The sequence below is a fragment of the Elgaria multicarinata genome, chromosome 4 (assembly GCF_023053635.1).
Source record: "Elgaria multicarinata webbii isolate HBS135686 ecotype San Diego chromosome 4, rElgMul1.1.pri, whole genome shotgun sequence".
Classification (NCBI taxonomy): domain Eukaryota; kingdom Metazoa; phylum Chordata; class Lepidosauria; order Squamata; family Anguidae; genus Elgaria; species Elgaria multicarinata.
The window spans coordinates 92,825,053-93,401,768 of NC_086174.1; the positions used below are offsets into that span (position 1 = coordinate 92,825,053).

At 41.0% G+C, this 576,716-nt stretch overlaps 12 protein-coding genes across 20 annotated transcripts; 6 read left to right on the forward strand and 6 right to left on the reverse strand.

Moving 5' to 3' along the window:
- Window positions 1–1,697: 1,697 nt before the first annotated feature.
- WASF1 (WASP family member 1) lies at window positions 1,698–28,458 on the forward strand. Its single transcript, XM_063124787.1, has 8 exons — window positions 1,698–1,866; window positions 9,917–10,051; window positions 20,091–20,244; window positions 21,784–21,901; window positions 23,095–23,267; window positions 24,095–24,274; window positions 24,789–25,387; window positions 27,549–28,458. Exons 1-8 carry the CDS (start codon window positions 1,734–1,736, stop codon window positions 27,704–27,706), a joined length of 1,650 nt encoding a protein of 549 aa, XP_062980857.1. The 5' UTR covers window positions 1,698–1,733; the 3' UTR covers window positions 27,707–28,458.
- Window positions 28,459–68,753: 40,295 nt separating this feature from the next.
- On the reverse strand, window positions 68,754–69,743 carry GPR6 (G protein-coupled receptor 6). Its single transcript, XM_063125752.1, has one exon. The coding sequence runs from the start codon at window positions 69,735–69,737 to the stop codon at window positions 68,754–68,756; it is 984 nt and encodes a 327-aa protein (XP_062981822.1). The 5' UTR covers window positions 69,738–69,743.
- A 69,369-nt stretch (window positions 69,744–139,112) lies between these two features.
- Window positions 139,113–224,764, reverse strand: FIG4 (FIG4 phosphoinositide 5-phosphatase). The gene is made up of 23 exons (XM_063124796.1): window positions 224,522–224,764; window positions 216,566–216,664; window positions 215,066–215,189; window positions 212,876–213,032; window positions 210,460–210,510; window positions 208,284–208,432; window positions 206,560–206,688; window positions 201,536–201,636; window positions 199,889–200,051; window positions 197,904–198,001; window positions 180,884–181,017; window positions 180,074–180,190; window positions 172,581–172,626; window positions 172,281–172,429; window positions 168,463–168,629; window positions 161,553–161,691; window positions 157,974–158,032; window positions 155,929–156,076; window positions 154,929–155,012; window positions 151,547–151,742; window positions 146,681–146,763; window positions 144,827–144,913; window positions 139,113–140,264 (listed from the first exon to the last, which is right to left on the reverse strand). The coding sequence occupies exons 1-23, from the start codon at window positions 224,582–224,584 to the stop codon at window positions 140,087–140,089; spliced, it is 2,721 nt and encodes a 906-aa protein (XP_062980866.1). The 5' UTR covers window positions 224,585–224,764; the 3' UTR covers window positions 139,113–140,086.
- Window positions 224,765–225,761: 997 nt separating this feature from the next.
- On the forward strand, window positions 225,762–291,864 carry AK9 (adenylate kinase 9). Its single transcript, XM_063124797.1, has 41 exons — window positions 225,762–225,817; window positions 226,497–226,621; window positions 228,794–228,857; window positions 234,715–234,767; window positions 235,198–235,294; window positions 235,700–235,812; window positions 237,879–238,070; window positions 239,838–239,963; window positions 241,944–242,018; window positions 243,550–243,648; window positions 244,130–244,269; window positions 244,352–244,532; window positions 246,472–246,616; window positions 248,556–248,672; window positions 250,449–250,517; window positions 253,111–253,262; window positions 256,124–256,280; window positions 256,876–256,990; window positions 257,418–257,473; window positions 261,627–261,755; window positions 262,941–263,018; window positions 263,774–263,851; window positions 264,637–264,843; window positions 265,034–265,170; window positions 266,624–266,836; window positions 267,841–268,122; window positions 269,802–269,923; window positions 271,369–271,588; window positions 272,929–272,991; window positions 274,916–275,116; window positions 278,562–278,780; window positions 279,474–279,687; window positions 281,060–281,261; window positions 282,509–282,655; window positions 283,079–283,299; window positions 285,188–285,384; window positions 286,668–286,837; window positions 288,436–288,534; window positions 288,622–288,724; window positions 288,827–288,941; window positions 291,027–291,864. The coding sequence occupies exons 2-41, from the start codon at window positions 226,502–226,504 to the stop codon at window positions 291,227–291,229; spliced, it is 5,691 nt and encodes a 1,896-aa protein (XP_062980867.1). The 5' UTR covers window positions 225,762–225,817; window positions 226,497–226,501; the 3' UTR covers window positions 291,230–291,864.
- A 3,615-nt stretch (window positions 291,865–295,479) lies between these two features.
- Window positions 295,480–314,478, forward strand: ZBTB24 (zinc finger and BTB domain containing 24). Of its 4 annotated transcripts, none has more exons than XM_063124801.1 (7): window positions 295,480–295,544; window positions 298,088–299,062; window positions 300,944–301,111; window positions 301,690–301,773; window positions 303,606–303,689; window positions 305,391–305,472; window positions 314,392–314,478. In XM_063124801.1, exons 2-7 carry the CDS (start codon window positions 298,093–298,095, stop codon window positions 314,396–314,398), a joined length of 1,395 nt encoding a protein of 464 aa, XP_062980871.1. In that variant the 5' UTR covers window positions 295,480–295,544; window positions 298,088–298,092; the 3' UTR covers window positions 314,399–314,478. The 4 variants fall into 4 exon arrangements, with proteins under 4 accessions (XP_062980871.1, XP_062980869.1, XP_062980872.1 ...); XM_063124799.1 differs by lacking the exon at window positions 314,392–314,478 and adding an exon at window positions 306,370–309,586; XM_063124800.1 differs by lacking the exons at window positions 295,480–295,544; window positions 314,392–314,478 and adding exons at window positions 296,489–296,508; window positions 306,370–309,586.
- On the forward strand, window positions 312,399–326,408 carry PPIL6 (peptidylprolyl isomerase like 6). Its single transcript, XM_063124803.1, has 8 exons — window positions 312,399–312,506; window positions 314,392–314,487; window positions 316,407–316,595; window positions 319,130–319,192; window positions 321,993–322,140; window positions 324,528–324,584; window positions 325,803–325,938; window positions 326,224–326,408. Exons 1-8 carry the CDS (start codon window positions 312,408–312,410, stop codon window positions 326,327–326,329), a joined length of 894 nt encoding a protein of 297 aa, XP_062980873.1. The 5' UTR covers window positions 312,399–312,407; the 3' UTR covers window positions 326,330–326,408.
- Window positions 326,409–329,171: 2,763 nt separating this feature from the next.
- On the forward strand, window positions 329,172–344,846 carry CD164 (CD164 molecule). Its single transcript, XM_063124805.1, has 6 exons — window positions 329,172–329,415; window positions 337,086–337,160; window positions 338,342–338,419; window positions 339,583–339,648; window positions 341,521–341,643; window positions 342,082–344,846. Exons 1-6 carry the CDS (start codon window positions 329,289–329,291, stop codon window positions 342,243–342,245), a joined length of 633 nt encoding a protein of 210 aa, XP_062980875.1. The 5' UTR covers window positions 329,172–329,288; the 3' UTR covers window positions 342,246–344,846.
- Window positions 344,847–345,611: 765 nt separating this feature from the next.
- On the reverse strand, window positions 345,612–402,075 carry LOC134397828 (coiled-coil domain-containing protein 162-like). Its single transcript, XM_063124804.1, has 36 exons — window positions 401,996–402,075; window positions 400,599–400,728; window positions 398,439–398,631; window positions 397,541–397,668; window positions 396,881–397,081; window positions 396,322–396,443; window positions 394,625–394,853; window positions 392,888–393,090; window positions 391,497–391,655; window positions 389,625–389,715; window positions 388,532–388,672; window positions 382,538–382,689; window positions 381,646–381,757; window positions 380,630–380,679; window positions 379,103–379,279; window positions 378,262–378,379; window positions 375,615–375,780; window positions 373,622–373,760; window positions 371,130–371,283; window positions 369,181–369,276; window positions 368,756–368,899; window positions 367,058–367,269; window positions 365,962–366,100; window positions 365,244–365,364; window positions 362,999–363,108; window positions 362,183–362,332; window positions 361,959–362,012; window positions 361,659–361,826; window positions 357,129–357,281; window positions 355,268–355,402; window positions 353,235–353,387; window positions 352,322–352,531; window positions 352,118–352,238; window positions 348,713–348,775; window positions 346,164–346,291; window positions 345,612–345,843 (listed from the first exon to the last, which is right to left on the reverse strand). Exons 1-36 carry the CDS (start codon window positions 402,052–402,054, stop codon window positions 345,730–345,732), a joined length of 4,995 nt encoding a protein of 1,664 aa, XP_062980874.1. The 5' UTR covers window positions 402,055–402,075; the 3' UTR covers window positions 345,612–345,729.
- Window positions 402,076–402,597: 522 nt separating this feature from the next.
- On the reverse strand, window positions 402,598–425,964 carry LOC134398205 (putative uncharacterized protein C6orf183). Its single transcript, XM_063125456.1, has 12 exons — window positions 425,883–425,964; window positions 421,826–421,958; window positions 420,690–420,762; window positions 419,250–419,360; window positions 417,876–417,989; window positions 416,828–417,022; window positions 413,938–414,094; window positions 406,775–406,932; window positions 404,354–404,509; window positions 403,738–403,839; window positions 402,780–402,935; window positions 402,598–402,693 (listed from the first exon to the last, which is right to left on the reverse strand). Exons 1-12 carry the CDS (start codon window positions 425,947–425,949, stop codon window positions 402,598–402,600), a joined length of 1,518 nt encoding a protein of 505 aa, XP_062981526.1. The 5' UTR covers window positions 425,950–425,964.
- A 1,283-nt stretch (window positions 425,965–427,247) lies between these two features.
- Window positions 427,248–442,331, reverse strand: CEP57L1 (centrosomal protein 57 like 1). 2 transcript variants are annotated; one of them, XM_063124808.1, is made up of 12 exons: window positions 442,270–442,331; window positions 440,168–440,199; window positions 438,860–438,998; window positions 436,475–436,654; window positions 435,700–435,821; window positions 434,477–434,593; window positions 433,228–433,305; window positions 431,961–432,056; window positions 430,999–431,076; window positions 430,675–430,901; window positions 428,947–429,091; window positions 427,248–427,696 (listed from the first exon to the last, which is right to left on the reverse strand). In XM_063124808.1, the coding sequence occupies exons 2-12, from the start codon at window positions 440,171–440,173 to the stop codon at window positions 427,472–427,474; spliced, it is 1,413 nt and encodes a 470-aa protein (XP_062980878.1). In that variant the 5' UTR covers window positions 440,174–440,199; window positions 442,270–442,331; the 3' UTR covers window positions 427,248–427,471. The 2 variants fall into 2 exon arrangements, with proteins under 2 accessions (XP_062980878.1, XP_062980879.1); XM_063124809.1 differs by lacking the exon at window positions 442,270–442,331 and adding an exon at window positions 442,129–442,173.
- Window positions 442,332–451,980: 9,649 nt separating this feature from the next.
- SESN1 (sestrin 1) lies at window positions 451,981–507,063 on the forward strand. Of its 3 annotated transcripts, none has more exons than XM_063124817.1 (10): window positions 451,981–452,713; window positions 495,417–495,482; window positions 496,399–496,599; window positions 498,715–498,897; window positions 499,828–500,067; window positions 501,066–501,213; window positions 503,357–503,469; window positions 503,691–503,881; window positions 504,863–505,007; window positions 505,981–507,063. In XM_063124817.1, exons 1-10 carry the CDS (start codon window positions 452,426–452,428, stop codon window positions 506,065–506,067), a joined length of 1,662 nt encoding a protein of 553 aa, XP_062980887.1. In that variant the 5' UTR covers window positions 451,981–452,425; the 3' UTR covers window positions 506,068–507,063. The 3 variants fall into 3 exon arrangements, with proteins under 3 accessions (XP_062980887.1, XP_062980890.1, XP_062980888.1); XM_063124820.1 differs by lacking the exon at window positions 451,981–452,713 and adding an exon at window positions 466,258–466,390; XM_063124818.1 differs by lacking the exon at window positions 451,981–452,713 and adding an exon at window positions 486,907–487,123.
- ARMC2 (armadillo repeat containing 2) lies at window positions 489,287–551,505 on the reverse strand. Of its 3 annotated transcripts, none has more exons than XM_063124816.1 (19): window positions 548,594–548,867; window positions 547,396–547,653; window positions 546,621–546,693; window positions 545,426–545,597; window positions 544,094–544,286; window positions 539,278–539,354; window positions 533,150–533,233; window positions 531,872–532,047; window positions 528,044–528,146; window positions 526,205–526,425; window positions 521,035–521,180; window positions 519,622–519,721; window positions 515,320–515,632; window positions 513,491–513,613; window positions 511,897–512,010; window positions 511,211–511,343; window positions 510,725–510,885; window positions 508,846–509,005; window positions 489,287–489,469 (listed from the first exon to the last, which is right to left on the reverse strand). In XM_063124816.1, the coding sequence occupies exons 2-18, from the start codon at window positions 547,611–547,613 to the stop codon at window positions 508,887–508,889; spliced, it is 2,526 nt and encodes an 841-aa protein (XP_062980886.1). In that variant the 5' UTR covers window positions 547,614–547,653; window positions 548,594–548,867; the 3' UTR covers window positions 489,287–489,469; window positions 508,846–508,886. The 3 variants fall into 3 exon arrangements, with proteins under 3 accessions (XP_062980886.1, XP_062980885.1, XP_062980883.1); XM_063124815.1 differs by lacking the exon at window positions 489,287–489,469 and adding an exon at window positions 551,433–551,505 and having other exon boundaries at window positions 508,633–509,005; window positions 548,594–548,732; XM_063124813.1 differs by lacking the exon at window positions 489,287–489,469 and having other exon boundaries at window positions 508,633–509,005.
- Between the last annotated feature and the right edge of the window lie 25,211 nt (window positions 551,506–576,716).

The window sequence follows — 576,716 nt, forward strand, 5'->3', positions numbered from 1 at the left end:
GTAAACTAGACATTAGTAAAATTAAATTCATCTTTATATTCCTAACTAAATCATTGTTATTTTTGCGTGGTAATATCACAAATATCACAAATTTTATGGTCTGTTCTTTTTAGTATACCTAAAATCCTTTGCTTATTAGGGGCTACCCCTTATTTTCTCCAAAAAATTGCTTCGCACAGGTAACTACCCTAGAGATAACAAAATTTTCAAAAGTAGGGGGTCCGTGGCTTGGCATTTGAAAAACAAGGAGTCCACAGTACTTAGCTAATTGGGAACCACTGCCCCACTCAACCTAGCACTACAAAATGAGGACCAAACATGACCACTCTCACTCGCAGAGAAAAAAGAAAAATGGGCACAAAAAGCACTCCATGGGAAGCACTACAGCATAATAAAGAACCCACAAATAAACAAAAAACAATCGTATGAATGGCTCAGGAAGGGTGAGCTATTTCCAGAAACGAAAAGATTCCTAATAGCTATATAGGATCAAGTTAGAGCAACCAAGAACTACCAAAAATACATCATAAAAGATAACAATGTAACAACAGATCTATGCAGGAAATGCCATCAATTCCAAGAAACAATAAACTATGTAACAGGAGGATGTAAGATTCCGGTAGGAATAGACTATAAGGACAGACACAATACAGCTGCAAAAATAATTCACCAACAACTGGCCATCAAATTCAACCTTTTCACACAACCTACACCCCATACTGTACATACTCACCTGAAACAATCTTGGAAAATGCAGATCATAAAATATACTGGGACAGAACAATTCATACTGACAAAACAATACCTTGCAACCGAACAGACATAAGAGTCATAGACAGAAAAGAGGAACACACTTACCTCATTGAAATAGCAATACCGAATGATAAAAATGTTGTTGAAAAGGAAGAGGAAAAGAGAGAAAAATATACATCATTGGCCATGGAAGTCAAAGAACTATGGCAACACAAAAAGGTCACTATTATTCCATTAGTCACATCAGTCACCGGCATCACATCAAAAAACTATATGGAAACCTTCAGAAGATGGGCCTATCAAAATACATCCATACCAACATCCAGAAAGCAGTCATAATTAAAACATGCTCAGTTGTCAAGAAATTCCTGAATCTGTAAAAGACTGCATGACTTGGCAATGCTTGTCATGTCTGTCTAGAAAAACAGCCATGAGTGAGGAAAAATTAGTAGTAGTAGTAGTAGTAGTAGTAGTAATAATAATAATAATAATAATAATAATAATAATATACTTTAAGGTCTTTTATTTATTTATTTAAGGATTTTTATGCCGCCATTCAGCCAAAAAAGGCTCTCACGGCGGCTTAAGGCTTTTAAGGCTTTTAAACCTTTTAAGGCTGCAAGCCTATGTTCATCCTACCTGGAAGTAAGCCCTATTGAACACAGTGGATTTCTTTCTAAAAAAAGAGCTTAAGTTTTCACTATTTTCTTAAGAAAGACATTTGTGTCAACAGTAACTACATTTTTGTAGCATTACTCAGTAATGGAAGTTCAGAATGAACATGTGTTGAAAGCAGAATTATCTTGTATTACATAAAACATGCAAGCTTTTGAGTTGAAGAAACCCTTTGTTTGCATTACTTTGAAGGCATTTTTGTTTTACTTTTATCAGTGCATGAGCACTGAACTTGCTAATTAAACCACATTGTAATTTATCTTTTCTGTCTGTTCACAGGTGTGCTGGCTCTTTGATATCTCAGGATGCCACTGGTAAAAAGAAATATAGATCCTAGGTATCTTTGTCATACAGCACTGCCACGAGGCATCAAGAATGAACTCGAATGTGTTACCAATATCTCCTTGGCAAATATAATCAGACAACTAAGCAGTCTAAGTAAGTACCCAGTGTATTAAGATAGAGTGAATTTTGAGCTAAAGTGTTATATGGTTGTATTTGAAGTTTGAAACAATAACTCTTCCAAATATTAATTTATAATCATCTTTTTAAAAAAAGAACCCAAATGTTTTATGTTCCTATCAGCTATGCAATCCACAAAATGATTGTGTAATTTTTATTGTTGAATTTAATGGTCACAAAAAATGAGCCAGCAGCGTCGTAAAATTTCTAGAAAGACTGTAGATCACTAGAAAAGCTCTGCTAACCTGGCAATGGACCTGTTCTCACATAATGACCATGGGTTGTTGTGCACAGCACCCACCACTTCCACTTTTAACCCACAACCGGCTCCATCATAGGTTGTGGAATGTGATGCCTGAACCCAGACTGATGGGTTGTTTAGGGGTAAAACAGCCCAGCAGTTAACCCAACAACCAAGCATGGTTTTTTAGCCTCTAAACAACCCCATTGGTCCATCCCAGGTTCAAACATCAAGCTCCACAACCTTCAAAGGAGCCAATCATGGGTTGCACAGTAAAAGCGGTAGGACAACAACCCATCAGATCTTAAACCAATGGCTTGCCATTATATGCGAACCAGGACATTGTGCCTTACTCTCTAGTGTTGCTGAGCATAACCTTGGAATAACACAACTGGCATTCTGTTGTATATTGGGGAGACCTTTTTATCCTGCTTTTCAGTCATTGTCTCCCTTCACTGATTTTTTTTTAAAAAACTAGACCATTGCTCTCTGTATGTTTCTGAAAGTTTGACTCTGTATGGAGAAAAATGACTATTGTTAGTGAATGTTTAGTAGCAAAGATATGCTAGATGCTGCACAGAACATAGAACTGATATGGTTCCTGCTCAGTAGTCTAATAGTCAATACAGCCAAAAATTAAGGAAGTGAACAGACTTGATAAAACTATGGCAGTGTTTTTCAGATTGAGAATGGGGTTAACTAGTAGCCATTAAACTGGTAAAATTGCGGATTTACAAAACTTTAAGGGAGAGGTGAGAAAATACATATTGCAGCCCAAAAAAGCCTTGAATGGACCAGGCTGAAGCAAAAGCTCCCTGAATTAAGAGGAAAAAGCAGAAGAACAGAATATCAAAAGGAGGTTGCATTTGTTTAGATGAGAGTAACAAAGACATAAACTACAGAAGTAATGTACAAAAACAGGGAAAGGGCAGAGTAAAATCAGTGATGACCCCCATGTTTTAGAGGTAGGGAAGATAGTTACTTAATGGTAAAAATTTATAGTCCACTTTTCTACCCAAAAAGTGCCCTCCAAGTTGTGTACATTATATAAAAGAAAACAATACATTTTAAAAACCAAATAAAATTAACAAGTATAAACAATAACATATTGGAACGGCAGAAGGAACATGAAAACATGAATGTTATTAATAGTATTAGTGATTAGGTAGTGGGATGTAAAATTGGGTGAAACATAAATCCTACGCAAGATAAATGCCAAGATATTATAGAGTCATATGTGTTGGATCCAGATTTTAGACGTCCCTTTCCTGCCCTGCCAGCGCACAGGTAGGGCAGGGGCAGGCTTTTGCGGATGTGAAGAGGGAGGAAGGACGACTTACCTGTTTTACATCTGAACAAGGTGAGGCATGGATGGTGCTTGCCTTTAAAAGTAAACGGGGTGACATGGGGTGGTTTCCCTCAAGCACACACTTGTGGTGTAAGGAAAGAGCTGGGCTTTACCCAACTCCTGGCTTGGCCAAGTGGCTCGCCCATAATGTTGGCTAGTTGACTGGAGACAGAGCGATTAGATTCCCGCACTTTCACGTGCAGATCCAGAGAAGGGTGAATTACCCAATCTTAAATAAGGAGGCCCTAGTTTACCCAAGCTCTGGTGTCTGAGTCATCCTTTCCTCTCTTCTTTCCCTATCCGCAAGTGATGTTCAACATGATGTTCCTATGTGCAGAACAAGGGGAGGTGATTTTCACGAATTCATCCTTCCCCCTGCAGACCTTTGAGGCCTCTGAAAAGCTGCTCTGGAAGGTCAGGGGACTCTACTGGACAATATAGGAGGTGTTGCTGTGGGCTTTAGGGGAAGGGGGTATTGGCAAAAATCCCACCGCCTCCTCCAGCAGGCATCTCCCCGTGGTGGATCTTGAGCCCTCTGTGAATGGAAGGGCATTTATGGATCCAACACACATATATTTCCATGAGTACTAGTGGGTTCTGTCATACTTCTTTTAGGAAATCTGCACGTTGCCACTAACTTCAGAGACTCAGAACATATGATCTTTTGAAGTAATAGATTTTACAGTTGATCAGCTCTATGATTCTTGAGTGGCTTATAGCCTTTATACTCATCTTTGATCTTTTGCAAAAACAAAGGAAATTGAAATAATACTACATTCTTACATGTTTGGTTAGAAAGTTAAAGGTAAATATTAACAGGTCTCATATTATTATTTGTGACCAAAGTCCTGAAGTCTGCTCACTAAAAAAAGTCTTTATTCATTCTACACACACACACACACTTTTAGATTTATTGTCCTGAACTAAACATGGGTGTACATATGGATATATAACAGAATAGAAAGACAGAAGCAATAATTTATTAATTTTAAGTTAATAAATACTTCACAAGCTTTAGAACCCTACAGGAACCTTTCTGAAAGGTCTGTTGTTGTTTTTCTCTTGGAACTACAACTACTTCAAAGGGTTCTCAGGTGGAATGTGGTGGTAACCTGAAGTGCCACTGTTCCAAGTGCCTTTTTACCACTAAGGCATTCGCATTTCTATCCTGCGACAGCCAAATGCTTCCTAAGGAGGGCATATTCATAGCATGCACACATGCTCTCTGGAAGATTAAAGTTTTTCTACTCTGTCAGGATCCTTGACCCAGAAGTTCATTATGACCTCACTGAAAAAAATCAGGATGCATTGCTCTTCTCAGATATGCTTATCTGGTGTTTTGTATACTGGAATAATTGGCTGTAAACGTCTTATCTTTTCTGGGTTTTTTTCATTTCTTTTTACCAGTATATTTTAGGAAATTTGCCTATTATCATTAACACTTGTAGAGCTAGGATGTAAATAGCAGTATATACTGTCCCAATACTGTTGGGAAAGCTATTTGATAGCAAAGTCATTTTCATTTTTGCTGTGCCTTCTCTTTTATAAATCTAATACCCTAGTTCTTATCTTTAGGGGTATCTTACACCACCCTCATCATTTCTTGTGCAGAAAAAGCCAAAATTAATACTGAAAAAGTAGGACAAAGTATTCCCCAAAATATCATAGAAAAGCTTCCTCGTTCCCTGGATTCTGTTCGTTTTTTTATTTCTTTTATTTTATTTTTAAACCGCCTAATAGCCGAAGCTCTCCATTTTATATGGAATCCATATTGTTTGAGCCCTGTCCAAGTGAAGGAATTCATGGCAGATTCAGTGGTGGTCAGTGCCCACTGCTGCTGATGAGGTGGAAGGTGGAATCTGAGCTGGAGTAGTCTTTGAATCCCCAACAGCCTGTTACACAGAATGAGTAAGCTGAGGCACATGAATGCAAAGCACCAGGGCGGGGTGGAGTGGGGTTTCCATAGCCACACAAAAGCACTCCTTTGGACACATTCTCCTGTTCCAGCAACAACTCCAATTGCACAGATAATCAAGTAACTAATATAAGTGCAAAACAGTGTTGGTGACTCTACACAGATGATAATGATCATCATCATCTGAGGCTGTGCAGAAAAGCAGTCTTTGGAACCCAGCAACAAATTCTGAGAGCATCCCAATTTTAACCCTTTCCATGTGTTTGTTGTTGTTGGAGGAGAAGTTACCCAGAAAAGCAGCATTTAGAACCCTTCAAATTCTGAGATCATCCAAAACCTAACCTCCCCTTTGCATAAAATAATTATGTATCATCATCATCATCATCATCATCATCCGCACAGCCACACTAGCACTCCTTTGGAGCGAGAGCAGCAAAACAATCATGGTGGTGGGTGGGGGATCCACTTACACGAGGCAAAAAATCATCACTATCCATACACACTCTTTCAAGACAAAAAAACTCTACACCTAGACACTTGGGCAGGCAAAAAATCCAGTCACCGCATATGCAACAGGTACACACACACCCCAGCAAGCCAACTGCAGCCTCAAAAGAGCCAGCTACTGCCCTATAACAGCCCCCTTACAGAGCACATGGCAGCATTTTTCTCTTACATTGCTCCAACCTCCAGCCACTATCTTGAACTCCAGAAAAAAAGGGAGACCTGTTATTACAGCTGTCCTGCACTTGCACACGACTTGGATTTTTACTCTTTACCCAAAGCCATTTGAATGATTGTTGTCTTGGGAGACCTGCTTGGTGCACTTGCTCAATATGAGGCCATAGTGCTTCAAGGCATCAAACAGCCCAAGCAAGTGCTGCAGCAGATCTTCTGTAAACAACAGGAGATGGGGTGGAGAAGGGGAGCAGGTCGCTGTGGCCACCATCACAAGATCTCTGTGGGAGATCGGTGATGTCCCTGCCCTTATCCTAGCACCGCATCTGGCAGATGATCTTTAGAAAAATTCTCCAGAAGAGCCTTCAGAATATTGTAAAATTAGTATTCTTTCTATGCTTCCAAAAATGGTCTTGCCCCTTAAATACTGAACAGTATGAAAGGATTTGGGCCACATTGAAGTACTATAATGTTAACAGGTCTTTTACAATCTGGTCCAACTAGTGCTAGGGCTGTTAAAGATCTCTTAAGAGGCATATGTTATAGTTTGTTAAATGCTTTGAGGATACAATTTCACATCTTTTGTGAGGTGGATGATACTATTGGAACAGTTCAGTCTAACAGTGTCCACAGACCTGTCTGTTCTAGTGTTGATGGATGAATTTCAGTTATTGAGATTTGGGAATGTGGACATGTTTGGGCAAGTGTGACTTATCACTTGTACACTTGATCTTAAGTTGTTGTGGAGGTGGGGGAGAGGGAGTTTCATGCCAGGCGATCTTCCACTTCCAAAGCCCTGCCTTGGGGGTGGTATTTATTTATTACATTTATACCCCACCTTTTTTCCTCCAAGGAACCCAAGGCGGCGTACATAATCCTCCTTCTCTCCATTTTATCCTCACAACAACAAAGTAATTGGCACAGAACCTCCCTCATAATAGAGCCTCATTTTCAGTGGAGCTTTCTTGAGAGAGTATCTCAGAAAAGAGTTGCTCAATTCTTACACAGTATTCTTTGCAATGTTTATCCAGACATCTTTTGGAAAATCAACTACAGGTAGATCTACTTGCAAAGAAAAAGTATTCCAACCAGTGCAAGAAAAGAGAAACAAGACTTCTTCCTTTTTACCAGATCTACTTGCAAACAAAGCCTTCTTTGGTGAATGCATGTGCTCATAAAGATCTGTTATCGGCAGGGAGCCTGGGGGTTGCACATGTGTGCACACACATGCAAAATTGCAGGGATGGAGTTGGGGCTTTAAGCTTGCCCCTGTCCAGCAATCCTGTACAGGGGGAGGAAAGGCTGCTTCTGGGTCACTGAGGAACTGGGGGGTTAAAGACTCCTCCCAGAGACCCTGACTGGCATTGCTGCTTCTGAGTTGCCAACTGCTGCTGGGTTTCTGTGGGGTCTTTAGCCTCACCCCCCCCCCGTGACCCCTCCCAATGTTGCTTTTTTCCACACAACATGCATCCGGGGGTAGAAATAATATATTTGGCAAGTGTGTTTATATGGTCTTTATGACATTATAGCATCATGGTTTCTGCAGTACCTCCTATTAATGAACCCAGTGGAGAAGTAGTTTAATCTTCAGGATTAGAGATTACTGTGTTCCCACATAATGGCGACAAAACTTGGCAAGACTGAGGTTTGTGTGCCCCTCTCCTCTTTCTCCTGCACAGCTGTGAGGGGAGGTTTGGAAGCTTCTCTTCTTGACTAAGTGCAGCTTGTCATGATGTCCGAACCCAGACAAACTGCAGTTAGTCTAAAGTACAGCTTGTGAAGCTGGCTTATTTTAGTAAACCATAGTTAAGACTAACCACTATTTCAGGTATGGTAACACCTAAACTAATAGAAAAGCAAAAGCTTCCAATCTCCTCATCACAGCCAAGCTGAAGAAGGGGAGAGCATGCAAGCTCAAGGCTCACACAGGCTTGCCCCAGGAGTGCTAAACTATGGTTTAGCATTACTTGTAAATGCAGACACTGTGTGTGTGTGTTTCTTTAAGAGAAGGTAGAAATTAATTGTTCCAAAACAAGTCCAGATCCAACCAATCTTGGGGAATCCTAGCACTAACTGTTGAAATTAGGATATGGAAGGCTCAGCCATGCAATGTTTAACTTAATCAGTTTGACTTGGTTTCTCATTGGTTAAAAATGAAAAGGAACAAGTGCCCATTTGCAGATTTAATTCAAGTCTCTGAGAAAGAAGCACCGACACGTGCTGGAGAAATCTACCACACACATGGATTATTCAGTGAGCTACTGCCCTGTTTCTGCATTACCACATTGAGTATCATGACTAAATTAGGTGACCGCTCTGAAGTTTCAGGTATACAGGGATTATATCAAATTCCTGATTCTTCCGTCAGTAAGAGTATTATGGCACTGAGACTTAAGCTGTTGTCTAATTGAAATCTTACGTTCATTGTAGCTCCTTAGTGGTTAGCCATTCTGAATGGTAAAAGCAAGCTCATCAAGATGTATTAACAGCAGTTTCCTCCCAATTATGAATTTTGTTCCCTGGAGGATTGTGAAAATGGCAGCATGCACATTTTCTTGAGACAATGTTAGGCAGTTCAGTGGCTCCATATAATGGGAAGTTATTTTAGTTTTGTATATTTCCATGTCTTCTATATTTTACCTGTGTTAAGATGTTATGAATCTTAAGCATTTGTGAATAGAACGGGGTTAACAAGATTTGAGATTTTATATAAGACTAATTCACAAATGAGACTAGATGTGACTACCTAATTAATATTGTGAAAGATTTCTAAGTGAGTTGGTGAACTCAAGAGGGAGGGCATTTTTATGTGTAAGCTACAAGCCATCCAACATAGCCTGTTATGTTGTGTGAAACCATGGGATTCAGCAGGCTTCAAGTGTGTGTGTGTGTGTGTGAGAGAGAGAGAGAGAGAGAGAGGGAGAGAGAGAGAGATGCTCCAAACAGCTTACAAAATATATTAAAACATTTTAAAATAACCAATCATTAAAACATTTACAATAAGCTAAAAGCAGCAAGAGAGATAACACAAAACTAACAATCAATGAAATTAAGCAACAGTATGTGTGGATTCTCAATAGAAGAAACTGAAAAAGAGTCTTATCAAATAGTTTGTTCAATAATGCTCCTTGGAATCATAGCAAAACACTGAATGTTGAGCCAAGATGGTTACATTTAAGGTTGCTAGGTGCTCTTTGTCCTCTGTAGAATGCTATGCAACTGACCCCTACACTACTATACCAGTTTCTTACTCTGGAAATAGTGTTCTGGCAACTCTAATTGCATTCATCCTGGGAGTGTAATACAGCAAAAGACTGGAAACGTTCCAGATCTTACTGACGTGAATCCATTTTGTTTCATACATATCTATACATTTCATGATTGCCATTTATAGTGCATGGCAGTTACGTGTGTGTCAGATTTTCATAGTGCTGCTTATTGTTATGACTCTACAGTAATGAGAATAAAACACCAGATGCCTAACTGCAGCTGGAGGAGCACCTGGCGTAATTATTGAGAAAAAGATAGCGACATATCCTGGATCATAAAACAAAGCAGGAACATTCCTAAGGATTGGCGCAAGCTGCTAATAATAGAAATTATATGTGTAAATATGGATTGGATTCCAATAATGACTTATGTGATAATGTAATTTTTTTAAAAATTGGCAATTTTGGTTCCTGACGGTTATATAAAACTTCCTAAATATTATTATTCTTATTTACTTCTTTTCTATACTGCCTCATAGCCAAAGCTAACTGGGTGGTGTACAACAATTCATGCACCCATAGTTTTAACAATTTGAGTCTCTTGAAGCTTACTTTTAAAAACTTTCCTTTTGCAGGTAAATATGCAGAAGATATCTTCGGCGAGCTTTTCAATGAGGCACACAGTTTTTCTTTCAGAGTGAATTCCTTACAAGAACGTGTGGACCGTTTATCTGTCAGTGTCACACAACTTGATCCAAAAGAAGAAGAACGTAAGTTTTCGCATATGTAGTATGTGTAATTTTATGGATAATATCAGGCATACTGCTATTAATAGATCAGAAACTTAGATCCGAGATAGAGAAAACATTGTTTGCTAAATTTTTGCAGTAATGTTCAATTGATGTAGATAGCAACGTTTACTACGATTTTCATATGCCGGTATAAACACGGCTTAAAGATATCCTACCCATCATTAGAGACAGGCAAAACAATCCCCAGAATTCCACTGAATAACCTTACCCTCCAGAACTGGAAGGCAGATTTCAGTAGAAATTTGTGCAGGAGCAGAGAAAAGGGTACCCTGCTGATTCATGAGACCTTTGCAACGGCTCAGCAGGTTTTAGCATGTGCTGATTTTTTTTGTTTTTATTACAACAAAAATAGAACAGTCTCCTATCAATTGAGGTTTAAACAGCTGTTACAGAGAAGTTGGTTAATACATTTTGGGGTGGGGGGAATCAAGACAAAAGGAAGAAAGAGAAAGAAAAAGTTAAATAAATAAATAAGTGTGCTGTGTGATCTTCCTTTGTTGTTATAATGTCCGGATGCTCAAAACGGAAGTGGGCATATATTGTTGTATGTCTGGTTGTGACGTATGTTGAATGAATCTCTACCACATAGCATAAAATGATATCAGTTCTGTTTTTCCTTGGATTAGAAGCAAATCATGGGTTGTTTTTTCTGATATTGCCACAGACTATATATTTCGGTACCATGTTGATTTATGTCTGTGCGTAGAATCTGTTTCAGGTCAGTGATGGACTGGATAAGGGTGAACAAGCTGACATTTAATGCAGACAAGACAGCAATACTGCTGGGTGATGTTTTAAGGGTTGAAGGACCCCTGGAACAAATTTTGGACTAGGGGATTACAAGGGAGAGGAGAGCAGGAGAAAGTCTCATTGAACAAGCACACAATATTAGTCACCACCACACTTTTTTGCGGTAATAGTCTCAACTTCAGTCTGCCCTTGGAAAGGAGCCAGAAACTTCAGTTAGTATAGAATACTGTCACCCGGTGGCTGGTTCGATCATATCAATTGGAACACATACCAATTTTACTTCATGTGCATTGGCTACTTGTTTGTACTACACTCAGTTCAAAGTTCTGGTTTTCTTCTATAAAGCCCTAAATGACCTGGGCCTGGGTACTTTAGAGATTGCGTCTGCGAATTCACGTCCAGCAGAACTGTTCAAGGTGGTGAGAGGTCTAACTCAAACACCTTCACCCCTGATCCCGATTTTAGAGCCTTCGGTGGTTCGCTGTGATGCCTTTAATGATCATATCACAGATAAAATCTCTTGGATAAGAGCCAACTTAGATGTCGTCATTATAGCAGAAGCTGACAGTGGAGTGTCCAGCAGCTCCGCAAGTAGGGTTACACTAGATAAGTTTCAGTTGGTGAGTACCGAGGACATGGACAAGCTGCTTGGATGAGTGAGGAAGATGACTTGCCCTCTTGATCCCTGTCCTTCATGGCTGGTCGTTCAGGGCGGAGATGCAGTTAGACAACAATTACGGCATATTATTAATGCATCTCTCACAGAGGGGAGTTTTCCATCATACTTAAAAGAAGCTATAGTAGGGACACTTTTAAAAAAGCCCTCCCTGGACCCCCTGGACCTTAATAATTACAGACCAGTATAAAATCTTCCATTTTTGGGCAAAGTGATCGAGAGGGCAGTTGCCTTCCAACTCCAAGCAGTCTTGGATGATGCAGGTTTTCTAGACCCATTTCAAACCAGCTTCAGAGCAGGATACGGAGTTGAGACCGCTATGGTTGCCTAGCAGATGATCGACGCCTGAGTATTGATAGGGGAAGTGTGTCCCTGCTGGTACTTTTGGACCTTTCAGCAGCTTTCGATACCATCGACCATGGTAGGCACACTTGGCTGTCACAGATAGATGTGACAGCCAAGTGTGCCTACTATCAGCTTCAGCTGATACATCAGCTGCGCCACTTCCTAGAGTCGGAAGACCTAAAGATGGTAGTGCATGCGCTGGTAACTTCGAGTCTTGACTTCTGCAATGCGCTCTACATAGGGCTACATTTGTGCCTAGTCTGGAAACTTCAACTAGTTCAAAATATGGCAGCCTGGTTGGTCACCGGTACACCTAGGGGTGACCGCATTACACCAGTTTTAAAATCTCTTCACTGGCTGCCAATTATATTTATTTATTTATTTAGAGTATTTTTATCCTGCACCTCAGCCAAAAAGGCTCTCAGAGTGGCTTACAATTGATCATTAAGAAGACAGTCCCTGCCCTCAGGCTTACCTTCTAAAAAAGACATCACACACAAGGAAAAGGGGATGGGGAGAGAAGAGGGAGAAAATAAGAAATTAAGGAGACTGTTCAGGCTGGTGGGAAGGCCCTGCTCCGTCCTCTCATCTCCCAATGGAGGGGCAGATCAACAGCTCCTTCTTCTTCCCCACAGGGTAAAGATGACAGTTAGGTGGTGTTTCCAACTGAAGCAGGCTCCGATGGTCTCTGCCTGCTCCAGTCCCCATCACTTCTTCTTCCCCACAGGGTGAAAATGACAGTTAGCCCTGTGGGGGGTCGGGGTCCAACTGAAGCAGGCTCTGATGGTCTCTGCCTGCTCCAGTCTCCCTCACTTCTTCTTCCCCACAGGCTGAAGATGACGGTTAGCCGGGTGAAGTATAAAGTGTTGGTTATCACCTTTAAAGCCCTACATGGTTTGGGTCCAGGCCACCTGCGGGATCGCCTTCTCCCGTACAATCCGCCCCGCACACTCAGGTCCTCTGGGAAGAATTTACTCCAGCCAACAAAAACAAGGCTGACAACTATTACCCAGAGGACCTTTTCTTCTGCCGCTCTCAGTTTGTGGAATGGCTTGCTGGGAGAGATTCGTCAACTTAACAGTCTTCCAGAATTTAAGAAAGCCATAAAGACTCATCTCTTCCGGCAGGCCTACCCAGTTGAATTTTAAGATGCCCTTTTTTAATGATGTACTACTTTTAATGATGCACTGGTTTTAAATGTTTGAATTAGTTGTATGTATTTTATGGTGTTTTTATTTGTGTTGAACCCCGCCTCGATCCAGAGGGAGAGGTGGGTAACAAATAAATAAATATATTATTATTATTATTATTATAATTATTATTTTCCCTAGATGTTTTGTCCAATGCACTTTGTACATTAGAAACTTTGCCCTCACCTAATGAGACTCAGTTAAATCTATCAGGAGTAGGGCCTTTCTAGTTGTGGCACCAAACCTCTGGTTTGCCTGTTAACCCCAGACATTATATGGGTTCGTACATCAAGCAAAATCCTGGCTCCTTTGATCAGGCTTTGAGCTAAACTGAGACTGGGTTTTTATTCCAGGTTTGCTGTCTGTTTTCTTTGTGTATGTTTTGTCTAATTGCTCTGGGCTTCCATGGAACCTGTTTTAGGTTCATGTTGTTTTGAATTTTTTCTTCTCAGCTTTACTTTTTTTATTTTTGTTTTCAATTTGTTGGTGTGATTTTTTAAAATATGTTGTTAGCTGCCTTGTTGGTCTTACAGGAAAGATGGGACATAATATTTTAAAATCAGTCAATCAATCCAGAGAAGACAGAAGTACTGTTGGTTGGGCATTGCACTTCTTAACTCACAGCTTCACAACTTGGGTGTGTTCTTGGATTCTCTGTCACTGTTATATAGTCGTGTGTAAAAGAAAGTACACCCTCTTGGAATTGTATGATTTTACATATCAGGACATAATAACAATCATCTGTTCCTTAGCAGGTCTAAAAATTAGGTCAATACAACCTCAGATGAACAACAACACATGACATATTACACCGTGTCATGATTTATTTAACAGAAATAAAGCCAAAATGGAGAAGCCATGTGTGAAAAAGTAAATACACCTTATGATTCAATAGCTTGTAGAACCACCTTTAGCAGCAATAACTTGAAGTAATCGTTTTCTGTATGACTTTATCAGTCTCTCACATCATTGTGGAGGAATTTTGGCCCACTCTTCTTTACAACGTTGCTTCAGTTCATTGAGGTTTGAGGGCATTTGTTTATGCACAGCTCTCTTAAGGTCCCGCCACAGCATTTCAATCGGGTTGAGGTCTGGACTTTGACTGGGCCATTGCAACACCTTGATTCTTTTCTTTTTCAGCCATTCTGTTGTAGATTTGCTGGTGTGCTTGGGATCATTGTCCTGTTGCATGACCCAATTTCGGCCAAGCTTTAGCTGTCAGACAGATGGCCTCACATTTGACTCTAGAATACTTTGGTATACAGAGGAGTTCATGGTCGACTCAATGACTGCAAGGTTCCCAGGTCCTGTGGCTGCAAAACAAGCCCAAATCATCATCCCTCCACCACCGTGCTTGACAGTTGGTATGAGGTGTTTGTGCTGATATGCTGTGTTTGGTTTTCGGCAAACGTGGCGCTGTGCATTATGGGCAAACATCTCCACTTTGGTCTCATCTGTCCAAAGGACATTGTTCCAGAAGTCTTGTGGTTTGTTCAGATGCAACTTTGCAAACCTAAGCCGTGCTGCCACGTTCTTTTTAGAGAGAAGAGGCTTTCTCTTTGCAACCCTTCCAAACAAACCATACTTGTTCAGTCTTTTTCTAATTGTACTGTCATGAACTTTAACATTTAACATGCTCACTGAGGCCTGTAAAGTCTGAGATGTAACTCTTGGCTTTTTTGCAATTTCTCTGAGCATTGCATGGTCTGACCTTGGGGTGATTTTGCTGGGATGGGACATCCTCTCCTGGGAAGATTGGCAACAGTCTTGAATGTTTTCCACTTTTGAATCATCTTTCTCACTGTAGAATGATGGACTTTAAATTGTTTGGAAATGGCCTTATAACTCTTCCCAGATTGATAGGCAGTAGCAATTGCTTCTCTAAGATCATTGCTGATGTCTTTCCTCCTTGGCATTGTGTTAACACACACCTGGATGCTCCAGACCAGCAAACTGAAAAAACTTTGGCTTTTATAAAGGTGGTCATACTTGTTGATGATCAGTTAATCACGGGCATTTGATTAGCAGCACCTGTCTGCTACTTAGCATCTTAATTCCTATGGAAGCAGTAAGGGTGTACTTACTTTTTCACACATGGCTTCTCCATTTTGGCTTTATTTCCGTTAAATAAATCATGACATGGTGTAATATGTCATGTGTTGTTCATCTGAGGTTGTATTGACCTAATTTTTAGACCTACTAAGGAACAGATGATTGTTATTATGTCCTGATATGTAAAATCATACAATTCCAAGGGGGTGTACTTTCTTTTTCACATGACTGTATAGATGCCCAAGTGGTGGTGATGGTGGTGGTGCAGCCAAGGGTACTTTTTACCACCTTAGGCTGGTTCTCTAGCTACACCCTTTCCTAGAAAGTAATGAGCTGGCAATATAAGCCACAGGCTTTCCAGAAGCTGTGAATAATTCCATGCATATACAGTACATTTGAGGGTATGTGGTATCATGAGAAATGTGGTTTCCATAAGCAGCATGGACTTACATAATCCCACATATGTGCAGAAGTATTCAAGGCTTTGGGATAGCTGCAATCTTCTGGGTTAGCAGGAGTAATGAGGAGTGATTGTTCTGTACTGTATGAATTAAGTCACAGCCTGGGTAGCGTGCATGTATATACTAGGCCACCTACCGTAATCTGTATACTGCAATAGATCCAGTAAATCCCATTAGATTTCTATTATTATTTTTGCCCAAACAGAACCCCAAATCTGCCACCCTATGGGTCCAGATTTAGTGACAACCTGCCATTATTTTAGTGTTGATACATCCTAGGAATGGGATGGATTGTGCATTCAGACATACTTCATAATCATTTGTTTTTCTTTTTGAGACTTGTGTTCCTCTCTGTCAATATATTTCGCAGTCAAATAGGACCTGTAAATTCATAATCCATGGTGTTGGACTTGGTTTCATCATTTTTGTCCCTCCTCTCCAAATAGTTTTAATTCATTTTACTCTGCTAGACCGCATTTTCATAGACAAAGAGGAATAATTTTGATGGAGTGAACTATTTTGTGTTTGAATTAAATAATGAATTAAAAGTACTTCCATAAAAAGATGTGCAAATAAATTAAGAGAAAGAAAGAGAAATATGTATCTTCCATACCTGACATGTTCACAATAACAATGTAGAGCAATATATTACTGATAAGAGAGGAGGGAGCTAAATAACATAAACTATTGTTGCCAAGGGATAAATTAAAGTATGTAGAATATTTATGAATCAGATTCCTGGTAGATTCCTTGAACTTATTAAATATTTGGTTTAAACTATGTCTTCACTTTTCAGCTTTTATGTATATAGAATGTTGTGCAATTTTGTAGTATGGATGTAGTGTACAAATAAATATTTAGAAAAGAGCTACAGACTAAATAAATATTATAGAAATGGGAAGCAATTTACAAAATTAATAATTAGACATATCCTCTTGATAAATGCTATATAACTGAAACAAGGTAAGGCCCAAAAGCATCTGCTTAAACAATGATATCCAGAATCAATATGCAAACACATTTATATATTATTGGAATAGTTGGATGATTTGATGCACAGTTTAAAACATTGCTATAGTGGGACGTTGGATGGTGTCTATAAAATTCATGTAGTAGAATTGAATGAAAGTGGGATAAGTTTCAGTGAAGCGATTACCCAGATTTATAGCCAATGGCACAAGCCTTTTGACAGCATAGATCCTCAGAACCCTCTTTCCTAGTTTGTAGTCTTTCCTGTTTGTGTCAAAACATAAATGGCCCTTTGTTTAAAACTTCTGGAGGATTGGAGTATCATAACAAGATTATAGACTTAGTTTGCCCCTCTGCAAAGGAGCTAATTTAATCCTTTTTGGATATATTCATTAGGTGTTTGTATTTAAAGAAGCATGAGCAGTGGGTTAAACACCTGTATCTACATCTTGGCAAAAGAAGACATTATCATTGTAAACATGGGACACCATGTCCCTTGTTTTCTTTGTTAACAATAAGAAGTGTGAATTTGCCAGGAGAACAGGCTTGCACAACCAGTTGCTTAACCCACAGGTTCTACCCTGTCAATGACTCCCCCAAGGCTGTTTTTCTTAGACTCCCCCCACCCCCAACCAGTGTCCAAAGCTGGAAGCAAGTTGAACTGAGAGAAAAACAGCCTGGGGTGACATTTGTAGGGGAGAGTCAGTGGGTGCAGGAGGGGTTAGGCACCCCTTCTCTCATCCACCAATTGCTACCTATAAATGCCCCACCACACATTCATGTTACTTCAAGATTTTGGGACACCTGTTTGCCAAGGTAACATCTAATTCAGTCCCAAATGCTCTATGGGACTTTTTCACAATATATCATTGGTCTGATCCTAGAAACCTGGAGAAGCGCACCGTAATGCAGATGACAGCTCAGGGAAGAAGGTTCCATGAAAGAATACATTCTTGAAACTTTAGGCTAGAATTTGCTACCTACCTATATATTGAAGAAAGCAGAACTGAAGCTGTCTAATTGGTACCAAAATAGAAGAGAAAACTCTACTGAGCTGATGATAGTAGTTTTGCTTTCCAAAGCTCAGTATCCTGTTTTTTTATGATGACATAATATGTGGGTTCTGTTTTAAATTAGCACCTGTTTATGTTGTTGCTGTTGATTTTTCTACAAGCTCATAATTGCTCCAGGGAAGTCTCATATTAATGAGTTTGTTCAGTTCACTCTTGACCATAGAGTTTAAATCCCATATATCTTTTTCCAAATAAAAGTATCTTTTTATTGCTATTATACTAAATATTTTTATGGATTGTTACAGATAAAAAGCATACTGCCTTTGAATATAGATGATGCACATGTGTTATAGCAGGCCACATCTTAAATGAGGCATTCCTCCTGTGTGTGGGAGAAGAGAGAGCCTGTACTATTGTTATTAGTATTATTTAATTTATTTATATAACACCATCAGTCTGCATGGCATTTTACAGAGAACAAGAGGAACAGGTCTCTGCCCCAAGTTGCTTAGAAATTTGACACAGGAAACAACAGAAGGGAAGGGCAGTGGAGGTTGGTATAAATCGGGACAGTAGGCTAATTAGCATGTCACATCAGCAAATTCTGGGATGTGTGCTGCATGTGAGCTGCTTCCACATACTGTAAACCAGGGGTCCCCAACCTTTTTGAACTCATAGGCACATTTGGGAATTTTGGAAACTGCTGAGCACCACCACAAAATGGCTCCCTTGGAGGATGTGACTGGTCACATAATGGCTAGTCAAAAGAGGTGGTGGGGGAGAAATAGTTCAGACTATTTTGTGCCCTAGGCAAGGCAAGCTACTTGCACACACACACACCCCCCCAAAATTGCCAACTTTGATTCAGCTATTCAAGAAGAGTTTCTGAACAATTGTATTTTCCTTTTATTATGTTTTTTCTGAAAACAGCTAATTTTTATAAAACTGGGACCAATTGAAGGGCAGTACTGCGCTCCTCTGAGATCTGCGCCCTAGGCGGCTGCCTAGTTGGCCTAATGGTAGTACCGGCCCTGGAAACAGCAAGGGTAGAAGCTGGGGAGGAAGAAATAAGGCAAAGGGGTAGATGGCAGAGAAAGAGTGGTGCTTGAGGGTAGGAATGGGGAGAAATAGCAAGATAAAGTAGTGAATGGGAAAGAGAGCAAGGTTTGGAAGGGAGAGAGAAAACGTCTAGAGATAGGGAATGGAGAGGAAAGGGGTTGGATAGAGAGAAAGCTAGAGGCTGGGAGTAGAGATAGAGAGAGAAGGTCTGTATGGATTATTATTATTATTATTTATTTATTTATATAGCACCATCATTGTACATGGTGCTGTACAGAGTAAAACAGTAAATAGAAAGTAACTCTTTCCTTCTCTTCCTGCCTGCTGAACAGTTGATCAGAGGCAGGTTCAGGAACAGGAACCTGGTTTATAGTATGTGGAAACAGCTTGCAGGCAGCACAAGTCCCTGTGAATTGTGGGCTAAATATCCCAAAATTTGCCACTGCAATATGTGAACCGGGTCAAAGCAGTTGTTTCAGTAACATGCTTAGGCGTGGTTATAGGCTTAGTTGCAGCAGGCCATGGAAATTGGAAGCTTAAGCCAAAGACGGTGCGTGCCATCTGCAGATTTTTAAGCACTTGAGGCTAATTTCTGTAAATGTGTTTTCAGACAGATTACTTTGGTTTAGCTATAGAGGCAATCTGATCTGGAGATCATTGTGAGCTGATTACTAATGCGGCTGTTTGTGCTTGTGAAATTTGAGTACTTCTGTTGAAAGTCCAAAAGGAACATGAAGGAGTGTTCTTGTGATGTTTAAAGTATTGTTATCTGCCCTGAAGATGGAAAAAGGTAAAGCGCGCACACATACACACACCAAGATCATTGTTTATTTCCCTCTTGCAAGGAACCCAAGGCGGTTTACATGGTCCTTCTTCTCTCCATTTTATTGTCTTAACCCTGTGAGGTGGGTCAAGCAGAGAATCAGTAATTGGCCCCAAATCACCAATGAGCCTCTTGGCCAAGTGGGGACTAGAACCCAGATACAACCCACTGTGCTCAACTTACAGTGTTTGGAAGAACATTGGAGGAGTAGTCAGTGCCATGAGTTTTATGTGCTAATTTATAACAAAATGCTGCATAAAACACTACGTTAAGACAGTCTTAGCTACTTAGAAAACTCAGACTAAATGCAGAGAGAAACTACAGCAGCTCATGCTACAATTCCAGTTAGGCTGCTGCTGATCCATTTTACTTTCCCCAGTTTCGATGTTATTCTCGTATCTGTATTGTAATTTAAGAGTAATGCTCATTGCTTTATTACTCTACATTATGCATAAGTATTTAAGTACTGAATTGCACAGACTTCTCCAGTTCTCACAATCATGATTTTTTTCTTGTACCTTTACTTTTAATGGGTCAGCGCCAACAATTTCTACTTTGTTTCCCCCCCAATTGGTTTCTAACTTTTCAAGATTCCTTTCCCTTCCTAATACAATATATTGATAGCTAACTATCTGTCTAAATATTGGTATTCCCTTCAGTTTCATTGCAAGATATAACAATGAGAAAAGCTTTCCGAAGTTCCACAACACAAGATCAGCAACTCTTTGACCGCAAGACTCTGCCAATTCCGTTGCAAGAGACTTATGATACATGTGAGCAACCTCCTCCGCTCAACATTCTTACCCCTTACAGGTCAGTGTTGTTGTTGTTTAAATGCAAACAATGTGTGTTTTATTTTGCACACCGTATTCATGACAAGTAATAATCCTCAAGTAGTTCTAACCAAAAGAAGGAGTTTAATTGGGACCTGGATTTTTCTCTGTCAAGAGTGACAGAATTGGATCTGCACTTAAATCCTATCTTTTCTTTTCCCTTACCATTAGGGCGACTAATTTTTCTAAGATTACATGTGTGTTTGAATGTCTAAATAAACCTGTTTTTGTTAACTTTCATTGTTATGACTTTCCCTTATAGTGTTTAACTGTTGTCTGTGTCACTGTTTATAAACATTTGAACTTGTACTAGTGATTAGACCTACTATCTAGGAGTTATGTAAGTAGAACAAGTACTGTGGCTATGGCCTTGCAGTTCTGTCCTTTAACATCTTTCCCATTTAGGCCTACAAACAGCCAGCCAGCCTAAACTACAGAGAAAATGGCATCATCATTAGGAATTAATTTGTGCCACAGTGCATCATAGGAATCTGTTTTCAATTCTGGGGGTCTTGAATATTGGACAAAATATCGGACAAAAGTGTCTCAGAGCATATGCAGAGTGAACTTTCATTTTGTTTCCTCCCCAAGCCATACATTTAATCCAACCAACCTTTCCAAAATGATTGGTCAGACCTTCAAAGATCATTACGAACAAACACTTTTATGATCCCCCCTCTACTAAATTGTTTAAGACTTGATTCTGTGTGAGCAGTAAGCAGATACTTGCAATGGACATCTGTAACGTCATGCCTCAGGGAATTTTTAAAAATATATTTGGGACACCATAAATAGTCCAGAATAGTATTCAAGTTCTTCTTCAAAATCACCAAGCTCATAGGAAGGCAGGGCAGTTATGAGTCTATGCAATAGCTTAAAGTTTTCTTCCATTTATTACCCACAGTAATATATATTTCCCTGACTTCATTAACTTCTAATTTATCACGTTCTCTAGAGGGGTGCTTTATTTTGATTGTCAGTTATTTTTCTTAGATTTTAAAAGATACTTTTTTGGCTGTGTACATAAAGGCAGTATTAGATGCCCTCTATGAATGTCCTCTAAGACATGGCTATGGAGTTGTTTACAATTTACGAAAATTGTCCAGACATTCATACTCTGCTCCTTTCTTAAATTCTGTTAGAAATTTATTTCCTTCATTTGGAGGTGATGGAACATATTGGCCTGGTTCACACATAACCAGAAGCCACCATGAGTGAATTTCCCATGGCGTTTCTTGTCATGGCAGCCACCAACATTTTTAATATTTGGGGTGTGGTGGGGATAAGCCGTAGCTTCTCGTTATGCCCAACCACCCTAACAACCAACCTTTGCTGGGTTCGCATGTAAAGAAAAGCTATGGTGCACCCCTGCTGCACTCCCAATATTCAAAACGGTGGCCACCTCTGTGATAAGAAGCTCCATGGGGAAATTCACTGACAGTGGCTTCTTGTTACCTGCACACCAGGTCTCTATCTGTATTTAGTAACATTTTACCTAATAAAATTGTTTTACCTTTAGAGATGATGGAAAAGAGGGTTTAAAGTTTTACACCAATCCTTCATATTTCTTTGATCTGTGGAAAGAAAAGATGTTACAAGACACAGAAGACAAAAGAAAGGAAAAGAGAAAGCAGAAGGTATTATGCTCTGAGCATGTGGATTATATGATTTTAAACGATGTCCTATCCTTAAGAAAATGTTAACATAATGTGGATAGAGTAAACATTTCAAGTTTCCCGTATATTTTTATTTATTTTATTCTAATTATTTATATTTCACTTTTAAAAGTATAAATTGTCCAGGGTGACCAAGAGAACAAAAGTCACAATAATAAAACAGCTATTAAAACCAATCATATATCAAAAACAGAGTAAAACATATTAGCATAAAAATCCAAGAACCATCCATAAGAGGCCTTCTGGAAATTTGATGTTTTTAAAGTCTGTCTAAAAACGGGAATGGATGCTATTTAAATACAAGCGTCTGTAGACTGACTCAGACCACTGTCAACCCAGTACTGTCAATCCTGATTTGAAGCAACATCTCCAGGGTGTCTTTTATCATGAGAGCTGGAGGGGTTTCAATTTGGGCTTATATAGATGAAAAACATGTGTATGCTACCCAGACCAGTCCAAGAATTATTACCGCCTCAAGTGAGGCTGCACTGCTGCCTGCCCACCTGCGCTTGCTCACTCAGCTGGTCAATCAGTCGCACCCTCACAGGGAGCTGCCTGGGAGAGGGGGCTTCCTGAGTCAGTCAAAATATCAGCCAGGGCCTCTCTTGATATTTTGGCTGACCCTGCCAGAAGGGCCCCACACCGGGGAAGAAGGCGGAAGAGGTCAGCTGGCAAGAAGGGAGGTGGGTAGGTGGGAACCAGAGGGAGAAGCAGCAGAGATGTGCAGCTGGCAGGAGATAGGGGGAAAGACAGTGGCTGGCGAGCCCCGTGACAGTGGGCCCTTTGGGTAGGGAGAGCAGCGCGGTTCACCACTCTTCCCATTCCACACCACCTGGTGCACCCGCATGAGGCCGTGTCATAGTAGGGCTGGCCCTGCTGCTACTTATAGGCTCTATTCAAAGGCTTTTTATTCTGTCATTGTAGTTAGCATTATCATTTACAAAACAACTTAAACCTTTGCAGTGGTAGGTGAAGATGAAGAGAATTCCAAAGTAATCTAAAATGGTCTTATCTAGCCTTAAAAATAAATATTTACATGTGAGCGTTGTGTATATGTATGTGCTGCAATTAAAGGATTTTGTTTGGCAGATTGTATTGTAGTTTGTTGAAAAGAACTGTTTCAGTTGTCCGTTTGTCTTTGTGTTCTTTTACAGCAGAAGAATCTGGATCGTCCTCATGAACCGGAAAAAGTGCCACGGGCTCCTCATGACCGACGGAGAGAGTGGCAGAAGTTAGCTCAGGGTCCAGAACTTGCTGAGGATGACGCCAGTCTCTTACATAAGCACATTGAAGTTGCTAATGGCCCTGCATCACATTTTGAAACAAGGTTTTCTTCCTAATTTTGTTTATTAGCTTATATACGTCATAGATTAATGTTCATGCTTGGATATTACAATGTTAAAATTATATTATTGGGTCATTCTATAGATGAGATATTTGGAAAAAAATGGGGTAGAATTTAAAACATAATCTGAGGCCATCATTTGGAATTTTGATGCCATAGATCAAATACTGACAGGTCATTGCCATCTGCCATACAAAATTGTTCTCCCCCCGCCCCCCCCCTTGGCCCAGAATCTTTTCTTCACATATCCTCCCTGGCTGTATGGATTTTTGAGCCCGAAATTCACTTGATAACATATCCCTGCTGCGCGCGCACACACACACACACACATATATATATATATTTTCTATGAATGAGCCTAACATACCAATGAATTGTCGCTCTACAACCTGTGCCCCATTCCTACTGCTGCTGTGATTTGTTCTTAGTTGATCAGCTCTTCCTTTGCCTCCTATAGTATCTAATATTTTGGCCTTCTTTTGTCCCCTGTTGCTTCAGAGCAGGAGTAATCATCATTATTTGCTCCTGGCTTTGGGGTTCTACTCCGTCAGTGTACATGGTTTGTTACAGAGTATTGTAAGCAAAAAACAAGAAGATAATTACACAGAGTACTTCCTTTACACTTTGTTAAGTTACTTTGTGGAAACTAATTTGCCATGTACTATTGACTGTTTTATCCTCTATTTCTGTCTGCACTCTTACCCCATAGATATTCAAGCAACAGGATGATTTTATTCATTCTCTTGAGGTGTTTAAAATCAATGGGGTTTAACAAACATGATTTGAAAGTGGGATTTACTTCTGTTCAGACCTCAGGCGTATGTGGAACAAATGGATGGGCCTTACTCCCTTTCTGCACTGCCGTACAGCCAGATGACCGAACTACTGAGCAGAGCAGAGGAACGTGTCTTAGTAAGGCCACATGAGCCACCTCCACCCCCACCAATGCATGGAGCAGGAGATGTCAAACCCATTCCACCCTGTGTCAGGTAAGAAGCCCTTTACAATAAACTGACATTGAAGGGAAAAGATATGCTGTGCTATATAACATTCATTTGATATAATGTATATACTGTAATACAATTATATAGCCCATGTTTTGCCTTATGGAGTGTTTTGATGTTGATAAACTTGTTTTTTAGTGTTGTACAGTAATTGTATCAAATGTTTTGTGACTGTATATGTCTTTTTATTTACTAAAATGGTACTTCGCACCCTAGTTGTGGGGTGACTCAGAAATAATAAATAAATAAATTTCAGTCTAGGACTAGCCATCCGAGATGATGTAGCATGCTCTTAAAAGATGAACGCTTAAATAATATCATGCAATTGTCAGTTTGTTTGGATATGTGAGAGCTTGCAGAAAAATAGCTGAAGTAGGACCATCTCTTTTTGTACTAAAATTTGTATTGCTCAGAGTAGTACTGTCTAAAGTGTTATTAAATGTTAAATATATAACTTTTTTAAAGATAATGTGCATTCTTCTGGTAATTTTTATTTCAGTTCCACCGCAGGTATGGCTGAAAATCGCCCTCAGTCCCCTGCTACAGGCAGAACACCAGTGTTTGTGAGTCCCACTCCACCCCCGCCTCCTCCACCCCTTCCATCTGCTTTGTCCACTTCTTCATTAAGATCTGCCATGACTTCCACTCCCCCTCCTCCAGTGCCGCCGCCTCCCCCTCCTCCGACAGCTGCTTTGCAGCCTCCAGCTATACCTCCACCCCCAGCTCCTCTCCAGATTGCTCCTGGAGTTCTTCACCCTGCTCCTCCTCCGATTGCACCTCCTTTAGCACAGCCCTCTCCTCCAGTCACTAGAGTGGCCCAAGTATGTGAAACCATTCCAGTTCCACAAGGTGAAATGCAAGGACTTCCACCACCTCCACCTCCTCCTCCTCTGCCACCTCCTGGCATTCGACCCTCATCACCCGTTACAACACTCTCCTCTCACACTCCCACGTCCATTGTCCCTGGTGCTCATGTACCAATAATGCCGCCATCCCCGCCATCACAAGCCACTCCTGCTCCTGAATCCAAACGTCACCCATCAACACTACCTGTCATCAGCGATGCCAGAAGTGTCCTCCTTGAAGCAATACGAAAAGGTATCCATTATTCATTGACTAGCAGTGTTTTTTAATTTCATAAACCAAATAGTATTTTATCACATTTAGTGTTTTAAATTAAATTATTTCCAATGAGTATATTTTAAGCATTTCATGGAATTTGTGTTTTATAAAATTGGCAGATTGCCATATAGATTCCGCCCCCCCCCCCCAATACCCACTTCATTTCCCCTTGGATAGAGTTTATAATGGTTTCATATAAAAATCAGGTGGGGAACCATTTTTTAGCCAAGACCCAAATTGGTTCTGGGCAAGCGTGTTAAGGGCCACATGGGTAGCACCACCCCATTGCTGGCATGTGGCCCAGCAACAGAATTGCCCACACTCTCATACACATGCACCTAAAGGTTTATTTATTTATTTGAAATGTTTTTATGCTGTTCCTCAGCCAATTAAATCTTATGTGTAATCAAAAGAATAGGGAGGGAAGAGGGGGCACTACCCTTTCCCCACGATAGTCAGGCTTTTAATGGATGCTCTTGGTACCAATGGAGACCTTTTTAAAGCTTGATTGCAGCAGGGGAGGGATGATTTTTTATGAGAGCAGTTGAAGTGTTGGGAAGGAGAGAGCTAGCCCTTTCCTCCCAAGCAGACACCCCCTCAAAGTGCCCCCCCACATTGTAGTTAGGCTTGATAGCCTGCAATTAGCCTCAGTTAGCACCAATGGGTGCTTTTGTAAAGCCTGATTGCAGTGGAGGAGGGGTGGCTGCAGGGTTGGGCACAGTTAGCCCTTTTCTTCCCAGCAGCCACCCCCTGGAAAAAATGTCCCCCTGCACTGCAACTGGCCTTGGCACAAGTGGAGGGTTTTAAAAGCCTGATTATAGCAGGGGAGGAATAATTTTTCAAGTGGGTGGGGGGGAACACAGCATTGGGGAGCCAACCTCCCTGAAAATGCCATCCCTCACTGCATTTCGTTTTTTATAAAGTTCCATTGGCACCAGTAGAACCCTTTTAAAAGTCCTAATGCAGAGGAGCAGGGAAATGGTCTTATCTTCAATCAGATATAAGGCAGGGAAGTTGGTGGACTGAATAGGGAGCTCCTACAGGCCATGTGAACCCCAGAAGCCAGAGGAACCCCATTGCATGCATAGATAGATAGATAGATAGATAGATAGATGAGAGTATATGAGCATCTAATATAGCATCTCTCTCTCTCTCACACACAGCCCTACTTTTAGATTGAGCTAGGTTGACTAAAAAATTCAATGATATAAATTGAGGCTTATGATCATGTACAGAAGAGTTGTCCCCAGGCTTACCCTCCATTGTCTGCAAATTAATCAAAGAGCATTATTATTTATTATTATTATTTATTTATATAGCACCATCAATGTACATGGTGCTGTACAGATAACACAGTAAATAGCAAGAACCTGCCGCATAGGCTTACAATCTAATAAGTTGTAGTAAACAATAAAGAGGGAAGGAGAATGCAAACAGGCACAGGGAAGTGTAAACAGGCACCGGGTAGGGTGAAGCTAACAGTATAGAGTCAGAACAAACTCAATATTTGAAGGCTATAGGGAAAAGAAAAGTTTTTAGCTGAGTTTTAAAAGCAGTGATTGAGTTTGTAGTTCTCAAGTGTTCTGGAAGAGCGTTCCAGGCGTAAGGGGCAGCAGAAGAAAAAGGACGGAGCCCAGTAAGGGAAGTGGAGGTCCTTGGGCAGGCGAGAAGCATGGCGTCAGAGGAGCGGAGAGCACGAGCGGGGCGATAGTGTGAGATGAGAGAGGAGAGATAGGCAGGAGCATTGGGCATTGTGCTGGTCATTTTACCCCCTTTTGCATCTGAGTTGTTGAAATTATAAAGACATACTCATGTCAAACTTTTTGCATTACCTAGATGAAGTAATTAGTCGTTTGGCAAGGGGTGTTCCTGAAGAGCAGTGAAAGGGGTTAATCTCCCAGAACTATTATGCCCTCTTAAAAACAACAAAGGAGAAAGGAGACGTAATTGTATAAGACAATGGTTAACATTCATTTCGGTTTGTGTATATACTACATATCGCAGCATTTGAAGTTAGGGACCTGCACAGAATTATAGACTCTATGGAACAGTTTATAAAGCGATCATGAATATTCAACATATGTGTGATAAACATGGTGATGTCCACAGTACTATTATGTTTTTTCTTGTTCTTTAGGTATTCAGTTACGAAAAGTTGAAGAGCAACGTGAACAAGAAGCTAAACATGAACGTGTTGAGAATGACGTTGCCACCATATTGTCTCGTCGCATTGCTGTGGAATATAGCGATTCAGAAGATGACTCAGAGTTCGATGAAGTTGATTGGTTGGAGTAGAATGGATATGCTACAAAACTGAATGCTGATGTCCATTGTGGTGCTTGTTCTTTGAAAATGTTTGATCATTTCTAGTGTTTTTGTATTTTCTTTATATAATCCATCTTTTTCTACTTTTCAGTTCATAAAATGTTGGCACATCTTTGAAACTAAATGTTTTACAGTGAGACAGCTCTTTAAAAAGAGTGTAACTTTGTTCCAGTAGACCACTAAGTATTAAGCATGGGCAGCTGTTGGTAGAATAGCAGATTAAATTTTCTGGCATATCTTTAACTGTGCACTTTGTGAATTTTAAGTTATGAAGGCAATTAAGACTGAAGTTTCCAGGGCAGCTGTATGTACTAATGAGCCTTACTACACTGTTGATGATTTAAAAACAGGAAAGAAGGGTGTTAACCATCAAGCACTACAGTTCCTTGTTATTTCAGTGGGACCTGACTAGGAGAAAAACTTGGAGGAATACACCCTAGCTATCACTACCTTTATCAAATCTGTACGCTACAAGATACATGTAGTTCTAGCAGCACTGGACACTAAAAGAAAAAGAAATGAGGATTTGGGGGAGTTTTATTGATGTTTTTATTAAATAATTATGGCCTTATTTGAATGTTTGAGGTTATTTCTTCCTGGTACCTATTGTGTAATGATAATTTGCCTGCTTAAGATTTTAATTTTTCTCCCTTTGTGAAACTTTCTGACTTAGTCATTCTGTGTAACTTATGTGACTGTTAGAAATAACAGTTTGATTTAAATAAATGGTTTGTTTTAAATGTTCCTAGTTGTTGCTTTTTTCAGCATAGAGTCACTTGCACATTCATTTCAAACATTGTTAATTTGGGGAAGCATTAAATAAGTCACATTATTTTAACTCTGCAGCAATTTTGCACACACATGCAAAGCTTTCTTGGTCTATGTAGCAGCCTAAATAGCTACATATTTATGTTGCATATATGTCTCTACACTCACACTGATAGATGTTTCATTTGAATGCTCCTCTGTAGTAAACGGGAATCCCTTACATAAGCCTTCTCCAACCTGGTGCCCTCCAGATGTTGTGAATTTCAGCTCCCCAAGCCACAGATCACGTCCCCCTAATCCAGGACAGAATACTAAATCCGAACTGTATCCTGCCACATGTGCTGGGCCAGATATTTGATTAGTGGTTAAACAAACCTGTCCACATACCTTGTCAGTGTCCTCTAGCTGTACCATCTGAAACTCATCCAAGAAAACTGGACAAAACTGTGGTTTGGATACCTCACCTGATTCATCTGCTGTAACACTGTAAGGCCTTAGGTAGACCTAAGGTTTATCCCGGGATCGTCCTAGGGTTGTTCCTGCCTGCTCCTGGGATCCCCTGTGTCATTTACATGAACAGGGATGACCCCAGGATAAACTTTAGGTCTAGCTAAGGCCTAAGTCCCGGCAATTTTATCTTGTAAGTGCCTTGTAAGTGTATTACCGTGGGCCTCAAATGGATCCACAGTATCCTGAGGGTCAGCATGTAATAAAGCCCTGAACAATCCTGTAAAGCTGCTGGATGGCATATAAAGCTGCTGGATGGCATATAGAGCCAGCAAGACTGTTAGGTAGCAGGGTGACCAGTATACCAACAGAATCCCAATCCAGTCTTGGATTCTCATCACCAGGTACAGACAGTCACAACCAAGGAAATGGAATCCCTATCAACCAAGACTACCACCTCTCCACCCCTCTAGTCAAGCTTGGTGCTGTATGACAAGCCCTGTCAGACATACTTGAGAGAGGTGTGGTTGGTTTCAGCTACAAAGGCCAGATTGCCATACTCTTCCAGAATTAGGTCGGAGCAATACATCCTTTCCCATTAGCCCAAGGTAGCATTGATCCACAACACCCACAGACTAGATGGGATTTCAGGCAAACCACCAAAGTTGCTGAGGCTAGAAGTTGGACGAGAAGGGGTGCACAGATGTCAATTGCCCTTCCCACAAAGGATGTCATTGGTTGTGGGGAGGGTAATTGATATCTGTGCAATTTCTCCTTCTGGAAATTCCACCCTCCTTTAACATGATCTACAAAGGTCAATTTTAGTCTAAGAAGGACTGGAAGCAATATCCAAGTAGGTGCTGGTTGGAGCTTCATGTAGCTCTTTGGAAAGGTGAAGAGGACTCATTCACTCCATCTTGGCCCTTTAGAAACTCGTCCGAGTCCAATAATTTTATCACAATGCATCCCCTTGATTCCTTAAATCTTTGTGATGCTGAACTAGAATATTTATTGTAGTTTGATGGCTCCTACAGGCACAAAGCCAAATGTCTCTTGGCTGAGGCTACACAACTGCTATGTAAGAAAAATAAATAAAACCCTGTGAAACAGACACTGCCAGCATGGTGGTGAATTTGTGGGCCTGATCAGAGGGTATTTCTTGCCTCAAGTGAGAAGTCAGGAACTATTCAGTGGGAACTAATTCACCACACCAACTAGAAATAATACTAGTGCTTAATTCTTTAATTAGCCGTGCTATGAAAACTCACTAGCTTCTGTTAAATTAACCCCATTCCCCAAGTCCTTTCTCTTCAAATTAATTGTCATTAAAATTAAGAACTGTTTCTATTTATCATTTCCTGCCCCCTGGAAAACAAGGCCTAGCACTTTAAAAAGAAATACTGGTGCCTCATTTTCACATACTTGCTTCTATTTTTCTGAGGAGAACTACTTTAAAATGTAATATACTGGGTTTTTGTTCTATGTGGTTTGTCGTGTGCCTGTCATTTTATATTCCTGTTCCCAGCCAGTTAAAAGAGCAAAAATAGTCAAAACACAGATCTATTTAGCTAACCAAAGAAGGACTTAAGGCACTGTTTAGTTTGGCATCATGAAATAACTGAGCTCCTGGATTTTAACAGCCTGCGTAGGAAGGCAATGTAACTGACAGCTCGAGAATTTGTCGCTGTTATACTTCCCGATGTAGGCTGGTGATCATTCGCGTGTGGGTGGAAGGTTGCATGTGTGTGTTTTATTTCCTGCTCTGTGCTATCGAGCGATCCATTCTGCCTCTCACAAGGTCCCCACAAACAGCTCGGATGGTTCTTTCTGCCTTCAGAGAAATAACATTTGAGTGCCAAGAAGTGCTGCCAGAAATAACTGCGATGAATCACACTTAATCTGTAATCTGCATAAAGGAGGGTTTGGGGTTTTTTTTGTCTCCTAATGCATTCTAATGAACAGATTAATTAGAAATGAACTAACAACTATAAATATTTTGCCTGCAGATTAGCTTTCCAACTTTGAGTTGAGGGAGATTTTCTATTTATAAGCGACTAGTATTTTGCAAGATCGTGGATAAAACAAAGATTTGCCTAATGCTTTCTGCCTAAAGAAGCAACGCTCATGGCAGCCACTTTCCCCCTTACTACTGGAGAATTCCTCCTGGAAAATGGCTGCCCAATTCATTCTTCATGAAGAGAAACTCTGCTTTTGCTCAATGCTACTCACATCACCTTTCACATTTGCCATACCTTTTCGCTACTAATGGAGAACCACTATGCATTTTCTATGTATCCTATCCTCTTTCTTTTAAAAAAGATTTCCCCCCCATGATAGTTCAATTGTGTGCCCATCAAACCTGCATTCTGCAAATTGCATATCAGTTATGTAAAATAAACTCTATGTATTCTGCATAGAAAGAAGCAAAGCAAAAAGCATTGAATTGCATACCGGCCACAGGAATCATTCTGGAAATCTCCAATTTAAATTTGTTTTTAAAGCAAATAATAAGTGGGCTGACAGGCCCAGAAGTGTGTTAGCCTGATGCAATCACGAGATAGCTCAGCAAGACCTGAAGTGGTCACACAATAAGGCTTCAATGCCTCGTGCACCACTTTCTCCTTTTGCAAATATCCTTCATCCCAAAAAGACGAGGTGTGGTTAGAGATGTAAAATTTCCAGAAATTTTGAAGCTGTGTGTGTTTGTGTGTGTGTGTGGGGGGGTTCAGGGGAAAACATTTTTTTTTAAAAAAAAAAATGAAAAATGCAGTATTGACACTTTTTACAGATTGAAAGTCACTTTGTTACTTTTAGAAATATTGCTAGCAGTTGCCACATATACAATGGTACTGAACTATTCCCTTCAGGCTGTCCCATCCTCTAGCAAATTAGCATTCCAGTCATCCGGTGGTGTGCAGATTTTTCTCCAACGCATAACACTTGCATATGTGAATCCTGATCCACCTGGAAATATTCTCATGGACATTATTTCTATATGCAGATCACCATTGCTGGATTGGGAGAATTCTACTTATGTACAATTCTAAATCATTTAATTCCGGTGAACCACTAGATGCGGGTGAGATGAGGAGGGGATCCAGATACTCCTAAACAAATTTTGGAAAGACAGTATCTTTGATACATTAACTCAACACAAATCGTTGCTGCAAGCCACCTCATATCCGTGTGCTGTCCAAAGAGACCTCTCTGTCTACATGGCATAATCCATAGAGGAGAAGGATGTGTGAACCCTTGTGTGATAGGATTCATATTTCCCCCCTCTTCCCCCAAGAACAGTTTCCTGTTCTTCCAGTTCTGCACTAAGATGCTGAACGGAGAACATCACAAGAGTCCCCACAGGAACACGATCAAAGTCAAAGTAGGATTGCTTGACATTTGCATAGCAATGATGGCCACCTACAGAATATGAGAGATATGGTACTTCTCAGTTGGAGTTCCAAAGTCAACTCGTAACAAAGTTTATCATGTGTCCTTTGCCAAAGGACACAATGCTTCCCTTCCAAGTGTGATGATTGTCTTGGTGAACACCATAACATTGGGAGAGGCAGATGCATCTCTGTAAACACATAGGAAGGGACACACAGGACAGTATCACAGTCAACACTAGCGCTAACATAAATTACATTGCATGAGTGTAAGCGACCTCTAATGCAACACCAGTAGTGTTAGCTGGTGGACAGGTTACCACGAAAAACCCACCTCGCTAGCCTACATTATTGGCATTGCACCAGAGGTCGCTTATGTTCATGCACTGCATTTTATGTTAGTGCTAGTGACGACTTGGATACATGGCCCATGGGGAGGGACTCTGTATGCAAAAGGCCCCAAGGTCAGTCCCTGGTGTCAGCAGGCAAAATGATTTCAGTGGCAGCATCTAACTGCTGGGTTGGATAGATTGCATACAGAAGACAGACACACAAAAGGCAAGCAACAAGCCTATTTGACCTAGAAAGGGAAGAGCACAGCCCACACGCATCAGTATATCTGTATTCCTCTGCACTTGAAATTCAAAAATGAATTCCTCTTGCAATTTTTCTTCTTCTATAGCAGCAGCTGTACAATCCCCACAGAGACAATTGGTTGTTTTGATACCATATTGTGCTTTCAGCGTCAGTGGGAATAAAATCTTTTTAAAAGGATTTCAAGAAGCACAGGTATACAGTTAAGCCATATGGCTTTCTTTCCCAATCACTCTATGTAGTTAAAAATGCAACATTCCTTCCAAATACATCATTCCATGACAGTAAACCACAGAAACCCTTTCTCCGTTCCAAAACATGTAAAGAAAAGAATGGGAGATGATAACCACTGTGGCTTTTGTAAATATTTGCATCCACATAAAAATATGAAATCCTCTGTTCCATTATCCATTTTTGTGTGTTTTGTTTTAGGATGGATGCAAAATCTGAAGTTTCGGAATGGCCATATAATTACACTGAACAATAACTTTTTTGTTGTTACATGAGCAAAATAAATGGTATTAAAATATCTGATGAGTTGCAATAATAAAAGCTAGAATGTAAACATCTGATGGTCCCAGCATTTGCCTTTCCACCACCTCTGATATGCGATCTTCCCTTCTTTGTGTGTATTCCTAATACTGTTTTGACTATGCACATATAGTAGCCTTTCATTAATTTAAAAAGTTGTTAATAGAAATTGCAACCGAGACCTGAGTAGCAATGATTTTTTTCTGCATACTGCAACCCACACAGCAGATTGCTCTAGGAAGGAATAGGGGCCCTCCAGTGTTCAGCACAGGCATAGCTTTTCGAAAACAAAAAATGCCATGTGGCAAAATATGAACCAGTTTATTACGGCACTGAGCTTTAGGACTATGCTCCAAAATTATGCATAACATTGCAAAGGATTCAGGAGGTTGCTCACTTTGGACAAAGTGCTGGTCATGTTTCAAGTATGTACAGTCAGTATGTATGGTCTCTTGAGCAGTTTCTCTTATGGCCAAGTCAACATGGAGAATTCTCTGCAGTGACACTGGGAGTTCTAAAACACTCATATCTCTTGTTCTTATTCACCTCAGCTGAGGAAAAGAGCCATCTTTGCTCCTCAGACCAAGAGGAGGAATAGCGTGAATGCGCATTGTTTCGGGGGGGGGGGGGGAAGAAGGAAGTGGCCTTTGCAATAGTCAAGTATAGGTAAGGGCCTATGGAGTATAGTTCAAATACCTAAAATATTTAAAATGTTTAGAACACAAATTATATTGCGAGATATTTTTGTTGATTCAATAATGTATATTTAACAAATAAATACTTTTACCACAGTCATTGTGTTACAGTAATACATACAGAATGCATATAGCAAATACAATGTCAGTAGTCCAATTGCAATGTCAAATCAAATCAATATCAAAACGGTAATTCCGGATTGTAATTCCATTTCCAATAATCTTCCTCAGTTGTATGTCACTGTCTGTATTTTAGTTTGCCGGTCACTTGAAGCTGCTAACGGGGGACAACACACTGGAATAAACAATATATAAGCTGAACATCACATATATCACTACACAGTATTTTAACAGACCAATTTAAAATAGATAATTACCTTTCTACACATAAGTAGTGATGGCAATTATTATGTGGTGAATAGTCAACATATTATTATATCCTTTTCTGAACTATGCTGCAAAGTACAATGCTGTAAAATACAATATATTTAATGTTATTTCCATTACTTGTGTTGTTTTAAACATTTACACAAGGAAATTTGTTGTTTACAACTCCCGTATAAAACTGTTACAATTACCTTGCTTTGTAGCTACCGTATAATCAAAAGTATGTGCTTCTCGTCCTTCCCCAGGGAGAATAAGACAAAACAACCACAGCTATATATCACACCTGATAAGAGCCAGTCTAATTGGAATCAAACTATTAATTATCTTTCAAGGAGGTACATGTGAAGGCCATATTAACTTAGTTAGTCTGAAGACTTTGGAAATAAAGTGGTAGGAATCCTCCTGCACTGACAGACGTTATCCTCTATGTAACTACTTTAAAGGAATGGAGACAGATCAAGCCATTGGGAGACATAGAGCCTAATTTAAAAATCCAATGTGCCGCCTTATAAACACGTGTACATCTCCGAACTCCTGTTAAAAAGGGAGGCACATTGGATTTTTAAATTAGGCTCTATTTCTCCCAATGGCTTGAATGATAAACTTGATCTGTCTCCGTTCCGGCAAACTAAAATACAGACAGTGACATACAACTGAGGAAGATTATTGGAAATGGAATTATAATCCAGAATTACCGTTTTGATATTGATTTGATTAGACATTGCAATTGGAATATTGATTTTGAACTGTTGGAATTGCAATTGGACTACTGACATTGTATTTGCTCTATGCATTCTGTATGTATTAATGTAACACAATGACTGTGGTAAAAGTGTTTATTTGGTAAATATACATTATTGAATCAACAAAAATATCTCGCAATATAATTTGCATTCTAAACAATTTAAATATTTTAGGAATTTGAACTATGCTCCATAGATCTTTACCTATACTTGTGCATTGTTTCTGGCCATGCTTCCACCTTCTGTGGCCCATTAGATTCAACGCTGTGAATATGGCAAAAGATAGTGAGGGCTCAAAAACGAGGTGATACTCGAGAACTGTGCTCACACTTCAGATGTGAACATGTTGTGGAGTTCCTAATGGTTGGGGTTTAACTCAGAATGCGATATGGATATTATGTGTGTGTGCGTGTACATATATGTATATATTCATACATACATACCCATACCGATATACCTATGTGCATGTTTCTCAGTGAAATTTGAGAAGTGCAGTCATGTATCTTGTTCAGACCTTCACACCACACTCCAGATGGCATGTAATGTCCCAGTTCAGGATTTTACAAAGAAAAAATCGTACTCAGACCTTTTTGCACATTACAATGTGCATGCCATTATCATGGCAAACACATTTACAGGGTAGTTTAGTAATTCTCCACTAATTATGCCAAAGACACAAACAGGGCTGGACCTTTCATGCAGCAGGGTGTGGCACCCTCAGACAGTACCAATGAGGTGGTATTGGGACCTGAATGGTGGTGCAAGGCCTTTTAGAGTGCTGGCCATGTGGTGAATGGCTTCACTTTAAGGCTTTACTTCCAGCAGTAAAATGTCCTGTGCCAACACTGGACACAAACATGGAGTCATAAATTTACAGGATTTATCATCTATCATTCTAGCTTTGTGGAACGAGGTTTTGACAAGACCCGCTCTTCTAAAACAAGCACCAATGGAGGATTTCCACGTAGGCAGGAATCGACAAATGCAGTTGTTTACACAGAGAAAGATAACGGTTATGGCGGAAGTGTAAGAGATGGAGGTTCTGCAATGGGAAAAGATTTGTTTGTTTGTTTAAAATATTTCTTGGCTGCCTTTCAGGGCAGGAAGCCTCCCAAGGTGGCTTGCAGCAATAAAATATACAAAATGAATAAAATAAGATGAATACACACAGCTGTTCACACACACACACACACACACACACACACACACACACACACACACACACACAGAGAGAGAGAGAGAGAGAGAGAGAGAGTTGTGGGGAAAGTTTAATCTCTTCCTTTGTTAATTCTGCCATCTTTCCTCTAAAGATTCCAGATAAGCATTTTAGACTAACAACAACCCTGAGAAGTAAAGTTAGATTCAATGTTAGTGAAGCCCAGGAGAGCTATTGCCAGAAGTTTCAACAATGCAGAGCTAGGTGGACCAAAGATGTACTGTATCTCGGTATAAAACAGCTTCGTCTGTTCCTATACCTTGGTCAAGGGAGCCAGATGCAAAAGAGGGCAACGAGGCTCCTCTATCTGTAATAGCAGTATAGAAGATGGGATTTCAGCAGATAGAGCCGTTTTTACTCCACAATGTCTAACAACAACTGCTGAAAAACTCTCTTCTACAGATCTACTTACACTGTACAGGGGGCTACTTCCAACTTAGTTTGGGCAGGCGTCTGCTTGGCCAATGGGACTTCCCCTCCCCTGTCACAGTGCATCGTCTCAGTCTGCTCTGGACGGTGTCCAGAAAGCTGGGTTGAGGCACTAGGCTCATCAGATTGGGCTCCCAGGCCTGAGGTTCTGCACCCCTAACCTAAAAACATATATTTCAGTGAAGCCAGACTTTTTCCAAGTGGATGATTATTTTATTAATAATCTGCCATTATTAAACACCTAGGTTTTCTCTCTCTCTCTGCACATGTGGTATGGCAATATATGGACAGAATTCAACCCAAAAGGAATAGATGAAAATGACTTCAGACTTAGGCTGCAATTCTATGTCTACATATCTTGGAGTAAGCCCCATTGAAATCAATTGCACTTCTGGGCTGCCCGGTACATAGATGATAGATAGATAGATCATCTGTTTTCTCCCTCTGGTACCATGTATAATGCAGCATCACTTCCAAGCTGACCACCTGCTATTGTATAAATGATGTTGCTTTCTGCAGTGCTTGAGTCATGCTGCTGGTGCTTGATGTACAATTAAAATTTAACCAAAGTCTAATGAAAGTCTGCTTGTGTATGAGTAGAATTAAACATAACACTTTGTGAAAAGGAACATGTACCCCCAACAGGTGGCAGCATTTCCCTGCTTTTCACAATCTGGAGCTGATTCTCAAAACATTTTCGAGAACAGCTGTTTTATGTGACCTTTTATCTCCACAAGTGTATGTGGGAATCATGTACCCACATACCCCCAGTCATGTTTGAATATTGGGTGCATTTTTATTTTACTGTGTCCACATGTACTGGGAAGTCACGACTGGCACTTAGCTTCTAATAAATGTACATGCTTGTAAATAGGAATATGGTGTACACACCAATGGATATGAAATGTCTTGTGTGAAGGAGTGGAGAATGTACATACGTTTATGGAGTAATTATATGAGATTTATCAGTGTTACAGGAGTAACAGCACTAAAGATATTAGTGATCAATTGTAAGCTGCTCCGGGAGCCTTTTTGGCTGAGGTGCGGGATAAAAATACTCTAAATAAATAAATAAATAAATAAATATATTTAATTAAGGAATACAGTACTGAGCAATTCCTGTCCTCTGTGGCCATCACTATAGACTTAACCTTGAGCTAATTGCTTGTGACTTTCTCTAGGCTACTACTCTAAGGAATTCAGTCAAGTGGTGTTTGTGAAGAAAGGTGCCACCTTCTCTTACTTCTTTCATAGCCCTCCTCAAAACCTTCTTTCTTTTTTTATGAAGCCTTTGGCTCAAGACTCTATTTCCCATTCTTTAACCTCTTCTCCTATTCAACTCCTATTTACCTGTGCCTCATCCCCTCCCCAGCTCTGTTCCCCTTCCCCTTCCCTATGCCAAATTTTAGATAAGTCCCTTGAAAAAGGAGCTTTCTGTCTTTTACTCTGTAAAGTGCCATGTACATAGATGGTGCCAAAGAAATTCCAGAGAAACACCGTAATAACTGTCCCTGCCTGTTCGGCTTCTGTGACAAGAAAAGCAGGAAGAAACCATATGGAAATGGCTCCCACACTGCCACTGTGGTAATATATGAACTGCCGTTCTTGGCTGTGACAGGAGGTGGTGAAATGAATAGGAACTTAAGGGGGCACCTTGCTAATATGTGACAAGAAACATGGAAATGTGGAAATGTGGAAATAAAGCATTTTTAGATAGAAACCATAGAAAACCATTTTGAGTATTCTCCTCTGGTCTCTATCTTGGCCCTTATCTATACAACAACGGAATTGCTTCTCATTTAAATTTAACCTGAATTTTAGCTGATTCGAATGTAGGCAACAAGCGTCACACTGCAGCAGCAACAGCGATTTATATCCTGATTTTTTTTATAGTGTACTTGATGCTTCGCACATTCACAATGAAGGAGTCGGGGTGTGTGCTGAGCATCCCTGAGGAAAAGCAGCAGCGGTAGTGGGGCTGAGGAGGGGAGTAAACCCTGCAAGTCTGAAGTCTGCCCATCCCTGTTCTAGCCCCGTATCTTTCTCTTACAGCGTGCTGCTTCTAAGTGACTTAAAACACTATCTATGAATGTTTAGAGAGAAGTTCTATAAATCCCAGCATTCCCCAGCCAGAAAAGGATCACATCCTTAGAAAGTATCAGAGTCCATGTAAAAGTATTTAGGCACTTGCTTTCTTTTTTTAGTTGCAGCTGCGCACCAACCGTTCATCTGACTCCATTTCCAAAAGCCGCAAGGATGAGTTCGTTCGGTGCTCTCTCCTACATCCACACGCACACCAGAGAATTGTGTGTGTGTGTGTGTGTGTGTGTGTGTGTGAGAGAGAGAGAGAGAGAGTTTCTATCTCTTCAGTGAGGCTGGGTGGTGATGGTTGGCTGAGTGAATCATCTTCTGTTAGGCAAATGCATACTTTTCGCTTGAGCTACATTTGTCATGGGCACAGACACCAGAACTAAAAGGGGTAAAGTGTGGAGAAGCAGTTTGGGGAAGAAAAGTATGTTGTATTTTAAAAACCCCCCCCCCAATTTCTGTGATGCTTTATAGGAAATTAGCACAACTGGGTTGGGTCATGCTACCATCCTGTCTTGTAAAACTTTCAGCCAAGGAAGATTCTAGAACAAAGGCCTTCTGTGAGCCAAACGCAAAATACACTGTCACATTGTCAACCACATGGTTATATATTTTCTTGTCTTTACTTCTACTAGGGGTGGGGAACCTCTTTTAGCTTGAGGGACAAATTCAATTTCAGATAAGCTTTCAGGGGCCAACTGTTTGGCGGGGCCAAAAGAAAAACATGCGGGGACAAAAAGAAAGACCAACCCCACTCCCAGCAATTTAGCTTAAAGCTCTTACTGCCAGTAACTAAGCCTTAGGGGAGAAATCTCAGCCTTATACAAGGGGGAAGCAGAACAATGATATCTCAAAGGATTCTCTCTCAGGAGAAAATACAGCTGAAGTTGTTCCTTTTTGCTCCAAGAGGGCAGGACCATGGGTGGAAATTGCAGGGAAGCAGATTTTGATGAAACATTACAACAAACATCTTAACTGCATGAGCTGTTTGATAGTGGAACAGACTGCCTTAGAGGCCTCCTTTGCTGGAGGTATTTAAGCAGAGATTGGACTGCCAGCTGTTGTCAGGAGCTGCCCCTCTTCAGCATGTAATTCCTTTGCTGAGGGAACTGCATTGGATGCCTATTTATTACTAGGCCAGGTTTAAAGTTCTAGTTATTAAGCTCTAAACAACTTGGGACCAGGCGCCTTCTCCCTTACCAACCTGCTCAATCACTGAGGTTGTCAGAGGGCATGGTCCTGGTGGTTCCAGATCGACCTATGGACCAATTAGAGTCGACCAGGAGAAGAGCCTTCAGCATGGTGGCCCCCTTTCTGTGGAACTCCCTGGCCCTGGAAGTCAGGCAGACACCAAGCACTGTGTTGTTTCTGGCACCTCAAGAAGCATTCCTTGACCGATAGCCAACGTTTTTATTGGCATTCCATGTTTTTTTTAGTATAATAATTGCATGTTTTACTGTTTTAATTCTTATGTTCACCACTCCGGAATCTATTTCAGATATAGAGTGGTATACGAATTTTGATAATAATAATAATAATAATAATAATAATAATAATAATAATAATAGATCCTGCTATGAGCAGGAGGGTGGGCTGGGTGACCTCCAAGGTCCCTACAACTCTATGATTCCTCCACCAAAACAAGACAGATGAAGATGTTCCCAACTAGCACAATATCCTTTAATGCCTCTTGCTGAAAGTACTGCTGCTTCTGCTATGTGAATAACATGAGAATGTGGTTCTATTTCAGATAATGGCTGACAATGCTCTTTCAGTTAAAATAATAACTAGCTGTTCTATACTGTTTTTAAAAGTAAACAGCCAAGGTTGTAACCATCTCAACAGAAATCCCATTTTTTTGTTATTTCATAAACAATACAGGTACTTTGCTTTTATGGCCAATTGTCCTCTGGATAATTGTTTGTTGATTAGACTGTTGCCGTCATGAATGATGAGTTTGTGATTTGCATCATGTTCTTGTTCAATTCCTGCTTTATTTCTTTGTTTAAAAGCACCAAAGGGAGAACCGAACAAGTCTATATCAGCTGACTCCTTTCAAATGTGATGTTGTGACTGCAATAAAAAATAATGCTGATTCTCACTGCCAGGCACGTGATTGTTCAAAACATCTTTATTAACTCATGTTCAGAAGAAAGTAAATACAACCAGAGAAATATCAACGGTTACAGATTGTCTTTCTTGGCAATTAGAGTAGTATAGAATGATCTTCACTGGACATGTGTGCTTACATGTGTAGCAGTCTCCAGCATCTCCTGCATAGCCAGACAGCTTCTTATGTCACAGGATTGTCTCAAGCATAAATAAATTAAAAAAGCAGAAGCTGGAAATAGCAACACAAACTACCTTACTCAGTACACTTATTTGAAAGTAAGTCCCTCTGAAATCAGTGGGGCCTATGTTTTGAGTTAATACAGCTGAAATTGCTCAGGACCATTATTATTGATTTGTTGTTGTTATTTATTTATTTATTTATTACATTTATATACCGCCCCATAGCCGAAGCTCTCTGGGCAGTTTACAAAAGTTAAAAACAGTGGACATTAAAAAAAGTATACAAAATTTAAAGCCACCAAAAAATATAAAAACAACAGTATAATAACAATTACTGTTATTATTAGTGTTGTTGTTATATTTATATTCCCAAGGTGGTTTACATAGTCCTCCTCCTCTTCATTTCTCCTCACAACAACTCTGTGAGGTAGGTTCTGATGAGGACTTGTTAACTCCCCTGTCCCAGCCCTAATAGTAGGGCCTGCCCTACTATTAGGCGGGGTTAGGCATCTGCTGTTTCAAAATTGGTGGATTGCACTTTATAGAATCAAACAGATCCTGCTTTCTAAACAAACTTTTAAGTTTTATTTAAACAAAGGTTTTTCTACAGAGGTCTCCTAGGTTGTGGCCTCTCTCTCCTCAGGCAAGAAGCAGTGGGTGTTTTCCTTAACTACTTCCTGGTTCCTCCCAGGAAATTCTTTCTAGAGCTGTGCCAAAAATTGCAATTATTCCATTTTCAGCATTTCATGGGGAGTGGGGCGGGGAACAACTCTGCTGGGAGAGATAAGAATTTCGAAGAATTTTCTCCTTGGGGAGTGGGACAGGGTTTCCACATACCTTTTGAAGTGTAAGCAGTTTTGAGGGGGTCTTCTTTCTGTTTTTATTTTTTTTTAAAAAACCACCATCCCCAGCACTACTACTACTACTACTACTACTTCTTCTTCTTCTTCTTCTTCTTCTTCTTCTTCTTCTTCTTCTTCTTCTTCTTCTTCTTCTTATTATTATTATTATTATTATTATTATTATTATTTATATAGTACCATCAGTGTACATGGTGCTGTATAGAGTAAAACACTTGCAGGAGACTTGGAGAAGGTGAGGTCACATGGTCTCTAATAGGCATTCACTCAGAACTGCTAGGTTCCTCCAAGTGCCGGGGGTGTTTTTTTAAAAAATAAATAAATAAATAGAAAGAAGGCTCCCTCAGCAATGGGCTACACTTTAAAAAGGTATGTGGAAACACTGTCCCCCCTCCCCCAGGAGAAAAATTCTCTGAAATTTTCCCCTTCCCTGTGAAAGAGGCAGAAAAAACAATGCCTCTTTTGCAGGGAGAGAAAAGGTTCCTGAAAATAGGGGGCAGGATTGGACACAGCACTAGTCATACTGTTACAGCCACCTCAGGCAGCAGATGGTAGGGCCTGGGGTTTGTAATGGACAGTGCTGTGCATGCCCTAAGCTGGCCTGCTTCCCTCAGGTGCAGTAGAGGATGCTGTCCCGTGGCCAATGTGGAAATAAGATTCAGCAGCCAGCCTAGACATTTTCTGTACATGGAATCTGGTGGGGTGACAACATCTTGTCCTTTGCCTCAGGCAGAAAAGGTATCCCATCTGCTCCTCCCATACATCCAGGAGGATGAATAAACTATTACTCAGTTTCACTTTACCCGATTCCTGGCTTATTGTTATTTATGAACAAGGAATTGTGGTTTAAAACAAACTCTGATAAGTTGCTAAATAAGTCAATAGCAAACCCTGGAGTGTTTTGTGGGCTTGCTTAACAATCTAGGCAGGAATGGGAAATCTGTGGCCCTAGATGTTTTGGCCCAAACTCCCATCATCCCTCACCACTGGCTGTGCTGGACAGTCCTGATGGGAGTTGTAGGTCAAAACATCTGGAGGGTCACAAATTGCCCATCCTTCACCTACTGTTTGTTAAACTAAAATCCCTGTTCATACATTACAATAAACCTGGAATTGGAGAAAGTGAAACTCAATTATAGTTTATTATGTCACTTCCCCCAGACATGTGAGAAGAGGAGAGGGAGAACTGCGTGAAGCCAGGGTTCGTTTGGGCTCACAGAGACTTGCAAATGTAATGCTAAATCCTGGTTTAATGTTACATGCAAAAAATGGCCATTGAGTCCAATTTGGATTGAAGTCCTTTTGGATTAATTTGCTGCTTTGAGTACAGAAGTCATAATAGGCTACATCACCTTTCAAATTCGCTATACACACATTAAAAAGAAAATGAAAAAAGATTTTTGAGCCATGAAGACAGTGTTGAATTGTCTGTTTTTCCTCTGTGAATATTTTGGAACTGTGGAGCTCATTTTGAGTATTGGACAATATTGCTACATTTCCCCCCTTTATTTGCTTGTTTCTCTTCAGTATTACTACTCTCAGGGCAGCTAATAACTCAGTAAAACAACTACAGCAATAGGATCATATCATGGGGGATTAGAAGAAAATCACATTAAAAGAGCAGAACAAGTTTGAAAACACAACACACACATAAGCAGAATAAAAATGAACAGATTTTTCCTGGTACCAAGCCCTGTCCCTGTCTAACCTGCCTAAACTCTGAAGGTGGTAGGAACTCAGAGAAAGGCCTCCAAAGATGTACTTAGCATGTTAGGCATACTTAGGAAAGGTTATGAAGGTCTATGGTGTGACGATCTTGACGAGCACAGGAGGAAAGCACATTGCTCTTATTCTTCGCAGGAGCTGTCCCTAAACCCCGGATTTTCAGTGCCTGCAAAAACATACTTCCTCTTTGGGGTTGCGTGGGGGAGTAATAGCTCCCCACTCTCCCATTATGCCCACTGTTCTGAGAAGAAACAAAAATCCCAAATTATCCGGGACAGGATCTGAAGGTTAGATCTGCGCATTTGCGAAGGGAGTTTTGTATTCTTTACTTTGCTGATGCTCAGCTGGGCATCTCCAGTTTATAAAAATAGAATCTGCTGCATTCCCTGACAGTTTGCTTGAATGAGGTGAAATGGAGGGTGCTCTCCCTAGGGTTTCCAATTTTGCCCCATTAGAGCAAACTGTCAGAGAACTCAGCAGATCTCTTTTTATAAAGTAGAAATGCACAGCTGTGCATCCACAAAGTAAACGATAAAAAGCTCCCTCCACAAATGAGCAGTTTCAGATATATATTGGGGTGAATTAAGGCAGCATCAGAGAAATTAACACAATCCTGCCTTCTGCCTGGCTTCTGGCAACCAGTTAGGGGTCGCCATCCAACCCTGGCTCAACCCCAGAATAAGTTCACATGGCAGAAGGGCCGTGGTGACCTTCTTTGAAGAAAAAAGTCAGGGTAAGTTCCCAATGTTTTTACCATGCCAGTCAGCATCAGCGTCATATAACTGAACCAGCACCACTGCGCAGCCACTGAGGGACTTAGAAGATGTATAGTATACTGTGTACAGTTCAGGTCACCATATCTATAGAAAGACATTGTAGAGCTGGAAAAAGTGCAGAAAAGGGCAACTAAAATGATCAAGGGCTTGGAGCATCTCCCCTATGAGAGAAGGTTACCACAGCTAGGATTGTTTAGCTTAGGGAAAAAAGACGATTAAGGGGAGATATGATAAGGGTGTTCAAAATCATGCATGGTGCGGAGGATGTCGATAGGGAGACTTTTTTCTCCCTCTCCTCTAATAATAGAACCCAGGATCAGCCCATGAAGCTGATTGGTGGGTGATTTAGGATAGATAAAAGGAAGTACTTCTTCACACACTATGAAATTTGCTATCAGAAGATGTAGTGTTGGCCACCAATTTAGATGGCTTTAAAAGGGGGTTGGATAAATTCCTGGAGAAAGTTATCAATGGCTACTAGTCCTGATGGCTATGTGCTACGTCCAGTATCAGAGGCAGTATGCCTATGTACACCAGTTGTGGGGAAGAGGGTTCTGTTGCACTTATGTCCTGCTTGTGGGTTTCCTGTGGGCAGCTGGTTGGCCATTGTGTAAACAGAATGCTGGACTAGGTGGAACCTTGGTTTGATCAAGAGCCTCTTCTTAGGCTCTTACGTTCTTATATGGGTAGGTTCATGTAGGACAAGGTGCTTTTTCAGTTCCATGTTAAAAATAAATGTTTTATTTATTTATTTTAAATACTTTTAATCCACTCTTCATCCTTGTGGATATCCAACCAGCAAGTCTGTAACGTAGCTACCAGCTCTGCAGGGGTCAGGTGACACAAGGAGCCAATAGGAAGGGAGAGAATTGGTGGATCTTTTGAGAAAGGATTTGAAGGAAGGGAGATAGAGGTAGTGTGCCAGCTTGTGTTCTAAGGAAGCCGCAAAGGAGAATGGACACATGGATGAAGTTTGCCTAATGACGCTCCACTGAATCCCAGTGGCTTCTATATTCTACAATTGAATTTAACTCCTTCCTTCTGGGGATATCTGAACCAGCCTGCCTTCTACTTGTTTTTTTCTATATGGGCCTCTGCTGAAAGCTTTAATAAACACCCGGACATCTGTCTGCTTTTCCCCCCTTTGTACTTCTAAGTTTGACAAAGAAAATCGATTTTACCTGACATGGCCCATCCTCAGGATCTCACACTGTTTCTCACTAAGGAAATTTGTTTTCTGCTGGTTTATTACATATTGATCCTATGCTTATTTGTTTTAATATTTCACCCAGTATGGAAGCCCCTTGAACCAAATAGTAAGTTCTTTATTTGTTTGTTCTGCCCTTTGTAATAAATGTACATTTTCTAGAAGAGACACTTTGCCAGAATACTCATTCCCCACAGCAATATATTGTTTCCTGTTGCAATGCATTGTGACTGGACTGTTACGATGCATTGGCTTTACAAAACACCTGCTCCAGGTAGAGATAAAAAACACTAGAACTGGTTTGTTGATATGGATCAACACAGTTGCCTGCAATTTGGGACTCTCCTTGTGGTGCAGCTATATGGATTTGACTGGATTAGCACCTGCAATTCCAAATTTACCACTACACCACTGGACTCAATTCCATTCCCAACTCTTCATTTCTTTAGTCAGTTTTTTTTAAAAAAAGAAATTATAACAGCTGCATCCTCTACGCACCGCTACCTTTCTGCCTAACCAACAGGACTGTCATAGTAGCAGGTCATCCGTCTAGCATATGAGGGGATGTCAAGTTTGGATCCAAGGCCTCCCTCCCTCCCCCGAGCAGATCCCCAGTGTCACAGAAGGCGTAGTGCTAAGGGATCAATCCTAATCTCTTGGGAGGGCAAGAGAAGGTGGCGACAGGTGAAAGAGCAAAGGGAAGAAAATAGCTCAGGTGGGGGGGGGGCTGGAGTGTTTAAAAGCAAAAGATAGCAATCCCCACAGGTGGCCAGAGTATACTGAAGATTCGTAGGCAGGCTGGGCAGCAGGGAACGGATGCGTTACCACATGCAGACACATCATTACTGAGTCCCTGGAGTTCAAACAGTGGACTATTATAGAATGCTATTGAAGAATCCCTGGCTTTTAAATTACCAACGCTTAAAAAAAATAAAAATGGCAAAGCCATTAAGGTGAAAAAGTCTGAAGAGTTATGGTTTTCTTTCCCCCTTTCCATTGCCCGAGGCTTCAGAAGAGAACTTTAGATCTCCTGTTTGGATGGCCAGGCCCAAGGAGCTCCAGTGCAACAGCCCCTAAATGACTTCAGTAAATCCTCTGTAACCAGATCAAGCCTGACTGGATAGAGAAGCCCCGCGGGAATTGTTAACGGGTTGCCTCTACCCACGTGGATGATTTGTAGTACATGGCCCTGCCCAACATGTGTCTGCAGAAAGCTATTAAAAAGGAGGAAAACACGAGTCCAGGGAGAGAGATATAGGGGCTGACTGCACAGCGTGCTGCTCGATTGCAAATGAGATGTCAACTCATGGATAGCTTTGACAAATATTCTACTGAGAAAACCTTTGGCTCAAATCCATTCAGTTTTGGCACCGGGACATCACAGCAGTTAGTGTCAGGCATTCAGTTTCAGCAGGATGTTGAGCTTCTGATAACTCATAACCAGGGGAAGTTGATAGATGCTGATCATGCATTATCAAATTAATCCAGACACATGTCAATATGCTTCCCTAGTCACACACATACTAGTGAGACTGTGGCTGCTGGAAGTAGGCCCCGTTGAACTCAATGGGACTTATTTCAGTATTATGCCATATTTCAGCATGTAATTGAAGCAGCTTTTTGTGGTACTTCAGGACAATAGAAGTCAGGTGGATTGCATGACTTCCTGGGAGGGAGGTGCATTGGATTTGGCCCAAGCCCAAACTGAATCAGGCCCTTTGGACCATTTCTGGTGCTTCCTGGGGTGAAGTGAGCTTCCGTCCAAAATGATCAGAACATGAATCTGGACAAGGCTTCGTGGTGCAATTTGAATTTCAGATATGCAGATATTCTATCTCCTTTCCAAATAGTGTCTTTTGATTTAGTTTCTTTAAATGCTGATGAGCAGGGGGAGGTAAACTGAGTGACTGACAGGTCCATCCTCTAATCAATGGGCACCCAAGAAGCAGAAGCATAGGCCAGCTACCATGTAGGACTTGGGGTGGGGTAAATACAGGGCCACAAGATGCCGGTTTCTAAGGCCACCACCGATCACCATTTATCTTTATTATTTTATTTACAATATTTATATACTGCTCTGCATCCAAAGATTTCAGAGTGGAGAACAACAAATAGGATAAAAGAATGAAAGCAACATATTAAAAACTACATTAAAAAAAGAAAGTGTTCTGATAAAACCAAGTTCTGGTAAAAATGTGGTCGGTCACTCAAGGAAAGCTTCCTGAAACAACATTTTCAGGAGGTGCAGGAAACAACACAATATTGATGCCTGACTGACCTCTAAAAGTAGGAAATTCCGTAGGAAGGTGGCCACCACACTGAAGATTCTTCTCCTGATGGACTCAAATCAGTTCCTGTGGAACCACCAGGAATGTGCCTTGTGGTTCCACACCAGTGAGATGTTGGCACTGGATGACCAGCCATTCAGACTGATGAAGTCTGTCAGCTTCTGTCCCTTGATGGAGCGTGTGGTCCCATATTACCACCTGTCATTGTGCACAGTCTTCAGTAGGACCGTGGTGCCCTCCCTGGACTGGGCATGCAGGGAGAAAGTGCTGGTTCAACTGCAGAGGGCAGAGCCACTGATGGGGCACTTCACTGTGATAATTGGCGCATCCATGGTGGAGTGAATGCCTACTGTTCCACACAGTGCACTGGTGGGAGGAGCCTAAGGGGACAGGAACAGGAACCAGCACTATTGAACTGTGAAGGCAGGTTGTGGGTGGACCCTCCTTCATGCTAAGGTCATTGACCTCCCCATACAGTAGGAGAAATCAAGATGGACATTAACAGAATGGTGCATGAGTGGCTGATGGGAAGGGGAGGCCAGTAGCTCATTGTGGTTATATGGTCACCGATAGGGGGAAGAATATGTTGAAGGTAGTACAGGATGCTGCGGTTGTGAGGATTCGCTGCATCACTCAGTGGAGTAGAAATGGATGGTCTGCTGTCCCAGTAGAGGCTGGTGGCTATCTTCTAGCTCCCTTATTTTGAGGATAGGTTTCAGCACCTTGGATAGCTCCTTTAGAGTTCCTGCTGGTTCTGAATGAAACCCAGGATGGAGCTATCAGCCTCCACTGACTGTGCCAAGGATCAAGGGGACAGGTATTCAAATGCATTAGTTTTCTAGAAATCAGTGAAGGCTGGGGGCTCTGCTTTCACTGGGGCTGTGAATCCATTTTGGGTTTCAGTCAGAACCATCCAGAACTCTAAATGAGCTTTCCAATGTGCCAAACCCATTTTTAGGATAAGGTTCACCACCTTGCACAGCTCCTTCTGATGAAACCCTGAATAGATTCACAGCCCCGCTGATATCAGAGCCACCAGGCTCCACTGCTAGAACTGCAGTCTCTACATGGGCATGGGGGTGCTTTATGAATGTTAATGAGTCCTTGCAGTCTCTTACAGGGACCAGATCCTAAAAGAGAAGGCAGGCAGGCAAACATATTCAAGGAATGCATTATTATTATTATCATCATCATTTGCTCCCAAGAAATAAGGGAGCTTGACAGGAAATAGAAGTGAATAATAACTCTCCTGTCTCCTCTGGTAGATTTGAGCTGCAGAGTCAGGTCTGCTTGACCATAACACCATGAGCCCTGAGCAGCAGATCAATATAACGAAATAATGGAACAGCCACGAAACTGTTGCCATGTATTTCTATCAGGTCAAATGCCTCAGTGAGGGGCTATTGAAAATAAATGTGAGCAACTGGAAGAGGAAGCATTTTGTTTGTTTGTTGGAGAAAGAAGGGGGCAATATGATAGCTGCTAATTGTTGTGAATTTTGAAAATGATACTATCAAACATCAAAAGTATTTATTAGATGGGGAGTAAAGAAGATATATGGCTCAAACCAGAAAAAGTAATGCACTTCAAAACCCCATCTGATGATGTTGATGATGTCACCTATAGCAGAAGCTGTCAGGGTGACTTATATAATATAAGCAAAACCAAAAGAACCAATTATAAAACCAATAAAAACACACATCAAAGGCACTATCCTATGCATATTAAGACACAGAAAGGCCTACAGCTCCCAGCATGCCCCAGCTAAACATGCATAGGATTGTGCCCTAGAAGTATTGTTTCAAAAACAGCAACAAAAATTCAACATTTAAAATGAGATAATCGAAGAAATAAATTATCTTCTTTTCAACAGAAAAGATTGAAACATGTTGTGGACTTTAAAATATGCTGGCTTTTTTGCCACCATTGCTTGGTTTGCTTAAAAATAAAACGGCTGACAATCAAGTAAAATGTATAAAATGTTTGCATATGAAACAGTTCTGCTATACCAAGATTAAAGGATAGGTTGGTATTTGGGGAACAAAAAGTTGAAATTCCTTGAGGCATAGGGAATATTTGTTCAGATAGAATGAGGACCTAATGGCATGTTACCCAAAATACCTTGACCCTTTCCCCTCCGGTGTCTTGCCATCTCTCCTAACTGTAAGCTATAGGGTTTCCATATGTCCCCCATAATTCTGAGGTGAAAAATAGCTAGGGAGAAAGGACTAGTGCAGCCTCTCATCACCTGCCCCACTTCTGCTTAAATGCAGCCAGTCCAGGCTGCTTTGGGCTAAAAGAACTGTGGAATTTCACTTAAAATGACACTGTTAGTTTTACCCTACCCTGTGCCTGTTTGCTTTCTCTTCCCCTCCTTATTGTTTTAATCATGGTTTTATTAGAATGTAAGCCTATGCGGCAGGGTCTCGCTATTTACTGTTTTACTCTGTACAGCACCATGTACATTGATGGTGCTATATAAATAAATAAATAAATAAATAATAATAATAATAATAATAATAATAATAGCTGAAGAATGAAGCATTCTGTGACATCTGAAAGCTTGCCTTCTCTTATGGCACAGACACTGTGTTACAAACTAAATCCTTTTACCTGTTTGTATTTCCTAAGAAGGAGAACAAGCAGAGGAGTCACTGAGTGAGATTCTGAATCTCAACTGAATAATAATGGCTGCTGGCTCGCAACAACAGTGACTGTATATGCTCTGGGAATAAGAACTATTGTAGTAATAATAATGGCATGCCATCACCTTCAGCTTTTTTTTCCAGTGTGGAGAATCACAAAATGTTTAATAAAATTATTCCTTCATACTCACTGGGTCATTTGGACGTCATGCTAAACCATATTTTGATGAATCCTTCCCCAACCTGACGTCCTTCAGATGGTTTTTAACTATAACCCATCATCCTGAGTACTTGCCATGGTGGCTGGGGTGGCTGGGTGGTGTAGTCCAACATAACTGGAGGACAATGGTTTCAAGTTGGCTTGTTTCAAACAAACTATATTTCATGTTAACCTCAGCTTGTCAGTTTGGATGGAATGGAAAACCGTGGCTAAACAAGAATGGCAACAAAAGCTCCAAAACTCCTCCTCCTCCTTGCAACAGGGGAAATACTCAGGCTTCCCATGCAGTGCAGAAGGGAGTGCAAGCCCAAGGCTCACCTAGGCTCATTCGCCTCGGGCTAAATTATGGTTTAGCACAGACTCCACCAATTTGGCAGTAATGAAGGAGTTAGCGGAAGAACTCTCAGAACCGCTGTCTATTATTTTTGCAAAATCATGGAAGACGGGTGAGGTGCCGGATGACTGGAGGAGGGCCAACGTTGTCCCTATTTTCAAAAAGGGAAAAAAGGAGGAACCTGGGAACTAAAGACCAGTCAGTCTGACATCCATCCCTGGGAAAATTTTGGAGCAGATGATAAAGAAGTCAATCTGTAAGCACCTTGAAATCAATGCAGTGATTCCTAGAAGCCAACATGGATTTGTCAGGAACAAATCCTGTCAGACTAATTTGATCTCATTTTTTGATTGGGTAACCTCCCTTGTGAGGTTTGCTGTGGACGTCATATATCTTGAGTTCAGCAAAGCTTTTGACAAAGTGCCCCATGATATTCGGATTAACTAGCTAAAAGTGGGCTAGATGGAACAACTATTAGGTGGATTCACAGTTGGCTACAGAATCAGACTCAAAGAGTGCTTATCAACAGAACCTTCTTAAACTGGGGAGAGGCAACGAGTGGGGTACTGCAGGGCTCAGTCCTGGGCCCAGTGCTCTTCAACATTTTTATTAATGATTTGGACGAGGAGGTGCAGGGAACGCTTATCAAATTTGCAGACGACACAAAATTGGGTGGGATAGCTAATACCCTGGAAGACAGAAACAAACTTCAAAGTGATCTTGATAGGCTGGGGTGCTGGGCTGAAAACAACAGAATGAAATTTAATAGGGATAAATGCCAAGTTCTACATCTAGGAAATAGAAACCAAATGCACAGTTACAAGATGGGGGATACTTGGCTCAGCAATAATACAAACGAGAAGGATCTTGGAGTTGTTGTAGATCACAAGCTGAATATGAGCCAACAGTGCAATATGGCTGCAAGAAAGGCAAATGCTATTTTGGGCTGCATTAATAGAAGTATAGCTTCCAAATCACATGAGGTACTGGTTCCTCTCTATTCGGCCCTGATTAGGCCTCATCTAGAGTATTGCGTCCAGTTCTGGGCTCCACAATTCAAGAAGGACGCAGACAAGCTGGAGCATGTTCAGAGGAGGGCAACCAGGATGATCAGGGGTCTGGAAACAAAGCCCTATGAAGAGAGACTGAAAGAACTGGGCATGTTTAGCCTGGAGAAGAGAAGATTGAGGGGAGACATTATAGCACTCTTCAAATACTTAAAAGGTTGTCACACAGAGAAGGGCCAGGATCTCTTCTCGATCCTCCCAGAGTGCAGGACACGGAATAACGGGCTGAAGTTACAGGAAGTCAGATTCCGGCTGGACATCAGGAAAAACTTCCTCACTGTTAGAGCAATACAACAATGGAACCAGTTACCTAGGGAGGTTGTGGTCTCTCCCACACTAGAGGCATTCAAGAGGCAGCTGGACCACCATCTGTCAGGTATGCTTTAGGGTGGATTCCTGCATTGAGCAGGGAGTTGGACTCGATGGCCTTGTAGGCCCCTTCCAACTCTACTATTCTATGATTCTATGATCACCCTGCAACATTGCCTTGCTTTCTGGGGAGGATAGAAGTTGTAGTCCAATGCATCTGGAATGCAGCAGGTTGGGTTTAGTGTGATAGCTGAACATAGTTACTGCTTTCATCATATAGCCTTGTCATGGACAGAGTTGGTATAAAAGGATATGGAACACCTTAACCATCTGAAACCACCCACCTTCAACTGTTTGTTATCTGCTCAGAGAGCCGTAACTTTGTGGTGGTGTAGAAATAATAATAATAATAATAGTTACAGACTGCAGTCTTTGGCATTACAACACCATGGCCAGCTTTTCCTTTCCTGTTACCCATGGTTTTGCTTGACATACTGTCTGGAGAACAGGTTTTGAGAACTCAGAAGCTTGCTTTCTACTTTAGTGGCTTTTTTTCTTGGTCTTAATTAGGGCTGGGCCAACAAGCGACGTTTGAGATTGTCAGGATTTTCTGAGTCTTGCCGTCATATTCTGCCTAATTCCCATTTGTGTTTGCGATGGCTGCTCGCTCTGTGCAAACGGGAAACTTGCGCTAATCAAACAGTGTTTGAGTGGGAAATTTGTACAAATTTTCTGAAATTTGCACAAATTTTGTAATTTGTGCAACTTTCCTCTATAGACTTGAATCAAGTGGACTTGATTCAGTCTACAGAGGAAATTTGCGCAAATTTGCACAAATTAAACTAGAAATCATGAATGAGACAAACACAAGCATGTGTTGGACAATTTAGAAATCGTTTCGGCGGACGCATGATCATGCTCGCCTTCGGAACTCCAAATGGGGCATGTCAACATGAGCCAAAATGAAATCCTCATGGGTTTTGCATTTAAAACCTCTGCCTTTTTCTCCAAGTTCACTTTCTTAGCATTTACACATAGAAGGTAGCTCAGACAAACGCTCCCTCTTCCTTCATTCCTGGCCACCCAATCTTGTCTTGTCCTGGAAAAGAAGCATTGTACGTTTGTTTTGTTTTGTTTTGTTTGGCTTCTGCTGTTTGTTTTGGAAAGACAGCAGACATCATCTGAGCACAGGTCATGCATGACCCCTCCTTTGCTATCCCAAATTCACTTGAACCCTGGGCTGCAGCTTACTTAGCGCAACAGTTAGTTCAGCTGTGCTAAGGAGCTCAGACTGGACTTACATTCACACTTGCTTCCTTCATTCAACAGACACCCTCAGGTGCCTCCAAGGCCAGGAGTTAACCCCTCCCAAGTCCTCACGCACATCTTGGTCAGGCTGAACATTTCTGTTCTGGTATTGACTGGAAGTAATACTTATCAGGCCATATCCCCGTCATCCAGCCAAGAAATTGCTGTGCTGATGAAGAGCCTGCCCTGAAGGAGCATCACTCAGCCAGGCATTCTGTCACCTCTTCCAAATCATCCAGAAATCTATGTGTGCTGTTGATGCACAGAACTGCCAGAAAAGGCAAGGTGGCCATCGTTCTCATGATAATATGCCCGGTCTAGGCACTGAACAAAAGCAGCAGTAGTTATGATTTTGGAAGCACACAAATCTATTGTCTGAAAAGGAACAGGTTGTAAATGCATTGTATATGGGACGTGAGCAGGGGGCCTGTTGTAAGAATTCTGCAGACGGTCATCTCAGGCCACCTGTTTTGGCGTGCTTTGAGTTCGTAGACAAAGAATGTACATTAAGTCGGTCTCTAAAAAAACCATTCCTCTTGTTTATGGACTCCCCTTCATGTCTTCCATTTGCTTCCCAGCAAGGAGGCAGAACACAGAAGTATCAGGAGAGCAAAGAACAAGGAGATATCTGAAACAAATTTCCATAGGTGTCCTTATAGAATCCAGTTCCAATCCGTGTCACAATTCTCTAATGATTCATTGAGAGAGAGCAAGGGAGGATTCAGATGTGAATGTAACCAGGACCAAGTCGCTTCTTTATATATCCAAAGTCAATACTCAGCCTTATGATGTACAATATCATGCCTCCAGCAACTAACACCTCATTGAAAATCAGATGGTTGCCGCTTTTCCATGGCTATAGTTTTATTTTATTAATTAATTAATTTACTAAATGGGTAGCCTGCCTTTTCACCAAATGATGCTCAAGGTAGCTAATGTTAAGAGTGTTTCCACTTGGAGTCATTAGTCATCTTCACCTGTTCACCTCCTGCCTACCCACCTGCCCGCCTGCTTACTTGCTCATTTCCTCCTGCTCACCTTATGCCCTTATGAGACGCTGCAGGGCTCCTGCGAGAGGTTGGCCAAACTATCGCAGTAGTTTAGCTAACTCTTGCACCAGCTTGCACAGCTACAAGCCCTTGTGCCCATGGCCATGGTAAGGAGAAGTGGCATCGCACCCAGCAGGTTGCTCTAGAGAGGATTAGGTCTAGTTGCGTCCATTGTTTCCAATCAAGCCATTAACCCAATTTGCATTCACTGCCCAAAGTTGTGTTATATCCCATGCCCAGTTTTATTAAGAGACAAGATAGGCTCTGCTGTTACTTTTCACTAAGGTGCCATCTTCCTAGGGTTGACCTGATCACTAACCAGCACTGTTACTCCAGTGTAGTTTAGACCATTGGTGTCCATTTTTTTCTGGCACCACATTTAATAATGAAAGTAATTTAAATGATATGACTGCAGTGGCAGCGGGTCATCTATCTGACACCGGAGACATGTCCCAGGCAATGCGACCCCTGATTGGTCACCATGGCTGGATAGAAGGAGGGGGAAGGAGGAGGTGGACCAACGAGTCCAATGGCACTGGACTGCCTCTGTACCTCCACAGACCCTGCAGAGCTTCCAGTAATAAATAATAAATAAAAATAAATAAGAAAAGAAATTATCGGAGGTCTCACCGGGACAGTGGGGGAGGTGGTGGTCTGTCTCCATGCCTCCCTATACCTGTGAAATTGCAGGGTTAAAGAGAAACTTAAAACATAATAATTGAGCAATGTGTTCATCCCGAGCATGGGTGCAGCAACAGAAGGGGTGTCAGTTCTCATCCCCGCCATCAAAATTGTCCAGGGGGTGCAGCAATGGGGTGCTAGGGACGGCTTGCACTCCGTGAAGTTCCAAAGCCCACATTGGTGCTCCTTTTAGTGCGTACTACCCTGGAGGAGCACAAATGCAGGCTGTAGGATAATGAGGCGCCAATGTGACCTCATAGAGACGCGGCCCATGATTGCCCTGTGGTCTCATATGTACCACCACTTTCCCATCACTAATATTTTTTACACCCACCGTCCCTTACTAATACAATGAAAGACCCGACTATGCATAATTCTCAAGACTGGATTAAAATTATATGGGGGGGGGGAACTTAGGTCAAATGCACTCTAATAGCAGATGTTGAGCAACAGATCAAAAGCCACATGAGGCTGAGAAAGGTCTTGTTTGGGAGATTTAAATGGCGGGGGTCTTTGAAGGATGCTTTACACCGCACGTGGGTTCTTGCACATGCCCTGTGAAACTGAGGGCTTCACCCCCTTGTAACAGCCGATCTCTATGCCATATCACGAACTGTTTTTGGAACTCCTCTTAACCTCAAAAGCAATTTGCCATGTGGTGGGTAGGCCTGCTGTTGGAAAAGCACGTTCAAAATCTGCATGAAACTAGCTGCATATTTCTTTGGATCCTAGACAGGCTATTTTGCACTAGATTGGGGAATTGGGCTGGATAAGCAGCAAATTTCATTCCAGGTTTCTAATTCTATGGAAATCACAACTACATAAGTTGAAAGGGTTAACCCTGCAGACGGTCTCTTCTCTGGATATACTAATGAATTCAGACTAATTTAATTTTCTTACCTCTTAGATCTTGTGAAGAAAGACTCACTTTTGTTTTGTTTTTTGGTAACATGAAGTGGTAACTAGATTCAGTTTTATCTACAGTAAATAACATTAACCAGAAGTGACAAATTATGTCTGCCTGCAGGTATGGAGAGAGCATTATTTATTTTACTGTGATAGGGAGGAGAACTTGCTACTGTTACAACTGTGGCAAATATTTAGTCATTCAAAATGTGTCATGAATTTAATTGCTTATCAGAACACAGCCTAAAATCCTTCTCAAACAGCAATTCATACACCAGACAATACATCCACTTTTTCTTCTTAGTTTTCCCAGTATGATTCACTTTGAATATTTACTCTGACACCTAATCAACAAGGATTACAAATTATATTTCGGAACAAGCAAAAGGGGTCACAAGCTAGTTCTACTTCTTGGAAGAATGTACAGCGCATGATTTGTTTATGTTACCTTATAATGAGGCAGTGTATCAGAGCAATAACTAAAACATGGTAATCTAGGGATTGTTTTCCTGGAAAAATATGTAAATTTGGTCATTAGAAATCTTTAATATCACCATTCTGGGTAAGATATATCACTAAAATAAAATTGTACTCCCACCTAGGAGCATTTAGTTGAATTCCGTTTCTATGATCTCTTTGCTTTTTATAGTCAGAGAAGAATTCTGGATTCCTTGAAAAGCTACAAACAACTAAAATCATATCTTCTTATTATTGAAAATTATAGCTCTGATATGTCAAATATATACAGAGCAAAGCCATACCAGCACATATTTTATTTGTGGTTTTATTGACTTTCATGTTCTGTTTTGGAATTTTCTTAATAGGTTGTCAGCTTCTTTGAATATTTTATACAAAAGTGGGATAGAAATTTGTTCAAGAAATATAATACACTGTTCCTGTGGAAAGGAGTTTATTAGGAACACAGGGTGGGTTGGACATGTAGGACACACTACACAGCAAAGCCACAACATTTTATTGGATACAGCTTTACTGAGGGAGTACGTGGCATTCCAGCAAGGGTCTTCTTTCTGACAACCCACGTGCTGTCAGAAATGTTTGGCCCCAACTTGCCTGCTGGGTCATGTTGAGAAACAATTCTGGCCTACCATTAGGCAGAGTGAGCCACTTGCCTCAGGCAGCAGATGTTGAGGGGTGCAGAGTGGGCAAAGCTGTGTGGGTCATGTGACCTTCCCTTTGCCTCCTTGGCTTCTGCTCTCAGATGCAGTAGAGAAAGTAGGCAGTGCTATCTTTATTTCAAAGAACGCTTCTAGGCCCCATGTAGGATTCAGAGACAGTCTTAAATGTCATCAGAAATGGGGGGGGGGGAAGCGACCGTAGGAAAACGCGATTCCCCCCACCCGGCCTGATGATGCTCAATGTATGACAGTTAGATCAACCAGAGTTCCTGCTAGAGGTACATTAAGGTCTCCTTACAATGCATAGCACAGTACTATAGCTAGTAGTAGTAGTAGTAGTAGTAGAATGCTGCGTTAGTTGCTAAAAAGCCATCAAGGTGGTGTAAACAATTTAAAACAATAAAACCGTAAAACAATAAAAAAAAATGAAAGATAATTAAAAATGGCAAAACATTAAAACAGCTACATAATGTAAAGGGTTAAACAGATGAAATGTGTTTTCACACCCTTTCTAAAAGCCAAGATGGTGGGGGCCAATCATAGATCTTGAGGAAGTGCATTCCACAGTTTGGGAGCAATGCTGAACAAAGCTCTTCCATGTGTACTCAACAACACACCTTTGCAGGTAAAAATAAATAAATCCTCTCCTGCACATTGAAAGGGCCTCTCCTGCTGATCATAATAACTGGACAGGTTCATTATGAGACAGGACTAAATCTGTATCTTAGATAGGACATATAGCACTTTTTACAGCAGCCCTTAATGTTAAGGACATGATCAAACCAAAGTTAAGCAGGTTGAAGTTTCATTAATTTCATTGGGTGTGAGTTGATTAAGGGCTTCTCTCTCTCTCTCTCTCTCTCTCTCTCTCTTTCTCTCTCTCTCTCTGGCCTTTGCTAGACCAGGGGTTATCCCAGGCTGATACCGGGATCACCCCTGTGTGTCTAGATGACACACAGGGGATCCTGGGCTCAGGCAGGGATCAACCCTCCCTGGCCCCGGGATAAAGCCTACCCCTTTGGGCCTGCTTTTTCTCGCAGCCTTGGGCTGAGCCCAAGACCGTGAGCGTGTGGCCCGTTTTCACAGCTTTTCATGGCTCCGTGCAATTACTTGTAAGGAGCCAGGAGCCACCCACAGGGTGCAGTGCTCCCCAGGAGCACTGCACCCATCGTGGACAGGGTGGGGGAAGCAGGAAACCCTTTTTAAAAACAAAAACAAACCCATTCCTTGATGCACGAGCGTTCGTGCGCTTTGTTCCTTTAAAACAAAATGGCGGATGCAACGGCTCTCTACTTGAGTCGCCTCGCATTACGTGTAGGAGAGGGCAGGATCTTGTGTTATTGAGATCACCCCTCCTCCATCCTGGGATATCCAGTAGGTCTAGCAAAGGCCTCTCTCTTTCTCTCTCTCTCTCTCTCTCTCTGAAATTACTTTTACATCCCATTCTTGTGCAACTCTTTCTTGTTGAAATCAATGGGACTCAAACTTGTTTAACTTGGGCTAGTTTGGGCGCTTACCTTTCAACACAGAATTACAAACATTCACTGCATCCAGACCTTAAAAGTGCTTAACATTAGCTGGAGAGTGCCCTTAGAGTTTGCACGTTCACATCACAGGCCTTGAATTGTGCCTCTGCCTTTGTGGACCCTTCAGTTTTGTCCTCAGGCAAAAGTCCTGTTGAGAAAAGATAGAATACCGTCTGGGTTAAAGGCTCTGGCATTTACCTCAATGGTGTAGCTCATCTAATAAAGAGCTTGGCTTTGGAGTGCTGTCAATTTACTCATTTACTTATATATTTGCGAGCATTTTGTGACATAAATTGATGCAGAACAGATGCAGAAGTTTACCAGGTTCATCCATTTAAAGTCTGAAAGCCCATGTTTTATTGATGTCTATGTAGGATGGTTCAATTCAAACACTTTGCTCTCTCTCTCTCTCTCTCTCTCATTTCCCCCCTGTGTGTGTGTGTGTGTTGAAAACGTGCTTGTAACATACTATTTCCCCCCTCTGCCATGTATCTGTATGAATAAGTTGGTTGTAATTAAATCTAATAGGAGATGACAATCAAGTAGTTATTAGAGGTACCTTCCAGTATTATCAAGGCATCAGTCTCTAGCCAACTTTCAGCTTACTGAGATTCTAAAATTATCCAGACACAGTTAAGAACTGTCCAATCCCATTGATTTCAGTGGAAGAAGTAAGAACTTACTTAAATCTATCCCTTTGAAATCAAGGAGAGTATAAAGCGGTTATGGACTGGGTTGTGCCCTCAATTTTGCTCCAAATTTCAAAAATTTCATTTAAAAAATTGTTTGTTTTTTGCTTTTGCAAAATTCATCAACAGATTAATACTTTTACATCCCATTTATTTTAAAACTCCTTCTAGTAGGAACCAATGGAACTCAAATATGCTTCACTTCAGCAGGACTGTGCACTTAAATTTCAACCTTCAAACACAAAAGTAAATATGACATTCAAATACAAAAATTCAATCTCCTGGATTCATCATGTCATTTAAGGTTTAGATGGCCTCATTGGCACAGAGTGCCTTTTACCAGCTTCAGCTGGTGACTCTGTTACACCCCTATCTGAGCATGGATAATCTAACTTCAGTAATCTATGCTCTGGTAACCTCCAGGTTAGATTACTGCAATATGCTCTATAAGCTCCATCACACTGGGGGGAAACACGCTCCTGACCGTCGCTTCTTCGCCCGTGTTTTCGTTCCTCAGTTACTTCCTCTTTCAAAAGATGAAGTACATAATGAGCACGAGGCCCATTCTAATGGCTCTGCTTCTCCTGCACACAGGAGGAGAGAGCAGCAATTTTAAGTTTTTAAAAAATCGGACTTAATGGGGGGGGGGGGTTGTCACGAAAGGAAGGCCAGAAGGGGTGGAAGGGGTGCTGGAGACAGACAACGTCGTGTGAGGGACCTGAGCAAACTCTGTGAGTGCCCAGTAACAAGCATGCAATAAAACGCTGGTTGGATGGAGCTCACAACCTGAGTGAGCACCTTTCCTGGTATGAACCTACCCATATGATCAACATCTGAAGGAATGCTCATTGAGGTCTGCCTGCCACCAGCATTGTCTTCTTTTTGCCCCCAGATTAAAGGCCTAATTACACCAAGCAGGAAATTGCACTATGAAAGCGGTATGAAAGCAGTATATGAAAGGCAGAAGCCACACTACTGTTTCATAGCAGTATTGAAGTGCACTGACAACTGTGGGGGCCCATTGACACATATCATACACTGCTTTCATACCACTATATCCTGCTTGGTGTGGCTCCTGCCTTTTATATCCCACTTTCATAGTGCAATATACTGTTTGGTGTAGATTAGGCCTAAGCCTTTCCTCTGTTCCCAGGCACTTGACTAGGGTGACCATATGAAAAGGAGGACAGTGCTCCTGTAACTTTTTAACAGTTGCATAGAAAAGGGAATTTCAGCAGGTGTCATTTGTATGCATGTTGCACCTGGAGAAATTTCCTCTTTATCACAACAGTTAAAGCTGCAGGACCTATACTGCAGCTATACTGTGACCAGATTTAAAAGAGGGCAGGGCACCTGCAGCTTTAACTGTTGTGATGAAGAGGAAATTTCACCAGGTTCTTCATATATACAAATGACATCTGCTGAAATTCCCTTTTCAATACAACTGTTAAAAGTACAGGAGCCTTGTCCTCCTTTTCATATGGTCACCCTAAGTTGACAGCATATGACAAGGCTTCATAATTTAGTTGTTTTATCGGGTTTGGCATTTTCAGTTGTTTATACCCATTTTGAATAGTTTTAAACCTTTGTATGTTTAATCCCTGCTGTAAGACACTTTGAATCTCCTCCCCCCCCCCCATTTTTTTTAGAGAAAGGTGTCAAATTCACTGCATCCAAAAAGTGGATTCAAAATTTAGGGTTTTAAAATGGTAGAATTAAAAATAGATTTGGAAAGATGTATGTTCCCTGAAATAGCTCGATGGGACAAAAACAAATGGTACCAATGACTTTCAACTCATTATTAGATGACCATCTAGGCACGCTATGTATGTTTAAAGATCACCATAGTTCATCAGATGCATGAAGTGCCATCCTGTGATGGTAGATATATTTCTATGCATCCACATCCTCTGTCACACACACACACACACACACACACACACACACACAGAGACAGACAGACAGACAGACAGACAGAGAATAGGTTGTAAGCAGACAAAGGGAAATGGAAGATTTCAGACACAGTGATTGGTGAACAGGACAATACTCTCTTTATAATTATGCTATGCTGACTTACCACCTGTAGTGTAAAAGAAACCCATTATTATGATTAGCCCCAAATCAAATAGAATCAGATTTGCTGATAAATTCTAGTTCAACCATTTCAGTCTGGGGCTTCTGTCCAAGTAACCAATCAATACTTCTAAACATTAAATAGCTCGGGGGGGGGGGGAAGTTGAGAGTTAAAAAAGAAAAAAACTTTGCAAAATTACATTATGCATATCATCTTTTCCCGAAAGTGCCTCCAACATTTGCATATAACTAGAGGCTACTCTGACTTGGATAGGCAGAAATGTTGTAGCTGGTGCTAATGATATTCTGCTCAGGTATCCCTGCAGCTTAGAACTGTGTGTGGAAATGAAAGGCTATCTTTCTTTCTTTTTTTCCCCTTTTTTCTTTACTGCAACTAGGCTGACGTCAATTCTAGTCCAAGAGTTAACCAGAATAAAACTGAAATGCTCTCCCCATTTAGGATTACTCCTTCCCAGAAATGATTAGTGAGCTGAGAGAGCTTTCTTGACATGGCTTGTACACAAAATAATTTGCATTGTTATTTATGTAACTAATTTAGAGGTGCTCAGACATATTGGTTCTTTTGGTAGAAACAGGGGCTTCTTGTTTTTATTCAACAGGCTTTTGATCAATTGCTGAGAACAATGAGAAATTTTAGTATTATAAATGATAGGAAAATGGGTTAGAAGTCAGCTAGCCTGTCGGAAGCCATGTGTGTCATTGCATCAACCCAATCCCTATAGTAAGGGATGTTGTACTCTAACCTTCCCCCAGCCTGGTGCTCTCCAGATGTGTTGGATTACAGCTCCCAGCATCCTCAGCCAGCATGGCTAACAGGCATGCTTTCTGAATAGAAGAGTTCTTCACCATACAACATTTGCCCTACACTTGTCCTCCCCACAAGTATTAAAGGAGGTGGGGGGATGGACCGACGCAGAGCAGTGCATTCCAATCATTTGTAAAGATAATGTCAGTGTCTCTTGCATTGGTTATATACTTACTCATTGCATGATTGGCAGTGGATTCCCAGTGAGTGTGCACAATAGGCAAAACAGATAATGCATGATATTTATTTATTTATTGCCCATACTATTTACAGTTTTCACCACCAAAGAATGGCATTCAAGGCAGAAAACAATAAAATCCAAATTAAAATGAAATTTTAATTTAAACATTGCATGAAAACACAACAGTAAAAGAAATAAGCAGCACCAGCTCATTAAAAAACAAACTAACAATAAACGTCCTTTAACAACAGAACAGCTTAAATGCCAAAGGCCAGACTGAATAAAGATATTTTTGCCTGCTGACAAAAAAGACAACAGAGAGGGACCCAATCTATTGCGTCATCAGACAAGCATTTTATAGCATGCTCGTTACTGGTCATTCACAGATTTTCATGGGTCCTTTTCTCGACGCCGTTGGCCTTCCATGCACCTTCTGCTTGTTTCTCCGTCACAAAAAAAGACCCGAAAAATCAGTTTTTTCTTTGGCTGTAATGAAACTTGCCACCATTTCCTGTTGTGTGCAGGAGAAGCAGTGCGATAAAAACACCCACTGAATGGGCAACACGGTTGTTGCTCGCTTCCTCTTTCCTCCCTGTGTGAAGAAACAGGAAACTGTTAGTCCCTATTGTGGGACAGAAGCAGGAGGCAAAGCAACGGTAGGGAAACGACACCCATCTGATGATGCTCCTATAGCCTCCGTCAGCAAAGAGTCTGAGAGCAGCCACCGAGAAGGCCTTCTATCATGTCCCCACCAAACACTCCTCTGATGATGGTGGACCAAGAGAAGGGCCTCCCCTGAAGATCTTAAAACCTGAGCAGGCTCATGTGGGAGAAAGTGATCTTTCAGGTGGCCCGGTTCCAAGCCATATAAGGCTAAATAAGTCATAACTAGCACATTGAATTGTGCCTGGAAACAGACCAGAAGGGAAGCTGTTGTAACAAGGCAGTCACCTGCTCCTTGTAACCTGCCCCAGGGGATGTCTATATGCCCTCTTTACCCCATTGTGGCTGCACAGTGCCACTGCGTTGTTTATATGATACAGCTGCCAACTCGCAGCCACAATGGGCTTCTCCCCCTTGAAAGTGCACTTTTTGAAAGTGTCGATTTACTGCGACTTTTCCCTTTGCTCAGAGGTCACCATGTTGTTTCTTCATGTGTCAGTGGTGGTTCAGGTTATCCACGTGGGCATAACTCTGGGCTGATTGGGTAAGCGCGGCAGGGCAGGGCAGGGGGCGGTTTTCCCCCCTGGCTGGCTATCCCACGCTCTCTCCTGCCATCTATCTTTATCGTTTCTGCCTTGCAGCAGGGTTTTGAAAGAATCAGTTAAAGATGTGGCATCATATAAACACCCCCCCAGTTAATAGTTTTGCCACAGCATTCTAGACCGTCTTCAAATATTACATGGTGCACATGGCTTTTGTGGGGTTTTACTAGAACAGTACATATCCTTGTGGAGAAAAGGTCCCATCTTACACAGCCATAGCAGCCTTAGTTAACTTTTAGGTAGAGCGCAAGGTGTAGAGGTGGACAAAGGTCTCTGCAGCTGCAGCCATCTGAAATGAAACATCAACTGTTAGGCAGCCGTGAGGTTAGATCAGGAAGGAACTACACATGCTCAAACTTCATGTCTTTTCTTCCTTGTACAGCTGCCTAATTAGTGATGGTAAACATCCCTCAGCTTAATTCAGAATTGAGTCAGCAATTATGAATTTCACCGGAGTATACTACGAATAATGATATATATATATATATATTTTAAAAAAACCATCCCTCCGTTTCCAATTATTAGCTGGGGAGTGCCATTGCTCATGTATCCAAAATGGCTCTGCCCACGCACAAGAAGGAGGTATTAGCGGGCTTGTGGGAACCCTCAGGTTTGCAGAACTATGAAACATCTTTAGAAAAAAAATGTAAATGAACAGGGGGGAAACAAAATGGTCCAGTGAGGACTGAATGCTAACTGACTGTTGAGGGAAAACTGGAGTGAAGGCAGAGGTGGGATGGGACATAGTGGCTGGAAACAGAATCTTGAATACTCAGGACGCCAGACTCCACCATTTTGCTGCAGGTCTCTCTTGAGATAACTTATTTGCGAAAGTTCTTTATTGGCTCATAATTTTTCATGTGTGGGTCATAGCAAACCATGTGAACCTTTAAAACAAAACAGTCATGCACAGAATCATTAAGTAGAGATCCACAAAGCATTAAGTACACAAAGGGTCACTTCTGAAGATGCCAGTGAAAGCTGGTGGCTCCGATGTTATCGAAGCTACCACCCTCCACTGGAAGATGCAGGGTGCGGGTTGTGCAATGTCTGTTTAGAAACACAGGACATTTAAAGCATGGTTTAAGAGATTCCTTTGACAAAATGATCACAGTGTTTTAACTTTAGTGACAGATTTTTAATAATTAAATAATTGCTGCATCAACCCCACCCCACCCCTCATCCATATTGCCACAACAGAGCATAAAATATTGCTGTTTAGAGGCATTACTAGACCTATTTCCCAGGTCCTTGGATCTAGTATCCAGAGCCCATAGTGTCCAACTGAGCTAAGCCAATTGAGGATGTCTTAGCTTAATTATCATGTGGGGTGCAATTTTCAAGGGGGATGGCAGCTGGGGAGGGAAGAGTTAACCCTACCCTCCCAACATGCTGGAATATCCTTCCGACCACCTCCACCCCGATTCCCAGTATGGAAATTAAGCTTCTGGTTCTGGGTAGAGGAAGAAACCCTTCCACTAATGTCCACTGGAAGCTGTTCTTCTAAGCTTAATTGCATGAGGTGGGGGGTGATCCTCTAGGAGGAAAAGAGAGAGACAAGGCAGGTGGGGAGAGGGGGAAGAAGGGACAGCGAGAGATTGCAAATTAATTGCATTTGAAGAGGAACTACTGCATTGCGATGATCTGGGGTAGGGTGTGAATTAATCAAGAAATAATTTTATTTGAGATGATTTGCATGAGAAATTAATTGTCTGGCTTTGCCTTCTGTGGAATTTAAATAAATCCTAGTAATTATTTCTAAATTTGCATTATAGATATAAATTAGTGTATGGAAATCTTATGCAGCGGGAAATGATATGAAAGTGGGAATATCACCTCTTGTCATTTTATGTACAGTTGATTCCTGGTTCCATAAATGTTGGTGCGCTGCAAATTTATTTTATTAGGAATGGTGAAGAAGGATGGTGTGAGCATTAAAAAAAAACAAAAAACACCTTCCATTCCACCTGCAATGTCAGGTGCAATCCTGAAATTATCCAAGTTTCACAAAAGTGAAGGTTGTCATCTGTGTGAAATTATGTTTAGTAAGTAAGCTAAGTGTAAGTGCTTTTCACTGGAACTAAGAGGCCCTGTTCATACACACTTGGCACATGACTTGATAGGTGCATGCCAAATGGTGGCTTCCCTGTACGAAACAGCCTTCCCAGATCAAACAGCACACAGAGATTTCATAACACCTTGAATATAATACTTTTCTATAGAAACCGTTCTCAGGACACATGATCAAATCTTGACTAATCAAGCAATGGGATATCATGCCCTTTGTTTCCTGGTTCAGATGCATAGATCACCTTAGCCGAAAGGCATTTGGCCTTTACAGCCTTTAGTGCCAAATGGTGTAGTGTAGCTGCAGATAATAAAGATAATGAAGTACAGCATCAGCGCTAAATTCTAGCTGCAATATTCTTCCACTACAATCTAGGCTGCCACCAGGATAACAGCGTTTCAGCAGAGCTTCTCTCCTGCCTTAAGTAGTTTATCAATGCTGGCATTGCTTGTTCATTGGCTTGGCAGTGTGCAAGTAGGAAAGGGATAGCCAATATAGCTACCCTTCCTCCATATCTTAAGAGGTGATTGGCATTCTATGGAATTCTAATAGCAAGGCTGTGCCACCATCCTTTCAAATGTTGCCAGAGCATGCACCTGTGCCAGTTCTTGCATCGAATACCCCAACTCCAAGTGAAGCTCAGGTTGTAGGAGATTTGTGCCTGAAAACCCAAATGCAGATTGCTTTTACTGGATTGGCACATTTTAACTCATTTGCGAGGTTTTTGTTGACCTTGCAATTGGCATGCTGGTATATATCATGCTTTCCTAATTTTAATGCGACTGGATCACAATGTGAATATAGTTAACCTTGTTTTTGAACCCCTGCTATTGCAATATACAAATGTTAGATGATTTGACCTAACTTATAGTTCTGAAAAAAGATCAATAGATATTGATCTAGGAACCATATACTTTCTAAAAACATATTAGGAGAGCTTTAGAGTATTGCAATATTCACATGTTAAACTGTAGTGATAAATGATTTGACTTCTAGTTAAATAGTAAATCATGCAGGGGTAATGTTCAGTCTTGTAGCAGCCTGCAAAACATTATAGTATTACAAATATTTGTTTATTAATTTTGAATCACAAGTGCAAGTCCCTTCAAGCTGGGATGTAATATTCACCTGCTGCTCCTGGCAAGAATCATTTCTATAAGTAAATTGGTTATATCACAATGTGGCCTAACACATGCAGGCAACAAGCTGTGCATAAATCTTAGTCTGAAGAATCAGTCAGACAGAGAGACAAAAAAAGGCACCCAGGGTCTGTGGATTGTCACAGGAATCAATTTATTATGAACTTGCACAGGCGTGGCAGAAATGAAGCCTTAACCAAATCTGGATCAAGCCAAGGACAAATGGGAACAACAGACAGGGATTTTCTCCTATGCTAATCCCCTGAAATAAATGGGAATTTATTTGAACTCTTGCACATTTCACTGGGATGCATGTAAGAAATATCTCTGAGCTGTGTAAACATCATTTGACAATCAGAAGAACTCTTTGGATGTTGCTTCCTCTGCTGAAATGTTTTTATCTGATACTTTAAACTCTGACCTAATACTAAAGATGAGACTTTTGGAGGACTGGGGTGATAATAATCTTTAGTATGCTTGAGTATTTTGATTTCTATGGAAAATAAATGACTACTGAATGGAAAGGGGGAAAAAATAGTATATTTTACACACTGGTTTTATAACATGGTTCCTCTGTATAAGTAAACTAATTTCATTTAGATGGATATACCCAATGAATATTTTCAAGTAAATAAAGCTGAGGCAGTGTGAAAGGTTTATCAAGTGCTTAAAGGCTATTAATCAGCTCAACACACAAAATAAAAATACGTAGTGGATTTGTTTATTTGTGTACAAAATGTCATAATTTATCAATACTGTGCAGCAAAATATATTATTACTCACATCCCAAAATAAACAGACAACATTTCACTTCATTTCATTCTCTTTCTGCCCTTTAAGAAATGGCAACACTGTTCTGGCAGTTGAGCAGCTAAAAATAAAGTGCTATAATTACGTAGTCCTGGAATGCCTCCACTTTACAAATGTGATGTACAATCTTGTATACCTCCACACTGTTTCTGGTTGTTATGTTTAGTTTCATATAACCAAAAGATCCAGACCTTTCACATTCTCAAGAATACACATACATAAAGTGCTACTGTTTAAACATCACCCCCCAAAAAAACAATTTCACAACATGGTTCTGGTTCATACCAGGCACTGTAATTCACAAAAGTCGAAGATTGTCACTTTGTGCAAAACTACACAGAGGAAGAAGTCACTTAGACATCACTGGGGGATCTTGAACGAAAGGACACTTTTGACTGAAAGCAGCCACAAAAGAGAACCCACATGGATCTCTGAATTTCTTGGTTTCTGTAGGCATATATTATAGGATTGATCATGGAGTTGTAGGTAGCAGGTAGAAGTGTGGCATAAGTGTACACAGCAGGGTAGTTAGAATCTCCAACTACACAGTAGATAGCAAAAGGTAACCAACTGGCTCCAAAGGTCCCAAGGATTATAGCAAGTGTAGAGACTCCTTTTTTGGTTGCAACGTAGTGAGATGCAGTCAGGAAATGCTGCTGGAGTGCTATCTGGTGTGCATGCCTGCAAACTATTTTGCAGATTTTAATGTACAGGTGGAGCATGAGGATAAAGATGAAAAAGAAAGAGGCAGAGAGCAAAGTCACATTACTTTTGGTCAAAGGTCTGACAATGCTGCACAATGAATAATCTTCTAGACAATTCCAGCCTAAGACAGGCAGCAGTCCTAAGCAGAGGGAAACCCCCCAGGTGATGATCAGCATCATATGAATACAGAGCACAGTCTTCTCCGAATAGTAAGTCAGTGCATTGTATAGGGAAAGGTAACGGTCAACTGTGATAGCTAACAAGCTACTCACAGAAGCAGTAAAAGAGGCAACTAGGAAGCCAACTGTAATAAGGCTGATGGTTTCTGACTGGATCACATACTGGAAAACAAAATTGAGGATGAGGCCAACTCCGGCTAGTAGGTCTGCGGTGGCCAAGCTCCCAATCAGCACAAACATTGGGGTTCTAAGATTGGGAGTATAGAATATAATGGCCACCACAATGGCATTTTCACAGGCGATGATGGTCCCAGAGATGCAGAGCATAATATCCCAAGGGTTAATGATAAAGACCGGGAGCTTGGAGGAAAGCTCCAGGGAAGTGTTGTGGCTGCTGGTTTGAATCCAAGGGACAGGGGCCCCCGTTTCGTTCAAGGCGACACTTTCATTCATTTCTGCCACAGCCAGGTACGCCACCTGCAAGAAGACAAAAGTAGAAAGGGGGGTGTTAAAAGAATGCAAAGTCCACCTCATCACCGCTTGTGCAAACAAACCAGACGTGCCAGGAAGGAAGAGCAAATGACAGTGAAGGTGAAAAGGGAGTGGGAGAGGAAGGGTGGCATCTAACACGACGGTGAAGGGAACAAGTCTGAGGCAAGGAGAGGTGGGAATTGTGCAGCCCGCCTAGGGAGGAGGAAAGCGCCTGAAGGAGAAACAGCAGCCCATGGAGCTGGCTTAATAATAGCTTGCAGAAGCCGAGCGGCGCTGTCCGAGGTGCTGAACCTAAAGTTTCTCTCCTCCTTCCCTCGCTTTAGGAGCCACGACCCGGGCACCAGGGCTGCCTGGCAGGTGGGTGATGGCTCGTCCACGGCGCCCAAACCGCCTGCGAAAGGTCCCGCTGCGCTCTCGCCTGTCCCTTGGTCCAGCACCCCACAGCGGGCTGCAATTCTCCCACCACGCGCGCGCACGGAGAGACCCTCGCTCTTACAGGGTGTCAAGGCTGACGGGGGCTTCTCATGGGTGCTGCTTCTGCCGAGGCTCGCTCGCTCGCTCGCCGCCGTCTGTTCCGTCGCGTGGCTGGAGCCGCGTCCCCTCTTTGCCTTTGGCGGGCAGGAGGAGCCGGGGAGAAGGAGGAGGCGGGAGCAAGGCGGCTGCAGAGCCCGGTTTGTGGCTCGAGAGTGAGGGGGAAAGAGCGGGAGGCTCCGAGACCGCTCTGAGCGGCAGTGACGCAAGTGGCAGAGGCGAGGCCAGGGCGCAAAACCCCGCCGGCGCGCACATGGCGCTTTCGTGGCCCCCGAGGGGGAGGAGCCCCCGGCCGCCAGGCGAGGGAGGGAGGGCGAGCGCGCGCGCGCCGGCAAGCAGCCACAAAACGCAGGGGCTGCGCTGCGGGGAGGGGAGGGGAAGGCACCTCCGGGGGGCGGGGGGATTCAGGAAGCAGCGCCACAGAGTGGAGGGCTACGGCGTGGGGGGGGGGGGAGTTGGGGTTCAGGCAGCAGCGCCAGGCAGGCCGGGAGTGGGGCAGAAGGAAAGGCAGCGGCGGCGCGGGACACGTGGACTGGGCAGCAGGAGAAACGGCTGAGGAAAGCGGGAAGCTTTGCGGGGAGCGGGATGGGAGGAGGAGAGAGTTAGCCACGCGTAGGGGGAGGGGAACGCCAAGGGCGGCGGTGGAGCCAAGTGGCGCGGGGCGACCCTGAGGGCGGAACTGCTGCGTTCAACAGAGCCCCCCTCAGCAAGCATCCCGACGTCCGACGTCGCCCAAGAAAGCCCGTCTGCTGGGGTTGCTGGCCTCTGAGATTCCGCCCCAGAACTGGAGCCTTTTCACACACAGCAGGGCAAAAGGTAGTTTGCCACAGGACATCGGACAGGGAGGGCATGCAGCGAGGCCTCCCGGCTCCCTGAGGTGTGACACACGTGTTTGCAGACATGTGCTGCTGCATTCACACTACACATTCTTTGATGTGCACCCTGTGAAGGGGCCCTGAAGTTGTCATGCAAATAGGAGTGTCCTATCAGTTACTGTCACAAGAGTATTTAATGAACCTTGAAAAATATTGCTGATACAAAACACACACACTAACTGTAACCCATCAGAATTCTTCCAAAGGATATCAGATATCCTGGGTTGTTGAGGTGATGTCTGAAAGTTTCCAGTGAACCACGTTTTTTGCACTCTTTGGAGACTCACCAAATAATTCTGTCCCTGCAGTTAAGCCAAACTATTTGAACTGAATCACTGAAGTCAGTGGAACTGGCACCTCATTCGTAACCACTTCTATGTGGAGGTGAATGACAGTTAACCAGGCTGAGTGAATAAAGAGTTGGAATTAGCACACAGACCTACCACTGAATTGTGTGCAATGTTAGACAAGGCACGCTTTCCCAGCCTCAGTTTCCCCATCTGTGTTATGGAAATTATGACCTTCCACAGACTGTGAAGACAACAGAACCCATAAAGTACTTTGCAGAGTGAAAGCACTATATTAATTTAAGAATAAAAAGTATTAGCAGTACTTAGCAATTCTTATCAGAATCACTGTCATGTACTAAGTGTGCTTAGAATTCCAGTAGTGGTTCCTAACTTATGGAATTTATGGATTGTAATATATTGTTGGGATCTTGTTTTTTTGAATTTTAAAGTTATTCTAATATATTGTTTCATGTTCTTATTTTGATTACTAACGCAGGTGGACTTGGTCCATAAAGGCAGTTTATAAATGGAACAACCTGAAAGACTAAAATTGCTGTCGTTCAGCCCAGTGTTTTCCACTGATTTCTATATGACCCACTCCCAAATAAGTATAGACAATCTGAGTCTAAATAAATACCTAAGTGGTAGTTCTAGGTCAGAATGCTCCTTAGCGTCTAATGCAACTTTCCTAAAGGGAGCACTAAGAGTGAAGATGCTTGAGTGCTAATCAGGAGAGAAGGAATCAGAAGTGGAGTTGTTATTGTTTTGGAAAAGAAAATGCTTTGTACCAGAACTGGAAGCAAAAGTTGTAGGTCAGGGAAGACTCTTCATCCACCACCACCCATTTTGCTCCCCCATCAGGCTCACATGATCATGGAGGAGGAAATAAGACATGGGCCAGGGGGCATTTGCATAATTACGCTTGGCATGTCATTTGCATAATTACGCTTGGCATAATTACGCTTGGTTTGTCATGTCATGTGAAGCTGGTCATGATGGCTTGTTGCTATGTATAACAAGTTACCCAGAACCCATGGTTTGTTGTAGGGTTGCTGGGTGATTTGTTAACTATCTCAGCCAGTCACCCTCCCTGGGTTCAGATGTCATGACAGCCTGTGTCCAGCGAGGGTATTTATGTAAGCAGCATATGCAGGATGGTTAACAACCCACCCATGGTTTATTAACCACTGTTGTGTCATGCGGACCTGGTGAGTGACTAGCAGCAGCTCTCCAGGACTTCAAGCAGGGGTCTTACCCAGCCCCACTTGGAGATGCTGGGGGTTAAACTTGGGACCTTCTGCATACAAAGCATGAGCTCTGTCCCTGAGCTATGACTCTTCTCAAAATGTCTTCCAGGATAGGGAGGTATGATAAAGGTATACAAAATGATGCATGGTGCCGAGAATGAGGATAGGGAGATATTTCCCCCATCTTTACTAGAACCTGGAGTCATCCCACGAAGCTGATTGGTGGGAGATTCAGGACAGATGAAATAAAGTACTTCTTCACACAGTGCATAGTTAAACTATGGAATTCGCTACCACAAGATGTAGTGATGGCTACCAATCTGGATGGTTTTAAGAGGGGATTAGATTAATTCCTGAAGGAGAAGGCTATCAGTGGCTTGGATACTAGTCCTGATGGCTATATGCTGGCTCCAGTGTCAGAGGCTGTTAGCTTATGTACACCAGTTGCTGGGGAACATGTGTGTTGCACTTGTGTACTGCTTGTGGGTTCCTGGTCAACGGTTTATTGGCCCCTGTATGAACAGAATGCTGGACTAGATGGGCCCTTGGTCTGATCCAGCATAGCTCTTTCCAGAGTAATGTGAAAAGCCCTGGGCCATGTGGGAGGAGCCCATTGTGTGGCTCCTCCCCACACCAATAGTTCCCATCAGGGAACTGGAATAATGCTAGTGTGAGGAGAAGCCAAACTATGGGCTCCTCCTTCATGGCCTGTTGCTCATCCCATTATCCAAGTGATGTAGGAAGGAATAGTATTATATTGCCACCTCTGCGATGTGAAATTCCTGCTTAAGGAGAGAAAACCAATAGTTGTATGAAAGCCACTTCTCCCATTTCTTTTTTATTTTTGACATATGCAGATGCAACATTTTTATTATTTTTATTGTTACATTAATATCCTACCTTTCCCCCTCTTGCAAGCAACCCAAGACAACCTATACATTCCCCTTCCTCTCCATTTTATCCTCACATCAAACCTGCAAGGCAGATTGGCCCAAAGTTACCCAGTGAGCTTTATGGCCAAGTGGAGATTGGAACCTGGATCTCCCTAGAACAAGTTCAATACTAATCATAATTATGCATTAACCACAAATTATGCACTGGCTCTCTCATTTGATTCACAGCTATCTCAGCATTCCTTTAATTAAAATAATTTGATGTCTTCATGATGGTTTGTGTCCTGTAAACAGCAATCTAAAATATATGCTCCTGCAATAGAAGGCATTTCTAGATTGATGCATGTTAAGCACAGCTTTGGAAGTCGTTATTTAAGCAAAATAATTATTTTAATATTAGTCTGCATGCATATAGAATATATCAGATGACACAAGAATCAAATATATGAGGTAATGGAAATGCTACTGTGTAATGTCAAGTGAAGAGATAATTCTAGTCTTTTGTTTAGCTAATACTGAAATATCTTCCTTTCATGAGTACTGATTGCTAGAGAATGTTTCTTAAATGAGCATTACTGGCTCATGATGGTTAGTGGTTCCTAATGACTGAAGATACCTCACACAGTCGTGGTGGGGGGGCTGTAGATAAACAATGTAATGTTTCATAAATTTCATTATCTTTTTCCAGGACTCTCATGGACACAGCCAACTTAAGTCTTCACTCCCAATTCTTTTGCAAAAGATTCACAAGAGGAAGGAATACTTCTTGGAACAAGCGCAAGTTGCTTGTTCCCAGAAGCACCCCTGAGGAAGATATTCAAAATGCTTTGGACTGAATACATTTTGTGTTTATGCAGCTGCTGGAGTCTTCCCCTTCCTCCCCCAAATCCGGTGCTTTTCTGATTTTCTTTCTCCCCACTCCCTTTCTTAGAAAACATGGCTAGTTCAACGTCATTCTCCATCATGCGTCTCAATCAGATGCAATAATGTAAAGAACTAATTAGAATAATGTTGCTACCAGTACTTGTGATCAAGATTAAAAATGACATGTAGCTACTAAATCAATGTCTTAAAGAGAAACTCCAGCTTTGATTATCTCCCTCTTCGAAGAGGATAATTAGATACCAGAATTAAAATTGAAATTTCTGCACTTCCTGATGCTTCCCCATGAGAAACATATGAAACAATCTGTTTGATACTCCAAAGACAGAATAAACACCACCTCCAGCTTTCATTAGTAATATTGCATTATTACCATATTCACATGATTTGGTGTGGCTGTAATGGGCATGATTTAGATAGCTGAAGGGCAAATGGATGATAAAGCTGGAAAGTATCCCAAAGCTGGAAAGATAAAAAAGAATTTGCCCTACATCACATAATATTTTAATCATTTACTCATTACACAATTTTGGAATAGATACGTAAGTACAAAAACACATGTCTCTTAGTGGGTTTCAGGGATGTACACATATAAACTCCAGGCTATATCCTTTTAAAAAAATCAAATCCAAAAACTTGAGTAAACTGTGAGTGGAAAAGGATTGGGACGACATCCCAAAGTGTTTTTAGAGGATAAACAAAGTTACTATATATACATATCCTTCAAACATTTAATACTCAAGGTTATTTTATACAACATTTCTGTATGCAACAAGAGTACAACATTTATGCTGCAACCCCGTACACCAGTGATTTGGAGCCTCCAGCCTGTGGGCCTAATCTTTGCCCATCCAGACCGCAGTCCCATCTGTCTCCTTTCCAATCCCTGCCTGCAAGGAGAGGGATCTCTGCTGTTACCTCTGAGGTGAGGGCAAGTAACACTGGAAGTGCTTCACCTTTCCCATATCCTCCCCAATGGGGAAGGACACAGGGCAGGTGAAGCTGCCCTCCCTGAGGCATGGAGTGGAGGAGTTTTTCCCCACCCAGTGCTTCTATCTGAGTAACTCCGCTGTGCACAGGCTTTTTTCTACTGGGAAAAGCATGCATGGAGTGAAGCTGGGGGTTGGATGATATCATGGGTCGTGGCCCTGCCCTTGTCATCAGTGATGTGGCATAAACCCCTGACATTATCCAGCCCACCATCCAAAATAAATTCACTACCATTGCTATAACACTTGCCTATGCATAAGTCCCATTAACCTCAGTTAATTCTGAGTAGACATCTATAGGACTGTACCGTTAAAGTCAGGGCAGAATTCAATACTACTAAGATGGGGATGCTACCCAAAATTACACCACTTTATGGGATGCTCCCTCTCTCCAATAATACATAGCAAGACATTTACCTGGGTTGTGATGTTATGCATTTCCCGATTCCTTTCAGCTGCTGTCAGTATTGTATAGTGGGTTGGGGAAATAGGCAATATTGTCATATTGTCATATTCCTACACAGTAGGAAGAATTCAATCTGGGCTTCACTAAAGTCCTTCTGTGACCTGTAACATATAATTCCACAGTGAGACTTGTTTCCTTTTAAAACTGTACCTGTTCTTCCCTTAGTGATAACAAAAAACAAATTAATATCCTGCTTATATAATAGCATTTTACAGGTGTTATAAATGTGCTCGCTGAAGCATCTTGTCCCTTTATCATACTCAAGTCTTTTTCGACCTTTCCAAACAGTTCTTGCATTAAGAATTTGCCGTTTTTTCACAATTCTCTGAATTTTCTCTATTTTATTATGCTGAAGTTGGTTTCTAATCCCCAGATCCTTATTTGTATGAAAGTTTGAAACAGTACTCAGCCAGTAAACTTAATAAAAACCTAATGTTTATATACACCTGCACCCCAAAATAAGCTGTGAACTATCCTATGTCATATATTTCATGACTGATGGACTCTCCCCTTCAAAAACAACAACAATGGCAGCCCAATCCAAACTGCCTATGCTGTGCAAAACTCATTAATGCTTGATGGTCCCAGATGACAATTGCATATAAGGAACCGGTGGTATGAAGCACTCAGTAAGCCTAAGACAGTGGAGGATAGTGGCTCCATTGTCAGTGGGGCTGTGAATCTGCTCTGGTTTTCAATCAGAACCAGACAGAACTCTAAAGAAGCTATCTAAGCTGCTGAACTTATTTTTGGGCTTGATTTCAGCACCTTGGATAGCTTCTTTAGAGTTCTGACTGAAAACCAGAGTGGATTTACAGCCCCCCTGACAACAGAGCCACCAGCTGCCAATGGCTTTGGTCACCCGAAATGATACACCTACACATGCAGTAGAATATCCCCTACAAAATGGCATGGAATTGAGACTGGCCCAATACAAGGTATTGTCAAGTGCATGACAGTGTCTTGAACTCAATGAAAGCATTAGGATGAACATGATTCAATGTCATATTGCAGAGGACACTTTCCTAGATATGTTAGTGTATGATTTGGGGTGTTCCAGAGCCTATTGTGGGGTTAATTATCCTTATTTATTTATTTCTTATTCTTATTTAGTTCTACATGTTTTGGCTATTATTGGCACAGGTCCATGTTCATAACAATGTCTTATGCAATTTAAGGTCTAGGTGCAATTCATTGGCATCTGGCAGAAGACATTCTCCTGGATGTGTGTATGTATTGCAGGGAAACACAACAGTGTTTCCCTGTGTTAAGGATGATCAGTAAAAAAAAGCATTCCACCATGTTAAAAGGCGTTATTGTGGGGTGGGTCATTCTAGCATCCTAAAAAGGAAAATATTTCACCAATCTTTCTGAAATGGAGTCCTGCCAGAAAGAAATGCTGGTTTTACATACCCTGCGCGTTTCAAGAAGATTGGTGAAATATTGAGGGCAGGATGTCACTTTAAATGACAAAAGGGGGAAGCCTCTCTGTTTCAAACCGACACAGAAATGCTTCCGGGCTGGCGACCATTTTTTTGTGCACTAAAAGCTCCAAATTGGGAGCCTAACCATGCAATCCAGTTGTAGGATTGCGTTGCCCTGTCCTCCTCATTGATGGAATGGCTTTCTTTTTTCAAAAGTCCATTCCATCAATTTTTAATTAATATTTTTAAAAACCTATGTTTCCCTATGAGGAATCTGATAAAGCAACACATGTGCCTCAAATCAGATTCCCTGGAGGGAGGGGGGAGAAGAAGGGAGAGCGGGGCCCGCACCCAGCCATGAGAGATCAGGTAAGTGGGGTGGGGCTTGCCTGCGGGGGGCTTGCGGGGGAAGGGGACAGGCGGGAAGGGGGGTCTTACCTGTTCCGTCATCGCTGGGCCTGGGCTTGAACTGAGCGCCCAGGTCCATTTGGAACCAAGGCCGCACCTGCAGCCTTGCTTCCCGGTGGACCCGGGGGCTCGATTCAAGCCTGGGCCCAGCGACGATGGAGCAGGTAAGGGGAGGGGGCTTCCCTGGAGCCGCTGCCGCAGTTTGTGCAGCGGCGGCAGCAAGGCCAGGTGGGTGGGTGGGTTGTTACCTGTTCTGTGGCAGCCGGGCGTGGGCTTAAATCGCCAGCAACCACGGAGCAGATAAGTGGGGTGTGGGGGGCTTGCCTGGATCTGCCGCCACTGCCGCCATCTGTGCAGTGGTGGCGGCGGAGCCAGGTAACGGGACAGGCCAGGGGGGGTTCTTACCTGTTCTGTGGCGGCCGGCTTGGGCTTAAATCAAGCCCCCTGTTCAACCCGGAAGCAAGGCCGCCACGCGCCTGCTGCCACGGAGCAGGTAAGTGTGTGGTGGGTTTACCTGGATCTGTCGTCGTCGCAGTCTGTGCGGTGGTGGCGGCGGCGGACCCAGGTAGGGGGACGGGACGGGACGGGGCGTTCTTATCTGTTCCGTGGCGGCCGGGTGTGGGCTTAAATTGAGCCCCCTGGTCAAACCAGGGAATTTCTGTAAACCGCCCAGAGAGCCCTGGCTATGGGAGCGGTATATAAGTTTAATAAATAAATAAATAATAAAGGCCGCACCTGCTTTGGATGTGGCATTAAGGCTTGTGGCGTTAAGGATGTGCCGTTAAGGCTTGTGGATGTGGCGTTAAGGATGTGGCTTGTGGCATTAAGGATGTGGCGTTAAGGCTTGTGAGCCTTAACTCCCAATTTCCCTGCTTTTTGTTGCTTGGTTGAAAACTACATCTTTAACGTTGTTTTGTAAACCGTAGGTTTTTTGTTTATTGAATTATTTTGGGTAGTTCAAAGCTTATTGCGAGGTCCACACTGCCAGCTTCTTATGTTTTTCTACATATTTTGGCTATTTTTGGCAGAGGCATTTGGCACCTGCATTTGTCAGTGCCCTATTCTCAGGAAGCGCACCAGGCCCTTGTTTGTAAGGGTCATCTCAGGTCATCATGCATTAATTAGTGTTGCCCAAAAATGAAGTTTGAGAGAATTATTATTATTTATTTTGAAAGAGACAGAGCTCAGTCATGGAAGTATATAATGTGGGGTAATCCAAAGCTTTTTTTCTCTTTTTTGCATGGTGTGGATCATATAAATATAAAGTCTTTATTACGTTTAGTGATTGAGCTCTGATTCAAACTTTCACAAAAATAAGGATCTGGGAACCAGGAAATAACATCAGCATTGTCTCCAGTTTTCTTACATTTCCCCTTAAAATAATGCTATAACACAGCAAAGATAAGAGTACGCTAAGCAGGTCTCCAACATTTGCATCATGTAGTTTGAATGTTTGCTTGTTTGTTTATGACTATAATTTGTTTACAACTACAGATTTCAAAGCAGTGTACGCAAATATAATAGTCTTCTAATCTGTCATAAAATGATTACAGTGTGTGTGTGTGTGTGTGTGTGTGTGTGTGTGTGTGTGTCACAGTCTCCCTTCCTTTCTTTGATCTCCATTTAAATATATTACATTTGAATCTCAAAGAACACAAAGGATTTCTTTTTTCTAGCCAATATTCCTAATGTCACTCCAGTGATCAGATGAACAAACGTGAAAGATTTGAATTAAACTTCTGTCATGTTCTTCAAGATTAGTGGTATTGATAATTCTTTCAGCTTTACACGGCTGTTCTAAATATTCATGTATAAGGTTTCCTTTGCAAAGATTATACAATATAGTCTATGATAGTAGCATTGTGAGGTTGGACTATCACATCTACTTCAGTGATGCTAACAAGCCAGGAACCCTGTCCAAATAGCAAGGTTATCAATGCAGCTAAAAAAAGCTTTAATGTCTATCAGAATATTATTTCTATTTATTTATTTGGTTCTGACAAAAATATCTAAATATACATATGTTTAGATCATTGTATTAGTCTTAGGAAATGGTTTTTAAAGTATAACAGAGTAGCTCCTTTCCAGACAAATTGAGTTTTACTCTAGCATGGTTTTATATATTGCAACCTACTTCTTCAGACACAAAAGCATAATCAACAGTCAAAAAATCATAGAAGCAGAGTAGAAGCAATGGTAGCAGAAGTAGGAGCAGGCAGTAGCTGGAGGAAAGAAAGTTTAAACAACATCAGTAAGTGGCTTATTTCAGTAGTTTGGGGGGATATGGTAGACAATGGGTTGGATGGTAAAGAATGGACCAAGGAAGAGAATGGATAAATCTGTGGTTCAGTCTGCTGTTTGTGAGAATGGGAGAAAGTAGTGAATTTGAATGCCATGAAGAAGGAGCAAGAGAACAATGATAGGTTGATGGTGGATGGTGACAATAAGGTATCCATCTCATTGTGAAATACTGGGGAAAACTTTCTCTTCAGTTGACTTTCTTTCACTGAAATCGATTTCTCTTCAAAATGCTTAACTATGGCAAGATAATGCTTTATATTTAGTGGGAGTGTCATAAATAGTGTTAACATTGCTTTAAAGATCTTTAAAAAAAATTCATTCTGGTTGCTTCAACTTTCCATAAATCTAGTATCTCTGTACAAGTGAGGACCTGCTAAAAATACAGCATTTTCTGACATTCAAGTAATACAAATAATAATTATGTGCAAAAACATCTTGAATGCATTGCCTGATTATTATTTTTAAACATGTGTTTATCTTCATTATTAGCAGACTCAATGGCATGCATGTTCTTTCATAGAAGCAAGGCATTTTTAAACTTATAAAGTAACGGAGCAATCTCACCCTCAAGCCCACATGAATTCCCCACCAATGAACTCAAATTTCCCTACCAGTAAAGTGCCCTTTCCCACTCTTTCAGACTCCTTGTTCTGAATTTGAAGGGATGGGTCCCTTTGGTCCTTTGCTCTTCTCACCCATCCTGTGCCTCTTTCTCAGTAATTTCAAATTAACTCATCCCCCCAGCTGCCTCTTTCACACTGTCTCCTCCAGAATATATTGTTCAGAGGACCACATAGATAGGTCAGTAATAACTGGGAAGTAGGCCAGATCTCAAACTGCTGATCATTTCCCTAGCTTTGAGAAAGGTCCCTTTTCTTCTCTGCCCATCTTGCTATTTTAATGTTAAATGTGATGAAAACCTGATCAAATGATCACTGCCCAACTGAATAGGAAGTGGACAGAAAACTTTGAGGAAGTTAAAAAGGATTTACTGGAATGTAACGGCACCATCGCACCCTACTTTTTTCCCTTGTTTGCCTCCATGATTTCCACCTCCATTTCATTAGTGCATCAAGCTAATAGTCCCTTTCACATGCGTTTGTGGTATCACCATTGTACCGGTGAAATCTTCTTTCCCTTGATTGCTCTCCCACTCTGCCCCGCCCCACTCCACCCTTTCTCCTTTCCCCTCCAGTTCATTGGTTCTTGTCGTTGATGGACCTTGTGATGGGTGGGCGTCTTCCCCCCTCACTCTTGCTTTGTTGTCTAGTGTTTTATTGATTTAATATTTCATTGTCTGGGTGGCGTTTCTGTGGGCAATGAGAGTGGGGTTGGAGCAGCAAAAGTCCATTCAACTGAGTCAGCACAAGCCCGTTTGTTTGACACAGCATGCTGGAGGAGAAGAACCACTCCACCCTCCTCTTTCATCAGCAAGATGTCCCTTTGAAGCTTATGCCCCCTACAAAGGACATAGCACTAGGACAGCAATACACAGGGGCAGAAGGGTGCTTTAATCCTGCATGGAGGAAATAAATCAGACTTTCCCTGCTCTAGGAAAACACAGAAAATGGAGGGGAAGAGGTAGGGTGACTGCAGGACAAGCACGACATCATGTGAATACAGCCCTGCAAAATGGCAAACCAGGCATGATGAGAGTGTGATAAATGCTTGTGTGATGGAGTCCTAAGAGTGTAAGAAAGGAGCTCTATGTTTACTATGTTTACTATGAGGAGCGCTTACCACAAGTGCAGTTGTGGCAAACATAGTTGCTGCACACATTGTGAAACAGCTTTTGGAGGCCACCATTTTGCAAGCAGTTTAGGCAGCAGGACGGGCATTGTGCTTGGTATACATTAAGATTTTGTTCTCGCTCTGATTCAGACCCTGTCAGCTATTAGGGACAGATAACACTCTCCGTTTCATTTTCTGTAATATTTATTCACTTTTTTCCCAAGCATAAGTTTGTTCCATCCTATTTGCATGTCAGGCTGCGAATGTTTTTTCAAGAAATCTGTGTGAACATTTGTACACATTTTTGTAGTATGAAAATTTGTACACAGTTTTACATGCATTCCCCCCAATATAGCCATTTCCTGAAAGCGATTTCCTCTAATTTATGCTTTTTTGTCTGTCATTTCCCCCTAACTTATACATTTCTGTTTGCTACAAGAATGCTGATGCGCTTCTTGATATTTTGAAATCTGATCCAGATGCTTTAATGAGATCCTGTGGGTTAATGGTATCTGAGGGTGACACACCGAATACCTTCCTTTTCTACAATGCAAAGTAACCCTAGGAATGACATTTGCTCTTCAGTAGCCATAGACTAAAACACAAACTTTGCACTGCCTGCCTTGGAATGGGAGCCATTTAATTAAACAAGCTGCTGGAGCTAAATCTAGAAGCAATTTGCTCAACAAACCCGCCCTTTTTGCCCTTGCGTTGCTTTGTACCGCTCAGCAGCTGAGAACTGCATCCCTTTATGGGCCATACAAACACAGGGCCACTGAGCTGCTAACTCAACCAGGCATGGTTTCCATGACAACCCATTCGGCAGATATGGGAAAACGTAGGCCAGGGTTCACTTTGCCGAGGAGTGCCTTTTAATTAAATTGGATTGTGGATTAAAGATATTGGAAAACTACAAGCAAGTTTCAAACTCTCACAGCGCTCAAATTTTGTGGCAGCAAAGGACCTTTCCTCCGTTCAGGTCATTTTTTTTTCTCTGCTCCATATCTTGGAGTTCCCTCCCTCGCTTCCACCTTCAGGAACTGCAGAAATTTCTAGCCTTCACCACTCAAAGCAAATCATTCCTCTGAACTTATGGCCCTGGAAAATGTCTGACAAGGGAGACAGAATGGAAGAGTTTTGCTTCACTTTCAAGAATGAAATTACTGAAAGTGTGGAGCTAAGAAGGAATGTATTCCTCTTGGTCAGATGTATTAGTAATCCTGCTTCCCACCCACCTCCACTTCTTTCTGCGAGCTCAGGAGTAAGTTTGACTCACTTGCTGAGTCATCTGTAATTACTTGGTTTGTGGCCACGTTGAAATTCATGGAGATCGTTTTCTGCTCCTGCTCTCCCCATGTGACATACTGTAAACAGGGTAATGCAGGTTAAGCGTAGTGGGGACATGGTGGAGCAGTCAGTCTGTGAACACTCCATGTGTTCAGTGTGGTGGAGACATGATGGAAGTTCAATGTTTGATATGGAGGAGAGGCCTTTCTCTTTGTCCCACCACTAGGGAAAGTACTTTAGGTGATTTCACAAGATAGGGCCCACTCTGTAGTGGCACCCTGACTCTGAAATGTCCTCCCCCAAGAGGCAGGCTGCAACGCAAAGATCATCTTCTTAGCTTGCCGCTCTGACCATGTTACTCCGCTTCTAAAATCTCTTCATTGGCTTCCAATTCACTTCAGAATCCAATATAAACTTCTCCTGTTAACCTTCAAAGCTTTTCACGGTCTAGCTCCTTCCTATCTCTCCTCTCTCATCTCACACTATTGCCCAGCTCGTGCTCTTCGCTCCTCTGATGCCATGTTTCTCGCCTGCTCAAGGGCCTCTACTTCCCTTGCTCGGCTTCGTCCATTTTCTTCTGCTGCCCCTTACACCTGGAACGCTCTTCCAGAACATTTGAGAACTACAAGTTCAATCGCAGCTTTTAAAGCTCAACTAAAAACTTTTCTTTTTCCTAAAGCTTTTAAAACTTGATGTTGTGCGGACTTTATACTGTTAGTACCCTGTGCCTGCTTACCCTACCCTGTGCCTGTTTGCATTCTCTTCCCCTCCTTATTGTTTTACTATGATTTTATTAGATTGTAAGCCTATGCGGCAGGGTCTTGCTATTTACTGTTTTACTCTGTACAGCACCATGTACATTGATGGTGCTATATAAATAAATAAATAAATAAATAAATAAATAAATAATAATAATAATAATAATAATAACCTCTGTTGTGTATGTCTTTTCCTCTTCTGGTTGTTATTGGTTTTATTAGATGTGTTGTATTTTATTGTTTTAATATAGTTTATTGTATATATGATTGTATTAATATTGTTAACCGGATTGGGGTTGTTGTTGTTTTTAAAATGAAGTATTGGACCTAACTGGTGACTTTGGGCCAGTCACAGACTCTCAGCCTAACCTACCTCATAGGGTTGTTGTTGTGAGGATAGAAGTGGAGATGAGGAGAATTATGTACATCACTTAGGGCTCCTTAGAGGAAAAAAGGCAGGACTTAAATGTAATAAATAAATAAAATAAATAAGTAAATATTAGACTACAACTTTATTACTTCCCTGTCTGTTCTACAGCATTCTTATAGCCTTAAAGCCAACCCCACCTAACTCAAGTGTGGGTTTACATGCTGCCAAGGTGAGCTCTCTCAAACTGCATCTCATAATGCTTGCCTGGGGAAGGTGATCCCAGCCCAGTTTCAAGCATCAGATAATCAATACTGGGGGCGGGGATGCTCTTTGTTCTTCATTGTCCATACACCTGAAATGTGTGCTGAAGAGGCCCTACAGCAGCAGCATTCCTGGAGCTAGTGAGCCATCGGGTCAATAAGGCCATCGAGGCCCAAGAGGGGCTTCCTACTTCCAGCTCCCCTTGAGTTGGCAAGTTGTGGGAGGTCGACTTGAGTCAATTCTCCTTTCACCACGGCAATATCTTAGGGGGCTCCCAATGTCCTGTCTCCTTCCCTGCAGCATGCACTGACTCCGCCACTAGAGGGAGGTAGCCTTAACATCCCCACCAGTGTTGACTAAACAATCATACCATCATTACAGATCACACAGGAAGAGATCAACCCTTTGGATTAAAAAAAAAAAAAGAGGTGCATCCTGTTGCTCTGTAAATTTAGGACAATCCTGTAAGGAAGGGGTTAAGTGTACAAAGAATTGCTGTTTGTAAGAATTTTACTCATTGTCTATTGTCTGTTATAGAATTGCAGAAGTACCGCTTATCTCTCCACCTGGCCGTGGGCGTGAGGCCATCTCCTGGCTCCGTCAAGGCGAGAGAAGTGGCCTTGGGGCAATTTGCATCTGTGAAGGGAAAAAATGGCCCATCTGGAGGGAGGGGGGAGTAGAATAGCTGAGTGGCCATAAAAGTCTACCAAACGTGGGGCCTGGCGCCTGAGCTGAAGGACACCTGGCTGGGGAAGTATATTCTGTAACAATGTATTAATATTGCTGGTATTTGGGTTCAGGGTGTTATTTCTGTATTAATTTTAGTAGCTAATCTGATGTGTTGCTTGCCTCTTACCCTTCCAATTTCAATAAAGGATTGGGCCTAACCCTTTCAATTTGAGAGCTGTGTGCTTTATTCCAAGATCTGTGCAAAATCCAGTGGGCAAAAATTGAATTAACTTTTTAAATTTTTTTACTGTGTGTGTGTGTGTGTGTGTGTGTGTGTGTGTGTGTGTGTAACAAATGGAGCTACAAGCTCATGAATTGTAAGGAACCTCTTTGGCTTTGCCAGTTTCCGAGGAGCAGGCAGGCAAACAAACAAACAAACAAACAAACAAACAAACAAACAAAAACACACAGAGAGAAGAAACCATCAACATTTGTAACAAAGAAAATTATTTATGGCCTTAGCTAGACCTAAGGTTTATCCCGGGATCGTCCCGGGTTCATCCCTGCCTGCTCCCGGGATATCCTGTGTGTCATTTACATGAACAGGGATGACCCTGGGACAATCCTGGGATAAACCTTAGGTCTAGCTAAGGTTTATGTCTCCGCTAGTCCTCCACAGTGTCAAGCAGACATAAAGCACCCATTCCCATAAAAAGAACTTAGAAAAGGGGGGTACCAAGTTTAAATGAATATGCATGAAATTTAATCAGACACATTTTCTGAGTTATAGATATCACTGTCAGTTTCAATGTTTCAATGGCAGTTGAAATGCAGAAATGCATCTTGCTCTTGCATTTGAGAGTTGTAGTCTCAGTTTGCAACCTAGGACTTGCTTGCCTTCTGTGCACATAAATTGTAATAATCTGATACTGTACATAGTTTTTAGAAATCATTTGGAGAAGTAAATATCGGAACACCTTGTCTTAAACATTTTATTCATCATGCTAAAATAAAACATCCCATAATCCATTTTTTCTTCATTCCCCCCCCCCCCCATTTTTTCAATTTTTCTGAAAACAAAACAAAACCAAAAAAGGCTTCAGGAAAAGAATGGGGTGGGGGTGGGGAAACACTTTTTTTCAAAAAAATTTCCCTGGCTTTTTTCCAGACTTTCACATATTTAAGTATACCCACAATTATCATCCAATTCTGGCCAAGAGAAAAAAGTTAGTGTCCTTTTTTTAAAAAAAAAAATATTCCAGTGATATTCAACAGGAAGCTCAAAGTCTCAGCTTTCCTAACCTTGATTCTAGGTTGATAATGAGCTGAAGTGGACAGACTCCAAATTGGTCCAAGCAGAAGTAGGATGTTTTCCAAACTGCTGAATCAGGGTCTGTGTCGACGTGATGATGGGCGTGGACTCAGTGCACATGTCTAATGTATGTATGTATCTATACAAACACAAAAGAATTCCCTCAATTTTATTTGACACACCAGATGGAAAAAATCAAGTCTTGTATGAAAAGCATTATAATGCGGCGTAGGTACAAAGCTCATGCCCAAATTCAATATCCTTCTTTCTTCATCTGATAATCTACGGGAAGATAGATTGACAATCAGATCTTTTATCGACCTCTGCGGCGTGGACGTTGGCCAGAAAAATGTTCCCTTCTGGGGCACAGAGATCTATCCCAAGACGTTTTACTTACACCCTCATCCCCAGAGGGGCCAGCAGAATCTTCCGTAGTCTCCATGCTGTCAAGATCTGTAGGCACATGTGATGTATCTTGCCATGATACTTTCTTTGTAAGTTTCTTTCTGGGATGTTCATCAGACATCCAGTTATAGACTCTAGATTGGGCGTAGTCCTTTTCATCTCGTGCGAATTTTTTAATTTTCATGTTTTTAAATTCCGATTGGAAAGTAATTAATTCCCTTTCTAACATTTCACACTTGTTCTTAAATTCCTCCACCGACAAGGAATCCTTTAGTTGTTGTTCTTGTATTTTAATCTGCTCAGAAGTTTTTAAACTTTCTTCCTGTGCTTTTTCAATAATAAGCAACATTAAATCAAAAGAGCATTTGTTAAGAATTGATACCCACTTTGTCTTAAAATCTAAGTCATCTCGAAACATCATAAGTGCTTTATTAATTCTTAAACCTCTTGGTATCCTACGTGATCTACAATAGTCCATGAGGGAAACACCATGTAACTCCAATTTTATCAGTTTTTTCTTAATAAACTTAAGGGCTGACCAATCATGAAAATTCGAGTATGTAGAGCCATCCTCAAACAATGAAGAGGATGTAACAATACAAGCCATATCTTCTTCAGAGTAAGCAAACACGGAGCTAATGGACGACATGCCTGTGTAAGATACACAAACAAATAGAAGGCAGAAGTTTTTAAATGACTAATATATATAAGGTGCCTGAACGCACACAACTACCCAAACCACTAGTGGAGAGAGATGATTAACAAGAAACCCATTTAAAGCCAATAATTCAGAGATCACTGCGAATTGTAGTCTAAAACATCTGGAAGTCACCAGGTTGGGGAAGGCTGCTCTGGAGTAAATGGGTGCTTTTGATTTGTCAGTGTACCATTGTCCTTGTAGCCAATGGCTATGAGACAATCTATTAGGGCCATAACCTTTAAAAATAACCAAAGAAATGGGAGAAATGCTCTATCTGTATTATTCCAGATAGATATTATTCCAGATAGATATTGGTGCTGGCAGCTGGTGATTCCTCAGTGGCCGTGTGTCGCTCTCTGAGCCAAAGATGTGTAGTAGCCCTCAAGGCATGCTGCTCTGTCTCTCTTGTGGGTGTTTGCTGTTGAAAGGCATTGGCAGTTATGCTCAGGTACATGTTGTGCCACAACAAACAGGATGTTATGTTGTAAACATTATAGCACGGACATCTAGGCTGTCTTCATCCTACTGAACAATTTAGATGTCTGGGAATTATGAGTCACTTGCACTATGGCTTGAAGATCACACCAGGATATTAACATGGAATTCTTCACACCTGAAGCACACAAGGTATAACGCCAGCAGAAAGAGGCAGAGATACCTAATTCAGCAGACCAGACGTAGCCACACGGCCTTCCTCTAGACCTGAAAGCTAAATTGACCTCCGGATTATGAATCAACATGAAAGCATCTCATTCCTTTAGAAGGAGACATGGGCCCTTTTTAGACCTAAGGATTATCCCAGGAAAATGGAGGGATCGTCCCTGCCTGCTCCCAGGATCCCCTGTGTGTCATTTGCATGCACAGGGATGATCCGGCAGGCCTACCCAGTTGAAATTTAAGATGCCTTTTTTAATGGTGTGCTGCTTTTAATGATGCTCTGGTTTAAAACATTTGAATGAGTTGTATGTATTTTATGGTGTTTTTAATTTGTGTTGTACCCTGTCTCAATCCAGAGGGAGGGGCGGGTAACAAATAAATATATAATTATTATATAATTATCCCTGGAAAAAAAGGCAGGTGTAGAAACGGCCATAGTTATACTGTACCAAAACTTCTTTCCACTCATGCCTACATATCTCCCATGAACCTAATACAGCCTTTCACTGGGGATGATGGGAATTGTAGTCCAACACATCAGCAGAGCACTTGGCTAGGGCACTGTCCTGCAATGGTTCCTCTGGTACCAGGACTAAAGATGCAGGATTCATTACATGAATGCAGGCCCTTTGGAAGACTACATGTTCAGTTAAGGCTGTTCCTCCAACCCCATCCCATCCTTTAAGCTAAAATATGCTGGTATTTTTTGGCATTTTGGTCTGCAACTTTGCTTTTGGCCCCACCCAATCTTATTTTCAGCCCTACGCCCACTGGAAAGGGGATTTCCCTGCTGTGTACTTCTCTGAGGTGTTGGTCACTGTTGGAAAGAGGAGGCTGACCTAGACGGGCCCTCGGTGTGAAAACCAACATGGCTTCTATAGGTCCTCTTCAGGCAACACTCTAAACCATCATGGTTAAGCATTTTGAGCTAAACATTATGGCTTAGCATGTCATGTGAACCATTCCTAACCATGGTAGTTACATAACCATGGTTTAAACATGCTCACTAACCACATGCTTCAAAGGGGTTAGTAGTCTAACTATGGCTTAACATGTTGTCAGAACAGGCCCATACTCTTTTTATAGTCCTTTGCCAGCCGTCCATTCCCATTGGGTCCTGAGGGTCAGCTGATCCCTACCTGGTGGTGCTTCATAATGTTTTTGTAAGTCAGATAGCCACATGATTGTATCACAGCTATGAGTGACACTTCTGCAAGAGAAACTTTATTTCAGGTAAACCTAGGAGGTGCTGAGTGGCATCTAGTTACTCTAGATTAGTTAGAGGGCAAAATAAAATAGCTTCGGTAGCAAATTTGTGAGACAAATGAGAAGGTCTAAGGCCAGAGTAATAGACAATTTAGGGTGCAATCGTATGTATGTTTAGGGGGGGGGGAACCCTACAATTCCCAGCCTGAATGGGGCACATGGACTTTACTCTGAAAGTTTAGAAGTTTGTAGATGTCTTTTTCTGTCTAAACATGCATAGGATTGTGCCCTGAGTGTATTACTGACACACTTATTAAAGGCAATTTGAGATTCTGGCTATGTGCTTGCTAATTTAATTTGGCTGGGCTGAATGAAAAATATTAGGTTTAGCAGTGTCAGAAAAGTTATCAGATAGTGCTTAATGGGATGATCTTATAATGTATGGGTGTGTCATTACCATAAGTGGGGCCATGTAGATGCTGAGACAAAGAATACAGAATAATAATAAGAAAACAGGCTAGTAGTTTGGCAGGAATATGCAAATCTCCATCCTAAAACATACAAATCCCAAGAGTATTAGGGAATGGTAAAGGCTATGATTCTGATCCCCATTTGCTATGTTGCAAATTATCCCCTTTTTTAAGGTGCACAATTAAGATGTGTTAAGTGTCCGCAACTTGGATAGCTCTTTTAGAGCTCTTACAAAAACCTGGAGTGGATTCACCACCCCACTGAGATTGGAACCACCAGTCTTCACTGGTGAATGAGAAATGCCTGTGCTCATTATGGGAGCAATGGGCGTGTGTATCATCCGGAGCCTATTGACATAGTATTCTGAGGTCAAATGCTCCAGTAATGCCTTTGAATTCTCAAGCAATGCCAATGTACGATAATGATTCTTTGCAATTCCCAGAGGGTCATAGGAGACAATACCTTCAGCAGTTAACACACCGTGGCTCAGGAAACGTAGAGTACTGTGCAGACCTTTCAAATAGGAATTATAGATTGAATCACTCGTGGAAAGTTCAACAAAATATGTCAATGTGTGGCTAAGCCCTCAGCCTCAAAATGAAAAGCTCCCCAGGGAAAGAAAGAACTATGCAGAGATGTGAGTAATATATGAATCTTTCCACTTGGCATAATGGATTAACATTGTACATAGGCCAGAGAGCAACGTGTAGGTTTAGAAAGAGGAAGGAGAAGAGGCAAGGCTGTAGCAAAGAAAGTGGGCATGTAGCACGTGTTTTTTTTACAGAGGACAGTCCTCCATTTTGAAGGCATCCTCTCATTGAAGGGCTCTCCGGTCCATGCCTGGATTTTTCAAGCAGGAACCACATTGGCTCCTAGCACTACCACAACCACTACAGCTGCTTGACGACCTGTGCAGTGCACCACTGCAGCTAGCCAATCACGTTGCTCCTCCCACCCAAGCTAATTGCTTGTGTGTTCTCCTTTTAGCCAATCCTGTGCTTGTCTATTTGGCAGGAACGCATTTTAGTTATTGAAAACATTTTTACCCCGCTCCCAGAGTGACAGTTCCTTGGTCATAAAACAAACAAACAAACAAACACTGTTCCTGCCCTCAGGCTTGCAAGCTAACAGATGTATCCGTAAAGGAAAAAGGGATGAGGAGAGAAGAGGAAAACAAGTAAAGTGCAGGACCTGTTCTAAAAGTTACAAAGTTATTAAAACAAGCAGCTGAGATGGAAGGTATTCAGAGAGAGGAGGAGCTAAAAGGAGTTAGTCGCTCAGGAGAGCCAATGGAGAGGCTCTGGTAACCATCCCTCCTTCTGTTGTTGCCTGACAGACAGGCTGATGGACAGCCTGAGTCCATGGACAGTTAGCCAGAGTCTGACCATCATTTTAAAAAGCAGAAATGTCTTATTTTTAAGTATCCTACGGGTCATTTCATCTGTCCTCTCAGGCAGGGGTGGACTGAAAGTAAACATCCAGTTGATTTGGACTTCAACTAGGGTGACCATATGAAAAGGAGGACAGGGCTCCTGTATCTTTAACAGTTGCATAGAAAAGGGAATTTCATCAGGTGTCATTTGTATATATAGAGAACCTGGTGAAATTTCCTCTCCATCACAACAGTTAAAGCTGCAGGACCTATATTAGAGTGACCATTTTAAAAAGAGGGCAGGGCACCTGCAGCTTTAACTTTTGTGATGAAGAGGAAATTTCACCAGGTTCTCCATATATACAAATGACACCTGCAGAAATTCCTTTTTCAATGCAACTGTTAAAGATACAGGAGCCCTGTCCTCCTTTCCATATGGTCACCCTACTTCAACTCTCAGCATTCCTGACCATTGCCCATGCAGAAAGGGACGTTTGGAAGTTGAAGACCAAACATCTGGAGAATATTTGTACTCACTTTTGTACCCACCTTTGTTCTAGGTAATTCAGAGGAAAATTCATATATTTCTCTCATTTTCCCCCTCCCCAACCCTATAACAAGGGTGTTTCCAGACGGAGCTTTTGAAGCACCATCACCTTGCCTCATTTGCAGAATTTTATGAAGGGTCCAGATGATGTTTTCCACTCATAACTCTCCTTTGTCTTCCCATCACTTTTCCACCTTTTTCCTTACCAAGGAAAATCTGTTAAGGAATAAAAAAGATATGGAATTGCTGCATACTGCCCTCTAATTGGTAGCGCTAGTAGCATCCATTTTGAAGCACCCCAAGATAAATTATACTGGAAGATTGCACCTAGCCCAGGGTCTCTCAATGAGCTTTATGGCAGAACAGAAATTTGAACCTGTGTCTCTTTGGCCCAGGTCCAACATTTTACCAGGTACTCCATCCTGGTTGGATCTTATACTGGATCCATTTAGTTTCATTTCTCTTGTTTCTTGCCCATCTGTCATAGACTGAATGGCTATGAAAGTTTCTTAAGTAAACAATGCTGAAGGGGCACTTGATATTTTCACAATTCTATGTGACTTTTTAAACAAATATTCCACACCTACACGGCATGTAAACTCTGCACTAGGGAACATGGACAAATGCCGAAAACCTGCCCAAAATAAAGCATGTGTGCTGGCCCAGCAAATCCATTCAATTGATCAAAGTCACAATGCCAACAGTCTGGGTCTCTGCTCAGCAATCACCATTTGATTCCTAATGTCAACAAAAGCGTTTGGTTATGATGAGGAAGACAGATGGAGTCATTTTCTTGCATCGAGCCAATTTGTTTAAAAATAGGTACAGGAACTGAAGGGAAGATAAAAAGCAGTCTGGGTTCTTCCTGATCAGCACAGCCATAAAACGAAACACTTTAGGGACTTTTCAGTGCAAGAGAGACTTTGGGAATAAAAATATATCCAAGGCTTGTGTGACCTTGTTAGAAAGCCAAACAAAACATCTTCTCTTTTCTTGCGTGGGTGGGTGGGTGGGAAAGGTCTCTTTTTATCTAACTGAGGTTAACGCTTACTACTGGTAAATCTGATTGGGCAATTTTCAACACTGCCTTTGCGCCTCCACTGATTATGCTGCATCAGTGAACCCAGTGCTGGAACAGCAGGAAAACAGCACTTCCTAGAGCAACCCCAGAAATGAGCCAAAATGCTTGTTTCTAGTACAGGTCAGTGGATCTACTTTCTGCTACCTCTCCTGGCCTGTTCCACTCTAGAAATGAGTGCTTGGGTTTATCAGGTATACTTTTCTAGGCAAAATTACAACATTTTCTATAAAATTCCACAGTGTCTCATACATTTCCAAGCTTGCTTAGAAATATCTCCACCCTCACTGCAGGCTGATAACACATAGCTATAGTGGCCGCTTCATGCGGATGTTAGCCAGGCTGTGATAAGAGCTGTCCTATTTGTAGTTATTTATTAAAACGTTACTAAAAAGTAGTAATTATGATAACATAATTTTAAATTTTGCATACTTTTTTTACATATTCACTGTTTTTACCTTTTGTAAACTATTATTATTATTATTATTATTTATTTATATAGCACCATCAATGTACATGGTGCTGTACAGAGTAAAACAGTAAATAGCAAGACCCTGCCGCATAGGCTTACAATCTAATAAAATCATAGTAAAACAATAAGGAGGGGAAGAGAGTGCAAACAGGTACAGGGTAGGGTAAGCAGGCACAGGGTAGGGAAAAACTAACAGTAGAAAGTAACAGTAGAAGTCTGCACAACATCAAGTTTTAAAAGCTTTAGGAAAAAGAAAAGTTTTTAGTTGAGCTTTAAAAACTACCCAGAGAGCTTTGGCTATGGGGTGGTATATAAATTTAATAAATAAATAAAATAAAATAAAATAAAATAAAATAAACATAATAAAATTACAAAATGAATAAAGGTGACTAAAGACTGAACAGGAGCTCAGGGGATTAGCTAAGATTTTGCTTTCCCTGGTCTCAAAGTACTGTATTCCTTTTGCAAAATATCAAGAAATGTGTGTTTGTGGTTGGGCTGTCCACTGATATACTGTATCTTCTAATGCCATATAGAAAACACCGAGAATCTCAGTTTTCATTTAGACAAACAAAACAGCAAAACAGCAAGCAAGACTGAGTTCCCATAGTTATACAGAAATGCTTGAAAGAGGAAGCATCACAGTCCTAATGGGTCTCCCTGCATTGTTAAACATGGTCGTGCATATTGCTCAAGACCAGCATTATTGCAAAGCAACGTGATATGGTCCCATCTAGCAGCAGATGCCAGGCAGAGGTTCCATATCCGAGTCTCCACTCTGTGTGTCACACGGGTGATTGTGGTGGGAGGAACAAACACACACACACTCCAATCCAGAGCAAGGAGGTGTCATTTGGACTTCACTCTTGCTGCAAAAATCCAGTACTGATGTTCTTTGGCAGCATCACAACTTGTGACCCACCTAAGGCAAGCCTGAAGGGTAGGGAACCTCAGGCCCAGGGGCCAAATCCAGTCCTACTGGGGTCTTGATCTGCCCCTTCAGGGTTCACCAGATGGCCACACCCTCTTTTTCTAGTCCCACCTCCTTTTCCCCAACCACTGACCATTTGGTGGTTTCCCAAATTTTGTGCAGTATTTTCCCCACTCTAAAAGCTTGAAATGCCTCTCCTAAAGCTTAGTTATTCGCAATAAGGGCTTACAATATGTTGGTATTTTCTATATTCTTGGCTTCACTCTTTTGCCTGGGGTCCCAACCACTACTGGGATGTGGTCCCAGAGACCTTCTTCAAAACGGAATTCACTCATCAGGCTGAAACAGGTTCAACACTCCACTTTACAACTAGTAATTCACCAGCCTGAAAGCAGCTCATCAGCCATGTGTTGCAGGTGCTTAACACCCATTGCTGGATTGCTACCCTCCTGACTTGGTTTTCAAGTTTTTTTTCAGAAATTTTATTTTGTAGTTTTCCAGAACTTGGGATTCCACAAAGTCTGCTCATACCTCCCTTCTGTTCGCAAATTGTGCCATTTTGGCTACAAAAGCATCAGCACTCAGACATGAACATCAAAAATAAAGGGAATAATAGGAAGCTGCCTTCTCCCAGCTCAGCCTATTTGTCCACTTATTGTCTACTTTGACTGGCAGGAGCTCTCCAGGGTCTCAGGCAGAAGCCTTTCCTGTCACCTCCTGCTACCTGATTCTTCTAATCAGAGGTGCCAAGGATTGCCTGTAGGGCCATCTGGATGTGAAGTATGTTCTTTAGCATCAAGGAGTCTGGTGGTGCTGATGTCAGTGGGCTGGTGAATCCACTCCAGATTTCAGTCAGAACAAGTCAGAACTCTAAAGTTGCTATCCAAGTGCAGAACCAACTGGTTCTGACTAAAACCCGGAGTAGATTCACCAGCCCACTGACATCGATGCCACCAGCCTCCACTATCTAGCATGAACTATGGTTCCCAAATGAAGATTTGAAAAAGAACAGCATTCAATCATTTTATTTCAGTCTGCAGGCCATAATACACAAATATCTAAAATACATCAAATACAAATATATTCAGAGATAGTACATTGATCTGGTATTACATAAATTATAACCAAACGAAATATTACCTGCTGAAAACTACAAGCTAAAAATTGTATACAAATAAAAGCCATGGCCAATTAAAAGCCCAGGGGGCAAGGCAGGTTAGCATCCAAGTTGATCACATTACGCCAGTCCTTTTACAACTTCATTGACTGCCAGTCCAGGTCCGGCCCGATTCAAAGTGCTGGTATTGACATTTAAAGCCCTAAACGGTTTGGGGCCAGGTTATTTGAAGGAACGCCTCCTCCCATATGTACCTGCCCGGACCTTAAGATCATCTACAGGGGCCCTTCTCCGTGAGCCCCTGCCAAAGGAAGTGAGGCAGGTGGCTACTAGGAGGAGGGCTTTCTCTGCTGTGGCACCCCGGTTGTGGAATGAGCTCCCCAGAGAGGTCCGCCTGGCGCCTACACTGTACTCCTTTCGTCGCCAGCTGAAGACCTTTTTATTCTCTCAGTATTTTAACACAATTTTAACTTAAATTTAAATTTTACTGTTTTAACTCTGTATTTTAATTTTATATCAATTTTGCTGTGTGGTTTTTCTCCTGGTTGTGCTTTTTATACTGTATTTTGTATTTGTGCTTTTAACCTGTTGGTTGTTTTATTATGGTTTTAATTTTTGTGAACCGCCCAGAGAGCTTCGCTATTGGGCGGTATAAAATAAATAAATAAATAAATAATAAGACAAAAAGAGAGAATAATCTCAGGATGCTATAAACAAAGTTATTGGTGAAAAGCCCAATGCGTTTTGGCCTCTTGCTTTTTATTAGGCATTCTTCAAGGGGTTTTAACAATGTCTTCAGAAATTATTTACAACAGAATGTCTTGTGCTACAAATGCTGGCAACAATAGGGGATGTGCTGAGTACATAAAAAAAGCATACACACATAAAATTCATGCTCATCCAGCAATAAAATAGTGTCCCCTAACTTATCTCTGCTTTAGCAGTTGCAGTCCAGTTTTAATGGCCACAGATAGAAATTTGGTTAGAAGCACATTACGGAAAGAATTGAGGGAAGGATAGCTTGTTTTACGTTATTATTTGAACGCAGCAACAACTGCTATTTTATGCTTGTAAATCTGTAGGATTTGAAGAAATCTTGCTGTGTTTGAGAAGAGGAGAAAAGTATCTATATTCTTGAATCTTCTTACCTAATCTTCACCTTCACTAGTAAAATTCTTGCTGTGTTAACTAAATTCTTAAATTTCAGAAATTAAACATTTATGATTGTGTGTCTGCTGTTGGCTCAGACAATAGAAAAGTGCAGTTTTCTGGCTGCGGAACATGGAGTGTTGACGAAGCTAGTGCCGCTGCGTGTGACCTACATGTTACGCGTTGGCAAATTGGAGCATGAGGAGCAGCAGCACGGTCTGGCATCCCACAGGGTAGCTGCGAAGCGAGCACAATCCAATTTGGCATCGTTCTAAAGAATCAAACCACCCTAGTGGTGATGTAAATCAATAACTGGACCATCAGCTGGCATTTGACCATCGCTCCTCTTTGGAGCGAGGGTTGGGGGCTGTGTGGCACACCGAAAACAACCAGTGATCATTGCCACCTCCAATAAAATAAAATTTACTTTGCGAATTGCCACTAGTCAGGTGGGGTTTTTTTGATGAATCATTGTTACCAAGATGTGTTCAAAGGGCACATTCCTCCAATTGAGCTAGTCTTATCACCCAGTAAACCAATCATTGGTCACCTAGGAAACAAGCCCTAGGTGCAAGTTTGCATGCTCCGTGGGAGATTCTAATATTAGAACCTGAATAACTGGTTAGTTTGCAAGCCAAATAAAGCGATATTCATCAGATCCTCATTTCAAAGGGCTCGCTGCATAAACACCAGGATTTCGTTCCCCACAGGGGGCTCTGGAACTGACCAAAAGAGCAAAGATTCCTGTTAGAGATGTGCTACATAAAATGAGCATCTTACTGTAGTTGGACCATTTTAGCTAGGATATTAGCAAAGGTATGTTTCTATGGTGACAGGGGCAATTAATATTATTGTACTGGTGCTGCATGGGGCATGTTTTCAATCACACACATGGGACAAAGGTACGCAGTTGTCTGCAACAACGGCATCATTATGCATTTGCTGCAACCCCCACTTGCTACTCAAAGGCAATTCAGACTGCAGTCTTCAAACTGAGGAATATCCACTGCTCTGGGGTAAAGTGGCTAAAGAATTATGGCAATAGGGCATTTTGACAAGTGATGCCAGAAGCAGCGTGTGGGCTTCCTGGGTTTGTAAAGGAAATGAAAGCAGAACACCAATCAGAATATACGACGGGTGAAGCACAATGTTTGCAAAATGTAAAAATCTGTCAAACGTTCAAATGATAGAAGTCAGATTTTGATGCCAACATGTGAAGTTTGGAATAGAAATTCAACATAAAATCCATCCATTTTGATTGGCTAAGTGAATGGATGATGCTAATGTGCAATTTTTCAAGCTCTGTTGCAGGATAACTGATAGATACTGTAAAACAAAGATTGTTATGCATCCAGTATTTTCAAATGTTGATTACTACTTCATGTTAAGTGTCCAATCTGACTGCTTCATGTCAGACACTGTCAAACGTTGTCTGCGACTAAATGTCACTTGTCAAATATTGCCACATACCAACTATTGCTCCATGCAGTTGTTAGACACTGGCTGTGTTTGCACATGATGCTCAGCCAGGATTGTGAGGAATCATAATGTGCCATGAATAAGCAGCATGCTCATGCTTGCAGCTCACTCTCGAAAAGCCAGGATTCACCTGCAATCCTGAGTTATCTATCAATAGCCGTATATCCTCCATGAATCTGTCTAATCTTAATGAATTCGTCTAATTCAGCTAATCTCCATGAATTTGTCTCATCTTCTTTTAAAGCCATCTAAGCTGGTGCCTATCACTACATCCTGTGGCAGTGAATTCCATGGTTAAACTGTGCAATGTGTGAAGAAGTACTTCCTTTTACCTGTCCTGAATCTCTCACAATTCAGTTCCTGGATTCTGGTATTATCTACATGCCATACATAATTTTATTGAAGTGTGAAAGAAAGGACAAGCACAGTTTGAAGCCAGGGAAGATTAGTAGGCCAAGTTAGAAACTTGCCCTTCCTCTCTGCTGTGGGGCAGCTCCATCTAAGGGTGATGGAGTGGACAGACCCCTCCCTCAGGGGGCTATGGGATGGACCTGGCAGGACCTGGACAATGAGGTACAGAAGAATTTTTCTTCACTGGATGAAGAGTTTACAGTAAACACATTAGGAAGAAGAAAGCCTTTTCTCTCTCTCCCAGAGAATGAAGGATAGTTTGAATTATGAATTGCTGTTCAGAACATGTACAATCATTCAGCTTTCACCTCTGGCCAGCAGGATTGGGAAGCCTTTGTACTGTTTGAAAGACCTTCCGAATCGGTTTGACCTGAGGTGGCCATGATGCAAAAGAACTATGTGTACACCATGGGAAGAGACACGTCTCTCATACCATTTTCGGCTCTCTTAAAACCAGCAAGTGTCTCCAGCAAAAACTAGTTGAAGAATATTGTACTCCTGAGTGGGCCTGATGTGTTTATTGTTTACCACCCTTAAAAAAGCATGCCCCCATTCAAGCAGAAACTGTACTTTATCCATGCATTTTCATTACTCCATTATAGGAAATAATGGAGTAATTAAATCTTAACTGGTTGTAATCTGGTACTTGTTAAACTGTTACTGTCATCCAGAATGATTTTGTTTGCTCTCTGTGTGATTCTGAATTGTCCCTTAGTTATCTGTCAGTATATGGGGAACTGCAGGGGGAAGAAGTGCCTAGATTGGTGCTGAGAGGTGGTGCATAGAAAGCAGATAGCATATTCCCTTTTTACAGGAAGAGAAGTCCAGTGCTTATCATCACAGTTTGTGCACAGCCTGTGGAAATCTGGAAACTCTAAAAAATGAAGGAGAAAACAGAGATAGCTCTCCAGTTTGCAAAACAGGTGTGCTAAACATGAATCTGTTCCACTTCTTCTCAAGAGCTCAGGGCGGATAGAAATGTAAACAAAACACAATGAAAATGACTGGGTTCTGTTTTCATCCTGGCCATTGAATGCCAGCCCAAAGAGGGAGGTTTTACAGCTCTTCCTGAAAGCATTTAAGACTTGGACGGATCTCTAAAGCAGGCATGTTGAACTTCTTTTGGCCTGAGGGCTGAATTCATTTTCAGTGGAGCTCATGGGGCTGCACTCCAAAAACGAAGGCAAAAGAAATGCCAGCATATTTTAGCTTATGCTCTTACTGCTGCTAACTAAGCCCTAGGAGAGGCATTTCAACCTTTTAGAATGGGGGAAATCACACAAAAGCCAGGACACCAGCAAACAATCAGTAGTTGGGAGAAAGGGGTGGGACTAAGGGAAGAAGGCGTCACCATTTGGGCTGGATTCAGACCTCAGAAGGGCTAGATATAGCCCCCATCCCTGAGTTTCTCCACCCCTGCGCTATGGAAAGAAAGTAAGGGAGGCCGAAGCAAAGAACACCTCTTTCTGCTCATCTCATCTTGGTGCATGGATAGTACAGTCAAGAAGGCATTCATAATTGATCTTAATAGCTCTGCTAGTACAAAGGAGAGGAGGCAGAGGGAGGTATGCAGAGCCTGAGCCATTAAGAGCTTTGCATACCAATTCCAGCACCTTGAATTTTGCGTCTAGGGAGCTAGTGCAGATGCTGAGGCACTGGTGCAATATGTTCTTGACAACCCTTCCCAGTGAGGAGGTGGACCCCTGAATGTGGCATAAATGGAGGCTTCCAGTTAGTCCCGAATGGCAGCCCAATGCAGAGTGCAGTGGTGCTACCTAGTCTTGAGATTACAAAGATATGAATACAGCCACCCATTTCTGCTTGGGTAGAACGCCTTGCCAATGCTGACTTGTGCCACCACAATATGGGCTCCAGGTACATAGGTCCATGCAGTGGAGGCTACTAGCTCCAATTCCTGTGGGGTTGTGAATCCACTCGGGGCTTCAGCCAGAATGCTAAAGGAGTTATCCAAAGTGCTGAAGACTTTAGGGAATAGTATTCAGCACCTCCTTTATTTATTTATTATTGCATTTATATCCCACCTTTTTTCCTCCAAGGAACAAAAGGCAGCATACATAATCCTCCTCCTCTCCATTTTATCCTCACAACAACAACCCTGTGAGGTAGGTTGGGCTGAGAGTCTGTGACTGGCCCAAAGTCACCCAATGGGTTTCCATGGCCAACTAGGGACTAGAACCCGGATCTCCCAACTCCCAGTCCAACACTCTAGCCACTACACCACATTGGCTCTCCTTTAGCGCTTTAGCTGGTTCTGGCTGAAACCCAGAATGGGTTCACAGCCCCACTGAAATCAGAGCCACCAGCCTCTGCTGGGTCCAGAAGCACCACAACACTGTAAACCTGAAGGACCAGGACAGATTGAACACTACCTATTTTAAACCTGCCTATTCCATGTCCCCAGGTCACAAGACCTGCTGGCAAGTATTGCCTCACTCTTGTGTGGGCATGCTCTCATCCAATTCACCTGCAAATCATGGTCAGACACTGGGTTGATGGGTGCTCAATGCTGCAGGATCGAGATGGAATCAGAGGCAGCGGGAAAGCTGGAGCTGGATATCATCAGTACATGGACCAGCACTGAACTCTCAAGCTTTGCCCTGTCTTGCCCAGTAGCCTCATGCACGCACGGAATATGGACTAATGCAAAACCCTGCATCCAGGGTTTTAAAATATCAATGCTACCAACTGGCTTGGGCTCAGAAAATTAATGGTATGCCTGGAACTGGAAGGCAAGGGCTGGCTTAATAACATAACCCAGAAAAGGAAGCTTGGAACAGTCTAAGAGCTGACCAGCAATCTTCATATATATTTTTATTAAATTATTATTGTTAAGCTGGAGCTGAATGATTGCACACTGAGAGCTGTCGGGGACCCTGCCTTCTCGGAACGAGGCATTTGGGATACCAAATACCAAAGCTCCCGGTTTCTCCAGCCAAGACTGACAGGCGTTCAGTTTTCAAATTGTCATACTGATGTTCCTGGCACATTCTCTCGATCAGCAGGTGATGCCAATTGAAACAAATTGCAATAAACAGGACTAGAACAAGTCTCTCATCCCTCAAACTCTGGATACTGTAGTTGAAATGAATGAATGATGATTTGTTTAAATAAAAAAATAGGTAGAGAAGATGTAGACTGGTGGAGGAGGACAGAGCTGCTACGGACCACTGGCACAATGGACCTTTCTTTTCACTCTTTTAAACATAGGAATATGGCTGATTGCACATTTTTGTGCAGATCTCATTTTTCTGTTAACAGAACTGGAAGAAGAATTGGAAATTAGAATGGGACAAAATATCCAATGCCAATTGCAAAAGGTGTTGTAATGGGCAAGCATTCAGAAAAAAAAAAACACCCCATGATTTCTTTCCTGGTTGCATTCTGAGCTATTGTGACTTTTCGATCCCATGGGGAGCTCCCCACAAGTCCTCCTCTCTGGTCTCCTCTTTCCCCAAAACCATGTAAACCAGTAGACATGGAAAGCTTAGATCTAAAGATGTCTCACATGAGCAGTTAAACATTCCTGCCTGTGCAAGGCAGCCCTGTCAAATTCTTCTGACAATATTTGCCCATACAGCTGCAGCTCTTTATGCCCCACCACCACCAGGCCCTTCCCATGTTCCCATAAGAGTGTTTGTTTGTCTGGTGGGGGCGATGCAGGAGGGTGTAACAGAGAGGGGGAGGAGCCAAGAAAGACCTGTTGTGCGAATGGAGTTCCGCTTGACCTTTTCTGGATCCAAACTATAGTACAGATTCACATGATAGCTAAACAGTATTGGGCAGTATAGAAATGTAATAAATAAATAGCCATAAATGGCTCATTTGCGTAAATCATGATCTTTCTTATTCATCCTTCCATTTTTATATGGTTGCCTATCAAGCTATGTTCTCTGGGAAGCTTACAAAGCTGAGAACCAGGCCGACAATGCGGATACAGGCAACTTGAACACTGTGATGCACTGATTGGGAAGCATCTGATTTAACTGATGAATATATTAGCGGCAGAATGTGGGGGAGAATTTATAGTTCACTTGCATTTTTTCTCAACTAAACTATATAAAGAGTGGATCATACTTGCAGCAGTGATTCCTCTAGTCTGCACAAATGGTTAAGTGTTCTCACATTTGCACCTGTTTGGTTCCATCTCTTAATGAAGAAGTTTGCTGCCCTCCTAATATATTAGTGTTTCTGGAAGTAAGCAGGCACATTTGGTACCAAGGCACTCTCTGTTTCTACAGAACCCAGAAATAGAGCACCGTAAGGCAGGTGTGATAGTTATAAGTGCTCTTGACCTTGTGACTGTTTGTTCTCAGGATGGGGCAAAAGAAAAAGAAGATGATCTGTAATCAAGTTCCTGTCAGGAATGCCAAAACGTGTATTTTTATGAATTGTTGTAAACCATTCAGACAGCTTTGGCTATGGGGTGGTATAATAATAATAATAATAATAATAATAATAATAATAATAATAATAATAATAATGGGGTGATATGTCCAAGAAATAACCACAATTCAAACTCTCATCCATGTACATCTCATGGGGAAAAGAGAAGTCACCAAGATGAAGAAATTGATTCAATATTTTAGTAGGATCCATGATATCATTCAACACCCCTTTTGAATTCAGCTGTTTCCCAAGTCCTTGAATGGATTCTCTTGAGACAATCATTATTTTCTTTTTCAAACTAAACTGTTCGTTTCTGATGGGGCACATGGGGCTCTTTCATGACAACATGCAAGATCAAGCCATGCCTGGGAGGTATGGCATTTACAATTTGGGGGCAGAAAAGCTGCCTACTAGCCCTGGCCCCGGGTTCTCCTGTCCCTTTTCTGAGTGGCAGGGAATAGGCAATGTTTTTGATGCCACACACCCACACCCCAGGTTGAGGGATGGAGTGGGGAAATAAATATGCAGAGCATCTTCTGGATAGGGAGGGCATTCTTTACCTTCTCCTCAAAGCCTGAAGCTGGGTTTGGGTTTTGAAAAGCAGTCTTGGTCTCATTCTAGCTCCCTGCAACAGCCTCAAGGCCAAGGCAGAGATAACTTTAAATCTGTATCTAGCTGCTACATCTTCTTCTTCTTTTCATTTTTATTCAAGAATAAGTGCAGGAACCCCAATCCAGATCTTAAAAGCCAACCCCCACTGCCCATGCTAAGGGCCTGATCTGGATCAGGTCCCTGCACATATTCTTCAACTGGTGGGTTGTGACCCAAAAGTGGGTTGCGAGATCAGTCCAAATGGGTTTCAGCAAAGCAGTTGCCGCCATATTGTGAAATTTTGAAAGTGGGTTCCATGACTGAGGTGGGTCTCGGGTCTGGACCAGTTGAAGACCACTGCTCAAGAGTAAAGGGGGGAAAAGATGTAGTTACTAGATTTGGATATAAAATAATGTCTGTTCTGGTGCTTAATGATGGATAACAAAGTGACTATGCTTTAGTTGTAAGTTGCCTTGGGGGTCCTATTTGGGACAAATGGTGACTCATAAATTTAAAAATAAAATATTTTAGAAGAGAAAGAGGAGTAGGATTCAGGAAGGGGTCCTGTCGATCCTTCTTCCTCCTTCTCTTGTCAAACTTAATGGGAGTTCAGCTAGTAAAAGTGCTGCTTGAAGTGACTTGATATAAGGCTGCTAGTGGGTACCAGGGCTGTCAGATGGGTATTCATTAGCAGGAAATAACCATGTCAATACACCTTGGTTTGATTGGTTGTGGGGCCAATCGAACCATGGTTCAAATTAACCCTGTTATTATAAAAAAAAATGTTAAGAGTAGCAGATTGGATGATGGGTGGTTGATTCCACCAAACCAGTCTTGGATGAGGCAATCAGGATTTTGCCAGAGTCTGGCTTGTCTGAACATATGTGTCCTGGGTCAGACATAGCAGTAAGGTAAATAAAGGGGCAAATCTAATGGCAAGTCAATAAACAGGCAAAGATCAACCACAGATCCACCCAAAAGGCAGTTCTAGGCAGGAGTAGTCAGGAAACAGGCAATGGTCAAAGGCTCTGTATTACCAGGGAAGTGAGAGAGAGTTCCAGGAGAGAGAGAGAGAGAGAGAGTTCTGAGGTAAGGCTAAGGACAAAACACAGGTAAGCAGTCAGGTACAAATGGAGTCCAAGAAGCAGAGTTAGGCATGAGTCCAAAGGTCACTAGCATGAAGGTTTAGTCACAGAGCAAGATCAGAGAAGCAATGATACAAGGCACTTGAGCTGATAGTAAGCAGTGGCTAGACTGGAACTGAAAGTTTATGCAGCAGGGCTCAGTTGCAATTCATCACAGACCCTCTGGCAACAGTACTATTTGTGAGTAGGACTTTGTTCATGAGGAGTCCTCATTTGTAAATGGGCACTCCTAGGGTGACCATATGAAAAGGAGGACAGAGCTCCTGTATCTTTAACAGTTGCATAGAAAAGGGAATTTCATCAGGTGTCATTTGTATATATGGAGAACCTGGTGAAATTCCCTCTTCATCCCCACAGTTAAAGTGCAGGAGCTATACTAGAGTGACCAGATTTAAAAGAGGGCAGGGCACCTGCAGCTTTAACTGTTGTGATGAAGAGGAAATTTCACCAGGTTCTCTATTTTTACAAACGACACCTGCTGAAATTCCCTTTTCAGCAACAATGTACGATTCAATGACAAACCACACTCAATCCATACTTTGGGTTGTCATTATGTGTGAACCAGGCCAGTATTGGCAATGACTTGGACTGTAAGATAAGTTAACCTAAGAAAGCTCACAGAAGGAAAGTTTTCCACACCTCTTCCCCGCTGCATCTACCTACAGCCCCCTTCCCAAACAATGTGGCACACGGTTTGGGGGGGGGCTGCTGGAGGTTGGAGAAGATAGGGTAAGGGATTTTCCTTCTGTAAACCTCCTTAAGTCAACTTATCTTAAACTCCAAGCCAATTGAAACTGCATAGTTAATTCTGAATAAAGACGTATGAAATACTTATTACTGCCAGAAAGCTGGGAATGACAGGTTCAAACAAGTTCAGAGTAGGGCAACAAAGATGATACAGGGATGTGACGACATGCTGTTTTAAAACAGGCTGAAGGAACTTGGGATATTCAGCCTGGAGAGAAGAAGACTGAGCAGATACATGCTAGCAGTGTTCAGGTACGTAAAAGGGTCCCACAAGGAAGATGGTCAAGAGCTATTTTCCATTGCCACCGAAATTAGGAATTTTTCCATTGCCACCGAAATTAGAAATGATGGCTATAAGTTACAGCTACCTAGATTTCTATTAAATATAAGGAAAGACTTCCTGATGGTAAGATCTGTACAGTAGTAGAACAGACTCAGGGCTGGTGCCAGACTATTTTGCGCCCCAGGCAAAGTGAGCTACTTTCACCCCCACCCCCGAAAAAAATGCCAACTTTGATTTTTAAGTACATATGTTTTCTGGAAAAAATAAGAAGCACAAAACTTGAAACTGCTAAATTTATTTTAAAGTGCAAGAAATACGTCATGCCAATTATAGCAAACAAATTGGAAAGGAATGTCTGTGGGTCTAAAATGCATTATTTAATAGGAATATCACCTCCAAATCATCCCCCCCAACTCTCACACACACGCACACACACACTCAGCATCACTCACTCCAAACAAACACACACATGAACACATGCATTCACTCAAAGACCCCATGCACCCCATGCACCCATACATTCTCTCTCTCTCTCTCTCTCTCTTCTGGGTGCGTTCCAGAAGTCCAAACGTGGAGCCGCCCCACCCCCACCCCAGCATCCCTGGCTTCGCTTCGACTGGGCAGGCGCGGAGTGCCATCTCACCCACCCAGGCTCAGCTGAATCCTCTGGCCGGGCTAGCTCACAGCCAACGCATGTGAGTGCTGCGCTGTGCCTGGCGCCCCTCTTAGCTTGGCGCTCTAGGCGGCCGCCTGAGTGGCCTCTATGGTAGCACTGGCCCTGAACAGACTACCTACAGATGTTGTGTGTTCTCCATCTTTAGAGATTTTTAAGAAGAGGACGGACCTCTCATGGATTGTTTAATTGGCTTTCCTGCATATTGCAGAGAGTTGGATTAGATGATCCTTGTGGTCCCTTCCAACTCCACAATTCTATCATTCTATGAATGGAAACATTTGGAATGGCTACAGAAAAACCTGCTTGACATTTTCACCCCATGTCAGCAGCAACAACTTCTCATCATATTCTCTTCTCAGTCAAATAGTTGTATGATGTTATTATTGATCTCTTTAAAAGGTAGCTTGAGATGCAGTCCTCATGTGTAGTGCTAAATGAAGTTAATTTTGTGAATTCCCCGTTTAACAGTAATTTGAGCTGGAACTGATGTGCTGACACCATTTAAAAGCAAAGTGGAGCATAATGGGACTGCAGGCTGAACAGTTCTGAACATTAAAAATAATCTCCTCTCCCCACAAATGCCTGATAGTTCTACAGCCACATTCCCCAGCACATCTGGCCCAGCACATCTGGATGGTATCAGGAGAAGTACCCAACAGTGTACAGTCACTAGCGCTATTTATCTTTCTGTAGTGGGAACACATCACACTAGCAAGGACTATAGTTGTTGCAGAAGTGTGGATTTCTAGCGCAACATAAATAGTGGTAGTGGCCAGACACTGCTGGATTCTTCCTCATGATGAGGAAGGCTGTTCTGAGGGATGTAAGCCTGGGTTTTTTCCCCTGTCTCCATTCAACACTGACCCTGTTCAGACAACACACTAAGCCATGGTGGTTAAGCATTTTAAGCTAAATATTATGGCTTAGCATGTCGTGTTAACCATGACTTAGGCAGGATCTACACTGCTGCTTTAGAATGATTTTGAAGTGCACTGACAACTGTTGGGGCCCATGACACATTCCATATACCATTTTCAAACCGCTTTCATTGTGTTATATCCTGCGTGGTACAGATCTGGCCTTAGCGTGTCATGTGAACCATTCCTAACCATGGTAGCTACATAACCACAGTTTAAACATACTCACTAACCATTTACTGCATGGGGGTTAGCAGCTTAACCATGGCTTGGTGTGCCATCAAAACAGGCCCAAAGTGTCACCTCTAAAATTGTCAACCGTGTGCCCTCTTGTAGGACTTTGAGCTGATAAGGTATTTGTGTTTTTAACCTGTTGGTTGTTTTATTATGGTTTTAATTTTTGTGAACCGCCCAGAGAGCTTTGGCTATTGGGCAGTATAAAAATGTAATAAATAAATAAATAAATAAATAAAGTAGCTGTAAAGTTAAACTGCATTTCCCAGACTGCAATGTTCATTAAAAAGAAGCAGATGTTTTAAGCAAGTGCTTAAGGGAACTCTGAAAATAGCTGCCCTTAATTTTAGGAGAGCTGAACATGTAAGTATGAATGGGTTGATGATTCAGATATAAGTATAATTAGTTAGTCTAATATGTTTTAGTTGCTTATACAAATTAAAACCTGCGTTCTCATTTGCAAACTTGCTCAGCAGTTTAAGGCACTGAGATGGGGAAAACCACATTTCCTATTGTCCCATTTCCCTTTGTGTCATTTCACACTTCTATCCTCTATGAAACGTAAAGCATGTACTTGAAGGGGGGTTTCTCAGCAATTGCCTCGTTGCCGGGAAATTTAGTGTATTTGTTTTATTTATTTATTTATTTTTAAAAAATTGTTAGAGGCCACGAAGTGCCTGGCAGCATTCACACTTATTTGCTATGGAAGTGATGCATGACTCGCCCTACTATATCATGCTAGCCCACTTTCCACAAGCAGCAAATGGCCCAGCGTGATAGGAAATGAGCTATCTATGTTCTTCAGCCACTAGCAAGCTGTGGAGGTCACAAATACACCCCTTTGGTGTGCTTCTTTTCTCCAAGTGTGTCTGTACAACTTGGGTTTGTCACAGAGGTCTGACATTTTCCTGTATTAAGTCATGCAGAGGGGCAGGAGAGATTGTTCCAAAGCCATTGTTCCTGTGCCTGGCTTGATCAGCACAACCCCACTGCCACGGCATGCTGGTCTTCTGAATGGCTCTAGTTCTGCATCAAACCACGCTTTACCTATCTGTCTGCATTTTTAAATATCTATGAAAGTGAATCACTGCAGTTTCCAAGCAACAAGACAGAGAACAATATTGGAAGCTAGTGCGACAGGTGCTCGTCTCATGGGCTCTGAAAGCCCTGGAGCATCAACAGAAGCCATCCATGAGGGAGACAAAATATTCCTCCTTCTTCTGCTTTCATTACTCCGAAGGACGGCCCATGTTACAAGACTACAGCCATTTCTACACCGGCCTTTCCCCCCGGGGTTGTCCCTGGGTGCTCCCTGTGCATCCAAATGATGCACAGGGACTCCTGGGGGCAGTGGGGGATGGGCACAGGTTTTCCCAGGGATAAAGAAACCCTGGGAAAACCTGATTCTTCCAGCGGTCCGAGGACGATCCTGAGAACTGCAAGCAGTGTGGGCACCCATCCTGGCTTCTTCCCTCCTCCCTATGAGTAGCGGGAGTCAGCAGTGGGAAGGAGCTGGGTCAGGGGCAGTCCAGGGACATCGGGGTGGGATGGGGAGCAGGGTCAGGCCTTTAAAAAAAAACTTAACGTTCGCTGTAGCGCAAGTGCGCTCCAGCTCCTGTTTCTTTAAAAAATAATAAGAAGGTGGCCACAATGGGTGCGACATCCCTCTTCACTTCCAGGATGTCACGTGGCTGTTTGGACACAGAGCGACAATCCCGGAAGCCAGAAATCCTGGGATTGTCTCCCCTGCGTCACTCTATACCCTTAGGTTAGATCTAGAACCTAAAACTAGAACCTAAAACTAGATCTACACTATTGAAGTGCACTGATAACTGTTGGGCACAATCTACATTCCATATACTACTTTCACAGTGTTATTTCCTGCTTTTTATTCCAAATTTGTAATGGTTTGACACAAGGTTTAAATCCGGCCCAGGAGGGAATCTGAGCTCATGGGGGAAATGGTCACAGCTCCATCCATGCACGAGGTTGGGGACTCTACTTCTGACACAGATATTGAATGGCTCCCTCATCCCCAAGAATGTCACAGAGGAATCCCCGTGAGGAGGAGAGCCTAGAGTGACCATATGAAAAGGAGGGCAGGGCTCCTGTATCTTTAACCATTGGTTATCATTACGTGCAAACTCTGCAGCATGGTTTAACTATGGGTTGTTATCTATGAACAATCCAGGAAGAGAACCATGGCTTGTTGTTGGGTTGTGAAATCTGGGTTGTTTGTGGTTAACAACCATAGTTAAACCACAGTGCGGTATTCGCATGTAACAACAACCCATGACTCAATGACAAGCCACGATTTAAAAGCAACCCATAAGGGATTGTTTTTACCAAAATCAACAGTTTTACAGTAAAATGCAGTTGTAATGCTGTAATTCCTTCTTATTTCCTGCAATAAATTATAGCAGCTGAAATAATGGCAAATGCAGTGAAGGATAGATACATATTTGAAACATGAAGAGCAGCAGCTATTATCGCAGAATGAGTTATGCTTCTGATTTATTTTTTTAAAATAATAAATACTTAACAATTATATAGTGCTTTTAAGTGTCCAAAGTGTTTCTCATACATTATCAAGTTGTGACCAGGAATGGAGAATTCTGTTCTACTAGCATTAATTGCACAATTTTTCTATTTATTTATTTATTTATTACATTTCTATACCGCCCAATAGCCGGAGCTTTCTGGGCAGTTCACAAAAATTAAAACCATTCAAAGTATAAAACAACAATATAAAACCATACTATAAAATACAATATAAAAGCTCAACCAGATAAAAACAGCAGCAATACAAAATTACAAATTTAAAACACCAAGTTAAAATTTATTTATAGACTGTTAAAATGCTAGGAGAATAAAAAGGTCTTCACCTAGCGTCTAAAAGCATATAATGTCGGTGCCAAGTGAACCTCCTTAGGGAGCTCATTCCACAGCAATGGCCAAAACTGAATGATGCTTTGGCCATTGCCTGAGACAAGAGCACTGGGATAAGACCAGTTCACCAGACTTTTACTTATATGATCTTAAAAGAAAGCAACAATGCAAATACCTAAGTCACCGTTTATTGCCTGCAATTTTGGTCCAATTTTTAAAATTGTAGGTGTCTTGCACAGAAACCATAGCAACACTTACACAAGAAACTCCAGACATATAAATAAGGAAAATCACCAAAGATCTGTTGCTATTTACTTTTCAAAAAGAAGCACAACCTATTTTCCACCCAGCCTCCAACTAATGTGTCTACAATTCCTAAGACAACTATATGCCATAGTACGCATATTACGAGTCCCCAAGCAGTTTGACTTTGCATGTCCATTATACAGACAAAAGCCTGGATAGAATTTACGGGATAGGAATTTAAAGCAAATAATTTAAATGTTAAAAAGCCTGGCTTCTTTTCAGCATTACAACTGCATTTTAATGCAAAACAGAACTGTTAATTTTGGATTATCTTCTAGTGTATCATTTGCTGTAATTATTAATCCCTAATGATTTATCATTGCTCCTCATGACAGCAATGTGCATTTTTACTGATATTTCCAACAATAGCTTCTATTTGCTACTGGCTCAATCAGTAACTGCTGCCAGCATCTCACTCACTTGCATTCCTGGGAGTTATTTGCTAAACCTCCCGTCAGCCTCAGCCCTGACATGATACCAATTTAGCTAAGAGGCACATTAATCTAAGCACATCAACGTTTGGCTCTTTTGCCCGTTTGTAATGAGATGTAGCACACTTCATTCTAGATAAGTAACGTCCTTACCATTTACAAGGTTAACATCTTTTCAGGGAACTGTCTTTGGTTTATTGATGTTTTTCCCCTTTAAAGGAGCAAGGTTATTTTGGGGTTTATCCAAATCTAGTGTTCACAGCACAACAAAGGCAGATTTTACCTACTAAAGCTTTGCATACTTTAATCATTAATCATTCATTTAGCAGTTTTGACTATGCAATAGTGGTTGAGAATTCTTATGTCATTCATCCTACACCAATGCTGTAGGAAGCTTAGCACATCCCCCCGCCCCCACTCCGCATTTTACAGATAAGGGAACTGAGACTGTGACAGTAGTTTACAAAGTCTACACAGAATAAGATAGGATAACAACCCCAAGTTTGTGGTTTAATACATTCAAATATTTGGTCCATGTTAGCAATAGTGAGCTGTCTACCAAACCAGGGGCCAATCTACACTATAGTTTTATCCTGGTACTGCAACATTGGGCTCAATCACATGGCACATGGTGCTCTCATTATTATTATTATTATTATTATTATTATTATTATTATTATTATCATCATCATTATTATTATCATTATATTTATTTGTATCCTGCCTTTTGCCCAATACTGGGCCTCAAGGTGGCCTTACAAAATTTAAAACATATACATTTTAAACCTAGGGAAAGAAATGTACAAAAATTAAAATTAAAATTATTATTTTTTAAAAAAATACAATATTAAAACATATTGATCCAATATTAAAACATATTGATCCTGCCACTCTTCCTACCTCAGTATCCCATTTTTCCACCAGACCACTTTTATGATGGCTTTCCCAGTTGTGACAGTTTCTTTGTGCTTCTGATTCATGTGTGTTCCAATCAACTGGGATCATAACTCTTATCTGGAGGCCTGGCCTTTTTGGTAGAACCAGTTTGTCCACTTTCTGTTCTAATGCTACTAAGGTACATGTGTGTGCTGACTTTACACATGTGGTGTTTCACCTTTGACTTGAGGGATGGGAAAGATCTTTGGCCAGGACAGAACATCTATTCCCTTCTACTTCAACGACAGGATGGTTGCTTGGTCAGGAGGCTTCTTTCCCCTCCCTCTCCCTGCTTATTTTAAATGCGCAACTACATAGCAGCGCAGCTGTAATCAACCACACAAACTTTTTTTTTTTTTTGCAGATGGCACTCCTGCACAGCAGCACAGAAATGCGCTAATAGATTATGTAATTTGCCTTAGACAGACCTGCACTAAATTTTCTGCTCTATGGCTGTGCAGAAAATTTAAAAGCACTTAGACATACAGATAGAGCGTTGTGGCCCAGCTCCAGTGCTGCAGAGGGCCTTATAGTTTATAGAATCTGATTGGAAGTGGTCCAGAAGATTTGGGGCCTATTCAGCCTGTGGAATATCAGAATCAGTGTGAGTTTATCTCTTTCAGTGTTCTCAGAGAAAAGCAGTTACTGCTGTCCATTTTTAACCTTGGCAGGGAAGGAAGCAGACAGTTTCTCTGTCACACAGGTTGCAATGTCAACTCAGCCAGGCAGAATGAAGATGCCTTGTTTTGGCAGGAGCCTTGTTGATGCACTAAAATCCCTTGTCAGTTAGCCATTCAGGAGGAGGGCTATCAAAGCCGCACCTTGACTTTTAAGCTCAGGCTTGGAGACTTTGCTAGGAACATTCTTGTCTTCATTGCCCAAAATCCTCTGTTTGGACTACCATCTGAGCCTTTGAGCCAGTATTGACTTGGACTTTCCATCCAATTTGGACTCTTGTCTCTTTGAACTTTCTATTGTTAAGAACCTACCATGAAAAGTGCTGCTATACTTTTCATAGACTTGAATTGTTTGCTATGGTGGATTTGGATCTATGCAGTGTGGAAATACCAAAGTGGAAGCTATGGTCATTGAAAACTCTCTCTGTGTGGGATTACTCTGGATTTACTCTCGAACCTGTCTTGACTCCTGGATTTGAAAGGTCTTGACTCCTGTATCGCTGAGGTTCAAATAAAGAGTTGAAGGTTGGACTTAGCCTCTGTGTCTGTGAATTTGTTTATGTCTTTTTCTAGAACCCTTATCTTTGAATCATTCATGCCCCTTGGAAACCATTGACCTGTATTGCCTGGGATGGTTTACACCAGGAATCATTCAAACCCCTTACCCTATATTCTGAGCTGTAGAGATTTTGATGAGGAAACCAAGTTGTCTGAATCTCTGTTATTAGGTTTGGATTGTCTTGAAATTATAGTTATTAGCTTTGGATTGTTTTGAAATTAGTTTTGGAGCCTATAGCTAATTGTCACCAGCTACATGATTTCTGAAGAATGTACCTATTAAGCTTCTACCATGGGATTTGCTACAATAAAAGAGTCTCACTGATTTTTAGTGTTCTGTGTCTGAATGCTAGAATGTGTGCTTGAAAGATCACGGCTATGACATAGAGACAAAATTTTAAAAGCATTCTTTGTATCACTTGTAAAAACATCCTGCACTTTCTGTTTTCCACAGATGGACCAAAACTGTCTACTTGCTCAATGCAACTGGCCTTTTGACATACATGGATACCAGTTTGATCTGTGTCTATGTAACTAGTAGGTGACATCCATCAGAATTCTGTTGTTGTTGTTGTTGTTGTTGTTGTTTTAAAAACAGAACATTTTCCAAATTAATCACCAGCTTTCCTCTTTCCATTTGCTCTCTTCTCTCTGGCAAAGCTTCTGGGAGACCCAAACAGGACTTTAATTGGAGGCCTTGAGATTGTTATATGCTCACTGGCTGCATATTTTTCCAGAAAGTGACTGAATTAGTTGTGAGACACTACATCTAGTGTGCCCTCCACCCACCACCTCCTCAGACTTTGTCCTAGAGAGCGGAAACCTCTGCTGAATAGCCAGGCGCACTGTCTTGCTCGTACTGGGCCCACTGCAATTGCCCTCAGCAGTTGTATGACTGGACAGAGAACCAGCATCAGGTGAGGTTGCAGCACGTGTGAACTGCAAAGGTCACATATACTGTATGTGCAAACTCATTTTCACAGTAAGTGCACCCTTGCAAATAGGATGTGAAATCTCCTCATGAAAGTGGAGGAGAAACAGAAAGGTAATTATTACTCAAGCTGGAATTTGTCCGGGGGTTGATGTTTCTGAAGAGGCTATTTTCAGGGAAATTGATTTTGTTGATTGTGTTTTTCTGATGATTGGACAAACAAATGGAAGACAGGCTGCCTGTCATGTGGTGTGAGTTGATGCTTTCATTGCAGGCAGAAGGCTTTTGTAATTCAGATAGTTCTTGGCATGCCACTGAAAAGATCTTCCTGATTAAACAGTTACCAGTACAATGGCCCTAGCAATGGTGCAGTGAAGGTAATGAAAACATTGTGCATGCAGTAATACTGCCAGGTTTGTCCTCAGCTGAAACACCAGCTATGTAGGTCAGATGCACATTCTAGTTCAATGACTGGGTTCACACAATCAGCAGGCAGTTAACAAACCACAGTTGCTTGCTAATTATGCTGCATGAGCTGGTAGCATGCCAGGCGGATTTGCATAATTTCCCTCAGCAGCGCGGCTTGTCATGTTGTGTAAACCCATGGGTATTATGCCATCCAGAATCCATGGGCTCTTATAGGGTTCAGGGCAGCTTGTTAATCATGGCAACAAGCCACCCTGGCTGGTTTCACACAACACTAGAAGTCAGGCTGCTGAGAAAAAATATGCAAATCCACCCCCCACCAGCATGCAACTGGCAATTATAGCATAGTTAACAAGCCATCGTAACTTGCTAAATGCCTGCCAGTTGTACAAAACAGGTCAGTGACTGCCACCAGAGCTGAGCAGAAATGTTTCATTAGACATTATTTTCTGGGACGGGGGGGGGGGGGGTTGTCTTTTTCTCACACTACCCCTACTACGTGTGTGTGTGTGTGCGCACGCACGTATAATGGCTGCAATGGCCCACAATCCCCCAGAGTGTCACTAGTTCCAAGGCATCATGGGGGATACAAAATGGTGTCCAGGTTGTCAAAATGAGGGGGGGAAATAGGAAAGAAGCTGTGGTACTGCCACTGTGAAGGGTGAGTCCCACCCATGTGAAACTATTACAGAAATTCCCTTTCCTGTGGAGAAACCTAATGAAATGGTCTTCCGCCCCACACACACTTTCTCTGATAGGGTGGAGAACTTTAACAGGCCACTTGTGCGGATCTCTAACCGCAACCTTGGCCAGATCTACATCAAGCAGGATATAACCCTTTGAAAATGGTATATATGTAATGTGCCCTGGGCCCAAACAGTTGTCAAAACCATTATAAACTGTTATAAAGCAATAGTGTAGATCCTGCCCTTGTGAAGTCTAAGGTTTCAGGATGCAGAACTGATGTAGCGAAGTTGCAACGGCCACTGTGCAACAGGCAATGCACTGAGTGGAACTGTAGCTAGAACCCTGCTTGGAGCTCTATGGGATAACCTGTTTGGAGTAGCTGTGAGTGAACCGAAGGCATGCAGACTTTCATTATGCTTTTGATTCCTTGGACTGAAGCAAGGAAGTGAGAAATAATAAAAGTGAGAAATAATAAAAGTTTTGCACGCTTCATTGCTATTGAATGAGTTCAATGTGTGCTTAAGAAGAAAATAGCACACACACCCCAAAAATCTAGACTCATGGTGAGTTGTACATTTCTCACCTGCAGCCCTCTGATGGTAAAAAGTCATATAACGCTTAGCAGTCATGGAGTGAGGGAGAAAATTCTAGTACTGATCAGTATTATGATTTGAAATGAAGTACATTCTGCCAAGCACGAACTATCAACAATCATTTTCAACTATATTAGAGCTGGTAGAATGTTTCAAAGTGTCCCTCAAGACAGTTGTAGAAATGCAAGACAGGGCTCATGTTGTGTGGAATATCAATACAGTAGAATGCCAGCAATGAGGGATATCAGTGAGTGAAAGGGAAAGGGAAAAGGAAATCAGAAGCTTGGCCTTTCTGTGGAAAGACTAGACACATTTATAAGGCGACAGACAGGAGATGATGATGTGCCACCAAAGAAATGGTGCTGGAGATTGGAAAACCAATCCTGGCACAACGGTTGTGTGTCCACGGTTGTGTCTCATATGCAGCTGATTGATCAGGATGATTTAAATCAAGTCATTTAAATCAAATCCTTGCTCATGAATCTGTCCCATGAAAATGTATGTGAATATCTTACGAGAGACATTTGTCTCCATGTAAGTATTGCCTTGCTGAGTCACGCCAAGATCTATACAGAGCAGCATTTGGTCTCCAATTGTGGTCAGCCAGAGGCCCTGGGAATAGTGCAAACAGGGTGTGATGGTGACAGCCATCTACTGTTTGCTCGCCACCAGAAAAACAACAACAACAACAACAACAACAACAATAATAATAATATATTTATTTATTTATTTATTTGTTACCCGCCTCTCCCTCTGGATCTAGGCGGGGTACAACACTAATAAAAACACTGTAAAATACATACAACTAATTCAAATGTTTAAAACCAGAGCATCATTAAAAGCAGCACACCATTGAAAAAAGGCATCTTAAAATTCAACTGGGTAGGCCTGCAGGAAGACATCAGTCTTTATGGCTTTCTTAAATTCTGGAAGACTGTTAAATTGACGAATCTCTCCCAGCAAGCCATTCCACAAACTGGGAGCAGCAGAAGAAAAGGTTTTCCTGAAATCAGACATACTATCTCTAAACATTCCCAGCAGCCATAGAGGGAGCTAATGTTGTTCCCTGCAACTGTCACTGGTTCTGAAGACAAGCAGCTGAGATGTTGCTGAACGTACATTGGTTGATGGTGTTTCCGCATTGCTAGGTGAATTTGTCACCCCTGATCCCGGGGCAATGGATGCTATCATATTAGCTGCTAAATTTAGTTTTCTTCATGGTGGTGAGGGGATAAATCTATATCTTGACCATATCACGTCAGACTAGAAGTATCCATCACTGGGAAATCCATTTCTTTTTGGACTTGACAGAGCTGGGCAAACTGTATGGCTCAATTTGAGTTGGTGAGCCAAGCTCTGGGCTTTTCTCCAAACTCCATGAACTTTTTTGTACATTTTTCTCCTGCACAAATTGCAGCCGCATTTGCACAAATTACAGCTGAATTCATGCAAATTGCTCAGAAATTTGTGCAAATTGTGGAAACCAGTGGGGGAAATGCGCAAAATGCCCAGAAAATCCATTACATGGCCTGATTCATTGCAGATCAAGTGGAAACCGGCATGAAGATCATGGGATCGAACCTAGGAAAACCCATGGAATTCCACCCTTGCACAACCATGCTTCTCCTGCCATTACAATGGAGAAAGTCCATAGCTCAGTGGCTGAGCACAGCTTTGCATGTAGAAGGCCCCAGGTTCAGTCCCAGGAATTTCCAGTTTTATAGAATCTTGTTCCAGATTCACTACATTTTTCACATATGACAAGTTGAATCAGAGCCCAGACTTTAGCCTGTCTTCTGCCATATATTTTCCTACACATCTGCATCTGAGATGAGATTAAAAAAAATCCTTCTACCCACTTCACAAGGGGCTTGGTATTGTCTCCCCAACAGGCAAGTTCTACGTTAAATTAACCTGAGCCTGAGATCATATGGTGATGTGGCAATGCTATGAATTGGTCTCCCAGTAGACGGAGAATTGGAACACTCCATTTATTTAAAGCCCTGCTGCCAAGAGCCAGGCATGGCAGAACAAACTATGGAGGTGATTCTGCCTTCCATACTTCCTAAAGAAAACCCTAATTTAGCTGCACTGGCTTCTGAGCTCGTCTAGGTGACTTCCCAGCAGTGGGCAGGGAGCGCAATGAAGAGGCCATAAAAGCCTGGCCTCTCCGCTCCCCACTCCCAATCATGCCCCCTTTTCACCCTCCCCAAGCTTCTCCAAGAAGCATCTGCAGTGCTTCTACAGCAGCTGTGAGAGGGTGGGGCCATGGGTGGAGGAGGGGCCCCTTTTGGATTCCCCCTCCTAAGGTTGCAAGAGTGTCTACAGTCTTGGTAGGGGGTATCTGACATACTCTATGCCCCCCAGGACCCATTCAGAGGAACCGTAAGATTGCTCTGCCCATGTAGAGCATAGGTGCGTCAAATCATTCTCCATGTTTTATTCCAGTCTAGATGGGTTTTTTTATCCTATATTGTATTAGCTAGATGGCAGAGACCTTAAAAAAAAATTAATTCCAAGCCAAGATATAATTGGGCAGCTCCTGTTACTATTACTAACAATATCTGAGAGTGTTCTATGCATTTTTATTTCTGTATGGCATTTGTATGTTGCCCCATTACAAAGCTCTCTGGGTATCTTAGAATACACAAACATAAAATAAATTAAAATACACAGCAGCACATACAGCTGTTCAATCAAAAGCAACATGGCAACCCAACAAAACTTCACCAAGTCATGGGTGAAACTTGAGTCACTACTGTTTAATTAACAGACAACCTTTGGCCACTAGGATCTTCAAGATAGAGGAGAAAGTAGCATTTTTAAGGCATTACCGAAACAACAAGCTTAAAGACATAATGTAAGTGCATGGATGTGTCACCTGCCATTTTAAATGAATTTGTCTCTGATTTACTGGCAAGGTGTTGCTTGGGGGAAATGTTAAATGGCAGCACAATTGCTTCCTATTGAAAGTAGCTACAGATTCAATTTCAAGTAAATATCTATTTCTTTAAGGGCTTTAGTATGGGTTCAAAGCAGGCAGTGTGGGTGGCTGATGATTTCTAACAGACAGAACTCAGCATCACTGTGACTCCCTGGCGCCTCCTGATGTTGCTGGTCTGCCTTCATGCTGTTGCTGCCAGTTCACCTGCTCTCTCTAACCAAGCAACGGAAGCTAGAGAGTATGGAGAAAGAGCAGTAATTTCAACACACCTTGTCTCTCCCCACCCCCACTCTCTCTCTAGGAGTGATGCAGATTGACTCCACAGCAAAACTGGCAGTGAGGATCATGGTAAGGAGGAGAGGGGCACACACACAGGGAGCAACATAGGAACAACAACAAAAATGGCTTTATACCAGAGGAGGCTGGTGGCACCAATTTCGGTGAGGCTGTGAATCAATTCTGGGTTTCAGCCAGAAGCAGCAAGAACTCTAAAAGTGCTATCTAAGGTGCTAAACCCTATTCCCAAAGGAGGTTCAGCACCCTGGATAGCTCCTTTAGAGTTTTGGCTGGTTCTGAGTGAAACCCAGAGTGGATTCATAGCCCCACAGAGATTGCAGCCACCAGCCACCACAGATATATACCAAGTGAGACCATTGGTCCATCCAGCTCAGTATCGTCTACGTTGGTTGGCAGTGGGTCTCAAGGATTTTAGAGAGCAGTCTTTCACAGCCCTACTTGGAGAGGCCAGGGATGTTCCTAGTCCAGGCTTCCTTGGCATGCTTCAGGGCACCCTTTCTTAGAATTAACAACTACTGAGATGGAAGGGATCCCAAGAGGTCATTCATCCCAACCCCCAGTCCCATAACTCTATAGACAAAATGGAACAGGTTTAGAGGAGGGCAATGAAAAAATCATATAGAAACAAACAAGCCCTATGAGGAAAGGTTGGAGGAACTGGGTGTGTTTAGCCTGACTTGGGTGTGGGGGAAAGACTGAGGGAGGACATGATAGAATCCAGGCCGGCCCTACCATTAGGCAGGGTGAGGCAGTCACCTCAGGCAGCAGATCCTGGGAGGCAGCAGCAAGGTGTTCAAGGAGCGAACTGTGTGCTTGCAGCCTACTCTGTGCCCTATAAGTTAGCCTGCTGACTTCGAGTTCAGTGGAGAACATTGTCCCATAATTAGCGCAGAAGATAGATGCTTCTGCCAGTCTATTCAGCTTTTGTACATGGAATGGGAGGGGACACCATCTTGCCTTTTGCCTCAGGCAGCAAAATATCTTGGGCTGGCCCTTGATAGAATGTCTCAAATAACCAAAGAAGAGGGCAAAGATTTCCAAATAACCAAAGAAGATGGCTACCTCAGAGGGCAGGACTAGATTTAATGGCCTTAAATTACAGGAGGGCTTATTTTGTTGAATACTAGGAAGAACATCTTGACAGAAAGAGCAGTTGGATGATGGAACCAATTGTCAAATTATCATTGGAGTCTTCAAGCAGAGTCTGCACAACCATGAGTTGGGGATCCTCTAGCTCTGGATTCCTTGCATGAAACAGGGGTTGGATTAGATGGCCTGCCGGACCCCCCCCCCCCCTTCCAACTATAGTGAGATAATCCAGATCCTCAAAAGACTGAACTAAGTACAACTTTCAGTACTTTTTAAAATCATATTTGATATTAAAGGCCTGGAACCCAGGTGGATATGAAGAACCGAGAGCCAGAACCTATAGCCAGATATTTCTGCTTTTGCCATAGTTAGGAGACGAAATCTGAAGTGGGATCCAAGCAAGGATGGTTGTGCTTCACTAACTGTTATGTTAGCCGTTCTTGAAAGTGCTGTTGTGAAGAAACTAAAAGATGCCCTTGGGTTGTATACCGACAAAAGGCTTCTTTATAGAAACCAAGGTGAAATGGTTACTGTACTATTCCCGTAAACCAATTGCTGCAATCGGCCAATGAATCCATGAGCTATATTTTAGTTTCCTTGGAGTTAGCTAGAAAGTGAATTTTTATTGCCAGGGAGGATCTTATCTGTCTTATACAGAGCCAATATGTAATCTTTGGAAGCTGTTCCTTGCTGTTTTAGTGATATAAAGAGCTATACAGATAGGGGAGATGTTTGATCACTTCACATCTTAATGCAAACTTATCTAATTTTTACTTTGGGAACAATACATGACCCAAAACTGAGTTATCCTTCACACTTCTCTGAATTTTGTAATGTAGTTCTCCGTCAAAAAATTTGTATAAATATTAGGGGTGTGCACGGACTCCCCAATCCGCTTCGTGGCCCAATCCTCTTTGCGCTGCTCCGCCCGTCTCCCGCTCCGCTCCGCGGAGCGAGATCCGGCGGCGCCAGAGAAACCACCCACCCACCCCGCCCCCTTACCTTCCTCCATCGCAGGATTCAATTGAGGCCCCAGTTGAAGCCGGAAGAGGCCTCGGCCTTCACTTCCAGCTTCAACCGGGACCTCAATTGAAGCCGGCGACAGAGGAAGGTAAGCATCCCTCCTCCCTGCTCCCTTACCTGGTGCTTCCGCCGCCGCCGCCACATGGATGGTGGTGCCGGCAGCACCAGATTAGTCCCCCTCCCCCCACTTACCTTCAGGCGACGCTCCGGATTGAGGCGATCCTCTTCGCCTCGATCCGCTGGCCCCCCAATCCTCTTCGCCTCCGCCTTAAGGGTAGGCGAAGCCCCCCGCTCCGCTCCTGCTTCTCCGGTTCGAGGAGAAGCGGAGCAGATCCCTAATAAATATGTGTACATTAGGAAAAAGTGCACACACAAATGCATGTATTAATGAAAATAAGATTATAAATGCATTGTATTAGGAAAATTGCTGGCAAAAAAAAATGTTTATAGCATACAAGGATGCATATATTAGAGAATGCCCACATGAATATTTGCAACTTTTCACTTCCACACAAATATTTGCAACTTCCCACATTTTTTAAAAGTTTAAATCTAAAAGTTTTATATGGGACAAACAGACTATAAGATGGGAAAATCTCAATGTTTGGGATGATTGACAAAATGAAAAGACTGAAAAAATGAGAAACAGAAAATGAAATTGGAGAAGCTAGTCCATCTCTCTCCACAGTCATATCACATAAAATCCAGGTTCTTGCGCCTTACAACTTCTGTTCACTTGTGGTGGTTTTCCTAATGCTTCAGGCCTCTCTTCCCCATTAGATAACACAGCAAAGCCTAAATAATGATTTCTGCAGATAATATCTTTGTTAAGTAGTAAAACAAAAAAATCTAAAATATGCATACTCCATTAGAACTGTCTAGGACATCCTAGGAAAGTGATGCTCACTGTTTTCTGGGTGAGATTGTGCTCTCCCCCTTAAGAAGCAGGTATCAGATTGTGTGTGTGTGTTGGGGGGGGGTGCTCTTAGATCCCAGCCTTCTTTTAGATGCCCAGGTCACATTGTAGCATTAAGGCCCTTTCACAAGCTGCACCTCTGCTGGATAGAGATAGTCTGACCACAGTTACCCATGCACTGGATGTATCTGGAGAAGGTTACTGCAATGTATTGTATATGGGCCTACTTAAAGGCTTTAGCAGCTGGAATAAGGTGGATCTGACCATGGTAATCCATGCCTTTATTATCACTTGCTTAGACAACTGTGATGTGCCCTGTACTTTCTTTGAAAAGTGTTTGGAAAGTACAGGTAGTTGATGTGATGAGTTAGAAACCATTTATCGCAGGTGAACCAACTGCTCTGTTCCCAATTTCTTTCCAAGCCCAATTCAAGGAGCTGGGTTTTATCTAAAAAGCTTTAAATTGCCGGAGGCCAGGATATCTGAAGGACTGTTTCTTCCTCTATGAGCTTGCCTGTAATTTGAGATCTTTGTCGAAAGCCATGTTGTATGTTCCACCATCAAGAGAGGTTAGGTTGGGGGGTATGTGAGACAGGGCTTTTTCTGTAGCAGGACCTCAACTGTGGAAATCCCTCCTAAGGGAAGGCTGGCTGGCTCCATCCTTACTGAGGTTTAGACAGGCCTTGGGCTTTTACAGTTGTGTCTGGTCTGTTTTAAAATAATGTTGTGTTTTGGGTTTGGTTCTTCTCCCCACCTCTTCACCTTTTTTTATGTGATTGTGATTTTTTAGGATTTTATTGTACATGGTTTTGAGGACCCTTGTGGGCAGAAAAGTGATATTTAACAGGGATGATTCTGGAGATGTAAAAAACAATTCAAAGCAGGGCTCCTCCAAAGCAGTCCAAATCCGACTGCTTTGTTAACTCCTGAAGATTCAGGATTTGGAGAACACATGGCCTGGTTTGTATGCCATGATAAGCCATGGCTGCGTTATCAACCTTGTTTGTTTCAGAGTGGCTTGTCATGACATCTGAACCTGAAGTTCAAATGCCTTCAGCATGCTTTGTTAACCACACACAAGTCACACTGAGAACCCGTGGCTTGTTGTTGGATTATTCAAGTTGGCTTGTTTTCTGGGTGGCCTGTCCTAACAAGCAAACCCACCAGGATGGTTTGCAAGTGACTTTCCCCAAGTAGCTACAGAGCCATCTGGCAAGAGAAGCAAAAAACAAACAAACGCAGTTGCTCCTTGCTATATCACTACTGCGCCTCCCTCCTTCCTCATCAATGCTGTCTGGCCCTCCACCAATATAGAAATTACACTTGGGAATGTGCAAATGGGGCGGGGGAAGAATCCAAACCCATTTTTGCCATAGTTACATCCATAATCCAGCACTAATCACACCTGCCCATCCCAATAGCTCCGTCTCATTAAAGGGTCAAGGGACTTGAGGGAGTGGGGGGGGGAAACTGACAAAGGCCAGTTCAAGACTTAATACAGTGACAAGATGAAACTGACAAGTGGGATTTCAACACATACAAAAGGGATATTGATCTGTACTGCTGATAATACAAAACAAAGTAAGTAGCAGACAGGCAAATTTGTGCACTTGTGAAGGGCAGAAAAATTAAAATAAAAAACCGAACCCGTTCGTGTACTTCTGAAGCACCCCAAAATATATATTTTTAAAGATTGTTAATGGTAAAAAGGGGTAGCAATCAAAGCAGGGGAAGCCAGAAAAGTTTCCCACCATAGGGACAAGGATACGAGCAGGTTTATGCCACCAAGGACACTGGCATACGTGCAGAGAGCAGGCTGGAGCACTACAGGGGAAACAAGCCATGGCAAACTGCAGAGCACCCGGTCATCTGTCAGGAGTAACGTGGCTTAGTGAGCAAACAACCAACTCACCATGGCTTATTTTCAGGGTGACTTACCATGGTGTGCAAACACACCCAGGACCATCAACAGTGCTCCTCCAGAAATAGATACATTTCTCCCCAACCTCACCATGCAGGGAAACACTAGGTTTGGTGCGGGGGAGGGGGGAAGAAGAGGGAATGTAGTTTGGTGACTGACGGTCAGCTCAACCTTCTAATCACAGTGAATGATTTTATCAGGACTCTCCAATCCCAATGATTTGGGTGGGGGATGTAGGAGTAATGTATCACAAGACTGATCCCATGTTCAGTGCCCTTTGCTAGTGCTCTCTCCCTCTCAGGAGCAGGGATGTTAAAAGAGGTTTGGTGGAGTTTGTGAAACATGGTAGGCTGTAGCTTTGGGGGCTTGCATGGAACATGCTAGATGTTCAAGTCCCTCTGCCTCGTCCACTGTACGCTGCACATCCATTATCTATCTACCCCGTCCTGTTGCACTTTCTGTGACTTTGGTGCCTATTGAACAGAAACCTCAAAATATGTTAAAGTGTTTTTCATTCATCACAACTCCCTACCCACTGTACCTATCTTTCTGAAATTGGGCAGGTTTCTTGGCAAAGGACACCTCTATGACATATTTTCACACAAATTGCCAAAAAAACCTAGGGGGCGGGGAGGGAAAATGAATCACTCCACCCTACTACTCAAAAAAGGAATACTCCTCTTACACACACACACGTGCGCACAAGCTGCACCAACCCTTTGGAAATTTTGCATGTTTCTTAACTAGGGCCACTTCTATGCTGCATGTCATTTTCATAACAAATGCCCACAAAAACTGTAGGTGGATGAGCATACCCTTTTTAGGAAACCTCTATGGTGAAAGACTTTTCATGCTCTCTCCAAGAAACACTGTACCATTTGGATTTTTGCAGTCTACTTTTTGCATTTCATTGCCACTTGACTCCACTGTTTATCATTCCCCTCCCTTCAGTATCCTGCAAACCAAGGACAATGTTTCATGCATCACATAAGCTTACAGTGTAATAAATCTTATTAGTCTTTAATGTGTCTCAGGGTTCTTTGTTATTGTTTTTCTCCCCAGAGAAATTTGTCTGGTGCCAACCTTGTTTAGATTTAGACACTAGGTAAAAAACAATTATTTTCTCCAGAGTGAGTGGGGATGGTGTTTTATTGCTGCTTCTGAAATTTTTATGTTATTGAATGTTACTGCTGTTTTATCTTATTTTATTCTCCTTTTGCCATTTATTATTCTGATTTATTCTTGCATTGGTTTCCACTCTGTGTTTTATGTCTATTTTTTGTAAACTACCTTGCAAATTGAAGATGTAAATTGAAAGGTTGGATTTAAGTACTTTAAATAAATGAGAAATAAGCACCCCCAGTTTCACAGGCATTATACAATTAAAGCTTTCCATTATTTATTCAAAGAGTATTTGCACAAAATTACTGAGCCAGAATTTATCGCGTCAGTGCGGTGGAGAAATACCACAACATGTTTCACACTGGTGCGTATTTACAGATGAAAGGGAGAATTGGATCAATTCCCATTTTTTGAATTCTTATTTTAAAATTTGCCTAACAAAGTAACAGTAATATTTTTGCTACAGAATAAATCTGAATGTATTAGTGTACAAATCTGGAGCAGGGTGGGCAGAAAGTAGATTGACAGATGTTTTGGACTTCAACACCCAGCATTCCTTACCATTGACCATGCTGGCAGGAGGTTCTGAAGATGAAATCCAAAACATCTTGAGAACTACCTTCTGCCCACTCCTGGTCTACAGTGGAAGCTGGCAATCTGGAGAATGCAAGGTGGTTGCTCATTTTTTGTATGCTTCACTCATGGCATTAATATTGTGGACCATCCATCTGTTTGAGATTTGGTTGGTTGGTTCTGGTCCAGTTGAGTAACTAACACAATTCAAAAACTAGACTCAGCCTTATGAAGAAATATTTGAACATTGACATTGCACCACAAACAAAAGATAACCAAGAGAAAGGGGGCTTCATCAGATGGGGGGAATCATGGTTCCCTGCTGTCACTTGTCCCCCCACTCCGCTTCTGTTACACAATACTTCCTCTTTGTCATGGAGGAGAAAGAGGAAGTAAAAAAAGACCACGTGGCCCATCCAGTGGGCATTTTTATTGTGCTGCTTCTCCTGCACACAGTAGGAGATTGTGGCAAGTTTTGCTTCTAAAAATAAGTCGGACTTACCAAGGTCTTATTCTATGATGGGAAGACAGCCTGAAGGAGTGGGAGACACATGGGAAGTGGATGTCGAGCTCTATCACACCAGTGATTTATCGAACTCTCACCATGCCTGGTATGTTTTTTTGCAGGGCGGTACTCACATGATGTCGTCCCTGTCCTGCTCTCATCTTGCCTCTTCCCCTCCCCTTTCCATCTTATTTTGGAGCAGGGAAAGTCCCATTTCCCCCCCTCTGTGCACAATAAAGCCACTCCTCCATCTTGTGTATTGTTGTCCTTGCACTACAGTATATAGGACCATCCCATTATTTGCTGGGGGCGTATGTGTTGAAGGGCGATCTCGCTGGCAAAAGAAGAGGGTGGGGCAGTTCTCCACTCAACTGCTCAACCATTAAGTGGGAGGGAGAAAGTGAGCGAAGCCGCCGCCTGTGCCCAGACTTGGTCCCATTCAACTCTGTCTTACTCCTGAGTAGGCATGTCTGGGTTTCCTGACCAGAACAATGTCGGTTTCCCATTGCCATACCAACATTGACCATAAACTTCTCCAAAAACTAATTGCAATACTTTCTCTTCACTTACATTGCTTAATATAATCTAAGGGGAAAGCATAGTGTGTTGTTTTACCATAATTGCGCAGTTTCAGGCTGCCATACTACTGTATTTGTGCAGATAGATATATATATATATATATATATATATATATATATATATATATATATATATCACTCAATCAGGGGGAAGGAAAACTTGGGGGCAGGGTGGGAGATTTTGCTGGCACAGTAGTGATACAGGTAAAAAGATACATGAGCTGAAATAACTCAACAATGCACAGATGTGAAAGTGCCCAGTGCTAGACTCACTAAGGAAATGGAGGGGGGAAACGCAGATTCAAAGCAGGGGGGAGGAGAAGTAGGTGTGATGGAGTTCATCACCATCAAAAGGACCCGCGAAAAACCATGTGTGGGCAGTAACAAGCATGCTATAAAACGCTCATCTGATGACGCTCAGGGTCTCTTAAAAAGAAGCCAAAAGCACAGACTGAAAAACTGCCAACATTGTTGTTAAGGCTTTGGAATCTTCAGAAAAGCGTAAGAGCACAGAATATACTTGCTTCTGCAATTAGATTTAGGGGATTTGTTCTCCGTAACTTCAGAAACATGGAAATGCCTGCCTGATTGTCATGCCACCACCCATATGACTAACCCACACGGATACTTTTGAATCAGCCAATCCGAAGACCTGTGGGGAAAATGACCCATCTCCATCCTGACCCGTCTCCACCTTCTGGAAGAGTCAGCAAGATCAAGTGCTACTTGAGCACCCCTGAGGACACCCTTTTGCTTTGAATATTGAGCTTTGGTACTCAAAATAGCTAAGCTAGATGTAAATGAATCCAGGAACCTTCCTGAATTTTTTATTCTGACAGAACCAAACTATTGTTTGCCCAGAGAGCTTGTGAACCGCCCAGAGAGCTTCGGCTATTGGGCGGTATAAAAATGTAATAAATAAATAAATAAATAAATATTGTGCCCTTTATTTTAACCCATCCTACCCACAGCTTTTTTCTAACTTTGGCAACCAACTAGGAAGTGAAGTCCTTTGGGTTCCCCTTCCAATAAAGCCACATAATTCAGAATGCCTGTTCTAATACGTTTCCATTCCTGTTTAATATATCCATTTCAAACTTCACAGTTCCCATCGCTGCTGCTACCTGAGCTTCTTTGGTTGCATAGACTTCCAATCCCATCCTCAGCCGTTTCCGAAGTGCCATCTTCCCCATCTTATTTGGCAAATACAAGTTTCCTCACTCTTCATCTTTCTCTGTCTCTTCGTTTAGCCTGTTAGAAAAAATATACTAGCCTATGTGTTAGGGGGTGGGTAGACTGACCAAGCGATTTTTCCTCTTTTGTAGCAAACGTACTTCTGTATCACTGAAGTCTATGCTTTTGGACTTTGAATGAGTGTTTGAACTAATTTCGTCTATTTAGAAGTAGCTATTACCCATTTGTAAGAGCATAATGTATGAATCCACACTATGTGCACCATATCTCTGGTTAAAGGCCTCTTTAGAACTGTGTTGATCAAGCTGTATTTCCATGTGAACAAGGATGTGTGGCAAAACCAGTCACTTACATTGGCAGGCAACAGTGCCACAGGATGGGTGTTGTCATGCCAAGGTGGTGTGAGTGGCTGTACAAGAGACAGGGCATCAACAAACAGGGAGAGATACTGCCATTGTATCCAGCTTCTGCACCTTCTTCAGGTATCTTCTCTATCCATTGTTATGAGGCAGAAAGCTGTGCTAGCAAGATCACAGGGTCTAGTCCAAGATATAATAATTCTTATCTTCAGTCTGCTTAAAATTATGACTGTGGGGAAAACAAAGGTAGTTTATATTTTCATTAATTTTTATTATACACCAATATAAACATTACAAAAGCGGGAATAAAATAGATCTGTGGGAAATAGATCTGAACATAACCATAATGGGTTAGATTCCAATGAGAAATTCATGCAACCCAACATCCTACAAATGTGTCCTTTAATTACCTCTTTCCCCCATTTACACATTAAGTAACTTCAGTCAAAAGTGCAACCATCCAGATTTGTTTCTACCACTCAAGCACAAATGGCATCTGGCATGATTTCCGTGATGAAATGATGTACAGCCTTGCAGCAGTCAGCAAACAGGTTTTCCGTCCTAAGTCATCTTACAGGAGAACGAAGATCTTTTAAACATCTGAAGTGTCCTGTTTTTGGAGAACTAGGGGTTATATAGCCAGCTAGTTTTGTACTTTCTAAAACTTCTTCCTGAAATGTTGTAAAAATTGAACAACTCCAAAACATATGTAAATGGTCCAGTTTAGATATCTGACACTTCCAGCAACAACATGTTTCAGATGCACAGGAGTTAAATACCAACAGAACCGAAGTTCGAAGAAACTTTAAACATTATGCTGATTATATTACATACATTATTCCATACCCAGGACCATTTCTCCTTTGTAATGATTTCTTGCAGATGTATTTCCCATTTATAACTAAACTGAATCTCTTAATGCCTAGATTTACAATTACAGCTTAAAAGGATTGATAAGTCGTTACCAATTACTCATCATCCCTTTAAACCTAGGAGATTTTAATTAGTTGCGTGGCTCTCTCTATATTTTTAAATTGGTGATTTATAATATTCCTGATTTTGAAATCCTGAAATCCTGTTTAATATATACACATTGGGTTGTATATCTAATGGTGTTCCACCAGTGGAAGGGAGCAGCTGATGGAATAAATTTCCTCCCTGCAGCCCCCTGTGCACCCCTTAAATTTTCTCAAGGGTTGGGGGACCCCTGAGCAGATTTGGGGCATGCATAGGAGGCTGCAGGGGTAAGGAGAGGACATGGAAGTCCCATCATAGGAACATAGAAAGCTGCCTTATACTGAGTCAGACCATTGGTCCATCTAGCCCCTCACCCATTGCATGAGCAGATTTCCCATTGTGCAAGCAGACCTGGAAGCTAATCTTTCAATTTTATCAACCATCTCTTGGAACATTGGATTAGTATCTTTCAAGTAATCTGAGATCTGGAATAATTGAAACTGAAGAGATGGTTATGATAAAACACTATTATTAAGGGTGACCATTCTGGAATAAACTGATCTTTACATTTATATAATACCAACAAAATACTGGCCACTGATATATCATACACTGCAACACTTGGCTGCAAGTCCCAAATGTACACCCTAATGTCAAGTTTACCTATCTCTCTGCACTCCAAACATTCAATTTGCGCCTACATAGAAACTGGTTTCTTTAACTATGCTCGGGGCGGGGGGGTGGACAGGGTTATATTAATGCAGTTTTCTGTTAAGGAAAAAGAAATCTTAAGAATATTTTTGAATTATGCAAGGAAGTAACATGGTGCACATTTTCATGATGAGAGATTAGTTGCATGATGAAAACATTGACCGCTGTTATCAACAAAGTACACAATAAAATTTAGAATGTGACAGTGAACAGATGACAGGTAGCCTAATTAGAACCAAATTTGTTGTGTAGCGAATCTCAGCAAAGAAAGGCAATTGCAATGCATATATACACACCACAAATGAACATGTAGAAACGTGTCATATAGTCGGCTATTATTCTTTTGAACCCCTGACCATTGCTGGCTGATTAGGACTAGGTACATCCCGTTTCTGTTCTGGATTTATTACATTATCACGTCATGCTTTCCCAGGCTGACAAATCAAGAAAATGAAATTTAAATGTTATTTTAAAAACTTGGGTCAAGTAAGGTAATGAAGATTGTATGTTCCTTCAAGAGAATTTAATCATGTTAAAATATGCCATTGGTTTTCATGGCTGTTCTGAACATTTTGGCTGATTTTACGAGACAGATTAATGGCTTTAATCCTCCCCAACCCTCAGCTATAAAGACTTGAGATCTATAATGCAGGCAACTGCCAAATATTAATAGTTGTAGCTATGAGAGTTCATTTTATACAATCATTTGTTCAGGAATGTCTTGCCACAGAAATATACTTATTTCCTCTAATTTGAAAGAGCACTCATAACAGTGGCAGCTTTTGCCTTATTATTATTATTATTATTATTATTATTATTATTATTATTATTATTATTATTTAGATTGTCACTAGATGGGATTACAAATGTGCAGCCACTTTCCACTTCTCTCAGCACAGTCTGGGTTTTTTCTTTTCTTTTCTTTTCAGGGCTGATTACAGTTTCAAAATTCTCATTGCTTCAGACAACAAGAGTAAAAACAGTATATAACAGATGTGATGTATCTCATTCCTCAAATTATTCACTCAGACTCCTCTCCCTCAATGGAAATAAGAACTTAAGAAGTTCCCTGCTGGGTCAGACCGAGGGTCCATCGAGTCCAGCACTCTGTTCACTCAGTGGCCAACCAGCTGTCGACCAGGGACCAACAAAGCAGGACATGGTGCAACAGCACCCTCCCACCCATGTTCCCCAGCAACTAGTTCACACAGGTTTACTACCTCAGATACTGGAGGGAGCATATAACCATCAGTGCTAGTAGCCATTGATAGTCTTCTCCTCCAGGAATCTATCCAACCCCCTTTTAAAGCCAAACTTGGCCATTTCACTGCTCACTCCTAATTCCAGATCGTTTATAAACAAGTTGAAAAGAATTGGTCCCAATACCGATCCCTGTGGGACCCCACTAATTACTTCCCTCCATTGAGAGAATTGACCATTTATTCCTACTCTCTGCTTTCTGTTCTTTAACCAGTTACTGATCAATAAGAGGACCTCTCCTCTTATTCCATGACTGCTAAGTTTGTTCAGGAGTCTTTGGAGAAGGGGCTTTATCAAAAACCTTTTGAAAGTCCAAGCAAACAACGTCCACCGGATCACCCATCCACCTGTTTGTTGATACTTTCAAAGAATTCTAGTAGATTAGTGAGACAGGACTTGCCTTTGCAGAAGCTGTGTTGGTTCTTCTTCAGCAGGACCTGCCCTTCTATATGCTTACTAATTTTGTCTATAATATTTTTTTTCAACCAATTCACCTGGAACAGATGTCTAGCTAACCAGCCTGTAATTTCCCATATCCCCCCAGATCCCTTTTTAAAATAGAAAATAGTTTTTAAGAGAGAGGTGGCATTGTTTCTAGTGGTGTTTGAACTAATTTCTTTTATGCTGCCAGTGGAAACCGGTGGCTCTGATGTCAATGGGGTGGTGAATCCATTCCCAGTTTCAGCCAGAACCAGCTAAAACTCTAAAGGAATGATCCACAGTGTGAAGCAGCTTGGATAACTCCTTTAGAGTTTTGACTGAAACCTGGGGCAGATTCACCACCCCACTGACATTGGAGCCACCAGCCTCCACTATGTGGTACTGCTGTCTCTTGTTAAACAGGTCCCACAGGTTTGTGAGCACTACAGAAATCTGGAGATTATTGGATGAATGTGTATTCCCCCTCTATCATACAACATTCAGCTGTCCCATTCAGTTTTTCCTCTGAGAGGGCTGAGGGTTTTGCAACTGGCAGTGCCTAGTAACGGATCCAATAGTTGTGCACAGAAAACAGTTCAAGGAAGTGTTGTCCTACCCCTCCTCCACACTGTTCCCCTTCAAACATTGGCTTGCGGGTTGAGGGGACCCTTAGGAAAAGCCTGGGATATGGCATGAAGGGTTTGGAAAGGGAAGTGAATCTGATTGGGAAGAAAGGCAGCTTGTGTAAGCATCTGCTGACCCCAGAAATGGTTCTCAGGGACCACTGGTGATAGCAGTGGAGAGGAAGCCAGGAAGCCCTGCTGAATACAACCAAGGCAAAGGGAGGTCTGATATACAGTCCAGGACTCCGGGCAACATACAGCTCAGCCACAGCCACTCAGACTGCAGTTTTATCAGAGCAGGGTGCATTTGGGATCTAGGTTAAAGACCAAGAGCTCCATCAGATGAGCAATTTATTGCACGCTCGTTACTGGGCACTCATGGATTTTCGTGGGCCCCTCTCACGACATTATCTGCCCCCACACACTTCCCGCACGCCTCCCACCCCTTCTAGCCTTCTTTGTGCCACAAAAAACCCACCTCAGTAAGTCAGACTTATTTTAAAGACAGACATTGCCGCTATTTCCTGCTATGTGTAGGAGAAGCAGCGTGATCAAAGTGGCCCACTGAATGGGCCACGTGCACATTGTTCACTTCCTCTTTCAAAAAAGGAAGTAATGAGGGACAAATGTGTGGGTGGAGAAGCGACGGTAAGCAAACGCGATTTGCCCTCATGTGATGATGCTCACCAGGTCTTTCAACAGGCCAAGCAAAAGGTTTCCAAAAGTAGATATGGGCCCCCGCAAGTGGTATAATTAGCAAAGAAATCATTTGATAACTCTACAGACTAAACAACCAGGTAACACTTTCCCTGAGGAAAATAGTGGCTAGTGATGCCTTACCAGCACTCTCAATGGATTCATTTATTTTTAAAATAAACAGTAATCTGCTGCAGGTATTGGGATAAATCATGTAAAAAATTAAGCACAATAGCTTCCATCTTCTGTACTATGTCATTAAGAGGCCACCATTCTGTAACAGAAAATCCAGATGTCCTGAATTTGGGAACGTTTCGTGAAAATCTACAAGATCTAAAGAACTGTCTTAGAGGGACATAGTACACATTAACCCTGAATTTGGGAAGCACAGTTAGTTCAGATCACAAATACTACAGAGCATAGTCTAAAACTTTAGTTAACATCGTTTAAAAAGAAAAAAGAACACCAAAATACATTTCTTCTATTCAAGTATTCTTCTCCTCACATGAGGAGGAAAGTAGGGATGCACTACCTAGCTCTACTCCTTCCATTGCATCCCTGTCAACTGCTTCAGTGCCTCCACAGGGTGAATGTATCCACTGGGGAAAGAGCTATATTTACATAGGCTCTCTTTGCATCATCTAACTCTATGAGGACAGCAGCAGATGTTTGACCTCCAAAACATGGAGGGTGATGGGGCCAGGTGATGGAGATGTGACAGAGGTTGTGGAGCTAGCTAGTGTGTCCCTGCAGGCCATCTCATTGTGCAAGACGTACACTTGCATAAGGTTATAGACAATCATTCATTCACCACATCCTTTGAATAGTGGCTATGCAAAAATAATAAAATTGTAGACAGAGAGGACATTGCACCAAGACAGGCATGGGCAATGTGTAAGCCAAACATCTGGAGGGCCACAATTCCCATCACCCTCAGCCAGCATAATTAATGGCAAAGGATGTAGGGAGCTGTAATCTGAAAGCTCTGGAGGATTACAAATCAAAGGGGGGTCAGTGAGTACAGGATGATCAGGAGATCTGATAATAGAGCAGGGACAGGGGGATTTGGTAGAGCTGGGCAGGGGCAGCAATAGCCCCTCCAAAGTGCCAATTTGGCACTTTGGAGGGTTTGCTGCTGGCACGGGGACAGGGGCATTAGCAGCAGCTTGGCCGCAATCATGAAAAGTGATTGTGGCCACACTCAGGATGAGCAGCAGGGGCTGCCCTTTACCCATGATGGTTTGCCACGTCCAAGATCAGATGACACTCTAACCCATTGTGAGTAAACACACAGCAAATCATGGGTTATCAGGCTGGGTTGTTTGGGAATAACAACCCACCCTTACAAAACCAGTCCAGGTTCAGACGACATGTTAACCATGAAAAACACCATCATGTGAACACGCAACATTAATGAACATCATAAAGCATCTATTTTTAAAAGGATAGTAAAATTATTATTATTATTATTTATTTATATAGCACCATCAATGTACATGGTGCTGTACAGATTACACAGTAAATAGCAAGACCCTGCCGCATAGGCTTACAATCTAATAAAGTTGTAGTAAACAATAAGGAGGGAAAGAGAATGCAAACAGGCACAGGGAAGTGTAAACAGGCACCGGGTAGGGTGAGGCTAACAGTATAGAGTCAGAACAAACTCAATATTTAAAAGCTATAGGAAACAGAAAAGTTTTTAGCTGTTTTAAAAGCTGTGATTGAGTTGGTAGTTCTCAAGTGTTCTGGAAGAGCGTTCCAGGCGTAAGGGGCAGCAGAAGAAAAAAGACGAAGCCGAGTAAGGGAAGTGGAGGTCCTTGGGCAGGCGAGAAGCATGGCATCAGAGGAGCGGAGAGCACGAGCGGGGCAATAGTGTGAGATGAGAGAGGAGAGATAGGCAGGAGCTAGACCGTGAAGAGCTTTGAAGGTCAGCAGGAGAAGTTTATATTGGATTCTGGAGTGAATTGGAAGCCAATGAAGAGATTTCAGAAGTGGAGAGACATAGCCAGAGCGGCGGGCCAAGAAGATGATCTTAGCGGCAGAGTGGTGGACAGAGACCAGCGGACTGATGTGAAACGAGGGAAGGCCAGAGAGAAGAAGGTTGCAGTAGTCCAACCGAGAGATAACCAGTGCGTGAACGAGAGTCTTGGCAGAAGAGACAGACAAAAATGGTTGAATCCTGGCAATGTAGTTGGCAGTGTATTGTGTAACCTTTTAATTTATAGGGCTATTAACCAGTTTACACATATTAATTAAAGGGAGTAGAGTGGGGGGGGATCCATGTTGGCTACCCAATCCAGGTCAGAGAGCCACAAAAAAAAGCTCAATGTAGGCAGAGGAAGAGAACAAACTGATTAACAGTGTAGCCTCTTGTGATTTAGAGAACAATAACTACTGTAGTGCCCAATGAAAATTCATGTGACTTCAGGGAAGTCATAAAGTATTTAAAAGGGAAAAAAGCGCCTTTATGCAGAACTGCTGCTTAGTAAGTAGAACTAGAACTGGCCAGTGGTGGGAAAATGGTGAACACACACCAATAGGTTCCTAGGACCTTTGAACCCCATATGACAAACTTTTAAATACCGTACAGTATTCTGAAAGCACTGTATTTGACTACAACAAAGCTGTTCCTATAAATCCCCCTATTTCTACTGGCGTATTTTCCAACTTTATCAGTTTGACTACTATACTGCCATCACGAGAGTTCAGAGGGCTCTTTCAAGGCCAATACACATATTACATTTTCCCACACAGAAATCCCCAATGTAGGAAGTATTTATTGTAATTTGAAGCACACACAGAGACAATCTCTCTCTCTCTCTCTCTCTGTGTGTGTGTGTGTGTGTGTGTGTGTGTGTGTGTGTGTGTGTGTGTGAGAGAGAGAGAGAGAGAGAGAGAGAGAGAGAAAGAGAGAGAGAGAGAGAGAGAGAGAGTATAATATTCATGGCAGAAAAAACACCATCTTTCACTTATTGAACAAAACTGCTCTGTAGACTTTATTTTGAATGCAAAATCACTGGAATCTATGCACATTACAGTAATTCCTTATGGAAAATGTCAATATCATACTGTCCTAATATAAAGCTATGATGCAACTCCACTTAGTATACTGTATACAGTTCCAGTCACCACGCCTAAACAAAGGTATTGTAGAGCTGGTAAAAGTGTAGAAAAAGGCAACTAAAATTATCAAGAAACTGGAGCATCTCCCGTATGAGGAAAGGTTACAACAGCTGTGACTGTTTAGCCTGGAAAAAAGGAGGCTAAGGGGAGACATTAGATGTGTACAAAATTATGCATGGTGTGGAGAATGTGGACAGGGAGAAATCTTTCTCCCTCTCTTATTATACTAAAATCCGGGTCATCCCATGAAGGTAATGAGTGGGAGATTCAGGACAGGTAAAGGAAGTTTTTCTTCACATAGCCCATAGTTAACACTGTGGAATGTGCTACCACAAGATGTAGTAATGGACAGCAATTTGGATGGCTTTAAAAGAGGGTTAGATGAATTCCTGGAGGAGAAGGCTATCAATGGCTATTAATCCTGATGGCTATGTGGTACCTCCAGTATCAGAGATAGCAAGCCTTTATTCAACCTCCAGTATCAGAGGTAGTAAGCCTATGTACTCCAGTTGCTGGGAAACATGGACAGGAGGGTGCTGTTGCACTCATGCCCAGCTTGTGGGTCTGCCATCGACAGCTGGTTGGCCACTGTGTGAACAGAATGCTGGACTAGATGGATTCTTGGTCTGATCCTGCATGGCTGTTCTTAAACAAAGTCCACCTGTGATGACAATATCCTGCCTATCAGACTGAATATAGAATTGGCTTCCACCAAGCATAAAATACTTTAAAATAGCCTTATCAAGAAAACATAAAGATTATGCCCATGATTTTAAATGCTCTAGTCCAACCTTCTCCAACTAGAGGTCTCTAAGCCTGACTTAAATGCTGCACGTTGGTGTATTTCCCATGATCTTCTATGTGAAGGAAATCTTGATGCACATGATGGGAAAATACTCTTCATTTCAGAGAAAAGAATAGGAAGGCCCTAAAATACATGACTCTGAGCTGCTACCACCACATGGAAGTCACTGATTTCAAGTGTGCTTAGTATTATAGCCTAACACACACACACATAAGCCTTCAAACCATGTTTTAGAAACATAGCATATCACCCACACTGCAGTGAAGTTTTCAACACAGAATTAAACTGGGAAAATACTTTTTTCTTTCCGAAGACTGCTATTTCAATAATAAAGAAGCACTTATACACTTTAGTTTTATTCAGTATGCTACCTGTTACAGTTTATTTGGGGGGAGGGCACTGGTAAATCTATTAAATTATCTACAGGCACAAATAAGATTAGCTGTTAGAAGTGAATCACATATATTAATCAATAATTTTAAACTTTAAACAGCATTTATCACAAATATAGAAAGAACATTAATGTACTACATTAAAGCAAGTACAGTGGAGGAAAAAAGTTGCACATAGAAGATCTTTTTCCATCCATTAATAGATAATCACTCCCATACAAATGGAATTTGTATCTTGAGTCTGTTAAAACTAGACACAATTGTAAAGAGAAATTGTGACCTTAGATAGGAATGTATCAGAGCATATGTGCTCCTAAAAAGTGGTATTTCTTGCTCTTTACAAAGCAAATGTTTGCTGAGTAATGCTAGCTTTTTTAAAAAAATGTAAAGTGCTTCTATATACTCTACAAAAATGATAAAACACTTGCAAAAGTAATACTCTAAATGGAATTCATGGTAAGATTTGGAATCTTTAAGATGGGCAATTAAATTTAACTTAGGTTTGAAAAACCATAAATGTAGTGGAATGTGTGTAAAATAGAATACCGCACATTGGCCATGTTCACACAAAATCCTTATTTATGAGGAAGTGTATGAATGAATGCCCTCCAATTGCTCCTGCTTCGCTCCTCCTGCAAATGGGAGCAGTTAAATTAATCAGGAACTTAAAAGGGCAACAAAACTTATTGCCACATCCAAACTGGGACTCCTGGCATGTTGCTTCTACAAGCCAAAGTTTAGTGCCAGGATTAGTAGATTCAGGCTTATGAGAGGATCTACAAGTCAAGCTCCAGGTTCAGATGCTGTGCTAAACTTTTTGCCCTGGCGAGTTCCTGGTTAGTTCAATTCCTGCTTATAGGAAAAGCCAGTTAGGAATGATCTGATAGCATGCATAAGCACACTTGCTTGTGAACGCTAAGCCAGGATTCTAAAGAGTTCTGTGATGTGGCCACTGGAAAGTCTTTGCCAGGCCAGCTGCTTGTGCAAGGTAACTTTTGCTAGCCTCACTTCAGCTGCTTCCCACTGAGCATGTGGCTACCAGGCTGACTGGCTGATTATTTGTCATTGAACACATGGCTACTTGCTTGGCCATTAGTGAACACTAGGCAGGTGGCTGCTTGCCAAAAGGCCAGGCCTGGTGGCCCTTGTTTAATAATGGTCAGCAGAGGATTCTGGTCAGTCCTCTGACTAGCTTTTTTGTGCCTCTAAGTACTGATGCTGCTGCAGTAAGTCCCTGTGGCTCCACAACTCATTGTGTTTTCTTCTAGCAATGCCATTTAAAGAAAAGCTCATTCTTATGACAATGAAGGTTCTAGTTAGCAAAAGAAAACCTCCTGAGAAGAAAGAGATTTCCCAGGTGTAAATTGCTGTTTCTGGGATTATGACCAATTTGAGTTAAGCCTGGAAGGTGACTGCTCAATGTCAAAACAAGACACCTGTAAACAAGAGGCAACCCAAATCCAATGCAGACTGTGCGCCAAAAAACAGGATACCTATGGGGGGGAAACTGGATTTCTTACCAATCAGTCAATAGCATTCCATTATTCCTGGATCCAACAGTACTTTTCATTTAATTTACAATTGCTTGCAAGAGAGTACTCCTGCTCCAGAACTGTAGCTTTACATACAAAAATTCAGGACTCCACGTGTTTCAAGCCATGGCATGTTCCTCTCTTTATTACCTGATCATAAAACACACCACTACTTTATCAAATACATTTTTAATGACACTCTGCTCCAACAGGGAAGTTTTAGAAATTACTTTGCAGCACACAATAAAGTTTCTAGAGGTGCCGCTGGGACTCTGCCCACAGCAACGAGAGAGAGAGAGAGAGAGAGAGAGAGAGAGAGAGAGAGAGAGAGAGAGAGAGAGAGGGAGGTATGGAGCAAGAGACAAGTGCAGATTCAGTTCTCAGCATAAGTATTTAACCTTTTCTTCACTTCTTGCTATTGAGAAACATTCACTAGATAGATTTCTAAAAAATGGTCCCAACGAGCATCTTGGATGAAATCGTCTTATAACTCATATCTTCTTCAAAAGCACGCTGACCGAAAGATACATTATTTGTGGTCACATAACAAACACCACTTAGACAAACTCAACAACGGCCAAAAATTTCAGTTGCGTAGAACAGCAGTTTGCAACCACTCCACTGGCAGTGTGTATTGGATGCATTTCCATTTGCTTTGATGTCCACATAACTTGAGCCAGACAACATACATAATTGAAGAGGACACAACTAATGTCAACAATTTACAAATGTTATCAATATGTACTCTCTCTCTTGCTTCTGAAAGGGTGGAAGGTGCTTTTGTTTTTTGTGTATTTATTTTCACATTTAACTCTCAAAAAAAGGAAAAATAATTCCTATCCTGCACTGCAAAACCATGCTAGATTATGCCAGCCTCCCCCAAGATGGCACCCCCAGATGTGCTGAACTGCAACTCCCATCATTCCCAGGCAGCATGGCCAACAGCTGGGAATTATGTGTTTTAGCCCAACACATCTGGACAGTGCCAGGTAGGGAAAAGCTGGCATATGCCATCCATTATAGTGAGGGGGTGGGAAAGTACATGTAAGAACATCCGTGGTGCTTTTCCACTGACTTCTCCTTCAATACATTTTTGGGGACTCCATGATGTGGTGCTCAGAGGAGTTGAACACAAGCATATATTTTTTTACATGTATCTGTTTCTAATGTATTCCCGGTACAGGAGAATGTCATCTTTTCCCAATGGCTGCATGATTCCTTTGCCAGCCTGGATGTGAGCATGAAAGATCTCAATAGATTTCCTGTCTACTTTAGGAGGCTGAACTTCATAAATATTGTCTTGAGAGAAAGCAGAGATGTGAGTTCTGCAAAAAAGAAAAAATAAATAAATGAAACCATCATTAAACTCAAGAGGAATAATGTACAAAGGGAACTTAAGGCAGAAATCCAGGTGAGAAATCTGTTCCTGTAGAGATCAACTGTACAGGCTCAAATGATTTCATTTCCTAACAATACACAAGGGAGCCAGACTTAGTAATCCCACTGGAATCAATGGGGCTTAAGTTAGTCCTATTGATTTCAATGGGTTCATTCAAAATATGACAACTGGATTCAACCCAAGGTAATTTAAAACTGAGTAACTGACATAGACCTTATATGCTTTAGTGACATCTGTGATGGGCCAAGGGCCATGCTTATGCTGGAATGTCACTAACGATTTTAAATCCTCCTCCCCAAGGGACCTGCTAGTGCTTACCAAAGCTTAAAATTACAGGAACAAAAAGTGAGATGGAATCACGGGGTTTAGAAGAATTGTGTACTAGTCAATGTGGCTAATACACACTAGTTAATGCAAATTTGTGTAAATCTCCTCAAACATGAAAAGAAACATTAAAAAGTACAAACGTAAAAAAGTGCAAATACCACCCTCACCACATTTTCAAACTTTAGACCTCAGAGGGAAAAGGTGTATTTTTGGTCTTGTTTTTTCTCTCTCTATATTTTTTGTATGACTAAATTTGCCTTTCAATTTCAGAAAGTAAAAAAAAAAAATGGAGCACAAATTAGAAAATTTCAGTTCGCTGCTGAGTTTGTACAATTCTCCTGTTTGCAGCTGAGGTTCCCAGCCTGACATACAGCTAGCAAGACCTTGATGCAGCAAGCAGAGCAGTCAGGTTTTCTGCCACACTTTCCAAGTGACTTCATAGCCTTTTGACACAAGCCATGCACAAGCCATAGTGCCAGGTTCACACATCACAAAACTTTACTCTGAAAACAAGACACTGCCAAGAACTGAACCACAAGCCATAGTTTCTCAGAGTGGCTTGTGCATGGTGAACAAACTATGCTGAAGTTACCGTACTGGATTCGGACGTCATGACAAGCAACTCTGAAACAAACAAGGCTCGTGTAAAAGTGTGAACTTTTCACAGCATGGGCCTCATTTGCTCCAATTAAGAATTTAGTTTACAGCTTGACTATTTATTTTTCACTGGCTATCTTTTATTTATTTTCTTCAATTGGTTTTGTTGGTCAATAACAAGAAAACAATGTATTTTAAATTACACGGAGAATGTTTTATTATGAAATAGTGTTGAATACTTGATTTGTTAGTCTCATAGCAACCATGCACTGCTTCTAAAGAAAAAGAAAAACTACAGCATATGTACTGCTTTAAAATAAATCTGTACTTGGCTACATTCGGACAACATGATAGTCAACGTTGGGGTAATAATCAACTCGACAGTTGTTTATCTAGGGGGTGCTCCCCACACAGCATAATAATCAACCGTGGTGTGGATTAGGATCAGCGCTGAGTTGATTATTAGTCCACACTGAGTTGACTCACTCATTCCCCTTCACTGCTCCTGGTAGTATCCCAGCATCGGTGGGTTGTTTATTACAGCAAGCTCAGGCAGGTGCACAGGAACCAGTATGCACATTCATTCATGTTCATCTTCTCACAATTTGTTAACTGTGGGTTATTATGATGTGCAAACTGGGCTACACAGCATGGGATGCTAAGCCTCTTTCAAACCAGCCTCAGTTCTCTTAAAAGATATTTTCTCTTCACTTCCCTTACATTTGAGGAAAGACTTCCTAAGAATGACATTGTGTTGCCTCTATTACTATTGTTTTGCATGTATAGCTTTCCTCTTTAACCGAAGGGGGGGGGGGGACTCCTGAGAATGTGTGTTGGGAACAATTTCTCCCCCCCAAAATTGCATCTCTATTTGCCGTAACCATTACTACCATAGAAATGAAGAGTATGTGCATCTTTTTAAAAATGGTAACACTTCTTAAATCCTTTGGATCCGAGGAATAAAGAGCAGTCTGTGCTTTGATTTGATATTTTATGTACAATGCTGAAGCTGTGCAATGTGCACTGCAGACTACCAGTATACATTGCAGTCATATCCAGAGAAGGCCAACGTAAAAACAAATGTTTCCAAGGCCTTAAAAGCCTGCAATGACAAAGCATGGCAGACCTCCAATGGCAACTTGTTCCAAAAATGTGGGAGCACTGCAGAGAAGGCCCAGTCATGTGTGATCACCAACCTAACTGCTCTCACAGGTGAACAAATGGGAAGGGCCTCTCTTGCTGATCTACACATCGAGAATAATCACATAGTAGGCTTGTTGGGCCTATACCACCTTTAGACTACAGATGGAGAAATGCAATTCCTTGCACTTAGAAAACTAGCATATTAGGAAGAAAGTTTTTTAAGGTAATCCTTTCCCTGATGAGTTAATTAAAAAGTATAAGAGATGTTTGGGTTTTTTAAAAATATGGAGGAACATTCATAAAAGAAACCAATGGCCTCCAGCCTACTGAACCTGTGGCCTTTTTGGAAGCATTGTTCGCTCTTCTGCTGCTTCTGTTTTCCCCAAGGAATCTGCAATTACCACCTGCAATTTATCTCATCATCAACTTGATACGTTTGTCCTGCTCTTCCACTGTACTATTTGCCCTTCATAGCCACAGCTCACTGCCTCCATTCAATAATCACAATTCTCGAAAATCTGGGCATATCATTCATAAGCATGTTACTCAATTGCTCCCACTTGGCTCCTCCTGCTAGCAGAAGGGGCTAAAGTAACTAGGAACTAAACAGGAGGCAAAAAGTTAGCATTACGTCTGAACAAGACTCCTGTCTTATCATTCCCAATCAAGCCAGGAATTGTAAGCCAACTACAAACCCTGGCTTGTTAGGGGAACAACAAACCAGGGGTCCTGGTTCAGATGTAACACAAAGCTTACAAAGTTTCTGGTTACTTTGGCCACTCCTACTAGAAGCCAATCAGGAGAGACAGGGAAGCAAGATGCTTGTGAATAATAAGATTTTGCTTCCTTCTTCACGATAAAATAGAAACCATATGCTCTCCTTACCAAACTCTTCCATGTACCCCCATTTCCTGGTTACCATCTTCCCCACCACATAATAAACCTTTCTGCCTACTGTAGCCCCTTCCCTGCTATCAGGTCACTGGGCAGTCCCAGACGAGGCTTTTACTGTGCCATCACCTTGCTCCATTCACAGAATTTTACAGGGGGTCTGCGCCTTGTTGTTATCCACTTGTAACCTTCCCGGGCCTTCCCACTGCTTCTTCCATCTTTTTGCAGAAAACCCATTAAGGAGAAAAGACGGAATAACTCCATGATGCCATCTAATCTGGAGCACTAGGAGCCCTCTGCCTGTCTTCCCTATCCTAAACAAATAAATAAAATCATTTGACCCATCTTTCATCTCTAATTACCACTCCCTTCACCTCCAAACTCCTAGAGCACGTGCTGTTGTCCTGTTCTTGATTTTCTCTCTTCCAATCCACTCTCAACCACTCCAATCTGGTTTCTGGTGACCATGCTGATTGGGAACGAAGGGAGTTGTAGTCCAACACATCTGGAGGGCAACAGGTTGGGAAAGGCTGTGCTACACACTTATTGTTTGCTCCCACATCCAGCACAGGCTCCTTGTCCATACCTTTAAAGTTCCCCGTGGCCTTGCTGCCATTATATGTCCACTATTATGATTTTCCTTTCACCAGCTTACCAGCATCAAGGCTAAAAATCCACTTTTGTTGTAAGGCAGCTGTTTTATTGAGCGTAATACAGCTGCATGGAGAGAGGCCTACAGACAAAGAACTTCTCCCCTGGCAGTGTGAAAAGCTGGCCTTGGACACCAGCCACCACTGTCCAAAAGATTCTTGCTTCCTCGAAAGATGCTGCCCTTTCTCTCTTGCCGCTCCATATACTCAGAACTGCCTCCCAGAATATCTATGATGCTACCTCTCTTTATTTCCTTCAAATACCTTCCAAAACTCACTGTTTCCATGGCACATCCCCCTAGTCCCCACACCCTACTGCAACTGACCCCAAGCACTTATATCTAAAACAGCCACATATTGCTCCTCTATTTATTTCTGCCTCCCACTTCCTCTATTGTTTCCCTTGTGTGGAATTTTAGATTGTAAGCTTCTTATAAGAAGAGCCCTGCTGGATCCAAAGGCCTACCTATTTTACAACCCAGTTTTTCAGCACCCAACCAAATATCAATGGGAGGCACACAAGCAGGGCACTACACTTTGAAAGAGCTATGCGCCATGATAACAAATAACTCCCCAAGAACTAGTTTGTGTAAAGAGTTTTTCTGTATTGTATATACTGGTGAAGAATGGTAAAATATGGTTCCATTACACACACACACACACACACACACACACACACACACACACACACACACCACAAGGCCATATGCTATTTGTTTTACTTACCACTTTGGTTATAAAATACATACAAAAAGAGCAATCTTTGAAATTACAGAGCCTAATTAAAATCTACAAACACAAAGAGGGATAGAAGAAAATGGGGAAAGAGGCTTTGAAACCACACAAGTAGAAAAGCCAGGGAAGAATGACCAGTACTTACAAATTTATGACCCCATCGAAGTGTTTAGAACAAAGAAGTTGGTGACTCTTGTCCGGCTTGTGTTGACTCTGGCCCAACTGAACAAACCTATGAATAGATGCAGAAAAAGCACAAGGTGAAAAGAACTTTCTGAAACGATGAAAATAACATGTCTCTTGCAGACTTAGTAAGAGTCATACAGATTTAAGTAAGGGACATCAAGTTCCATTAAGGGCAGCCAGAACATACACCACATTTTTCTTGAAACTAATATTGTGGGTGAGTAATGCAGGAGTTCTGGGGTTTTTTTTTTGTTTTTAAATCTACTTTAATGTAGATACTTTGAGGCCCTTCAAGGTTTCCTTTTGTTATGAATTTCACTAAAAGTCTAAGTTTAAGCAAGGAATCACAAGAGTGGAAACAAACAACCATCTCAATAGTGATGTACATTATGGCACTGATAAGGAGAATTATTGGACAGCTCCTGCTTCCCCAGAGAATCAGAGAGCTGGAAAGAGCCATCTATATGTACCAGCTAATCACTACCTTCTTCGATGCAGGAAATCAAGACCTAGAACATTCCCCAAGAGATGGCTGTCCAGTCTATGCTTGAAGACCTCCAGGGAGTGGGGGGGGGGAGCCCCACTTGCCAGAAAATTAGGTCCAAGACTGGAGAAAGTGTGATAAAGTTTTCCTTATCGTACAGCAGGACAACAGAGACAAATGGGTCCCCAAGTATAACGTGCACACAGTGGAAATTTATCACATATTACAAATGCTCGTCTCTATCAGAGGTGCTGAACCTTAGGCCTACAGGGCCAAATCTGGACAGCCTGGGGTCCCAATTTGGCTCTACAGGGTTCCCCACATGGCCACACCCCTCTCTGCCCTGACTGCTGCTTGTTTGGTGGGTTCCTGGCTTTTGCAGCACTCCCCCCCCACCTCCCCCATTCTGAAAAGTTGAAATGCCCTCCTAAGGCTTTAGTTACTGAAAATAAGAACTTCAAGCCAAAACATGCTTTTTGTACTTTTACCCCTGCCCCCTTTTGCTTTTGGCCCCAATCAGCACTGCAGTGTGATCCCCCAAGAACCTCTCTGAAATTGAATTGGGCTTAAAGAGGTTGAACACCCCTGGTCTATATTCACTCATGTGTCTCGCAGACCTCAAAGATTCTTACCTGCATGCAATGCTGCGCAGGAGTTAAAAGCAGTCTCAAAAGATTCTACCTCAACTTCACTTGATATTCTGGGTTTAAATGAAAACTTAATGACCTAGTCCTCTCTGCTGAGTGGGCAAAGCAGCTTACATGGTCAGGCGTAAAGATCCCACGTTGGTAAAAGAAAAGAACACCTGCTAGAATGTGCCCCTGTACCCTTCCATGGATTATTATGGGTCTGCACAGTAATAGCAAGATCAGGCAGAGACAGAAATCTGCAAAGGATGGCAGAACCCTGTGTCACTTCCCCAGGCTTTAGCTGCAGCAACACTGCATTTAAATCTTAAAGCCAGTGTGCTGTACTGGCTAGGGTTAGGCTAGTTCTGGGTTCAAATCCCCATTTAGTCATGAAGCTTACTGTGTGACCTTGAGCTAGTCACTATCTCTCAACCTAAATATAAAATGGGTGGGCGGGCAGGTGGGGTGGGGGAGAAATCATGTACACCACCCCAAACTCCTTGAAGGTAGAGCAGAATATTTTTTAAAAAAATGGTGGGGAAGGGGCTGCTGCACAACGTGGTATATATTTTATAGATCCATCGACTTTAAAAAGAGAGATACAATCACATTGTTAATGCCTCTATTGAAAGAAATGTGACTTTAACATGCATAATTTTGTCTGGAACATGCCCACTTTTACTTTTCATGTACATACTACCTTGTGTATATGCTGAGATCATCTTCTGAAGGAGATTCCGAGAGATTAATCCCATATACATCTTTTACAGGTTGCACTACATTCTGAAGCAAAACAAAATAAATCTTAGTGACAATGCAAAATTTCTTTAAACGTTCATACCCTGCCTCTCCCAAGCACAAGGTGGCATCCAAAAGAATAAAATGAAAAAGATAGGGACACATCATCATCATCATCATCTGTTGTCAAGTGCTATTGGATTATATATCTGAGAGCTAAACATCAGTATTTAACAGCATTCTTCCCCCAATAGGAATTCCATGCGTAATGAGTATAATACACCTCCACCTCACCCCCTTTTCAACTATATATTACTGAAGCATTTCTTTGAATTTCATCTCATCCTCTAGATTGACCCAGATATAAGCTACTTTCTCACTTTTAAGATATGCATGTGACAAACTAGAGTATCACCTAAAAATGCTCAGGTCACAATCAATGATTGATCAGAGTTCTAGCTAAAGAAATCTGTAATGTTCTTGGCCCTTGAACTCTACACCTGTCCAACATCTCTCTCAGTGTCAGACTACATATAACACAGAAACGTATGTATTAGCAGACTGCTGCTGAGGAAAAGGCAGCTTGGGTGTTCATGATGGAATGGAGAAATAAGAGGGGGGCTCAAACCTTTTCCAGCAGCTGCTTTTTGCTGCTAAGACCCCCCTCTCCTGTCACTCTCCCCCAGATAGTTCCCCTTGTAAGCATATGTCTGGAACCCAGCAAGGAGAAAAGAGCTGGCGGGGGGGGGGGGGGGAGTCAGTGAAAAAAACAAGGGAAGACTATCAGACTATCAGTTTCACTTGCCCCTTGTCTGCTTCAAATTACTCTCTAAAGATTTATTTCCAAAGAAGATGCGGCCGGTTGTAATAGGTCATTTTGCCTGTGGAATGGCCAACAGTTACTATATTGCACCATGCAATATATGGCTAGACAAGCCTTCCCCAACCTGGTGCCTTCCAGATTTTTTGGACTACAAGTCCCAGCAATCCTGACTATGGGCAATGCCAGATGGGGCTGATGGAAGTTAAGAAGGGTCATAGCTCAGTGTTATAGAGCACATGCTGGACACGCAGAAGGTTCCAGGTTCAATCCCTGGCATTTCCAGGTACGGATAGGAAAGAATTCTGCCTGAAACCATGGAGAGCCATTGCTGCCAGTCAGTGTTGATAATACTGGGCTAGATGGACCAAAGGTCTGACTCAGAATAAGGCAGCTTCCCATGTTCCAAATTCCAAAGCACCTGGAGGACATCAGGTTTGAGAAGATTGACTAGGGATGGCATTTTGCTGCATGAGGTAAAGGACAAGATGCTCCTCTCCCCCATTCCACATTCAGAAATGGAAGAGACTGGCAGTTGCAATGGGGCAGCGTTCTCAAGCACACCTGAGGGCAGCACCCATATAAGGGAGATATCAGCCGGCTCAATGTAATGGTACTTTAGAGGGGGGAAACTCCTAAAGGGACCTCCAAAATCAGCCTAATGAGAACTGGGCATGCTCAGTGACTGTGGAACACTGGCTTTCTGTTGGAAGAGGGAGAAATGAAAAAAGGGGGGGGGATGGAATGGAGTATTCTGGAAGAAGGTATGGCTGGCTGAAACTTTGAGCAGGAACACTCCACACTGCAATGTTTTGTTGCAGTTCCCACTTGTAAGAATGTGGGATCTTCAAAATATCACATTCTAGTAAAAGGAATGGCAGTTGCATGACAATGTTGAGGTCTCTGATTTTATTCTAACATCTATTGATTTATATCATACCATACCATACCATACTTCTTTACTGCGATCCATAGATCCATGAAAAAACAAGAATCAAACACGAAACATCATACAGTTAGAGCTATTATCAACTTTCGTCTAATACACAGAGAGCTCTAACCCTGGCCGCCACTGTAAGAAATTTAGCAACAGCCAAAGTTATTCTTGAGGACTTATCTTCCAATAGAAACTTAACATAAAATATGTCTGAACTTCTGGACAGCTTACTCAACAATGGGGTGATCATAAGATGGCGGGCCTGATTATAAAAGCTACAGGACAGAAGGATATGCTCCATCGTCTCCACTTCCATATTCCTACAGGGGCACTGTCGTTCCTGATAAGGGACACCAGCATATCTGCCCCGAAGTAATTCAATAGAATAAACATTGCATCTGGCCTTGGAGAAAGCAATACGATATTCAGCCACCGACAGGTTCTTTAAATAGTCAGCCAGCTGAAGAGGCCCAACGTAATGAACGTGCAATGCACTGGGAGAGCAAGAAACATAAGAGCGAGTGCGTAAGTCGCAGAAGGCTATATCCCACAGTCTTTGTTTAACAGATTTAAAAGCAAAATTCAAGCCCAGATTAAGGAGGAGGGAAGAGGAGAGACCACTTGAAGCTGCCTTCCTGGCAAGAAACTTGGACAAGCTGTTCACATAGTTGTCCTGAGCCCCTCCCAAAAAGACTAACTTCCATCCAAAATTTTAAGGCAGACCACCAAGCCCTAAGCGAAAGAGAGCTTTCCCCGGTTTCCAACAAAAGTACAGAATTAGGGACACACTTTGGGAGTTGAAGAAGGGTCCACAAAAACATTGATTTATATCCTGTCCAGGGCAACTAACAACCTATACATTGCAAAGATTTCTAGACATACTGTATGATCTGAGCTCATGATATTTTATACACTTTCATTTTAGGAAGGAAACATTAAAGGGAAACATAGGTCCTTAATAGAAAAAAATAGATGTCATTTCTTTCAGGTCATTTTCTTACGCTTCAAAAGAAATTGCACATTTGTGAAATAAGTATAAATTAGCCATAAAGTTACATTAGAATTCAATTGTGGATGTGGCAATGTAACAAGTCTTCGTACTTTAATTTCACCCTGTCAAAAAAATAATCATTTTTTCTTTAAAATTACTGGAACAATTTTTATTATCTTACAATGCTCCTGTCCTGTATTTTCCCATAAACTCCCTGTGACTCATTTTCTCTCTCTCCAGTTACTATGTGTGAAGAGCGGGCAAGGTGAGCTAGCTAGGCAATGTATCACAGCAATTTGGCACTATGCTGTCAGGAATAGATCAGGTGCTTAAGAGGGTAAAAAAAGGCCAGAGATCATGCCAAGTGAATAGCCATGTAGATAGAAGTGAAACAGCGGCAATGAACTAACTGAGCTCAGATGTGATTTTTCAGGAGGGAAAAAGCCCTATTGGCTATTGTGTCCAATGGCAGTCTCCACTAACAGTTTACGCCAGTGGGACAGAGTTTCTTCCCCCTCCTCAAATCTGCTCCAGAGTTTCAGTGGACCCTGCAGAGGAGATCTGGGGCTGGTGGTGTGGAGAGAATAGGAACGTACTGTCATGCGAGTGAAAGTTTGCTCAGGCAGTGTTGGATTTTACCCTCTGTCTGCAGCTCTCACCCTCAACTAGGGAAGTTGCAGATGCCTGAGTCCAGGAGTCCAATGAACTCCCCTGCATCCGCCACCCCCACCCCCACCCCCTGGGCTCAGCTGGGTGCCCGCAGCAGACTCAAGGACCTGCTCTCCAAGCACAATGGTGCTCCGGAAATTAAATGTTTTCCCCCGCTGGGTAAATGGTGGCAGTAAAGGCCCCGTTTACGCAAGAGTGAAGGCATGAACTAGCTCCAGGGGAATTGGAGAACCTCCAGAATGAATTTTGGGAGAGGGGAAATAACTCTGGGGCTCTACACGTAAGCAGAAATACCTTCCAGTAGGTCCCCCTCCCAAAAAAGCTAAAGGTACGTTCATTTGGTACATAATAAGCAAAAGGTTTCTACTGAAATCGAGTAAGTCCACTGTGTGGTCCGATGAACCACTGTCACTGTATGATCCGAGAGGTGTGCCCCAGTATCCTTTGCAAGACTAAAAGGGTTTCTGGGGCACAGCTCTTTACATGCACAGGCTGTAATATGAGAAAATGAAAGTAGCTTTTCCTTCATTAAGGCACTTTGTTAAGAGATTGGCAATACTCTTAAAAATCCTGCAATACTATTAAAGATCCTGTGGCGCAGCTGCTTGGGGACACAAATGGTTTGGGTTAGCCTTACAACCCTTGGAATTCATGAAGATTCCTGTCTCCACAGTAAATTCTCCCACAGCAAGCACATTACGTTAAAGCATTGATCATGGAGGCAAACCGGCCAGAGACTCCTGGCATATAATCACCTTTTGCAAGAGAAATGGTATCGTAGCCTGTTTTCTTCCTACCATTTGGCTGCTGTGCTCATTCCCTTATACAATCTTAAAAATCCAGATTCTGTTGGTATAAACTGCTAAGCTGCCAAATGTTATTGTGTTTAAAGATCTTCATTAACATCTCCAGAAATTGAAATATTATAATTGCACTGAAGTCTGCACAAGAGTATCATCTGGCAAAATTAGTGTTCACAATTGAAAATGCTTTATTAAGCCATATTTCTGTACTAAGCCAATACTCTATTAACCCATTTTTCACTCCTAGCTGAATTACCTAGTTCTATTTAAAACACAGGTGCAGATCAAGTTCTTCAAGGTATATTAAAACAAAATGTTTCATTAAATTGCTTTGTAAGTGCTGTGTCTACTCCTGAGGTCCGGTTAAAAGAACCACTGTCTTCTTTTTAAAACTATGTGATACCTTCTCTTATTGCTGAGCAACAAAAGCCTCAAGTACATGGTCAGAGTAAGCCTTCAACGAATATTAAATATTATACTAGAACAAGTTTACTCTGTGTGTGTGTGTGTGTGTGTGTGAGAGAGAGAGAGAGAGAGAGAGGGAGGGAGGGAGGGAGGGAGGGAGGGTGAGTGATGGTGTTTCTTTGTATGTTAGCTCAATTTCTTACTTCTGTTATTTTGGTATTATCTCCTGTGTCTGTCATCTTCACGGGTGTTGAACGCTGAGACACAGCCCCCTCGTCTTCTTTATCAGTCCCAGAATCATCCTCAGAGCTGCTGGACACAGCCTCCTCACTGGGTGGTGGTGGAGCGCTAGCAGCCGTTTTACGCTGCAGCACTGTTTCTTCTCTATTGCTTTTGTTCCTAAAGAAAATTGAAAATTATGCATCATGAGTTCAAGAAAAAGACAGCTAGACTCAACCATAGTTACCCTCAAGAGACAACACAGTGGATTGGAAATGAGAAAAAACAAACACTTTTCCTAGGTATTAGTATTAGTATTATTAGTATTATTTGCATTTTTATACCGCCCAACAGCCGAAGCTCCCTGGGCGGTTCACTTTGTTATGAGATTGGGAGCTACAAGGCTCCCTCTCTTTGTGTGCTCCCTCTCTCTTAGCAAGTTCTGTCACCCCAACTGTAACCACAGGTAAGGCTTATGGCAGCACAAGTCTCAGCAAATCCTGGTTAGGAAAGAACCCTGGTTTGTGTTAACCCTTAGCCAAGGTAAAGGCTGTTGCTGGTGGTGAGGATTCTTCATGCAAAAGGGAGGGCCAGGCAAGGGAGTACCTGAACGCGTGGACTGCTTTCAGTCTCTTAACCATTGTTCAGACACTGAGAATGTTGCCATCATCGCTGGCCCTAAGAGATAACAATATATCCAGGTCATGATTAAGACCACTGGGCAAAATTTGAGCAAGAGAGAAAGGACTGGTGGGGTGTGTGTGGAAAAGAGACAGAACGTGCAGTGCTAAAGCTAACACTTGTCATAATCACAGCTCAACAGAGGAGGAGCATTAAAGTCTGCACCAACCCTCAGTCATTTTACACCATCCATCTTTGAAGAAAGCTCCATGAATTTTGCCATTGTATATCATTCTACTTTTTGTTCCATTTATGTGCCAGACTTTTTGGTTTTCTAATTACTGGTTGTTCTCTGTAACACACTTGCTGTTTCCCAACTAAATCTACGGCATGTACTGCCTCTGAATCACTTGGGCCTTCCTGTCATCTTGACTTGAACATGGACTACTACCACATCTCAAACTGATGTGCAAATACATTTAGATATAAGTTCCCAATTAAAATAGCTTTACTATTTAGGTTATCAGGGACAACTCTACAAATAAATGCAAGAACAGAGGAAGGTTTTGTTAGAGGAACTGAGTCATTTATTAATACTTACAATCCAGCCATAGAAAACTATGAATTGCCAACTAGTGAAGTAATTTAATGGCTCCAAACCAGGATCAGAACATACTTTGAAAATATGGCTCCAAAAGCAACAATTTGGAGTTTTTGAGCTATTCCAAAGAAAGTAATTCAACTGATCTATTCTACTGCTTGTGAAACATTAAGTTTAAAATTATACTTTAGGATTCCCAGCACAGATAGCCTTATTGATCTCTTGCATACATTTAAGTAATCTCCTCCTTAGAAATATAAAACTACTGTATTCTCAGCAAATGGATTTTTAGAGGCTGATGAAAGAAATAAACTGTACTCGAGATGTTCTTTTAAAGAAAACAGTGGTAAAAAATAAAATAAAAATCAATGAGAACAGACTGGAAGAACCAAAGATCTCAGAACAGTTTCTTGTACATAGTCAGAAGAACAAGTTGCCTTACTCGTTTGAACATACCAATAATAAAGACACAAAAGTAGCATTACAAAAAAAAATATCCGAGAAAAAGTGGGAAATCAATACAAGTTTAAAGAGGCCTCAGCACAACATTAAACCCCATTACTTGGACTGCAGCTGTGATAAGTACACCAATGTGAGAATACACTATTGGTCTATATGCTGTTCTTGTAGAAAGAGTTCACACCAGCAGCTACTACTGGATTCTCTGTGGAGAAAGCGATCACACTCTGGGTGCATTTGCATTCAGTAAACTACTCACTGGAGCCTTTTAAATTACTGGGGAAACTGGGGGACATGTGTGAACACAATTGCTGCTACACATCCCACAACAAATCCGTCTAGAATGAGTAATGTGCAGAAATCATCTTTCCCAGCACTACCTAGTTCATACATAGGCCTGGTTCAGACTACACACTAAACCATGCTATTTAACCACAAAATGGTTAACGGAATGCATTGGCCTTAACGCATTCCATTAACCATTTTGTGGTTAAGCAGCATGGTTTAGTGTGTCGTCTGAACCAGGCCACTGTGTGCAAAGAGCAGCTCACAAACAGGGAATCAACACTGTCTTTTCTTGACAGCCAGAGAAGCCTTGCCGATCTTCCTCCTATACAGTACAGATACGGGAGCAAACAACCGCTTCAACAGCTAAACTAACTATTTTCAGCTGAATGGCCCAACATTCTACAATAAGATCAGAACCACACATTAATGAGGCAAACATGGGCTGTAAAATTAACGCAGGAATAGCAGGGAGACATTTGCAAGAGGGAATCTATAGGAGGGACTGCTTAACTAGTCTTTCACCAGCCAATTTCCTGCTACAAATACCCACTCCCCCAACCCTTGCAGTTGTATCAAAGGCAGGAGGTAAACCTAGTTGGGGTGGGAGAGACAGCCTCAGAGGGATTTGCAGACGAAAAGTAGCAGGTGAGAAAGGGTTATTTCCTCCTCACATGCCCTTATTTGTGTTATCTCAGCAGAGCCAATGTGCAATCCCGTCCCAAATGCTTGAGGTTTTGATGGAAATATACAAGAAACATTTCCTGGCAAGACCAAAGACTTATCACCTACCATATGAAGGGAAGTGGAACAACAGAAAAACGAAAACGAAGGCTCGTTTTTCTGATGACAGCTTGCAAGACACTGGATTTGTAATTACCAAATTCCTCCAACTGTCTTGTTCTCCCCATTAGAAGAAGATAAGCTCGGGGAAGAATGAGTCAGCAGAATGGATGTACGCCTATATCCCTGGCACAATAGCAGAAGGTTATGCTACCGCCACAGGATGTGCCTCAGCCTGACCTAGGGAAGAGAATAAGAAGGGAGGAAAAGGAAACAGCATAAAACAAATCTCACTGAACAGGAGCAAAGGGGAATTCTGCTCTCCTCCTCTGCCTATGTTTCCTTGGGTCTTGCTGGCAGGAAGCCTACTGAAATCGACAAGGCTTTCTTAACTCAAGATTATGGATCGAGAACCTAACGCTTCAGGCTTTTATCCTTGTGCCTCACAAATCTGTCTAACTGTACAAAACATTGATTCACAAGGGTAATATATATGCATAATTGATTCACAGATTTCATAGAATTATGCATAATATTAGTGCAACTTGATGTACTGTATAAGTAAATTAAAATAAATAAACATGCCTTACAGGGCATTAATTCATTGATTTTCTTACCCCAAAACAGATTTTCCAGTTTCATCCGGTTTACGTACAGTAAATGGGCTAGGATCAATGCCAACATTCTTGGGCATAAAATCTCTAAAGAAAATGGGGGAAAGAGTCAATATGCAAATTCAACAAGCTGTTACCTTCATGAAAATATTTTCTCACCAACTGGAACAAGTGGTCAGTTCAGACACATTTTCCATTAAAAAATTAAGCAGAAAGAAGTTGAAATTATACATGCTAAAACTGTTTTTGATAGCATGTATGTAGTACTTAAACCAAGATGTCTCTGTTGCTAATTTAATTAAGTACTGGCAGTTAAAAAGAATAGACAAAACAAATTCAAGTGAAATCAAAACATACCTGGATAAAAGTTATGCTTGGGTTTTTTTTACATTCAAATTAGAAAGTGTCCCCATTGAGTTTGATTTGATGAAAAAATCTCTCTCTCTTTCTCTCTCTCTCCCTCTCTCTCTCTCTCTCTCTCACACACACACACGTACGTGAATAACTGCTTAGGCTGCCCTTCTCAGAGATGCAATATTATACATTGATTAAGTAGTTTTTCCTCTAACCAAATTCACATGTGTGAACACAGCTTCAGATTAACTTCTTTATGGCTGGTTCATATGAAAAGGTGCCCCCCATGCACCACCAAGGGAGGAGCATCTCAAAACAGCTCCTTCATGGTGGGTACTTGCACATCTGGATTGACATCTGAATGCACCATATAAGAAAATGGGCACATGTCAATGATCCTGTAAAACTAGGAGCAGAGCATGCTGATGTTTATAGAATTCAGCACAGAATTCAGAGAATTCAGGAAAAAAAATATTCAAGAATTTGAAACGCCCATTTTCTCCTATATGTATGCCATTCTGAGGCTATTCTGAGGCTAAGTAGAATTCATGCTAATCAAGGGGTGTCCTTATAAAGAATTCAATTTCATTTGACTTTTGAGAAGAGCTGGATTAAAATGCTACATTATAAAAACTAAAAATACACATACCGTATTGAATTTGTCATTGCCAAACAAAAGGTGTCATCAAAACTGCTGAGCTCATACGGTCGAAAAAATTCATTATGGATGTCGATCTCTTCATCAAACTTATGAAATTTCTTCACCATTAGTTTTCTTCTGTTTTCAGGACATGTCACTAAAACAGTAAAACACATAATAGTAAATCTCTTGACAAGGCTAAAGAAAGTTCATCTTGCAGTAACTAATATGTGTATGTACTCTCTCTCTCTCTCTCTCTCTCTCTCTGTGTGTGTGTGTGTACACACAGACAGCCGTCAAAATATACAGATAAGTGTTATGTATCATGGAACTTTGATCATCCTTCATTTAAAATGTTTACCTAACCAAAATCATTTGCACCTAAGAGACAGAAAGAACGCAATAACACCCCTCCCCAAATAATACTAAACAATATTTATTGGCCAAGCCAAAAAAAAAGTATGAATTTATTTATACACTGTTTTTCTAACACCCAAGGCAGCTAACAAAATAGGATCATTAAATAGGATTCATTAAACCACCATCTGAGAAAAGTAATCCCAGCACTCTGAATATATGCTCTGCCATTCCATAAAGGTTTACTTTTTCTCTCTTTTTTTAAAGAAACAAGTACTTAGTACTTGAGGGCTGTGTGTTTCTCTCTCTGGTGTTGCAATGTATACCTGCTCTCTCTTTTTCTTTTTAAGCAATGCTAGTTATCCACTCTATTGACAAAGTGCTGGTGACATATTGTGCTAATAGCGCTAGATTAGTGATGGTGCAAATATAGCATTATTTATTATTTGGAAAAGTACTACAACGGCCATGTCAACTTTCAGTCTGACATTCACATTTGCCTGCCAGCCTAGACAGCTGCTGGTGAGGGCAGAGTGTCCCAGTGCATGGCCACTTGGTTATTGTTATGGAGAGGTGGAAGACTGACTGGTGATTAATGCCTAAAGTGCAGGGATATATTGCATTCTGGATTAGCCTCAGCAACTGGCATTCTTGGGCAGTGTGATGTTCTGCTGCCTTATATGCCGTAAATGTAAATATACAAAGTTATTGTTTATACTGTGTATAAGGTTCAGGAAATAAGTAGGCCTCAAGGTACTTACAATTTGTGAAGGGGGGTTGAATGCCTGAGTGTTGATTGGATGGTTGAGGAGGAGTGCAGATTGGCTGAGTAAGAGTGGGAGGAGCTGGAGAAATGTATCTATATATATTTAAGTGAGTGAGAGGACGTGGTATGAGATGGTATGTGAAGAAAGTGAGAGATACAGTGTGTAGGTTAGAATTCTGTGAAGTAGAGAAAAGTAGATGGTTTTAAGATTCTGTAGTGGAACCTTGTAATAAAGAAGTGACAGAAACCAATACACTTAGAATCTTGTAACCATACGCATTTGCACTGAGGAAACCATTAAGCTTGTACACGCATTTACTTAAGTTAATAAATTCAAATTATATTTACAAACAACTGGTGTGGTCTGTGGAGGAGTGTCTGAGGAGAGAACAATTAATGGTGGCAGCAGAATGGGAAACTGGGAGCTAGGTTGCTCGGCTGTGGAGCCTGAAGAATAAAGGCGAGATAGGAGGAGCAGCAGTAAGCCGAAACACTCGCACACATCATTAGCACAAGGGGGGATTGAAGCGGTCCTGAGTGCTAGTGGCGTGGAGAGTCCTGTCAAGTAGCTTGTGGGTGTCTCAGGTGAAGTGGAGACGACACGGGGTGGGAGCAAGACGCGTCACAGGCAGCAACCAAGACCTCAGCACTCTTGTCACGCTGATGTCTGCCCTGGTGTCTGCCCTGGTCCCCCCTTAATTCTAGCCTTGTGCTCTGAGCAGTCCTGGGTGGCTAAAATCTAGTCACACTTTTAATTTCCCACAATGCCCCTGACCTCTTTGTGGGGCACTGTGAGCAAGTAAAAGCATGCTAGGTCCAGCTGCCCAGTATTATGATGGGAGTATATGATTGTGTAGCCCATATTATGGCTCTGGAATTTCTAAAATTCCTTGAAAATAAAGTAAAAATATGGATAATAAATAGAACTTACCCTCATCAAAAGGCAGTGGCAAGTAATTTAGTATACCTGGAGTCCACCAGAAAGTGTAGCTTTAAGTATGACAAAAAACAACATATGTACAATTTAAGAAATAGCTATTCTAAAAGATCTCCTGTTACTTTATACAGCACCGTCTTTTCTCCCCGGAATCCCCTTATATTTGTAACTAGCTCCTAGAACAGTTACATAATGCTTCTTCTCTTTCTCCATTTAAATCTATGCTGAAAACATACTGCAACCTGCCGTAACTCATGGTCAATCCCCACCAGTTCAGCCCCCTTCAGTGTATCTGTAACGCAATCCCACCCCACCCCACCCCCTGTACATCACTTTACACTTCTTTCCACAAAATTGCCTTTTGCCATTTTAAATGCCCATTCAATCTGGAGAGATCCTTTTGGAGTACTTTCTGATTACTTTTTGTTTTTGACCGCCATGAATAATGTTGTGTTATTAGTAAACCTGGCCACCTTACTGCTACGTCCAGATAATTTATGATTAAGTTAAAAGCACTGTCCCCAAAACAGATCCTCAGGGGACCCTATTCTTATACCCCTCCATCGTGAGAACTGTCCATTTATAATTATATTATAGTTATTAAATATATTTATAGCTATAATTATAATTGTCTAACCTAAACATTTCCACCCACAATCCCTTTTTATACATAAAATGTAGCAGAGTTACAGTATTGATAGTCATAATGAAAATAGGAGAACAGTCGTGTGTCTCAAAACGGGTCCAGTAGACTTGGCTGAGAACCAACACATGAGATCTATCCATATGTGGGGGTTCCTTTCACTTACTATGAACATGGGAAGAGCTGTGTATGTTCTCAGAACTATCTCCACCTTAACCCACAATGGTTAAGGTTAATGGTTAGTTAATAGTTAATGGTTAACGATCTCCACCTTAATCCATTAAACACACAGGGAGAAGGATCTTAGTCCCTGCATATTATTGCTATACACAAATTGGTCCAACTTTGCTACTTGTTTGACTGAAAAATAATCTGATCTGGTACCTTAAGTGTGAAAAGATATAAACTCCTCCTTGGTTACAAGGGCGTATAACTTTTATTTGTGTTAATTGTGCCTTTATGAAGAATTTGTTGAGTCAGGAGGCCAGGATAGCTTTATTAATCTGCTCTGTAAATATCCATTGATCTTAAAAATCCACATACATGTTTGCATCTATAATATCAAAGCTTAAAATTTTAGCAGCATTTAAAAAAAAATGAAAAGTTCAAAAACAATAACTTGGCAATGCGACATGGTGCTTTAAAGCCTAATCAACTGAGTGTGACTGACATTTTAGCAGATTCAGATTCTAGACTCTATTTAAATTTTGGCTTTCCTTTGAAAGTTACATTAAAAATATAACAGCAAGATTTGTGTGTGTGTGTATGTGTGGTATTGTGGGAGGAAACACACATCTGAAAATGACATGGATATTCCTTTACCGGTAGCCTACAAGTACCTTTTAGTTATGTTTTTATTGTTAAAGGAAACACACATATTTTCAAATACTGAGAATGCAAAACCAACTTTGAATTTTACTTTAGGAATCATGTGGAGGAACCACTCACTGAAGGCATAAAACAAAGGTGACAGCCAATCTTTCTGGAACACAAATTAGCATGATGATTTGCGTTAACAAGAAAGAAGATGCTAAGCAGATTTTGCATATATTTGTTTAGCACCCTTCCTTGAAAACTGGCCATATCCTGTAATAATGAGAAAATGTGGAACAGAAGAGAATTCTACTTGTTCTCTTTTAATTGCATTACCAACTTCTAGTTTCAGAAGTCTGACAAACTGAAGTGGGACACAATAGGCTTTATCCAAGAATGCCCTTCATGAATGGAAGGAGGTCTTCCATTCTGCTTACAGAAGAGTCCCTGTTTTAGCAGAGTCCTAAAGAAACAGGTGGGGGGAGGCATTTTCACCCATTTCTTCTCTCTCCTGCAGTCCCCTAAGCTACCTCACGTGAGGCCTCCAGAGTAGACTTTTGGAGATGGTGTGTGTGTGTGGCTTGGGATGACTTTATTTGCTCTCCCCCAAGAATACTGACACTATGTTTAGAGTCATGAAAGCCATCACATACATACTGTACTTGCTACAGGTTTAACATAAAAAAAGAATAAGAAGAGACTGCTGGACAGAGCACATGGAATGGGGAGTTATCGTGACAGACTACAGCTACCCCACTTCACCATCCACCACTTGGCAGGGAGGAAGAAAGCCTTCTGATACAGAGAAGTTATGTCTATTGAGCCCAACATGTTTTGAATACAAATCGTTCGGCATGGACATTCTTTCGTTTACAACCAACTTCTGTATTTGGACTCCAGCTCTGTTGCAGAAAGACTCTCCAACAGAGATTTATATATAAAATATGTTAACAAACATACTTTTATGCACCTGGAGGCTTTCTCCTTCATCCTGGTGCCTTTCTGTTTTCCTTTTTCCGAATTTGAAAGACCTACAGGGCCTGGAATCCACATACCTAAGGGACTACCTTTCCCAGTACAAGGCTTAATGTCACCTGCAGTCAAAAAATCAAGGCCTATGTAGTCTGCCTTTCTTATGCCTGATTAGAATGGTGACAGCTAGGAGCAGGGCCTTTACCAAGTAGCCCCTAAATTCTGGAAATGTCCGCATTTTTGGTGCTGACACAGGACCTGTTCAGAAGACACCTTAAACCCTACTGGTTAAGGCTTTTGGTTAAGCAGCAGGGTTTAAGGTGTCTTGTGCAATGTGTTTTACTAAACCCTGCTCACTCACTAACCACAGTCGGACCATCTGCAGCAGGGTTAGAGGAACTAACCATGGCTTCAAGTGTTGTGTGCGATAGCATGGCTTGTGGTTAGTGCTAACCACAGAGCCTGATGTGTCACCTGAAGAGGCCCAATAACTTTCCATGAGGGTTGCAAATATATATTCAACTTGTATTTGGCTGATTTCTTTGGAGACTTTTGTGGCTGTTTTATTGACTATTATACAATGTTGTTCTTTTAGTTTTGTTGCATTTTTATTTTATGTAAGCTACTCCAAGCCCTCTGGGAAAGTAGCCTAGAAATTTTTTAAATAAAAGACCAACACATATTTTGTGAGGGTGTTTGCTCTTCTTCTTGTATGCTGAAGCACATACCTAGCCATTTTTTAAAAAAAGGTTGAACAGCAGACACACACCAATGTTCTATTAGGTGCAGACAGGAATCAGCCACATCTGTTTCTAAGGGCGAAGCTGCACATTGTACTAATTGTGTGGTGTGTAGTTATGCACCTTTTTCCTTTACTCTTATGTAAGCACATGTGGCCCCGATTCAGATTTGGACCAGGACATTCCAGGAGGGGAGGGTTAAACCTTCTCCCCCACCTATTTTTTCTCTAAAATTACACACATACACACACACTTACACATGGATTAAAAAAAGAGGGAAGACTTTTTTTCTCCTTTCTTTTTTACCCCTCTCACCACACACATGATTAGGGACACTAAGATTGTTCCCAATCTCTCAAAATACCTGTACATCTGTAAGTGAATGATAGTTGTACTGTGAAATACCTTCGCCTAGGCTGAAGGAGATTCATCGTGTCCTTCTGATGCAAGTAAAAATCCGTAGGGAGTTCCCAAAGATGAGACTTCCCTTCTTCAGGCTGAAATACTCCCAGAAACAGATTAATTGAATCTTGCCTGTCAGCATCTGGAAGACAGAGTCATAATTTTGAGATTTACTTTTTTTAAAAACTATAGAAGCACACCACCACTTCAGGCAGCTTTACTATCTGGAGGGTTAAAATGTGATGGGGGTGGCGGTAAAAGGGGATAGAATTGCATTCCATGAACATTATGGCACACAGGTCTGCAGTTGAAAACAGAACCTTATGCGGAGTTGCCCCCGAACTTGTAAAACTTACTTCACACCAAAAAGCTATCTAGTTGTGCTACTTCCTGTCCCCAGAAGCCAATTAAGTGAGACAGGAGCAGGGACACAGAGAGCACAACCGCCACAGGATGAAGGAAAGTGCTTTCCTAGAGGTGTGCACAGACCACAAGATTGGGATAGGAAGCCAATTCAACTCAGACCGATTCAAAGATTGCCCACTTCAACTCCAAATCTTCATGCCTCCCGCTGACTATCATTGGAAAGCAACGAATTGCTATAGCTGTTTTTCTCTTTAACAGGATTAGGTGGCATTTGCAGGCATAATAGGCTCTGAGCCTGCCAAATTTCAAACAAATAGGTATAGGGTGTGTGTTTTTTGCGCTACATGCCTTTAAATTTATATTATTTTAAAAAGGGAACTGCCAACACCTTTATTGCTAAGCAGAATTGGATAACTTTTGCAGAGACCAAGTCTGTCAAGTTTCAGATGAATAGGTGCGCTTTGTGTAAGAGCAGCCTTTACAGTTTGGGGGCTTCCAAAGAAGAATTCATTTATGCCCCGACATTTTTCTGGGCAATTGTTATGAAAATGATATATGGCATAGAGAGGATCCCAATTAAAAAACATGTAAAATTTCCAAAGGATATGTGCAACATTTTTTGTGGAAGAGGAGTATTGAGATTTTGGGGGGTGAGGAGTGATTCAATTCCCCTTCCCCCACCCTGGGTTTATTGGTAATTTGTATGAAAATGGCATACATCATAGAGGTTTCCCTCACCAAGAAACCTGTAGAATTTCAGAAAGATAGATGCAGGGGTTTTGGAGTTATGAAAAATGAAAAACAGTTTAACCTATTTTGGGGTTCTGTTCAATTGGCACCAAAGTCAAAGAAAGTGCAACAGGCCAGCGATAGGTAACGGATGTGCAGTTTATAGTGAATGCCGCCAAAGGGCTTGAACATTCAGCATTTTCCAAGCAAGCACCCAATGCTACACCGTACTATATCCTACACAATCCACCAAATCTCTTTTAACATTCTTGCCCTTGGGAGAGAGAACAAGCAGAGCTGAACCCATGATCAGTCACGCAATACATTACTTCAACAGCCCTCCCCCAGAGCACTGGGATTGGAGAGCCCTCGTGAAACCATTCACTGTGACTGCTAGAGCTGACAGTCACAAAACCACAACCCCTGCACTCCCCACCCTGGTGCTGTCCTTAGGTGGAGAGGTGGGTAGAAATATATCCATTCTCTGTGTCCCTCCGAATCCTGAATCTTCAATTCACCTCCCAATTCTATCCAAGTCAACCTGATTCCGTTTGGGATTCAACTGAATACAAAGCACACCCTTTACTGGGAGAAAGTAACAGAGGAATAACATTTTTGCAGCAGCTCCATATTTCTTCTAACTTGGTACCACTAGGACAAGGACAGCATAGTGCCTCCGTTTCCCTTTGTCCCTCCCTCTTATAATAATCTCATTTTAGTCCTAACTGCTTCTTACATAGAACTCACTTTCAGACTTATTTCCAACCTCACGTCAAGCCTTAAAATTGTGCTTTTCCTGGCACCAACTTCTTTCATACCACTGGTCTTCTAAAATGCTTTTTACATTAACAATCCATGGCGAGACTAGAGTATTCCTCTTTGGCAAAAGAGCTTTCTTGCAAAGAGTTAGACCAGGAATGCACAGGAATACAAGCCCTGTTAAGTCTCAAAAGCAATCACCAGCGATGCAATACTTGAAAACCTAAAATTAAAAACATGGCTAAACTTAATATATAATTGTATATGTAAGATTTTTCTTCTGAAGTTATACATCTGCAGCTGGTATCTTGCATAATACGCTACATAAAATCCAATTATTATTTTCTCCCACAGAGCAATCAACTAGGAGAACATGTTTTTTAAAAAACTCAATATAAATAGGCAACCTTTGATGTATACAATATGAAAGGAATTGTTATGCCATTTAAAAAATCCTTTAAGTTACTGTCATACTGTTTATACAAAATACAGTATGCAAGATCATGGTGAATTAGATTTTACAAAGAGAAAAAAAATCTGTCTATTATAATTATTAAATAAATCCCTAAATTGTCAAAAGAAGCACTCAACCAAGAGGAATGTTTTCTTAAGTGCAAGAATAACCCTTGGTACCATCAGTGTTCCAAATCTTCCTCTGCAGTTTCTCTTCCATAGTCTTCTCTCATAGGATCCCTTATTTAATCTAGATATACCAAATATGTGTCTACCCATTAGCACTTAGCAGATGATGCAGATGAGTTTAATGGCATACTTACTAAATATAAAGCAAGGTAAGGAAACTCAGGCCTGGGGGATAATCTGGCCCTCTGGGGTTGCCTAGCTACCCACATCCCTTTGCCTGGGTCCATCTGTCCCCATTCTAAAAGTCTGAAATACCTCTCTTGAGGCCTCGTTTCTGGCAGTAAAGGGCCTTAAGCTAAAGTGCGCTGGTATTTTTGGCCCTTCCCCTTTGGCCATTGGCCACACCCTCAGCTGGAACGCAGCCTCTGAGAGCTGCTCCAAAATTGAATCTGGTCTGCAGGCTGAAATAGGTTCCTCACCCCAATATAAGGTATGATTCTTTTCCAGAGTAGCCCACAAATTCACAAATTGTACTGGCCATAAGCTACACAATTTACAAAATGAGAAATTATGTACTGTGTTTTTTTTTAAAAGGCTGGATAATTTTAGGACAATTATGGAGAATCAAATAACTTAATTCTGCAACAAAAAGGGGCAGCTATAGTTTAAACACAGCCAAGGTTACTGTGAAGCTCAGTGCGCACACCATTCTACATCATGGTTAATGCAGAAAAGCGAAGGAACGTGGGGATTTGCGTAAGAGAAAGAAGGGACAGGGGGGATAGCAAGCCCAACAGGTGCTTCTGGTTTCTTCACTAGGCTTAAGATGTAAGGGAAAATGTGAAGAGAATAGCAGGTTAGTCTTCTCTTGAAACAATGGCCAGTGAAGGAGCAAATTGGCTTCAATGGAGTAAACCATCAACATGATGAGGCCAGAAGTGGGCCAAAACACCCATCCCCCCCAAATGCTGCCCCATTTGCAGGTGAAGAATTGTGGGTGGCCATTTGGGGGGGGGTCACAATTTTCCACCTGAAATAATTTCAGAAAGGGGAGGTTGCTGCTGAAGCTACTGACAGTTTAAAAATGATGGGTATAGCAATCTGATCTTCCTGGATGAGGGAGAACCCATTATGCAGCCTCCACCAAATCCAACCCCCTACAGAAGGCAAGGCAGTTTTTTCTGCTTCTTTCCACTCAGTTTTCTTTCCCTTTCCCTTCTCCCCTCCTATTGACTGTAATGGAAGGGAATCGATTTTGCTAACTCCAGGGCAGGCTGACATAAAGTTTTACTCTTGCCGGGTAGTGTCTCAGGGGGACAAGAGGGCTTTGGATCAAAGGCTTCTCTCAACATGCCCCCTACTGCCCTCAGAGCACTAGTGGTGGAAGACAGATGGCAGCAGAGGTTTCTCCTGCAACAAAGAGGCTCTAACAGCAGGCCTCCCTCTTTGCCCATGGATAGAGGGGTCCACAGGATCTAACAGCCCCTCAGCCGACCTTCTTGGAAGCTGTTGCTCTTGAAGTATTAAGAAGAGAAAGTAAAGTAAAATCAAAATAAATAAATATGAAGCCCTCCCCAGTGATTGCAAGCCCTCTCCCTTTCTTGGCTGCCCTCCTCTCCCCAGCTTTTCACCCCTCCCCTGTCATTTCAAGGGCTGGCCTTGAAATCTCCTCCAAATTAAGTCAAACACTAGATCAGGACAGAGATCAGCCTAAGACGAATCCATGAAGTCAGTAGAGAGAATATGACATACTAAGATAAATCATAGATTTATGAAATATCTATGAATAAACACACTTTTAATATGCAACTGGAAGAAAATAAACAGGAGAAATATACCAGGGAAGCAAAACATTAGGAATGCCTTCAGAATAAACTGTGTCTGTTTAATGTGAAAATAAACTGAAGTAATTATTATGAACAAATACAACAAAGCTGATTCTTAAGCTATGGTAGCTTGAATAAAACTAAACAGTGCAAGATGAAGCACTGTCGAAAATTTTAGAAGATTTCCCCCTTAAATGTAGCAATAGGTGCTGAAAGTAAGCACTACAATTAGGAAAATCCTGCACAGGGTAGTTCTTTTAAATGATCATTATATCTACGTGTCCTATAGCGCATTTTTGTATGCTGTTTATGGAAAGAGCTATAACCAGGAGCTAATGGGCCAAAGTAATTGAATTAGTCAAAACACTTCAGCGCCTTCACTCTGCAAAAAACAAAACAAAAAAACCACCCTACTAAAGAACCAGATCTAGTATGACTAGGACTGCAGTGCACCATGATTAACAGGATGTGGTACCGTATTTCTTCAATTCTAAGACGCACTTTTCCCCCCATATAAACATCTTTAAAAATGGGGTGCGTCTTAGAATCGCAGGCGTGTCTTAGGGTTTTTTCTCTGTTGGTGGTACTGAAATTAGTGTGCGTCTTACAATCGATGGCGTCTTACAATCGAAGAAATACTGTAATTGGATTACTTTCCTATATATCAGTTAAAGAGAAGCTGACTGCCCCAGTCCTGTTTCTTGATAAATACACTGGTTTATATTCCAAAAATCTATAACAAGAAATGTGGCACCATAAACATTTAGGTCTGCAGTGGATCATTATCCTTCATATCCTGCAGTTTTTCCTGCTTTATGTCTTTTTCTAGGTGTGGTGACCAGAACTGTACACAGTATTCCAAGTGTAGTCGCACCACAGATTTGTATAAAGGCAGTCTGATATTGGCAGTCTTATTCTCAATTCCTTTTCTAATAATGCCTAACATGGAGTTTGCCTTCTTTACAGTGGCCACACAATGGGTTGAGATTTTCATCAAGCTGTCCATCACAACCCCAAGATATCGTTCTTGGTCAGTCACCACTACTTCAGATCCCATCAGGTTTTACCTGAATTGGGACTTTTTGCCCCAACGTGCATCACTTTACATTTGCTTACACTGAACCACATCTGCCATTCTCCCAGTTTGGAGAGGGCTTTTTGGAGCTCCTCACAATCCCTTTGTGTTTTAACCACCTTGAATCATTTGGTGTCACTGGCAAACTTGGCCACTTCACTGCTCACTCCTAATTCCAGATCGTTTATGAACAAGTTGAAAAGCATTGGTTACAACACAGATCCCTGTGGATCTGTAAACCATGACTTTAAAAAGGGTGTGTGTGCGGAAACTCTTCCAGCCCAGGAGCCAAATCCCATTTCAGAAAAGCTCTCGGGGACTGCAATAGGGACATGGCTAAAATAACAGCCAAGCTAGCTTAAAGCATTAATGCTAGGAATTAAGCCTTAGGAGAGGCATTTCAACATTTCAGAATGGGGGAAAAACTGCATAAATGCCATAAAAGCACAGTCAGCCATGTTCTGTGCACGTATACAGGCTGTTCCTCCTTCAAGCAGCCGTCTCCATTCTCTCTCAGGATGCTCCATCCCAGAATGGGGAGCTCTTCAGAGTAAATATGGTTTCCTCCCCATGTAGGAATGCCTTCTGCTCATGCCCAGGGTGCTTCGGATCTTAAAGAGCGCTTGACTGTTTTTAGATAATTCTACAACCTAAACAAGAGCTTCTAAAGAGAGGAAACCTGCCAGTTGGTTTAAGGCCAGTCAGGTGCCCTCCAGATGTTTTGGATAACAAATTCCGTAATCCCTGACCACTGGCCATCCTGGCTGGGTTTTATGGGAACAGTAATCCAAAACATCTGGCGGGTGCTAGGGTGCCAGATGCCATTCTGCCTTCTCTCAGTGAGCAGTATATATCCAGTGTCACATTGGCTGCATTCAGACATTGTGATAAACCACGGTTTATCATGTCAGGAACGAGCTGCAGCAAGCCTCAGGCTTAAATGCTCCTCCGCCTTCTCCTCCAGCACAGCTGCAAGGAGGAGTTTGGAAGATTTTGTTCTGATTTCAATTACCAAACTTTAGCATTACATCCAAACTCTGAATTTTGCTATTATTCGCTGAAACTAGCCAGCTTGGTTTGATGTTGGCTTGTTTCAAACAAGCTCTAATTAAGATTAGCCAGAGCTTGTTGGGTTTTGGACAACATGACAAACTGTGGTTAATTAACAACAGAAGCAACTTGTGAACTCCTTGTAGCTGAACCAAAAGCCAGGAAGGAGAAGTGCATGAGCCTGAGGCTTGCCTAGTTTATTCTCATCACTTTATAATAACTACAGTACTCTACCCTTATGCTTTAACTCCAGATCTGTGTTGCTGAATTTAAAGTTCAGTTTGACCCAAATACGGTGCAGGCTGTTAACATGTTAGCTTGACCTAGTTTTAGTTTCATCATAAAAATTCAATAGCACCATGTAGCCTGTTGTTAAAACGTTTTTTTTAAGAAAAGAGTTCTCACTTTGTCAGGACTGACTATTGCTAACAATTACAAAGACACAATAAAACTGGTATTTATCTAGAGATTCTTAGCTAAGAAGTGAGGGGACGGGGGACAATTTCAGAGAGAAAATTCAATTTACCTGAAAAGGCATTACTGTAGTATCTTGAAAGGGTTTGCATAATATCTTTAGAATGCTGGGTCCAGGGTGCTATCTTTCTGTAAGTTTTTACTCGATGAACAAGTTGAGAACCACCATATTGGAGGGACAGTGTATCCCCATGATCTTCATACAATTCTTCAAATAATCTAAAGCAGGAAAAATAACATGGTTAAGAATGCTAACATTTACACGGGGTATACCACTGACCATTTCCTAGACAAGAAGAATACATGGTGCAGATTCAAACTTTTTTAGGGGGGATGTAATATAGTCATCCCAGGATTGTACCACTTCTGGGAAAGCCAGACCTTTCTATGCTGCCCACATAAAAAAAATCCCTAAATATGGAAAGCTAGGAAGTCAGGGAGAATATCTTTAACCCCCACTACCCAGCCATGTTTCTGCATCCAAGACATTTTTGAAGTAGGGGAGAAACAAAAGAGAAATTCCCAGCCTACTCTCTGAAGCAATACAATCTTGGGGAAAACCATAAGTATATGCTCTTTCTCAACATTTGGATCAGCTGCTAGATGCTAGTAGGTGCACTCTAGGTGACATTTATCATACAGCATATGATGCCAATACATGTTTATTATGAAGGACATCACACAGTGGTATTGGATCTTCTGCCTTTTATTAAATAAAATCTTACTTCTTTCTCCTAGCTACACATCACAGATTAAAATGAGTAGTTATATATGCAAGCTGAGTTGACTGGTTTGCTACTATTTGCTACTGGTTTGCATTGCTACTATTTGATAACCAACCATTTCTCTTTGATCTTCAAGCTGGTTGCTAAATAATCGTAGTTATTCTTGTTAAGGGGTAATCTTATATTATTATTATTATTATTATTATTATTATTATTATTATTTATAAAGCGCCATCCATTTTCTTGGTGAACAAGCATGAACAAGGGTCTTGGCGGAAGAGACCGATAGGAATGGTAGAATTCTAGTGAATTCTATATCCCACAACATGACATTGCTTCCCTTTACAGAGAAGCCAGGAGCCATCCCCTCATCACCCTTGGCAAAGAAGACAGGAGCATACATTTACCCTTCCCATCACCCTAGGCCCTGAGGCTATAATTCCCTTCTCTTGCCACTGAAGCCCACTCAGCTTGAAACTCAGACATGCAAGAGCTTATTGACAGAGCTAATAAGAACATAAGAAGAGCCTTGCTGGATTAGACCAAGGGTCCATCTAGTCCAGCACTCTGTCAAGCAGTGGCCAACCAGCTGTCAACCAGGGACCAACAAAACAGGAGATGGTGCAACAGCACTCTCCCACCCATGTTACCCAGTAACTAGTGTACACAGGTTTCTGCTTCGAATACTGGAGCTAGCACACAACCATCAGGGCTAGTAGTCATTGATAGCCTTCTCCTCCAGGAATTTATTCAACCCCCTTTAAAGCCATCCAAATTGGTGGCCATCACTATATGTTGTGGTAGTGAGTTCCATAATTTAACTAAGCACTGTGTGAAGAAATACTTCCTTTTATTTGTCTTAGATCTCCCACCCATCAGCTTCATGGGATGACTCCGGGTTCTAGTATTCTGAGAGAGGGAGAAAAATGTCTCCCTATCCACATTCTCCATATCATGCATAATTTTATACACTTCTATCATTACCCTCCTTTTTTCCAAGCTAAACAAACCTAGTTGTTGTAACCTCCCCACATAAGGGAGATGCTCCAGCCCCTTAATCATTGCAGGGCGGAGGTAATAGTGTAGGCTTCTGCTCAGTGTTCATTAATTCTTCTGTAGTCTTTGTCCTTCTACCAAGAGGGGCTAATAAGTTTATATTTATTTGCGAAGGACAGAGGTGAGCTATGTAATTTCTTGGCAAAAGTCAAAGGTGATGAAAGGGTAACCTGACCTTGCAACATGGAAAGAAAGATGATCAAATAGCTATTTTGCAAATATCTTACAAAATCAGGATGTGTAAGATGGTCATCAATTTGTTATTCTGGATAACTAAACAGGCCTGAATGAACACTGACCCTATATCTGCATCAACCCAAAATGTCCATACTTGTCTAGGCACTTCCTGTAAATAGACATTGTACTGGAGTAATAATTTATTATTATCGTTAATATAGGATTGGAATATGTTGTTATTCCATATGGAAAAACCTATTCACACCTGGGATTGCATGTACTCTGGGCAGTTTTTTATCTGGGCAGTTTTTCATTTGCAGAGAGCAAAATGTTTATGGTAATTGACTACGCCTTGAAAATAGCGTAGTCAAGGCGTGTACTGGAGTTAGAGACAAAGTTAGAGAAACACCAGTCTCTGGATTATTGTGCATCTTCATTTGGAAGTTACCTTATACTTGAGCTTGAAGGTTTTAATATATAGCACAAATGCTTCATAAGAGTGATTACAGTTTTTAGATTAGTGAGTTTTTAGATTCATAGTTATCAAGTAGGTCATGAAGATTCATAGATTCTTCATAGATTCATAGTTCTCAAGTAGGTCATGAAGCAATAACTGAGAGCATACTTCCAATCTTGGATATAGTCCAAGACTGGAAGCCTCCTATTTCGGAGTATCCAAGGATGAATACTCTGTCCTCCTTTTTCCTCTAGATGGGCCTTCGAGCCCGTCTAAAAGAGTTGTGCTGGCAGGGGCTGGGCCACGGCTGGAGAGGCCATAGGGTTTATCATATCCCAGCCTCTCTGCCCCCATCCCCGCCCCACCAACCAGAACACCCCATTCTCTCTCCAGCCACATCTGCGACTTTGGGAAGCAGCCAACACAGTTCTTTGCGCAGTGGCTGCAAGAGAGCAGTGGACAGCAATCAGATCTGAGGGTAGAATCCAACTAAAGTCCTAATTAGAGCAGCCTCACTGAAATGAATGGGACTTGAGACTAACTGAAGTCCCTTTCATTTCAATGGGTCTACCCTAAGTAGGGCTATATTTGAATTCTACCCTCAGACTCTCCCTTCTGAGGTAGTAGCAGTGTCTACAGCCCCAGGATTGCCCTCTCAGGGACCACAGGATTGCTTTCTCCAGTGCTTTATAAATAACCAACAAAAATTTCATAAAAATAACAAAGATAACAATGTAAATTGTATTATCACCAAGCTAAAAGAAAAATCAGATAGCTGCTTTAGCCGAAAGTTGTCAAAATATAGATATTTTAATATAGCTAATTTAATACAGTTAATAAATATGGTTTAATATAGTTAACCAAAGCACATATGTTCCAGTGGGCTTTTAGTACATTTCTCAGCTGATGAAGCCCACTGGAACTACCTTTACTTCATAAGAGTGTTGTCTAAAAAGGGTTTCAGGTTTTACAAACAAAATTGCTTAGATTGCTTTGGTAATACACTTCCTTGAAAAGATCCTATATTAAAGACTCTGTATCTAGGGTTGGCTATTTCACTGATATAATTAAAGCAATTCTGACAGCAACTCTCAAACATTTGGATTATTATATTTTTATCTCTGCAAAATATACAAATATCACATTTTAATCAAACCAAAAAAACATCTTTATAGAATAGGAAAATGCCTAAATCAATAAGCCATCCAAGTAGACAGATTTCATGAAGTTAATAAAAGAGAGCCAGTTAGCTGAAAGTCTCAATTTTATTTTTACCATCTCTCAGACAAGTCTATCTACCCAAACAGAAAAAGGTTGGAGGAGTTAAAATAGTCGTATTGAACTAAAATGATGTGCCGAAATACGTCAGGTAGAAAAGTATCAATAATGAAAAAGGAAATTGTTAAATTTCTATTAACACTTGCAGGGAGGAAATAACCGTCTAAAGTGTCTTACCTAACAGCATCTGTGTCAAACAGGAGATTGGGTTTGTCAATCAGCCCTAAGGAATAAAGTTGATATGCCAAAGCACATTTCCCAACCATAAACTGGGCTGTGTTAGTGCGATCCAAGCAGTCAACACAATTGGTTCGAAGAACTCCTGTCTAAGAAAGAATTGTTATTAAACTCAGGGCCAATAATTAGTTCAAAACCAATCAGTAAATGTCAAATTCGTATTCAGGATATTGCAGTGATAGTTTTAGAGGCTTTTTGTATAAATACTGACCCATAATAACATCAGTTTCAAATCAATACCTGTAAACGGCCAGTGGGAACCACAAATCCTCCTAGCTCATTCCACCTGTAAGACAGAACAGTATATGTCACAGAGCATTTTTATTGTAAGAACTCTGTTCCATCCATCTTCTCTGAGTCAATAAAGTGAAATCTTGGCGGTGGGGGAATCCTGTAGAAACTTACAGATCCAGGTTGAATCCTAAGGGAGATAATTCTGTAGAAACTTAGTTCTCACAACTCTGCTTTAATAGAGTAACCTTGAGTGGCTGCAGTAAACAAGGAAGGTCACAGTGCAGAGCAAGCTTGTGGAAAAGTCAGCTTATATAAAGAAAAGTACAGACTTAGCTTTCAGTTCACTCTCAGTCTAGGATTAACAATAATTGGGTTCAAATGTATGAGCAAAATGAAATCTATATCTGATTTTAAATCATGTAGTCTGGTATCAGAAAGATATTTATGTGCTTTTTTAAAATCTTTGAGGGAAGACTATTTGGGGGGGTCTGGGCAAGGTAAACTGCTCCAGGAATCTCTTCCTGCACATTTTTTAAAATGAATAAATTAATGAAAGAGATATATTAGGAAATATTTTTCAATGGGACAACATATTTTTGAATTAAGGATTTGGAAGGGCTGAATTCTATTATTACATTATTCAATATGCAAAGCAAAGGATTAATTAGCACAATATGAGGCTATGCCAGTTTTTTCGGTTTGAACATGTTATATATCCACTCATATAAACATATGGTCCTCTTAGGCTATAATCCTACATACCAGAGTTTGGCAACAGTCAGGGCCAATTTCCCCCACAGAACCCACTGGGGGCCACACACCCTGTTAGAAATGCCAGTGCTGCCATGGTACATGGTGACAAATTCGGTGATGGATTTTCAGTAACAAATTTTCAGTGGCAACTCGGGAAAGAGGGAAGATGCAAAAGAGGCCCCGAGTTAGTTCCATTGAACTCAACGAGACTTACTTCTGAATACAAGTGCATAGAATTGCAGGCACAGGGAATTGCCACCAATACAGAAGTGCTATCTGGCTCCTTCTAATAAAGGTCTGATTGGCAAGATCAACTTGATATTAAAGAATTTACTAACTTAACAGACATTTTTTTAAAAATGGAAAAAAAGATTTACAAATGGTGTGGTCAAAAGAGGTCTGGAAATGGATTAGTGAGAATGTGGAGAACAAGGAACTGCATTTAATTTAAAGTCATTTTTGTTAAAACTTTGCACCAATGGTATATACTACCAGACAAGATTAAAAAGAGTTACAGATTGTTGGAGTTGCAGATTATATGCATATATTTTGATATTGTACAAAAGTAATATATTGGACATTTATTTTGTTATATATTGAGCTTATTACATAATAAAGGACCCTTTAGACATCATTGTAATTTAAAGAATTGCATAGAAATGCCTAATTTAGAAATTGTTATTAATTTGTTAATAGCAGCTAAAATTTCTACTGCTTCATTTTGGAAAAAGTGTATCACTCCTCCTTAATCTGAGTAGTTTTTCAGGATCTGGGATCTTGCTAACTTCCTGACACTTAGAGTAGTACGACAATGGAACCAATTACCTAGGAAGATCGTGGGCTCTCCCACACTAGAGGCATTCAAGAGGCAGCTTGACAGCCATCTGTCGGGGTGCTTTAAGGTAGATTCCTGCATTGAGGAGGGGGTTGGACTTGATGGCCTTATAGGCCCCTTCCAACTCTACTATTCTATGATGAAATTATCATTACATTGATGTAAGAGAGAATCAGATATTTGAAAATGGATTTATTGAGAAATGGAGTGGCTTTGTTACTTCCTGGCACAATACATTTCGGGATATATGTGACTATATTCTTGATTTTCACTGATTTTAAAATGAAATATGGATATGGAAATTGATTTATCACCTGTTCTGTACTTCTATTTTCCTGTTTAAAAAATAAAATAAAAGTAAAATACAAATTTAAAAATAAAACATTCTTATAAAAATTTAAAAATAAAACTTAAACATTTAATGCTATTCTATGATCACTATGACTGGGTTCGAAAAACACGATAACCAACAGTGTGTTGAATAGTCAACGGTGGCTTAAATAGTCAACGATTGGTTATTGTGTCGTCTGTTAGAACGTTTTCACACCACAGTTGGTTATTCGACCAAAATAACCAACGCTAATAGCCAACACTGTGCAGAATTGGTTATTTGAACAAACAGTGGTTATCGTGTCGTCTGTCGGGCACCGTTGACTATTTTGTTGCAAACAGTTGGTTATTTTCGGTGACTAGATTCCCCTGGCAAGAGTGACCAATGGCAGCTGCCACTCTAGTCTAGCCAGCAGAACTCACAATGGCTAATGGGACACCAGCGAGAGGACTGAGAGGGGGAGAGACGACAGAGGATGTGTCAATCAAATACTGTTGACTAATAATCAACTTGACTCTGGCCTTAATCCACACCACAGTTGATTATAATCATGTTGTGTAGGGAGTAACCCTTTGATAATCAACCATCAAGTTGACTATTAACCCACCATTGACTATTGTTTTGTCTGAATGCAGCCTATAAGTGAGATCATGTAGAGAACGTTCTCCTACAGCCCAGACACTGGGAAAGGGTAAAAACTACTGATCCTGCTTTATCCCTTCTTGGGAACGCAAGAGTGAGATTATGGTCCTGGCAAGTCTAATTTGGATGGGAACTTTTCTTCTTTGGAAGAGCAGTTGACTCACAAAAGGCTATTTTTCTGCAAATATCCAAAGACTGAGAAATGTTATCACGTCTTCCTGTAGGAGTAGTGCTGCAAATGCTATTAGCATATAGATGATGCTGTATGTTTTGCAATAAAATAGAAATGTTGAGCCTCAAGACAAATTGTTCCCAAGAGCAGCTCACATTCCCCTTTAAATGAATTGCCTGTTAATAATATTCTTTAATATTAATGGCTTATTCACTGTTGAATAATACATGAAAATATATTAACAAGTAATATCAAGCAATTGCATGCGGTAGATCAATAACTGTATAACTAGTCTCAAATTCATAAACTGTAATGAATGCAATCAACCAGTACACGTGCAACCTTTTTCAGAACGCACACTTAAGACTTGTATTTTGCTTCTTAGGCTGTTCCAAATTATCTGCTGCATGCATGAAGAGCAATATATCTCAATGACTACACTAAGATCCCAACTGAAACAAATAGGAGAAGAACAAGAGCACAAATGTGTTAATGTGCATGTGACAATGATTTCAATGTCTTGGGAGTCCAGAGTTCTCTCGCTGCAAACAGAAGGGCTCCTTCTGTTGGTGGAGGTAATTGGAATTAACTTCCCACTGATGGAAGGAGTTGGGGCAGCCTCTAGCACCAACTCACATACTACTCTGGAGGGTCTCCCAACCCTCCAGAAAAGATTTTTTAAAAAACATAGGGGGCTGCAGGAGGGAATCAGAAAATCTCCCCTTCTACCTGCAGGATCATCCAGTTTGCAGATTTCTGCTCTGCACAACAATGCATCCAACACAATGGTATTTCTGCGGAAACTGACTTCATGTTTGGAATGCATAGCGTATCTGCCAGGTGTCAAACCATCCAGAGAAGACCCAATGTGGGGCAGATCTTATTACATGCTAAAATAGTGTTTGTATTTCCTATAAAACATACCGTACATATGACTTGGACAACGTGATCTCTACTGATGGGCTTTCAATCTGGAAGATTTTGTTTCTATATGATTATATCCATATAATTATATCTTTACTTAGAAGAACAAAGAGAGCCTCCCTGAACAGTGAGTAGCTATTTTTCTCTATGCAGCAAGTCAATCACAGCTTGAATAAAGCTCCTTTTCAGGAGTTGAGTTGAGCAATTTAATTCAGATATCTTCTTTCCAATCACTTCCAACGAAAACTACTGTGAACAGGGAGCAAGGACTAACACACTGAAAAGAAACCTATTAGCCAAAGGTCAACTAAAGTCCTTACAAGGCTGTGGGCACAGAAGGAATAAGGGGGAAGATAATCTGGTCTCCAACAGCATTAGAAATGGCCAAGAGGAAAATGTTATCAAATAAGGCAACTGCAATGGGGGAGGCTGCTACCTTCAAGGACAGAAACTGGGCATCATGTTTTATCCAGTGATGATCTGATCCTGGAACTTCAGGAAAAAGGGCACAGGGAGACAGAATGGAGTTTCACCAATGGCAGAGACATCTCCTCCTTATCTGCACCTGCCTGGAAAGCAATACTAGTCACAGAAGGCCTGGCAAGTAGAAGATGACTAATTGTCAGTTCTGGGTAAGAAAAACCCTGTGGGCTATTTTGTCCAAGACTACAATGAAGTAGGAAGAGGCTCTTTGCTGAGTCAGTGATCTCTTTGCATGGCTGACCAGGAACTTGTGGCTAAAAACAAAACCAAGGGCACCTCACTTGTCTATTCTTGGAGTGTGCCAGCCAATCCTTGGAACTCAACAGGGAGGGAGATACCAATATCTATCCAGGCTTGCATGTCCAATTAAAACCATTTTAATGCCATTTGGCTGTATCAAAAGGGAATCAGCTGGCTCACATACCCAGGCTTCACATGCACTGAGTCAACATGCAACCTCCCAAGCTCTTCTGAGAGTAGGAACTAATGCAACTCCCCTCTGAGCTCTAACATTCTCCCCTTATTTTGCTTTCTCTTTTTTCTCTCTCCTCTTTCTTCTAGATAGGCTAGATGAGAGCTGCAGGAGACAACCAATTGGAAGTGGGTGTGGATGGAAAAGGTCCCCCATAAAACAGGGGTGGGCAACTTGTGGTTCCCCTCAGTTGTTTTGGCCTACAACATTCATCAGCCCTAGCCAGCAAAGCCATAGGCCCAAATACCTGGAGGACCACAAGTTGCCCACCCCGTTGTAGAAGTCTGTATTCAAGCTTGGCTCCTCGCTCTGGACTGAAGCCTTCCTAAAGCTGACTTCTGCTTTCAACTTATTTATTGTATTGGCTGTCTTTTATATCTTATACTGCACACTGCTCTGTGTCATAGACCAGGACCTGAACCCTTGTCCTCAGAATATTCCAATTCTTGTCCTCAGAAGAAGAAGCTCCAGACTTAATGGTTCAAGGAGAAGATTTGGCTAATGAAAGGCATCATCAGGTTTCTACTTCCCTGAGACCCAGCTCTCAAGAAAGACCCCAGGGGTTAGGTTCCCTGCATTCAGAAGAGGTTGCATTACCATCCTCAGACTCTAAAAACTCAGGCCATGAGGGAATTAGCATGACACAGCCACTCCCATGCTATTGGAGGTGGAGATTGCAAAAACCAGCCATGCCCCTTTAAGAGACGAAGCCTCAGCCAGAATGGAGGCAAGGCCAACCAGTCTAACTCCAGCAACACTTCCATTTAAACCTTAGTCCTGTGTAACTTCCCAGCATCAACTGAAATTTTCCATGGTACTGATCTCTTTTTGTCTTGCTTCCTGAGAAACCTGATCTAACCAGACCTGACCCAGAACAGAACCCTGCAACCCAAACCATGTCACAGAGCGTCATCAGAACTCACAGCCTGAAATGGTACACTCTGAGAGCTGATGCTGAAGGGTAGATAATAAATGATTTCATAACAAATATATTAAAAGCCATTTATTATGTCTACGTAATATATTACTAGATTAGCATGCGAGAAACAGAACTAGATTGTCACCAATAGCACCTTGACAATAGCGTGGATTTAAAAGTTAATGACTGGGAAATAATAAAGGTTGTACAAGTCCTGACAGCATTTTTCTTCTAGAATAATTAGGCCTGTTCAACCGTGAATCATAACATGTTAGCTGCACTTAAGTGCCATTTAATGGAATAATTAGATGCAACTAATTTATCCCGCTGATTTCTATGGGGAAACACAATGGGAAGTAACCAACATCAGTCCTATGTAGAGTAGAACCACTGAATGGGCCTACTCTAAGTAGGACTAACCAATGAACTTTCTTTGGATTGGGGTCTTGTTATCGTTATATAATTCACAAAATAAGCTTCAAATTGGCCAAACTCAAATGATCCAAGAGACAACAGTTCATATACAAGAGTGCTGTCATCTTAACAAACACGATGAGATAATTATGCAATAAGACTTCTTCAACCATCTAATCCTGGTGCTCAGCTGGTTTTGTGAGTAAAAAGGGCAACCTGTCTAGAAGGCTGCAAAATCAGCCAGAGAAACTCAATATAGGGCAGATTCTTATAGGATAAACTAGTTTAGCGTTCCCTGTTTAGTTCATAGAAGCTGTCCAGCGGGGACCAGGGCATGGTCTGAAAGCACATGATACAAGCATGATACCTGCAGGCAGGTTTGGGATCTAGTCAGTACCTGGAAAGTTATGAATGCCGCTTTGATTTCCATGGAATAAAAGTGGGATAACGCTGTAATTAATAAATACATTAACCAAATTTGGACTGTTGCTTTACTGTCCTCAAGAGCAGGGATGCACAAACTTTTTGAACCCAAGAGTCACACCAAGCAGTACTAGGGGGCCACACATAAGTAAACACATGTACGAACACACACCCCTCTGTCCCCCCCCTCTTTTTATTTGTATTAGGATACTTTTAGGATGGCTTTAGGATGGTTTTTTAACTGTGTATACTACGTTTTTAATCAGTATTTTATGTATTTTATGCTTGCTGTTGTTCCCCGCCTCGATCCAATCGGAGAGGCAGGTAAGAAATATATTATTATTATTATTATTATTATTATTATTATTATTATTATTATTATATCTAGTTGAAGGTACCCTCTCCCCATCTCACCCTTCTGGTTTTTTTAATCATACATTTTTTATTTCATTCCACTTTATTTATTTCATCCCATACCATGCTTTTTAAAATGTACATTCCCCACATGCCTGTTTTCTTCCCTCTACATTTGATTAGATTTCATTTCCCTCCCCCTCTGCTTCAAAGCATAATCCTCAGTTACTTCCCAAAAGCCCTCTTGGCAGCACAGGCAGCAGCAGCAGCAGACAGCTACTAGTTTTTGGCTGAGAGTCTGCTAGGTGACACTTTGGGAGATGCCCCAGGGCGGGGGGCAGGGAGCTCCATGGTTCCTGACATAGATTCCCTGTGTCCCAGAGCATCAACAGAAATAAACAGAGGAGGAACAAGGAAACATTCCCCTCAGGATCGCTGGAGTTCCTGACAACATTAATCCTTCAAAATGAAGGGAGGAAGAAGTTACTGGTAACCTTCAATTACTGCTCTTAGAACTGTTTGTCATCACTTTCCAGGAAAGCAAAAACTGCATAAAATAAAAAGTATAAGAAATTTGCTCACAACCCAATTCACAAAACACTGTCATACGACAAGCAAAGATACAGGTTACCCGTTGTTGTTGTTGTTATGAAAATGAATGGAGCATAATTTCATACTGGATGAGCATTTGGTCGTTAATGATAATGACGATTTCAAACTGCTTTTAAAATCTTTTAAAATGATCACATAAAACACAGAGCTCTCTCATATACATACTTTTCATCTGGGCGCAAGACATTGCAGTAGGAATCTGGCCGATTCACGAAGAAGCCAGTTTTCTTTACCACATTCTCTGCGATCACGTTCAGTCTGTCAAGCACGTTGCACAGTTTGCTAAATGGGAAGAAAAACAAACACACTGAACCCAAGAGACTTATTTTCCTTGTTGGAAAAACATCTTCAACACCTTCGCTTCAGTTTATACCAGCCTCTCCTGCACTTTGCATACATTGTATCAAAAGCAATATTTTGATGCAGCTTAAAAAGAAGATAGGAATTCTTTGAAAAGTGGAACTCATACATTGGCAGTAAAGCCATAACCTATTAGCCACTTTCATATCTGTATAGCAACAAACAAACAAACAAACAAACCCACCTTTATAGCATCTCCAGAAGGAGAGATCACTAGTGATCAGATAACTCAGCTAGTATTGCTCATACAGACACTTTGGATAAGCAGTTCAAAGAAAATGAAGTGATGAGGCCATGTGAACCCAGGGGTGGGCAATATGCAGCCCACCGCCGCCACCACACTGCTGAAATTTGTGGCAGCAACAAATAGTCCTTGAACCTCTTGAAGTTGCCTGGCCCTGGCCTAAGGAATCCAAAGAGCTTCTGACTAGTTACCTTGATTTTCAAATGCTAATAAAAACAAATGGTACACAATCCATCTAGGTTCCCACGATACACTAAATGGAAGATGGTGAAGTTGAACTTCTCCAGGTCCACAAAAGGTAAAGAATGCCACTTTCCTTCTTATTTTGTTTTATTTGTGATGCTGCTCTAGAGGAAAGGACACACACACACCTCTTTGTGTATTTGGCCATGTCCCAAGGAATATAGACAATAGCATGTTCAGGAGGTAAAAATTGATTGAGGTAGGTCACAGCAGCAACAAGCTCTTCACTCAATATCCTTTCATGTTTTCTTTTTTCACGCTCCTTCAAAAAGAAACATGAATTGAAAATTGTATGCATACACCAAGTACGAATTCGCAAGAGACAGAACACACATATTAACAGTTATAATGCTAAAGAATTGCAGGATATGAATGCAACCCGTACCTTTGTGGAGACAATTACTAAGGATATCAGAGTGGCAAAACCATAGAAAGTCAACCACTGGCAGATCTGACCACCTGCTCATTTTACTCAACCGAAAAGTTAGGTGCAGGGATCTTATGAACATACTTTCGTTTCAGATGTTATCAGCGCAAATAAGAAGAGTCAGTATGGCTTACTAAATTTTAACTTTGCTGTTTTAAATTTGTATTTTAAAATGTGTATTTCTGCACTGCTGCTAGTTTTCTCCTGGTTGTGCTTTTATATTGTATTTTATGTCATGTTTTTATACTGTTGTTTTATACTTTGAATGGTTTTAATTTTTGTGACCCACCCAGAGAGCTTCGGCTATTGGGCGGTATAAAAATGTAATAAATGAATAAAATAGTCGCAGGGAACTCACAATAAATGGGAGTTAGCATTAGCACTAACATAAATTATGTTAAACTAGCATAAGCAGAGAAACCCATTTCACAAGCGAACGCTTTTGGCATTGCGCTAGAAGTCATTCATGCTAGTACAACGTAATTTAAATCATTGATAGTGTCAAATATGATACTGCCGAATATTTCCATCGTGCTCATTTTGTAGAGCCTGGGATTTCCTCCAACCCAGCTTATTTGCATTCCCCCCCCCCAGTGATTCTAAAGTGGTAGTTGTTGATAGGAAAAATAGAATTCTAAGTAGCATCAGAAATGTCAGCCACACTTTGGGAAATCCTGAGTTCTGAAAAATTATGGGCCTATTACCATGAAGGCACACAAAATTATTTGTGCTTCCCATGCACTCCTCACCCACCCATATGCTGGAAACATTATTCTGTATGAATATAGCATCCCCATTTAATTAAACCCCTCAGTATTCAGGTTTCTCCCAACTCCCAGAACATTTGAAATAAGCAGTGCTTTAATTCTACCATCTTAAACCCAAACTTACTCAAACTGTAACATATGTCCTTAACGAGCATATATATGGAGCATATATACACACTTTGCTATATACCCTATTCAAACGCAAGTCACACGTAGCTGTTCGCTTTTCTCACATCCCATCTCCTGTCCCTTTTCTCTGTGATTTCCTCCCTCCCCTGCCATCTCACTTGTGTCACCTGTCTTTTATGTTGTCAGTAGACTTCTGTTTCTCTTGCATAACCTTTGTGGCTTCACAGTACAGAAGTGATAGAATAATAAGTCAGAAAGGTTAAAAAGGAAATAGAAACAGAGCAGAAAAAATAAGAGCAAAAGCAGAACATAATGGAGGCCAGCATTTACTGGGCCCGTAAAAAGATTATATCTTGAGGCATATACACACATGACGAACATTCTGCAGAAAATACTGAGAATCTTTTTTTAAAGGTAAAGGAGTGAGATTTACACACTGACAACATTTTTTTTTTTTTTGCAGAAGAAGATGTCTTTGGTGCCAAATTCTGAAGCTTCTTCTGTGTTTTAGAATACAATATTGTTAAAATATATGCCATGGAAGTCATAATTGCATAAATAACCAGGAAAGACATTGCACTAATTACTGCCCCTTTCCACATCACACTAAGCAAGCAAATGCCATTTAAAACCCCACCACCACAGATTGACCTTAACATTTTTTATTTTATTTTATTTAAGGATTTTTATGCCGCCATTCAGCCAAAAAAGACTCTCATGGCGGCTAACAAAAGTATTTCTTGACAGTCCCTGCCCACAGGCTTACAATCTAAAAGACATGACACAAAAGGAAAGGGGATTGGGAGGGAGGAGGAGGAGGAGGGGGGAAAGGAAAGCAAATTCAGGCACTACAATCTTAGTTGGAAAGTTCAGCATTTACAGTTGACAGCAGGAGGGAGGGGGCTCTCAGCTGGAGCTGGACCCAGGCACGGTGGAGAGGTGCCTGGCTGCTGCTTCCTCCCTCAATGATTATCCAACAAATATAAATACTCAAATTAGAAAGGTTTCCTTGTTTGTTTAGGGCACTGATTCAATGCTTGCTCACATGTATAGGATATAATGCTTCCTCTTCCTCCTCCACACATGAGTGGCGGGAGAGCATTAATTTTAACATCCTGGTCTTAAGCACCTACAGAGAAACACATTTTCAGCCACACTCCAAAAGCCCTGTGAATAAGAGCATATAGTGATTTTCATGTGGCAAAATTATGTGAGCTGACTTCACATTATAGCTCTAACTCCATCTACAAATATAAGCGCCAAAACCATTTTATTGCCAGCTATGTCCAATGTTGTTTACAGCAGCCTCGTGCTTGGCTTCTTACAAGGCACATTTCCAAACAGGGGGGAAATGTGTTTATATTTTCAGCTGATGGATTTACCAAGTTAAAAACTTGCAGCACTTCATTTACAAAAACAACAACACAGAGAGAGAGAGAGAAAGAGAGAGAAGGGGGTGAACTCATAGGTTGACAGTGCTGAACAGCCGACGCAGTAGAAAGAAATTAAAAAATCCAGTACAAAAAGTTCACATTGTGAATCATACCTAATCTTTGAGTCATTAAGAGGTTTAGGAATAAAAACAGCTTCTTGAAAACCACACTATGTTAGCTTTTCAGTATACTTTAATATCAGACACACTGAAAGCTTGAGTTGCTACATAACATTTTGGATATTCAAACAAATGGGGCCTTGCAATAAAATTGCTGCAGTGTTGAAGGGCTTTCTTTCAGGTTTCAAGCAAACCCATTCCATTCTTCCTCCCCACCCCACTCTACCAGTCAGCCAGCATTTGGTGCCCACTGAGCATGCTCAGTATTGGGGAACTTTCCCCCACCCTTAGGCAACCGAAATAACCCACTGCGACCACCACACGACACAATAACCCACAATAACACACACTGCAGAACGTGGGTTGTCAGAGTGGGCTATTTTGGCCAAATAAATGCAGGTTGCTTACCTGTAACTGTAGTTCTTCGAGTGGTCATCTATGCATTCACACATATGGGCTTTGCGCCTGCGCAGAGACCAGACCGGAACCTTCTATAGCTGAGTGGAACGTTTTTGGCGGGAACCCCTCCCCCACGCTACCGCGCATGTCCATGGGGTTCCCGCCCTTACCTCAGTTTACAGGAGTCCGACATTGTGCCCCCATAAACATGAGTGTAATAAAATAAAGTACATTCCATAATATAACAGTGTTATTTTTAAGTCTCACACCACCAAGTGGGGATGGCGGGTGGGTTGTGTGAATGCATAGATGACCACTCGAAGAACTACAGTTACAGGTAAGCAACCTGCATTTCTTCTTCGTGGTCTCTATGCATCACACATATGGGCGAGTAGCAAGCTGACATACCTTTGGAGGTGGGTTGGTGCATCATCTGAAGATCTCTGAAAGCACTGTCCTCCCAAATGAGCAGTCCTGCCTCGCACGGGTGTCCAAACTGTAGTGCTTGACAAACGTGGATGGATTGGACCACGTTGCGGCTCTACAGACTTCTGCCAAGGGAACACCTCTGGTGAAGGCCACCGATGTTGAAACAGCTCTGGTGGAATGAGCCGTCACAGGTTTCACTAACTCTAATTTAGAAATAGAGTAGGCCAATTCTATTGTCTCCACTATCCAGCGTGACAACCGCTGGCAAGAGACAGGGAGTCCTTTAGAAGGCTCCCCATAACAAATAAACAATTGCTTTGTTTTTCTAAAAGTCTCTGTCCTGTCTTTGTAAAAAGCAAGAGCCCTTCTTACATCGAGAGTATGCAAGGAAGACTCAAGAGGTGTAGTTGGATTAGGAAAGAAAGCAGGCAAAGTAATATGCTGGGACAGATGAAAAGTAGACACTACCTTAGGTAGAAAGGCTGGGTCTGTGCGTAGCACAACCTTATCTTTGTGAAAGATAGTGTATGGGACATCTATCCTGAGAGCTTTAAGCTCACTTGCCCGTCTTGCCGATGTAATGGCTACTAAAAAGACAGTCTTTAAGGTAAGCAACCTAAGGTCTGTCGAAGCCATGGGCTCAAAAGGCTTGCGTGTCAATGCCTGTAGTACAACCGACAGGCTCCATGGCGGCACGATACTCTGCACAGTCGGTATCGTGTTCTTAAGACCTTTCAAGAATTTCTTGGTTGTTGGATGGGTAAAAGGTGTAAAACCATCTATACCCTGGTGAAAAGATGTAATCGCAGCAAGGTGAACCCTGATGGATGCGAGCTTAAGTCCTTGCTGGAAGAGTGTCAATAAATAATTGAGGATGAAAGACAAATGGCAAGATTCTGGTATTTGACCATCTTTTGAAGCAAAGTTCTGAAATCTTTGCCACTTTGCCGCATAAGTCTTTCTTGTGGAAGGCTTTAGTGCTGCTAATATAATGTGGTCCACAGTCAAAACTCTGGTCCCAGAGGAGGAGTGGCTGTTATCCTCCATGCAGTCATCTTGAGGGTCGACAGATCTGCGTGTCGAACCTTGCCCTGGTGTCGAGACAGGAGCTTCGGTGTCGACGGGAGCCTGATGTAATTCCCCTTCGATAACCGAAGAGCGTGAGAGAACCACGTCTGTCGAGGCCACCACGGCGTGATCAGGATGCAGTTGGAGTTGTCCATCTGGATCTTGGCTAGCACCCTTGTCAATAGTGGGAAGGGAGGAAACATGTACAGGAGATTTCTTCTCCAAGTCCTGGTGAAGGCGTCTCCTAGAGAGTGCTTTCCTCTTCCTGCCCTGCTGCAATACTTGGCGCAAATTGTGTTGTCTTCGGTAGCGAAGACATCGACAGCAGGGTGGCCCCAGTATAGAAAAAGGCTTTCCCGCACCTCGGCGTCGAGTTCCCACTCGTGGTCGACAGGGAAGGACCTGCTGAGGGAGTCCGCAATAACGTTGTCCTTGCCGGCTACATGGATCGCCGTCAGGTAAGTCCTTCTCTTTATGCACCAGTTCCATATCCTGAGTGCAGACCGGTTCAGAGGGTGTGATCTTGTTCCACCCTGCCTGTTGATGTATGCCACCACGGTAGTATTGTCCGTCGCGATCAAGACATTCTTGCCCTCGATCAACTGTGCAAATGCTCTTATTGCATTTTCTACAGCCATGAGTTCGAGGTGATTGATGTGCTGTTCTCTCTGTGATCGAGGCCAACGACCTTGAGCAGTAAGGGAGTTGCAATGAGCTCCCCATCCTTCTAAGGATGCATCCGTCGTGATCGTTACCGAAGGCGCCTGTTGTTGGAATGGAACGCCTTCGAGAAGAGTCGACATCGAGAACCACCATTTCAGCGATGCCCTGACTTGCTTCGGTAACGAAAGGTAAGTTCGTCGAGCATTGAGCCTGAGATCGAAAGTCCTTAAAAACCAGGCCTGCAATACCCTCATTCTGAGTCTTGCAAACCTGATGACTGCCGTAGTGGCTGCCATCAGGCCTAATAGTCTCTGGACTGTCCAAGCCGATACTTTCCGGCGGCTCTCGATGTCGATGGCTAACTGCTGCAAAGTGTTCGCCCTGGTTGAAGGTAAGTATGCTCTTCCGTCTCGAGAGGATAGGGTTACTCCTATGAAGTCCAATCTCTGCTGTGGGGTCAAAATGACTTTTCGTGGTTCACCCAAAGCCCCAACGAGTCCAATAGGTTGAGGGTGGTTAGTATGTCCGTTTGAAGCGTCTCGCTGTTGTCTGCTACGAGGAGCCAATCGTCCAGGTATGGATAAACGTAAATGCCTTTCTGCCTTAGATGGGCGCATACCACCGCCATGACTTTGGTGAAGACCCTCGGCGCCGTGGCCAACCCGAACGGAAGAACGGTGAATTGGTACTGGGATGTACCGATCGAAAACCGAAGGTAAGCTTGATGCGACTTCCTGATGGAGATATGGAAGTACGCATCCTTCAGATCCACCACTGCGAACCAAACGCCTTTTTGTAGAAGCTGTAGAATTGAAGCAACCGTTGTCATACGGAACTTCCTCGGGGTGATGAACTTGTTCAGTTGTCTTAAGTCCATGATCGGTCGAAGACCTCCATCTTTTTTCGGGACCGTGAAGTAACGAGAGAAAAATCCTTGATTGAGTTCCTTTGCGGGTACAGGAGAGATGGCTCCCTTCGATAGCAAGGTCTGTACCTCGAGCAGCAGAGGAGAGGATGGAGTCGTTACTTTCACGCCGGAAAAAGGAGGAAGGGCATCGAGCTCGATGGCATAGCCCGAGTTGATGATAGTGAGCACCCAGGAGTCTGTTGTAATTGACTCCCATAGATGGTAACGGGGTGCTAGGCGGTTCGCAAAAGGGGGTGGATCTGGGGCCGAAGAGTCAAACACGCTGCTTTTTAGAAAAGTCAGGTTGCCTCTTGTCTTGTTGATATCGGCCCTGGTATGGCCTCTTCCTTTGCAACTGCTGTTGCTGCTGCCGAAGTTGAGGCTGGTACTGAGGCCGGTATTGCTGGTGCTGTTGCATTGACGGTCTCATCCATCTCTTTGGCCTGTACTGCGGTGGAGGAGCAGTGAATCCCATCTTTTTAGCCGTTGTTCTGGCTTTGTAGATGGAATCCAGTGTTTCATCGGTGTTAGAGTGAAAAAGTCCCTCGCCATCGAATGGCATACTTTCTATCCTCCACTTGGTCTCATGGCTCAGATTAGCCGATCTGAGCCACGCGTGTCTCCTTAGAGATATTGCGCCCATCATGGACTTCGAATGGCAGTCCACTTGGTGTCGAGCCGTGGATAACTGCTGCCTGGCGATGGCTGAAGCCTCATTTTGAAATACCCTCGCCAGTTCCTTCTTGTCCTCCGGGAGGTGTTCGCATAATGAACCCATCTTTTCCCATAGGAAAAGCTGGTACCTCGCCATCGTCGCTTCGTATGATGACGCTCTAATGCCTAGGGAAGAAGAGGAATAAATCCTTCTGCCAGTCTGGTCTAATTTCCTCCCTTCCCTATCCACCGGTGCCGAATGTGCCTTTTGAGATTGTCCTTGGGCTGACTCAACCACTATGGAGTTAGGCTTTGGATGTTGAACCAAAAATTTTGCGCCTTCCTCCTGGACTCGATAAAGAGTCTCTAATCTTTTAGATGTAGCCTGAGTCACAGCAGGTGTCTTCCAAGACTCTTGAGCAGTTTGCTTCAATGCATGTGGAATGGGGATAGCCAGTCTTTGATTGGTAGTAGTTTGGAACACATCATAAATGGGATCCACAACCGATTCATCCGTTTGATGGATATCTAGTCCTAATGCCTGTGACATCCTAAGCATATGGTCAGAGAACCTGACCATATCGTCCGACGGAGAGGAAGGGTCGTTATCGTGAACCTCATCCTCCGGCGAGGGCATCGTTGGAGTTGCAGACACCCTCGATTCCGAGTCTGACGGGTAGTCTTGCTCAGGAGAAGACATCGTAACCACTTGTAACTGAAGTTGGTCTGTTGGTACCGTGGGAACTGCCTCGGTCGATGCCGAAGGTTGCATACGGTGTCGAGGAGTAGACACCCTCGATGCCTGATGGTCAGGCGATGCAGGTAATGGTAATCGGCACATCCTTGTCATAGGTGGCGGTTGCGCGTAGTAACCTTCCCGGGGACTCTCTCGATCCGGAAGGTAGTGCTGTGGACGGTATTGCTCCCATTCGTAGTCTTCGTATCCCAAGTGAGGATCGGAGTATCTGGAAGCTCCATCCCATTCACGGCGAGGTGTAAGTCTTGGCGACGGTTGTATTGGGATTAATCCCTGCAACGTCTGAGGCCTTGTAGGCTGTTGGAAAGAAGCCGCTGACGCAGAATCTCTTATTTCGCCCTCCGAAAGGCTGAGCGAGCGCGTCGGTACCGTGGCCATCGGCACCGACTGAGATCTCGATGCCGAGGGAGGCCTCGACATCGAAGCGATCGGAGCAATGGGAGGAGTAGAATGACTCCTAACCGCCTCAGGCGCTCGAGGAGACGCTAGGGTGGATCTCTCAGCGTCCCTCTTTTTCTTCTTCTTCTTCTTCTTCTCCAGCTCAGAAGAAGGCTTAGGAGTTCTGGCTTTCTTTGAAATCTTCTTTGCCATAGAACTCGTCAAAGACCGGCCAGGTGTGAGGGGTATCTGTGCCCTATGAACTCTGGCTTGCACCTCAGTGCTGCGGTCTGCTGGTTTGTCGGTAACGGACTTACGGATTGCCGTTTTTTCAGTAACGGACTTACCAACTGCCGTTTTTTCCATACTGGGAGCCTCAGTAGCCTTGAGAGCTTTTTCCCACAATATAGAGCGAAGTCTGTCGGCTCTATGCTTCCTAGTTTGTTTTGTGAACGACATACAGTGGTGGCAGGCTTCCACCACGTGTCCTTCTCCCAAACAAACGAGACAAAGGGAGTGCCCGTCCGTCGGAGGAAGTTTCGCTCCACACCGTACACACTTCCTAAACGGGGCTTTCGTTGCCATACGGGCCTCAGGCGACCGAAGTCGCTGAGAGAAAACTATCTACAATTAAATATATATATATATTTTTTATATATAGATAAGAAAGAAGAATTAGGAAGAAAGTGAAGAATGAAGAGATTGAAGAAAGAAATGAGTAAGTTAACTAGAAAACGCTAGAGGTTCGGTTAAGCTGGTCTATGCACGATGGCGGACGACGAAGAACTGAGGTAAGGGCGGGAACCCCATGGACATGCGCGGTAGCGTGGGGGAGGGGTTCCCGCCAAAAACGTTCCACTCAGCTATAGAAGGTGCAAAGCCCATATGTGTGATGCATAGAGACCACGAAGAAGAACCCATCATGGGATAAAAAATTCCCGACAGACAACACGATAACCCATGATAGGTTAATAAGCCACTTAATCTATCATGGCATTGGAACACATGAAACAATCCTAGATGTACACTTTATCTACTATTAGGTGGTAAACAAGGAGCTAAATTTTCCAAAGTGCTGAACTATAGACAGATAGCTCAAACAAAGTGCCTCATCCATTACACTTCCCCTTATGTAGGGTGAGGTGTGGGGTGCTGTTCTAACTAAACAGGGACTGGAGAGAACCGAGATTTCTCTTAATACACCACCCCCAAGAAGCATAATTCTGTGAACCCGATGTATGTAAATGGGGTGGACATGTAAAGGGTAATTAAGAAATTAAGGGGCATTTCTGGCATGAAGAGGGCATATATATATATATATCCTAACCTCTCCCTTAAATGTTTTTTTTTAGTGTAATTGTAGATGTTATATGTATCTTTGTTTGTATGTATTATGCGTGATGTTCGTTTAGATGTTGTTGCTGGAAAAAAATAAAAATTATTATTAAAAAAAATATATACACCACCACCCACCACCACAACAACACAAATATAAAAAACAATAATACTGCACACAGCCCTAGCCACCATAGCCAATGCCGAGGGATGATGGGAATTGCAGGCCAAAACATCTGAAGGGCCACAAGTTGCCCACCCCTGTCTTAGGATATACCAGTGGGGGCATAGAACAGAACACTGCAGTTTCTCCCTGGTGTTTTTGAGTTTTCTGAGGCTGTGGCTGAGGGGATTAAAAAAAACAAAAGTAAGAATTTTCTGGTATAACTTGGCTCTGACTTCATGTGAAGTATTTATTTTATTTTTTTAGTTTTTGACCATTTAAAAGTGCAACCAGTCTGCATGCAAGTCAATGGAGTATGTAGCTTCTGCATTCAACTATATGCTTGATTTGGGCTGAAGGAACAATCGCACTTGCCTTCCTCCCTGTGCAGATGCCGGGAAGGAAGGCAAGTGCAGGTGCAAGGCGCCTTGCGGTGCCAAAGTGCCTCCGTAAAGATGGGGGCTGGGACTCTAAACCAGCTTTAGCCCCACCTCTGGCTTGCAGTATTAACAGTAGACTAGACTGCAAGGCTGCGGTACGCTACCTCCAATCTGCAACAAGGATATAACAGTGAACTACACTTCAAGGCTGATGTATTCCACTCTCTTAGACTAACTCACAAATGTTGGAATAAAAGCAATGCATAGCACTGCAGGCTTTTGGGAAGTGATGCTCTCAACTTCAACCCAACATCCAATGCATTAAGTGTCTACCACCTCTGTACAACACTGCAGGACTGTTGTAAACCACTCAGAGCTTGACCTGGATTATTCAGTGTAGGCTGGAAGTGAGTGGCTTATAACAGAAGTACAAAGAACTACATTTGCTTTGGAATTTGCATTAGCAAGATTATTTGTAAATGGTTCACATTTATTAAGAGATCAGTTAGAAAGAGCAGGAACTCTTCTCTTTGCTGCTTCCTTTTGAGGGGTAGAGTACAGTGGGGGTGAATACACTGGTGCCCAATCCCAACTACCTTAAAGTCTTTGATTTTTCCACTGCTCTTATTTTCATCCTGGGCAACATTTAAAAATAGCTTCTCAGTGTGGACCACAAAATGACTTCTCCAGACAATTAGAAGGTTCTCTCTACTCTTTTTATCTCTGGGTCTCTTTCCTCTACACCCACTCCATTCTATTCTCCCTCCCATCCAGTTGCCAGTCCCCCACCACCACACACACAACTTGGTCAGTTATTCTCCCAGTATTTTAACACTTAATTTTAACTTAAATTTAAATTTTACTGTTTTAACACTGTATTTTAATTTTATATCAATTTTGCTGCGTGGTTTTTATTCTGGTTGTGCTTTTTATATTGTATTGTGTATTTGTGCTTTTAACCTGTTGATTGTCTTAGTATGATTTTAATTTTTGTGAACCGCCCAGAGAGCTTCGGCTATTGGGCGGTATAGAAATGTAATAAATAAATAAATAAATAAATAAAGTCCAAGTCAGTTCATTATAAATAGCATTCATTGTTTATCATGTCTTGTCTATGAGTAGTAGCTCATCATACAAATTCTGCTGAGACAAAAATATACATATAAAAGATCAGGCATTGGCTTAACAACAATAGTACATGATGTGCAATTTTAAAAATACTTAATAAACTGTGAATCAAGGGGTCCTTTTCCAAGGAATGTAAGCCTATGCGGCAGGGTCTTGCTATTTACTGTTTTACTCTGTACAGCACCATGTACATTGATGGTGCTATATAAATAAATAAATAATAATAAGGAGAGATTCACAAAACGAAACATGACTGCTTTTGTTCTTGGAAAACAGACTAAGCGTTACCTCAATAGAGTTGGCACTGGGTGAGGCTAGATGGATGGCCAATTGATAATTTACAGACTTTTTAATACAATAGCAAATGCTGATTGTACCTAACATATTAAGGCAGAACGACCAACATCAGAAGGAGAATGTAAATGAGAAAAGGGAATTTCCTAATGCAAACAAGCACTGATGAAGGTGTGTGTGTGTGTGTGTTTGTAAGATGTCCTTTCCTTTTAGTAAAAGATAGAACATCAAGATAAATACCTGCTGACCAACAGGCTTCAGACCTTTCTCAACACCTAGTAAGAGACCCACAAACACTTGGTCATCACAAGATTTTTCCTGCTATGAACGACAACCTTTTATTAATATTTTGGAGCTAGCGTGAAACCTTCTCCCATCTGTTGCTTTTTTATTTTCCAGCAATCTTCAGGATTGGTTTTAATTATTTTAATGAATCTTTTGGTCTCATATGCAGCTTTCTCCCCCATCTCTTCCAGTTTTTAAAGAGCTATGACAAGAAGCACCTGGCTTGGGTCCAAGTTCTCCTCCACCAGCTGGATACAGCAATTTAAAGATGTCACATGTGAATCATCACTCTTGTAACTACAGTCTCTTGCCTCCATCTTTGGCTCTAAGCCTCCTATGCGCATGTAGTCTAAACGTGACTGCATCACCTAGAAAATGTGCTTACCTAGACAGCCAATAAAACAAGCTGATGCTATGTACTCAATAATTCTATCAGTAACATTGACCAACTTGTGAGGGATTCTGGAGCTTGGAGGAAGAATAGCCACTAGTAACTGGCAATTTATTTATATTATTATTATTATTATTATTATTATTATTATTATTATTATTATTATTATTATATACCGACCCATAGCCGAAGCTATCAGATTCACTTCACATCTTTTCCAGGTCTGGCCTCTTAGATGAGAAGTTCCCTTTGATAATAAATGGCTTACCCACTGGTGCTATTCGGACGTAACAGCAGCATCCAGTGGCAAATCATGGGTTAATTAACCCATGAATTGCAAGGACGTGTGCTGCATCTACACCGCTTCCTGTTTCCATTAATAAACCTCGAATGATGCATTGGAAGGTTGTTTCCATGATGTTCAAACAGAGACACTTAGAGTTGTTCATAAGTTAAACAACCCTAGATAAAATCATGGCTTGTTCTTGGGTTAACTTGGAGTTATGAAGAACCCCAAGAGCTGCTGTTTGGACATTATGGAAACAACCCTCAAAAGCCACATTAAGGATTGTTAATGGAAACAGAAAGGATCTCATGCATGGCTGAGACATGGCGCATGTCCCCACAATACATGGATTAACTTACGATTTGCCACCGCTATTATGTTCAAACAGAGTCACATTCTATGACACCCTTCCTCCTATAGGTGCAGGAAAGGAAAATCTGCACAACTTTGGTTTGGGTTTTTTCATTATTTCTTGAATCACTGCAGGGATGTTTTCCTATTTTCAAACTTTTTTATTGCCTCATGTTTTGTAAAGGTATTCTGATTATTTGGGAAGATACAGAAGATCTGAAGAGGTAGCTCCTTCTAGAGCACTGCAATCCTGGTAACTTGAGAAACATTTATCAAGAAGTTGGACTTATAACAACTTTTTCTGCCTTGCTGTGTTTGAATTCCAGCATTATGAACAACTGTCCATTAAAATCACTTGCCTGCCTCTTTATGGCTGTGCCTGTTCGGTTTAGAAGCTCGAGTGAGGAACCTCCTATCAGTGACTTGTATATGTTTAACTTAAATTAAACTAAAATGACTTTTCTCCTAGGCTGAGCCAATAATAGAAGCTGAGAGAGACTGAGCAAGAGTCACATTCAAATACTCCTACAGGACTTGCATACTCTTCTCTTAAGCAAATGGAACTTTGGAATGTCAGATTTGCTGTTGAGCAGCTGTTCTGCAAGAATCCTGGAACAAAGCAAGTGAAATTATATTAACTGTTTGGATTGCTCTTGGTTAGCTTTCTTTCCACTGCACAGTTCCCTCTGACTAATATATGTTCTAAAGAAATCAAAAGTGTCTTTTTTGTTGTTTTTGTAAATTAACATGAATGAGAAAGAAAAGGCCCAAGGCCATATGCTCCATGACTGCTGAGAAAAGCCAAAAGATTAGGATATTTATCACAGAATCATAGAATCACAGAATAGTAGAGTTGGAAAGGGCCTATAAGGCCATCAAGTCCAACTCCCTGCTCATTGCATGAATCTACCTTAAAGCATCTCTGACAGATGGCTGTGCAGCTGCCTCTTGAATGCCTATAGCGTGGGAGAGCCAACGACCTCTCTAGGCAATTGATTCCATTGTCGTACCGCTCTAATAGACAGGAAGTTTTTCCTGCTGTCCAGACGGAATCTGGCTTCCTGTAACTTGAGCCCATTATTCCATGTCCTGCACTCTGGGAGGATTGTGAAGAGATTCTGGCCCTCCTCTGTGTGAAAACCTTTCAAGAATTTGAAGAGTGCTATCATGTCTCCCCATCTTCTCTTCTCCGGGCTAATCACGCCCAGTTCTTTCAGTCTCTCCTCATAGGGCTTTTCTTTCCAGACCCCTGATCATCCTCGTTGTCCTCCTCTGAACACACTCCAGCTTGTCTGTGTCCTTCTTGAATTGTGGTGCCCAGAACTGGATGCAATACTCAAGATGAGGCCTAACCAGTGCCGAATAGAGGGGAACCAGTACCTCAGGCTATTTGGAAGCTATACTTCTATTAATGCAGACCAAAATAGCATTTGCCTTTCTTGCAGCCATGTCACGCTGTTGGCTCATATTCAGCTTGTGATCTACAACAACTCCAAGATCCTTCTTGTTTGCAGTATTATTGAGCCAAGTATCCCCCACCTTGTAACTGCGCCTTTGGTTTCTATTTCCTAGATGTAGAACTTGGCATTTATCCCTATCAAATTTCATTCTGTTCCTTTCAGCCCAGAGCTCCAAATTATCAAGATCACTTTGAAGTTTGTTTCTGACTTCCAGGGTATTAGCTATCCCACCCAATTCTGTGTCATCTGCAAATCTGATAAGTGTTCCCTGCACCCCCTCATCCAAATCATTAATAAAAATGTTGAAGAGCACTGGGCCCAGTACTGAGCCCTGCGGTACCCCACTTGTTACCTCCCCCCAGTTTGAGAAGATACCATTGATGAGCACTGTTTGAGCCCAATTCTGTAGCCAACTGTGGATCCACCTAATAGTTGTTCCATCTAGCCCACTTTTAGCTAGTTTGTTAATCAGAATATCATGGGGCACTTTGTCAAAAGCTTTGCTGAAGTCATGATATATTATGCCCACAGCATTCCCACAATCCACAAGGGAGGTTACTCCATCAAAAAATGAGATCAGTAATCACTGCATTATTTTCAAGGTGCTTACAGATTGACTTCTTTATAATCTGCTCCAAAATTTTCCCAGGGATGGATGTCAGACTGACTGGTCTATAGTTCCCAGGTTCCTCCTTTTTGCCCTTTTTGAAGATAGGGACAACATTAGCCCTTCTCCAGTCATCCGGTACCTCACCCGTCTTCCATGATTTCACAAAGATAACAGAACAGTGATTCTGAGAGTTCTTCCGACAGCTCCTTTATTGCTCTAGGATACAGCTCATCGGGCCCTGGAGATCTGAACTCATTCAAAGAAATTAGATATTCCTTGACCATTTGTTTATCATTCTTAAACTGCAATCCTGCCCCTTCAGCTTGTACTTCACTTTGTCCAGGGGGGTCATAGACACGCTTTTTGGAGAAGACTGAGCCAAAGTACGAATTGAGCACTTTGGCCTTTTCTTTGTCATCTGTTATCAATTTACCATCCTCATTAAGCAGTTTCAACACACTAATGAAGACGTTTTAGATAAATTTTGCCTTACAAGTTGTCAGAGTTAAGGTGAACTGAGAAGAAAGTTTCGGTCTTTAAAATAAGCATTAGACACCAAATTATGCCAATTACACAGTTCTGGCAGAAGTTCTTAAAACCACAAATGTAAAATACTGGCACAAAATGCTTTAAAATCCACAGGGTGTATTATCAATAATATTTTTTTTCAAAAAAAACAAACCCTGTTAGAACTCCAATTTTACTTTTAAGAGTGGCCAGTTGGCTTTCAGGAATTGTGCAGATTCCACTTGTCTTAATACTCTCACAATAATGGGAATCTACAATAAGGAAGATTAGTAGGAGCACCGTTCAATGGTAGAACTCATGCTTTGCAGGCAGAAGGTCCCAGATCCATTGCTGGCATCTCCAGGTAGGACTGGAAAAGACTACAGTCTGAAACCCTGGAGAACTACTCCCAGTCACTGTACTACTGGGGGGGCCTTGGGCTTCTGTGCACCTTTGCTGCCCACTGTTGCTGCTGAATCTGCTGTGGTGGCAAAAACAATATTGGTGGTTTGCCAACAAAATCTGACAGTGTGCCAGCTGCAGAAAAGGCTTACTTAGCTTTAAAACAAAGCTAAATAGGCTCTTTTTTGCCATGGCCCCAACACTGGACTTCAGGGGCAAACCACCATTTCCCCCCACCCTGCCCCAGCCACTGCATTTTATCAGCAAATTTGGCAGAAGGATGGCAGGGGGAAGAGGTGTGGCCCGGGGTGGATTCTGGGTGGGGCAGGGTGGAGGAAGAAATTTGCTCCAGACCTCTGAAAGATGTATACCCCTGATATAGAGAATACTGAGGCAAATGGACCAATGGCCTGACTCATAACTCAAGGACTGTTGACTTGTTTCAGTAAACCAGAATTAAGATTAATCATGGTTTGTCTGGGTTCTGACATAACAACAAGTTGAGGTTAACAAAACAGGGAACTGAAAGCTTTGCAGCTCACTGCCAAATTTGCTGCGATGGCAAAAACAATATTAAAACGGGAACTGAAGGCTTCCAATCTCCTACTTGCAGCCATGCCGGAGGCTTTAGGGGAAGAGAAAGAGTGCAAGAGCAAGACACTCTGTGACTCATTCCCATGATGATAAACTATCATTTATCATGACATCTAAATGCAGACAGGATAAGACAGCTTCCTATGTTCCTAAGACCTCCTTTGATCCCCCTTCCCAATTCCATGATTTATAATGGAAGGAGTGAGGATGTCTCTTCTCCACTTTTTCCTAAGTGCAAGGTAGCATTGGGAAAGTTGATTCTTCCCAAATTCCAAACTGATTGTGGGACTGGACTCCTGAGGAAGAGTACAGTTCATCATACATGCTTTCTCAGAGCACAGTCCTCCCTCTGAAGATGGATTATTTGCTTAATGCTAATCAGATTCTACTATTGACCTGTAGGAGTACAAATACATACCCGTGGGGTCTTTACATTCTAGGAAGCATTTGGAAGGGATGGTGGGGAGAGGGCTTGACAAGGACAGTATCGAAGTTACCAAGCAAACGTAGTTAATCAAAGCAACGAGTGATCATATTTACAAATTAGAAGGTAGCTGCTGTGCTGATCACAAATGCATTCCCTCATGGAGAGTTCTGTGAGATTCAAAAGTGGTCTGTGAAACTCAACAGTGTATTTTCTACAATAACTTAAGTTAGTGCAATTAACCTACATTATTCCCCAAACCCAAGAACAAAATCTTGTACTTAATAGTCTTTCACTCTGAGGAATGCAGACATGCAAGAATAAATGTAAAGAAATAAATCTAAACCATAGCAAAGTTCATAACTTGAGGAAACAATGCACATAAATTAAGAAAATGTAATGTTTTACCTTCACAAGATTTAAAATGATTATTGGGGAGCCAAACCTCTGGAGCATCTGATCAAAGTGAAGAGCAGCTACATGTGCAAATGGGTCCGCCTGATCCACTAGAAAAAGAAAAATTATTGTTAGATAAATGGTGCTTACAGGACCTTGTTGTTACAACCCCCAGTAAGCAATATTCCAAAGTTTTAGCAGTCTTGTAATGAAACTGCAACATGGTGAAGAAAACCCATTTCGATTTATTTACAGACTGATGATATGTTTTGCCTTTCATCCATTGTTTTTTGGAATAATGCATCCTGTTCGGTGACTGTTAAGAGATGAGGGGGGGGGAGGGTTGAATCTAGAACTTTTATTGCTGCATCAAGTTCCCATTTGAAAGGATAAAAGGGAAATTGAAACTGACAAGATTTACAGAACTGCTAAGGGGAAATTAATTAGCAAATAAATTGCAAAAGAGGACACCTCTGTGGTCACACAATCCTTGCAATTTCCTTGCTAGGTTGGCAGAAGTGGGATACTGGGAAGAATGCAGAGCAAACGAACAAACTTGTTCCTGGTCTAGCTTTGCCACAGAGCAGAGCATCCTAAAGAAAAGAGTTCAAGATTAATTAGACAATCAAACTAGACACAAAGAGAAACGGAGCTCTCACCCTACGATCGCTTTGCGAGACCTTTGTATGGAGAAGAGGAACTTAGCCACTAACTCTGTTGTTAACTTGTTTGTACCTGCCAGAAAATATTCCAAATACTGTTTGGGTGTCCTTCCAGGGCATTTTCTCATAAGCACTGATTCTCCTTTGCAACAATTTGATGAGTAATGAGATTGATCATGAGTAAAAACACAATACTGTGTTTTTTAAAAGTCAATAAACTTCATGATTAATGCATGTTTTAGAATGTTAAATGTTCTGGATTACTAATAATTTGCTACTAGTAAAGCTTCTAAAGTATTATGCTTTAAATCTAAATTTTGCAAAGTACATTTTAATTCTACAACTTCTTTCACAACTCTTTTTCCAATGACATTACCCACTTTCAGTGATTATCATTAAGAAAAGACAGCAAAGTATTCCACTGAGTATGATCAACTCAGCAAATAGAAATAATTGTTGACTAATACATTAAAGCCACATTTAGGCAAGCAAATGTAACCGTCATGAATGCAAATGGCCTTGCTGCTGTCACATATTTTTTCTAAGAGGAAGAAAAGAAATAGGAAAATGGAACCGAAGAACTTTGCAGTCTAGTACCAAAAACATCGCCTCACTTCAGTAGAAGTGACTTGCTGCAAATCAAGAAATACTCAATTATGATAGATGGCACACAGCCCTGTTAGTTTTCGGTATCTACTAATAAAATACTGTACACTCCTATTCTTTCATTATTTAGTTTCATTATTAAAAAAATTCATTAAACGATACTAAAAGGCATGTAGAGATGACAATTTTTAGGAGCAACGGGAGCAACTTTCCTCATAGTACACTATCTGTGCAGGGTCTCTTGCGGGAGCAACAAACTTGATACTTTTTCAACATAACACAGGAAAACCCTTGCTTCAAAGAGGTCAGCCTGACTGTCCTTGAAAAAGAAAGGGTAGATGTATGCTCCATTATAGGTAAGTAGGACAGGAGGTTGTGGGAGAGAGAGAGAAAGGATTCTTGTCTGTCTTGAAACTCCAGACCTTTAGGAAAAGCATGGTCAGGGATGGCAGTGCATGTATCTCATCAAAAGATTTCACAGCCACTTTTGAACAAGTGCCATTGCAAAATGCATAACTATGGTACATTCTGCCAACAGCAGCATTGGTTACCTTTTGCCAAAAACTGTAAATTGCTATGAGCATGGACTTGAAATTGTCTCCCTACCTTGAAACTGCAACTTGGAAGGATGACACATTTCCTGCAACCAATGGGTTAATGTGATCTGGTGATTTGACACAACTCATCCGTACAAGCACTGAGATAATGCAATTAATATTCTATACATACACGTAATTGGTGGCTTTGGCATCATAGTTGAAATATCCTGAGACCAATACAGAGGGACAGAACCCCGCACTTGGACGTAAGACGAATAGCTCCCAGCAGAAAATGACATTACTGAAGCATCATTGAGTATTTGCTCTGTTTCCACTTCGTTAGCTACATCTCCCTATACAAAAAAAAGGGGAAAAAAGCCAAACTAAAAACAAGCAATGACAACGTATTACATTACTTTGAATTTTCAGCTCCATCCCCAAAAGTGAAAATTATACCACCCATTCACCAACTAATGTCAGTTATAACAGGAATAAACAAGATATTTGTTGTGCATTATGGTTCACACCGCCTCATCACAATCCAACTTTAATGTTTGTAACTTCAGAACTAAACAACTTTGTTTGAAAGAACGCCCATTATTTTGCTTTCTATTACAGAAGCTTTCTTAAGCTTCACCCCTAAATCCACAATTGTTTCAAGACAGAGACCCATGAGTGCAACAGAAAGCTGTGCTCAGCCTGCTGCCCTTGTAGCTAGTCAGAAAGGCTGCCTCGTACGGATTTATAAAGGGCTCCAGATGTATTTACCATTGTGGGATGTGTTCTCCTGTGAAGTAGCCTGTTGTGTACCTCCTGTATTCCTCCACACATGGAGGCATACAGACGTTATTGCTGGAGCAAGGCAAATAGTTATAGAAATAGTATAGCTCTACTTCATTTCTGCATACATAGAATTAGTGGTCACCAAAAATGAGTACTTTCATCTTTGTGCAAGCCTAAGGAAATCAATAGTTGAAATTTGCTTAATCTTGTTCCATTGGAGAAGACCCATAGGTGGCGAAGATGGACCCTAGATGTCCTCGCCCACCTGGCACATGGAGCAATTGAAGCTGAGCCAGCCAGGTCCCTCCTTTGCATGCCACTTGCCATTCTACTTGGAAGCAGTGGCATGTTACCTCTGATAACAAGGGGATTCCTCTCCCCACCTCCTCAATAGCCTCCAGACCAAGTAGCATGGCTTTGGAAGGAGCCTGTGGAGGGAACCCAGCCTGAGCAGGCTGGATGGGGCACCTCCATGGACCCAAACTAAAGCCGAGTAATGCTGAATAATTCCCATGGCTTATAACACTAAGCATTAGATAGACCTTGGGTGCACATATGGAATCATGTGGATTTCCACATGGGAATAACAGCCTATGCTACACCAAATTCCACCATAGTTCCATCAGTCTATTTTATCAGAGAAATTCTAAACTCAAAAGTGACAAAATAATATTTTCTATGTGAGCTTGCACACTGTAAAACTAAAATTATAGCATGTCTGTAATTATACACCAAAGCCTAGTAAAGATATATTGCAAATTAGATCCTTGCATCCAAAAGTAATATTCCCTGCTTCACAAGACTGTTCAGTATTTTATATTTAAGCACATTAAATACAGCAAATGAATTCTAAACTTTATTAGCCTGAACCATGAACATCTTATATGCACTTCTCAAAAAATATCAAGGTTTGCATATTTAGATTTGTTGAATGATTGTCAAAATAGAGCAAAATACACTTGTCATAAAATCAAAGTATTTGCTCTCTATAACAAAAATACATCTTCATAAAGCTGTCACACACAGTTAAAACATTTATACCCATCTATTTTACCTCACAGTTTGCTCCTCTCTTTAGAAACCGCGTTCCAGCAAAATTACTTGATCTTCTAGCAATTAAGGTGACATACACAGGACGACCATAGATGAGCAGTTCTTAGAAACCAAGTTAAGGATTATAGATGCATATGACATTCACTATCTCATTTCTCTCTAACTTTTCCTTAGTCATACCATATACATAAACCAAGTGTATTGTTCTCATTTGAAAAAGAACGGAATGTTCTCAAAATCCATCAACATGTCATTTTAATCTTTCAAATTCCCTTAACAAAAGCAAGAAAAACAGAAATTCAATTTATAAGTAAAAAAATACATTTAATTCTTCCTCTTTTTTCAAAGCTTCTACAAACTGGCAACTACCATCATCATAATTATTACTTTCAGAAAAGGAAAGTGAGGAAAAGATTTTTTCCAAAGGCAGAGAAGAAAGGCATGACAGAGAACTCAGGGCTCCCTTTATTCTCTTTCATACTTAGGACCATACTTTCAATAGTACTTATATAGATATGAAATAAACAGGAAGCCTGAAAGCAGATGCAGAATTATTCCTACACATTTATAAACATCTGACCATATAACAACATTCATTGTTTCCTCACAAAACTTCCTCAAACACGTTGGATATATCAAAACTAAATGGTTGACTGCTTTGAACCAGCATAGAAAAATTGAATCGTAGAACAAACAGTGCAAACATTTCGGATTTGTGGGACTGGGATGCGTCTGTGGTCTGATGGATGAAGAGAAACAAACTCTTCTTACCCACATTTTAAGCAGCATTTGGGGAATAGCACAAAAACATGTGCAGAATGTTACATAAGATATGGGCACATGATGCACAGAATGTAAGACAGGGGACTTCAGACAAAATTGGGAAGGAATGCAACTTGAAATCACTTTTGCTCCCCTTTTAAAAAATCACTGGGAAATATAGCAATCATATAAAAAGGACTTACTTCCGAGTATTTCCCCAATATCGCCAGTGATAATGATGAGGAACTTTCCGGGAAATTTAAAAGACAAGTTGGGAAAAAGTTTAATAGAGAGAAAGGTAATGAAGTTAAAAGATTGGCTAGAAAAGATGAGAACTAGGGAAGAAATAAAGGAGAGACTAAAAGAGGGGAATTTAATGTGGTTAAATTATTTTCAATTAGAACAATGGATGAAGAAATGGTTAAAGGATAATGGAGAGTGCAGAGCTATTATGAAATTTGAGGAGCTGATCTTAAAAAAAGAAAATGAGAAAAGAGAAAATAAATTAATAAAAGGGTTAACGAGTGAAATATATAGAATATATTTTGAGGGAATATGGAACCAGTTTCTAGAATTTGAATTATTAAAGGGGAGAGGGAAAACACCTCCAGAGAAGCAATGAGATTTTGGAAACATGAATAAGATCCCGTGGTTGGGGGGAGCACTTTTATGTTAAGGACGATTATGTTAAGAGAATTAAGTTAGAATATATGTTTATCAAATGTAATTTCATTTTATTGTGTATTATGTAGTATTGTTTTATTTACTTCTTGGGAGGAGAGCAATGACAAATCTTGATAAAATAGTTAAGAGCAGAGACACCACACTGACAACAAAGGTCTGCAAAGTTAAAGCAATGGTATTCCCCGTAGTAACCTAGGGCTGCGAGAGCTGGACCATAAGGAAGGCTGAGCGAAGGAAGATAGATGCTTTTGAACTGTGGTGTTGGAGGGAAATTCTGAGAGTGCCTTGGACTGCAAGAAGATCAAACCAGTCCATACTCCAGGAAATAAAGCCAGACTGCTCACTTGAGGGAATGGTATTAAAGGCAAAACTGAAGTACTTTGGCCACATAATGAGAAGACAGGATACCCTGGAGAAGTGGCTGATGCTAGGGAAAGTGGAAGGCAAAAGGAAGAGGGGCCGACCAAGGGCAAGATGGATGGATGATATTCTGGAGGTGACAGACTTGACCTTGGGGAAGCTGGGGGTGGCAACAGCCGACAGAAAGCTCTGGCGTGGGCTGGTCCATGAAGTCACGAAGAGTTGGAAACGACTGAACGAATAAACAACAAAAATTGTTTGATGTAAATAAAAAAATTTAAAAAAGAAAAAAAAGAAATTTATTTTTCTTGCATATTGATAACCAATAAAAAACCCCAAGACTCCCCATGGGACAGTTTTGAGTTAATTTACAGTTATGACAAAATATGGGCTACTGCCCAAATAAGAATAAGCTTTCTTTAGCGGTGAAGCTAGGAAACATGTACAGTTCTCTTAACTGTATCTAGTTCAATTTTACAGAAGTCACACTTACTTCCCAACAGAGGAATATGGCTACACATTTAAGGTTACTGTTTTGCCCATAGGCAATGTGGGGTTTTTGGATATTCAGAGGCAATAAGCACAGCAACGTGCAATGGCAAAAAGAAGTTTATTTAGCAGAAATAGGCTAATAAAGCAAGAAAGCAACACTATACATTAAAAGTATAAAGCACTTCAACTACTGGGAATCCCGGCATCTTATCAGATTAGTAAATGAGATAAGCTTAGTGGCAAACGTGATTCCAGTGGCCTGGCTGCATGCCACTGTCTAGATCTGCCCATGTGAAGATTCGGCAGAAATCATATACTACTCCCCTGATCCCTTGCATTCTGGACGTAGTCCAGTTACTTTGAGAGTGTTTCATACATTCTTGTAGATTGGAGAGAACACTGAGCCTAACAACTGACAGGCAGCCCAGCCAGAAGATAACTATCATTTCTGCTACCCTGGTAGACAAGTAGCCTTTACCTTGAGATATGGCTAAAGGCTTATCTACTAGCTGCAAGCTATTACAGCACCAACAGAATCAACCCAGGGAACGAATAGTGCAAGGAACAGCTCGTAAGCTCAATAAACAACCCCAAAGGGCACTCTAGACATGGGCAGGGGAATTCTGTGCACACTAACTCCTTGATATACAATGACCTTCCGTATTTCCACTAGTTACCTAAGAGCCCATGTTTTTATCAACTTTTTGTAATTTCTTTTATCAGTTCAATGTATGCTCAGATGCAGACCACCCACTCTAATCCACATTACTGGCAGTGAGCCAGAACAAAAGGCTGCTAGTTATTCTGAATAATTTTATTTGGACTGAGAGCTCTGCAAAGCAGGTATGAGAATTGCTATAGCCCCAAACTGTGAGATTCTGAAGGTTATGAGAATACCTCTGAACTTGCAATCCCATACAACATTTCGAAACAAGAAATGCAGGCTTCTATAATAAAAGAGAATAATTAAAAGCAAATCTACTCTCAGTGCTCTTCCATAAGTCTCTCTTGAATGTCTAGAGTAGCTAAGGCTGTTTAAAGAGACTACTTATTCTGAGGCTAGATGAGTTTTGAAAAGCTACACTTTTCAAGTCTATTATTTTTATAGCTTACATCTATACTGAACTAAAAAACAACAACAGCCAAATCTTAAACAGATATTTTTGCAAAAATTCCACCTGTATTAATGTGCAAAGCATCAGAGCGTAAGACTCCAGAACTACAAACTGCACACATTAATAATTGGTTCTTGTTGCACATAGAACTTAGGTTTGGTGGATGATGAGCTCTGCTCATGTGTATAAATTGACTTATATTTAGAAATCCCTGCAATGTTGAAGCTTACATGTGGAGCTGCAAGTAAAGGCCACAATGGATCAAAGGAATATTTTATGCAGAACACAGATTTGTATCTAATCCTGTTCTCCAGCTCACAAAAAGGTTTTCTGATCCAGCAGAAGCTACCATGAACAACAGGGTTGGGAGTGATTTTTGCAAAAAAAAACTTTTCTCCTGCAGCCCCAAATGCTACCTTCCACGGTGTTCCAAAGGGTCCCCCAAGCCTCAACAAGTTGCTCAGGAGCCACAGCTCAGTGTGACAGAGGAAGGCCAGGATCTCTTCTCGATCATCCCAGAGCGCAGGACATGGAATAATGGGCTCAAGTTACAGGAAGCCAGATTCCAGCTGGACATCAGGAAAAACTTCCTGACTGTTAGAGCGGTATGACAATGGAACCAATGACCTAGGGAGGTCGTGGGCTCTCCTAAACTGGAGGCATTTAAGAGGCAGCTGCACAGCCATCTGTCAGGTATGCTTTAAAGTGGATTCCTGCATTGAGCAGGGAGGGGGTTCGGATTCAAGGGCCTTATAGGCCCCTTCCAACTCTACTATTCTATTATTCTATGTGACAGAGCACTTGCTTTGCATATAGAAGGTTCCAAGATCGATCCCTGGCTTCTCCAGTTAGAGTGAGGAAAGATTCCTCCCTATAGCCCTGGAGAGCCGCTGCCAGTCAATATCGACAATACTGGGCTAGATGGACCAATATAAGGCAGCTTCCTATGTTCCTATGATGGTGCAGGAGACAGCATAAGAAAGGGAATTTGTGAAAATTGCTTCTTTCTTACTTCCATTCATGGAAGCCTCTGCTGAATCAATGAGCCTTCCATGAGCATTGGATACAACCCAGAATATTTACAATGGGGATCTAAAGCAATAAATAAGTTCTTTATTGTATTTGTTTCAGTTCCTAAGCCATAGTTTTTACCATAGTGTATTTTTCATAGTAATTCTACTCTGCTACCTTTCCGATTATCTGCTCCAAGATACGCCTGTTCAATTATCCCATTGAGACCTGATTTCACAGTGAATCTAAGTAGCGACACGATCACTGTGGTAGGTAAATTAAGCCTTTATCTGGCCCTTAGTTCTTCACTGGCAATGTTACCCCAAGCATGATTTCTCGTAACAGGCATGCTTGGAATATGAATTTTCCTTCATTGTGTTTCATTATCTATGCAGTAGATGAAAACGCTAAACTCGTTTCCAGCTCTCAGATCCAAGAGGTGCTTTAAAAACAGCTAATTAATTTCTGAATGGGTTTAATCAGCACGTATAAAGAAGCCGAGCAACTATGATATTGTATGTTACCATAATTCATCTGTATTTATAGAACTGCAGTTTGTTGTTACTGTAATAAACATTCGTCTCTAACGGTAGAAGGATACTCGATTGCCCACAAAATCCATGAATAATATACAGGAGCCAGTCTCGATGAACTGCAGTTTTGACGATGTCCAGCAGTTTGCCATTCCAAACGTATTTTCGATAAGGTTCACTGCAAATTCCAAATACACCTGAAAAATTATTGCAAATTAAATCCACAGGAACATGTGATCAATGTGTTTTTTAGAGCCTTTAAGAAAACGGATTATTCCCATTGCAAACCACTCACATATGTACTATGGCGAGAATTTATCATTCTATCAACCTACAAAATAATAGGTGAATAAAGAATGGCCTTTTCTTTTCCACCAGTTGTGGGTGTCCTCAGGATGTTGTATGACATGTGCAGACACGGACCTTAAGATGCTGCATAATTATCGTAGAAGAGGAGCAGACAAACCCGATACCAGAAACATTGGGCTGATTATTGAAAACAGGAAAATGGATTAAATTAATCTTTTAACAGATCATTTCATTTTTATTTTATTTTTTTACCCTACAATGATGACAAGGTCCATGTGTTGTAAATATGAAGTGGGGAGAGGGAATCAATCCACTTCCAGGGTACTCAATTCCCTATTATAGAGGCATTTAGAAAAGCCCCTCCCTCCCAAGTTTTCTTCATACATTGGGTAGAATCCAACTAACATCACTCTGTCACAATGGAAAGGCTTGTCAACAGAAGAAGGGGAGTGCAATTCCCCCCTCCAGGACCCATGCTCCCTCAAATCTGCTCTGCTGGGTCCACCCACCATTTAAGTCTGATATTTGGGTATTTGGAAGGAAGGGGAATCACCCCCCAGTTTCGTTATGTAGGCCTTCCATCAGTGGAAGGATACTAGATGGATTTCATGCATTGTAGGATGAGTGTGGTTATACAGAGTTATTTCTCACAGTGCTACAAGATTTACAAGTCTGCATAAGTGCATGAGACAGTTTAAGTCCTACAGGATTTCAGGATAGGGGGTAGAAGAGCTTCTCCCTCAACTCCGCATCCCATTATGATGGGATGGGAAATGTGGCAAACAGCAAATTATTTGCACATTTACTTCAGTAATTTGTGGGGAGGGATAACTGAAATAATTTAAAAAAACTATAATTTAATTTTAATCATTTGACATCATTGTAACACCAATTTTCAAAAAGGGACCCAGGGTGGAACCATGAAATTAAAGGCTGGTTAGCTTGACATCTGTCCCAGGTAAATTGGTTGAAGGCATTATTAAAGACCCTCGGTCTGATCCAGCATGGCACTTCTCATGTTCTTATGATACAAATAAAAATGAAAGCCTTTGACTTAAATTATGAGTCTTCCCAAACTCTACAAGTCAAAGATATAAACTGCACTGCAGTCGTTTCCCGTCAATATTTGGCACAGCAGTATCTATTAGCACTATTTATACCCAACAGAAGATAGATTCGTGTTTCATGTATAAATTCATGTCTATCGAACCTAAGAATAAGTTAAATAATCATTTGTCAAAAATGTCAATATGTCCAGTTATTCTCTATTTAAGTTACCAAAAGAAGTGATTAATCATTTATAGAAATTGTCTTGATAAAAAAAAAAAATTCACCTAGCTGTAATTGGCACTTTACATAATCTTTTATTAAACTTTGGGCTGTTACAACACTATATTGATCAGTAAGAAGAGCTAGATGTTTCTGCAGTTGAAACAATTCGAAATACATGCTGATTACATATTACTATTTGAATCATACCCACCACTTCCACCCTGAGTTGCAAGTCCCTCATCTTCAAAAATATCGAAACTCTCCTGTCGTGTTCGAGTTGTTTCTGTCTTAAGTATGTCAAGAGGCATTCTTAGAACAGTAAGATTATACTGAAGAGAATGGGATAGATCATAGCTGTAGCTGAAATCCAGATGAAAAGGTAATAAAATTAGAGAGCGCTTTCATGACAATTCACTGGTCACTTAAGATATCAGTTTCTTAAATGTGAAATAGTCTGTCTTCAGGTGTTGGGCTCGAAGTGGAATAATAACTAATCCAACACGTTATAGGAGAATCAATGCAATATGATGGACAAAACTTGAACTCTTGCTCAACTATGTCACAACCTGGGCAGGATCTACACTACTGCTTATAACGGTTTATAATGGTTATGACAACTGTTCAGGCCCAGGACACATTGCATATACCGTTTTCATAACGTTTTTAAAGTGTTATATCCTGCTTGGTGTAGGTCGGGCCCCGGCCATGTCACTCATTCTCAGCATAACTTTCTCACAGGTAATGAACTTATTATGTATCTTGAGCTCCTTGGAGGAAGAACTGCTAGTCACAATGACCATATGTTACTCCCAGAATCAGAGGCAGCATGCCTGTGTACACCAGTTGCTGGGGAGCATGGGAGGGGAGGATGCTATTGCACACATGTTTAGCTTGTGTGTTTCTAGTAGGCAGCTGGTTGGCCACTGTATGAACAGAATGCTGGACTAGAAGGAACCTTGGTCTGAACCAGCACGTCTCTTCTGATGTTCTTAAGGACAAGATAAAAATGAAATAAATAGCCCATCATTCCTGATCTGCATAAGTGTGTGCTCTCTGCAGCAGTGATGGTAAGCACTAGGAGTAGTCAAGGACATTCCCCATTTTCCACAGGCTTTTACTTCCTGTAAAGTCTCTTTTGTTTCTGAACCCACTGAAGGATTCCTCTCTGTTTCCATGATCTCCCTTATCTTCTTTATATTAGGGAACCCATTCAAAAATTTGGATCACCTAATATTTATTACTCTCAATTGTGTAAGTGCAACTTTGCAAATTATAACACAGCACTAGCACAGGGAAGAGACATTTTTATTCTCCCAGCATTTTAACAATCTATAAATACATTTTAACTTGGTGTTTTAAATTTGCAATTTTGCATAGCTGCTATTTTTATCTGGTTGACTTTTTATATTGTATTTTATATTATGGTTTTATACTATTGGTTTATACTTTGAATGGTTTTAATTTTTGTGAACCACCCAGAGAGCTCCGGCTATTGGGCGGTATAGAAATGTAATAAATAAATAAATAAATAAATAACTCAGCAGCAGAACCAATATATGCAGAAATACTTCTTATCTCTTGATGCTGCAAGTCGAACTATACTAGAAGCAGACATCTAGCATAATTGGCACAAATGTTGGAAATGTACTTAATTCATTCTTTAAAATTATAATTTAAGCATATGTTGGAGATAAGATTTGTCATCCTCATTTTCAAACTTATCTTATGCAACGCTATGGAAAAAAGCAACAAGAAAACATGCTCATTGCTAGACACCAGCAAATATTGGATACCTCATCAGGTACATTTTAGGGTAAAAGAAGAGGGTGGCAGGTCAGGGGTCATATGTGGAGAAGGAGAATCAAAGCTCTTTCATATTCCCAATGACGAGATTGGTTATCCAGAGGAGCTTGAATTTCAAAATTGGCTCACAAGTCATTTCCCCTTTTGGAGTGCTGATGAGAACTCAGCTGAGCCCTTTCTAAAATCGGGATGGGCAAGGAGGATTCATACATCACTAGTTACAAGTGGGCAGCTGCGATCACTGACGCTCAGATCTTATACAGTCACTACTGTGGGGGCTGAACAACCAAGGATCCTTGTAGGCAACTGGGTACAATGAGAAAGACAGGGATAGCTAAGAATTTCACAGATGAGAACAGAATAACTCTAGGTAGGGCCTAGGTAGTGGACTGTATCAAGCACACGAACTCTGTTTTTAATAGACAAGAAGTTACTTGTGAATGATTTTAAATAAATACTGCTCTGCTTCCTCCTTCTATATGGCTCTGGGAGAGACACTGGAAAAGGAATATAACAGTTCTTTGACTTTCACTGATTAATAACCAATTGCAACATTCCAATGACCACTTATATTAAAAACTTACCTGAAATAAAAGTTACTAGACAAGTCCACATTCTGAAAAATTCGAAGATACCTAAAGAAGAAAACACAAGATAGCAAAGCAGTATTCTCATAAAGAAAGGGTTTTTTTTATCCCTAATACATTGTCCCTGCTACCAACGATGAAATATGCTGTTGTTACACTAATAAACTCTTTTATCTGAGCATTCTTTTAATCAGTTCTTAATGTGTTTGAATGCTTATAATATTGTGGAGTTAAAAATTATCTCCTTTCCTATCAGAATGAAGCCGCCTGGTAAAAACACAATAGCCATATATCCTCTAGGAAAAAAAGAACAATTAAGAGAAGCAGATACCAAAAACTGCACTAATGAGAACACCAGCATAGTGTACATGATCAGCGTATATAATTTTATTTATGAAAATAAGTAATGTATTGTGTTGATGGGTGCATAGAACTCTTCTTTATGTGAAGTACCAACTCTAAGGTACCAGCTAAAGTACCCTTCCAAACATGACATTTTGTTCTACAATTCTATTCCTCAAAATCCTACAGGAAGGACTTCTGTATACTTGGGAACTATTCCATTCTCCAGGCAGTTGTCCATGGCACAAAGTGTATTTTGTCACACAAACCAAACCACGATGCATAGCCAGCTCTGTAATAACTTTGGTGCTAGCTAAAATGAAGAGCTGTTTACTGAACACATGCTCTCCAAACATACAAAACCCAAAGAGAGATGCAACATTCTCCTTTCAGTTAGAATTACCACACACTTAAGGAGCATGTGTCAGCAGATAGTATCAACACAAAACACAGGGGAAAAGGCATATATAGTGAATAATCATTATAAAAGTGTTCTAGGTCCACTCCTCAGTCCAGAAAGGGCAATCCGTGCGTGCAGAGGGAAAAGGCAAGTGAATGTTACAGGAGGAAAGAATACTGTATCCAGTACCTATTTATTTATTATTACATTTATATCCCGACGTTTTCTCTTTATTTTGTATTGCATTTTATATCCTGCCGTTTTTCCTCTTGCAAGGAACCTAAGGCTGCTAATATAATCTTCACCCTCTCCATTTTACCCTTACAACAACCCTGTGAGGTAAGTTAATTTGACAGTCAGTGACTGGCCGAAAGTCACCTAGCGAGCTTCATAGCTGAATGGGGACTAGAACCTGGATCTCCTGAGTCCCACTCTAACCACTACACCACACTGGCTCTCCTATGACTACATATGTGGCGCCTCTCATTGTAAGGGAGTTGTGCACACATCCAACAAACTTATAATTGGCACTGTCCACTTTGGCTACCTGTTGTAATCTCTGGGTTGAAGCCCTCACGGATTGTAGTCCTGAAGTATAACATTACATAAGAGGTAAAGTGACTTGTAGGCTATGTCTTAGATCCACATTTCCAGTGAGCAGTATGCTGGTCACGGCACACTCCCACTGAAGTGATTTTCACCAATTCCTTCTTCCCCTGTTGCCTCTGAAAAGCTGCATTATAAAGTTGGGGACCATGTGGAACATTGTAAGAGTTGGTACTGGGGTTGCAGGTGAGAAGAGAGCTTCCACAGATCTCAGGTCCTTCCACGAACTAAAAGAACGCTTCCGTTTGTAGAAGAGCAACTCTGAGATCCAACCCCATAAAATTTCTCTGAAACCTTCTTCCACATTCTGCGAAATTGTTGGCACTATTATCAAATTTTATTTTGTTTTTAACAATAGTGAGCTGAACCCATACCAGTTTAACCCCGGCAGTGGCGTTCTGAAATGTCAACACAGTGGTGTATTAAGAAATGTGATGGTAGTGATGTCTGTGGCATGAATTGGCAGAGCTACTAGAGCATGCATGCATGTTCTAATGATAATGGGTCTGAAACTGTCAGCAATAAAATGCCTGTAAAGAGTTCATCTTCAGTGTGTCAAGTGAAACGTATATAGGCCTTGTGGAGAAAAACTGGTCCTATGGGCAGAAGGCACTGCATGGGCAGGTAGGAAGGCTGAGGACTGGAAATCAAAAATTTCCGGAAGCTAAGAAACAGAAAACCCAGATACAGGGTTGCTGAAGGAAGGGGGCAGAAAGGAGGCAACAAACAGATAGGAACCTGCTGACAGAGTGGCCCAAGGACAGAGCAACATGAATAAGTCAACCCAAGGAGGCAGCAAGACGCAGTGGGGTCTGGAGTCCAAATTTCACTTACTGATGTAAAGCAATCAGATAATCTCTTTGGCTTCAGATTCTAGTAATACATGTTAGGGGATTAAAAAAAGATTCACAATGTCCCCCAACCAGCTCCTTCTGAAGGGTATTAAGCCCTTATCTTCTGTGTGTGATGCTGTTATCAGAAACAGAAATACAGCATTGGGAAAAGGGGTAATTTATTCATTTAAAACTATTTTTAGCCATTTTTAAGGATTGAACCCTAATTTACCTTGCTTCATCAGGATGAGTCACTCGTACAGAGTCATTTGGAATGTAGATCATACTTGTATCTTCTATTTTATATATTGCATGTCCTCCAATGTCTGCCATCTTTCTCCTCTTTGTAATTAACACAATGTAGTAACCTTCTAAAAATCTGACAAAACCTAGAGGAAAAAGTATACATTACTTCACTTATCATTTGTACCTGTCATTTGACACAATATACTACTAGAAGGCTAAAACACAGCACAATTCCTTTCAAGGTTGCCAATAATTATATAGTATTTTCCAATACCTTAGAAAACTGGAGATAGAAAAACCTAGCATCTGTGAATTGATCTCCTTTAATTTTCAGAATTTTGTAAAAGCAGCATGCATTTCTTTTTAAATTGTATACTAAATCTTTAATGAAGGCAAATTAAAAAGTACTTTTCAAAATGGCTGTTCACCTCAGGGATTTTTTCTTTATAAAAATATTTATTGGATCCTTGAGGCTATTTCATCAAGTCAGTGCCAGGGGTGAACTAAGGACACTGAAATAACTCACATCAATGTCTGATACTGCAGTGTAACTTACTGTGCAATGACTGATTATTTTTCTACACTTTGTCCTTATTAACTTCCATTTGGAAAAACTTTTCAGCACTACAGGGTACAGAATCATTGCTGAGCAGAATAAGAATAGACTGCATCCAGACCTTCACACTATTTATCTATGTTTTCAACCTTCTGTAATATTTGACATGTGACATCAGATTATCTTTTCACTCCTTGAATTTTCTCAGGAATCTAACTACTTGTCACTCAAGGATTCTGGCATTTGGCCTGCTACTGTGGTACTGTGAAGACAGATTTACAAGTACTCATCAACAACAAGTCATTCTGTATACTATTATCAATCTTGCACATGTGTGTGCAAGATCAGCAGTAGGCATTGGAACCATCTACAAACCTGCCTGCTTTTAAAGGTGCCCCCAACTTCAACAGCTTATACAAGACTGCACTTGGCAAGAGGGCTTTTGCAGCGGTAGTGACCCACATGTGGAATCCTCTCCTCAGGACCCTACTTTGTTAGAGCAATATCCAATGTTGCGTGAGTGGCAGGCAAGTTCTGTAAGTGAAAGGCAAGTTCATGCAACACATCTTTTCCTCCCCACAGCAACTCTCTGTCCTTCCTGAAAATCCTCTCCAGAGAGATGGTGTGGGGAGGGGGGAGGAACTATAGAACATGGTGGGTTGTGTCTTACATGGCTGCAATGGGAGAGGAAAATCTCCCACCGCATCAGCCTGAGCAGTACTAGATTCTGCTGCCCAATTTCAGGTGACGTTTGAAAGCTGCCTAACCTGTGGATCAGCCTAATTATGAGGGAATATGCCCACATCAAAACCCAAGACCACAAGGAGCACATGGTGCTTACATGGAGATTCTTCATACAATCAATTTGATCCATGCAGTAAATGGCTTTTGACCATTAGCACCACCACTGAGAAGCATTTCTTGGCAGACTCAACATGGCTCCTGTAATTTCTAGAACAGTCCTAAGTCTGCTTAAATTCAAGTATTACCTGTTCATGGGGCATTATACCTTAATTGTGAGTTCCAATGTTCTTCACATAAATAGCACCCATCAAATCTTAAGTGTTGCTGATTCACAAAAATTGTATTCATGCTACTGTTCCAGATTACCAGAGTGTCCTTTAATTTATCTTTGCATATGTTGGGTGGGTGGGGTGTTATTTGTTTGTTTGTTTATTTATTTATTTATTACATTTTTATACCGCCCAACAGCCGAAGCTTTCTGGGCGGTTCACAAAAATTAAAACCATAATAAAACAACCAACATTTTAAAAGCACAATTACAAAATACAGTATAAAAAGCACAACCAGATAAAACCACGCAGCAAAATTGATATAAGATTAAAATACAGAGTTAGAACAGTAAAATTTAAATTTAAGTTAAAATTAAGTGTTAAAATGCTGAGAGAATAAAAAGGTCTTCAGCTGGCGACGAAAGGAGTACAGTGTAGGCGCCAGGCGGACCTCTCTGGGGAGCTCATTCCACAACCGGGGTGCTACAGCGGAGAAAGCCCTCCTTCTAGTAGCCACCTGCTACTAGAGTTGTTCTCGTTGTCTCTATGTAAAATGCTTTGGAGACCTATCATCAAATCGAATAAGTAAATAAAAGACATGCCTTACCTACTATACCAAAAGCAGAGACGGCACGTGATAATCCAGAGGAGCCCTTCTGTCCAATTTTTGTCCGGTTCCCAAGATCTAAGCGGCCAAGCAGTTCTCTCACTTCTTGCTGGGTGTATACATGCTTAAAAATGAAAATGTGAAATCATCTAAATAAAAGGTGTTCCTTTAAGAATGGTATTGAATAGTTGCAGGTTCTGACCTCTACAGGATGGACTGTTTTCATGTCTTGTTGAAAAACTGATCAATTTATTACAGTTTTCCCTGTCTTTCTACGCATTTTGAAGAACACCAAGTGTAACCCAAATGCTGTGAGATGTGTAGCAGCAAAGTGAGTTGGGTTCAAATGTAGTTCAGGGCACAGCCTAAAGTGTTCTGTGTTTTCTTTGCACACTTTAAACAAAAATCAAGAACTCGGAAGTCAACCAGACAGGAATAAATTTGAAATAACTCTAACATACAGCAGACTAAGATTCTCTTACAAAATGTGAAGGAACTAGTTTGATTCCCCAATGGAGGGAGTTTGACAGACAGGGTGCCCCTACAGAAAAGGCCCTGTCCCATGTTCCTACCAACTTAGCCTTGTGTGGTGATAGGACATAAAGCAGGGCCATGGATGAAGATCATAAGTACAGGCAGGCTCATAAGGAAGCAGGCCATCTTTCAGATATCCTGGTCCCAAGCAGTGTAGGTCTTTATAAGTAAGAAACAGAATTTTGAATTGGATCCAGAAATAAACGAGTAGCCAGTGCAACTGCCATGAGACCAGTGTAATATGGATCATGTAATGCACACCAGGCAACAGTCTTGCTGTAGCATTTTGCACCAGCTGTGGTTTCTGAACACTCTTCAAAGGCAGCCCTTCCTCACCATGCTCCTCTATTAGCATGGTACAGGAAATGAAATTCAGGAGTCTCCCTTTGTGAGCTTCACAATCTCCAGTTTTCCTGTCACAGCAGAAGTGGATCTAAGTTTTAAAATGTTCACATAAAAGTTTCCATTTAATATCATTTCCTAGGGCACCATGGCTTGTATTTACCTTCTTTACTTTAAATGATTTGATGCTGCCTTTAAGGGTAAAGCCCTCTCCCCTTAAGGATCACAGAATCATAGAATAGTAGAGTTGGAAGGGATCTATAAGGCCACTGAGTCCAACCCCTGCTGAACGCAGGAATCCACCTTAAAGCATCCCTGAAAGATGGCTGTCCAGCTGCATCTTGAATGCCTCTTGGGTGGTAGGACCCTCCTCTCATCCAAAGGTTCCCTTTCTTCAACAGGAGGTTCTAATTCTAACCTTTGGCTAGAATCCTCTATGTGCTGAAATCATTCCCAGCTACCGCCAACTCGCCTCCCCGCTGCCCTCGTCAAAAACGACCCATTTATTGACTATTCCTTAACTCATCGATTGGAAAACTATATCAAAGCAGGTATTCTGGAAAGAAACATTAAAAGAAAAGGTGTCTAAAGAGCTTAAATTCCACCTATATTCAATATACTCACCCTGTCATCAATAACAACTAAATCCTTCGGCTCTGTGCGATCAATTTTCAAAACACGATATTTGGTTTCTGCATGATTGCTTCCAACTAGAAAATACCGCTGGGTTGGGGGGGGGGGGGGAAGGATGGGTGAGAGACATGGAAGGAGAAAGAAATATTGCACAAAGTTAAAGAAACCAATACAACCATGATTACCAATATACTCATGATTAATACAATAGACAGAGTTTTGTGGCACCTTAGTCTAACACATTTATTATGGCATAAGCTTTTATGACCTATAATTCACTTCATCCAAGTCAGAAATACCCATGCAACCACAAATTATCATCCTAATTTTGAACTATCCAGAACATGTTACGATTAGAGTTTTTAAATGTCTGAACACACTGATCATACCTCTAGATTCTTAAGAAATTCAGACACAAGTTCTTTTTACATTAATGGTACTACTTTCCCCATTTTTGACACAACAAAACTTTTAAGTTCTGAGGTTTTTATATACATATTGGGTAACACATGCCACAATAACCCGTGGGGGAGTGAGCAACAAAGCTGCTTCCCACCTGCTTGCCATTTCCACTTTGTTGTGTTGTGCTAGGATTATTGAGCGTTAGGGTTATTGAGTGTTAAACAACCCTCGCATAACCACATGGTCTGCTGTTGGGTTGTGTGAGGATTGTTTAACCCTTGCATAACCCACGCTGTCTAAAACAATATTAGCCTAAATGGACCAGTGATCTGATTTGTCCCCATATGAATGCAAAATGATAGAAAATCTGGTGCAATAACCCTAATCACTTATGTGGATTCAGAATCAATTTGGTTAATTAAATTCATGAAGTGATCTTCAAAGCCTTGATTAACATCTCTTTCAGAAAGATCCTATCAATCCTAAGAAATGGTTTGTACAAGTCTAATGAAATTATGGCAGCGGCTTTTGTGTTGGAGTTACTATGAAAGATTATATTTTGTACATGCCTTGGTGGAGTCAGCCCGTATGGTCAGCTTCTGTTATATTTGTAATAAAGGTATTCAGCCTATTCACCATAACAGCTGGGAGTACTTCAGCATCTTGGTTTATCAGAGCTATTGGCCTGTGTGTGCTATCCTTAAAGGGTTTAGGAAAGACTACTAGGCTGCGTTCGGACAACACAATAGTCAATGGTGAGTTAATAGTCAACTCCATCATTGATTATTGAGGCAGTACTCCATGCACAACATGATTATAATCAACTGTGGTGTGGATTAAGATGAGCATCGAGTTGACTATTAGTCAACAATGTTTTTGATTGCTTCTCCTTTCCCCTCCTCCCTCCCTCTCTCTCTTTCTCTCTCTCTCTCTCTCTCTCTCACACACACACACAGCCTCCCTCCCTAACGCTCATCTCAATGGCACTGAAGCCCTAACAAGGAAGCAGGAAGTCAGTAGATCAGGAAAATCCACTTCTCCTTCCTCTCTGATCTGCCAATATCCTACATCCTCATTAGGAGTTCAGCACTGCTGAGATCATAGAATCATAGAATAGCAGAGTTGGAAGGGGCCTACAAGGCCATCGAGTCCAACCCCCTGCTCAATGCAGGAATCCACCCTAAAGCATCCCTGACAGATGGTTGTCCAGCTGCCTCTTGAATGCCTCTAGTGTGGGAGAGCCCACAACCTCCCTAGGTAGCTGATTCCACTGTCGCACTGCTCTAACAGTCAGGAAGTTTTTCCTGATGTCCAGCCGGAATCTGGCTTCCTTTAACTTGAGCCCGTTATTCCGTGTCCTGCACTCTGGGAGAATCGAGAAGAGATCCTGGCCCTCCTCTGTGTGACAACCTTTTAAGTATTTGAAGAGTGCTATCATGTCTCCCCTCAATCTTCTCTTCTCCAGGCTAAACATGCCCAGTTCTTTCAGTCTCTCTTCATAGGGCTTTGTTTCTAGACCTCTGATCATCCTCGTTGCCCTCTTCTGAACACGCTCCAGCTTGTCTGCGTCCCTCTTGAATTGTGGATCATAGATCACAGATCACAGATCACAGAATAGTAAAGTTGGAAGGGGCCTATAAGGACATTGCGTCCAACCCCCTGCTCAATGCAGGAATCCACCTCAAAGCATCCCTGACAGATGGTTGTCCAGCTGCCTCTTGAATGCCTCTAGTGTGGGAGAGCCCACAACCTCCCTCAGTAATTGGTTCTATTATTGTACTACTAACAGTGAGGAAGTTTTTCCTGATGTCCAGCTGGAATCTGGCTTCCTGTAACTTCAGCCCATTACCCTGTGTCCTGCACTCTGGGATGATCGAAAAGAGATCCTGGCCGTCCTCTGTGTGACACCCTTTCAAGTACTTGAAAAACGCTATCATGTTTTCCCTTAGTCTTCTCTTCTCAAGGCCAAACATGCTGAGTTCTTTTGGTCTCTCATCATAGGGCTTTATTTCCAGACCCCTGATCATCCACAGAGGTGAATGCAGAGGTAGGAAATAAAAAAGGGGGAATCCTGGGCAAAGACTGGGAAAGGTGCCAGGGTGAGGAATGTGCCCAGGACAGAATGGAGAGAATCCAGAGCAGTGGCACAGAGGGGTGCTCCATACATTTTACCACCACCAGCACTCTTTTATATGTCAAATGTGCCCACAGGACCAAAAAAGTTGCTTACTCATGCCTTAACATGTAAAGTAATAAATGCTTGCAACTTTGTTATTCATAACATATAGTCCCCCATATTTTTCTTTACTGCTATAGTGCAGCCATTAGGGTGGGGAGAGAAGGAAATTTAGCTGGAGAACATAATCTTATACTATCTAATGTTGACAGTATTCTTAATGTTGGCTCTCTGCAATTGCCAATCACCTTTCAAGGAGCAATTCAGCACCGATGAAACCTAAAGCAGTTTATCAATTCTGCATTCACTAAGAGCAAAACACAATGGCCATATCTATTTTACAAAACTGAAAGGAAAGGCTTCAGTTCTTTCAAAATTACTATTTCTAATTGCCTATGTACATTGCATGCAATTAACCTCATCTAGAGCGCCACATGGATTTTGTACACACACAGCTCCCAGCAAGTACCGTCTTCTACATTCACTGGAAGGTCAGGAGATCTTCACAAACAACTTAAATGTGAATACAGAGCTAGTCTACAATTATGAACAGAGGAGCAAAAAGTGGAGCATCTGAGCTGGCTTACAAGCAAAGAGTCTCAGGATTCACTGCTATAGTTACCTCATAATTACAAGCTGTCTCTCCACCTTGATTTGCCAATATCCAAAGTATACTTGAGCTAGGACTTCTCCTGACAATGTGATTATTTAAAACAGACTCCTTGCTCTAAAGTGGGGACCACGTGAAGTGACTGAAAGCGTCACTACCTCCTCAACTAGAAACTAAGTACTCATGAGAAGAGGCTTAGAAATTGTACTGCTGCATATTAAAACCTACCAGCCTACAATCCCTAAGGCAAGAAAAGCCACTGAAAGAACTAGAAAGGAAAAAGAATATATATGCTTCTGCTTGGCACTTTTGTCTCCTAAGATTTATGTCTTAACTTAACCACACTTTACAAGCTATTTATACTGTCTCTGATGCAAGAAGCAGCCACCTAACCCACATGCAGTCTGATCCTACTCATGGTTACACAGAACCACACACCCACCGATTCTACACATTACCAAACAGAACAGTTTAGCTACCAAAAAACCAGTAAGAGAACTTCTAACGTTGGTAAGTTCTAATGTGTATGTAGTGGCAGAGGAGAGAAAGGGGCAAGGAATATATCTTTTAAATAGATATGGCTCTCAGTTCAAACCCTAGCAGATCCAGTTAAAAAGAGAATCTTATTTACTAGGGCTTGGAAAGATCACTGCCTCTCATTAAAAAAAAAACACCTGGAGAGCTGCTACCAATCAGAAGAGGCAATGCTGGGCCAAACAGACCAATGGCCTAACTCACTATGAAGCAGTTTATAGTGGAATGCAGTGTGTGTGTGAGAGAGAAATCTCATGCAGGCCATGTATATATGGGAATGGAATTACAGAAAAGTGTGTGCGTATTTACAGCTGGAGTGCAAAACCTGTGGGCCAAGGGCCACACGCAGTTTCATGCTGCTGCTCTCCGGATGGTCCCTCTGAGCATCTCTTGCGCTTCATGTGTGTGCATGACAGAGAAGTGGGAGTTATGCAATGCTGTAAACCCTGCCCACCAACAGCTACAGAATCTAACTGACTTTTCCCATGGATCAACAGCCCTTCATAGGAAAAAGGTTCCGTGCACATGATTTATAGGCTATATATACATGTAAGGTTTCCTTAACAAAGCAAGTTGTAGCTTCAAGGGGATTATTTTCATTGGGAAAACTATATGGGCAGTTTTTTTTAAAAAAAAAAAACTCACCCTCAGATCCAAACTACCACCTCTACCTGCTATATGAAAATGTAGCAAGACCAATCATAGATTTGGCCCTTAGCAAATGATCAGCAAGTAGACTTCATGACTATTTTTCTCCTCTCTCTGATGATTTTACAACGGCTTAAGTACAAAGTACTCAAGCCATTGTAAAATATATAGTAAAACGCAGCAAGCACTCCATGCTATGTGTATTACATAGTATCCAATGCAATAAGAAACATGTTTTCAAAAATGAAAAGCCGGGGAAAGGATACTGAGAGACAGAGAGAGAACGAGAACTAAAACAAAAGCAGATTGAGAATAGAGTGAGAACTGAGGCTTGAGCAGTGTGATCCTGTATGTCGGGGTGTAGAACCTTGGGCACAGGGGCCAAATTCAGCCCTCTGGGGTTACCCAGAAGGCCATGTCCCTTTCCCCGGCTTCACCCCAGTCACTGGCTTTTGTGAAGTTTTTTCCCCATTTTAAAAGGTTGAATGTAAGAAGAGCCATGCTGGATCAGACCAAAGGTCCATCTAGTCCAGCACTCTGTTCACACAGTGGCCAACCAGCTGTCAACCAGGAACCCAAAAGCAGGACACGGGTGCAACAGCTCCCTACCACCTATGTTCCCCAGCAACTGGTGCATATAGGCTTACTGCCTCTGATACTAGCCTCCTCCTCCAGGAATTTATCCAACACCCTTTTAAAGCCATCCAAATTGGTGCACATCACTACATTTTGTGGTACTGAATTCCATACACACTGTGTGAAGAAGTACTTGCCTTTATCTTTCCTGAATCTCTCACCAATTAGTACTCATATTGACACAAGGCTGCAAACTGGGATACAGTAAACAGACTGAAAAGTTAAGAGTCTGGTCAATGCGAACTTAGAAGGCAATCCACACAAACTATGAGGGAAGGGTATCTATCTTCCAGAAAGTTATCCAAATCATATAGAAAAACTTAAAATGTAATTCAGGAGCTAAACAGCATGATTCCACTTGTCAAAACATCACACAGATTAATTATTATATAATTCAAAATGTCTAAAGTAGCATAAAGCATGGAGGATAAGGCTACTAGTCACGATGGGAATGTATTACCAATAGATTGCTAGTTGCTAAGAAACACAAGTAGGAGGTTTCTATTGTACACATGTCCTGCCTGTGAGTTTCCCATCGGCATCCAGTTAGCCACAGTGGGTACAGATACTAGAATAGATAGGCCTTTGGTCTAATCCTGCATAGCTCTTATGTTCTAAAGTAACAATATTTCCACACAATCAAGCTGTTACAAAATAAATATAAAATAAAAATAAATAAAATAAAATAAATACACATTTCTACAAACAATACAGTTATTTTCCCTGGGAAGGGACAAGATATCCCTCCTTATCTCTCCTACTCTCAGAATAATCTTGTGCTTCTCCTTGCATGTGTGGCGCTTATACCAGCAAAAAGTCATATGAGAATCATTTATGAAGAAGCAACCCAGGTGAAAATCTAGGGCACTTGCTCAGGAATAGATTCTCAAATACTGAAACAGTTCGACACCCCAGGAATTTCTAGCTAGGACTTTGGGGGCAGCAGGATAGAACCTTTCTAACAAAGTTATGTTCCCAAAACAGATGGAAATATTTAATATGGGACTATATTCTCTGCAACAGAAGCTTAGAAGTGGAACAATGATTAGTAACTTCCTCCAGGATGCAATGCTTTCTCAGAGAAACAGTTGGCGCAGGGAATTCTATCATCTTTCCCCCTCTTGAAAAGAGAAAAACCACACAGGAACATAAGAAGAGCTTGTCTAGATGAGACCAAGAGCCCATTCTAATCGAGCATTCTGTTTCTAACAATAGCAAATCAGATGCTTTTGGGAAGTCTGCAGCCAGGCATGAAGGCAACAACAGAGTTCTCTCCCCCTCATCCCGCCCCCCACTAAACAACTGGCATTCAGATGTATACTGCCTTGGAATCTGGAGGTTCCATTACGCCAGGTTTCCCTAACTCCCAGCATTCCTAACCATTGTCCATGCTGGCTGGGACTGATTAGAGCTGGAAGCCCATAACATAGGAGGGCATCATGCTAGGGAAGGCTGCATTAAGCTATCACGGCCAATTTCCCAAAGCTCAAGCAACAATATTTTGTTGCTAACAAATACAACACACGCTAAACCCAATCTATTGGCATACTTGTTGTGATCGCTTGTACAATATCAACTAGGACTACACCTGATTCTCTTGTGGCAAAAAACAAACAAAACAAAACGGGACAAGTAACATAAAGCTGAGGTGTCTGAGAAGAAATGATATTACAGGCTAGAGTCGCCAAAGAGAACAGATGTTATGAAAGCCTTCTTATTGTTTGGTACTTCTATAGCGGGGATGAGCAAATTGTGATCTTCCAAATGTTTTGGCCTACAGCTCCCATCAATCCTAGGCAGGATAGCCAATGGTGAGGGATGATGGGAGTTATAGGTCAAAATCTATAGTTGCCCATCCTCTTCTATAGTATAATGCCCTCTAAAAATTCCATACACAACTAAGAACATAAGAGCCATACTGGATCAGATCAAGGGGTCACCTAGTCAAGCATTCTGTTCACGCAGCGGCCAACCAGTTGTTGTTATTATTATATTTATTTGTATCCCGCCTTTTGCCCAATGCTGGGCCTCAAGGTGGCCTTACAAAGTTTAAAACATACATGGGGGGTGGGGGGAAACATAAACGTTTAAAATACACAACAAAATTATAAGACATTAACATAGATTGTTGTGAACCGCCCAGAGAGCTTCGGCTGTGGGGCAGTATATAAATGTAATAAAATAAATAAATAAATAAATAGATGGAGGGCCAGATTATTCTCCAAAGGCCTGCTGGAACAAAAAAGTTTTAGCTTGCTTCTGAAAGCCCATCAAGGAGGAAGCCAGCCTAGCTTCCCCGGGAAGAGAGTTCCAAAGCACCGGAGCAGCTACTGAGAAGGCCCTCTCCCATGTTCCCACCAAGTGCGCCTGTGAAGATGGTGGGACTGAAAGAAGGGCTTCTCCAGATCTCAAAGCACGGGCAGGCTCATAAGGGAGAATACGGTCTTTCAAACATAAAACCAGTTGCCTGTGAGAAAGCCACAAGTAGCACATAACTGCAATAGCACCCTTCACATCGAGTTCCTCAGCAACTGCTATATAGAGGCATAGTGGCTGATGCTGGAGAGGGCGCATATAGCCATTATGACTAATAGCCATTGATAGCTTTATCCTCCATGAATTTGTCTGAGGGTCTGGGTGAGAACCTCTATCAGGCCTTTTCTGGGCAGGTTTATTCAGAAACAAATCCCAACAAGTTCAATAGGGCTTACTTTCAAATAAGCCCTCGGTTGCAATCCTATGCACATTTACTTGGGAGTTAACACCATTGCGCACAGTGGGACTTTGGAGTAAAAACGCACAGGATCAGGCTATGTACTGCGCTCAGGGGACTCTGATTAGATCTTCAATATTCCAGTGTGAATAACCAGGTACCTTCCCCACTTCCCGGTCATCGGTCACGTAGTAGGAGAGAAGAGCAAGCGCTGCGGCGGTTACTTACAGCTCTGGTCTCGTATAGTACCAGCTTCTGCACAGAGCTGATGATCGGAGCCGCCGCAGGCATGGTGACAGCGGGGGTGGGGGCTTGTACTCAGTCAGCTGCGAGCCCTTCAAGGGCGCCCCCCTGCTCCTTTGGACGCAATTGTAAGGTTAACGCGCAAAAACACAAGGGCCCTCAAGCAACAACAGACCCCATTAGAAGAGACTCGTTGGGAATAGAAGAAATGCAGAACCCACGCAGGAGCAGGCCGTTCCGCCTACGTCATGCGCAGTCGCAGGAGAGCGGCAGCCCCAGGATCACGTGTCTACATTTGCCGGCACCGCGGCCATTTTAAGTTTGGGAATGACGCCCGTCCTGCCAGCAACGTGTAAAACGGAGTTCGCCCCGTCTGCAGCGGATTCTCGGACTTAGAGGAGGGGTAGAATGCGTCGCTTCTGTGCTGTCCAGCAACATATTGGCGGTTGCAATCTTAAGCATACTTCGAGAAATCCTTCATGGTAACAATTTCCACAGACCTAGCTGTGTGGTCGGTAGCAGCAAAAGCAATGAAGAGATTTATCACGGGCATATAGCCAAGGGGTTGTATACCTGCCCACCGAGGACAGCGCTTCAGGATAAATCTGAGGAAGCCCACGCACTCTGGTGCCACAATAAATGGGTCAGCCTCGAAGGCCCCGCAAGCCTCATTCTTTGTTCCTGAGGAAGTTACGCCTGCAATCCCGTAGGCTTACTTGGGAGTAAGTCTCTTTGAATGCAATGGGGCTTACTTCCGAGTAGACACGCCTCGGATTGTACTGCAAGAGGATGAGTAAACATCGTTAGAATTGTGCATGTAGCATTGCAGCCTGATCCCAGGCATGTTTACTCGGGAGTCAGTCGCACTGCATTCAGTACTACGGACTCCTCTGTCGCCCTATCAAAGATCAACGCCCTCAATAGCTCCGAACTCTTCCCAAAGGCTCCCATCCCTCCCCCTTGCTAAAGAGAAACCGTTAGTGCCTCCGCTCCCCCAACGGGCCTTTTTAGAAGCCTTCGATGCAGGTTTAACGTCGCCCTGAACTGGCCTGGGCGCCCCGCAACCGGTGCCCTTTTCGAACAAGGAGCCTCGCGCGGCAGCGGGGCCTCATCGGAGGCGTTGATTGGGTGAAGGGACCGGGGGCGGTGCCGAAAGAGAGGAGGCGGGTCGCAGTCTCCAAGGTTACGAAGAAACACAAATCACTGCGGATCAGTGGTCAGCCCATCCCGCTCCGGGCGGCTGCAAAAGGCGCGGCGGACCCGGCTGTGGCCCATCCCGCAGTAAGTGCTCCCAGTCTGCCTCTGGTTCGCTTCTGAGGGCTCCCCATGCTGCGCCCTGCCGCGACGCTTATTCATCATTGCCCAAGGCAGATTAAAACAAGAAACAGTCCGGTGGCACCTTAAAGACCAGGGGAGGGCAACTTGCGGCTGTCCAGATGTTTTGGCCTATAACTCCCGATATTCTTGACAATTCGCTGTGCTGGCGAGGGCTGATAGGAATTGTAGGACAAAACAGCTGGAGGGCTCCAAGTTGGCCATTTATGTAAATATTGACACATCTGTTCTGGTATACGTTTCCGTGGATGCAGCTACTTCATCAGATGCATGAAGAGTTAGCCACAAATGCAGATTAGGTACCACATGATTTCTTGTCCATTAATTTTCTGCCAGCGAGCTCAAGATGTGTTTTGTTTTGTTTTTACATTTTTAAATAATATAAATTTACAATCATCTTGACACTCTGGCCTGGTTCGGACAACACGCTAAACCATGCTGCTTAACCACAAAATGGTTAAGGGAATTTTGTGGTTAAGCAGCATGGCTTAGAGTGTTGTCTGAACCAGGCCTTTGTAGGGTTACGAAGTACTTCTGGTTCAGAGGGCCTCTAAACCAAGCGCACCTGTGTGTAGAAACAGCGGTGACCTTAAGAAGTAACACTTTCCCCCTCTTCCTATTGTAGGCATAATGATGGCATCTCAAGAGGAGGAGCAACCTTATCCCTTTGTAGATATATACGATGAAGATGAATCTGACAGAGACTTTCTTATGTCTAAGCCTACCTGCTTCGTCATCCTTGGAAAACCAGTAAGCGAGAATGTCCGGTTTGATTAAACTGGCATTTCAGCCAATCTAACTTGATGAGCAGTCCTTTGTCTGTTTATTCAGAAGTAAGTTCCTCTGTGCGCAGGATGGATCATATGCACATTTATTGGAAGCAAGTAAGCCCTTTTGAACATAGTCAGACTTCTGAGTAAACATGCATAAGATTGCACTGAAAGTGTGTTTAGGGCCAAAGCCTTTTTCTCTTGTTCTTGTGGAACTTTGTGTTTGTTTCAACGCAAAATGCATCGGATCCAATTCAGCAAACTGAGCTTCACATACACTATCAAAAGATTTGCATCTATTTATTTATACATGTATATCTAGCCTTTTCCCCCAAGGAGCCCTAGTTGATGTACGTGATTCTCCTCATCTCCATTTTTATCCTCACAACAACCCTGTGAGGTAGATTAAGCCAAGAGTGACTGGCTCAAAGTCACCCAGTGATCTTCATGGCTGAATGGAGATTGAACCTTGGTCTCCCCAGTCCTAGTCCAAGACTAACCACTACAACACATTGACTCTCTGTTTGACTAGCTTCTAGAAACTCTGTTCATTGAGCTTCAAAAGAATGGGATGGGGTTAGGATGATTTTGTTGAAACAGATCCAGAAACAGGTTACAGTTACGCATCTGGAGCACAGTGTGACTCATTTCCACGGGATAGGCACAATCCAGAGAAGTTTAAGATATCCTAATATCTAATATCCATAAAAACAAGAACCAACTTGTTTGTTATTTTGCGCCTGCAACGTTGAGCCTGGTTTCCTGCCACCTTCATTCTTCAAATGACATTCATTCCCACCTCCACAGCAAACACTAATTTCCTAGATGGTTTATTCCCTCTCCCATTTTTTGTGTGGACTGTCTCCTCTTTCTGTTATTTGAAATATAATTCAAATCTTGTGCAGTTATACAAGCTTTATTGGTGCAGTTATTCATGTAAACAATCATATGGTGCCTGTTTTGTTTTTAATTACAAACCAGCAATTAGTTATTAAGTTGAAAAACTGCTCTGGGGAGAGGGGGAGGGTTCTTCATGATGTTACAAGTGCTCAGCCAAACAGTACATTGCACTGCCCCTTCTATTTCAAATTGATATAAATTTGAGCTAAACTCAATCCTTAAAAGAAGGTTATATGTGTGACAACTAGAGATGTATGTATTTTATCAAATCCATTCCATCTATATTTTGTGCTTTGTCAGAGGTCTTTTGTTCCATTGTTTACTCATTGATGGAATTGGATTTTTTCTTTTCTTTTAGGGATGTATATGAATTTTGTTCCATTTCCCCAAGTGGACAAAGTGCACATTAGCGCAAAGGAGGACTTGCACTGATGCACACATTCACTAATACACATTAGCGCAAGTGCAAATTTGTGCAAATCTCCTCACAAAACTAAAAAAAGTCCACAGAATCTGCATGACTTGGAAAAAGCCAGTCAGTCCACTGTTGAATCCACAGATCAGATTCATTTGAATCCGTTAAACATTTGCCCATTATCTCTAGTGGCAGCAGCATGGTGAGTGCACTTTCCAGAATAGAGTGGCTCATATTTTACGTATTTTTCTCTTAGGTACACAATTAAGCAATAGGGTGAATGAAGCTGGGTTTTTAGCTTTGTTTATATTCCTATCAATTTTGTTTTGTAACAGGAATATACTTGATAGCGCAATCCTATACATATCTACTCAGAAGTAAATCTCACTGAGTTCAATGGGGCTTATTCCCAGATAAGTGTGTGTAGCCTTAGTTGACTTTCTTATCCCCAGCATGAAAACTTGTAGGTAAATGTGTTTATAAGTTAGAGGATAGAATAAAATCACTTGAGCTATTTTGTCTCTTGGCTCACAAGTCAAGAAATGTCAAGTGCGTTTTTGCTCTGAAACGCAGCAAGGACAACAACAAAAGCGCCACAATTTGAGTTTGCCGTAAAAGCTAGGAAATATGGAATATATTCCATAAAATTTGGGGTGGCCTACAGGATTTTTTACTTTATGACAGCTAGTAATGCAAACACCCAAATGGAATTTTTAATCACCAGTTCCAATAAAGATCAATATATCAGCCTTTGTCTTTCCATTGTACTTTGTTACATTCGTAGTACTGCAACATTATTCCAATTTTGAGCTATCTTTCTGTTGTTTTTATTTTAAGGGTGTTGGAAAGCACACGTTAGCCAAAAAATTAGCCCAGACTTGGAAGTGTACACTCATCAATGGTAAATATGAAAAACATTGTATTCATTCCTTGTATTTTTGTATGATTCCTAATATTAAAGTCCTGTGAAATTAACTACAATCTTTTCCTGAATTATCTTTTGATTTCTTCAGAAGAGATTAAAGGCTTATATAGGTAATGTTGGGGTGGATGACTTCAGGAGGTCCAGGAGCCATTTTTGTCCCATGGATTCCGCGCGCACGCCCCCCCCAGTAGTCAGTACCCCCGCTGTAAGTGCTGAAATATAAAAGAAAAGATTTTAAAAAATGGCATCTGTGGTAGATCGAATCCTTAATCAGCGCAAGCTTTCAAATAGGCACTGCCTCCAAGAACATATGTACAGCAGGCTCTGTAGCCACTACAGATGCCCTCCCCACCCCACAAAAGTGTTTTTAATTAATTTGGGAGGCAGCAGGAGTTGGTGGGGGCCACATGCAGCCCGCAGGCCCTGTGTTGCCCACCTGTGGAAATATGGACAAACAAGGGAGGGCTAGTCAGCAAACAAGGAATATTCAAGGAGGGTTTGATTCTCATTTCAAATATTACTTTTTAGAATACTATTTAAAAAGTTGAGTCTGGTGTTCTGAAAAGGCTAGGAAAGACTCAGAAATCTTGAAAAAGAAAACATAGGGTTTTCCTTTAGGAGGCTTTCGTAGGAAATAACATCCCTTCGGCCTCCTCACATTGGATGCTGGTCACAACCTGGAAGTTGCCTACATGTCTTTTTAACAGCACTCCGCACTATCTAATGGCACAGCCAGTCCCTCCAATTCACTTAGGCAAGCGGTCCCCACCGTTTGTGCAATGGTAATGTAGCACTTCCGGGAGCAACCCCAAACAAGTGGAAATGCTTGTTTCTGAAAGCAGGCAGGTCACTGGAATTTTCATTAGGGGACTCTACCATCCTACCCCCTTCTAGAAGCAAGTGTTTCCAGTCATTTTGGGTCATGCCCCTGGAAACGCAAAATTGCCGCAGTGCAAGTGATGGGGACCACTTGCACAACAGAATTGGTGGAGCTAGCCACCTGCGGAACAAAAGTGGTGGTTGGCCCCATGTGTGGACAGACAGGATTGGATCCTGCCCTTTGTGACAATAAAGCATGCTGTGGTTCCAGTTTCTCTCACCCCACTCCTCTTCATCTGCCGTCTATTCATTGACCCAAGAGGCACGGCATGCGCAAAGCTATGGCTGTAGCATCTTTGGCGGCTGTAAAGTGATTTAAGGGAGTGCAATGTGGCAACTCCATCATCGCTGTCTTTTTTTAAAATTTAGTTCTTATGCAAGGTCAATCTGCCCCACAGAGACGCTACTTATTTCCCCCAACGATCTTGCGTTTGGGAGCCATTACTTCACTTAAATTTGCAAGAGGGAATCGAAAGTACAGCACAGCAAGGCAGTGATTAGATTCTCGCTCGGGGCTGATCTGGCATCAGCAGGATTGTGAGTCAAAGGCTAAATCTGCGTAGGGGCATCTGGCTGATTATCCAGTTCGTTTAGGAAAGAAGGGTTTCTCTGCCATTCTACCACTGGTGCATGATTACCATGATTTCCAAAGACGTTCAATACTTAATTGCAATATGAATTTTAATTGCAATATGATTTTATATTATATCTGAGTGAAGTGACTTGTGTTAATGACAGAATAAAGTTAACTGTTTCTTTACAAACTGTTTCTTTACAAAGCATTAGTTAGAAAAACACGAGAGCCCTCTGGTGGATGAAACTGCAGTGAAAATCACAGTCAAATAGACATGATGTGGGAGATCCAGGGTGTTTGCGTGCTTGCCATGCCTCCTTCATGGATATTTAGAGGGAAGTTGAGATGACATTGTCATCCTCCTGTGTTGTTTCCATGTTTCCCCCCACTTTTCCTATTATTATTTTTTTAAATCTTAACAGGGAAAAACGGGGCTTTTGGAATTGGAAAGCGATTTGTTATTGATCGTTCACCAGAGCGGGTGTGCAGAAGGGGGCACCATAGTGCTATTTTCCACTATGTGCTTGGGGGAGTGGTTGTGATATCAGAGAGAGTGTTCCAACACCAAACCTTCTCCATTTGTGTTTTACTACACCCGAGGAATCCTTTGCCATTCTGATTGTGGGATCCGCATACGAGAGGGAAGAAGTGTTCCCTTTCTCTTTTTAAATGGCTGATGCCGGTGGTGTGCAGAATGCCCGCCAAGATCTCCCACTTTAAAACAACAATCATTAACAGGCAACTCCATGTGGCTGTTTTGAAGATCAGAGAAGTGGCATTGGGGGGAGGATGTTTATCTCTCGCCCCTGCATTGTTTTCTCTGTTGAAGTGAATACCAGCTTCTCATGAAGCTGGTATTAGCTGAGGGTGGGGAGATTTTTGTTGTTTATTCGTTCAGTCGCTTCTGACTCTTCGTGACTTCATGGACCAGCCCATGCCAGAGCTTTCTGTTGGCTGTCGCCACCCCTAGCTCCCCCAAGGTCAAGTCTGTCACCTCCAGAATATCATCCATCCATCTTGCCCTTGGTTGGCCCCTCTTCCTTTTGCCTTCCACTTTCCCTAGCATCAGCCTCTTCTCCAGGGTATCCTGTCTTCTCATTATGTGGCCAAAGTACTTCAGTTTTGCCTTTAATACCATTCCCTCAAGTGAGCAGTCTGGCTTTATTTCCTGGAGTATGGACTGGTTTGATCTTCTTGCAGTCCAAGGCACTCTCAGAATTTCCCTCCAACACCACGGTTCAAAAGCATCTATCTTCCTTCGCTCAGCTTTCCTTATGGTCCAGCTCTCGCAGCCATAGGTTACTACGGGGAATACCATTGCTTTAACTATGCGGACCTTTGTTGTCAGTGTGGTGTCTCTGCTCTTAACTATTTTATCAAGATTTGTCATTGCTCTCCTCCCAAGAAGTAAACGTCTTCTGATTTCCTGGCTGCAGTCAGCGTCTGCAGTAATCTTTGCGCCCAGAAATACAAAGTCTGTCACTGCCTCTACGTTTTCTCCCTCTATTTGCCAGTTATCAAGATATTTTATACTTTATAGTGGTTTTAGAACACATTGGCTATGTTTAGATTCTGACAAAGTTACAGCATGAAGGTATATTAATAGCCGTCAGTTTATTCATGCATATGTGTATCAGTACATTCTACTTTTAAAAATAAAAGTAAAGATTAGTATCCAGTTCAAAATACATTTTGGTTCTCAGCCAACGATTTGTGTGTTACTTTGTTTTTAAGACATATCCTTAAATTCTGCTAAACCGTGACCAAGAAGGCCAGCACCAAATTTAAATGAAACAAAAGTATCATAAAAAACATAAATTACTAAAACATAAAAAAATAACAGCTGAAAATAAAACCAAGCATTCCTAAGCTTTACAAAAGCAAGTGATTTTGGTGCCTGCTCAAGATAGCCCTCTCAAAAGGTCTTCTGTCCACAAAGTATTTTTAATCACTCTTACTTTTTCACATAGTGCATATTTAAACTATGGAATATGCTACCACATGATATGGCTCTGGCCATCAGTTGTTTTTAAAAGGAGATTAGACAAATTCATCAAGGATAAGGCTATTAATCGCTAGTAGTCTTGGTGGCTACATAGTACTTCCAGGAACAAAGGCAATGATGTGTTTGAAAGAACCATTCCTGCAAAACAATAGCAGGAGAGGGCTATTGCCTTCATTTCTTGCTTGTGTGCTTTTGGTCAGATGAGGTTTTGCACTTTCGTATGTTCTGAAAAGTGTGGAGAATAGAGACTAACCCAAGTTCTCTAGGGATGGAATTCCACAGCCAGGAGCCCAACGAGAAGCTCATGTAACTGATCCTTCGATAAAGTTCTAAATCGGGTGGGCAGCGTCCAAGGATTAGGAGCCCATGGAGGCTACATCCCTGCCCACGACCCCATTGGTAGCAACCACCCTTTAATTTTGCTTAAAAACAAGGCTCATGTTCCCTGTGAGCCTTATTTTCAAAGCAAAATTGCCTCTTTTTTACTGCCACTGCAACAAATTCAGTGGTGGCAGGAGACAGTGGTGGCTGTAAAAAAAAAGGGGGGGGCAGATCAGGGGTCTGGAAACAAAGCCCTATGAAGAGAGACTGAAAGAACTGGGCATGTTTAGCCTGGAGAAGAGAAGATTGAGAGGAGATATGAGAGCACTCTTCAAATACTTAAAAGGTTGTCACACAGAGGAGGGCCAGGATCTCTTCTCGATCCTCCCAGAGTGCAGGACACGGAATAACGGGCTCAAGTTAAAGGAAGCCAGATTCCGGCTGGACATCAGGGAAAACTTCCTGACTGTTAGAGCAGTGCGACAATGGAATCAGTTACCTAGGGAGGTTGTGGGCTCTCCCACACTAGAGGCATTCAAGAGGCAGCTGGACAATCATCTGTCAGGGATGCTTTAGGGTGGATTCTTGCATTGAGCAGGGGGTTGGACTCGATGGCCTTGTAGGGCCCTTCCAACTCTGCGATTCTATGATTCTATGATTCTATATCATGCAGCTTGCAGATCATGATTTCCCTGCCTCTGATCTAAGCAAATATGTTCCTGTGGAAATAGGCCACCCTTTCAATGATTTCAGGAGGAAGGAAGGATGTTATGCGGCCCTGAGATCCCAATGTTATAGGGTGAGATTCAAATGTTTTAATAAATAAATAAAATAATAAATGTTAAGGCTACTTTGCAACTGCAAGCCATACTGCTCAATTATTCTAAGGGTCCAAAGTGACTGGGATGATACCCTTTGATTGCTAGGCAACAGAGGCCAGTCTTTCCATTCCCTCCACCAGCGATGAAGCTGGCAAAGAAAAAGGACTGATTGGTTGTGAGGTGAATAGATAAAGGTCAGCAGCAACAGCAAAACACCACCTTAATAAAGGGAAAGGAAGAAATAAAGGCCAAGAGGCAGGCAGCCACTTTCACCCTCCAAAAGTGGCTCCCTGGCCTTTGCTTGTCTGTTTTGCCTTACAGGCGGAGGAGAGGTGAAGCCTGCTCTCTGGAAATGTTAATTAAAAAGTCTTGCCGTAGCTTTGGGCAAGCAAATCTGCAGGCCACGTTTCTTTGGATTGGGGCTTTGAAGTAGCCCTGCCACACCAAGCACAGCCTGCAAATCGCCCACCAGGGCTCAGTAAACATCCTGTCTTTCTTGCCTCCCAGTGACTGCAACTTCATGGACCTCAGCAAGCACCTGGCAGGCCACACTGGACAATGGCTAGCGGGGCACATCCTGCTGTGGAGATTTTGGAATAGTTAAGACCACCCTTCCCCAACCTGGTGCCCCCCAGATGTGTTGGACTACAGCTGCCAGCATCCTCCAGTCAGCTGTGGACTTCTAGAGGTCTTTCACATCTCCTGATCCTTTTTACTGAAGACACCAGGAACTGAACCTGCATTCTGGCTGGGGGATGCTTGGAGGTGTAAGTCCAACACATTTGGATGTCACCAGGTTGGAGAAGGCTGGTTAGGATTAAATTGTGTATAGTCTTAAGAGTCTTGTAACAATACTTCTTACACGTGGAGAGAGCATGACTGCATGTTCAAGATGGTTTTCTTAAAAATGTAATGCATTCCAAACAAGGCCAGATAATGCACTGCAGGAATGAAACAAATTACAAACGCACTTCATGGTTCACACATTTTCTCCATAATATCCAAAGCGGAGCTTTGAGATGGCCTCCACATATTGCAAGTTGTGTAAGCACCCAGCACAGGGACAATTTCTACATCCACTTGTGGCTGGCTATGAACTAGTGATGTATAATGAGCTTTATAGTAATCCTGTGTTAAAGTGGTTACTGTTTAATCACCATTTTAATCTTCTGTACATATGCATGCATAGATCAACATCTAATAAACTGTTTCTATGTGATGTATCCATTTTAGCGTTAGAGCTGATAGATGAGAACATAACAGCAGAAACAGAATATGGACTCAAGGTAAAACCTGTATTTTATTTATTGAACTGGGTTTATTGGGTTTATTTTAGTCCTATTTAAGACTCAGTTCTCTGAAACAGAACTGCCAGTGAAAGTCCAGTTCACTTCAGTGGTGCGCACAACTATGAATCATTGTGAGGCTTGATTCTAAGGCAGGACCAGACTTGGATTTTTGGAGAAGGAGCCATCTCTCCGTGGTAGAGTGCATGCTTTGCTTGCAGGTTCAATTTGTCATATCTCCAGTAAAAAAAAAAAGATCAAGTAGCAGGTGGTGGGAAAGTCTCTGCTGGAAATTTTAGAGAGCTTGTCAGTCAGTAAACAATACTGGGCCAGATGGGGAAATAATCTGACATGGTATAAAGCAACTTCCTACGTTAATTACGTATCTAATATTTACAAAATATGATATTTTTACTTTATTTTTCTTTAGAGTAAGGAATTGCTTTATCAAGGTCAAAGTGTTCCTGAAGAATTGCTTATAAAGATGCTTCTGAATAAGATTGAATCTCCAGAGGTTATGCACTTCGGTACATGTTTTCCTTTTCTTTTCCTGACCCTAAGGTGTGTTCCTCAGGGTCCTATAAGGGTTGAAGGACCCTCCAGAGCAGTGGGGGAGGTGGCACTGGGGCTGCAGAGGGAGGAGGAAGTGGCGAAAATCTCCTCTGCCCTCTTTCCACCAGGGGAGGATTTTGAGTGGAGCTCCACTGGGGAAATAAAACTCTGGAACCAACCTACGGTTTGCAAGGTCAGAATGGTTCAGTCTGGGGGTAGAGGGGGTTCCTCGCTTCTAGGCAGCTACCATATTGTATGGTGTGGTGGTACAGAATGTAAAATGAAATGTTCACACAATATAGGATCTGTATATATTCCCCCCCCCCAAAAAAAAATGTTAAAAAAGGGGGGTTGTGTTTTTTTGTTTTGTTTTTTTGCAGGTTATGTTCTCTGTGATTTTCCTTGTCTTTCGGAGGAATTCATGAGTATACCGGAACAGATAGAGATAATTAGAAATTTAAAATTAAAACCAGATTTCCTGATTAATATTAAGGTAATATCAGTTTCTGATTTTTCTTAGTCCACCTCAGATATGATTAACACTGTGGAGGAGTGAAATGTTTCATTTTTCTGTTCTGGTTGCCACAAAGGTTCTGATTGTTTCTGAACTAGACTTGTTCTCAGCTATGGATGAGGGCTACCAAACTGAGACTCAATCCAGACAAGACGGAGGTACTGTTAGTGGGTGGTTCATCTGTCAGGCGAGGTGATGTTTGCCCTGTCCTGGACGGGGTTGCACTCTCCCTAAAGGATCAGGTCCGTAGTTTGGGGGTGCTCTTGGATCCAGAACTGTCACTTGAGGCACAGGTGAACTCAGTGGCAAAGAGCACCTTTTATCAGCTTAGGCTGATATACCAACTGCGCCCTTATTTGGACAGAGATAGCCTAGCTACAGTTATCCACGCTCTGATAACCTCTCGTTTGGATTAGTGCAATGCGTTATACATGGGGCTGCCTTTGAAAACGGTCCAGAAACTTCAACTGGTACAAAACAGGGCAGCACGGTTATTAACAGGGACTGGCCGACAAGACCACATCACACCAGTCCTTTTCCAGTTTCATTGGCTGCCAGTCCAGGTCCGGGCCCAATTCAAAGTGCTGGTATTAATATTTAAAGCCTTAAACGGCTTGGGGCCAGACTATCTAAAGGAACACCTCCTCCCGTATGTACCTGCGTAAGGTCATCCCCGTAAGGTCATCCTCAGGGGTCCTTCTCCGCAAGCCCCTGCCAAAGGAAGTGAGGCAGGTGGCTACCAGGAGGAGGGCCTTCTCTGCTGTGGCACCCCGGCTGTGGAATGAGCTCCCTAAGGAGGTTCACTTGGCACCTACATTATATGTCTTTAGATGCCAGGTGAAGACATTTTTATTCTCTCAGCATTTTAACAGTCTATAAATAAATTTTAACTTGGTGTTTTAAATTTATAATTTTGTATTGCTGCTGTTTTTATCTGGTTGAGATTTTATATTGTATTTTATATTATGGTTTTATACTTTGAATGGTTTTAATTTTTGTGAACAGCCCAGAGAGCTCTGGCTATTGGGCGGTATAGAAATGCAATAAATAAATAAATAAATATGGCCACTCTCCACTCATTCAGTTATTCCTGAGAATTCAGGCAGTTCTTCAAAGCCACTGCATTCTTGTTTTTTCTTAGCTGAGTTTCTGAATTTTGAACTGCTGATTTGTTGTGATTTCAAGCCCTTAGGTTACAATTATAGCCCCGTCTTTTTAGGTGTGTTTGATCAGATGCTATTATCTTACCTGGTTTGAAGGTGGAGTGGCTTGAGAAATGATTTGTGATGAAATGTAACTTGCCCTTCTCTGGGTCTGTTCAGAAGTCACCGTAAACCCTGCTGAATAAGGCTTTTGGTTACACAGCAGGGGTTAAGGTGTCTTGTGCAATGTGTTTTGCTAACCCCTGCTCACTCACTAGCCACAGTCAGACCATCTGCAGCAGGGTTAGAGGCACTAACCATGGCTTAAAGTGTTGTGTGTGACAGCATGGCTTGTGGTTAGTGCTAACCCCAGAGAACCACAGTTTTGCTAACCACAGAGCCTGAAGTGTAATCTGAACAGGCCCTCTCTGTGTTATCTGCCCATTCTCCACCATTGCCTGTTCTAAAATATTGATGTTTTGGAGTTCAAACTATTCCCCATCAGATGTTTAAGGGAACCCATAGTGCCATAGGATTTCCTGCAGAGAACAAAGTCAGCTATCTGCCTCCTTTACAATCCCAGTTCCAGCACTAACTAAATTCCTGTTACGCACACAGTCCTCACTTGCCCCTTCCCCTTGGCTTGTGTTGGAAAGAAAGAGAAGTAATCTCTGCCCATGACCTGTGCCTCCTTGGGCCATTCTAGCTCCTGTTGAAACACATCTTCAGAATGTTACTAGCTAAGTTACTGGTACTTTGTCCAGTCTTAAGAGCTCAGGGCGCCCACACTGATAGCTCTACTTACAAAAATCAGAGTCAAGAATTACAGAATTGGAAGGGATCCAATGGGTTCATCTTGTCCCACCTCCATCTCATAACAATGTTTTCCCTATTTTTAACTAGTGTCCTAACAATGATTTGTGCCAAAGAATCACTGGACAAAGGCAGCACCCTGACGTGGGACAAATATATCAGAGGGAAGAGTGGGATCCTGATATTATTGAAAAGCGTAAGAAAAAGAGGAAGGAACCACGTAAGCCCATGGATGATGAAGAGGAAGAAGAGGAGGAGGAGGAGGAAGAGGAAACAAGTGAGGTACCTGACCCAGATCTCCTGAAGAGTCAGTATTAAAAATATTATGAGTAAAAGACCATTCAGAAACAGATTTTCAAATACATGTTCCTCAGTTCTATTTGTAATTCAATACAAAATTAATTCCTTGATAGATGGAAGAAGAACAGTCAAATAAAACAAAACATACTTTCCTAGTAACATGAAGCTGTAATATAGGATGATTATTTATATATAATACCTAATCATCCTATATGGATTTTTTGCCGTCTTTACAGCAATATGCATAATGTAAAGGGTCTCCTCTATGCTCAATAAATTAGTGTGCTTATGTGAATTTGTATCCTTTATTTTTGTTTTGGAAGGCTCAGGGTTGGTAGCTATAAAAATGTGTCTAGAAAAAATAAAGTATAATTAATTAATTAATTAATTAATTAATTGCTTACCTCTGTATGGCAAATATTTGCTCAAACAAAAATGCATTACACTTTCTCTAAAATGCTTCAGCCAGCCTTTAACAGTCTTCCTGGGAAAAGGAAACCCCGTGGTTATTGGGCAAGTAGAGAGTGACAGGTGACATAAGCTGTTGGAAGAAATGGAATGCCTAAAGAGCATCTATCGTGTGGTTCCCATCTCAGGCGTACATTCACCTGAAAGAGCTCCACCCTAAAAAAGATTATATATGTTTTAAAAATGGTAAATGTCATTAATTTTAATAGATCTGGAATAAAGCTTTGCTGAAGATTCAGTTCATTCAATCCACAACTTAACCAGCTGACATTTCAATGAAGACCATTGAAAGCAGAGATTGGAAGGAGGCCGTGGGATTGCATTAGGTTAGAAGGTTGCGGATAGCTGTCTTTAGCATCAGTACACATTTAATAACAAACCAGGGGCTGCAGAAACGAGGGGGGATTTATGTGCAAGAGGGGAGGAAGTGTATAATTCAGCATCCTGTTCCTGATCTTTTAACCATAGTTAAGGATTGACTACCATTAGTTGTCTACAAGCTGTGGTTAGCAACAGTATGCTGGGATGCGGATGTCAGTGATCAAGGCAGATGCTGCATGATCTTGAGAGAAAGAGAGAAGTAAGGGAAATGTCTATGATGAAAAAATGGAATATGAGTTCTGTAATTTGGTGTGCTAGAACAGAGGATTGGCTTGGGGAACATATCAAGGGGTGCAGCGTGATGAAGAAATTGTACACCTTTGATCATTGGAAACACCCTCCAAATTCCAATCTAGTTTCCCTTTTCAAACTATCAGGACCACACTTTATTTACCCCAGTACATACCCAAGCTTTATTCACATAACAGAGGATGCGCACACAAAACCCTTTCCTTTTACAAAACTGTAAGCCTATGCGGCAGGGTCTTGCTATTTACTGTTTTACTCTGTACAGCACCATGTACATTGATGGTGCTATATAAATAAATAATAATAATAATAATAATAATAATAACACCAAATCCCTTGGTGCTTGGAGTTGCACCAGGGGTGGGCTTTGTCCAAAGTCTCCAAACCTGCATGCTGAAATTCAGGGGATTCTGCCTTCTAGGTTCTTTATAAAACACCATGTCATTCAATTTGAGCCATAAAACAAATTGCTGTTGTTGTTGTTGTTGTTGTTGTTTTTCATCAGGTGAATAACTTTCAACTTGCTTTGGGCAACATAGCCAACTGTTCATGTTTGTAGCTCCCTGTAATGTCAGAGTAGGAACTAGAATCAAAGTTGCTATATTCAATTTTCATTACCAGAAAACAACGCAAGTTTTCTTTTCCTCCTAGGCAATAGCTGATCAACTCATGTTGACAGAAATTTTGCCAAGTTTAGTACAGAGACCAGAAGATTTTTTTGAAAATGCACAAGAGAGAATTGCCGTCTATAAGGATATTATGCTACTTCCTCTAGAGGTAAGAACAGAATGGGCTACATGGTGCAACTTCTAGAAGTAAGAAATAAAGAATTGTAGAATCGTAGAGTTGGAAGGGGCCTATAAGGCCATCAAGTCCAACCCCCTGCTCAATGTAGGAATCCACCTTAAAGCATTCCTGAGAGATGGTAAGGCAAGTCTCAGATAATAATTAAAGCAAATCTCAGACAATCATTTCTTTTAACATTTGTTTGATATTACTGACTACCATGTATACCCTGGCTATGGATCCAAGAGTTGTGTCGCTACATTGTACTGATAAAACAAATGCGCCCTGTCTCAATATATTGTTGACATTAAATGTACTAATCAAAGCAGTAGTTGTCATAGCACAGAATTGGAATTCTGGCTTGGGTTCAAGCATCAGGTGGGGGAACTGTAAAGCATCTGTTGAAGGATGAAGCATTTCCCCAACATTCATAACAGTGTGCACCAGGGATTCCCCGGGGAAGTAGGGAGAGGAATCCTTGCTGTTATCTCCAGTCACAGATTGCAGATAACAGTGGGGATTCCTCTCTGGCTCCTCCCCAAGCCCCAGTAGAGGCAGGGCTTGCAGGCCACATGTAAGGAGCACAAGCCTCAATAGGCCACAATTTCTGCACTCACAGTTTACAGTACACTACAGAGGAGTGAATATTGTCTCTATTCGCCATCCCTGTTGGAAGGCTTTGGCTTTTCATGCCATTTGTATTTTCACTGGGTTGTAGAGTGTGTTAGGCCTTAGCTAAACCTATGGGTCTAGCGCAATGGAGGGGTGAGGATCTCGCAATATTATTATCGCCAGATCTCCCCCTCTGTTTACACGTGGCACGTGATGGCCTCAGAAGTACGGGACGTTGCACCTGCCATTTTGTTTTTTGTTGGAGAAGAGCGCACAAGCGCTCGTGCGCAAAACATCAGGGTTTTTTAAATTTTAAATAATTGTTCTTGCTCCCCCTACCCCACCCCCAATGGGCACAGAGCTCCTGAGGAGCTGTGTAACTACGAAGAGCTGTGACAAACCGCGACACCTGCCCACATGTTCCGCGGTTTCGGGATCAGCCCGAGACCGCGGAAAAGGGAGCTAAAAGGGTAGGCCAATATCCCGGGGAAAGGGAGGGATTATCCCTCCCTGCTCCCGGGATCCCCTGTGCCTCATGTGGACACACAGGAATTATCCTGGGGATCGTCCTGGGATATCGCCCCATCTAGCTATGGCCTTAGATGCTTGTCTTATGGTCTTAACTGGAATTGTAGTTTTGAGTTAAGATAAAGTTCTGCCGGAATCTTATTGTTGTTGTTCATTCGTTCAGTCGCTTCCGACTCTTCATGACTTCATGGACCAGCCCACGCCAGAGCTTTCTGTCGGCCGTTGCCACCCCTAGCTCCCCCATTGTATAAAGGTAATAATCTTATTACCTTTATACAATGACTATACTTGGCATATTGCATACAGTTTTGGTTAGCAAATCTCAAAATGGATATTGTAGAACTGGAATGGTTACACCGTTGAGGGCTTTTTAGTTTAGATTAAAGGCATGTTAGAGGGGACATGACAGAGGTGTATAAAATTATGTATGCTGTGGAGAAAAGTTTTCTCCCCTCTCATAATACTGGAAATTTCAGAACAAAGAAAAGGAGGAATTTCTTTGTACAGCGCATAGTTGAACTGTGGAATGTGCTACTACAAGGTAAGGGTATGAATGGCTACTAGTAATGATTGTTAAATATTATTACCACTATCAGAGAGTGGAGGACACGAGCAGGATGGAGCTGTTGTGCATATGTCTTCCTCGTGGACTTCCCCCACAGGCATCTGGTTGACCACTGTGGGAGTTGAATGGTGGACTAGAGAGGCTTTGCAAATATGTCAGTGGAATCGGTAGATGGAGTGGGAGAAGAATCAGATCCAGTATATTTTTTTCAGTCAGCTATACTCAGTTACCAAGCATTTGTGTTTCCTTTTAAAAAAAATATTCAGGAATTAATGGCTGAGCAAGATTCCCAGTATCTGATTGAATTAGATGGAAATAGGACTGCAGAAGAGCTCTTTACGGTAAGTATGCAGCAGTTATTGCATTTTACTTTCAAAAGAACCATTATTATTCTCACTACCCATTTTGCAATTTTTAAAAAAAGATATGTTAATGGATACTTGCTGTCAATGTCAATAATGGTTTGCTTATATAATACACTTATACCCTGATCCACAAGCCAGTTGGGTCCACCTACTGTAGTCAGAAGGCAAATTAGTCCAAGAATTACTTATATCTGAGAATCCTGGCTTAAAAGATTTGTAGATCAGGTTATCATCAGTCTTCCCACATCTTGTACACAAAAATTACCATGGCAAAATGTTCTGCCAGGATCTAAAGAACATTTTAAAGCTTGCTCCCATCATTTCCACTATTTGAATACTTCATTGGAGCCTTATGCCGTCTGCACAGGAAACATACTAAATTATGTACAGGACATGACATTGAGAACTATTTAGTTATGTATGTAGGGACACAAATTTTATTACAGCAAAATCAGATAAATATGGAATATAGCACAAGTGGGCAAACTTCAGACTTCAGGATCTAGTTTGTTTTTTACTAGAACCCCAAGGATCAGGTCCACCAACTGAAGTCTGATGCAAAATAGTAGCTCAGAATGGGAGTGGGGAACATACTCTTAATATGAAGGTACAAGAGTGCCTCTGAGCATATGCTCATCCTAGGATTTATTTATTTATTACACTTATATACCGCCCCCATAGCCAGGGCTCTCTGGCTTCAGTACAATAATGAGCTCACAGTTTTAGTACTGAAAACAGATTCCTGGGATGAGCATGTGCTCAGAGGCATTTTCTTCCTTAAGTCGTGTCACATAAAAATCCACTCCTGGTTTTCATCCCAAGCTTTCTTCCATCTTCGTTTATTTTAGAAGAGGGTGAGGAAACCCTTTTCTGGTTCCTGTTCTTAAACAATTAGAAGTCAGAAACACTTGGTGATCTGTTGCAAATAATCCAGTCATCTACCAGTAGATTCTGATCTACAGGTATATATCCAGAATCTCATTAATGCATGTTCACACCTCCCTCACAAGTGAGCTTTCCTGCACAGCTAATTGGATCCTGAAGTTCTCCTTCAGTGGTAGAGATTATCTAAGAGTGAGTTACTCTTCCCACTTACTTCAGAGGCAGAGTCATACAAATGACTCACTGCTTGGGCCCCTTCAGCGGAAGGGACCTTCCTTGTTCCAGTCTTGCTTGCTTCAAGAAAACTGGGTGTTCGCATAGCTCCATCTTTGCCAACCTTTTTTGAAGGGATTCTTTGAATCCATTCCGCTATGTGCATTGGGAAGACATGTGCTTCCAGGCCATTCTTTCAGAGGTGGAAAGCTCTGCATTTGTAGGGCTCTGGCTCATGGCTGGCATCTTTCCTAGGGTCAGGTGACATGGTTTTAAAAAAGAGTTAGCAGCTTTTGAAAACCGCTGGAGCAAGTTTCCAAATAGGCATTTTATATTTCAAAACACACAAATGATATAGTTTAAATATTTCAATGGCAATTTATTTATGTTTTAAAACTATTGTTTCGTTTAGTCAGTAATAGCCCGTCTCCAATCCATGGGCCTACGAAATGGAGCTCTTATCACCAAACTTCAGAGCATGGAGGAAGAAATATTAGATGGACTGGAGAATGTAAGCCCATATTTGTGTGTGTTATAGCTGGTTGGCCGTAGCAACAGCATATAATTAAATAAGAGGGCCATTGGTGTCAACATTGATACAGAATTTAGAAACTCTTTTTTTGCACGTAGCAGATTCAAACATATGCTGCATCTGGAAGAATAGATTCAGTGCAGCTGACAAACAGTTCATCCTGATTTCTCAACTCAGCACTGTTAATGGTCTCCTATATTTAAAACTGTCTTCCAAATTCCATTCCCTTTCTAAAGCAAATAATCCTACTAATTTCTTATTCTGCCGGGCTATTTCCCCCCCTCCCTGGCTTCAGTAAGTCCTGTAACACCTACCTTGATTATGCAGTGCCATTCATCCACGAAGCTACAGTTCATTAGTCAGTGATATGTAAAGTCAGTGCACTAATGTTTGGAAATGTGTGAAGGTAAAATGTAACAGACTTTACACCTGCTTTTCACTGTTTTATTTTTGCACTCAGGGTGAACTTTTTCGGGTGATTGCATCCTATAAGCTTGTAGCACCTAGACACAGGTGGCGCCGCAGCAGATGGGGGCGAGCCTGCCCTGTGGCTTTAAAAGGTGGCGAAATTGTCATGGGATCAGCAGACAACGCTGTTAGGTAAGCCGAAGTCTTGTGTGCCTTAATGCAAGCTCTCCCATTCTAAGCCTGTAGTTCCATGCTTTTGTTTTCTCTTTTTTAGCTTCTTAGGTAAGATGTACATGCTTTCAACTGAGGAAGCACTGAAAGAGTTTATGCTGAATCCTCGCCCCTACCTGCTGCCGCCTATGCCGCTTCCACCTTGCAAAGTCATAGTAATTGGACCTTTGTTATCTGGGAGATCAACCCTTTGTGGCTTGATTGCAAACCATTATAAGGGAAAGGTGGGTATAAATTCATCTTGGCATCTAAATCACATGGTTTCAGATTGTAGACTGTTTTATTTAAAGAGAAATAAGAATCCTAGGCACATAATGGCTTTGCTGACAAGGAACTCAGCACGGGGTCCCAGAAAACACACTTTACCAAAAGAGTTTCTCCTTTGCCTCAGTGCACAAAGGTATTAGTGTAGCCCAGGGCTTCTTCAGTGGGTCTACTCTAAATATGACTTAATCTGGCTCCACCCCATTCTTAAGAGTGTCTTTTATCAGTTTATATCTGATACCCTGGCTATGCCCCCTCCTACAGAATACGGCTCTGGTCACCATCGCAGCCGGGGTTTCCCTGAAAATGGTTTAGAGGTTGCATCTGATCAGGACTGCTGCTGCCCATTGACTGAGGAAGCCGATAGGGGCCTAACTGTAGGGTGACCATATGAAAAGGAGGACAGGGCTCCTGTATCTTTAAAGTTGCATAGAAAAGGGAATTTCAGCAGGTGTCATTTGTATATAAGGACAACCTGGTGAAATTCCCTCTTCGTCGCAACAGTTAAAGCTGCAGGAGCTATACTAGAGTGACCAGATTTAAAAGAGGGCAGGGCACCTGCAGCTTTAACTGTTGTGATGAAGAGGAAATTTCACCAGGTTCCCCATATATACAAATGACACCTGCTGAAATTTCCTTTTCAACACAACTGTTAACAGGAGCCCTGTCCTCCTTTTCATATGGTCACCCTACCCAACTGGCCTTTTGTAACTGTTGTCTTGAGCATCACGTTACTTGGACCAGAACTGCTTTTCTTACATTTCTTGTATATACGTGCCTTCACCTCTTCTGACTAGAAAACTATCATTTGGGTAGGATGTAATTTAAAATAATGCTAAATATGCAGACTGGCAGCACTGCATCATTGCAAACACCAGTGACATTGCTTAAGTGTGGGAAGAAGCACCACTCTGAATAAGCTGTGCCTGGATAAGTATCAGGGTTGGAGGTCAGGAGGCAGCCTGCCCTTAGACAGGCTGGCAGTTCTACAGGTTCAGGCAGGGCTTCCAAGAAGTCTTGCAGTTCAGCCTGCAGTAAGTAATGTGCTGCTCAAAAGAGTAGTTACAAAAGGCCAGTTGGCCCCCTATTGGCTTCCTCAGTCACCTGATTCTGCTGGGCCTGTAAGCTGCAGTACACCATCTGGCCATCTTCAGATGTGGCACCATAGAGCAGTGTCAGTCAGGTCACCAGTTCCCTTGCCCTGCAGGCTGCTCAGGTGGTTCAGGGAGCAAGTCACCTGGGCCCCGCTGTCCAAGTGTCCAGTCCAAACCCCCTGTCTTCTCACAGAAGAAAATAAATTAGATGTTAAATAAAGCAGTAAAGCAGCAGTTTCTGCAGCTGAAACTCTCCCCACGGCCTGAGTTCGATCCCAGCGGAAGCTGGTTTCAGGCAGCCAGCTTGGGTCGACTCAGCCTTCCATCCTCCCGAGGTCAGTAAAATGAGTACCCAGCTAGCTGGGGGAAAGGTAATAACAGCCAGGGAAGGCAACGGCAAACCACCCCGCTATAAGGCCTGCCAAGAAAACGTCAGCGAAAGCTGACGTCCCTCCAAGAGTCAGCAATGACTCTGTGCTTACACGAGAGGTTCCTTTCTTTCCTTTCCTTGCACAAAATCAGATTTATTTAAAAAACAAAACAAAACTATCTATGATATTAGAGGTGGATGGGCAGGACAGTAGCAAAAATTAAGGGCGTTGCAAAGTGCTTGTCCATACAAATAAAAGGGACATTGCAAGAAAGTTAACTCTTGTTTTGTGATGTACTAACTTTCATTACGGAACTTGGAAGTAGAAGCACTAATTGGTGGCTGCGATCACTAGGAGGTGGGACTGCTCATGCTAGCAGGTGCAAACATTCCTCCTTGGTTCTCTAAGATTTAATTTTCAGTGGCTCTTTTTAGGTCCTTGATATGGACGTTCTTCTGAAAAGACAGTATGAAGAGGCAAGAATAGAACTTATTGAACAGACTCGTTCCGAAGCAACAGAGGCAGGCATTGCCAAAGTGAAAGAAAAACTGCAAATAGAACAAATGTTAAAGGATCAAGGTGAAGATATTTAATATAAAATTGAGGATGTTCAGTTGCTGGTGTCATATTGAAATGTTATTCTTCAGGCCTTCTTTGCAAGTGAAGGATGTGAATGGTGTTTTTATGTAAACTGCATGGTTAATAATTTAGGATATTTAGGCCATCTGTGATCTAGTAGCAAAATTCAAGTCATATACAGTGCAATCCTATGCATATTTTCTCAAAAGTAAGCCCCTTTGTGTTCAGTGGATTTATTCCTAGGCAAATCTGCCTAGAATTATAGTCTTATTTGCCTTAGAGTGCAATCTTATTCATATCTACTCAGTAAATCTCATTGAGTTCAATGGGTCTTATTCCCTGGTAAGTGCACATAAGATTGTAGCCAAATGTTGGACGAATGAAGGACTTGGTAATCTTTATCCAAGAATCAAAAAGTGGTGGGGACCCACCTTTTTTATAACTTTGTTACTTTCAGAGTGTTAATTGGATGCCTGTGTTGGATATGAAGAATAACAGTGCTAACCTAACCCCCCACCCAACGGGGAGCTGTCAGAGGGGAAGTAGAATGAAGGAGAAGTGCCTCTCCAAGTAGAGCACAGCCACCTGGGGGCCTCACAGAAAGCTCTCCAGGCATAAGTCTACACCAGCAGTGTTCCCATTATGCAATCCCATGCATGTTTAGACTAAAAAGGGTCCTATAACTCCAAGCATTCCCCAGTCATTAATCTGGTTTTTATACACTGCTTGTGAGTTTCCCAGACACATCTGATTGACCACTGTGGGGAAGAGGATGCTGGACTAGATGGTCGGATCCAGCAGGGCTTTTGTTATTATCAGTTCTTCTTCATGGTCTCTGTGCATCACACATATGAGCCCTGCACCTGCGCGGAGCTCGTTTTGGGAAACGTCTAAAGCTGAAGGAACGGTTTGGTGGGAACCCCTCCCCCATGCCCTTCTCTTCAGTTCTCTTTCGACTGCCTTATTAGTCGAATGCATCATAGGGAACTTCTGTGTTTTCTAGTTAGAAAACAGTGCCCATTTTTTTTTCTCTTTCCTACTTTTTTCTTGATAGATAAATCTATACTACTTCTTTTTTTCCTCAACAACTGTTTTTCCGTGATTGGGGCAGCATGGCCGTGAATGCCCCCATTCTGCAAGTGCATTGAATGCAGCAGCAAGCTCCCACCCTATGACTTCCATTGTAATTAAATTAGGGAAGTAAAATGCTTGTAAACATTTTTAAGGGGGTTGTTGACAGTTGGCTACATTGACCAATGCTTACTGCTGCATTTTGTTTCATTGCAAACATTGCTGCTGTTCTGTTCTCACTGGACTTCCTGTATGGAGAATGACAGCGTTGCTCAATGTGAAGAGCCACAGTCACATTACCTTTTACAGTAATTTTGACTTGACAAATTGTCTTACTGACATATTTGAAATTTGGGGGTTGGATCCAATTGATGACCCTCCACTGCGGAGAAGCTCTTTGATCCAGTCAAAGCTTCTGTTAGCAGGATGAGGAAGGAGGGGATTTTGGCAAGACCTTTTCCATCCTGCACTCCCTGCCCCCCCAATGCTCTCCCAAAATCTACTCCAGAGGCTTGAAAGACCATTTGGAACACTAGAAGGAGGTGCAGAAGGGAGGGGGAAATCTACAAAAATCATCTCCTTTCTTCTTCTGCTGACAGAATTGTATGTAACTCTTTATCTTCTCTCCTCCTTCTAAAGACCAGATGTATTCATGTCTGTTAACACTTAAAAAAATATCTGAGGGACTATTTCTCTTAATTTTGCCTCATGTACACATCTTGAAACTCTTTCTGATGTACCACTTCCCCCCCCTCCCCGTGAATTTAGATGCTCCGTTGGTCTGTCAAAAAGTGTGTCAGCACTTCAAAGGGAAAATGTGCTTCCCGTTTTTTGACAGAATTTCTCGCTATTTAATTATCTCTTACAGTTTCACTAGCTGCCCAAGAACCTGGTGACAAGGATTTAGACAATTATGAGGAAAGCATTCACACTGATGAAAGAAGTTCAGTGCTGCCTAGTGTTACAACATTTGCTAGCCCAAAAGGTGATGTAATAACTTGGTTCTTTCATAGAGTTTGTAGGAGAGCATGGGGCAGCTCTAAAGCCCTCACTTCTTCCTCTATATTTAAAACTCATTCTTTTACTTGGGGGTGGGAGCATGTGCCCTCAAGATGCTGGTGGATTGCAACTTCCATCAGCCCTAACCAATGGTGAGGGATGATGGGAGTTGCAGTCCAACATCAGCATCCTTCCTTTAGATCATACAAGGTGTACAGCTGCAATCCTATGCACAATGGAATGAGCCCTATTCAACAGAGTGGTCTCCATCACACCAGTGATTTATCGCACACTCCCCATGCCTGGTATGCAGTTTGCAGCCTAATACCCACATGACGTCATCCACGTCCTGCACTCATTTCAGCTCTTATCCTCCATGGGGGGATCTACACTACTGCTTTAAAGCACTTTATAACAGTTTTGACAACTGTTGGGGCCCAGGACACACTGCATATACAGGTTTCAAAAAGTTTTCAAAGCGCTTTAAAGCGCTTTAAAAGCAGTAGTGTAGATCCCCCCCCATGTTTCATTTCTTTTTGGAGCACAGGAAGTCTGGATTATTTTCTCTACCTGCAAAATAAATGCTCTCCTCCCTCCTGTGTATTTCTGTGGTTGTGTTCTATCGACCATCCCATTCTTTGTTGGGGGGCGTGTGTGTCTAAGGGTGGTCTCATTAACAAAAGAGGAGGGTGGTGTGATTCTTCACTCAACCGTGAAGGGAGAGAGGTAAGCATGCATTGGATTTTAGTATGAATTGGATGTAAATGCAGTTGAAATCAATGGGATTTACACAACCCTGCAACCCTCTCTAGTTCATGGTCCAAAGCCTCCAGGGAGGGTGTTGGGAATGGGCGTAGCTTAGGCAACAAGGAATAACCACGAAAGTACATAGGAGAGAGACAGAAATTTCCCAGAGTGAGTTCAGTAACAAGAGAAGCTACTTCCTCGGAAGAAGCAGTGCAAGACCAGGAGTGCCCCATGCCCATTACTAGGGACGGCAATGTGTCCAACTACCACCAACCAATGAACTGTAGGGCTAGGTACAAAGGAAAGCTGAGAGTGCATCTCAATGAAACAACAGCAATACACTGGTGCTCAGGAGAGGTGTAAAGATGAATGAAACGTAAAAGCACAAAGGTGTAAATGCTCAGGCTTTCACACGCTATGGAAACAAAGGCGAATAATTCGAGGGCAAACATGTAGGTGTGATGGAGCTCAGTGAGACTTACTTCCAAGTAAACATGCTTAGAATCAGACTGATTTAGGTTAGGGGTGCAGAACCTTTTCAGGCCTGTTGGGTGGCAGGGGGACACTTATGCGCACGCACACACACACATAATTCTTACCAATTTGTCTCAGTTCCATTCATGCCTACTCAGACATAAGTCCCAATGCAACCGGTTTCAGGCACGCAAAGCAGCTCAATTCTATACATGTTTGCTTAGAGGTAAGCCACAGAGTACAATACAGGGGGAGGGAAAGGGACTTTTAAAACACAAGTCTCCGATTTCCATGACATGACCAGTTGAAATTCCCTGCTCTTTAAATACCTTTAAATTTAAATTTTATTACTATCTTAATAGAAAACTGTATTACCTATCTTTTTTTATGCATCTTTTTTTTAAAAAAAGTGTTTTTCAGTTAGTAGCATTGGAGGTGGGGGGAAGGCAGTAAAAGAGGGAGACGTTTTCTTAGTCGGAACGCAGAAAATCATTGTCTACACCACTGAATGTATTTTCCCCTTGTCTATTACCGGTATTAGAGAGTAGTGCCATAAAAGAAGAAGATGAGAATGAAGAGATGGCTTCATCCCAAACTGAAGAACAAACCGGTATTGATAGCAACAGTAGTTGTAATGATTCTAATGGAAGTGATCTTCGTGGTGGTAGAATTTATATATTAGTTGTGGCCGAAGAGTTTGTTTATTTGTTTCAAACATTTATATGCTGCGTTGGGAATATATGGTAGGCAACTTTTCATAGCAAAACATACTCATGTGGAAAAAACAGCAGCAACAGAAACTTGTATAAAAGCCAGATAAAACCATCAGACTAATGCTAAAGCAGATGAAAATCCTGGGCAAATGAACAGTTTGTGCCAGGCAAACCTCCCTAGGGAATACGTTGCAAGGGTGAATGTCACAGAAGAGAAAGGCCTACCCTGAATCCCTTTCAGATGACTGAGAGCGGATCTACACTGCGTACTGAAGGTGCTTGCGTGCGCCTGCAGTGCGCCCCCAAAGCGATTGTGTAGATCCTGGAAGGAAGAGGCGGAGGAAGAGGCGGCTGGGGAACCCACTTCCCCGCCGGCCTCCTGCTGCCGGCGAAAGAGCCACCCGGGTCGGAGAGCTTCTTCCGCTCTCTGCCCCGCCTTCTTCCGCCGAGTGGCTCTTTCGCCGGCAGCAGGAGGCCAGCGGGGAGGTGGGCGGCGGCAAGGACATGGCCGGATTCCCCAGCCGCCTCTTCCTCCGCCTCTTCCTTCCAGGATCTACACAATCGCTTTGGGGGCGCACTGCAGGCGCACGTAAGCGCCTTCAGTATGCAGTGTAGATCCGCTCTGAGAGACCCAGAGAAGGGGCTCTGATGATAGTTGGGCACATTCATGCAGGATGAGGCAGGGATTGAGGTACTATGGTCCTAAAAGGCTTTAAAGGAACGAGAGCAGTTTTTCAGGACTGGTGAAATGGGTTGCCTAGCCCCAGTCCACTTAATTACCTCACTAAAGCTCTCTGAGCTTTGAGATAGGTGTGATGTGAGCATATATCAGCACCAAAGTGGTTTCCCTTGGTGGCCTGTGAAATAGCTTGTGCAATTCTTACGTTCTTGCTGGATAATTTGATAAGCCTCCTTTTACTTAGAGACACCACTAGCCCAGGGTTTTCCACTTCTGCTCATTCACTTCCTGGATCTCTTCAGAAGTTAGAAATACTTGCCTACATCTGGAATGTTCACTCTCCAGTATTTTTCCTGGCTGATACTGTGTGATGACAAGTATTACCAGCCCCCTACTTCTGCTAGTTCTCTATCCTTCTTGCTAGATACTTCCTTTTCTATAGGCTGTCCCTGGCCTTTGATGTCATGGATCGTGACATCACGAGATGAGGAGTTCCTTAAGAGTACCACAAGAAGAGATGTTGTTGATGTTCCTATTCTAGGATGGGATGTGTTTGATTAGTCCAATGTTTATATTAGCACAAAATGTATACTTTAAAATATTCTATCGTAATAGATGTCATGAGTAGGTTTTGGCACTGCCATGAAGCATTGTAGTTTTTAACTAGGATTTAGTTAGAACTCGTTTGAAATGTCAGAATCTGTACAAGTTTATCCCTGTCAGTGTTCTCAGAGAAGAGCAGATGGCAGTTGCTTCTCCCAACCCAGTGTGATCTTGAGAGGCTGGGAAGCTGTCTGTGAGAACCTGATAGAGTTTTGGAAGAGGTAGAGGCTTTGCAGAAGGAGTTACTCAGATTGAAACATCATCTTGGTGGGCTGAGCAGTGCCGCCCTGTTTCGACCAGGGCATTGCTAAAAGGCCAAATCCCCTGTCTGTCAAGTGGTCTGGAAGAGGCCTACACCTCCCTTTTTAAGCTGGTGCGAAGACAAGGAGACTTTGCTAGGAACATCTGCCCTACATTTCCCAGAAAAGCCTCTCTGTTTAGATCTGGGACTTTGAAAGCATTCTGCACATGGGTTGGATTTTGGATTACTAAGAACTTTGCATGAAAAGTACCGTGAGGCTTTTCATAGACTTGAATTCGCATTTGCTGTAAATTGTGTGTTTTTGTTTGTGGTCAGCATAGTGTAGTGGCAGACTGGGCTTATTATGACAGTTGGACTTTTCCTCTGCCGACTCAGGCAGGAAGTTCCCAATGCTAAAACAAGCACAGGACTCCTTGTGCCTGAAGTTTTACCTTCCCCATGATCTTGTTTACGCCTTGACCATAGTCCCTCGCCTTACCAATGAATGATCCACAGTTGGACTAGCTCTCTTGGAGTGGTTTGTTAAGTTTTTCAAGAATTTCCTCTTGTGATTGCGTGAGGGATCACATCAGGAATATTTCCCCTCATCTGGGTTTCGAACCCATTTGGAGATGGCAACGGGGAAACCACGTTGCTATTGTAGTGATTAGCTTTTGACTGTTCTGGAATTTCTTAGAGTCTATAGCTATTCACCATCAGCTATATGATTTCTGATCTTTGTAACCATTAAGCTTTTGCTGTGGGATTTCCTGCAATAAAGAAGTCTCACTGATTTTGGTGTCCCGTGTCAGTTTGCCAGAACGTGTGCTTGCCTCAGGGACTGGGAAACCTGACTATACATGACATAGAAAGTGTTGTATAAAATGGCTGGCACAATGAACATTGATGGAAGCCTCCTGTCAGCAAGGCAACACTAACTGGATTTCACTTTTTTTTTTCTTAACAGAATCTTCATTACAGCCAGCAGAATTGGAGGTACTTCCTGACCATCCAGAGGTCCAAGAGATGGTACAGAAAGCTATAGAAGCTGCAATGTTGTCTCCAATAATACTGCCACCAGAATTATACGCTGACGTATTGGAAGAAGCCATTGCAGAGGTAAAGCGCCGCTATAAAATGAAAGGCATAATTTTAATAATCTGCTTTTTCATAATTTGCATTTTCATGTATTTCTGTTCAAATTCTCTGTATGAAATATGTCTAGAATATAACAATTATAGGTTAATTTAAATCTGAGATCTAACTGCTAGGTGTATATGATTCCTTGTCCCATTATAGTAAAAGCTTAGAATTATAAAACTCCCACCGAAAGTATGTTTCATATTTTATATTACACATAGAGAGCACATTTTAACCCTTTCTAATGTCTATTTTGTACATATAAGAGGATTTTTTAAAATTGACAGATATAGACAAAAACCGCCATTCATCTGAAAGTCACGAAGAGTCGGAAACGACTGAATGAATAAACAACAAAAATAGACAAAAACCGCCATTCATCTGAAAATGAGTAACAGGGAACATTTTTACACTTTCCAAAATGATTGCTCTTTCTTTTAATGTTCAATTCTTTTTAATCTTCAGTGTACCCATATAACAGTGATGTGTTTGTACTTATACTTTATACTTTTCAAAGAGATTTTTGCATTATTCAGAGAAGGCAGGATTCTGGTATGAATAGATGCTGAAGATCAGGCAGCAGCAGAGGAGCAAAGCTTCAGAAATTGCATGACAAATGACCCTGAGATGGGTGAAGAGTCCACTGCCCCAACATTGCTACCATTCTCATTTTATATAGAGCACCTAAGAACAGCAGATGTGGCATGGTAGAATTCCCAATTTACATGGCTAACCTCTTTTAAGTTAATGCAGATTGCTGAGGCTGCCTTGCCCAATGGCTTCCAAAATCATATCATGGGTCTTGACCCAAGCTGTAGAGACGAAATTGTAACAAGGGGCAGAACTGACAAAGATTAAATCAAATGGGAAATCAAGTGAAAGGAGGGGGACTGAGTAAACATGTACTAAATAATTGTGATGTACTAAATAATTGTGCTGCAGAAGCTAACGCACGAGTGTGGCATCACATTTCAACCAATATCATCTCCCTTGTCACAGTTTGCTTCCACACCAACGCTCTTTAATGTTGCTGAATAATTACTTTTCTATTGTTTGCAGGAACTGGGTTCATTGAACAAGGAGGACAAAGTAGCCCTTTTCAGGCGTTCATTTACAGGGTAGATCAAATATGGAAAGAAAGAGAATGCTCCCGCCCTCACCCTTATCACATTCACCATACTTTATTCATAGAGCGTGAAGGACTGAAGAGGCTTGCATGGAGGCTCTCCATGCAAGCTATAATATGGATTTTCCTGCATTTTTTCTTCATATTAGCAGAAAGTGAAATTAAAAGAGAGATTTCATATTTAATATAATGCTATATTTTCCAGCAGTCCCCTTTCCCATTTTACCACAAGCTTCTTTGTTTGCCCACAAGTAAGTCCCATTCATTGAAGGTCCTTTCCAATGTTTTATACCACCCAGAGAGCTTCAGCTATTGGGCGGTATAAAACTGTAATAAATACATAAATAAATGTTAATTAAAAGATTCCCATTTCAAGGTCATGTTCACTTTGTTGCTTTCTGATAATCATAACTGGGGAAATAGTGATTAATAACCTCTTATTTGCTTTCCTATGCACACTTGCCTGGGAGTACGTCCCATTCAACACAGTGGGACTTACTTTTGAGTAAACATGCATAGGATTGCACTGTTAATTGTCCCACTGTCAGTTTTCTGTTCCTACAATGTAGGAGACTTCAATTAGTAGTAAATAGCATTGGGCAATATCCAATGGTGTCATTCTGCAAACTCAAATAGCTCTAGCAGGGTTCTGGCAAACCTTTTCATTATGTAAATGGTTACCCATTATGCTTGTGCATCTGGTTGTGCAAGCTGTTGCACAGGTGGATTGCTTAACCTATTGCAGAACAGGATGGACAAGACCTATGTGCAAGTGTTTACACAGTGGGTTGTGTGAGTGTAATGTACAACCACACTTGCACATATGTAACTTTAGTTGGATTCTCTTGTGCATAGTTTGCAACCTAGTTTCTCTTAGTACAATGTCAGTTGCACTAACAGAATGACATAGTTGGACACTATTCATCATTGCACTATAAAAAATGAGAGGAAATCAGGAAATAAAGCTTTCCTTGCTCCCCCACTGCAGGAACTGACATTGAGGCAATTAAGGAAGAGGTTCTTCGTTATTAATACTCCAGTTATGATCAACAGGAAGTAAAAGCCAATAAAAGGAGGAACCACACAAGGAATGCCAAAAAGCCAAAAGCAAAGGGGTAGACAAAAAGGATATTTATCCAACAGGAATGAACAGGAAACAATAAATCGTGTAGAACCTGCAAACAGAAAACTTTTAATTAAAGGCAAATGAGTTCTAAAAAGCCTCAATAGCACCTTATCTGTTCATACTGAACAGGCTGACGCTGCAGTTGCATATATATATATTGCAAAGAAACAACTACAAAAAATGAATCACCACAAATGAAAAAAAACATACAATACAATTGTTATCAACAATTTGATAACCATGCTGCCAGTATTCTCTAGAAAAGTGAGCTAACAGTAGTTCCAAAGAAAAAAATTAGTGTGAAACCACTCCAGATTGTCACAACTTTACAACTCCCTCTTTTCCTCCTGATAACGTAATATACTTTATTTTATTTATTCATTCATTTTATAACCTGCCTCCTCTAGGCAGCATACATAGTTAATGAATGAGCTATTTATTATAGTTGATAAGAATGCTGAGGGGGAAATCCATGCAAGCAGAATAACCAAAGTGAAAATGCATCATTATTTTTAAAAAAACCTCACCAACAGCCGTGAATTTCCAACTGTTTAATTTGTTGTTATTAATTGGAGTGTTTTATTTCAGCTTTCTAAAACGAATAAGGACAGATATCCTGAGGCGGCAGAAAAAGGAGGATGGGTGCTGGATAATTTCCCTCCCTTGGCAGACCACTGGGTAGCTTTGTCAGAAAAAGCACTTGTACCGGATATTGTGATTTGTTTGAAGAATTTTGAACAAAATGGTTGGTGAATGTTTTGAATTGAACGTCTAAATTAAAACATTTGAGCAATTTTCACAGCTGCAGTGATACAAGCTTAGGTGCATTTACTCATATTTTCAGGATGTCGTTTCCCCCCACTTAATTTAACCTAACCTTGATTAATGCAAGTACCCATTCAAATTTGATGCCGAAATAAGATTTTAATTATTTCCTTCCATTTGGTTCCCAACTGAACTTGTGAAGCTTTTGAAAAAGAATTCCTGCCATAAAAAACTTAATAATAATAATAATAACAACAACAACAACAACAACAATTTTATTTGTTACCCACCTCTCCCTCTGGATCGAGGTGGGGTACAACACAAATGCAAAGATCATATAACTGATTAAAACATTTAAATCTAATACATTATTAAAAGCAGCACATTATTAAAAGGCAAATTTAAAATTCAATCCCCTAAAGAAATCAGTGCCCCTTCAACAGCAGTTCGCCCTTGCCATTATACACAGCCCCTTCCTAGATGTTACATAGAGATATGTATGAAGTTTTTTTTTTTAATTAAAGGTATGCAGTCTCTAAGATGTAGTACATGACATGCTTTTTATCACACTGCAGGAAAAAGGTTAATGCATAGATTGTATCTAGCAAATAAAGAAGAAATCGATGCTAAGATTATAAAAAGACTAACTGATGAAGCTTTAAAGAAGAAGCAAGAAGAAGAAGAAACAAGGTGAAATGTCTGAAAAATATAATATCATTTGTTTTTTATATTGTCATGGTTCAAAAATTTAGTGTTGTCTTATACTAAGACTCAGAAGTAAGTGATATTGAGTTCAATGGGACTTGTCCTTGGGTAAATTAGCCCTATTGAACTTAGTAGGATTTCCTTCTGAGTTAACATGAATAGGATTGCACTGTTAGTCCTTAAAAAGGGAGCGGTATATATATATATATATATATATATATATATATATAGTAAATAAATAAATAAACCACCGACTTTCTTTTAAACCAGAAGGCAAATCACATGCAAGGTTCAAACTGATTAATCTATATTTTAATACTGAACAGTGCTTTCTTTAGTCATTTACATTCAGAAAAATTCCAGATGTTTCTGTCATCATATCATACACGGTTGTGCAATCTTATAATTGCAGAAGAGAACTGCAAGAAATGCTGCGATTGCAAGCTGAAGAATTTGCTGAAGATAGAGGTAAAACAAATGCAGTTGTAATATCTGGAATTGTTTCAGCTTCTGTGTATTTGAGATGTATATTTGAGGCCTCAGGAACTTGTCTCAGAACAATTAGTGTGCCACAATAGGAATAAATAACTGAAACCACATTTTATTGAGACCCTTGCCCAGTTTTTATTTTTTGTTTGAAGTCACCAAAGCATTCCATGCCTTCAATGGGACAGTCAAGATTAATGCTTAGCATACGATGCCCATATTTATTAGGGAGACAACGCAGATACATTTAATGCAGGGGTTCTTAACCGGTGGGGTACGCCTCCCCAGGGGAGGTTTGGACTGACTCCAGGGCAGGTGTGAGTAGCCTCTCAACTATAAATTGTTTATTTTACAAGTACATAGCAGCGCAGCTTGGACCAACCTTATTTCTTTCTACTAATCTTGGTAGCTACAATGTAGCTCATTTGTACACCGCATGCGTTATCATAGTCATCGTTACCTGGTACACATGCATTAGCATTCATAAAGAACGATCAATCTTTCAAGGTAAGGGACTGCTTTGTTCTAAGTCACTTCCCCCCCCCCCCCCCCCCGGCTTATTGCAAAAAGTAAAAAAATATAATTTTTTTGCATTTCTATACCGCCCAATAGCCGAAGCTATTGTGGGTTTGAAATCCTTTCACATTTAATTTGGACTATTTGGATGATGCTGATATGCAAAAAGATGACCTTATTGAGTTGCAGAGCAAAGCCTTGGTCAAGCAAAATTTCTTCAATCAAAATCTTGATGAATTTTGGTGCTCTCAAATGGCTGCATATCCTGTTCTGGCAAAGAAAGCTATTTCATAATTAATTCCATTTCCAACCACCTATCTGTGTGAATCTGGATTTTCAACTCTTGCCAGCACAAAAACTAAAGCTAGAAATCAGTTGGATGCCAGAGATGATATAGGCCTATCATTGTGTAACATTGTCCCTCGAATAACTACTCTTGCTGAGCACAAACAGCAACAGCGATCACATTGAAGTTATTTTGAAATTATTCTTCTTTTATGTGTGTAGCTATTAGAAATACTTTCTTTAAATACAGATTCTATTTCCACAAAACTGTTCATTGCTTGTGTTTGTGTTCATTTCATTGAATATGCATTTTTTTTAGTCCAGAGACAGAACTAAAAAATGCAAACTCGTCCTGCCTAAGCTTAAATTTTGGGCCCTTAACACATGGGAGGCGTAGGTCATGAGATTTTTCACAAATTTAATGATTGTAAATTTGTTTATTATTATCACTGTCATTTATAAAGAACTTAGCATTTAATAAACACTGTACCGTGATTAAAAACAAGACGTGACACAAACAGAAATGGGAGTGAGGCGGGAAGAGAAAGCAAACAAACTCAATCACCAGTTTTTAAACCTACAAAGTTCTTATGTTTATTTTAAATATTTATAAGCTGCCTTTCTTGACCATGCTCACCCAAGGCTATTAAAAATTTAATAATAAAATACGATGTAAAATAGCATTATAAATAAAACTTTAACATTAAAAGACCAATACAGTAAAATAAAAACCAGTATAAAAACATTTATAATGACCTCCTTGTGAGTTCTTGTGCTCTGCCCACAACATCATGCCTTCCTATCCACCAGGTCCTTAGCGACCCTCCCAACATTCACAATCACTCAACCAAAACTTTTTGGTAGTGCTTTTGCATGACTTGTATTGATTGAAATTAGAACTTTAAGCTCTTAGTAGGTACACACAAAAGTAGCCGTCATTCTGGATTAGAAATTCCACGGGGCTGGGGTTGAAAACCCAACATATTTTTTGGGTTCAGCCCTGCGTATTTACTTTTTTTTCCCCTCCCATGCCCAAGTGACATTGACTCAATCTGTAGCCAATCGAGCCAAGATGTGGATTCCAGTGTGTTTTTTAATGGCGGCAATTGGTGTAAAATAAATGGTGTGTGTGTGTGTGTGTGTCTTGAATTTTGCACAAATGGTGTCATCATGGGTTTTTTTTAAAAAAAAAATGATTGTCAATCTTGCACAAGGACACATAATCGCAAATCCGCCTGTCCGCTATATAGCCCAGCTAGGCATATTCCCTTCTTGTCAATATACTTGTCAGTTTCATCCTCTCCACCTACTCCTTTGTTTAGCCCAGTAGACCCATATTCGGTACTTAACAAGGAATTCATCAATTCTAGGGGCACTCCACCCCTTCACAGAAGTGGAAGATGAAATTAGTCATCCAGGAAAGGTCATGAACGAATGTCTGTTTGAAGATGTGCCACAGTTGGAGAAAAGTATGGTGTTTGATTTTCATAATCAAACACTGACTAATCAAACATTTCGGTCAAGCTGATCTCTGCCTGATGTTTTTCCTGTTTAAATTCTATGTATCTTGGGCACATTGAGTTCAGCTCTATTCCCACATGATACATCTTTACAAAAAAAAATATTGCGTATATTTTTCATTTTTTTCTTTCAAAGTAAGAATAATAAGCGTCATTTTTGCAAGAAATTGGACTAAGTAAAACTGACGGAAACCTTTTAGTTGTGTTCTTTAACTGAGAAGGGTTTTATGCATTGCACAGTCTCAAAAACTTCTTGTCTGGACCTGCTCTCTAAATGGATGGCATTATGTTCTGGGTGTATTAGAATGGATGGGGTTCCTCTCACAGTTGCAGCTGTTGGAGATCTGTACTTATTTGGAAATGTGGTCTGCTTTTCTTGAAATTTATGTATAGTTTTTAGAAACCTGTATTTTCTCTCATATTTAAATCTATGTATTCGCATTTCTTTTCTTTGTTGATTTTTTACAATAACGAACTCAGCTTTCCCACCCACTGTTCTGACTTCCTCAATGATCAAGCTCCAACCTATCAGGTGCTGGGAGCCCGAGGAGCTAGCTGGACATCCAAAGGAGTCCAAAATAGGCAGGGGTTCAGTTCCAGAGTGGTAAATAAGGACCAGAAGCAGATGTGTAGCTGAAAGCGGGAAGAGGTCCAAGATAACAGAAGATTAGGATGGCCAATGCAGGCACATAATCAAAGCTAGGCAGGAGCCAAGATCCAGAGCAACAATAAGGAAAAAGGAGCAGGAGCTTGGCCAGTGGCCTCACACCAGAGACAATCTGCTTAGACTGAGAATGAGCTATGAAGTCAGGACTTCATAGGATGTGGCAGACAGGGAATTGGCAGTTGCAGTCAGCTGACAAAGGTTCTAAACTTCTCTCCCCACTGGTCCGTTAGAGTGGTCACAACAGGATGCTGCAGCTAGTCCTGGCTCACTGATGAGTTTGAGGCCTGTATGAGACCTGTGTATGAGACCTCTGTATGAGACCTGTGTTTTCAAACATCTGCTAGTCGCATTAAGTGCGAAATTATGTGTGAAGAGGCCCAGAGGCCCCTGTGTACACACTGCAGAGTGCCAATCCTAGCTCCCTGGCACATGTATCTGTGAGATTCATCTTACCAGAAATACGTATTTACCATGTCTGCACATTTGAACTTTACAGTTACATATAAAATATGTTTGTGTATCAGTGAAAATGTTGTGTGTAAAACAGCTCAGTGAAGTAAACAGCCGTTCATGTGTGCTTCTTGGTTAATTAAATACAATTATGCCTAGGTGGATAATTCACCCTGTGGTTTCAAAGGAAAAAAATAAAATAGTTCATAAATAACTGATGGTATGAGCAGATCAATGTTTTGATGGGACACTCTGACATTAAATAACTCAAAGGTGGTAACCTGTGGCCTTCAAACTAATTTCAAAAACCCTCAGCCAGTGATCACTTCAGAACTCTGGCAAGAGCAATCTGTCACTTCCCTGGTAGCTTGCTGAGCAGGGATGAAGGAAGAGGGAGAAGGGGGCGGTCCTGCACCACCCACTTTTGGTTCTGGCTCCGCCCACCACTGCCATGTAGGCTCAATAGAGAACCCCCTAAGGGAATGCAGCCCTCAACAGAAAAAAAGGTTCACAACCCTTGTCATAAAGGTAGTGTTTGCATAAATATTTGTCTTGTACACGTATCTCTTGGTGTCCAATCATTTGTGTAGGCGTTTCACAGTCACCAATGTAGTAGATGGACTCTATATTGTCCCATCTGAAGATCCAAAATGGTTTTGTGAATGTTACCATGGATATATTTTTCTTTTGCCTACAGAATCCATTGACTTTCTAGAGCAACCATCTGCATCTGAATCACAGTCCAAAGTTCAGTCTGGGACTGAATCAGGCCAAACAGAACAACCAACTGCTTCTGCTTTGTCTAAAGAGAAGGAAAAATCTGAAGGTTGTAGTTTTCTGGCATGTGACTTATCCTTTTCTCTACCAAAAGAAATGCTGTGCTGTCTCATTCCAACTTTTTGTTCGTAACCGTTCACTTAAGTACCATTTGTTAAATAGTGAAATAATGATAATGTTAAGTTTTGCACATAATTGCCTTTTATCTAGTGAAAGCCAGGGGATACTGAAGCATTTATCTTGCATTGTCTTCCTTTTCCATTTTCCTTTGAGTGTATCCTCTCTGCTAATAATTAGGGAGGGGGAGAACTTCATCCAGTCTGCATTTTTAAATGAACCATTTTCTGGAGTAGTACGTGGATCAGTATGCAGTTATCCTTTGGATTGTGTGCTTCTTTGAATTTTGCAGTGAAATTCTTAGCTCAAAAACAGTGTTAAAATGCATGTATTAGCGGAAATACATACAAAAAGTATATATTAAGGGGAGATTGCATACAAACATGCATATTTATGGGAAATCATGTGCAACAATGTGTTATTTTAGGGAGGAAATGTGTAAAATTTAAATGCAAATTGTCGTGTTTTAAAAAAATTGCAGAAAACAGGATGAAACAGACTTATGAATGAACATATTCAAAACTGATATGGACTGGAAACAGACTGATCTATTCATCCCTACTAATAATATTACTTTCTAGAGCCCACTTCAAACATTCGGGATACAGTAATATCCTCTATTTGAAGAAGGCCAGGCCCAGATTATAGGATTCCCCACACCCAGCCCCACACAAATGATGCCTAACTGTGCATAGATTGATATGCATCAGGTATCATTCCAGTTGTGTCACACTGTCGCTACAGCCTTCTAAGGCCTAGTCCCAGCTGCAACCAAGCAAAGGAAGTTACCACCAGTCCAAATGTCTGAATCAATCCTATAATTGAAAAGTTAAACTACTGCAGACCAATCTGTCTCCAGCTGTAGCTAGCTACTGCAGTGCAAGTAAAGGCTAGCATCACTTGCCTCTTCATGGTTAGCCCACTTCTCTTACTTGCACACTTTGCATTGGCTCTAAGTAAATGGGAACACTCTTATAGTTTTTTGGTCTACCATTTAAGGTCTTCTCCATATTTATGTACTTATTATCATAAATGTGTGTGTGGGGGGGTAGAATTTTAAAATAGTGAATCACAGTTTATAGTGTCTGATTTTTTATATATATATAAAAAAACACAGAATCAATATTGTCTGAGGATCAACTTGCTGAAGCGCAGACGTCTATGGATTTTGAAGAGCATCACAAATCTAAGTCACGTAAGAGCTTGCACTTACAAAACATTTTACTGTTCTTATTTATTTGTGTGGAAATATGCTTCACCACACAGATAATTGGGGAGAAGTATGGTATTGTTCTTTGTAATTCTATCAGCATTCAATTTGCATTCTCTGATCATACAACACCTAAGTTTTGCTTGTCTAGAATTTTCCAGAAAAAGCATCCGCTAGAATTTTTTAGTAGACTGCACCTGGAGTCAAGACAGTACATATCCTTATAGGAGATATACACAGAGAAGAAGAGTCAATTCCCAGGGCAGAGGTTGCTGCTGCCACACCTCAACGGTGGCTGCTCAGGGCTCAACATTGATGGGACCTCCTGAAGCTCTAAAGCAAGGTGGGGGAGCCAAATCCGGCTTCCTGGGGTCTGAGTCCAGCTCTCTGGGGTGTCTCAAGATGGCCATGCCCCTTTCTTCTGCTCCCACTCCATTTCACCCAAGCGCCAATCCTTTGCAGGGGGTGTTTTGGGTTTTGTGCAATTCTCCCCCTCCCTCATTCTATAAGGTTGAATTCCTATCCTAAAGCTTAGTTACTGGCAGTAAGAGCTTTAAGCTAAGATATACTGGTATTTTTCCTGGTTTTGGTCCTACCCCTTTGGCCACGCCTCAGCCCTGTACTTGTATATTACAATGTTGTATCTCTATGCTGGCTCCCTTGAGATTTTGAAATCTTTTTGAGCTGTTCGTATAAAGTATGCTGGAGGAACAACCATCATACTCTGCTTATTCCCACAGAATCAACAGAACACCTTGAAACTGAAGAGAAAGCTGAGTCACAACCTGGGCCACTGAGAAGTATTGCATCTGTGCTGGGTTAGAAATCAAGTTTCTTTCCTTCCTTCCTTTCATTATACTTAGCCATCCAATGAAATATAGCTTCCATGTTGCATATTTTAATTCTAATTGTGCACATTCCTTGCTTTTGTTGACGGAAATCCAGATCTGCACTTGAATCGGCCTGCTCCGTAATTAAATAGCCACATACAAATTTAATGAAGTAACTGGAGCTCCTTTCTTCTTTTTATTTTCTTGGATGGTATCAGTGTACAGCAGACAAAGCAATAAACTTGGCAACTGCAAAATGTGTTCTAAGCTAGCTAGAAAAAGACAGGATTCCACATAAGGTTTCACTGAAAATAATGAATTTGAAGAAGGCATCTGTGACGATCAGTCAGCGTGAAGGGAAATTATCAGATGAATGATCCATTTACAAGTGGGACTTGCTCCTATTTAGTCTTTCAGCCAGTCATGCCCTCCTCCAGGATACTCCATTCCATTTCCCTCCCACCTGATTTTCTGTTCCACCCCCATCCCACCCACCCCAATAGTCAGCATTCTTTGGGCACTGAGCACACTCAGTCCTCATTGAGCTATTTTGGGGGTTCCCTCCCTTAAACTTTTTTTCACCAGATTGCGCGCGCGCGCGCGTGTGTGTGTGTGTGTGTGTGCGCTTTTGCAAATCTCGGGGCTCCACCAAGCTTATCGAGACCTCTCTCTTGTGGGTATAAGGTGCATTTGGCTACATAGGCAAATAGAGGGAAATTATATGCTTCATACAATTCTAAACTATTTTATAAAATCCAGTTTGATTTGTTCAGGAGTCAAGCTACCTGAGTATCCTGAAGATGGCTTCCCAGAAGTACCAGAAATAGAGCCACTTAAAAACAAAATTAATCAATTCTTGCATGATTGGCAAAAAATGGATGCCGCACTTTCAGAGACACCTTTAGTTCTGACTGCTGAATTAGAGATTGAAGGGCAAACTCCAGAGATGCTGCTTAACCAGAGTGTTCTAGCTATGGAGCGTAAGTAATTTTCTTCACCATTTCTTATATTTCTTCTGGACCAGGAGATTTTGAGTGAAAGCAATATAAAAAACATAAAATAATCTTTGCGAGCAGTGATATTAGTCTGTGATTGAATTCTGATCTTGTATGCTTCTGATTTATTTATTTTCTAAAAAATTAAAGCCTGAAAGTTGAATATCTCTGACAGAACCCTTTAAGTATCATGGTTGGGAAATTGGTCCTGAAGATGATGATGAAGAACAAGAAGATTTACAGGCTGAAGCAGAGGCATTGGCAGAGGAAGAGGAGGAGGAAGCGGAGGAAGAAGAAGAGGAGGAGGAGGAAGTAAGCAACAGCCTGATTTTGATAGATTGTCTTAGTTTTGATAGATAGATAGATATCACATCCAGAGGCCAAGAAACATTATCTTCTGAGGTACAGCCTGTGTTTTATGCCTCTTGTTTATGTTGTATGGGAGTATGGAGATCTGGAATTTTTGTTCATCGTTATCATTATGCTATAATACCCTTGAAAAATAGGTAGCATGTCCATAGTGGACATAGTCTTGAACTGCCCACCATTTGCATGGAGGGGGGGGGATTCATAATTTCCAGACACTCTGGAAATCACTCATTTCCTTTCTCTCTACGCCAATGGGGGCCTTAGAAGCCCCCATTGGCACAGGGGGAAATGCACAGTTTCCGGAGCCTCTGGAAAGTGTGCATTTTCCCTGGCCACACTTAATGGCAGCCACCATTAGCGTGGCCGAGAGAATTGCGCGCTTTACAGAGGCTATGGAGAGCATGCTTTCCTGCCCCCACTGCTCCAGTTGGGTGCAGCCCCTTCAATAGCTCCTTTAGAGTTCTGACTGAAAACCAGAGTGGATTCAGAGCCCCACCAAATTCAGAGCTACCAGCCTCCATAAATTCTACACTCAGCAAATATCTTGGGGCCACCTCCACAATTTTGCATTAAAATGTGAATTCTTTATGGACATGGTATCAGTTATATAGGTACATGCCTTATACTGAGTCAGACCATTGGTCCATCTCACTGTGTACAGTCGGTTCTGACTGAGAGTGGCTTTACAGTTTCAGGCTTTGCGGTTTCAACCCTTTCATCTACACTACCTGGAGATGCTAGGATTGAACCTAGAGCACCTACATCTGTATGCAATGTAGGTGCTCTACCACTGAGCTATGGCCCCTCAAGGAGGATGTGGCTATGGCAGGCAGTAGCGGCCTTGACTAGTCAGACCTTTTGCCTTACTCTTGACATCGCTTTCTTAGCCCCTAAAGTTGGTTCAGTAACTTGGATAAAGTGAGGTGGGGTGACAGTGTGTACTGCAGACTGCTTAAGGGCCCAAGAAGTAGGGAAGGCACAAGTGTTCTGCTGGGTCCGCGAGGGCAGCTGACCCCCTCATGCCGGGTCCTCACAGACCTAGCCAGACAAGTCTGGCATGAGGGCAGACCTGCAGCCGCCATCAGCATGCCTGGGGGAATTTTGCACTTTTCCCTCCTTGCTTCCACCCACCCCCCACCCCCGCACTGCTCCAATCGGGGCTTTACAAAATCTCTTAATGCAAGGCTACCTAGCATTTATACTCCCTTCAAGTGTGGAGAGATGTTTATTTGTTGAATAAAGCACAGCAGATGTCTTTATCGACTCACATCAGCGGGAGGACTTGGAATCACAACAGTTATTGTGTTGGATAGTGTGTGTGTGTGTGTGTGTGTGTGTGTGTGTGTGTGTGTGTGTGTGGTTCAGCACCTTATCAGAAATATCTTGCTATTTTAAGGATGAAGAAAAAGTGGCTGAGAGGAAAAGACACATGGGAGATACAAAGCACTTTTGTCCAGTGGTTCTGAAAGAAAACTTTATCCTTTACCCAGGAGTTTCTGAAAACGGAGCAAAATACCGAGAAAAATACTATTATTTCTCAACTCCAGAAAATAGAGATAAATTTTTGGAAAACCCCGAAGAGTATGTGTCTCACAATGAGCCCTTAAAAGTATGCAGTCTTTTCAAAATCTTCCATATGTCTGTGTTGCAGATACCAGATTAAAATTGACAGTAGTTCTATATTAATTTGTCCACAAAAGTAATAGTAGTAGTAGTAGTATAAATAACATGTCTGCTTTCCTAAAAGTGTGATAATATGGTTAAATATACTCCTCTTTCGCTAAGAACTGCAAAGGTCATTTATCTACATCACAGGCTTACAGGATGTTTACACATATCATGAAAATTGGTCCAATACAAGATTTTTCTTGGCTACCTGGCAAGTAAGAGTCTTCATGCTGCCCGCCATAATGCTGAAGAGGGCTCTGAGGTCTAAGCACACCAGCTAGGTAGCTTACTAGGCTAAGCCCCAGCCTCAGACCCTGCATTATCCCAGCTCTGTGAGACATAGACATATCCTTGAAGTTTAGGAGAGTCAGTGTGGTACAGTGGTTAGAGTTTTGGACTAGGACTTGGGAGACCTGGATACTAGTCCCCACACCACCATGAAGCGTCACTGGGTAATTTTGGGCCATTCACTGACACTCCGCCTAATCTACCTCACAGAGTTTATTGTGAGGATAAAATGAGAGGAGGAAGATTATGTACGCTGCCTTGGAGGAAAGGTGGGATATAAACATAATTTTTTTAAAAAAAGAGAGATATCTATTTATCTCCTATTTATTTATTTATGTATTGGTTACATTTATATCCCACCTTTCCTCCATGGAGTCCAAGGGATGTTCCTTTTCTTCATTACGTTGCATAAAAATCTAATTGTGCTCATAATATTGTGACTTATAATTGGACTATATTTAGTGATTTTAATCTTCTCTGTATTTAATACATTTTTTTTACCAATTCTGGAATGTATACTGTCAACTGATTTTGAGAAGTCAGTTCCCTACGAAATAACTCAGACCCGTAAACAAAGTATTCAGTTGTAAGCTTATTCAGAAGAATCCTGCTCTTTTAAAATCCAGACAGTTAAGCTGTCTTTTTTTTCTTTTTTAGGCTCCCCCTGTAAGGATATGTCTCTTAGGGTCACATGGAGCAGGTAAAACGGTCTGCGCTCGATGGTTAGCAGAAAAACTAGGCATTTTCCACATTCAGTTTGAAGAACGCCTCCAGGAATTGATCATGATCAAAACCGGAAACCGAGTTAGTCCAGAAGAGGAAGAGGAAGACGATGCCTCCGCTGCAATGCAGGAAATGAGTGAATCTGTTCCAAATATCCCTGACAGTGCAACTGAAATTGAACTTGAGAGTGAAGAGGACAGTAAGCCAACTCCAGAGGTAATAGTAGCATTCCTTGATAGTTTTCCAAGGGAGAGCCAGATATTAAAGGCCAGTTTACACAGGATGAGATCCAAAGGAGCCTGCCTACCAGTAGAATGGATTCCCCCTCCCCTTGCAGCTTCCCTCTCATACCCTCCCCCCAAAATCTGCTCCTTTCATTCACAGAAAGGCCTGTGATCAAGTGGAGGCTTACACAAACAGAAGGTGGAAAGCAATCTTTGCTAATTTCCCCCTTCAGTGTCCTGTGCTACTTTTCATGTTGTTCCCCAGTGTCCTCCAATCCCACAAAGCAGATTTTGGGGGGCCTCAAGGGGCTGCAATCGCCAAAAATCATCACTGTCTCCTTCCATGTGTATTCCATGAATAGAACTCTATTCACAGATATATGGATCTGATCCATTGTGTTTCAGGTGAAAGCTTTATCCTTGAAGGCTCATTCTCATATGGAAGTCATCACTTGATAGTGCAGTCATCAAAATATGCATGTGTCAGCCAACTCTTGGAACCAGTACAAAACAAAATGTTAGCAGATTAAAGAAATTAACTCACTGCCTCCATATTCCCACAATGTTGAAAGTAATTTGATTTTTTTTCAATGAGAGCTAAATAAAAAATCATTCAGTTTCTTAAAAAGATTTAAGCTGTTCTTTTTTTAAAAAAAAGGTTTCTAACTAATCTTGTAAATAACTGAAGAGTAGACTGGATTTTTCTTTAGACACTCTATTTAACTCGATAGTGGCTGCATAGTGGCGCTGCGTTGTTTATATGACACAGCCACCAACTTGCAGCCACATCAGGCTTTTACCCCTGAAACTGCGCTTTTTTTGCAGTGTCTTTTTACCTCAACTTTTCCTATTGCTCCGATGCCACCACATTGTTTCTTTTGTCTGTCTGTGCTGGCTTCAGTTCGAGGGCATTCCTAAGGCAGATCCCAGTGCAGGGTAAGCCCAGGAACTCAGGACAGGGGGTGGGCTTGGCAAGCCAAATGGTTGCCGGTGCAGACCTTTTTCCTGGCTAGATATCGCGCGCTCCCTCCTGCCGTCTAGCTTTCTTGATTCCACCTCACAGCAGCAATGCTGCAGGGTTTGAGGAAAGAAGTGTAGAAAGCAGCATCGTATAAACTCTCCCCCTGTATATACCTGCCCCATGATGCATCTCTTGGGAATATGGAATGAAGACATTTAATTACCTTGGTTTTCCCCCCAGTATGTAAAATATTATGCAACAGAATTTAAACAAAGGCATTTTGTCCTTAAAGCGAGACATTGACTAAAGGGTATTGAATTATGCCTGATCCTTTAAAAAAAACATTATAACAAGTACAATTTATTTATTTATTTATTTAGAATTTTTAAACTTTTTTTATTGTGAATATCAATGAACAAAACAGAAAATGCATCGTGAAAACAGGTGGGGGGGGGACACCCACACACCATATATTGTGTATATAGAATTATCATCATTTCCATCGTATCAACCGTTTAAAAAACGGCGGGGGGGGGGAGAGTTATACAAAGGTTTCAAGAAAAGCTGACTGTATATTTATCCACTTGCAAGTTGCGTCTACATAACACTTGTTCAAAAGTTGATAATGTTATCTTTTAAATTATAGTTCTAAACTAAGTTGTCATTTTGGAAAGATCAGATTTTACATGTATTTTGGATCATTTTAACAGAAAGAAACACAATTAACAGATGAAGAAGAAGCAATCAAAGCAAACATATTAGAAAATGAACCTTTCCCCATGGAAGTGCTTGACAGTATTGTTCTTGACTGGTGGATGAAAGAACCATTTCGGTAACCTATGTATCTAAAATGATCCCACTCTTTTTTATCTATATATAGCTTTTGAGCTACAGTGCTATACACACTTGCATGGGAGTAAGTCTCATTGGATTCAGTAACACTTACTCCTGAATAGACTAGTGTCATCATGGGCACTAGTAGTCTGAGAATGATTGGATGAAAATAAGTTTGGCCTTTTTTCTTGCGACTGGAACAACTTTACATGGGATCCTCTGATGTAATTTTTTAAATAAACTGACATTAAACTTAAAATAATTTTTTAAAATAAATCTACTGTAATACTTCTCGGAAGACAGCGTTAGGGGTAAATGAATATTATATAAATCGGTCTGGTACAGAAAACTGGCAGTGAACTTTTTCTTTTTTTCAAAAGTGAAAACAAAACAAAAATTAGCTTAATTGGTCTGATATACCCAACCGGCACTGAATCCTGGGTTTGTTTGTTTTTAAGGTAAAAACAACACAAAAATGAGCAAAATCTGACTGGTAAATAAAATGGCAAAGGTGAAATTGAAAAAAAAATGTTATTTTTAAAAAGATAATTTAGCAGTTCTTTAAATTTCAGATTGAAAATACATGATTTCAGGTGCTGTTTGGCAGAGAGCAAATAAACCAGCACTGAACCATAGAGCAATAGGAGATTATTTGGCATGGAGCAAATAAACATACTATTTTGTTATTAAAGCTCAAGTTTTGAACTTTTTCATAGTTTCAAAGTTTTCTGCACATCTACGCTGCTCAAGCTTCAGTTTTTTTTAAAAAAATGTGCAAAATTGTTTTGTAGATCTCTATTAATAAGTGTTTCACTAATGTATTCTTATAGAGATATTATAGATTGCACTACCAGTGTCCTAGGTCCAACATATCATATGGAGCATCATTATGGTGTTCTGGTTTCAAAATAAAAATATCAGCAATCCTTGGGCATGCCTAAAATACATCTTAGCCTTTGTCTGACCTAAAGCCACTGAGCTATGGAGCTGCGTAACAGTCACTAAATCCTTCTGCAGAAGAATACAACAGTGCTTTCAGCAAATGTATTTGTGCTGCATTATCACAAGCACATACTTAAGCCTCTTAAACATAATACTAATCCATATTCTAAAGCAGTAAAATAGAACAAATCATCTTCAGTTTCTGGCTTTAATACCACTAGCTACATTGACTAACATAGTATTTTGCTACATCTTTGCACTTCTGGATGATCTCTAATTCATAGAAGTAATTTATTTATTTTTAAAAAACATTGTAGAGGCCCTTAACGTTTTCTCTATCCATCTATGCTGATCCCTTATCCAGTAAGGAAGAATGGCATTTTTTGTCATTCAGTGTTTGCGTATGGATCCGTGGAACATTGACTGTAATTTTTTCTAAGTGATTGTTTTATTTATTTATTTATAAATAAATAAATATTTATAAATAAATATTTCATTTAGATCTGCAGGTTTTATCCTGGATGGTTTTCCCCGAACTGGTGAGGAGGCTCAGTATTTAGCAGATCGTTCACTTTGTCCCGATGTTGTGGTCTTTCTTGAAGCTGACGAAGACGACATTTCTGATCGAATTCTTCCCATGAGGGTGAAAAAATGGCAAGAGAAACAAGCTAGAAAAATGGAGAAGCAGAAGCAGGCCAAAGAACTGAAGGCAAAGATACGAGTATGTTTTATTATTTGTTAAGTATCTAACAAAAGCTAGGCACTGTACAATGCATAAAAAAGAACTGCTTAACAGCCCTGCTTTCCACAATCTTATGGCCTAAGCCTCGTATGTTAGGAATTTTAAATCAAGACAAATTGCTGGGGTATAATTTTTTAAAAATGTATTGGATCAACTGGAACAGCACTAAACAATGGATGGGTAAATCTTATTGCATGCAGGTATGATAATTAGTCTACTTCAGCAGTATTGTGGCTTCTGGAACTGTATGAGAGAAATGAGGCATGGCCAAGGCTCCTCAACTGGCTTTAACTAACTTGCTATAAGTGTGTAGTAATTTAAACTGCCCATCTGGTAGAGGGGCTCAGTGAACACTAATTGGTGTGTAATTCTATGCACGTTTGCCAGAGATGACAATGAAGGGTAGGCATGGTTGGGCATCGAGCAGAGGCCCACTGACAAGAGCCACCTGAACTTGCTCCTCTTCTTTGCCTTTGCAACCTGGTTATTCACCTGCCTCTTGCTCTGGCCCAGACAACAGCGGTGGGGATGAAAGGAGGAGCAGGTGATGCCACGGCCTCCTTGCTCACTGACTCTCTGCCTGCCAAGCATGTAAGTGGTAGGAATGGTGAAAAGGGGATGAGAAGCAATAGCACCTGGTGAGAAACGAGACTCACTGAAGGAGGGAGCCCACTGAGGGTGTCTTGCCCAAGGGCACACGAAAATCTGGAACCAGCACTGCCATCTAAGTCCCATTACATTCAGCAAAACGTACTCCCAGGTAAATGTATATAGGATTGCAGACTTAGACAACCTGGATCTGGATATATAGATAGATAGATAGATAGATAGATATTTAAAAAAGCTTACTATATTTTATATTTATATAGACCAGTGTAAAGATTGTAGATGATTACAACTCTTCCATCATTTATCTGTCTTTTGTCCCACAGTTCTTTCTCTTCCCATCTTCGCTCTATCTCCGGTCCTGCTCTTGCCTTTTTGTATTTATACCACTCCCATCTAGGCTGTCTCCACTTGAGTTTGTATTATCAACATTTGCTGTGGCTAAGTGCTTAAGTCAGGCACTGCCTGCATCCATTTCTCTAGATGGCAGGGTCTGATTATTGCTTGTCTTTTTCTCTATTAAAATGATTTCACACAACACAGTGGTACAAAAGGAATGAAATGTGCATATCACACAACCCGTCGGTTTTCACATGGGTTGATCTGAAAGTTAGTTATTATCCTTACTCATCAATGAGGGAGGGGAATTGAAATTGAATTTTTTTATGTCCATTGTGTGTATGTATATGTACTCTAAGATCTTTTGTTAACAGGACGAGCAGATTGCCAAAAGAAGGGCAGAGCTTCTTGCAGAGCAAGCAAAAAAGAAAATGGAGGTAAGAAAGACACAATAGAGAACATTAAATTTATTAAATCCCATTTTAAAGACATTATGATCACTTTATATACAAATTTGTAAAATTGTTTCAATATAGTATTTGGAATGCTTATAAAAAGATAGTTGTGCTGAAACTGAAATGCTGAGAATTGCTGTTTTTATTTTTGACTGTGGATGGACATTATATTACAGTATATAATTCTGATTTAAACTGATTTTAAAAGAACAAAGAACATAAATGCTTGACTTTAAACTAGGAATGTGCAGACTACAGATCTGTTTTGCATGGGAGGTACAGAAATGTAACAAATGTAATAAATAAATTGTGCCATTGATGTCATGCGCACACAGAGAGAGAGACCTCTAAACTGGAAAACACTTCATCAAATACAATTATTATTTTTATTATTATTTATTACTTTTATATACCACCCCATAGCCATGCAGTTTACAAAAGTTAAAAACAGTGAACAGTGAACATTAAAACAAATATACAAAATTTAAAACCATAAAAAGCATAAAAAACAAACAAAAACAGACAATATCCGTTTAAAACCACTGTTCTGGGGTCAGATAAAAAACTCAGTATATGCTGTTAAATGCCTGTGAGAAGAGAAAAGTCTTGACCTGGCTCCGAAAATATAACAATGTTAGCGCCAGGCGAGCCTCATCGGGGAGATCATTCCACAATTGAGGGGCCACCACTGAAAAGGCCCTCTCTGTTGTTGCCATTCTCCAAGCTTCCCTCAAAGTAGGCACCCGGAGGAGGACTTTGGATGTTGATCGCGGTGTACGGGTAGGTTCCTGTCGGGAGAGGCATTCCGTCAGGTATTGATAACATTACAAATACAATGATAACATTATGCATCATCAATACCATCTTTATCTATGTATGCTTCAAATCCCATATTGGTGCAATCTGATATAGGGTATGCCTATAAAAGATGGTGCGGAAACTGTGTATTTATTTATTAATTACATTTCTATACCGCCCAATGGCCGGAGCTCTTTGGGCAGTTCGCAAAAATTAAAAACATTCAAAGTATAAAGCAACAGTATAAAACCATAATCTAAAATACAATATAATATACCATATCTATGCTAACATGGCACTGATGCTGTGGGTGTGCATCACTATCTTATTTGCTGGGGACACAAACATGGCTTTCAGTGTCCCATTGTTGGACGTTTTCTCACCCCTGCTTTAAAAAGGAGGAGTCGTTGTTGTTACAGCTTCCAACATCCCTCTGTTCCCCATTCAGCAGGGTCTCCTGACACACACTGTAGCATTTATGGGGTTTGGAGAGGCTGCTGTGGGGAGAAGGGAAACAACCTAAATCTGAATCCAATCCAATGAGAATTCAGTTCGGCTTGAGCATGGTTTCCATGTGTATTTCATGTAGAAGCATTTCTGTAAATCATCAGTATGCAAATACTGAATTTAGAAGAATTGATCAGCATTACAGTCAATTTTATTGTACCAAAATCTTTTCAGGAATCATGCAGGGTAGGTCGGGGAAATCCAGACCAGCATTACTGGAAGCCACACAGAGGCCCGCTTTTTATCCCCTAGAAGTGGACAAGAGAGGAAAGGTTCTCTCTCAGGTCCACTCCCAGGGCTCTGCCCCAGAGACAAACAGCAATGTCGATTGGCTCCTGAGCTCACAATATGTGGTGAGCTCAAGGGTCAACCATCCACTCCTTCCTCCTCATCTGGCATCCACACAGTAGCCCAAACAGGGATCCCAGGTAAGCAGGGATCTGGGCTTCCATGTCTATTTCATATGGCAGCATTTCTGCAGAGCATCAGTATGCAAATACTAAATTAAGAAGAAGGATTGAGCAGAGTTATCATCAATTTTACTCTACATAAAGCTTTTCAGGAATCATACAATAGAAAAAATACACCTTTTTTTTTTTAGATGGAGGTAGGTGAGTTCCTAGATGAAGAGGATGATGATGATGAAGAAGATATTGAGGCTGTTCTGGAAGAAGAGTTCCCAAAAGAAGATGATGAGGAAGAAGATGAGGAAGAGGAGCAGGAGGCCGATGCTATTGAGCGCATGAAAACTGAAATTGCAGAGAAGTACGAAGCAGACATTGCTAATATGCAAACTGTACAGGTATTTTATGCATCCTTTAATTATTCTATTCTGCTTTAACATAGAACAAAAAAAAGATTAGTTTTCCAAAGTTTTGGAACTGGATGGGCCTTGGTCGCCCTGGTCGGTGACCTTTACCAGGAGAGGGATGGTGGGGGAGTGCCGCCCTGATGCTCTTACTGGATCTTTCGGTGGCTTTTGACCCTGGTCTCTTCTGGAACCGACTTTGTGAGATGGGTATTGGAGGCATCAGTGCTTCCATCCCTATTTTCAGGGTCAGTCTCAGAGAGCAGTTTTGGGGTAGTGCTCATCGACCTCTTGGTGTTTTTAGGCTGTGTGGAGCCACAGGACACTGTTTTATCCCCAGTGCTATTTAGCATCTATTTCAGGGATGCTGAACCTCTTTCAGCCCAAGGGCAAAATTCCATTTTCGAGATGCTTTCGGGGGCCACATTCCGGTGCTGGGTGGGGCCAGAGGCAAAAGGAGTGGGACCAGAGGCAAATAGGCAGGACCAGAAATACCAAAACCCGGCATATTTTAGTTTAAAGCTATTATTACCAATAACTAAGCCTTAGGGAGAGGACTTTTGAACTTTTAGAACGGGGAAAACAACAAAGCCTGGGGAACAACCAAGCGATAGGGGGCAGGGCCATCTGGGGAACCCCAGAGGGCCAGAGGAAGGCCAGATTTGGGCTCCAGGCCTGAGATTCTGCACCCCATATCTATATAAAGCAGTTGCGAGCTGTTATTAGGGGTTTTGGAGCAAGGTGCCCTCAGAACGCTGATGACATCCAGCTCTTTTTCTCTGTAACGTATGAATCAGGGATGGCTGTGCAAGCCTTGGATGGATGCCTGGATGCAGTGTTAGGCAAATGAGGGCCAATAAACTGTGTCTGAATCCTGGCAAGATAAAGGCTCTGTGGATGAACTGGTTCTCATGTCTGTGAACTGGGTCAGTTGCCTGTTCTAGGTGGGGTAAGACTCCCCTTGATGAAGGAGTAGGTGTATGGTTTGGGGTGGTCATTGATCCAACACTCTGGAGGCACAGGTATCTTCAATGATTAAAAGTGCCTTTTACCAACTCCAGCAGGTAAGATGGTTATTCTTGGAGAAGGATAGCTTGACTACTGTGATCCATGAATTGGTAACCTCAAAACTGGATTACTGCAATGTGCTTTACGTGGGGATGCCCTTAAGATTGGCGTGGAAGCTGCAATTAATGCAGAATGATGCAGCCAGGTTGGTAACGGGAGCGGCTTATCGCCAACATATCACACCTATGATGAGGGAACTGCACCAGCTGCGTATATACTTCCAGGCCAGGTTTAAGGTTTTGGTACTTGATTATAACCCCTTGAACAACTCAGGACCAGGATACTGGAGGAAAAGGCTATCAGTGGCTACTTCCTGGAGGAGAAAGCTATCAATGGCTACTAGTTCTGATGACTATGTGCTATCTCCAGTGTCAGAGGCAGTAAGCCTGTAAACACCAGTTCCTGGGAAACATGGGTGGGAGGGTGCTGTGGCACTCAGGTCCTGCTTGTGGCTCTCTGATCAATAGCTGGTTGGCCACTGTGTGAATAGAGTGCTGGACTAGATGGACCCTTGGTCTGATCCAGCATAGCTCTTCTTATGTTCTTACTTAAGAGATAACCTAATCTATTATTATTACATATTACTCCTCCTCCTCTCCATTTTATCTTCACAACAACAATCCTGTGAGATAGGTTGGGCTGAGAGTCTGTGACTGGCCCAAAGTCACCCAGTGGGTTTCCATGGCCGAGTGGGGACTAGAACCCAGATCTCCCAACTCTCAGTCCAACACTTTTAGCCACTACACCACACTGGCTCTCATTACTGGCCTGCTTGGTTGTTGCACCTTCTCTGGAATTCCCACAATGCTTCAAATTAGGTAGGTGTGAGCCCTTCTAGGTTTTCAGCACCTGAAAGCATACTTTTTTTAACAGGCATTCCCAGAAAGATAATCTTGTCCCTTCTATGAATGCTTGTTTTGTACTTGTCTTCGTAAAAATGTCTTTAATGCAAATGATTCCTAAATATTGTCAAATAAATAAATATGGTTTGTATAATTTAGATTTCTGAAAAGAAGAGCCCTTCTGCAATGTTTTTTAATGATCAGTAATATATATTTTTAATAAAGCAAGTAAAATGTATAACGCATTAGAATAAACCAAAATCTTCCTTTTTGTTCTAAATTTTGTAAGGCTGCCTTGAGGCCCAGTATTGGGCAAAAGGCGGGATGATGATGATGATGATGATGATGATGATAGAGTTCCTCACTAGTAAAATCAGACAATAATAAAAGAACTCATATCAGAATAGTATCTGATATATTTTGGGGGTGGATATAGGAAGCTGCCTCAAACTGAGGAATCTGACTTGGTCAGGATTGCCTGCTTATATAGAATTACCTATATAAGCAGATAGTTGTTTTTTATAACTGGTGCTATCCCATATCAGCCACAGCCTCAAAGCCAGCTAGCACATCTCAGCCAGTTGACCAGTTAAGGCCTCTAATACTTTTTCACCTGTCCAGAACTGCACACTATGATACTGGAGATCCGAGCAGCTTTCATGCCACTTGTTTCAGCATCTGCCTTGATACCAACTACATCTGCTTTCAATGGCAGCTTCAATCCCCCTGGTGTCCTGAGTGTTTTGGAGGCTAACCTTGGTTGAATCCAGATACAAAGCACTTAAATCCACCTGCAAAACTATAGTGGGTAGGTCTGTTCCCCTGAAGGACTTAAATGGTTCACTGTGGAGGAAGGATTTATTCTGCCTCTTGGAAAGTTTATGGAAGGTATATAACTTAATTATTTGAATATTGAGAATAATCTGCAGCTTTCCTCCTTGGTCAGTGCAAATTCTAATGTGTTGAGGTGGCCCAGGGCATCTCAAGCTCAGCTGATAATGCTGTACAGAGAACCAGGGCAGAATTTGTTGGTTGGCTACCTGTTAGGGCTATTTGAGTCATCAACTTGCACTTGCCTACCTTTAAGTTTCTGCAAATGCCTAGAATAAATATGTTGCTTGTTTGGATGTTAAATAGTGACCACAAGACATTTCACCCATGGATTCCAGGTTGCATATGCAATCTCTGCTCAAGGGTTATCATGCTATGCAAACCCAGTGAGCGTGCATTATTCAAGGGTTAAACAACCCTCACATAACCCATGCTTGCCAGTTTCACCTGACATGACAACCCCCGAGTGGAGGGTAGTTACCAGTAGTTGTAGAGAACCCTAGAATAGCTGTAGTTTGCTGCTCATCAGGTAAGTAGCTTGCCACAACTTGAGCTACCATATGACATGTCGGTACAAGTGGACTGCTAAATCCTTTGGTGAGTATATTGCTTTAGCTTCCAGGCTGTACTAAGGGTGTTTATTTCTAGTAGCATTTCATTGTCTTTTTAATTCCTGCTATGTTTTCCTTTGTTCTTAGGAGGAACTTGAAAAATTATTGATACCCCAAATAACAATTACTTGCAAGCGCAAACCTCGCATTGTGTGCTGCCAGTTGTATAAAAAGCTGAAGGACCTAGTAGAAAAACGTGAGAGCATTTTTGAGAAGTGTTATCCAATAAGTATGACACTTGCACGCAAGATGATAGTTCTCTCCTACAAACATCCAAGTAATTTTGGTCAGTGGGACCCAATCAAGGTAAATGAGCCATCAGTACTCTTGTACGTAATAGCAATATGCAATTGTTTATAGGCATTATTTATAGTTATGAATGTGTACAATAGGGTTGCTTATGATGGTTTAGATTCAATCAATGATTATTGGTGAGTCAATAATTCAAGAGGTGGGGCACGAGGAATTTGTGGGCTTGAAGAGGTGGGGCAAGCACCCGCCAAGGTGAGCACAGGTAAGTTCGCCCACCCCTAGTTAGGGGGTTGAGCTGGCCAATTGCCTCTCTCCCCGTACTCTCCATTTTCTTTGTTATTCCTCAACTGATACTCAAGCATTCTGTGACTCAATGTCTCTTAAACGTACAAAATGGTTAGGCGCACAATCTGCCAGAGTTTTGCTTCCTTTAGTCTCTACCCCACACCAATGATGAATAGAAACAATGAGCTTCCTATAGAAAATAATGGACAAATTCAGGATTTAAGCACAGAGTTTTCAGCCAAATGTCTGCTGTATACTTTATGAAGTTGTGACTCTGTTTGTCAGCTTTTCTCAACAATTATTTGTGCTTGCATAAATTATTTTATTTGAAGAATGGAGAAACCTTGCTTAATTCTTATAAGGTAAAGGTTAATAATTGTTAAAATTTAGACGAGTATTTCTCATAGGAAAATGGTTACAACAGAAGTTCTGGACACATCATTAACTCTGAATTTATTGCAGTTAAGTGAAGGAGATGCAATCAAGCCTTATCAAAACCAAGATACTCCAAGCTTTCCAGTTATCCATCGAAACTGTATTTATTACTTTACAAGCAAGGAAAACAGAGAAATATTTATGAAAAATCCCATCCATTATCTCCGCCAGCCTAAACCTAAACCCACTGTGCCAGTGAAGATTGCAATTGTGGGGCCTCCAAAATCTGGAAAGACAACAGGTAGAGTTGTTCCTCTCCTGAGAGTGCAGATTTTTAATTCAGAAATAGGGATATGACTGTTCGCTTCAGCCCAAATTTGGCCATGCATTTTCCATCTGAGTTGTGCCTACACCATTTAAAGAGGAAATATGATCTTTGGCCTTAAAGCACATTATATCACAAACAGGGTAATATCTCATTGTTCTACCATAGATATTGCTCTGGACCACAATGCTAGATAGCCCCAGTGCCTGTAAGTGAGAGGAGTCTACACAACCAAAGTTGATTTGGAGGGTTTTTTGTTGTAACTAGTCACCTAGTTTAAACATGGATAAGCTGTTTTCCCATTGGATTGCTTGTTTAGCTAAGGTGATTGGCTGCCGTAGGCTTTCAAAGTAGCTCCAGCAGTACATGAAGTTGTACTGCACTATAGCGTTCTAGGATTGCAGGCCTGTTCATTCCAAGATCTGTATGCCTTGTGTTTTTATAATTGTATTTGTGTTACCCAATTTGATGTTGGTTAAGAGAATGTTTATTGTTTTACTATGATTTTATTAGATTGTAAGCCTATGCGGCAGGGTCTTGCTATTTACTGTTTTACTCTGTACAGCACCATGTACATTGATGGTGCTATATAAATAAATAAATAAATAATAATAATAATAATAATAATAATAATAATAATAATAATAATGGTCGTTTCTTACAACCTACTTGCATAATGTCTATCCCATTGGTGGCATTTGATGGAGATGGTGTAGTAGCAGGAATTGAAGTATTTTATAACTAGTGTGGCCTGCAATAAAACATTGCCATGTGGGTGCTGCTGCTCAGGATGCCAACCGCTCCATTCCCCCCTCCCCTGGTTTCCCATTCCACGCACCCTATGCATTCTGAGCTGTTTTGTTGCCCTTGCTGTTTAGGTGTTTTATTCTTTATTTATTTGTACTTCTGCAAAACTAAGACTTCCCCAAGCTGGCTGATACCTCCCTTTTGGGTGTGGGTGGTGCCATCTTGGATACATGAGCAACAGCACTTGCTGCGTGGTCATCAGAAATCGAGGGAATGATATCAGCTGTGTTGATCATCTACATAGATGAGAAAACAAAAATTATGTGAGCTGCATAAATTGTTGCCATTTAATCAAGAAAAATGTGCAGTACATTTTCCATGTCTGGATATTAACCATTTTAATTTCAGATGGTATTAAAAGTGCTCAAGGATCATCTTCAGTCGACTACGTTTGAAAATCTTGATATTCTTACTGTGATAACCAGACTACTGCTGTTGTGCTAGTCTTCTTTATTGAGATGTTTTTTTCTTGTAGAAGATGATCAGAATATTGCAATGATGTGATCCGATGTTACTCATTCATAACAAACATGTTTTTCAGTTGCCAAAAAGTTTGCAAATACGTATGGATTATTGCGCCTTTCCATGGGAGATGCCATACGTTCAGTGTTAAACAATCAGCCAGAGACTGAATTAGCACTTGTGTTGAAGTGGCACCTTCATAAAGGACTGACTGCCCCTGATGAGCTTGCCATCAGGGCTCTGGATATCGCATTGATGGATACTGTGTGTAACACTACAGGGTGAGAGATGCTCATTTGAGTGTTTGCATGACATTTTTTCCCAGAAGGATCATACTAGCACAAAACAGGTTCCAGCAAATACCACAGGCAATTGTGTGAACTCCTGCAGTGTTTTGTTAGCTTGAAGTTGCACTTCTCTCATTCCTACAGGCTGTCTGGCACAGCAGCTTCCTAAACTAGCAGCACAGCCATATTTATGGCTACAGCAGCCACAGTACACTGACACATAGAAACAAGATGTCCCATTGTGCTGAAACTCTAGCACAGGAACCGACCCTTTGGAACGACCCTGTGGAGCACAGGATTGGAATATTGGGTATAATAAACAACATCAAATATTTTAGTCCCTTGTTACTAACTTTCGGAAGCCAAAGTTTACATCAGAGTATCAGAGCAGCATGGGTGCTGTTGCACGCGTGCCCTGCTTGTGGTTTCCTGGTCAGCAGCTGGTGGCCACTGTGTGAAGAAAGCGCCGGACTAAATGGACCCTGGATCTGATCCAGCAGGGCTCTTCTTATGTTCTGATGTACATGGGTCTGTTCAACAAAGAACCCTTTTTAAGGCTGCTTATGTTTCCTATGTATTTCCTGAAGTTAATTTTCATGACTGTATTCTCCCCACCATCCCTGCTTTTTCCTCTCTCTTTCAGGTTTTTTCATTTATTTTTCATCTTGTTTCAGTCCCTTTAGTGTATGAATTATTTTCCCCCTACGTATTTGTTCACATCTGGTCATTTTGTAAGTCTTCCTCTCCATTCTGTGACCCCGCATCCTTGCCAATATTATTACAGTGCTGTTTAGTTATCTGTTTAGCTTTGAATGGCAGTTAGAATCCTTACAGGATTCTATTGATGGAATGGCCCTCCTTCCACACCCGTATCATTTGTTGGTTCATCCTGCCATGGCCTCAGCAGTGCGAGTGGAACAAAAAGCAAGCCTTCTCCAGATGCACCTGCCACCCCAAGAGCAGAACATCTGGAGCATGGCTGCTTTGTATACACCATCATACATGTTTCTTCCTCCTAGGACTGCAGACCTTTTTTGGTCATAAACAATGAATTATTGCAAACGCACCTATATATTCCATGATAAGTACATATGAGGAACTGTGCTGGATCGGAAACCGCGTATTTTATTATTCCTATCTTATGTGCTTCATTAGCAACAGTCAACAATGCAGGAATTGATACTGTACAAAAATAAATCTGAATCCAGATCTGTATTTTGTTCATTTCCATCCACCCACAGATTTGTTATTGATGGGTACCCTGTAACAAGAAAACAAGTAGGTCTCTTGGAAGAAATGAAAATAATTCCGGTAAAAATATTTGAGTTAGAGATTGATGTGAAGGAGGTTTTCAGAAGAGCACTGCTGGATAAACAAAACCTTGACAGGTAGCAACACCAATAAAGATATAAATAATCTCCTCAAAATGATTCTTATAGCAATGTAAATCTTTTTAAAACTAATGCTTTAAGATTTTAAAAATAAAAAACAGTTATGCAGTAGAACCGTATCAGAATTCGTATTTGTAGTTCTATACAGTTTTCCAATTCATCCACCCTCCCTTAATACCCATTCCTACTGATTGCCAAATGGACGATAAACTCCTATATTTGGTCATTAAATGTTGTTACAGCTCATTGTCTGACTTTATTCCTCCATGATATAGTATCCAGGGTGCTTTGATGTCCTCATAACTTAGCTGCTAGATTATATTGACAGTTAATATAATAGCATATGATATGTAATAAAATAGCTTTTAGGAGGCTATCTAGATGAGCCTTATTTTAACACACTTTAAATTGTCTTCTCAGACCTCCTTATCCAATACACGACAGCTCCCATATTCTTTCTGTCAAGAATTCATGTTACAGAGCACAAATTGAAGAAATCAAACCTTACTATGAGGAGCAACACCAGAACTGGTATGTGATGGATGCATCCCACAGCAAATGGTGGATCTGGAATGGAGTGCTTGAGGAAACTCAAATAATCACCAAAAAAATCCAGTCATATCTGGAAAGAATCCGTCAAGGTAAGCAGAGAATCCTATTTTAAATTAAGTGGGGGAGTGCCTTGATGGGATTATAGTATTTTACCTAAAAATAAAAATCAAGAGTAATTTTGAAGCTTAAAAATAGAAGTGCACATCCTTTGAAGGAAATTCATAACCACTTCACATGTTACTTACCAAAGAGAACTATAGTATTTAATTCTTACTTAAAGGGAAGAATTAGCAAGAATTATCTTACACCAGATAAAAAAAGGAAAGAAATGTCTGAAGTATCACATTTTTTAAATATGGTTATCCCTCCCTGATGCCACCTTGGGCGCTCATATACCACTTGCAGCACAGGGGTAAGGTGATACTGCATTGAAATAAACTTGTAAAGATTACACCCAGAATTGGACATTATGAGAGCCCAATGATTCTCATGGGTTCAGCATCTCAGAGGGAAAAAACCCACTGGTTCTCAGTTTCTGCCAAGCACTATTGACCATTATAATGATCCCCACTCTGTAACAAGAAGCTAACAGATGTGGTGAGGAGGCATCTCTTCGTTTCCTTCTGAAGTCCTACCTAAAATGGAGTTTCCAGGCTGCTGCTGCTGCTGCTGTTGTTGATGATGATGATGATGATGATTATGGTGAAATTGTGAAATCACCCTAGCTCATTCATAGAATTTTACAGTGTTCCTCTTGTAACCCTGCTATTTTCCTACTGCTTCTTCAGTCTTTTTTCTTTCTACAAAAACAACCCTCCACTAAGAAGGAAAGGACAGAATAGCTACACAGTGTCTTGCTAACTGGAAGCACTAGGAGCTCACCTAGAAATAACTCGTGCTTCATAACACTTAGTGAAATGCAGTTGAGGGAACTCATCTAAAAGCTCTGCTATATAAACTTGATTGCCCCGACCTATAATTTGTATTTATTTTATTTATATATTTCTAGTCTGCTTTTTGACCATCATCTAATTGGATTATAAGACAAACTCACATTGTAATCAGATTGGTAATAGTATTTGTATCTTGGGCAAGGAGAGATTAGACCTTAATACCAAACAGCAGGGAAGTGAACCAAGGTACAGAACTTGGTTTGATGGCACATGATGCAGCAACCTTGTTGAAGCTTAGCAGAACTGGGAGTGGTCAGTGCTTGAATGGGAGACTTCAGCCATCCCTAACCTGGTGACCCCCAGATGTTTTGGATCACAATTCCCAGCATTCCTGACAATTGGCTGTGCTGGCTGAGGCTGATGAGAGTTGAAGTCCAAAACATCTAGTGGACATCAGGTTGGGGAAGGCTGCTATGTGCGCTGCCTTGAGTTCCATATTAGAAAGGCAGGATATTGTTGTACCAAATAATTGTAGATCAGCAATATTTACCCAAGTGGTTGAAAATCATGGGACTGGATCCAGACTTAGTGATAAAATAAAATCAACTCCTATTGATTTCAGTGGGTCTACTCTGTATGACCAAGTTAGGATCCACCTGCAGCTATTAATTTTTTATTCAATGAAAGCTTGAATAAGCTTGTGAGTGTATCCCAGATTTGGTTTTTAAACTGAAGCGAAACATAATACTTGTCAAAGCCTAACTATAATTTAGTGTCCTCTGTATAAAGAATCCATTTAGCAAATGAAAATTTTCAGCAGCAAATGAAAGATTATACTGCCAGTATAGCTAACTTGTACAACGCATGCCAATAAATTAATCATGGCTAGTAAGCTTTCCTCTGCTTAAAAAAGGCCAGAAACAATTAGAAACATCTTTCTAACCTTTTGATCTTTGCACTAGTTCATCAGACTAACCTGCTGATATCCTTGTTCGCAAACGCCAGTTTGCCATCTTGTGTAGTAGTAGAATAGGTTCAATCTTCCAAACTGCAACACGACAGTATGGTATCCAATTGTTAACAGGAAAGGCTGCCAGCATTGCTGATTTATGTATCATGCCGCAAGAACTGCTGTCTCGTCTGGGAGAGTTTGGGCAATACTGTCCTGTCAGCCTTGCCGAAAAGGGGGAGCTTGTGGATTGTTCCGTGTCGCCTTCTCTGCAGTTTGCAGCAGAGTTTCGAGGACATTACTACAAAATGGCTGGACAGGAGGAACTGGATGTAAGTATCAAAGCGTGTAAACATGTACGTTATAGATTTGGAAAGCAAACAGGTGCTGGCATGTGGAATATACAAACAGGAGTACAAAGAGTCGGTGTCATGTAATAGCGAAGACTAAGAGTGTGAGCTGGGAAGTCACTGTTGAAATCTCATCTCTGCCACGAAGTCTTTTAGGCACAATCCAATGTATTTTTAGACAGGAAAGGGCCCTACAACTCCCACCATGCTGGGAGTTGTAGGTCTTTACTCTGACTAAACATTTATAGGATTGTGCCCTTTGTCGCCTTAGGCCAACTACTCTTTTTAACATCAGCCCCCACCCCACCTGCAATATGGCAGTAAAACTAGTTTGATTAGATAATGTTGTTTGAAGCACTGTGGAGGTTGAAAGTCTGCTATAAATACTAAGGTTTACTATATAGAAACTGACTGCAAGCAATGTTTACTTTCATAAACCTATAGTATGGCTGTTGTGGGACTTTAGCTATTGTGTTTGTCTTATCTTTGTGGTTCAAATTATCACTGCTACATTCTACTTGTAGTTTAACATTTCTGTTCCTTTCTTCACATGCTCCCCCTCCAAAAAGTAGCTAGTGAAATGAAGTTTTTGAGGAGGGATGGTTTTACCAAACTACTTGGGCTTGCTTCAAATGGCCTCCCATCCTCTATCAAATCACCATCCTGTCCTCAAAGCATTCCTTTCAGCAAAAGCTCTCCTGGACTATTATGTCATTCTCCTTTCTCCATTGCTAATTGAATCCTGTCCTCCAAACAAAGACAGCATTGAGGTTCATTCAATGAGTATTTTATCACACGCTCGCTACTGCTCACTTACAGATGTATGTGCGTCCTTTAGATGACATCTGCCTCCCGCTCCTTTCCACTCGTTTTTCTGTCACAAAATAGACCCCTTTTAATCCGATTTTTGTTAACGACATGTGCCATGATCTCTTGCTGTGTGCAGGAACAGCCCCTGAATGGACCATGTGCTCTTTGTTTACTTTCTCTTTTCCCTCTGGGCAGAAAGAGGAAGTAATGTGGGACAAAAGCAGGTGCGGAAAAGCAATGGTAAGGAAACGCAATTTTCCCCCGTGTGATGTAGTAAGTCTGTTCTGTAGACTAGCTAATACACATTGAGTTGTTGCTAAATGTTATATAGTAATAATATATAAGGAAGTAAAAAAAACCTCAGCTCCTTCATGAAATTAGTAACTTCATGAGCATTTTGTTCATCAATTAAAATGTGAGATGTCTCTGTCTTCTTATAATCTCTTTTAATGCAGAAATTCCTGAATGCTCCAGAATTATATGTTCCGCCATTAGCACCTTATCCTCTTCCACTCCCACATAAACTACCAAAGAAACTGACTGCAGCAGATGTGAAGGCTTTATTCCCTATGCAAGCTGAAATGCAAGGGTACTGTCCAGTCACTTATCTTGATGGGAAGCAAAGGTAAACGTTTGCATTTCCAAGAATTTCTATTAACATAATGCAGAAAAATGCAATATGCACTAATAAAGAATTCTCTCCCAAACAGGCAAACTATAACACCTCATTCTAATCTTACGTGGAATATGTTAGTCCTTGGGCTTTGTGGAACCTTTCAAGCTAATATTACCTTTCTGCAATTCATCAATAATAAAAAGGATGTGTATCTGTCTGTCTGTGGGCACCATGGTGCCAAGACCATAGAAACCTAGACACCTGGAACCTGGCATGCATGCTAAGTGGACCCTGGGGGTTTGCACCTTCAGGTTATTTTGTTTTTAAAACATATTAACTCATTTTAATATGTCCATATGGGTGAAGTTTGCAGTAACATCTCTAGCCACTGGAGGCAGACTTCCCTAACCAGCACATAACTTTGAAGTCCATACAGTTTGAAGCCAGGGGAGATGAGTAGGCCAAGGGTCAGAATTACATGCCTGAATTACATATTACATGGAGTGGACAGACCCTTACCTCAGAGAATTATGGGGGTTGAACCACGACAGCAGGCATGCCAGTGGGCCTTGCTTCACTCACACAGGGTGGGCACAATGTGTCTAAATCTGACAGCTGTGTAAGTTTTCTTGAAGGCATAACTGTTTCAAACTAAGGGCTATTCCAACCCATATAAAACTGTGTCCATTTGCTAGCATTATTTTATTATACTTACAAGTTTGAAGTTAAAAAAACATTCAAAGTGAGGAAGGCTGACAGTGTTCTTGTCAACTTAACATGGCATCCAAGAATCCTTGTATTCTTTGGTTTGGATCCAAAGGTGTCCTTCCCACATACAGAAACCATCTTCCATTCATCAAACTACTGTTTTCTACCTCACAGAATATTGCAGACATTTCCCTTTGGGAGATAAACATTCAGGCCAACCACAAGCCACACAGGTTACTGAACCTGAAATCAGTAAACTACTAGAGGTGGACTAACTGAAGAAATGTTCCTGGTCAGGAAGACTGATGGTCCAGGAATAAGGATGTGGCAACACTTGGACATGGTTGTACTCTGAACTGTTAATGTTTCAGTTAGGGGATGCTCTTAGATTACAGATGGTAGCTGTGGCCAGAAGCACTTTTGGGTGATACAAGCTAGTGTACCAACCATGCCTGTTTCTGGAGAAGGCGTACCTGACCATGGTCTCACATGCCTCAGGCTGCAATCCTGTACCCACTTACCTTGGACTTACTTCTGAGTAGACATGTACAAGATTGTACTGTAAATTACATAAATATTGGATTACTGAAACATGCTTATCTGGGGGTGCCTTTGAAAAGTGTCTGGAAACCTCAGCTTGTTCGAAATGCTGTCTCTAAAATGTTGAACAGAACCAATTTTTGGGAGCACATGACTTCTCTTTAATACAGTTTTACTGACTTTCACTCTGTTTCTGGGTTCAGTGCAAAGTGTTGGTCATTATCTTTAAAGTCCTAAATGGCTTAGGACCAGTTTACCTAAAGAACTATCTTCTTCCAAAATCTAAAAAGGCAGGGCATTAATGTGGTAGTAATGATAATAATAATTAATAAAGTCTTTGTTTCACTATCTCTTTTGAGGTATGAAGCACTGATACCTGGGAACATTGAATATGCTGTACTTTATCGCAAAAAGCTATATATTTTTGAGAGTGAAGAAAAACTTCAAAAGTTTATGAGGTACTGAATACATTTATGTTGTTGTTGTTGTTGTTAAATACTGCTTTGTGCTTATGTTTTGCAAACACATAATTTCTGTATTCTTAGACTACCAGAAAAATATTGGAATCAGACACTTCCAAATAAACTTCCCCCAATAAAAGAGTCAATATTGCTAACAGCTCTTCCTCTGCCTGGATACCTCGAACAGGTAATTATGTTTTTTATTATTAAATACATTCAAACATAAAACTTTGTTTATAGAACAGTGTAATTCTGTTGGTGCACTAACAATAATCTTTTACATTTGTAGGGTGTGGCAACAGCTCTGATAAAAGCAATGAATGAAGTCGGTTGTTTAAAGCCAAAATTTCCATTTCTAAGTGTGAAAAAGACTGCTCTTCTATTTATAGCTTACCATTTAAAAGGTACTGTAAAATGGGCATTGTAATAGTATGAGCTAAATAAATTAAATAAAGCTTAGTTACTAATTTTCTTTTTTTTAATCCACATACATAATGATATAGCATTTCCTTCATCTTCTATTTAAAATGGGGAGATTAAGTCTGGCAAACATATCATATTCCAGCATTTGGACTGGAACTCATCAGCACAAATGTCAGAGGCCAGGTTATTAAAAAAATAAACAGAAATGTAAAGGAGCTGCATGACATCCCAATGCTAAAAAGATGTCACTGCTGTCCACATAAGTTTGGTTGTACAGCATCTGATAAAAATAATAATAAACATTTCTCTAGAGAGGTTTCATTTAATATGGACCATAACAATTTCAACAGCTGTCATAAGACAAATGAAGCACAGAAAAGTGTACCACCAGGAATTTCAAATTATGGAATTGTTAGAGCTTCATAGTTGCAGACATTAACTATCTACAAATACAGAAAAGCATGTTTGGCGTGCTAGTCCCCTAACTGGCCAATATACTATTCTATTTAGTGATCAAATTTGTCCTTGTGGAACTGGAGAGAATCTCTTGGTCATGTTATTTTGTACTGCTGGGTATATAGGGAGCCCAGAGAGTAGTTATATTAAGAACTCTACCTGAAAGATCCACTGAAACTTTGATGTCTTTCAGTTTAACTGATGGCTGTATTTATATTACTAATAAAGTCTATATTTCTTCTATCCTAAATACAAATTAGGAAGCAGATGGAAAAGTAAGAACTTACTTTTGATCCCCTCTAAACTTATTTGTATTCTTTCTATGGATTTTATTGGTTTTGTGTCTAATTTTATAGGTATGTGACTATAATAAATTCATTCATTCATAATATAGTCTAAGGCCCTAAGTCAGAACCCTGCCCTAAGTAACAGTGGCAGGCCATATCTTTAAACATGGGTCTGTCCAATTAATGTTCAAAGTGGTGATGAGGAATGCAATTGAAAGGGCAAAATATGTGCATGTGCAGGGGTTGCTGTACCCTACCCTTGCCTGGCAATCTTTCTATCCATCCCTCCAGGCACCTTTTTTACAGCTAGGCTCCAACACTAGAAAGGAGCCCAGTTGGAAGGAATGTGCTTGGGAAAACAAGGCTGCAGAAGGAAAACTGTGGGTATGACAAGAATGTAGTACCCCATGCCTGTGCATCCCCTTGGCCCTTAAATTGCACCCCCACACTTGCTGTTATTACTTGATGGCTGCCAACCTGTACAGCTTTAAAAGGGGAAATTCATGGAGGAGAAAGGCTGTCAATGGCTACTAGTTATGATGGCTACGTATTACCTCCAGTATTACCTCTGCATACCAGTTGCCTGGAACACAAGCAGGAGAGTGCTGTTGCATTCATATCCCTTTGTGGGCTTCCAATAGGCATCTAGTTGGCCACTGTGCAGACAGAATGCTAGACTTTGAGACCCATGGGCACATTTGGGAATTTGAGAAACTGCTGCAGACATCACCATCTCATGGTGGATGTAGCTAGTCACATAATGGCTGCTATGGGGGGCTGGCTAGTCAAAGATGAGCTCAAGAGGTGCAGGGGTTGGTGAGGAGGAATAGCAAGGCTGCAAGCTGGGAAGGAAGGAGGGAGAAAGAGCAAGGTAAAGGGGAACTGGAGAGAGAAAGAACAAGGTTAGAGGCTAGAAAGCTGCCCTAACGTTTTCCAAGGTTTTTCTTAAAACGTTTTTTTAAGGCGGCAGGAAGGGGAGAGCTTCATGGGTGCTGCATTGGCGGCCCCTGAAATCAGTCTTTGGTCTGATCCAGCATGACTCTTATGTTCACTCACCCACTGATTAGGTAGGTAGGCACATATTGAAAAACATGGATCTACCACCATCATATGTAGTTTGGACCTTGGATTTTAGTTGAGTAATGGAGTTAAGTATTGCTACCAAAATCTAAATATGTAAGAAGTACAACAGTTCTGTGAATTTAATATATGGATTTTGTAGACCCTTATTGTTTACATAAATCATTCTATAATTAGTGGCATGATAAAAGCAATATGTGATACAAGTAATATCACAAAATCAATGCTATTTAATTTCTGCAGCATATAACCCCAAGAGCTCTGATTACATGCGAAAGAAGTACAAGATTAAGCTAGAACGGTTCATAGACAACTGTGAGCTCATCCCATACCTTGGGACCAAAATGACACGGAAATACAAGGAGCCTCAAAATCGACCTATTGACTTCGATCACAAATTACGGACCTTTTTGTCTCTCAAAGATGTGGATCCAATTTCTCAATAGTTTGAAATACTGTACAATGGAAAAATCATATTCATATCTGAATGCTAAATCCTTAGTAGTATGGCTTGTTATTTGTGGATCCTACCCTACAGAAGACAGTGGATCAAGCAGCAACATGCATTTCAATGGGACACTTTGTAAAATGCGACGCAGAACCAAGACCAAGAACTGACACAAACATTTGCAAGATTCCACTCAACTCTAAATGCCTTTGCTCAGAAATAACGTCTTGAGATTCCTTTGCAAAGTGTCAAAAAAATCCAGTCCATTCCAGACTGATGGGCAAGTTGTTTCTCCCATCCCTAGAGAAAAGTGTGCTTTTCTGCAAGTGTTCCTTGAGATGTCCTTTGCATTCTTAACAACTCTAGATGCGTTAACAAATAGGGCATACTCAGATAACATTCTTCAACCATTGGTAAAATGAATGCATGTATTGTTTTTTAATGTTTTAAACTGTTACTGGAAAATTCATCTTCAGTCTAAATCTATTACTTTCTATTGCTGATAAACACTGAATACGCTTTTATTTAAATATAATGTATTTTATATTATTTTGAGGTAATGCTTTTGGGCCAATTTGTTCCTTCCTCAGTTGACAAAATATTAATTTCTATCTGTATTTACTTAAAATAAAATATTTCTCTTATACCTATTGCATTTTCCATATACCAGTTCTAAATAATTGAGTAGTTTTATTTTGCACTTCTGTATAGCATTATGCAGTGTGGTCATCATATGCCTGCATATGTACATTTTTTCAGAAGTTCCATGCAGCTATTCCACATGTAACATTTAAGCAGTGTAGTCAATTGCACATCCCTGTTGTGTTCACATATGGTTGAATGGACATGCAGAGATGCTTTGAACGTGCTGTTCTCAAAGCACTATTGTCAGACGTTGCTTTTGCATGCTTCTCGCTCTTCACGCAATGAAGTGGGATTACTTAGTGGGTAATCATATAGTTTGACAGGATTTAAACTACTGCTTTATAACGGTTTATAACAGTATTGACAACTGTTGGGGCCCATGGCACACTCCATGGCACATTTTCAAAGTGTTATATTCTGCCTGGTATAGATCTAGGCTTTGTTGGAAGTTCTGGTATCTTTTGCTCCACCTGTTATTAGCTTGCATTGTCACGGAGGAGAGTAAGTGCTCCATCACACCTAAACATTTGCTCTCGTTTTATCCCTTCGTTTCTGCAGCGTTTTAAAGCCTTATGTTACATTCATCTTTACACCTCTCCTCTCCTGTGGCCAACGAATTGCTGTTTTCCTATTGCATCCCCCCACCCCACCCCGTAGATCTCCTTTGTACCTCCCCTTGCAGTCTATTGGTTGGTCACAGTGGATTTTGCCCTTACTTAGAAAGAATACCCTGATTGTTCGGGGTGGGGGATACATCTAGTGGAAGTAAATCCCATTGATTTCATTGGGCTTTAAAAGAAAGAATAAATAATAACGCAATGAGACTTCCATGTAGTTGTGTGTATAGGATTGGAAAGAACTCTTGATTCAGGCTGCCCTGAAGAGCACTCCTGTGCATGTTTACTCAGAAGTAAGACCCACTATATCCAATGGGGCTTCCAAGGTTGCACTCCTAAACAGCCAAAAACCGTATGCAGTGACTACTCTCCGTTCCAACCCCAAATCTGTCCACTTTTCAGCTTCTGAAGGAAAGGGGGGTGGAAGGAGAGACTGACTCTCGTGTATGTGTGTGTGCTTAACTGATTCCTGCTTCCAGCCACAACCAGTCTTCCTCCTTGTTTCTCTGTTACCCAACCTCCTTTTGCTCCTCAGCATGCAGTAGGCACTGGCGGGTGGAGAGACAGAACCTGAGAGGGTGCAGAAACACCTTGAGGCAGCTGGCTTAGGAGGTGGAGGGCTAGCCAGGGGACATGGGAGAAAAGGCAAGCCCCCTCTTTTTCATCAACAATACTGCCCCTTTAACAGACGCCCTCAGAACATCGGATTGAATACAATGGGAAATACACATGAGGGTCGAGCGCATTGCCGGAAGAACCACTCTTTCCACACATCAAAAAACCGCGCACAGAGGAGAGGAAGAGATGAGGTCAGGACAGGGACGTCATCTGAGCCCTGTGCAAACAGCCTGTGGCGACAGTGGACTATAATGCTAGTGTGATGGAGCCCTCAATAAATGTCTTCAGCAGGTGGAGGCTCACAGGCCTGAATGCTCGTCCATTCAAAAAGGTACCCTGCACATAGAAATCCTGACAGGAAAAAGTCTCTTCCCTGACATGCCAGTTTGAATCTTGCACATTAGCACATGTAGCCTGTCGTACAGTCCAAAGACAGGTTTATCCTAAACAGTGATAATCAGGTCTTGGGGGTAATCAGTGGAGTACACGATTATGGAATTGTGGGGGTACCACTACATTTGGAGAGACACATCAAGGTGCTGCTGAGTACAGAAATTTAATTCACATCTTGTCCCATGGAGCCGAGTCAGACTACGTCCTGTGGAGTGAATTTCAAAAGACGGCCTAACTGAAAAGTAGAGAACTGCAAGTATTTATGCCAGCATAGGTCTGAAGCTAATTGATATTCTAGTAGTCCAGCAGAGAGAGATGTGAGAGAAGCTCAGCCTCCCTAAAGGGAGTCTGCTTGGAAGTTAAAGGGGTTTACATTCTACTACATAAAGTACTCCTGCGGGTTCTTTACCTAAACGTTCTACATTCTACTACAAAAAGCTCTGGATACATGATTTTTATGGTTTAGTTTGTGGAAACATTTGACATGTGATTTGACAGTAGTTTTGGAAATATTCCCTATAAAAATCATGCAAATTCACAGGAATTCAGGAATTCATGCCTTGGATTCAGGTTTTTGCATCACAGTGGTACATCTGTGTTTTTTCTGGTGCAATGCAATCAATGGCCACAGATGTGATTTGAAGATAATTTTGGTAGTATCCACTGTGACAATGCAAATCTGTGCCCCAGATCCAAGGTTTTGCACTGTAGCTGTGCCATGAAACTTAAAATCCAGGATTGTTAATGGTGGTTTGACAGCAGTTTTGGAGATCCTCTTTAAAAAGGCTGAGGGTCCATGTTTGTGCCCTGTGGTGACACAGTAAAATATGGGATCCATGTTTTTTATGGTTGTCTGCTGGCACAAATGTGATCTATGATTTGATCATGGTTTCAGGTAGATCCCATGTAAAAATCATGAGGTATATTTTTGTGCCACAGTGATACCAAAAATCTTCTGGTTTTTATGGTTCAATCTGTGGAGATATATGTGATTTAATAGTGGTTGAGGAGGGGGATCTCCTACAAAAATCATATGAAATAAGAGAATATTTTTTATTTCTTGGATCCAACTTTTACCTAGTCCCTCCTTTCTTTGTCTGTTTGGGTAGCATAGCAGTGGAGACCTGGGGATTGGGTCCAGGAGGTCTTCCCTCTACACTACCAGTGTTCTTTCCAGGCAGTCTTGCTGGGCCCAATCCTCCCTACCATACTAACCAATGTGAGAAAGGGGTGTTGAGCAAATGGGCAGAAGGGGGGGGGAGTACCACTTCCTCTTTCTTGCCCCACCATTACTATCCCTCTCCAGCCACCTTGGGTGGTGCAAAAAGGTTAAACCTGACCCCAATGGAAAGGGGGAGCGGAACAGTCAGAGCAGCTCCTTGCAACCACCCCTGCAGAGGACTGTGGCTCAGTAGTCAAGCATATGCTTTGCACGCAGGAGGTCCCAAGTTCAGTTCCTGACATCTCTGGCTACAGTTGGGAAAGGCTCCTGACTGAAGCCAAAGAGAGCCGCTGCCAGTCAGTGTCGATAATATTGAACTAGATGGACCAATGCTCTGGCTCAGCGTAAGGCCCTAGGAAATGCCTATGCCCTTGGGAAATGCCTGTTTGAGCAAGTAGCAACCGCCCTGTGCCATCTCCGGGTGGCATCCAATCTTAGCCCATTGAAATGAATGGGGCTGGAACTAGATTAACATTGGAAATAACTATAAATCGGGAGTAGGATGTGGCACAGAACAGGAAGCCACCTACCAGCGGCGGAGGTGTGGAAAATGTCCTCAACGGCCGTCCACTAACGCTATCGCTGGTTAGGGCTCTGCAGCACCGAGCGCTCCCGCGCAAGGCGACGGCGACGCGCCAGCTTCTTTCCGCCGCTCCCGAGCTCACCCCGCCCACTACCGCGCTCCAGCTTTCTGACCCACTTCCTCGACCGCGCTGACGTCACTTCCGGGGTGCGCGGGGGACTGCGGTTGGCCTGCGCGTTTGCCTTGCTCGGGCGCCTGTCGCGGGGCTCCGTGCCTGGAGCGCCCTTATCGCGTGGTAAGTCCCTCTTCCTTGCTTCCCTCCTTGGACTGACAGATAATTGACTTCACGGAGGAGGACCCTCCCCTTCCTTCGATCTTTATACGCCTCGGGAAGGACAGAAGCTTTTGTGTGTTCTCCCAGCTCTTCCTCCTCTTGTGCGGCTACTACAGTTGACAGCAATTTCTGGTTTAATGGCTGGGCAGCCAGCATTCCCCCCACCCACCCCGGCAAGACCCCTGTGTTTGTCGTGACTGTTCAGGAAGCAGAAATTCAGAAGCCGCCTCTAAATGAGATGCAAATGAAGGAAAAAGCATCACCTGTTGAATTTCTGCTTCTTATGCAATACTTATAGGCACAAGAGCCCTGAAGGGAAAAAATGGTCCCACTGTTGTCCATGCCACTACTCTTCCGCTTCCGTGTTGTTGTTTTTATATATCCTTTTTGTTATTTATAGCTCTCTGTATTCCTGTTTTCCATTTTTCGCCTTTGATAGCAAATAGTTGTAATCACTTTAGGTGGGTGGGTTTTAAGGACTATTCCATTTAGTTATGCTTTCCTCTTGCCATTATTTCTCCAGTTGTTGTTATTTAAGCTTATAATAAGAGCAAGTGCAAAAAAAAATAAAAAATCAGGAAACATCCCATTATAGAGATGAAGATTAGCTTAAACTCATTGGGTGATATGACTAAGTCATTGGGTGATATGACTAAGTACTGTCACAAATATGTGGAATCTAATTCAGTATTTAAAAATAATAATGAGCTTCAGTTTAGAGAACGTATACACTTCTCCTAGCTCGAAGGATTTAGTTATGATCTCAGCGTCTTCATGTGACTGCAATATCAAAGAGTTATTTTGGAATGCATGCAACGATTTTTTTTTTTAATGTTAAGCCAGTGAATCTTTTCTTTTTCCTTACATCTGCAAAAACGTTGGAAAAGAAACTCAGCTGACAAATAATAGGGGACAGCTATCACTTGTAAGTTTTGGGCTTGCTTCCAATAAGGATAGAATGCTGGAATAGGTGAATGTTTGTTTGATTTAGAAAGGCATTTCTTATAATACACTTGATTTATCTCACAGTCCTATATTAAGAATTAGAAGGCAAAGATCTAAGCAGAAAAATACTTGACCAATCTGAATAGTTTCCTTAGTAAAAGATGTGGCTACTGAAGGAAAATCTCTTTACATTTTTTGAATTTCCCAATGTGTCAAAGCTGGCCAAGGAAGGAACGAGCTAATTTGTGTGCCTTAAATACCTTGACCATTCCTTTATGTTTGTTTCATAAGTAAGAAGTTGCCTTAAATGAGCATCCATAAGTTCATAATGGTAATCTTACTCTAATTCCATTCTCTTTCCACTTGGAATTTTGGGGGATTCTTTTAAAAGTATGGAATATTTTTTTTCATTCTAGAATGTTCACTGAAATTGTGTTATTTATAAGAGATTTAAATTTTTGAGCTGTTCTTCTAGAAATGTGAGTTTATTATGTATCTGTAAGGTATGTTGAGGACTAGATATTTGCCCAGGTCCAGGTACAGTATGTGCATAAGCACATGGAAGCAACTTTTTGCATGCCTATCCCTTGCTGCATGTGGAATATTGTCATCTTATTGGTGCACATATACAAATCATTGTCCAATTTGGGGCTCTGTGCACAGACACAGGTCAGAAAAGCAGCAGTTAGACTGCTGAGAGTGGGGGCCTAGATTTACACACACACCTATACACACAGCTGATCAGTTTTATTGCCTGTTATCTGACAACACGTGTGTAACTAGATTAGGTCCAGAAAAAGTTCACAGAACCTTTATTGATAACCAGAACTAATGGTTTCTATTTTGGTTTGTTTTCCTTTTGCCAAAGAGAAATGCATTAGTTCAATTATGTAGGTTAGTTTGCAATTCCTTCAGTAATTCTGGGAATATTTGTAATAATTGTTTGTATAAAAAGTAGATACTGCATCAGTATAGCAAACAGTATTATTTCATGCACTAACTGCTAGCTAAGTTAAACATAGTCACTCCCATCCAGCTAGGGGTTTATGCACTTGGAACTAGGTTGCTACATGTATTTATTTATTTATTTTAGTACTTTTATCCTGCCCTTTAGCCAAAAAGGCTCTCAAGGCGGCTTACAAAAATATTTCTTAAGACGGTCCCTGCCCACAGGCTTACAATCTAAAAAACATGACACAAAGGAAAGGGGATAGGGAGGGAGGAGGGGGGGAAAGCAAATTCAGGCACTTGATTCTTAGTTGCAAAGTTCAGCATCTGCTTCCTTTCCCTCGAATGGCCTTAGCAGCAACAGTTGGTAGCAGGAGGGAAGGGTTTCTTAGCTGGAGCTGGACCCGGACCCTGGCACGATGAAGAGGTGCCTGGCTGCTGCTTCCTTTCCCTCTGGTGGCCTTAGCAGCAACAGTTGGTAGCAGGAGGGAGGGGGCTCTCAGCTGGAGCTGGACCCAGGCACGATGTATGCTTGGATCTAGCTGGACAAGGAGCAGCGCATGCAAACGTTTGCTGCACATGGTGTTCCCTCTTTTTTGTTCTGTTTCCAGCAACAATGGATGAAGCTGTACCTGATGTTTCTGAGAAGCTTATAGTCATCCACTCAAAGGTTCACAGAGATACTATTCTGGCTAACTTTGAAGAACAGAGGAGAAAAGGTTTTTTGTGTGATATCACTTTAATTGTAGAAGATGTTCACTTTAGAGCACACAAAGCTTTACTTGCTGCCAGCAGTGAATATTTCTCAATGATGTTTGTTGATGAGGGAGAAATAGGCCAGTCGATCTATATGTTGGAAGGGATGGTGGCAGATGCATTTGGTGCACTGTTGGAATTTATTTATACAGGCTATCTGCAAGCTAGTGAAAAAAGTACAGAGCAAATTTTAGCCACTGCTCATCTCCTTAAAGTGAATGACTTAGTAAAAGCATACACAGAACAACAGCCAAATTGTAGTTTGAATAACAAGTTATCCACCATTCCTAATGGTGAAACCACAGTACCTATCTTGACAAACAAGAAAAGTGAAGATCCACCAAAACGAAAACGTGGAAGGCCAAGAAAAGTGAAGAACATCCCAGAGGAAAACCTGGGGACATCTTCTACTGAAGATGTGCAATTAAAAGAGAACAACTCAGTTCATAATAAGCAAAATTATATAAAGAAAGATACTATGGTGGAAGACAGAGATTCCAATGAACTGATTCCTGTAAGCGGAGAAGCAGGAGAAACTGAACATGCTTGTAGTTCAGATGCTGTGGTGAGTGTATCCACTGAAAAAGATGAAAACTCTGACCCTAAATGCCAAAATACACAGCCCATTCAGAGTCGTTATAGCAAACGTAGGATACGGCGGTCTGTCAAGCTAAAAGACTATAAACTTATTGGTGATGAAGAAGATAGTGGACTGAAAAAGAGGACTAACGGGAGAAGAAAACATACCGGTTCTGAGGTTGAGTGTAAAGATTGTGGGAAACTTTTTAAATATAATCATTTTTTAGCTATTCATCGAAGAAGTCATACAGGTAGGTACTGAACAGTAGTTTATTTCATTTAATGTCATAGTTAAAATAACATATGCAGCCTGCTTTCTGATTATTGAACTGTGGTTTTGTGGTTATTGTGTGACCACAGGTTAATTATTAAATAGTAATATAAGATAAATTACATAAACCTTAAAATAATCAAATTACGGATAAATCATTAAGCATTTCATTATATAGATAATATCCATTAGTTTCAATAGAAATGGCAACTTTAAATTTATAATTGCAAAATAAAATTACAGCACAATCCCATTACATGTCTACTCAGAAGTAAGTCCCACTGAATTTAATGGCACTTACTCTTCAGTAAGTGAGTATGGGATTGTAGTTTTAATTATGTTTAATAAAAATTGAAATCTTGGCAATCTACAGTATGATTCTTTGAAAACCTTTTTCTCACAAACATAAAATGCACATATAAAAGGTGTCAACTTACAAATAATTGAGCTCTTATCAGAACTTTTTTTTAAAAAAAAAGTTTCTGAGAAAATGACCAGTGGCTTTCTCTCTTAAAACAAGAATTCAATGTCTATCACAAATTTCCCTAGTATAGAAATATAAAATAAAGAATGACCCAAATCCTCATGGTAAAGATATTTCTTCACCTGTCTTCTAAAATTAGTAGTTGCTAACTGTTAGAGCTTAGCCACTGTTAGGAATTTATGAGAAATTTGTTTCAGTTCATTTTTTATCAGAATTTACACAGTTTTCACATTCCAGACCAAACACGGACTTGGGCACAATCTGCGATAGAAATCAGAACACTTATGAGCTTACAACTTGATTTGCGGACAAAAAAACCCATTCAATAGCATGCGTACATTTGAAAAATCGGCATGGAAAAATGAGTACTTTTGAAAAATGTTTTTCATTTTTTCATTCAGGAGCACAACTGATGCGCAGATTTGAAAAAATATGCATGGAACTGTCCAGCAGATTTTCATGTGATTCAAACATCCTTAGAGACCATGTATGTTTTCTATAGAGGAGATTTGTTTAGTATAATTAAATAAGGGCACAGTCCTATGGAGATGGATGTAAGCTTCCAAACTTGGAGGCTTGCAACCAGCCAGCGCAGAGCCGGATGAGCGGCGGAGGCAATCTTTGCCTCCATACTCTTCCTGCTCTACATTTTAGCTAGATGGCATTTCCCTCCATCTAGCTGAGGCATCAGGGGGAGAGGGAAGGAAGCCTCCGAATATGGTGTAAGCCAGTCTCCCCAGCCTCCTTTTCTCTCCACCACTCAGAAGGCCCCCTTTACCTTCTCTCCAAGGTCAGTCTTGAGATCTCGGAGAGGCAGCCAACACGGTTCTTTTCTCAACAGCTACAAGGGTGTGGGGAGCATGGACTCCTGGGTCCAAAGTCAGAGTGGTGTTATTTGAAGGACCACCTACACCCATATGAGAGAGCTTCGGCTATTGGGCGGTATAAAAACGTAATAAATAAATAAATAATATGAGCCTAGCCATGTGTTAAGATCATCATCAGAGGCACCAGTTGCTGGCCTACCATTAAGATTGGTAAGGTTGGTGGGTAGTAGAGATAGGGCTTTCTCAGTAGCGGCCCCTACACTCTAGAACTCACAAGAGATATATGGCTGGCTCCATCTATTTTTAAGAGGGGTCTAAAAACATACTTCTTTTCTTTGACTTTTACTTGAAAGGTATTTATTATTTATGCTGCTTTTGTTATTGATTCACTTTGAAGTGGTTTTAAAATTTACGATTTTATGAACTTGTTATACTGTATTTAAAAAGAAGTTTGGTTTTTCTGTTTTAAATTATGTAGTTTGAAGCATCTTTCTGTCAACTTGAAATGTCTAACTATTTGCCATTCACAGACCTGGTACCTTGTTTTTAGGGGAGCGCCCATTTAAGTGCAGTGAATGTGGTAAAGGCTTTTCCCAAAAACACTCTCTACAAGTTCATGAACGGATGCATACTGGAGAACGGCCATACACCTGCACTGTTTGCAGTAAGGCTTTAACAACGAAGCACTCGCTCCTGGAACACATGAGCCTGCATACAGGTACAGTCCTAAGCAATCTAACTGTGCTAAGAGTATAAACATAAGATTGTAAGAATTGCCTGATTGGATGAGGCCGTGGTCCATTACAGCCAACGTTGTCTCCAACGACAGGAAGACTGTTGCCTCTGGGCCATTACAAGCAGGGCTTGAAGGTGGTGACTGACCCCAGTGTTTTGTCCTTAGTATCTTGTATTCACAGGTGTGCTGCCCCTGCACATGGATATTCCAATAGCTGGTCAGGCTAACAGCAGTTCATACAGGACTGTGTTTGCAGTCCTGTTGCACAACAATCCATTCCTGGTTTCCCCTGGACAGTAGGCAGACTGTGATCTACCTTCTGTCCAGCCCTTCTTTAAGCTATACAATGTATAATATACAGCAGCCTTGTACCCTCCAGATGTGTTGGACTGCAGCTCCCATAATTCCCAACCAGCATGGCTATTGGCTATCCTGACTGGGAATTATGAGAGTTGCATTTCAACACATTTGCAGGGCACAAGGTTGGGGAAGGTATACAGTAATACCGTCTGTGATTGTTTTGAAATGTCTTCTGGAATCCTCTGTTCCTTTTCTTTCAGGTCAGAAGGCTTTTACCTGTGATCAGTGCGGAAAATACTTCAGCCAGAAGAGACAACTTAAGAGTCATTACAGAGTTCACACAGGTATACAAAATATAAGAGGCAAGGTATATTCTACTGGAATGTTTTCAAGTTTTGGCATGCTCCTAATTATGACTGATTAATCTATAATTTTTCACTAGTTATTTACTGTGCATTCCAGAAAAAGTATTTCAACCAGAACTTCAAAAATATTTTAAGATATTTGCTTCTTTAGAATTATTCAAAAAAGATGTATGTGAAAGGTATAACAAGATATAAGAGAATATTTATATTTTCTGTGTTAAGGAGAAATGCTGCAGTCCTTCGAATTCTTACTTTGGCCTGGTTCATACATAATGCTAACCCATGGTATGGGTTATTGAATTCTGAGTTGTCATGAATGTGTGAATGCAGGCACACTAACAAACCATGGTTTGTTAATCACAAAAAACCCAGAAAGAGAACCCAAGTTTTGTTGTTGGGTTGTAAACTCTGGGTTATTTAAACAAAAAGTTGTCATTACATGCAAATCCAGAAGCATTGGTTATTCAGGGGCTGTTTTGCCAGGCTACAGAAGCAGCAGGCAAGAGCAGACCAAAACAACCAGCTTCACTACATACCAGCAGCACATTTGGGATACAGGAAGGGAGTGGGTGAAGGAGGAGGAAAACAATCCAGGATCTGAGAAGACAAATCATAGTTTGTTTGATCATCTTCCAGACAAACCCTGGGTAGAGCAATAAATCATGGGGAGGCATTATGTGGAAACAGGGCCCTTGAATATTCAAGTCAGTGAAGCTATTCCAGAGTTGAGGGGGGGAAACGCAGGTTGGCTTAGCACATGATGTGGAAACACAAACAAGCATGAGTGAGCCACACTTCCGGCTAAAGATATAAGAAGTGCCCTGATGCTGGATCAGACCAAGGGTCCATCTAGTCCAGCACTCTGTTCACACAGTGGCCAACCAGCTGTCGACCAGAGGACCTTCCAACCTATGTTCCCCAGCAACTGGTGTACATAGGCTTACTGCTTCTGATACTGGAGGTAGCACATAGCCATCAGGATTAATAGCCTTTGATAGCTTTCTCCTCCAGGAACTTATTCAACCCCCTTTTAAAAATCATTAAAATTGGTGGCCATTACTACATCTTGTGGTAGTGAATTCCATAGTTTAACTATGTGCTGTGTTCAATGTACATTTCCCTAGTAAAGAAAGCAGATGCTAATCCCAAAGTGGGTGCTCCTGGATTTCTCTGTGGGAGAAATAGACAGTTCATGCCTTCAAGCATCCCCCCATCCCCACTTTGACACTGAAAGAGCAGTTTGACATTGTTATGATTTCTATTTTTAAATTTCCACCTAATGTACAAAGCTGTTCTCGTACCTTTAGCATTGGATTGGTAAAGCTTTTGTTTTACATCTGGGTTTGAACTAAGGAAAGAAGCTGAGAATGACAAATATTCTTCTTCGCACAGGGGTTCTGCCATCTCTCCAGTTGTGTGGGCGACTCGTGACCCTCCAGATGTTTTGACCTACAACTCCCATCAGCATTAGCAATGATGGGAATTGTGAGCCAAAACATCTGGAGGGCCACCCACACTCTAAGTGCTTGCTGTCTGTAGCATTTAAAGTAACTGTTCTGTTAAAAAGGTGTTTTGCCAACTCAAGTCTCCAAGAAGACCAGGAGAAAGATGTCAGATATGTTGATGAGCTTCATCTCAGAGCTGGAAGAACACAATAACCATTGTCTTATATTGTTTCTGTTAATTGTAGCATTGATTTGGTTTCAGATGTGTTAAATGTGTGAGTCTATTGTGAACCGTGAGACAGATGTTTTAAATAAAACAAATTCAGAAAAGGTCGTGAATCCTTTTTTTTTTCTTTTTGTAATAAGGCCTTTCGTTACCAGAATGTAGCCTGTGTCATCGCAAATTCATGGATGCAGCTCAGCTAAAGAAACATTTAAGAACACATACAGGTAATAGCCCTCTCATTCTGTTTGACCAAAGAGGTGTCCTTTGAACGATGCCACAAACAGTCACATACGGGTTTGGCTGCTGTGCATAGCACTAGGCAGAAATGCTCAAGCAAGCAGGTGAAAGAGAGGCCTGACTTCCTGCTGAGAGAGTTTAACACAAGCCATCCTCCACAAGGTGAAAGTTATGCACAATTGAATTCAAAGAGGCAGCCATAAGCTCTAGAGAATAAACGAGATTGTAATGGATTCATATCTTGTTACAGTGAATCTTTATGCTGCTGGATCCATGACATGCAAGACTTTACTGATAACTTTTATTTAATGAAAACAGATGACTATGGTGCTATGTGATTGAAGACCATAAGCAGATTGGCAAAAGGAAATACTTATTTTATTATTACATTTAAATCCCTCTTCTTGTGAGATGCCTTGGGTTCCTTGCATGTTCTCTTCCTCCCTGTTATATCTTCACAACAACCCTGTGATGTAGGTTAGACTGAGAGTCAGTGACTAGCCCAGAGTCATCCAGTAAGTTTCATGGCCAAGTGGGGACTAGAACCCAGATCTCCTGAATCCCAGTCCAACATTCTAACCACTGCACCACACCAGCTCTGTATATGAATATTAATAAAGTGCTTTATGTTCTTCATAAGGATAGAACTACAGAGCACTTCAGGATAACATGCAACAAAGCTTTTCAACAAAAGGAAGCGTTGACCTGTGAAATTCCCTACCGGGGTACTCTCAATCCTTCTGATGTTACCTTAGTGGTGTGGGAAATGCTGACATAGATGCTCCTCCCAGGCTCCCTTGGTAACATTGGAATTTCTAAGCCATGTGCGAGGAGATTCCAATGCTGCTCCTTCCTAGGCTACTATTCGCTCATTACCAAAGGGCAGTGAGCCTGGCGGTAGAAGAAGCTGCATTGTGGGGTCCTTCCATGTGTCCTTGGTCTTCTGACATTACAGGAGCAGTGTAGGAGGAATACACAGTGCAGCAGCTTCTATGCTGCTAAGTGAACATTAGAAAAGGCTTTGAGGTAGAATAAGAATAAGATATTAATAAAGCAAGATATTGGCCCTGTTCAGAAGACATCTTAAACCACGGCTCTTACCATGGTGGTTAAGCCAGAAAGCTGGGCCGTGTTCAGACAACACTTTAAACCATGGCTTTAACCACGGTGCATAAAGCTTTTTGCCTTAGTCACTGTGGTTAAAGCCATGGTTTAAAGTGTCTTCTGAACACAGCCCGATTTTATGGCTTAAGCACTGTGGTTAAAGCTGTGGTTTAAGGTGTCTTCTGAACAGGGACAATAAAAGATACTGCCTTCTGTGTTATCTGTTAGGTACCAAACTTGTTGCATGTTACATACCTGAATAAGAGTCCCTTTTTTACTATTCTTTAAATTCTAAAAGGGCTTTTAAAGCAATCTTAAATATGGGGCCAGTATAATCTGCCACTGAGAATAGTGGTTCTACAACACTGATAATTCCTTTTGATGCTATGTTTCATCATTTTTGATACGCCCTATGATAAGCAATTTTGTGTTGATGCAATAAGATGTAGAGTTGAGCTGTAGTTGCATCATTAGTAAGTTACTACTCAGATGACCAACTCTTGCACATTGTAAGAGAGGCTATTTTATTTCCTTTAATTAAGAAGTGTTGGCTTGCTGTTATCCTAACTAATGAGTTTTTGTAGGTGAAAAACCATTTACATGTGAAATCTGTGGCAAGTCTTTCACAGCAAAGAGCTCTCTTCAGACTCACATCAGAATCCACAGGTATGCCATACTTTCTTTTCTTCTGTATGTTTATGGGAAACATTTGAGTCAGCATTGTTACTGATTTTGTCCCACTACCTAACTATATGGCTGCAGTATAAATACAAGTCAAGTGAATGTTGTATGCTGACACCTTGTAAAATGAATACCTATGTTCACAGTATATCTGAATTTGTGTGCAAACCTAGAGGTTTTGTGACTAAACATGAATTCCATGATATTTTTAAGTTCTGGTACAAATAGCAGTCAAAGAGTTATGGCCTTTATCACAAACTGCTTCCACCAGCACTGACACACTGATACATATAATAGTCACAGAGATTAAGTATTTGTGTCAGAACAATCCCTTAAATGATCTGCCCTGTAGGCCTGGCCATGGATTGCACAGCTATCTGCTTACTCCCAGATCAATAAACTAGACGCAAAACCATATCAAGGAATGGTGGGCAACATCTGTGCTGCCACATGCACCGGAGTGACATTTTTATATGGTGGTCATAAATTGCATCACGCCTGGCCAAAAAAAAAAAAAAAAAAACAACCTGTACTTGCAGGCCTATTTTTTTTTACTTTTTGGAATTTTATGTGCACTGAATGGTAGAAATATATGTAAAATAAAAGAACACTGGGCGAAAAATGCACATTTTGGCAGGATTTGCACATTTTTGCAAGTGCAAATTTGTGCAAATTCAGGAAATTGGAAAAAAAATCCAATTCCTTCAATGAGTGGACAACAGAAACAAAAGCACCTGATAATCTGAGAAATGCAGACAGAACGGAATTTTCAAAATCTTTCAATCCCTAGTTTTGTCCACATAATATATGTTTCTTTTGAAATACCTGTGTCTTACAAAGTATTCACATACCTGATGAATCCAAAATGTCGTTCCCTTGCAGAGGAGAGAAGCCATACTCATGTAGCATTTGTGGAAAATCCTTTTCTGATTCCAGTGCGAAGCGAAGACACTGTATCTTACACACTGGTAAAAAGCCTTTCTCTTGCTCTGAGTGCTATGTGCAGTTTGCACGCTTAGACAACTTGAAATCTCATTTAAAGATTCACATAAAAGAAAAACAGCTACAGGAAGTAAACACTGCTTCCAATAGCAGCACTACAGAGGAAGTCCGGAACATTCTTCAGTTGCAGCAGTATCAGCTCTCTGCCTCTGGAGCCCAAGAGATCCAGCTCCTGGTCACAGATTCAGTGCACAATATAAACTTTGTGCCCAGCCATAACCAAGGCATTAGTGTTGTCACTGCTGATGGTTCCCAAAATGTGATGACAGACCATGCAGGCGGTCTTACCCTTCTCACTCAGCCGCCCCAGCAGTTGCAGAACTTGCTTCTTTCAGCTCAGCCAGAAACAACAAACCAGATTCAGAATATCAATATCGTGAGCAGCCAAATAGAGTCTGCACAGGCTGAGCAAATGCATGTCATCACTCTCTCGAAAGAAGCCTTGGAACACCTCCATGTCCATCAGAGTCAAGCAGAAGTGCTTCAGATAGCAACAGGAACATCACATCCAACCCTGCAGGTGGCCCAAGAACCAAGCCAGCCGTTTCGCATCAGCCAAGATACGGTCCTCCCTCCTCAGATCAACAAAGGACAGACCCAGGCTGTACATGTCTCTGAGTCACCTCGACAGACTCTGTCTGTACAGCAATCATCTGGTGACCATCATATTGAGAGGCAGACTTTTTAAAATGCAGGCTGATACGCTTTTTAGATATTTATCAAGTTCTTTCTTGCAGACTAGATCAAGTTTCATATATATTTTTTAGAGTTTTATTAATTTAAATTTACATTGATCTGTATTTTCTTAGCTGAAGTCCATAGTCATTTTGCCTGAACTGCAATAAATATTAACGTATCTAATTAAAGTACTTTGTCATCTCAGTGGAAAGGAGCTATGCATGGGCTTAATTCTCTCATTAAAATGAATGGGCTGCACAACTTAATTTAGGCTGGATCATACTATATTTTTAGCAAACCTAACAGCAGATATGTTTTATTTATTTATTTTTCTTCTACATGCTCATTTTATGACAGTGTGGGCCCAACAGAAAGCCAGGTATGGATCGCCCCTGTGTTTGTGTTAACTAGGGTTGTGTGAACCTTATCTCCACTGAGGACATTTACAAATACATGTGCAATATTGTAGGTTAAGCCACAATTTCCATTCCATTGATGCATACACACGTGTAATTTCAGAAGGGAAGCAAGAGTAAAATTGGATCTCAGAGCACATATGCATAGGCCATCTTGGAAAGTGCTAGCTACAAGCTTAAAATAATGTTTTGTTTTGCTTGTTTTATATTTCACATTTAGCTTTGTCCATACACATCACAATCCAGTCTTAATTATATGCAGGCCTGGTTTAGACATAATAATCTCTGTCTAGTAAGCCGCCTTGAGAGTCTTTTAGGCTAAAGGGTGAAATAAAAATGCTAAAATAAATAAATAAATAAAAATAGTAAGCTATGGTTTATTAGACCAAGAATGAGCATTGTGACTAAGCATTCCCTCCTCATTCCTTTCATGCACATTTATGCAATACTCCCAGGACTTTTTAAACTACAGTTTCTCATTATGTTGGAAATGAGAAAATGCAGTTTAAGCTCTGACTACAGTCCTGCTTTACAAACAGGAAGGGAGCATGAAGGTACAACATTCATTCTCAGTTTGAAAAAACATGGTTTGTTGTACCAAGATTGTTATACCTGAAATAGGCTGTATTCTAGTTGTGCTAGTCGTGGAGCAGACGTTACATCAGAATGTGTATCCTGCTTAAAGTAATGCAGTGCTGATAAACATCCATACTCAGATATGCGTTTTGATGTACATTCAGCCTCGCTTTTCCCTCTTTGCCTAACTTGTACAATAGTTTGCACATTCAGTCACTTCCCCCCACCACAGGTTGAGAGTTGATCAGATTCAATTGAATATAAGGAAAGCTCAAGATAATTGTCTGTACCAGTGAGAAATGGAACCTTGCAGGTTACCTTAGTATCATTGTGTTAAATAGTTGGAAGAGCTATGTTAAGGGAGGTGGTGGGAATTTGCGGATTGGGTTGCACATGAAATTAGAGGAGAGGGGTACAGAGCATTCAGTCTTGCAACCTGTCCTGGTACTTTAGGCAAAATTATGGACCAGGATTATGACATATCATGCCTGCGCTGCTTTAACCTCTCTATGCAATTCTTTGGAAACCAATCTGTATCTTTTGGCTGGTTTTAGTCTGTTCCTCACTTGTACCCAAAGATCTTGGTGTACTATACATCATGAGCTCCTGCATAAGCAAATTCCCCCATTCACTTCAGGGAAAGACATGTTCTGCACGCATCTCTTTGCACATGCAGAGCTGTCCCTTCTAGTGAAATAAATGGAGAAGTCCTTGTGGGGTATAGAGATCTCTATATGTGCGTGTGTATTGGAGCCTCAGAGCAACCTGTGGGCTCTGGACAACTGCCTCTTCCCTGCGTGAACCCTCAAACTAATAATACAATGGGGTGATTAGAATCAATTAGTAAGAATCTTTGGTTCAGTTATTGACTCTGCCATCAGTGTCATTATAGCCAAATTATGTAAATTTTCTGTGCCTTAGCTTTTACACTTAAAAAAGAGGAATAAACATTCATCAAGTACAACTGTTATTTTTAAATGACTATCATATTTTGCCTTCAGATGTGACACTGTTTCTATTCTAGGTTAAAATTGGCTGAAGTGCTAATAAAGATCCTTTCAAAACATAAAAGATTTAAGATATCATGTATCTCAATAAATGGCTTGCAAACTGTAGAACTGTTTACTTGGTGAAAATAAAAATGGCAATGTCCTTGTGAAAAATTAGAATGTTATTAAAAATATATACAAATGGCAGGGAGATCTGGAAAAGAGACATGAAACCTGGAAATTTAGTTACAAGAAATTATTCTGCTTCTGCATTTATGATTCCAATATGGTAATAGTTGCAAAATTAAATCATTAGATTAAGAAAAAAAAGATGCACTTTTCTCTGTTAATAATTAAAAATGTAATGCTTTCTGTTTATTCTCATATGTAAAATGGAGCTGTTTCTCCTTTGAAATAAAAACACCATGTGTAAACTTATCCTTTCTGTGTAGTTTATCTGAATGCTGCAAACTCCTCTTGCTAGTGAAGCAAATTCACAGGGATTTTGCATCCTGTTTGTTTCAATCTTTCTTTACCAGTCAGCTTTACTGGTTCTGCTACATGAATGAAAACCACTTACACCCAGGGTGCTTCCAGATGGAGGGGTCCTAGCGCTAACAGTGTAGCTCTTCCGTCTTCCTTCCTTAACCAATGATGCATGGGAGGGTTATAAAAGGAAGATCACAGTGTCTGGAACCCCTGTAAAATTCATTGAGTGAAGAACCCCCAAAAAAGCCTTTTGTGAAAGCACCCTCATTTGTTTTAGGAATGATCAAACTTTACAATAAATTATAAAGGTAAAGGCATTATTTCAGAAAATGGTTTGTCTATCCAAATTCAAAAGTAAATTGCATTTGACTTGTTTCCCCATATTTTTAATAATGGAAAATATGGTTAGATTTGATGGTAACCTTTTGCTCTAATAAAGCTTTTCTGCTGGCTGAACATGGGAAGAGATTTTATCTTTGTCAATTAAATCTCCCCCCTGCAATCCACTATGTCCCCCCCAAATATTTTCTATAGGGTTTGAGGGCCAGTCAGAACAGCTGGGGAGGTGGTACTATGGGTCATAAAGACAGCAGGGGATGGTAAAAATCACCTCTCCCCCCCCTTTCCAACAGCAGGAGGGTTCTGAGCATAGCTTTGCTTCAAAGATGCTCCTGCCAGTGGTATAAAACTCTGAATTTAATGTGTAGCATGTATCTACAACTTAGATAATTACAATAAATGATAAAGCTATATCTGTCTGAAGAACTATTGATTCTGTTAACTGTAAAAATATAATGATATTAAGGTGAACTTTACCTGGGAGTGCTTTATGTGATTAGTGTTGCATTGTTGGCAGCTAAAACAAGGTTTTATCCCAAACTGTCAAACATATTGGCGCCATGTTACAAGTTTGAAAATTAGAACTGTGATTTGGTTTACCAATAAGGGGTTGCAAATTAAAATCAAAATGTTATTCTATGCAAAATAAAAGGTTTTCATTGTGGTCTCCAATGTTGGCCATATTCTGGACCTTCAGTTTATTATGACATTTAAAATAAAATACTAAAAAGCATGTGTGGACCTTTGTTAAAAGTTTAGCCAAGAAGTACAAACAAGGCTTACTGCAAATGATTCCATAATTACATGATAGAAATTTCTAATAATCATCATTCCCTTTCTTAACAATATTCAGTGGCTGAACGCCAATCCTTATATAGCCAAAATAGAAACACCCACACACAAGGGAGGTGTCAGCAGGGCAGCGAGGCCAATGAGGGCAGCAAGTAGCACACTAAAGGGAATCCCTCAGTTAGCCTCCAGGGTCGAGGCTTGTTGGAGGGGTGGAGCTAGGGAGGGAGCCTCCACGAGCCAGATGGGAGCTTTCACAGGCTGGAGGTTCCCCATGCTTAGAATAAAGTATTCTATAGAAGGATGTGGCTGGCTGGCTGCTGGAGTCCTGAACAGGAGCCTCCACACTGCAACATTTTGTTGCAGGTCCCACTTGTCCTTTTATATCCAATAACCTGTACTGTAATATGCTATGGAATTTTGTGACTGTGGTTTGATTTGCTTCAATGGATGAACTGCCCTATGTCAGACGGATGGGACAGGCAAAAGGAATCGGCTGTTAATCAGATTCTGAAGAAGGCCAGGCCAGGCAGAAGGACGTAGAAAGAAGCAGCCAGAGGACATAGAAGGCAACACACTCCATTAAGCTGAGGAGCCTACCGAAAAAGGGGGGGGCTGGTACAGGTACTGATGTAAAAAACGGAATGTGGACAAGAGCAGGCAAGGAGGAGCCTGAAGAGAAGGCAAATGGAAAGAGAATGGATAAAAGAGAGTTCCCTGTTGCCCAGATCTGCCAAAGTCAGGAAAGCTAAAGCTCACATCTAGATTTGAAACCTCCAGCTAAACCCTCGGCAACATGCTTCTAATCTAACAATAGTGGTGTGCATCTTAATTGCACTTACAAATTCACTATTTTAATATAAGTAGTAACAAGAGCCTGGAAAGAGGACTAACTGTAAGATTAGCATTTTCAAACCACTTTCCCCATAGTACCCTTTCCCTTAAAGTCAGTAAGCTCACACTATTCAATGTGTTTTGAAGGCTAAAACCTTAACAGCCCAATTCTATACATATATACTCAAAAGTACGACACATTGAATTCACTCCCTAGTAAAAGTGTACAGGATTGCAACATAAGAGTTGTACCTTCCAGATATTTTTGTAGAATAAACCAATACAGCAATGCCTTTTGTTGCTGCATGGCAAAAACATGCAACAAAGTTGCGCGCGCACACAAAAAATCAACATAGTTTAGTTACAATTGCACATACACATTTTACTTTCTTATTTTAAGTGTTTATTCCCAAGTTCTTTGAACTCTGATCCCACATACGTGACTTGGAAGCATGTGCCATTTCTATCAGTATGGCTAGGATTGATTGATATATTTAATATCAATAGCTCTTTACCACTGCCATAATAATAATAATAAAAAATGGAAAACTTGGATACTGTACTGATAACATCTCTTAGCATCAGACTTGTAATCGCACAAAGTTGATCACTTTGACATGCAGTGTTGTATAAATATGCTAGAAACAAGAACCAATCATAGGCTAGCAGAACTCACAGTTGGATAGAATGGCAGCATCCGATTGGTGTTGCTATGGTGAATGGAATTGTTTATGTTCCTGCTGCTGCTGCTGTTTGAGGAGAAAGGGACAAGCGAAGCAGCAAAGGAAGGAGACAAAACTTGAGAGCCATGTTGGCTAAGAATGCTGTGGGGCCCGTGAGGCAGCAAGTGGAGGTTGTGGGACTTCTTACAGAACCCTCCTTTCACATGGCTGTGTATGCTGCAGAGGTAATGCAGAGCGCCCTCTCCTTCCTGCAGGAGCAGCAGCAAAGTGTTAACATCTACTGTTCTCTTTTCTTGTGTACTTTTTTCTATAAGCTATTTGCCTAGTGAGCTGTTGCATTATCTACAGACTGTTGCCCATGTTGAACACAAAGCAGATCCTGTCAGAGTATGAGTGTGGTTTAGGCTGTTATTATTTTTACGGGTTTATTAAGAACCTCACTACTTTTATTGATTTATTTGAAAGTTCTAATTATGAACGCCCTCTTGTAATATTTCTTTAACCTGCCTTTTGTCAAATGTATTTACTTAGCAACCTGCAGCAGTTTCAGCATTTCATCAACTGAATTGAAAGTACATTCTGTGTACTTGTAGAAAGTACATTCTACAACACTTAAAATGAAATGACATTTACATCTCCCAGGTTCAAAACAGATGGTCATTTATTTAATGCTGGAGTGAAAAACAACTATTGTCCTCAAATTGCAGTTGTTTAACTTGAAACAATTTCAGATTTTGGTATGGATGTGGCCACATGGCAGAAGGAACATCCAAACTGGCACAGAATAACCACATCCGATTCAGATTGCTATGGTGAATGGAATTCAGCCAATGGATACTTAAAAGGTTAAAAGAGGAGGGCCAGGATCTCTTCTCGATCCTCCCAGAGTGCAGGACATGGAATAACGGGCTCAAGTTAAAGGAAGCCAGATTCCAGCTGGACATCAGGAAAAACTTCCTGACTATTAGAGTAGTACGACAATGGAATCAGTTACCTAGGGAGGTTGTGGGCTCTCCCACACTAGAGGCATTCAAGAGGCAGCTGGACAACCATCTGTCAGAGATGCTTTAGGGTGGATTCCTGCATTGAGCAGGGGGTTGGACTCGATGGCCTTGTAGGCCCCTTCCAACTCTGCTATTCTATGATTCAGGCAATGATTCCCAAATGTGAACAGGACACGTTTTTCAGCTACTACATTTATGGATTTGCAGCTGCTCTTCTATGTAAGTGAGGGTCTTGTTCTTGCATCCCCAAGGCAGATCAGGCCCTGCCTGGTTTTAACTGGCCTTTGGCATTTGAAAATACAAACCTGTACATAACTTCCAAAGTATTTCTTTTAAAGGTGTCTTGTAAATATAATAAATGTGGAGTGGGAGGTAAATATAATAAATGTGGAGTGGGAGGGAGGTGAGATGCAGGGAGCCAAAAGGCAAAGCTAGAAACTTGTCCCTGCCCAAAGACATAGAGCTAATCCTGGAAGTATTTATACTCAAGCTGGGTCGCTGAGGACCAGTGGACTGAAGAGGGTGTAGTTAAATGCAAGGGGAGGAAAATATGGCATTTTTCACCAGCCATCTTATGATTGTCACCCTGACATCAAGTTGTAATGTCAAGAGAGCTTCGGCTATTGGGCAGTATAAAAATGTAATAAATAAATAAAATAAATAAATAAAATAGATAAATATTGTATTCTCCATGTTGCAGATAGTGCTGTGATTGGAAGAGTGTGCTATAACTGCCCAGCGAGTACATGGCTGAGGGAAGAGGGATTTCCTGACTCAGAACTTATGATCTTCACTGCTGTCATATATTTTTTTCTCTTTCTGTTTTCAGCAGTTTTGCTGTCACACATTAAATGGAGCAGAAATCATTTTTTTTTATCACGATTCACTCATATAATCCCTCATTCACAAGTACATCTCAGCCCAGATCTGTTGCCATGGAAACATAGTTGTATCAATTGGTCCTGAAATAAGTGATACAAAATCATAGTTGCAAGTGGAATGTTTCCATTTCCACCAATTATGTGTGTTTTGAGAGGACCATTATGAAATGTAACTGGATTTGTACTTTACTTTTTCATGGTTTCATTTAATTTTGAATATTTAGGCTCTGAGGAGAAATTTTCCAGCCAAGATAGCAGAGCCTAAAGTGCTTCCTCTGCTGCAATTTGCATGGGATGAATATCTACAGGACAAAAAAAGGGTAGGTGTTACTTACAAAGTAAAGTGGATTGGCCTGATTTAGTGAGATGTGGGTCTTTCCCGGTCTTACAGCAGACACTCTCCTATGCATGTTTCAGACTGCATGTTCTATTCCTCTTCCAGGTTATGTTCATAAAAGCTCTTCAAGAAATGAGGCCTTATCTGTATTATACTGAGCACACAAGGAGTTTTAAATGTCACTCTAAGTAGTTCTTGCTTCCTCTAATGTTAAATTTATGCTTGAGGTAACTATCAGTGTTTCTGCTGCATTTTAACACTTTGAATCCATCCCTCATTGTCTGTCCATGTCCCTCTTTCTTCCTCTGCTCCTCTTTATGTATTTTGCAGCACTCTCTCTCTCACACACACATAATCAGTACTAGTTTTATGAGGAGTAAGACACACATGGGACAAATGTGCTGCCTAAAACAGTAACATGTTTTCTTAGAAGTGAGGCCCATTAATTTCAGTGGGAATTAATGTCTAGTAAGGTGCATATGATTGCAGCTTTATTCACTGATCAATGGCCTAGCCTTAAGCTTGAGACAGCAAGCCGTTGTTCGCAAGAAGATCTGCTTGCTGGTTGATGCTCTACACCAAAAGATAGATTCCAGATGTTTTGGACTTCAGCTTTCGGAAGACTCTGCCAGCATGGCCAATGGTGAGGAATGCTGGAAGTTGAAGTCCAAAACATCTGGAGACCTACTGCCTGCCCCCCCACCCCTGCTCTACCTTCTTGGTTCAATGGACAAGTCTGAAGTAGCCCACTTCCTTGTAAAATCTGTCCAAATTGTCCAGGTATTGTGACAAATGTTACTTACATTTCTACTATCCTAGTCCAGTGGAACATTGATTAGGGACATCACCCAGGACCAGTGCAGAATACAACAGCTGTTCCTAGCATTCTTGCTTTCCAGCCAATCCAAATACACACTTGAAATGCTCAGAAATAGCCAGTAAGTGGCTGAACTTCTGTTCATTTTTAATTTTCTCACCATTGTATAATATCTATGTGTTTAATTCACTGTTTTACTATTTAATGCATTCATAGGCATGTGCAGCACATTTCACCCAGGTTTGGGAGCGGGGGAAAGGAAAGTGTTAGGGTGGGTGGGTGGGTAAGAGTGTTTTCCATCCAGGATCTTTGAAAATGCCCCCCTCCCTTCTGCCTCCTCCCACGATCCCCTCCTTCCTCGGCTTCCTCTGCCCCCTTCCTCACACACCCAAGAAAGATGCAGCCATTCAAAGTGGACACCACACCTTGTCTCACCTCCCGACCTTGCCGGTCCACTGCCAGGCAACTTACTTTTCCACTGCGCACCTGTCCAGCACACAACTCCAGGACCTGGACAGGCATGTGCAGTGGAAGAGTAAGTTGCCTGGCAGGAGACAGGCGAGGTTGAAAGGTGAGACAAGGTGTGGTGCCCCCTTCAAATGGCTGCACCTTTCTTGGACACGGGAGGGAGAGGATCACGGGAGGGGGCAGAGGGGCTGCCTGGGGCCTGTTTACAGAGGCGCTGGAAATCCTCCTGCTTCCAATCCTGCCGGCCCACTGACTGACTTCCTTAGCCTGCCAGGGACACACACATGTGCCACATTGCCAGTGCACTGCCTTTTTGTCCTGGACTCCAGGTCTTAAAGAGGCAGTGCACTGGTGATGTAGCACGCATGTCCCTGGCCCACTAAAAAAAGTCAGCCAGAGAGCCGGCAGGGATAGGAGCGGGAGGTGCTGCATGCGCCTGCTGCTTTATTATTTCTAAGCACCCATGGGAACGGGAGAGGGGAAGCGCAGCCCTCCCCTCGAAGATATTAGGGTGTGCCTGGGCATACCAGGCACACCCTGTCCACACGCCTATCAATGCATTTACAATTTAATGCACACTGATCCTTAAACATTGTCATTTTGCTTTCTGATCACAGGAGTTGAAAGGAGAAATATGGGAATATCCCTCCAACGTGATGTGTTTTGTTGATGGCCAGCTTCTTGGAGATGAAAAAATGCTACTAAAGTGGGCTTATGATGTTTGGGATTATCAAGACTTTAAACCCACAGCACTTTATGAAGCCATTACACAGGATTTCCTTATGAAATACATGAGAAGCAAAAAGGTAGGGTCTTCATTTTCAAAATGAAATAGACACATCTTTGAAGATCTGGGGTCTGACAGAACAATATTTAGAACCTCACTGACTACCATATTTGGGATTATTTATTTATTTATTTAGGTATTATTACATTTATATCCCACCTTTTTCCCTCTTGCAAGGAACCGAAGGCAGTTCACATAATCCTCTCCATTTTATCTTCACAGCTCTGTGAGCTAGGTTGGGTTGAGAGTCAGTGACTGGCCCAAAGTCACCCAGTGAGCTTCATGGTTGAGTGGGGACTAGAACCCGGATCTCATGAGTCTCATCCAGCAGTCTAACAACTACACCATACTGGCTTGCCCTCGGGTTGGGTTTTGATTGGCTATGTCCCTGTGATTTGTTTACTTTAATCTTTATAGGCTCAATTCAGAGAGGGTGGTCAGGAAGGTGCTGTGGACTTACACACAGACACACCCCATCAAACTTTTTTTCCATTTCCAGATAATTCTAACCATAGTTTGATGTAATATCCAAATCAGGTGAACTTTGCTAAACATTAATCTCCAAATCATGGTTTCAGTCCTACTTCAGAGCATGATTTCGAAGTTAGCACTAATCATAGTTTGCCTGATTCAGGCACCATAGCAGCTTATATAGTAAGATGAAATCAGCACAGGCGAGAGAAAAGGAGGAGTGTGAACCCACAGCACATGCCCAATCCTCTAAGCCATGGTTTGGTGTGTCATAATGTGATGTCCGAACCAGGCCAGAGTATATACCTTCTCTTGCTTGCAGTAATAGTCAGTTAATGTAGAGGATGTTTCCTCATCATGGCTGCCATTCAATGAGGGCAACATGGAACTACAGTGTACAGCTCAGGATCCAAAGCATGGGCTGAATGCATATGATACAGTAACCTTGCTGAAGTTATTTGAGTCTAGCGGGGAAGACCACCTAGGCTGGGTTCCCTATGTATGCCACCCTGAGGTTCCTGGAAGAAAGGCAGAATATATAACAAATCCCTCCCAAGTCAAAATTGGCTAAATAGCAAGGAAAATAAATGCTTTGCCCATCGTAATGGGAGACTCTTTGACTGAATGCCAACTAAGTCTTCATCTCAAATTTGCGGACCAAATAACATCATGCAACAAGTGCTCAGGGAGAAAGCTCACAGGGCCCGTCCTGCCCCAGCAAGGAGGTGTTGTGTGGCACAGGGGGTGGGTCACACGTGGACACGTTTCCAGCCTGTGAAGACTGTTTTGACACTGGGTTTCATTTTTATCAGAACAGAAATGTTATAAATATGTAATTGGAACAGGAAAAGTAAGTTTATTCTAATAATTTACCAAGGAAAGCTATTTTTAAAACATAGGGCTTGTTCAGATGACATGCTAAGCCATGGTTAAGCCGCTAACCCTTTTGCAGTAAATGGTTAGTGAGCATATTTAAACCATGTTTATGTAGCCACCATGGTTAGGAATGATTCACACGATGCATGAAGTCATGGTTCACACAACACGCTAAGCCATAATGTTTAGCTCAAAATGCTTAATCACTGTGGCTTAGCGTGTTATCCGAACACAGTCACTATATTGCCTTCTCTAACTTGTATTAAGCTTGTGAACTGCCCAGAGAGCTTCGGCTATTGGGCGGTATAAAAATGTAATAAATAAATAAATAAATAAATAATTTCTTCAACTGTGCCTTCACACAGCACCAGCTGATCTGCTCCAAAGGAGTGATCACAGAGTTCCTCTTGTGCAGGTGGATATACCTTCAACACTGCCATATATGTGGCATGATGGATCAGAGCTCTTAAGTCTCTATATCAGGGTATGCAGGTTTAGAGTTCTGGGGGCTAAATTTACAATGTGGTCATTGTCGCATTCTGTAGATGTTTGCCAATTTTCAGTGGCAAATGGCTATTATTAATTTATTTATTTATTGCTGCTGTTGCTGCCATGAATTTCAGCAGCAGCACTAGGGGTAGGACAGAGTGGGCCACATGAAGCCACGCCCCTGCCTTACAGTCTGTTCTATTTTACATAATCCTTTAAAGAGACCTTTATGTTGTTTATTTCTTTTCTTCCCCTCAAAAGGGACAGCATCTGAGGCAGTGGTTTGGAAACTGTGTTCCAGAGAAATGGCAAACTAGGTCCTTAAAAGAAATTAATGGCAAACTAGGTCCTTGAGAGACCGCTTGACCTTCCTTCCCCTCCCTCGTCCAAATAGCATGCTCACAGGAGAGTGTTCGGTATATTTTAGGTGCCCTCTCAGCTCATGCAGGATGACAGTGAGGCCCTTTGTGGTGAATGTGCACCTTAGAATGCACCCTAAAATCTTCTACATCATGCAGTTTAGTTGATAAAAAAAGTTCCCTGAAAGTAGAAAATTGGAAAAGCACAGCTTCAGCCAAATCAGTGGCTTTCTTACTTACTGGAATCCACCCTTTTGCCTTCTGAAGCATGACTAATAACCATAAGGGCAAAGTCTTTATCCGATGATTCAGCATACTCCTACACTGACCTCTGGGTTTGCTTCCTTTATCTTGGCAGCATGTGTTTGTGTTCTTCGAGATAGCTATTCAGGAGGTGCCAATCGGAAAATTGCTCTTTGAGGTAAGTTAAGGTGCATGAGAAAAATCAAACGTTGGAACTGGAGGCAATGCTCAGCATTCAAATGATGCAAATATGCATATTTAAAACTGAATTTTAAAATGCTTAAGGCCACAGTCCTTGGGTGCTTCTGAATGAGGGTTTAATTGTGCAGTTGTCCTAACTCATTCATGGAATTTCATGGGGTTGGGCCCAAACATTGTGGTCTTTCACTTGTATCCCTCCTGTGTTTTCCCAGCACTTCTTCCATCTTTTTTTTTTCTTTTCACAAAATAATCCATTAAAGAGGGAAAGTTGAAACACATCCACAGCGCCTTTTGAATGGCAGTGCTAGAAGCCCTCTACTTGGTATAAAGTTGTTGATTGGTATTTTAGAAATCCATAAGGTACAGATCTGCATAAAATTTGCATATACTATTTTATGCATATAGATGTAAATTTAGAAACAATTACAAGGATTTATTTAGTCATTTATTATTTATTTATTAATTTACAACCAAATCACACCAAATATAAATGTAATTAATTTGCACCCCACCCCCAGGTAATTTCAAATCAGTAGTACCTCTTGAATTACAATTAACTGAGAGTTGCTATGAACAGGTGTGGAAAATGCACAAAAAGAGTGGCTTGTAGGCCTTCATTAATGAGCCCATTCACAGACAACACTAAAGATGACAACTTTTACACCAAAAATGGAGTTTCAAATATGTAACAGAGCACTAATTGAATAGCAACCCAATGGCAAATCAGGGGGTCCCCCCAATTAATTTCCTAATTCCCACCCATGTTCTTTCCCAAAATTTAATCCAACAGATAAATCCAATGACAAAAGCCATCTTAGAAGAGGCATTCCCACATTATTATTATTATTATTATTATTATTATTATTATTATTAATTTATATAGCACCATCAATGTACATGGTGCTGTACAGAGTAAAACAGTAAATAGCAAGACCCTGCCGCATAGGCTTACAATCTAATAAAATCATAGTAAAACAATAAGGAGGGGAAGAGAATGCAAACAGGTACAGGGTAGGGTAAGCAGGCACAGGGTAGGGAAAAACTAACAGTAGAAAGTAACAGTAGAAGTCTGCACAACATCAAGTTTTAAAAGCTTTAGGAAAAAGAAAAGTTTTTAGTTGAGCTTTAAAAGCTGTGGTTGAACTTGTAGTTCTCAAATGTTCTGGAAGAGCGTTCCAGGCATGAGGGGCAGCAGAAGAAAAAGGACGAAGCCGAGCAAGGGAAGTAGAGGCCCTTGGGCAGGCGAGAAACATGGCATCAGAGGAGCGAAGAGCACGAGCGGGGCAATAGTGTGAGATGAGAGAGGAGAGATAGGAAGGAGCTAGACCGTGAAAAGCTTTGAAGGTTAACAGGAGAAGTTTATATTGGATTCTGAAGTGAATTGGAAGCCAATGAAGAGATTTCAGAAGCGGAGTAACATGGTCGGAGCGGCGAGCTAAGAAGATGATCTTTGCGGCAGAGTGGTGAACAGAAACCAACGGACTGATATGAGAAGAAGGAAGGCCAGAGAGAAGAAGGTTGCAGTAGTCCAACCGTGAAATAACCAGTGCATGAACAAGCGTCTTGGCAGAAGAGACAGACAAAAAATCTGAAGGAAGTGAGGAGGAGGAATGCCACTGCTAAGGTGGTGCTGACTGACATGACTATCCTCTGAAAACAAAAATATTCCTTTCTTATTTTGAATTAGTTTTTCTCCTTTGCAAATTTCTGCAGATGTGATTGATCAATCAAATGTCTGAAAGCTGTATTTATTTAATAAACAAATAGTAAAAGTCACATGATTGATTAAGGGCAGTATCCAATGTTGCCCGTCCACGAACAGGGCCCACTATTTGCGGAATGGAGATTTCCCCTTTCTAGGGGAAAGCCCCAAAACAAAGGAAACACTTGGTTCTGGAACAGAGCAGGTCAGTGGAGCTCCCTTGTGCTACACTGGATACTGCCCTCAGGCTGCAGCCCTGTGCACTCTTACCTGGAAGTTGTATTGAACTCAGTAAAACTTATTTCTGAGTAGCATTATGTTGTACGATTTCTTTAATGACAGCCCTTATCTATGTGTGTTTGTGAAATTTCTGTATCATTTCCTAGTGAAGCTCCCTGGATAGTTCACAATAAAATAATATATGAAATTAAAAACCCATGAACTGTAAAATCAATAAAATCCACAGTATAATAATATCAAGGCTAATTAAATCCAACATGGATTAACACTGTAAATTTGCCACCTAAAAACCTAACTCACATAACTCCTTGAAACAACAAAAGGTATCTATTTGTCTCCTAAAAGACGGCATACAGTATGCCAGGAGACTTCTATGGGCAGAGAGTTTCACAATGGAGGCGCCATCACTGAGAAGACCCTGGAAAATGGGGTCTTCCCTCCATTGGTTATTCCTAAGCAGATGGCTGGGAGTGAGAGAGAGCAGTTGTGTTGTAGCAAGAAAGTAATAAATTGTGGGCGTGCATGTGTGACAAGAATGCTTATCCTCTTGATAGCAAGAGGGCTTGGCCAAAGAAGGCACCTTCATTTTCTGAGACTTTTACTGATTCTTTCTCTGCATTTTAAAACTACTGTCTATAACCACATAGGCTAGAAGCTTGCTTTTAAAACATGCTACACTCTTAAGATTCTTTTTGTATACATCATGCCACAGAGATGTAATATATTTAATTCATGCAACACTTGTCTCCCCACTGATGAGACAAGGGAAAGATGGGCTTTCTCTGGGACTGAGCGTGTGGAAACTTACCACATTCTTTCCATCTCTGTTGTGCAGCTCTATTCTGATATCTGTCCCAAAACATGTCGGAACTTTCAATACTTGTGTACAGGGCAGAAAAAGAACCCTGAGTCGGGGCTGGCACTCACTTACCGAGATTCTATCTTTCACCGACTTGTAAAAAATGGCTGGATACAAGGAGGAGGTGAGTGCTAAAATCTCTTCATTCTGCAGCATTGGTATATGATTGTGTTTTTCACACCTATCATCAGGGTAAAACTAGACTTTGAGATAATACTAATACTAAGATAAACTATGCTTTTGCTTAGGCTTCTCAAAGGCTTTCAAACAGATTAATGCAGTGATTTGTTGCAAGCAGCAGGAATGTAACTCTCCCACCAATGTGGGCCTCCCCTTTCACTTCCACTGAGTGAGATGATTTCCATGCATACTCCTTTGTGCACAGAGATCTGACACTTCCATTGAAGAGAAACAGGGCTCTTCTAAACAAGTGATTTGTTGCATGCTTGTGATTGGCCACTTACAGGACCATTACACGACATTGTCAACAACCAGGAAGTCTCTGTGCTATCCCTTGGAAATCCCACTATTAAAAGAATCACTTTTAATAACGTAATATCCAGGAAAATGTGGCATCTTCCGCCACTAGATAGTGCTGTCTCAATGGAAGTGGGAGGAGCACGCTTAGAGTGGGAGCTTTTCACTGTCTAGCTCCTTCCTATCTCTCCTCTCTCATCTCACACTATTGCCCCGCTCGTGCTCTTCGCTCCTCTGATGCCATGTTTCTCACCTGCCCAAGGGTCTCTACTTCCCTTGCTCGGATTCGTCCATTTTCTTCTGCTGCCCCTTACGCCTGGAACGCTCTTCCAGAACATTTGAGAACTACAAGTTCAATCGCAGCTTTTAAAGCTCAGCTAAAAACTTTTCTTTTTCCTAAAGCTTTTAAAACTTGATTTTGTTCTGACTTTTATACTGTTAGTTTTACTCTACCCTGTGCCTGTTTGGTGCATTCTCTTCCCCTCCTTATTGTTTTATTATGATTTTATTAGAATGTAAGCCTATGCGGCAGGGTCTTGCTATTTTATTGTTTTACTCTGTACAGCACCATGTACATTGATGGCGCTATATAAATAAATAAATAAATAAATAATAATAATAATGTGGTTGCCCCTCCCTGCCCATGTAATGCAGCCCACAACAATTGTGCCAAAGAAGCAGGAAGCACATAATCCCAGTTAAGCAACGCAGTTTCCCCTTAATGTAGAGATGCTCACAGTTAGTATGCAGAAGATATATGGCTGAGTGTAAAAGACGCAAGTCAATAGCAATTGGCTGTAAAGCTACAATTTCACAGCCGAAAGAAAGAAAGAAAATTTGCCAAGTCTATTATAAAAGAAAGACAAGAGAATAATGTTGAGGGTTCTTTGCAGAGTTTACTATATGGAAGTTTTTTGCTCACTTAGAACTCCATCAGATGAGCATTTTATTGCACGCTCATCACCGGGCACTCACAGATTTTCACAGGCCTCTCACAATGTCGTCTGCCTCCCATGTGCCTACTGCCCCTTCTAGCCTTCTTCATGCCACAAAAGAAACCACCCCAGTAAGTCTGACTTATTTTTTGAGACAGAACTTGCCGCTATCCCCTGCTTTGAGCAGGAGAAGCAATGCGATCAAAAAGGCCCACTGAATGAGCCACGTGTACATTGTTTACTTCCTGAAATCTCTTCATTGGCTTCCAATTCACTCCAGAATCCAATATAAACTTCTCCTGCTGACCTTCAAAGCTCTTCACGGTCTAGCTCCTGCCTATCTCTCCTCTCTCATCTCACACTATCGCCCCGCTCGGGCTCTCCGCTCCTCTGATGCCATGCTTCTCGCCTGCCCAAGGACCTCCACTTCCCTTACTCGGCTTCGTCCTTTTTCTTCTGCTGCCCCTTACGCCTGGAACGCTCTTCCAGAACACTTGAGAACTACAAACTCAATCACTGCTTTTAAAACTCAGCTAAAAACTTTTCTTTTCCCTATAGCCTTCAAATATTGAGATTGTTCTGACTCTATACTGTTAGCTTCACCCTACCTGGTGCCTGTTTACACTTCCCTGTGCCTGTTTGCATTCTCCTTTCCCTCTTTATTGTTTACTACAACTTATTAGATTGTAAGCCTACGCGGCAGGGTCTTGCTATTTACTGTGTTATCTGTACAGCACCATGTACATTGATGGTGCTATATAAATAAATAAATAAATAAATAAATAATAATAATAATCCTTTGAAAGAGGATGTAATGAGAGACAAATGTGTGGGCAGAGACGCGACGGTAAGCAAAATGTGATTTTACCCCATGTGATGATGCTATCAGACCAAAACCTAAAAATAGAATAGACATTGGCTATTCAACCTGAACCATCAATTACAGAATAGAGATCTCTGTTGAAAGTAGCCATTAATCATAGTATTTGGCACTCGTTAGTTAATAGTGTGTCATTTTGAGCTTCTGTGCTCTTTTTTCAAATACAGAAAAAGATAATTATATGACCTTCGTTTTTTCTCCCCCTTAATTAATATACAGACATACATGAAGGAAGAGGGAATGGAGGCGAGGCAATATACGGACCTATCTTTGAAGGTAGGAGGGTGTTCTTAAAATGTCCTGGTGGCACCTAGCTAGGAGGAATGAATGATAATAGACAGAGATACTGCCTGAGCACAAAATGTACTACAGTAATAGAAATGAGATTAAATTAAACACCACAAACTCATGTACATTGCAACTACTGGTTGAAATTCATCAACTGGAATGACAGAGACAAGAGACTTTGGGTGTTTTCCCGCATGAGAGTTGAAGTGGTTCTTGATTCAATCAGGATTGAAGTACAAATCTGAAACCTACTCATTGACCAGAATGGTCATTTGCATTACAAGTGCCTCTCCTCACTTTTTCTTCTACACAGATGATGATGGGATGTTTGTGTGTGGAAGAGATTTAAAGGCAATTTAAGACACATTTGTGAAAAGCTCCTTTGAGAATCTTGACCACTTAAAAGGTGTGTTTAATTTAGCCGTTCTATACCAGGAAAATTCAAACTAGAAAATATAAGGAAATGAAAAGTGAAGAAAATGAGGCTGTAATTCTAAGCAAGCTTGCCAGTAAAACTTAATCCTGCGTAACCTTGTTTATAAAATACCATACAATATGTTTTATGGACACTAAAAGGTTACTAAAAATGGCACCTGTAGCAAAATCCATACTGTGTGTGATGTCATGTTGTGATTTCCCTTGCCCTATTGTACAACACTGGCTACCACTGGTGGATGTCGGGAAACTCAATATCATGATATAAGGTTTGCCAGACAATGGCCCCATTCAGAAGACACCTTAAACCACAGCTTTAACCATGGTGGTTAAGCCAGAAAGCCAGGCTGTGTTCAGAAGGCACCTTAAACAATGGCTTTAACCAAGGTGAATAAGGTTTTCTGGCTTAACCACTGTGGTTAAAGCTGTGGTTTTAAGGTTTCTTCTGAACACAGCCCGGCTTTCTGGCTTAACCATCATGGTTAAAGCCATAATTTAAGGTGTCTTCTGAATGGGGCCATTGTGAGGAAGCAGGGAGAACTTCCCATGGGATTCCATTTTGGCCAGGATCCCTGGATCCTGCATAATGTGTAGTTCTCACCTTTCTATTGAAAATAAAAAAATCAGTATTATTTCTGGTTGCATTACTGGATGGTATACTGAACATAAAAGCGAGTGAAAGAGGGAAATGTAGAATTAAAAAAATTGGACTAGTGGAAAGAAGAAAACTGCAGCCACGCTACATAAATATTTATGAACTGGTTTTTTTAGATGAAAATTTTGCAGTTCCCCATGACCGTAGAGGTGTTCTTGGAATGGCCAACAAAGGACGCCACAGCAATGGGTCCCAGTTCTACATCACACTACAGCCAGCACCTTACTTGAATGACAAATATGTGGCTTTTGGGTATGTGTAAGAACTCTGTGGTAGATCCTAGGTAGAACTGTTGCAATTGAACCATGCTGGGGCGTATGGCAGCCCAGCTTTAATGGCAGAATGAAGCATTTAATTTGAGGAGCATTGTCTTTATTTACTTAGTAACATTTATATCCTGCTTTTATTTCATCATGAAAATCAAGTTGGTGTACATGGGGTTCCAAGGCAGTCTCCCATCCAGACAATGACCAGACTGAATTTTAAAAAAGAATTGACGTGACTTCCTAATGTTTACTTTGTTTCTTCCTACTTTAGACAGGTGATCGAGGGCTCCGAAGTTCTCCGGGAACTGGAAGCAACAAATACATTCAACGAGAGGCCAGTTGTAGAATGTAAAATTATTAACTGTGGAGTTTTTTAACTGTGACTATGGATGATTTATTTAATTTTACTGTAGTGCATAACTATGTTGTTTTCTGATCACTGGGTTTATGGGTTGTTGAAAAATGTTTGGCAAATAAAAGTACCTTTTCCACTTTTAGAAAAAAATAATATATAAAGTGTTTCAAGTCCTGTTCCTTTCCAAATACTTTTGATTCAAAAGCAATCTTACACTTGAGAATACAGGATCTTGGGAGCCTAATGTAAATGATTTAATGTGATCACAATTGAGAGAGCTGTTGGGTGCACTTAGGGAACTTAGAACGCTCTAGTACATGCTTAGAAGGGTTCTGGTCCTTTTTTCTTTGAAAGCGACGGCCAATTCGCATTGCTTATGAAGTTCTCCTGAATCTCAAAAATGAATAGCTATGGGTGTGTATGTGTGTTTGGTTTTCATTTTGCATACAGCGTCTAGAAAATTATAGGCATATTATAAATTGTAGCCGTGATAACAAAGCAGTGCATGGGGCTGTTGCTGGGTAAACAAAGAATCAGAAAGACTTGCTAAGTGTGCAGAATTAGTTGTGCAGGTCTCTGGGTTGTTCCTATAGTTTAGATAGCTAGAAGGCTGCATTAATGTGTTCTTTTTTAAATCAATTTTATATTGTGAGTTTCAACAAAACAAACAAAAAGAACAGCAGGAAATTATACTTCGTTTTCAGACTGGGCAGGAAGCACAACCAGAATGTGTGATTGAAGACTGTGGTCATACTGCAGTGATGTGTACATAGAAACGGCTAACTAACCATCTGTTTTCATTTTAATGGTGCAGTGGTTTACTGTAAAGTTACTGTGCATTACTGTATATTACTGGAAAAACATACAATTCATTTCAAAGTACAGAGGAGATGCTATTATATTTATACTTGCTGTTATACTTACTCAGGTTTGTTTATGTAACAAGCTAAAGTACTAAAGATAGCTACGGATTTTGTCAGTTACTCTGTGTCTTTGATGGCTGAAACTTACCTATTTTGGACAGTCAAAATGGTGCTTTTGCGCAACTCCGAAAATCTGACCAAAAGGGAAAAAAATTACAGAGATATTTGCACACAGTCTTGGAGTAGAAAAAAATTATTTAAAGAATTGGTCCAATTTGTGCGAATGTTGAGAGGACAAAATCTTTTTAAAAAGAGGTTTCATGAATGAGTGACAGCCCCTCCAAAGTGCCACTCCATTGCTCAGCAAGAGTGGCAGGGGTTTCTGCTGTTCCTGCCAAGCAGCTTGCTCACCAATGACAGTAACCCATGGTGGGTTGGCAATGCTGGGTTCAGACAATATGCCAAAACATTATGGAGTAAACAACCCCTGCAACAAGCCATGGGTTATTTGGGTGGCCTCTGGCTCACACAAGCCAACCTCCAGGAATTGGTCCAGCTTCGCAGGACATCACAAACCACTATGGTTTGTCACCCACGATAGGCCGTCACACGGTGCAAACCCAGTCAATATCTCACACCACTCCTGTAACCAAAGTTAAAGGTGGAAACCCAGAATATTATTTTTATAATATCTTCCAGCATCAGACATAATCACATACAAGGGTAGTCACAGCTTTGGTGTCATTAGTATTTGTTTAAATAAAGACCTAATCACAGGCTAATAGAACACACAGTTGGAGAGAATGGTTATGTCCAACTAGAGTTGGTATGGCAAATGCAGATGTTTCTGTTCCTTCTACAGCTTGTTGAGAAGAGACAAATGAGGTAGCAGCAAAACAAGGGGGAAAGTCAGAAACTTTGTAAATACTGGGGCTAAATATACCATGGAATCAGTGGGACTGCAGTGGAGGCTTTGGGGCTTCTCACAGAACCCTCTTTTCACAAGGCAGCATGTGCAACAGAGGTAAGTCACAGACCCCCCCCCCTTCCTCTTACAGCAGTAGCAACAAGCTTGTGATCATTGCCAGTCATCGGCCAAAAATCTAGAGGGCCACCCCTGTTCATTAGTGATAAGGAATATGTAGGAAGTACATATAATCCTATCAAATAATCCTATCAAATTCCATATTTTGCATTTTGCCATGATGATCAACACAATTGGAAGGGTTTTTTTACTGTGTGTATTTTAATGTGCAAATTCCCTTTCCCCCAGAAATACCCATTCATTTTTATTTTAAACTATTTGACTGAAATTGTCCATCATTTAATAAAAAGATTAACGATAAATGGTAGTACTTGTAAGAGTTGCTTGGAATCTTCTGAAATCACAAATAAGGAATCCAAAAACAGCCAAGCAAAAATGAAAACAAGAAGGAAATAGAGGGCTAAACAAGAATCGGTCCAAACTGTTTTGGACCCTAATGGTCTCTCATCAAGGAATTTCAGAAAGGGGGGGAAATAAACATTGGATATGTAGGTTCTTTAACTGCCCATGCTGCAATGGAAGGACTATAAATTAATAACCTCTCTATGAGACTTTAAAAATAAATAAATCACTTTGCGACAGGACGAGATTGTGTGTGCAACCAGCTCAACATTAACAACACCTGGCGCACCTTTCGTCTACAAGGTTAACATGTGATATATTATCTGCACAAACGACGAGCGAGCGGACTTTGGAACAGCCACGCCCTTCTCCCGCATCTCCCAGACCGTTCGATCTGATTCGAGGTTTCGATCACGTGACAAGGAAGCGGTGCTCCGTTGGGGACTGTCCGATCGCAGCAGGCGGAGGAAGAGGGGTTTTTTGGAAGGGTGTTGCGTAGCGTAGACGAAACCATCTCACCAAGCGGGGGGTCGGAGATAGGACAAGATCAGGCGACTGCCTCAGGCCGCGCGTCCATCTCTTCGCGCGAACCGCCCAACGGGCCGCGTCACGTGACTGCAGAGTTCTGTCGGCCGGGAAGCGGAGCAGCTGCGCGAGCCGAGGGTTAAACGGCCGTCCAGCGACGACCCGACGCTTTCGCCTTTTCTCCTCTCGCTTCCCTTCGTGGCGTGATGCCCTCGGTGCGTTCTTCGGCGTTCGCTGTCATGAGCCGCCTCCGGGATCCCCTGGGCTGGGCGCTGCTCCTGGCGGTTCTCGCCTCTTGCCTCACCTCGCCTATGGCAGCGGACGTGGACAAAGGTGAGGAGGGGGAGTGGCGGGCGGCGGGCTCGGAAATGGCTGGAGGCGAGAGGCTTATGATTTTGGGGGAGGGGGCGGGAGAGAGAAAGGTGCCGGGGTTGAGCGGCCATGTTCCACCTTGAACCCCCTATGAACCCAAGGAGGGGGAAAGGTGCGGGGGCGGCAGAAAGTGGGCTCTTCTGCTCACTCACCGCGGTGTCTGCGCTGGCCTTGAGGACTGGTGCCGGGGCTCATAGCCTTGCCAAGCTCCGCCCTGAAGGAAGAAGCCCTCCTGGCAGAGGGGGAGCGAGGTTGTGTGGGCTGGCGAGGGGTGGGGGAGATGTTGGAGCGCGCGAGGGCAAGGCGGGCCTCGCCCCCCCCCCCCCAGCACCTCCACCCATCCGCGCCACGCACGCTACTCGCACTTGTGGGGCCTGTATGTATTTTTTCTTCTTCCTCTAAGAGACAAACCGCAGATTTTCATCGAGAAACTGCAGAGGAACGAAATGGTTAAATACCTCACGCAGCCACAGAGCTATTTTGGGAAAATAGCTCCCCAAGACTGAATTTGACTTTGCGTGTGTGCACTAATCACAGATGTTCTCTTGTAGTGTAAGTGGATTTAATTTGGCCCTTTCCACATTCAGGACCCTCTTCCTTACCACTACGCCACTTTCAGCACTTTGCAAAGGAATTCGCAGGCAGGAGTGAAAGTGGGAGAACAGAGAAGCATAATGCAGAAAGTATTGGAGCATTTTGGCTCTGGGAAGGGCCCATTGCTCTGTAACACTTAGGTTAGAGAGATGTGAGAGTTTACGGAAGTTCCCAACAAGAAAATGCATTGCTCCTCTCCTTCTGTAGAACTAGTTGCTTCATCTATTTGTTTGTCTTACTGAAATGACGTAAGGTCCATTTGCTAGATGCCAGTTAATCCAAAGAATAAAGTGCTAGATTACATTGTTCCAAAGGTCTTGTTCTTTCCATAATGGGAGCTGTTTTGAGAAAAATACAAGGTTGTAATGCTTAATCTGACCTGAGTTTGGCAGTGTACAAATAATTTATTTCAGTTTTTTCATACCTTTCTCCATTGCCATCAACTCAATTGCACCTGTGTGCCCACTCTGCCAAATGGCGTAAAACTCTTAAGTGAAGACAACTAAGCTACTCTAGAGCACATAATTGTGCCTGTTGCACAGTGGTGTGGGCAGCAAAGGAGGCTTACTTTGTTGCCTTCATTGGATCCTTGAATAGTTATCCAACGAAGCTTTTTCTGTGATCTGGGGGTTGTTTACACGCTCTCCAATGAATAGAGCCCTGGTCCCTTCAAGGACCCACTGTTTGCATTGTACTTTGAGAACTAAATCACTTGTCTCCACCACGGACTTGATGCTGTTCTTAGCACAGCCCGGTGGAGATGTCTGATGCTACCATCTGCCTGGTTTTGGGGATTAATTTCAGTTGCTTTGGCCTAACGGCATAGACAAGGTACTTGCAGCAATGCCTGACAGCGTGGACAAGGTGCTTGAAGGACTGGAACTAACGATGTGCCATCTTAATCCTTGCCCTTCCTGGCTAATAATAGTTGAGGAGGTATGACCAGGTGGGTCAGGGAGTGGTAAATGCATCTCTGTATAAAGGGGTACTTTCTGCTGTACTTAAGGAGGCAGTAGCACAACCGCTCCTTAACAAACCCACTCTGAACCAAATGATATTTGACATCTTCCGCACAGTCAGAAATACCCCTTTCTAAAGGAAGGTACTTCAGTGGTTCATGGCAGAGCAACATCAGGCATTCCTGGAGGATATTGATTATCTAGACCAATCCCAGTCTGTAGTCTGGGGATTGTTTCAACCTGGTTATGGTCACCCTGACTGATGACCTTTATCAGGTGAGGGACAGGGGGAGTACAGCCCTGTTAATTTTGCTCAATCTCTCATTGGCTTTTGAAACCATCAACCATGATATCTTCATCAGTTGACTCTATGGACTGGACTTTAGAGGCACTGTGTTAGTGGTTCCGGTCTTACTTGTGGGGTCAGTTTCAGAGAATAACATTGAGTCACCAATCTTTGGTGACTCTGGCCCTCTTGCATTGGCTGCCTGTATGTTTCCGAGCCCGATTCAAGGTGCTGGTTTTAACCTATAAAGCCTTTCACGGCTTAGGACCGCAATACTTGATGGAACGCCTCTCCCGACATGAACCTAGCCGTACACTGCACTCAACATCCAAGGTGCCTACTCTGAGGGAAGTAGGCACTACTTCAGAGTAGGCACTACTTCAGGTGCCTACTCCAAGGGAAGCTCGGAAGACAGCAAAAAGAGAGATGGCCTTTTCTGTGCTGCCCTCCCAATTGTAGAACAATCTCTCTGATGAAGCCTGCATGGCGCCAACATTGTTATCTTTTCAGCGCCAGGTCAAGACTTTTCTCCCAGGCATTTAGCAATATGTAATTAGCCTGGGTTTGTTTTTGTATATTTTTGTGGTTTTAAATTGTATGTTTTTGTGATTTTAAATTTTTGTATATTATTTTTAAGTGTTTTTATCCTACATAAAGTGCCCAGAGAGCCAAGGCAATGGGGTGGTATACAAATGTAATAAATAATAATAATAATAATAATAATAATAATAATAATAATTACTATTAACCTGAATGACACTTTACAGATTATAGAGATCAGTGCAATACTATATTTAACCAGTACTTTGATTCTACTAATTTAGACTTTGTTTAGGATAGATTTTTTCAGGTTATTTCTCTGTCTTTGCTTTCTTCTTGCAATAGTACAGCTGATGGAGGCCAGTAGGAAGAGGGGGACTTCTAAAGGAAGATATCATTGTAAAAGCTGCCATTAGGATTAGACTAGATTTTTTAAGAAGAAAATGACTCCCTGGAGTCTTCTGAATTTCAGATTGCCTTCAAAGCTGGCATTAGTGATTATTGAAAAGTATTCTTTATTTTAGAATTGTGTGACTTGAATTAATTTTAAGGTCACTGAGCCGGGTTTGCTGTACTTACGTTGGATCTTGTGTGCATAACGCTTCTATCAGATAAACCCATACAATTGAGTTGGGGAGGTGAAAAGCAAGATGTACTGTATCAGAGGTGCTGGTAAGGTAAATAGTAAGGTTAGTAAATAAAACATGGAGATAAAATATAGATTGTCGGAAGGTGCTAAAACCTTTCACCCTGTTTTTCTATAACTTTGTATGACGACATAAGTAATGAGGAAGCAAAATGTAAGTTAAAGAAGAAAATAAATTTATTAACTAATACAAACTTAGAAGTTTACCTTGGATATGCAGTGTAGGTGTCTCAGAATCAGCACCCTATACTTTTTTTTTTTTTAGCTTTTCAAATCACAGAACTTTGTTTCATCAATCATCAGTAGAAGTTATTGAAGCAAATGTCATCTTAATAACCAAGTGCTGCTTAGTGTCAACATTATGTGGTGGCAAACATTTGCTTCTCATTTATATGTACAACATGTTCAGGAGTTACAGCCAATTCTGATTCCCTGCACATACCTGTAAGATTGATGTTGTGGTAAACGAGAAAATGTTATGTTCTTACATGTAATAAGTTTGCGTGACCCTGTTTAATGTGATGTGTGAAAAAATCTCTTAGTGTTAACCATTTCTAATGGAGACAGAGAAGCAACTTCATATTTTTGAAAGCAAGAGGTGTTAAACCCTGAAATTATTCTTACATTGCAAAACTACTTCAGTTTTCAAACTAAACAATGTATTACTGAAACATAACTCATTTAGTTGTGGGATAACACTTCAGGGTGAGTTTTCAAACTGTGGGTGCATTCGGATGACACTTTAGTCCACGGACTGGAAATAGTCCACTCCACGGATGGCTATTTCTGGGGCACTTTTGGGCAACGTGGAAGTGCTGCTCAGTGAAGTAGACTATTTCCACTCCATGGAGTTGTCGTCTCTCCCCTCCCCTCCCCATTGAATGGTGATGCTGTTTACTGCTTACCTTACCAGGCACTGCCATTCTGTGGGGAGGCGCAGAGGGGGGGAGGAGTGATGCACCACACAGTGGCTGTCACCTGAAAAAGAAACCCTGGCGAAGCCATCTCTCCTCTTGAAACAAACTGGGATTCATCCACTGCTGCGGCCGTCACTTGGCAACAGGTGCACTGCGATTCCCCGTCATTGGAGTTAACCTGCCCGCCGGTTGTCACTGCGCTCGGCGCAGAGAGACAGGTGATGGGGATGTCCCTTGGTGCTGGCACACAAGGAGGCCGTTTCAAAGCCTCCTGCTTCTGCGGCAGCAACACACAGAGAAGCATGCACCGTCACATAAGCCAGAGGCTTCGCAACGGTCTCCTTGTGTGTAAGGCTGCATGATCCAGCCTCCAGTGAGGCATCCTTCACTTCCCCCTCCCCCATGGGGATTGGCTTGAGGGGATGGAATGGTTGATTAAATAGTCCACCGTTGACTAACATGTCATCCAAACTGAGACTGTTGCCTTATTTCTGGTGTGCTAGCTTGCACGTTCATACTGGAACTGCCTTTTTGAGGGATGTTTCACACTCACATAAGTTTGGCATGAATGTGTTTAAGATAGGTAAACTAGTAAAAAAGAAGTTGAGTGTCATCGCTTCAGATATATCGTTGTACTTTGAATAAAATGGGGGTGTAAAACTTAAAATTGAGAATTATGTGGCAGGCTCCACAAATCCCTTCCCAGCCCCCTAGAAGCAAATATTCTTTAGGTTTCCTATAAATTTCTCACAATGCTTCTGCAAGAAGACCCATGTAAAATGTAACTAGACTCATTCCTTTCTTTCTACCCCAGTCATGAACATGAGGGAGGAGATGGGAGCAGCCACAAATAATAACTACCTATAAGCAAGTTCAAAATTTGTAGACATGTAATTATGCCATAAAAACTAAGTTTCATCATGATATTTCAGTGCTGAGGGCAAATATTTCATTGCAGTATTTCACATTTTTCTTCACATGGGGGGAGGAGCTTAAACTGAGGTTTGAATTTAAACTTAGGATGGTATCCTGAAGATGCACACCAATTTGCATTCCATCATCTGTTCAGTAGAGTTACTGCTTTATAAACAAATGCAACACCAAAGAGGTGAATTAAATTAAAGGCCAATTTTAATTATACAATGGCATCAATGTACATGACTGTAAATATAATGTGCAATGCTCGGTCGCTTTCTAGAGGACGAGGAGGGAAGAGTTGCGAGGTATAGGCATCAGGGAGGGTTCTTCCTGTGGCTTCTTGCTATGTGACTAAAATCTTTTGTTTTTAATGTAACTTGTGAAAACTTCCATAGGTAGCTTGTATCTCACGTTCTGCTGTTTGTTTTTTGTTTTAAGCATTTTTAGGACCAAAAATCCTCCCAAAGGGCTTACAAAAATGTAGATGCATACTACATAGGTCCAGTATAGCAATTATAATAACAATAAAATACATTATAATTCTAGAAGTGCAGAGTTTCCCCATCTTATTTAATGCTGGTGTATGTATACAATCTTTGTACACAGCCATGCGTATGCACTTTAGTGCTGCATCAGTAAAGAGAGGCTGAGTTGAGACGTCACTTTAAGACATGGTGATTTAATCTGCTCGTCGTAGCTTATTTTTGAAATAATCCACAGTGTCCTGCCACACAACTGGGCGTAGCTTATTAAGATACTGTGCCTAATCTGACCCATTCCCCTGCCCTGCTTCAGTCCTCTTGCCTGCTGTTTTACCAACAGGGACTACAAGGAGCAGAATCCTGGTATGCACCAAAAAGGGATGTTACAAATAAGCCCTTGGAGGTTTGCAGGATTGGGACCAAACATCATACACAACCTCTCCTAGTCATTCTCTCTCATATATATATATATATATATATATATATATATATATGGTTAGAGATCAAACGTTATATCATTTGTATATACACAAATATCTTAAACATTCCATCTCAATTCAGAAACAGATTACAAGTTTCCACCTTGGATGGACTTCCCCACCCACCCCAGTATTGCCATCTTCTTATCCACTCCAAATGTCTGTGTAAAGTAGCGAGGATGTCCTCCCCTCTTCTTCTTTATTCACAAAGTTAATAAATTTCTTCCAGATGTCCACAAATTTATTTTTGTATAGTTGTCCTCGCACTTTCCTCATTTTATCTGTCAATTTTTCTAGAAGGGCAATTTAGCGCTGTTAAATTTATATAAAGGTCTGGACAATAAACTATTAGATAATAATAGCGGCAAGAGGGTTGATTGCCAGGCACTGGAAGGATGGCAAAGGGCTATCTAATAGTTTATTTTCCAGACCTTTATATAAATTTAACAGCGCTAGGTGGGAGGATGGCTGAACCCATTGCCCAGTTATTGAGCTAATCTCCTGGAACATTTTGCTCCAGAAAACATTCACCTTTGGACATGACCATCACATATGTAAATACGTTCCGACTCCTGAACAACCTCATCAAAATTTTGGGGATGTCCCTGGGCTCATCACGGCTATTTTTCTTAGTGTCAGATACCATCTATGTATCAATTTTAAAATTACTTCCCTGTTTTTATATGATACTGTATTAAATGGGCAACTATCCCACAGAGCGTTCCAATATTTTTCTTCAATTTGGATTCCTAGGTTGGTTTCCCAGACCATTCTGACAGGATCCTTTATACCAATTTCCTGAGTTAATATACACATATATAACTTTGAGCTCAAACCTTTTGTAATTCCTTTGTATCCCACCATCTCTCATTCAAATACTGTTAAATTCCTAGTAGACGCAGTTTGTAATTCAGGCTGAGAGAGGAGGGCCCGTGCTTGTGCAATTTTTATCCATTGTCCTTTCTCCTCTCCTAGTTTATCAGTTCTAACTTAATCAAGTGCCCATTTTGGAAGAAATCCCTAAGGCAATGAAGTCCTTTGGATTTCCAATTAATTTTTTCTCTGACTGTTAATCTTTCATCAAATTCTGGGTGATAATAAATCGGAGTTAGCAGTGAGTGTCCTGGTGATAGAATTCCCATCATTGTTTCCAGACTTTCATAGTGGTTAATGTGAATGGGTTCTGCACCTGTTCTACCCATCTAAACATGTGTTTCCTGAATGGCCAAGAACAGATTTGAAGAACTAACAATTCCTACATCTTTTGCAGTGGAGACAAGGCAAATAATTCATTCAGCTTCCCTGCAATCTCCCTGTCCTCCTTAGCACTTCTTTGTCAACTAATGGTTCAATTGATTCCCTGGCTGTTTTTCTACTTCTGGCATATTTAAACGTTTATTGTTAGCCTTAATGTTTTGAAAAATAAGCTGCTCCAATTCTCTTTTCACTTTCTGTATCATCTGCTTATATTGCTTGTTATCCATTATGTTTTAATATATTTACCAATAGATGTGACTTTGGATTTTACATCCCCGTTATGAAATTATTATTTTTACATACCTTTTATAAGAGCAGGGCAGGAAGCAATCACCAACAATTCTTGCAACATCTTAATCCAAATTACAGCAAATAGGGGAAAGTAAATATAATTTCTGTGCCTCTGAGTATTGGTTGGCATGTAAAGCAGATCTCAACAGTGCCAATATCTGTTATCTACAAATTGTGGTACCTTTGGAGTTTCTGATCTTGTCGACTGTTAACTGGCTGATGTGTGTGGTGTGTGTTTTTAACTGTTCTTTTTCCTTTTTAGCTGGCTGTGAAAAATATACCAACTGTAGTTCGTGTATCAATAGTAGTGAGACGTGCATGTGGCTTCATTGCAATGGTAAATGGAATTACATCGAAATGGAATGCTTACTAATATTATGCAGGCTCTCCCTTTACTGAGTCAGAGGCTGCTTTTGCTTAAGAAAAGATACATATATCAATGTGTAATGTGTAGTTTTCCCTTCAGCTGCAAAGGTGGAGCTCAGTCTGTACAGTGGGGGGCGATGAGTTTTAAGTAGTCTGATGACCAAGAGACTGAGAGCTGAAAACTGGGGATCAGAGGAAAGCGTAGGTGGTAGAAAGATGGAGTTAAAGAACAGGAGAAAGTATAACTGAGGCGAAACCATTCATGGGGTGTAGGAATAGGACAGTCTGTACAGTGTTGGCAGGAAGGACATTAGCAGACAAGGAAAGATTGGAAAATTTTGGACTAAGGGACTAGGTATTAAAGGGGGTGACTAGGTCTTCAAACCTGACTGATAGAACTGCTGTTCCTTTAAGGTTATGTAGAAGATTTGTTTTTTCGGTTGTGATTTTCTATTGCTGCAGCACATAACCTGATAACTCTAAGGGGACAAGAAGTAGGGGAGTGGTAGGTGGGAGCTTAATTTCACATGCTAGCCAGCCAATTCTTTAACTGCAGGGCTCTAGGGATTTTTTTTGAGGGGGAAGAGTGAAGTATGAACTCTGCTTCTTGAACAAAGTTCAAAGTGGTAGAACTATCTTTGGCCATCCTATAAAAGTCTAAGGAAAATAGTATTGAAATATTACTTGATACATATAACAGGACTTCTTTCTGAGTTTTCCAAACCACAGACTTACCTTCCACCATACTTTAGGAAAGTCAGAAAGAAATTCTGTTGTGTAAGCAAATTTTTTTACACACATTTGGAATGAAGCCAGTGTCGTTATATATAAAATTTCTGGGCAGACTTAGGCTTTTCTTGTGGAGCTTTTCAGATATTCAAGGATAATGTAAGGATGGACCTAGATTTTCCAGTTAAATTGCAAACAGAACCCTCCGTTTATTTAACTTCTTTGTTCTAAATTTGCTAAACCAAAGATTGAATAGTTATTACCCAGATGAGGGAAGAAGCCAATTAACAGCTATATAAGTTTCCTAGGACAACGTAGAAAAATGTTTCTAATGGGGCTTGTAGCCGAAGTATTATGCTGAATGCTTTACAGTTTTACACATGGAAATCTAAACCAAAAATTATTCTACAATCTTCTTTTTAGGATCAGAGTCTCGCTGTGCAAATGAGACAGAAAAACATGACAAATGTCCTTCTATTACTAAAAATGGAACATGTTCAGGTACGTATTTACATCTACACTTATGCTGACTCTCTGGCAAACAAATTCATTGTTTTAGGGGCCTGACAACAGGGAAAACTATCACAATATGGGTCCAAAAGAGCTTAATTCTGCATAATGAGTGCAGCCAGCCTGCTTGGTAGACAGCAGTTGTTTACTAGCCTACTAAGTAGCCTGCATTTCTCCCTTTTCTGTGGCCAACACAGAAACACAGCTACTAGCCCCTTAGCAAACTAGTACATTTTGTGGGATTATTTATAAGGCTGGTATATCACTTAGGCTTGGTGCATGCAAGCCCCTTCATCTGCTCAGTTCATTTCGAAGACAAACGGCATCTGAAGTTATTACTTTGCTAATGAACCTATTTTCATTATTTTTGTCCTTACAAAAAAAGCTAAAGTTGAACCAGTGCTGGCATGCCATAGTGGTGGCTACTGCAGCCACTTTACTCAGCATTTCTTTGCTGACTGCCACCCTCTATCCCACCACTGAACATTGCCGGCCCTACCCCATGTGTTTGCCACGCAGGATGGGTGGCAGTGCTTAGCAAAGAAGTTCCACTTGGAGTAACTGCAGCAGCCACTACATTAGAATTCCTCTGGGCTCCAATGCCCTGTTTTAGGACTCAGAGGTATTCTTACAAAATATGGTGTTTCTCTTTAGAGTGAGGAGCCAGAAAAGTTTTTTTTAAGGATGGTTGTGTCAGCCCTAGTGGGCCCCAGTATTTGCTCTACTATGCTAGTAGATGTTGATGCCTGGCCCAGGTATAACAGCAGGTTTTTAAGCCATAATCAAATTAATCAGCAATTCTTCATCCGCTCTGCAAGTTCCAATTCCACTAGATTAGTCTTGCTATAAGTAAACAAGGTTAGGATTAACATAACTACCCTTTGAAATACTAGAATATTCAGTATGACTCAAGTTATCAACAATATTTCACTGCTTTTAGCAGCTCTGGTTGAATAGTTAGGAATAGTGCACTGCTTCTCAGGAGTAGCTACTTAGGACTGACTATTCTGAATGTTACCTTGCTCTAGCACCCTTTTGGTCCCTAGGATATGTCTTACCTGCCAGTTACAGTTGTTATTGTTATGACTCATCAAAGACTGTCATGACAACCTCACAAGAATTCCCAAAACTTCATACTATCTTTTTCTTTTTAGATACCCCTACCAGTGCTCCCACCATCAGGACACCTACCACGGCCAGTACTAATGATACTACCACAGGTAACAAACCTATTTTGCTTTAATGAAGTAATAGTTTAATACAATATAGAAATTTCATCTGTAATAAATGTCTGCAGGATGATTTTATGAAAACCTGAAGTGAATCATATAGGTCCTTGCCTACAACTCAAGCATAGTACTAGTCCTTGCCTAGACCTTAAAGCGATTACAGCCATTTCATGTAGCAGGATTAGCCATGAAAGTCCTGCATAACTGTGCTCTGAACATTTGCTCTACCTGCAATATTTGTATTTCTTCCGCTCATTTTGAGGTGTTGGGAATGAGCACTGTTGTGTATGCCAGCAGATGCTTCTCTGCCTTTCTGCACTTAAAGGAGTTCTGCTGGGCTGGTTCTGTGGACTACCTTTAGTCACATGCATAGCAGTAACGAAAAGCAAAAGTGGCTCCTGATAAGTTCTGAAAAAGTTTTCAAGAAATTCTTTTTCAAAGGTTAGTGAGAAATACCTAGGTATACAATCAGGAACAATGTTGTTTGTTTCTTGCCTTTTCCCAAGTCTCTAGGTTAATTGCAGTGTGTCATCTTACTTTCTCATCTTAATACCACTGAGGTACACTAGGGTGAGACAAAGCAAATAACCATAGCCTACTGAGGGAACTGAGCAGCTGAAGAGGGATTTGAATTGCTGTGTCTGACAAACTACTATAACACAGGGTCTTTAGGAATATGTAAAATATCGGTCCTATTGAGCAATTGAGATGTAGGAGCGTTCACAATATTAAGATTTTGCCTCTCTTGCAACCATTAGTTCTGCTGTAACAAATGAATTACATTTGACTAAGTCTTTATTTTCATATTTAGAACATCTTTCTATTTATGATGTTCCTGCCATGAGTGTTGTTGCGTATGTAGCCAAAACAGCTCTACCCAAGCACAAGAGAGAGATAACTAGCAGGCTTAGGCAATCCCAAACTTTTCAGTAATGCACAACATTTTTAGGAAATCCCCTAATGGTTGGGAGCCCAGAAACAGTTCAAGGGGGTCCTTGGTATAGAAATCCATCGCAAATAAAATGGAGTATTCTGAAAGAGGGCATGGCTGGCTGAAATCTTGAACACAAGCACTCCATGCTGCCACGTTTTATTGCATGTCCCACTTGTTCCTTCTAATACTGAATTTAGTGATCCTGTTGTCTAGCTTTATCCATCTGACAGTGAAAGGGGGACACACGGAGACAAGAGTAGTTTCTGCATGCTTGGACTCACAAGGTATGCAGAAATATACTAGTTAGTAAATCCTAACAAAAGAAATGAGAAACAACTAAAGCCTCAGGAGCCATGGAATGTGGAGTGTTTGAGCTTGCTTGAGTCCCTAATAATCATCTTTCTGGAGATATAAATTAGGATTGGAGGGATGGAGGCCAGGATATTAAACTCCCCTTCCTCTGGGTAATTGAGGGGGCAGAAAAGGAAAAAGGACGCTTCTGTTCTTTACCCTCCCAATTCCCACCCACCCCAACTCAATATATAGCAATAAATAGTCCAATTGCCTGATCCCCTCCTCACACCACCCACCCAAGAGCTTCAGCAATACTACAATGCTCTGATTTCAGACTGGCTGGAGCCCTGAAAAGGAGCACCTCGACACTGGGTCTCTACTTGCTATATAATAACATCTAATAATGGTGTTTTCTCTATATTAATTTTGAATCGTGTATATATTGTGTTTTTGGATTTTCTTTTAATTGTCTTCTCCAGAATGGAGGGATATCCATCCTTAGATTCTTATCCAGAAATAAATACTTTAATTTACTGTGAAATGTGCGTTGTTCACATCTGTGTTTTGTAAGTTTCGAGATAAAATTAAGCAATTTAAAGCTGGTTCCAACTTAAGTTGAATTTTCTCTGAAACAGGTAGCACGACTAACACAACTTCACACACAGTAAAGCCTACTTCTGCTACAGTAACCACAGGTGCTGCTAGTACCAATTCTACAGTAACCACAGGTGCTGCTAGTACCAATTCTTCTATACCAGGTAATCTTTGATTTACAGCAATCATTTCTTCTTGGGATAAACTGTCTTAAAGATTATTCTTGTCATATGAATAATAAGACTGAAATCAACTGTATTGTGTATTGAAGAAGATAGAAAATGTAAGTTTTGAATATCCGGTTTCAAAACACTAGAAGAGAGAAAAGCTGAGTTGTAAAATAAGCTTTTCTTCTAACTATATTATAAATAGCAGCCTAAAGTGATATCTGGGTAACAGCTGATCCAGCTTTTCTCTGGCCACTAATCAGGAAAAGGACTAGATCTCACAGTCTTTCTCCTACTAGCAGAGCTGTTCCAAGTTCTGTATAATGAGAGACAGAATTGTAGGGCTTTGATTTTTTACAAGATAAAAATAGTACACAGAAAGCATTATAATTGATCAGCCAATCACTAATAAACTGTAATCCTCTTATTTGACAGGTTCTGTGTCTCCCAAGCCAACATCCAAACCATCTCCTCACAAATCCACATTTGATGCTGCCAGTTTCATTGGTGGTATTGTCCTTGTGCTGGGTCTACAAGCAGTAATCTTCTTTCTGTATAAATTCTGCAAGTCCAAAGATCAAAACTATCACACCCTCTAGGATCTGTTGCTTCTAAGTGAACTTACAATAGCTCAATATTTGTGGTTAGCTGCACCAAAAGATCTTTATTCCTTATAGAAGACAACAATTCAAAATATTATTTTTCAAGACATTTTTTTAACAAGAAAATATTTCTGCAACATGCTTGGAAGAAGGTTGTGTGAATCATGTTTTGCTCTGCAAGAATACTTGCAATATCCTGCATGAACTCTTATTGGCTGTCTTAAATTTCTTTAGTAGCTGCTACTATGAAACCTTTTCCTCTACCTGACATGCCAAATGTAGACGTTAATAGGTATTGTATTCAGTGGCAGCAGTGTTCTTAGTAAATAATCTTATAACTGCGATGGTTAAATTAGTTAGCCTTAGGTACAGTGTCCCTTATATCATTATTAAAATGTGAATTACCAGTGACTTGGCATAAAACACTATTTGTGTGGGAAATTGGCTTTTTATTGTGTACTGCTAGTAGATTGGGACAGACGTGTATTATACTATCTTTTTTCCTTAGGAATTATGGAAGCCCATATTTTTCTATACTAGATTATGTGAAAAGGATGATTGTTTTCTAATTTAAGTATAAGCAGCCATAGGAAGAATTATGATCAAAGGATACAAGTTCTTTGGTGCATAAGGAAGAAGTACCAGTGCCTTAATGAGTAGGCTGCAAACTGAAATGTTTGTGTCATCTTATTTGTTTGAGGTACAGTGAATGTCATTCCATTTTCAGCAAATCTTCTGTATACACATGAACTTGAATATTATTAATATGCCCATCTTTAATTCCTTTTAGTGAAGACAGTTATCAAAAGAAAATAATGTAGCCAGTCTTCATGTGCTACTTCTAAAGCATCTGTGTCTAGCCTTCAAATTACTTGCCTTGGAAACTACCATTACATGCTTTACATTTGAGGGCACTAATTTCAGTTGACAAACTTCCTGCTGCTCACCATTGATGGATATTTCAAAGCTACTGTAATTCTGCATGGATTTGTGAGTGATATTCTGTCGCCATATAGCAATATGGTTTCTGTCAGTTTCATAAAACATTGACAGTAGTATGATAGAAGTGAGCAGACTGAGACTTGGAGCTACTTTAGTTTATGATTATGGTCAAAACAGATTGCCAATTATTGTTTTTCAAGTTGTAATGCAAGCATAGTTTAAATATTAGAAATGCAACTTATAGGTTTAAATGCTTCTCCTAGATGAGCTCCAATGAAACTCATGGAGGATGCACAATGCTTGGTATTAAGCTGATAGTAGCACATCTGAGTGTATGGCTTATTGTGAAATTTTCTAGTGCATTTACTTTCTCACCTTCTCTAGCCCTTCTAGCTTGAATAGTATTCACTTCAATGATGTTGCATAGAAAGTTTGTTCATAATAATATTTAGCCAATAGTACTGTAACTTTAAAGAACTTTCAGGCAACTGCACTCCTAAAAGACAATCAGCTCAGGTGTATGAAACAGTAAATTAACCAGCCAATTTTCAGCAAGTAACATGTCTGAAGTGGGTGGTATTTAATGGCCTTAAAGTCATTTAATCTAGTTCCCTATCTCTTGTATTTTCATAAATTGAGGCTAAATATTTGAATATATTCTAAAACTAAGCATACATTAATGCACTTCTAGAGAGTAACAGTTGTTTTATTTATTTTTTTAAAAAAACATGCACTGTTAACTCAACCCGATAAGCTTGTGCTTAGTAGTGAGACTTTAAAAGCTATTTAGAGTTGCTTCCTCACTGATTTTTGAAGGACAATGTTTTGTCTTGCAAACTTCTGACAGAACATTTCAAGACAAGCAGTGCTACATATAATTTGAAAATTGAAATTTGAGCCAGTTTGTTACTGAGCCAAAAATAAACAGCCCTAAACTATCATATTCTGTGCTGTTCAAGTGCCTTAATTTTTCTTAATGTTGGCCTCATGTTGGTTGAAAAATGTGGAAAGGGGAAAGTTAGTTACTATACTTTTCTCTTAGTGCCAGCAATTGCTGTTTTCCAAGGACTTTAGGAAATTCAGGTGTCACTGCTACTCTTCAGGAAGTCTGCATTTTCTAATTTGTTAGCGCACTGCTGTGTATTTAGCCTTCAGGACATTTCTAATGTTTTCGTGCAGTAGCATAAAGTTTTTATTTTCTAGACCAAGCTTTATCAATACCGTACCAAAATCTGGCTAAGACTGTGCAGGGATTTTCTCTTACCAATTATTTTTGTTTGCTTATCCTTAGCTTCTATAAATGAATGGGTGAAAGTTATTTTGTTTTCAATTTTATAGTACTATTAAGCTGGATATTTGCAAGTTTGCTAACGAAATAGATTTTCATTGCTTCTCTGCTGCTTGAAATTTAGTATAGGGTTTTTAAAAACTTGCCTGTGTGGAATAGCTAATTATGTGGCCTCTAATTTTAAGACGGTAAATTGTGACATTCACTCTTTATCTGGATTGTTCCTAAAACTCCCATGTGCAAATGTGTTGAATCTGGAATGGAATGTTGTAGACATTACTGTATTGCATATGTGTTGTCTTCATTGGAAGAAATGCAAACTACTTATAATCACAAAACCAAAATAATAAATCACTTATTAAAATGTTTCTGACTATCAGTAAAAAACAAACAAATCACCAACCCTTGTATTTGGGCCACACCGTAATATGCCATGAAGTGTTTTTCACGTTGACAACTTGGAGGTATGGTGTACATTTTGAGTGGCAGGGTTTCATCAGATCTTTCATTTAAAGCCATCAAATGCAAAAATAAAAGTACGTATTTGCATGTGTGTGAATAGCTAGCCTTATAAAACTCTTGCATGGCATGACTATCTGTAATTCATTAAAACAAACACCAATCAGCTATATTCTTAATGTAAATTATAGGACAAAGTTGTCCTAATCCAGCATTCTGTCTTCCAGCTTTCTAGAAGAAATGGTACTACGTCACGAGACTTCTTTAGTTACAAAAATATTTTACTTGTGGCAATATTTTTAGATTCATGATACTGATACAGGATGCAATCCTGTTCTCTCTGTACAAGATGACAAGCGTATCAGCGCAGTCTGACCTCCACTCCTTTTCTTGAGGCAGTGAAGTAAATGCAGACCTTACCTTGTTGTATGCCACTTATACTGACAAGCATCGCATGTTTGGCTTGACCTGCTACAAGCCCCTGTGGGGGGAGCGCATGGCATTGTTATGCTGAGCTGGTGCATTACTACTACATAGCAAGAACCTTTACGCAGAGTAGGATTGTACCCAAAAAGTGTACACAGAATTTATTGTTTTATCTTGGCCACTAAAAAAGTGTTGGTAAAGTCATTTATTAACAGTTATGGATAGTATTATGTACAAATAATACATTGAACACCCCATTTTCAATCCTGACCAATAACAAATTATCAGTTTGAGCACTTTATACTTTGTCATGCAGTTATCTTGATATGCAAAATGTTTGTGGACTACTTTAAAAGTAGTAACAGTTTATTTCTGAGATGGCTTCTGATCACAGAATTGCGCAGGAGGGGTAGAATTAGAGTGTTCTGTAAGATCTGGCAAGAGAGCATTTACTACTCTGTTTCTCCACCCAATAGGTACCTGCAAAAATATAAATAAAATTAGTTGTAGTTTGTATCTGTTGTACCCTGAATAGCTATAATTTTACTGTTTTTGGAGGTGATTGGCTTCTGCTGCTCCTACAGGGGCAATTTCCTGGGAACTAAGGCAGAGCCAGTCCAATCAAGTATCTCTGAGCTGTGTATATACAGTAATTTATAGAAGACCTCATCTAATATCCCTATTTTAACATGCAAATCTTTAGAAAAGTTGGCTTATGTGCAGCATAATTTGTTTGTTGCAGACTTACAATAGAGTTCACCCTGCATCCTCACTTGCTCTCTAAATCCTTCACTACTCACTGTCTTGGGTCTTGCAGTCTTCTCTGACTTGCTGCTACCCAAAGAGTCAGCAGGCAAAAGATGCTGCCTAAAATCCCTGGTTAATATGAATGTTGATATTCCTGTGTTTTGGCTCCATGAAGCAGACCCTGGAAGATAAATTACAAATTCAAATGTACAAAACATTACCATATGTCTTTGTAATTCTGGATAATTTCTCATAGGCTCGTACCCACCCACCCCTTTTGAGCTTTCATAAAGAAAACAATTTTTAGTTAGCGGGGGTGAGGGGAGAAACAACAATGGTGGCTTGCTAGTTGGTGTCAAGTGATTGTATCCCTGTTAAAGTTTTAAAAAGCAATAACTTACTTCAGAGTGTCACTAGTACTAATGGTGAGGATCACATATTTGAATGCTCTCCCCTATGTGCAAGGAGTTAAATTATGGAAGACCCTATCAGCAGTGATACAGTCAAGAAGAGTTTTATTGTCACCACCTCTATTTGTATAACCCAAACTTTACCAATTTGCCTGGTAGCCGTATGCAACAAGGATTTCCATGCAAGCAAGTAAGCAGGCTGGTAGAGGATGTCTTCCTCAACAGTAGCCAGCATGGATATGCAGGCTAGTCTCTTATCAGGCTAGTAAAAGAAAGTGCCTATTTTTTTTCTTGCAGGTGGTGAAATGTTTTTTATTCTCCATACATCATGGCTAGGGCTTAAAAGTGCAATCTGAAAACTAATGTCAATACTGCTAGTACTTCTCAGATATTGGCATTTATTTTGTTATCTGGGGTATAATAATTTCTCTTAAGGAATAAGTCAGTCTTCCTGTCCTCTGCAATACCTATGATCTCTGCCCCCAACCCAGGGCTCTGAGTCTCTTGTTCTAGAGAGGGATACTGCTCCCTTCTATAACTAATTTTTGAGGAAAATAACTCTTGAAAGAAATAATCCAGTCATTATAGATGTTGCACTGTGAAATCTTAAGAGATTTCCATAAGTTATTTAACAACAGTATATACAACTTGCATTTGTTATTGCTGTATGATATGTTCTAATAACTTTTACTGCTAGAACTTTGTATTGTTTGCTGAATGTTTTCTTCAATCATTTGTATTGCTCACAATTCTTGCTAATGAATTATTTGCCTTCCTGCAAAACATAAAGCAGCTATCGGTGAAAATAGATGGGAACATGGAGGAGCTTGGAATTTTGTGATGGTTCCATTTGCAATAAAAGCTCACAAGACCAGAGGTGGAAACAAGGCTTGTGAAGCTAAGCTGTTAAGTAGTGCTGCCTGTGTGGAACTATGTTCTGGAATATGCTTGTGCATGCATACACACTGCTTGCATTGTATTCATTGTTAATACACACTGTCATCACTACTGCTTTGTATAGGTGAAATGCTGTTTTTCTAGAACAACCAACCGGGGTGACAGTTGAGTTGTGAATTAATATTGATGCATTCAGAACAGGTGAACTGGTTACAGAATCACAATTGATCAAATAGTATCATAGATTACATAACATATTGGAAACAGACAAGGTACCAATTTTAAGAGAAATAATGCTTGCATAGCTTAAGGCTGTGGTTTTCACACACACAAACAGGAAATGTGGTCATGTATCCGTGAATGACAAGTTACCTGCCATGACTGATCTTCCATGCAGTGTGTATAGGACTGTTAGGTGTGTTCTAGAGCAGGGCTGGGCAACATTTTTAGGCCGTGGGCACATTTGGTAATTTGAGAAACAATCTGGTTGCCATGGGAAGCCCCAACACACTAAGCAACTCCTTTAAGCCCAGAATTTTCAGCACCAACAAAAATGTATTTCATAGCAAAATATATTTTTAAAAAATTAAGTGGGAGAGGTAGGACACCTTGGTGGGTGTAATGAAACGTGTCTGGGAGTGCCTACCTCTATTCTAGGATATATTTTCAGTTCACATCAGATGACTGAGGCTAAGAGGCCCAGTAGGCATCTGAATGCCCTTGATCATTCCCCATCATCAGAATCCTCTGCAAGGCACAGGGGGTTCCTTAGTAAACAAATTGTTATAGAAATAGTTCTCCAGATATAGGAAGCTTAAAATACGACTGTTAACTCCATGAATGTAATTAATGTGCATATTTTTGTTAAATATACAGCCACAGGGAAGCCTGAAAACCCTGTGGGTAAGGGACATTACATTTCTCTTCCTGCCACTGTATGAGAAAAAATGTTTTTCCAGAACTACTGTGTTTCAAGAACAGCTGCCTCTGACACAAATGGAAGCTTTCCTTGAAAAGCAAATAGACTCTTCAGAGAGGTGAATTTCCTAAGGAGACCTTTGCAGGGAAAGAGAAAATTAAAACCCTCCCAGATCTCAAGGCTTCCCTGGGATTACTATTTTTCTGTTTACATAAATGTGCACATTAATTGCATTAAATGTCATGCTTATCTTGGCCTTGAAAATGAATGGTTTACGGAAATGTAAACATTGATGAATGGAGCTTAGGCTTTCTAAGAAAACATGCTTATATAAAATAATGAGAGCTGAGGCTGGAAGCATAGTTTTTCTGGTTACCTATAGAAGAGTGATGTATACTGCTGGCACTGTGTGAAAGATTAGCAGACTTCCTTCTTAAAGCTGGGAAAGCAATAACATAAATTAGATAATCTGCAAGAAAAATACATTAAAATCATAAAAAGTTTTAAGGGTTAACATTTAGTAGAGTGTTTCTCTTATGTTTTAGCCTTGTTCTGAAAGGAAACATGTAAAGGTTTTTAAAATGTCTAGAAACCATGCACAAGTGTTGGTTGTCTGGATTACACTAATGAACTACACTCCTTTCCTGGCTAACATAACTGACTTTATAAAACATTTTTCATTATGCCACTGATTTACATCAGTAAATCTCATTTTGTATATTTTGTATATTTTCAAGACTTGTGCAACCTTTCCATTTTGCCTAACAATGTTTTGTAAAATCAATACATTGCATACACTTTCACAAACACATTAGCCCAATTAAAGTTAGATTTTGAAAGTCAATTAAGATTATATTTTTAAAGCCATCATAGCTGCTCAAACTCTGCAGAGAACCGAACTGTGTATTTCAGGCAAAAATGGTTGAAATATAGTTTTACCTACACGGCCAGACTGAGTGAATTAGTTGTGCAATGGAGAGATCACTTATAGGAAAGTAAGTTAAGTTCAAGTCTACAAGGGTTGTAATCAAGGATGAAAATGTTAAGAAAATGCCAGTGCTTGGTAGGAATGAATTAGTTCAAGAAATCAGTTCTGTACAATATACCTACATGTACACACTTTGCTTTCTGAACTGATTTAGGTAATCTGAACATTTCTTCATCAGGACAGTAACTTCAACTGTAATTCTGGCCAAGACAGTCAGATGGTAACATGTAACTTAATATTTAGTCACTATAGTCATTAGTTTAGCAGTTTCCTGTATCACAATCAGTTGAATATTTTAAGAAAGTGTTCCTGTAATGTGATTGCTCATGGTGCTGTTAATCTAATCAGGTTTCAGATTCAGATTAGCAGTTCTTAAAAGTAGATTAACAAACTTGATCCATTTTAAATCTTGGCTAGGCTGTTAAATATGCTGTAATAAGACACTTGGGGTGGATAGATGAACAGTCTTGCCAGCTCAGAAATTAATTTCTCATATCATTCTCTATTTCTCACACTATTGTCCATATCACGTTTGCTTCAATCCACTAACAGTAAAGTGAGAATGAAAACAAATTTCAGCATGTAGATAATGCTGTAGCACAGGACAAATGATTGCTGCAAACCTGCCCAAGCTCTCAGCATTGCTGTCTGCAGAAGGACAGGCTTGGTACTACCACTAAGCAGATTAGAGCTAGGAATCCCTCATGACATTAATCAGCTGTTAGCTGAAGTGTGAGCAAGAGAATTTGGACCTCTGACCTCACTGAATTGTATTCAAACTTGAAAGTCCAATCCCGTAATGGTTTTGTTTTATTTTTTCACCTCTTCTTCCAACTTGCTATGTTACCATCGCTCAGTGGTAGAACATGTGCTTTGCATGGGGAAAGTCCCAGGTTCAAACCCTACACTGAGGTCCCCAGCAAGTGACCATGGCCACTGGAGCACCCACAGATATCTCCCCCAACAGCTGCCAAGGACCTCCGCCCCTTCTAATAACAACAACAACAACAATAATAATAATACACCACTGACCATGGAAGTCAAAGAACTATGGCAACAGGAAAAGGTCACAATTATTCCATTAGTCACATCAGTCACCGGCATCACGTCAAAAATCTATACAGAAAACTTTCAGAAGCTGGGCCTACCAAAATACATCCACACCAAGATCCAGAAAGCAGTCATAATTAAAACATGCTCAATTGTCAGGAAATTTCTGAACCTGTAAAAGACAGCATGACTTAGCAAAGCCCATCATGTCAGTCTAGAAAAACTGCCACGCGTGAGGAAGAGCTATAAAATGATGATGATGGTATGGATGGCTTAAAAGCACAGCACCAGCTTTCAGCTGCCCTGCTTTCGTCTTTTCCCCAGAATGACAACACATTGGTTTAAAAACCAATGGGTTCTCGTGCACAAGCAGGCATGTTGCCTGCAGCACACCCACCTCTTCCCCTTTTACTCTGCAAATCAAGATCAGCTCTTTCATAGATTGTGGAATATATATGATCCTGGATGACTGGGTTGTTTAGGGGCTAAACAACGCAGCAGCTAACCCAAGCGGATTCGCACGTCACACTCCACAATCATGAATTGTGGAGGAAAAGGCGACCTATTACAACCTATTATGTCCTATTATGCAACGTTTCTCTGGACGCTCCCCCGAGTCACTTCTGATTAGTTTACTTCAGGGCTCCAGTAAATCTACCAATGAGCAGGTGGCCAAATTCCTGATTGTGCTTAAATCCACAGATTAGCAATTTTATTATCTATACATCCCCCTTTTTTCACTATGCTAGGCCCCAATAACCCAATTCTGTTCCCTTTTCAAAAACCATAAAATAACAATCTAGTATCTTTAGTGGTTTTGTAACACTCCCTCTTCTTTCCTTATCCCTACTTTGTATTGTTTTATATAATGGTGTATCTTATTGTTTTATATTGGTCTGTTGACTGTAAATAAAGAAATGAAAATGGAGGAAAAGGCGATAAAATGGATGGCTTGTTGTTACATGTGAACCTGATCATAAACTGGGTTGTTAAATTGTGGGTTGCTGTTACATGTGAACCTGAGACTATGGGTTATTAGTCACAAAGAGAACCCATGGTATGTTGTTGGGTTGTGAACTCATGGTTTGTTGTTGGGTTGTGAACTTAAACAACTCAGATTTGTTTAAACCTGAGTTGTCGTTGCTTACAGATCCAGAATTGTGGCCTCCCATTTGCTATACACGGCAAGGGAAAAGCTTTAATTTAGACACTGCTGCTAAAGCAACCCCTTAGGATTGGGCTGTCAGGGAAAAGGGAGAGGGGGTCTTCTAAACAGGAAATATGATTTCTCTGTTTTTAAAAAATGGTTTTTTGCATCCCTTTAAAATGAGATAAGAAGCTCCCATACCTTCACTTAAGTTCCCTAGAAAAACTGTTCCAAGGTGAAACAAATACGTAACTGTTTTGTGGGCATATCTAAATGGCTACAATTTGGGCAGTAAAGATTTTTATCATTTAAAAAAAAGGATATCCAGACAAGGACCATCAAGACAGCAATAATGTAATAGCCTCTCCCTAAACCTGAGCCTCCGTAACTCAATATTGCAGCTGCATGTATGTTTGCCCTGCCTCAAAACTGCAGGCTCCCATGGCTGGTTTTGATTTATTTTTAAAAATGCCAAATGTATGTGCAGCTGCATGTCACATAGCCAGCTATATGTTTGTATTATTGCTATGTTTGGTGTTGCTGTTAAATTCAATACAATAATATATATTTTTTTAAAAAAACAACTAGCTTTGTACCTGCAGGGGAAGTTCTCTGGGATGTCACAGCTTCCAAGTCATAAAGCTGACACTGCAGCTCATCCACCCTCTGGAAAGCATTCAGTTTTAAACTGCGTTCCTGGGACATCTGGCTTCTTACCTATCAATACATGAAATACATATTCTGATGTACAGAACCTTTTCAACACATGGGATACTGAAAATATGAATGTATAAGCTTACTTGCTGGATTTCTTTTTTAACTTTTTTCTCCTGAAGCTGCCTTATCTTAGACGATTTCTCAGCTTCCTCTGTCAGGCATTGCAGTCTCAGTTCTCTCTCTGCAAGGTTTTCCAGCATCCTTTCCAAGTTTGCTGTCTTAATCTGATCTAGTTGCTGTCTTTTGAGAACGTCTCGATTCATCTTATGTTCTGCTTCCTGTAGCAAGTGTCCCTGTGCGTGTAAAGATTTGTAAACACATTGGCCCTGTTCAGACGACATTTCAGGGACTGTGGTGAGCGAAACTCTGGTTCTATGTTTGCACAAACCACATGCTGTGCTGTTGTACACAACACTGAAAGCCCAGCTCATTTCCTCGTTTCCTAAACCACATGCTAACCACAAACCGTCCAGCTGTGCTCCCGGGTCCTCCGAATGCTCCACCCAGTATCCCAGTGTCCTTTGCAGTATGAGCGCAAAGGACACTGAAGCTTTTCAAACTGCCACAACCACGCCCTCCATCACCAGTAACTTCCAGCCAGACCTTTTATTTCCACTCACTGTTTGCTTTTTCCAAGTGACTCCATGTTCAGTGAGCACTGAATACTTTAATGGTATTCACAACATTATATATATATATATATATATATATATATATATATATATATATATAATGGTATTCACAACACAACAACATCAAAATGATTTGTTGTATTTCTGCAATTCTTCCTCTTGTGCATGGATGGTGCAGAGCCTCTCCCTGACACCTGAACTTTTAAAATATAGGGAATGATATGGACATGCTATAGAAAGGAATGCAGTATAGCAAGAATAAACACAAGTTATCGTATGAGGAAACAGCAAAGAAAACTGTATTGGATTCAGTAGAACTACAAGAGAAAGAGAATTTCCTTTGCAGCAGAGCTTAGGAATGTACCTGTTTGTCTAGCTGTCGCCTCAGCTTTTTATTCTCTGCCTGAGTCTGCACCAAGGCTTTCCTTGCAGCCCTTAGTTGCTTATGAAATAAAACTGCCTCTTGTTCACATATCATCTTGGATTTCAGACGTTCTTTTTTATTTTGAATGGCCTCCTGTGAATGTGAAGGATTTAGTCGGATGTGAGGCACAGAATCAGACCACAAACAGTTTTGCAAAAGTTGCCTCAGATTGCTGATGAACAAGTGTCCCGCAAAATATGTATTAGTGACATTTATGCCCTTTATCATGAAAAAAAAGGCCTCACTTTTTCTGCTTTAATTTCTTAATGCTCCTGATATGTTACAGGGTTTGTTTGTTTGGAAATGTTGATGGCCAGTGAAAGATAATCACATACTATTCCATGTACAATATATTTTCCCTGTCTTTGGTTGAAGGATTGATTCTCACAGCCATTTTTAAGTGACAAGCTCCCTTTAATGTATGGGCAATGAAATGGTCACTTCACAACTACAGAACATGTCAAACTTCTGATTTTGCATCATGTGGCTACAATTAGCTATACCATTTGGTGCCCAGATTATTTTTGGAAGCTTTGATATTGTATGACAAATCAAGATCTGTATAGTCATGTGACTACTTCAACCACCACAGGAGAAAGGAGAAAAGACAAAAGCCGAATCTACTCATCTATCTCATACCTTACCATATCAAAATACAACTGACAGGGAAAGAGACTTTGAGTTCTACTTCATACACACACACACACACACACACACACCAGCAAACCTCTATACTTGGTGGCTAACTTGTGGGTAGCCAGGCTACAAGTACAATTATTAATTTTTTTCTTTAATTGGAATCTGTTGTGGTATACCTGAAAATCAAATTTTCAAAGCAAATTTTCTGCAAATAAAGGGAATCCTATATATACTCTTGGTCATATGAATTGATCTATACAAGTTGCACATGGTGCATGCAATCTTGATGGCTCAGAGATTAGGGTCCATATATACCTGCCCAGACCCTAACATCATCTTCAGAGGCCCTTCTCTTTGTGCTTCCACTGAATGAGGTGAGGTGAGATGGGTGGCTACTAAGGAGAGGGCCTTTTCAGTGGTGGCACCCTGGTTTGTGGAATGGCCTCCCAAAGAGGCTTGCCCAGCACATACATTGTGCTCCCTTCAGCATCAGGTAAAGACCTTTTTATTTTCCCAGGTAGCTTAGCCCTTCAATTTTAAAAGTTTAGTCGTTTTAGAACTTTGCACTGCTGCTGGGTTTTATCTTGGTTCCTCCTTCAGATTTTTATATTTTTATAAGAGCCTCGTGTGGTGTAGAGCGGTAAAGCAGCAGTTTCTGCAGCTGAAACTCTCCCCACGGCCTGAGTTCGATCCCAGCGGAAGCTAGTTTCAGGCAGCCGGCTCAGGTCGACTCAGCCTTCCATCCTCCCGAGGTCGGTAAAACGAGTACCCAGCTAGCTAGGGGAAAGGTAATAAGGGCTGGGGAAGGCAATGGCAAACCACCCCGCTATAAGGCCTGCCAAGAAAACATCAGCGAAAGCTGGCATCCCTCCAAGAGTCAGTAGTGACTCAGTGCTTGCATGAGAGGTTCCTTTCCTTTCCTTCCTTCAGATTTATTGTTTTAAAAGTATGGTTTTTATATTATGTTTTACATTACTGTATTTAATGGTTTTAAGATGTGTTTTGTGAACCGTCCAGAGATAATTTCTACACCAATGAGTGGTATAGAAATATAAAACATAAATTAAATCAACCAATCAATAAAAACTGGCCTTGGGACTTCTATATAAAAGGTCAAATTTTCCATCAGTTCAGATTTGAATAAGACTATTCTAATTTAGAAGGATGCAATTGACTATGCATACACACACTCACTCACTGGTATGACTTTGGCTACCCAAGTGTAAATGGCTGAACCCATTGGCCCCATGACTTTCGAAACCAGTAACTTTTTATGTTCGTGATTTAGAATGACTTTATTCCAACTTCTTGACTAAAGAGACCAGAGCTCTCACCTTCTCCACTTCTCTCAACACGGCTGACAGATGTGCTTTTTGCACTGTTTCTTTCCAGCAGCTCATGGTCTTCAGTTTGCAAACCAACTCCCCCAACCGGCTGTTTTCATCCCGTAACTCCTGCATCTGCCCCTGCTAACAAACGGCAGATAATTCCTGTCAAGGGAAGGATCTGGTAAACACACCAGCTCGCCAATTGCTTTTTGACTATGCAGCTTGAAGAACAAGCCTTAGCTTCTGTAATTGTGAGGAACGATGTGAACACTTAGCAGAAAGTGTAAACTTGCACATCAGTAATACTGCACCCTTAACTGAAATCAAAATACTCACTTTGTGGGTATTCCGAGTTATCCAACTTAGTGGCTTTGGCTTATCATATGGCGCTTGGCTCTGAACATTTTATATTTGCATTACAGCTTTGCCCACAGTGACGCATGGATTTAATTTATGATGGGTTTTGTTCCTCCAGCTCTGGGTTAAGTCTGATATATGAGCTCTTTCTTTCATCTGTGCTATATTTATCTTTTAGAACATCTGCTTTATGATAACAAGCTGAAGAGTTAGCATTTAGGTATTTTCTCACAGACCAATGTGAGGAAAACATTTAAGGCTGCAATCCTACACACCCTCACCTGGGAGTAAGTACTATGGAACTCAATAAGATTTACTTCTGAGTAACTTCCATAGAATTGCACAATAGGGGCAACATCCTATGCAGGTTTCGATTGAAGAAAGTCTTGCAACTCCCAGCATTCCCCAGCCAGCTGAGGAGGAAAAGAAACTAACTACACATAGAGCTCAGATCTTAATTCTGCAATGAAACCAAAGGAGTAGCAGTGGTTAAACAGCCTCATCTAGAGAGAAGTTCTATGTTTGCTCTGCTTCTTGTGGATGCCAACCTTACCTCAGTCAAAAAAAGGCAGGTATGACTATGGTATGATCTTTCCTTTTTAGGAGAGAATGGAATTAGTGAACCAGGGGCTGTCTTTATGGCGGCAACTATACAACACCCTGCGCTTTCGCTGCTGGGGTGGGGGGCAATCTTGATGCCGCAAGGAAAGCGCGGGGTTTCCGGTGCCAGTCACATCTCCTGTCCTCTGCCTGGGGGGATGGCAACCAATCTGAGGTTGCCATCCACCCTGCCACGCCACTGCAACTCCGGGGTGAGGCTTAGGGGCTGTCTTGACATTATCTTGTGTGTCCTCGCCTTACTCTCAGCTTTGGCAGAAAGCCCCGGGATGGGTGTGCGATTGCTGCTCCGTTGTATAATCGACGCCACACCACCACACACACAAACACACATGGGGTTTTCTGAGCATTTAGACAGCCCCCCCCCCCAGCCAAAGTGGGGGAGGGACAGTTCTAGTGATAGACACTACCTGGATATCTAGAAGCAAAGTCAATTTTGAGAAATTCCCCAGCCCTTTTCCAAGCCCACACTGTTCAGCATAGCCCCCTGAACCTCCAGAGATGTTTTGCAGGGGGTTATAGGAAGGGATGTGAAAGTTCCCTTCTGTGGCCTGGTTCAGACAACACGCTAAACCATGCTGCTTAACCACAAAATGGTTAATGGAATGCATTAACGTCAATGCATTACGTTAACCATTTTGTGGTTAAGCAGAATGGTTTAACATGTTGTCTGAACCAGGCCTGTGAGTATTCTTGCATTTATGGTTCTTAGAAACCAAGCCATTGTTTATGTATTTTTTAAAAAACACCTTAAAATTAGCTAGATGATAGCATCAAGAAGGTGCTCTTCCAAGTTCTTTTGCTGTTGGATCTATCCTGAAATGTGTCTGGCCATTCCTTTTCTAGGAAAAACGAAAACAAATTATAAGACCTTTCCTACATGTCAACCTACTTGACTCAAATGTTCTTCGAGTGCATCATTGTCTTTCGTGGAGCCAAACTTTTTCTTCAAGTCAATCATTTTGTCTACCCCTTCTCTTCTCACTTCACTGATTATCTCTAAAATGCGATGGCTCATGCCTAGGCGATATTCATCCACCTTCCCCTGCAGCCACAACGAAAAGACAACATTTTATGTTTCATTTAAAATCTATGAAGCGTGCCATTCTAAATAAATAAATAAATCCAGATTTAAAAACAAATGTAGAATCCCCTGATTTCTAAAAATATAAATTATTATATAAATCCCACCCATGTTTTGTGAATACTTCATCAATTCCATTTTTTGGTCTTCTATATGAGAAAATTAAATTAACACAGATTTCTCCATGCTGTGGAGATGTCTCAATTTCACTAAGCAGACAGGCAAACATGGCATCAACGCTTCGTTTTCACTTTGTGTGTGTATATGCTGGCAATCTGATATCAAACAAAATCTAATGGAAATGAAGAAAAGGTCAGTGACATGGTGGGACATGACATAGGGAGGCTGGGTGGGTTTTACTGGGATTTGTTGTTTTCCCCCACCCACTGCATTTTCTTCTTTTTTTAAAAAGTTAAATGGCTAGATGCATGCTTTGATCCCCAGATGGTTGGGGGGAAACTGTTCAGCTTTTAAAGATTAACAAAATATTTCTTTAAAGATACAGAAAGTGGCATCTATCTAATGTGTTCTCAGGATATTACTGAACTGACAAGGCATATGGGTCATATTACACCTATTCTGTAATGTTACGTTGGCTGCCTATTCCCTTCTGGGTCCAGTTCAAGGTTTGGAGTTTAGATTATCTAAAGGACTGCCCACCCATTAAGATCAGTGTCGGAAGCTCTGCTTTCTGGCCACCAGAAAGCACTTTCAGGACGGTGGGTAACGGATACAGAGCTCTATCTGTGGTGGCCCTTTGGAATTCCCTAGCCAAGGAGATGTGTATGGCATCATCACTGGTGCTTTTTTTTTAAAAAAAGTTTTTATTCCAGCCTGCATTTGGTTAAATTGTGCTCTATTCTAGGGGGAAGCAACCCTTAGCTGTGGTGGTCTTAATTATGTTCTAAATGTCAAAATCATAATTGTTGTATTTTTATGTGTTTTAGAGTATTGTAAACTGCCCTGAAAGGTGGCTTTTAATTTTTTAAATAAATAAAAGACAATAAATATAAATATAAACATGGGCTTCGTTATTTTCCCTGTAACAAAATAGTAGATTTCTGAAACAATGGCTGTGTTCGGAAAACAAAATAGTCAATGGTGGGTTAATAATCAACTCCACGGTGGATTATCGAGGGGGTACTCCCCTCACGACATGATTATACAGTCGTGTGAAAAAGAAAGTACACCCTCTTGGAATTGTATGATTTTACATATCAGGACATAATAACAATCATCTGTTCCTTAGCAGGTCTAAAAATTAGGTCAATACAACCTCAGATGAACAACAACACATGACATATTACACCATGTCATGATTTATTTAACAGAAATAAAGCCAAAATGGAGAAGCCATGTGTGAAAAAGTAAGTACACCTTATGATTCAATAGCTTGTAGAACCACCTTTAGCAGCAATAACTTGAAGTAATTGTTTTCTGTATGACTTTATCAGTCTCTCACATCGTTGTGGAGGAATTTTGGCCCACTCTTCTTTACAACGTTGCTTCAGTTCATTGAGGTTTGAGGGCATTTGTTTCTGCACAGCTCTCTTAAGGTCCCGCCACAGCATTTCAATCAGGTTGAGGTCTGGACTTTGACTGGGCCATTGCAACACCTTGATTCTTTTCTTTTTCAGCCATTCTGTTGTAGATTTGCTGGTGTGCTTGGGATCATTGTCCTGCTGCATGACCCAATTTCGGACAAGTTTTAGCTGTCGGACAGATGGCCTCACATTTGACTCTAGAATACTTTGGTATACAGAGGAGTTCATGGTCGACTGCAAGGTTCCCAGGTCCTGTGGCTGCAAAACAAGCCCAAATCATCATCCCTCCACCACCGTACTTGACAGTTGGTATGAGGTGTTTGTGCTGATATGCTGTGTTTGGTTTTCGCCAAACGTGGCGCTGTGCATTATGGCCAAACATCTCCACTTTCGTCTTGTCTCTCCAAAGGACATTGTTCCAGAAGTCTTGTGGTTTGTTCAGATGCAACTTTGCAAACCTAAGCCATGCTGCCACGTTCTTTTTAGAGAGAAGAGGCTTTCTTCTGGCAACCCTTCCAAACAAACCATACTTGTTCAGTCTTTTTCTAATTGCACTGTCTTGAACTTTAACATTTAACATGCTCACTGAGGCCTGTAGAGTCTGAGATGTAACCTTTGGGGTTTTTGCAATTTCTCTGAGCATTGCACGGTCTGACCTTGGGGTAATTTTGCTGGGACATCCTCTCCTGGGAAGATTGGCAACAGTCTTGAATGTTTTCCACTTTTGAATCATCTTTCTCACTGTAGAATGATGGACTTTAAATTGTTTGGAAATGGCCTTATAACCCTTCCCAGATTGATGGGAAGCAGCAATTGCTTCTCTAAGGTCATTGCTGATGTCTTTCCTCCTTGGCATTGTGTTAACACACACCTGGATGCTCCAGACCAGCAAACTGAAAAAACTTTGGCTTTTATAGAGGTGGTCATACTTGCTGATGATCAATTAATCATGGGCATTTGGTTAGCAGGACCTGTCTGCTACTTAGCATCTTAATTCGTATGGAAGCAGTAAGGGTGTACTTACTTTTTCACACATGGCTTCTCCATTTTGGCTTTATTTCTGTTAAATAAATCATGACACGGTGTAATATGTCATGTGTTGTTGTTCATCTGAGGTTGTATTGACCTAATTTTTAGACCTGCTAAGGAACAGATGATTGTTATTATGTCCTGATATGTAAAATCATACAATTCCAAGAGGGTGTACTTTCTTTTTCACACAACTGTAATCAACTGTGATGTGGATTAAAGCCAGCGTCGAGTTGAATATTAGTCAATGGTGTGTTTGATTGACAACATTCCCTGACCTTTCTCTCCCCCCTTAGTCCTCCCACTGGATCCCATCAACTATTACAAGTTCTGCCGGCTGGATTAGAGTGGCAGCTGCCGCTTTAGTCACTCTTGCCAGGCGACTCTGTAGGCATGGAAAATAACCAAATGTGTGTGACAAAGTAGTCAATGGTAACCAACGGTTGTTCAAATAATGAACTCTGCACAGCATTGGTTATTTGCTTTGGTTATTTCAGCCGAATAACCAACTATGGTGTGAAAAGTGACACAATAACCAACTGTTGACTATTTAACCCACTGCTGTTTATCGTGTCGTCTGAACACAGTCAATGAGAATTCTTTTCAATGAAAGTGCTACTCTCAAGAAAAAAACCTGGGTCTCTTGACACCATTTTCTTTTGTGCTAAAGAAATATTGGAAAGGCCAAGAGGTTACTGCTTCTAGGAGTCACATTCATATAACCATTCAGAGGGGCCTGGCTAAGGGCTTGTAGCGAGTCTAAAAGTTAGGTAGGTGTTTTTTTCAAAAGAGTAAGGAGGCAGTTCACCTCATTTGCAGGCCTTTTAAGAACAAAATTGTAAACAATTTGTATTTAATTGTAAAAAAAATGTAGGGGACAGAGAAAATTTAGGGGGGCAGGACACACACACCCCAGCCCACCTTTGCCTACGGACCAGCCTAGCTCTAATACTCTTTGCGCTCTAAGGATGTAGAGCCCTGGCCTTGTAAAACCCAAAGACTCTTGCAACAAGAAACCAAGCCACTATAATCATGACAATAACAATTGCTCATATTGTATTCTCATGGACATAGCCTAGGCTACATGGAATGTCAGCTTCAGGCCCATTCTTCCTAGTGTGGGGACTGGGTTTCGGGGACTGAATTGGACTCAGAGACTGAAGAAGCAGCAGAACCAGAAGTACATCAGCCTAGACAGGAAGCAGGGGAGGAGATTCTCCAAGACTCTTTGGGAGTCAAGGATGAATTTCCCAGGAGCTTATCGGAAAGGATGCCCTTGCATCCCCAGGAACTCAGTTTTTCTCAGAGAGGGAGGGAACATTGGAGTTCAGGGATTCCAGAGTCCACTGCAGGGTCAAGCAGGTGGAGTTGAGAGGAGATGGGAGGAGGTCCATTAGGGTAGCCACTCACCAGCAGTTTCAACTCAAAGACCTTCCCTGAAGAAAGGAGTCAGTAAAAGCCTGTTGATAGGCAACTGCCTTGCTTTGTTAGGCTAATTAAGCTAAGAGGACAGCTCCTAGCATTCACACTCTCCATAGGTGTGATGAGACGCCTATTTACTGATTAAAGCTTTGTGGATTGTGCACCAGACCTTTTATTGTTCACATCTTGGTGGAAGGCTTGGAAACTCCAAGGAGAATTCTAGAGAAACCCAGCAAACACTTGCCTAATTTATGCCCCTTGTCCAGCCCATTTATGAATAAGCAATGGAGTGATATAATACATTTCCCTGTATTTTGCATCCACATGTGTTTTCTGTACCTACTTTTAGCTGCAGGCACATCATAAACATGTTTTGCACTAATGCTTCATACTCTTCCTTCACGTCTTTTCTTATCTTCTCGTTGCGAATCTGAGCTTCTTCTTGTAAATCAGCAAGTCTGGTTCGTAGAGCGGTTACTTCCATAATCATCTCATGGCTCAGTTCTGCTACCTATCGAAAGGAGAGAAAATGTAATGAGGACTACTTACAAATCCATGCATCTCAGTTTCTCAACCGAAGACAAATGCTGAAAGACATTCCTGGGGCTACCTGAATAAAAACAGTAAAGTTACCACCACTAACCTGACTAAGAGCCAGCTCGGAATTTCCTCCCTTGTTTTCCATGGTGTGCATTTCCTGAAATTGAGTTACAAAGCATTTTTCAGCTAGTTTCTCCATTAAAAGTCTCTACCATCTATATTTTAACTTGTTTGGTAGAGCAACATGTAAACAACTTCCAGAGCAAAAAATCAATGCAACACATGCCCCCCCTTTCCCCACCACTGAACCAAAAACATGAGAAATACTTGTTCTTTCTGATAGAGTAGCTGATGTTGCTGATGGAGTATATTTTCATAAAACATGGAGTAGGTTTCAAAGTTGCTGCGTTCTCTTGCCATGATGTCACAACCTAGAGCAGTGAGGCATTTTTGTAAGTGGTCTTTTTGAAAGGCAATCTGCGGGGGAAAACATGGTTCCAGAAAATAAAAGTGTCAGTTTCCAAAAGGACACAAAGGCAAATCTATTCGTTTCTAGTGCAGGCATGGAGATTCCCCCCCCCCAGCTTGAGGCTATGTTCCCCATTGGGGAACCTTCCAGGAGATACAGGACCCGGGGGGGGGGTCCCCCTCAAAAAGAGTGCAATGTCACCCCCCCACACTCTTTCATGCATACACACACACTCCCACCCAACTCCCCCTGAACATTTTTGAATGCTCATAACATTTTTAAAAACCTAATTGCAGTGCAAGGAGTGCCTGGGAAAGAATTGCAACATTCAGGCAAGGGAGAGTTTGCCGGTCACTCCCAGCAACACCTCCACCTCCTCCTCGAAAATGTGCAGCAAGTTGATTTTTTAAAGCATTCCACCAGTGCTAATGGAGGTGTTTAAAAGAGCCAAACTGCAGCATGGGGTGAGGGGTGGGCAAAGGGGATACCACAGGCCAGGGGATCCCTGTCCTTGTTCTAGTGCTCCCTCCACAGTTCACTGGTGCCAGGGCACCGGTGTTCAAGTCTCAGGTCCTATCCTGACTTAAAGATGTCAGAGAGCAGGCATGGGAAAAGACAAATCCCAAAGATGACCCTCGAGAGTCTCCATCACGCAGGGTTGATTTTATACATACCTCTGCATCAGTCTCTCTGTGATTTTCCATTAACCTCTGTATAAATGACTCAGCTACTTCTGGCCTTGTGACAGAGAAGATTTCTTGCATGCTATTATGCCTCCAGAGCTCTGAAAGAACAGGGAAAAGATCTTCATCAGCAATCTTCAGGTTAACAGGACATGGCAGTCTTAGAGCCAAACCAGCTATTACTTTTATTACATGCCTGGGGTTTCTAAAAATATATAATACTCATACACAACAAAAATCAACCACCCATCCCTGTACAATTTAATTTAGAGCTAAATAAATAGTTCCATTGGCACTAATTATCGTATGGGAGATGATTTTCATTGGGATTGTGGCTGGGAGAGAAGGGTTAAACCTCCTCTCCCCTAGCATTGTGGATGTTCAGAGGAGAGCAACGAAGATGATACAGAGACTTGAGGACATGCCCTATGAGGACAGGTTGAAGGAACGTGGGATGTCCAGGCTGGAGAAAAGAAGTCTGAGGGGAGATGTGTTAGCAATGTTCAGGTAAAACGAAAATGGTCAAGAACTATTTTCCATGGCTACAGAAATTAGGACCCCAAATAATGGGTATAAGTTACAGCTACCTAGATTCCAATTAAATATAAGAAAAAACTTCTGACAATAAGATTTCTACAACAGTGGAGCAGTCTACCTATAGAGGTTGTGGGTTCCCTATCTCGGGAGGTTTTTGAGAAGAGGCTGGAAAGCCACCTCTCATGGATGGTTTAATTAGTTTTCCTGCACACTGCAGAGGATTGGACTAGGGCCAGATCTACCCCAAGCAGGATATGACACTTTGAAAATGGTTTGAAAACTCTATGTGGAGCGTGTTCTAGGCCCCAACAGCTGTCACTACTGTTATAAGCCATTTTAAAGCAGTAGTGTAGACCCTGCCTAGATGATGTGTGTGGTCCCTTCCAACTCCACAATTCTATGATTCTGTGCTCTCTCCCCATGCTAAGTATTAAATTGAAATAAAAAAACAGTCATGGTTGCACAAGAAAAGGAACTTCTGGTTTGGCCCTGTCGCACCAGGAACTGAGGGTTATATCCACTGATAGTTGTGGATCTAACTTGATTGCCAAGTGCAATGTACAAGATTTTTTTCCTCATGGACATAGGGCAAGATTTTAATGCATAGCACACATGAAACAGACTCTCTCCATCATTGCAAAACTTAAAATGAAAACTGGAAGAGTTGCAACAATTAAATGCAACTGCTGGGAAACTGTGTTTCATACTCCAGCAAGCAAAACCGTTGCACATGTTTTGTTGTGGGGATGGTTGCTGTGCTAATGTCATTGTGTTCACATCACAAACCTCTCCCACCACCTGCCACCATTTCCCAATATGGGGCTAAAGATAGCACTGGATGCAGCTGGCACAAGCAGAATGCTAAGAGAGTAAAATAATATTCTCCTGGGAAATGATTGTGGGTTGCATCCTAAGAGAAGTGAGGAATTTTCTGGAAGGAAATTTTCCTATCCATTCCTACCCCCTGTAGCTAACTTGCCTGTCTGAGCAGTTAGGGCGCCTTCCATGCAGGAGGCTCCTAGGAGAGAAGAGAATTGTCCCAAACTGGGCAGAGCCGCACCTGATTTTTGATCATTCCTCTCTTCCACTGCACCCCCTCCCCAATGTCACATTTCACCCCTACCTTCCAGAGGTAGGTGCAGAGAATGGGAAGGTGTCAGATCTTTCTGGATGACAAACCTTTGTCTTCTCTAACACACAAATCAAGAGCGATAACTTCCTCAGTGGCACCCTGTTTGGAGACAGTGCTGTGAAGGAAGTCTTCTCCTCTGTGCCATGAGCTGTTGCCTGCCGATGGCTTCCCACCCAGTCTGATGATATATGGAATTATTATAAGTGGTCTTGATATAGTGTGCTTCTTCACATTAACAATTTATTGCATGCTCATGATTGGCCACTCACGGAAGTTTGTGGTTCAATTACATGACGTTGTGAATGGCCAGGATGTCTCCCATGGTATCCTTTAGAAATGCTTTCAAATGAGGCTTTTATGGCACAATCTCCCTGCCTCATTCACAGAATATAACGGGGGTTCAGATGATGTCATCTGCTCATAACCCTCCTGTGTCTTCCCACCATTTCCTTTCTCTTCCATTAAGGAAAAGAAAGATGGAGTTGCTGCACAATGCTTGCTGAGTGGTAGTGCCAGGAGCCTTCCATCTGGAAGCATCCCTAGACAGTAAACATGTTCAATTGTTACCTGTAGGGAGGTTCCTCTCTTCTCTTGTTTTTTCCGATATAACTAGTGTTATCTCTTTGTTAATTTTCTTTTGTACATCATGGATCATGTGTATTTCTAGACTTTCCAATAGTTTTTGTAGCTAGGATCAAAAAGCAAAAAATAGTTTGCATACTGTAACTATCTTTACCATTCAGTAGTCCAGTTACTTCACAATGTACAGGGGCCACTTTAGATTTCAAAAAAAAAAAAAAGAAGTAAAGTAAGGGACAAATCAAATATGCTTGTATATATACAATCAACAAATCGGCTGGATTAATTGATTAAAAAACCTTTAATCAATTAAATAAACATCCCAATTAAATAAGGCTATACTTAAAAATATACTAATTATTTTTAATGTAAGTACATATAAATACTGCAAATGGGAGGCACCAGCTTAGAAGAGGGATTCTCTCTTCATTCTTGCTCAGTAGAAAATGGCTCTTCCAAGATGGCGCCCATTACAAGATCTACATGAACCATCTGAAAAAAGAGTATGCCTTGAGCCCCTTGGAGAAAAAATATGAAATAATAGTAACTGTTATCATTTTAGACATTTATATGGAAATCCAAATACAAAGAGTTTGGCAAGGCATGGATTTATTCTAATATATTACAGAACATACATTTTCCGTACTTTTAACAGATAACGTTAATATCTTTTAGTATTCTGCTCTGCTTATTAGGTCTGCTTTACCTGGTGTGTTTTTATCTCAACTTCTGAAGCTTCTTTAGGGGAAAGTATACATTGAGATGAAGCTCCAAATTCATCGAATTCATCTTCTATACCCCTATGTCTGGCAATAGATCTCATAGCAGGGTACAGAACTTCAGCACTAGAAAAATGCAGAGGTGCAGATATTGTACACATTCACACATAATTTCTTTTGAAAAATATTCATTTGTCCATTTATTTTGCATCCTCAATGAATACCCTTTACTCCTAGTACAGCCAATTAAAAAGGAACCTAGAATGCAGGAGAGAAGGAGAGATGAAACAGAGGTAAAAAGATTGGAGTCTGGAATTCCTGAAAAGCAGGAGATGGAGGAAGAGGGTGAATGAAACAGGAAGAAAGAGATGTGTGTTTGTGCACACGCATGTATGTGGGACAGAAGATAGAACATTTTGTTTGAGAATGAGGTAGACTAGTGTGATTTCCTGCACTGACAACCCTGAGGCCTGGGTTCAAATATCACATCACCTATGGCAACCTTCCCCAACCTGATGCCGTCCAGATGTGTTGGACTACAATAGTCAGGTGGCTAGGGATGATGGGTATTATAGTCCAACATATCTGGAGGGTACCAAATTGGGGAAGGATTCAGTGTTTGACCTTAAGCAGGTCACTCTCTGTTACACAGCTTGTGGGGTTGCTGTAAGGATGAATGGAATAAAGACTGTAAAATATTCTCCATATGAATCATACTATATAAAAACTTAGTCACCATAATGTACTGTGGGCAGGGTGGGTGTGGTGGGATGGATTCCTGTTTTCTGCGTGTTTTATTAGTTTAGTGCTCTGTGCTTGGCTTATGTTGTCATGAACAAAGCCCAAGAAAAGGAAAGGAAAGCCTTCTGATCCTTTCCTTATATCTTTTTATAGACATTACTTTGAAATGCTGTGCTTGTTATCAATCTTATTTTAACTTGTGAAAGTCAAATTTATATTAAAAAAAGGAAGCCCAGGAAAATGAATAAGCATTAAAAGTCATGTTGTTTTATTTAGCTCGTCATCTGCTCACTTGATGGCAATTCCAAATCTGTAACAATTTCATACCAGAATGTAACTTACCCATATAGTTCAGAAAATTGCTTGTAGAGAGGAACTGTATTGATATCCTCAACTTTCAGTTTAAGCCTTCCCCATTCTGCCTTTAACATTTCCAGTTGCTTCCATAGGATAAGGTAAGATCTCTGCAAAGCACTTGAGGCCACTGAGTCAGGCAGCTCCAGCGGGGCTTGTGGAAGCCTTCTGCTTGCTTCAGCTATGGTCGCTGAATTCTCCTGAAATTATTATCAGAAATGGAAGATCACAGAATGATTTTAGAAACAGAACGTTAAAAGTCAGAACACATTAAAGACAGCTACAGATGACACAGTTTGCCAATGTCACAGACTTTGAAAACACAACTGAACATACGTTTAAAACATATAAAATCTGTATCTAACTTACTACAATCTCTATTAACATTGTTAGGGAGTAAGGGCCTAATCTACACCATACAGGATGTTGCACTATGAAAGCAATGTGAAAGCGGTATTTAAAAGGCAGGAGCCACACTACTGCTTTATAGCAGTATTGAAGTGCACTGACAACTGTGGGGGCTCATTGACACATACGATATACCGCTATATCCTGCTTGGTGTGGCTCCTGCCTTTTACATACCACGTACATACCGCTTTCATAGTGCAATATCCTTCTTGGTGTAGATTAGGCCTAAGTGTCAAAAGATACATAATAGTTTGGATCCAGACTTGGGGCCAGTTCAGACAACACACTAAGCCATTATTAAGCTGCTAACCCTTTTGCAACAAATGGTTAGTGAGTGTGTTTAAACCGTGGTCATGTAGCCACCATACTTAGGAAGCCATAATGTTCAGCTCAAAATGTTTAACCACCGTGGCTTAGCGTGTCATCTGAACAGGATCTTTGAGTGCTTCTAGACAGAGAGCTCCCAGCACCACCAAACTAAAAGCATTATGAAGCTACTCTGTATTTTCTTCCTTAACAGATATTTTTCTTGTAAGGAAAAAGATGGAAGCAGCAGTGAAAAAACATGGGAGGGTTACTAATTGATGATGATGTCATTTGGACCCCGTGCAAAACTCTGTGCATGAGGCAGGGTGATTGCACAATCAAAAGACACTTCTGACAGCACCCTAAGTCATACTTAGAGTAGACCCATTCAAATCAATGGGGCTCCAGTTAGCCATGATTTATTTATTTATTTATTTATTACATTTCTATACCGCCCAATAGCCAGAGCTCTCTGGGCGGGTCACAAAAATTAAAAACATTCAAAGTATAAAACAACAGTATAAAACCATAATATAAAATATAATATAAAAGCTCTCACTGATTCCAGGGATCTACTCTAAATATGACTATGTGTGGATCCCACCTCGTATTTATTAGCAGTCTGAGGCTGCAATCCTATACACACTTACCCAATGGGACTTACTTCTAAGTAGACACATATGGGATTACAATGTTATCAAGATAGCCATCTACTGCACCACTAATATAAGCCACACTGCCTGACACTTGACATGCTAGCTTTCTACTTTCAGGGACTTTTTATAGGTTGGACCATTCCAGCATGTGATCCCACATACAGTTTTCCGACATGGTACATTCCAGTGAGAGCTGCAGCGTGTGATTTTGTTGAACTTGTAGCTTGACTCTCTTGTATTAGTAGGACAGGATCCAAAAAAGAATTAAGGAGTTTAAACACATTAATTAAGCTGAACTAGCTGCATCTATTTTACCTTTCCAGAAGATGTTTGCTGTTTTCTGGGATCATGCAGAACTTCATAATGACCCTGGAGCACATCGTCCATTATGAAATGCATCCTAATCAGCTCCCCGTGAGCTGCTCTGCGATCCTCATCATTGAGTCCACACAGACATAACTAGAAAAGATGAGAGACCTTGAGAAAGCCTTGGGATGCCCATTGGAAGCAATGAAACTAATACTATTTTATTTAAGAGGTTGATTTAGTACAGAAAATAAGCCTTTTGACACTAGTGGCAACAGTCAAAGAAATATTTGTTTTGTTCAAATTCAGTGGTAACATAACAGAATTGTTCCACAAGCAATGTAAAGCTATTTGATTTCTGAAATGATCTGTATGTTGCTGTAAATTTAATATGTACTCAAGATGTGCAAAAATAAATATTGGAGGTACCATACCTGCATGCTATAGTTTATGGGATTTAGGTTGTTAATAGTGACAGGAAATGGACCTTGGTTTGCCAGAAATGATCTCCAGGGAAACAACATCAGGGTCTAAAACAAAGAGTTGCAGTATTCGAAATTGAACGTCAGAGTCCAAGAACACACACACACACACACACGCCCACATGCATGCACACACATATAAATCCAGTATCCTTAAATGCAGCTTCACTGACAGGAAAGTGTGCACAGGTCTCTGCTAAGCAGAAATTGGCAGTAAGGTCAGAGGAAACTATTTCTAGGGTTTGGTGATTGGATGGAGGTCCTAGAGGATTGATTTTCAAGCAGGTAGAAAGGCAGTGGGAGGCAATTAATTGGCACTGAACCTTTTATTAGGGTTCACTTTATTGCTACTATGTCTCTGGGCTGACGTGCGCATTCAGTAAAATGCTGTGGTAAGAATCCTACCTGGATTGTACCACTTCAGACTTCAATTGAGTAGATCACATTTTTTAAACTCCTCTGTGAATAAAAAATATTTCTGCATCTAGAAAATTAAGAGGTTTAGGGGAAAACCTCTCTACATCTCTACCTAGTTTTATAAACTGCCCAGAAAGCTTCAGCTAATGGGCAATATAGAAAAGTAAATAAATAAATAACCATTTTCTATATATGCTGTGAGTTTATTGTCATGGAACAGCACTCACAAATGTGATCCCCCACTTGGAATGTGAAGTGGTACTGTCCAGAAAAGCTGACCATGAGATTTTGCTGACCATGTTGCCTGCTTCTTAGACACCTACCCAATGTACATTATTGCCCTGCTTCTAGTAGTCACCAACAGAATCTTTTAAACATAGCAGCTCCAACCTCATAGTGGGATGAATAATCAAGCTTCACAGTATACAGGAACTGCAGCTTTGCATGCCACCCACATTGCAAAAGTTTGCAACCGCAGTCAAGAACACAGCTTGAACTCATAGCAAACGTGAGAGCTGTCATGGAGAGGAAACCACTGGCTGCCATTAGGAGGACAGCTGAGTGCTTTCAGAGGCGCTAATCTTGCTCCCAACTGATCTATGATGCAAGAGAATTAAAAGGCTGAGATGGTTCTGAATTCTACCCCAGTATTTTCACTGTTGCTATTATGCATACGTTTAGCACTGCTGGTAAAAACAGGACTTGCTAAGAAAAACAGAGATAGCTGTGATGCATCTTTTAAACTGTGCGAAAGTACCCCAAGGAAATGTAGCGGCTGTCTATATGTGTTCAAAGTCCCACAGTAGATGCGAATTGGCGCTGCATCAATTATACGACACAGCCGCAGATTCGCAGACACCAAGAGGCTTTTCTGCGAAGCTGTGCAGTAAAAAAGTTGGGGACTTACCTCAACTTTTTCACTGAGAGCAAGGTCACCCCGGCTCTTCTGCCATCTGACCTCGCTCAACGGTCGAACTGGGGAGTGGTCTTGACGAATGGTAACCAGCGATGGGTTGCCGGAAGCCAGAAAGAGGGCAGGGGGGCAGCTCCAGTACCCAGATGACCACCGGAAACCCCACGCTGTGTCCTGGCATGGGGATTGCCCAATGCCACCCCACGGAAGTGAAACCGTGAGGTTTAGGAGGAACGCGGTGCAAACTCAGCGCCGTGAAGGCAGGGCCATGTTGATGTTGGTCATCTACAAAGAACTAAAGCAGGCTTCCCCAAACTGGTGTCCTCCAGGTGTGTTGGACTGCAACTCCCATAATTCCCAGCCGGCATGGCCATTTATTTGAATTATGGGAGCTTCAGGCCAATGCATTTGGAGAGCCCCTGGTTGCGGAAGGTTGAGCTAGAAGTTTGCCTGCACTTTTCATTTAAGAGAGACATACATGTACTCACCGATGTACTCTGTACCCCTTGCAGCTAGTACAAGTGAGAAGAAAACAGCAAAAGAAATATATTTCAATATCCATTTCACTCACTCTGTGGCCACATGGATCTAGTGGCTGTGGAAGATGGAGCTGGGAAGCAAATGCGCTTCCAACAACTGCGTTACCGATGGGAGGCAACCCATGGCAAATGTTGTCTGTAATGCTCTGATATGCGGAGACGTTCCCAGATGATAAAAATGCTCCTCTGGAGGGTTGCCAGAAAAATAAACAAACCACACTTTAAAGGCAAATACTGATAGAACTATTTACTCTGATTTTCAAACCGCTCCATCAATCCATCTTTTAAAAGTAAGATGACATCCTTGGCCTGAAAGCAACACAGGGTTTCTGCTTTAGTGAGAAACACTACTTTGCTGAGAGAGGCAAAGGTAGCAATCCACCTCTTACTCGCTGACTGAAGGAGAACCTTCTCCTTGACAAATGAGAAGAAAGAACAAGGGGACAGGAGCAGGCAGAAGAAACATCATGGCCTGCTCCTGTTGGACTCTTCCCCCACCCCCACAGGGCAAACTGCCATCTTGGCCTTGTGGGGAAGAAGAAGGACCGAGGGGACAGGAGCAGGCAGAAGAAACATCATGGCCTGCTCCTGTTGGACTCTCTCTCTCTCTCTCTCCTCCCCCACCTCCCTCCCTCCTGAACTCTTGTTCCTTGTGTGTCATGTCTTTATTAGACTGTAAGCCTGAGGGCAGGGACTGTCTTTTTTGCTAAGTGTAAGCCGCTCCGAGAGCCTTTTTTGGCTGAGGAGCGGGGTATAAATATGATAAATAAATAAATAAATAAATAAATGTGCTCCACTACAAAACCCACAGGCTGAAATACTGCAATATAAAATTGTGTCCTTTTACTATCTATCTATCTATCTATCTATCTATCTATCTATCTATCTATCCATCCATCCATCCATCCACAAACATAATTGCACTAGGGGCCTTTATATCTGCATTACATATTTCAATGTGTTTTAGTAGCACCAGCTTGACATTTCTGAGGGCACTTGGACAAGGCACCCTCAATGGGCCTCCTCCTTCTACCTTCTCACCGCCATGGTCACCAGCTGCTATTGCACCTCATCCTCTTTCTCATCACTGCTACCACTTGCTTGCTTGACAGCCAGTGAGCCAATGAGCAAGTGGCATCTACTACTGCTCCTCTTCACCAGCACGGTTTTCTGGACCAGACAGAGAGGCAGGAGAACAAGCAGGTTGCAATAGAGAAGAAGAAAGAGCAAGGCCTGGAGGCTCTTGCCAGTGAGCGTCTGCTGGTGTGGGGGCCCTCAGCAGGTGCCCAGGCATGCCTACCCTGAATGGGCCCTGGATGGGCCAATTTGACATAGTTTTCTTCCCCAGATCCTGGAAATTCCAGTCTGCTGAAGATGCTGAAAAATTTCTGTTAGAGGGCCCTTCTTCAAAGAACTCCCAGTTCCCATTAATCCCCATGGAAAAACAATGGCCCCATTCAGAAGACCATGGTGGTTAAGCCAGAAAGCTGGGCTGTGTTCAGAAGACACCTTAAACCACAGCTTTAACCATGGTGACACTGACACTTCTCACCACAGAGGTGATGTGCAAGCTCTCCTTAGCGATATGATTTTAGAAGCCCTTGTTAAATAATGTGCAGATTACATCATCTGAAAGGGATGAGTGGCCAGCTATATTAAATCCATGTATTTCAGTGAAATATTCTGGAAAACAATGCTCTTTGCGTTACACATGAATGAAGAAAACATTAATTTAATTAAAATATCTTTATTATATACCTCCTTGGGTATAATATAATAACAACAACAGACCTGATCCGAAACTGCATTTATGTAATAGATGTAAGTCTCCCCTGATCGGACATTTCAAGGTGGTTCCAACACAAAAGAACTGAAACCTGCTATTAATACATTTGGTTTTTGTGTGTGTTTTTGGTCAGTTTCCATTAAAGGCAAAGCACCAGGTGCAAGCAAGCACATGGTGTTGCTACTGTAAGGCTTGGAATCTTAGGCTGAAACTAAACACACAGTCATGTGTAACTCCCCTCCCCACCAGCTATTTTATTTTTAAAACCAACAGTTTAAATAGAGGAATGACGGAGGGAAGAGACTGTTTAACTCTTTTCCCCTAGCCATTTTTTTTGCCCTCAACCACCCACCTGCCCCCAGTTTTCTGGCTGTGGGGAAAAACGGTGTGGATTTCTGTATGTTTTCCTAGTAAATGGGAAAACAAAGGAAGTATTTTTGAGTGGGGAAAAACAACCAGAGGAAAAGGGGTTAAGTAGCCCCTACTCTTATCTTCCATTTCATTAAATTCATAGCCTCCCATGGCTGTTTTTGGTTAAAAATAAATCAGGGGAGTATTACTCAGAATTTCCACTGTTGTTTAGTTTCAGCCTAACACCTGTAAGAGTCTTGCTTTCACATCTCCTCCAACTTGTATCAACATCCATATTCTTGAACTATGCTAAACCTCAGCAAGCCAACAGTTCATACATTTATCTCTTAGCTAGGAGCCAACATGATGAGCACGGTGACCTCTTACCGCATAGAATGTCTGACAGCTGCATCGAACTGCAGAAACATAACTTCTCTATGCATGCTCAGCATCTGAGCTACTTTATTTGGATCTGAGGGATTATGAAGATGGTCTATCTTATTCTGCAATTCCTGGAGTTCAATTCCTAGAATCCAAGAAGAAAAAGAACTTTTAAAATGCTGGGATTTATTGGCCTTATATATTTCACTTTCTAAACCAGGGGTGTTGAACCTCAGGCCTGAGAGCCAAATCGGCCTGCATGGGGACCAAATCCGGCCATTCGGTGAGCCCCAGAGGGCCACATACTCTATCTCATATTCCCATGTAGTTCCTGCTCTTCTCCTAGCACAACTCATCATAAGGCAATGGCCCCGTTCAGACAACACGCTAAACCATGCTGCTTAACCACAAAATGGTTAAAGGAATGCAATGCATTCCATTAAACATTTTGTGGTTAAGCAGCATGGTTTAGCGTGTTGTCTGAATGGGGCCATTGTGCAGCAATCCTGGCTTTTGTTTTTCCTTAACAGTAAGGAAAAAGACAAAAGAAGTGGTGGGGAAACTCGGGAGGGTTGCAAGGAGAAGACAACATAGTTTGGACCATCTGTTAACTTCCGTGCATAAGGCAGAGTGAAGGTGTTCTAAAAGCCTCAGCAGGAAGCATCCCTGGAAAAATGTACCAACCTCCCATTCTAGAGAGCACTGAGATACATCCCAACTTATCATCAGCTACCAACAAATCAGTACCAGTCCAAGCATGAAGTCCTATGGAACTATTCAAATAGTGCTCTATTCCACCTTGTTGCAAACCAGAATGTTATGTAATTTATTGATTATCCTGCTGCATTCTGGCTTATCCATAGCTGTCCTAGGACAGCTCTGGTCATAAAAGGATACGCCTGAAGAGCACACCTGTACGCATAGGCCCATCATTTTGCAACTCGGGTCTTCCTGACCCAGGCTGCTCAAATGCTCTTGTTTCTTATTCCCCCAAGAATATTAAATGCTGCAAGAACGGCATCTCCCTTATTACAGCATAATACACCTATTAACAAAAATTAAGAACAAGATGTTTGGCCATCATCAATAGACGTATCACTAAATTCCACATTTAGATTTCTAAGGCTGCAATACTATGTACACTTTCCTAAGAGTAAGTTCCACTGTAATTGTGGGACTTACTTCTGAGTAAACATATAGGATTGCTGTGATAAATCTTTTTCCCCTCCGCTATTTTCAACTTCATTATTCTTTTGTTCTGATTTTTTTTCATGTTTTATTCCTACTTAAATAGATTTACTCTTAATTTTTTTTGCAGTTAATTTAGCTGGTGAACAAGATCCAAATATGTATAATTGCTAAGGATTTGATTCATATTTAGAGTAGACCCATTGAAATTGATGGGATCTAAAATTGTCACATTGATTTCAATGGGTCTACTCTAAGTATGATAAAGATCAAGCCCAATGTAAAGTACTTTTTAGAGTAATATTTAAAGAGATCTTTTCATTAGAGTAGGGGTTATACATGTTTTTATGGCCTCAAATATAGGGAAAGATCTGGGACAAAAAGTTATCTTGTCCATCTTTTGCTTCAGGGCATTTCTTCTTCAGAAGCAAATCCCAATGGATACACCTGATAAGCCATCCCAAGACAGTTTTATCAGAAGTTTAATCAGTTTCAATGATTTCAGGTTGCAGCCTTAGTGAGCAGCAAAGCCCAAGGAACAAATAAATCAGAATATTTACCATAAATGAATTACGTCAACTGAGAGAGAAAGGCCAGCCTTTCCTCACAACATGATGGGATCACTACCCAGTATGGTTTGAGGAAATATTTGAAAAGCTAGTTAGACTTTTTCATTTGAATTTATTTATATCTATCCGTTACCTTTTAAAGGGCAACAGTTGAGCATAAACATGTATTATTTTGAACATGGCATCTAAAATCTGCCATTATACCCACTCTTGGTTTTAACGACAGAGCAACCACTACTAACCAATCTGCTCAGTCCCTCCCCAGTCTGCAGTGAGATGGTCAGAAGAACACAGGTAATCAAAGCAGCCTGGTGCACTTCCTAGTTGAGCAAAGCTGAGAACGTATGAAATAATGTCGTGGAAAGCGCCCACAATTTGCAGGGTCTGCTTCAGGGCTCTGGAGCCAGTCTATGGAGAAGGGGTTAAAAAAAAGGAAGGGAAAAAAACTTTCAAAAATAAACACAAATGATCAAGCAGCTGTTAAGCAACCGCAAACTAGAAGCAAACACTGGTTTCATCAGGGCTTTAGGCCTCCCCACCCCCATCTGCCATCCTGCAGCCATTCCATCAGGATGGAGAAGAGGGAAGGGTAGGATGCAGGGCAACTCCATCAACTCAGCTGAGAGATGAGCAATTTTTGGCTGCTCCTCTCTTTGAACTTTTTCCATTCCAGCTGGTCATGGGAAGACAACCATCAACACCCACCTGCATTACAGTCATTACAAGAACCATGCATCATTAAGAATTGGGGGCTGAGGGAGTTTTTTCTATCTTTCCTTTTCCTCCCCATTCTTCTTTCCTTTTCTGTCATGTCTTTTTACATCGTTAGCCTGAGAACAGGCAATGCCTTGTTTTTATTGCTATGTAAATCTTTAACCAGTCTTTCTGGTCAAAGATCAGGGTATAAATGCTTTAAATTAACAAACAATTAGAAAGTCATCTCCAGCTCCACCTTTTCTAGAATCCATCAATACCCTTTTGCCTTTCTGCATTTATAGGACTGGTTTTGCAATTCAGCAGGGAGGGCCAGTCTACTTGAGATGGTGACTCTTGGGGTACCATTAAAGAGGGCCAGCCCACGTTTTTTGTCTAGGTGAATTAAAACTGTGCTGCTGTCTCCATCTTTCTCATATAACAATAGCACATCCAATATGCAAAAGAGTAGATAGCATTTCTTTGATTTTAACATCTGTACTTCCTCCTCTTGACAACTGAATCTCTGCCCACGCAGACTCTCCTTCATGTGTCCTGGCAAGCCAGCTGTCACCCAGCCAACAAACAGCTGCCTCTAGAAGCGTAGGCTAGGGTGCAGAATCTTTTTCAGCTTGGGGGCCACATTCCAGTTGTGGGGGAGGCCAAAAGCCAGATAGAGACCCCAGGCTTGAGGTTCTGCACCCTTGGTGTAGGCAGTGGCTCCATCTATTCTAAGTTTGTGTACAGATTTCGTCATCACATCTAAAAAAATGGTATTGTAGATCTGGAAAAAGTGCAGAAAAGGGCAACTAAAATGATCAAAGGACTGGAGCATCTCCACTATGAGGGAAGGTTATAACATCTGGGATTGTTCAGCTTGGAAAAAAGGAGGCTGAGGAGAGACATGATAGAGGTGGACAAAGTATGCATGTTGTGGAAAATGTGGATAAGGAAAAAAAATCTCCCTCTCCCATAATACTAGAACCAAGGGTGATCTCATGAAGCTGATTGGTGGGAGATTCAGGACAGATAAAAGAAAGTACTTTTTCACATAACACATAGTTAAACTATGGAATTCACTACCACAATATGTAGCAATGGCCACCAATTTGGATGGTTTTAAAAGGGGGTTGGATAAATTCCTGGAGAAGGCTATTAATGGCTACAAGTCCTGATGCCTAAGAGCAACCTACAGTATCAGAGGCAGGAATACACTAGTTTCTGGGGAACACAGGTGGGAGAGTGCTGTTGCACCATGTCCTGCTTGTGGGTCCCTGGTTGACAGCTGGTTGGGAACTGTGTAAACAAAGTGCTGGACTAGATGGACCCTTGGCCTGATCCAGCATCAGGGCTCTTCTTACGTTCTTATGCTTTCCATAGCACACCTAGAGACCCCTCCCTCTGAAAGAAAAGAGCCCAGAACCTGGATTATATATCATCAATTGCCAGGGAAGAAAGGACTGAGCCATGTACACCAACAAATCCTTAATTATACTGAGTCCAAACCGAAGCTTGTATGTAAGACTGCAGTAGGAGGCAGGATTCCCCAAAACTGGGGGTGGAGGGGGGAGGGAGATCTGCTTGTGCTAGGTGTTTCCACCTGATTTGGGGAGAGTCTCTCCTCCCACTGCAGCCCCCTAAGTCACAGCCTACACTGTCTGGGAACATCCCCCTGCCTTCGAGAGATGCTTTTGTGGGGCGCAGTGGGGAGCAAGAGATGGCAAAGTTCCTTACGCAAGCAGCTTTCTGCTCCCACAACCTTTGAATGCAACCCATTGTATCTTTATGTGAATTCTAATTGTAAGCTACTTTGGCAGAGAGCCTTGATTGAAAAGTGGAGTATTAATTAATTAATTAACATTCTGTGTCCCTGGGAAATTGCCTACATTGCATCCAACATTGGGCTAGCCCTGCCATTAAAGGGCAGCCAACCATCAAGTGTCAATAATTCTTGCCCACCATGAGAAGGCAGCACTTGGATTTTTTGCCTCAGTCCCTAAATGTCTTAAGTCACCACTGATTTCAGTCATTTTAGAAACAAGATATTTCAACACCAGAACACAATGTATATAATTCCGCTACCAACTTTCCATCTTCTCCTTCTAAGCACATATTTGTTGTGTGCATAAAAAGGACCAGATCAATTTATGCAGTTCGACTAACAAGAGTTTTCTTCAAGACTGTAGACATCCTCACCTTCTCTGGTAGCGTTTTAAACAGAAATAGGACCTCAAAAGGGTGTGGGATGAACCACAGATTCAAGAAGGATCGCCCATCAGTGGATAGCAAGCAACGGGGTCGTGGCTGGAATGATCTGAGTGGTTATGGAAGGAAGGTGGATTAATTGTGCAATGACACAACAAGTTCTGCAGCGCCCAAGGGCCACGTGAAATGCTTCTTGTTTTCTGTATGCAATACATATTTCATTTCATTTAATGAAATAATTAAGTGAATTAAATGAAATAAGTTGTTTTATTAGGTCCTTATTGTAACTTTTTTGTTGTTGTTTCAAATTGTTTTTAAATTTTTATGTCAAAGTTGCCCTGAGCTTTCCAGAATGGGCATTAAGTATGATAAAACAAAAAGACAAAATTATTGCCACCTCCTCAAACAACTTGCCCCCTCCCTGTACCAGTGGAATGTTAGTTTCTTAGGCCTGTAAACATTTAGCTCACTTGGAGAATGGAGCATACCATCTTTATTCACCTATCGTTTCCTATATGATCCTCCCTCTTTGGAAACATGAAGAGAATTTTCCATCACACCCCTTGCCCACAGGTGGTAGTGGGTTAGTGTTGGACTGGGGAGACCCGGTTTCAAACCCCACTCAGCCATGAAGCTCATTGAATGACCATGGGCCTGTCATTCGCTCTCAGCCTAACCTACTTCACAAGGTTGCTGTGAGGTAAAAGTGACAGGAGGATTACAGGGAGAGAACCATGTACACTGCCTTGAGCTCCTTGGAAGAAAGGTAAAATATAAATGTAATAGGATACAAAACCCTGATAACCTGGAACCACTTGAACTGGTTACAAACCTGGGATCATCCTCAAGCTTTCCTTTTAATTCTTTTTCTCCTTTCTTCTCTTGTGGCGACCCTATAATGAAGTATTTGGCCCTTATGCTGGGGAAATCATCTAGCATAGCTTTTATGCTGTTGTAATATGCAATGATCTGACTCCGAAGAGAGTACTGTGATATACGATGGCTGATCCTAAAACAGTACCAAAGGTTAACATTTTTTAAAAAATCATAATCTTTCCTTCTTTATCATTTTCTTTCACAAAATTCCAACATTTTAAAGGTGGGGAGATGTAAAAAATGTGATGGAGGGTTTACCAGATTTTTGTGAATAGTAATAAGGCTTATCAAGGTTGCCCTTAAGGAAAGAGTGGTTGTTGATAGCCCTATGAAGAATTGTCTCCATGGGGATTAATATAGATAATTTCCCCAAGTCTCTCTCTTCCTCTGCTCAGCTTATTTGGCAAATATCTTCCTCTGCTGGGGCAAAAAAAGATGACACCTTGTCCTTGCCTGTCCCTGCACAAATCACTGGTAGTGATATTACGAGATCCAAAAGTGGTTCTCCCAGGAGAAAACACATTCACTGAGGAACCTAGGACTACTAAGTTGGGGTGAATTAACACAGCATCAGAGAAGTTAATTAACACAACCCTGCCCTCTGCCCGGCCATTGCAGGGCTTATCAGAAGACGTATGGACAGTCCCAAGCTGCCCTCAAATACTTTGCACTGCAACAGAGAACAATACATTGTTGGAAAAATTGCAGCTAATCTCACAAGGAGCAGAAAATTTTGAGGGGCGTGACAAATGAATCACCAAAAATACTAGTGCTAGTCCACTACAGCGATCTTTAGATATTGGGGGGAAGGTGCTTCCCCACCCCCACCCCCACCCCAACTGACTGTATTGCTGCAATATTTTTTAGCATGCTAGGTGTTTTGATTTGCTAGATTTTAGCAGGATGTGTTGCTTTTGACTTATGGCCTTGGATACATTAACGTATCTACTGTTATCTAACTGCTTTATGATTATATTTGTTTATATCCCACTTTTTCCCCAGTACTGGGAGGACTCAAGGTGGTTTACAAGATTAAAACATGTACAATTAAAACATATAAATATAAATTTACAAATGTTAAAACATAATTAAACTTGCAATAAAATTAAAAACACGTGTTGTTGTTGTTGTTGTTTTAAAAAAACAGTAACAGATTAAAAGGGGGGGGGGGAATCCAATACATTAACACAGGTCCAGTATAGTTCCAAAAGCCTGCTGAAACAAAAAAGTTTTTGCCTGCCTCTGAAAGTGTAGCACAGAGTGAGCCAGCCTGGCCTCCCCGGACAGAAAGTTCCAGAGCTTTGGAGCAGCCACTGATCTCCCAGGCTGGCTGGCTGACTGTCTCCCCGCTGTTGTAGAAGTGCCAGCATTACATTAAAGTAGTGTCAACCCTACATTGGTTCTATAGACACAAACTATAGGAAAAGCAAATTTCATACATATGACTCTAGGGAGCTATCCTGCATATATTTTGTGTACTTACTTCTGGCAGTATTCAACAATAACTTCTCTTTTGACTTTTTCAACTTCATCCTACAACAAATTATGCCATTTGTTCTTTATGTAAGATTTCCACATTTGTGCATAATCATGTATATAAAATTAGGTGTATAAAAATATCTCACAAAGACATGCTTCAGTAGGAAGTTGCATATTAAAAAAATCTATTTGACTCATGAAGAAATTAAAAATAACAGGCCTTGTATGAGTAGAAAAGGAATTCTGTTTCTACAAGGTGGCCTTCTCGAATTCTGATTCCTCCCTTCCCCTGCATTCTCTGCAATGGCCTATACAATACATCCAAGAGACCCTTAACAACAGATTTTTAGAGGATAAAGGGGATTGCAATGGGAAAGAGGGTGTAAAAAAGCCCTGTCGCCTCAGCAGAATTCCACTTGCACTCCTCTGGAATCAACCTGCTGTGTTTAAATATATTTTTCTGTGTTTTAACATACACACTTAGAGCTTCTTAGATGAGCGTTTTATTGCACACTCACGACTGGCCACGCATGGATCTTCATGGGTTATTTTGATGACAACGTGTTCCTTGTGCATGTCTCTGCTCCTTCCGCCATTTTTTCGTTGCAAAATCATCTTCCAAAAACACAACTCTTCTGAGCTATACTGACATTTGTCACTATTTCCTGCTGTGTGCAGGAGAAGTTTTGCTATAAAACGCCTGCTAGAGGGTGCTGTCCCACTACACTGAAAGGGCCACACAATTGGTGCTTTTTCCCCTTTCTCCCCTATATGATTCTTCTGGTCCCTATCACGGAAGAGTAGCAGAAGTAAGAGTGATGTTAAGGAAAAATGATTCTCCCCCCCCCCCATCTGAAAGAGCCCTCACTCTTGCGTTCTCCTTAACTGACCACAAACTGGGCATAACACAGGTTGGGGTTTTTTTTAATTCAAAAGCCCGAAGCCCAACTGTTATAGTAAAATTGACTAAAGATCAATTCTAAAAACAACAATTTCTAAAAGATTTCCTCATACACTTACAGGATTTTGCATTCTACTTCCCAGGATTTGTTTCTTTTGAATAAATGTGTTCAGCATCATGTCCCGTGGACCCTGTTTCTCCAACTGAATGGAAACAAAAGCTTCTGGAGGCCTGGAGAATGAATGACAACACTGTCCTTGAAAGAGAAATTCTGACATTGCTCTGTTAATAAGCAAGAAACATAGCAGAATGACAAATATTTACTCCACATCTATGCTTTATAAATATTTAATACAATACCACTACGCCCTGATTAAGCAGACTGATCCTCATCTAGAAAGCCTCATCATACTGTAACTATGTTTGTGGCTAGTACCCAAATAGTCAATGTTGTCACTTGAGTCCCCTTCAAGTAAGATGAAAACTATTTTCCCAACATGTGATCCTACACCGCTAAAGTATGTTTGCGAATACTGTAAAAGTAGAGGCAGAGTTAATCATGGGGTCTTTCCCCACACAAGAAATGCTGATCCTCTTGGAGGAGGGACAGGACACAACTGTAATTCATAAATAAAATAAACAAATTTCTCATCTATTTCTCACCCAGTTAGAAGGGAGGGCATGATAAAATGGAAAAGACCTCTGTAATTGGCTCCACCAACATAATATTAATCCCATCCTGCAAATCACTCCAATATTCAACCACAAACTACAGCACAGGGGAATCACATCATGGGGGTAGGTCTACCATGAGCTGTGGATGTGTGGAAATGGGGCCTCTGACAGTGCTGATCACCTATTTAGAAGAGGTGGGTTTGCAATTTCAAAGGCTTTTCCTTCCTGTTAAGTTTGCTTAGAATTGTAGCCTCAGACTGATGATCCAACAGTTTTTTGCATAGAAATACACTTGTGTCCATGGAAGAGAGTCAGTAACCCATTATACTATACTACCTCTTTAAGCTGGAATGTCCAGTTGCAAAATGCCCAGCAGAATAAGAAATTAGTGGTGCTATAGCAACGAATTGGTCTTCTATTTCATTCCCAGCTATAGAACTTCTTCCACTTGCTGAGCTGCTCTGACTCCTCAGACTCATGCTTCCTTCCTGAAATGTTCAAGATATAATTTTTTTCCTTTAAAGAGATCACATAAGGCAAGTCATCAATTCCATATAGTTATTGTGGTATATAGAGGTACACTAAGTTAAACACAATGGCCAAGATATCTATAGATACAAGCTGTGTATGAGAATCATAGAATCATAGAATAGCAGAGTTGGAAGGGGCCTACAAGGCCATTGAGTCCAACCCCCTGCTCAATGCAGGAATCCACCCTCAAGCATCCCTGACAGATGCTTGTCCAGCTGCCTCTTGAGATGTCATTTAGATTTTGAATGCTACATTTGCCACATTTTAAAGCAAACAATGGCTATTTTCATGTCAATTGTTGATGTGGTGAAGTCACTACTATTTGGGATTATGAAAAGAGTGGTTTTGTATTTTGGAGCTCAGACACACACATACCCCACCTCTGCCTTGTCCTTAAGTACTAGGAAATTTACTTTACTTTGCATCACCAGTTTGCCTTCTGGGAAGTGAAAGTTTTTTGATCCGTCATGCCCACTATGACAGCCATTTTATGAATGAGCAAGTTCCTCCATGGAAGCCATTTTGACAGAGTGCCCGCGACATACTCAAAATTCTAAATGTGCCCACCAGCCCCAAACCATTGGGGATCCCTGAAAGCACACTATATTGCATGAATGCACCTTAATATGACTAGAGTGATTGGCATACACTCTGTCCATTGGAGTGGTGGTGACTCCTATTGATTAGACCCTAATTTAGCAGTAGTAAAAAACCCACTTCGGGATATGTTATTTGAATGCTAAGGGAGTTCAGGCAGGTATGCCACAGAAGGAAGTTGAGAAAAAGACCTTTGTTTTTTTCCAGCATCCCTCATGCTCTTTCCCTGTTATATTTTGCGATACCTGTGTTATAATATGCAGGTGCATGCATGCAGATGTTCTAGCACGACCAAGTTTGAGGTGGCCCTGGAAAAAGTACCCTTTGGTAAACTCTCTTCTCCTTTGGTGGGCTCTGATAAGCATATCTGGTAGCAGTGAGCGGCAATGTGAAGTAGCCACCATTTTAATTTCTTATGCTACCCCAGAGTGACGCAGTGTCAGGGGCATTGTACCTGGGGGTGCTTAGACCACTGTTCTGGAAAAAGGTTTTTTTTTTTAAGGGCAGGAAACTGCTCAAGGATGGTAGGTGCTGACACCAACCCTATCCATGGGCATGCCCACCCAGATAGTTTCCAGTTCTCAAGGTTTGGCTTCTTATGCACACAAAGAAAATTATATGGGTAACAAAACCAACAAGCCAGAAGGCAATTTCTGCCTGGGAAGCTCCTCATATTTGCCAGTGTTACTGAATAAAAGAAATTCCAACATTGAACACACACTGGCCTTTGACAGAAGAAACATTATTGCGTGGCTGTGCTTACGCCTGGTTTGAGAGCTACAACTAGTGCAGAATGGAGGCGGTAGGATGCCCAGTGGAGCACTGAGATGCCCACATATTACACCTGTATTAAAAAAAACTGCACTGGCTGCCTATTTCAAAGTTTTGCTGTTGACATACAAAGCCTTAAACAACTGGGGATCAGGATTCCTAGCTGAGTCAGCGATTGAGATCTTCTGAGGAGGCCTTACTGGTCATCCTGCAGCCAATTTAATGTCCCCAGGTAGCAGTATGTAAGCAAGCCTTCTTGGTGGTGGCATCCTTTGGAACACTCTCCCATGTGTGGTTCAAGAAGCAAATTTTAAATGCCTCTTCAAATTAACACAGGGTTTCCCTGGCCTGTGAGGGCTCTGTTACAACTCTGTTGTTGTCGGCTAACGGCAGCTCGTCCTCCTCTTTTCCCCTTTCAGTAGGGGTTCCGCAAGGCTCGGTGCTTGGCCCGTTGTTGTTTTCTTTATACATGCTGCCCTTGGATAAGCTTATTCAATCTCATGGCCTCCAATATCACCTGTATGCTGATGATACACAATTATATCTCTCATCTCCGGAACTTTCTCCTGATGTTCACCATCGTATCTCGGCATGTCTTTCAGATATCTCAGCCTGGCTGCTTCATCATCGTTTGAAACTTAATATGCCAAAAACTGAACTGCTTGTTTTTCCTCCTAAACCTTTTCCTCACCTCTCATTCTCTCTTACTGTCAACGATGTCACGCTTACTCCGGTCAAGGAAGCTTGTAGTCTTGGCTTTATATTTGATTCCTCGCTCTCCTTTATTCCTCATATTGAGGCAGTAGCTAAATCCTGTCGTTTCTTCCTGTATAATATTGCCAGGATTCGACCATTTTTGTCTGTCTCTTCTGCCAAGACTCTTGTTCATGCACTGGTTATCGCTCGGTTGGACTACTGCAACCTTCTTCTCTCTGGCCTTCCTTCGTCTCACATCAGCCCGCTGGTCTCTGTCCACCACTCTGCCGCCAAGATCATCTTCTTGGCCCGCCGCTCTGACCATGTCACTCCACTTCTGAAATCTCTTCATTGGCTTCCAATTCACTCCAGAATCCAATATAAACTTCTCCTGTTGACCTTCAAAGCTTTTCACGGTCTAGCTCCTGCCTATCTCTCCTCTCTCATCTCACACTATTGCCCCGCTCGTGCTCTCCGCTCCTCTGATGCCATGCTTCTTGCCTGCCCAAGGGCCTCTACTTCCCTTACTCGGCTTTGTCCTTTTTCTTCTGCTGCCCCTTACGCCTGGAACGCTCTTCCAGAACACTTGAGAACTACAAACTCAATCACAGCTTTTAAAACTCAGCTAAAAACTTTTCTTTTCCCTATAGCTTTTAAATATTGAGTTTGTTCTGACCCTATACTGTCAGCTTCACCCTACCCAGTGCCTGTTTACACTTCCCTGTGCCTGTTTGCATTCTCTTTCCCTCCTTATTGTTTACTACAACTTTATTAGATTGTAAGCCTATGCGGCAGGGTCTTGCTATTTACTGTGTAATCTGTACAGCACCATGTACATTGATGGTGCTATATAAATAAATAAATAAATAAATAAATAAATAATAATAATAATAATAATAATAGTTATAGTATTATAATAGGTTTAATGTTTTATCTATTTCTTATTTATTTATTTATTTATTTATTTATTTATTGCATTTCTATACAGCCCAATAGCCAGAGCTCTCTGGGCGGTTACATTGTTAGGTTGAATTTTAATAGGAACCACTTTGGGATTTTAATGTCTTAAACAGTACAGAAGTATTTTAATAAATAAGATAAATATTGTTATTTGGGGGGAATAAGGAGACTGTTTGACATATGTATATTTTCTTATCCTTCTCTGATGGCTTTGAAGAGCAAATGCAATAGATAATTTAATTAATGGTTAAATCAAGTGTTTACAGAAGATTACTCAGGAGGAAATTTATGATTTCCTGAGGTAAAACATCATCATCATCATCATCATCATCATCTTACCCGCCTCTCCCTTTGGATCAAAGCGGGGAACAACATTAGAACAGGAATCAATACATCTTAAAAATTCTTGATTTAACATTGATCTGGATACACCTGCCGGAAAAGGCTAGTCTTTAAAGCTGCCTTAAAATCACACAGAGAGTTAATTTTACGAATCTCCTCTGGCAGGCCATTCCACAATCTGGGGGCGACAGAAGAAAATGTCCTCTGGGAAACTGATGTCAGTCTAGTTTTAGCTGACTGAAGTAAGTTCACCCCAGAGGACCTGAGTGTGCGGGGCAGAATGTATGGGAGAAGGCGATCCCCAGGTAACCTGGACCCAAACCATTTAGGGCTTTAAAGGTAATGACCAACACTTTGTACTTCGCCCGGAAACTAATTGGCAGCCAGTGGAGTGATTTTAATGTTGGGGTAATATGCTCACCCCTAGATGTACTGGTGACCAACCTGGCTGCCATATTTTGAACTAGTTGAAGTTTTAGGTACAATGGTAGCCCTAGGTAGCCCTTATAAAGCAATGGTAGCCCTTATAAGGCATATTAAGATTTTAAGTGAAATGTCTCCAATGTCTTCTATAATTTATTCTCTTTTACATTAAGTAGGTGCTTTGCCTTTCGCATTTAGAAACTTTCAGATAAATACAATGGCATGAACAGATCAGGCATGAAGAACTAGCAGCAGATCTGTTGCCCACAAGTCAGCACTGGCAATTAGTCATTCTTGTCAGAGGATGCCTGTGTTGTGCAGCGGTTAGAGCAGCCTTCCCCAACCCCGTGGCCTTCAGATGTACTGGGGTGCAAATCCCAGAAGCCCCAGCATGGTCTGTGTTCAGGGATGATGGGAGTTGTAATCCAAGACATCTGTATGGCAGCAAGTTTGGGAAGGTTGAGTTAGAGTGTCCAACTATGAGACACTCATAGGGTTCAAACCCCACAGCCATGAAACCCAACCCACTAGGAAATGTTGAACCAGTCACTGTCTTTCAGCCTAACTTATCTCACAGGGTTTCTTGTCAGGATAAAATAGGGAGGTGTATATTACCCTAAGCTCCTTACAGTAAGAAGCAATACATCTTTCTTGAGGGGGGGAATATCCTTTACTTCGCACTGGAAGGATGTATGTAACTTTGCCGCCTCCTTTATAGATAAAGCATAGGCCACTCCGTATCCCTGTTGCTGCAGCAGTGATGTGAGGTGGCTTGGGCATCGGGACTCACCTGCATGGGGACAAGCAGTTGCTCTTCCTTGCACGGACGAGTCCTGCTCTCTCTCAACTGCAGTGCTATCGCTGCTCTCAGAGACGCGGCTGAGAGGCAGCAGGAGCTGAGACTTGCCTGTGCAAGGGAAAGAACACTCACTCCTTCCCTCCACCTCTCTCATCCCTATCGCTATCTATCTCACATCAGAGACAGCCATGGAGATGCCCTCCCAGGATAAGTCTTGCCCTATGGAGGAATCCCAAGAGGCCATTGGTCCTGCACCCTTGCTCTAATCAGAGGCAGAGATGGCCAGATGGGGGTGGGGTATAACCCTGTCCATGCTGGTTATTTTTCTTCTCAAAAATTGCCTCTCTCAATAGTGTTCCTTCCACAGGAGAAGAGAGACACAAACCTGCCTATGTGCTAGCAGGATGAGGGGGGTTGCGCCCGCAAACATACACAGCGCACCTTCTCCACTTACGGCTGCAGCCTCTAGTGGCTGCTTTTCATTTTAAAAGTTGCTCTAACATCTATATCTCTGCTTCTATGGATCTCAGGTTACATCTTATTCAGCAAAAAGTTTTGTTTTGAGTCTATTGGACTCCACAATGCCTTTTCAAGAAGAGTTTGTCTACCTTGCATAATTGTTGGAGATGTAATGCATCTAATGCTTCTTTAACTCATATGTTTTGGCAATGCCCCTTAGTTGGCCCTTTTGGGGAGGAGGTAACAATAAGGATGAACTTTGTACTGAAACAATGTATAATATGGAACAATGTCCATGTCCTCCTAAATTACCTACCGGCTTCTTGGAAGCTAACACATGGTCAGTGCAGATGGATCTTCAGAGCCTTTATGACAACTAAAAGACTTATACTATCACATTGGAAGGACAAATCCACACCTCTCATAGTGCAATGGATCGAGGACCTAATAATATTATCAACTTTTGAACGGGTGTTATATAGACACAACTTGCAAGTGGATAAATATATCGATATCTGGTCTGCTTTTCTTGAAACCTTTGTATAACTCTCTCCCTTTTTCTTTTTTTTTAAATGAACGATATGATGGAAAATGACGATAATCTTATATAAGCAATGGATGGGGCTTTTTGTTTTCACGATGTATTTTCTGTTCTGTTTTGTTAATATTCAATATTCAGCAAAAGCTACACAAAGCTCTATGCAACACACAGCTTGGCCTTTGGTGGGGAGGGGGAGGGAGAGAAACCTAACCTTTACGTCCACCGTTCGTGTGGGCTGCATCACAGGGCAAAATGCAGCCTGCTGAACAGCAACAAGGAGAGTGTTTTTATGAGTGACTTGACAGGCAAGAGTAATCTGCAAGTTTTCCAGTCCATACTGCGTCAATAAGAGCTGAGGGAAGAAGATTAAAAAAAAAAAAAGATTAGCAATCTTATTCCTGATCTAGATGTATATTTCTTTAGATTCCCTTGCAATCAGATATACTAAGCCATAAATACATCACAATAAAGCAAGATGCCACATGTGAGAAGGAAATGAAAGAAAGAGGTAAACGTTCTGGTGGAAATGCAGAAGAAGAGGTAACTTCAGGGCTGAAATGTTGGCTTAAAGATATATTTGGATTTGGTTTCTTCCCCAGACTACTGCTGTTAAAGTATATTGCTTCCCTGAGCAGCAGGTGGTTTTTCAAAGGATTCAGAACAACCAATGGACTTCCCCAATCTGGCACCCTCCAGATACGTTGGACTACAACTCCCATCAGCCCCAGACAGCATGGAGCTAGGTTAGGGAAGGCTGTTCTATAACAGACTTTCTAGGTCACTTGTATGTTTTTAAACTGTGTTGAGATGTTATTTATTTATTTATTTATCATACTTATACCCCGCTCCTCAGCCAAAAAAGGCTCTCGGAGCGGCTTACACTTAGCAAAGACAGTCCCTGCCCTCAGGCTTACAATCTAATAAAGACATGACACAAAAGGAAAAGGAGTTATTGTTATTGTTTTAAATCATTGTACACTGTCTTCATGGCTTTTTAGCCAATAAGGCAGTATATAAATGTTAATAATAAATGGTATATAAATGTTAATAATTAATTAATAAACTGGATCCATGCTTTATGGGCATTGCTCAAAATGCAAATGCCATATAGTTAGAATTTTTCCTACTGTCAACCTTGTTTATAGTAATTGGCTGACATTTTCAAGTTGCAGTTAAAAAGAATCCAAAATACTGCTGGTTAAACACAAAACAAAAATTCTGGGAAGTGGTATGGGGGGGGGCAGTAGTAAAATATATTCATTTTACAGGGTTGAGACTGACTGTAAGACAAATAATTCAGTCACCTGAAGAATGCTCTCTCTTGTGCGAAAGCTAAACTTTCCAATTTGATTGTCAATATCCTGGATGGTTAACATTAAGTTGGATGGAATGTATCTGCAAGAGAGAAATATTTCTAAATCACTAAAAAACTAAAATGCAAGCATAGAAACTAAACCTGAACTTAGAAATTAAAATGAAAAAGTGCTGCTTTCTTCTTGATTACAAAGAAATGTAACCTTCATTCATTCTTTATGCAAAATATTTCTCCAGGCATACCACTTAAGGAAAGGAAACATTGGACACACTCCCAAATGCTGACCAGCCCAGCATATAAAAGCAGTCAATAAAAAGTAAAGGACAAATGTGGGCTGTCCCTTACAAAGCAGGAAATTTTAGGTTTGACATATCTCTTTGTATCGTTTTTAAATTATCTATTTCTGAATGATGCTGCAGATCCCTGAAGTATAATAGTGATAAATAAAAAATCCTACTATTTATGTATGTACAGTATGTATAAACTGGCCAAATGAAAATAATAAACTAAGATAATAATAAAAAATAATAAAGCAGGCTTCACCAATCTGGCGGCTTCCATGTTGGATACAATTCTCATCATCCCCAACGAGCATGGCCCAATATAGTTTAACACATCTGGAGGCTGCCAGGTTGGGAAGGCTCTATGTGAATAAAGAGAGCCAGGAAGGATCATTCCAAGTTCATTTGTGATGTGGGTTCCAAATAAATCTATACAAAATTCATTTGTTCAATTAAACTAATATTCCAAAGTAAGATACAATTTTACCACCTGGATAAAATCAGTAAAGAGTAAGTGAACCACTATGCTTAGGTCCTAAATTAGTCCAGTATGTGGACTGAACTTCCAGGTTTCTATCTCTAAAGGAGAACAGGAAGGCCAAGTTACACTTCACTGGCACAGCAAGGCAGCATCTACGCTACACCTTGGAATCCACCAAGCAGGGCAGGCATCAGTGAGCCTATGGTCAATGCCAGAGACTGTTGCAGGGAAGAGGCATTCATACAGCATGGCATGTGACTTGCCATTCACCAAAGGCTGGGTGGCTCGTCAGCCTGCCATCTTGCAGTCACAATTGCAGAGGCTTTTTACTTTTCCATGCCTGGCATCTAGAAATCAAAGTTCCCGATGTACGGCCTTGTTTCTGCTCCTGGCATGTGGGGTGGGGGTGGGGGCAGAGGATTGCGTCATTGGATTCTGACAAGGACGGGTGGAAAGTTCTGGGTTGCCATGACATGGTCTGATATGTTGGGAATACACAGAGCATGGCCAAAGAGCAGACTTGGCCCCCGTGTAGCTGTTGCAACAGCAGAGGACTGCAAGAGAGATTGCCTGGGCAAAGTGCCAGTAACTCTATGTACTTGGCCTCCATTGCATTTGTATGCATATGGAGCATCAATACCCTACTCTCTTGAGCATAACTTAAAAGGTCAGGATGGCCGCTTAAGTCTTTCATGCTCCAGCTAAACTGGAATGAACTTTCAGCTATCTGCGTTAATAAATATTGGTGCCTAGGGATCCTTGAAATACACTAGGCCCATTCAACCTGACAGAGAAAATTCCACACCTTATCTGAACTTCCTCTAATTGCTTCCCCTGGTGAAACTATTATACTAACTTTTAATTTTAAAGTAATTAATTTTGAAAAGGTGAAATATAAAACAGCTACAAAGCCTTCAGTATCAGTTTACGTCAGTGTCCAAATGTTTAGAAATAAGAACAATATTAAATGTTTATCAAGGAGCAGCTGCTCTATACCGAATTGTAATCATTGCCCAATCTTTTGGATCTTGACATGTTACGTTTAGTGTTGGATCAACAAGGAGATGTTTACTGAACTACCCAGAAAGCTGTGGCTTACCTATCCACACTATTGTCGTGGTGCTCTAAAAGAGAAGTAATGAATATTGGGGAGGGCTGGTCTGCTGTCTCTTTGTGAGTTGCAAATTCAAAGTACACAGGTCTTAAATACAAATGGAACTCATCAAAGCCCATTTCTCCCGCAAATTCTTTGTACAGTCTAAAAGAAAAAGAAAAAAAAACACATTGGGCCAGTTCAGATGACACTGAGGGTTGCTTAACCCATGCTTCTCTGTGGTTAGCACTAACTACAAGCCATATGCTCACACACAACACCGTTAACCCTGTCCGGTTCCCAGTTTCCTTAACCACACGCTAACCACAAAGCAGTTAGATGAGCACCTGAGTCCTCTGAATGCTCTGCCCTGTATCCCATCAGCCCTTGCACTAAGAGACCTGGCAGTTGCACAATTTAGGCTATTTAGAACAGGGTTAGTGAAGCCGACCACAATGTAGTTAATGGAGGCATCTGAAGGAAAACACGTATCAGTCAACACCATTAACCAAAAACCCTTAACCAGCATGGTTAACAGTGTCGTCTGAATGGGGCCATTCTAATATATGATCCGTTATAATGAATTTTATACTAAGTATGCATTTGATCTATTAACTTTGCAATAGTTGTTTAGACACTGGCAGCATCAAAAGACAATGCAGCTCCTGCTTTGTTAGGGTGCAATTCTAGGTATGCTTAGACAGAAAAAAGTCCTACAATTCCCATGCTACCTGGAAATTGCTCAGAGTTGCAGGATTTTTTTCCTGTCTAAACATGCCTAGGATTGCACTCTTAGACACACTTCAATTTTTGGGATCAGTTTTGTTTACCAACTACTATGCTGTACAGATCAGGGGTAGGAACCAGTAGCCCTTCAGAGGCTGTTGGACTACAACTCCCATTATGTAGTCCATATGAGGGTGTAATAGATTAAAAAAGACACACTAGTCAATAGCGGTTTGGAAGGACTGGAGAAGGGAGAGATCTATATGTCAACAAGAGTCCTAATACTATTGGCAGGTTGGATATGTATTTTTACCAACATAAAAACCAGTGTGGCCAGTGACAGACAGTGTGCTGTAGTGGTTAGTGTGTTGGACTGGAACTTGGGAGATCTGAGTTTAGAGTCTCCACTTGGCTGTGAAGCTCTTAGCGGAAGACTCTGCATTGGCTTTCAGCCTGACTCAAAGGGTTGTTGCGAGGATAAAATGGAGAAGAGGAGGGTTATGTAAACTGCCTTAGGTTTCTTGGAGGAATAAAGGTGGGATATAAATACAGTAATAAATAAACACCCCCAAAGATGAAGACATAGCAGAAACCTAGTTCAGGGCCAATACCTCTTCTCAGAGATATCAGCAGAACTTCCTACATTGCCAGCCTATGTGCCCATTGCTAACCTGCCCAGCTGTGCACTCTCTACTGCTGCCTCTATCAATCGATGACGAAGGGTTAGAAGCTCAAGGAGTCTTGAGAAGACGTTCAGAATAAAACCCTGCTTTTCTTTGCTCTGTTTCTGTTCTTCCTCTGCTGTTGATTTCAGTGCAGACAAAGCAATGCTTCTGACAAGAGAAGGATCTTCAACCACAACACCTGTGAATAACTATCAGCATTCAATGAAAATAAAGTTATTTGTTTTATTGATTTTATGATAGTTATTTTTTTAGTTATGTTGTTATTTCCTACATTTGGAATATTTTATTGAAAGGCAGGTTAGATTTTTTCCCTAACAAACAAATAATATTGTATACGTAGGCTCTATTTTTCTCCCCATCCTGTATTTTGTTTTCTTCCTATTCCCATTATGAGGGGAAATGTGAACTATTTTGGTGAAACTAAAGACTAAGGGCTTTTTTAAACAATTTATAGCATGCTTGTAACTGGCCACTCATGGATGTTTGCAGGTCATTTTGACAATAACATGAGCCTCATGCACATCTCCTGTCCCCTTTTGCATTTTTTTCCATAAAAAATAAACCTAAGAAACCCCAATTCTTCTGAAATATGTCAGGATTTTCTGCCATGTGCAGTCAAAGTTGTGCTGTGAAATGCCCACTAGAGGCATTTCCATTAAATTGTATGGGCTGGGAGGTTTTACATTACAGGGCCCATGGTTGCTGCTCTCTTCCCATGTAATTCTGCTTGTTTTAAATGCAGGAAGCAGAGCAATGTTAAGGAAATGTGATTTCCGCCCCGCCCCCCATCTGAAAGTCCTCCGAAACAGATAACTTAACATAAAATTTAACAGCTGAATTTTTTTGTGCTGGGAATGCTTCTGAACAACTCTTAATAGAGCCTATCATAATGGAAGATCTATTATTTTCTTTTTGTTTTATTAAAAACACTTGTATCTTACTTTTCTGCCTCAGAGGCACATCAAAAATAGTCAATAAAACAAACAAAAAGGAATGAGAGACAGGGACAGCAGATAATACAATGAAAATAGCCGCAGGGAAGCAGGGAGAAAAGCAAATCTAAGTAAATATCCAGCAGGTCAAATGCCTTTGGGAACAAATACAGCTGCAACTCTGACTGGAAGGACTTCAGGGAGAGAGCAAAATGGATGTTCTAAGGCCGGGCATTCCACCTCAAACTAGGCTCAGCAGCAGGGAAGGCCCTATTATGTGTTTCTGACAATCAAACTGGATGGCGGCAGCTCATGCAATTGACTCCTGAGGTGATCTGAGAGAGCAGGAAGGCTTATATGTAGGAAGTGCCCCTTTAAGTATTCTTTACTGTAACCATCATGAATATTAAATACATTTATTTAGCAATCAGCTCCTCTTCAGAGTGCTAAATATAACACCTGCCTAGCTCACAAATACAAATTCCTTAAACATTTATGTTTATTCAACTCTGCCAAACAAGGAACCAGACTAAGATACACAGAGTATTGTATCAACAGATCAGTCCTTCATTATAAACAACATGACTGTGTAGACCTTCAACAGGGCGGCAGGTCATGGATTTGTTGAAGTACCAACTGTAGAATTGTGCATAGGAGTCAGAAGGACAACCCATTGAGATCAGTGGCACTTACTCCCAGGTAAGAGTGCATATATAATATTGCAGTCCACGTTATTTAAACAAATAAGAAATCACGAAAACAAAAACCAGGAAATGGAAGACAAACGTACATCTTTCTGAATTTGAGAACCATAAAAAGACTCTGGACTTTCCAAGGTCAGCCAAGTGTCCAGCGCAAGTTGAAGCACATGTTTCTCCAGATTAATTGCCTCACTGGCTGTCTTTGGTTTGCAAATCTGCCGGAACTCCTGGAGGACATGACCCACAGCTTTAGGAATTAAAGATACCAGGCCAAGGGAGGGGTGGAACTCCAATAAATAAATATTCTTCAAAGTCGTACTTTAAAACGGGGGGAAAGATAAAAAGAATTACCAAAAGGTAGGATCATGACATGAAGAAAGTGCTCTTCTTTTTAAAGAGATTGACAGGACAAGCTTTCAGAGCATCATCTTCCCAGTTAAGGCCAGAATAAAGAAAATGAACTATGTAACCTAGGTCCGATCTACATCTTGTGTCATATCAATATGATTCCATCAGGGTAATTCTATATTCCTCTTGTGCATTTATACCTCGTTGCACACACAATGACATCTGTTGTGGTATTTGGCATAATACAGAATAAAAAGCTGGAAATAACTCTGATGCCATGTTTCTCGCCTGCCCAAGGGCCTCTACTTCCCTTGCTCGGCTCCGTCCATTTTCTTCTGCTGCCCCTTACGCCTGGAACGCTCTTCCAGAACATTTGAGAACTACAAGTTCAACCGCAGCTTTTAAAGCTCAACTAAAAACTTTTCTTTTTCCTAAAGCTTTTAAAACTTGATGTTGTGCAGACTTTATACTGTTAGTTTTACCCTACCCTGTGCCTGCTTACCCTACCCTGTGCCTGTTTGCATTCTCTTCCCCTCCTTATTGTTTTACTAGGATTTTATTAGATTGTAAGCCTATGCGGCAGAGTCTTGCTATTTACTGTTTTACTCTGTACAGCACCATGTACATTGATGGTGCTATATAAATAAATAATAATAATAATAATAATAACTCTAGAAAAGCGGCATATGGAATATGAAATGTGCCCCAACAGTTATCAGTGCACTTCAATACTGATAAAAAGCACTCGTGTAGATCTAGCCCCAGTGAAGAGTAAAAAAACCTCACACTTCTAAGATGCCCTTCACCTTGTAGACAGCAAAATGGTCATGATAGTTTGAATTGGGCCAACTTGAAGGTTCATTAAATAATGAAGTGATACAAAAAATTGTCTACATGCATATTATTAATGTGCCTGCAAGTAAGAAAATTAATTCTAAGCTAAGCATTAGAATGGTAATGCTGCATATGATACTGTAGCTGATTAACAAAGCTATTCAGCCACCCAATGATTAGCTTATTCTAACTAGAGAAGGGGGCTATTTTCATGGCGCCGGGTTGGTGCCACCTCTCTCTTCAACCCCATGCTTTCCCTCTCCCGGGGTGGAGCCACTCCCGCCCTCTTCCTGGTGGAAGGTGACCAATTGCTGGTCACCTTCCACCAGGTTCTGCCCCCGGGTTGACCCCGAAGCGACATCACACATCCCCAACCTTTTCATTACACAGCATTGCAGGAAAGCCCCACGGTGGCTATGAAGCTATGACTGCATCATCTAATCGATACGGCGCAGGTCCACAGAAACCACAGGGCTTTCCCCACATACAGACACCCCCTAATTCAAAGGGATCCGAGTGGGACTTGTTTGTATAAGATATTGATTAAACGAGACAGTAAAGGTGGACACATGTATCATATTACAGAGAGACAAACATTACTCACGGACTGTTATTCAAAGCAATTAATTGCTTTTGAACTATATATGGGGGGAAACCAAATTCATAGATGCCACCTTTGCAACCATCACGCCAAATCCTATGGTTATATTCACGCTGGTTATCGATCTGAAAGTCAAATAAAACAAATATTTTGTAAATAAATATTTTGTTAAATAAATTGCAAAGACTGCTGGAAGTTTTCTAGAACATGCTGTTACATCAACATTTCAGGGAAGTTACAATAGTGTTGCAGGCAGATAGGCTCACACAATTGTGTCAGCTGAGTTTGCCAGATTCACCAACTAGTAAACGTACATTTTCTCCTTTCTCCCACTATTTAGGAAACTTAGACGAAACATTTAATAAGCATTGTACATATTTTACCATTGCTGTTTATATACAGGTGCTCTAGCATGAAACTTGGATATCACTTACCCAAATTAAAATTTTATTTTCATGTGATTGAGCTTGCCTTGCCTTGAGAACTGGTTCTACAGTTGACCTAGGCACCATTTGAGTTCTGAACACTAGTTATACCATTCACAAATTCAAAATGTATGTACCTGTTGGTTTACTATGTCCCTCGCCAACTGTAGATGAAGCCTGAGGCAAGCACACTCATCTTTATAGATGTTCACAAAATACCCAAGGTGGAAATCAAATCGAGGGCGTCTGTACATGATGTCAGTTATTACTTGGGCCAGAGCAAATCTTTCCTCTGAATCTAGAGCATGTTGGTAGACTTCGAAGTAACTATCCAGGAGCTTTAAAAAAAACCATTTGAAACAAACATAGCAAAGAAAGGTTTACTTTTCCTCTATTCTTTTAAATTTGTTTTATATTGATTTCATATGATAATAATGAAGTTATCTCAGTCAGAATAAATACTGAGGTTGTGCTGAGGGAGCATTTTCCCCACTAGAATTTTCTGCTCCATAGCTCACACTTTTGGTCTCTATATCACACCAAGTCTCAAAAAAAATTCAAAACAAGGATCCAAGCTGTAGTCATACATGTCCATCCAGCTCAGTGGGTTCACCCACCCACAGTACCTTTCTGTTATACTATAACAATGAAATCATTCCATTCAGAGATGCTAACGGAAGTTCTTTGCAAGTGTGGATGGTATGTACAATCCAACACACACACACACAAAATTGACTGCAGTACTTATCGGATTCTTAATTTTTTTAAAAAAATATATGAAGTATGGATCTCTATACCTGCCATTTATTTTCTAAGAAAGCTGTTTCACAAGTCCAAAGGTCAAGCAGTACTGCAGATCGATCTACTGATGCATGTGCCCACTCTGAGCAGCTACTACTACTGGAATCACTGCATGCTTTGTGGCCTCAGAAAGAAAAAGACAGCACAACAGACATTTCACAGAAACAACCAAGCTAAGAGGCCACAAACAATTGCAGTCAATGATGCCTGTTTAAAACACGAGCCTGCTCCCTTTCCTCTCCCACCCCTACTTCTGTGTTGTGATTTAGCAAAATAATGCCTTGCTTCACACAATTCAAAATAAAGCAGCAGTTTACATAGGTTTCAGAGGTCACCAAAGTTAATTAGGCACTATGGGAGCTCTCAAGCAATTGTGAACCTACATCTGGTCCCCAAAATGGCATCTTCAGACAGCACAGCATCCCTGGACACTTTCCTCAGCATCCGCTACACTTCTCGGTTTTATGATACATAAATATAGGACAATATCCAACTGTGTCATTCTGCTAGCATAAATAACATCACACTAGTGGAAACTAGGTTCTGAACTATGTGCAAGAGGAGAATTCAGCTGAAGTTACATTTGCACAATCACAGTTATCCAAGCAAAACATTCAGCAGAGTTCTGCTCACCTATATGAGTTTGCAGAATGACACCGCTGGATACTGCTCACATATATTACTCCAAGCATGGTGGAAAGTGAAGTGCTGGCTGATAGAAGAACAGCAAGATCGTGACAGGACTGAGCTGTCTGAAACCCTGACTGAAGGAGCACACTTTACCCTGGATGAATCACACTGGAGACTCCGGGTCAAGGGAATAAGAAAGCTTGCATTTTATAGCAGGAAATACATCTTGGATACATGCATCCAACATGTATCCAACTACCTTACCCTTCTCTGCCTCGATGTACTGGGTTGCCACAAGCAAAAGCTGGTTTTCTAGCTCTTTCAGGTCTTGGAGAGCTATATCATACATCACAAATGCCCCTCGCTGATCCTGTGTGTGGATGTATAAATCTTCCGTGGTGTAAAAATCATCATGATTTTCTACCTCTGCAAACTCCATAAATTGTGCATTGTGAACCTGTGCAGACAGATTTTTTTAAAAAAGAAAATAAATAACCAGGCTGGCTGCAAAATATATTACTCAATAAAACCATGTCTTTTCTATATAAGGAATTAAGAGGGCATTTTCAAGGGGTTTGCAAAAGTATGGAGTGGTCTGACATGCTGTAGGTCTGGGGAGCTTCAATCATGATTGACAATGAGACGTTGGGAATGGAGACAGGGTGTGCTTTGTGGTAGAAAGACCATTGGTCTGAATGACTCTGCCCGTGTTGATCAATGAGCCTCTGGAAATTTGGGAGAATGTTCCATAATTAGAACCCATAATGTGAACCCAGAACTGTGGGTTGTTCATGGCTTATTTTGCCAGGCTACAGAGGCAATAGGCAAGAGCAGTAAAAAACAAACAAACCCAGCCATTCTACATGCCATTATTACAGTGCCACAAAGGCGTTTAGGATATAGGGAACGAGCTGGAAAATAGAAAAGGAACCAAACAACCCAGAGATTGAAAAAAATCATGGTTTGTTCGATCATCTGCCATACAAACTGTTGGTACAGCGACAAACTCTGGGTTAAATAATCCAGATTAGGATTATGTATGAATCAAGTCGGTGATGTCATTCACACAACACAACAACCTAGAGCATGGGTTGATTATGGGTCATCATTGAATCAGGGGTTGCTGTATTGTATGAACCCAGCTGAAATAATGATGCAGGGTTTGTTAACCACAAACAACCCATAAAGAGAACCCATTGTTTGTTGTTTGGTTGTGAACTCTGGGTTGTTCATGGTTAACAAACCATGGTTTGTTAGCATGGTTGAGTTCACACAACACAACACAAAAAACATAATTCAACAACCAGCCATGTTTAAATGACTATCCATACTTTGAATCAGATCAGTGACAGGTCCTGTTCCCATGTAATAGCAACCCATCAGTTTAAAAAATGAGTTTAGGGGCTAAGCAATCTAGTTGTTAACCCAACAACAAAACATGAGTTAACTGCTGGGTTCACACATCACACTCTACAACCTACAAAGGAGCCAATTAGGGGTTGTGCAATAAAAGCAGAAGATGGATTTATAAACCAATGGGTTGTCGTTATGTGTGAATCAAGTCACTGTTATCTGCCTGCTGGCAGATAAAAAAAGAACAGCTTTGTATCAGACACACAACACTTCCATATAAGTCACGTAGACCTGAATTTATAATCCATGCTTTATCAGCCTGGATAAATACAGTGTGTTATCAATACAGCTAAGCTGTGAATTTAGTGTTATATCCTTTTTTAATTTAAGTGTACATCTATGAAAATATTTTATGAAGTTATCCAATGCCTCACCTTATAGTCAGCTGGTGTATAATGCATGTAAGAGTGTGAGGCAAGACCACCAAAGGCACCAATACCTCCTTTGGCTGCATTGACCCAACGTGAATCTTCAGCAGTGGAGACCAGTTGGCCAGCACTCAATGCGAGACCCGAGGTGCTGATTGTTAGGGTTCTTTCAACGGATCTGAAATAGTTGAGGATTCCCAAGCAAATTCTCTGGTATAAGTAAATTAGAAGATGGCGATGATGATGATGATGATAAATAACGGCAATAACAAATAGCAACAACGAAGACACAGGAAGCTGCCTTATATTTATTTATTTATATATTTTATTACATTTATATACCGCCCCACAGCCAAAGCTCTCTGGGCGGTTTACAACAATTAAAAATGGTAAACATTAAAAGTATACAAAATTTTAAAAAATTATACTTCCAGTATTGTCAACACTGACTGGCAGTGGCTCTCCAGGGTTTCAGGAAGGATTTCCCCCCAGTCCTGGAGAAACCACGGACTGAACTTGAGACCTTCTGCATGCAAAACAGGGGCTCTACCACTGAGCTACGGCCCCTCCATACTGATACTGCCTTAACAGCTTTGAATAATATAATTCATGTATGCGCTTTTGAGGATATGTATATTTTTACCTGCAGTTCTCTAATTCTCAAGTGACGCAAACAAAGTAGACCTGAGTAGGCTCCTTTCCTCATGGTCAGGTCCTTGTTGCTGGCCTCCAAGTCCTCATCTAACCCCAGCAACTGCAAGGTTGTTGTGTAACTAATTTCCAAAGAGGAGAAACTTAATTAAATCACTGCTCCTCAAAGAGATGTCTAAGCTACATCTAAATTAAATAATCTCATTATATTTGCTTTCTCAAAGTTAACTCCCTATTGAAATCACTTATGCAGAAACCTCTGCACCACAGTAGAATTTACCAGTGACGAAGGAACATGTGTGCCATCACATGTCAATGCAATCACCCATGTGTGGCGAAAGCATTAAAGATCTGCATGTCCCAGTTTGGTCAAGAAGGCGTCCTTAACTTTTGCAATGCATATGCAGGGCAAGTGCTTTCCACTGCCACACCTCCTGCCCCATTCCTTCCATCACTAACCATCTTCCCCCATCAGCTAAAGCAGGGTTGAACTTTAATTTTGCTGCACAGCCAACAGTGGACTAGGATAAACAATGGGATCCAGGAAAGAAGGGGTGAGAGGTAAAGGCAGCCTATAAATATTTTAAATAAAATAAATCAGTAAATGGGGAAAGACAGAGGATCTTCAGCGTGACCAAGCCTGTCCAAATACTGGTGCCTGTACGTCTATCAAGTACAAGAGGAGAAGCAGAGAGAGAAAAACAGAAGCCGTGCACTGCACTAATAGATAGAAAAGAGATTATGCAGAGGCCCAGTCTGTGGTATCAAGTGTATGATGCTGGAATCCTACATTCATCTGTTGTATGGTATGCCGAGGGCGACTTAAGAGGCTATGATAGCGTGTAGGATTACTGCAGGCAGTGCAAAAAGCAGGAGAGGGCACACACAGAAGACAGGATTATGCGGGACTGTCCTTTGATCATCAACTGTTGCGCACAGCACAGCAAATGGGAGGCAGCAAAGGAATGGGACAAAGTGCCAATAAGGACCCCAGCGTAAGCATCACTTATTAGTGTTTGCAAACTATTGACCTAAAATTAGCTATACTTTTTACTCGAAACACACACACACACACACATATATATGTATGTATGTATATATATATATATATATATATATATATATATATATATATATATACACACACACACACACACACACACACACACACACACAGAGAGAGAGAGAGAGAGAGAGAGAGAGAGGGAGAGTGTTGGGAGCAGAACGTACCAGTGAGGGACCCAGAGCTTCTGCTGTTAATAAGTTGCACATTACACCCATATACTTTACAATATGCATTTTCAATTTTTTTAATGAATACATAGACCACATATACATTTTAGCATGAAAAATAAGCACAGCACAGAGAACTAGCAATATTAGTTTCACCTCGAGTCTTTCTTCTTTCTTGGAAAAGTGGAACCCTTGTTAAAGCTGGCATTATCCATGCCTCTATCACCGATTACGACAGAAGGATTATCGTCATCGTCATCGTCAATAGTTTGTTGTTCCTGCCCATATTTTAGGACTAGTTATTATGGTCCAACACACAGCCACACACATGTTTTGATTTTTAATTGTTATGTGGATAACAAACAAAGGAGTCTCTGTATCGTGAGAGGACAACCTCCGGCCCACAGGGGATGCCCACCTGGCCCACAGAGCCTTGGGCTCCCTTTGTGAGCTCCACTCATTCAATCAAACTGAAGCCCCACCCCCTGGCTTGGAGGCTACTGAGTGCTTTGGGAGGAGCCAGGGAAGACAAAGGACAAGCAAAGCCCAAATCTCTCCCAGGATGCCTTGGGGTTAGCCATGATCTTTCGCACTGAACGCAATCAAACATGATCAGTCTACAAAGGGCTTATTGAATTATCATTTCTAGACAGTAACATACTGTATATTGAGCTTCTAATGTGTCTTCGTACAGCAACGTATTTGAAAAAAGAAATTTGAATTTGTAATTGGCTGTTGCCTTTTACCACTTCAGACAGTTATGGAACAAAAGGCAAAGCCATCACAAGATAAGTGATGACAGGAGTTTCATACAGGTAATCAAACTGAAGCTCAGTTGCAACATAATACTGAAACTAACATTACAAAAGGAAAATGCATAATCCCTATAGGGACCTATACAAATATCACTTTGTACTCCCCCACACCCCTGTCCTATTACCTGATACAGTTCTGGGTTCTGGTAAATACTTTTCCAGATGTGATCATATTGTTGTGAATGAGAAGAAGTCGTAAAAGCTGATGTTATTGGCCCTGGCTTTAGTATTGCTGCTGCTTGCTCCTGGAGAGCCTCCATCACCCGCTCCAAATTGGAAACCTAATTTGTCACAGTAATTTATTTCAATTTACCAAAACAAAAGGTACAACTCAAAATAATATAGACTGAGAGATGGAAGGAGGCAAAGTTTGTATTGGGGAATATAATATTCTCTTCATAACCTGACAGTTTTCCCCTCCTCTCCTAGCAGAAACCCATTTTCCACCCCACCGCCACGGCTGGGGAGGGAAGCTGATTTGTGGGTGGGAAAGACCCAGATCAACGCTCCCAGAGGGGATCTTTATAGGGCATATGGATATTTTCCTGCAGAATCTGTGTGTGGGCCTGTGGGATTTCATCCTGGGCAGGTGGGGGTAGGTTGCCGAAGCCGAGGCTTGGTGCCCTCCAGTGTTGGATAGTGCCAGAAATTTAGGAGATGGAATAGGGATTGGTGAGCACTCTGGCATCTTTATGGTGATTGGCAAATCTGAAGGGTTGCTCCTCGAGGGTTATGTGGAGAACTATATAAATATAGAAGTATTTCAGGAATGTTCCAAAATAGTGAGAGAGAATGTGGAAAGGAAATTCCATGCTGTCCTGAGTAAACAAGGCCTTTGGAGCAAGTGGGTGAAGGATCCTCTCCCTGTCAGCTATCTTAGATATTTTTGAACATCCTGAATCTCCTGAAATAGTTTTGATTCACTTAAGGTAAAATAAATAATATCTTGTTGTACATTCTGGCCATATCATAACACATCTGAGACAAGGTTTGATAGGGATTTGGATCCAAGTCACAAATACAACAAGAACCAACCAATACAACAAAGAAATTGGGAAGGGAAGACTCATTACTTCTAATTACCTCTAAAAATGTTGACTGAAGCTGCAGCAGTTCATCTACCTTTTTCCATTGTTTCAATTTCATTAGGAGCTTTTGTTGCCATGGGTCTTGTTGAGGTTTAATCTGCTTGTCAGAAAAGAACATATATGATAGATGTGTAAAGGAATATGGCACAGACAGAAAACATTATGTGCCCTAATCCAGCAAGGGTAATTGGTGAAGATGAACTGTTTTCTCTATACAGATTAGCTCCCATGGGTGCTATGCAAGGAGGAAAAAACTAGCACCATGCAGATCCAGCTGTGCTAGAGAGTGGTGCAGAAATTACCTTCACAGCAAACTAGTTCTGTCCTCATAGACAACATTTAATAACTTTTCCATTAATAACAGATATCTGTTATTAATGGATATCTGTCCAAATATCTCTGTTCGTCTCTTATCATGAGCATGATGTTTTTGTTGTCTTGCATGCAGCCTGTTTGGCATAAGGCACTGTGGATTGAGGCTGCTAAATTCACTGAAGTTCGCTGTTAAGTACATAGTGGTTTGCTACCGAGAATTTGGGAAGTCAGAGGCTCAAAACCAGCTTTCTGTAATCTGAACAAATTATCAATACATTGAATTCAGTTGTTTTTACCTTTATAAAAGGAATCCAGTTGGCTCTCTTTCTCAAAGCCATTTTGGGTCCCACAACACCCCAGCTATCCAATCCAGGTGGACCAGCAGCATCATAAACAGGAAATGTTTTCATTGTCTGTTGTTCATTGAAAATGCTTCTAAACTTATGCATAACCTAAGGAAAAAATCAGCAAAGGGTTTCCACTGAGCACTGCACTGAACCAACTACTGCATTATAATAGTTCTAGGAAAAGATTGGTTTGTTCAATGCAGCATCAGCACCATAAAAAATCTAGAAGCTATTTGCCTTTAAGCATAATTGAAATCAGCATTTAACTTCTACTGAATTAAAATCTCTGGATTTTGCCACAAAGATGCTTTTTCGGTAATCCCATGAAAAAAGTTAAAGTCCTTTAAATAGACATCCTCCACTGAAGGTATTAATTATTGCTCCTGTTCAGGGGGTTATCTTGATGCCGCTTTGCTGCCGCTTTGCGGAAAACCCCACCCTTTCTCTGTTGCAGGGTGGCAGTGGCTAACCAGGCCCGCCCTATGCCCTGGAGGATGGCAACCTCTCCGGGGTTGCCATCTGCCTGGGAATGCCTCTGCTGTGATGCCGGAGTGAGCTAGATGGCGGATGCGGTGTATTCGCCTTGCTCCAGAGAAAAAGTCAGGGTAAGTCCCCAACTTTTTAAACTCACAGCTTCATAGGAAAGCCCCACAATGGCGGCTGCTTTCAGAGTGTTTAGGCAGCCCCCGCCCAGGCTCCAGGAACCTTTATTTATTTATTTGTTACATTTATATACCGCCCCATAGCCGAAGCTCTCTGGGCGGTTTACAAAAGTTAAAAACAGTAAACATTAAAAGTATACAAAATTTAAAAACATAAAAACAACAGTATAAAAACAACAGTATCCATTTAAAAATGGATACTGCTTACCCTACCCTGTACCTGTTTGCATTCTCTTCCCCTCCTTATTGTTTTACTATGATTTTATTAGATTGTAAGCCTATGCGGCAGGGTCTTGCTATTTACTGTTTTACTCTGTACAGCACCATGTACACTGATGGTGCTATATAAATAAATAAATAAATAAATAAATAATAATAATAATAATAATAATAACAACAGTTCTGGGGGTCCATTAAAAAACAAACTTTCCTACCCTCCTAAAGGGTTTTCTGTTGTACTATCTAGTGCAAGAAGGTTCAGGTTTGGGCCTGGCTGCTGGCTCCAAACCTGAGCATTTAATTATTATCTAGAGCAGTAGGCGTTGTTCTGGAAAGTGGGAAAGGAGAAAGGTGCCCTTTTTCTTTACCTTTCTCTTACAGCACTTCTGTATAATACTGGGACGGATGTCTAACATTATAGCATGCCTTCAGCCAACCCTAATGCTTCCCTCCAGAATACTTGTAAGTTGTTAGGGACTTGAGCAGGCCAATTCCCACATTTTTCTTGCCCTCTATTTTCCCACCACACCCTGATGTTGCGTGTCTCAACTGCTCTCAGCCATAGATTTGATTGTTGGACTGGGGCAGTCTGTCCTTTAGATACTGTCCTCCTCTCATGGGGCAGAAGTGAGAGCTGCCCATAGAAAACAATGGAGAAATCCAATATCTTAGCATATGTTTAATTGAGCAGTAATGTGTCCTGTAACTGCCGCCCTAAACAAAAGAAAAGATTCTTATCTATGAGGTTTAATGGAAAACCAGAAATTATCTCTCCAGACAATTGGAGCAGTTAGTCTGATATTTTCCTACAACATTCCAAAGTCCTGAAAGCTCACTGGATTTTAGCAGGATCTTTTTAAAAAGAAAGAACAGGGATATATTTATATACTTCTGAATATCTAAGGCAGGAATGTAGATCCTCCAACCAACTGAATGCTGCATTTGGCCCATAGAGCCCCCTTGGTGGGACATGGTGGGACATGGTCACAAGAAGCCACACAAAGTTAGGGACTTGAAGAACAACCACCCCTCCCAGTGTCGGCTTCTTGGCTTAATGCAGGACTTGTGATTCCGATGGGGATGCTGCAGGCTGCTCAATACCACACACTTCTATTTGTCAAAAGAGAATGAAAAACACTGAACATTTTCCAGCCAGGAATCTCATCACAAAGAAGGGTGATGCCAAGATTAATCCTGTTCAAAAGAGAAAGATGTCCAAACGATGTGATTTGCTGGAAAATATTATCAAGTTCATGCATGCCGAGCGTTACCGTAATTGCAGCCTTTTTACACACAGCAGCCTGCATAGAAAATACAAAATATGATGAGAATAAAGCCCTTTGATAAGTGCAATTGGTGGTCAGGAGATGGGGAGATGGCTTAGCCTGATTCCGAACTTACGCAAAAGGATATGTAACACTAAAAACTATTTACCCTACTACAACACACCATCATCATATATACAATATAATATAAACAATTTGATTACCATGGAAAAAAATTCCATCTCATTTGCAGAATGTCTCAGGTCTTCCACATCATAGCTGATACCAAACTGAGAAAGCAAAAGTCTGAGCTGAGGCTTTATTTCTTCAATGTTTGCACTGTGTTGGGGAAGCGCAGGGATGGCATCCCTTGACAAGGATCCTACAAGGGGGCAGAATCAGCGTAAGAAATATCAGCAGAGTAGCGGAAGACACATTTACATCAGGGATGACCTTGAGATGGAGAATGAAATCAGGGAGTATTGTAATAATAGGTGACTTCAATTATCCTCACATTGACTGGATAAATTCATATTCCAGTCATGACAAAGAGGTTAAATTTCTTGATGTCCTAAATGATTGTGCCCTGGAACAATTGGTCATGCTAGATCAGACCAAGGTTCCATCTAGTCCAACCAGCCATCGGCCAGGGATGAACGAGCAGGTCATGGTGCAACAGCACCTTTCCACCCATGTTCCCCAGCAACTGGTGCACACAGGCTTACTGCCTCGAATACTGCAGATAGCACACAACCATCAAGACTAGTAGCCATTGATAGCCTTCTCCCCCAGGAATTTATCCAACCCTCTTTTGGTGTATAATCTTTTCCTCTTGTGCCATTTTCTAGCTCTAAATTCTTCTCCCGCTTACTCAACGAGCTATTTGCTTGCAGATGAGACACAAGTGTCCCAGCAGAGTTAGGGGAATAGGTGAATTTTAAAAGGTAAACACACTAGCAGTGTGTGACTCCTTACACAGAATTATAGGGCTGGAAGGAACCAAAAGTCCAATCACTTCCATAGGTTAATTTGTGATGAGGATCATCAAGCATCACAATTAACCTGTGAAATTCAGAGAAGAAGCCACAAAATGTGACGTAGCTTCAGCCTTCTAGACTTTTACGGCAGGCCTACTGTGATTTCATTTGTGATTTATGGCAAAGAGTCTCCCCATACACACATTTTTTAATATCTGAACATTAGGTGTAATTTGTTGCTGGCTGGCTGACCAGTCCTTGTGCCAGACAGAAGGACAACTATCTCCCAACCATACATTTCCATAAACAGATGTCAACTGACTGACCATTCTGAGCCAATAACAAGCCATCTGTCTGGGTATTTGAATAAGAGAGCCATCAGAGCTTGTGGAAGTTGACACCTCCTGCCCTCTCCAGCTAAAAGGAGGTGGGAAATTTGTGTGTGAAAAAGGAACATTTGGGACAGTTTTGGAAAAGACAGAGACATAAGCAGAGGTGGGAAAAGAACACTTGGCTGAAAGTACCTTGTGGTGCAGAGCTTCTCTCTCTCTGTCACACACACACATTCACACTCTCTGGGGACCGCATGTGGGATAGAAGACATGTGCCAAGAAGAATGCATGCCATGTGCATTATTTGCATATTTGTCATTAAAGCAAGTATTACCTTAAGTCTCCAATGCTCTCTCTCCTCCAAAGGGAATCAGAACCTGGCTAGCATAGGCCCTGGAATGTCTCACCCCTTGAGGAAGCGGGAAGCACACAACAGTATACATAGCCACCATCTGATTCCAGTGATAAGGACCCAGACAGATCCAATTAAGTCACTGGCAAATTTCCTTTTGAATTTATTGGGGCCAGAATTATAACTTAGGTGTCAACAATAGCCTTCCACTATCCAGAATGGAGGGTCATTTCACATAGCCCATAGTTCCTACACAGAAACCAACAAGCATGAATCTGGTATATGGATCAGTATGTGTGATGATTCTACATGTGTGTATGTGTAATCCACATGTGTACACGGTAGTTTCACACCTATTTCCTCTTACACAGAGATGTTTTCCACATAGGAAATGCATAACCCGTAAAGCAGCCCTTAGTTAACCACTCTTATTTATTTGCTGGCTGCTGAGTAGCCCCTGGTCCCTGTATCCTCATGAAAATCTACATTCTTGTTTAAGGAAAGCTGGAAGTATCCAGATGTTCCCTCAAAAACATCACTGCTTTACCTTCATCTCCAACTGTTTTCGTCCTTGAACAGGGGCTGGCTCAAGACATCTTGCTGCAAAGAGCAAGATGGCGCCTCTCCCCATTCCACACACAGAAGTCAACTGGAATGGCAGTTGAACCTTACATCAGCATTGGCAATGGGACAGCATCCTCCATTGTACTTGGGAGGGCAGCAGGGTTCTTCGGGAGGGCAGGGCAGGTCATGTGGCACACACATTTCTGTCCTCCAGTACCATGCAGTTGCTGCCAGCCTCCTAGTAACTGCTGCCTGAGGCGGCTGCCTCACTCTACCTAACAATAGAGCTGGCCCTGTTCTTGAAGAAACTTCTGTTGAGAGACTTTTTCAAGTTATATTTCAAAGCCGAAACACAATTATACCACAGATGTCCTTAGCCCATCCGTTTATTGATACACCAAGAATTTTAATCACTACGAAACAACTTGCCAAAGTTCAATAAGGATTTGTGGAGTTACAGGTAATCTAATTTATGATTTCATTGCCTGGCAGTAATGGGCCATCTGTGTTCCTATTCTACACTTTGCTGTATCTTTGCTTTTAATGTTTTGCTTAATATATTTTTTTCTGTTTAATCTATCCAGCTTAGATCTATAGAGCAGATGAAGTTGAAGATTCTATTTAATATCTGTAAAACAAATGGTCTTAGATAACTTGTGACTGAAAGTAAACAGCAAAGAAGAAAATCATCTTGATTAGCTTTCTGTCTCCATAGAAGCCCATTTTCTTCAAACGTAATATCCAGATACAGACTGAGTACTCTACATATTCCCACCTGGCTCCTATCCTGAAATGCCCTGAGCTTTCATCCAAAAGTAGAGCAAGTGTGCCCTTATTCATGGTCAAGTTGGCTCTAGGGGACCATGATGTTTGCATAGCCACATTCTACACGAAACCCACAATTTGAACAGGACACATCAAACAAATAGTATTTATATTGCTAGAGAAATGTGGTATCCCTACAACAGATGTGAAAGCTTGAGGAAGACGTATGAACTGCACGCGACAACAGAGTAACAGCCATGCAGCCACAGTGCTAAAACCACCACCTTGTAAAGGGAGTCCCTAAGATAGGACTTGGGAGCCTCCAGCCCAACAGGCCACCCCATCTAGCATTTGGGGCATGAGCCAATGTGTTGTTCTAGACCCTCCTCACACCGATCCGGGACTTCTCCATGGCCGGCGCAATGGCAGCGGCCAAGGAGAAGGCCAGATCGGGGCTGGGAGGGGCTGGGGGATGCGTTCCCCGGTGAAATGGTGCCCAAGACCCAGTTGACCCGGAGAAGCACCATTTCACTGGAGGCTTCCGGGGTTTTCCGGGTCATCTGGTCACCCTATCACTTCATTTAATTAGTTTGGGCCGGTGTAAGTTTTTAAGTACAATTTTAAAACTTTTCAAAGAGCTTATTATTATTATTATTATTATTTATTTATATAGCACCATCAATGTACATGGTGCTGTACAGATAACACAGTAAATAGCAAGACCCTGCCGCATAGGCTTACAATCTAATAAGTTGTAGTAAACAATAAAGAGGGAAGGAGAATGCAAACAGGCACAGGGAAGTGTAAACAGGCACAGGGTAGGGCAAAACCAACAGTGTAAAGTCAGAACAAACTCAATATTTGAAGGCTATAGGGAAAAGAAAAGTTTTGAGCTGAGTCTTAAAAGCAGTGATTGAGTTTGTAGTTCTCAAGTGTTCTGGAAGAGCGTTCCAGGCGTAAGGGGCAGCAGAAGAAAAAGGACGAAGCCGAGTAAGGGAAGTGGAGGTCCTTGGGCAGGCGAGAAGCATGGCATCGGAGGAGCGGAGAGCCCGAGCGGGGCGATAGTGTGAGATGAGAGAGGAGAGATAGGCAGGAGCTAGGCAGTGAAGAGCTTTGAAGGTCAGTAGGAGAAGTTTATATTGGATTCTGAAGTGAATTGGAAGCCAATGAAGAGATTTCAGAAGTGGAGTGACATGGTCAGAGCGGCGGGCCAAGAAGATGATCTTAGCGGCAGAGTGGTGGACAGAGACCAGCGGACTGATGTGAGACGAAGGAAGGCCTAGGCCTAGACACACTGTTTTTCTAATAAGCTTTAGAAACAGTTAAACAGTAGTGTATTTTGCCAGCATACACATGTATTTTCTTTCTAATCATTGTAGTCTAGACTGGCTCTTGATGTGCTTTTCGAGGCAGGCAAAACCTTTGTTGTTCCGGCAGGCCTTTGGCAAATAATCTGGATCTCTGTCTACACTTTGGACTTTTAAATTGTTATGTATTTTAAAAGTTTTAAATATTTTAATATTGAAATGTATTTAATTATGTTTTTAACTTTTTTATATTTCTATTTATAGGCTTTCATTTTGTAAGGCCGCCTTGAGGCCCAGCATTGGGCAAAAGGCAGGATACAAATAAATATAATAATAACAGTAATGTTTCACATTTCACTTCTGTATTTGATGTTCTTTTGTATTTTTCTTTATAAACCATTCATATCAAGACTTCTTATGTGGCATGTTTTCATTGGCTTAACAAGTTAAAAGGGGTATTCACTGTTTTCCTGCTTATATTATAAAATCTATTTTCAACAGGCCTAGTAACTTCAAGAGTAAGAGTTGGGGGGAAATCCTCCATCTCTTTGCGTTCAAAGGCACTGAGTAAGGAACCCTGGAGATAATTTAGACTGATCCCAACCACATAACACTATTCCCCCTTCTGAAGAGGTCTGGACCACAGACTATTAAAGACAAGCAAAGTAGCAGACTATAATAACAGTTTTCATGTGGTCATTTGCTTTATGAGGCAGGTGCTCCTGCAGGCTACCAGACGGAGGGACTAACAGACCATAAAGTTGCCTGGCTGGGTCTGCAAGAAATTTGTCCTCAACACTCCTGGAAGGACCATGTTCTATAGCACCCACTCCCAGATGAACTTGATGGAATCCCACCCTCCACCCCTGGCTGGGTCTTGCAAGAAACTATAGGGACAGACAGAGCCGGCATTCATAGCACACACAGAGTGCTGAGACTGGTAAATTTAAAAGCAAGTACGTTGCTTTTCAAGAACCAAGGAAATTCAATGGGTCTTACTTTAAGTAAATATCTAGGGATGGAAATGCAGCCTGTGCAAGAACTGAGCCATGCCAAGTTGGAAACAGATCGGTTCATGCCTTGATTTTTAGGATTTTTTTAAAAGTTTGAAATTAAAGCTAAAGAGATGAAACTTGGCAGCATGGTAGCTCTTAAGTAGGGCTTTAAGCATGCCAAATTGGAAGCAGATCGGTTCATGCCCTGACCTAGTTGCTATATAGCTGTGATTACCAGAGGACAGTATAAACAGTTGGGATTGGTACCAGTGACCAATTGGGATTGGTACCAGTGATCGATGACGTAGCATCCCTTGTTAAGGCCCATAAGCCCAAAATAACTAATTTTTTTCCATCCTAATTCTGAGAAAAAGAAATTACCAGTTAATGAATTACCAAACTTTGAGTCCAGGCCAGCTGAATAGGTTTTGGACTGGTCATTGGGCCCTCATTGTATAATGAAGCCCATGGTGAGAGATGTGACTAAGAATTTCCTCTCCTTTCCAGCACAATAATCCTACAATTAACAACTTGCTTACTGTGCATGTATGCATGTGTGTATTCTTTTATTCTTCATTTGATATTTACTGCTGCTTGATTTTCAGTTCAATCCAAGACATGTCTCCTCAGAAGTAAATTCTATTGCATGCAATGAGTCTCACTTCCATGCACTAATTTGAAGGGGTGTGTGGATTTTGATGTAGTTGCCTCTGTAAGTGCTGTGTATTTAGGAACCATGGCTTTTTGTGAGGGAAGGGTTTAAGCTTCCTTTCCTCCCTCCCCCACAATTTCTTCTTTTAAATATCCCATGTATTTGATTTTTAATGATTTTTTTATTCCTTGAGTCCCTATCTGACTTCATAGTGCAAAGGAGCCACTTATGGAACCTTAGAGCTGGAAGAGAGGGGGGATGGTGCAGGAGAAGAGCCTCATTGCACTGGGAAAGCGGGTGGGAAGGAGGAACATTTCGAGGAAAGTTTTCCCCTCCTTTGCCCACCCCACTCTGGCAATCCAGTCTGACTGGGAATCCACAATATGGGTTTATACTGCTTGGGCTATTATTAGCTATGATGGGTTTTAATGTTGATAACTGGGGAAGAAGATGTAGTGTAGGGAGAGGTTTTGGGCAGGGTAGTCTTGTCTTGAAAGAAAAGCATTACCAATTTTCTTTTTAAAAAAACTCTTTAAAATTTGGGGAAGCACTTGAGCCCCAAACAGTGCTCTTCTATTTTACCATGACTAGGACATGTAGTTTTGTCAAGATATAGGAGGTAGCCACTTGTTTTTTGACTGCCTGGGGTTAGTTGTAGTTAAGTAAGATCCCCACCCCAATGCTGAAAGCAAAGGGAAAGCTAATCTACCCTCTGCATCATTTCCATCCCATAGAAATAAAGCTTCCACCCACACTCTTTCTTTTGTAAACGTCTGTAATCCAATGCTTGGGTGCAAGACCCTCCTCATTAAGAATGGGACACTTCTGTTGGTTTAGAATGCAATGCTAAAGTTTTAGTGTTGGGCTAATCATGCATGCTTACTCAGAAGCAATTCCTACCAATTTCAAAAGACAAAGAGTGTTCCTAAGTGCCTCCCTTCTTCCCTGGCATGGCTGCTAGCTGCTGTTTTGAAGGCATGATTTTGAGTGTGTGAGAAAGGGTGGTTCCTCCTTGGTGTGAAAAGGCCTTCAAGAACAGGAATTCCCACTAGGAAGAGGGATAGGCACCAGGTACCCTATGCTTGTAGTCAGGGAAGGCGAGAGAGGAGTGCAGCTGGGTCAGGACTCTGCCAGCTTTTCAAGGCACCAATGTAATGCTCAGCCAGCTCTGCTTCCCACTTCCTTTCCCTGATTAGCAGCCAGCCAATCATCTTTCTCCATGCAAAGAAGCACAGAACAGCACAGAATGCATGCCCTGTGCTTCTCTCAGCATGGAGAATGGGGCAGATGACATCAGGGTGTGGGGTTTCAGGGGAGGGGCGACTGGGGAAGAGGCCCATCCTCGGAAGTCATTCAGATTGTTCCCTGCAGGCAATCCAGCTCTTGGGACAAATTGTGTCCTCCACTTCTTCCTTAGGACATGTGAATGTAATTATTTCTTACCATTTGTCACTGATGTGGTAGTGCAGGCGGAGAACTGAATACTGGGAGACAAGAAATCCATGTTGCTGAGGGCTTTGAATTTCCCCCCATCACTCCAGGCTGGATGTCTGTCAATGGCCAACTCCATCCTGTGAGAGATAGGCAAGTACTGGAGTACCTACGGTATATAAGCACATATTTTGCATTCATTACTTATATTCAAAGCAGAAGGGAGATACCTACTACATGAAAAGGCTTTTGACACAGTTGGCTGAAAAAAGTACTTGAAATATACAAAATACATTCCTGGATCCAAAACTTTCCAACAAGAATCATGGAGACATGGAGAACAACAATACCCTTAACTATAGACAAGGATCATATACAGACAGAAAAAAAATCATACGTGGCATATTCCAAGGTGACACATTCTGCCTGTGTCTGAATCCACTATCCAACACCCTTAACAACACCACATACGGCATCGACATAGAACACCGAAAACAAGCAAAGCACAGAATCAATCACCTCCTGTACATGGATGGCATCAAAATCTATACCTCAACTCTGACACAGATAAAAGGCCTCCTGCAAATCACTGAAGAACTGACAGACATGAAAATGGAATTCGGGATAGGAAATTGCAAGATGCAACACACAGAAAGAGGAAAATGGAAAGAAGAAACAGCAGAAACAATAAATAAAATTCTACATAACATGGAAGAAAATGAAACATACAAATACTTAGGATTCCAATAAAATACAAAAACCAATCACTCCGTGGTAAAACTCAACTAAGAATGCAATATAAAACTCACCTATCACAAATCCTAAAATCGAAACTCAACTCTAAAAACATTTTCAAAGCCATCAACACCTATGCAATTCCCATCCTCACATCCTCATTCAGAATCATACACTGGTCGCACACTGAACTCGAAGAATTAAACAGACTTAATCGCACTGAACTCTCAAAACACTGCATGCTCCATCGCAACTCAGACATTAAAAGAATAACAATCACCAGGAAAGGAGGAGGAAGAGGTCTACTGGGCATTAACACAATCCATTCTAAACAGATAAAATCACTCAGAGAATTCTTCCACACTAAAAACACCCCCATCCATAAAGCCATAGTAAAAGCAGATAAAAACTACACCCCACTCAACCTAGCACTACAAAATGAAGACCAAATAAATAAACAAAGAACAATTGTACAAATGGCTCAGGAAGGGTGAGCTATTTCCAGAAACAGAAGGTTTCCTAATAACTATACAGGACCAAGTTACAGCAACCAAAAACTACCAAAAATACAACAGAAAAGATAACAATGTAACAACAGACCTATGCAGGAAATGCCATCAGTTCCAAGAAACAATAAACCATGTAAAAGGAGGATGTAAGATTCTGGCAGGAATGGACTATATAGACAGACACAATTCAGCTGCAAAAATAATTCACCAACAATTGGCCATCAAATTCAACCTTATCAAACAACCTATACCATACTATACATACTCACCCAAAACAATCTTGGAAAACGCAGATCATAAAATATACTGGGACAGAACAATTCATACCGACAAAACAATACCTTGCCAACCGACCAGATATAACGGTCATAGACAAAAAAGGAAAACACACACACCTCATCAACATAGCAATACCGAATGACAAAAACATTGTGGAAAAGAGAGAAAAATATTCACCACTGGCCATGGAAGTCAAAGAACTATGGCAACAGGAAAAGGTCACAATTATTCCATTAGTCACATCACATCAAAAAACTATGCAGAAAACTTTCAGAAACTGGGCCTACCAAAATACATCCACACCAACATCCAGAAAGCAGAGAGGCTCTTGGCTCAGTTCCAATGGTGGGCAGGGCTGAATGCAATGGGGATGGGTCCAAAGGCAAAATACTACCAAAGACCAGAAATACAAAAAGAAAAAAGAGCAGCATATTGTTATTTAAAGCTCTTATGGAGCCTTAGGAGAGGCATTTCAACCCTTTAGAATGGGAAGAAAACTGCACAAAAGCTGGGAAACCACCAAACAATAGGTGATGGGGGAAAAGAGAAGGAAATGTGACCATCTGGGGAACTCCCAAGGCCTGGATTGGGAGCCCAGGTGGGCCATATCGGGCCCCTGAGCCTGTGGTGCCCTATCCCTGATTTAGAGTCCGATGAAGTGAACGCTATAAATGTTTAGCCTGCTAAGTCTGTTTGAACAATGGGCTAACTCCATTACTCCCCTGAAACAGGTGTATATGTGTCTATTTACCCTGTTGTGGTTGCGCAGTTGTGCTTTATTGTTTATATGGCCACCAACTTGCGGCCAGTTTCCCTGAAACTGCGCGTTTTCAAAGTGTCGACATACCGCAACTTCTCCCTTTGCTCCAACGTCAACATGTTGTTTCTTGTGTCTGGTAGCTTCAGGTTTTTGGGGGGCATAGCTCTGGGTGGATTGGGGAAGCACAAAAACACAGGGCAGGGGGAAGGCTGTACAAGCAGAATGGCCGCCAGCACTGCGTTTTTTTCATGGCCCGACAGCCTGCACTCCCTCCTGCCATCTAGCTTTATCATTTTGACCTCGCAGCACTGACACTGCAGGGTTTTGAGGGAATCACCTACCAACATGGTATTGTATAGACACCTCCTAGCTGTCTGCACATAAGCTGGTTAAAAATTGTTGTTGTTAACCCTATTCTAGAATAGACACCCAGTCCGTTAGCCTACCACAAGTGGGGAAGTAGTGCCTTCCAAGGGACTGAGTTAAGGTTTGAGGTTCCCAGCTTTCTGAGCGGAGGCTTGCCAAACCTGAAAAGGACATAGACGTCGCGATGCTGATAATGTGAAGTGGGGATCAAAGTTTCCATGAAATCTTTCACAATCAGTAACTATCATCTTACCCGGAGGTAGTTGTGGATGGCCCTAAGTGAGTGCCAGTGACATATCAACCATTGTGTGTAAATAGCCAGGTCTTCCTGAGTCACCAAATTTGTAGGATTTTCCTTTCCCGTCAGGAAGTTCTCCCGTACACTTGAGAGTCTTGCAGCCCTTTGAACAGCGTCATTGTACTCCTGCATAATGTGAGCCACTTGTTTCTATACAGAGACAGTAGGAGGGAGAGAGAAGAGATGCTATTTCCCCAGAAAGATGAATGAATGAGCTAGAACATTGAGGCTTTAAAATTTTAGCCTTTTCCCCCCGGGTGAGAAATCTTAGCTCAAGAGTAGGAGTGTGACATTTGTGGAATCAATGTATTCCTAGAGACAAGATTTGAGCTTTTCTTTTTTGAGACGTTCAGAAAGGGCTTCAATTTTTTAAAAAGTCTTTTGAGCTATCTAAGGGTTTCATAGCATGCATGGCCATGCACTAAGAAATACTCAGTATGCAGCAGCCTTTTCCATAGAAATCTCCAAATACTGCTGACTTCTTGTCTGGTATGGCTGACGTGATCCGTATCTTGTTATTAGTCCCCTATGCCTCTGGTCCCGGAACTGACTTTCACATGCAGCAGACACAGATGGTACGACTTCCATAGACTTTAGCACTTCAGAGATTGCCAGTGTTGGGAAGTGGAGAGAGAATCTGATTTAATATTACTGTAACATCCAGTCCCTATTCATAGAAAACTAGCAGATCAGGGAGGAAGGTTCTAACATAGTTTCCTACGAACAAGGAAGCTTTTATTCCACAGTGGTGGAAAGTACTATCTTTCAAGCATGTATCACAAATCTTATTTATGAAGCATTTTGTGTTGCACATCATGTTAACTATGCATTATAAATCTGTACCCACATTTATGGCTTTGTCCCTACATGAAAAGGAAATCAAGTCAGACTCACAGCTGAGCACTTCTTACTTCTCTTAAAGGAAAAACACATGTACCTATATTTAGTATTTGTGCAACTATATTGAGTATTTGTGCAACTACATAAGCAGAGATTTCCATACCTGGTAAAGTGGATAGAGCTGCTCAACAACATTTCTGTGCTGACAAAATCTTTTCCATCTTAGCATGTGTAAATATTTGCTTTGGACCAAGTGCGTAATTCTGTCTGTAAAAAACTGCATCAAAAGCCACAGATTACAGATTAAAGCACAGCAGCAATGCTTCCAGAATACTACACATAACAAAGAAATGTATTATTTATGTATTTTATTACATTTATATACCACCCCATAGCCGAAGCTCTCTGGGTGGTTTACAGAAGTTAAAAACAGTGAACAGTGCAGCATATGTAATTGGAAAAGATAATCCTCAATAAAGCTGCACTTTGGGGGAAAAATTTGGATTAGGATTTAATTTTTATATATTAAATTTGTTGTTTTTTGAGATAACTGATTGCTAGGATCCAAGGACCCACAAATCTAGTTCTGTGAGCCTAAGAAGGTTTTAGACTTTAGAATAGTACCACAGCCCTGATGGTAAACTGCTTTTGAAATTCAAGAGGTTTTAAACAGGGGCTGTGATGAGGCAGAGGTGAGGAAGCTCAGCCCCAGGGGACAAATCCAGCCATTCTGGAGCCCCAAACCACACACCCTTTCCCCTGGCCAAAGCGGGTGCCTTGGAGGCAGGCTCTTAGTACTCTTAGGATGCCTGGGAGAGCAGCACACTGGAAGATTATGGCATATTTACTACTACATAAGCAGAGCATAGTAGAAATATGCAGAACCCTACTTCAGGCAACACAACTACTCTTCCTGTATCTGATTTCCAACTACAGCAGTTACAAGTTTAAACAGGAACATCTCCTTTTCTTTTTTAGTCAAATCCAGCTAAAATTTCCTAAATCTCTCTCGCACGTGTGCGCATACACACACACACAGACACACACACACTTGCTATTTGCCCAACTCAAACTGAACCTGCCTTCTTCTCTGCCACACACAACTCCTTGCAGAATCTGGATATTAGATAACCCCCTCTAATTAGGTGGACCTTTAAGGAAAACATCCCTAATGATGTGCTCCCATCAGGGAAATATCCGTTATGGATCCCTGACAATTTGCAAGCAATTCAGATTGAAGGACACAAGCTTACATCCTCACCATCTGCTACATGTGGACAGGTTGTGCTCTGTGGTGCTGTTGGCTCTGAGTTGAAAGTGACTTATGGGGATGCCAGATAATGGTATGAACATGTTTGGGATGCCCTTGCCCTGTTTGCAAAGAGGCACCAATGCAGCTCCAGTAGAAAACACATAGAATGAACATGAAGCCTCATTTAAAGATTTACAAATCATAATAGGACCTTTGCCCATGGTAGCAAATTCATGCCCAAAAATGCTAAGTGAGCCGTCAAATCATAAAAGAGACAAACATTACCTGGTGCAGTAATAAAGGTAAACTTTCAGATGTATATTCTCTTTTTAGACAGCTGTCTAGCTCCCTCTGCATGACATCAGCTTGAATTGCAAGAGGCTTTGCATTTGCTACCTGTAAAAGGCAAATATCAAGGCAAAATTATGCAGCTCCAAAGCAAAGTTCTATACACATTCAGGGCACCTTTGATGCAGTGATTGAGTTCTACAGATGTCAAAGGCACTTTAATTGAACACTAGATCTTGTTTGGCAGTCTGCACAAATAGGGAGAACCCAGAAGCAAGGGTTTTTTTAAACCAGAGATTCCCTTCTCCTTTATCTAATATAGTTTGAAAACCTATAGGACAAGAGACTATAAATGTTCTCTACCAATAGGGAGGTTGGACAGAGCAATCCTAACATGGTGGCAGAGGTAGGGTGGCCATGCATCCTACTTTGTAAAGAACAGCCCTCTGTTTTAAGGGTTGCCAGAGGACATTCCTCCATTTGAAGGTACCCTCTGTTTGAAGGGCTATTCAGACCAAAGCCTGTTTAAAAGCAAAGAAACATAAGAAGGGAGGGAGCGCAGGGGCTTTGAACCTGGTCAGTTGACCGAGCAGGTCCATAGGTTACCTGGTCCCAATTTTCCCCATTATAGTCAGATGTATTGTATTGCTATTCAGATTATAGCAATTATGTCTACATTTAGGTCTATACATAAATATTAGCATACGTCAATGTTATGCAAATCTGCATCCTCCTTTGTCCTCTTTTTTTTTTTGCTGATGCCAAAGTGGGCATTCTAGGTGGAGTGGAGATTGTGTGGCAGAAGAACCACCACTTCCTAAGCCTGTCCAGCTCACTGTGGCCAGGGTGGGAGATGGACGTGGTGCTGGGTACCTTCGTTTCCATCATGTTCTTCCCCCCTCTCCCTGATACCAATGGGTGGGAAAATGACTGTGCGATAGTTATATATAGCCAATGTAGTTTATAGACCTAATCTGTAAGTGTGTTGGGGGGATGAGGGGTTTTGGCCAGCTTTGGGGTTGTTCTCTTAAGTACTGAATTAAGACACTAGAAAACACTGATTATTAAGGATCAGATCATTTGACTCTAAAATCCAAAAGGTTACATAACTAAAAATGCCAAGATTATAATATGGGACCAGACACTTTACAAGAAGTTTGAGGAGCTCTTGCATACTCATATTCTATCAGCTATACTGGGTTTATTACACTTGTTATAGTAAGAACTATAAAGCATGGATAAACCAAAGAGATAGAATACAGATGATTTACTAGAGAGAGCCAATTTCAGGCTTGTCCTAAACATGTTTTCTCAGAAGTCTCTCTGACTTCAATAGGACTTACTCCCAAGTAGGAATGAGGGACAGGATGGCAGTGTTAGTTGAGGTTTCTTTCAGTTCTAATGGAGTATTTCTATACTGATGTTTTCATCACTTACCTGTAAACATTTCTTCAGTGCCAATTCCCTTTCTCTTCTGAAATAGTCAATGTCTTTTGGAAGGGGAAAAGAGCTATGAAAGATTATCAGAAACGGCATTAAAGAAGTATAATAGAATTAGGATCTAGAATTTAGTATTTTAGTAATTCCAAAAGCCCAAGAAATTCAGATAAGTTATTAATCTTGCTGAAATAAATTAAGACCCTCTACAATCAAACCAACCCAAAGCTGGCACTCACTACCATCCTGATGATAGTTTTAGTTCCAGCCACTGGGAGCTTCCTGCTCATAGCAAAACGGTCATGTGACTCATTCATTGCAAGAAGAACAAACAACAGAGTACCTATTGGATGAATGAACATGCAGCAGATTCTATGGGAAGTTGAATTGATCAATCCCCTTAACAGATCTAGATACCTTCTTGAACAAAGCTTCACTTTTAGCAGAATTCAGTTGCAGTTTTAGCACCCTAAGGGCACAATCCTATGCATCTACAGATAGAAAAAAGTCCTACAACTTCCAGCATACCGCAGCTGGGGAATGCTGAGAGTTGTAGGGCATTTTTTTTTGTCTAAACATAGATAGGATTGTACCCTAATTCACTGATCTTCAACTGGTGGTCCATTTCTCACAAGTGGGTCATGACCATATCCAAGGTGGATCATATGAACATCACTACAGCCATTTTTTATTTTATTTTTTTGGAGAAAGGAAAACAATAAAAAGGAGGAACAAGATGGAAAGAGGTGGAGAGAGATGAAAAGAGGTTGACAGGGTATTAGAGGAGGAGAGAAAACAAGGAGAAACAAACAGAACTAGTTGGAGTGAGAAAAGGTAAAATTAAAATAAGTAAAGAAAAGTAAAAGTAAAAGTGCTGCAGGTTGAAGTTAAACGTTGGACTGAAAAGACTGAAGGCCAGCCCTCTAATATTATGGTTGTTGAAATTGGAGAAATCAAGAACACCACACAAAAAAGTCAGTGAATAATAAATGCTTGAAAGACATCAGTGCTGCAGCCTTTGTTTTTGCAATTCAATTTAATAAACAGTTATATGTACAAGGGGAAATTGTGTTGGAGCAGAGCAATTCATTTTCGCTATAGCCAGGCTCCTCTTTGAAGAAAGTGAGTCTCTTTACCGATGTGGCGTTCCCTGTAGGACTCCATTTCCTTTTATTTCTGTCTTCAGTTCCATCAGCTGTACAGCTAGTTCCTTTTCAACCTGCTGGACCCTCTCAGTTGAAGAGACCTTGTACATTTCATCCATTTTGTCTTGAATGATAAAAGGGAAATATAGATGAGGTTATAGCTTAACATTCATTCTCAATAGTTAAGTATAGCTGTGTGACCACAGATTCTTAGAAGTGTGTGCTTGATAAACATATATAAAAATGGAGGCTGCAGCCACCATGCAGCCTTGAGCAAGTGCCTAGGTCAAAGACCCATTGGTACTTATATACAGCTGAACTGGGCAAGATGGGGGCAGACACAGTTATTGTTCAAATATAAAGCAAGGATTGGAGGGGATTTTTTTTTTAACATCAAACGTCTGGATAAACAATTCTTTGCTGTAGGCATTTTTCTTACAACCTGGAAGGCATAGCCAGATTCGCACAACCGGGGAAGGAAAATTAGCCATCATAACGTATTTTTCTGCCCTTTGCATGCCAGTTGTGCACCATGTCATTACCATAAAGAACCTAGAACAAACTATGGGTTGAGGGTGGTTTGTAAACCCACCCACCTACCATGTACCCTCACTGGTTCAAACATGACAAATCGTGCCCAGTAATGGTCATTATGGTAATGACACAGCACATGACCAGCTCATGCAGGGCAGAAAAATAAGTTTCAATAGCTTATTTTCCTTCCCTGATCACGTGAACCCACTGAGCAGGGCTGGGAGGAATGTGACTGAAGTGATAGAGCACAAGGAGGTGAAGCAGGAAGAATTGAGCTCTCACCCACATAATTCATTGGATGTTCAAAACAGACACCTCTGTTTTATACATGAAGAGGGCAAACACCTGAACAAAAATGGCTTCTCCCATACCTGTATAACCCCTAGTCCTGGCCTATTGTAAAGCATCTTACTATTTGCCAGGACTGCTGGAAGAAAGCAGATAATCCCAACTCTACTTTGCCTATCTGCCAGAGGCCTTAATAGTGCCTCCGATTCCACCTATCCTCAGCAGCAGCCAGCAGAACTCCTGTTTGCCCTAGTTCTTTCTGAGGCAGAAAACCTGTGTTTGGGGTGATCACTTCTGATCGCTGGTGGGGATTCACATGATGGAATCATAGAATAGTAGAGACCATTGCTCAATGCCCCCGCTCAATGCAGGAATCCACCCTAAAGCATCCCTGACAGATGGTTGTCCAGCTGCCTCTTGAATCCCTCTAGTGTGGGAGACCCACAACCTCCCTAGGTAATTGGTTCCATTGTTGTACTGCTCTAACAGTCAGGAAGTTTTTTCTGATGTCCAGCTGGAATCTGGCTTCATGTCATTATTCCGTGTCCTGAACTCTGGGAGGATCAAGAAGAGATCCTGGCCCTCCTCTGTGTGACAACCTATCAAGTATTTGAAGAGTGCGATCATGTCTCCTCTCAATCTTCTCTTCTCCAGGCTAAACATTCCCAGTTCTTTCAGTCTTTCCTCATAGGACTTTGTTTCCAGACCCCTGATCATCCTTGTTGCCCTCCTCTGAACACGCTCCATGTGTAAGTGGGAATGCTCCCACATTAAAAAAAATATCCATCTACATAGAAAGCTACATGCCAGGAAGAACTTTCTCACACTAGCATTTTTTGTTTGAAGGAGCATGACACCTGCAGTCTGAAGTGTTACATGCAGGCATAGATTTACCAGCTCAGTTAGAACTTGGCTATCTTGACAGGTAACCTATGTGGTTACCTGCCTCCAAGATGTGTCTGTGGGTGCTGGTTCTTTTGGGGAGCACTGAAAAATTTTCTTATTGCAATTCTGAATTATCGCAATATGTGAACCCAGTCATAATTTAACCATGAACAATCCAGAAAGATAACCCATGATTTATTGTTGGGCTGCAAACTCCTGAGTTGTTCCATGTGAACCCAGAACCTTGGGTTGTTCATGACTTGTTTCACCAGGCTACAGAGTGACTTGCTGCACACTAGCTTCTCAATGACATTTGGGATACAGGGAGGGAACCGGCTAAGGAGGAAGGAAACAGACCAGTTTGAGACTGAGGAAATAAGCCAGTTTGTTCAATTGTCTGCCAGACTAACCCTACATAGGGCAACAAAGTATGGGTTAAATAAACTATGGGTTAGCATGTGTGAACCAGGCCATCCAGTTTTAGCCAAATCATGGCTCCATTAAAGCCTTCTAAAAGCAGTAGCTTGGCTTAGAAACAAGTCAGGCTTCCTTTGGTCTTTCTGTTATTGGAGGACTGGTGCAAAGCCAACTATTATTTTAGCAATACTTTTTTGAGAATTTTATTTCAGAAAGTTAATTGGGAGGGAAATAAATGCTTCTAATGAGATGTAAACCATGCTTGAAGAGGGGTGGAATGCCATTTCTTTTAAGGTGGACTGTAGAAACACCCAAGTTTCAAGAAGAACCAATTTTAGCTCATTTATTGTGACCTCTAGTGCTGGATTACATAGGTAACTGTGACATGTCCGTTTCTAAACTAAAATAATTTCACACTGGGACATTTTGTGAACAAGCGTGAGTTTTAAAGAATAATAATCCAATACCGTTAAATGGGATTAATATCAGGAACAGGAATAGTTGTTGGCTACCATTTGCTGCTCTGTTTTCAATTATATTGTTTTGTTTGCATCCCCTTCTACTGCCTTGCTTTGCCACAATTTAGTCCCCCGCCTCTGCCTTGGAATGTCTCTCTGGGCCAAACAGCATTTGCTGCATAGACTAGCCTTTTGTACTTGAATGAGAAGACTGTAGCACAGCCAAACCACTAATAAAAAAAGAAAATTAGGAGACAATTGAGATTAGGCTGTACATGCACTTTCACAGGGGTATACTGTCTATGTGGTCTGTTGTGTTCACAACTACTGAATGCAGGCTCCACAGCTTTTAGTATCAAATTTATTTAATACACACACACACCGCCCCTACTAAAACTTGGCGGTGCAGCAGGGGGCATATTGCCCACCCCTAATTTACTTTTATATGCCAAATTTCCTTCAGTGCTTGAAGAAAGGTGGAATACCACCTCTGGTAAAATATGGCCCCCTATCTTAATTTTAATCAGCCTGTGATGTAGATTAGGTGACTGCTCAAGGTCACCCACCAGTGAGCAGTAAGGCTGAGTGGGAATTTGAACACAGTGCTTCTCTAACCATAACACTCCAGTCCCATTTCCCTGCCATTGCCTCACATCATTGGCTCACTCTGGCAGAGGTAGGGAAACAACCTGAGCATGGTTCACCACATCAGTTAGAAAACTGCCATGCACATTCTAAGTAATACATAAATCAAACCTTTTAAGTGTATTTGTTAAATCAGAATAATTGTTCATTTAGACTCTACCAAATTGTTCCCACCCCACTCATTTCCTGCTAATTAAACATGCAAGTTCTTACTTGAAGCACCTTGTCTTCTATACAAATCCATGCTATATTGTTTTCAAGGACTCGACCTCAATTATTTTCTGAAATTATAACTAGTCGGCTGTACACCATTCCTTTAAAGGCCACAGGCATGACTGAACAAGTTGAATTAGTAATGAGATTAAGATCAACGCTGCGAATGTAGTGTATAAAATTTCAGGCAAAACATGATCAATGACATCAAACTCGTCAAAAAGAAAGAAAGAGCCACCTAGTGAAATGTTCAGCATTATGACTTGGGGGGTTGGGTGGGGGGGTGTGGGAGGAAGAAAAACTGACTGAATAGAAAGGGTTCCTGTATTTGATTTAGAAAGTCCTTGTCCATTCCATTCAAATGGAAACTTTAAAAATATAGTTTAAGGATTTAACCACCTTGAATGAATTATTTTTCTCCCCTCTGTAGTAATCAAAACTGGTGCCAGCTTAGTTTTGGTGAGTTATTGCCCTGGCAAAGCAATACACTAGCTTCTGTGTGACATAACGCTCAATACAGAAAGCAAACTTTTCTTCTTCAAAAGTATTTTATTCGCAGCTATTTTATAGCATGAACAAACAAGACAGATCTAACAGATTGCACTTACCACAGTCCAGGTGATAAAACTGATTTGCTGTGAATAATTTAAAATGATTTGTCCTACCCTGGATCATACAGCTTGAGAGCAATACGATACCTGGCAAGAATAGCAAGGTTGCAGCCTCCCAAGTGCAGAAGGTAAACAGCCTCCAGCAGAGCAAAGAGAAGCCCTGTTGCGTTACTGGAAACTGTAGCAGAAAGTCACTTCTCCTACAGGTTTCTATAGCTAATGCAATCAAACACCAAAGTAGCAATGGAGGTATTCGTCACAGTGCTTGTGGAGGCCTAGCTGTAACCATAACAACCTCAGTGTGTACACACACTTGCTGTCGACTGAAAAGAATTTACCGTGCTTCTAACTAATGAGTGACACAATGCTCCATTTCAATCTACAAAATGGAGCCCTTCCAAGAACATTTTTTCCCCTCAGGTTAGCACAAGGAGGATAGAGATGAGTAGGTGTTGGTACTTATCACATGTCTTCTAGAATACTCGTTTATTGCATATATAAACAGCATTCTTGTGGATGCTGCCCAATTGGCTAAGCAGCCCATGGTCTTTGGGTCCATGGCTTGTTTAACATGATGTGAGGGAGAGGTCAGAGGACCAGGTTTGCACAAGGCAAACCAGGGTTTGGTAGTGGGGCATGGGGAGACACATGGGGAGGTGCCAAAAATATTTGTGGACAGTTCTGCTAGAAAAGTTGATGCATGCAAGTGAAAATACCTTTAGAGTATTGACTCTAATGATACTACAGCCACATTATTTTGTCTTCACACATTAAGCTGTTAAAAAGCATTTTTGCCATCAGGTAATAAAAATCAAAGGACTGAGTACAGGACCTTTTCATGTAAAACATACACTCTGCCATTGAGTTATTCTTCCCACACTTCAAATCTGAACAAGAAACTTCTTGCACCCAAAGCAAGAATTGTATACTGAAGTCCAACAAGCTAGTTAAATTCATTCCCCTTTTTGTTAATATTCCTGGATAAATCCCAGGCACCTGGTTGGCCAGCTGAATGAAACTTTTGCACTTTATCAAGTCCAATGGGCTGACATCTGCATGTTCACATTTGAGATTTGTCTAGCTATGCTTTAAATACCCTGCTTGCTCAAACAGAATATTTAACGAAGAACACTTCAGATGAGCAGAGATTCAGCTAAAACCTAGACTCATTTTGTGGTTGTTTAAAGTCTTACATTTCATTTTATCAAACGCAGGCTGCAAAATGTTTTAAATTAATGACATAATAAATAAGCCTAAACAGATGCTCCTAAAGGCATACAGAAGCAATGTGTTAATTTTTTGTTAGCATATGTTCAAAATCTTTCTCCCCTAAGTACTGCAAGAAAAACAGTGATTCATTTATGTATAGATAGGTTATTTAATTAAAAATAATGTACACACTTGATTAAAACCATCACAATTATATTTTTAAAAGTCAATATAGAAACAAGGAAGTTGTTTATCCCAAGCCTAACTCTCAGAATTAATGGGTGCACCAATGAGTCAAGTAGTGGGCACCAAAGATCTGGTCAAGCCAAGCTTATAGATTCTCAATGTACCATTATCTACGAAACCAATTTTGGGAACTATGGTTCCCACACAATATCATCTTTCTTCAATACCGACTGAAGCTTCTGAGCACTTTTTAATAACTGAAGAGAACTTGCGCTCTTATTCATAGAACAGGTACTATGCACACTCCCTCTCAGAGGGACTGTAGTCTCTTTAGTTTCTTTTGATTCATCAGGCCTTGATGCAGCATTAGCGGTTTTTCTTTTCAGTTTTTGAGCCCTTTGTCTCAGTTTATAAACCTAAAAAGAGAAAAATCCCATAATAGTTCTGATGCACAAATACAGGCAAGTTGGCAATATCTGTCAGACCTCCACATCAAAACTAAAAGGACCTGTTTCGTAACTTTTCTGGTATATTTAGTTATGAGACAGGAAGGCCAAGAAAAGAAATTTTCAGTTGCTTTTCTATGGTTGTGGTGGCTGGGTTAGAGCAAGAAGAGAATGAAAACATAAGATAGTTGTACTTCACACTTTCTTACACAGACAAACTCATAGATAACATTAAAAAGCCAACCTAAAATGAAATAATATGTCAGGTAAACTAGTACTAAGCACTTGCCTTAAAATTGTTTCGCACTGGAGTGTCAGTGCAAATCATACGGCAAAGTAACATCAAATATTACATGTCAAGGCTTAGACAGATAAATGAATCCTGTCTTTTGTGGTAAATTTTTAGTACAACATTAATAAATTATTGGTGATTGGGGGGGGGGGAAGCAGGTAGGGCCTTCTGGAGAACTCTGGAAGGCTGGATTTGGTCCCCAGGTTCTGTACCCCTGTCTTATGACTTGTATTTTGAAAAGCAGCCATGGGAAGCTGCCAGAAACTGGAGGAATGAGGGTGGCAGGAAAAGAGGAGAGGGGCTGCTTAACTCTTTTCCATCTGATCAACTTTTGTCCCTGGAAGATTTCCTGAGCCCATCTCTTTCCCTTGCCTTCTAAGTGAGAAAGCAATTTTGTGAGTGTATGTGTGATTTCAAGCGAACAAACGGCAAGGAGGGTAAAGATTAAGTAGTTACCCTCTCTTCCGACTGAAGCCATTTATGCTGCTTTTCAGGAATAAACTTCCATCTACTCACACACACCTACCCATGCCACTGTGACCAGTTAGGAGACTGTTGATATTTTTCTGAATAACATCTAGTTTGGACCTTGTATTCTAAACCAAATACACCCATATCTATTTCAGTAAACTAATTTTATATAATAACTTCTCTAAGCGCTGGCTTTCTAAAGATAGCCCTGGAGATATATATATGTTTAACACAAGGTTCATTGGACTGAGTAAGGACCTCTGCAGGCAAAGCATGTACTCTCCCTTCTCTCCTCACACTTTGAATAAGAACTAAATTCATTTCTTAATAATCCTGGGTAAATCCCAGGCACCTGGTTGGCCAGTTGAATTAATCTAAGCTCTCGCTTTCTAAAGATAGAAGTAGTTTTGTTCCCCCTGTACTATCCCTTTTCTTGATTTCGTAACAGTTTTCTTACATGTTCCTGGTGTTTTCTCAATTTGGAAATCTGATCTCCTTTCATCTCCATCCGCTTCACAAGACAATCCAGTTCACGTTCCAAGTCTTCCTGAATGTCATGATTTTGAGTTTCTTGTATCTGCTTCAGCAATTCTTGATGCTCACTGTTGAAGACAAACTCTTATCAGTTATTGTTGGCACAGTCCAGACCACCATCTTCTGTAATGGCTACTTCCCAGTTGCTCGTATCAGTATGACATCAAACGTCAAACTTAAGGTTGACCACACACAAAATAGCAAGTGACAACCTAAGCAGTGCTAGGCAACATGGCTTGATCTAGAACATATTGGTCTTTGAAACAGTCATGCTTTCCCTTAACACAGCAGTGAGTACCTTTTTAAAGTGTTCTACAGAAAACTGGAACATTAATGTTTATACAGATATTACTTAAAAGAAATAGTTCCAAACGACAAGTTCTAAACAGACAATTGGTGGTTGAAGAATAAGTACTGTAGATAAGAGTTATTAGTTTAAACCCAACATCACATGAGCGGACTGCCACTCACACATAGGACCTCCCTTTGCTCTCCTTCCCCCTACAGCAGCGGTTCTCAACCTGTGGGTCGGGACCCCTTTGGGGGTCGAATGACCCTTTCACAGGGGTCGCCTAAGACCATCGGAAAACACATATTTCCGATGGTCTTAGGAAACTGTATTGACTGAACTATGTCATGTATCATCTTTTGTATTATTAAAGCTATTGTTATGTATTATTTTCATTAGCAAACCATCCCATGACAATGGATCGTGTAGAGAAGAACGAAAATAATTTTATGGTTGGGGGTCACCACAACATGAGGAACTGTATTAAAGGGTCGCGGCATTAGGAAGGTTGAGAACCACTGCCCTACAGCCTCTCCGTACCCCTCAGAGCAGATCTAGGGCATGTGTGGAGAGCTGCAGGGAGGAGGAGGCGTTATCTGTACTGCCAGCAGTGTCTTCTGCCAGTGGATGGCCAGCACTGCATCCAGTCCAATGTGAAGTTACTAGAACTCCTGATGCTACAGTAAGAAACATTTCATTTAAAGGCAGGAACATATGCAATTTAGACTAGATGGACATTAATTGGGCATTCAATTGAACACCCTACTAGGATCTATCTTTTGCCACAATAAGAAGTTGGCATAAGAATTTAGTTTTTAAGTGCCCAATACTATTAAGCCTCAAAGGATTCTATAGGTACAAACTCTTGTAAGGACTTTTTGGAGACTAAAGTAAGTCCTCAACCCTATTTATGCAGCAGCTGCTTGTAAAAGATGGCTAAGTTACAGAAAACAGCAGGCAGCAGTGCAGAAGACTTAAATCCACAAGGAACAGGCACTGCAAATGTCTCCTCAGGAACTTCTAAAGGATTCATTTCTCTGTGTAACTTTCCTCTGATGTTTCAGGTTGTTTTCACATGGGGTACTAAGAACAATATTGCTGTGATCTTTTTTCTTTGAACTGCACAACCTCACATACCATGCCACTTTGTGTGGGTGGAGGCAGTGGTGGAAGCTGTTTTGAGAATCATCTTCTGTTTTTATGTTGCACTAGAATTCAGACGGGAGGAGATTAAAAATTACTCCTAGCATCATTTTTGAAAGTGTCCTTTGCTACGAAATAGACCGGGGCAAACTGTTCTCAGTTTTAACTTTAAAAACAACCTACAGCATTACAGTTCTTTATATACAGATGAATACTTACAAGTCCATTTGTCCCAGCTCATCCTGTAGGACCAAGAGAAGATCAGAAAGATTTTCAGTAGCAGAGGAAGATGTGGAGCAAGATCCAGAACTGCATATTCCAATCCATCTTGAAGTTCCTCTTTCAACTTTTTCAGGATGTTGTGAAGTTACACATGGACTACGATATTTCATCAGGTGCAAGACACTTTGAACATTTGCAGCAACAGAGTGACTTGAGCTGGCAGACTGGTGGGAAAAGTAGCACATCAGAAAGTGTCTTTTAACAAAGAGTAATTTAAAGAAGTTCAAATTTAGGAAGACAACCACAGATAAAAATACTTACCTTCCCAGCAACAAAAGGCAACTTTCCTGCCTGTAGGCATGAATGTGAGTCAGATGCTTTTCTCGAACCAGAATTTTTCTGCAAATTAAAAACTAGATTTATTCCTATATTTCAAGCAATAGGAAAAGTAAAGGTTCTGAACTTGCAGTTATATCATCATGTGTATTTGGAAGGACTATGTGTAGTCTTATGTGTACATTAATTGGATAAAAAAAAAAGAAGACTCCTAAGAAAAGTCCTACATAAACCATTTATTGAAGTTGCATGGTTCCCAAGAGAGAAGATTCAATTTTATCAGTTATCTCTAGACCATGGGCAAGAACTATTGGGGGCCTTCTGCACACGGCCAGCACTATTGGTTCCAGTGTGTGTGCGTCCAGACTTTCTTCTGCTCATTTCAAGGCTTGCCCCCAGAAGTGGTCCATCGTGGCCACCAGTGGTAGGGGCTGCGGGTGGACATCAGGACTGGTGGGGCTGGCTGCGCATGGAAAGCCCCTGTTGGATCCTGCTCCAAACAGTTTTCAGATCAAAAGGAAGGTTACACTGATTTGAGACTTGACAAAATTTGAAAAATGCTCTGAAGAAAAAGCTACTATTAAGCTTTATTTATTATTTTAATTAAAATTTATTGAATTCTTCATAAAATAAATCTGGGCATTTTACAATAGGAATGATTACTTAAGGAGGTTCAAAGGAATGAAATATTGAAATGCAGGAAATATCTTAATTCCATACTTGCAAGCTGCCTTCACTACATGTTTACCAATTCCCCCTTTCACTCCAAACCCATATGTAACTTCTCTAGATTTGCCTAAGGGTCATTCCAAACCCGAAGATGATGATGAGTACTGCACTGAGAGGAGGGGGCAGGAAAGCCTTATTAGTTTGAACTCATCTCAGTGGGCTGGATCCAGACTTAGCCCCAATAATACCGAAGACACACCTACTGCGAACTTTTTTACCTTTACAACTTTCTTCTTCCTGCTTTTCTTCTTCGCTTCCTTTTGAGGTGATAATGAGGATAAGAGAATTCTATTCATCTCAAGTCCTGTTTGGAGCTGTAGTAAAAGAATATATATACAACCAGATCTTGTTAAATATCCACTTTTATTTATTTAACAATATTCATGAATCACTTATATTAAAATAAATTTCAAAGCAGCGTACAAAAATACAGTATAAATTTATAATTAAATACTGTGGCCAGATCTACACCAAGCAGGATATAGCACTATGAAAGCATTTTGAAAGCAGTATACGGTATGTGTCATGGGCCGCAACAATTGTCAGTGCACTTCAATATCACTATAAAGCATTAGTGCGGCTCCTGCCTTTTTTCTATTGCTTTCATACCACTTTCACAGTGCTATATCCTGCTCGGTGTAGATCTGGCCTATATATCATTACTGTATACAGAAGAAAAGATTACCTTCTTGACAATCTTTGTTGGAAAAAGCATATTTTCAGTAGGTGCCAGAAACCCAGAAGGGGTTATTGCAATCAAAAGCTAAGAAGAAAAAGATGAGTGTAGGGCTTATATGCTTTCTCTGTACAAAACAGATACCAATGAAGTCCACTGCTACAGGGAACTCATCTCTTCAGTGTGGTACAAAAAGTCACTGGGGAATGCTTTAGCAGTTTCTATGAACCATCTGAGTAATTCAAGTGCACTGTAGTGAACAAAGATTGTTCTCAAGAAGCTTGCCTACTTAATGGGTTAAAATTATACTCTTTACCATACGACAGCACAGAACAAAACTCTTGCCAGAACACTGCATGCTTAAACTCATTAGCAATGTTTACTCAGCACATAGTGCTTATCTCCATCAGCTCATACTTGTAAACAAATAGTAGCAGGCTGGCATAAGCACTCTTCTCCTTTACACCAGAGGTGAGAAATTTGCAAACCGCTGGCCTTGCATACAAATTTGCTGCTGCAGCAGTGGTAAAAACAATCTGTGGTTTGCAGGGGAATTTTGACAACAAACTGCAATGGTGGCCTAAAAAGACCACATTTTGTTTGAGAACAAGGTACACCTTGTTTTTAAGCTAATTGTGGACTTTTTAGGCCACCCTTGTGGTTTTGCTGCTAAAATGCAGCTGCACACCAGTTTGTTTTTGCCACTGGTTTGGCAGTACACAATAGTTAGTGCAGTCTCCAGGGGTTGAAATTGGCTGTAAAACCTCCTGTTTGATCACTGTTGCAATACTAAAGCTCATGTTTCTTACCTGTGCAGCTTTATCTTGTATTAGCTTACGCTGATGTTGTTCTTCCTGAAGCTTCTGCTCCAGGTGTTTGATCTTTTCCTTTGAGAAGAAAGGGATACAATATGAGATAAAGTTTGCTTAATCATGTTCAAGGTGACAAAGTCGATATTATTTTGAGGATTAGAACTGAAACTGAAGTGGGTAACTTCTTGCTGCTCCATCTGACTAGTTTGTTTCCAAAACTTGAATGGTATATCTGAGATTCATCAGATCAAGAGAAAATACAAGAGCTTTCAGGACAGATCCCACTCAATTATAAATTTATAAATTTTTACCTAGTGTTTTGGGCTTCAAGAATATATGGGGAGTGGTCCCTGAAACTTCACAAAGTGCTACCACAAAATATACATTTATTGCTCAAACAGTATCAGAGAATAACAAATCTATGCAATGATAAACAAGCAAAACAATTACTACATACAATGCAATTAGGATGATAGAAGCATAATAGAAATCGTGGCTAGCATCTTCCTTAGTAAAATTAAAGTTCGATTCCTTGCAACCAACAAAGCAGCCATCATTAAGATCTTATAGTTACTTAACTGGCAAGCATGGTTGGCAGAACTTAGGTAAACATATTTGGTAGGCTTCTCATTCTCCTGGGATCTCTTTGAGCAACCAGATCCAACTCTTGCTTTTAGAACTCTTCTGTGGATGATCTCGTCTTACATTTTAAAGGCAGTCATACCACTATTCTCATTTTTCACAATGTAGCCAGGTCTGCTACTGACACCAGTAACACCTAGATGAAGGCATGCCTGCTAAGCTAAGTATCTTTCTGGTTCCAGTACTTGACCAACCCACTTGTGACAACCTTGCTCCATTTCAAAGAATATTTCTCCTTATTTCCAAGAATACATCCCATTACTGAGTTATCCTACATCACACACAGGACTAATTATATCTGTAACTAATCACTTACAGTCAGCATGCACAGATAATTAGGAATAGCATCGCTATGAAATACAATGACTTCTTATCAACAGTACATGTTACATTCATACTGTGACAAAATGTTCCATTCGACGTAATAAAGAAAGGTAATAAAGGCAAGCTGAGGTAATAAAGAAAATGATCTTAACTTTTATCAAAGAAACACCCAAATCCTCAATAGCACCTTCAGTGTGTAGCTTTCTAAATGTTAAATTGTACCTCAGTAACCCAAGTAATCCATATTTGATAGTTTGTATTAGAAATCCAAATAACTTACTACTGCAGCTTTCTGAGTGCTAGTAAGTTTCCAACATTGATTTTCTAGAATTTCAAGCTTATCAAGTTTTGCACAGAGCTCCACCTGATTCTGGTCTTTTTCCTTCTGAAGTTGGGTCTGAAAAGTGCGCACAAGACAGTGATTAAGCAGTTGATAGCAAGTCTTGCTTAAATAGCTTGTAGTTTTATGATTAGCAAATTCAGTGCCACAAAAGATCTCCTGATGTGGGCATATGATTAGGAGGCTTGACACAGAATATTCATGCATGCAAAATTGCACAGGATCCTGCTGCACATGGAAAGAGCAGACCCACCCATCTGATTCATGTTCATATCAACTATTACTATAGAGTACTGTGTATAACTAAGCCAACTGAAGCGTGCGGAAAGAGATGCAGACTAAGACTGAACATATATATGCACTAAGATGCAGATGTGTAGGCAACCAAGCTAAATGCATGCCCCATGAGTACTGCACCCTGCAGACTAGAATGCATCTTGGAATATGATGCATCTTTATCTACTATCCAGGTCCACTGCACATAGCTATTCTGCACATATTAACAGCTGAATGCAACTCTGCGGCATTCATCTCTGAATCATGACATAAATGTCAGCTTTAAATATTGCTGGTTTGATTAGAATTGCATAGAATATAGCTTAAAAACTATCAATTTTATTGGCATCTTTCAGCCAAACATAATCAAACACTTAATAGCTACATACGATATACAGAGGCATTTCTTGGACATTAAAATATCTCCTTTATGCATAGCTAAGCTAATGAAAAGCTTCCTATTTACATGCAACAAATTTCCTAAAGGGTACTTGAAATCTGTTATGATTTAAAGCATTTTTACCCCATTTTTTCAGTCAAAAAGCAGCAGCTTACAGATAAAATTCATAATTCTGAAAAACTCTAGAATTAAGAAATCCAGGTAGAAAATCTAGATAATCAGAATGGGTATAAATAAAAATGAAAACAGAGGTCAAGGTGGAAGTGTTAATATTTGTCATTAGCAGATTGATAATAAATTAAGTTTAGTCAACAGATGACTTATTACTGAAAACACAGGAATTTGCAGAAACCATCAAAGGCCATTTTGATTCATGTTCTATAAATTTGAACAAGCAAGATTACAGAAGAAAAACACACCAACAAAGCTGGGGCACAGCCTTTTTTGACACAAAGCAACAAATGAAGGTGAAATAAATGTGATGCACCTGCTGTTCTAGAACCAGTTTCTTTTCCAACTCTGCACTGACCACCATTTTTCTCATGTAATCTAGTTGTTTTTCCAGCAAGGAGCAGCGTGACTGTGCTGTCTGTAACTGCATGCTCACATCTGAATGGAAGGGGGGAAAGTGGTGGTGTGAGAGACTAACACACAAGTTTTACTTCATCTTAAGTCACAACTTTTTGCATGAACATTTGTTGAAATTAATATAGCTATTTGCTTGCTTTCATTAGAGCTGGATTTTGATCTTGATCTGCAGTTACAGACTCAATCCTATTACTATTTTTGGCTTTTATCACATCAGCAGTAGAGACACATGAAATGCTTTGGACCGTCTTTCAGGAGCTTATGAAAATATTTTCACTCCCCACAAAAATCTACAAGTATTATTATGGTTTGCCGAAAGTCCGTAGAATTTTTAACAGGAATATTATCCAGTCCATTTTATTAGGGATTGAAAAAGAAAAATGTACATATTGTATAACAATAAGCAGCAGCTTTTACCTTATTGCATTGCAAGTTATGACACTTTATACAGTTTATCTAAACAACTGCTGAAGCAGTTCAAGGCAATTCTGCTGGGGGGGGGGGCGAACCCTGCAATCATGTAACAACCCTATCTACTACAGATCCCAATTGCACATTAAGAGAGAGAGAGAGAGCAAGTAGAGTATGACAAACCCACAACATGAGCGCTCCTTTGAGATTAAGATAGGACAGATGTGGTTGGTAAGACTGTCATCACTACTAATGGATGCTACCTTTTCTTTCTTGCACAAGTTCCTGATGAGTTATATCCTTCTCATTTGATTCATGCTGCAAAGCCCTTTTATACTGGGCAGCTTCTCTGGACAGGCAGTTCAGGTCATCCTCAGCCTGTGACCTCTCCAGCTCAAGACGATGGATCTTTTGTTGAAGAGTTTTCAGGGCTGCCACTAGAGCTGGTGAACAGGTAACCATCTTTAATTATGTTTTTACAGTTTGGGGGTTTAATAATATCAACAAAGTACAAAGAGAAATTGCATTAATTTCTGTATTACTTATGCAAACCGCTGGCCTTGCACAGCGGTGATATTACCCAGTCATTTTATTGCTGTACATTTGATTAGATGCTGGACATGCTGTCTAAAGAGCCACATTCTCTTCATCTGCACAGTGGCTAGAAAGCCAAAGAGGTATGAATGTTTCTCCTATTCTCTTTCAGTGCTTCTACCATTCAGATCAGATTAAAATGACTAGTTTAACTAGAACCCCGCCTCCCACAGGGAAAGCGTTATTGCTAAACCCTCTGCTATTCTCTGCTGCTATTTTCAAAATGACCTGGTTACACAAAGCTCTTTTTATATGTGTGTTCTGCTGCACAAATTGTTCTTCTGTCAAACAGATCTAGAGTATATATCAGGGATAGGCAATATGCAGCCCATGGGCAAGATGTGCCCCCTGCCACCCCTCTTTTTTTCTTTTAAAAGAGAAAAAGTAGCAGCTACAGAGGCCTGGAATGGACACATTTAGCTTGTTTTTCTCCTTCCCCTTTTGTGGTGTAGAGAGTGCAACCTGCAGCAAATCCAAAGGGAGTGAACTGGCCACCAGAATGCTTGAAGCTGCCCACCCCTGTTATGTATTAAAGAGGTTCATTATAGATAGCTAATAATTTCCTAGTCAGGGCTGGAACCTGCCACTTAGTCACTGGACCTTTGCAGGCCAGTCAATTGTACCCAGCGTTTGAGATGGTAGAAACATGCAGTATAAGAAACTAATGTGGAAGGTAACTTCTGAATCAAGATAATGTGCCTAGCAGACCAAGCACTTTTAGTATGTTCACAACATTAAGAATAATTTGTCACAGAAAGTTAGATAACCATGAGGGAGAAAGGTGACTACTGTGCCTTCTAACAAGCCCAGAGCATTTTTATTGACAACTGCTAAAGCAGTTCTTGCATTTTGAGTTTCCTAGGCAGAGGAAAGGTCTTTGTTAATGTTCCTCCCACCTCCAAATCATGTTTGCTTTACTCAGAAAACTAACTGAGTTTAAGATAATGAAATATTCCAAGGACAAGTAAGTAAAACATTAAAAAGGTGCCTCTTGCATAGCCCAACAACAAAAGTTGCATTTTATTTTCAACAAAAATAAATGGCTTCATGTTAAAATAGATGGGAACCAGACCATGGGAAATTTAACTCTCATTCTTTAAGAGCGTGAAGCAAAGAACAGGGAAGTGCAGGTACTCATTACCTTCCCATGAATTCATATACCTACTGGAGCATAAGGACAAATTCCAATTATATTTTTCTGTTATGTTTCTGGAATTCCAAGACTTATTTTGATTTTTAAAAATAAAAATCAGATTAAAGCTAGGGAACACAGCAAAAATGTACATTCACAGACCAAAGATCATAATAAGATATGGGTGACAATGCATCCCAAATTTCAGTGGCAAACAGACACAGCCTGTTGTTGGTTTATGCAAGGGCTGTTTAACCTGTGCATAATACATGGTCCCTGGGTTTGGATGACACAAGAAGCTATGGCCAGAGCTTAAACATTCATAACGGCCACATAACGGCTTTCCTTTTCCCCCTCCTCCTCCTCCCTCCCAAGCCCCTTTCCTTTTGTGTCATGTCTTTTAGATTGTAAGCCTGTGGGCAGGGACTGTCAAGAAATACTTTTGTAAGCCGCCATGAGAGCCTTTTTTGGCTGAATGGCGGCATAAAAATCCTTAAATAAATAAATAAATAAATAAAATACACCCCAGCCCACTGTGGCTTAAATAAGCCACGGTAGGCTGTTCAATCGTGCAAACTGTCCCACTGCGTATTTAGCAAGGACACCTACCAAGCTTCAGCAAGGTGAAACAGGTGCCTTTTCCTTCTCATACAATTTCTCTTTATTCTGTACCTGAAATTCATAGGGCCCTTCTTCTACCTAGATGCCCATGGAAGAGCTGCCGACTCAATTTAAAAGAGACAGAGAGAGAGAGCTTATTTACTACAACAGCTGTAGCTCAAAGAAACATTGTCTCTTTAACATGTTTTTCACTGAATTTTAATCAAATTCAGCCTAGCTCTCAAATCAGCCTCATGTTCCAAAGTTAGTACATCCCAGGTCAAGATTTGCTGGCCAGGTTTTAATTAATAATGTGTTTTACCTTGATTGTTTGGTGCAGGAGTGTCTGTTGGGGTAACTGTTGCCTTCTTTGACCAGAAGTCAGCAAACGCAGAGTACATTTTATCCGGAGGCTGAAGAAAGCTTCCTATGTAGCTATTCTTTGACTCAGTGTCCATGGACTACAGAAAGATATACAATGTCATTTATAGTTCTATATGACTATTAATTAAGCCACTTTCCCTTATACCTTAAAACACTAATCAGTGTTTACCTTCTATGTATGAATATGACTCTCAATCCATTGATAGGAATAAGCAGGAAGGCAGTGGCTCAGCAATTAACTAGCTTACTGCAGCATACATTTCTTTAGGCAACAGTTTCTTACAGAAGCATTTGTGTCCGAGTTACTACAACACTTTTTTAAGGGTGCAATCCTATGCAAACTGGGGGTTACTTCACAGGATTGGGTTGCTAGTTACTAGAGAAAGTTGTATTTCCTCACAGTTGCAATGGATGCACTATGCTGAATGTGGTTGCAAGAACACCAAGGTAGTCTACTGGATATTACCACTGGTCAGTTTCAACACTCTCCTGACCCTCCTCTGGGAAACGAATTTGTTAACATTTGTTCTCCAAACATTTGTTAGGTGTCTGACTTTTTATCTGTTGTGTAAGTTGCATTGAATTCTAAACATATTTTTGTATACAGAAAGCAAAATGCTTCAGCACGGAACTGTTGCCAATAGTATCAATTCACCAAAATAGGCTTCTGCATTCACATCCAATTGTACACATGCATCCCAAGCACATTCAGATCCTACTGAACTGTCTGGATCTGTTTTGTTAATGGAACAGTGTAGGTTTTGCACATGATTAGAATTAATTTGGAGAATGTGTTTATTGATCTCAATTAGTATCACTGGGGAGAGCTTTTTGACATAATTTTAAGGGGGAGGGGAAATACAGCTTAAATAATTTTTAGTTTCCTTGATACTAAAATGGGCAAATACCTGAGTTATTCTATTGCCCACCCACGAATAAAGTTAACTGAAAAGTGTACGTGTTAATACAGTATTATCATATTACTCTATACCAGATACATTTTGTCACTTGAATTACGTAACAAGCTGTTCTCACCTCAACACAGAAGCATCTCCTCTTAAGTTTCCCAAGTTATTATTTTCAAAATTGAACAGAAGGATTAACATAGCCAACAGATCATAAAAACAGTAAAACCATTATAAAAGCCTGTTTCTTCCAAGTATAAAAAGGCTCAAACATATTTGCTTCTTAGGAGGCTGCTTTAGCAACCCAAATAAGTACTCAGTTCTAAAGTTGCATTACTTACCTCCATTACAGGGGACCCAGTGTTTCACTAACCTGCCAAGACAAAGGAAGCAGTCTACTACTAGATTTGAAGTTAGAATCACATTTCCTAGCTATTAATTATTTTCTTGCAATTGAGACATTACAGTATACAGAAAGAAAGAAAAACCATTTTTATGAACAAGAGGGAGGCTACATCTAACCTGGCAGTCTTTCTACAAACTTGTGACAGAGAAACTGCATGACATACAACAGTCTGCCCACTGATTTGAAATTTATTGCTATTTGCATACCATTTCTGAACCATTTCTACAATAATTTGCCCTTCATTAAAGAAATAAAACCTCTCACACAATTTGTCTTGTTGCTCTTTCCAACCTTGTCCCTAATACCTAGAGTTGTTTTTCTTTGAAACTATTTTTTAAAATTTATACGACTTTAGACAGAGCATTTATGCCCCTATGTACCTTAGCCAAACACCCAATGCTATTCATTTTGCCTGCTCCTTTTTGCAGAAGTTGGCCATGATTGTTTCACAACCCCTGCCCCAAACTGCATCAGCTGAATCTGCCTTTCTACATGTTTAATACTGTGCCAATCTCTATGTATTCAATAAATATATTAATTGAGGGTATACATGCACAGGTTCATTTGCATAAACTCAAACATTTATTGGGAAAAATAAAAACCCAGGTCTGCAATCCCAGAAGAAAGAAGTGTGTGTCCACCCACACACCTGTGGGGAACTTCTGAAAATCAGTAGACACATAAAATTGAAGTGACAAGAATGCTGGTCCAGACATGTATGAAATAATCATGACCTTGGGTTCATTAGGTGTAGGCACAGAGTTCATGCTCCTCCAACATGCTGTAGTATTGCATGTTGGAGAGTTCTTCAGACTGTAGTTGTAATAAATTCTTCTGTGTAGTCATAAAACTTAGAAGATGCAATGTTTCTTAATCTCAAAAAACCCAACTCAGTCTTTGAATATTTTTTTGTTTATGTGCAGATCAGTTTAAAAGTTGCTTACAGTCCTTTACTTCCGCCCTTTGACCCTGCATCCACAATGGCTTAATTTGAGCTTGGGATGGCAAGCTCCAGGATCGCGCCCCCGAATCCCACCCCCTCTTTTAAACGGTACAGCACGGAAATAAAAATATGGGCGTACGCAAAGTGTCTTTCCTGCTCCGTTGAGTAAACACAGCTGAAAGAGCAACAACAGCCACCCGTGTTACAATAAAGCTACCAGACGGGTTTCCTTTTCCTGCGGCGGGGAGGGGCGCTCCTTGGCTACAACAGAAGGCAGGGGAGGGTCGCGGATTTCGTTAAACCTCTAACGCGAGCGCTGCTTAGCAGTTAAGCAGGGAAGGGCTTAGCGACCAGGAAAAGTTAGCTTCTCTGCCCTCGCCCTTTTGCCGAAGCAAAGACTAGGCCAAGGGTTTCCCAGCTGCAGCCCAGCACGGAGCCCAACTAGCCTCTCCTCTGGGGCGGAGAAGCAAAAGCACGCCGCCATTCAAGCGCCTTTGCAGGTGCGGGAAGGAGGAAGAGGAAGAAGGAAGGCTGTTATTACCAGAGGACGGGCAAATGAGAGGCCAAACGTCTGGAGGGCCGTAGATGCAGCACTCCGCGCTTTTAAAGGCCTTGAAAAACAACAGCCACCTAAAGCCCCCCTTCCACCTTCCTTTACCGTCTCCATCGTAGAAACGGGTCTTACTTCACGGAGGAGGAGCGGGTGGGTGGGGAGAGATAGGGAGGAGGAAGTAGCCCAGCCAAGACACTTGAGAAACTTTTGCAGGGGAACCGGGGGTGGGGGCAGCGGGAGAGCCGCCTTTCAGTATTGGAAGCAGCCCAGAGAAAGCTGCAGTTGCAACCTATAAATGAATAAATAAATGCATTTATCCCAGTGTAGTTACCCCCTCCCCCATAAAGAAGGCGCACGCAAAATGACGAGCCCCACCAAGGTGAAAAACAGAGAAAAATACAGGCAGAAATTCTACAGGTGAAAAAGAGTGTCGTCCCTCCCCGCGAAGTGCAGAAAGAAGAAAAGGGTATGTAGCTTTGCAGGCCCGGCTATCGACGCGGACTACTACCACCACACCCGGTTGGGGAAAAGCCCTACTAACCATGCAGGAGGCCCTATTGCCAGAGCGTCCTCTCCAGGGCCGTTTTTAAACAGGCCGCCTCCCCTCGCACTCGGACGAACCCTCCGCCCCGTGACCCGCATTGGTCCCGCCTCCTTCCAGGCTTCCTGCCCGCTTCCTCCGGAGAGAGCAACTGTTATTGCTGTGCCTCGTCAGCAAAACGCTTTCCCTCTCCGCCTGTTTGTTCTTCTGATCCCGCCTGCTGTTCAAGGCTCCGATTGAGATCTGGGGGCCAAAACAAACGTTACTTAGATATGTGTCTAGCAGCTACGTCTGGTTCGCCCCATCCCTTATTATTATCCGATCCGAATTGAGACTTAGCGTTCGTGGCGGGCGGGGGCACTGAGCTTTTAAGATTCGGAACGGGCCATGCGCCTACTCTAGAGTAAAAACAAAAAGACATACCTGCAAAACACACATTTCAAGTTATGTCTTTTTGTTGTTGTTGCCCTGATCTCAACTGCAGCCGTAGGAACGTGCCAATAAATAATGAAAGAACGAGGGTCTCCAAACATGGGCGAGGTGCATTCGCCTCACCACAGAATACATTCAAGGGATATCGCTTTAATATACCTTTCAAGAGGAGTGGAGCAGGTAATTTTAGACCCTGAATTAATAGTCTTATGGGGGGAGCCTTGAGATGGCCATGTGCGTCCGACCGTCCCTTCAGTTGTTGAACAATGTGAAACAATATTTCTTTACCCCTTCCCTCCGATTGCCATTCCATGCTTTAAAACTGCATCTACATTCTTCGTTAGTTCAAGTACAAAACTTAAAAGCTTTTCAGCATAAACTGAAAGCAAAATTGATACCTTTTTGGGGACAGAACTCTGCTTTAAGAGCTGTGCATAATGTAGACGTGATGCTTTTCTTAGCATGTAGACAAAGTGATGGAGGAAACTTAAGGACGCAATCCTATGAAGATAACCTCCGAACTTAGAAGGTGTTGAGTATCCAATGCAAGGTGGCTGGACCATGGAGGTGATCTTCACTTCTCTCTTCAGCTGCACTGCATTTCTGCTCCATGGGTGATTTTGCCCATCTAGCAGCAGTGCTACATAGAGGGAGGGAAGGAGGCTGGAGTGGCCATAGGAAATATGTATGGCTGTCGCCCCAGTCTCCTACCCTTCCCAAGTTTATGCTCTGTTTCTAAGCGCGAAGATGTAGCCAGAGCCATGCTGGCTATGGGGGTGGGGTGAGCATGTTTCTGGACTCTGAAGTCAGAGCCCTGTTTCTGACCTTGAAGCCCAGAAATGGAGCAATCCTATGTGTGTGTGTATCCCCAATGCTGTCTGGAGGGGCATAGGATTGCTCCCTAAGTGGATTTAAAAGCACACCAACAGTATACGTACAAGTGCTTACATGTGTCCAAGCAAAGCATATGGAAAGTTGATAAAATACAATGGTACCCACTTCCACTAATGTTGAAAATAATATTGCCAATATCATACTACCCATACAAATCTATTGTGCAACCACATCTTGAATACTGTTGGCAATTCTGGTAACCACACTTCAGAAAGGATGTTGTAGAGTTGGTAAAAGTGAAGAAAAAGGGTAACAAAAATGATCAAGGGGTTGGAGCAACTCCCCTATGAGGAAAGGTTACAACAGCTGTGACTGATTAGCCTAGAAAATAAGTGATTAAGTAGAGACATGATAGAGGTGTTCAAAATTATGCATGGTGTGGAGAAAGTGAATACAGAGATATTTTTCTCCCTCTCTCATAATACCAAAAGTTGGGGTTATCCCATGAAGCTGATTGGTGGGAGATTCAGGACATATAAAAGGAAGTACTTCCTCACACAGTGCAGAAATAAACTATGGAATTTACTTCCACAAGATTATAGTGATGTCCACCAATTTGGATGGCTTTAAAAGGAGATTGGACAATTTCCTGGAGAAGGCTATCAGTGGCTACTAGTCTTGATATCAGTGGCTACTTCCAGTATCAAGGGCAATATGCCTATGTATTCCGGTTGCCGGGAAACATAGGTGGGAGGGTGTTGTTAAATCCTGCTTGTGGGTTTCCCATGGGCAGCTGGTTGGCCACTGTGTGAACAGAATGCTGGACCAGATGGACCTTGGTCTGATCCAGTACAGCCCTTCTTGTGTTCTTATGACCAGTCAACAAAGCAGGGCTATAGCTCAGTGGTAGAGCACATGGTTTGCATGCTGAAGGTCCCAGGTTCAACCCCTGGCATCTCCAAGTAGGGCTAGGAAAGAATCCTGCCTGAAATTCTGGACAACATCTGCCAATCAATATTGACAATACTGGGCTAGATGGACCAATGGTTTGACTCAATATAAGGCAGCTTCTTATGTTCCTTAACATAAAGCGCATGAGAAAATACATATTAGTTTTGATTATATGCTACTGTTTTTTTAAAATACAAATTAAAAGTGCTTAAAATGCTTAAAGACAACTGGGTCATGAAGTAGTGCCAGAAAGAACTCAACTCTGAAATTAAAGATGCTGTTCATAATATTCAAGTCTCTTGTTTGAGTCCTTAATTTTTTTTTAGAAATGTAACTGCATTTCATTTCAGGAAAGCAATTCTATTAGTCCTCTAGGGCAGGGGTGGGTAGGCTTCAGGCTTGCAGGATCTATTTTGTTTTTCTTACTAGCATGCTGAGGTCTACCAAACAGAGCCAGACACAAAAAGGTGGCTCAGGGGGCAGAGTTGATTCTCTACTGTAGAATCCCATGAACCATATACTAGAGCCCCAAGCAGGTGTTCTGAACCTGTATAGTGAAGATCACTGCAACCCCATCCATCTCCTCTTTTGCACTTGTTGCTTTCATTCAGAGAGCTTCGGCTATTGGGCGGTATAAAAATGTAATAAATAAATAAATAAATAAATAAATAAATATAAATTGCATCCTCCTCCATGAGTTGAGGGCAACAACATGAGTTGAACCTCCTCCATGAGAGGTTCACAATGCCTGAATAGGGCTTAGGATACATACAAATCTATATGTGAGTTATCCTAGATCAGCATTCTAATGCATCAGTTTCAAACAAGAGTAGGCAGCCTTTTTGAGCTATGGGCACATTTGTCAATTGGAGAAACTGTCCTGGGTACAACTACAAAGTGGCTGCCATGGGAGGCATGGCAATGAACAAGTAACCTGGGCTCTGAGACCAACATGCTAAATGATTCTTTTAAACCTACATTTTTCAACACCAACAGAAACCTATTTCACAGCAATCCCAGCTGCTGGTAAGAAAAGGTGTTAATTAAAAGAAGTGGGAGGGCTAAGGTATCTTGGTGAGCACCAAGAAATGTATCTACAGGCACATTGGTTTCCATGGGTAGCATGTTGTCTACCTCTGCTTTAAGTGAAAAGAAGGGGAAAACAGGTTCTCAGGATGCAAAAGATTTATCAATACAAAGCCCAAAGCGTTTCGGCCTGTGTCTTTTCAAAGTGTAATATATAATTCCTTACTTGTCAGAAGTACTTTAAATGTATAATGTTTTTAAATGTACTTTTAATGTTTACAGACCCTTAAGGAGCTGGACAAGCATCTGTCAGGGATGCTTTAGGGTGGATTCCTGCATTGAGCAGGGGGTTGGACTCGATGGCCTTGTAGGCCCCTTCCAACTCTGCTATTCTATGATTCTATGATCCCTTCTTTTCATTCTGACAAGTAAGGAATGGTATACTACATTTTGATATATAATTAGTCATATGTGCAATTAAAAAAAACCTTTTAAAACCTACACATGTACATAGGCCCTTGAGGCAATATGTCAATTTGACTTTATAACTATGTGTTGTTCCTGTATATTATGTTTTTAAATTTACTTTTAATGTTTACAGCCCCCTAAAGAAGGCCTTTGAAAAGACACAAGCTTTGGGCTTTGTATCAATTAATACAGCCTGAGAACCTGTTTCTCCCTTATTTTCACCTGACTTGGATGCTTTTCTCCTTTGTTTTTTGATTTTACCTCTGCTTTAAAAACAAATCAGCATAGATCTGAACAAAGATATGATCAAAACAATTCATACTCCTATTTTACAGATGAGGAATACTGAGGCTGAGAGGTAAAGAATGAGCACAAGGCCAGCCATGACAGTGGTTTGTTGCTGCTGCCGTTTTATCCCATGGTGCTCGTTAAAGTCAGAAAGCCTTGGAGATCTACTGAAAACCATCCAGAGTTCTACCAGTAAGTCACAATCTATATTCTGGTTTACTGGAATGTCCATAGAATAAGTTTGTTCACATTTTAACCTTCAGTATTATGAATAATTCACAGTTTCTGACCCCATTCCAAACAAAATCCATGCTAATAGCTACAATATGGGCGGCTGTAGTGGGAAACTCCCTGCTCTTCTGGCTGTTGTCCTACAGAGCCAATACAACTGGCAAGAGCCTGTTTAGAAAGGCAAGTTGGAAATATGCTTTTTTCTTGTTGTTTTCCACCCAGAACAGTTGGCTGAACATCTGCACATACTATTTTGATGATTTATTTGAACATTCCTCCTGATAGGATGATTTGTTAGAGGAAACAAATAATGTGTTCCGGTGCTCTACTGTTCCCTTCTCCACGGCTCCCAGCACTGGGGGGGAAAACTTCTCTTTATCAAATTAAATCTCAACTCAAATATGCGCCTGGTCGCATATAAAAAGAGAGCCATCTAAATTATGTCAACACAATTTTATATTAGCCACAATAACCTTGTTGAGTGCTCATCTGTCTGTTTAGAGCAGTAGATGTTTAGATTTAGGACATTTGCATCAATATGGGGGAAGGAGATATGAAGGAAACATTTTCTTGCACATTGTATTGGAATACATTGGTTAAAGTTCTGAAATGGGATCATTTTTAGACTTCTGGGATCCTGTTAATCTTCTGAACCAAAGATAATGGGTCTTTAGGAGGGTGGAACCAGTTTCCCTAGAATGCATCTCTTCTCAACAGATTGCTTTTTGGAGGGGTTGGTGGCATACAGAGAGAAGGTGGTATGTATTTAAAAATATGCGTATTATATTACATGACCGCTGCCAGAATTCCCAACAGAATTTTCGATTGCATTTACCTTAGTTATGGCTGAGGTACCCACCAAGCTCCCTACCCCATCTGATGATTATTTTATTTCTTAAGATTTTTTAAAAATTAAAAACTACTTTTAAACTGAGATGCTGACATGCTGCAAAGTCAAGTCTTGCTCTCCAGTGCCATCTTTGTGTTGAACAGAGCAGCTTTGTGTTTTGGAACTCAGGCGCTATCTCTGCCTTGTATCTGGGTCCTTGGCTGAGGTACTTTTCTTTTAGTCTCTCCAGCTTGCCTTCTGGGAATGAGTGTTTTGTTTCTGGCCATGCCCACCATGGCAACAGTTTTATGAATGTGCAACTCCTCCCATGCCTGCCATTCTGTTGAAACATGCACCATACACTCCGAATTCCAAATACGCCAATACCCCCAAAATGTTGGGGACCTCTGAATTAGTGTGTAATAAGCTGAGTGCCATCAAAGAAAGAAAAGGGGCTGCAACTGAGGACATCAATGAAATGAGGGCAAACCCTGTTCTCCCAACCTGAAATATCTCCTAATGTCACTTGGCAGAAGTAATTTCCCCCCAATTCTATCTCTGTAAGCTTCTCTCACAGAAGTTAAAAGGGCCCATTCATTTATTTGACAGGCAATAAAGCAGTTGTACTCAGGGATAGACTTCAAGTATGGGAAAAATCTGTTTTCCCACCCCAGATATTGTTGACCCCACTGTCGCAAGGGAGAGGCCTTTTTGCTATCCAACTGCACTGCAGATTTTTTACTTTCTGCCATAAAATTGAATGATATTCATTCATTTCTAAATAAGAATGTAAAAGTAGTAGCCTCATCAAAATAAATTATTGGACTGAGCTTATAACAGAGTTGCAAATGTTTAAACCCATAGAAAACGGGTTTAGGTATGCCTAACTCTGTATTGGAACAAACAGCTTACATTTAATTTCTTAAATGTTGCTTAAAATAAAAGTTATTATTTTTTAAATTAAAAATATAGCAATTTCCCCACCCCTGGTCTCCAGATCAAAACGGAAATAAGAAAAAGGGAAAAAAACAAATTGTAAAATAGTTTCAGTAATAACAAGAAATAAGTATCAAAATGGTTACTTGCCAGGAATGCTTGGCTCTAAGCAGAAGAACTAAAATCAGCAGGTTAGAAAATGTTAGTACAACAGATTTTTTGCTGAATTTTAGTTTTAGCTTGTCAGAAATGTAGGGGATAATTATTTCAGTTCCTTTGAAGTTATACTATGGTAAAATTTGATTATATCAAATATCTGATTACATAATTGTAGAAGCAAAGGCTATGACCACAACTTAGCGAGTGAAAAAAGCCAAGGGCTTTCACTTGCTACTTGGGGTTTCCTTTTGTTTTTGGTGCTATGACCACAACTTGGCATGTTTGGAGCCTATTTAAACTTCAGGACAATTTGGAAATTATTTAAAATGACATATTAGCATTTTAAGCAGCTTGGTCCCAAGAGAGCTGTTTTATATGCAGGTATTTTTGTGAACCGCCCAGAGAGCTTCGGCTATTGGGCGGTATAAAAATGTAATAAATAAATAAATATTGTAATTTTATTGATTTTTGAATTGTAATCCAGAAGCCACATCCTAAGCACACTTATAAGTTAATTCTATTCATAAGTAAAATCTTCTGTTTACTTTGAAATAAGTTCTACTAATTTCAATTGGCCTTACGTTTTGGTAACTATGCTTAGGGCACAGCCTTATTCAAATTATTTTGACTTACTTCAAAGTAAACAATTTAATATTGGGTTGCAATCTGAAATCCTTTATGGAGTATGGTCCATTGATGGCAATTTTTATCCCATATTTCTTCCATGGAGCTTAGGGTGGCACATGATTCTTTCCCCTTCCCACAGCATTTTATCTTAACAAATGTGCAGTTTATGGCCCAAAGTCATATACTGAGTTCATGGCTGTGTGGGACTGAACCTGGATTTCCTATGTCTAACACACTGACTCTCTATAGTAAATATGATCCAACTTTTGTTTGCTTCCCATATAAACTTAGTGACATGTTTTTCCACATCATTTGGAAATAATGGCTACACTGGCTATTTATGTTAACAAGTCTCACAAAAAAGCAAAGGTATTGACCATAAGAAAATGTTCAAAATCCATGTCATTTATTTATTTATTTGTGGCATTTGTATACCGTTGAATATAACAACATCTCTCAGTGGTTCACAATATTAAACACAGCAGTAAGATACAGCATTAAAACAGTTCCAATTACAACAATAATAATTTTAAAAAACCAGAAGCAGTAAAATAGAGTGTCATAATTAATTTACTTATAGCCCCAGGAAAGCCTGTGTGAACAAGTAGGTTTTCAGGAGACATTTAAAAGATGTAATGTTTTCTGCCTCCCAAACTGCACGAGGGAGGGTTTTCCAGATGGTGGGTACTGCTACAGAGAAGGCCTGCTGTCTGAATACTTCATGGTGACATTCCATTCATTTTGGAATGACCAGCAAGGCCTCCTCTGCTGATCTTAGAGGTTACCTGGTTATATATAAGGGAAGGCGGTCTGCTAAGTATCCTGTTCCCAAGTTTTTTTTTTATGGCTTTACATGATAATAACATAACCTTGTACTAGGTGTCCCAGTGAGCACCCTAGCTGCTACATTCTTCACTAGCTTCTGAAGCACACACAATGGTACCCCCACATAGAGTGCATTGCAGTGGCCTAATCATGAGGTTACCAGTGCATGGATCACCATGGTTAGGCTATCCCTATCCAGGTATGGGTATAGTTGGCATCCCAACCAAAGTTGGTAATGGACTCTCTGAGGCACCAAGGCTACCGGTGACAAAGATGGATCCAGGAGCACCTCCAAACTATGGACCTGCTCCTTCAGAGGGAGTACAACCCCATCCAGAACAGACAAACATCCAAATTCCCCAACATGAGAACCACCAACCCATAAGGTCTCTATCTTATCGGGATTCAGCTTCAGTTTATTGGCCCTCACACAAGCCATAACTTCATCCAGACACCGGTTCAGAATGGGCACGGCCTCTCCCAATTCAGTTGTCACAGAGAAATAGAGCTGGGTGTTATCAGCATACTAGTGACACCTCACTTCAAATCTCCTAATGACCACTCCCAATGGCTTCAGGTAGATATTAAACAACATGAAGGACAGGATGGTTCCCTGTGGCACCCCACAGTTCAACTGCAATGGGGCAGGCACATGCTATGGTTACCCTGCTTTCCCAATGGGGAAACAAAGTGACCTGCTGTGGATATTGTGAGAGAGCTATTTATTCTAAAGCAGCCTTCTCCTGCCTGGTGCCCCCCAGATGTTTCAACTTCAGCACCAACCAGCAGGGGCAATGGTCAGGAACACAGGGAATTGTAGCCCAAAACATCTGGAGGCCACCAGTTTGGAGAAGGCACAGTTAGGTAAAGCAAATCTATATGCATCTGGATTCCACTGAACTGTCCAGACCCTGAAACAAGCATACCATAGAACATCAAATCAGGAAGATATCCCAAGGAGAATATGTTTTAATAATGGGTGACTTAAATTACCCTCACATAGACTAAGCCATTAGTCATGATGGCTATATATTACCTACTAGGCTGCTGGGGAATGCAAGCAGGAGGGTACTATTGCACTCATGTCCTGCTCATGGACTTCCCATAAGTATCTGGTTCATCACTGTGGAAACAGAATACTGGAGTAGATGAGTCTTTGGTCTGATCCAGCATTGCTCTTATGTTCTTATTTTGTGTACAATGGGGTTTACTCTCAGGAAAGTGTGCCAGTCCAGAATAAAGTTGTTCGTCTTTAAATTACAAGACTCTGTTGCTTTTTCTGCAATAGACTGACATGGCTATGCCTCTAGAAATTGTAAAAAGTTAGCAGCCTAGCCTCTCCTATGAACAACAGAGAAACAGATAGCAACTGAAAAATATAGGAGCTATATTTCATCCTGCTAGCTTTCCAGTATGGGAGGAAAGAATCTCAATGGAAAGCTGAGCTATCTTCTTACCCCTCCTGCAAACAAAGTCAGGAGAAGTGCGTTGATAAATTTCAATCACATGTATGGAGCTATATCTAATCAGTCCTACTTAGAGGGTAGACCCATTGAAATGAATGGGACTAAGTTAGACGACCCTATGCAACCACGTGACCAAAGAGCCACCGCCCCCTCTCTCCCGCTTCCTTCTGGGATTTGTAGTTTTGCTTAAGCCTATTAGCTCTATAGTTCGGGCTCACTGGTCCTGGAATACTTTACGCGGATTGGTTGAAATTGGTATCCATCGTGTCTCCTCAGAGGCAGGCGGCATGTGCAGGATAAGAGGCGGAGCCAGGCTGCTTACAGCCTCCTACTGGGGGATGGTGGCAGTTGGAGAGGGGGAACAGACGGCGTGTCTCAGAACTGGGAGCGGAGCGGGGGTGGCTGGGGCGGGGGTAACTGAACCTGAACCTGCTTCGGTTCCTTGGCTTTCCCCGTAGCGGGCTCCTGCGCTTCCGCCCCCCTCCGCTTGTACGGCAAGCTTCCCGCTTCTTTCTTCTGCTGCCGAAAGGCAACGGGGCGGGAGGTGAAGCGAGAGAACTGAGTCCCGCTGAGTTGGGAGCCGGCAAGCCCGGGCCGACGCTTCGCTAAGCCTTTTCCTTTGAGGGTGAGAGCGGCTCGCGAAGACCCTCAGGAAGGAAGGAAGGAAGGAAGCAGGCAGGCAGGCTGGTGCGCTACGCCTGGCATTGTGGAAACCAGCTGCTCTTCTCTCTTTCCGCCCGGTACGATTCCTACGTCGAGAGGAGAGCAACTTTTCCTCGGCCGTGCCCTGCGCGAGTTATAGGCGGCTACTCAACCATGGAAGTTGAGCTGCTCGCTGTCTAAACGAGGCGGCCGTCTTTCCCCGTCTTCTTTTTGCCTCGGAGAGACGCTGGCACTTCTTGCTGTATGCCAGCATAATAATGAGGAGGATTGACAGGTGATCGGAGTTTAGTTTGTTTGTGGTCTTCTCTCGGCCTTCTTCCCGAAGTTTCTGTGTCTTTTCGGAGGAGGGTCACGATGAAGGCCTCAAAAAACTGAGTCCCAAAAGACTGAGGAGCATCGTAATCGGGGTCCCTCCAAAATAATGGCTGATCGAGATGGAGGAGAAGTAAGGTGGGACGGGCTGTGCAGCAGGGATGCCAGCGCAAGAGACGGCGCCTTGGAAAACATCAGGCAAGCGGTCCTGAAGAAAAGCGAGGCGATGGCTCTGATCGAAGAAAATGCCTCTCCGGCTGCGGAAGGGCGCTTGCCGGCTGCCGATGGGCGTCGGGGCGGTTTAAACGGGATACTGGCTCGCTTGCTTATGCTATCCAAGAGGTGTCCTTTCAGAGACGTGAGAGAGAAAAGCGAGGCCATTCTGAGGAGTGTTCAGGTAAAAATGCGGGTTATATATTCTTCGGCCAGCGTGTTATTCCAAAAAACAAAGGTAGCCGTGTTTGGCCCTAAGGAAAAATTCCAAAACCATATTGGGGCAATACATTCATTTAGCCAACCAAAGTGTTACAAAAAGAACTTTGGAGTTCTTCATCGGGCTAGGGGAAAGCTAGCTGATACTGAAGCCGCGGAGTCTGCCTTGCGTCAGTCTTAAAATGGATTGTGAGGGGAGGCAGCAGGCATTCAAATTACACTGTAAGTGCTCTGATGAAAGTGCTTTTAGGACTGCTTGGATAACGAAACATGCAATGGTGGTTTCCCCAGTTTTGTTATCTCTGGAAGATCCCAACACTCTTACTGGGAATAACTTCCATTGGTTTCTATGGGCCCTACTTTTGGATGACTGCTCTTAAAAGGATCATGATCTAAAGATGTAAGTTCTGGCTTGCTTAATAAAATTATCACCTATAGAACTCAAAGTACCTGGGATCATTCGCCTTTCAATCTTGCAATTGCCCTGTGAGTTAGGTTAGACTAAAGGCCCAAGGTTATCTAGTGAGCTTCGTAATTGCCTTTTATTGAATCAGATCATGTAGTCATGCGCTGTATACCCTGGGTGATTGTGGTTGAAAGGTTCAAGCAGTGGTCTTTCTCAGCCCTGCTTCTTGATGTCCTTTGACCAAGATGTCATGGATTGAGTCTGGGAGTGGCAGAACCATCCATGTTTTGGCTCTGTCACTAAATCTTGGTTTCTCCCCCACTGAAGTTGATGATCAAAATGGTATATTGTATTTTATATTATGGTTTTATACTGTTGTTTTATACTTTGAATGGTTTTAATTTTTGTGAACCACCCAGAGAGCTCTGGCTATTGGGCGGTATAGAAATGTAATAAATAAAATAATTAAATAAATACTAAAAAGAAAATGAGCTTGGACTAGTGTCTAAGTAAATTTAGGCTGTGATCAAGTACTTAAGTGAAAGAAGAAGACTCAGATGAAATAAGGATGGGATTTACTTGCACAAAACTGTCATTATCTAACCTTAAATTGACAAAATTTAGAGCCCAATGCTCTAACCTTATCTGCACTGTGCTGTAAGTATTAATGTGCATTTGGAAAATAGAATAGATCACTTTGCATGTATAAGTCATTCTTTGAGTAAGTTCTCTCTGCTAAAGTAGTACATCTAGTAAAGGAATATTGCAGTGTATTTGCTTGCAAATTCACTTCATCTGTGATGTATGGAACAGTAGTGGTGCTAATTTATTATTCTATGGCAAAGAATTTCTAGCCCTTTTCTTGTAAGAGTAACAGTTGATAGTAACCATATACTGTATAAGTAGAGTGCTGTTTACAGTGCCTGCTTAGAAGTCCCATTGAGTTACTCATGGGTAAGTAGGTATAGGATTAAAGCCATAACCTCTTTTAAATGAATATGTAGAACAGTTTACATGTCATGTTATGTATATTAGGAATTGGGTTGACAAAAGGGCTTGTGAAGTCTTCCAAATTTAGGAAGTCATTGAGTCTTTCAAATTTAAGTGCGATGAAGGTTATAAGTTTTTAATTTTGACATATTAAAGAATTTTTGCTAAGATCTATCCTTTTTATCTAGGTAAAGAGAGGACTAAGCACTAATAAAAAATAATGCTTCAGAATGTCGCAACAAGCTTGTAAAAAATGACTTCAATATTAATTCAACATGCTTTAAGGATGAGAGGGTTTCAGATATAGGTCCTATGTTCTATATTAGACTCATGACAATTCATTTTTTTTCAGATTTATAAAGCCAGTAGAAATACAGAGAAATACAGCCATCTAATACATTAAAATTCCAAAATCCATGATCAGGTAATGCCTCTGTTGAGACCAACCAAATATGCACAAAATGTTGAACAAGCTTTTGAGATCATGAGATCTCTTAATCAGGCAAGTTGTTACAAAAAAGCCTGGGGGAAGGTGGGGACTTGACAACTGAATATTTATTTATTAATTTATTCATTAAATTTATATACCGCCCCATAGCCAAAGCTCTCTGGACAGTTTACAAAAGTTAAAAACAGTGAACATTAAAAAGTATACAAAATTTAAAACTGAAGACATAAAATGTGTATAGTGAGATTCTCATCATGATGGAATGGAGGAAGAGTTGCAGATTTAGGCATTAGAAGTCACTTTATTGGTAATCCTGCCATAAATGTTCAGCCTGTAACCTTGTTCACTGAGTACAAATTCTAAATGCTCATAGGCAAGCTGAGTGTGAACAAAGGTTGTTTAGAATAGTTATTCCCGAAACAGGTTACTAAAGCTTCATAAATAGCTATGATCACATCTATTCTCATTCCCTGCCCCTGCCCTATTGTATCAGTGTTCATAATAGGCTAGCTTGATGTCCAGTTCACTATGGCATTAAGATGAACTGAACAGTTTCATCTTTGTCATTAGATAAAGAGTTCATTTTGACAGATAAGTCTCAATCATTAACTGTACATCTCTCTGTTTTGCCTCTTGCTATAAATACCATTGACAATTTTAAAGAACTTTCTTAACTATGACAATGGTTACCACTTTTTAGAAAATCACTTTACTGCTGCTCTGAATATTAAATTACTCAACTTGCTACTAATACAACTACAAACTGAATAGAATTGTGACCATCCTTGTAAAATTCGAGGCAATTGATGAACAGGATGAAGCTTATCTCTGTTGCTTGGCATCAACTGAATCTGCTGTAAAGATGTCAGAGTATTCCATTGCAGGGGTGAAGCTCAATGGATGTTTTTCTGGTTTGGCCCTGAGGATTCTGTTTCATTTTCTTCTGCTGGCATTGACTTGCTCTGTGGCAAGTCAAGCCAATACATTGATTTCTGTTTTGCAACTTACACATTTTTAACCAGTTTCACCATTTGTGCAAATTGCAATTTACGTGTCTGCAAATGTTGCTCTAATTTTTAAAAACAAATTATTGCCATTCTTACACAACTGTGCATGATTGCAGGTCCAGCTGTCTGTTATGAAGCCTCACATAGTCATAATCCCTTCTTGTCAATATCCTTGTCAATTTCATCCTCTCAACGTCCTTAGGCCAGAAGAGCCATATTCTGTACTTGTCAAACAATTTGTCAATCCCTCCCCCTTTCATAATTTGTGTACAGTTTGACAATGACAGGTTGGCGAAAGGTGGCCAGATTGCCCACAGAGCAACCTGATCCTCGGGGTTGAGTTGACACTTGGGGATGCCCTTCTTCTATTGCACTCTTGCCCAAGTCTCAAGCAGGTGCTTTTAACACAGACCTAGTCTCCACCACCCACCACCCCTTTCCTAGCTCATTTGCAGTAACTGTGGTAGCATTTCCTGTGTGAAGCAGGGATTGGAGGGAATTCACAAGTTGTTTGACAAATTTAGAGTATAGATCTACTGTGCTAAAAGAATTAATTTTGGAGAGGATGAAACTGACAAGGATATTGACAAAAGTGGAATGTGTACATAGTGGACAGGAGGACCTGCGATCATGTGCAGATGCACAAGAATGGCAATATTTTTTAAAAAAAATTCAACATTTGTACATATGCCAAGTTCCAAAAACAAACCTTGCGCAGATTTCAAATTGTGCAAATGGCAGAATCCAGTTTTTTAAAAGCGCAAATTGCAGCCATTAAAAAAAACACCATCCAATTTTTTCACTGGAACCCCCCACCCCCCGATACAGTTAATCCCTGCTTACTGGCCTGGAAATGCTGCAGAAAATCCATTGGGCTTAAATAAAATGGATTTCCCAGCATCACATATCTCTAGTCTGCAAGCAGGCATATAAAACTTTTGTTTCTTCATTTCCTTCTGAAGTACTACCCAAATATAGAAGTGGGAAGACCAGCTATGCCTGCACACCATAAGGTTTTGCCTCAAAATGTCCCTTTTATGCTGTTTGAATCTGGAGCACAACAATTCAGAAGCTGGACTGTAGTTATGTATAGTCCTTCACTTTGCAAAAATTAAAAGTATGCTGTCAGTGCTCTGGAAGCATGAAAAATTAAGCTCCTTCTGATCAATGACTAACACGTTGTGCATTTGCAGCTGAACAATCTATACTAGGGCTGGGCTGACTTCAGTCTTCTACGGTCTATATTTTTTTCCTTTGGCTTATCAATAAGTGTTAAATTTAGAGCACAAGAAACCCTGCTGGATTTTAATACCATTTTAATACCATCTCTCCAAGTTGGAAAGATCCTTTTGGAACTCTTTGCTATCCCTTTTTGCCTTAACCACCCAAAATAATTCGGTGTCATCAGCAAATCTAGCCACCTCACTTCTTACCTTTAAGTACAGATTGTTTATGAACACATTATAAAGCTGGCGTATGGGTACGAGATACTGCCTCTGTTCTCTACTTTTCCTTTAACCAGTTCCCAATTCATAAGAGGACCACTCCTCTTGACCTATGACTGCTATGTTTGTTAGGGATCTTTGGTGAGTGACTTTGTCAAAAGCCTTTTGGAAGTCCAAGTAAACAAAGACTGGGTTCAGACAACACACTGTGGCTCCTCATGGATTATTTAGCCCATGATGTATGCAACTGCTACTTGGGTGGGAGTAAACCCAGTGACCATGGGTTATCCAGGTGTTAAACAACAAAAAATAAACAACACTTGTATAACCCTAAAGCAGTCCATGGGTTATGCAAAGGTTGCTTAATCCTCATGCTTGCTGGGTTCATACAACATATTCAAAACAGTAGCTGCACATGCCCCATACACGCTGCAGCCTCACCGTGGGTTAACTATTCTATGGTGGGCTGTTGTGTCATGCGAACACACCCAAGGTCTACCAGATCTACGGCTATCCACATGTTTATTGACAGTCTCTTAAAAGGTTAGTGAGCTAGGACTTACTGTTGCAGAAGCCATGTTGCCTTCTCTTCAGTAAGACTTGTTCTTCTATACCAGGGGGTCCCCAACATTTTTGAGAAACTGCTGTGGGCATCACCACAAAATGGTTCCCACAGAGGATGTGACTAGTCACATAATGGCTGCTGTGGGGGCCTGGCTAGTCAAAAGACAAGTAATTCACTTAAGTAACTGAGTACAAGCAGAGGAACTCCAAAGCCAATCCACATATTTTACTCTACAGAAGCACAAAATACCCATTTAAGATTGCAATCCTATGCATGTTTACATGAAACTAAATAATTACTTCTGAGTAGACCTACATAAGATTGCTGTTCTCCTATCCACACACACCTTTTTCCATTTCTAAAGAAAAATGATCCAGCACCAGAACGAAATAAAAAGTTTTCCCTACCTTGACCCCAGGCTCACCACATCATTCCCCTTCTGATGCTCTTGCATCTTCTTCTGCCATCGGAACCCCTGCCTGCAAATGTGCTCAGTGTGTGAACGAGAGAAGGGGCTGGGAAGGGAGAGAAAAAGAGCAATGCTAGGGGGTGGGAGGGAGGGGGAAATAGTAAAAAGAAAAGAAAAAGAGCAAAGTTAGGAGCAGGGAGCAACAGCAAGGTAAAGAGAGAAATAGCAAGGCTAGAGGCTGGGAGTGAGGGAGAAATAACAAGGAAAAGGGGTAGAGAGAAGAGAGAAAGTGAGGTGAGATGCTGGGAGTTGAGAGAGAGAGAGAGAGAGAGAGAGAGAGAGAGAGAGAGAGAGAGAGAGAGAGCAAAGGGGAAATGTCTTTGTGGGTGGAAGAAGATTGGGCAGAGCCTGGAAACAACTCTTCCTGCCCACCCGACTGCTGCTCAGCAACAGGTTCAGGAAAAGGAAGGACAACCTGGCATCCTAATGTTTTTCAAGTTTTTAAAATTAGAAATAATTTCTTAAAGGGGGAGGGGGTGGAAAGTTTCGTGGGCTTGTTGGCTGTCCCTGCAGGCACACTGGCACCCGCAGGCTCATCGCTGGGGATCTCTGCTATCTGCTTGATAATTTTATCTTTCTTAATGGTTTCCACTAATTTACTCAGAACTAACATTGAGATAACTGGCCTTTAATTTGCAGGGTCCCCTGTTACCCCTTTTAAAAAATTGGTTTTACATTGGACACTCTCTGGTCTTCTGGTACAGAAGTATAGGGCCTGTTCAGAAGACACCTTAAACCATGGTTTTTATCACAATGGTTAAGCCAGGCTGTGTCCAGCTTAAACCATAGCTTTAACCTAAGGCTTTTTGCTTTATTCACCATGGTTAAAGCCATGGTTTAAGGTGTCTTCTGAACACAGCCTGGCTTTCTGGCTTAACCACTGTGGTTAAAGCCATGATTTAAGCTGTCTTCTGAATGGGGACATAGTTTGGCCTTGCATATCCAAGGCACCCAAGGAGCCTTGGCCACACAGCTGCCAAACAATCCCTTGCCTTCCTCCCAGTTTGAGAGTGGTTAGGTGGAGGGATTAGCCATGCAAGTGCTGGAACGATCCCCATTCACTTCTGCAGTTCAGGGTTTGTAGGGAGGCTGGATGCTCATCACACTTGCCAGAGGGTGATGCCACCTTTGCTGTGGTGGGGTTGGAATTCTTGAAGCCTGGGTTCACCAATGGATTGTGACCTACTTTCTGCTTGCACTGGTCTATGAGGACACAATCTTATGCATGTTTAGGCAGCAAAACTGTATAGCTGGCTGGGGAATGCTGGGAGTTGTAGGTTTTTTCTCTGTCTAAACAGGAATAGAATTGCACGCTAATATAGTTTTCTCATGAGAGCAGACTGAGGGATGCTTTAAATATTACAGTTCAAGTATTTTTGCTTCTATGTTGTTTGGGGATTGCTGGTTAGAATGTGTTTAAGAGACACTTACTTCTTCAGATGACACAAGCAGGAAATGCTATGTATGTGCAAATTCAAACTTGAAGCAGAATTTTCCAAGCTCAAAACGTTGTGCTTAATGTGGAATTTTTGACTCTCCAAATGTAACATTCAAGGATTCAAAGGAACAGTCAACAATCCCTTGCAATATGTTTTTGTAATGAGTGGTTTCTTGCCGTACCTCAGATTCAGTTTCGTCTTGGCTATCTAGTCTTGGCTAAATAGATGTTTTCGTTCAAAATGAAAGATTTATAGGAACTTAGAATTCATTGTTATAAATTCCTAACTTGTTCTGTACTATATAAACCCTTCATACTGCTCAGTAGGCTGGTAGCTTAGTACTTTGATTTACTCCAGTAATGTGTATTTTCCAGAAAGTTTTGAATTGGGGTCATATGCATAGGAAAATTTCAAGTTTGCATTGGATTTTTTTCTGATGCCCTGGGATAATCTAATTTAGCATGCTTATTTTACTTGTATTTCATAAACAACCAAGCTTTAGAGTACTCCATGTATTTTTTGGTCCCAGTACATCACAAGTATTTGACTTGAAATATTTGAGAGAGAAAATAAAGAACACTTAATATGATTTAGTTGTTATATTACATAGGGTGACCATATTTTGGAAACCAAAAAGGAGGACAATATGGTTGCCCTCAAGGGGGTGTGGCCACCCCAATGTGCCAACCCCAAGGTAGGGCCAACTCAATGTGTCCGGCCCCCAAGGGGGCGTGGCCTCAGTCACATTTCTAATTCTACACCTTACAATTAACACAAAAGTGTTCTACATTATATCTTGATATTAAAATCACTGAAATAAAGAACAAGTGAGACATTCAATGTTCAGAAATTAACATTGTTTTTTATTTACTGTACAAATTTTAAGACTTTTCTTCCAATGTGCCCTGGAATATGGGGGTGAGAAAAAAAGGGGGAAGGAGAAAATGGGGGTGAGAAAAAAGGGGGGAAGGAGAAAATGGGGGAAAGAAGCAGCTAGAAAATGGGAAGGAGAAAAAAACGGGGAAGGACAAAATGGGGGAAAGAAGCAGCTAGAAAATGGGGGTAAGAAAAAAAAGGGAAGGAGAAAATGGGGGAATAAAACAGCTAGAAGATGGGAAGGAGAAAAAAAGGGGGAGGAGAAAATGGAAGGAAAGCTAGAAAATGGGGGTGAGAAAAAAGGGGGAAGGAGAAAAAGGAGGGCAGTAGAGAAGACTTTTAAGAGAGACTGTTAGATTGAGAGGAGACATTTATGGAGGGGGAGACTCCATAAGTCTCACCTCTGGAAAATCCACCCACCTACTGTCCCCTCACTCACTCACTCACCCACCCACCCTAACCAGCCTTCGTAGAAGCCCCTCAGGGCACCATAGAAACCATGACGAGGCCACAGGCAGGGAAAGCTGGAAACATACACCTCCGGCTCCCAAGCGAAGGGGGGGGGAATAGGATGGCCGTGCTGCTGGCCCACGCCCAGGCCCCAGGCACCTGAGCTGGACAACTGAGCCACCCCAAGCCCGTGCCTGAAGATGGGGCAGAGGATGACCGCACTCCTAGCCACCTACCTCCTTGGTGCTGCTCGTCGTTGTCTGCTGCGCTGCACTGCCCACTGCTGCTGCCTGCTGCTCCCACCACAATGGCTGCTGCTGCAGCACAGCAACAGGCAGCCAGCCGGGTCTTCAGTGCACTCTAAATCTTGCGAGATCTTGGCTGGGAAGTCTTGCGGGAAGCCGGAAGTCTCGCCGGAAGTTTCGCAAGGCTTCAAATTTCCTGGGGAAGAAGGCCGGGCCGACGGGGAAAAGAAGGCCTAAAGCAACTACAGGGCCGGGAGCCCCCGTTTTACCGGTGAGTTGGCCCTCAACTCCGGTTGCTCCGGTTGGCCTTCTTTTCCCTGAGGTGTCCGGACTTCTCCGGTGGGTATGGTCAGGCTATATTACATAGAAATATTGATGGAATACTAGTAAAATTTAAAGACAATAACATGCAGTTCCCTTACATTATTTAAATTTAAGAAGAAAACAAAGGCACTGAAAATGTTGACACACTAATTTTAGCAACCTAAAGAACTGTGCTTGATATGCTGATAACCACTCATCTATTTCAGCAGTTTTCAGTTCTCTTCTACTAAGGTTGCAGGGTACTCTTAGTTCCATTGTCACTGCTTATTAGACACATTTCAATCTGTCATATATGTATTTCAATGACACATATTTAATTCTCTCACATATTTTCCAGGTATAATCACCTGAAAAACATTAATTACATCTTTCAAATGCCAAGCTTGCCTAGTATTGCATTTGCAATTGGCACACATTCATTTTTTACTAATACACTTATGAAACAGAACATTTCTTGCAGAAAAATATAGAATTGGAAAATTTTTTGCCCCGCATTCACTGATTTTCTCATGATAAAGGGTTTCACAATGGTAGTAAGACCAACTCTGGCCCGCTTGCATTGGCTGCCTATATGTTTCTGAGCCCAATTCAAGGTGCTGGTTTTAACTTATAAAGCCTTATATGGCTTGGGACCACAATACCTGACGGAACACCTCTTCCGACATGAACCTACCCGTACACTATGCTCAACATCTAAGGTCCTCCTCCAGGTGCCTACCCTGAGGGAAGCTCGGAGAATGGCAACCAGGGAGAGGGCCTTTTCAGTGGTGGCCCCTCAATTATGGAATGATCTCCCTGATGAGGCTTGCCTAGCGCCAACGTTGTTATCCTTTCAGTGCCAGGTCAAGACTTTTCTCTTCTCCCAAGCATTTAACAGCATATGCTGAGTTTTTTAACTGACCCCAGAATAGTTGTTTTTAAATGGATATTGTCTGTTTTTATTTGTATTTTATGCTTTTTATATTAATGTTCACTGTTTTTAACTTCTGTAAACCACCCAGAGAGCTTCGGCTATGGGACGGTATATAAATGTAATAAATAAATAAATAAATAAATAAATAAATAATAATAATAACAACAACTAATAGTAGGATATGCTTTTTCTTATATTATGATTATACTTCATTTTTCCATTTATAAACTTCTTCTCTAGTTTAAATATACTCAAAGTGGTGAACAATAAATACAATGATAACACTAAAAGTGAAGTTAAAACAAAATAAGCAATGAGTCATACATTTTAAGAAAACAAATACAAAAGTTATTTATGTTGGCATACAGAGTCTCTTCATCTTATGCAGGTTGCAGTTTTTATTTCTGTACTGAAAAGCTTGTATATTTATGACTTGTGTAAATCTGTCTGCATTTTAAAAGTAGTGTTTGTGTGTGTGTGTGTGTGTGTGTGTGTGTGTGTGTGTGTTTTATAATACAATTTGTAAGACAAAATTGTAGAAATCCTCAAATGATAGGATTTGAGCTTTGATCTAGGAAAGAATTCATTGTTGCAAATACAAAAATGTATCAATGGTGTTAGAATGAGTGAGAACCATAATGTTTCCTTTTAACACAGTTCCTGAACTTGGGAGACTGGTAGCAGTGGTTCATTTCGTTCTGACTCCTTTCTAGGCTTGTAAGGCTTTGTCTGTACTGCATGTGAACTGTAGCTTGGGTAACGTTAGTTCACAGAGTGTGCTTTGCCTTGTATCTTACTATCTGCTTGTTGAGCTGCTGCCAAATGATAATGAAATGTGTGTTTACACAGCAGTTGGCTATCCTCTGCTAAAAGGCTTGTCAGTTCTTGTTCTCTTCCTCCTCCCGCACAGTGTGAAGTTTGCATGGAGGATTTCCACTTTCCTGGAAGAAAGGAGAAAGCACTATGTGACCATGCTTAAGGTACCTGCTACTTGTCTGTGAGCAAAAGTTGGACTACATCTTAAACGATAGCATACTTGCTACATCATAGAAAAATGCTCAGTTGTACAAAACAACCTAAATACTCTTCTTTCCACCCACCCACCCTGGCAAATGGATAAAGGAAAAAGACAGTGGGGGGTACAATGTCTCCATAGCAATTGTGATGATGACAGTCCAGAGGTAATTTGGATGGCAGTCTTCACAGCAAAGCTAGGGAATAGCTGTGAAATTAACCAAGTCCACCTGCTGTTCTAATTGGCATACTCATTTATTTTGAGCATGGAATATTGCTGTTCAGGTAGCTTCATGTGCAGTGATTCATCTGTAGTTATATGTGCAGCTATTCATCTGTCGCTTTTTTAACCAGGCAAAAAATTTGGGTCTAACCTAAATTACTTGAGATGCAAACTATTTTTTTTTTAGTTTTAATAGAAGCATGAACAAATAGAATCAAGTATATTCCTAACATCTCAGAATGAATTCAGACACTCCAAAATATTTGTATCTGGGCTACGAATCACAGTGGTCGGTTGGCTTATGTTCTCCTCCCCCCGCTTTTTTTAGTCCCACCCCACCCCCAGTTGCCCAGATCACTGTAGTTCTACTTTATTTATGTTGGCTAGTGCATTTATTTAGTAAGAGAGAATGTCTTAACCACGCTGTTTTGGAAGTATAAGATAGTTCATTTTCAGTCTTTCATTTCAGAGCTGCTCTATTGAAGCATGTGGTGTGTGATCATCTGAAGTGACGCTTCGTTTCCACTTCAAGCCAGAAAATAAGTTATTTCCTGACTCCTCATGATTGCATTGAGCAAGGATTTCTAAACCATACGTACCAACAAAGATGAGTTTTCCATATAAGTCAATAACGATAAAAAAGAAGATCTCGGCAAATATTAACATTATTAGCCATCCTATCCCTAAAGCTCTTGTTGTGTAACAATGGTTAAAACAAATATGTGGGCCTGTTGAATGGTCTGAGAAATCAGATGCTGAAGCGTCACTGGTAATAAGCAGGTATGGATCTGTTCTGTGGTCTGAATGAGAGATCACTGGTTAACCCCTGTAAGATCATGGTAGATGATGACAAACCTGATAGTCCGTGGACAGAATCTGGTGGTGCATAACCTGATACTTTTTTCTTGGTCCGTGTGACAGTACCTGCTGTGGAGACTGTTCCTTGAAAGCGGAATATGTGCTGACAGGCTCAGCGTAGAGGAGCATGGAAGGGTGAAAGGAAATGTCAGATTCAGTAATGATAGAAGTGTTATTGCTATTGATTCCTTTTCTGTCCTTACATTGTCATTCCTTCCATTCCAAATCTGGTGATAGTTAGTGTATGCTCGGGAACATCCCTTTCTATTCTAATCTTGGACTGTTCAGATATTATCCCCTGGGATTGGGAAGGAACTAGCTTCTGACCCAGGTGTAGAACGTTGGCTGTTCTTGTAGATGGGTTAAAATGAGATGTAAAAACCTCTCCCTCCCCACTTTCTGGGACAGTTTGGCTACGGCATCAAAGCCTAGATTAAAAGGTTTTATATACTTCTAACCATGCTTGGGCTTCAAGTCTTCAAAGGAAGATTGCTATAGATATAGGGCAGCCATCACAATGCATAGTACAGGAAAGGAGGATATTCCTGTTTGATGACGAATACCATGACGGGATGTAAGGGGGTGGCCTCTTAGGTATGTTGGGCTAAAATCATTTAGTGTTTTGAAGGTTAAAGCTGGTACATTAACCCAAACTTCCAATCTAAAATAATTGGTGCTGTGAGGAAACCAAAGCAAACTCACTGAGCTCAATCTAATACACAGAGCATAGTCAAATATGTCTCTTGAATGCATGTAGGACAGGCTAGGCAAGGGGCTGGACATAGGATCTAGACATGTAAATACCTGGTGAAAAGGGAGGTTCCACCAGTTGTATGTTGACATTCAGGGCACTTTGGGTTCTGTATGAACTCTGCTTACTTCACCTTCCCCCTCACTTGGGGGCACTGTGACTTCATTCATTTAAACAAAGTTTTCCGTGTTCACCAGAGGTAATTGGGCATAGTTTTTCTTAGCAATATTTAATTTGAAAAGGTGATGGCCATTGCATCTAAATGGTAAAACTTGCATAGGCACTGGCATGCAAGGAAAGATTGCAACCTAAATTGCCACTGATAAGCAACTAATGGCAGATGTTTGATGTTAGAGTCACTTTAGTAAGCAGTTCAGAAAAATTAGTTCAGTGTTATGGTGTGATTTGAAGTTGTACAAAATTGTGTACATATTACAATATATAGACTATTACAAAAAGGTTTTGCAATTAATTTTTTCTGGTTATGAAAACTTAAGTTGGCTTTGTGGAAACTGGATAATTAAAATTATATGAAAACACTTTCATATGTATATTCAGAACTGATGAAGCAAAAGGCAGTTAGTGACATGATAGTACTTCTAAGCCAATTTAGATAGTACCTCTAAACCAACTAATAGTTGTCTAACTTACAGCTATTAGTTGCAGGAACAGGGCTGAAATCTGGGAACAGGAATAAGGTACAGTCTTGTAGGATTGGGAATGAACAACCAAGAGGTCTAATCTGGAAGTGAGAGGCTGAAGATGAGGCCAAGTATGAGATTACAAAAGATTACAAAGTATGAGATTACAAAAGTATAATCTGGAGCAATTGGAGATCTGTAGCAAAGGTCCCCAAAGGTTTCTTTTAAAAAAACTGTCTTCAAGGAATAGCTGACACATAACCTGACACGTCAGCCACTTTTTTGTCAAGTACTGTTCAAACATCAATCAACGAAGGGCTAACCAAGTTTATCAGAATGGAAGCGAATGTGACTGTTCCCCTGAAGAAGAACAATATTGTGCATTGGAACTCTGGACTTTCTTTAATATATCTTTAGATACCCATACAAGGCTATTATTTGTTAGATTTAGGTACTGCTGCTGCCTTGTTGCTGAATGAGGTTGACCTTGAGTGCACACAGTCACTGGGCAGAGCTGGGGGAATGTCTTAATCCTGCCTTCTGAGCACCGTAAAGAGATGAAGAATTATTTTTGTCAGGTACTGCCATTCTATTACTACCTGATAAACAAACTGTTAAATAACATGGGTGTATTGTTCATTAGTGTACTGAACATGTATTTAATCTTTTTTTACCCTGGTCTTCAGCTGCCAGAGCAGCTAGCAAATTAAAAAAAGCACCACAAGCTAGGTTTTGCTCTCGGACTTACAATCTAAAAGACATGACCCAAAAGGTAAAGAGGGTGAGGAGGAAAGAGGAAACTGGAGTACTGGTTCTTCAAGTTACAGTTCTGATAATGACCAGCTGGGACAGAAACAGCTCAGGCATCCTGATGGAATGGCTACTGCTAGGTGATAATTTAGGGAAGAAGAAGAGCCAATGTTACTTGGTTTCTGAGCAGAGCGAATAGAATAGCCCTGCTTCCTTTCCCTTCCACCCTGCCCCATGCCTAGTGCCCCTGCTTCCTCAGAGGAAATGGGATTCAACTCAGAGGAAAGGAGGTGGGTAGGAGGAAGGGTCTTAAAGGCAACCTTCTCAGCAGAAGCCCCCTTCATGCCAGGGTGTGGGGACACCCACAAGGGTCCCTCCACTGGGGCACCCTTTCCTCCCTTGCCCCACACCTCCCTACCATTTCCCACAGATCGGGGAGGAAAGGATTTCTCCCATGGCTTGGCCTTTAAACATCAAGCAGTGGGAGAAATCCTTTCCTCTGATCTGTGGGGAAAGGGGTGCCCCAGGGACAGACCCCTTCAGATGTCAGTTATTTTATTTTATTTGCCTTATCTAGTCAACCCAGTGATATACAAACCTGTGAAGTTTGTAAAGGCAGCCTTTTTCATTGCAAGAGATGTTCCCTAAAAACAGAGTAACTCACAGAAGGATAGGAAGGGCTTTTGTGTGATGTCATTGGGGGGTGGCCCTGGTGGGCTCTCTTTTTTACTAGTAATGGCATAGAATATATCCTCGTCTTTCAAGGGGTTGAGATTAGTTACTAGCAGCTTAGAGGTAACAATCCTGTAGGCTATATACAATCCCTTTATCAGCTAATTTGGCTTTAAATTGTTATCAGGAAAACAGTTTTAGCTGTTTATCTTCACTTTTTAATCAAGCTGAATTCACACTGAGGAACTTTTCAAAGGTGTTCCTTAATGTTTATTTCCAAAAGCTAGAAGCTACATATTGAAAAATCCATGTAGGGAATGTAGCTACTTGAATGCCCTTGTTATTTGTTGTATATTGTGAAAATATTTGTGCATATAAAATGTGGATTAGCATGCATAAGGGACAGAAGCTATGTTAACAAGTAAAGTGATTTCCTCTTTCCTCTTAAAAGCTCAGATATGAAACATCAGCTGTGGTATCTCTACCACTCAGTGTCTATGCTTAATTAAATTTAGAAACTGTGAAGGATGTAAACTTGTTTATACTTGTTATACAACACTGTTGTTGTTCCTCTCAGCCCATTTGTCAAGGAACTCCTCTGGCACAAGTCCTTTTGAGACAAATCAGGCATGGATCAGTTGAATGCTTTGAGGACTGGCACCTTAATTTTTTTTACAACAGGGTTGTTTTGTTCAGAAAGAATTGGAACCATATAGAGGGCAAAGCCAGTTTTATAGTCAATTATTAATGTGCTTCGAAAAAGCAGAAAAGGTCCTACAGTGTGCTATAGATTTAAAATGCCTTCCATTGATTTAGTTCCTTAACTTCTTGAATAATTGATATTATGTGAGCTGCTCTGGAAGCTTGGGTGGTGTCCAATTGATCACTCCCACCGATGTAACAGCTTCCATCAGTAGTATGGAAACTGTTACGTCTTCCAAATCTGCTCCTGAGGGTTTGGGGGACCCTTTAAAGCAGATGGGGGGGTGCAGGAGGCTGCAGGGAGAGAAGAGGAGGGACAAGTCCTGTTGCATGGGTAAAAGTCTTCTCGTGCAATGTTGATTTCCCCCCTCATCCGCTGAAGAACAGGGTAGAAAATTTAACATAAAATGAAAAGTTGCAAAATTCACATTTCTCCTGTGTAAAGATCAGGAAAATGGTCTGAAATACACTTTACATCATGTGTAGTATGTTTGTGATATGAGCACAATAGACCTGCTTTTCCTAAGGAGATATCAATGGATTGCTACAATATTCTTGCAGAAAATGAATGTGAAATCCATGTATTTATTGTAATAAGTGATAATTATACATATTTATTTATTATTTAAAACATTTATATCCTGCCCTATATCATTAAGATCTTAGAGTGGCGTACGGATAAAAACATACAGTATAAAACAATAAATATGCACAGTCAAAAACAAATTAAACCATGATCCAAGTTAAAACAATATATAATTTAAAAGCAGTTAAAACAGTTAAAACAATGTGCCAGTGAGTTTAACCATCAAAGGCTTTGTTAAAAAGCCATGTTTTTACTTGACGTCAAAATGAAATCAATGTTGGTGCCAATCGGGCCTCCAAGGGGAGGCCATTCCACAGTCGGGGTGCTACAACAGAGAAAGCCCTCTCCCTTGTCCTATCATAGCGTATATGTTGCACTGGTGGGTTGTGGAGAAGGGCTCCTCCAACAGATCTAAGGTCTTGGGCAGGCATATATAAGGAGAGGTTCTCTCTCAAGTATCGAGGTCCCAAGCAGTTTAGGGCTTTAAACGTCATTACCAACACCTTGAATTCCAACCGGAAGCGTATAGGCAGCCAGTGCAGTTCCTTTAAGACCGGTGTTATGTGGTCTCTGTAAGATATACTTGCCAGCAGTCTAGCTGCTGCATTTGCACTAGCTGCAACTTCCGCGTCGTCTTCAAGGGTAGCCCCACGTAGAGTCCATTGCAGTAGTCTAATCAGGAAGTTACCAGTGCATGCACTACTATGGCTAGGTTGTCCCTGTCCAGGAAAGGCCGTAGCTGGCAGTTCAGCTGAAGCTGACCCCAAGTACTCCGTGCCACAGAGTCCACCTGGGCATCCAGTGAAAATTATGGGTCTAAGAGTACTCCCAAGCTACGTACCTGCTCCTTCAGAGGGAGCGCCACCTCCTCCAGAACAGGTCGCTTACCCAATTCCCGGACTTGGGAACCACCAATCCACAGAGCTTCCATCTTATCAGGATTCAGCTTCAGTTTATTGGCCCTCATCCAGCCCATTACAGCTCCAGGCACTGGTCCAGCACCTTCACAGCCCAGCTGACTCCAACGACAAGGAGAAGTAGAGCTGAGTATCATCAGCATACTGATGGCACCCAACCCCAAAACCCCTAATGACCCAACGGCTTCATATAGATGTTGAACAGTATGGGGGATAGAATAGAACCCTGTGGCACCCCACAGCTTAATTGCCATGGGGTGGAACAGGAATCCCCCAATACCACTCTCTGGGATTGGTCCCACAAGTAGGAGCGGAACTACTGTAACACAGTGCCTCCTACTCCCATCTCGCAGAGCCGACCCAGTAAGATACCATGATCAATGGTATCAAAATCTGCCGAGAGATCAAGGAAGATCAATAGGGTAGCACTCCCCCTGTCTTTCACCTGGAGTAGGTCGTTAGTCAGAGCCACCATGCCCTGGCCTGAAACCAGACTGAAATGGGTCCAGATAATCCGTTACTTCCAAGAATGTCTGAAGTTGCCCGGCCACCACACGCTCAAGCACCTTGCCCCAAAAGGGGATATTAGCAATGGGGCGGTAGTTCTCACATACTGTACCTCTGGGTCCAGGGAGGGCCTCTTCAAGAGAGGGTGCACTACATCCTCTTTCAAGGCAGCAGGCACCACTCCCTGACAGAGGGAGGCATTTACCACCCCCTGGACCCACCCAGCCAATCCACCTCTGCTAGATTGAATTAGCCAGGATGGGCAAAGGTCAAGCTTACATGTAGTGGTTCCTCTCCATCAGGCTGCAACAACTGAAACTGATCCCAAAAATCATGATTAGACTATATGCATTAGATTATATGCATTTCATATAAATGCCTATACAAAAGTGTGTTCCATGTAGAAATTTTGAAATGTGTGAAGTGACATGTTAAACAATATGGAAGAAGACAGAGAATTTACTTGGGGTGGGAATGTGGTATAAATAGTATACAGAACGTTAACATTTCTATGCTGCACTTCAGCCTAAATACACAGGCAGCTACAAATGCTGTTCCGGCATTTGAGTTTGTACACAGTGCACACTATTTCCAACGCAAGTGATACCATAGCATTGCTTTTGTACACAAAGCTTACCTGTGCAGTTTCCATGTTGTGATTGCTTCCTGTTAACACTTTTGGACATCCCAAAGGCTTGGAGCTCTAGGGCCCAGGTAGACATGATCATGGCAACATACATGACCCAGATCCTGCCAGCCCCTTTATAAAGTAGGTGTGATGGGTACCTTGCTTAAGCCATTTTTTTTTCTTGGAAGGGTTACATCTGATCACAGAGCCCCAGAGAAAATATGTCCCCTCTTTCTTTAAAAAGCAATTTTGTGGAGGAATGGGGAGCAGAAGGTTTAGCTCCACATGCTTGGTCATATTGTGCTTCAAATCCCCCATTTTATTTTAAAAAAAAAAGATTAAGGGAGCAATCCTATGCATGTTTAGACAGAAAAAAGTCCTTAAACGCCCAGCATTCTCCAGCCAGCCATGTTGTCTATGGAATGCTGGATGTTGAAGGACCTTTTTGTGTGTGGTCAAAACGTGCAGAAGATTGCATCTTAAACCACAGAACTGGTTTTGCACACAAGTCTGCTGCTATCCTGTCTAGCTTAGGTTTAGTATGATACAAATACCAGAGAGGAGTATGTTTTCTTTCTGAAATTCAATGTGCTTAAGAGGTATCGCTCTACTACCCTTGCTGTTTGTTTGTTCCATCTGCTTTTCATAATAAATCTTAACTGCACAGCTTGATCTTTTCCCTGAAGCGACCATTCATCATTAAGGTTTCAGACAAAGGCAGAAAAACAAGCCTCACTTTGCTGTAATAGGACATGGAGAAATGGCAGCATTGTGTCTTAGCTTTGTGATTGGCTGAAGTAGATCACACCCCTGGAATTTGTTTATCCCCTAAAAATAAGATAGAATCTTCTGTGCATTTCAGTGAAACCTTTTATGCAACACTTCATATTCAAACAAACATGATTACAGTATTTGCAATTTTTTGGGTGGGTTAGCTACGAATGTGGGTAATGAATAAGTGTGTTTCTTTTGAGAACAGCAAGTCCTTTGTGGCTTGTTGTCTAACTGCACAATCCTATTAATGTCTACTCAAAATTAAATCCATTTCAGTACCGTGGGGCTTACTTCCAGGTAAATGGGTATAGAAATGCAGTCTCAATCTGTTTTTCTCCCTCTTTCGATTTTGTATGTAGGGCTTGTGATAGAGAACTTTGTTAACTTAAAATGCAAAATCCCTAAAGCTTTTTCTTAAGATCTAATCATACACTGACATATGTAGGAAGCTGTGCAATAACTTTCTGTGTTATATCTTGCTCATAAAGTACAGGATAATTGCAATAATTCATCTGTAAAACAAATAATCCTGAGGATTTACTCATGTTTTTAACAATCTGAGATTTTGACATATTTTATGATTAGTGATATTATAAATGTGCTTGTGTTGTTAAAAGGAGCCTACAACAGTTCCACAGATGCTTATTTTACTTGATTTAAAAAGAAATATTTATATATACAAAAAAATAAATAAGAACTTTTCTTGTACCTGAGATAGTATAAATGAAAGGAGCTAAGCTTGCAAAAGCTGGCTTGTTTTTAAAAACATAGTGTTGTGTAAGTATTGCTGGCAGAAACTTTGGTTATAATCCAGAGGGTTCTCTGTGCATATTCACTATTTTTTTTAAGTCCTCAGCTGTCTCAGGGACAAGTGTTTCTTAGATTTCTCTTGAGTTTAAAAAAAACAACAATTTGAGGATGAGAGCTATCTAAAGGGAAACCCATTGCCAGTGGCAGCATACTATTTTTTTCCACTGAGTTTTATTTAAATGTTTGTTTGTTTATTTATTTATTGCATTGTTATACCACCCAATAGCCAAAGCCCCCTGGGCGGTGCACAAAAATTAATTGCTCTCATGCCAAGTTTCCAAATTGCTCCTGAGAATAATACCTGTGTAAGTTTTCTGCATAGTGACAGGGATCTAGATTCTAGAGGGATAACCACACCTTAAGTTCTTTATGAGATTCCCTCTTGATAATTAGTCCTACAAAATCCAAAATGTTTTATTCTCAAATTTAGTAAGCAAAGGAACAGATTTGTAATGTGAAAATATGATGTGGAGGTGAAGAATCTGGGGCCACAGTAAGTATAGTGTATGGCAGAGGGTACTATGGTGACAAGAGGCAATAGTGATGGAGAAGCTGATAGAGGCATCTCAGTGCTGTTTCCCCTTCCTGTTCACCTCCCAGCCTCAGTACCTCTGGGGGTTTCCTATAAACTCCTCTGGTCTGTGATTGCTGCTGCTGAATGCCAGGTTGGTAAATAGGAAGGGATGTTTTATCTTGGATCTAATTGTAGAAGAACATGTTGATCTAGCTTGTATTACTTAGAACTGGTTTGACAAGGGAGGGGGGAGGAAGTCAACCTCTCCGAGATATGTCCACCAAGGGGTTGAAAAAACACGTCACAGTCGATTCAACTGTCTGTCAGGCAAAGCCTGGATAGGGCAACAAACCATGGATCAACTAAACCATGGGTTAGTGTTATGTGTGAACCAGGCATTTTTCCTTGCATTTGAATAGTGTAAATGAAAGGAAGTAAAACTTGCAAAACCCATTACCTTTCCCATCCTGAAAACGATGCTTAAATTATTTTTTTGTATTTCCTGTAATGTTCAAATGTAAATCTGTACTGGCTTGAAGGGTCATTTGATTTTTAAAAGAATTATTTTCCATTCTCTGTACTTCATATGTGACTTGCTACGGACTGTTTTATTAGTTGAAATTCCCTTAATTTGCCTTTGAGTTACAAGTAACAAATACAAATTGATTAAATATATATTATTATAAATACTGGAGGAAGTAGTTTGGAAATTGGCTTAGCTATTTTGGGGTTGCTGTCTTTATAAAGCACTGCAATACATGATCATCACAATTGGTTATGAAAGAATAAAAAAAATGGCTGTGATACATAGCTGAACAGGAAACATCTTTGTGCCTTCAATGCATTTAAATACAAGATGAAATAAACCTCTTTCAAAGGAAAGCAGATAAGCAATTCTCTCCCACATAAAGGCATTGAGCTGGAAAGAGGTTAACCTTTCTGTTTTGCTCAGAGTAGAAACCGCACAGCTAAACAGTTTGCTAAATTGTTGTTCAAGAAAATGATAATTGTTTACTGATTAAGTAGCCACCGCTTAAAGCAGGATGGGGAGCCTTTTTTGGCCCAAGGGCCAGATTCTATTTTGGGGAAGTTCTTTGGGGACCATGTTTCAGTGGTGGGCAGGGCTGAAAAATGCCCCCCCCCAATTCCATTGCTACCAATTTATACTAGGAAGCATGTCTACTCAGAAGTAAACAGAACAAGCTTCTGCGGAAGGTTCGGAAGTAAGCAGGGCTGAATCATTCCGCAGTGTCCTGGTCCTGACCCCAGCTCCTCTGCCCCACAGGGGAAAGCTCTTACCTCTGATCAACAGCTGGTAAGTGGTTTCCCCTGCTAAGCACCAAGTAAGGGATGTTTTTTCAGTGCTAAGCAGGGGAAAGCACTTGTACCTGATCAACTGCTGATGGGAGATGAGCTTTCCCCTCCGGGGTAGAGGGGGTGGTGCCAAAGCCATGGTAGGAAGCTGCCAGGCCAGTTGGAGAACCCCCTTTGGGCCGTAACAGGAGTTTCTTCATTCCTGGCTTAAAGACTAAGGGTCATAGCCAATGCTGTGTGAGCAGACGAGGTTAACAACCCTCAAAGACCCCTGGCCTGTTGTTGGGTTATTTGGGGGTTGTTTTCCCTTCAAACAAGCCATGCTGCCCATGTTTGGATGACATCGTAAGCCACACCTAAGCAGGTAGTTAGGGAAAATACGCCCAGCACACACCGCAGCTTAAATAAACGATGGTGGCTTGTTTAAGCTGTGGTGATTGTGTGAACCGGGTATCATCATTTTATTGAGCCTGATGGTAAACATGGTTAAAAGTCTTGTTTTATACTGTTGTTTTTAATATATTTTTGATGGTTTTAAATTTTCTATACTTTTTTAAAAATGTCCACTGTTTTTAACTTTTGTAAACTGCCCAGAGGGCTTCGGCTATGGGGCGGTATATAAATTTAATAAATAAATAAATAAAATAAATAAACCATCCAAAACACATTTGTCATCTGTTCACAGACCTGCAGCACATAAGCATTATACATGAAGCTTAATAATCCAGTAACGTTACTGGGGGTGGGGGAAAACACATAACTGGGGAAAAAAACCTTTTAGAACAAGTTTTAAAAACTAAAAACCAATCCTCCAAATGAAAACACTGTCTTTCTGTGCAGTTGCCAAAGTATTTCTTATTTTACTGTACTGTCTTTGTGTGCATTTCTTAAACGTTATAAATTTATCCTGCAATTCAAAATTGTGATGCAGTAAACCCTTTCTGGAGTGTAGGTCAACTTTCACTGAATTTTAAAGTAATGTTGAACAGTGGAGACTTCCTGTAGAGGGTTTTAATTTGTCAAATTCTAAAACTTCCTCAGTTTGGCAGATAACCCGGTATGTAAGAGACAGTTTCCCTTTAAACCTAATTGTTCTTTCTTCTCAATCCACACATTATCACTTTTCAGGCAATGTGCTACTGTTCTCCGTAACTGGTGTTATCATATGAGATATTGTGCCATAGTACCAAAACAACTCTGTTTAACTGCTTTGAAATAGGTGAGTCCTAATTCAAACATGTCCCCTATCTACCCTATTTTTGTGTAATTGCTGTAGAACAGGATTGTAGGAGGTGGTGCTAGGAGACTGAATCCAAATGCTTGGTAAAAATATTGTATAAAACACCCCCCTTTTATATATAAATAAGGAACTGAAATTCAAATACTTCACTTGACCTTCAAGAGTTGCTACATGCAAACATGGCTCTTGGGAAATTTGTGTGCATGTTTTGGGGAGGCTAGAAATTGGGATAGGGATTGTCTGGCTACAGTAAACCATGCAGTAGTAACCTCCAGGTTGGATTACTATACTATGTTATACATGGGGCTGCCCTTGAAATCAGTTTGCTCCAACTAATACAAAACTAGCTGTCCTGCACTCTGGGATGATCGAGAAGAGATCCTGGCCCTCCTCTGTGTGACAACCTATCAAGTATTTAAAGATTGCTATCATGTCTCCCCTCAATCTTCTCTTCTCCAGGTTAAACGTGCCCAGTTCTTTCAGTCTCTCCTCATAGGGCTTTCTTTACAGACCCCTGATCATCCTTATTGCCCTCCTCTGAACATGCTCCAGCTTGTCTGCATCCTTCTTGAAGTATGGTGCCCAGAACTGGACTTAATACTCAAGATGAGGCCTAACCAGTGCTGAATAGAGGGGAACCAGTACCTCGTGTGATTTGGAAGCTATACTTCTATTAATGCAGTCCAAAATAGCAATTGCTTTTTTTGAGCCATATCACACTGTTGGCTCATATTCAGCTTGTGATCTACAACAATTCCAAGATCCTTCTCTTTTGTAGTATTGCTGAGCCAAATATCCCCCATCTTGTAACTGCATTTGTTTTCTTTTTCCTAGGTGTAGAACTTGGAATTTATCCCTATTAAATTTCATTCTGTTGTTTTCATCCCAGCGCTCCAGCCTATCAAGATCACTTTGAAGTTTGCTTCTGTCTTCCAGGATATTAGCTATCCCACCCAATTTTGTGTCATCTGCAAATTTGATAAGTGTTCCCTACACCCCCTCATCCAAATCATTAATAAAAATGTTGAAGAGCCCTGAGCCCTGTGGTACCCTGCTCATTAGCTCCCCCTAGTTTGAGAAGGTACCATTGATAAGCACTCTTTGAGTCCGATTCTGTAGCCAACTGTGGATCCACCTAATAGTTGTTCCATCTAGCCCACTATTAGCAAGTTTGTTAATCAGAATATCAGGGGGCACTTTGTTAAAAGCTTTGCTGAAGACAAGATATATTAAGTCCACAAGGGAGGTTACCCGATAAAAAAATTAGATCAGATTAGTCTGACAGGATTTGTTCTTGACAAATCCATGCTGGGTTCTAGTAATTACTGCATTGTTTTCAAGGTGCTTACAGAGTGACTTCTTTATAATCTGCTCCAAAATTTTCCTGGGGATGGATGTCAGACAGACTGGTCTGTAGTTCCCAGGTTCCTCCTTTTTGTCCTTTTTGAAGATAGGGACAACATTAGTCTTCCTAAAGTCATCCAGCACTTCACCCATCTTGCATGATTTCGCAAAGATAATAGACAGCAGTTCTGAGAGTTCTTCTGCTAGCTCCTTTATTACTGTAAGATGCAGTTCATTGAGCCATGGAGATTTGAACTCGTTCAAAGAAATTAGGTGTTCCTTGACCATTTGTTTATCACTATCAAACTGCAATCCTGCCCCTTCAGCTTGCAGTTGATGAAATATGTAGAGCAACTATTTGAGAACTAATAAAACAATGGGCTCTTGAATCAAGACCAGGTACTCAATCTGATGCAATGCTTCAGTCTTTTTCAGTTTTGGAGAAAGTTTTCAGCTCACCAGCTTTAGCCTGTGTACGTGCTTTATCATTTTCGTTAATATAGCTATACAAAAACTATTCTCAACATACATCCCTTGAAAGAGATTTACAGAATAAGTAACTTTTCTGCATTGCTGTTTACCTGTCTACTATTGAGCCCTAGATATAGAGAAAGACCAGTTTAGGAGATCAACATATATAGGAGCTTGTTGCTTCTCATTTTAACCAAAGGCTTTCCCATTAATCTCTGTATTTACAATATTGCTTATAGCTAACAAGCTCAAAATAACTTTTTACATAACCAGCTTAAAATTTGGTTTATTCCATTTTTAGCTTCAGTAACAGGCAAATTTATTGCACAAAATACTTTTGCCTAGGTTTCTTGAATCTTAAAGAAAAGGTGCTGGCTCATTCCTATTTGGATGTAGAGGCATTCATCCTTTCTTACAAGGTAAACAGGCAACTCCTTTGCCTGGCACAATATGGTTTAGTTAATGCTGTATCACAAATTGCCTGATTTCTCTACTTGCTAATGTGTTCAGAACCAAGGCTCTGTTGGTGATAAAATCTTAAAATAGATTTTTGGTATATTTTTCTAGTTATGTAAATGCTTGTTTAATTTCAGCTTTAGCTAAGTCTTAAGAGTTTAAGAGGCAATTGTATCTGGCTGTTTATATGTTTCTACATTTTAGTACTAGTGGCTTTTGGCCACTGAAATGTGTTCTCAATCACCACAGATCTTAGGGTCAGTTCATGCATTATGCAAATCCTGACTTACCTAGAAACCTGTTTCCATGCAGGAATAAAGGAAAACCCACAGGTAAATCATGCGTAACTTGCAAACCCCACAGTGTGATCATATATGACTGACTATATACACATTTCAGTGTCTCCTGTAAACATGACTTGTTTTAATCTGGTTTGTTGTTTTTGTTTTGTATTTCACCTTGGGATGATGATTAGGATGGAAAGACAGTTTATAAATACCTTATTAAAGAATAAACAATGTGCAAAGTAGATCTATGCTATTTAGTCATTTAACCATTCCTGACAAGCTGTCACTAAACAGCTTGTCTATGTAGGAGGCCTAAAACAACAACCCTGAGGTGGCTTTGATGAGGGAGAAATAGGCAGCAGGGGTGGGGGAGGATATGTGATTATCTTAGCATATGTTATTCTGACATTACACCCTATCTTGATTTCTGGTTTTAACATTTCTACCTACACAGGACAGGGCTGCCTAAAAATTAAAAAAAAAAATAGATACAGAATAGTCTGTTTTCAGCAGTATCAAGAAATATATGTAGATAGGATTATTTCCAATAATATGTGAGGGTTCTTAAATAAACTGGTGGGGTGGGGGAGCTTTCCTCTTTGCAACTGTGTTTTCACTGAGTGAGGAAAAAGTCCTTTTGGTAAACAGAGGCTGAGTAAAAGCTAGTGCTCATCAACCTGCATAAAGGGAATTCTCATCTGTCAGCAACAGGAGCCAGCGACAGAGATTATAAAGCTGTATAGTACACAAACAATATCCCAGAGTCATGAATGCTGTATATTTATAGAATAGAGGATTGGAAAAATGTCTGCCACTTGCCCGGCAATACACTTTACATTTTTCAAGTTGAACATGTTTAACCTTCATGACTCCCAAGGCAGTTCTTTAAAACAACAGCAAAATCCCCAAGATTTTTGTTCAGTTTGGTAAGCATTAGCCTGCTCATCTTAATAGCAAAAGTGGGACAGGGATTTCAAGAAGAAATTTCAATAATACTGTTAAAACTAGTGTCAAAACACTTTCTAACAATCTACACATGTGATCAGCATAGGAGCCAAACAAATGCTACTGCTGTAATTTAGCAGGCAAGTATCAATGTAGCTGGAGATGTCTTGTTTGCTATGAAGTAGTTGGTTAGCTGACATTGGATTGGATCCAAACTTGGTCATACTTAGAGTAGACCCATTGACTGGGTTCATACAACACGATAATCCACACTTGGCACATTCGCATGACATGCTAATGTAATGTTTCAGGTTTCTATGACTAGGATTAGGAGGGGCAGATTGCAATTACTCCAGAGACAGAACCAAATAAATATTTAACAAAATTTACTTTACTTAAAAGGGTTTAGGGAATAATAACACAAAGACAACAATTAGCTGAAATATGAATCAAATATATTCAACTCCCCTTTCAACCACAGTTCTCTGTGAAGAGCAGTGTTAGTTTCACTGGACCAACAACAGTTGTTTATCCCTGTTCTTTAGTCCTTGGTTGCCTGTCTGGAGGTGCACTCTTCATTAAACTGCAGACTATCTCTTTCCCACAATGCTGCTGGTGTCTCTTTCCTTTCTTCCCTTTTCTCCTTCAACTCACTCTCCTTTAGCGTCCTCCTTTCTTCTCCAACTCAACTCCCCTTTCTTCAACCAACGTTTTGCTCTCACCCCACTCTATGCCCCTCCCGCTTTACACAGCCAACATTCCAAGACCTTCAGAGACAGGCATTACACTAACCCACGATGAGTGACTACCCACACACGGGATTGTTTTGCAAATAACTTCCAGTTCGTGGTTGGTGTGCCCAACAGATGATCCAGCACCCCACCCACAGTACGTTGGTTGTTTTCACCTCACCTCCCTTGATCCTTCATGCAGCTCCGCCCGGTATCCCATGGAACTTGGCAGAAGAACTCATCTTGTCTGCTGCCAAGTCCCCCATCCCAGCTCTGATCACAATCCCGGCCGTGGTCCCCTTGCCAGTGACTGCCTCTCCAGCTGTGCCAAAATGGCACTTTGGTGAGGCCATCACTGCCCCCCTTTTGGCGTCCCCCATCCCTGTTCCAGCTGTTATAGCATTATTGCAGATGTCCAAAATAGAGAGGCTTGACTTAGCAAAGTTATCCACATGATTCAAGGGCTTCCTCTGAACCCTAGGGGTGCCCTGCTTTGAATCCCCACTTGCCTTAGTCTCCAGCAACTGTTTTTGGGGTAACCCACACGCTTCCCCAATTTTTGATCCCTTGCGTTTTAACCAATGTTAAAGTGATAGGTTGCAAAAAATGGGGAGGTATGTGGGGCACTCTGAAAAACAGTTGCTGAGGATTTGGGCAAGTGTGAAGAATTGAAGCAGGGCACAGCTTTTTTTTTTTTTTTTTGTAGGAAAGTGTACATGATACACTTGAGTTAACATTTTCAACTTTTTGCATGAAACAGGAGTTTATTTTAATCCAGACAAATCATTACACATTATTCTTCAGAGGCCCCCTGTTCTCCTTCCCCTAGCTAGAAAGAGAGTTATGACATCTCTGAGCCTTGTACAAGTAGGGGAACAGTGTATAAGAGCCGAATCAGAGTGCTGTAACGCAGGTCCTTAACCAAAGCATTGCATATACCACTGTGTTTCTCTTTTTCCTCAACTGGAAAGCTGCATGGCTGGCTTCACAGTCTGCTGACTTTCAAGGGATGGGAGAAGCAGAAACAACTCATGTCAAACCAAGGAGCGAGCATGCCACCCCCTTCCCAGCACACCCAGACTCACACTGAGAAGGACGTGGCTAAATACACCCAGTTCGTTTGCTTGCTTGTGAGCACTTTCTAATTGCACTTCATTTATTTATACATAATCTGTCTTTCTTTTTTCTGCTTGGCATGAATTCTGATAGAACTGTGAAAATAGTACTGATTTCATTTTGGAAACAAAGAGCAGTATCTCTTTTCACTACATACTGTGGGAGGAGGGGAGATATTTCAGTATACCAAAGCTTGTGTTGGCCTTCTACAGTAGTTTAGAATATATTTTAAGATGGTTGGGCTGATCTATTTAAAACCATCTTCCTAAAAGGTTTGTGGGTTTTAGGAGTTTTACTTAAGGTTTTATATTGATAATGAATGACATGTCTTTTAGACATGTTTTTGCCTTATCCTTGTAAACATGTTTTCTAGAAACTGAACTGGGTGTACTTCAAATAGTTACACTGTTAAATATGAGCGGTCAGAGGTTATACAAATGACAGTCAATTGCACTGCAAAGTGTGAAATGGATTCTATTAAGTCCTATTAAAATGCAGTGAGATTTGAGATCCTGATATAAACTGGGCTATAGAAAGACACACACACTGAGCATAAATGTGTGTAGTACCGCTTCTGAAACTCTTGGTTTTCCTAGAATACCTTAAAGTGGATATCAAATGGAGCTAACTTTTCTTTCTGAAATAAAAGTACTGAAGTATCTTGGAAACCGTACATTTAGTAGTGCAGTGAGATACTGGTTAAAGATTAAGAGTTCTAACAGGGAAATGTTTAAATGGATGAGACAAAACAGAGAACACAATGCCACCACTTCTTACCCCAGGTCCATCACAGAAATACATAGGGAACCCTATAATATTGTTTTACAGTACACAAGGAAGCTAAATAGGGAAACATTTAAAACATCTTTTTATTTAAACAATAAACATATCTTTTGATTCAACAAGTGGAAGAGCCTTATACATACAGACTTGTTCGTTCGTGTCCCATTTTAGTTTATGAAACTACAGTCAGATTGTTTTTTTTTATAGTACACAATCAAGTTGCTTGAGGAGGCTGGCCTTTCTGAGGTTTTGAGAAGCTGAGGCTTGTACCTGTTTGTCTGATCTCTGATTGGGTAAAAAACTGTTGCTAGGCTCACTGCTTTGTTTCTGGGCAAAATTAGAAAGTTGAGCATGACCTGTTTGAACTGCTTTCTGCCGCTTTCCTCAGTTCTGTCTACCTCACTTTTCCCCCTTTGTTCTTTCTCAAAAGGTATGGTAAATCAGAAACTTTCACAACCTTTATAAGTTTCAGTAGGTATAATAGTTTTGTCCTTATGAGAATGTAGAACAACAAAAAAAGTTGTGTTTCAGCATCTATGTTAGGTTTTCGAGAAGTTAATCTGTGTGACTTTGAATCTTAATGAAGACAACTACATTTTATTTTTAATTTGAGATATAAAAGGAATCATTTTGGCAACAATTAAGAATAGTTTCTGGCATTTGGAGAATAAAGTGGCTCAAGAAGACATGAAGATGGGCATTGCTTATATTAAACATTGAAGTGGATATGACCATGATGGTTGAAACAACAAATAAACAACAACAACAACAATATTAAACATTGTGTGGAGAGGGCTTGTGACCCAAGATATATAAATACCATGATATGGCTGCAAGATACTGTGTGTACTGTTAATGTAATATAAATAATCTCTGCTTCCACCAGAAGTGCTTGTACAACTGCCCCTCAAGAGCGGGCAGCCTGTCATCATTGTATCCAAGAGGAGGAGGGCCAATTTCCTTGTCTGGTCTTTCAGTGTAGCCCCAAAATAAGCTGGGGTGGGTGGAGAGGTCAGAGGTTTTTTTGTTTCATTTTGGTTTTTTTTACCTATACCTGTTTTCCAGAGTTAGAGGAATCACGTTCAAAATAAAATGGTGGATGGTATAATCAGAGGGCTGTTTCCCAGTTATTTTTGTAATGCTTAAATACAGAGTACAGTTTCTCTTATTGACTTCCTGTCTATAACCAAAACTCAGAGCAACCAAATAGATGCCTCCCCCATGGTGATTAATTTGTGTTAGAAAGAGTAATATGTGAAGCAACCCCCCCACACCTTAACTTACTTACATTTGTGTGTTGTTCAAACATACAATAGTTCATGTTTCTATTATTGATTATGTCTGTTAAATGTGCATGCATATCAACAGTAAAGCTTTAAATAAATATTCCACACAACTGAGGCAGTTTGTATGATAGACAAATGCAATAAAAATCTCATTATCGTGTCACAGTCAAGAGCAATAACACATTTTTGCAATTTCAGTAGTTTCCGTCCCTTAGAGGAGGTATGTATTGTAAACACTGTGTACCAACTGTACACAAATCCCCCATGCTGAGTTCATGTGTTCTTTAGAGAGCAAGTGAATACATGTTGAGTAAACTAAAGCTTTGCTTTATATAGCTTTAATTTTCTGTCTCCTTTTACTTTCTTGAAATAACATCGAACATGATCAACATGTATAAGGATTGACTAAGCATCTTGCTGCTTAGCATTACAGAGGAACTTTGGAGCCCCTGTATATAGGAATTTGAACATGTTGGGAGTTTGTGGAAATGTGCTGGGAGGGACCATTTAAATGCATAACCAAGACATCCATTTAGCTTTGTTAAAAACAACAACAACACCAAAGTTACTGCCACTTCCCATAAGTGTCCCACATACTTGTTTGTGACATACTTGTGTGCTGCTGTGATGGAGCTGTTATCAGTCCTGTGTACCTGTTTGCTCTTGATGCCCTGTAGTGCCCTTATAAAAACCTACCAGGCAGTGTTAACTACTTAAAAGATCCAGGGCTCAGGCCCATAAGACAAAATATTGCACAAATATGCACATGCTAATTTGCATATACAAATTTATATGCATAGAATTTAAATTTTATAGAAGGCAAACTAATTAATCTCTTGTTCTTAGGCTGCAAACTTACATAATTACTAGGTAGTAACCCCCATTAAACAGAGTAGGATATACTTCTGATTAAATCTTCACTCACTCCCCCCTTCAGAGATCTCAGGACTGGAGGATGTTGCTTTAATGATCCTGGTCCCTAGAACAGGTGGGGCAGTAGAGAGAGCAGCTGCCAAAGGTGGCTTCTCATTTTATTTCAAAGACTTCATTTCGGAAATTTCTGGGATTCTAAAACACAGTATTATTATTATTATTATTACTAATATTACAGTTCTTATGTTCTAACTTCTTGAAATACTAACATCTACACCAAATGCTGCAATATTAAACTTCTAGCAATGTGATCATCATACAAAGCCCTTAGAGTACCAAATTGTATGGTTGGATACCTTTATTAGGACCAGCCAAAATTCCTAATAAAGGTATTGCTGAACTGTGGTTTTTTTATTTCTCATGGACAAGTATGGCTACCTGAGCACATTTACTAAAGAATAAACTCCAACCCTAGATACACTTACCTGGGAGTAAGTACCATTGAGCTCAGTATTACTTACTTCTAAGTAGACATGTTTAGAATTGCACAATAAGTTTGTTGTAATTCTGAACATGTTTCCCCATCCACAGATCTTTCTGAATTCCCAGTTGTTTTCCCACCCCACCCAACTTCCTCTTCCTTCTCAGCTGACTTTTCCCACCACACAGCTCCCTATAGCAAGTTCTGGACTGGCCCCAAGACATTATGCTGCCTGAGGCAGATCAGCAAACAGGGCCTCCCCCTGCCCCAAGTCAAAGTGCATAGTAGTACTCAATGGCAGTCAAGTTATTTTGGCCCTGGGACAGAAAATCCTTGTCCCAAATCAACTGTCAGAGATAGTGGCCCCAGGCTCAAAAGTGTGTGTGTGTGTGAGAGTGAGATTATGATTATCAGGGCTCATGTACCTTTATTTTAGTAAGTGCCATTTTTCTCTAGCTTCATGAAAAACAACATCTTTCAAAATAACTTTCTGTATAGTAGACTCCTTTTCCTTATTATGCCACAGAAAATTTGTAAGTCTTTAAGGTGCCACAAGCAAGAAGCCCCTATCCTCTTCCTACAACTATTTACCTTTCCCTAGCATAGTGCAAACCCCTGATGCTGAGGACCATGCATCCACCAGAATTTGGCCACATGGATCATGCAAAAATCAGGTGCATTCTGTAAAGATTATTGCAGAGTCCAGGAGCTCCAGACACACTCAAGCAAACCAGGGCAATCTGTATATTCTTACATGACTTTCCCCCAAATTAAAGCATTGCTGCCTTTTAACAAGCAAACCCTTTTTGTAAGCAAACCCATTTTTGTTTTTCCCCAAGGTAAGGGGCCCAGTCCACCTTGGAGAAAGCAATAGACAAGGAAGGCCTCTGGCTCTCCATTTAATACATGAACAGTCAATGTGCCTGCTGCTCATCCTCTTATCCAGGGCCTTGCTATCTACAATGATCCAGGGCAGAGGTGCAATTGCCCAGTAGCAATTGGCTGGGCAGGTGTCTGCACAGTCAGGCACACAGTGAGCAAGCTGGGTGACAGTGTACTGTTAGGCAATATTGGACTCTGGACTTTATGAAAATAATGAGCAGATTGTGGAAGGAAAGGTAGCAGGCTCCCCTCTAGTTTAAAAGGCTGGTGCCTTTACACAGCACTCCCTATTAGTCTGCTAAAAGAGTGAGTCCTAAGGTCTCCTGGTAACTTCAAGGCTACTGAGTTCAGAGGGAAGAAGCAGTCTTGTATTAAGGCAGATGATGGGAATTGGAGCAGCTCTAAAGATCCAGGACACAGCTCAGAAGATCCGGGGCCCAGCTCCAGGTGGGCTCTTTCTAACACCACCCATGCTTACCAGGCAACTATCATTTTTTGGAACATCACAACTGATAAAGAAGCTTGTGGCTGGAACTTGAGCAACTCCTGCTACTGGGACTCTCAGAAATTGGTACAGGAGTAATAACAATAATTGGAGGTGAGGAAGATGCTGAAGTTTAGTGAATCACTTGGATGCTTCCAGATGAAGCTTTTATCCTGCAGTCCCACTGTCTCAAACATGGAATTTTATTGAGGTGGGGGGCAGATATAGTCTTCAATTTGTAGCCTGCCACATGTTTTCCCACTGCTTTCCCCATATTTTTCTTAATTGAAACAAATATGTTTAGGAAGAAAAGTTAGAATGCATACACAATGCCTTTTGATTTGTAGGCCTAGGAGCGTTCCTCTGGAAGCACCCTAAGAGGCAGACTGGGCTAGCCTAAAGTGAACTGCATGCTGCCTTTTGAGTAACCGTATCAATTTCACTCTGCTAATCTTTCCTGAACTGCCTTAGGGCACTTCCAGAGCTGTCTCCCTGCCTCAGTTGTGTAATCTTACAGAGGGTCCAGATGAGGCCTTCCAGTCCTAGCCCTTGCATTTTTTTCTTACTGCAGAAAAAGACAGAATAGCTGCACAATATCTTCCAACTGGCAGTGCTAGAAGCCTTCTGTCTGGAAGCATCCTTAGCTTTATTACACAAGCACTTCCATTGCAATCTAGGAATCCTCTAAATTAGTTTAACGATTTGAGACATCTTTATTTCCTAGTTTCAAAGTACAATGTGGGCTGGATTATAGTTTAAAAGCCAGAAAATTCTTCTCCATAACTGTGGTATGATGCAGGCTATAGAATATTTGGGTCCAAAACAAAAGTCTATAATAAAATATTCTTAACAGTACAAAGCAAAACTTACTTTTTTAAAAGGAAAAACACACCCCAAACCTAATGTATGTAGGCTGCATGCTAAATGAAGTGAACACAGCCCTTCACCTCATGGAAGGGCCAGAGGGCAAATTCGTGTAATTCTCATATGTTACTTCACAACTGCCCCTGTTGTTGTTGTTGTTGTTGTTAGCTAAGTTTCCTAAGCATCTGTTTCTTTGCAGAGAGGCAGATTATACGAGGCAGAGCTGGGTTCATAACTGATGGCAAGAAAAATGCCCTGTAGATATCCTTAATGCAGTTTTAAAAACGGTGAGACGTTTTACAATCGAATGTTAAAGCACGAAGGCGGCGATGCCTCGCTTTCCGCGGCTTGTACTTATTCTGAAACTCGCAGCAACCACCACAGCAGCCCCGGCACGTGGGAGGTGAGGAGGGAGACGCTGGACGCGCACCTGCCCCAGTAACAGCCAGCTCGCTCGCGTCGCGCCCGTCCTACGAGCACGGATCCGGGGGCTTTCTCCCGCGAGACCCCACCTCTTTGCTCCGCGCTCCCTCCCTCCCTTCCGTCCAGTCCCTCTGCCTCGCGGTCATTGGTGGGCGGCAGGCAAAGTGGGCGGGCTCTGCGGGGCTGGTTGTTTGTGCGGAGCCTGGCTCTCCCCGCCCTCCAGCTGTTTTCTTCGCCTCAGCCCGCGACTGCCGAAGCTCAGTGCGGAGGCTGCCAGGGAGGGAGGAAGTGGTCGCGCGCTCTGAGTTCGAGGGGAGCGGCAGCAGCAGCAGCAGCAGCAGCAGCAGCTTCTCCTCACGACTCCGGCTCTTTTTAGAAGGCATGAAGCTGGCAGGCACAGCCCAGCGGAGCCAAGGCTGCGGAGCTGTGCAGCCTTTTCGCTACAACCGCTGTGGGAGCCAGAGCCGCAAGGTAAGGGGACTTGCTGCTGTAGACCGAGGATGAGGACCTAAATGGGGGAGCGCGTCTTTCGTATGCGTTGCCGCCCTTCCCACCCCCACCCCCACCCGATAAACTTCTCTTCGGGGCTCTTCTTCAGCGTGTTTTTAACCAGTTCGGTTTGGAGAGGTTCGCAGACAGTGCTGCTTTTTTATCTGAGTAGTCAACAATGGTGCGAAGGACTCAGTTGAGGTACTTTGGGCTGTTTTCGAGGATCGCAGCACTTTAAGGTGACCAAGTCTGTGTGGCTTGTCATTTCAATCTCTCCACTGCTTGCATTTTAATCAAAGCTGCAGAAAAAATGTACGAGAAAAGCCATGGGAAGAATAGCCTCCCGCTCCCCTCCCATAAGTCAGAAAATTAAATTGGGGGAGTTGCTGGGATCATGGTAATATCACTTAGATTTTCTTTTAGGTTTGAATTTTTCCAGTTTGGCCTTGTGCTACTGTTCAAACTTCTAGGAACAATCAATTCCACTTTCCACAGATGCGGTCATACTGTGAAGTAGTTAACAAAAAATGTAAATGCATCGTCCTCTGTAGTTTTAACAAATCTAGATAAGCAATTCTGCATTGGGTGAAGGGCAGCACAGGCCCAGCAAAAGCTATAAATGTTGTGGTTATCTTTAAAAGTTGCTCAGTGCACTTCAAAATCTGTGCCAAAGTACTGCAGGCTATATTAACGTTCATTTTCTCTCATATACTAAAACCAATATTCTAGAACCAGAGGGTGGAAATTGCAGAGAACCAGATTTTGGCTAAACTGCCTAATGGTAAAGAGCTGTTTGACAATGGAAACAGACTGACTGATCTTTGCTGGAGTCATTCAAGCAAAGAGATGGCTGGATGGTCATTTGTCAGAGATGCTATAGTTGCATCCTGTGTTTAGTACGTTGGGACTAGATGAGTAACAAAATCTCTCCCAAGTGAAAAATACTATTTTTCTATAACTAATTTTAAACTGTTGACAGAAACATGTTCTATACATTGCATTGATTGGTCTCATGTTTTTCTCTTAACCTGAAATTTTTAGTATGGGTTGTTCATAGATTGCAATATTCCTTCCTTGAAAGTCTCCTACAGCTGTAAACAATTCACATTATTTCAGAAGTACTGAAGCATTTTTTGGACAAAGCCAACAGTTTTTGCAGTTCTTGAGCAGTATGTAAAGCTGTGATACTAGCTTTTCAAGCCCCTGGCACTTGGTGTAATATAATAGACAAAATTCCTGCAAGACTATGCCTGTAGTCTTTTCAAAACTACATTGCAGAAATGTAAGAGGACAGTTCAAGTGGATAAAGTTCTGGTATAATTAGGATGATATGGAGAAAATCCAGTAACTACATTGTTAAATGCGGAATTTTGTACCAAATCAGAAAATCAGTATATGAACAGTATGTATTCCCATCCCTCATCTACTGCGTTCTTACACATTATAAATAACCTTACACCCATCACAATGATTTTACTGCTTTTCTTACATGAAACTAATCTGCTTCTGTATGATTGGACGGAGAATGTTTGCAAAGGCATTTTGAGAACTAGACATAAAAATATTATGCAAATAGTCAATGGCATCTAACATATCAGTAAAATTATATATGATAAAAAGGAGCAAAAAAAACCTGTCTGATTTTAGAGGAACATGATTGGGATGTTTAAAATCCATATGCAAGGGCTGCAGTATTCAGTTTCTAAAAAGTTTCCTCTGAAAACACAAAGTACCAAAATTTTAAATAATTGGTTAGGAATTAAACATCTCAAAGCAATGTAAATGCCAGCCATGAATTATGATGATTTTCCAAGTTTAGATTGGAACAATGTGTGTGGATAACATCGCTGACTAAGCAAAGGGAACTCCTAGATTGCCTACTTTATTTCACTGTAATTAACCACAGGTTTGTCTTTTGTGCACAAGGGGAAAAGAATAAACTTATCTCAATCAGAGATTAAAACCCATAAAGAATGCCTCTGAGGCTAGATAACACTTCTGGAGACACTATAGTTATTGGCTCAAACTGAAATGAAAACATGAAGTCTAGTTTCAACTGTGTACTAGTTTGCTTAGAGATGTCAAACTAAAAACAAAAGGAGAGCATCCAAGCCATATCAGAAGAAAGGAGAAACGGGTTCTCAGGATGCAAATAATTTATTTTCATGAAGCCCGATCCATTTCTGCCTGTATTTCATTCAAACGCCTTCTTCAGGGGGTTGTTAGAAGATAGTGTCTGCAGAATTTTTTCTACCAACACAATTGTCTCCTGTGATAATCTATGGTATTTCTCCTTTTTTCTGACCTGCTTAGAGTTGCCAAAATAACCTGGAGTGGAATACCAATCATTGCATTAAAGTATGACTGGTATTGGGTTAGGGTTATTGGTACTGGGCATTGCCATGATCAGTGAGTTACTGTCTTAAAGTGATATTTGAGATGGGCATGTGAGTTACAACTTGCTCTCCTGTAACTAAGTAACAGGTCCAATAGTATGGTTGTAGGAATCATAGGTTATGTGAGAACAAGAGAATTTGATAAATCTACCTATGGAGAATTTTCTTCATAGGAAATTTAGCACCTCGCTTTCCCCTACTCTTGCATGAGATTATTTTTATTTCTTTTTTAAAGGTAAATTTTTAAGTTTGTGTTGCGTTTATGGACACAGATTAAATCTGGTGCTGTTTGTATACTGAACAGGAAACAAAGCAAGATAAACTAGCAGAGAGGTTGGATTAAGTATTAAAATCTTGTTAAAGGGGTCTTGAGGGTATAATAAAGATTGTGGCCACTTTTGCTTTTATGTATTATTTATTTATTTATTACATTTTTATACCACCCAATAGCCGAAGCTCTCTGGGCGGTTCACAAAAATTAAAACCACAATAAAACATGTATGCTTGAGAGTTGCATCCCAGCTCCACTGTTCTCACCTCAAAAGACCACCTTTCCCATGAAGCCTTTTATAACCCCATAGTTCTTCTACTGTACTGTAACTATGCCCAAATATGTGTAACTAAATGTATTTTCTTCCCCCTTTGACCACTGCCTCCCCTTTCCTCTTTGTCAGAATAGTGGAACTTAAACCACAGCTTGGGATGGAACCTGACAGCCCAACTTCAGGGAGCACAGGCCACCAAGCAAAAAGGCTTGTTCTCCCCTCAGTTGTAGAGCCTGACACCACTGTCACTATGAACGGGAATGTTAGGAGAGGAGGACCTAGAAGGAAAGACGGTTTGCTGTCACTTTCATGAGATGACAACAAAGTGTCCAGGTAGAATCATAGAATAGCAGAGTTGGAAGGGGCCTACAAGGCCATCGAGTCCAACCCCCTGCTCAATGCAGGAATCCACCCTAAAGCATCCCTGACAGATGGTTGTCCAGCTGCCTCTTGAAGGCCTCTAGTGTGGGAGAGCCCACAACCTCACCAGGCAACGGATTCCATTGTTGTACTGCTCTAACAGTCAGGAAGTTTTTCCTGATGTCCAGCTGGAATCTGGCTTTCTTTAACTTAAGCCCGTTATCATGTGTCCTGCACTCTGGGAGGATCGAGAAGAGATCCTGGCCCTCCTCTGTGTGACGACCCTTTAAGTATTTGAAGAGTGCTATCATGTCTCCCCTCAATCTTCTCTTCTCCAGGCTAAACATGCCCAGTTCTTTCAGTCTCTCTTCATAGGGCTTTGTTTCTAGACCTCTGATCATCCTGGTTGCCCTCTTCTGAACACGCTCCAGCTTGTCTGCGTCCTTCTTGAATTGTGGAGCCCAGAACTGGACGCAATACTCTAGATGAGGCCTAACCAGGGCTGAATAGAGAGGAACCAGTACCTCACATGATTTGGAAGCTATGCTTCTATTAATGCAACCCAAAATAGCATTGGCCTTTCTTGCAGCCATATCGCACTGTTGGCTCATATTCAGCTTGTGATCTACAACAATTCATATTCCGCTTGTGATCTACAACAATTCCAACAATCCCCACTTGTAATTTCTGCAAGGTATTTCTGCAAGGAAGCTTGAGATGTGGCACTGGAAAAAATAGGATAGTTCAGGTGGTTAGGGGAGAGAGCTGGGTGTCAGTGTAAAGGTGGTATTGAAAACCATAAGACTTGAGGGACAATTTGTAGAGAACATGAAGAAAAAGACATGAAGGAGAGTTTTGGCAGGAGATAAGTTTGGCACGGAATGCATGCGCAAACCATCTCTCGTGTTTCAGCTATCTTCTGTGAGACCTTGGCCTCTCCTCTACTCTGAAGGTTCTTATGAGTATTATTCATTTATTTATTTAGGAACCCAAGGTGGCGTACATAATTCTCCTCCTCCGCTCCATTTATTCTCACAACAACAACCCTGTGAGGTAGGTTGGGCTGAGAGTCTGTGACTGGCCCAAAGTCACCCAGTGGGTTTCCATCGCTGAGTGGGGACTAGAACCCGGATCTCCCAACTCCCAGACCCAACTTTAGCCACTACACCACACTGGAGTATGTGTGCAACAGGCAGAATAGGGGTCAGAGAAGGCTCAAAAAAATCTTGCATAATTGATGCTATCAAGTAGACTGCTTTTCTTGATATGTTTTTGTGTTTCTTTGCTTAACTAAGAGATATGGTGGATCAAACCAAAAAAGCCCTGTTGCTTTTCTGTGTTAGAAAATCAAAGCATCTCTCCCACACACTACAGAAACTAGTGTCGATGCATGTGTTTTCTGCCACCCAAGTCAGCACCGCACCAGGCTGAAGTGAGCCGTTGGTCTAGTGCCACAGATGGTGTGGCAGTATTGTCACCAATCCCCACCTGTAACTACAAGAATGTGCTCTGTCATGGATGCTACTCAGGCTCCTCAGGCTCCTCACCCCCTGCCCCCATCATCTCCATCAGTTGCCATCACCTCCAGTCCTCCAGGTTTACCCAGTGGCACCAGCTTTTCTGCTTGGGAGCAGAGTGGCTGGCTGCCATATTAAATATCCCAGCTCAGGAGAGTCTGGTGCTGATTGGAACTGAAAAGCTACTTGGCTCTCATATAAAGAGCGCTACAAAAAGGGATTGGTGGCAGTGGCAAGGCTGGTGGGGCAGCAGTGGTGGTGATGCCAGAGGCAGCCCAGGGAGGGCAAGTGTTGCCAGCAGTGGGCCCTGCTGGAGTGTTTGGGCCCTGGCAGTTGTTTTAGTATGCCACCTCCAGCATGTTATCAGTGCTGGGGCAATGTTATGATATTGCATCATGCAACACAGTATGCCGCCCTGAGATCCTAGTGATATAGGGCGGGATACAAATGTTTTAAATAAAATAAATAAAATCAACACAGGTGGGAATTGCTACAGAAATTGGTTGGGGATATAGAGCTGTTCCCACTTTCTGCAGCGAGTTCCAGCTCAGTTGCAGAACAGGGTGTGACCACATAGCATGGTTCAGTCAGCTACCCTCGCCATGGCTACTTCTCGCTGGGCACGCCAGTCGGGGGAGTGATAGGCAGGGCCACGCAAGAACAACATGGAAGTAATTGCACTCGAAAGAAGAGTGGATTTAGGTTATTTCTTTTGACATGATAAGATAGCTAAATATGTGTATAGGGAAAGTGTTGTGGAAGTAGTTGAACTTCATGTATTTGCTAACTGACTCCTGATCAATTGTTTCTAGAATGAAAACCTTTCTAGCAGCAAGAAAACAACTTCTATGATAGTTTTTATATTATAGCTACTAGTTTGCCCCTTTTGTTCTAGGATAAAGTTATTGTAGTATGACCATGAAAATCTTTTAAAATTGAGTTTTGCTTATTTTATTGCATCAGGCAAAATGTACGTTTGCTGAAATTTTTCTGTGGCTTCAATCCTAAACAGTATTACTAGGGGGTGAGACTTACTTCTGAGTAAATATGCATAGTATTACAGCACTAGACTGTCTCTTTTCAAATAAATTTGTGGGCTTCTGCTATATTGAAATTTTGCATAGAAATGTCTTCTATCGGGGTGCAGAACCTTCAGTTCATAGGGCACCCCAGTCTAGCTCATGGAGTCTCCTGCAGTTCCTTCAGGAAGTAGAGCTTAGCCTCCAAGCACTGTCCCCATGAGGAATCCCCTCACAGGGCATCTCTGGTGTAATCTCCGATCTGAGGTAACAGCGGGGATGCTTTTGCTGGTGCCCACAGGGGCATCTCTACTGTTATCTATGTTCTCAAATTGGAAATAACAGCAGGGGTTATTCCTGCTGTTATCTCTGACCTTAGATTGGAGATAACACTGGGGATGCAGGGTGGCCACTCTTCCTAGTGTGGGCTTCGCGCAGCACCCAGTATCAGCAGAGGCATTGTGCAAAGACAGGAACTCAGCAGGCGCTGACCGAGTCCCATTCTCTGTGTTAGGAGAAGGCACAGAACTCGATGCTTATTTTAACCAAAAAGAGGAAAAAAGGGGGAATAATATTGGAGGTGAAGCCACACAATGCTTATGTTATCCAGCCTGCAGTGGGCCAGGTGGGGGCCCCCACCAAAAAAGAGCTCTGTTCCCCTGAATCTATATTGCACTTTTAAACATTTTTTTTGACAGTAAATAATTAGGCTCTGAATTGAGTGCCTCCTGAAGATCTACATTAAGCCCATCCTGGCAGTAATTTGTATCCACATTGCAGTAGTTTGCCACTATGCATAACTTATTCCCCCCCCCCTTCCCAGATATATAAAAAATCTATTCTGTCCTAGATCTACGAAAGTGATTTGAATGCATGATTTGTCAAAGTTACTACTACTATTCTCACAGATCTTTGAACTTTGAAAATATAATCACCTTGTAATAAAGCCACTTGTATAATACATCTGATTAGATAAAATCAGAAACTTTCTCTAGCTGGAAAGTGAGCTTATAAAATGTATTATATAAATAAATTCCAAGCGCCCTTTTTTCATGTAATTGGAGTTCCTGAAAATTGTCGGCAATGTGCAAAGCACAAAAGTTCTTTCCAGCAACTGATTTTACTAGAGGGACACTCTCAAGTTGGTATAGTCGGAGTCCTGGCTCTGCTTCCTTCATAGACTTCTTGCAAGCTCCATTACAACAATTATGACTTTGTGCATGCACTCCTATTTTGGGGTTGACAACTAGTGCCCCTCAAAGGGCAAGATTTGCCTCAGGCCTCCAGCTGTTGATCTCTTTACAAGAGACTGCTTCCTGCTTTACCATAACATGAAACAAAATACATTCCTTTTGGACATGTGCCATTCCTTTCTACGTCAGGAAAAACAACTGTGAAGTGGCCCCATATTTACTATTTTCCTATTGAAGTGAACTCGCATGTGTAAAAATTGGAAGTGATAACTTAAGTCAGCCTTTTCCAACCTGGTACCTTCCAGATGTGTGATGTCTATAGCTGATATCATCCCAGCCAGCATGGCCAATTTGGAGGATATCAGATTGGGAAAAGACGACCTAAGTTATTGAAAAATGGTATTTGACAGAGCTGCTTTGCACATCATAAAAGATCTGAATGCTGTGTTTTATGGTGAACTCTTGTAATGGGAAGAAATTAAATCTTTTTAGTCCGTACACATCATACGAAATTATGGCTCTAATTCATACAATATTCTACAGAGATGGGGTTTTGTGGCATTCATTGTAAAGGCATACTGAGTTCACTAAATTTGTAACGTGTGCTATGGCCTCTCAGAAGTTCTCACAGAATGACTTCCACTGTCAACAGACTGTAGAATTTTGGCTGCACATTCGAGCGTGTCGACTATTTCAGTGAAAGTTTTGTGGTAGATGGTGTTTCATGTTGACTCTAAATTTAATCTGAGAAATTATAACTTGTTCTTTGTCTTTTTCAAAAAGCCAATTTAAAAGCTGCTTGCATGTACTTTAACCACAAAAGTGCATAACTCCCCCCCCCTCCACTCAAACCGATAAGATTACAGTGATGTTGCTTCCTGAAAGATACTGAGATATTTTATATTCTGGTTTGCGGATGTGCAGATGTACTTCAAAAGGCTTTGGTATCGCTGACACTACTGTTGGCAGCTGTGTACTGAACTCCTTGTTCTGGACACTTTGCCAAGTACTTTATGCAAAACTAGGTTTTCAGTGAACCAGGTTTCATTGTTTTTAATGGCAACAGTACGGTATACTGTAAACAAGTGTGGCTTGTTATGAAGCATGGAGAGAAAATTTCCACAGACTGCACTTCTGAAACAAGGACAGTTCTGTTTGTTTCAATGGTGAATTCTTTCTGTTTCCCCTGATGCTGCAACTGAGATGTTTTATAGCTGAAAGTTCAAATAGTATTTTTTTTTCTAGGAACTTGGAATTAGGATTCCTAGACCACTGGGACAAGGACCAAGTAGATACATACCAGAGATGGAGGTGTGTGGTGATTTTTGTTTTGCAAGTACACAGTGAACTCATTGCATTTTCCCCGGGCAGGGGTGGGATATTCAGATATCATTTTGGCTAAGGAACAGCTGTTGATCTGCAAATTGTTGTACACAGAGATGGACATAGTAAATCATCATGAGAGATTGGCAGCAGTTCTGCCGAATTAGAAAACAGCAGAGTCCATGCAGAACACTGATAATGGGACATCTTACAGTAGTATGCCTTAAACCCAATCTTATTTGGGTGTCAACTATTTAATGTATGGATTGACTTGTCCCTTAATTAGAGTAGATATGTATGTTAAATAAGCCTAATTAACCAGCATGACTTCAGCTCAGAGAGTCTATATATAAGAGATGGTGAGTGATTGTTTTTGTGAACCGTCCAGGGAGCTTCAGCTACTGGGCGGTATAAAAATGCAATAAATAAATAAATAAATAAATAAATTGTTCAGGGCTTCTTCACAGGTTGGCTGACATGAGATGCTGGTAGTAATAAGAGATTTTATTGATTTGATTCCAGCAAGCTTAGTCAAAAACATGTTTTCCTACTACAGCTAATTACCTAGCTATTTCTTAGCATTTGCAGGGTGGATGGGTTGCAAATGCACCTATATAGGCTGCCATACTATAGGCTGCCATATTACCCTTCACTTAAACATATACCTCAGTTAAAATTTGCTTAAATGTCTGGCACTCCTCTGTAGGTGCAAGTTATTGATATTAAAATGAATCCAGCATATTGTCACACTTAGGAAATCTCTGGAGCTCCTTAATGTTATGGTCAGCACCTCTTTTTATACCTTAAAGCATTTTATACATTAAGGCTATTAACAAATGTGCACAGTGGTTATGTTTTTAGCTCTTAGAAAATATTCCTATGATCCCTTTTCTAATTCAAACAGATTCTCCAAGTGAGCACTGAAGATACCCAAATGCATGCTTTATTTGCAGAGTCTTTCACAACTTTGGGGCATTTGGACAACATTACCTTGGTGATGGTTTTCCACCCACAGTATCTGGAGAGCTTTTTAAAAACTCAGCATTATCTGTTGCAAATGGATGGACCACTGCCTCTTCACTATCGACACTATATAGGTATCATGGTATGTTAAACTATGAAACAGTAACAGCCTTTTTGCAGCTTTTAAGTTTATATATATAGGATATAATCATAGTTAGGAAAACACGATAACTTTATGAAGTTTCCGTATTTGTAGAAATATTACATTCTGCCTTCTAAATGAAGTATAATCTCAATCTTTGTATGTGGTGTTCTTGATTAGAATATACATGTGTTGAATTTACATTATTTGGGGAACAGTGAAAGGCGGGAAGGACTAAATAACCTCTCCCCCAGCACTGTTGCTTCAGTCAAGTTTGGAGCCCCCTATGGCTACTTTTAAGCAAAACCCAGAATGTCAGGAGTTCTGATTATTCATGTCCTGCATTATTTTTAGTTTCTTTTTTGTGCCTGAAATGATTGTTTGAGCTTCCAGTAGCATTGCTGCAGCTTATTAGGAATTCTGTTTAAGTAACAGAACTATAGTTGAGGGAGAAAACCCACCATTATTATTATTATTATTATTATTATTTATTTATATAGCACCATCAATGTACATGGTGCTGTACAGAGTAAAACAGTAAATAGCAAGACCCTGCCGCATAGGCTTACAATCTAATAAAATCATAGTAAAACAATAAGGAGGGGAAGAGAATGCAAACAGGTACAGGGTAGGGTAAGCAGGCACTGGGTAGGGAAAAACTAACAGTAGAAAGTAACAGTAGAAGTCTGTTAACAAATGATGGCTTTTGTTAAACTGTTTCTCTGGCTTTCATATACATATAAGCCCCGTTCAGACGACACGCTAAACCATGCTGCTTAACGGGATGCTTAACTGTGGTTAACGGTGTTGTCTGACACACGTTTTCCCTAACCATCTGCCCTGTTAACCACATTGTGGTTAGGCTCACTAACCATGTTGTGCAACAAGGTTAGCAGCACTAACCATGGCTAAAAGTGTTTTCTGACATGAGTCTGTGGTTAAGGGGTTAAAGCATAGAGCTTCCAGTACACAGGCCCGTTCAAAAGACGCCTTAAACCATGGCTTTAAAAAGCCTTACTCGCCATGGTTTAAGGTGTCTTCTGAACATGGCTCAGCTTTCTGGCTTAACCACCATGGTTAAAGCCGTGGTTTAAGGTGTCTTCTGAATGAGGCCAGAGTTGCCTAACTAGATGGGGCTACTCTAGCCAGCAGGCTCTATGGCTGCTCTAGACTGCTGATTGATATGCTCACTGTGGCTGCCGTTTCGTGTTTTGCATTAGTTTTTTGGGACGATTTTTGCTCGTTTTAGCAGAGCATGGTTACAGTGGAGCTTTTAAAATCCCCGCTTGCTATTTCCCCGTACAAAGCATCCGTTTCTCCTACCTCGTTCTGATTATTATGGTGGCCCTGCCTGATGACGCAGATAGCGCAGCCATCCTAGAAGGCTTCCACCTCCCCTGTGATGACTGTAGAGGTATAGCAGGCATGACGATGCAGAAAGCAAAACTGGGCGATGCATGCATGTAATGACTGATTTCATTGGTGCCTGCTCTAAAATGATGGCCATAACTGCCAGGGCTCCCAGCACTAGGGTTGCTGGGATACAGGGTGGATCAGTTGGAGGAAACAGGTGCGCCACTAACCACTTTGTAGTTAGCGTGTGGTTAAGGAAGACTTAACCACAAAAGGGTTAAAAGTGTTGTCTGAAAGCATTCCGCATGAGGTTAGCGTTAACCACAGCTGAACATGGTTAAGCTAACCACAAAGCCCAGAGTGTCCTCTGAACCAGGCCATAGATAGGGGTGTGTGTGTGTGGACTTGGCATAGAACCAAACTATTTTTCTGACATATGCAAGTCAAAACTATGCACTGTGTTTCTAAATAATCTTTCCTGGAAGTCAATGAGACTTATTTCTGAATAAAGTTGCTTATAAAGTGAGTATCAAATATATTCACTTTATAAGCAACTTTACTCAGAAAAAGTAATAAAAGTTGCTGTAACACATTGTATTTGTATTACTTTACCAAGTTCAAAGCACATAGAAAAGCTATTAAACATAATACATAAACATTTCCCTATTCCTGAGTGCAGTACACTGTAAAATTGCTCATATTTGTCCCTTTGGTCCTGGATCTTCACTGCAGGGAATCTTTTGTATGTGTCTTCTTCTCCAGGCTGCAGCTAGGCATCAGTGCTCCTACTTGGTTAACCTCCATGTCAATTATTTTCTACATGTTGGGGGAGATCCTAAGTGGCTGAATGGTCTGGAGAATGCACCTCAAAAACTGCAGAATTTGGGTGAATTAAATAAAATGTTGGCACACAGGCCATGGCTTATTACGAAGGAACATATTGAAGTAAGTACCTTTATGTACGTACACACACAGACACACACACACACACACACAAACTATTCCTGTACTAAACCTTTTGGAGAGCTAGAGGTCGTTGGGGGCCCATAGAACTTTTAATCTATAACTTTAATTGTCCGTTGCCCTATACTGTGTAATAAGATGCTAAAACATTACCTGTCTAGCTACCTTTTGTATTTTAAATGGAGAAACGTGGGCAAAATCACCTCCGTCCTCCTCTCACCCAGCTTGGCTCTTGCTGGCAGGGCGTAGGGTAAGCAGAGGGCTCTGAACTTGGAGCCTTCTATTTAGTGGAAGTGCACTCATTAGGATTACGCCTTAAGGTTCTCTGTTTCTTTGAGAGCAAACATCTGTTTTATCTTTCACTTGTCAAGACAAAAGTTCTTAAATCTTCTATTTGCATGGTTTTTTAAAAAAAATAGCTTTGGCAATACCAAAAGACCAACCCATCCCCATCTGGATTGTAAAAGTTGTGCTTATTTGGATGCATTTCCCCTAATGACTTCCTGCCACTAGATTGCGTTAATTACTAATTTGACTCTGGACATTTGACTTTAAATATTTGAAAACTGCATTAGAATGCATTGCTTCAAAAGACATTCCCTACTTGGTCTTCAGGGTACATTGTCTTCATTTCCCATAGCTACTGCTCATTTTTGTTTCTAGATTATGTAAACTGCCCTGAACGTTTGAAATAGAATTAACAATAAGTATAATTCAGCTTGCCAAGTGAGGCAGAGCTATAAAATGTTCAATATCCAGTTTCCTGCATTTTAGCAAGAAACTTTAAGAAATAATAGTAAAAAGTGCATTTTACAAAGCTAGTCTTGCTAAAAAAATAAATAAAAAAATTCTGGCCCAGTGAAGTGAAATTTCTGATGCTGACAGAATTTTTTAATTTCCTTTTTTCTGAAGCAACTTCTAAAGACTGAAGAACATAGCTGGTCATTGGCAGAACTGATCCACGCTGTAGTTCTCCTAACACACTATCATTCACTTGCCTCTTTCACATTTGGCTGTGGAATCAATCCAGAAATTCATTGTGATGGCGGTCACACATTCAGGCCTCCTTCTGTTGGTGACTATTGCATCTGTGATATTACAAATGGAAACCACGGTGTGTATGCGATGCAGGGCCTAGCTGCAAATATTACGGTAAGTATTTCATATGTCTTTACAGGTTGGATTCATTAATCTTTCCTTTAGCAGCTCCACTGACAGTGAGGTATATTTGCAATTGTAAATAGACTTTCATTTTCTTGTCCATAACACTTATTTTTGTTTAATTAAAAACAACTTGGGGAGGAGTGCCAATTCGACTCTTGAGATGAAAATGTTGAAGGTCTCTAATGCACCAACTTGAAGTGTGATTTGGAGAAATAAAAAATGGGGAGCCCAATTGTCATGATCCCTACTTGCCACTGGAAACTTGTGGTTCATTAAAGGATGTGTTAAGTTCTGAGACTACAGTTTTCATCCATCTTCAAACACTACTATGAACCCCCAAGAGTGCACCCATATTTGTTTACCAGTGTCAAAAGCAGTCCTAATAAAATTCTATTTAAAAATGCGACACATTCAAAAATGAAATGTTTAATCAGTGTTACAGCATTACAGTTCTAGACTCCTGGGGGGGGGGGAACACCCTAAGGGCACAATCGTAATGACTGGGCCCTTGATGATTGGAACCCCCTAAATGTAGGAGCTTCTGATCATCCAATGCAGTGCATTGCAGAAAGGCAAGTCACATTTTTGCAAAATTGAGATTGCCCATGAGTCATGAAAAAATGTTTAACTCTGGAAAGGAGGCAGGCAATACTTTCAAATCCATGCACTTTATATTTAGCACCATGTTCTTTCAATCCATACATCTTGATCATTTGTGAATCTTACATTTGCCCAATAATAATGTATGAAACTGGCTATAGAGACACTGCAGCTTTAACTGTCGCATTGTTACTGCCATTAAGGTAAATAGTTCAATTTTGCATTTCCTTGATTTTAGTGAGGCACTTAAATTATCCTAGTTGTTTGCTGTTGAATATAATGAGGTAAGCAGTGAAGCAAATATGGAATGGAAGAGCTAATATTTGTCATAATATAATTTCAGTACCAAATCCCAGTGCATTAGAATGTTGCTGTTTATCGTTAAGACTACAGAGCCTTTGTGTGAAGTGGAAGCACTTATGGAAAAAATGAAGCAACTACAGGAATGCAGAGATGAAGTTAAAGCCAGCCAAGAAGAAAAGGCCACTCGTTTTGAGAAGGAGAAGAGAGAAAGCATGTTGGTGGGTTGCTCAGGTCAGAACAGATTTAAAATCAGCGTATTTTTTTTTTTTATAAAAAAAACGAACTAATAACTTGTGGAATATGTTGTAGCGTTACCAATGTAATCCACCCAATTTAAATTTGAAAGGCTGTAAGTGGGTTTAAATTTAAACTAACAAATTAAATAGTACAATGCTTTTAGGTCACAGCAAGTTTTCACAATGGCATCAGTATATAATGAAACACTACATTAAAAACCACTAATCTCCTTCATACCTCAAAATCTTAATTACATGTCCATCAATTGGTTCAGTGTATATGTGTAGTTGCATAAGAAGATTGATCTCTTCTGGCAGGCCTACCCAGTTGAATTTTAAGATGTCTTTTAATAATGTGCTGCTTTTAATAATATATTAGTTTTATATGTTTTAATCAATTATATGTATTTTATAGTGTTTGCATTTGTGTTGTACCTCGATCCAGAGGGAGAGGCAGGTAACAAAATAATAATAATAATAATAATAATAATAATAATAATAATAATAATAATAATAATGATGATGATGATGATGACAGGAAGAGGGTGTGTGTACATTGGGATGCCCCAGCCATTGCCTAGAGGCAATGAAGTTGACCGTCTCCCACTGGCTGACAGCTAATAGTAGCAGCAGCAATAGCAGACGAAAAGGTCCTGACCACTTTTTGGCTCAGAATAGTCACCTGGAGTAAGCCTGGTCAGCTTGCATGTTTGATAGTGCTATGTGCTCCTGACATGGGAGCATTACAGTGTCAGCTGTATGGGCTTCTTTTCTATTCTTGTTTTTCATTGCACTGGGATCAGAACTAAATTTGAGCTTGTGTAGCTGACCCATGCTTGCTACTCCTATGAGCCTGGGGCTTAATGGCCTCCCTATGCTGCTGCTCTATTAGTGTAGGGAACAAGTCAAGCAATCCCATTGCTATATGTGGGTTGTCACCATAACAACACACAGCCAACTGCTTTAACTGCTAGGAATTGCTCACTCATAATATGTTTACATAAGGAAGTAGGCAAAATAGTGCTTGAAACTATTGATTTCACCCTCCCCTGGTACATTTTTAGGCTTTATTTATACTCTGCTCTCTACCACTAGCAAAAACTTGAAGCAGTGCATTTCTATGTTGACATTGTTTTTTCCAGATTATGCAGAAATCATTTATTTTTTCTTAGAAAGTTTTCAGTGTAGACTTGACAATGTAGTTTCATGTGAAGATCAAGTGGATTTAGCTACCTCTCAGTATGCAGGAACTTGTCCACTAGAATTCTAATGTAGTGGTGGGAACCTATTGCTTGTATGTGATCCCAAAGTCTGGTTAAAAATAATAATAATAATAATAATAATAATAATAATAATAATAATAATAATTCTTACCCGCCTCTCCGTTTTGATCGAGGCAGGGAACAACAATAAACGGTAAAATACATAAAACTGAATTAAAACATAATATACATTGTTAACTTAGAGATAAGTGTTTTTAGCCATTTTGATTGTGGAGAGGATGCTGAAATGTAGAACATAAAATGTTAAAGCCTGAAACAAGATTTGTAACTAATCCACAATCCTGTAGAGTGTGTGTGTTTCACTGTTCATCAAGCCAGACTTCCTTCTCATGGACAGTTTTCTCATATTTGCAAATTGTGTAATGTATTATACAGTATGTCCACCCATCTATACTTTTACATCTACTAGAGTAATGATATTTGGATGAGTTACAACTCTCCACTCATAATATATAGTAACCTTCCCGAAGCTGGTGCCCTCCACATGTTTTGAATTACAACTCCCAGCAATCCTGATCATTGGCCATGGCTGGGGCTGATGGGAGTTGAAGTTCAAAGCATCTGGAGGGCACTAATTTGGGGACAGCTGATGCACAGGATCAACATAGCTTTCTGTGCTAAATTGCCACCCCTGTCCTAGAAGCAAAGATTGTACAAGGAAAAGTATTAAAGGATGATTGCAATGCTGCATGGCATTGATGCTCCTAAGGAACTATCAATTTTAAATTTCTATTTCTTTAGTCTGCAAATTAAAAAGTTCCTTCCATACTGCGCACAGATGTTATCCAATATAATTTAGCAATTTACTTCTGGGCTTTCTAAAACTAGCTACTGTTTTTTGTTATATTTTAGCAGAGGATGAAGAATTGGCACCAACAAAAGATGTGTCTCGCCATTTTGAGGATACTAGCTATGGTTATAAAGACTTCTCCAGGCATGGAACGCATATGCCTACCTTCCATGTTCAGGTAGGACCTATGTTGGAAGGAGCAACAAGATGCCCAGCATGTCTGGCATATGAATTACACTTCGTCCATTTGAAAGGCTTTACTATTGCTCTAAGCTAGGGTATATAGACAGTATTTCCTAAAGTCATTAATGTATTTTGAAGTTCAGATAAAAAATATGTTTGTACTATTGTGCCATCTTCTTTGAGAATTTGTGCTCATGTATCTATTTTGTTTTTAAGGACTATTCTTGGGAAGATCATGGATATTCACTTGTAAATCGTCTCTACCCAGATGTGGGACAGCTGATAGATGAGAAGTTTCAGATTGCCTACAATTTGACTTACAACACCATGGCCATGCATAAAGATGTGGATACCTCAATGCTTAGACGAGCTATTTGGAATTATATCCACTGTATGTTTGGAATAAGGTTGGTCTTGTTACAGACTCTGCATAAGGCCACTTTTAGTTAGGACAATACACACCTGCTAATTTTGATAAATATTGCTGAAATGATGAGCTCTGCACATATATGTTTGTTATGAATGTAGATTATTAGAACTGAATATATACTAAGATCCTACATCAAAATGTGTTGTCCCTAAGCATGAATCCATAGGAATTGGATTGAGAGTGGGAGATATTAGTAAATGTTAGTAACTCCTTAGCAGCAGTTCCAGAGCAAAAGGTTATATTTGCTCAATTCTAGACAGCAGACAGCTTGAGAGAAGTACCTTCTGCCCTGGTAAAGCCAGTCACCTTAATTGAAATAATAAAATTAAAATGTAAGTGTGGAACAAAGGTGTTATGTTGCTTCCAAGTCCATGGCTTTCAAAAAGACTAAAGGAAGCTGGAATGGGTTAGGGGAAAAGAGACAAACGCAGAAGGACAGCTATAGGACTCTTACAGTACAATGGCTTGGATAGTGCTGCTTGACATAGAGGAAGTAATCTTCTTTGGGAAGGGCACTGAGAAAGGGAACTTGTATGTCCAGCTCAGGAGAAGAGAGAAAATAATAATAATAATAATAATAATAATAATAATAATAATAATAATAATAATAATAATATAATATTTCTTACCCGCCTCTCCGATGGGATCGAGGCAGGGAACAACAACAAGCATAAAATACACAAAATACTGATTAAAAACATACTATACACTGTTAAACACATCCTAAAAACATATTAAAAGTATCCTAAAATTCTACTGGATAGGCATTTAGAAGTTTACTACCATAGGCTCTAGGTACTAGATTGGGGAAGGCTACTCTAGGGAACTCATTCAAGACCCACCAGAACACCATTTCTTGTCAAGTAACATATAGTAATGGCTAAAAGGTTTACTTTGTTTGGAATATAAGTGGTAGTGGTGGAAAAATTTAAATGTTTGTCCTCTTGATTCCAAACAGATATGATGATTATGACTATGGTGAAATTAACCAATTACTGGACCGCAGCTTTAAAATTTACATCAAAACCGTGGTGTGTGCTCCTGAGAGGACCACAAATAGAATGTATGATAGCTTCTGGAGGCAGTTCAAACACTCTGAGAAGGTACATTCTGCATGCATGTGTTGTGACTTGTTAGATTGAGCAGTATGTTGCTTGCTGGTTAAACATACTGAAGTCCTTGAGCTTTCATTTCGTTTAAATTGTGATCCCATAAGCAGTGTTGTTGTTTATACATCTCTACTTAGCATGACAGATTGAGGATTGTAACATTAGTCAGTTCACATAGTTACAAGTTTAATTGAAGATAAGCCAGTGCCTAACTCACTCATACAGCTCACTCTTCATTTAGGGAGATCTTGTCTCACAATGGGGATGTATCAGAGAGTATTTCCCACTTGCTTTTCGTTTCAATGTCTTTCCACAGGGGGATTTTCATGATTTTAGTAAAAAACCAAAGCAAACCAAAACCCCTCATTTTGAAAAGGCCTGGATTCATTCATTCATTCATTCATTCATTCATTCTCTCTCTCTCTCTCTCTCTCTCACACACACACACATGCATGTGTTGAATTGGATATTCAAATTTATGTAGCTACATTCACCCCCCTCTTTTTGATTTGTTTTGTTGAAATTTCACAAAAAAGGTCTGGCTCCTTTAAGCAGCTGGATTCTTAGTTATAAACTACATCTTCAAGCAGTTATTGGTGTCAGATGGGGAAATGTGGTCATAGATCCAGATCCAGTTCATAAGAGTCAGCAGCTACTGTTCAATTGTTGCTGAGCTCATAGTCCAACGAAGCCCCATCATTGTGCAAATTCTGAGAACCGCATGTACAGTCCCCGTCCCCACATGGCAGCAACAGTAGTTCATATAATAGATACCTTCACAGGATCACTGCCTGACCATGAACCCATCAGCAGGCTTGCTCTTGGGAAGCAACTATGTGGGAGCAGCCAAACGAATGACCTGGCTCATCGTTGAAATGTTAATCACAGAAATAGTGCATGCCTTAAAGCAATTATGTGAAAAAGAAATACACTTCAAACTCAGCTATGTTTTTTTTTTATTTTTAAGGTTCATGTCAATTTGCTTCTCATAGAAGCACGGATGCAGGCTGAACTGCTTTATGCTCTGAGAGCCATTACTCGCTACATGACCTGAACTCTTTGGCCAATGATGATGGAAGATGCAGCAGGTGCTGCCTACCAGGGGATGCTAATAAGCTTCAGAACCAGTGGTGGCTAAAAGCTATGAGATCGTTTGTGCCATAGTTTCATTCATTCTTCTTTAGTTTCAGTTCCTTCCTTAATGGAATATCACTGCAGTTGCTGAGCTTGGTGGTAAGAGGACAAAATTGTTCAGAGATGCTCCCTGATCACTACTCACTGCTTCTGTTAGCACAGAAAACTGTGATTCGTGGCAGCCAGGTAGTTAATTATGCAAATCTTGTCATAAGTGGATAACAAAATCTGGAGCACAAGGAGAATTTTAAGAGGACTTCTGCTTTTGATATAAGAATGAGTTATTTATTTTTTTAGAAAAGTCCTGATGCTGCTGTATTTGCTGGTGAAATGAAGAGACTAGCGATTCCTATTAAGCTACACGTGAAAGCAAGCAATGCTATTGTCTGAGCCTACATTTTATATGGTTTTAGAGGAAATCCTTGCTAATAACTCGAAACTGAACCGTACTTCACACTAACAGTTTTGATTGCAACAGGAACTTCTTTATATTGTTTAGCTACTGGCCTGGACTTGTTCACAGTGGTGTGGTTAAATCAACAGATGGAGGAGGGGTGAGAATTTTCAAAGCTGCTGAAGACTGCAACTATGTGAAATATTAAATACTTGGGAACAAGGATGAACAATGTCCTACTTCTCTTCTATTGTTCCTAAGAGCTATCTAAAGTGTGGGAATGTTAATACGGAGTGTCAAGTAGTCTCTCATTATATTGCTTACCCATTGCTAAGGTCTGTCACTTATCGGCATCTTATGTAGTCAAGCAGGAAAACAGCATAACAAAAAACCTAAAAAACCCTTGAGTTTGGTATATAGCTGTCTTTGGAAAATATATGGATACTTTTGTATGAGCATGAACTGCTCTGAAATCTGTCAGTATTACTGAATTGTTTAAATAAAACAACGTTTTCCCTCTTATTTCAAGCTTTTTATTCTTCAACAACCATTGAAAAATAGAGCAGTGAGTGTAGTGACTGTCCCTCAACTGGTGCGTATTTGTGACTTGTGTTTGCTGGAAAAGAACAAAAAGTTAAACTGCAACCCTTGACAGTTTAACAGGAAGCATCTGCTGTTTCCTCTAGTCAAAAATACAAGGTTTATGCTGATTCCAAAATCATAAGCCAAATGTGTAATTCTTAAGTTGGCTTTGGCTAAAACATCTCATTTATTCACTGCTATATGACTAACTTAATTCTCATTCATTTTGATGGGCCTACTCTAAGTAGGACTAAGACTGGATACTACTCAAAGGTTGGAGAGAGTGATTTCTCCATGGTAATCTGAATCACATAGAAACTAACTTTAAAAGTTCTAGCATAAGCTAAGGAAATACAGAATTAAGTTTTGCGTTAAGACAAGATCGAATAACCTAAATATTCCTACACATGTTGTTCTGCAGTGTACATCTTCTGCATTGTGTACTAGAGGTATTTTCCCCACCTCTTTTCTCTACAAGTATTCCAAAGATTCCCTAGAGTTCATCTATATCTTTAACAAGAAGTTGCAATCTTCTTTATTGTGGACATAGCTACTATGGTTAAGTGAAACATGAGAAAACAATTCCTAACATTGGGTATGCACTTTTTTAAAAAGAGGGCATTTTCATCCTAACTAACTGCATAATCCTTAATACTGATTCAGCACAATCCTAAACTTCAATGAAGATGATTCTGTGATTTTCCTAAGAAATGTATTCCATTGAATTGAAGATACTGAAATTTTAGCTTTCCTTCCTACATCGTAGCAAACCAATTTTTGTGCTATTAATGAACCGAAATATGTTTCCCTTTGCTTTGAGCCTAAGTGGCCAAACCTAGGCTAATTTAAACAAAAACAGCCTACACAGATGTAGGATGGCCACATTGAATGTAAAGTGATGGCACGTTCTGAGCTATCAGGGATAAATTACTGGCATCCTACTAAACTACAGCTTGCAGGGAATCTTGCATGCTGGTTGGCAATATAAGAAAGCCACCAGGGTAGGCAATTCAGGATGTATCTGCTGCTGTAGTAGCTGGAAGAAGTGTGGTGACATTAAAACAGGAGGAGCATAACTTGTGAACAGTCATAATGTGTGTTAACTGAAGCAAGGAAAGATTCCTGAATGATTATTAAGACTTGAAATACATACATGCAACTATGAATTGAAGACAGACCTGCCATTTTTCCTTCTAGAGTTGCACCTAGAAGAGTTGCACCTAGAAGAGTTGCACCTAGAAGAGTACTATTTCTCCAGGAAAATATGGTTTTAGGAGGAGTGAGAGTTTTATACCTGCTTCAGAGTTAATGTTCATGAGAGAAGACAATCCCTGTTAAGGATGCATTTTCTATCTGATCTAATCAATACAGACCCAATATTCCAAGTAATAGGACAAACAACAGTCAATCCCTGATCCTCACTGTCCTAAATTATGCTCATAATTGTCTGTATGCTATGGAGCTAGGGCAATTTTTATCTATACGTAAGCTTTTCAACAAGCCACTCAGTCCAGATGCTGTAGCTGGTTTATTTTTATAACCCTAAATGATACTGGAAATCTAAGAAAAGGTATTCTACAATGAATGTACAAGCTACATACAAGAATAATATACTTTAAAGTCATTTCCCATGGAAACAGCATGTTATAAAAAGCTTTGATGACAAACCGTTTGCATAAACAGCCACTGAAGTGTCTTTATACGGATATGCTTAACACCCACCTTAAAGTGAAGTAATAAGTGAAATGTTCAAGGAAAGAGGTTTAATTCTGAATTCTCTGAAGAAGCTTCTGTGCCACTGGTTTGAAATCTGTTTCCCAATAAAGTTTGTGATAATCTCTCAAATCACTGTCAAAATTGTAATCCAGAGCTAATTCTTCATCTGTAGCAAGACAAAGGGGACAAAGTCTGTATCAGGCCCATATTAAACAGTCTATTAAATAGTCTTCAACTATTTAAAGAGTCATTCACACAACTATCTGATTTTACGTTGGCTATGCACATTTTCTGCCAATGCAGGACTCTTGTTTCTAGCACATACAGGTAAAGATCAGGAAGAAATAGTGCCCAGATAGAAGCCAAATTCTGCATGTGAGAGCAGTGAGTGTTGAAGTTGGGCTGTGGACTCCCAAATGGCAATTTCTGATAGCTCTTATACTGGCATGTGAACTAGGTCCTACGTTTTCTCTACATTTGCATAGCTCTGCATGGAATTTAAACTAGGATATTCTTTCTAACAACCTCATGATTTACACAAGAAATTCAGACCAGCAAACAGCCCCTGAGTATATTTTGCTTAACCATGTCAATGGACTATCACATAATGACTTCTGTAGGCAAGCAGGAAAACAGTGTTAACAAATACTGCACTTTCAATTGTATCTACACAATATGTATTGAACCTAAGTCCAGCCCAAATTCCAAGGATCAGATGTAAGTTTTTTTAAAGGGAGGTGATAAGTACAAGCTATTATAATACACGTTTCATGACTCCCAGTTGGCATGGAGCTTATCTTCTGATGCAGTCACAAGGCTGGTTCCGGGTTCAAGACCCTACCCCTCCCAGTGGACTTGCTAGTAGTAGCACTGCAATAACCGAGAGCGTCCACTATTGGGCAGTACAGAAATGTAATAAATAAATAAATAAATAAATGTAATTTCAATCTACAGTGGGTGGCTATGAGGCGTTCACTATTTTAGATTTCCTACAATATTCTATCATGGCATTGTAGGCTCCTGACGGCTGACGGCTGCATTCCTTGTTTACTCCCCATCAACTGGTATGCAGGGGCATAGTTCTTCGGAACATGATATCATTAAAGCTAACAGTTGTTAACTAGATCTATTCCCCCATGAATTTGTCTAATTTCCATTTAAAGTCACTGTCCATCACTATATCTTGGGCAGCAAATTTCATAACTATGTATTGTGTGAAGTACTTTCATCTGTTCTGAATCCACTGGCAGTGACTTTCATTAGTAACCCTGAATTTTAGTATTATGTAAGAGGAAAGAAAATATTCTCCCTATTTTTCTCCCAACTGACAATTCCACCAGGACCCCTCCTTCAGGAGTCTCCTCCACACCTAAATTAACACTAGCCTCTCATAAGGAAGGTGTCCCAACCTCCTTATAACGTCTAAGTCTACTATATTTTTGAGAGGGAACAACCAGAACTGCACACAACATTCAAAGTATGGCTACACCAATGAATCTGCCCTATAAAATAGAACACTATTTGTAAGGAGACGAAGGAACAATATGTAACGAAGTACCCAAAGCTTTCTTTATGGAGGAAAACAAAGCTCAGTGGTAGAGCATTTACTTTGCATGGAAAGGTATTCCAAGTTCAAGCTTTGACAACTCTAGTTTAAAAAAGGACTGGGTAGCAGGTGATTTATTTTATTTATTACTTTGTTTCCATAACACCCAATAACTGAAGCTCTCTGGGTGGTTCACAAAAAAAAAAAAAAAAAGAGAGAGAGAGAAAGATCCCCCTCTGCCTGAGACCTTGGAGAACCACTGCCAGTCAGAGTAGACAATGCTGGGCTAGATATTCCACTCATTAAGGAAGTGAAGTGAAATTGGCATTTACAGCTTACCTAAAAACGATGCAAGGACAACCACCAGGGTATTCGAATCATCCTCTTCAAAGCAGGGTTCAGCACTTGTAACATTCTCACTGTAGTTCCACAAAGTTTTGCATATCAAACAAGCCAGTTGCCAGTCTGTAGGCCCAAAGTCTCTCAAACAATCGATTAACCTGTTGTAATAATGGAAAGATACAGTTAACAATTTTGTAGCTGTCATTAAAACCCAGCAAACCTGGATGAATTTTAAGGATGTAGGGAAAACAATATGCGAGACCAGTCATCTTCAATTGGTGGTTTGTGACCCAAGAGTGGGTTGCTAGATCAGTCCAGATGTTGTGAAAGTGGGTCCCATGTTGCAGGTTGGGAGTCTGAGGTGGGTCTCAGGTCTGGACCAGTTGAAATTTACTAGATTAATTTCTCCCTCCCCAATGTGAACTTTACAGAAATCAGCCAACCTCCCTTTACCCCTGGCTCATGATGGTTTCCTGAACTCACTTTTTAATTCCTCCTCCTTCATTCAGGATACTACGCCTACTTTTATCCACAGTAAGGTTGAGAAGAACTCCACAGGCCGAAAAGCAGACATCTTGGTGTTTGGCATCGAGCAAAGCAATCATGAACTTGTACACTAGATTGCACAACAAGGAACAACTATGTCAGAGAACAAACTTGCCTTGAAGCAGCATCTGCACAGTATTCATTGAATGAGATACTTGGAGAGCTTGAAGCACATACAATGATCTAGAAATCTTACCTTGTGCACTGTTGGGATACTACTGCTCTGCTTTTCCTTAGGACATACTTGTAGGTGTTTAATGTTATTCAACTTTAGTATAGTATGTATATAAGATGTGTTTCACTAATAATTCAGTCACACTTCAGTTGGGCTAACCCTCTGGCTGAAATGATCTATTCTGATGTTATTAAGAAGGCTGTCAGATATAGGGGGCAAAGGTGGAGAAGACCTCCGATTTTAATTCCAAGGTCTATGAGAAGCCTATGTTTAACTTAATTCCCTCTTATTGGCAGCAGTTTGTGTGCTTTCAAATGGCATCCATACTGTGTAGATCACTTTAGGAGATCACTTTAAATTAATATGAACAGACAACACTTTACACTTATGTGACTAGTTTTTACCTACTGTATATAGCTTGATCACTCTTAATGGGATAGGAACTCACCCTTTCGCTGTATAATGAAGTCACAGATTTCATGGTATTGAGAAAGATTACCAAAGACTCGAATAGCCTCCAGAATTCCATCCATATTACTGCTCATTAAGAGTTTTAAAAGCACTGTTGGTTAACAAAAAAAAAGTGGAAAAGGTGCATTTAGTGTAGTTCAAGAAATCAGGTACCTTTTTGTTACACACACACACACACGCCCAAAAGCAAACATAATGTGTAGATAGGAACATGACTATTTTCAAAGTATGTGCAAGAGATGAACAAAAGCTTCAGATAAAGAAGAGAAGATAGTCTTTGGGATAAAAGGGAGGTGACATCAGGGGAGCAGTTACCCAGATCTGGGTATGAGTTGCATGCAGTTACTAGGAAAGTCTGGCAAGGGAATAAATGTGACTGAAGGGATGCAGTAGAGAGCTGTCTTTGTATCTTCTGATATCCTGGCTGTAAGTGGGTGGAGGAAGCAGCAGCATTATCTCGTGCTCCAAAATATCTGGATCATAGGTGGGATTGTGGGAAGAGGAGAGGAAGAATCAGTGTTGGCTGTAAGGGAATGGAGCTAAGACAGGGGTGGGTAACATGGTGCCCAAAGGTAGTGATGTACCCTGAGACAATTTCTTTGGTGCCCACCAAGACACCCTACTCCTCCCACTTTTTATTTATATGTCTGATTGGCAGCTGGGATTGCTTCAAAGTGAAGTAGGAGCCTTTAGCTGCTGCCATCTTAATTTCTCATGAATGACTCTGGGCAGGTCAGCTGTCCTTTTTGACTAGCCACGCGCCACTCATGGTACCCACTTCATGGCTGCACCTGAGCACTGGCTGCCTATTGCATTGTTCTCACCCGAAGCCACCCCACAGCAACAAAAGCATGGTTTTTTTTCTAAAGTGGGGGCAAACCAGCGCCATCAAGGTTTGCCCCTGCTTTATAAAAGAGCAATCCCTAGACAACGTCTGGGGAGGTCATAGGATTGTACAGATTCCCGGATCCAAGGTCTGAGAGAGCTTCCCTCCCCTTCCCAGGCAGCATGGAGAGAATCGCGCTAGCTGTTTGAGATTGCAGAAGCAACTTTGGAGAGGACAGAAAGGGGGCGTTTCTGTGGGCTGGGAGAGGAGGAGACTGCGGAAGTGGAGATATCCCCAGCCCTCCCCAGCCTCCTTTCCTCTCCCTTTGCAGTACCCTAGCTGACCAGCAAAAACATCCATCTAGCAAAAATGCAGTGTGGGAGAAATGACTATCACCTTCACGCTCCTCCTACTCTGCATAGGATGCCCATTAAACTGCAGGTTTGGAGGCATCTGGATAGGATTGCATCCTTACTGTTCCACAACCCAACCAGTTCACAAATTGGCACATTTCTCATCTATAAGGGTAATCAGTAAAGGCACCCACCAAATGGATTACACCAATGGAAGCAACTTTTAACGACTATTACAGAATAGTCTGAAAAACCGAGAAGGTAGGTAATACTCTCCTTTTAGTTAACGTCAGTGTTATTTCTCACCTAGGTGCTTAATATTCATAGGGAATACTAGCCTCTATTATACAGTACAAAGATGAGACAAGAATGGACTTTTTAAAAATCCTTACACTCTGCAATATATAATTTCTTTTCCTGGATTACGGAATTCTTCACTTGGTAGAAGGATAAATTGTTGATTGTTGCTGTGGTGTTAATAACCAGCTCCTCACATTCCTTGACTGATTTGTATTCTAGTAATATAGAAAAGAAGACTTAAGCCTTTTGTCAAGGCACTGATGATCCGTGAAGTTCACCACAACTTCAGTGATTGTAGCATAGAACATTCCAAAGACAACATAAAAGCAAACCACACGATCAACTGTTGTAAATTTCTGCAAAATCCTGTTCTTGACTTCAATTGTATTGCTTTGGGCCATTCCAAAATTCTGCCCGGTCTGTGCCTGTTTTTCCAACTAGATGTGCATATGTGCCCATTCTCCTTGCTGAAACTTAAGTCTTTCACACTGCTATCTTAATAAATGATATGCAGCAAGACTTGTGAAAATCTGCGGGGGAGAGGAGAGATGCTTCCAAAACGTGTCAGCACCAAACCCTATTTATAATTACTGATCACTTGATTATACATGTTGGTCTAAATGGACTCTCAAATTTACATACATTAAAGCTGAGAGCATTGTCATAGAATGCAGTCTCAACTGGATTAATGGCCTTTGTGGGGACCCGCAATCCTGCTTCACATCCCTGCCAGAGAGCTGGTGTAGCATAGTGGACCTAGAGACGGAGTGAATATCAGGAAGCCCCAGTTCAAATCTCAGCATGAACTCACTAAGTGGTCTTAGGAAAATCTCTCTCAACCTCAGACCACCTATCTGCAATATAGGGCGTAATAGTACTTAGCTTTACAGGGTTGATATAAGGGTTTTAATTAAATAAAGCATGTGAAATGTTTGGAATGCTTGAATGTTAATTATTATCCCTTTATGATTTATACCACCTTCTGTTCCCTGTACTGTACTATAGACAAAGCTACTACAACTGAAATGCTCTGACTGAAAAGTAAGCCGCACTGAATTGTGTGAAGCCTCGTGGCAGTGACATGCATCATCTCCACTCTGGGTTCAGCATTCTTTTACCAGCAGGAAGAGGAGGAATACAGCACATATGGGATTGCCTGGTTTTCTTGAGGGGCTACCAGCAAAGGTGTCCGAGTTTCTGAGGGTGAGAGTGGCAGCTGGCAAGGAGGCACATTCAGATTCCAGAGGAAAAACATTTGAGCTTTAGGACCAGGCAAACAGAAGACAATTTCCACGTGCTTCAGCTTATAAGATGTGGTGGAAGGGAATTGCTGGTATGTAGCATTTGGGATAGAGGCAAATGGGTTTCAGGGCTTTTTTGGAGGGAGGGGAGAAAATGCTCAGGGAATCTGGGCTATGCAGGAAGTTCTATTGTATTATATGTTCACAGCATGTTATCCATCAGCCAGAGAACCAAGGACCACTGGAAGGCTGCCTACCCATGTTAAATTTCAGGGCAAGAGGAACATCAACATAGCCTCCATTCATTGCTCGGAGAAGGAACAACCGCAGGGAGTTTGTTTTACTCTTCCCTTCCAGAAAAAACACCTATAAGAACTTTGAAGCTAAAAACTGCTTGCCTGTGTTTTGCTTTTTTCCTCCTCCCTCCCAATCCCTTTTCCTTTTGTGACATGTCTTTTAGATTGTAAACCTGAAGGCAGAGACTGTCTTATTTGTAATCTGCCAAAGCCACTCTGGAAGCCCCTTTTGCCTGAAAAGTGGGGTAAAATGCTGTAAATAGATATGTCAGCCATTTGATTTCAGCACTTCAGCTTGATTTAAGTTACTTGATTTAAGGACTTGATTTAGGTTATTTCACTGTATCCTCATCCACAAATGATATAGCAGAAAGCACTTCTTACCTAGTACTGTAATAAGTAATGCCACAATGTGATGGTTAGCTGCTAGACTTGCACCTACACTAGGATGAATGGACAAATTGGCAATCACTCTTATGAGTTTGATGAGGACATCTTCTCCTTCAGAAGGATGCTTGAGATTTTTTAATTCACCATCATCTTTCCACAGTTTACTATTAGAGTCAGCTTCACAATGAGTTTGGAAAAGCACTATCAGTGTATTAATGCTTCCTTGCACCTCAAGAAATTGTTCCCGTGCCCGATTATTCTTTGCTGTTAAATTGCCAAGAATGAAAATGATACGGACGACTAAATCCTAGAATTAAAAAAAGAAAAGCAAAATAACCCTGTTTCAAGTTAAAGCAGCTAATAATTTGTGAAAAGAAAATGTAGTTTATTTTTGTTAAAATCTGTTGTACTTCAAAATGAAGGAACACACAGCATAACATAACACGATTTTTCTTCTCTCCCATGTTTAAGCATAGACATGACAAAAAATAACTTAGAGAAGCACAGATTGCCTAGTGGTATTTTCAAAAATCAACTTGATACAATCTCAGGCTCACATATTTCGGAATAAGTTCAACACAAGGTTTAAGTAAAGCTATTTAGGATTAGAGAGAGAACATTTAAATTGTAATCATGGGTGGCTCGTTCACATTTCTACCCATTGTTCATCAGTTGTTTTTTCTACTTTAAACTGAATTACACAGTCTGCAAACATCTATGGCATAGACAAAAATTGGTTAACAGGCATTCCCTGTCCCTAGAGCCCCCTGGGAACTGTAGTTCTGCAAGGTGGACTGGAAACCTCAAACACAAAATCCTCAGCTCCCTCACCACCTAACTACAATTCCCAGGATTTTTGGGGGGTGGGATCGTTAGATTGGTATAAAATGACAGTTAAATGATATTAGAGCAGCACACATTCATAGTCTAGATCTGTCCAGTGATTCAAAGGCAGTCTACAAAAGAACTGATTTTTTTTGCTGCTGTTGCTGAAAATGTAGAAAATAACATAGATTGAGGATGGAGGGGGACTTTCTCTTGGAATAGCTTTCAATCATATCCTATTTGTTTTCCTCTCCATCTCCCCCACCCATTTGCAATACCTGCAAAACTATTTCATGCATGACACTGTAAAACATAGAAGGCCACCAGGTTCAGTTTCTCCTGAGGTGAGGCATAACACCTCATTTGTTATAACATATAATATTTGTGAATCTTATCAACATAAAACATATTTTATTGAATAAGAGTTATAACTCCTGAATGATCACCTTTCTACATTGAAGTATTAGAAAGAACACAGTACATATATCAAGCAACTAATGAACTGGAAGAACATACAATACAAACAAGTACTATACAACCATCAGCTAGGCTAATATATTTTAAGGACTTTTCCACCTACGGTTTCCCAAAACAAAATTTACCAAAAAGACAATGCTCCTTTTTGTATTGACAGATTTAAATTTAGTTTAGTATGACAGGTTCCTCCATCTTCCACCCAAGAGGATCATGGTCTGGACTCATAGCGCTAGCATTGCCTCAGATTAACCATCAGTTCAGTTATGAAAAGTCACAATATGCTCAGACTGAGGCCTCATGTATCTGAACAGTCACGACTGGTGGTTTGGGGTTGAAGACACACTTCTACTACTAGTGCTACCACTGGGCAGAGTACATTAAAGTTATTGGCTGTGTTCGGACAACACAAAAGTCAATGGTGGGTTAACAGTCAACCCTACAGTTGATTATCAAGGGGGTACTCCCCATATGACATGATTATAATCAACCATGGTGTGGATTAAGGCTTGCATCAAGTTGACTATTAGTCAATGGTATGTTGATTGACACATCTGCCATCTCTCCCCCCCTCAGTCCTCCCGCTAGTATCCCATCAGCTATTGCAAGTTCTGCTGGCTGGACTAGAGCGGCAGCCACCGCTTTTGTCACTCTTGCCAGGGGACTCTGTCATCGCTGTTGGTTATCATGTCATCCAAACCTAGTCACTATCTGTAGCACACATTGGAACAGTTTTTTTATCTCAACAGCCCATTTTTTATCCAACAGGTCTCTCCTACAGTCATTCTAGGCTACAGAGGGACATAAAGAAAAGGTTGGGATGGGCTGCTACTTTTTGATTCAAGAAAGATGTATGAATATCATGAATTTGCAGTCACCAGTGTGCAGCACAGACTAGAAGAAGAGATGGAAGACTTTAGAATACCAACATGTTTCTTGCAGCACAAGAAAAATAAACATTTGCACTCTTCATTCTATAGGAAGCAGACACACCAGTTAAACTTCTTAAATGTATATTCCCTGAGGGAGGCAGCTGCAAAACATTCAGAGCTATTCATAACTATTTCATCAGAACAAAATGTTCTTCAGAGTCATTTTAGGACAGTACCTTGTCCTCAACAGTCCTTTCGTTGTTGTCGTATGCTTTTCATGACACCAACAAGTGACTTTTAATTAATAATTAACTATTTTTTTGCTATTATTCAGATAATTATTTTTAATTGATTTTCAATATTAAAACAATTTTACAAACAATTTTAACATAACTTCATGGGTAAATATACCAAACCATACATGATATAATATTCAGATAATTTCTATCTCTTGAAATAGTTTTGCCTGAACTACAAAGACAAGGCATGATGGACATAATCTAGATTAAATTAAGCAGTTTGAAGACACACTGATTTTAATATAAAAGATTTAAACATGTATTTAACTCTTCCAAAGAAATCAAGGGAATACAAAGTTTCTAATGTTGACTGCATCATGTGCACTGTTTCTCAAAAATTTACTAGCTCACAATCAAACTAGTGGGATTTAATTTCCCTATAATGTTTTTGGGTGTCAGTCATTCAAAAGAAAAAAAGTATAAAAATGTGTATTTTAAAATTGTGTGTTTTGTGAGAAAACATTCAAAAATACTTATTTGAATATGAATTTACTGGATTAAAAATTGAAATTAATGCAGAAACAGGATGGAGCAGATTTGTGAATGAACACATGCAAAACTGACCCAGACTGGAAATAGCACTGCTCCATCCATCCCTAGCTAAAAGCTCCCCTACACACACACACGTCAGGGTCCCAATGCCTGCCATTTAGTTTTTAAAAGCCACACACACATTTGCTAATTGAATGTTTCATTTACTTTGCCCTTATTGTACTTACTTGGGTATTTCCTACCACTAAAAGGAAAACCCTAGCTGTCTACATTTAGCCCAGATTTCCCCCCTTTCTGTTAGGTAGCAAAGGAAATCATATATTATTTTTAAAATCATGGAGTGGCACCCTGATTTAAAACATATTATCTGTTGGAGGATCTATTTGTTTTCAGAGGAATTTATCTCCAAATAAATTTTCTTATGATCACAATCTAATGCTGTGATGCAGACTAATTTCGGATTAAGCCCACTGAATCCTGTGAGTCTTATGTCTGAGCAAACGTGCAGGGAATCAAGCCTCTTATAATTTAAAGTAGGGGCAGGGAACCTTTTTCAGCCCAAGGACTGAATTCAATTTCAGAAAAGCAATCAAGGGTGGTGGGTGGAGCCAAAGGCAAAGGGGGGCAGGGTGAAATACAAAAAGGGTGGAGCCAACAATACAAAATCATTGTAGCTTAATGTTCTTACTACCACTAACTAAGCCTTCAACCTTTTAGAATGGGGGTGGGGAACTGCACAAAAAAGCCAGGAAACCACCCCATGATCAGTGGTTCAACGACAGGGGACACGGCCATCTGAGGAACCCCAGGACAATTCGGATTTGGCACCCAGGCCTGAGATTCCCCACCCCTGATTCAATGCAAGGCGTAAGCAATGTAAAGCTTGTGGGAAACCTCTAGGCCATGAAGGCTTTTAGGCCATGCACTATTGCCTTTCCAGCCCATGTAGCTCTACCCAGCTGCTGTGTGGAAATCTTCCTGCAGGCTTCATACTCAGAAAAGCCTAGGCCACCCAGCTACAGCACAGAGGCTTTATGGTGATCATCCATGATGCAATGTCTCCTAGAAAATATACATATAAATATTCAAAAAAATGACTCATCTGGGTACTAAGAAGATGCGAGTTAATCAACAGCCTGTCCTTTATGTTGTCCTGAACTGTTACTCTGAGTCCAATTCAATAATTTACTACTAAGAAATGCTGTCAACCATTTAAAATTTCTAACTTGTAAATACACATGAAAGTAGGTCACTGAAAATGGGCTTACACACATACGACACCACAGACACATCAGAGGATTAAAATATAAAAAGCAGGAGATGAAAAAACTGACCTGCTTCTTTGGGTGTTTGTTTAGCAGGGCTAAAAATAAGACGTAACATCTGGAGCAATCTGCCAAAGCTGTACAGCAGTCGTTGAAGGAAGAAAGTTTGCTGCATATTTAAAAATAATAACATACATGAGTAAGATAACTTTTCTGCTGTGAGTTTCCCCTGCCCAAAGCCAAGTCTTTCATTCTGCTTTTAAATATTTTTAGGGTACATAATGAAAGGCCAGTGCCCTCTATTCTAGCACAGTTCAGTAACGATACCCTTAACTTTATGGGTAACTTTACTGTGAGCTGTGATGAATGAATAACTAATGTGATTACATGGAGTAATTCCAAACGAAACCTGAATCTGCGTTATCTTCATGTAAAGTGGAAGACAGCGACAAAAAAGCCTCCTTGGAGCCCAGTCTGAATGCAGACACGTGGGCGCGTTTCAGACAAATGCAAAATGTGCAAATACCTCAAGCAAGGAAAAGGGAGTGAGAATCAAATTGGAAACAAGGTTAGAACGAATCTTGAACATCAGTATTGAAATTTAGCTGATCATTCATTTGAGTCCCCACACGTCAGGGCTCCAATATTCATGGATTGGATTGGGAGGAGGAGGGGAAAGAGCACTGGCAGAAGACAAGAAGTGGTTGCTGCAGAAACAGGCGTGCCAAAGGCTTTTAAAGAAAGAGGAAAGAAAATGCAACAGTTGGGGGACAGAGCAGAACTGGCAAGATAGCTCTTAGCTATCTAAGGGTTATAAGAACCAGTCAAGGCTATTGGTCTGTATAGCTCTGTATGGTCTATTCCTATTAACAGTTGAACCTGGGAGCCTACATACACAAAGTAAGCGCTTTCCCACTTCATTTCTTCAGAGATTGCCTTGATGATTTTTGCATGGGGCTTTTCAGCTTAGCAATGGTGGTCAGTCCTGCATCAAGGACAGACCAAACAAGATTTAGTAAAGAGCCATTGTATGTCCTGAGGGGGGAAGCTCATTCATTTGTAGATGCAGCCTGCTATTCCATGGATGGAACGTGCAGTCAGATCGTATTTGGGGCTCTACAAGGCAAACACAAGTTACCTTACAGGAGGCAATGGGTCAGCCCAGCTGTGCCCATTGTGCTTGTTGACTACAGAATGCCACAGTCTGTTTCTGTGTATCATATGATGCATATAGGCATATATGGCTTAGATGGTAAAAAAGAACATTTCCCCATAAAAAACAAAATGCACAATAATAATGCAGGAGTTAAGAAGGCACATGTACACAAGACAGTGGTGCATAACATTTCAAATGGAATATCAATCAGCATCTGCATGGGGCCATTGACTTCGATAAAGAAAGACAAGGCCGCTGAGCAAACAAAACAACAGCAAGAACAACCATCGCTATCTGTATTGTAATTTTAAAACTTAGGTAGATACCTGAATATTCTGGCCACGTTGGTACATACATCTTTGTCACTCATACGTTTCTCCAACATGAGACAAAGCTCTGGAATTGCTCCATAGTCTAGGAGTTTGCACCTTGACTGGGGCAAGTCAACCAAGTTTCGCAAAGTGGCAGTGAGCTGAGGAAAATATATTTAAACATGACTAAATCAACACATTATTATAAATCCCAGACACTTCTGAAAATGTAACAAAGTTAGATCTAGCCTAAGCCTCCTCTGATGGCAGCTTTATGAAACCCTGCCGACATGTAGAAAATAGTATGGATTATTTAAACTCTGGAATATGGAACAATGATACAGGGTTAATTTTTAAAAACAGGGTAGAGGCCAACAGAGGTCAAAGCTCTCTTTTGATTTTGAAAACAGACTCAACTTTTGTTCCTTTCCTGGAGGTAAGGTAATTTGTTTGCTTCCCTGTCTGCCTTTTGGCCCATTTGCTTGGTGTTTCTTCACAACTCAGAAAGGAAGTACTATATACACTAGTGACAATCCTTTCTTTTGTAGCCAAAGTACTAGAGTGGATAATGACCAGATAGCCCCAAGTTACCTAAACCCATTTCAATCTGGGCTCTGCCAAGGCTTAGAACTGGGTCTACCTTTGCCAGGAAAGAGGTAGAGGGAGTGCAACCTGGCTGATTCTCCTGGAATTCTCAGCTGCATTCATTACCATCAACCATGGTATCCTTCTGGAATGACTTTCTGAAGTGGGAGAAGGGGATGCTATTTTGCTATAGTTCTACTTCTACCTTGTTAGGACGGTGCAGAGGTGTCATCAGTAGCTAACGATACCCAGCAACATTTTTCTTTCCACCAGATCGATCTGTAGCAGTTTCCTGCTTGAGTAACTGCTTGAAATAAGTAATGTTTGTCCTGGACCAGGGAATACCCCTACTAAAGAAACCAGCTTGCAATTTCAATATACAGCTGAATCCAAGCTTGTCCCTAGATTATGAAGAGTTGGCTGTGGTCAGGAGTGCCCTTTATCAGCACAAGCGCATATTCTAACTATACCCTTTTCTAACATGAGGCTGTATCCAATGGTGTCCTTCAACCAGCTGGCAGAAGCAAATTTCCCCTCTCCACTGCATGATCCCCAAATCTGTTTGAGGACCCTCCAGAGCAGTTTTTAGTGATGCGTAGGGGTCTGCAGGTGAGTGAAATGGAAGGGAAACTCCTGTTGTGCATGTGGAAATCTGCTCACGTAACATTGGATTTAGCCCATGGACTTGGAGTTGTACATGTCCTGAACCTCTGAACTTGACTTCTGCAGTACAGTTTACTGTATCATGTCTGGTACTGACATGAAAGCTGGTACAGAATACAACAGCACAATTTGTGTCCAGAACTAGCTGCATGGCATATATTCCACAAGGAGTTTAAGAGCTCCACTGGTACCCATTTCTGGGCTAATTTCAAGGTGCTGGTTTTAACCTTTAAAGCTCTATATGGTCTGGTTCCGGCATATTTGATAGGCATCTTCTTCCAAATGTACCTGAGATCAAATGATGTGGTCCTCTCGTAGATGCCATAATTGACAGAAGTAGAGACTGTCTCTACTGTAACTCCCCATCTATACCTTCACAATCCATACCTTCACAAATCAGAATGCCCTACTGCATTAAGCTCAATCATCCCTTTCAGAAGGCTATGGATTTTTCCATTCCATTCCATTCCATTTTTATTATTATTATTAATAAACCAACAATATATACAGAAACTGAAGGATGGTCATGCGACATTTTGTCTGTAGACAGGCCTTTGGTATATAAGTGACCAAGAGCTGTGGCTGTTTTAATTTTTGCCTCTACAATGTTGTTACCTGTTGATTCTGTTTAATTTCTACATTTTACACTGCATGTAATTCTAAGTACTACGGTCAAAATAAGGAACATACATACCTGCATACATATAAGAGGTAAGCTAATCAGAGCAAGACTGTTGATACTGAGATGGGAAGTAGTGATTGGTAGTGTTTTTAAAAGCTTTCTATTTTCTGGATGTGTTGTTCATCTGCTAAACTGTGGATAACTAAGCAACTGCCAGATAATAATCTCATTTTTAAAAAAGGTGTGAACTGAGATATGAAGGCAGACAAGTAAGAGAGGTTTAAATGCATTCACTTTTTAAATGTCATTTTGGGTTAGTGAGCCATGACTAAGAAGAGTGCTGTAAAGGCCCCAAGGCATAGGCATGTTGAATGCGCAATGCTATTGTTTTCTAATGTGAGATGGAGGTGTTTACGAGAAAATACCTGCTACAAGATACTATCGAGGCAAAGAGGGTGGAGGCAGGAATTGGGCTTTCTAAAGCAGCGAAAGTCGTGAGTGTAAATCCCATTACTGCAAGGATGACACCAAATAGGAAGAGTTCTCATATGTTATTTAGTTCCCACCCTTCCATTTCATATAATGTGAACAAAAACTGTACACAGATTAATAAAAAATGTAAGTCATTACCCTTATTTATTTTGGCTGAACCAAAAGCATTTTAGGTGTTACAAATATATTTGACAAGAAATAAACTGGCTTTTCCTAAAAATAATTACAATACGAGTTCCAGTTATTTATTTTGCTGAACTCACGTTAAATGTAATTTGAGATAAGTCAATTGAATTTCTGAGGCTATTGCTGGGTGACTAGCTATAATTATTTCTTTAAATATGGAAACATATTTGCAAGTTTCAGATTTAGGTCACTTATTAAGTGAATACAACATAAAATCTTTCAGCTTTTAATATTCTAAACCTGAGGTTTGAAATATTACATGCTATAGCTGATCTATTATCTACTAACACCAAAGGATCTATTATTGATGCTTCCTCTAATCTCTAGATGTATAAAACCTTCTTATTCAACTGGGCCTTTCGGTATGAGAACCTGAATAAAAGGGCAAACAATAAAACTACAATTTCTCCAACATGAACATTCCTCCAAACAGCATGAGACTTTCTACAAAGTACAATACAAGCAAAATTGGGATTCCTTTGATGAGAACATCACTAATGACTTCCATGGTTCTTTACCACTACACTGACAAAAGTGCCGTTTAAAAGTGATCTCCGAGTTCCAGCGTTTGCCAGTAATCAAGCTCTAATTTCTATGTTGTTGTTTCTCCTCCTCCTCCTCCTCTACTGGCACAAGAGCTTTCTCATCCACTATTACTGCTATATAGAACATTCATCTTGCATCTCTTTGCTTCACTGATTCTCTATCCCTTTTCTACTCTCCTCTGAAAATTGCCTCTCTGCTAGCTTGCTTTCGCCTCTTAAATAATAGAATGGAGTGAGAGGACACGCAGATTCCATTTCTTTATAAGTTTTTTCCACACTTGTCATAAAGGTAGAGATCAGCCACAAGAATGGAACTCCTGCTTTTTGCCTTCTCTCACGGAAGTGCCACTGTTTTCCTGTAGGGATGCACGGATTATTGTGGTGGGCACCAGCTCCTTCTTCCCCTTTAATCCAACCCTGGCAATTTTCCCAGTCTACTGGGGGAAACGCCTGTAAGACCGCTCCAGGGATCTCAGGCAGGAGGCACGCAGCTGAGTTCATTAATAAACAGCTGCAACTGCCAGCAAACACCAAATGGGAAGGAACCACTATAGTTATGTGTCAGAAGGATAAAAAGACATGATTGGGAATAAAAACTTTTCCCCTCAGTGGTAGGAGAGGGGTGGGGCCAGGAGAGGAAGCTGCTGGAGGAAACCCTTGGGGGCTTTATCAGGCTCACAGCCCAGAGGTTCCCCATCCATGTTTCCAGCAGTTTGCCGTCCCTGTTCTAGTACATGAGTAGCCAATGAAACCACCAACATTTACCATTCTATACATCACAACCAGTTATGAAGCTATTTACATTTAGCAAGGAACAATTCAGTATTCTACCACTCACATTAAATAGTCAAAAAGGCTTATTCTTTCATAAGATAAGGACCTTATCTGGCTCAAGGAAAGGGCAAACTTGGGATGCTGTACTAACAAGGCACTGTGGGTTGATGCTGCTTTACCAGCAACAAGTTGGTATAACAAATTTGTAGCTTATTCTTTTGCAAATCACCCTGAAATTTCTGATGAATGGCAGAATATAAATATTTAAGTAAAATAAACATATGCCAGAACCAAGTGCTGTCTAGCAATATCAGTGATAGCTGCTGCATGGAATAGAAATTGGCAAGAGGAGTCATGGCTGGGAATGAATACCTTATTCAACATTCCCATGCCATGTAATAAGAATTCTCCCACAAAATCCCTATGCAGAGCGCCTCTCACTCCGCAGTTAAGCTAGAGGAGCATTGTCACCCATCTAGTGAAGGCTTCAGGGAAGGGGAGAGAAGGAGACTGGGGCGGCGATAGGATTTCCCATATGGCTCCTGCCCTGGTCTCCTCCCCTCCCTGGGAATACCCTCTTTTCTCCATCTCAGCGCTCCCCTTTCTGAGTGCAGAGAGGTAGCCAGAGTAGTTCTTTCCACACTGGCTCTGAGGGGAATGGGGAGAGGGCAAAGTGGTTTTCTGGCTCTGAGGTCAGAGACAGGAAGCCGAATGATCCTATGTCCCCCAGATGCTGTGTAGGGGGCATAAGATTGCTCTCCTCATATTTTATGAACAACTCTTCCATTGCCTCCCACAATCTGATCTCACAACTACAAAGGCTTTACTGCTAGAGGATGCAAATTTTATTCACAATTAGAGAGGAACAATAATAGAAAAACCAAGAACAAAAAAGACAGGCATACAATAGATGTGGTACCCAATGCATTTTGAGGAAACCATTACATGTTTAATGTTTCTGAATAAAAATGCCTGGGACAAAGTTTCTTTCTACTGCCTCTCAGCTAAAGAGCCTGACTGTACACTAAGGCATGGTTCAGATGATCCTCTAAACAAAAAACAAGCCAAAGCAAGCCTTTTATGTTGTTTGGTATACTATTGTACCCTTTTCACGCATCTGTGAAGTTAACTCTTTTCTGCAGAGTGCAATCTAATAAAAGTTGATTTGTAGTAAAACTATGTCCCATTAAAAGCACAATTACATTTTGATCACTAATGTGTCATTTTAATAAAATCATTTAAATACATTTAAAATTATTTTAGCAGAACTCAGACTGGCCATAAATCATATCTTGCTGAAATAAAAGCTTAATCTGACCTGGACTAAAAGGTGTCCTGAACTGGAAAATCGAGCATCATTTTCATTAATTTCATTAATCTGCTTCATTAGTTGCAGCAGTATCTCAACAGTTCCCTTGCTGACCATCTCATTAATAAGCTTCACATTTCCAGATATGAATTTAATTGCACCCATACAATAGAGAAAGGCCTCAGTGTTGGCTTGCAAGTCTTCAGTTCTCAGAATTTCAAGCAGAGAATCTATGGAAAGTAATTAACAATACTGATATGAGTGTTTCTGTCTGATGCTGTTTCTGTTCATAGCATTATAGAACAATGCTTACTGAACTTTAAATTGAAGTGATTTGGAGACCTTAAATATAATGAATGGTATCTAATTTAGTGTGAACACAAGAACACTTGAGCAGTGGGGATATCCTGCCCCATCATTCCCACATTGAAAAGCATCCCTAAGGATAGGGGAATGGTTCAGGAAAAGCCTAGGATATGGGGTGAGAGGCTGCAGCATTATCAAAAATTAGTTTTGCTGAGAGATTGGAACTCCCATTTATACAAGCTACTTCTGTCCAATTTTTCTTAATTCCATACTCCAAATTGGGCCTCCTGCCCCACATTCCGGACCCCAATTCTCAGGAGAGTGTTTTGAGGGACATAGGCGAGTTGCACAGTGAGGAAGAGGTGGAGGCTCACCTTATGCAAACATCATTGCATGAGCAAAACATTAGATGCCACTGAATGATTGTAAAAGGGTCTGCTTTATTATCCTAGTTTAAATAGCTGCATATTATGCAAGTCATTTATTATTGAAATTTTGGTCATGATATAAAAAAGATTGGTGACAATGAATTTTAAAACCCCCACAATAAGAGCAATCTCTCTCATTTTAGTTTAAAAAAATAGTTTGCCTCTCGGTCAGAAGAAACCAGCTGTGAACTGGTTCTGTCTCTGACATTCATGCTCTTTTTTTGAGAGCCAAGCCAACGTGTCTAGAAGAGGATTTATTTATTTATTTATTTAAAGCATTTTTATAGCGCCGCCTCACCATTTCTGGCATCGAGGCGCTTTACAATAACATATAAAACAATTCCATTAAAACCCTCAACCCACATTAAGACAATTCCATTAAAACCCTCACCCTCAAACCATTAAAAGCCCTCAACCCCAATTTAAACCACCCCCTCCCCAGACTCTTGTGAAAATAAAAACGCCTTACAAAGGCGTTTGAAGGAATTGAGGGTGGGGGCCTGTCTGATCTCCAGCGGCACATTGTTCCATAACAGGGGGCCAGCCACTGAAAAAGCCCTGGCCCCGGCACATTCCAATTTGTAGCGGGGGACCATCAGGGCACCTTGCTCCTGAGAGCGAGTCTGCCAATTGTGAGACACAGGAGAAAGGCGAGTTTCAGTATATACGCATTTCAGTATATATGCAAGAGTTTATGAACCTGTTCAGTTCCCAAAAGATGAAGCATCTATTTGTGCCTCAGATTAAAGATGTTCACTAGTCAAGGGGATAGACAGAATAGAGCAGGGTTATGATTTTTTTTCTAGTGCTCATTTGTGGATCATTGGAGTCCAAAATGTTTAAGTCAAATATCTGGGGCTTTTCCTCCTTCCTTGAAGCATTACAGATGAACATAATTATATATAGTAAGTAAGGTGGAGCTGAACCACAATATAATTTGTTTGCGGAAATTCAGAGGGTTTTATGTTTAGGATTTAAAAACCCTACAATCAAAACGTAGCTGAAAATCGTGTTGACTTTCTAGATTGCCCCTATCAGCAGTATATTTCCCCTTCCAAATTACAAAAGATAAATTACAGAAGTAAATTAAAATTATATCAAATAGAATACATACCCATTATTTTGTCATTTTGAATGAGGGAATCATTTTTTTCATTTCTGCTTATTTTAAATACCAGTTTGCAAACATTAAGCAGATTCTTCCCACTCACTTTCAGCTGTAAAGAAGGGTGGAAAAAGAGAATAAAGTAATGTCAATGAAATTAGATCCTCTAGCTTCTTATACATGAACAGATATTCATAATCCTGGCTGAACTGCTGTCTAGAGTCTTGGGGTCATAAAATGTTACTCAGTCCTAATGAAGTTTTCCAAGAACTGGGATAAAATCATATTGAGTTTCTATACATGCAATTCTACAAAAAAGCTATTTTTATGCAGAGCAATGCTATCTGTGTGAGAATTCTACTTGTTTCTTGTTATCCAGAGTATGGCTGGAGATGCAAGACACCAACCACCTAGCTTCAATAATTTGTACAGACTTTTTTATTGTAAACTAGTGGAACTTATTGGGTGGCCCTACAGAAAAGGGAAACACCCAGTCTTTATCCATCTAACAACATTGTTAGACAAACATTGTTGTTTATGGGGATGTTTCACAACATCCCCATAAACAGAGACTCAAGTAGGGGTTCAGAGAGTATTGAAGAACACCACTAGACAGGCAGTGCTGGTTCTCTGAACTTTTCCTGAGGGATATAGACATCATTCTGGCTCTCTTGGCTTGTACAGTTTGCACCTAACTGATGCTAGAAACATTTGCTGCCATTTCCTGATTTTCCATCGTATTCCATGTCAAATCCTGGCCATTTAACCACTGCATGCCTACCAGAGGAACACTCTAACAGGAGGAGACAGCTTCCGAGTCACACCACCAGTCTATGATGAGTGTTTATCAAGTGCAAGGCTGTTGGAAGCAGAAAGTGAGACTTCGGGGATATGGCACAGAAGGATGGCATCAAAGCAGTTTATGAATGTATTCAAGACAGAAACAATCCTAACTTCGAAAGTATCACTTAGGAAGTCAGGAACCTGGACATGGATGTCTGTGCACTCCCCCCTCACTTCTTCCCTTTGCACACCGGCTTCACACTTCAATCTTGGTTTGTTTAAAATAGAATTTCCTGTTTCATCTGAAATGGAGAACTCTGGTTTAATGTTGACTTACTAACAAGGAACTTAAACTATGCTTTGATCCTGGTATGAGATCCTGGTTAGCGAACTGACATTAAACATTGTTCCCCATTTCAAATAAGGAACTTACTATGCTGGCTGGGGATGATGGGAGCTGCAGTCCAATGCATGTGGAGGGCAACAGGTAGGGAAAGGCTGCCATAGTTTGGGAAGCCAGGAACAAGAATTGAGCTCACAGGCTCCTTCCTTCCCTCATGTACTGTCTTTGATCCAGGTCCACTTAAAATAGAGTTTTGAAATACTGCATCCACCACAATGAAATGATGGCTGCACATACGTTCATTTCAAAGAGAATCATGCCAGATAATTTCTCTGTACCACAAAATTCAGTGTAATGCAGAACTGAATCTAACACTTACTAAACTCTGTTTAAGTTCAAGTTTTTTAAAATACATTTCACTAAACCATTTGACAAGTAAGTCTATGTTATTTGACAAGTCAATGTTATTTTAAATGTATCTAGTATTCTTTTATCATTATGTCTAATATATATTTTTAATGTTACAAAACTGTTAGATCTTCTTCCCACCCCCATTCACAGATCCTTTAAAAATAATAATTAGAGCTTTCTTCTAAGAAATATTTTATTGTGGGTTAACTTGTAATGGAATATTTTAAACAGAAAGATCCTGTAGCATTTCTTAATGATGCAAGACTTTTGTTTTACTAGCTGGGTGCTTATGATTTTCCAGTTCGATGGATAGCGCAATGTGAGAGAACAGAAGTTGTGAATGCACAAATGTGTGATAAATACAATACAACACATATATTGGGATACTAGGTGACAGAACACACAAAACAGAAATTTTTGTTTAAAACGGCAGTTATTAAAAACACAGCAGGATTACTATTTCAGACTTGTCATAAAGCTGTTAATCCAGGGTGTTTTAACTGCCAATTCAGTTTTTCTGTGTGTGGTCTCTGTTTTTGAAAAGTAAGTGCATCTTAATTCTTAATTATTATATTTGTTTTTATGTTAGCACACATCTTTTTATTTCGTAGATATATTTGATGAAGTGTCCATATATTAAAGGCAAAATAGAGTCTAGCATACTTTCCCATAAGGCTTTCAACCACTTAGCTTCAAATGAGTGGCACTATTATTCCAACATAGAAACCAAAAAGACACACACACACACACACACACACACACACACACACACACACACACACACACACACACCTTTTGTAGCAGTATTTGTTCCTTCAATAATTTTCCTGTCAGGGTTATTTCTTTCTCAGAGTTGTAATACTTCGAGAATGAGAATGAATCCAATCCAGAATCTGAAGTTCCTCCATAAGCAGGAATCCCCTTCATTTAAATGGAAGGGACAACACTGTACAAACACTGTACAAACACTGGGGTTCAGTGGTAGAGAAGCTCTATTTAAGTGAACAGGGAAAGCCTTGAAGGTAGGAATTCTTCATATGCTCCCACAGATGATCAAGCAGCAACTTCTCACAAGTTACGAACAACAACAAATGCATTAGATTGAGGACTTTTAGAATATGACAATTATACTTGCAAATGAGTTTATCACAAATTATGGAAGTGAGGTTCACATGGCATAATAATGGCCAACACATTATTAGATGTACTACACTATGATGATGGTGATGATGGCTTACAAAGAAGGGCATTATAAAGATAGACAGGGAATTGTTTGGAGAATAATTGTGACTACAAAAGTAATCAATGCTAAAAACAGGAAGCGTGTAAAGAAGCTTTAAACTATGGTCTGGTTAAAAGTTATGCAATATTTTATAAGGGTCAAGCTGTGAGAGGGTGCTTTGAGAAAGCTTTATTGTACAAAAAGTCTTCTTAATTTTCAGGACTATGAGGTATACAATGAATTATAACAAATAATTTTCTTTTTATTTTGGTTTCTTTTGTCATTTAACTCTTTGACATACTGTCAGCTGTTTAGTTATAAGTGATATTATGTTGTTCTTTATGCTGTTATCGCTTTGAAATATCTTCAGTGCACTTACTAAAAAGCAAGTTGCATTGACTCAATTGGATGTGTTTTCAAGTAAATATATTTAGGTTCAGGTGAACAGACTTGTTGACAAGGGGCTTGTATGAAGGGAGAAAATGCTACAGTTACCTTTTCTGGGTGTAATTATGCTTACTGTTAGATTTTAAAGTGTTTGACTAATCTCACGTAAAGTAAATATAAGGTATTTTACCTATGATTTAAAGCTTACTTTTCCTCCTTTGGAATAAAATCCTGCACACACTGACCTAGGAGTAAGCCCCATTGAATTCAACAGAATTTACTTCTGTGCAGATATGGACAGGCCTGTGCTCCAATCTCCTGGATTTCAAAATGAATCCCAATAGTACAGTCAAATATGAAGCGTTGAAAAGAAAATTAGATGTAATTTTTAATCAGCTATTACTGATGAATTCTGTATTGTAACTTAAGACTAAATGATTTATTTAGTAGTTTAATTAAGTTAACTGAATTTCTCAGGATGGAACGTGCAATTTCACACTACTACCAAGTCTTCCCCAACCTGGTGCCTTCTAGATGCTTTGGACTCCCAGCACTCCTGACCATTGGCCATGCTGGCTGGGGTTGATGGGAGTGAAGTCCATAACATAAGGTAGGCACCAGGTTGGGTAAGGCTGTTCTAGAATATATAAACAATCACATCCCACCATAATCATGACATTGCTGAACTTACGCCCAGAATAATTTTTGCTAGTATCAGACCAAGGGGATCTGAAGGAATGTCGACTAATTTGTATAAAGTCTTCAAAAACAACGTTCGCCTTTTACATCGCTTGCCAAGCATATTTCCTTCTTCCAAGGCTTGATAGAGAACAGTACAGGCATGGCAAAGGCTTTCTATGTTGTCCTCTATTTGATTTAGAGAAGAAGAAAGCAAAATTAATTTTCAAATATTTTTCAAAGCCTCTGAGAAAACAAAAACAAAACAGAAATTAACTGAAAGAAAAAGTCTTATACAGGTATCACAAAGCACTCACTATGAAGAACAACGATTCTAAACATTACAGCCCCAAACCAGAAAACTTCTTCAGGTTCTCCCAAATGGTGGGTCAAGAAAAAACTAGCCCTTTTTTTAATACTTGTTATGAGCCAAATCCTCCCCCCCATTCCTATTCTCCATAAAAGATATGCACACACATATGTCATATGAAGGCTGCAGTGAATCACCTTTACAATAGTGGCTAAGGCAGCAGCTGCAATGGCTCCAGTATCTGAAGCAAAAGGCAGAAACACCATTTAAGGAAGGGAGAAATGTTCATTATATCGACACTTGCGGCGGGGACCACATGTTCTTAATCCTCAACTAGGTGCCCTCAAGATGTTTTGGACTCCCAGCATTCCTGACCATTGGCCACTCCTATATTTGGCTAGCCCATTGATTCTGCCCACCAACTATTGCCTAGCCAGGGAAAGCCCACACGCAGCTAAGAAGGGCTCCCAACCAAATCCGATGCTTTGGCCAGTAACAGGATGACATTAGGGGGCATAGCTTCATGTCCTGAAATTAGGCCTGCAGTAAACAATTAATTGGCCTATGCACTAAGCATGCCTGCACAAGGCATAAATCTCTTTATTTGAAAAAGGGAACGGGGAGGGGAAATCACTGGCCCACATTTGATAAGAGCTCTGCAGGTATTGTGAGCTATGAAAACATATATACTATAAACATTCACTGTTTCTTTGAAATGTGATCTTAGATATATCCACCAGGGGGTTAAAAACCTTGTTGAGGAGCTCCCTGCACAGACCCAAATCTAAAACAATACCCCGATAATAGTGTTGTCAAGGGAATGTGGGTTGTGCCCTCAAGCCAGCAGTATGGCCATTTGCTGTCTCAGGCCACTAATACATTACTACTACAAAAACATTAATAGAAATAATGGAAATAATAAACATGGGAAAATCAATTCTATGAAAGCCAAAACAGATCTGATAGAAAAGTAGTATGTACCAGTCTCTAATACATGTAAAATTGGTAAAATTTTCATATTCCAGTAGTTTTCTTCCTCTTCTATCTCACTTGCTCCCAAATTTTCTGAAATTTATAAACATATTAAAAGACCACACATCAAAATTCATTTTTGAATACTCACAGAACAATGTATGATTCTGAAAACACTGCAGTTTTAAAACTTAGTAACTGGATGTACAGTATTTGCCTAACAAGTAAAAATGAAACATTCCAGTAAAAGTTATTTAGGAATACATCTTCATCTATCTCAATGATAAAAACAACAGGATACTTAAACAATGAAGATTGACAAGTTGAACATATTTTTCTATCTTGGTAGTTTATCAGTAATAACCACAGCTTTGCATTCTGGTCACATGTAGCGTCTACATTTATTGGCTGCTGTTTTTAGCAAGGAAATACAAGAGCCTTAGCAACACTGAGCACTAGAAAACTGAACACTACCTACCTTACCGGTCTAGCTTCTTTTCAGAAGTAAATGACTACAAGTCAACTGCATTTCAATGTATTAGTGCAGCTTTTCCTGACCTGGTATGCTCCAGATGTTCTGGATTACAACTCTCTGGATTCCTGATCATTGACCATGGGAGTTGAGTCAAAATATCTGGAGGGGCCAGCTTGGGGAAGGCTGCATTTGTACATCACTCTAGTGGATTAATATTTTTGGGCCCCCAAATCATCCTTCTGGATCAGATATAGAATCCAGAAAAAAATGCTGAGTGCAGGCACCCAGGGCTGCACAAGGGGTGGGAATTTTTGGATCAGGGCTCTGTGAGAACTGCCAGATTATACCATCTCCTTATAGCAAAAACATATTGAAAAATAATGAACTATTTGATTAGAGTTGGAAAAAGCCCATATTTAATATTGCAATGTGATCACGCTTTAATATACTATATTTAGCAGGGAAAGGGTTTATTAATAATCTCTGAATACCAGTTGCTGGGGGACACAAGGAAGAAGGTATTATCGACTCATGTCCTGCTTGTAGGTTTTCCCAATGGGTGTCTGGTTGACAGAATGCTGAACTAGGTAGGTCTGATCCAGCAGGGCTCTTTTTATGTTATGAGAAATGCAAAGAAAAATAGAAAAACAGCCAGGTTCTTAGCACTGTAAAATAGCTTGACTACATAATCAAATTTACTTATGTCAAACTGTACCGTATGGGATTATAGTTTGGACAATTCGTACCCCAATTCCAAACAGAGGCAATTGTTCACTGTTATGCCATCTTAACATGCTTGTACTACTAGCATACCATAACACTATGTGATGATATAGTGGTGTAGCTATTGTATAGTCCATTCTAATTACTTCTGCTATATGCTGGCTCTAATGTGCGTCAATTTAGCAACTTAGAGGATTGGGCAGGGAAGGGCAAGTCAGTTTTAGTCTAATTTTTAATCATAAGGGAACACTCTTAAATCCAAGAACCACTTCAAAGAACAGCCAGAGGTTACATTGCTGATTTAAAAAGTAACAACCACCACCAAATGTGGCAAAAAACCCCACCCAATTTAAAACATGAAAACATCATGTCCATTCATAAGAATGTAAGAAGAATTTATTTACTTTATTGATTTAAAATATTTTTAAGCTGCCCTTAAGGGGAAAAGCCTTATAAAATAAAATCCCATAAAATAATAAAACAAAAATATTAATAAAATTAATTAACAGCAGCAATAACAAACATCCAATCCAGCAGTGGATTGCTAACATACCTTTGCAGCTAAAAACACACACCTAACTTCAATAAAAGCATTATATGCTTTTAGATGCCAGGTGAAGCCCTTTTTATTCTCCCAACATTTTAACAATCTATAAATTTTAAATAACATGGTTTTAAATTTGTAATTTTGCATTGCTGCTGTTTTTATCTGGTTGAGCTTTTATATTGTATTTTATATTATGGTTTTATACTGTTGTTTTATACTTTGAATGTTTTTAATTTTTGTGAACCGCCCAGAGAGCTCCGGCTATTGGGCGGTATAGAAGTGTAATAAATAAATAAATAAATAAAACACAAATAAGAAAAGGCCAAAGCAAACCAATCGGTTTTCAGAGCTATTCTAAAAAATTGTAATAATGGGGCCTGACAAACCCAGATGGCAACTCATTCCAGAGGCACAGGGCCACACCAGAAAAGCTCTCCCTCTTGCACTCCTTTTGACCTTCACGCTACCTATAACCTCTGCAGCTGTGGGGGACCAAATCTGATGGTCCACAGCCAGAGACTGATGATTCCAGATGGATTTCTGAGGCCTCTAGCCATAAACCCATATCAGTGTCTTGGTATTCTGAGGAGCTGAAGGTGAGGAAACAACTGTGTCAATGATTAGAGTGCAAATGGCAGAAGACTCACAATGATTTAAGATCAAACACAGGCAAGAATCCATTTGTGATCTTATTCTGTGGCGGTGATGGTGGCAAAGAAATCTTACTTCTTCACCACTATTGCATCTGCTTAGTGTTGTCCTGCAGAGCGCTCTTTCCAAATGATTACTCTCGGGGTTCCAGGAGCTTGAAATTGGCCTCCAGAGCTCCTGATCTTAATAATTATCCCTGATGTTAATAATCACCAACATCTAACACTGTCTGGAGTTGAGAAACTAGTACCACACACTCCAACACCTAGCCAAAGAATGGCAGATTTAAGCTGGGTAGTAGTTATCTAAAACCACAGGATCTAAATTTGGTTTCATCAACAAAGAATTCACCACCACTTCCTGCAGGGACCTCATCATCCTTCAAGGAGGCACTGGTCATCTCCACAGTCCAAATACCTATCCTAAATATTCTGGTCAATTTCACAAACCAGTACAGCAAATGTTCTAAAGACCAAGTGATAAGTCTCAACCTTCCAAGCAGTTAGCCCACAGGTATCCATTACAACATCCATCAGCCTCATCCATCTTTGACTTTCAAAACAATGGCATCCTGGTTGTCATGGATACAAGCAACTTTATTTGCAAATTGGCCACAGTTGGCCTTTGAGGGTGCAAGTTCTTCTGTTCCACAGCCTACACTCAGGAGGCATTTAACCACCCAAAAAAACCTCCACTGGATGATACTGAGAAGATTAAGATTCTTACCTCACTGCCTCAGAATAAGATCAAAGACAGATTTTTATGTGTGCCCAATCATATTCATTACATGTATTCCATCATTTGCAGTCTAATTGTAGATCCTATCATTTCATTGTCATCAGCATATCAAGTAGACAAAACAGCTCAATGACTGCGCTGAAGATGTTTGGAAGTGATCATTTGGATTCATGACCCTCCATGGGTGGATCATCAGCCTCAGCCTCCCACCCCTGCAAGGGTCATAGGTAGCCTAAAGGTCAAAAGTAATCACATAATGATCTGTTCATACCAACAGTCACTACAAGCGCTCCAATCCTCAGATACTTTCCCTCCAATCCAGAACACAAAACGAGATCCTGCAATATGGGTTGGGCCAAATATTATCTGAAACTAACCCATGATTGACATGGTGGCCATGAAATCCTGAGCTGCTCCCAACAAGGTAGCCTCAGTGTGAATATTAAAGTCCCCAAAGACCACAATGTTGGAGACCTCAATACCACACTCTAGACAGCCTCTGTATGGAGTTGTGAAGGCCTAGAAAAGAAGAAAATAAAAAATGGTAGAGAAAACAAAAATGCAGGGGGAAATCTTTCTCCCACTCAATTTTTCCAAAAATCCCTGGGAAAAACTCCCCCATTTGTTCTGGTTTGTCCCCCTTCTGTTTTCCAGGCCTTTACATCTCTACCTCTGTCATCTCAGGCAGGAAAACTGTTAGGTAGTAGGCTGGATGGAACATCAATAGAATCCCAATCCTGACTTGGGTTTTCAGCACCAGGTACAGACACTCAAAACCAGTTGGCTGTCGAACAGGGTACCTGCCCAAGGAGGTTGTATCTCTATAGACCAGGGTTAGGGAACCATGTGCCCTCCAGATGTTTTGGACTAGAATCCAGACAGCATGGCAAGGGTGTGGGATTACAGAGTTGTAGTCCAAAACATCGAGAGAGCACCAGATTGACTACCCCTGCTATAGATTAAGGCTACCCACCCATCACCTAGCCAAAGTTGGTGCTGTTAAGAGAAACTCTGATAGACACATTTGGGCTACCAAGTCAACATGCTCTTCAACTATTAGGTTGGAGATGATACCTCCTTTCCCACTGGCTGACGTAGCATTAATCAACAACACCTGCAGGCTACAGGGGCCAGCAGCAAGCTACTAAAGTAACTAAGGATAGGAGGTGGGCTGTATGGGGAAACAGCCACAGATAGCTCAATATTCTTTCCCTCAACCGATGTAGTCACCTCTCACTACCATAATACCCTCTGCCCTTCACTACATTTATAGTGACCCCACCTTCCTCCCCTCATGAACACAGAGCAAGGCTTAATTGACCCAAATCCCACCAAGAACACAACCCACTCAACTGGCTTGATAACAATATATTCCTTATATTTGCAATAAATGTTAGTCATCATGTGTATTTCTAGGAAAAATATGTGAAGAAACAAAACAGTTAATTAGCACGTCACATGATCCTCACCTGTTACAGTAACTATAATAGATCTGAAAAATGTGATATAGGGCCTGTTCAAACAACACACTAAGACACGGCTAAGCCGCTAAGCCTTTTGCAGCAAGTGGTTAGTGAACATGTTTAAACCGTGGTTATGTAGCCACCATGGTTAGGAATGGTTCACATGACACACTAAGTCATGGTTCACATGACATACTAAGCCATAATGTTTAGCTCAAAACGCTTAACCATCATTGTTTAGCACGTTGTCTGACCAGGCCATAATGAAAATTAATTTAAACTATGGATAGTACTGATTGCTTTCTAAATTTCCTGATGCAATCCAGAAATATACAAAAAGTAAACCAGCAACATCTTTTAAAATCTATGCTCAACGAATACAATGGACCAGTCTGTACATAACACTAAACCTTTATTTATTTATTTATTTATTAAACTTATATACCGCTCCCATAGCCAGGGCTCTCTGGGCGGTTTACAGAAATTCTAAAATTGAGGTAAAAACAAGTATACAAAATTTAAAACTCTAAAACACAGAACATACACACATAAAGCATTAAAAACCGATTAAAAACTAAACATTTGGGTAATTAGGATGTGCCGCCATACGCCTGGGCAAAGAGGAAAGTCATAACCTGGCGCCGGAAAGATAGCAGCGTTGGCGCCAGGCGAGCCTCATCAGGGAGATCATTCAACAGTCTGGGGGCCACCACTGAAAAGGCCCTATCCCTCATTGCCACACTCTGAGCCTCTATCGGAGTAGGCACCCGGAGGAGGACCTTAGATGTTGAACGTAGTGACAGGGTATATTCACGTCGGGAGAGGCGTTCCGTCAGGTATTGTGGTCCCAAGCTGTGTAAGGCTTTATAGGTCAAAACCAGCACCTTGAATTGGGCTCGGAAACATACAGGCAGCCAGTGCAAGCGGACCAGAGCAGGTGTTATATGGTCAAACCTTCTGGTTCCTGAAATCAATCTGGTAGCTGCATTTTGCATGAGCTGCAGCTTCCGAACCGTCTTCAAAGGCAGCCCTACGTAGAGCGCATTGCAGTAATCTAACTTGGAGGTTACCAGAGCATGGACAACTGAAGCCAGGTTATCCCTGTCTAGATAGGGGCGTAGCTGTGCCATGATTTAGTGTTACACGTACAGCCTCTGTAAGCCAGGCAAGACTGGGAGGAGAAATAAATTCAATGTTATTTCCCCCCAATTCCTCTGCTTGTTTTTAAGTACAAACCAGTAATTATGGTTTAAAATAAACTACTCAATAGCTAAACAAGCCAACTTCAAGCTATGTGTTATGAATCTAGCTTGTTTAACAAACAAGACTTCTTTGTGACCATGGTTCCTGGTTTGTACACAAGAAGCCAGAAAATGGAGAAACTGAAACTGAATAATGGTGTATTTGCTGGCACATGGGAGGAGGAAAAAGTGGGAAGGAGCACTCAAGCCAGAGTGCTCACTCAGGCTCACGGAGACTCATGTATGCAGCACTAAATCATGTTTTAGCATTATGTGCAAACCAGGCCTATGTGAAGTACCTGACTTAGCTGCAGACTTGGTCCATTCAATGTTGTCTGGACATATTAAAGGACTGTCCTGTCTATTAAGCTGGTCACTAAAAAGAAAAAGAAAAATAGATTAACACATAGCAAAGTATAGAAAAACATCATGTACATAATAGCACTCTCACCTTCCACGCAGACAACTGAAGAGGCTTTCTGGTAAGTGAGAAGTACATAGTACCATTGCAAAGCCATCCTCATAGATAGGACATGGACTGTAGCCTCAGATCCCAGGACTTTCCCAGCAGCCAAAATAAGCATATATGTACTAACATCTGAACAGTTTGGGGGGAGAACAGGTCCCTATATTTTATTAATTTTATTATTTATTATTGGGATGTATATCCCCTCTTAACAGGGTAATTTACAAATTTTCTGACAGATTAAGGAGTTAGGCTTCCCCCCTAACCTAATGAAATTTCCTCTGATCTGGTGCCTGCAGTTGGCTATACTTGGTGTAACCAACCACAGCTTGCAATCAGCCTATTGCCATATATAAAGTTCAGTCAATTAGGAATAGTAGGTGGAATAAAGGCCAAAACAAATCCTGTATGTCTGCCTCTCCCAGTTCTTACTTATCCTACTTATATTTTCCTATGTCATAAATGAGATAGTCATTTCTTTCATACTTAATATTATATATATTACTTACATCTTTTTAGATGTTGGGTTTAAACAGAACTTTATACAATATTTCCTAAATAAATATAAGCACGCTGCAATAAAAGCATTACACCACAAGAGGCCGCCATTATTGAACATAAAACTATTTCTAACTGAGACAATTAACACTACCTAGGAGATTACTGCTGGGAGAGAATTATCTGAACTTAGGTGTAGAACCTTAAATTCTACAAATACCACTTTTGTAGTAGCAATTACTGCCAATACAACATTTATATATTAACGTTTTTTTTAAAAAAAAAAGTATAACTTTTAGCCTTTTAACAGTTAATAAAACCAGGTAAGATTTCTTACAAAAAAATATTTGCCTGGAAATTATCATGTGTCATTCTATAGCATTTTTCAGTGTACAAAGCAGTCATCTATGAAAACTTCAGCAAATCCAATTCCATTTCTCAAGCCTAAGCAATAGATTCCAAAGAAAATACTTCCATCGATTTATCTGCCTTGGAAACCCCACACCCATAGGAGTTTGTGAGACAAGAACAATTTATCTCAATTGTGGTAAGGAGGGAGCTCTTCTTGTATTTCAAAGTTCCCTTTTTAAACCACTCTGGTAACATTTTCTTAGTTAAGCAAATTTTAAAATGAAGCAAGATCTACAGCCTACAATGCCAATTAATCCAGTACTTGGAGTAATATATTTGTGGTGAACTGACCAAAGAGCTTTGGCTATTGAGCAAATAAATAAATAAATAAATAAATAAATAAATGTTAATGCCTCAGATAATATTGCATTCCAGAAAAATGGGGCACAAGGGTAAAAATAAAGTGCAAAAACCTAGATGAGAAAAAGACGTTATAATTATGTAATTTGTTTTTGAAAACCAACAACTATAACTCTAAGCATGTACCTGAACGAAGTGGAACATTTAAAAATAGAGGTGCCTATTACACACACTACTCTACCTGACAGTGTAAATATTGGGTCTTAAAGGCATTTAAGCAATTTACATAAGATTTTCATTCTCCAGATTACTTCACTACCATTATTAGGCATTGTCAAACCACAGTGAAGCTCTTATAGAACAATGTGCCTTAAACTCCAGGGCATTTAATCGTCTAGAGTTCATAAATAATATGGACAAGGAAAGTGGAAAAGGTGTTGATAGAGGTAAATCAGTTTAGGTGAAGGTAAATACATTTAACTGCAACAGAAATTTTGCAGAGTAAGCTACAAATTAAGTATTTCAGCATACCTGCAGATTTAACAATTATCGCTCTGTGTGAGGTTTATTCTCGTCAATTATGAAGAACAGTATTCACTTGGGTACAAAACTAATTTCCAGCCTGCTGCCATACAAAATGAGCAGAGCGAAAGCAAATTTAGGAAAGCTGTATATATTTAATATTATACATTCATAGTATTAAAAAATGTTGAAGATATTTGGGAGTAAGCCCCACTAAAGTCTACAGCCTGGTTCACACATATAGCTAACCCATGCATTGTTCTGCATTGTTGTGATGTGTGAATCTAGCCATGCTAACAAACCATGGTTTGCTAACCACAAACAACCAGAAAGAGAACCCGTGGTTTGCTGTTGGGTTGTGGAGTCTGGATTGTTTAAACCATGAGTTGTCATTACATGTAAATCCAGAACTATGGGTGGTTCATGGGTTGTTTCGTCAAGCTACAGAAGTGGTAAAAAAGAATGGTAAAAAATCAGGCACTCTACATGCCAGTACTTCAATGCCGCAAATGCATTTGGGGTGCAGGAAGGGAGCAGGCGAAGGAGGAGGGAAACAAACAACTCAAGGATTGAGAAAACAAACTGCTATTTGTTCAATTGTCTGCCAGACAAACTCTGGATTGGGCAAGTGACCATGACCCAGTTCACATGTCATGGAAGCAAATTATGGGTTACTTAACACAAGATTCACATAGGCCTGGTTCAGTCTACACGCTAAACCATGCTGTTTAACCACAAAATGGTTAATGCATTGACCAAGCAGCATGGTTTAGTGTGCTGTCTGAACCAGGCCATAGTTTGTTGTTGGGCTAACCACTGGATTGTTTTGCCCCTAAACAACCCATCAGTCCAGGTCACACATCACGCGGACAACCTCAAATCACCCATTGGAGGTTATTTACAGAAAATGGAAATGGCTCTTGCATGACACACATCCCTGCAAATCTTGGTTTAATTTACCCATTTAACCCAAGGGTTAAATAAATCAATTAGCATTATGTGCAAACAGGTCTGTGCAATTTCTCCTTGATCTCATTTACCCTTCATCCTATATGCTCACGAATTTGCTCCAATCTTCCAAACACCTGGAGATGTGGTTGGACTGCAGTGGGAAGTGGGAATCCATTTCACCAGTAGTATCCATTATACTGGCCGCCAGACAGGATTAGATACAAACTTACTTCTGAGTAGACACATATAGACTTGCACTGTAGATCCCCCCTTATATCAGTCTCTCACCATCTCTTCCCTGCACCATGTTCCCTTTTAAATTTCAACTGCCCCATGTTGCTTCCATTCCTCACTGTCTCACAATCTCTCTACTTTTGTTTTCTCTTTCCAATATATTGCTGAAGGCGCAGATTTCGATCAAGTCCAAGACAAAACCTTTTCCCCCAATAGCTACGTTCTGTAACATTAACTAAAAATTTTGAAATGGTTCTCAAGCTATGTTATCAAGGCCAGAATGAAATAAACTTCAGCTGCTATTATTACTATTAAATATATTGCAATAAAGTCAGACTATTAAGGCATTAATTGCAGGTTATTTCAGAAAAGTGATACTTCATCAACAGCTGGCACAACCAGATGATCTCACACGGTAGGGATTACTTGATGGAGAAAGCTCTGGATACAAATGGGGTACTCAAATAGATATTTTTACTCTTGGTCTCTTAGAACTGGTAGATTCTTCTGTAGCAGCAAGTAACTGCATATACATAGCCCTGATCAATCTTAAGCAGAGCAATGCACTGGCAAGTAAGGCAACAAGTAGAATTATAGGCTGATAATCATTAGAGATTTTAGCACCAATGATACCCACTTGAATGGAAACACAAGGAGGAAGTCACTCATATTAATGATGCCAAGGACACCACATGCCAGTAAAAAGGCGTTGCTGATGAATAAGATCTTTTTCCCCCATTACGGTCCTCTAACAAGAGTTTGGAACCAGCCTTGGATGGCTTGCAATGGAAAGTCTGCATCCAGAATCCTATTCGCTTGATTCTCTTTATATGCAAGAGTCATCAGGTGCCATTATTGTTAAACAAAATAATCTTGCTGCAGACAATCCAGCCAAAACATACCTTTGGTCTTCTAGGAAGAAGAGGTACAAAAGGCTTGAACAAATGTAAGACACAGTCTGAACCTGCCACTTCTCAGCCCCAACAATTCCTGGGTTAAACAACCCAGGAATTGTCATTGGTGGGAGATTCAGGACAAATCAAAGTTCTTCACACAGCACATAGTTAAACTATGGAATTTGCTACCATAAGGTGTAGTGATGGCCACCAACTTGGATGGCTTTAAAAGGGGATTGGACAAATTCATGAAGGATAAGGCTAGCAATGGCTATTAGTCTTGATGGTTATATGCTACCTCCAGGATCAGAGGCAGTATGCCTATGTGTACCAGTTGCTGGGGAATGCAGCTGAAAAGGTGCTATTGCACTTATGTCCTATTTCCGGCTTACCCACAGGCAGCTGGTTGGTCACTGTTTGAACAAAATGCAGAACGAGATGGTTTCTTGGTCTGATCCAGCATTACTCTTAAGTTTTGTATATCATACATACATTTTATATACGTGTGCATGTGTGTGCACATGTATATAATGGTATAAATACACACACAATGTGAGAACTCATCTCACCTAAGTTGGATGTAGCAATGTCACTGAAATTTGAATTTAGACTTAAGTTTATAACATAACGTTCCCTTATAAAATAGTACAAGTTTTGGCTGCTTTCCTCAATGTAAGCTTATACTGAAGAGTTCCAATTGCATAAATTCAATTGCATTGTATTCTGCATTATCTCCCACATTAAAGTGTGAAACAAATACCAGAAGTGACTTAAATGTGCTCTTAAGTGACTTGTGTACAAATTTCTGAAGATTATAATGCTAAATAAAATACTGACCTTTGACTGCTGAGTTGAGATATGTCTATCGTTTGTGAATACACTTTTTCTCTTGCTGTCTTATTATGACGTTCTTTATCTAGGGGACACTCATCAACGCTCAAGTGATCAGTTGGCTTTTGTGAAAAACTTTCATTACTTATCCTTGAAGTATCATTCATGGTAGCTTGTTCTTCAAAACTCAGCCTCTTACCTGTTCGAATCAAGGATTAAAATATTCTTATAAGGTAAACACACAGAAAGAGGTATTTAAAATGGAAGATAAAGATGCTTCTGATATGTTGTTCTTCACATCAAAATAATTATCCTTGCCAGGTAGCCAGTCTTCTTTGGATCAAAGATTTTTCTAAGAAGTCATGAACTTCTTAGAAAGGGCTCTAACTTTTCAGAGGTTTAGAATCTCTTCTTTCTAAACTACGTGTAGGAATGCTTCATATTCTGCAGCATTAATAATGAGATCAGGTTACACACTATACGCAAACAAGGAACCCAACCAGAAGGTGTTTGTGTGTTCACAGTTATTAAGTTCTCTACAGCAGAGTCTCTCAACTTTCCTTCCTAGAACACTCACGCTAGCAGTAGAACCATTTGATCCCACCATATGACTGAGAATATTCCCTCTGCCTTCTCAGACAGAATCTACTCTTCTTTTTCCATATTTGTACTGTCACTACTTACTGCATCCTATACATAAAATCAGGGATGGGATTGCTTCAAACTATCTGCTATTATCCTCAAAATAATCGCTTCTGTTATGCGCTTAAACCAAATCCCTCCCCAGTCACCTAAAGATCAGATTTAAAAAAACCTAATCAAGAATTTAGTGCACCATAGTTGCAATAGCTTGGATCCCAAATTTAATCCTGCCAGCAGGAACATTTCCTGTGCGGAGTTCTGCTCCCAGGACACTCCCACCAGCGGAGGGGGAAAAGAGCCAACTTTTTCTGATAACCCCTTCTCCCCGCAGACTCTTACACCATTCTAAAATTTGCTTTGGAGGATTGGAGGACCCTCTGGAATAGGAGGGAGGGAGGGTGTAGGAAAAGGGGCAAGTCACCAAGTCTTACTTTCCTTACCCTTTCATTAGTGGGATCCTTCACTGGAGGAAATGCCTTCCATAGATGGAAGGGGTCCTTCAGTCCGTGGAAGGCTAAGCAGGATCCAAGCTAATATATTAAAATACAAATGCTTTGAATTTGATATGACCTGCAAAATATTTCAGCACTGTGGAGTGAAAACTGGATTTCAATTCTTCAATTAGGCTCACTGCATTTTTAAAAAAATTGCTTTTAAAATATATTGGTAAAAAGAATTATATTGAAATATCCTTACTCGCGTTGGGAAGAAATACTTTATCAGGAAGAAGATTGCCATAAGACGCAGTCCTAAACAAACGTGCACGAGCATTGCTGACTTTTCTGATCTCCTCTGAATCCACTGGTGGTTTAGCAGAGGAAATCTGATGCTCTTCGTCAGTTATGGTTGATGACAGCAGCTTTGGCTTCTGTTACAATACAAGATCTAATTTAACATAAAGCCAGATCATACACTGACAGAGTCAGAAGAATGGGGGTCTGCAAAATCATGGTTCTTGCCATAATCTAATTATTTCAAAAAATACTCTCACAGAGGTTTACCCAGAGCTCTATAAAACTTGAGCCACAACTGAAAAGGCCCTGTCCTATATACTAAGAACAAAACGTAATTAACAGCCTAGATAACTTTTAATTCCAATATTCAAGATTGTGCATGTCCATATGCTGTAATTCCACAAGACTTCAGAAAAATCACAAAATGTGGTAGAAGGCTCAAAATCCACCTTTCTGAAAAATCTCAGTTTCATTTTTTATAAAAGAAGTTTCTAGTACTGATGCCTGCAAAGATCTAGGGAGCAATCCAATAGCCACTAGACACTGTTTAGAGGGCTATAGGATTGCTTGGTTTCTGGGAACCAAGGTCAGAGCCACGACTCTGACCTTGGTTCCCAAAAATTGCACCCCCTTCCCCTTGTATCTGGTGTGGCTCTTGCTGTGCCAGCTACATCTCAATGCTTGGAAACGGAGCACAGGCAGGAGGAAAAGGGGCAATCTCGTGGGTGGGGAGGGGAGGAGACCATGGGAGCTGCTTTATGCAGCTTCCTATAAGGTCTCTCGGCCCCTTCCCTTCCCCTCCCCAAAGCCACAGCTAGACAGGCAAAATCACCCATCTAGGCAAAAATGCATGGTGGACGGAGCATGGAAGAAAGAAACCCCTCTGTGCTCCAGCTCCCCTGCATAGGATAGTTGGCAGCCTCCAATTTCGGCGGCTGGCAACTATCAGATAGGATTGCACCCTTACTTTCTTAACCATGTGGGACATAGTTACAGAAATCTCAAGAGCCAGAGAGGTAGCTGAATGGGTTTTTAGTGGTTGAAGGTAGGCTTAAGTGTCTGCATAATTTATATAGATTGCAGAATGAAGCTTTTCTTGGCATCAAATTTTGACAGAGCACAGAGTACATAAAGCCTTGCCAACAGAAAATACGCACATGGTCCAGTGGGCTGAGGCGTGCACAAGAGACAGGTCTTGATTCAACTGATTCAAAGCTGGAAGCATGGAGGCTGGAATGAAAATGACCATGTTAATAAACGTGTAGAGTACACAACTGTGTACATGTTTCCCCCCACAAAGGAACCTTCTATGTGCACACTAATGGAGTGAAAATACTACCTCTGCCAAATTGTTTAATGTACCTGAAAAACTCTTTCTTGGAATGCATAGCAAAAGACAAGAAGGCAGGTTAGAAAGAAAAACTACGTTTACGTCATGGCCTAATTATGTGGCCTAATTATGTGATGGAACAAGAATTAATGCTGTCTTGCTCTGGATCCACTCTATATCTGCTACTCAGAAGCTAGAATGGCAGTCCATACAGCAACAGCACTGGTCTCCTATAGAAGAAATTCCTTTAGGAATCACAAAACCAACAAAAGCAGGAGATGAGCCAGGAGCTTCAGCTTCCTACACACACAACCTAATAATAGTTTTTGGCTGACAATTAACACTTCTTTTCTTTTGAAAAGTTGTTAAAAACACTTCAACTATTTCTAGCCTGACTTTTAACCAGCTAGATACATATAGCAGAAAAGATTTACTCCTTGTTGAAATATTTGTGGACAAATGTACTCCTCGTGGGCAATTGTATGTCAGCCCTTTTACTTTTCTGACCCTCTTGAATCAAGAGGGATCAACACACAAAGGGCATCCCATCACCTGCTTACACAGAATCTAGGGCTATATTTCTTCCCCACCAAACCCCATACCTAAAAGCAGACGGTGGCCTATTTTCAGGTGTTCTTGAAGAGGCAGATCCAAAGAGTTTCCTTTGTTCCTCTCTTGGTGTAAATGGTCTTTGAGTTCTTAATGTTCTAAGTGCTTTCCGTGCATCATTTATGATCTCAGCACTGGTCTTCTGAACAGCTAATGAAGGCCGATAGAAAGCTTCTGAATATTCTACATTTTTATTCTTTGAGGGTTGCATTTTTCTGCTAGAAAGTAGTTTTCAGTAAGCACTCCACACACTACATAGAACAGAAAGAAAAATAAGATGATGAGGGGCTTATTTGCAATGTAGGATTTCAGGGTTCAGATGCACTCTAACACCTGTGGTTCCACTGAAATGGTCATTAGTTCACACTGCTCAGCCATCTGTCTGCACTGCAGAGTGCCATGGTCAGTCTAGTCTGCATGCTAGCAAAACTTATGCTGTTTCATGATTCTCCAGCATTGCATTGTCCCTCCGCTTATTGGTATATTTGTGCTACATCCTGCTACAATAAAGCAACAGGAATGCATATGCATCCTTAAGACATCAAGATCCATAATAACCTATCATTTCAGATAGGCTCTTTGCACTTAGAACCTACGTACAGTGTAGTACTGCCAGATCACCCAGGATAGTGTTTCTTCTAGCCCACCAGATGCCCACAGATTGTCTATACTATTTTCATAGGGACTGCTCCTGTAAAGTCCAACATGTACGGGGCCAAACTCTGCAGTCATTTCTTGAATGCAGGATCAACATTATTAGGATCTACATAGCTTGTGTGGAGGGGGTTGTTGAGGAGAGGGGCAGTTTGTCCTGCAGAGCAGCATTCAGGTTTAATGGTCTCCTTTAATCCAACACACATTTGGGGCCATTGTAGAAAGTGTCCCATATATTCCACCTGGGATATGTGAGCGTATATTCAGTGTGATTTCCGAACTTCCATGTATACAATGTACTTTTTTGTTGTTAACTTGTTTCATTTACATTCTACAAGTTCGACTTTCAATATGCAGCAGTTATCTGGAATGTGGCACTCTGCCTGGATAGTGCAAATCTCCTTGCAGAACCAGAGCTCCAATGATTGTTGTCCCTCCTGTGTTATTATTAATGGCAAAGAACCAATGAAGCAATACTGGGACCAAAGAACACATTGGGAAGGAAGTCGCACAAACACATGGACAAAAGATACTCACCAAACGCTTCACTGCTATGCACTCTCAGGTCCAAACACAATAGCTCTCTGAGTCCATAGAAAACTTCATTAGATAACCATAAAAACAACCACCAGCAGAAGATTTGGTGAATAATACAATGATGATATCTCAGCAGGATCTGAATGATAAAGGGAGAACATTTGCAATCAAAACAAACAAGAGAAGTTATCTGTGCTATCTAGGGATTGTTCTAATAGAAACCAAACCGTGTTGCTTTCCATTCGAAAATATAAACTGAGACTACAGCCAAAAAGAACAAACACAAATATCTTACACAGGATTTATATCAACTAAAAAATGCAAAAGCCAGTCCATATATCAATAAAACGTTCCTTCCACATTTATACAACTTAAGGCAACACACCAACTCACCTACTCTGTAGATACCATCTGCAATACAACTGGAATATTTCTTTTTAATTTGCCACTTTTACTGCATAAAAAGGCAGGCCAATTTAACTCCCAGTAAAATTTGTCAGGACGCAATTTTGCTTATTGCACTCAAACAGAACCATTATTTAGTTGTTTCAAGCGATCCAAACGTCTTATTTATTATTTATTTATTTATTCTATTTCTATACTGCCCAATAGCTGAAGCTCTCTGGTGGTTTACAATTTTATTTTCATAACCTTACTATGGCCTGCTCTACACATGCTTATACATCACTTGATCCCTGCACTTGATTACCATACACTTGATGACTGACAGATAAACATGAAAACCCACTCCACTGAAAAGCATTCTGTGTGAGTAGATATGAGGAGATATGAAAGTTCCATCTGTAATGGCCTATTCACACATTTCATGTGTGAAATGTGGACAACATGAACGTGTGAACTTGCCCATGGTTGTTGTTACACAGTTTTTGTGGGGATGCAGACATCTTTCCTAGAAGAAAAAAGGCAGGACATAAATGCAATAAAAAATAAACGAATAAATAAAAAAACATCATATTCTTTCTCCTCTCACATAAAGGCTTTACTTGCTGCTTCTTTCTCCACTAAGAGCGTCATCAGACAAGCGGATTTTCGCGTTTTCCCACCATCGCTAAGGCCTCCTGCTGCTGTCCCACAATAGCGATGGCCTCTTTACATGGGAAGAGAAATAGGAAGCAACAACGACCACGTGGCCCATTCAGGGGCCATTTATATCGCATCACTTTTCCTGCATGCAGCAGGAAATGGCAGCACATTCCATTAAAAAAAAGATGGATTGAAAGGGGCCTATTTTGCAGCGGAAAAATGAGTGAAAGGAGCAGGTGGTGCGTGGGAGGCGGATATCATCATCTAAAGGACACAAGAACATCTGTAAGTGGGCAGTAGCGAGCATGTGATAAAACGCTCATCTGATGACGCTCTAATTCTGATTTTACTCCCTGAACGAGTTTTTTCATACCCTTATTTGCGCTCATCTATCTGTTTGAAATACTGCCTCTTCAAATCACAGTATGCTTCTCCTCATCCTGGACAGTATATACTCACTTCATCTGGGACAAGAAACACAGCCCCAGTTCACATGTCACATGCAATTCCTTGGCATGGAGGAGTGAAGTGACAAGCGCGCTGCCTCACATGCACTTGTTGTTTTCACTTTCAAATAACAACCCAGGGATGTCCCATTTCTGGGTTGTTTTGTGACATGGGAAGCTGGGAAATCTGGGTTATTTGCAGGTTAAATAATCCAGAATGAACCCCAAAACAAACCATGGGCAATGGTGTGTTAACTCCGGATTGTTTAACCTATAAACAACCAAGAGTTTCTGGCTCTGTATGTCATAAAACAATTCAGGACAGGGCGTTTCCTGGGTTGTTAACTGAGAACATGGGAGATGGTGTGCTTGTCATTTTGCTCATCCTGGGTTAAAGTATGTAATTCATGGGTTAAAGTATGTATCTTGGAATTGCAGCATGATGTGCAAACTGGGTTAGACAGTATAAGCAGAATACCTGGTCACGGTCTAGCTTAACTGTCGCCAATCACACTCTATCGTCAGGAAACTAGGAAGTGTCAAACTAGCTCTTCATTCCCAAAGGGGCTTTGGCTTAGGTTTCTTAAACAGTAGTCCTTCCCCAGAACAAACTGCTTTTAACACTCAAGAGAGTTTCAGAAACAGCTTACAGTATGGCCTCAAAGAAACTCCTATGGCCCTAGGGATGTAGTTTTCAAACGTTCTACCTTGAGGGAACAATTTCTATGTCGAGCTCAATGACAAGGAGTCTCCTGAGTATCTCTGCATTCTGGGAAATATACTACGATGCAAGTTAAGTTCATCCATGGCACTGACCAGGCTTCTTCAGCCTCACTGTGTGCTCTAGAATACACTTGACACTCTCCCAAGCCTAGGCTTTGCTGGGGAAGACCATAACAGTAGGATATTGTTTTCAAAGGAAACTTGTCTGCCATTACTTCTTTTCCCACTGGGGAAGCCCTAAAACCTTCTGAGAAACTCTGAACGGTCTCCTGTTTGAAAACAACTGCTCTAAAACACACTCTAATAGCCCTGTGTGATACAAAATGGAGGGAATGTGGCTGAGAAGCACAATTCTTGAACCAGAGGAACTTACTATACAAACAACAGATGCTGGGAGATGCAGCAAGTTGTTAGAGGAGAGAGCTGTGTGTTTCACGGCCTGCTCTATGCTCCCTAAGCTAGCCTGCTGCCTTCAGGTTCTATGGAGGACGTGTTTCCATCACTAGTCTTGAAGAAACAGTCTAGTCAACTTTTGTACATAAAATGGGAGAGGGTGCCATTCTGTTCTTTACTTCAGGCAACAAAATGTCTTGGGACAGCCCTGTTCCTATCAGACCATTTTGTACCTGCAGGCTGCTTCACTATTCAAGAAATAGTGGTGCTCTTATCTTCTACTACAAACTCCAAGCTGGTTTCAAGATTTCTGCATTCAAGCACAAACAGTTCGTTACATTTTAATTATAATGCCTGTACACGTTTCAATGCTATAATCAAAGGTTAAATTAGCCTTGAGACAGAAATATAAACACAAATCCATTTTCTTCTTTCAGTTTCCATTTCTATTATTCTCCCTGCTGCATTGTGAAGTTTTATAACATCTTCTTGACAATTCCTATGTCGTTGGTCTCCGGTCTTTGAAGAATGAGTCATCTCCTTCTACCTCAAAACCCGTACGTTTTGCTCTAGAGATACATCATTTATTGGATTTTAATATTTGCTCTCTTTTAATTAAGTAACTGGCAACCTGGGACACATGATCACATTCTGTGCTGCAGCGCCATCATAACCCACGACAGGTTCTAATTAAGTTTCAATCAAATCTCCTTTCGATCTTAAATTGTCTGCCTTACAAGCACATTTATGATGGAGGCGTTGATTGCAAAGCCATAGTCAAACCTGCAAACAGACTTTCATTATAAGCCTTTCCTGTCTTCTCTTTTGCCACTTTTTTGACCACATCTGCTCAAATTGAAAGTTAAAATTATTGTTTATTTTTAGGACATGCCATAATTTCCTTTAAAACATAAAAACACCATATTTTAAAAGAGCACCATTAAATATTTATGTTTATTTGAATAACGGAGACACGTTTCCTTAGTCTGAATGGAGTCCTTATGCAGGCAGCACCTTCATGCCTTAAATAAAACACGCACAACCTAATTTGAATTCTGAGAGTAAAAATTATAAATGTTGCTGACAAAATAAGAGCTGAATTTCCCCCAATGCTCTATAAAAGACTGTTTAAAATTGCAAGCAGTAAGAAAATTCTTTGCTTTCCCAAAAAGCTCAGGCCCAACATACCTAAGAGACTACCTTCTCCCATGGTCTCAATATCATAAGGAGCTACAAATATTTAGACTAAGATGTTATGTTGGAAAGTAATCCTCCTTGGGGTTTTATTGGCTCAGTTAAGACATCACACCAAACTACGAATTGCGCTGACCATTCTTTAGAAACAAAACCCATGATCTGAGCTTTGAAACATACAACAAGCAAACTATTGTATGAAGTTGTTTGTCTGCTTTCATTTCCTCACTTATTAATCAGGTTCACAAATTCACTTTTGTCTCTATAATGCAGGAGTCTCTGAAGACTGTGCAATATGCCTGGCCAATTCAAATATAATGTCAAATCACTGTTATCCCAAATCATGGTTTACTAATCACTTCATCAGACGAGCATTTTATAGCACGCTCATTACTGGGCACTCCTGGATTTTCACAGGTCCTATTCACAACGCCATCCACCTCCCATACATCTCCCGCTGGTTCTGGCCTTCTTCCCATGACAACCAAGACCCTGGTAAGTCCAAATTATTTTTAAAACATAACTTGCCACAATAACTGCTGTGTGCAGAAGTGGCGCGATAAAAACGGCCACATGGTTGTTTACTTCCTCTCTCTTCTGAGCTGAGGAAGAGGAAGTATTGTGCGACAGAAGCAGGGGCGGAGAAGTGACAGTACGGAACTGTGATGAAGCTTTAACACCCTCTAAATCATTATTTCCAATTCTGACTTTCTGACTTTTCACAAATTATGGTTTGCCAATTCAGAAATCATGTCAAACCACAGTTAGCCTGAAATCCTATACACACTTACCTGGGAATAAGTCTCACTGAATTAAACTGGGCTTACTTCTGAGTAGACATATACAGGATTGTTCTATACTATGGACTGGTGCAATGTCTGAATTGAGCCACTGTATACCTTCAGCTAAAACAATAAACATTTTATTTACTCTCCTGAAGTTACCACAAATAATTTTGTCAAAGTGGTTTCAATTCTTGCTGTTTGTTTTTACTTTATTCTTTGTTCTATCTATATTGTGCCAGCAGATTTAATAGCCTACTAATATATTACCAATATTAATTAAGCTATGACTATCTGATCAATATGAAGTAATATCTTTCCTCTAAAATGTAACATTCCTATCAAATGAAAGGTAGATTGGTATTGCGTCCTAGAACTTCCTGCATTCCCCAGCCAGCATGGTTGGCTGGGGAATGCTGGGAATTGTAGGAGTTTTGTCTGTCTAAACACGCATAGGATTGTGTCCTAAAGGGTACTTTTAGATGGCAAACATCATAAATGTCTAGCCTGGCACCACTTTGGCATTATGATGATTCCTGAATCAAACACTGCTACTCCAAATGGATCAGAAAGAACATTGCAGATGGCACACCTTTCCCAACCACTGTAGTTTTAAGCCAGCTGGGGCCACTCCCTAGATATATGTTCCTCTCCATCGCACCACACACACAGCTGGGCAGAAGCTATCATATACACACAGCTTATATCAGCATTCCCCAATCTGGTACACTCCAGAGGTGTTGGACTGCAGCTTCCAACATTCCCAACATGCATAGCCATTAGCTGGGAATGATGGGAGTTGCAGTCCAATACATCTGGAGGCCACCAGGCTGGAGAAGACTGGCCTAAAGAAAAGGGCTGCTTCAGTGTTCTCAGTAGTGAAAGAAACTCAGCTACAAAAAAATCACAACTTTAAATAGATGGGTTCAGAATCACTTGCAAGATTTCATTACTATTTCACTCAGTGTTAAAAACACACACGCCACACTGGCACACCACCCTGACAACAAAGCTGATTGTGCATATTTGGGCAAATTCAGCACATAGCGTATTTCGTATGCACAAGCACCAAGACACAAGCTGCAACAGCGTCAAGTGGTTTAACTATTTGCCTATTTAGTTTTCAGTGTGTTCTAGGAATCAACCATTCTGATAGCCATGAGCTCGTCTCAACTGTAGTAACAGCTATCCAAGGCTCACATGCTGTGCTATCGTGGGGGACACTTGTGATGCCACGAATAAGCCCTAAAGAGGTCTGGCAGCACAGCGAAGTCCGGTCGCCCTCCGCGCCCCATACATACACGGAATTAGGCCAGGCAGTCCCTTAGCCGTTCCTGCTCCAGGCATCCGGTTCCTGCAAATTGGCCAGGGCGACTCTGCTTCCATAGCAACCCCACACACGCACAGGCCTCGCTTAGCTACACCGATTCCCTCGACCTTCCACACACCTTGGGCCCGTGTCTCCTCAAGCCCACTGAAGGGAACAACCTTATCGAAGAGTCTGTGAGAAATACGCGGCCCGTCACGTCACTCCTGCTAGCTTTTTTTTGCCCCGCTCCTGTACACCGGCCAGTACACCGTGAAAGCTAGCAGAGGGCGCCTCTCGCCCCGCTAATCCTGAGCATGCTCAGTAGCAACGATTAAAGCAGCTGCCCTGATCCTGCCCATAACTAGTCCTCGTTTGCTCATACTAAGCATGCGCAACTAATTCTGAGCATGTTCAGTGGCAGCAACGGAAACGTCTGCCCTTAGTTTGCCCTCCCTTGTTGAAGCGTTTGCTTAAATCTGTCCTGAAAACGCCGCTGTGCGGGCGGGCAGGTTGTATTTAGGGAAAGGAAGGTCAGATATTCGGCATAGAGATCGCTTGCTCACTGCTTCGGCAGGTGTGTTCTCTAGCAGCGGCGTTATTCCGTCCTGCACCTGCTTACATAGCCAATTCTATGTCTATTCGTTTGGGTTTTCCACAGCAACGCCTGGGCTGCTACAACCCCGAACGTTTATCTCTTCCCTGCAATATCTCTTTTCCTTGCTAACTGCAGCATCCCTAAACCTAATATTATGAGCAACATTTTTCTAAGCAATCAAGTTTAAATATGTTGAGTTCCTCCCATTATATCGCTCCTCCTTTGCTTTTGCTAGCAGTTTATGAACATGCAGGACAGGACTGAAGTTGGTGGCACTTAATTTTTTTTAGGATTATTCTGTACAGGATGTTTCCGCACGATGCTGATCAGCTTTTGGTAGAAGTAACAGAAAATAAACAAGGCTCTCTTTCTGCTCTCTCTGCAAGAAGTGCAGATGGTATTAATAATGGTAATTCCACACACACACATTTCTATTTGATCTGCTAGCCCTCCAAAGTCAGCTTTCAACAATTACATATGCCAATGGAGCCTAAGAAGTTTAGAGGTTTTATTATGATTTTTTGAGGTTGTTTTGTTGCCATTGCTTAACCTTACAAGTTGAGTTTCTGTTAAACTCATACTACGTGCTTGATAGAAATCTAAGTGGAATTATTTTACAGGATCTAGCATGTGGTCATGGAATGTGTGTCATTAACTAGTGTACAACACAGGGTGACTCTGCAATAAGCAAACCCCCACCACCACCTTTCAGTTTCTTTGAGGGTTATCTTTACATGGCAGACAGTGGGTTTGAATCAAGAGAGCCCCTTTCTCCCTCCCTGGCATGTGTGCTAAGGAGCTGGGGTGTGTGTCTTATTTTCGTCGCTTAACTTGTGCAGTACTGCTTCCTCGCAGCCCCCAAGAAAGCTATGACTTACTTCTGAATAGACGAAAGATTGTGCTGTAAGTCTGCAACCATAGACACACTTACTTGGGAGTAAGCCACTTACTCTGAGTAGAAATAAGATCATTACTGAAAGTTAGCAAACTTGCTTGGAAGTAAGCCCCATTGATCTTAATGGAATGCTGTTAATCAACAGAGGTCATTGATTCTTTGCTTGGTGGGGTGGGGTATCAGATCTGTCTTCCTAAGTTGCAGGGAGGCTTTTTATTCTCTTCTCCCTCTGAACAGCCTGCGATAGAGAAATGTGCTCAGGTATTTATATGGCAGACATGTGATTTGAATTGAGGAAAGTCCTTCCTCGGCAAGTTCAAAGCGCAATGTAAGCATTACACACTGCCAATATGGCGCCATTAACTTTTATTACTAATTCATCTCCAAACTTTTTGAAAGTGGGATAAAGGGGGAAATGTGTGAGAGATGTCCTGGAGGTTGAAACATCATGTAAAGGACCCACCAACTTCCATGGGTGACCAATCACGAGCATGCAATAAATCGCTCGTATAGAGACACCCACAGTCCACAGTAGTCTTACCTGCCTCAAAATATGAACTACATAGTCTTCACTTCAAATTTGTTTTTTTGTACCCTTGTGGTACCCTTTATTGATAAGTGGGAAATATGCCAGGGAATGGAAAATTGCCAAGGACATCCAATGCAGTCACATTTACCTTCAAAAGAGGAAACTTCTCTAACATGAAGGAACTGGTAAAAAGGAAGTAGAAAGGAAAAGCCAATAGGATAAAGTGTCTCCAGAATGCTTTGTGCTTAGTTAAAACCACAATAATAGAAGCTCAGTTAGAATGTATACTGCAGGTCAGGAAAGGTAGCACCAAGTTCAAGTGCTCACCAGCATATTTAAGCAGTGTCAAGGAACACTTTCTTCAAAAGGTGGAAAGCTTGCCAAAATGAGAACAAAAAGGAACACAAACTTGTACAACGAAATGCAAGCAGACAACACGGGATGCAAGAAAGAATTTTGAGGAGAATATTGGTGATAATATCAAGGCCAATAATAAAGAATTCTTAAATATATCAGAAAAAGGAAACAGGCTAGAGAAGAATTGGACCGTTTGATGACAACAGAGTTAAAGGAGTATTAAAGGACAATAAGGAGATTCCAGACAGGTCACGGTCTCAACCTTATGTATGTTTAGAAAACAGTCCTTCAACTCCCAGCATTCCCCAGCCAGTGTGCATAGTATTGTGTGCTGAATGTGTCATGTTTGTCAGTCTTCACTGTAGAAGACAGGGCAAATACCTGGTCCTTTAGGGTGAGTGTATCCCTCTCCAAATTGGGTTGAACACCACTTACCTAGGCAGAACCCCTGCCCCCAACAGTAGTTTTGGAGAATTATTTAGATTGGGGAAATGGTGTGGAATGAAAGGATGAGACACACTGTTTCTGATACCACTGCTCCAATCAAATTCAGAGTCCTCTGCAGGTGCTATAATATTAAAACAAAAAACATTGAGGGATCCAATCATGGATCTCCCATATAGTATATAGTTTGGCTCTCATTGTAGCTATTTCTGGTGACAATGCAACTTCTATTCCTGCTTATTTCACACCTGGGGAAAGTGCTAGAGATGCTACAAACTTGCAAATTCAGTTTGATCAGAGACCATGGTGGCACCCCACCTACAAAAAAAAAGGGCAAAGACAATTCTGCAATACTGCTTCTAGCACTTTAAAAAGTTATCTTCTGTATGCCGTCTAAGTAAATGCATTTGCTTGGAAGTAAATTCCACTGACATGAATTTGCGTTTCTTCTAAGAAAATGTGATTTAGATTGGGATTTAAAAGTGATATATAAGAATAAATCCATTTCAAATGTAATCTTTTTCACTTCCTGACTGTTAGAGCAGTACGACAATGGAGCCAATTACCAAGTGAGGTCGTGGGCTCTCCCACACTAGAAGCATTCAAGATGTAGCTGGACAGCTATCTGTCAGGTATACTTTAAGGTGGATTCCTGCATTGAGCAGGGGGTTAGACTCGATGGCCTATTATTATTATTATTATTATTAGTAGTAGTAGTAGTAGTAGTACCCAGCCTTTTGCCCAATACTTATAGGCCCCTTCCAACTCTACTGTTCTATGCTTCATTTCATACCTGATTTTATAATATCAATATTGAAGTTAGTTGAGTTCTCCCTGTTGGATGTATATGGTTGAATCCAGACTGACAGTGCTATCCTATGTATGTCTACTGAGAAGTAAGACCCATGGACTTGAATGGGATTTACTCCCAGATAACCTATTTAACTCCCATTATTTTCAATGGGGCTACTCTAAGGATTTCAAAGTCTGGATCCAAATCATTGCGTCACCAAGTCCACAAAGATAATTTTATTATGTTTGTTTTTCAAAAATATTTTTCTCATATAAATTCTTCCTGGTACCTTTTCTGTTGCAGAGAGGAACCACAAAAGAAATCAAATACCATCTGCAGTGAACTAAATTTTCTTGGTGCTCCATTGTTCTCTGATGCTCCTCTTGGTTTAAGAGCCAAAAGGAAAAAGTATTTCCAAAAGTCATTTTCTGACACATAATGGACAATTCATTGTTTTCTCTGGCTTTCTCCCCAGAATCTTTCCTTTACCTACATAGTACCCAGTCAAAACCTTTGGCTCTAATTCCGTGAAACTGGTAAAATAATGAACACAAACCACTTCCCCATGATTATCATAATCTAACATTGCTTTGAGCCACTTTTGTGTAAAAGTCACTAGGCTTTCTTGGCTCCTTCTCTAATCTTTTTCATATGCACTTAATTTCTCTTCTCCCCATTCTCTAAGTTGTCAAGTTCAAGAGTTAATTTTTATTCCAGGGTTTAGCTTTCTTTTGTAATTTTTTCTCTATGCCTTAACTGTTGAAATTCTTTGCTTCTCCACTTCTTTAATAAAAAGAAGACCCCATTCTTTTCAGTCTTTCACACATAGATACTTCATTAATTACATTTGGACAAACCTACACTAGGATGTGTGTCATCAAACACAGGATCAGGGCCTTATCCATAATTGTATGTAATACTGGCAAAGAAAAATCCCAGTGCTCTACAAAAGAGTAGTCCTTTCCTAAACCCATGCTGAGCAATGGCCTCGACAGTTTCAAACAAGTGTATCATCCTAACAGAAATGTGTGTCTGAATCAAAAAGTAAAATGAAAGCTATGGGAGCTATTGGGATTTATTGTCACAGATTGCTAGAAGGTATTTTTAAATATATTAAGCGGTATATAAATCTATTAAATAAATACATAATTTGAAGATGGGGCTTACGAGGTGATATTAGCCTTCAGGGGCCCTCCTCCTGGTCTGTTTGAAGCATGGTTCCCGGCAGAGAGGCTCCCAGCAGAGTGATTTCTTTTCGCTCCTGCTGCTGGTAGCAATAGCACATTGTCAGGGGTGGCAGCCGAAGGGCAGCCAGAGGACCGTTCCCATTGTGTCTGGATCCCCCTCTGGATCGCTACTCAGTGCTCCCCTCAATTTGGTGCTTATTGCTTGAGACATTAGGGTGTGCCTGGGCACACCCAGCACACCCCTTGTGCACACCTATGAAAACCATATCATAATTCCTTATTTTGAATGCAGCTTCCCCACCAACACCCCATTTAGCTTAACATCTAACCTGATGAAGAGTTCTGAAGAACTCAAAAGCTTGCTCACTCCTTTCTTGGTCTTCATTGTTGTTGTCCTAATAAAGGTATTGTAAATATTGTTTCTAGAAAGGTGACTCACTACAGGAGTAGGTGTCTTCAATATACAATCTGAGTCAACTAGGAAATCCTCAAACGACATCAAAGTGTTTCTGAAATGAATACAAACACACAATACACACACCGACTGCTTGATATTATAGTTTGCTATGAAACACCAACCATTTTTATCACTTTGAAACATACTTGCAATAAATGGCTTTTGAAATTGATTAATAGTCAAAGCAAAGTTGAGGCATGTAATCAATCTCAGCAGCTGTTTATTACTCTGTGCATTACAAGTGTTAAAGATTATCCCATAAAGAAATGCTCCTGAAAACTTTGAAAAAGACTTTAGAATCATTACTCATCTTGAAAGGTTTTCTCGCCTTGCACTATGCAAAGCTCACCCTGACAGAATGTCTTCAGTGCAGGAAATGTGCAACCTATATATGGATGTCATATATTATTATTGCGTATAAGTGCTTGTGAAACATTCAACATATTCCTCAGATAATCTTTGTTGCCTAGTGTGTGTTCTTTTCACTCTTATTTGTACACAAGAACCTTATACAATAATGATTAAATTATCTTTCCTGATTTCCGCTGTGCTTCTGGGCACAATTCAAGGTGCTAGATTTGATCTTTTAAACCCTAAATGGCTTGGGAACAAGCTCCCTAAAACACTGCCTACACCCATGTGAACCTGCCTTATTTTTAAGACCTACTTTGGAAGACCTTCAAGGGGCTTCTTTAGATTAAAGGAAAATCGTGTTTGCTTACCAGCACTTTGCTTCCTGCTGCTTCTCTTCCACAATTGTAATGAGCTGAATTACACCAGAGGAGAGGGACTATGTGGTCTGTAATTGAAAACTTCCCTGCTCATATACTTGAATGAGACAGCACCCTCTAGTGGGTATTTTGTAGCACAACTTCAGCTGCACATGGCAGGAAATCCTGAGATATTTCAGTAGAATCGGGATATCCAAGTTTTAAATGGAATAAGAAGCGGGAGACACGCAGGAAGCTCATGATGGCATCAAAATTACCACAAGCTTCTGTGAGTGTCCAATCATGAGCCTGCTATAAATTGCTCTCAAGTTAATTGGGTGATTATCAGAGAGAGAGGGGATCTCTCCCCCCGATATCAACCTAGCTGTGAAATTCCTGGTCCAGTCAAGTTTGTGCGGCACCAATATTATTGCTCTTTGTTCATCATGTCTAGACCCTTTTTTTAATTTATTCTCCAAGGCTTTTAACTGAAACCTTGGTGCTTTTATCGGCTGCTTTTATTATTTAATTTTATTTGATTTATTTGATTGGACAAGATTACTGAAATACATATTACAGGGGCTTTCTTTGAAAATGGTCCAGAAATGTCAGTCCAGAATGGAGATGCAAGACGGTTAAACTGGAACTAAACTATTTGAACATATTACACAAATTTCATCATCTGCACAGGATTTTAGTCCATTTCCAGGTCCAATTCAATGTGCCAGATCTGACCTTTAAAAGCCTTAATAGCTTGGAACCACATTTCCTGAAGGATTACCTCCTCCCATATTTACCTACCCAGACCTTGAGATCATCTTTAGAGGCCTTTCTTTGGCTGCCCCAACTAAGTTAGGTATGGCAGGTAGCTAGTAAGGAAAGGGCCTTTTCAGTGGTGGCATCCTCGTTGTGGAATACTTTGCTCAGGGAGGCTTGCCTACAAAACTCTTTGGGGTCATTTTGGTACCAGGCAAAGACCTTTTTATTTTCCAAGGTCTTTTAAGGCTCTTTAAGATTTCTTAAATCTTTCAATTATTTTTTGTTTAAACCTATTTATTGTTGATATTTGTATTTTAAATATTTTAATGATAGTGTAAGCCAGCCAAAGAACATTGTCAACTGGGTGGCATACAACTGTGTTGAATAAATACATCTATTTTATTTTAATTGTTTTTAAATTGTTTTTTCTGCTATTATCACATTGCTGTTGTTGTTGTTGTTGTTGTTGCTATTATTATTATTATTATTATTATTATTATTATTATTATTATTATTTTCATTTATATACCGCCCCATAGCTGACGCTTTCTGGGCGGTTTACAAAGATTAAAACCCTGAACATTTAGAAAAATATAAATACAAAATTTAAAAACCATAAAAACATAAAACAGATAATATACAAAGACAATATCTGTTTAAATGGATAATGATCTGGGGTCAGTTAGAAAGCTCAACATATGCTGTTAAATGCCTGGGAGAAGAGAAAAGTCTTGACGTGGCGCCGAAAGGATAACAATGCTGGCGCCAGGCAAGCCTCATCAGGGAGATCATTCCATAATTGGGGGACCACCACTGAAAAGGCCCTCTCCCCTGTTGCCATCCTCTGAGCTTCCCTCAGAGTAGGCACCTGAGGAGGACCTTAGATGTTAAGCGTAGTGTACGGGTAGGTTCATGTCGGGAGGGGTGTTCTGTCAGGTATTGTGGTTTCAAGCCGTGTAAGGCTATATAGGTTAAAACCAGCACCTTGAGGCTCAGAAACATACAGGCAGCCAATGCAAGCCGGCCAGAATCTGTCTTATATGTTCAAACCTTCTGGTTTCTGTTATCAATCTGGCTGCTGCATTTTGCACAAGCTGCAGCTTCCAAACCGTCTTCAAAGGCAGCCCCACATAGAGTGCATTGCAGTAATCTAACTTGGAGGTTACCAGAGCATGGACAACTAAAGCCAGGTTATCCCTGTCCAGATAGGGGCATAGCTGGGCCACTGACCAAAGTTCGTAGAAGGCACTCCATGCCAACGAGGCCACCTGAGCCTCAAGTGACAGAGATGGTTCTAGGAGAACCCCCAAGCTACCAACTTGCTCCTTCATGGGGAGTGCAACCCCATCCAGAACAGGTTGAACATACTCTATCAAGTCAGAAGAACAGCATCTCAGTCTTCTCTGGACTGAGTTTCAGTTCATTAGCCCTCATCCAGTCCATTGTCGCATACAAGCATTTTTACTGTATCAGTTGGACAGTTTGTTTTTGCCAGCAATGTTTTGATACTTTTAAGTCGAAAACTGGAATATAAATAACTTTAAAAAAATAAAGTACAAAAGGGGCAGCAAGACTGTTAACAGGGACTGTCCAACAAGACCACATTACGCCAGTCCTTTTCCAGCTTCACTGGCTGCCAGTCCAGGTCCAGGCCCGATTCAAAGTGCTGGTATTAGCATTCAGAGCCCTAAACGGCTTGGGGCCAGGCTATCTGAAGGAACGCCTCCTACCATAGGTACCTGCCTGGACCCTAAGGTCATCCTCAGGGGTCCTTCTCCGTGAGCCCCTGCCAAAGGAAGTGAGGCAGGTGGCTACCAGGATGAGGGCCTTCTCAGCTGTGGCACCCTGCCTGTGGAATGAGCTCCCTAGAGAAGTTTGCCTGGCACCTATGTTATACTCTTTTCAATACCAGGTGAAGACCTTATTTTCCGAGTATTTTAACAGTTTATTATCTTAGTCTTTTAACTTTGCTATTTTAAAACTGTATTTAAATCTGTATATTTTTATACTGTTGTTTTATACATCGATTCGTATTTGATTTTAACTTTTGTGAAGCACCCAGAGAGCTTTGGCTACTGGGTGGTATAGAAATGCAATAAATAAATTAGAGAGAGAGAGAGAGTTAAAATTAGATCAATAAATCAACCAATTACAATCCAAATGCCTTCCTAAAAAGGAAGGTTTCCATCATGTTCCAAAAGGTCATTAAGGAGAAGAGAGTTTCAAAGGTAGAGCCACTAAAAAGGTCTGCTCCCTGGCCCCTCCCAACTAAACACATTTATGGGGATGCTGGAACACAAGAGGGCCTCCACAGATAATCCAAACAGGTAGCCAGGAGAAGATGGTCCTTCAGATAACCTAGATTTAAGGGTTATTTTTCCCAGTGGGAGCTTTTCTACACAAGGCTGTTAATTGGCTGTTAATGCGCTGTATCTACTTTCAGTTTCATTGCATAATTGAAATCCAACCACAACATGAAGAGTGTTTCATTTCCGGCTTTTCCATTACATAACCTCTCGGTGGTACTGTGGAACAATACAATACACGTGTGGGGAAAAAAGAGATTTCTTTTGCTTTTACACTTAAATCCTGCATTTTCTCTGCTCTAAAAAAAACCTTGCCAAAATTGTTTAACACAGAAGCAAAACTGGAGGGTGATGTCAACATCTAAAGAACCCATAAACAACTGTGAGTAGGGAATGACGAATGCATGATAAATGCCTCATGCAGAAAAGCCCTTGATGCTCTTAGCATTACACTATTATCACTTTTCTAAGAATTGGGTTTGGCAGGACGAGAGAGGAACTTTAGCTTGTTGGTGCTGCACTTATCCATTAAAATGCAGTCAAGAAAACTCTTTGCTAACAGTATTAGTAATAAAATAATATAAAGGTGTTTCCAGATGAGGCTTTTACAGGAGGTCCAGTCAATGAGCTTCTCTAAATAAGCAATTTATAGCACACTTCTGATTGGCCACTAACAGAAGTTCGTGGGTCCATTATACAATGTTGTCAACCGCCAGGATCTCTCCCGTGCTATTCCCTGGAAATCATGCATTTGGTATTATCTGGATATTGTAGGATCTCTCCACCACTAGATGGCGCTGCCTCATAAAAACACAATGGGGCCTTTCTGAGAAGGGAATAAATCATGAGGTTGTGTGTGAGGGAGCGCATCATGATGGTGGGGCTACTGCGAGGACAAAAGCCACAGTAAGGTGTGGGTTTTTTCCTGTGTGTAGAGAAGCTCAATATCACTTTCCATTTGTATCCCTCTCATATTTTCCCACTGCTTCTTCTGCTTTTTTTTTTCTTACCAGAAAAGATCTGTTAAGGGAAAAAAGACAGAATAGCTGCACAATGTCTTTTAACTGTCAGTGCTAGCCCTCCCTCTTGAAGCACCCTTAGAGTAGACCCACTGAAATGGAAGTCTCTTTGATTTCAGTGGGTCTATTTTTAAGCATGACTAACCCTATGTAAAGATTAATTGTGGCTGGGTTTTTTTTAAGGCAACTTTTCCCATCACATAATCAAACTATATTTAGAGGAAGACCATATGGTTAGTAGCTGATGAATCTAGTCCATTCATTCTGTAGATCTTCATGTATTTTCCTAATGGCAGTAAAAAAAAAAAAAAAAACAGTTCCTGACAACCGAGATAGTATGAGGAGGCTATTTTTAGCAGCCACTTCAAGTGCAATGGACAAATCAAGTAGGTGATCTGCCATGACAAACTTTAAGGTGAGAATTTTTAGGGCACCAACAGCAGTGACTGTAGTCTGAGAATGAAGTCCGGAGGGAGGAAAGAAAGGTTTCTCTGCCTTTCCTGAAGTGACCTTGGCTTGCTGTGAGGCAAAGCTGTAGTGATGTCAAGTTTACTTGTGATGGCAAGTTGAATGGGTCTACTGTAAGTATGACTAAGACTGGATCCAACCCATTGGGGCTGTTTGCAAGACACTACAGTCACCGTGGGTTTTTTTAACCCATGGGCCATAGCCTCATTGTGAGTTATTTAATCCATGGTAAGGCTGCAGCACATGCAGGCAAGTGCAGCTGCCATTTTGAATATGCAACTTCCACTCGAGATGTGTCCTGTTAGGCAAACCTGGCAAGCAAGGGCTTATTTTATGGTTGAGGGTTGTCTAACCCTCAAACAGCCCCAGCTTCCCAGCCCAGTAGACAACCTTCCTTGTTAGGTGAGGCACCCACATCTCTAGGTGGGACATTATGGGTGGGAGAAACATTGTGCCAGCCAATCCCCAACTGATTAAATCAAGTTTAATCTGTTGAATTGCCTCACCCTTTTTTCAGAGATACCCAGAAATACCAGACTCAAAAACTTGACTTTCCCTATCGTTACAGTCCTCTTTCACCTCTGGTCTGTCCCTGTGTTCTGATTTTTCATGAACTGAACTACTTCGGTAATGATAGTAAGTTTATGGGCTGGCTTTGATGCTGGTTTAAGTATCTCAGTTTTAGCTTCCACATGGAAAACAAACTTGTCCATACTACAAGGGGTTGTCTTCACAGCACCTCCCTCCTCAACCCCATGCTTTCCCTCTCCGGGGCATCGTCAGGTAATCCAAACACCGAGGAGGGAACACACGGTTTCTTGGTGGCCATATGGGTCCCAGAGCCGCCCCTGCCCTCTTCCCGGTGGAAGACAACTTATCGCTGGTCACCTTCCACCAAGCAGCACCCCTGGGTTGGCCCCGGAGTGACGTTACACGGTGGAAGTGCCATGTTGACGTCGCTCCCTTTGAAAAGGTTGGGGTAAATCCCTGGCTTTTTCAAAATAGAGCATCATGAGGAAGCCCCATGGTGGCTGCGAACCTACACCTGCAGCATCTAACCGGCGGGCGCAGATCCACAGCCACCACCAGGCTTGCCCCGCGTGTAGACTGTCTCCAAGTTTAGGGAAGGGCAGAGAGAAATAAATACATGTGATTGATAACTCCTCCTTGAGGGTCCCTCCTTCTAGATTTGTTTCTGACCTTTAGATTTTTCCTTTCAGTTGGACAATCAAGGGAAAATGTTTTAACTGCTTGCTATATAAAGGGACTAACGAAGCAATTGGAAACTAATTGTGTGAAGCAACTGAATTTTTTTTTACTGGTTGCTACATTGATTTTTCTGCCCAGAAACCCTGAGAAGGCCTCATGCTGAGCTGCACACATTGGGAAAATCAGAAATTAGGCCTGAGTTATAGGTGGTGGCCGGCCAGCCAGTCAGCTGACTGTGGTGTGCACAGCACTGTTTCTATTCCTCTGGAGCTGTTTTCATCCTTTGCCATCAAATACTTAAGGGGAAAAAAGTGGGGAATAGCTACTATGATGGAGAATACTGTTAGTGCTTTAAAAGAGTAGAGAGTAACTTTGGGTAGATAATTTTTTTTAGATCACTTTAAATTACCATTTAATTGCATCCTTTAACAATAACCCCCCAATCCTGCTCCTCTACTCATCATAACTGCAGAATAAACAAACTCTTACTTCTTACTGTAGGCAAACAAACATGCTTCTTTATTGCTGGCTGGATAGACAATACAACTAAAAGTAAAAAGCAGAGCAAGGGAGAGTCCATGGGGTGAAGTCTAACTCTAGTCCATAATACCCTATTTCTTCGATTCTAAGACACACTCCCCCCCCCCCCCGTATAAACATCTCTAAAAATGGGGTGTGTCTTAGAATCGCAGTTGTGCCTTAGGTGTGTTTTTTTTCTGTTGATGGTACTGAAATTAGTGTGCATCTTACAATCGATGGCGTCTTACAATTGAAGAAATACGGTACAACATTCTAATATTTAACTCTTCAAGGGTCATGTTACTATCCTGTTTTGTTTTTACAGGATCACAAAAATAATTATAGGGTGGGTGTGATCATGAAAAATCTACCCTCAGTCAGGGAAGGTCTTGAGCGAGCACACTTTTGCTTTGTTTTTCAAGATGAGGCTTTTCCTTATTCAATGAATTTTTCACAGGGTCCTATTCGGTAATTGCTCCTGTTCTTAAAATAAGCTGTTGTTTTTTAAATGGAGGCTGCCATTGTTTATCATTTCACAAATTTTAAAAAAGACAATTTTCCAAAAGCATTCTGGGGTGGAAGCGAAGCCCAGGGGGCAGAGGGGGCAGCCTACCCATTTGCCCCATCCTGGCTACAGGGCTGCTGCCGCCACTTGGGTTCACATGACATGACATGACAAGCCACAGAAAGCAAAAATGGCACCTGAGGGCTTCAGGCATGACACGATAGCCCTTGAAGTTAAATTAAGCCACAGTTGGCTGTTGTGACGTGTGAACAGGCAACCTATTTTACTTAGTTTGGACCTCTTTTCAAAAGAGATTTAAAAAAAAACATTTTTAGAATCAGCATAAATACGGAACACATGTGCTCCGAATATAATTGTTCTTACTTAATATTCACTAGTTTTTCAAAGGTAGTAAGTCACTATCATCTCAGTGATCCCAGACGTTAGGCAATTTCCTTTTGATATCTTGAATAGTCTGTCCCCTCTTATTGGTTAGCTCAACTTTCTCCACCATGGGAATTGTAGTCCATCTCCTCCAGAGAGCACTAGATTGAGGAAGGCTAGATTAATTCAGGGTAGCCTTTAGTAAGGGCTTTTCTACACATGGCATTTATCATGCATTCCCTACTCACAGTTGTTTATGGGTTCTTTAGAAGCTTCTGTGTCTAATGAGCACTTTCTGTGAGTTTTTCTTTAAAGCATGGGAAATGCGGGATTTAATTGTGAAAGTGAAAGAAACCACTTTTTCACTTCACTGCCACCTATAGGTTAAGTGGCAGAAAAGCAGTAAAGGAAATGCTCTTCATGTAGTGCTAGGATCTCAATTCTGCAATTATTTATTGTTATTATTATTTATTTATATAGCACCATCAATGTACATGGTGCTGTACAGAGTAAAACAGTAAATAGCAGGACCCTGCCGCATAGGCTTACATTCTAATAAAATCATAGTAAAGCAATAAGGAGGGGAAGAGAATGCAACATCAGGTTTTAAAAGCTTTAGGAAAAAGAAAAGTTTTTAGCTGAGCTTTAAAAGCTGCGATTGAACTTGTGGATCTCAGATGTTCTGGAAGAGCGTTCCAGGCGTAAGGGGCAGCAGAAGAAAATGGACGAAGCCGAGCAAGGGAAGTAGAGACCCTTGGGCAGGTGAGAAACATGGCATCAGAGGAACGAAGAGCACGAGCGGGGCAATAGTGTGAGATGAGAGAGGAGAGATAGGAAGGAGCTAAACCGTGAACAGTGGATGAACAGCACACACAAAGTTGATAAACTGTAACCTATCACCAGTTCAAAGTGGAATTTGGAATTGAAGTATTTTTACATTTAAAAAAAAACTCCCTAAAACAACACTAAGCCTTCATGATGGCTGTCACCAGTATTGGTACTTGTCTGGTGACATAATCGTTTAATGGCTGGAAATGCCATTTTTAAAAAGGCAGTAATAAAAGTGGCAAAATATTAAAGTCTGTGCATTATGGCAGAAGTAGATTCTTCAAATGCCTCTATGGTTTATATAATTTCTATAAATGGAGATGTGAACTGCTTTCATGGAGAGATCATGCAAATGGAAGCAGCATATGTTTCAGTTAAACTGAGGAACTGATGCCAGGGAAGGGTAAAGTATTTATCTAAACTAAATGTCAGAGTAGTTATTTCCAAATGCAATTTAATTTGCAAAAAAAATGTAAAAAAAAATTTTTTTTGTTTCTTTTACTGAAGTCAAAAGGGTACCTCAACTATTTTTACTTTTACCTATTATGCTATTCCATGAATGAATCATCTCCGTAGGGTGCTGGAAGAAGATGCTTTTTGTTCAAAATGAAGCACACAGGTTATTATTTGAGTTCTATTCTTTGTCTAGAAAAACAGTTGGAGAAATAAATAAAAGCCTTTTTCATAGCAAGCCACAGAATTGCCAGTTAGGAAAGATGTTTGCTCATGTGGATCAGTGACTGATTGGTTTTTATTCACATTCAAGTTCCATAAATCTAGGCAGCTAATTTTGAATATTATGCAAATTATTTGCTAATTATGCAAATCGTGTGATGGGTTCTGATAAGGTTAAGCAGTGTATCCCCACTTGCTGATTTCTCACTCCAAGTCACAACTTTCAATGTTGCATTACAGAAAGGAAAGAAATGCCTGGGTTTTGTTATGGGATTTTGCATGAAACATGCATTTGGACATGTATTCAAGGTTTAAATAAAAATTGACATTTTTATATTGTAATGTGCCTAAGGCTGAAATCCTGTACACATTTTCCTGAAAGTAAGCTGTATTGAACACAGCAGGTCCTATACCTAAGCTGTCATGCAGCTAGGTCATTTTAGACCCTGAACTTAATGGTAGACGAGGTGGGGGTGTAAGGCTTTAGACAGCCAAGTCCTTTACTCAGGGCCGGTGCCAGACTATTTTGCGCCGTAGGCAAGGTGAGCTACTTGCACCCCCACCCGCAAAATTGCCAACTTCAATTCAGCTGCTCAAGAAGAGTTTCTGAACTATTATATTTTCCTTTTATTATGTTTTTTCTTAAAACAGCTAATAAACTGTGACCCTTAAAGGGCAGCACTGTGCCCCTCTGAGGTCTGCACCCTAGGCGGCTGCCTAGTTGGCCTAATAGTGGTGCTGGTCCTGGCTTTACTTCAGGTGTGAAGCACACATTTTCTTCTCCCTACCACCTCCACAATTCCATGCTAATTACAGCTGCTTTTACATTCTCAACACATTAAAGCAAAACAAACAAAAAACTAACCTTATAAAAACTTAAATACTCCAAGAACGTGTAGTTCTGCGTTCTGAACATAAGTACGTAAAAAGAGCCACGCTAGATCATAACAAGGGTCCATCTAGGGTCCATCTAGTCCAGTATTTTGTTCACATAGTGGCCAACCAGCTGTTAACCAGAAACCCACAAGCAGGACACGGGTGCAAGAGCACCCTCCCACCCATGTTCCCCAGCCCCTGATACTGGAGATATCAGGACTAGTAGCCATTGATTAGTAGCCATCAGGACTAGTAGCCATTGATAGCCTTCTCCTCCAAGAATCCATCCACCCCCTTTTAAAGCCATCCAAATTTGTGGCAGCAAATTCCACAGTTTAATTATGCACTGTGTGAAGAGAGTACTTTCTTTTACTCACTGTTTCCCTGATGCTAGGATTTGGGAATAAGTGTCACTTTGTTTAGTAAAGGATAATATATTTTTAAAGTTAAAAATAATAAAATGAGCCATGTACATATTCACCTAGCTCTCCCCTGATAAAATGAACAGCATCCAATGGTAGTCCTATGTGAACTAGGCCTGCTCACTTTGATGGCTCTACTCTGTGTAGGACTACCATTGGATACTGCCCAATGTTTTTAAAAACAAGACAGAAAGGATACTGTGGCAAGCATCGCTGTCATGCTAATGTGGGCCCCTGTGCTGATGTCAGACCTGTTTGCCACTGCCTCCATCACCTGCTGCTCTCTGGATGGTCATTTATGGCGGCAGGGGATCCCCGATCTGCAGGGCCTGGACTTTGGCCCTGAGGGTAGGTGCACCACTGGTTCCAAGTAAGTATGTATAACAGAGAACCCCAGTGCAGCACCTATGGACACCAGAGCACCTGCAGGCCCTCCAATAGTGCCGTGAAGCTTTCCTCTCCCTGCCCCCTTCCAATTTTTTTTAAACAAAAACCTTGGAAAATGTTAGGGCAGTCTTCTTTATCTTCCTCTCTAGCCACAAGCTTTGCTCTTTCTCTCCTCCTTGCTATTTCTCCCTCCCACCCAGCCTCCAACCTCACTATTTCCCCCACCTCGCATCTAATCCCCACCTCCTACCCTCTCTCATTCTTTCCCTACCCCTTTGCCTTGCTGTTCTCCCCTTACTCCCAGTCTCTCCCCCGTCATCTCCTTAGCTCACTTCTGACAAGCCAGGTTCCCACACAGTCATTATGTGACTAGCTATATCCTCCATGAGAGCCATTTTCTGGTGGTGCCCACAGGAACTTTTTAATTTCCAAAATGTGACCACAGGTCCAAAAATGCTGCAGACCCTGATGTATAGGATCACGCTGTTAGTCTAATGAAGTATCCCTTGACTCACTTGGGACTTCTTTAAACGAGTGTTTTATAGCACGCTTGTTACTGGCTATTCATGGATGTTCGTGGGTCATTCTGATGACGCTGTCAGCCTCCTGTGCATTTCCTGCTCCATTTCTCTATTTTAGCGCTAAAAATAAAACCTCAGAAAACCTGACTTTCTGGGATATATCAATATTTGTCAGGTTTTCCTGCCATGTGCAGGCAAAGATGTGCTATAAAATGCCCACTAGAGGGCACTATCCCATTCAATTGCATTGAGCCTGTACAAGCCACATGGACGCTGCTCTCTTTCTCTTGTAATTAAAGAAGCAGAAGAGAAGCAGGAAGCCGAGCCGTGGTAAGGGAATGAAATTTCTCCCCGTCTGAAGAAGTTCTCGAAAGTATACTTCATAATCTGCCCTTCCTTTTCTTGTGCATGGGAATTCCTTGCTAATTTCTCTCTGTATGTAGTTTGAGGGCAGTGTCTCCCAGACTCTGATGGCTGAAGGAAACTTTGTTTTGCAATTAAATAGGGAGGCACATCTATGGAGTCAGAATTACACACCTACAGGGGAGCCTATTTGCTTCCTGAATGAACTCATGCAATGATCCAGTAAAGGACAAAGTTTTAGATTTGGACCAAGGAATCCTGGGTTCATCTCCCTGTGCACTCATAAAGTTAACTGAGTGAGCCTCATGATCTCATAGATAACCCAAGTCACAGGTTTGCTGTGAGGATAAAATGGTAAGCACCCTTAGAGTAAACAACTTGTAAGCAGCCCTGAACTTGTTGAAGGAAGGACAGGATGGAAATGTAATAAATAAATAATGCTTTCCTCGGAGGGTGAAGAATTCTGCTTTGTCTCTTCATTGGGGATGACAGAGTGGCCCAATTAGATCAGACGTAGATATGGAGCAAAACTTTTCACTCCTAGCAGCTGACTGAAAGGAGGCAAGGCCAGAATAGCGAATCATGAAAAACACAGTGGGCAGCCTCTTCTGTGAAACCTCCAGTTAATTATCACAGCATACTAACAGTTCTCTTGTGGCACACTATTGAGTCCCAGCACAGAGTTTGGGAATTACAGAGAGAGGATATTATAGAATCCTGTTTGTTCTAGCAGGTGTGAAGAGAGGATGTGACAAGTCCGGGATGGGATGAGACATGAAAAGGAGCTTCAGCTACGCCTTTCACATCTTTAAATCAATTATAATGACAGATTGTCCCATTCCAGAGTCCCCTTGAAGCTTACAGGGGAAGCTGATAGTAAGTTCAAGGCAGGAACATGGATTAAGGCAGAAAGAAGGACCCTATATAGCTCCGACTGGGTTCTCACTCCTACTAGAAGAATAGGAGGATGTTGCCTGAGCCAACTGAAGCCTTGTGTAGGCTGACAAGACCTAGGGCATGTCTACACAAAGGGTTTGCCCTGGGGTGGATTTGCAGTAGCGGCCGGTCATCTACATGACGTAGCCGCCATTGTGAAGCCATCTGAGGGCAAACCCCAGAACCTCCGCTGAAAAAAAGCCGGGCACTTATCCCGACTTTTTTGGCAGCAGAAGCTTCTCACAGCCCATGGCGCCCCCTGATTGGTCAACCAAAACACACGAAGGCTGCAGTTGATAATAACCAATTATCAGGAATGCCAACAGGCACACAACTGCATAACAATTTTAACAATACAAACAGTAGTAATATACAGAGTCAAATTAATGACTTCTATTTTATAGTACTATCAAGTAGAACAATTCAAATATACAAAATTGTGAAGATGACAAAAAAAGGCAAATAGTTGCTTCTTACGATGCCTTGACAATAAGATATAACAACAGACTAAATATTATTAATTATAACAGTGTGCCTGTTGGCATTCCTGATAATTTCCCCCTGATTGGTCACCATGGATTGGACAGAGAAGGGGGCGGACTTCCAGAAGCTCAGGAGAGCCCTATGGTAAATAATATTTTTTAAAAATGGGGGAGGGGGAGGAGAGGAATGGGGCCCATTCCTCCCCCCTTTTAAAATTTTATTATCTGTATCTGTGCAGCTGCGCAGATACAGAGAATAAAAAACAAAACAAAACCAATAAAACAGGGTGGGGGTGAAGGAACAGGCAGCCAGAGGGAGGTTAGAGGGAGGAGAGGTGGTTCGGGTGCCCGACGTCCCTCTCCTCGACCTCCTCTGGCTGCCTCGTCACTGCCCCATCCCTCCCGGTGCTCAGCGCCGTGGGGAAAGTTCGCACTTGCATTCCTTCCCATGCAGATGCTGGGAAGGAACACAAGTGTGGGAGCCAGGTGCCTCGCGGCGCCAAAACACCATTGTTAAGACAGAAGCCTGTAGTTTGGTCAGCTCCTAGAGGAGCCAACTGGATTGTTAAAGGGGCCTCAAATGATTTTGTAGTCTACAAGGCTGAGGAAATGAAGGTTCTGCCAGTAACTCACCCTCTGAGCCAGAGGACGACGGCAAGACTGCTCTAGCTGGGAGGCCCCTGAATAAGGCACTGACTGTCGTACCCCAAAGAAGTAGCCTCTGCCTCATCAGAAGCCTTTGCTGCACACTGGAAGGCCTGAAGGCTGGGGGTCATGACACAGGTGGGATCTCTAGAATGTGTCCTGGAAACCCCTTTATGAATAAACATTTTATCTGCTTGGTCTTCCTGTTTGTATGCTAAGGTTCTCACAAACTGTAGGCTGTCTCTCAAGCATCCCAAGAACGACCATGTCTAGCCATACTTGACACTGAGAACGTAGTATTTCACAGTAACAGTGATATATCTATGCCAGCATAATGGTGTTGTTGACCAAATGCATGCAAAAATGTAATAAAACCTGCATTACATACCGAAAAAAATAAAAATGGTAAATTGAAGAAAAAGCCATCAGAATTATTGTCATTTTGGCTTGATTTTAAGTGCTGAAGAAATTGCCTATTCTTACAATATAAATGATATTTATATCTAAAATCTGGGACCAAACCTCATTCACATTTTACTTCCAAATCCTGTATTGCTCATGAATTAACTGTAGTATATCACACCATAAATCTACACTGACAAACAAGGATTAGTTTTTTAAAACACCAATGTATCCAGGTGATGCATATTACATTGAGGTCCATGCAGCAGATTACATTACAAAGCAATTACATACACTAAACATTGCAAAGATAAGACAAGGACTATTTTTATATTGGTTTATTGGCACACCTGCTGCTGCAAACTCAGCTATTCAGAAGTGTCAATATGGCACTAAGTCTTCTCAATATTACAACGTATAGAGAATACAAGAGCAAAATGAGGGCAAAGTATGTTCAACACATAGCAACAGTTACAGAATTGTTGTTTACAGAATTCTGGCACAATTTCAACCAAGAGTGTTGGAACTTAGTGGCTTCAGAAGACAGGTGGAACTGAGTTGGAGGGCTTCATCAGATGTGTGTGTGGGGAATCATGGTTCCCTACTGTCGCTTCTCTGTCCCTGCTTCTGTTGCACAATATTTCCTCTTTCTCACAGAGAAGAAAGGGGAAGTAAACAAAGACCACGTGGCCCATTCAGTGGGCGTTTTTATTGCGCCGCTTTTCCTTCATGCAGCAGGAGATCATGGCAAGTCAGACTTACTGGGGTCTTATTTTGTGATGGGAAGATGGCCAGAAGGAGTGGGAGATGCATGAAAGGTGGACGTTGTTACCAAAAGGACCCGTGAAACACCATGAGTGGGCAGTAACAAGCATGTGATAAAACGCTCATCTGATGACGCTCGAAGTGTATTGGTATGTTTCATTATTATTATTATTATTATTATTATTATTTGGTAAAGTGGCTAAGGTGTTGGACTGGGAGTTGGGAGATCCGAGTTCTAGTCCCCACTCAGCCATGGAAACCCACTGGATGACTTTGGGCCAGTCACAGACTCTCATCCCAACCTACCTCACAGGGTTGTTGTTCTGAGGATAAAATGGAGAGGAGGAGGATTATGTATGCCGCCTTGGGTTCCTTAGCAGGAAAAAGGCAGGATATAAATGTAATAAATAAATAAATAAATAAGAATGAGAATAATAAATTATTATATTTATATCCTGTCTTTTTCCCAGTACTGGGATCCAAGGCAGTTTACAAGTTTAAACCATGTACAATTAAAACATATAAATACAAATTTACAAAAGTTAAAATAGAATGAAGCTCACAGTAAAATTAAAAACATTTCAATAAATTTTAAAACAGTAACAGATTAAGAAAGAATAGAAATGAAATAAAATACAATACATTAACACACATGCAGAGTATTTCCAAAAGCCTGTCTTGTCTGGATAAAGCTTCAATTTGTTTGCCTTCATCCAGTCCGGTTTGGCACAGAAACAGCTTCCTTGGAATTGGGTGAAAAGGAGTAGAAGAGTTGGGTGTCATCAGCGTACTGTTGGCACTGCACCCCAAAACTCCAGACAACCTCTCCCAACAGTTTCATGTATATGATAAATAGCATGGGGGACAAAACAGAACTCTGAGGGACTCCACAGGTCAATGACCAAGGAGTTGAACAGGAACCCCCAGCAGCACTTTCTGGGTCTGCCCCTCCAAGTCCCATCCTAGCAAGGCGGCCAAGAAGGATACCATGGTCAATGGTATCAAATGCTGCTGAGAGGTCCAGCAGAACCAACAGGGACACACTCCCCCTGTTTAGTTCCCAGCATAGGTCATCCACCAAGGCAACCAAAGCTGTTTCTGTCCAATAACCAGTTCTAAAGCCAGAATGAAATGTATCTAGATAATCCAATTCATCCAGGAATCCTTGGAGTTGGGAGGCCACCACTCACTCTAACACTTTGCCCAAAAATGGAATATTGGAGACTTATTATCCAATACGGTAATTATCCAATACGGTGGGGGTCAAGGAGGGCTTTTTCAATGTGGGTCTTTCCGCTGCCTCCTTCAAGCAGGCTGGCACCCTGTCTTAGTAAAGGGAGGAATTGACCACTCTACTCACCCAGTCCCCCTCTGGCTGCTTTTATAAGCCAGGAAGGGCAAGCATCTAATACACACGTGGTGGCCCTCACCTCTCCAAGGACCCTGTCCAAATCATCAGGCTGTACAAACTGAAAAGTATCCAATAACACTGGACAAGTAGGTGCCAAAGTTACATCCAGTAGGTGTGTGTTAACTATAGCATTCAAGTCAGAGTGGATCCGAGCAATTTTGTCTGCAAAGTTCTGGGCAAATTGGTCACAGCAAGCTGCTGACAGGTCTGAATTCTCCTCTTGCGGGCCAGTGTGTAAAAGGGCCCTGACCACCCGAAACAATTCCACTGGACAGCTCTTTGCAGACGCAATAGTGGCAGAGAAAAAATATATTTTGCTGCCCATGTTGCCACGGAGTAGGTCTTGAAATAGGCTCTATCCCGTGTTTGATCGGATTCACTCT

Excerpts from the sequence above, each read along its gene's own strand:
- AK9 (XM_063124797.1), top strand. The coding sequence starts at position 226,502 with ATGATGGCATCTCAAGAGGAGGAGCAACCTTATCCCTTTGTAGATATA. Across the intron at positions 256,281-256,875 it reads GAAGAATTTTGAACAAAATG|GAAAAAGGTTAATGCATAGA; the intron begins GTTGGTGAATGT and ends ATCACACTGCAG. Across the intron at positions 257,474-261,626 it reads AGAATTTGCTGAAGATAGAG|AATCCATTGACTTTCTAGAG; the intron begins GTAAAACAAATG and ends TTTTGCCTACAG.
- PPIL6 (XM_063124803.1), top strand. The coding sequence starts at position 312,408 with ATGTTGGCTAAGAATGCTGTGGGGCCCGTGAGGCAGCAAGTGGAGGTT. Across the intron at positions 319,193-321,992 it reads TCGGAAAATTGCTCTTTGAG|CTCTATTCTGATATCTGTCC; the intron begins GTAAGTTAAGGT and ends TCTGTTGTGCAG. Across the intron at positions 325,939-326,223 it reads GACAAATATGTGGCTTTTGG|ACAGGTGATCGAGGGCTCCG; the intron begins GTATGTGTAAGA and ends TTCCTACTTTAG.
- SESN1 (XM_063124817.1), top strand. The coding sequence starts at position 452,426 with ATGGCTGATCGAGATGGAGGAGAAGTAAGGTGGGACGGGCTGTGCAGC. Across the intron at positions 496,600-498,714 it reads GACACTATATAGGTATCATG|GCTGCAGCTAGGCATCAGTG; the intron begins GTATGTTAAACT and ends CTTCTTCTCCAG. Across the intron at positions 500,068-501,065 it reads GCCTAGCTGCAAATATTACG|ACTACAGAGCCTTTGTGTGA; the intron begins GTAAGTATTTCA and ends TTTATCGTTAAG.
- FIG4 (XM_063124796.1), bottom strand. The coding sequence starts at position 224,584 with ATGCCTGCGGCGGCTCCGATCATCAGCTCTGTGCAGAAGCTGGTACTA. Across the intron at positions 216,665-224,521 it reads TACTATACGAGACCAGAGCT|CGGTATTTTCTAGTTGGAAG; the intron begins GTAAGTAACCGC and ends CCCCCAACCCAG. Across the intron at positions 161,692-168,462 it reads CTACAGTAATGCCTTTTCAG|ATGCTGACAGGCAAGATTCA; the intron begins GTAAATTGAATT and ends TCTGTCTTCCAG.
- WASF1 (XM_063124787.1), top strand. The coding sequence starts at position 1,734 with ATGCCACTGGTAAAAAGAAATATAGATCCTAGGTATCTTTGTCATACA. Across the intron at positions 23,268-24,094 it reads GCATCACATTTTGAAACAAG|ACCTCAGGCGTATGTGGAAC; the intron begins GTTTTCTTCCTA and ends ACTTCTGTTCAG. Across the intron at positions 25,388-27,548 it reads CCTTGAAGCAATACGAAAAG|GTATTCAGTTACGAAAAGTT; the intron begins GTATCCATTATT and ends CTTGTTCTTTAG.
- ARMC2 (XM_063124816.1), bottom strand. The coding sequence starts at position 547,613 with ATGCAACCCTCAAAGAATAAAAATGTAGAATATTCAGAAGCTTTCTAT. Across the intron at positions 546,694-547,395 it reads AGGCCACCGTCTGCTTTTAG|CCTCCATGCTTCCAGCTTTG; the intron begins GTATGGGGTTTG and ends TTTTCATTCCAG. Across the intron at positions 509,006-510,724 it reads TGTCCTTGCATCGTTTTTAG|ATGAAGAATTAGCTCTGGAT; the intron begins GTAAGCTGTAAA and ends GTCTTGCTACAG.
- CEP57L1 (XM_063124808.1), bottom strand. Across the intron at positions 430,902-430,998 it reads TGCCTTTTGTTGCTGGGAAG|TCTGCCAGCTCAAGTCACTC; the intron begins GTAAGTATTTTT and ends TTTTCCCACCAG. Across the intron at positions 427,697-428,946 it reads TGAGAAAACACCAGGAACAT|GTTTATAAACTGAGACAAAG; the intron begins GTAAGAAAACTG and ends TTCTCTTTTTAG.
- ZBTB24 (XM_063124799.1), top strand. The coding sequence starts at position 298,093 with ATGGATGAAGCTGTACCTGATGTTTCTGAGAAGCTTATAGTCATCCAC. Across the intron at positions 299,063-300,943 it reads TCATCGAAGAAGTCATACAG|GGGAGCGCCCATTTAAGTGC; the intron begins GTAGGTACTGAA and ends CCTTGTTTTTAG. Across the intron at positions 301,774-303,605 it reads TCATTACAGAGTTCACACAG|GCCTTTCGTTACCAGAATGT; the intron begins GTATACAAAATA and ends TTTTGTAATAAG.
- CD164 (XM_063124805.1), top strand. The coding sequence starts at position 329,289 with ATGCCCTCGGTGCGTTCTTCGGCGTTCGCTGTCATGAGCCGCCTCCGG. Across the intron at positions 337,161-338,341 it reads CATGTGGCTTCATTGCAATG|GATCAGAGTCTCGCTGTGCA; the intron begins GTAAATGGAATT and ends TCTTCTTTTTAG. Across the intron at positions 338,420-339,582 it reads TAAAAATGGAACATGTTCAG|ATACCCCTACCAGTGCTCCC; the intron begins GTACGTATTTAC and ends TTTTCTTTTTAG.
- LOC134398205 (XM_063125456.1), bottom strand. The coding sequence starts at position 425,949 with ATGATCCAGGGTAGGACAAATCATTTTAAATTATTCACAGCAAATCAG. Across the intron at positions 406,933-413,937 it reads TACCACATCAGTGACAAATG|GATCCTTGTCAAGGGATGCC; the intron begins GTAAGAAATAAT and ends GCCCCCTTGTAG. Across the intron at positions 402,936-403,737 it reads TTCAGTCAACATTTTTAGAG|GTTTCCAATTTGGAGCGGGT; the intron begins GTAATTAGAAGT and ends GTGACAAATTAG.
- GPR6 (XM_063125752.1), bottom strand. The coding sequence starts at position 69,737 with ATGAATGAAAGTGTCGCCTTGAACGAAACGGGGGCCCCTGTCCCTTGG.
- LOC134397828 (XM_063124804.1), bottom strand. The coding sequence starts at position 402,054 with ATGGATAATGCCAGCTTTAACAAGGGTTCCACTTTTCCAAGAAAGAAG. Across the intron at positions 366,101-367,057 it reads CAATTTTCTGAACTATATGG|TGCTGAAGTTCTGTACCCTG; the intron begins GTAAGTTACATT and ends GCATTTTTCTAG. Across the intron at positions 355,403-357,128 it reads TCGAAGAACATTTGAGTCAA|CAGGGGCAGATGCAGGAGTT; the intron begins GTAGGTTGACAT and ends GCCGTTTGTTAG.